The sequence below is a fragment of the Nyctereutes procyonoides genome, unplaced genomic scaffold (genome assembly GCF_905146905.1).
Source record: "Nyctereutes procyonoides isolate TBG_1078 unplaced genomic scaffold, NYPRO_anot_genome, whole genome shotgun sequence".
Lineage (NCBI taxonomy): Eukaryota > Metazoa > Chordata > Mammalia > Carnivora > Canidae > Nyctereutes > Nyctereutes procyonoides.
Genome location: NW_026575142.1, coordinates 44,014,664 through 44,591,379, shown reverse-complemented (window position 1 = coordinate 44,591,379; position 576,716 = coordinate 44,014,664). Strand labels below are relative to the sequence as shown.

Sequence of the window (576,716 nt, the reverse complement as noted above, 5' to 3'; positions counted from 1 at the left end):
AAACACAATTTTTCTACCTTTCTAGCTTTGACACTCAGTTATTCTATGGAAAGTTATGGACATATAACTACTTTATTTATGTCTTCTAGTATTGTCATTCATGAGCATTTGTATATTGGAATAATTATTTGTTTTGTAAGCAACTGAGATTGTGGGATTGTTTTTTACACAATATAACCCAGCAAAGCTAACATATACAACTTAATTCCCTAGTGTAATTTGTTTCTTAGAGGAAAGTTGTGAGTCAAGTCTCTATTAGTCCTGTTCCACTTATATTCTAATAGTACACTGTTGTTCATTCCTCATTTCCAGAACTGCTATAGGTATAACTTTGGTTTTTTACTATTGACTGGATTGTTCCCACAGGAATGTACAGGGTGGGATATCTTATGCTACCTTTCCCACTTAATACAGAAAGCTTCCACATTCAATGGTACTAGTTACCTTGTTTCACAGTAATTCAATCCCAAACTCCTCTGTAAAAAATTCAAGACAAAGAGAAAGAAGGTAATAGAAACCTAAAATTTCCATTTCCCATGAACATAGGAAGGATAGAGATGGAAACAGGAGATAAAGAAAGACCCCTGTAAAGACAAAATTGGTATTTTATGAGGCTTCCCTAGTTTATTCATCACAAACCCATTTTTTAAATGTAGCTTGTTACTGAAAATAAAGCCCCATTCAGAGAAGCTGAAAGAAATTCACACACTCTGGGGAGCCAGATGGTCTTTTATTCATAAAACTCTATCACTTCAGGATATTATAAAAGTTTTAAATAAATGAAGGCCATAAAATATACTGAATTTCAACCTGAAAGAAGATATTTTTTAAATGTCATTACATTAACTACTGTGCATAAGAGTCTATGAATATGGATAAGTTCTTTTGACTTTAAGCTGCTAGAAAGAGAATATTGGTTGTTTTTCTTGTTTAGAGTATTTCTTTTTCTCTTTAGTGGCAAGGCAAAGGACAGGTAACTGTAATAGGTCAACTACAATTAAGAAATAAAAGAATAAAAGTGATGGGTGGATTATTACTTTTAGGTATTTAACATCTTTTAGACGTTTGTGTATGACATTTGACATGGTAATGGAATTCTCAGACTGTCTTAAAAGAAAAAAAAGTGAAGTGAAAACTATAAGTAAGAAAGTAGAGAATGAGGGGTGGGGGAAAGGGAGGAAGGAAGGAGAGAAAAGAGAGGGTAAGAAAGAAAGGAGGGACACCTGGGTGACTCAGTGATTGAGCATCTGCTTTCTTTTTTTTTTTTTTAATTTTATTCATCATAGAGAGAGAGAAAGAGAGAGAGAGAGAGAGGAAGAGACACAGGCAGAGGGAGAAATAGGATCCAGGCAGGAAGCCCGACGTGGGACTCCATCCCAGGTCTCCAGAATCACACCCTGGGCTGAAGGCGGCGCTAAACCACTGAGCCACCCAGGCTGCCCTGAGCATCTGCTTTTGGCTTGCATTGTGATTCCAGGTCCTGGGATTGAGTCCCACCCACACCAGGATCTCTGAAGGGAGCCTGTTTCTCCCTCTGCCTATATCTCTGCCTCTGTGTGTGTGTGTGTGTGTGTGTGTGTGTCTCATGAATAAATAAATAAAATCTTAAAAAAAAAAAGAAGGAAAGAGAAGGGGAGGAAAAAGAGGAAAGGAGGTGGAAGGAGTAGACAAGAAAAGTAAATAAGAAAGCAGGGCAGTAATTTGCCAAACAAGCTTATCCAAAGTCTTATGACAACTATATTTTCCCATTATAAAGAGTTTGCTCCACAATGACCATAATAACCAAACTATGGAAAGAGCCCAGATATCCATTGATAGATGAATGGATAAAGAAGATGTGGTCTATATTTACAATGGAATATTACTCAGCCATCAGAATACTTACCATTTAAATTGACGTGGATAGACCTGGAAGGAATTATGCTGAGGGAAATAAGTCAATCAGAGAAACAATTATCATATGGTTTCACTCATATAAAGAATATAAGAAACAGCACAGAGGATCATAGGGGAAAGGAGGTAAAACTGAATGGGAAGTCATCAGAGAGAGAAAAAAAAACATGAAATACTCTTAACTACAAATACAAACTAAGGGAGGAGAGGTGGATAGGAGGTTGATGTAATGGACACGAAGGAGGACATGTGATGTGATGAGCACTGGGTGTTATAGGCAACTGATAAATTATTGAACACTTCATCTGAAACTAACGATGTACTATATGTTGGCTAATTGAATTTAAACTTAAAAAAATGGGACACCTGGGTGGCTCAGTGATCGAGCATCTGTCTTTAGCTCAGGATGTGATCCCAGGGTCCTGGGATTGAGTCCCACATCAGGGTCTCCACAGGGAGCCTGCTTCTCCCTCTGCCTTTGTCTCTGCTTCTCTCTGTCTCTCATGAATAAATAAAATATTTTAAAAAGTAAAAATAAATAAAAAAATAGGTTGCTCCAAAAGTATCTGAATGTTATTTTATTAAATGTTACTGTTACTTTTATAAATAATGCTAGTGTAAAAGAGAAGTCAGAACTCTTATGTAGTGATTAAAATAGCTTAAATAGAAACAGTATAAATTGAAAACGTATGCTACAATGTGTGACAATCATAACGTACAATCATCATTTGATGAAATCTTGGCTCTGAGTACCTTGAATTTTAAATTTTAATATGTATATTCATAGTTATACATAAAAGTTTATTTTGAATTTGATCATTGGTAAATCATGTCTTTTGTATTTTATTCTGTGCAAAGACTCAATTCTTAACTCAAGGAATACTGGAGTGTTTTCAATTAGATTCAAAATATAAAGGCATGATGTAAAGGCCTTTGGATGGAGATTGTTTGGAAAAAATGACAATGTACCTTCTTAGGCCATTTTCTCTGTTTAACTTCTATCCCTCCAGCATCAGTTTCTCCTAGCCTTCTTGCTTTTCTACACTTTGAGATCCAACTATTGGTCAGCGCAATATGGGGGAAAGATCCAACTATTGGTCAGCACAATATGGGGGAAAGATAATTTGTCAGATAAAAAAAAGATAAAAAGATCATAGCTCTTCAGCATGAGTATAAATGCACTCAAGGAACTGAGATTAAAGAACCACACTTTTAGAAGCCTTATCTCCACATGGGTCTGATAGAGATTGTGAGATCCTAGACCTTGAGCCTGAGCCTAATGCCATAATAGAATGAGACTTTTTTGGGTCATGGGAAGGAGTTAGTGTATTTTGCATGTGGAGGAAACAAATAATTTATGACAATAGTGCAGACTGTGATAAAGATAAAGGTAAATTATTTGATATTCCTAACCATTGAGAGGCAGAAGGTTGGAGAGTACAGGGTTGTCTTTAGCTACTTCCTTTGAATCTGGGCTGAACTGTGACTGCTTTGACCAATAGAATGTAGTGGAACTGAGGCTATGTCACTTCCAGGAATAGCCTTTATGACACCTAAAACTTTCTTCTTCCTTTTTTGGGGACTCCTGGGCCACTCTGCAAGAGATCTGAGAACTCTGAAGGGACTGTGGTGTGAGGAAGTCCACACTAGCCATGTGGACAGGCTGTGTCAAGAGTGAAAGAGAGATGCCTGGCCAACCCTCAGTAGTTGAGTTCTTTGCTCCACAGAATCATGGTACATAATATTTTTAATTTGTTGATTAAAGCCATTAAATTTAGGGGTAGTTTGTTTTATAATAATAGATATTTGATGAACCCTAGGTGAAAGCACCTTTTTTGCTTCTATGTTCTTCTGCCTTCTCCCTGCCTGGAATTTTGACACAAGACTTACAGATCTAAGAAAGCTTTGGAGATTATGAGACAAAAAACAAGTGAATACAAGCCTACCTATTAAAGATAGAAAGAGTTGGGTCCTTGTTTACACCCTTGGGCCACCCATACCAGTCAGCTCTAGACTGGCTCTCCTGGAGACAAATAAAGTCCTATCTGCGTAAGCCAATGTTATTTTGATGTTCTGTTACTTGCCACTGAATATATTCAAAGTTGATACAACTATCAACAAATATCTGTTGATTGGTTGACTGAATCCCTTGTTTCCCAGCCTCATCTTTTCTAAAAGTTTACCTACAACAAGATAGTCTCTTTGGGATTTATGGTTCATACCTAATGAGCACACTTGGTGCTTCTCTCAGAGATGCTCAACTGTGGTCAGTCTCCACCCATCATGTTTTTTTCAGCCTTTGTTAGAAAAGTGGAAGGGTTTTATTGTTGTTGCTGCTGTTGTTGCTAAGCAACCCTGAATCTTCAGTCTTAAGTGTGCGACTCTAAGTGTTAGGATCATTCTACATTAAAATGCCTTCTATTTTTGCCTTAATTTTAAGTTAAAATGAGATCCCTCTGAATGAGGCAGTCATTTAGCAAGTCAGAAATTCCTGTTGCCCCTAATCTCTGGCTTTTAAGCTCTTCTATTCAGTATGTTTTTTCTCTGCAAAGTATGAAAAAGAAATCATAGAGAACAAAATAAAGACCCATGATTATTTCTCCTAATTTTCAGACACTGATGTCTGTGATAAAGTAATTAGGGAAAAAAATGGCAATCACATCAGACATACCAGAGAACACCTCAGGACTGACTTACTAAAATATGTCCCCTTTCCTACATTCAAATCCTAGGTGGGGGATGTTAGCCAGCCGAAAGAATTGCAAAAAATGTTGTGGTTTCTTTTGCCTAAAATTTAATATCTTGTGGCATGAAGGAAGAAGGGGTTTTGAAGTGTGAGGGCAGGAAGAGCTGGCCAAGGATAGTATCAAACTTCTGGCTTTGTTTTTTAGTAGGTTTTTAGTAGATTGTATAATCCTGAGAAAGTCCTTTCAAATTCAGTTTCGTCTTATTCAGTGTCCATGATCAGGTGTCAGCAGACTTGTTGAGTTGAATGAGGTAGTGTGTATATAAATATATATATTTGTATTTGTATGTATACAAACATATATATATAATAACTAGATATAGAGATAGAGAGAGAGAGAGAGAGAGAGACTCTAGAACCTGGCACATAGAGAAGAAACGATAATTGCTGACTCTGCTATAAAAAGAAGTGATGGAATTAAAACTTAGCTCTCATGGTTGCACTTTTTAAAAATGAGTTAGAGGAATTATCATAAATGAATTATTTGGTGCTTTAAAAACCAGTGTTCTGCCTTTAAAAATAGGATAAGACAATTACAAACCAAAGAGAAATAATGCTAAAACACTAAGGTGCCTATATTTGCTTCAGTTTACATCTCAAGTCTTCTAAAAGGAAGTATTGGAAGAAGTAAAACTATCTCTTTGGAAATATTGTATCAGGCAAAAGCTAAGAGTTGCCAAAAGTGGAGTTGAAAATAAATTAACTAAGTGGTAAAATGAAATAAAGCAGCAAACCAAAAATTATGTATGGTATTTCAACAAATAAAACATAAATAATATCTAGTGAATCCTGATGGCTAAAGCGATTTAGAAACCATTGTGACTTCTTCAGTTTCTCCATTATATAGTCTCTGAATATGTGTACTATTTTATGAAAAGTAGCACATTGAGACACCTGGGTGGCTCAGCAAGTGACTGTCTGCCTTCAGCTCAGGGCAAGATCTCAGGGCCCAGGGATGGAGTCTCCCATCAGGCTCCCTTTGAGGACCCTGTTTCTCCCTCTGCCTGTGTCTCTACCTCTCTCTCTGTGTCTCTCATGAATAAATAAATAAAGTCTTTAAAAAAAATAAAAAAGTAGCACATCCTCTTGAACTGTACTTTTCTCATAGAGTAAAGCCAACTGTAAATCATATATTTAGTAATATACTGCAGGAGACCCTCTAAGAAGACTTTTTGTTCTACAACTTAATATTTATTTGGACCTGTTCATCCATATGATAAGCTAAAGATTTTCTATTTAGTTCAGAGAAAATTATACTTAGTTCACAGAAATTACCTTAACAAAGATAGCCTACTTCTGTTAAATGATCTCGTAAGACCTAATGATTTGCTTTAGAACCCGTCTACATCACAAATTCACAGTTGGAACATTTGCCTCTCATAATGACAAGTTTTGGTTATGTATGCCTTTTAGGAAAAGGAGACTTGAGGGGTGGGGAGAGGAGGAAATTTAATTTCTCATGTTTTCCAAGAGTAGAAAAATGAGCAACAAATAAGACACTTTCAAGATAATTATCTTTTTTCATTAAAGTGACTTTTTGAGAGATTATCTTTACAAATAACTGTTGGCAAAAAGCACAATAATTCGCACATTTAGACATGAAGTGTATAAAATTCCGTTTGAAAGAAAGTTTTTTTATATGAAAAGCCAGGGGAAAATGTACTTAAAATATGAGAGTTTACTGATTGATTCCTCCTTATTTTGCTGGGTTGAAAGTCTTTATGTAGTTACATTATTCAAATGAGTGATTTTTTTTGTAATGGTATATCAGTTTAAATAAACAGGCTTCAAGAGAAGTCTTTTAGTGGAACAAGAACATCTTTGTGCCAGCGCCATTTGAAATCATTACAGTACACAGTTACAGGAACTCAAAAATAACAAAATACCTTATAGAAACTCAATGAAAAAACACCATAAAAATTAAACCACTACTTTTGGATACCTCATTTACATAACAGTTAAGGGAAAGAGAGCTAGCTTTTGCTCCTTTATAGAGATCTTCAAGCCTTCGAATGAAACTTAGAGAATAAAAAAGAAAATTTAAAAACAGAAAAAAGTAAACCCTTGTATTGAACAAATGTTCAGTCTGTTGTAGGTGAAGCTGGAAAATGAAAGGAAACCATCCTCGATCTACCATTTAATGGCAGGTACAGTTTGCTCTTGCTTGCCTGGGTAAGAGCAAGGGTAGTAAAAAATTATTTATAGTCTTCTGTTTCCTGATCCTATCAAATCTCTAATTAAGAACAACAACAACAAAACAAATAATAAAGATTTCCTGGAGTGAAAATTTTCAAACCTTCAAACTACAGCTTAGCATCAGCCTTTCTCCATCTGCCAGGAATCTTTAAGGGTCAGCTTTCTCTAGGGCATGGTGGGAGAGTGGAGATTTGGCCCCTATCTCCTGAGCCACCCTTCGGCAATTGTCTTTCCGGGCCTGTGCTCCTTTCCAACTAAGCGTCAGCAACTCTTGGACCATGGATAACCGGCTGTTATCATGGGATGAACTGCTGTTATTGTCACTCTTAGTTTTAAAAAGGGTTTCAGGGCAACGTCGGTGGCTCAGCGGTTTAGCGCCGCCTTCAACCCAGGGCCTGATCCTGGAGACCGAGGATCGAGTCCCAGGTCGGGATCCCTGCATGGAGCCTGCCTCTCCCTCTGCCTGTGTCTCTGCCGCTCTCTCTTTCTCTCTCTCATAAATAAATAAATAAATCTTTTTCTTAAAAAAAAGTGTTTCAAATAAGACTATGCCTAAGACTCACTCCCAATCAACTAACTCAGGATCTCTAGGGTGGGCTGTCAGCATGGCTAGGTTCTTAAAACTGCTCAGGTGTTTCCAATGTGTACCCCGCGTTGTTGAAGGACCACCTACAAGAACTCCATAGAGGGTTCACCAGAGTGTGCATGTGACAGGTGAATTTTGAAATTACAGGCCTGGTACAAGAATCCCAGATGTGCTTGGCACTTAGGATTTGGATTTAGGATTTGGTCCTTTTTGAAATCTGTTCACCAGTGCTTTGGGCAATATGTCCCTCTGCCCCCTTTATTCCACTTAATAGTACTGTTTTTCAGGGTGTAATTTTTGTCCAGAATAATCACTAAACAATGAAGACATACACACATGATCCTCATGGACAATAATTTTTTAAAAATAATACAGCTTGCATTCATATTCGAGAAGAGGGATGGTTTTCCTGAATTTGACAAAATCTGTGGAAGTTGTTCTACAAAAGGAGAGATCAGTATACATTATTATGCAGAGTTGCACAAATACCTTAAAAAAAAAAAAAGGAATGAGGCACATTGTAGAGTTCTGCCAAACAACAGAATCATCCTGATGGCAACTCTGAGTCACGCACAAATAGAAGTTTTAAAAGTGAAGGGTTTTGTTTCATTCGGATGAGCCATACCCCCTCCAATCTCTGTAGGTAGTAAAAGAATGTTAACTATTTTAATTTCTTCAGTCCATAACCCTTCAGGACTAGAGGTGAACTGGGTACTGCAATGCAAATTACATTATTACTTTCTTTCTTTCTTTTTTTTTTTTTTTACATTATTACTTTCTAATACAGATTATGGAAATCAATCTCAAATATCCACAAAATAGTAGAATACGAAGGGTGAAAAGAGGCAGCTTCTCACTGTGTTCAGATCATAATCTGTTAGAGGCACCCTTTGCATTCATCAGGCCTTTGAGGGGGAAGTCAGCTACAGTACCTTTTTTTGTTTGTTTGTTTTTTAAAGATTTTATTTATTTATTCATGAGAGACACACAGAGAGGCAGATAGGCAGAGGGAGAAGCAGGCTCCATGTGGGGAGCCTGATATGGGACTGGACCCCAGTACCCCCAGGATCATGACTTGAGCCAAAGGCAGACACTCAACCACTGAGTCACCCAGGTTCCCCAGCTGTAGTACCTTTAACAAAAGAATCCACATGATATAATGAAGTGGGCTAATTTGCATAAGGCTTTTGAAGAGTTCATTTACAGTAACTGGCTAAAATTAACACAACTCTCGAAAGTTCACCTATTGCTTAAATGAACAAGTAAGATTGCTCATAGCAATAAATTGTACAAGATTTGTGGCTCTTCCAAACCTCACAACTAAATGTTTCTTCTCTAACAGATTTTTTTTTAACTATGTAGTTAAATAGTTGAATACACAGAACTACTTATTCTTCCTTTGACTATGGAAAAAATAGAAACTGTGATCATGATAACAAAAAACAAGATGCATAGAAATTATATAAAACATTTACCACAATTATCTAGTCTCTATCTCTTCATTCATTGTACTTTCATGGTTCCTAGAATGTTCATATTTGTTATCCTTCCCTTCTTTATCTTACTACAAAGGACAATAAACAGCACAGTTCTGGAGTTTCAAAGAGTTCTTTTTTGTCAACAAGATTATTTGCTCTAAGGGTTTCTCATCAAATGCCATTATGATCTATAAGCCATTTAATTTTAACTGAGACTAATTTCAGTTTTGAGGCTTATGATTTTGACTCCAAAACAGATTATTGAATAGCAGCTAAGTAAAACAATGTATATAGAGTGACTGATGGCAAACATGAAATATTCCTCAGGAGGAAATTTAAAAATGTCTCCTGGGCAAGTATCTTTTAGACAATTTTGGTATTATTTTATAACAAAATAAGCAAAACAAAGTTAAACAAAAGAAATTCTCAGAGCTTTCCATATGGTTATGTGCACTACGAATCTTTGAGAGAAAAGGATAGTACACAGCCCTTCTCAATCTTACCTGATTAAAAATACCTGTTTTTTTTTCCTTAGAGAATCTTCATTGATTAGTTTACTGAATAGCAAACATAAAGAAATCATGGATTATATTGCTGTTCAAATGTGGTCCATGGACCAGCAGAATGGGCATGACCTTCCATATTAGAAAGACTGAACTCAGGTACCACCCAGACCTACTGAACTAGCATCTGCAAGATTCCCAGGATGATGATACTTTGCATACCCAAGTTTGAGAACCCTTGAGTTAGAGGATCATTCTGGGTCCAGGCTGAAAAATACTGATGTTTAGTTAAGCATACTGCATAGTCATCTTTCTGCAATTAAATAAAGGGGATCAGAATATGCCACCCTAAAATATACCACTTTAACATAAGATTATTTTTAGCTGAAACCTAAAGAGTAGGGCATAGGGGATCCCAGTGTGGCTCAGTGGTTTAGTGCCTGCCTTTGGCCCAGAGTCCTGGGATCAAGTCCCATATCAGGCTCCCTGAATAGAGCCTGCTTCTCCCTCTGCCTGTGTCTCTGCCTCTCTCTCTCTCTCTCTCTGTGTGTATGTCTCATGAATAAATAAATAAAATCTTAAAAAAAAAGAGTAAGGCATAAATTTTCCTTTGAAGAAAGTGTCCATCTCCCATACTAGATAGAGAAGAGACACTCTTTTATCATCTAAGATGAGGAGTTGACACCAAGATGAGTTTGCATAAACAGACCTCACTAAAATAGCCCTTATTTTTCATTAGTTCCCCCATATATTTCTTAGTCATTTCCCCATAATTTATTGTCCCTTGATGCCCCAAACCCTATTGTTTTTGTTAAAAGGAAATATAACTATTTTTTACTATTTTTACCAACTATTATTTTTACTATTTTTAACTATTTGAGTTTTACTTCTCTGTGAACTCCTGTGCACATGAATATTAGCAAAAATTGTATGCTTTCTCTCCTATTAATCTGCGTATTGTTAGTTTAATTTGCATGCCCCCAGTTACTGTTGAACGTAAGAGAGTAGAAGAATTTTTCCTACCCAACATAAATAGGAATTGTTTTGCACAAACATATCCCAAGCACCCAAAATAGTATCTGTGGAACATCACAGGTATTCAAGAAATGTCTGTAGATATAATGGCTTATTATTCTATCCACTTGATTAATTATGCATTATATGCTCCTCATAGTATTAATATTAATTAATGTTAATGGAACATTATCTAGATTTGATGCCTCAAGGAGTTGGACATAGATTTAAAAAGATATGGTAGTCTTTCCAGGAGGCATCACTACAGAATAACTTTCAGCCTCCCAGAAAGACAAATTTATTGCATAATTAAAGATTTTTTTAAAACTAGCTATGGGAAAATAATAAACATATATCTTATAGGTCATGAAAGTGAGATTTCCTGCAGTGTTTTGTCATTCTAATACCTAGAATGACTATATTTCAGCATCTTTTCTCCAAGTTCTTCAAGATCAATTTTTTTTTGACTCTATGAGGTTGTCTTTCTGAAATAATTTCTTTGGTGTATGACCTTCACTCTGGACCTCTTTTTTCCTCCCTTCTTTGATCCTCAGGATCACATTCCTATAGATTGAAAGCCTTAAACTGCCACATAATTTCTAACACTAATGTGATTTGCAGTTAAGCTCCCCATCTCTATAAATTGAGATAATGTATTTAACTCCTATTAAAAGTAATCATGGAACAGCTTTGATGTGGAATTATAAAATATAGACACGTTTTCTGATTTGATAATGTGGAGCTTTCATATCTAAAAATACTATAAAAACATAATTCAGGATGAATGTGTAGTTAATGAAATCAAGGGCATCTTTATCTAATAACAAACGTATTACTGCTTATATAGAGTTTGAGACATAATGAAAAATCTCATTTCCTCTACTAAAACCACAAAGTAGGTCCCCTTATAATATTAATACAGTCTTAAACTTCCATAACAAATCCAATCCTTCACCTCTGGCCTTGCATTTTCTTCTTTTTCTGCCTCTTCTAGCTAATCCCTCCATACCACTGGACTGCTCGACATTCCTCAGCATTTCAATCCTGTGGACCTATGCTCCAGCTACTTCCTGGAATATTCTCCCCAGTCTTCTCTCTGCTCATTTCTCTGCCTATATTACTATAAGTGAATTCACACAAAGTACAGACCCTTCAGAGCATAGCCCAACTAGTAGCTCTGCAAAGACTTCCCTAACTTCTTGGGCTGAACTCCACTGTACTGGATATTGTTTTCCTCCCAGATATTATTTTATTTGAGAATATCCTGGTTCCATATCTCTCTACATATGCCCAATTAGGACTTGCTAGGATTATAATCTGCTCAGGGATGGGTGTCATATTTTTTATCTGCAAATTCCTGGTACCTAGCATCACAGACTCATTCGTTCATCCAACAAGCATTCTAAAGAACTTTAAAAGAATGACAGACCAGTGAATAAACTGACCCAAAAAGTATGTAAACAATGCAACTCTTTCAAGCAAGTCATATCCAGATCCAATTTAGTATATGGTTCCTTTCTTCATTCAGTCTTCAAACACTTTACATAATACTGTTATTTTATAACAATAACCACAATTTATCAAGCATCCACCATTAAGCAAGTACTATGCGAGATTCTTTGATACAGAGAGACAAGTATCTTTTTCGGAAGTACTTATGACCTTCTCAAATTAAAAAAAAAAATTTCCTTGGCAGTTTGTGTCTTTCAAGAAATTGGTCCATTTTATCTAAATTGTTGAATTTATAGGCTTAAGTATTCCTACTTGAGCAGATGTTTGTGCACGTTCATGTTCTTAGCAGATTCATTCACAATTGTCAAAAGTGAAATAAGTTAGACACAAAAGGTCAAATACTATATGATTCCATTTTTATGAGGTAGCTAGAGTAGTCAAATTAATAAAGACAGAAAATAGAATGATGGGGCTTGGAGGATAGGGGAAATGGGGAATTATTATTTATTGGATATAGCGCTTCAGTTTGGAAAGAAGAAAGTGTTCTGGAAATTGATGCTGATGATTGCACAACATAAATATATTTAATGCCACTGAAATATATATGTAAAAAAGATTAAAATGGTAAATTTTATGTATATTTTATCGTAATAAAAATTCCTCATGGATTAAAGTAAAAATGTAACAAACTAAAACAAAAATACTGGAAGAAATATGGAATATTTTTAAGTTTGAACCACAAAATACACAATAAATAAAGTTAAAAGATTGTAGAAAGGAATAAGATACATTCTATATAAAGAATTCCTTCCAAACAATAAGAGAAAGTAAATAAACCAAATAGAAAATGGCCAAATGATCTGAACAGACAATTCAGAGCATACATCTCAAAACAGAAGAACAGATATAAAACTAATTCCACATTGATTAAGTATTAAACACAACAAACTAACTATAAAATTTAGCAGAAAATAAAGCACATTTTGGAAAAGCTTGCTACACAAGACTCCAAATACAGAAATTATGAAGGAAAACAAATAGGTTTGAATATCCCAAAATTTTAAACCCATTTAGAAAAGTAATGTAAAAATATGACAGATTAGTATAGAAATCATATAAAGAACACCTACCAATTAATTATGAAAGAAAACAAATAGAAGAAAGGCAAGAATTTGAAAAATTCACAGAGCAATAAAAATAACAAACATGAAAAGATAACTTTATAAATAATAAGGGAAATGCATTTTAAAATAATGGATAATGGATAATTTTTATCCATCATATTTGTAAAAATTTAAAAGAAATAATATTCAGAGTTGGCAAGTTCCTCAACAAGGTGCTGGAAATATAAATTGGTACAAAATTTTTGAAGGGCAATCAAAAGTTTATCAACATTTAAAATTGGCATATCCTATGATCTAACAATTATTTATAAGAATTCATTGATATATATATAAGATGCTTACTACATTACTATAATACATATTATACAATATGATTGTATAAAAACTATTGAAAATCAAACAATCATCAATACAGAAATTCTTAAATAATCAGTTAATACTATGGAATACCATGCAACAGTTAAAAATGATGAATTAAATATATATGTACTATCACAGAAATCTCATAGATTGGTTAGTAAGTAAAAACATTGCAGAAAAACAACTATAGTATGATCCTACTCCTGTAACAAAAAATTACAATAAAATTATAGAAAAGCTATATTTGATTTGTTTCTGAGCAGTAATAAAGGGAGGCTTTTTTTTCCAGATGTGATTTTTTTTCCAAGAATGTATTCAAATATTGTACACATATTTTATTTTTAGAATATATGGAATGAAAACGCTTGTATATTTTTAGAAGTAAAATTTTAAACAGGAAAACAGAAGACTCAGAGGCTCTGAAAATCAGAGGTTCTAAAAGCTCATGCATTTCAGAATCCAGAAAGGCCTGAGTAAAGACTCCAGTAAAACCCTGTAGTGGAGGGTCTGGCCATAGCCTTTTCTCACCTCAAAAAAGGAGATGCTTCCAGGGGTTTTGTGGACTTCTACTTCCTGTTCTTTTCTCTTTCTTTCCCTGGTTGTCCCCAGGGCACTGGTCAAGAATGAGATAGTCCTGGGAAGAGATTAATCCATAGCAATGAAAATCTCCCACAATTCCTCCAGATCCAAATTTTTGCCCAGTCTTCACCGAGCTCTACTTAGTGTTGGAGCCCAGTGGTTCTTAACATGGCAACCCCACTATTAGTAGCCATACCATACCATGAAGGAGAGCCCAGCAGCCTGAGACAGACATCCCTGTTTCTCACCATATAGAAAAAGCAAGTGGTCGTTAGTGCCTTCAAGGAGCCACTGAGTTGTATGCATACTTTTTTAAGGCTAATCATCTGTTTAGTAAGTTTTCCTGCCAATGCCTCTTTATCAGGAACAATAAAGGTGAGGTATCATTTAGTTAAGAAGGGTAGTTCTGTTTATCAGGAACAAGGAACTGTGGCTCAGAAACTGTGCATGTATATGCATTGCTTAAGCTAGCTCCCTAAGTTAGATATGAGATAGACACATACCTTCATTTTACAGGTGAGTAAACAGTAACTTAAAGATATTGAGTAATTGTCCATGTTCACTTGGTTAGTGAGTTGTAGAGTTAAGAATTAACCCCAGATTCAAACCCAATCAGTTCAACTGTAGACTTAACTACCACCTAAGGCTTAATATGGGCTTGATAAGAAAACACCATTACTCCCCAAAATGCAACATATGGCTTACAACCTTTTAATGCAAGCTGTTTGCTTATTTCTGAGGATATTTTCATGACTAGAGTTACATGAAATAGCAGAATCGTGCCCAACAGTATGAGTGGACTTGACTGATTTCATTCTTTTTTATGTATATATTGGTTTTATTTACTTGAGAGAGAAAGAGAGTGCACATGAGTTGGGGGGTAGGCCAGAGAGAGAGGGGGGGGGGAATCCTTAAGCAGACTCCTCACAGAGCCCAACTCAGAGTTCCATTCCAGGACCCTGCGATCATGACCTGAGTCAAAATCAAGAGTCAGTCGCTTGACCGACTTGAGCCACCCAGGCACCCATTGACTGATTCCATTCTTAAAAAATCTGACAGCAAGACCATGTCATCTTTACCATTTTACAGGTAACACCAGCCAGCAACAGGTTTAAAATCAACTCAGTGAATATCTATTCAGGATTCGTTATGCTGGAAAACTTCCCTCTCATATCCTTCAAGAGAATAAATTCTTCCCTAAGGAGACCTAGGAAAGCCTGTGTCAAGAAATGGGTTTCAAGGTTTATTCAGATTTTATTTATTCATGAGAGACACAGAGAGGGAGAGAGAGGCAGAGACACAGGCAGAGAGAGAAGCGGGCTCCATGCAGGGAGCCCGACGTGGGACTTGATCCCAGATCTGCAGGATCAGTCCCTGGGCAGAAGGCCACGTTAAACCACTGAGCCACCCGGGCTGCCCAGCCTCCTTTGCAGCTGTTCCAGGCTGGAGATCTGAGAGAAGCAAAGAAGTGCTTTCACCAAGGCCCAGTGCAAGAGAAAATTCACATCTGGTGCCCGGATATTTTCTCCCTATACCCCCAACCACAAAAAAAAAAAAAAAAAAAAAAAAAAAAAACAGGAATTTAATGAGAAGAAGCTGTAATAAGTGAGAGAAGCCTCCAAATTTTAGTGACTTAATACTTTTACTTCAGAACCCATAAACAACTCCTACCATCTGGCCTCATTTTATTTTTTTATCACACCGGAGGGAATCTCAGCCTACTACAGGATTTAAAAAAAAATTAAAAAACAGAATCAAATCCTCCTTTCTCCCTAACCCTCACTTCCAGCACTAAGCACAGAGTTTTGCAAAGCAAATTTTTGCTATTATTCTTACAGAGAAAGAATTCTGGCATGGATGAAAAAGAACTCAAGAGTAAGACAAGCACAAAAGGTGTTTTGTTTCTTTCAAATCAGTGTAATTTATACAGCTGTGTATAAGAGCAAAGCTGTTTGAGAGAAGCAGATGTGAGTAGGGACTTTTGGGTTTTGGCACCATGTCTCTCAAAGCTGTTCTCTATACTTTAGTGTCTCTATTCAAAAACTAGGAAAAAATAAAGAGAATAAAGAGAACCCTGAATAAAAAGAACTGGATTAATTAAACAATAAGGACAGTTACTCTGTATTCTTTTCAGAAGCTATTCACTCAACTTCTGGGACCCTGGGTGGCTCAGCGGTTAAGCGTCTGCCTTCCGCTTAGGGTTTGATCCAGGGGTCCTGGGATCGAGTCCTGCATCTGGTTTCCTGCATGGAGCCTGCTTCTCCCTCTGCCTATGTCTTTGCCCCTCTCCTTCTGTGTCTCTCATGAATAAATAAAATCTTTAAAAAAAGAGAGAAGCTACTTAACTTTAACAATATCTTTTAACATAAATGAGTAGTATACAAGTTATATGTTTAAAGAAAGCAAGTTGCCTCAAGTTTTATAAAGTTCATCTCTTTGTTCATGACTCTGACACAGATTGGAATTTTCAGACAGGGTCAACTTTTACCCAGAGATGAATTTGACACGTACTTTCATACTCTAGAGAAGAAGAAAAGCAGATGAAAGAGTTGAATGAATGAATAAATTAAAAATGTCTTTCCATCATTATTGCTTATGTTCAAATTAAATAACATTTGACAATACAGTTTTAATTTGTGAGCCAAAGCTCATTTTGCTTTCTTCTATATTACCAATGTATCTTTTATTTACCCCAAGCCAATTCAACCATGTATCAAGAAAGTAGCCCTATTGATTCCCCAGCTCTCTATGCCTTAATATCTGTAAAGAGGACCTACCTGGTATGGGAACTTAAAAAATAGCTAACACCCATTGAGTCCTGTGTATAGGCCAGGCGGACAGTAAAAAGCATTCTGTATATATTACTTCATTTAATCCCCACAATAGCCCAACTAAAGTTTTTATTATAATTGTTGTTATTATTTATTATTTACACATGAGGAATCTGAGCTTCAAAAATGTTGAGTTTCCACAGCCACTCAGTAGCAGTGTCAGAGTTTGAGAGCCCAAGTCTGCTTTTGGAAAACTGCTCTTAATTATGATATATTGTAATATATATATATTGAATATATATATATATTCAATATGTTATATATATTGAAAGAGCTTTGGCTTTGGAGATATCCAGACCTAGGGCCAAATCCCAGCTTAATCATTTACTAGTTGTGTGACATTAGGAAAATGGCTTCCCCGCTCTGAGGCTCAAATTACTCAACTGTAAATATAACAACAAAACATTTCAAAGGATTATTGAGAGGTTTAGAAACAATTTAACATAGTCTCTGATTCATAAAGGATTCTAAATATACTGAGCTATTGTTTTAGTTGTTATTAATAATATTAAAGAGCCCAATAATAATAAAGACCCCATTCCATTCCAGTAGCTTGCTGACAATTTGGAACATATGATTCCAGGCTTCTCTCTCAGTTCTATTCTCTAAGAGTCTGTGAATTTTTAAAGAACATTCTGATAATAAATAGGTCAAATTACCTTTCTACCTTTTCAAAAGAAAAAAATTCCATTGAGGACATTCCCTCTTTTATTCCTAAGGGCTATTATAAAAGCTGCCATATCAGCAGAGATTGTGTTATTCTAGAATGTTTTCTCCTAGAACTTTGTGGAATGCACTATTCTCTTAGAATTTCATTTCCCTTCCCTTTTGAGAGCACAAAGGCAATAGCATAGTGTCAGCCACTGCAGAGCTGCAGAATGTTTTTTTTTAATTTCTATTTCATACGTGAAAATTAAATTTAATTATTCCTCAACATGTCAAAGGCACTCATCAAGTTAGGCTGGTTTATGCTGAGCAGAAACTGTGAATAAGATTTAATTTGGAAACACTTGTTTCCGAAAATCTTCATGAACTCTGAGGAAGAATTACTATTTGTGGCAATACATTGGGGAACCTACTGTGCTGACTAAGAAATGCCATTTGAGGTGGAGAAGCTGTGAAATGTACTGCCCCTATTAATTCTACCACATAGTACATCTTTCACTGAAAAGCTATGCACTATAAAGCTTTGTCCTTAGGAACCAGCCCCCAGAAGTCATGATTGCATTAAAGGAGGCAGTAGGGACTTATGAAACATATCAACCTTATCAAATTTGATAGAATCCTTTTGAAAGAAAGAAAGATTGCTGGCAGGCAAAAATGTGGTCATTGTGCATGTTTGAGCTGTTTTGAAAATGCTGCATACAATACTGGAAGAAATAGTCCCGCTGGAGAAGACTATTCACAGAGGAGGTACTCTTGGAACATAAAGCCAAATGGCCAGTCAAGGAGCTCAGAATGCAATGTGGTATCCTGGCGGTTATTACAGACTGTCCTATACCTATTGTGGGTGGACTGAATGAAACAAAACTGTCCTGAAAATCTCCCTATAGTCTCCTGAAGACAGCTGGAGTGACTTCTTATAAGATCAGGCCAAATGAGGTTTATTTTATTGCTCCTTTATGTGTTCATGCTTAAAGAAAAATGACATTGATACTTACCTCTTTGCTGATAAATTTACAGTATTTGCAACAGTAAAGGAAATAATCTGTCATCCAGTCTTAAATCTTTTTTAAGGAAGATGCTATTGTAGAACTGATAATATAATAAAGAATTTCCTGTGTAAATTAAAAAAAAATAATAGTAAGTTTTTTTGGGCCTAAGTAATTTAAATGGACCAAAAAAATTTAAACTGAGAAAAGAAAGAAAAGGCATATGGGAACAGGAAATATGCCAGTAGTTGAACTTACACAGACTTTGCTGTTGGGTGGCTTTGAATCTAATTCTTAGGTCTACTATTTACTATCTATCTTTGAGTAAGTTGATTATCCATTATAAGCTATAGTTTCCTCATCTGTAAAATGAGGAAATGGTACTGTTGGATGGTCATGAGGATTAAATAAGATAAAATATGTTAATTTCTCATAGATAAGAGGTCAATAAATGGCAGCTCTCATGTTTCTTGGTTTGGTTATTGCTCTGTTCAGAATGAATGGAAGCGGTGAGGAAGCAGTATATAGAAATGATTTTAATGAAGACAAATGTGATTCTGATGGGACAGGCAGGGCATGTCAGGGAGATGAGAATTTGACATCAGTTTCAAACACAAAAAATTCCAGGTGCACGTAGGACCAAAGAGCTGGAACACACATGTCTTTAGTCTTTGAGATGAAAGTTAGTATCAGGAGTTAGCTAAAGCAGATCCTTAATCAGTCAAATACTTTTAACAAGCAGAAGAACTACAATGCATTTATGCCATTCCCTAATACATATTTGAAAAACATGGAGGAATTGTACAGTAATCAGGGTTCTTCAGAAAAAAAAATCATGGAACCTGAGAAGTCCCATGATCAAACATCTGCAGTATAGACCCAAGAGGGCTCATGGTATAGTTTGAGTCTGAGTCTAAGATTCTGAAAACCAGGAGAATCAATGGTTCAAGTTCTAGTCCAAGTCTGAAGATCTGAGGACTGGAGTGCCAATGGTGTAAATTCCAGTCTAAGTATGAAGACCTGTGAACCAGGAGCACCAGTGATCTGAAGGCAGGAGGAGACCGATGTCCTTCCCAACTCAGTCAAGTAGAGAAAAAATTTCCCCTTTCCTCCACAGTTTGTTTAGTCCTCAGTGGATTAAATGATGCCTGTCCACACTGGGGAGGGCAATCTACTTTACTCAGTATACCGATTCAAATGCTATTCTCTTCCAGAAACACCCTCACAGATATATGCAGAAATAATGTTTAACCAAATATCTGGGCACCTGTGACTCAGTCAAGATGACACAGAAAATTAACATTTTCAGATTGTGTATAGAATCCAGGGGAATTGTGAGTACCTGGGTGGCTCATTCTGTTAAGTATCTGACTCTTGATATCGGCCCAGGTCATAATCTCAGGGCCATGAGATCAAGCTTTGCAATGTGCTCCATGCTCAGCATGAAATCTGCTTCAGATTCTTTCCCTCTCTTTCTGCCCCTCCTCCCCACGCTCACTTGCTCTCACACACACTCTCTCTCTTTCAAATAAAAATAAATAAATAAATAACCAAATAAATAAATAAATAAATAAATTTTAGAGAAGAATCCAGGGGAATTATGACTGGTGCCAAGGTTAGAGCAGTCCACATTTCATGAAAAGATCCCAGGAAAAGGGAATTTGACTTTTATAATATGGTTGTAGTAATAGGTACTAACAATAACATTTTTTTTATAGTTATGAAGAATCCTTCATATAAGTTCACTTCTTCCCACAGGCAAAATTTCGTTAACATCCAATATCTTAGATATGCAGCCCTGTGAGGCAAGTAAGACCAATCATATTATCCTTAACTTACACATGAAGAAAAAGCTAGGAGAGGTAAGACGGTATGCACAAGCTCATCCAGCTTTAGGAAACACAAAACACAAAACAGAATAAAAGTCCATCTGACTCAGCCCGGCATACTCAACACCACACCACACTGCCTATTATTATTCTTAGATTTTTAAAATTAATAAATTCTAAAACAAAAAGTTCTTTTTCTATGACCTCCATCTATCATAAAACAAATTCTCAAATAACAATTTAAAAATATCCTGTTTATTCCAAAGGTTGTCTTTGGGCCATCAGTTACTTTGGTGCAATCCCACCAATAGCCCTTGATGCCTGTCTAATGAGAATAGAATTTCCCATAAACAACGTGCAAAAGTCTTGATACCTAAAGTAATTACATGCCATGTCAATCACTATCTTTTACTTCTTGCCACTGCTTCTCCCACTTCAATGCACAACTTTGCAGGGACAGAAAATAGTCAGCCATATTATTAGACTTTGAAAATAAAATTATAAAGTGCCAAAAGGAAGTGACAGGTTATGAATGGGTATCATTTATTCATATCTCAGTACAATATCTACAGACTCTAGGAATTCTGATAGCAATTTCTTAAGACCATTTATTGACAACAGCATTTAGATTTGTGGGGTTTGTGTTCCTGACTGCTGAAATGTAGCAGGGAGATTAAGAACAAATGGACACACACACACACATACACACACACAATTATAATTAGTTTTGGCATCTACCATATCCTCCCTATAAAGAAACAGTAGCAGTTGATTACAAATACAGATATAGGTAGTAGTGAGGTTATTTTTGTTCAGAAAAGTTCATGCTGGTGAAATGACATTTAGTTAAAAATCTGGCTACTTTGTACTTTATATTTAGAAGATAAATGTTTCATATACATTTAATATTTACTATTTTAATTCATTTTCTATCTTCCACAGCTTTTAAGTTGGACCATTTTATCAACTTCAGTGAAAATAAAAAGCAAAACAGTATTTACTTTTCTCTTTGTCTCTCCTTCTTGCTGTATCATCTTACACAATAATGGTGCCAAAATTTTTCAGTATTATTACTTATTGACTTCTCTGCCTATCATGTGCCTTCTTAAATGTTTATATAATTACATACATATGTTTCAGAGCCTAAATTCACATGGCAGACCTGATAGGGACTTTAGAGACTATCTGATTGAGCTTTGGCCCATGCCCCCTCATTTTATAAAGTAAACTAAGGCTCAAAGAGTCAAATGACTTTCCCAAGATTACGTAGCTAGCCAGTCAGAATTGGCACAAGAATTTAGCTTTTAATCCAAGGATTTTTCCACTTTATTCATATAAATAAATGTAGATGTTAGTACTTTTCATTAATTAACATTTAGCAATAAATACAAAAGGCCACAATTCTTTCCTCAGTGTAAATTGGAAATGTTCCTCTTAGGTGTAATAACTTTTCCTGCATATTACCCAGCAATTGACCACTTATGTGATGTGCAAAGGCTGAATTTTACCCATATTTACAACACTTAGGCAATCTGGCTCTTCATTTTGAGGTGGTTTGGTGGGAATTGTATTACTAGGCTATTTGTCCTCTGGCTAGACCATAATTTGACCTTTTGCTTTGAAAATTATATAGAAAGAATGATCATGCTCTTTACCCTCTCACATATATCAGGCAAGCAATCTGTAAATATAATCACAGACTTCCAAAGCCCTCTTTGATAGCCTAAACAATCTTGACCCCTGGAAGTGATACAACTTGTGTGGTAAAAAGGATGAACACAGGTCTCCATAAGAAAAACTAGGACAGTGACAGAAAAAGTTGCCAGAGAGTAGGGAGGGGAGGTGGGCCTCTCATGCCTTTAATGGGGCAGAAATGATGTGTCCATGTGTTATTCAATAATAATTCTTTTTACTTTGTGAGATATAGGATGAGTTTCTGATTTATTTTCACATATACATGTATATGTGTGTACAAGTATAACAACAGTAAGCAAGCAGAATTTCTTTTTTTTATTATAAATTAATTTTTATTGGTGTTCAATTTACCAACATACAGAATAACACCCAGTGCTCATCCCGTCAAGTGTACCCCTCAGTGCCCATCACCCATTCACCCCCACCCCCCACCCTCCTCCCCCTCCACCACCCCTAGTTCATTTCCCAGAGTTAGAAGTCTTTATGTTCTGTCTCCCTTTCTGATATTTCTCACACATTTCTTCTCCCTTCCCTTATATTCCCTTTCACTATTATTCATATTCCCCAAATGAATGAGAACATACACTGTTTGTCCTTCTCCGGTTACTGTGGCCAAGTTCAAAAAGGGTGTTGCCTGAGTTCTTCTCTGGGATTTTGATGGAATCTTGTCTCACATTTAGATCTTTCATCTATTTTGAGTTTATCTTTGTGTATGGTGCAAGAGAGTGGTCCAGTTTCATTCTTCTGCATGTGGATGTCCAATTTTCCCAGCACCATTTATTGAAGAGACTGTCTTTCTTCTAGTGGATCGTCTTTCCTCCTTTATCGTATATTAGTTGAGCATAAAGTTCAGGGTCCACTTCTGGGTTCTCTGTTCTGTTCCATTGATCTATATGTCTGTTTTTGTGCCAGTACCACACTGTCTTGATGAACACAGCTTTGTAGTACAACCTGAAATCTGGCATTGTGATGCCCCCAGATATGGTTTTCTTTTTTTAAAATTCCCCTGGCTGTTTGGGGTCTTTTCTGATTCCACACAAATCTTAAAATAATTTGTTCTAAGTCTCTGAAGAAAGTCCATGGTATTTTGATAGGGATTGCATTATACGTGTAAATTGCCCTGGGTAACATTGACATTTTCACAATATTAATTCTGCCAATCCATGAGCATGGAATATTTTTCCATCTCTTTGTGTCTTCCTCAATTTCTTTCAGAAGTGTTCTGTAGTTTTTAGGGTATATTTTGAGAACCATTTGAATGGTAAATGGTTCTCCAACCTTTTATTTTCAGGTTGTAGGTGTCCTTCTGTCTAAAATGAGTCTCTTGTAGACAGCAAATAGATGGGTCCTGTTTTTTTATCCAGTCTGAAACTCTGCGCCTTTTGATGGGGTCATTAAGCCCATTCACGTTCAGAGTTACTTGAACTTCTTCTTAAAGGGGAGTTTTAAGAGTCCCCCTTAAAATTTCTTGCAGAGCTGGTTTGGAGGTCACATATTCTTTCAGTTCCTGCCTGTCTTGGAAGCTCTTTATCTCTCCTTCCATTTTGAATGAGAGCCTTGCTGGATAAAGTATTCTTGGTTGCATGTTCTTCTCATTTAGGACCCTGAATATATCCTGCCAGCCCTTTCTGGCCTGCCAGGTCTCTGTGGAGAGGTCTGCTGTTACCCTAATATTCCTCCCCATGAAAGTCAGGGACTTCTTGTCTCTTGCTGCTTTAAGGATCTTCTCTTTATCTTTGGAATTTGCAAGCTTCACTATTAGATGTCGAGGTGTTGAACGGTTTTTATTGATTTTAGGGGGGGATCTCTCTATTTCCTGGATCTGAATGCCTGTTTCCCTTCCCAGATTGGGAAAGTTTTCAGCTAGGATTTGTTCAAATACATATTCTGGCCCTCTGTCCCTTTCGGCGCCCTCGGGAACCCCAATTAAACGTAGGTTTTTCTTCCTTAGACTGTCATTTATTTGCCTTAATCTGTCTTCATGGTTCTTTAATTGTTTATCTCTTTTTTCCTCAGTTTCCCTCTTTGCCATTAACTTGTCTTCTATGTCACTCACTCGTTCTTCCACCTCGTTAACCCTCGTCGTTAGGACTTCTAGTTTGGATTGCATCTCATTCAATTGATTTTTAATTTCTGCCTGATTGGATCTAAATTTGCAGTCATGAAGTCTCGTGAGGCCTTAATGCTTTTTTCTAGAGCCACCAGTAGCTGTATAATGGTGCTTCTGAATTGGCTTTCTGACATTGAAGTGTAATCCAGATTTTGTAACTCTGTGGGAGAGAGGGCTGTTTCTGATTCTTTCTTTTGAAGTGAGGTTTTCCTTCTAGTCATTTTGCTCAGTGCAGAGTGGCCAAAAACAAGTTGTATTGGAACACGGGGGAGTATCACTGGTCCCTCTAGCTGGTCTTCTGGGGGAGGGGCCTGCTGTGCTGATTTTCAGGTGTTAGCACTTGGGGGAGCTGCTCTGCCCCTGCCTGCTGCAGGGCTCAGCGGGGGTTGTTTACCCCGTGAGGTCTCAGGAGGAACAGTCGCAGTTGCTATGGCAACTCTGGAAGCCTGGATTCAGCCTCCGCAGGAACTACGGGGCTCGGGGCTCTCGGTTCTCCGTCCGCAGGGCCTGGAGGCTCCGGGGCGGGGCCGCTGATCTGCTCAGCTCGGGGCAGGAGCGTCCTCGCTGTCTCGGGCCCTCCCGGCCTCTGCTTGTCCCGGGGGAGGCCGGATCCTGGGCTGTGTCCCGGCGCCCTGTGCTCCGGGGCCTGCGCTGTGGGATTCGCGCTCCCGCCCTGCAGCTCCCTCCCTGGAGCCGCTCCCGAGCCCCTCCGAGCTGCTCCGGTCAGTCCCTCCGTGCGCGCTGCAGCCCTTAGGGAGCTCGGCGCACTCTCCTGGGGCGCAGGTGTCTGTTAGTGTCCCCGGGAGCCCGAGGGCATCCCCGCCCTCCTGGGTCCTGCTCCAACTCCCTGCGAGCCCCTTTCCGCCCGCCCGGGAAGGTTGGTGCAGCTCCTGCTCCTCCGGGACGGGGCTCTCCTGTCCTGGGGACACTCGCCCCGGCCTCAGCCCGGCTCCTCGCGGGGCCCCTCCCCCTCGGAGGCCTTTTGTTCCTTTATTTCTTTTTCCCCGTCTTCCTACCTTGATAGAAGCGCGGACTCTTCTCACTGTAGCATTCCAGCTGGTCTCTCTTTACATCTCAGGCCGAATTCGTAAATTTTCAGGATGGTTTGAAGGTTATCTAGGTAATTTGGTGGGGACAGGTGAATTGGGGACCCTGCTCTTCCGCCATCTTGCCCCTCCCCCCCGCAAGCAGAATTTCTAAACAAAGAGGTTTTGTAGAGGTCTGTGGGTACTACTCCAAACCCTCCCTCATTGCAGATAGGCAGTCTTTCTTTTTGGAAGGGTATATGGCCTGGCAGTACTTTGTTCCAGAGCAATCAATCATGGTCTCAATCTGTCCATTCATCTTCTTGTGACAAGAAAAAAAATCGCATAGGAGCTCTTAAGCCCCATGGAGAAGTTCTTTTTCATCAGTCTTCTATAGTAAAAAAGTAACAACACATGTCCATTTAGTGCTCGTACAAATTCAAGCTTACATTTTTCTTCTGATCAAACATAGTTCTGGTGTTGTTTACCATTCTTTTTCTCAAGCTTTTTCCCCTGTTCATGTTTTACTCAATTATTGCCTAATGGGCTCTAGGCACTTTTCTAGGCATATTAAGATGAAGAAATATTTTACCTGTCTTCAAGTAGCTCATTGTCTTTTAAGAGTGAGAAGTTGGTAAACAAATATTTGTCTTTATATTCCTAGTGTAAATAGTCCAAACCCCAAAAGGCCTACAGCTTCAGCCCCTTTCACATTATTCTGTGTTATGTTTCCTGTCCGGTCCACTGAGGTGTTTATCTTGCTTGAAAGCAATTATGTCTTCTAACTGTTCTCTGAAGGAATGATCTATTATGATGTGTGCTTGGAGCAGTGCAAGGTTTCTCAGCTTAAATTTAAAACTCAAAGTAATTGGAATAAGAAGTCCTCAAATTTGCTATGGTCATAAGTACTTTATAAAATGTGGGATTAGCTCTTAATTGAAAATTAAAAACAAAAACAAGCCTCTTGGTTCTAAAAATATTTTATGAAGAAAATTATTTTAAACTCTTTATTAAAATAATTTCATAAAATAATAGTGTAATGAGTCCCTGGTGCCCATCACTCACTATAATTACAACCAGTTTGCTATCCTTGTTAAATCTTTTTTTTTCCTTTTTTCTTCTTGTTTTTGTTTCTTTAGTGGAAAATACTAGAGCATTTTAAGGCAATCCACAGCATTATATCATTTCTCCCATAAAAACTTGATACCTTAATAGAAAGATTTTTCTTTCTTTTGTTTTTTAAGATTTATTTATTTATTTGAGCGAGAAGAGAGAGAGAGAGAGAGAGAGAGAGAGAACATGGAAGGGGAGGGGTAGAGGGAAACAGAGTCTTAGACTCTGCACTAAGCACCCCAGACCTGGGGTTAAATCTCACCACTCCGAGGTCAAAACCACTCCTGAGCCAAAACCGAGTCAGACACCTAATGAATTGAACCACCCAGGTGCCCCTAGAAAGATTTTTCTTAAAATACACACATACGAAATAACATTAATACACCCAATACAATTAACAATCATTTCCTGATACCCTCTAATACCTTGTCTGTTTAATTTTCCCCAACTGTGTCAAATATTGTCTTTTTACACTTGATAGGACCATACCTTGCAACTGGTAGATTGTTCTAAGTCTCTTTTAATGTGTATCCATATACTCTGCACCCCCTCCTCTTAATATCATTTAATTTGGGAAAAAACTGTGGAATTTATTATTTTTAATTTATTTTATTTTACTTTTGAGAGAGAGAGAGCTCCTATGGGAGTGAGAGTGGGGGAAGGGGCAGAGAGAGAGAGAGAATCTTAAGCAGGCTCCACACTGGGTGGAGTCCAACATGGGGCTTGATCTCAGGACTCTGAGACCATGATCTGAGCTGAAATCAAGAGGAGTCAGGTGCCCAACAGACTGAGCCACCCAGGCACCCCAAAACTGTAGAATTTCTTACATTCTGAATTTGGCTTATTGTATCTTTGCAGTGTAAATTAGCATATGCTATTCTGTCTCCCTTTTTTTTCCCCCCTTAAGACTAGTACTTATATCTGCAGGCTTAATTAGATCGAGTCCTTTTCCCAGGGATAGCATATAGGGGATGCTGTGTATTTTCAATTGCTTTATAACATGTGGCACATAATATCTATTTGGTTTGCATTTGGTAACATTAAGATTAATTACAGGGCTCAGGTGGTGTCTATTCAGATCCATTCATTATAATTTTCCATTAATCATTCACCTAATGGTCTCGACACTGTTGATTGCAACCTAGATTTGTTATTTCATTAGATATTACAAAATGGTTATTTTCTAATTCTGACATTTGTCTTGCATTTATTAGCTGTGATTCTTTTATTAAAGAAGAATTTTCCTTCACCAGCCATTTGGTGCCCTGAAATACAGGAAAGATAGAATAAATGCTTGATCCTCTACCTTTAGTTATCAATTTTCAGAATAATGAGTTTGTGCCCTATCTTGCTTTTCTCTTGGATCTCTATCCAGTTTAAAGTATCACAATATTATTTTTCATTTTCGTTTAGCAATTCTTTATCTTACACGATTCCTCTTCTGATCTCTTAGTCTGATTTCAAAAAGGTAAATTCTGTTAAGTTTTAAATCTTCTTGAGCCCATAAGTCATGAATTTCCTAAAAATTCTTCTGCTTTGTATTAGTCAGTAAGGAAAAGAAGCCAAGGGACACTTGTGTGGCCCAGTGGTTGAGTGTCTGCCTTCGGCACAGGGAGTGATCCCACAATACTAGAGTCAAGTCCTGCATCAGGCTCCCCTCAAGGAGCCTGCTTCTCACTCTGGTTATGTCACTGCCTCTCTCTCTCTGTGTGTCTCTCATGAATAAATAAATTTTTTAAATAATTTTTTTAATCTTTTTAAAAAAGGAAAAGAAGTCATGCTAGTGTTTTCAATCAGTGGAAATGTAATCTAGGACATTGGTTATAAAAGTGATGGGAGGTCTAAAGAAATACAAAGGGGAAGATATTCATAACAGCAAGAGCTCCTACCCATGTAGGCTGAAGGACAAAAGGAAAGTGATGGTATACAGTGTCCAAAATAATGTTATCCTTAAGGCCACTGGAGCACCTGCATCTGACATTGGATCCACTGCTATTACCACCACTGCGGGAAGCCTAGAACCCACTTTGCCACTTACACTGCAGTAACTCAGAAGACTGTTGTCACTGTTGATGTTGGAACCAGAGTACTTTAGCAATATGCTGATGGGGATGATACAGCAATCCCTTCTGCCACTGCTGCTGGACTGAATCGTCTCAGAGGAACCACAAGTCTGCATTTACTCTGTGCAGCTGTCATTGCCAGAGGAGCTACCAAAATACTTAAATAGGAAGAGAAATGGCTTTTCTTCCTCCTGCCTCTTAGTCTAGTCTCCTACTGTGCTTTGCATTGATACAACCTAATCAGAAGATCCACCCTGGCAAGGGCGTCTGTGAAATGTAGTCTTTGGTCTTCTATCTTCCTGCAATGTACAGCAAAGCATGACAGTGCAGAAATGAGGCTGATAGCAGATGGACAAATGACCACACAGGCTTCTTTTAGTAAATCCATTATTGCCGAGGGAGCCAGCTCCTCCAACCATTCACTAATACATGGTGCTACAGATTAAAAGAAAGAAAGAAAGAAAAAGAAAGAAAGAAAGAAAGAAAGAAAGAAAGAAAGAAAGAAAGAAAGAAAGAAGAAAGAAAAAAAGTCCTTTGATTTTCCTTGCTTAGTTTTCCATAAATAAGAAATTTTATGTCTGTCCATTGTGATCTTATAGTTAAATGAGAGTTAAACTTAATTCAGAAATTACAGAGAAGGCTTTAGTTTCAAGTAAGTGGCATAAAATTTAAAAATATATGAGTATTGACATTAGACCAATTTTAAGATCAAACTATCTGGGCAACCAAAAGAAACCAAAGCCATGGCCTTTAGTGGTAGTTTCAGATCTATAAAACATCATAGATAAGATCTGTAAGGAAAGACTTCCATCATACTGTATCTCTGCTAGGTGATAGTTTGTATCTGGATCCAGGTTGAGGCCTTTCCAGGTCATGAGTATACTCTTACTACAGCCGATCTGTAAACATGAGGGAAAGCCAAAGAGATACCCTCAAGTTTCTCATACTGTCTTTGTATCTAGATGCAGGTCATAAAACCTTTGTATCTTATATAAATGTGTCATGTGAGTGGGCTTAGCCGTTTCAACTTAGTTACCTGAAACAACACCATGGATCTCCCATCTGTTTCCCTTCATCTAATCAATGTTTTACCTTATAAACATTTTTACCAAATGTCTGGTAAATAGATGATACTTAGCTTTGGTTTCCAAGGCTGCTAAAAAGTGTCCCCATTTGTATACTTTCTTTATTAGCTTTTTAAACAGGAATTTAAAATGAGATGCTTGGGATCTGTATTTATAAAATAACCCTGCTGAAAAATATACCTGTCCTATAATTATTAATTCAGCACTTGTCCTTACATGCTTCTTTAGTTGTAAACTATAAAATTTGTTTTAAATATTTCTAACTATATGATGTATTAGTTTTTGTTTTAGAAATTTTATGTAATAAATTAATACAATAAATGTATTTAATAAATTTCATTTATTTATTGAGAAGGCAATATTTTCATATGGTTAAAAATACAAAATATACATACGGTAAATAGTGAAAAGCCTCCTTCTCATCTTTGTCCTTCAGCCATTCAGTTCCTTTTCCCAGATTCAGCTTTTGTGTATTTTCCCAAATATATTTTATGCATAATAGTATACCATATATCCTGTTTTAACAATATATATTGGAAATCACTTCATATCAGTACATAAATAAATGTTAATTCTCCAATGCATAGGATATATTCCTAGATGTGGAATTATTGGATTAAAGGTTATACCTTATATAATTCTAATGGGTATTGCCAAATCATCCTCCAAAGGACAATTTACACTCACATCATCAATGTATAAGAGTATCTGTTTTCTCACATTCTCACCATCACAACGTGTTAAGCTTTTGATCTTTGCCAGGTGAAAAAACTGTCATATCAGCACAAAAAGAGAAATTCTCTTACTATAAATGAAGATAAGAATTTCTGGGCTTTGTATTATGCTCCATTGATCTCTATCTATTCCTATGCCTCGTGATGTAAGTATAATTACTTTAGAATATATGTACTATCTGGTAAAACTATCTCTCCCTTGTTAATCTTATCTTTAGTGCATTAAAGTTTTCAGGATCTCAAGAGGTTTTGAAACTGCAGATCTAGGCCATCTTTTATATGTTCATTTAACAGGAAAGGCATTGGATGAGTCACAGTCCATGCAAGCATGGAGTCAGTATCCAATGTCCAGGCTTTTTTTATTTTATTTTATTTTATTTTATTTTATTTATTTTATTTTTTGCTGGATGCAGAGAGAATCCCAATAAACTGGTGATTTAAGATGGTGACTTTTGTGATCATCATAATTTAAGAAACTTGGAGAATGTAAAATAAGGGTTGCTATATAAATTTGTTCTCCATTCTGCCTCGAACTAAAGCAAGAAATGAAGGAATTACTATTTTGGAGAGTCAGGTAGAAAAGACTCTCCTCTAAAGAAGATCTAAAGAAAAATAGATCTAGCATTGGATCTAGAGCAAGGCACCAAGATCTTGAATCAACACTACACTTATGAAAATGGAGCCAGAGTCAAGTTACCTACCTACTACATTTTATACCTATTTGGGTAATCTTCAATCATCTTTCCTAGTTTGAATATGTTCATGATTTAGCTTCAACTCTGATTTATTAAGTTGTTACTGTCTGCTCTGGAAGAAAAGCAATATAGAGACACTCTTAAAATCCTTATAAAATCCTAGGGTGAATTGCCTCAGTGAAAATCCTGTTCTGTTTCTTGCTAGCTGTGGAACTTAAGTAGGGTGCATTAACTCTGTGCAGTCCTCTTCTCTTACCCCATTTTCCCTATCTGTAAGATGTAAATAATAGCCCTGCTTCATCAGGTTGTCTTGAAAACTAAATGAGTTTATATGCTGGCACTTAGCACAGTGTATGTCCCAAATTAGACACTAAATAAAGCTACTATTAACTATAATGATGATCATCATATCATTTATTTTAACAGCTATGTGATGAAATTTATTTTTATTTTCACTTTACAGAAACCAAGGTTTTATGTCTTTCCCAATTTCCACAACTAGGCTGTTACTAGAAGGGTGAGATTCAAACTCTGTTTTGAGTACATTCCAAAAAAAACAACTGTTTGTGGCTTTAAATCCTAAAATTATGTTTTCTAAATCTAATACTGATCAATGTAGAGATCTTCCAACTCTTCTTGTGCCTCTTCTATTGATTACTTCTCCAGGCAAAATTGATTGACTTCACTGTCCCAAAATCCTTTGTCACATTTAAAACTGACCTGTATTTCCTTCCCTCAGTACTTTATTATATGTCCTAAGTCACTCTCTCTAAACAGTGAAACATAATACCACTAGTCATAATTGTATCCTAAAATATCTGGTCAATTTTGAGGCAAAGCCTTGAGGCTTTTCACTAAGGTCTTCAATATTCTTTTCTTTGTTCACACTCCTTAATAAAGTAATGAAAATGAAATTGCCTCTAGATTTTGGAGTTTTAACACCAGAAAGACTGTCTTAGTCAACCTTGTATTCCTTGCTATACCCACAACAAATAAATCTTCCCCCTTTATAGATGAGGATATTCAGCATCAAAAATGGCTAATTTTTCTAAGCTCTTGTCTAAAGTGGTGTTGAGATAAGCCCTGTAAAGTGTCGCCAGTGGAATTCACAATTTGGATTGTAGACCTAGAAAATGCTGGGCCACATGTAATGATGCTTTCTGAAATAGTTCAAAAAGCTGACGTAATAGCTCAGTGCCATATTAAGCATAAGTAGATGATCTGGCCTCTGAGTTCCATGTGAAATGATAGATATAGGAGCATATGGTTAAATGATCAGTTTTCTTAGGGTTTATGTTTTAGGATGTTTTTTAGTTCTCTCTCTCTCTCTCTTTCATCTTTTTATCAGTCCATGCCATCAAACTTCTGGGGAAAATAGGCTAAAACTAATTAGTTCCCACTGACTATTTCAACTTCACAGGACACCACTGGAAGATTTATAAAATCTTAGAGGAAATAGAACAAAAGAAGTAAGAGATACAAACTCAACTCAAACTTGTCAGATAACTGGGAACTTATTGGCTCACATAATTAGAAGTCTACAACAGAGCAGAATAAGTATCAATATCTGACTAGGTACCACTTTTCCAGTAAACCCAGCAAAAGTCTCAAGATTCACTTTATTGAACCAAGTTTATTCACATATCTATCCTTGAATCACTGGTCCCAAAGAAGGGAATATATAGTTTTGCCAGGTCTTGGAGTTGAAGTCATGTTTCCACCCTACCCCACTCCATGCCCAAAACTAAGTGAACAGAGAATAAAGAAGGGGTATTTTCTCTGGGGTAATGAAAGTGGCATTACCAGAAGAGGAAAGGGATGCCATGCAAGCAAAAACATATGTTTACCACACATGATAAAAAATGTGATGAAGCCTATTCCATTATTTCATTCATTCATTCAAACTTTAAAAGAATAAGAAATATGAAGGCATAGTCTGCCCTCAAGGAAATCATAGCCTTTTAAAATAATCCTATCAATACATTATTGTGATAGATTCCATTAAATGTGCACAAAATAAGCAATAAAAATACATACTAGGTGAATCAATTATATTCACAGATGCCTTGGCTATGATTTTGTTACTAATTTCACATTTATGTCCACCAGTAAAATGTTAGTACACATAAGTATAGAGAAAACTGAAACAGACCTCACTCATAATTTTACTAAAAAGACTAGCCTTACGTTAGATGTGTCTAAATCTAATATGGAATTAACAACTGAGGTAGTGTTTTTTCATGATCTGCCATTGCTTGATGCTTCTAGAAAAGAGTAAGCTGACAGCATCCACACAGAGGATTTGTTAACTTCATACACTGCAATTTACTTTTTGATGTACAATGCCACAACCGCTATTAAATTTTATATTACGGCAGGTATTTATTAGATAAGGAAATGCTCTCTTAAAAAAAATGTCTTTCACTTTTCCACCACTTGGATACTGCTGCAGTTTAATTGAAAATTAGTCTAGTCAATCTGCTGTAGGCTCCTGAGAAATAATTTGTGTGAATAACTACCACCAGGAGCATCCCCAAGGAAAAACTTTCATCAGGGCTCAGAACACTTTCCGATGATTCTAGTAATTACCTTTCTTTGAGTTACTGGCTCACCAGTATGATCGTCATAAAGTGCTTTGCTGATTTTCTTTCATGCCTCTTGCTTTTATAGATCCCACAACAGAAGGAGAAAACTGGTGAGGACGTGAGTGTTTATTAAGTACTGCTTTGCATGCAGTGTTTATTGAAATGTTTATAAAACAAACCCCAAAAATATTCTAGAATATATTCGGAGATGGTCCCAATTCATGCTTCTATGTCTCCAAAACAATTTTCTGTTTTCCTGTGATATGATTGTAACACGTAATGATTCCAGGAAATACGGGACGTCTGGATGGCTCAGCGGTTGAGTGTCTGCCTTTGACCAAGGTATGATCCCAGGGTCCTGGATGGAGTCCCACATCAGGATCCTCCCAGGGAGCCTGCTTCTCCCTCTGCCTATGGCTCTGCCTCTCTCTCTGTGTCCCGAATGAATGAATGAATGAATGAATAAAAATCTTTAAAAAAAAAAGATTCCAGCAAACATAACTATTGCCATGTGTCCTAAACATATCTTAGTAAAACAAATGTTATTTAGTTTAATTGCCCCTGAAAACAGAGCCAGAAATAAGAACCAGAGTTCCAGTAGTTTATTTAGGATCTAACCCTAAGAATCAGGAATGAAGGAATAGTGAGAGTGAAGTAAAGAAGAGAAAAAGTCAATGTAAGAATATTCCACCACTATTGGGAGCATTGGGATCTCAATTTTACTGGGATTGTGATACATGTATAAAATACTTTCCAGATTTCTCCATCCAAAGAAAAGGAAACTGGGAGACTTACCCACTAGCTCCTGTTCAATACTATATAAAAGTGGGGAGACTGGGCATCTTTGTCTTATTCCTGATCCTAGAAGGAAAACTTTCAGTCTTACATCATGGAGTATGATGTTAGCTGTGGGTTTGTTATATATAGCCTTTATTAGGTTGAGTGATATTCCCACCAAAACCACTTTTTTGAGTTTTTATCATAAACAGCTGTTGAATTTTGTCAAATGCTTTTTCTGCATCTATTGAATTGATCATATGATTTTACCCTTCAATTTGTTAATATGGTATATATCACACTGATTGATTTCCAGAAGTGGAACCAATCTTGCATGCTTGGAATAAATCCTACTTGATCGTTGTGTATGATCCTTTAAATTTATTATTGAATTTGGTTTGCTTTATTTTGCTGAGAAATTTTGCATCTATGCTCATCAGGGATATTGGCGTATGATTTTTTTTCTTGTGGCATCCTTGTCTGGTATGGATGTCAGAGTAATGCTGGCTTCATAAAATGAGTTTGAAATTCAAAGTTCTCTGTTCTTCTATTTTTTCCTCTGTTTTGAGAATTATTGGTATTAATTGTTCTTTTAGTGTTTGATAGAATTCACCTGTGAAGTAATCTGGTCCTAGACTTTTGTTTGTTGAGATATTTTTGATTACTGATTCTATCTCTTTACTGTTAATCTGTTCAAATTTTCTATTTTTTCATGATTCAGTCTGGTAGGTTGTATGTTTCTAGGAATTTATCCATTTTTCTAGATTGCCCATTTTGTTGACATATAATTATTCATACTCATCTTTTATGATCCTTTGTATTTCTGTATCAGTTTTAATATCTCTTCTTTCATTTCTTATCTATTGGAGTCCTCATTTTTCTTGTGTTGTTGTTGTTTTTAATCCATTCAGCCATGCTTCCAAATTGTCATGTAATTGGGATCACAGAGCTGTAATTTCTCCAGACTGACTTCTCTCATTCAGTAATAAGCATTTGAGATCGCTCTGTGATTCTTTGTAGCTTGATAGCTCATTTATTTTTATCATTAAATAAGATTCCATTATATATATATATATATATACCACAATGTACGTTTATTCATTCACTTATTGAAGGACATCTTAGTTGTTTCTGGTTTGGGGCAATTATAAATAAAACTGCTAAAATATTTATGTACAGAGTTTTGTGTGCGCATGTGTTTAACTTATTTCAGCAAATACCTACAAGTGCAATTGTTGGATCATATAGTAAACTTATGCTTTACCTTTGTATGAAACTGCCAAACTGTCTTCCTAAGAGCTATACCACTTTCCATCACCTCCAACAATGATTGAGAGCTCCTGTTGTTTCATATCCTTCCCAATATTTGGTGTTGTCATTGTTTTGGATTTGGAGGTGGTATCCCATTATTGTTTCAATTTAAAATTTACTGATCCCATGTGATGTTGAGTAGCTTTTTTCATGCTTATTTATGTCTCCTCTCTTTTTTACTCTTGATTAGATTAACTTAGATTTATTATTTTGTTCATCTTTTCAAAGAAGGAACTTTTGATTTCTTTGATTTCTGGTTTTTGAATTCATTGACTTCTCACTTTTTTTCCTTATCTACTTCCTTTCACTTAAACTGCTCTAGTTTCCTTGGGTGGAAACTTATTCATTATAGATCTTTTTTTCTTTTTTAGTATAATTATTCAATGCCATAAATTTCCCTGTAAGCATTGCTTTTGCTGTATTCTACAAATTTTAATAATTAGTTTAAAATATTTTTAAGGGGATTCCTTAAAATATGAGGGTGGCTCAGTGGCTGAGCGCCTGACTTCAGCCCAGGATGTAATCCTGGAGACCAGGGATCGAGTCCAGCATCGGGCTCCCTGCATGGAGCCCGCCTCTCCCTCTGCCTGTGTCTCTGCCTCTCTCTCTCTCTCTCTCTCTCTCTCTCTCTCTCTCTCTCTGTCTTTCATGAATAAAAAACACAAACACAAAAACAAAAACAAAAAACCCTTTAAAAAATAAATGAACTGAACTGCAATAATTCTAGGCTGATGTAAACTCTTTTTAAAAAAAGAAAAATATTTTTAAAATTTCTTTTGTGACTTCTTTCATCAACTTGTTATTTAGAAATTTATTGTTTACTCTTCCACTATTATGGGATTTTTTTACACTATTTTTCTGTGCACCGTGCTCTGAGAGCATACTTTGACTCCTATTTTAAATGCGTTAAGATGTGTTTTATCATCCAGAATGTAGTTTATCTTAGTGAATGTTTCTGTGTGAGTTTGAGAAGAATGTGTAGTCTGCTGATGTTGTATGAAGTCTTCTATATATGTCAATTTGATCTAATTGACTGATACTGTTTAGTTTAACTGTATTCTTACTGGTTTTCTGACTGAAAGATCTGTCAATTACTGAGAGAGAGGTGTTAAAATCTTTAACTACAATAGTGGATTTGTCTATTTCTCTTTGCAGTTCTATTGTTTTTTGCCTCATGTATTTTGATACTGTGTAGTTTGGTGCATATACATTAAAGGCTTTGATATCTTCTTATAGATTTGACCCCTTTATTCATTATGTAATTCCCCCCTTTATCTGATAATTTTTCTATTCTGAGGTCTGCTTTGTCTGAAAATAACTATTCCAGCTTTCATTTATTAGTGTTAAATGGTATATATTTCTCCATTCCTTTACTTATTAATCCATCTATATATTTATATCTACAGTGAGCTTCTTGTAAACGTATGGTTGAGTATTTTTAATCTGTCAACAATTTCTGTCTTTAAGTTTTTAACAATTTCTACCTTTTAATTGGTATATTCATTCACATTTTAAGTAGTTATTGTTATAGTTGGATTAATATCTGTCATATTTGTAACTCTTTTCTATTCTTTTCACTCTTGTTTGTTTCTTGTTTTCCCCTCTTTGCCCTATTTGGTTTTATTTGAACATTTTAATTCCATTTACTCTCCTCTTTTTAGCATGTCAATTATATTGTATTAAAAGTTTTTAGAGGGCACCCTAGAGTTTGCAATATACATTTACAAGTAACCTAATTCTATTTTCTTTTTTTTTTATTTTTTTGATTTTTTTTAAATTTTTTATTTATTTATTTATGATAGTCACAGAGAGAAAGAGAGAGAGGCAGAGACACAGGCAGAGGGAGAAGCAGGCTCCATGCACCGGGAGCCCGATGTGGGATTCGATCCCGGGTCTCCAGGATCGCGCCCTGGGCCAAAGGCAGGCGCCAAACCGCTGCGCCACCCAGGGATCCCCCTAATTCTATTTTCAAGTAACGCTATACTACTTCACAGATAGTGCAGGTACCTTATAATAAGGTATTTCAAACTCTTCCCTCCTATCCCTTGTAACATTACTATCATTTATTTCAACCATCTGTATGCTATAATCACCCAAAACAGTTGCTATCATTGCTTTGAATAATTAATAATCTATTAGACTAAGAATCATAAAGGCGTATGTCAATTATACATGAACAATAAAAAAGAATTAGAAAAATAAAACATTTTCCTTCACTTATCTCTTCTGATATTTTTCCTTTCTTTATGTAGTTCTGAGTTTCTGACCTATATCATTTTGTTTTTCTCTGAAGAACTCTTAATAAATCTTGTAGGATAGGAGTAATGGTGCATCTTTCAGCTTTTGTTTGTCAGAGAAAGTCTTTTATTTCTCCTTCACATTTGAATGATGATTTCACTGATACAATTTTTAAAATTTTATATTGCTATTTTTTCTTTAAAAACTTTAATATATCACTTTACTCCCATTTTCTCTGCATGGTTCTTGACTAGAAGTCTGTCATTCTTATATTTGTTCCATAGGTAAAATGTTATTTTTTTTCCCCTCTGGCTTCTTTCAAGATTTTCTCTTTGCTTTTGGTTTCTGAAGTTTGAATATGATATGTATGGATGTAGTTATTTTATGGTGTTAATCTTATTTGATATTCCATGAGCTTCCTGGATCTATGGTTTGGTATCTATCATTAATTTTTTAAAATGTATAGCCATTGTCATTTTAAACTTTTCTTCTATTCCTTTCTTTCCTCTCTTTGCCATATTCCCAGTATATCTAAATTACTCCTTTTCTAATTGTCCCATAGTTCTTGGATATTATGTATCTTTTTAAAAAATTATCTTTTCTCTTTGTATTTCAGTTTGGAATATTTCTACTGACATATCTTCAAGGTCACATATTCTTTCCTTGGCAGTGTCCAGTCTCTTAATGAGCCCATTAAAGGGATTTTTAAATATTTTAATAATTTTTCTAGCATTTACTTTTGATTCATTCTTAGAGTTTCCATCTCTTTGCTTACATTATTAATCTGTTCTTATATGTTACCTACTTTTTTCCCTTGGAGTCTTTGTATATTAACCATAGTTATTTGAAATACCCTACTTATTAATTTCAAAATCTGTGCCTTATCTGAGTCTGTTTCTGATGTTTGCTTTTCATTTCAGAATGTACTTTTCCTCATTTTTTAACACACCTGATAAATTTTTGGCAGAAGCTAGATATGCTATATTGGGTTATGGGTGCAAATAATTTGGCTTTTGGTGAGATTTTATGATAATCTGCCTCCTAGGAGATAGGCTGTATTTATTTGATGTTTGCTATAACTGTAGCTGTTATAGGCTTCAGTTTCCTCTAGTTATCATATGTTTGTTTTGTTTTTATTCTCCCTTGCCTTTACGTTTAAGTAAGGTCTTCTTAAATTGAGTCTATGTCTTATAGTTCTCTTAGTTATAATCTACTGATATAATACTGGGGTCCTGTTGATGTGATAGTAAGGTTTTATGTAGGAAACATTTTCTATAATCTTATGATGAAATCTCATTTTTCTAGTAGGCCTAAGTCCCTAGGCTTTGGTCATGCTTCTTTTTTTTTTTTCTCCTTTCTCCTTTACCAGTAATAGGAAGGCTAGAGGGAGCTGGATGTGGCCAAGTACCCCATCTTTAGGTCAGATAAGACTCTGGTAATATAGTTTCCCTTAAAGGGTAGGCTTTTGTTATAGAGAAGCTCTGGGAATATTTCAACATGGTTAATTTTTCTCTCCCCGTCCTCTAAACACAGAAGGGATTTTCTCTCTCCTCTTCAAGGCAAGAATCTGGTGAGATTGCTGGAGGTAAAACCGATGAACATGTGGCGGGTGGCGGGGGGGGGTGTCTCTCTAATACTAGGCCCCTAGGAGTTGTTAACTTTCAAGCTAATCCATACCCAGTCTCCAGAAATTTATCAAAATTATCATGTGAGTGTTCCTACCCATCTGCCTCAGATAAACTGATTTCAGCTGTGATTCTCTGTATATTCATCAGCCTTTTTCAGATTTGAGTGTGGCAATTTACTCTGTAACTTCAGTTCTTTGATGGATCTAAGAAAAGTGATTGCTTTTCAGCTTCTTCAGTGTTTTTCTTGTTGTGAGCATGGGAGTGACAACTTCCAAGCTCTTTACATGTCAGAGCTCAAAAAACGTACTTTAACACCTTTATTGAATTATATTTCATATATTATAAAATTCACCTATTTCAACTGTACATGATTTTAGCAATTTGTCTGAGTGGTGTAACCATCACTGTAAGTCAGTTTTAAAGTATATTCATTTCCCAAGTTGGGGAATATACTTTTGATAACTCTAACCCCCTCATAGAAATCTTTCCACATGTCCAGGCCTTTGCTGATATTCTCCAAAGTTTTTTTTTTTTTTTATTTACGATAGTCATACAGAGAGAGAGAGAGAGGCAGAGACACAGGCAGAGGGAGAAGCAGGCTCCATGCACCGGGAGCCTGACGTGGGATTCGATCCCGGGTCTCCAGGATCGTGCCCTGGGCCAAAGGCAGGCGCCAAACCGCTGCGCCACCCAGGGATCCCCTTCTCCAAAGTTTTATTCTATCTGATTAAATACTATCTGCTGGAACTCTCCTTTCTCTCAGTTTTGTTTACTCTGATATTAAATGTGGAGTTAGACGACTCTCTGTTACCACTTACTATCTTTATCATCTTGGCAATTTACTTAAACTTTGGAGAATTTCCTGAGGAAAGAAAGCAGATATTATTTATCCTGGTATTTGCTGCAACAAGCAAAATAGTGGGCACATAGGTGATGATCAATAAATATTTGTGAAGGTTTGAATCTGGAATTGTTTTGTTCATGAAATAGTGAAATTGGACAAGATTAGGAGGTGTGTTCATGGATCCATGTATATAAATTTAAGGATATATAGGAATGTCCTGATACTGTATAAAAAATTGGGGGGAATAGCCTTCATGAGATTTTCAAAGGATTTAAGGCCCAAAGGAGTGAAGAGCAATGGATTACATAATATTCAGCTCAAACATTCTGTTGGTCAATATATACTGTATTTTTTCTTCCTGAGGATTTTTGTAACCCAGATATTATATAACTGAGAGCCTTTTGGCATTAGGCTCTGGTTATTAATAAGATTTCCTATAATACCACACACCTGAATTTGTACAAGCACTGGTAAAAGGTAGATTCTACATTCTAAGATGGTAACACTAGTTCGCTTGAATCTAAAACTTGGTATTCCACTGCCTCTAGCACACCATAAATAGTGAAGTTGAAGGACTTAAGGGAAAAGAAATGACAAGTTCTGCAAATCAGACTCTGGTTTAACTTATCCAAATAGCTGCATGTGTGGAAGAGGTAAAAATGAGAGTTTTAGTTTGCCTAGTCAGACCCAAGAGCCAGGCTCTGGTTAGACCTGTTTATCAGTTCAAAGCAGGAAACAGAAAATAGAACAAAGGTTCATCTCTTAAAACACCACCATGAGTTAGGTGACAACTTTTCATTTCTTCCAAGGAAAGCAGGTAATTTAGCAAAGAAGAGGGTGGACAGAAGAGGCAGGTCTGCTGTGGAGAGAAGCTGCTGAAAATTTCCCTCCTTCCTATCCTGGACATTGGAACTTACTTTGATTGATAGGCTGTCGTTCATCACTCAAGCATGATTTTGCCTTGAACATAACTTGAATTTGATGAATGCTTTGTTGTTCCAATAAATGCTTTATCGTTCTTGCCGTACATAACCTTTCCTCAGGCCAACTTCTGTAGCATTTCCACATCTCCTCACTCAGCCATGAAGTCATTGCTAACAGACTCTTGACAGATTGGATTTATGCTTAATCAAAAACTTTTACTCACTCATGCCAAATACATACACACATATGTATGTATACATATATACAAAATTATATGCATATATATATATACACACTTATATATATTACTATTGGGTAGTCAATAAATATTTATCAAATTAATGAACAAATGAATAAATAAATCATTGCTGGCTTAAAGCATTTAGCTTAATGGAGTGACTAACACTTCATCGTGCATTATATCTATTTGCATCATTTTTCCTCCTTGCCCCAAACCACACATAGTAAGATATAGAGCAGTAGGAGCATAGGATAGGGACAGATATTTAGGGTTATAAGACATCAAGATCATAAGAAGAAATTTTCATTGCTTGAACCCTGAGATACCAGGAACCATAATGAAGTATTATCTCCTAGCTTGTGAGATAGTCTGGTAAAACAGATAGAGCATGATTATATTTTTTTTCAGAGAAGTTAAAATCAAATGAAAGTAACAAACTTGTCCAAAGTCATAAAGCCAGTAAGTGATAAAGCCAAGACATGAATCCAGTGCAAATTCCAGTTTGGCACACGGCTAGCCTTCATTTTATGCAGGGCCTATTCAGACTGAATCTAGGGCTTCATCCACAGAATTGTCCAAGTTGGTCCACAGAAATAAAGCAAAGGAGAGATGTTTTCTAGTTTCTGGCTGCATTGGAGGCTACCTCTGAGGACTGAGCTGAGATACGGTAGATACCAAAGACTTCTGACTCATGAATTTTGTGCTAAAGAGTCCTGCAAATCACCTGGGAGTTTAGTCGCACTAAGAAAACCACTTGGCTGCTGAACCCACAACTGCTCCTCATTTTCATTTGACATTCTTAATTAAGACTGATTTGCTAGGAGTTTGTAGGAGGTGGGTTCTGAAATGAACTTAATCATAAATGGATAAGTCATTAGTACTTACTCTAGGAGAGCTTTCTACCAATCTGTATGGCTGGTAGAAGGACCAGGATACAGAACAGAGTTGGTGGGAACTTCTTCCCCAGAAAAATGTTATTTTCCTTGATAAATCAGGATCAAAAGCCTAGGCCAATATTTACCAAACCACAGAGTCACTCGTGACATGTGTTTAAGATGTAAATCCCAGAGAGCCCTCCCTAAAGATTCTAACTGCATAATTCTTTGATGTAGATCAGAAAAATCTGTTTTTAAAAAGCACTGCAGTTGATACTGATATAGGTACTTGAGCTGCACTTGACAATAAAAGGCCAAATCTATAAGAAGTCAGTGTTCATCTAAATAACAAAAATTTGTAAATAATATAGAATTACATTCAACAGAGATCATATAGATACAATCATATTAATATTTGTAAACCTCTAAGGTTTCATGGGCCCACAAGTCATGAAACATGAAACAAAAGCAGAGTCAACTCTTTGCCTGGAAAACTGGGGGAAGAAACTAAGCTTTCCCTTTTGACAATAGTTCTACAACTTGACTTCCACAGTTCTTTACAATTCAGTTAATAAAATACTTTTTTTTTAAAGGCCATGACCACAATTTTGTGTTTTATTCCAATGGATAACCAAACTTGTTCACCAAGTTCACTAAAAGCATACATACTATTCTTTCAGTGGCAGCTAAACAAATCAATACCAAGATGTGTATGTAGTCAGGACTCCTCCTTCCGGGATACCAGCAGAGGTTACTTTTAAAGCCAGGTTTTCCCAGAGTTGGGTAAGCAACGAACAGGCTTTTTCCATGCCGCCAGCACGCTGGGACATGAAGGAGAGCTGCATGTTTTAAGTCAGAGATGGACAAATTCTTCCTGTAAAGGGACAAACAGTCCCTGTTGCAAGGATTCAAGTCTGCTATTGGAGAACAAAAGCAGCCACAGAAACGACATGAACGAATGCACATGTCTGGGTTCTAATAAAACTTACTGGACACTGACATGTGAACTTCATGAAACTTTCACATGTCACAAATATTTTTCTTTTGACTTTATTAAAAAAACATGAACACCATCCTTTGCTTGTGCGCTGTACAAAAAGTGGGTCTCTCTGGCCTATGGTCCATAGTTTGTCAACTCCATGTTGTAAACCTCCTTTGAAGTCTCTCTTGCAAGCTCTGGGCAAGTGAGGTCTACAAATCTTGTTGAACTTTATGAACCTGTTAAGTCAGCTTCAGGTTTAATATGCCCATCAGGTTTTGAAGAATCCCATGTTTAAATCCCTGGTGACAAATCCTGGGTTAAGTCCCAGGTGTCAAGAATCTGAGAAGACTGGTTCTAGGATCTCCTTAGGGTTTTAAGATCGTTTGAAACAAGATCAGCTTCCAACAAACCAGCTTCCCTGGGCAAAGCCTTCAGGTGTTCTTCTGTGATCCTAGAATCAAAACTCTCATGGTCCTAAAATCCTTCAGGAAGATTCTGAAAGCATAGATTGAAACTGGACAAGGTAAAGGTTGTGGCTGGTTCTGTTCTTTGGTGCTTTTTTCTGCACATGACCTGAAATGCCAACAGACTTGAGACATCTTTGTTTTCATATCGCAACTGCTCTCTCCATCCCAGAACACTTCTCCACAGCATTCTTTCAAGTCTTCAGGACTGGAAAGGTTGGGGGTGGAGTGGGGGAAGGACTAGTAATTCTGTAAGAGTAAGGTACAAAGGATCTGTAGTGTTTTCGTCCTTTCTTTTCAGCTTGGAATCCTTAAAAAGGGCTATGTTTTCTATGGTTGGGTCGTAGGAGTCAACAAATTGGCCTTCAACAAACTGAATTGTCAATGAGGATTTCCCCACGCCCAGGATCGCGATCTTCCAGGACTTGGACTTTGGCATCTGGGCGGCCTCCTCAGCCCCGGGCCAACCACATCAACTGCGGCGGCGGCGGCGGCTCCTGTGTTGTGATCCGCGGCAGCCGCGGCATAAAATACTTTTTTAGCACCTACTACATGCTGGTACCCAGATCTCTGCTCTTTCATCTATCAAGCCTAATAAAGGAGATATATATATATATATATATATATATATATATAGAGAGAGAGAGAGAGAGAGAGAGAGAGAGAGAACTGGCTATCTAATTAACTAGATAATTCATCACAAATTATTTTTGTGATAATTGTGGCAATTGGTTTTCAATTCTTTATTTGCAATGTACTCTTTTTATAAACCATATATATTATGGGGCCACCTACCTACAGGTATTCATAACCCCTATACCACTGCCATCAGTGGTCTCTGAGGACTTCTTATAGGGCTTTAGATAGTATGAAACATACTATCAAGAAGGGAGAGAACAGGAAAACAACAAAGAGAAGTAATGAAAGTACACAATAAGTCAATAGAAATAAATCCAAATATATTAGTAATGACATTAAATATAAGTAGACTAGTTTCTGCTTCTATCCAAGATGAAGTAAGAGAAGGAAAAGGTTTATTCACTTTAAACACTAGAAAATCAGAAAAAATACATGAAACTGTGGTTTTCAGGCATTGGACACAAGACTATGATCCCAAGAAGAGGAAAACATTCACTATTGTACCAGATTACTGTCTAGAGACAATTTTCATGCTGCATGTTTCACAAAGAAAGGGAAACCCAAACAGAGCCCTTTGGTCCTGCTGAGCTGGGGAGGCAGACGTTGAAGTTTGGAGAGGCCAGAGTGGCTAAAATTTGTAGTAAAGAGAATTATAAATAAGAGAGCTAGAGAGAAGAGAGAGAGAGAGAGAGAGCTCCAGAGATCTGCTGAGTCTTTGGTTGAGTCTTGAAATGCATATATGTGAGAGGGAAAGAGAGTGTTTTAAGAGGATCCCTAAGATGCAGCAATTTGGCAGGATGTTAGAAAGAGTTGCAAAATTGTCATGGAATCCTACTTCTGAAAGATGCTATATACATCCACATGTCCACAGCTACACTTTTTATAATGGAAAAACACTGAAAAATATGTCTAGATATTAGGTAATAGTTGTATAAGCTGTGTTGTATAAAATAGATGACAATCTGGGGTCTTTGAACCCAAAGAATCCATGAACCCTGTTGCTGTAAATTTTGAGGACAAATGTATTTTGGGGATATTCAGTGGTTTTCAATCCTATACATATTAGAATCATCTGGGGGGTTTATGTTTTTTTAGTACCGATGATATGGCCCCACTCCTGATTAAGCAAATCTGAATTTCTGAGGATGTGATCATCTTTTTCAAGCCCCTGTGTTACTCTGGAACACACTGAGGGATGAGACTCACCAGAACAGAAGCACCATCACTTAAATCAAACTCTCAAGGGTTTTTCATTTAAAATAAAAGAATTACTTTTATAGATAAAAATAGTATGAAGTCATTTAAAAAGGCATATTACGAAGATTATGAACAACATGGTCAAATACTTATAATGTTGAAAAAAGTGCAATGCTAAACTGTATGTATACTGTGATTATTATAACTACCTGAAGAACATATATAAAAGTAAAAGTACTGAAAGAGGGCACCTGGGTGGTCCAGTTGGTTAAGTATGTGCCTTTGGCTCAGTCATGATCCCAGGGTCCTGGAAGGGATTCCCACATCAGGTTCCTTGCTCAGCAGGGAGTCTGCTTCTTCCTCTGGCTCTGCCCCTCCCCCTGGTTTTGCTCTCTCTTTCTCTGTCAAATAAATAAATAAAATCTTTTTCAAGAAAGTATGACAAAAGATTGCCAAGTGTAGTTTTAGTAACTCACGAATATTTTCTTTCTTTATTTTCCAAATTTTTGGATTAATATTAAGGGGGGGGGTGTCTTTGAAGGACACCCAGCAAATGGTGAGTAAGGAAACCCTAATGGATTGCCCTCTTGTGGAGCCCTACAGTATCCTTAACTTCCTGACATTCCCTTTCAGACTCAATATGCCACTGAGTCATTGAATGGTACTGTCTTGTTAATAAAACTAAAAATGAGATGGCCTAACTTAAGGGTTTCCCTATAGGATGTCTACTTCTAACCTCTGCTCTTTGCCATGACTTTTAGTCTTTCAGATTTTCCAAGTCGGAAGTTCCAGATTCAACATTTTTTTGGAATCACTATTATAGAATAGCTATTTTTCTTCCCTGAAGAGACCTAAATTAAAAGATGAACATTTGGGATCCTAAACTCTTTTCCCACAGAATGTGGAAAATCTCCTTGCGTGGAAGCTAGAAAATAGCTGATGCTAACCATAGAAAGGCACAAAGCATGCAACTTTTAACTACTGCAAGACTAATAGACTGATTATAACCTCTTTCCTGCTGGGCCCTAAGAACCCGCAGGCATTCTTTTTCAGAAGTTAGATAATAGCCCCTGTTGTTCCTTCTTTTAATTTCATAAAATAGCAAATCCCTATAGTCCCTAGCGATTTAGCCAAGAAAGCAATTATAGGAGATTGCTGGATCCAACTGCTTTTCCCCAATAGATTTGAAGATGAGAATGTGTATGTTCAGTATTTCATTCTTCCAAAAAGTCAATCAAACTGCTTTGTAAGTCATTGCATACTTCCTGCAGGCTCCTTCCAGAATTCTGGTTGGGAAGCTTCTTAAAACAGCTAGTCCTATTATATTAGGTCTCCTTTGGTTGCAAATGGCAGAAACCCCTCCAACTACCTTATGGATAAACAAAAAAATGATGGTAGGCACTACTTAATAGCTTACATAACAAAAAAGTCTAGAAGCAAGTTAGATGCAAGATGTCATGAAACATCTCTTTCATTGTCTCAGCTATACTTTCCTCTATGTTAACTTTATTCACCACAGGCTCCCTCTAAGTGAAGGCAGAGATGGCTGTTCCTACCTAACTCCAGGCTCATGTTGTGCTTGCATGTGATCAAAAGGAAAGAGGTCCTCTCTCTCCCAGCATCTGCATGGGGACTCTGTAAAAAGTCTGGCCCTACTTAGAGCACACACAGTCTGTATGTAGGGCAGCTTCAACAGATACCCCAATAATTGGCCAACCTAGATTAGATGCCTATTAATACGAATCAAGGATGTGTAGTTGATGATCTCACCAGTGGAGGGAACACTTTATCTCCACCATAATGTATATCTAAAACAAGACTTATACGTTTAAAATTATCAAGAGCAAAGGAGAAAGAGAATTTTGGTTGAAAAAAATAATTTTAATAACTTGTCACTAACTGATAGAGATAATACAATCAAGAAAAAGACTTAGAGGGATCCTTGGGTGGCGCAGCGGTTTGGCGCCTGCCTTTGGCTCGGGGCGCGATCCTGGAGACCCGGGATCGAATCCCACATTGGGCTCCCGGTGCATGGAGCCTGCTTCTCCCTCTGCCTGTGTCTCTGCCTCTCTCTCTCTCTCTCTCTCTGTGACTATCATAAGTAAATAAAAAAAAATTAAAAAAAAAAGAAAAAGACTTAGAAAAATATAAAGGGCATTAAAAACTGAGACTAAATAATCACATTATTGGCTTTCAATTCTCTTTATACTTTACATTCCTCTTTGAGTACCTATTTTATGATGGTTTGCAAAATCAACATGCCTTTAGAATTTTTTGTTTCTTCTCAAAGCATATATATTTATGATATACATATATTTATTAAACAAGCAACACAAACATAACACTAAATAAAAATAAAGAAAATATCTGTCCATAATCTTAACCTCACAAGGAAAACCCTTAATTCAAACAGGAAACTTGTGCTTTATTCTTATTTCTCTTCAGTCTTTGTCAGGGCATATTATTATAGTCTAATCAAAATTTACATAGAATTTCACATCCCTGTTTTAAACGCAATGTATCACAAAGATTTCCATGTTGCTACATAACCTTTATAATCATAATTACAATGCCTGCATAATATTTATTGATTAAATATTCACTACTTCACTTAACCAGTTACTAATGCTAAATATGAAGTTATTTTTCATTTTTAAGATAAGTACATCGCAATACACATATTTCATTCATGAAGCTTTGTATTCTTTTTAAACTTTCTCCTTAAATTCCAAGAAATTGAATTGTTGCGTTAAAGGTATGAACAAATTTGATGATGTGATTCTTGCTCCATATTGCTGTGCTGATTTTCAAAATGATTCTGATTTACTTGAAATACAGATATAACATTTTATGATAACTACACCAACATTGGATATTATAAAACTTTACCATAATCCCTGGCTCCCCAAACCAAAGTAATACTTCCTGATCCCCTTTGTCACTTTCTATCCCCATACTCTGCTTGATTTGATTTTATCTGCTACCTTTTTCACTAGCATAGACCATATTTGCACTTTGATTTTAGCTCTCCTGTCATGCTGTCAATATAAACATATGCTTGATTAAGTCAGAATTTTACCTGTTTCGTTCATGCTGTATCACTAATACCTACATGTGTACAACAAAGTACAACAAACTACTATGTCCATGGAACATAGTAGTGTATCAATAATGTTTTCCCTGAACTTGTTTTTTCTTTATAGAGGTAAAATATACCCGAGTAAAATGTGCAGATCATAAACATACAGTTCAATGAGTTTTGATAAATGTAATCACCATGTAACCAATAGCCTACTAAGATCTAGAATATTTCCATTACCTTAGTTCTTAGTGCTTACTTCCAGTCATTACCCATTCCACATTGGAAACCACTGTTTTTATTTCTATCCCCATAGATTAGTTTTAACTCTCTTAAACTTTATATAATTGGAATTACACTGTATGCACTTCTCTACATTCACTCGATATGTTTTTGAAATGTATCCATATTTTTGTGTGCATCAGAAGTCCATTCTTTATTTGTTAAAGAGTTTTATTCTCTTGTACGAATAATTACAAATTTCTTTTGATGGACATTTTGGTGATCTTCAGTTTTTTGCACTAATGAATAAAGCTATAAACATTCTTGTACATATCTTTTGGTGTTAGGTAAAAAAACATGTGAATGAAGTTATTAGGTAGATGTTTATTAAAAAGAACTACCAATCATCTTCCAAAGTGATTGTGCCATTTTATACTTCTACCAGTAATGTCAAGTGTTCTATTTGTCATAGAATATGACAAGTTTGCAATGATGCTACTAAGCATTTTAATTTTAGTTATTTTGGTGGTTATGTAGTGGTATCTCATTGTGGTCTTAATTTGCATTTCACCAATGACAGTTACATTTACATTCTTATTGTCCATTCAATATGTTCTTTTGTGAAGTGTCTTTTACATAGTTGTCCATTATTTTAAATGGATTGCCATCTTTATTGATTTTTTTAATCTTATGGAGATTTGTTCTTTGTTGTACACATGTATTGCAAATATTTTCTTGCAACCTGTGCCTTACTTCATCTTCTTACTAATATCTCTTGATGAACAGAACTTTTAAATTTTGATGAAGACTAATTGATCAATTTTCTTTTGCCCTGCCTAAGAAATCTGCCTGTTGTTTTTGCTTTTTTTTTTTTAAAGATTTTACTCATTTATTCATGAGAGACACAGAGAGAGAGTGAGGCAGAGACACAGGCAGAGGGAGAAGCAGGCTCCACGCAGGAAGCCTGATGTGGGACACAATCTGGGACTCTAGGATCACGCCCTGGGCCAAAGGCAGGCGCTAAACTGCTGAGCCACCCAGGTGTCCCAAAAGCCTGTCTGTTGTAATACGGAAATATACTTTCATGTTTTATTCCATAAGCTTTATACTTTAGCTGTCACAGTTAGATCTATGAGTCATTTCAGATTATTTTTATACATAGTTTGAGATAAGAATGGAGGCTTATTTTTCTTTCCATACTTTATTCCAGGATAACTTTATTCACATGTTTTTTACCTAACACCAAAAGATATGTACAAGAATGTTTATAGCTTTATTCATTAGTGCAGGAATAATTAATTATATTAATCAGTGGTTCTCAACCTGAGGCCATGCCCCACCAACTCCTGGTGGGTGGAGGGGGGTAGGAGACATTTCCCACCTTTTTGGGGGAAGCTGTTCTATTCATTGTATGATGTCTAGCAGCATTCCTGGCCTCTACCAATTAGATACCAGTAGTGCCCCTACTCAATTGTGGCAATCAAAAATGTTTCCAGATATTACCAAATGTCTCCTACCCCCCTCCACCCACCAGGAGTTGGTGGGGCATGGGCTCAGGTTGAAAACCACTGATTAATATAATTATTCCTGGCACCTTTTTCAAAATTCAATTATTGTATACACGTGTTTTTTTTTCCTGGACTATTTGCTATTCATATGACCTACTTGTCCTAATTATCCTAGTACTGCAGTTTTTATTATTTTAAAATCAGGTAGCGTAAAGTGCTTCAACTCAATTCTTCCTTTTCAAGATTTTTTTTACATTTAGCAAGATTGAATTCTGAAATCTTCCCCAAAAATATTGTTCTAGTAGTTGTTTTATAGATTTCTTAGGATTTCCTACAAATGCAGTGATGTCATTGGCAACTAAAGATGCATTTACTTCTTCCTTTCCGATCTCCATGACATTTACTTTTTTAAAGTTTTTATTTAAATTCCAGTTAGTTAACATACAGTGTAATATTAGTTTCTTGTGTACAGTTTAATGATTCAACACTTCCACACAACACCTGGTGTTCATCCAACAAGTGCCCTCCTTAATCCTCATCACCTATTTAACCCATGCCCCTACTTACTTCTCTTCTGGTAACCATCAGTTTGTCCTCTATAATTAAAAATCAGTTTCTTGGTTTGCCTCTCTGTCTCTTTTTTTTCTCTATTTTCATTTGTTTTGTTTCTCAAATTCCACATGCAAGTGAATACAATATTCATCTTTCTCTGACTGACTTATTTACTTAGTCTAATACTCTCTAGCTCCATCTGTGTCAGTGTAAATGGCAAGATTTCATCCTTTTTTATGGCTAAGTAATATTCTATTGTACATATACGATATCCAATGGCAAAAAGACAGTCTCTTCAACAAATGGGTTGGGAAACTTGGATAGCTACATGCAAAAGAATGAAACTGGACCACTCTTTTACACCATACACAAAAATAAATTCAAAACAGATCAAAGACTTAAATGTGAGACATGGGCACCAGTGCATTTCATTCTTTTCTGTAAATTCCAGTTCCAATATTATGTTGTTTTATTTTTTTCAATCTGAAAAAAAAACTGTTAACATTTTTTTGTAGCACAAAACTTCTAGCCAAATATTCTTTCACTTTTTATGGTAGATAGTTTTCTGGTTAGCATTCTGTTGTAGTTGTTTAGTTACTTTGAAGATATCATGCTCTTGTTTTTGGCCTCCATTGTTTCTGGTAAGAAACGAGTCACCATTCTCATCATTGTTCCCATACATGCTTGTGTTCTTTTACTTTTAGCTGCAGAAATTTTTATCTTTGATTTACAGAAGTTTGACAATTATTACCTAGTGTGGCTTTCTTTGTATTTATCTTACTTAGATTCACTGAACTTCCTGGATCCATAGGTTGAATTTTTTGACAAATTTAGGAAATTAAGTGCCATTATTTCCTAAAATATATTTTGCTCATTTTCCATCTCTTCTCCCATTGAATCTCCTATAACAATATGTTAGATCACTTGATATTGTCCCGTGAGTTACTGGGTCTCTGTACATTTTTTACAATCTTTTTATTTTTTAATCTGCTTTGGTTTTGATAATTTCTATTGATTTATGCTTTGTTAGGATGAGTCTATTCGGGTTTTATTTCCAATCCAAGTGCATGGCATTTAACTTACTCCAAAGTACGTTTTTCTCCTAAAGTGTGCTCTAATGGATTTCCACTAGATTTTTTAGGTAGGCAGTAATTTCTCTCCAATTTGGATGGTTTGACCTCCATCTCCAGCACTCTGTGGCCTCTCTTACATCAGTTTGCATCTCAACCCTTTGCACAAATTGTAGTGTACTGCTCCCTTGAGTTTTACCTTGAGGAGTCAAGAGCAGCCCTAATTCAAACACATGAGCAAAACCCACATATACACCCTAAACCCACCTCTCTGCCACACAACTTCCAGCCATTTATGCAGCCCTAAACTATGATCACTGTCTAATAAGAGCAGACCTCTAGTTTCTATTTGGGTTCATTCATAAAAATGCCTTAGGGCAAAAAGTTGGAATTAACATAGAGCTCATCACATGTGTTTCTCTTCTCTCACGAATCACTGTTCTGTATTGCTTGTTTATCTGTTCCTGAAAACAGTTACCTCATTAATTTTGTCCAGTTTATAGTTGTTTATGTCAAGAGGGTAAGTCCAAAATGAATTATCTTAGTCATGGCTGATATGAAAGTCTATTGCATCTTAGCCTTTTGGCTGAGACTAAGTGTGGTATCTGTTCTTATCAGTGCAGTGAAGTTTGAAAAAATAAATGAATGAATGAATCTTGGCAGAAACAGGAACTTTTCAAAAAAAAGTATTCTTTACATATCTTTATCCTCCTGGCAACCTTTTACACAAATTCTCTACCTATCATGTGTCCCTTTTACTAGAAAAAATGTGTTAGATTCAAATCCCCATTAACATATTGGGATATTTGCATTTTCAAAACTTATCTTTTTTTTTTTTTTTTGAAAGAGGGAGCTAGAGCGCACACATGGTAGGGAGGGGCAGAGAGAGAGGGGTAGAGAGAATTTTAAGTAGGCTTCATGTCCCAGTGTGGAGCCTGGCACAGGGCTCCATCTCATGACCCTGAGATCACGACCTGAGCCAAAATCAAGAGTTGGATGCTTAACTGACTGAGCCACCCAGGTGCCCCCCAAAACTTATCCTTTAAAGTAAAGCCTGAATAGAAAAACAATGAAGTCAGTGGAGCCAAGGAGGTTCTTTGTTTTTCTTTTCAGAGTAGGTTCTTTGAAATGATAATAAAAAAAATTGCTACACTGTAGCTACATTGACTAAGATAAAAAAAGTCTATGTGGCCTAGCCTAATAATGAACTATTCCATTAGTAATTAATGATCTTTGCTTTATTCATGTCATCTGCAATACAACCTGAATTCCTTCAAAGGAATACTACTCCTATTTCTATAAAAAACATGCTGCTAAAATATATTACATATCACTAATACCTGGAAGTCTCTTCATGGTTAACAATGTGAAATATCATTCTTGATGTTCACAAAAAGTAGAAAAGCCTTACAAAAATTTAAAAACCCAAATATTTGAATTTTCATGCATTTCCATTAGCAGATAAAAAATTAATGGACAAAGAACATTTCTTTTGATCCTTAAAATTGCCCCCTTTCAATTTTGCCATATACTTTGCCTACAGTAAATTCATTCCTGCTCAAATAAATACATACCACCTTGGCACTGCACTTAGTCAAATACATACTTACTGCCTTGATACTACACTTATAGCACAAAATAACAAGTCTATGCAGCTAACAATCTTTCTAATCTCATCACTTTTTTCTTCAGATCATGGACTTTTCATTTTGTACATAATTGTCCAAGTTCCTTTCTCCTTATTCTTGCTCATAACTAATGGAGAGGATGGGAAGAGTGGCTAGAAAGTAAACAATGCTTATGTTTCATGAGAACCTTGTCACCATGGATACCATGTGTTATGATGCCTCCTCAGTTTGCATCCACATACTGTATTCAAACAATCAGGAGAGAGAATGAGGAATTTGAAAGATTTTCCTTCTAGTTCTCTACATTTTACTAACTAGCTGTGAGACCTTAGGTAGTTTCATTTAATATCTTTGATGCCTTGGTTTCATCATCTGGAAATTGATGAGGTTAGACTAAAGGATTTTAGTATCTAATATTTACTGAGCATTTTCTATGTCCTGGTTATTATGCCAGGAATTTTATGTTTTATGTTATTTAATCTTTACTATAATAACTCTACGAGACTATTTTTCAAGGTTTTCGAGAGAAAAACAACCAATAGAATATATATAGATATCACAAGAGGAGATTTAATATGAGAATTTGTTCTTGTGATTATGGAGGCCAAGAAGTCCCATAATATACCATCTACAAGCTAGAAAAACAGGAAAGCTGGTGGCATAATTCAGTATGAGGCAAAAGGCCTGGGAACTGGGGAGGGAGAGTGGCTGCTAGTGTAAGTCCCAGAATTCACAGGCCAAAGAACCAGGAGTTGCAATGTCTAAGGGCAGGAGAATATGGATATCCCAAATCAATAATAGAGTGAATTAGGCTTTTCTCCCCCTTTTTGTTCTATTCAGGCCTTCAGTGGATTGGATGATGCCCACTTGTATCAGAGAGGATAATCTGCTTTACTCATTCAATTGCTAATCTTATCTAGAAATACTTTCACAGGTATACTCAGAAATAATGAACAGTTATCTGAACATTCCTTAGTCTAGTCAAGTGACATATAAAGTTAACCATCACTGAGGAAGACATTATTATTATCATCTCATGACATCCTTGATTATTAAGTTTCAGCATCATTAAAGTTCTCTTCTCACTGGTAAAGAGTCAATACTGGACTTAAATCTATCTGACTCCTGGGCTCAGGCTAGTGACCACCATAATCTCAAGCAAAACATATTCCTAAACATTTTTCTTTAAAATTTTAAATTTAACATGCAGTTAGGGCAAAGCTTCCATGCAAACTAGAAAGTCTTATTGCTCCTCCTTCTGCTGAGCATAATTCAGACTTATACTATGTTTGCACATTGTCTGTTAAAATCATTTCCCAAGCAGAAACTTTGTCTAACACAACATTCCGCCTAGAGGTTCACACATTGCTGGCACTCAGTTAACTGTTCATAACAATATGAATGGCATCTGTTTAGTAAAAGGAACTTTGCCATTAATATTTCTTTGCTATTAGTTCAAATACATATTTAGCAATCCTAACTGTTGAAGATATTCTAATCTTAATATATTAAAGGTGATTTATATTAATATTAGCCCATGATAGCCCCAGTTTTGCATAATCTAGTTTTAGATAGGCTGCACTCCTAGTAAATATACCTGGCCAAGATCTATTCCAGTGTATTCATCATTCATTCATTCATTCAGTCATTCAGTCAGTCTGTGACTGTTTAGTATTTAGTGAATATTTAGGCATATTATTTGTCATTTTGCTAAGTGCTAGACAAATAAACATAATTTCAGCTTTAAGAATGTGTCCTCGAATGCACTGGAGTTTGACATATGCAATTACAATTTGACATAATAAGTACTACTAATAAGTGGGGTTACTACTACTCCAGAGGGGGCATCTTAACTAGGATTAGGGACCAGAGAAGTCATCCTACACAAGGTAATAATATCCCAGTGAAACTTGGAATGTTCTCATAAATTAGCCAAGTGAAGAGCAGATGGAAGAGGATTCCAGAAGGAAGAATTTTTTCAAAGAGCCAAAGATTAGGGAAAGAGAAAGACATTATTCTAAAAACTGAATATAGGTCAAAATGGTCCAAAAGGAGAGTGGTAAGAAATGAGATTGGAAGGCAGGCAGGTATCAGCCTTATAAGCCTTATAAGCCTACATAACCTTATCAGCCTTATAAGCTCCATGTTAAGCCAGAGTCTTTACCTGAAGGCAGCTGAAAATATTTAAGTAGTGAAGTGAGATGATTAGATTTACATCTTGGAAAGGTCACTTTGCCTTGAAGGGAGCAAATTACAAGAGGCAAGGATGGACTGAAGGAGATCAACTGGGGGCCTTCTTAAAATGATGGTATCCTTAATTATAGTAAAGGCACTGGATGAATGGGAGTCAATTGAGATAAAATTGACAGGGCATGGTAAATCGTTGGGAAGAAATAGGAATCAAAGACATGCTTGTGTTTGGGGCCCGAAAAATTAGATGAATCGCAGTTCTATTCATTGGGATAGGGAACATGGAAGGAGAAGCTGCTTTGGGGTTCAGAAAAACTGATTTATTTCATTTTACTTGAATCCACAGAGATAGTGTTGTGGTGATGGTGGTGGTGATGGTGGTGGTGGTCTGGAATATTTTATGGGGTTATTTAAATTCTGATGTAGCCCTAATCTGTACCATGAAGTAGTACCTGTGAACCAGAGTAAATTCAGTTTTATCTTTCTCTATCAATTCAGTAAATTACTGGAAAGATTATTTAAAAATGGAGATTATTAATCCTGTACAGTATTGATTCTTGAAGAAGGTGATGGTAGAGCATAGCTCATTGGCTGGACCAGAACCTGTGGGGAAAGTACTTTCCTGAACTAAATTGTACAGTAAAATTATACAATCTTATATGGTAGCCTGAACACATACACTACAATACTAGTTCTATGTGAAATTACTGAGCAAGAGACCCTGAAAGATTGCAAGCCAATCTCAGCTGATGCAGAATTTCTGAAAAAGCTGATATAGTATTTCTGAAAAAGGTAGCTGCTTCCTTCAAAATGAATATGAGGCCAGGTGATGTAGAAAGTTAAACTGAATGTCCCAAACCTATAGCTTTCATTGTCCACTGCTGTACAATTTCTCCAAAGGCTGGACCCATTTACTGAAACAATTGGAAAAGCTGTCCACCAAATTGCCTAAGAAAAACTAAGATCATCCCCAAATTTGTCCCCAAATATTCTACGCTCCTCAGCTGACTACATTTCTTACCTACTCTATTCAATTACTTTACCTCTTTAGCACCTGCAGACTTCGATGTGTTTATGTTGGTGACTCACCATAGAAGGGCTCCATAATTTTAGCCTGGGTGTTTTTCAGGGAAGGTGTTAAAACCGTAACCATAACATTGAACTATCTGATGAAATCCTTCAAAATAAATTAACTGCAGGTATCTTAATGAGTTGATGTAATGGAGGATATCTGCCAAGAAGGATGGCTTTGGCTTGGAACCAATGATCTTAGTTCCATCCTTCTGATGATAATTAGGTAATATGTCTGTTTGCCTCTTGTTTATTAAGGCCACTACTAATTTATGGCAATAAAATCATGCTCCCAATTTAAAAGAGAAATCTTATGTCTTTGAATTCTTTGGTGGAGCAGCAAAAATGGTTTAAATTCATTAAGCTTAAAATTAAGAGAACAATGCAACGTCCAAGGGCATTCCTGTTTATGCTTTTCTGCCTTGTCATCCTTAAATGACTACTTTATCCTATTGAGGTTGTATTATAAACAATGTGAAGAACACCTTTGTAATTGTCTCCCTAGATTAAATTTCTAAAAGTGGGATTATACCCTGGGTCGAGTAATTTATTCAATTTACAGTTTGATGCATAAACCAAATCACTTAAAGAAAGAACTATTCATGTAACTCCTATCAATAAAACATGAGAGTGAGTCTTTCCTTACACCTTCATTAATAATGGATTTTATCTATATTTTTAATCTTTACTAATCCAAAATCCAAAATATGTTTCATCATTTATTATTTTCACTTACTGATTATTAATGCAATTAAATATAGATTCATGTTTCTTGGCCACTTATATTTATTCTATTAATCAATTTTGAATGACCATTGTCTATTTTATACCAGGGCTATTGATTTTCTTTTCTCATTGTAGATCTGTTTTTCTCCTAATTTGTAAATTTTTAATGTTTGTAACATAAATATTTGTCTCATATTAATGCATTGCCTACTATTTTTCTCTCTTTTTGTCTAATATACTTTTGGCATATATATAATATAAATTTCTGCAACAAACTCTAAAGTTATTCAACCTTTTTCCTCTAAAATAAGTCTTTAGTATATTTTTACCCTCATTATCCTAGTGTTAATATAGTTAACTAGATTATTTTGTTCCCTTTTAAAATGCCCACATAAAATATATTTCTTACATTTTGTTGTTGTTATTCCAAGGTGTGTTGCCAATTTCTGACCTGACTATAAGTCCTTGCACCCTACTCCTCTTCAGGTTTAATTTTAGTAGGTTTTTATTCAAGAATCAATGAGTGGTAAGCTTCTAGAACTTCCTGTGTTCCTGTGTTTGAAAACAATTACTCATTTCACCCTTACTTTGGAAGGATATTTTAATTAGGTATAGAATTCTAGCTTAACAGTTATTTTCCTAGCTCTTTGAAGACATTCTTCCTTTGTCTTCTGCCAGTTGTTACTTCTGAGAAATTGTTTTTTAAAAAGATTTTATTTATTTATTCATGAGAGACACAGAGAGAGGCAGAGACACAGGCAGAGGGAAAAGTAGGCTCCCAAGTTGTGGAACTTGAACCTAGAACCCCGGGATCATGACCTGAGCCTAAGGCAGACTCTCAAGTACTGAGCCACCCAGTGCCCCTCTAATGAGAATTTTACTGCTAATCTGCTTCTTCTTTCTGGATCTCTTGATCTTTAATTTTCCGAAGTTTCACCTTAATTTTCATGTTAAGTGTTTGCACAGTGTTATGGGTTGAAATATATCCCCTAAGAAAGATATACTGAAGTCCTAACCCTAGTACCTCAAAATGTGACTTTATTTGGAAACAGGGTCCTCGCATGGTTAATTAAGTTAGATTGAGGTCATTGGGATGGACCTTAATTAAATATGACTGGTGTCCTTATAAATAAGGGAAAATTTGGACATAGAGACAGACATACATGGAAGAGAGAGACACAAAGAGAATGCCATGTGAAAATCAGTGCTGAGTTTGAGGTGATATGTCTACAAGTCAAGGAAGACAAAAATTGCCAGCAAATCACCAGAAAATAAGAGAGAGGCAAGGAAAAAAATTCTTCCTCAGAGCTTTCAGAAAGAATCATGCTACTAACATCCTGATTTGGGACCTCTAGCCTCTGGAACTAATTTTAAGCCACTTAGTCTTTACCACTTTGTAACAGTAGCCCTAGGAAACTAATACAGTGGATATTCTCAAATGAGGTTCATGTATTTCTTTTATTTAAGAATATTCTTAATTATTGTATCTTTGAATGTTTCTTTTCTACTATTCTTTCTATACTCCTTTCTGGATTATTATGAAATTTATATTGGAATAACTCAATTGATCCTCCGTATTTTTAAATTTTTCTATGAGTTTTAGTTGAATTCCTATGCTGTATTCCAATTTGCTAATTCTCCCTTTAAGTTTTTCTAATTTACAGTTTACCCAAATATTAACTTTCCTTATTTTATTCCAATATTTTCATTTCTCATTTTCAGGAATACCTGCAAGTTAAATAACCTAAAGTTAACCAGAAGGTAATTCACTCTTCCATTTTTAATTTATTGATTTTCTTAGTGTGTATGAATTTTTACTTTGAACTTTTGCATCCTGTGGGAATTTGTTTTTTCCTCTGTGCCCATACCTCCTTGCCTACCTGTTTTATAGTTGTCTTAAACTCCACTTTATCTTAGTGTTCTGATGATAGAGTCAATGAGCAAGTGAGTAAATTGGCCCAAGTCCTAGCTTTGAATCTGTGTCTACTTACTTTTGTCTCTCAGTATGCACAATCTGTAATCAGGAAATTGTTGGTCACAGATTTTTACAACTTCCTTTCATGGGTGATGAAGCTTTATTTAACATGGTCAATTTTAAAAGCAGTAAGCCTAGCCCTAGTCTCCTACTTTACATGGGCCACATTTAATCTCTGTACTCTATCTTAGCCTTGCTTAATTCTGTTCCAAATTTCAGTAGAAAAAATGGAGTAAACTTATATTAGCTTTGGTTTTTTTCTTGCATTTTCATAGACATAGGTAAGTTTTTAGTTCAGCCATGTCTTTTTAATTTTCACTTTAGAGTTTATCGTTGCTATATATTTAGGGTGGCATGTGAGGACTCAGACGAAATCACAAACCTATCTTGAAGAGAACCCCTGATTACTTTCTAACTTTAAACCTTTATGAGTCATCCTACTTAACTACTGCTAACCCTGTTTCCAGAGCCAAACTCTGTTGGCCTGGAACTCTGTTGGCCTTGAACTATTCCTAGGCTATAAACAAGTTAGATTTAAATAAGTTTTGACAAAATCAGGCTAAGATAGGCCCTATTTCTTTTTTTTTTCCAGGTTGATAAAGTACACATATACCAGCACTAGATGCAATGTAAACAAAAAGATAGATAATGATTTTTCCTCAATCCTGAGTGCTGAACTGGGATTGTTTTCTTTCCATGATGCTGAGTCAAGGTTCTTGGTCCTTACCACCTCAGCATTATGGAAAAGAAATATAAAAAGAGACACATCCACTTGCAATGATCTTTTAACTCATTACACAAGGACACTCCCCACAGCAAGTTGAGGCAACATGTTCCTGTAGAATCTGACCAACTAAGAGCAATTCTTTGAACTGGAGTAAAAGAAATGATAAAGAGGAGCCTTAAACTCCTTCCTTGAAAACTACAATGTTCATTTTCCTCAAAACCTTTTATTGATGTTCCATACCCTCTGCCTCTAATGAAGTTAGAAGTCTGAGACTATACTGACTTTTTCCTTTCGGTGAATGTCCTACTTTTCTCAGTCTGGCTGAAGAACTCTTTATTTATCATTGAACTACACTAAGATTCTATTCCTTATTTACCTGGTTATGGTTTATATATTCCCTTAGACTTTGAACAGAAAACCTAGTGTACAAGTCCACAGCTTTTAACTAGTCATTCAGTTACAAGGGGCTGTATGAAGAGTAAGCTGGAGAACTGGTAGCCAAAATTCAAGTGGGCTGTATCTGCCTACTTCTTTGAAAATTTGAGGATTTTGCTCTGAGAGTTTTCCATAGTTTCTAAGGAAAGAGTACCTAGTGTTTAGCTGTTCCCCAGCTTTGGTCTCCCTCATCAATCTTTTATAGATTTCAGTAAGTAGCACAAATCTCCCATCACTACCACTACTACCACCACCAAGTATTACTTACAGTCTCTCTTTAGGCTTAATCTCACCTTCAGTCATGCACCAGACTACTGTTAAAAAACCAACTAGGGAGGTTAAATGATAGCATAATGTGATTTTTCTATCAGAGCTGCTCCTATCCTATTTTGTAGAGGAAGGATGAGTCTCAAATGAACCACTTCCTTTTTTTCCTCCCATGGTTCCCTTTCTTCACTTGAACTTCTTCACTCACTTACTGATCCAAACCTTAGTATCCTCATTTGTTTTTATCCAAATGTATAACAAGCTTATCAAATCTGGTGAGCTTGTAACATAATTTTGTGGTCATGTCTCTAGTTTCCTAAAATTTTATCTCTATTTTTGTATTCATTTCTATAAACTTTAGGCAAATGTATAAATTATGCAAATATGGCCTGACTTTACACTGTTTCCCAAAAACCTATCAATACATTGGGTTTTAATTTAGCAATTTATAACAAAAAGTAGGAACTAGTAAGTAACCAGCTAAAGAACAGGAAAAGTATAAAGAGTGGTCAAAGACATGAAGAAAGGCTGCTACAAGTTTGATTTGGCTAAAACATAGATTATATCTAAGGGAGCCATGTTTGCTTCTTAAATTCTTATCAGAAAGTATCAGATAAGAATTATAAACAATAATACTATAATAAATGTTATTCATCCTTATATTATCATTGGACTATGCATTTGACAAAGTAAAACCCGTTTTGTGGAATAAAAAAGAGCAAAGGAGTAGGATTCATAGAATATTGTTTTTTTTCTTTAATTTTTTTTAAACTAGAAACAACTTGTTCTGTGTCTTAGATAGGCCCTTAACATCTCTGGGATTCCTTTATTGTAGTTCATATTGGAGAGTGAAATTCTTCTCTTTAGGATTACTCCATGCTGCATTTATTTGTGCACAAATTGTAGAAAGATGACTTCTCTTTAGGTGAAGTTGCCTGCCTATGAAGATATGTTCAATCTCTGCGTAGCCACTGTCTTCAGAGTTTCAGTATCCATGATATCACATTCAACAATCACAAGAAAATAATTGGAAAAACTTAATTGAACATATTCAAAACTCTTCAAGCAGAACCTAGAAAGAAAGATTTCAGAATTATACCCAGATAAAATGTTTATCTTTTTATAAATTTCTGTTTGAATGGATTTTGAAGCAAAACTGTATTTTATTTAAAAAATAGTCAAGTTAGTCATGATTAATATTGTTTTGGGAATAATTCATTATAACATAGTTTACATTCAGAAGCGCTTTCTGAAAAATCTTAACTACCCTTTCAAATTGTTTTCATCTACTTCTGAAGTAAAGGACATTTTACATAAGCACAAAGTTGAAAAAATTAAAATATAAACAACTGTGGTTATTAATAGGAAGTCAGGTGGCATTGATTAAAAGAAAAGAGTAAAAATTCTCATTTGGAAGTAGTTTCACAATTATATCCTATGGATTAATTTAGTCTGGAAACTACCATATAAGAGTAATGCAAATTTAGCTGAGCTTTATAATTATGGACTATTTAAGGTGAAAAATTATCAGCCTAATTACATTATTCTATGCACAGAGCCTATGGTTAGATATTCTTGCATTTGAATTTCTCTGCCATCACATACCATTGCTATATACTATCTTTCAAGCAATGGAGTTTAAAAGAGGGAAATAGCCATATTATTTTACACTTTGCTCTATTTTTCAATGCCCTGTGTATAATGAATACTCAATAAGTATTGATCAATAATGTCTTATTGAACATTCAGATTAAAATGAATGTTTCATTGTTAATAATGTTTCTCTGAGCACAATGTAGTAACTAGGATCATCCTGACATAACTTCAAATGAATTATAAACTGGACAAATTTGGGCAATTGGTTTACATTACCACTTATCATTTTCACTTATCATTTTTATATTCTGAAGTCTCCTTAGATGAGAATAGATCAGGCCTTTGAAGAGTTGTTATTTTCTTGGCTATCTCATAAGTCACTTATGCAATACAGAAGTGAAAATATTTTCAGGTTTTTAGATAATAACACTAACCAGACAAATGATTTTGAATAGCAGAGAGAACAAACTTCTTCCTATTTTGCCCTTTTTCTGTAAGACATTACCCTTTGTAACAGTGTGCACTGGTTAGTTCTCAAAATCAGTCGTGAATAAGAATAATCTAGGAATGTTGAAAAATATTCAGTTCCTGAATCTAACTCAAAGAAATTCTAATTAAATAGGAAATAATTATGTCTGCTGTGACCATTTCATAGCACTATGGGGACTATGGGGTAGCATATATGAAAGATTTATTTTTATTTTGAAATATTCTTCATGGAGCTTCAAGTATTATTACAATTATTAATACCCAAGAAACAATATAGGAAAAGATTCTCTTAAAAACCTTTTTTCTAGGGATGCCTGGGTGGCTTAGCAGTTGAGCAGCTGCCTTAGGCTTAGGGCATGACCCCAGGGTCCTGGGATCGAGTCCTGCAGCAGGCTCCCTGTGAGAAGCCTGCTTCTCCCTCTACCTATGTCTCTGCTTCTCTCTGCATTAGGAACATAATTTGTATGGTGACAGACAGTAACTGGATTTATCATGGGGATCATATAAAAATGTCTAATCACTATGACTTACACCTGAAGCTAATAGGATATTGTATGTCAATTATACTTCAGTTAAAAAAAATAACTGATCCTTTAATATCTGGATAAAAATAGAGAAAACAAATATTCGAGAAAACAATAACTGAAGTTTAAATTGAATAAGCAATTTCACTAGGAGCTTTCCAGGAGCCGCAGGGCAAGGTCAAGGGGCACTGAGCCCTCTCCCAAGCCAGGCTGACCTCATGCTCTGCCAAGGGGGCCATGTCTGGGTCCTTAGAAGAGTCTGCAACCTAATGCCACCATACTCCCACACAAGACAATGGGCCAAATGTGCCACACTCTTTCCTCCAACCTAGTGCCTCTGGCTCTGTCCCCAAGGGCTGGTTTCCAAAGTTACTGCCATTGCCCAAGGAGGGAAGGTTCTGAGCAATAAAATTTCTTAAATAAAAAAATAAAAAAAAAAAAAAGGGCAATGCCTTTGCAAAGTTTCTAGGTCTCTCTTATTTAAGTCATGGACATTAAGTTGATTAAATTGTGATTATTTTACCACATGATGAAAAGCAATGGAGTGGATCTGTAGGAACAGTAGTGGTAAAGTCAAATCAGGATGATGACATATTCCCTAGCTATGTAATCAATGGGAATTATTGAATATGAAAACAGTTTGTACTACGTAAGACAAAGCATCATGATAATTTAGGAACTATTATTATAATTTTTGCACAGCATCTTGTAAATATGAGGCTGTCAATAAATATTTGCTCAAAGTCAAAACTACAGGTGGCCACTCCACAAGTAAATGCTATTTTATGATGTTCTATAGTTGCAATTTCAAAATTCCAGGTTACATACAGATGCTATAGAGAAATTTAGCATTGATCATAAATTGCCCCATTAGAAGAGACAAAAGATTCCAAGAATTTTTTTAGATAATTAGCTAGAAGTTATGCTTAACTTGTAAATATCCATCCAACAAATGGTAGTCCATTACTGTATACTCCACCATAGAACTGATTTAGTGAACTTGTTCACTCTTATGCTAATATTCATGATGTTAATAATGATGATGATCTTGTATTATATAATCATTATCTTAATTGATCTCCATGATAACTCTGTTAGGCTGGTAGGTCTTGTCTGTCATTTTACAGATGAGGACACTGAGGATATAGAGTCTAAGAGCGCTGGTCATCATCACATGACTAATAAATGGCAGTGAAGATATAAATCTAGGTCATCTGATTCCAATCTGTTTATATCTGGTTCCCTGCTCCATTTTCCTCAATAGCAGGAAGTTTGTTCAAAATATCTAGATATTTATTCCAGATCTCCATTTTACTTTGACTATCTAAACCTAGTTTAGGACTGGTAAAACAAATCCGTTTAGAATTTATTTTCATAAAAAATGTTTTTCATAATAATAGCAATCAGAAGTTTCTTAATACTGTACTATATAATAGGGGTACATGGGTGGCTCAGTTGGTTAAGTGACTGACTCTTGGTTTTGGCTCAGGTCATGATCTCAGGGTTGTGTCATCAAGCCCTGCGTGGGATTCTGTGCTCAGCTTGGGGTTCTCCTCCTCTCTCTCTCTCCCTCCCCTTTTGTTCCTTCCCCTCTCACCTGCACACACCCTCTCTCTCTAAAATTAAAAATAAATGCATAAATAAAAGACTGGACCACAGTATGAAATAACTCTTACTTACCTGTCAACTCTCAGCTCTGATAGGACTTTATTTATAAGGCCTTGCCACAGGATTTTGCTACATATGATAAAAGATAAAATGCAAAATATTGCTTCTGAGTATATGGTTAATTCCTCCTTCCTCTTATGCTCTGAGGCCTTCTATGAATTCAATCTTTAGCTGTTCACTACTGTACCTGACATATTTTAGATGCTCAAATATTTATATTTGAGCATATTTAAATATTTTAAAGCATATTTAAATATATTTAAATTTATTATTTAATACACAAATAATTAGACCGTAAGAGCTACTTTGAGCAGTGTAATCCATTCCAGGATTGGACAAGAGATAGGCAGGCATCCTGGAGAAAGAAGGCAGGAAATAAATAAACTTTGTTTTTGCTGAAGTTCTACCTCAGGCTAATGTTTGGCAAAGACACTCCCACGGGCTTCATATAAATCTTCTTGAACTCTGGTTACCTGTTTGCCATTTCCCACCCAAAGTAGGTTTGAACTACAAACATTAGTTTAGATCCCTGAGTAACAAAGACAATAGATAGGAAACAATTTTTTGGAGTTGGCACTGATGATGTTTGCCAGATTTAGCACACAAAAATGTGGGATATCCAATTAATTTGAATTTCAGATGAACAATGAATACATTTTAGTATAAACATGTCCCCTACTTAGATCCTGTATTTTATCTATTTTATCTGGCAACTCTAAAACAGAGCCATCAATTGAGTTTGCTAATGGTAAGTATTTTACTAAATGTATTAATGCACCATTTTTCTCTAAGAAAGATTCATACCAGCTTAATGTAAAAAGCACAAGATATATTAGTAAATTAGAAATAGAAAACTAGGAATGAGTAAAATCTATAATTAATAAAATTAAGCTTTAAATTTCCCCCAAACCTTCTGAAACAATTCAATGATTCATGATAAATCACATGTCTTGCAATTAAAAAGGTCATTTCTTAGAATGAAAAAATCATTATTATCATAAAGAAGAACTGTGGTATAATGTATAATGGACTGTATTTCTAGAACTGTGTTATAATAGATTGTTTGGATTCAAGTCCTTAAGTAAGTCTCCGAACCTCAGTTCAGAATTTATAAAATGAGATTATCCCATTCTAGTCATCTAGCTATAGCTATGTAACAAATTACTGTATAACTTAGTGGCTTTGACAACCATTTTGTTATAGTTTGTGGTCCCTGGATCAGGAAATTCCATAGATCTTAGCTGGATAATCTGTGCGCTCAATGCAGCCTTGACTGAGATCATTCAGTAGTAATCCACTTGGGTATAGGCTGTTCTGAGTATACAAAATGCCTTCACTCACATATTTGTGCCTTAGTAGGATTATGTGGAAGGCCAGGCTCACCTAGGTCTACGGCTCAAGTTACGTACATTTGGTCACTCCAGTAAGAACAGTCTCAAAGTACTAGCAGCTCAGGGCTCTTAGAGGAATTGTTCAAAGACCAAAAAAAAAAAAAAGGATATTGCCAATCTTTTAGGTCTGGGCCCAGAAATGGACACAGTGCTACTCTTTCATATTCTACCGGTTACAACAGTTACAGGACCAATCCAGATTCAAGAAAAGGAGACACAGACCCACCTTTCCATAGGAGGAATGTTTAAAAATTGTGGCGATCTTTAATCTACCACTCTGACTCTTTACCAGTTCATGGGAAGATAGAATAAGATGATATATCCACAAGTACAAATAATATAAATGGCCTATTAGGATCTCGGGTACCAATCCTTTAAAAATCTCTTTTAACTATGGCTTCAACCTAATCCCTGCTACAGATAATTCCTTAAGTCAGGAAAAAGATATAAATGTTCTATGTAAATCAAATGGTTGGAACCCTCACAGGTACTCCTTTGAAAAACACAAGAACACTGGATGTTAAAAGCAGCTGATAAATTAGATAGTATCAGCTGTGTCTGAATGGTAAACCCTGCCATCTTAGACCATTGGCCCAATAACAATCATCTTGGTTTACTCAGCCAGTGATTCACATGCCTAATTTATATTAATAATAGTTCCCAAGATTGGAAAGACACTCAATACTTTAGGAAGAGACAATACTATAATTTTTTTAAGTAGCTGGTTCATAAAAGAAAAGAAATTATTTTCTTTTTTAAAATTTAATGATTTTGTGTTTATTCATTAATAGAAGAAAACTTCCATTAAAACTTCACTTCACATAATGAGTTGTTAGCTTAAAGAATATGAACTCAGAATTGATCCTGTAACATGTTTCTTCCAGAATGCTGGGGATACCATTCCGAGCTCCATTTGACAATTAGCACCAGGATTTGAGAACAACCAAAAGCTGCACCCATTTTCTTATTCCCCAAAATAGTTCTGCTGTTATCTTCATGGGGTTATTAATCACTTTCTTGAGCTAAAGAGTGCTTTAGAGATGCCTTTGTTAAAATATGCATTTAAGCATTTTAGTTGCTAACATAGGACTTTAATGCTGGAGAGGACTCCAGTGTCTTCTATCCTTATCTATAGCCAAGGGAACAAAAGTCCAGGGAGGTTAAATGATCTGCATTAGTTCATAGAGCTTTGAGTTATAGGGGCAGAACATGATATAACAAATTTATATAATATTTGAAAGGCCACAAACCTGTTATGCTTATTTTATGCCATTTAATCGTCTTTTTTTAATCAAAGATTTTAAAATTTATTTGAAAGAGTGAGAGAGAGCATTTACTCATGTGGAGTGGGTGTCAAAGAAAGTCTTTAATCAGACTCCCTACTGAGTGTGTAGCCCAGATGGGGCTCAATTCCATTACCCGTGAGATTATGACCTGACCCAAAAAGAGTTGGACACTCAATTGACTAAACCACCCAAACACCCATAAGGAAACTCTAAAAATCAAAGCACCTGAAAACAGGTCAGGGGGTCTTTCCACTACACATGTGTCCAACATCTGGGCCCTAAGAAAATAGGACATGGGACAGGTATATTTCACTTTGCAGGATTGGAAGTGGTAGAAGGTCCGTAATCCAGACAGGCTGGTCTAGGAAGGCAGGCTGGATGGGTCATCTGAGTGAGAAAGAGGTAAGGAGTACAAACTGAAGCAAGAGATCCCAAAGGAAAACAGCTGTTGCCCAAATATTTTTAAGGGTTAATCTGAATATCTTCTTTTTCCCTGAGTTCCTTAAATGGCATTAAAGGGCACCTGGCCTCATATGATTATATCTGAAGAAAAAGGACTTGCTGAATACAAGCTGCTTAGCCTTTTCTCCTTTTCTTTAATTGCTTTTGCTGAATTGTCAATAAATTCCCAAGTGTTTGAGCTAAGCAACGATGGAATAATTTCCATTTCTGCTTCTCTCAGCATGAAAGAAGGCAATCTCTTTCCAATCCAAGGAACTTGGTTAGCAAACATTAAGAAGCACCAGTTTCTCCAGTCCTTTTTACTTGTTTAAAAAGAAAAATCATAAAATATGATTTTTGTTTGTTTCTTTTGCAGCAGGAAGGATTTGCCCCCAAGCTTCTGAGATGTTATTTTCAGGCTTGTTCTGCCTGTCAATATCTGAAGAACACTTTAGAGCCATAAGATAGCTTTGGGTGCACGAGGAGAAAACGAACATCAAAAAGTCCCTCAAGGGAGACACTGCTGCCACTATGGAACCTGAGAATATGGCTTATATCTTTTATTGATGTCAAAAGACCTTCAATTGTGGGTCTTTCATCAACAATTCCAGTAGTTGCATTTCTAATTAAAGATCCTGGAGCTATTTTGCAGTATCTGAATTTAGATGATGATGATGATGACGATGATGATTGATGATGATGATGAAGATAGATGATAGATAGATGATAGATAGATAGATGATAGATAGATAGATAATAGAAGATAGATGATAGTGATAAAGAGATGGGAGAAATAGAGACAGAGACAGAGAGAATAATTTAGATAAATATTAAAGTAGATAAATTCTATCAAGTGTTTTATGAAAATCCAATTATAAGACAGAATATCTGAGGGTAAATACTGGTTCTACTGTGATGAGAAGATAAGGAAATAATGGTCCCATTGACCCCAAATGTTTCTTGGTAATGGAAGACATAAAGTGACAAGATTGACATGGACAGTAACATTAACCTCAAGAGATATTATTATACTAGAAATTTCAGATACTCTCAGGAAGGCTTTTTTCAAAATTAAAATATTTAATTGTTTTTATTATAAATTATTTTATAATTTTGTCTTCAAATGTGAGATAATTTAAAAAGTAGACCAAAAGAGTTCCCATCCATCTCCACATCTTCTGTACACCATCCCTGCAATACACACCCTCCCCATAAATCCAAGTCTAGAGGTATCTATGGTTAACAGTTTTAACATAGCCTTCTGGACTTGTATTTGCAGATAAACATTTTAAATTAATGTATTAATACTTTAAATAATGTTCTATAATAGCACTCTTAATCACTAGTATATCATGACCATCTTTCCATTATAATACATAATAACTTTATCTCATATTTTGTAATGATTACACAAAAATTCATTTTCTGAAGTCCATTTTCACCAAGACCCTGCTAAATTTAGATGGTTTCCAAATGTTTTCTATTTGAACGACCGCTATATCAGATATCCTTGAATGTATATAATGATACATTTTAATGAATTTATCCTTAAATTCTTGTAATGAAATTTTGGGCCAAAATGTTTGCACGTTTTGTGAGGTAATACATTTTATTAGATGGCCTTCCAGAAGATTGTAACACTGCTTGCTCCCACTAAGACCTGTGAACATTCCTGCAAAGATTTTTGTGCTTCCAATGCTTCTTTGGAAGAGATTGTCTCTTCCATTCAGGGACTATTGAGAAAGTGATGATTTCTCCAGAAGCCAAAGAATCAATGGATAAGACATCATGAGACTCTAAGACGAGGCTAAAATTCCAATAGTGGCTGGATGGCTTTCTTCAAATCTGGTGCCAGATAAGACATTTGTTTAAAAAGTTCATATTCCCATGTTTTATTGAAGGCTGTACAAGTTCCCAAGCAACTACTTTATGGGATGTATTTGAGTTTTCTTTTTTTTTTTCCTTCCATACAGAATGCACTTATAATAGGTGAAGTACTGGGCAGGAAGTTGTGGTACATGGAGCTTTGCCACCAGGAGCATATGAACTACATAGTAGGGGAATTGATTTGTCAAGGCAAATCACACAGATCAGGCTAGACATTGCTATTTAAAGTCAGGCAAACACAACTGTTGCAGCTATTGATTTTGTTATGTGGGATATGAGGGGCAGAAATACTGGTTTGCATCAGCAAAAATCAAACTTGGATGAGACAATGAGAAGAACACACTCCAAAGCAAGCAGAGCAAGAGGTCAGGTGGAGAAAGTGCTTCACAGAGTAGTTCAGGCTTTGACTTCTGCTCCAGATAAATATAACTTAGACTTAGCTGAAGGCCCTCTGAATTGTAATCTATTCAACAAAGATATCAATATACACACATAATGCAAATACACATTATAGGTATACATATGTGTGTGTGTGTGTGTGTATCCGTGTGTCTGGGTATATATGTGTGTGTGTCTATACATATGTATATTTAAGGTTATAGCAGTAATCAGACAAAATCTTTGCTCTTATGGAACTAGTAGTTGAGTTAAAGGGGACTAAAGATTCTGATCACCAATTTCAATATGTGCGTGTATGTCTGTTATGGGGAGATTTTCCCCCACGCTACCAACAATTTTTTAACACTAGCAGGGTGTCCTACCATTAAATTAAATTCTGACACTATCTCCCACGAGATAGCACCAGATTCCAAAGATTAACAACTCAGTCCCACAAAACTGCCCTTTGCTTCAAGTGCCAATCACAAGTCCAAATTGTCACCCATCCCTCTGACCAACAGGTTATATATGAGAGGTTCCAACAACCCGTTTCTTGGATTTGATTCATTTGCTAGAATGACTCACAGAATGCAGAGAAAGGTTTTACTTACTAGATTAATAGTTTATTAGAAAAAGATATAACTAAGGCACAGCCAGGTGTAAGAAATACATAGGCCAAGGTGTGGGAAAGGGAGACAGAGCTTCCTGGCTCTTTCCTAGGGTACTTTCCTCAAACCTCCACATGTTCATCAACCTGGAAGCTCTCTTAACCCTGTCCTTTGTTTTACCATGGAGACTTCACTACATAGACATGATTAATTAAATCATTGGCCTTTGAAGTTTGGGTGATTAAACTCCACCACCTCCAGCCCCTCTTCTTTACCCTGAGTGGGGGTTCAGGAACAGGAGGTGTCTGAAAGTTCCAACCTTCTAATTATGTGGTTGGTTCTACTGGTAATCAACCCTATCCAAAGGCACAAAAGTCACCTCATTAACATGATAAACAATGTCTTTATCACTCTCATCACTGGAAATTCCAATGGTTTTCAGAGCTCTATGCCAGAAATGGAATGAAGACAAAATGTATATTTCTTATTGCAGATCATAATATCAGAGGGACACAAAAAAATAAATGAAATAGAAAAATACATACTGAAGCCAAGTGGCAGCACTGCTATGAAAAAAATTAAACCAGGACATGGTGTAGCCACTGTGGAAAACAATATGGAGGTTCCTCAAAAAGTTAAAAATAGAACTACCCTATGATCCAGTAATCACACTACTAGGTATTTACCCAAAGGATGCAGAAACACTAAATCAAAAGGGATACATGCACTACAATGTTTGTAGCAGTATTATTTACAATATCCAAATTATGGAAGCAGCCCAAGTGCCCATCAATTGATAAATGCTTAAAAATGCGGTATATATACACAATGGAATATTATTCAGCCATAAAGAAACTTTACCATTTGCAACAACCTGGATAAAGCTAGAGAGTATAATGCTAAGTGAAATAACTTAGGCAGAGAAAGACAAATACTATATGATTTCACTCATATGTGGAGTTTAAGAAACAAAACAAATGACCAAAGGAGGAAAAAAAGAGAGAGAGAGATTGAGACAAATCAAGAAACAGACTCTTAATTATAGAAAACAGATTATGCTGACCAGAGGGGAGGAAAATGAGAGGATGGGCTATATAGTTGATAGAGATTAAGGAGTGAACTTGTAATGAGCACCAAGTAACATATGGAATTGTTGAATCATTATATTGTACACTTGAAACTACTATAACACTCTATGTTAACTAACTTGAATTAAATAGAAAGTTAAAAAAATTAAAGCAGGATATAGGGCATAGAGAGTAATTGGGGTGCTATTTTAGATAGCTTGATCAGAGAGATATCTTAAATAACAACCTTTAAGCAAAGGCTTGAAGAAAGTGAGAAACTTATCCATAGAGATAGCTGATGGAAGAACCTTCTATGTATAAATTACCAAGGTTCGAGTCTGCTTGGGGTAGTGGAGGTAATAAGGAGGCTGGTGCTTCTGGAGTTAACTGATGAACAAAATGAAGTGTAAGAGCAGACAAGATCAGAGAGTTTGCTAAGATAGACAACAGTGATGCAGGCCTAAAGGCTCAGATTTTAGCACAATAGTGTTTTAAAAGCTATTCTGGCTGCTGTGCAGGTGTCTACAGAGGAGCCAGGTGGAATCAGGAAGACCAGTTGGGAGACTACTGCATGTTAGGCCATAGATGATGATGACTCAAACAAGAGTGATAGGAAGAGAAGTGGAAAGATGTAGCCTACCTCTTACAAAAGACAGGATTTGCTGGTGAATTGGATTTGGAATATAACAGAAAGAGAAGAGTCAAAGATGATTTAAGGTTTTTGATCTGAACAACTGGAATAATGGGATTCCCAAAGAGAAATCTGTGGAAACAACAGATTTATATGGAAATGGGAAACAAGAGTTTGATTTGGGGGGCCTGTTAGGTTTGAAGTGTTTATTAGGCATTTAAGTGGAAATGTCAAGTAAGCAGTTAGAAATATGAGTCTAGAGTTTAGGGACAAGAATAGGACTGGAGGTAAAAATGTGTCATCAATCTAGAGAAGCTATGGAGCTGGATGAGTTCATTCAGAGAATAAATGGAGATAAAGACAAGACCCAAGGACTGAACACCAGGGCACAACCTTGTTCAGCTGAAGAGGAACCAGTCAAGGCGAGGAAGAAAGAGCATACAGTGAGGTAGAAGAGAGTCAAAGGAGAGTGGTGTCCCAAGGGTGAAATGAAGGAAGTGTTTTAAAAAGTGGTAAGGGACAATTTGTATTAAATGCTGCCAATAGCTCAAGTAAGATGGAGACTGAGGATTGACCATAGGATTTGCTCACGTAAAGGTCATTAGTGACCTTAACAAAGCAGTTTTGGTAGTACAAGATGGTCAGAAGCACAAGTAGATTAGATTCCTGAGGAATTAAAGAAAGAGAAGTAAAACATCTAGAAGAGGCAAATTTCTCAAAGAGTTTAGCATAAAGGAACAAAGAAAATGACAACTGGAAAATAATGAGGAGCCAGGAGTGTGTTGTTGATGGAACTAATGGAAATGAGCAGCAGAGTGGGAACAAATTATTATGTAAAAGAGAGATGGAAAAGGTGCAGGCAGTTTTTGAGACCAGAGAGAATGGGATCCAGTTCACAAGAGGAAAGTTTGCCCTTAGGAGCAGGAGTTTTGTCTTTGGAAACAAAACTAAAGCATTCAGGCACAGATGCAAGTTAGCTAATAGATGATGCGGTAGGAGAGCATGGAAATTATCTTCGTGGTTTTTCCTATTTACCTAGTGAAATAAAAAATTGAAGGAGTCAGCTTAGAGTGATTTGAGGGAAAGAGGAGTTGAGGATCCGGAGCACGAAACAGAGGATTGACTAAGGAAATGAAGCAAGATTTCTGGGCAGCACCAAGGACCTGCATGAGATTTGTGGTCCTGAATTTAAGATGCCAGCGATGTTTATAGCAGGTACTGAATAGTACAAAATTGGATGTAATCAGACTTGGGTTTTTCCAGGTGATTGTGAAAAAGGGAAAGAGGAGCAAAACAGTTAAAGATATAATCCTTATCATCATAATTATAAACATAACAGTCAAAATTTATTAATCATCTCTGATGTGCAAGACACCCTCCTCAGGGCTCTACAGAATTTATCTACAATGTTTGCAACACATCTTTTTGAATTAATATTATTACATAAGTTTCAGGTGTATAGCTTTATAATTTGACATCTGTGTACACTACAAAATAATCACCACCACAAACCTAATTATCATCCATCACCATACAGTTGACTCGCTTCATCCATGTAACATTCCCCCCTTACCCTCATCCCTTCTGGTGACTGCTAGTCTGTTCTCTGTATCTGTGAGTTTGTTTTTATTTTGTTTGTTCATTTGTTTTGTTCTTTCTAGATTCCACATATAATTTTGGGGGTTTTTTTAGATTAGTGAAATCATACAGTATTTGTTTTTTCTTCATCTAACTTATTTCACTTAATATAATACCTTTAAGATCCATCTATGTTGTTGCAAATGGCAGATCTCATTCTTTATGTCTGAGCGGTATTTCACTGTATAAATATACCACATCTTTATCTATTCATCTGTCAACAGACACTTACGTTGCTTCCATGTCTTAACTATTGTAAATAATGCTGTAATAAACATAGGTGTGCACATATCTTTTCAAATTAGTGTTTTTGTATTCTTCAGATAAATTTCCAGAAGTAGAATATCTGGTCATTTGGTAGTTCTATTTTTCAGTTTGATATAGCCACATCTGTTTATTTTTAATTTTGTTTCCCTTGCCTTTGGAGTCCGATCCACAAAGATATTGCTAAGACTAATGTCAAGGAGTTTACTGTCTATGTTTTCTTCTAGGAATTTAATGATTTCAGATCTTACATTCAAGTGTTTAGTCCATTTTGAGTTAATTTCTGTGTGTACTGTAAATAGTGGTCTAGTTTCATTCTTTTGCATGTGCTGTCTATTTAGAGAAGAGAGTCTTCTTTCTCCATTCTTGCCTCCTTTGTCATAGATTAATTAACCTTATATGTGTGGGTCTATTCCTAGGCTCTGAATTCTGTTCCATGGATCTGTATGTCTGTCTTTGTACTAATAACATACCACTTTGACTACTATAGCTTTGTATTATAGTTTGAATCAGGGAGTCTGATACCTCCAGCTTTCTTTTTTCCCAAGAAGACTATTTTATTGGCTATTCAGGATCTTTTGATGGTTCCACATAAATCTTTGAATTATTTGTTCTAGTCCTCTAAAGTGTGTCATTGGAATTTTGATAGGTATTGGATCGAATCTTTTGATTGCTTTGGGTAGTTTGAGCATTTTAACATTTTAACATAATTAATTCTTCCAATCTATGAGCATGGAATATTTTTCTGTTTATTTCCATGTTCTTCAGTTTCTTTCATCAGTGTCTTATTGTTCTCAATGTATAGTTATCAAGGTTTCACTTCCTTGGTTAAATTTATTTTTAGATATTTTAGCCTTTCTTGATGCAATTGTAAATGGGTTATTTTCCTAATTTCTCTTTTTGATATTTCATTATTAGTTTATAGAAAATGCCTCAGATTTTTATACATTGATTTCACATCCTGTAACTTTACTTAATTCATTTATTAGTTCTAACAGTTTTTTGGTGGATTATTTAGAGTTTTTAAATATATAATATCTTGTCATCTGAAATAGTGACAGTTTTACTTCTTCCTTTCCAATTTAGATGCCTTTTATTTCTTTTTCTTGACTAACTGCCATGGCTGGGACTCCCAATCCTATGTTGGATCAAAATGGTGAGAGAGGGCATCCTTGTCTTATTCCTGTTCTTAGAGAAAAAGCTTTCAGCTTTTCATTTTTGAGTATAATATTAGCTACAGGATTGTCATATATGGCCTTTATTATGTTGAGTTACCTTCTCTCTATATCCCACATTGCTGAAAGTTTCTTCATAAACGGATGTCAAATTCTGTCAAATGCTTTTTCTGTCTATTGAGATGATCATATGATTTGTGTTCTTCATTCGTTAATATGATATGTCATGTTGATTGATTTGAGGATATTGAACCATCCTACATCCCTGGAATAAATCCCATTTAGTCATGGCATATGATCCTGGTAATGTGTTGTTGGATTCAGTTTGCTAATATTTTGTTGAAAATTTTGCATCTATGTTCATCAGGGATACTAGCCTGTAGATTTCTTTTTTGTGGGTGGTGTCTTTGGTTTTGGTATTAAGAAGATGCTGGCCTCATAAAATGTGTTTGGAAGAGTTTGAAAGGATGGGTATTAAATCTTCTTTGAATATTTGGTCTGATCTTGGACTTTCATTTTTTGGGAGGTTTTTGATTGCTAGTAATAAGTCTATTCAGATTTCCTACTTCTCTGTGATTCACTCTTAAAGGATTATAAGTTTCTAAGAATTTATCCATTATTTCTAGGTTTTCCAATCTGCTGATATATAATTGTTCATAGCAGTCTCTTACAATTTTTTGTATTTCTATGGCATCAGTTTTAATCTCTTTCATTTCTAATTTTATTTATTTCAGCTCTTTGTTTTTTTCTTAGTCTATGTAAAGGGTTGTCAATTTTATTTTTTCAAGGAAACTACTCTTCATTTCATTTATCTTTTCCATTGTCTTTTTTGTCTCCATTTCATTTCTTCTCTGATCTTTATTCTTTCCTTTCTCCTACTAATTTGGGGCTTTGTTTGTTCTTTTTTTCTCATTCCTTTAGGTATAAAATTAGGTTGTTTTTTTGAGATTTTTTTTCTTGTTTCTTGAGGTAGATTTGTGTTACTATGAACTTCCCTCTTAGAACCACTTTTGCTGCATCCCACAGATTTTGGTATGTTGTATTTCTGCTTTATTTTATAGCTGATATTTTTTAAATTTCTCCTTTGATTTATTTGATAACTCATTGGTTGTTCAGTAGCTTGTTTAATCTCCACTTTTTTTTCAGTTTTTCCCCATTTTCTTCTTATAATTAATTTCTAGTTTCTTATTAGTGTAACTAGAAAAGATGCTTGATTGATTTTAGTTTTCTTCAATTTATTGAGATTTGTTTTGTGGCCTAACATTTGATCTATCCTGGAGAATGTTCCATGTGCTTGTGGGAAGAATGTGTATTCTATCTCTTTTGGATGGAATATTCTGTAGATATCTCTTAAGTCCATCTGATCTACTGTGTTGTTTAAGGCTGATGTTTCTTTATTGATTTCTTGTCTGGATGATCTATCCATTGATGAAAGGTAGATTAAAATCTCCTACTATTATTGTATTGCCTTAAATTTCTCCCTTTAGATCTGTTTATATTTGCTTTATATATTTTGATTCTTCTATGTTGGCTACATATATATATATTTATATTACGTCTTCTTGCTGGATTGACCCTTTTACCATTATGTAATATCCTTCTTATCTTTTATTATAGTTTTCGGTTAAAGTCTATTTTCTTTGATGTGAGTATAGTTATTCCATATTTTTTTCCATTTTCACTTTCATGGAATATCTTTTCCATCCCTTTATTTTCAGTCTGTGTGCCCTTACTTCTGAAGTGAGTCTATTGTAAGCAGCATTTAGATGGGTCTTGTTTTTTAAATCCATCCAGCCATACTATGTCTACTGATTGACAGGTTTAATCCATTTATATTTAAAATACTTATTGATAAGTACATACTTTTTGTTCATTGTTTTCTGGCTGTTTTTGTAGTTCCTCTCTGTTCTTCTCTTTCTCTCTTACCTTGTGGTTTAATACTTTCCTTAGTGTAATGTTTAGATTTCTCTCTCATTTTTCATATTTGCTATATACTCTTTCCTTGTAGTTATCATGAAGCTCATATAAAATATCCCTTAAAAATAGCAGCAGTTTTAAGTTGATAGAAACTTAATTTTAAGTGCATTCTCCAAAGCTTTACTTTTTTACTCCCTATCCCATGTTTTATACTTTTGATGACACATTTCACACCTTTTTATAGTTCCCTTAATTAATTATTGTCATTTTAGTTAATCTTACTACTTTTGTCTTTTAACATTCATGCTTGCTTTATAAGTGGTTGATTCACTCTTTGTTACATATTTACCTTTTCGGTGAGATTTTTATTTCTGTATGCTTTATTATTAAATAAAAATAGATTTTTATAATAAATTATAAAATATTAAAATCCAGGTAAACAAGGCACCTGTAAGTACACTTGGGAAGTCTCTGAAAGAGGAATATAAGTACAAGCAGGACTTCCTGCTAATCAAGTGATACAAAGAACCTCCACTGCTTGCTAAAGATAGGAAGTCCTGAAGGCTGGAGAACTTGGGGACAGTTGAGAAATGGTCTGGATCTCCATACCACACAGTTTTAATAGTACCTGTAAATATTTATGTTCCTTCCTTATAGAAAATACAATTTCAAGGTATCCTTCTTCATGTTAAATGCCTAGAATTTATGTTTGTCAGCTAGAGATTCTGGCTCCTACCTTGTCACTCACAATGCCACTCAAGAGAGACACAGTATGAACTCAGATCCAAAAGAAAGAGAGGATTCTAACAAGTGCTTATTTATAAACTCTTTTCTCCGAATCCATGTCATAAACATAAGTTCTAATCATGATAAATCCATGCAAGAAAACCCCACTCTTCTCATACCCCTTATACAAATGTTGTTTAACTTCTTCCACCTGAAGTCACCGGAAGTGGAATTCTGAGACCTTACTTATTTCTCTTCCTTTTTTACTTTACTGGAAAAGCTTCATGGCAAAAACACATTTTACAAAATTCAGAGAATATGGAAATACATTGTAAACTCAACATAAATTCACAGTATCACAGAGAAGACACTAACATTTCAGGGGCATTTAATTACAGTACAGAAATCAAAACTAAACACCCCCACATACACGCATTTCTCATTATCTTCATTTTCTGAGTATAATCTACTTCTCAAAAACTGTGGGATAGCAAATTTTTAATTAACAGAAGCCATATATCATTACTTTAAATTTTAAAAAAAGTTCTCAGCCATTCAAAACCTTCCACATAATTTCTCTAAATATCATTAAAATACTCTTAAACACAAATGTAACAACCCACCAAGAATTTCTGCATAATATACTGCCTATAAGACAACAATGGCCTAATTATTAAACTCTTAATGAACTCATTAGTAAGTATTTACATGCAGTCTACATGGAATCTATAATTAGCAAATACAAATTACATTTTTCTTTTATACCTCAGGAAATATGTAATGTAACATAATAAAATAATTAATTAGATAATAAAAATAACATTTAAATTGGACCTGAGCTTTTAGTGCCTCACAGAAGCTATCATTGGCAGTACTGAATGTCTAGACTGCAGGCAGAGAGAAGGAAAATGATAGTGATAACACATAGCCTATTTACACTCCTGTAGGGAGCAGGTGCAATGAGCCTGCAGCGCTCTGATCATCCTCTCGCCCAGACTCAAGGGCAGCTGAAGAGTCTTTTCTAAACAGTGTTTGTAAATTCCTTACAGTTTTGTTTTTAATTTAGGTAATGAGTTTGGATAGTGAATTGGTAGTCAGCTTTTGTTTACAAGTGATTTTTTTGTAAGTGATTACAACGAATGTTCATATAGTGAAAGTCAGATAGCAAGGAATTATAGATATATGCATATACACATTTATGTATACATATATATGCATATGTGTACACACACTCCACATTTATATATACACTCTGCTATATATGTATTATAACACATAACCACTTTTTTCACTAGTATTTACTAAAACGTTTTCCATGCCATTAGTTTCCAAATCACTTTTTTTTTAAAAGACTTATTTATTTATTCATGAGAGACACAAAAAGAGAGAGAGAGAGGCAGAGACACAGGCAGAGGGAGAAGCAGGCTCCCCGGAGGAGCCTGATGCGGGACTCAGTCCGTGATCCCAGGATCACCCCCACAGCAAAGGCAGACGCCCAACCGCTGAGCCACCCAGGCGTCCCAAATCACATTTTTTAATGATGAATAGTGTTCCATCATATCCAAATTAATAAATTACCATCTTCCTACTGTTGGCCATTTAAATTTTTTCTAATTTTCCATTATTATAAACAATGCTTCATTTATAAATCACTGTGTAAATTTGTGATTAATTTTAAATTCTTAGAAGTGGAAATATTAAGTCTCCAGTTACAAACATTTTTGGAGCTCTTGATCCATATCACCAAATCATTCTCCAGGAAAGTTATGCTAATGACAGAACTGTAATGCAATGTAAGAAAGTTCATTTCAAACACCTCTCCAATTCCGAGCATTTTCTTAAAAAACAAAACAAAACAAAACAAAAACCGCATTGCCAATATAAGTGATAATAATGCTCCTGTACTTAAGTAACCATTTTTTATTACTATTTTTCTAACTTTTTTGTTGACCATTTATATTTGTTGACCATTTATACTTTTTTATTTTATAAATTTTTTATTCATGTTTTGCCCATGTTCTTATTGGATTATTTACTTTTAAAATTCATTCATAAAAGTATTTGTACATTAAGCATAATGTTATCTTTTCAAAGTGAGAAATTCCAAAGCTCAAGCTATATTCTTATTTACCAAATTAAATCAACACCTTTAGGAGTACTTACTGGCATAAAATAAGCCTCATCAATTCATTACAGCACAGAATCTATGGAGTTTCCCATCTACCCTATATCCACCGCAAAAGCTTTTCTGCTTTACACTGGGGAGGGAGCCATATCTTCAAAGCTGGTCTGGGTTTCCCTAGGCCTGTCCTGATTTTCAAGAAGGTTCAATAAGTTGGTCAAGTAGTTCTTACACTCCTTTTCCTGAAGCAGTCAAGCCCTTTGATTTCAATCATTTGAGCTGGTCAGAGAGGGTTGGCCAGGGCTGAGACCTATCAGGTTAGTCCCTTAATTTGTCTAGGCCTCATTTTCTCCATCTGTAAAATCAAGTGCATGATGCAAGTGATTATTAGCATCCCTTTCAACTCTACCCTTCTGTGGGTCTTAATTTATCTAATACTGCATGTGTCTGAAAACGACATCTCATTAGAGGATTTATGACTCCATTTCTTTTGAATGCCCAATTCTTTATTTTGTTAAATGGATAAAACTTGTATTTTCTTTTCTCGATTAACATTGACATGTTTTTTGCATATTTACTCACTGAGAATTCATTGCATCAGATGTGGCTCAGTCAATTGAGTGTCTGACTCTTGGTTGCAGTTCAGGTGATGATCTCAGAGTTGTGAGATCAGGCCAGTGTCAGGCCCCTTACTCAGCAAGGAGTCCACTTGAGGATTCTCTCTCTCTCTCTCTCTCTCTCCTCTCTCTCTCTCTCTCTGACCCTATCCCCCCTTGCATGTGCACACTCTATCCTAAAAAAAAAAAAATGATTGTATCACTTTGGAAAATTCAAGGCATATTATTAATGAAAATATGAACATCTATTCATTCAACAAACATTTATTAAGCACTCACAGATTACAAGGCACTGTACTCTGTGAGTAGAGTGAGGAAACTGCCGTGAGGAAACAACAATGGGTAAGAACAATCTCTATCTACAAGGACCCTATAGCCTGGTGAAAGAGGCAAATTTGTTATCAAATAATTATACTCTTGTAAAATAACACTGATGACATTCATATAAAACTAGTATGCAGTCACAAACCAAGGAATGCAGGAGTAAAGGAAAACTTTACAGTAGAGCTGATACTTGAACAAAGGCCTGAAACAATATATGGATTCCCTAGCACATCAAGGAGAAGAAAGAAGCAAGAGAGCTACAAATGGAGGGAACAGCATGCATAGAGGTGTGGAAGTATAATCCAGTATGGTATATTCTGTGGACAGCAAAGAGCTAGATAAATCTGAATTATACCTGGGGACTTGTGGAAAAAGAAACTTAGATGGAAAAAATAGTGAAGAGCTTTACTTGTGCTAAAAATAATGTGATTTTGTCTTGTTAATGAAGAAAGTTGAAGGATTGTTTTAAAATTTACATTCAGGGTGCCTGGGTGTTTCAGTGGGTTAAGCAGTCTACCCTTTTTTAAAAGATTTTATTTATTTATTCATGAGAGACACAGAGAAAAGAGAGAGGCAGAGACACAGGCAGAGGGAGAAGCAGGCTCCATGCAGGCCCTGGGCTGAAGGCAGCACTAAACCGCTGAAGCCACCCGGGCTGCCCCAGCAGTCTACTCTTGATTTCAGCTCAGGTCATGATCTCAGGGTCGGACTTTGCACTACGTATGGAGCCTGCTTAAAATTCTCTCCTTCTCCCTCTGCCCCTGCCCACTCCTGTGCTCTCTCCCTCTAAAAACATAAAATAATTTACATTTATTTTTATTTATTTTTTTATTTAAATTCCAGGATGTATACAGTGTTATATTAGTTCCAGGTGTACAATATAGTGATTCAACAATTCTATACATAACTCAGTGCTCATCAAGATAAGTATACTCTTAATCCTCTTCATGTATTTCACTCACCTCATCTCTGATAACTGTTTTTTCCCTATAGTGAAGAGTCTGGGTTTTGTTTTGTTTTTTAAAGATTTATTTATGTATCTTAGAGGGAGTTGGTGGGCAAAAGGAGAGTGAGAGAGAATCTCAAGCCGACTTCACACTGAGCACAGAGTTGAGGCTTGATATCAGGAGCCTGAGATCATGACCTGAGCTTGGACACAACCGACTGAGCCACCCTGGTGCCCCAAGAGTCTGTTTTTTGATCTGTGTCTTTTTTTTCCTTTGACCATTTTTTTTCTTAAAATACACATGTGAGTGAAATCATATGGTATTTGTTTTTCTCTGACTGACTTATTTTGTTAACATTATACCATCTAGGTCCATCCATGTTGTTGCAAATGGCAAGATTTCATTCCTTTTTATGGGTAAATAATATTCTATTGCATAAATATACCACATTTCTTTATCCATTCATCAATTGAGACCCTTGAGCTGCTTCCATATTTTGGATATTGTAAATAATGTTGGAATAAACATAAAAGTACATAGATCCTCTGTACTCTTTAGGTGAATACCAAGTAATTCAATTCCTGGATCATAGGGGTAATTCTAATTTCAAACTTTTTAAGGAAGCTTCATAGAATTTTCCACAGTGGCTGTACCAGTTTGCATTCCTACAAACAGTGCACAAGTGTTCCTTTCTCTCCATATCCTCACCAATACTTACTGTTTCTTGGTTTTTTTATTTTAGCCATTCTGACAGGTGTAAAGTGATATCTCATTATGTTTTTGATTTTCATTTCACTGATGACAAGTGATGTTGAACATCTTTTCATGTCTGTTGACCATCTGTATGTTTTCTTTAGAGATATGTCTGTTCATAGGTTCTGCCCATTTTTAATTGAATTATTTCTTATTTTTCGATGTTGAGTTGCATAATTTCTCTGTATATTTTATGTACTAACCATCTATCAGATATGTCATGGGCAAATATCTTTTACCATTCAGTATGCTGTCTCTTTGCTTTCTTGATTATTTCTTTTGTTGTGCAGAACCTGCTTATTTTGATCAAGTCCCAGTAATTTATTTTTGCTTTTGTTTCCCTTGCCTCAGGAGACATATCTAGAAAAATGTTGCTATGGTTGATGTCAGAGAAATTACTGCCTGTGCTCTCCTCTAGGATTTGTATGGTTTGAGGTCTCACATTTAGGTCCTTAATCCATTTTGAGTTTATCTTTGTGTAGGGTATAAGATAATGGTCCAGTTTCAATCTTTTCATGTAGCTGTCCAGCTTTCCCAATACCATTTGTTGAAGACTATCTTTTTCCCATTGGATATTCTTACCTGCTTTGATGAAGATGAATTGACCATGTAATTGTGATTTATTTCTGGACTTTCTGTTCTGTTCCATTGATCCATGTTTCTATTTTTGTGCCAGTACCATACTATTTTTATTACTACAGCTTTGTAGTATACTTTGATCTTTGGAATTACGATACCTCCAGCTTTGTTTTTCTTTTTCAAAATTGCTTTGGCTATTCAAGGTCTTTTATGTTTCCATTCAAATTTAAGGGTTGTTTTCTCTAGTTCTGTTAAAAATCCTGTTAATATTTTGATATGGATTATATTAATCCTGTAGATTGCTTTGGATAATAGGGACATTTTAACAATGTCTGTTCTTCCATTCCATTTGTTTGTGTCATCCTCAGTTTTCTCATCAGTGTTTTGTAGTTTTCACAATACAAATCTTTCACCTCCTTGGTTAAGTGTATTCCTGGGTTTTAAGATTATTTCTGATATAATTATAAATGGGATTGCCTTCTTAATTTCTCTTTCAGCTGCTTCATTATTAGTATATAGAACGCAATAGATTTCTGTATATTTATTTTGTATCCTATGACGTTACTGAATTAATTTATCAGTTCTAGCAATTTTTTTGGTGGAGTCTTCAGGGTTTTCTATAGGTAGTATCATGTCATCTGCAAATAGTGAACATTTTACTTCTTCCTTATCAATTTTCTTTCTTTTTGTTGTCTGATTGCTATGGCTAGGGCTTCCAGTACTATGTTGAATAAAAGTGGTAAGAGTGGACATCCTTGCCTTGTTCCTGACCTTAGAGGAAAAGCTCTCAGTGTTTCACCATTGGGTATGATGTTAGCTGTGGGATTTTCACATATGGCTTTTATTATGTTGAGATATGTTTACTCTAAACCTACTTTGTTAAAGGTTTTTATCATGAATGGATGTTGTACTTTGTCAAATGCTTTTTCTTCATCTATTGAAATGATTATATGGTTTTTATTCTTTCTTTTATTAATGTGGTGTATTATGTTGATTGATTCATGAATAATGAATCACCCTTGCATCCCAGGAATAAATCCCACTTGATCATGTTGAATGTATATATATATATATATATAGTTTTTATTTCACTTATTTCTGCTCAAATCTTTATAATTTCCTTTCTTCTACTAGTTTTGGGTTTTATTCTTCTAACTCTTTTAGGTGTAATATAGGTTGTTCTTTGAGATTCTTCTTGTTCCATGAGGCAGGCCTGTATTGCTATTAACTTCCTTATGAGAACAGCTTTTGCTGCATCCCAAAGATTTTAGACATTGTATTTTCATTTTTATTTGTCTCCATGTATTTATTTATTTCCCCTTTGATTTCTTTGTTGACTTATTCATTGTTTAGTAGCATATTCTTTAACCTCCATGCATTTGTGCTCTTTCTGGATTTTTTTTTCTTGTGGTCAACTTCTAGTTTCATAGCATTGTAGTCAGTAAAGATGCATGGTATGACTTCAATCTTTTTTAATTTGTTGAGACTTATTTTGTGGCCTAATATGTGGTGTATTTTGGAGACTATTCTATTTGCAGTTGAAATGAATGTGCATTCTATTTTAAGATAGAATGTTCTGAATTTATCTATTAATCAATATGGTCCAGTGTGTCATTCAAAGCCACTCTTTCCTTTTCATTTTCTGTTTGAATGATCTGTCCATTGATGTAATTGAGGTGATAAAGTTCCTTACTTTTAGTTTATTACTATAAATTACTTCTTTTATGTTTGTTATTAGCTGCTTTAAGTTTTTGAGTGTTCTTAAGTTGGGTGCATGAATTTTTACAATTGTCATATCTTCTTATTGAATTGTTCTCTTTATTATTATATAGTGTCTTTTTTTTTGTCCTTGTTACAGTCTTTGTTTTAAGGTCTATTTTGTCTGATACAACTATTACCAGTTAGCTTTCTTTCAAGTTCCATTTGCATAGTAAATACTTTTCCATCCCTTCACTTTCAATCTGCATGTGTCTTTAGGACTGAAATGAGTGTCTTGTAGGCAGCATATAGATAGGTCTTGTTTTTTTATCCATTCCATCACCCTATGGCTTTTGACTGCAGCATTTAATCCATTTTACATTCAAATTAATTATTGGTAGATATATATTTATTTCCATTTGTTACTTATTTTGCTTGCTTTTGTAATCTTTCTTTGTTCTTTTCTGTTCTTGACCTCTTCTTTCACAATTAGTTGTCTTTCATTAGTGATATATTTTCAAAATGATATATATTCTCTTTATTTTGTACATATCTGCCTCTGGTTTCTGATTTTTGGTTACCATTAGTTTGTATATGACATCTTCTGCATATAGCAGTCTATATTATATTATGTTAATGATCTCTTAAGTTTGAACCCATTCTTTACTCCTCTCCCTCCCACAGTGCATGTTTTAGGTATATGGTGTCATACATTACATCTTTTTATTTTGTGAGTCTTTTGACTGATTTTTACAGATATACTTATTTTCACTGCTTTTGTGCTGCTTAGTTTTCTTACTCTTATGGCCATTCCTTTCCACTCAGATTCTCCTTTAACATTTCTTGTAAGTCTGGTTCACTGGTTTTGAATTCCTTTAACTTTTATTTGTCTGGGAAACCCTTTATCAGTCTTTCTATTCTGAATGATAACCTTGCTGGATAGAGTATTCTTGCCTGCATATTTTTTCCTTTCAGCACTTTGAATACATAGTGGCACTCCCTTTTGGCCTGCAAGGCTTCTGCTAAAAAATCAGCTGATAACTTTATGGCATTTCCCTTGTATGTAACAGTTTTCTTTTCTCTTGCTGCTTTTAAAATTCTCTCTTGGTCACTACTTTTTTACCATTTTAACTACTATGTAGCTTGGTGTGGATCTCTTTGGATTGGTTCTGTTGGGAGCTTTATACGCTTTCTGGATCTGGATTTCTGTTTCCCTCCCCAAATTAGTGTGTTTCAACTCCATGCTGTTTCCTAGAGGTGGCTGTGTATTTAGGATGGGAGGTGGAGGAGGGAAATAGCACCTACCAGCTTTTTTTTCCTTGAGGTGTCTCCTGAGATCTCTGTCCCTCTGGCACATGCTCTAAGATCAGTAAATAATTCTCCCTTCCATATACCCCAGGCTTTTTCAAACTGCTGCTTCTATGCTGCCTCCTGTTGGGTTGTTTGTTGTGCTGTTAAGAGTGAGAACTCAGTTTCCTTTCACCCTCCTGTTTCTCCCAAAGCCAACCAAGCCTGATTTTTTTAATTCCAGGTTTTAAGTCTTACTCATTATAAGAACCTACCGTATTCAGCCCCTCTGGTTTTCAAAGCCAAATGATATGGAGACTGGTCTTACCCATTTGGGCTTCCTGGCATGAAGGCCTGTTTCTCGTCTCTCACTGCACCCTCTGCATCTCTCTCTTCTGTGAATAGTTCTGCAGTTCCATTTAGCTACTGACTGCATGTCTGCCCTCCCTACCCCTTTTGATGTAGTGTCTTCTCCACATTTAGCTGTGGAGCTTGTTCTGCCAGTCTTTGGGTTGTTTTCTGTGTTATTTACACTGATATGAGTATTTATCTAGTTGTATCCATGGACAAGGTGAACTTAGGGTCCTCCTACACTGCCATCTGCAATTTACATTTATTTTTAAGGGTGACTTTCATTATTTTATAGAGAATTATAATGAGGGAGAGGATGTGTAAAAATTTAGGAGCTCTTAGTCCAGAAGGTATATAATAAGAGTCTAAACTAAGGCACTCTAAGTATATAATATCCTAGTGACCCTAGTGATTCATTCCTTATGGAATTAAAAAATAGTCTCTGCCATCCTGTCACAAAACACCATAGGCTTTAATAAATACCAAGACTATTTTATTTTTAAAAACTTATAATTTTACAAGCATTTATCCGCAGGTATTATATATCACATCAAAGTCTTATTTCTTCTTTCAAAATAGCCTTAAGATTTCATTTTCCCCCATAGAACTGTCTGTTGTAATAGTAGGTAAATGGGAATAGGGTAATCTAAGAAAGGAGAATTATGTGAACCAGGATTAGAACCATGGATTTACCTTAGAAGTTATTCTACATTTCTTATAGATTATAACACCCCTCTACTCATGCTCACTCACTTGCTCTCTCAAATAAGTAAATAAAATCGCTTTAAAAAAAAAAGAATTTTGTATTATAAGGAATTCCCAGCATGGGGATGTGTTCAAGTGGAGGATCAATAAAGGTTTTATGAGGGTAATGGAATTTAAAGCCAAACTTGAAAGAAGAATGAGCTTTCATTCCAAAGTAGTAAAGGAAAGAGTATGAGTATAACTTGGACTGTTTGGATGTTAATATAATATTATAGTTATTACAAAGTTAGGACATATACAGAACTGAAAAATGACAGGGACCAGTTTGTGGAAGATGATTGTATTAATAAGTATTCTTTTGGTTGCAAGTGACAGAAAATTCAACTTAACCAGAAAAGAGAATCTATTAACTGAAATAACTAAAATTGAGAAGTAAGCTAGCTTTAAGTATAGTTTATTTAGTGGCTCAAATTTTGTCCCCAGGAGCCTGACTAGACTTTCTCCCTGATGTTGATTTTCTTTCCAGTTTTAGAGTGCTAGATGCTGGCAGCTTCAAGCTTACATCATTAGTGCACCTGGTCTAGAAGAAGAATGAGTCTGCTCCCAAATAGTCCTGGAACCGAATCCATTTGTCCTGGTTGGCTGACTTGGGTCATATGCCCATCCCTAACTGTGACTATGGGGATTAAATGCACTGTTGGCTCAGCCGGGGTCATATGTATAACCCCCAAAGCCTGGTGGTAAAATGTTTCCCACCACACAAATGGGCAAAAATGGGGAAGAAATGCTCCCTCAAAGCAGAGACAGTGCTCCCTGACACTAGAAAAAATGGCTCTGAGTGGCAAACTATGTTCCATGACTATGAATAAAAAGCTAATGTTTATATATATTGGTAGGCAATAAGAAAGCACTAAGATTTTTGAACTGGGCAATAATATGATCAATGCTTGTCTTTATGAAATTGATCTGGCTGCAATGATTATGATTGCCTGGCATGGAGATGAGTGAAAGTGATAAAACTAGCTTTGAGATTGGTAACAGATTAAAAGAGTTTGTGCTAGGATGGTGGTGATAAGAATAGTAAGGAGGAGTCAAAAGCAAGAGACATTTCTGTTTGCAAACATATTTTCACCAAGACTAAGAAAGTCTAGAAGGTACATTTAATATTAAAAGCAATATTGGATTGCTGAAAGAACATTGTCATAAAGAAAAAATATATATAAATTATTTTAGTGTAATTTCCTAAATTAGTTTAATAGGAGGCCTAACTCTGAAGCCTTCAGCCTGTTTATTCATTTAGAAGAACATTGCTGCCATCTTCTAGTCACCAGAGTCCATGTACTTTTCTTCAATCATAATTCCCCTGACAACTAGGGTCTGCTGTGTGGGCTTCCAAAATTCTTTCTAGATCTAATACCCTGAACTCCAGTTAATCCCATTCAGTGTGCCAAAGACACAAAAAGGGCAAGTGGGCAAACTTTAACAAAATGTTCCTCCCTCTGATTGAGCAATAAAAACCAATTAGTCATTTTAATTTGGGTCTACAGTTTTTTTTACTTTTGTTCTCTCCTACACCATCTTTGAGCAGCAGGGTTTGAATTGTATGGATTATAAAAGAATGGTTGAATCACCACCAAAAGACTATTATTAATGATGTTTTAAAATCTACAACATACTGACATCATCATTATTACTCAGCTTTTTAAGAGATTTAATAAATCCTGAATTTTCAATAACCATTTAAAATGCAGGAGGATTCATTTGTTAATAAAATTTAACTTGATCAATACAAAATATATTTTGCCTCTGCTCAACTCTTTAGTTTAATTATAATAATTAAACCTGAAAGCAGTATTAGCACATTTCTTGCTGTAAGAAAACTAAGTGTGTTGTGATTTTACATCACGTCCTCTGGCCACTCAAAATACAGTAAGATTATCTTATAAATAGAAGGGAATATGCATTGCGCTTTTCTCTTGGTACAGATGTTGCTCATGTGCTATCATTGCAAAAGGCAAGAGCTAGCTTTGCCACATATTTACATGAATAAATAAACCATCTAGGCAACAGTTGTTGCTCAAATTTGATGGTAATACAAAGCTCTTCAGGATCTTGTTAAAATGTGGATTCTAAAAATAAAAAAATAAAATAAATAAAATAAATAAAATAAAATGTGGATTCTGATTCCGTAAGTCATGGATGGGACCTGAGAGTCAGCATTTCTAATAAGCTCCCAGGACACTGATGCTGCTGGTCAGTAGATCACACTTTGATTATGAAGGGTCTTTACACTTAAAATGAGAAATATTTTCTGAAACCAGTATCTGGTATTAAGTCATGCCCATTTTAGGTTGCAAAACAACAATGTGAAAGGAATGAGCTATGGATTATCTTACTTTTCCTCAGATGCCTTAATAATATGAATTATTTTGAGTTTACCTGGGCAATCATAATCCAGCCACTTATAAGTCAGACTGTTACTGATGGTCATATTACTGCCAATGAATTGTGTACCTGTGTGCAGGTCTGGTTAGAAAAGATTCGTTAATAGCCAGTCCTTGCACGGTGTATACAGAGACTCTTCTTTTGCTTCCCCTATAATAGATGTAATTGTTTGAGTTTGACACATATTACCAATTCATCTTCAAAGTTGTTTTTCCCATGATTCCAATCTGTAATATGAAAACTAGAAAATACTGTGAAGGGTCAAATAAAGCATTTAGATGTTTGGCAGTGTTTTCCATTTTTATTCTAGTATCAGAGAAGCAGACACATAGCTCTTGCCACTTGCCTTTGTTCCAAAAGAACCACACCTTTTCCAAACTACTGCATCTCTGATTTGTTTGCCTTATGCCAGTTTACCTTAATGATTTCCTGGGGAGAACAGAAATTACACAAAGAGATGCTTTCTCACCATTACTGAAGTTAGATAATAGAGAAAGTTATGCACATTTTCTCCTTTTAAGCTCTTTTAAAAACAACCTATTTGCAATTTTCAAAAAAGATTTCTACAAATATATTATGGTTCAGCCTTTTGTTATGTGTATCATAAAATCCTTAGGGTTCACCAGAATACAGTTCATACCTGTTTTATCCTATGGATTTTTCTATTCGTCTATCTATTTGCACATGAAAAGTTTCTTTTTGCAACAAAACATCATATTACTTGAGCTAAAATGCTAGATTTGGATGGCGGGTTTTGGTCTAGCCAAATGAGATGTATAAATTGCTAGATGGTTCTGTGAATCAAAAGTATCTTAAGATACTGACATTTGAATTAATAGTCAGCCAAATGTGTTTTGCTCACAAAGCTTTTATTTATAGGCTTTGAAGGAAGTATTTGTGCTATAGAAAAGATTAAAGTTCAAAACTGAAGGGGAAATGTTTGACTAGAAGAGGTTAGATATAAACTTTTAAATAGGGGAAATGGGAAATTGTGGAATCTCTGTAAAGGTTTGTTTGTTTGTTTGTTTATGAAAGGTCTAGATAAATTTATCTTTCTAGGGTGGTCAAATGTTCTCCTGTCCAGAAGCTGGACTATGGGTTCAATGAAGATAGAGACCACACTTGTATTATTCAACAACGTATTTCAGCACTTGGCACAGCACTCCCATGTACTAAGTTCTTAATAAATAAAGATGAAGACAGGGGTGTCTTCACAGATGCACTTTCATTCCTGGGATTTTCTGAATGTAGGGAGCAACTAAATGAGTTACTTAAGTTTTAAAAATGATAAATTGAATTTTATCTTCAGCTCTAGATAGTGGCCATGCTGGTCCAAATGCTTTTATGGTTGATGGCTCCTTGAATCTGCCATTAGATAATGGAAAGCTTATTATGGATTGGAAAAGTTCGGCCCCACTGTCGCTTCATAGAATTCTAGCACTTTCAAATCAAACAGTAGAATTTCCCCCAAGATTTTCATACCAATATGCTAGCATTTCACAATAAACATTCCCCCTCTTTTAAATTTGTACAGCTTGACATCTCATGGAATGATCAGTCATCTTTTCTGGACTGGAAAAAAGTCTGTGTATATACTCATATATGGTGATTTATAATTTATAACTCCCTTTGCATGCATTCAGTCCTCAGCAGACCTGTGCAGTAGGCTGAGCAGATATTTGCTTTACGTCAAAACTGAGAAAATAGAAAATTAGTAGACTTGTTCAAAAGATCAGTGAGGTAGTAAGATGGAATTACCACTTCTGCCTGCTGACTCCTATTCCAGTGCTCTGCCCTATAAAGGACAATAAAACAAAAATGGGTGGTACCTTACAGTTTTTCTATGAACATATCTCAATTTTCAGGATAAAACAATGAATTTATTATGCAAGGTTTGGATGTGGAGAAGCTGAAATCTAAAGAAGGCAAAGGAAATTTTCCAAGGTTAACTACTGGTGAAATCTAATAGGAATCCATATCTCCTGCCTTTGTAAGTCTTACTCATTTTGTGGTTGGTTGGTTGGATGGTCAGTCCATTGTTTTAGGACCACGGATGTACTGAATTAGATTAATCATTTCTTTGAGTCATTTCACCCTTTCCTCACTAGTCCATGCATAGTTCTGTTTTATTTAGTCATATAGCAATTTTTATAGAGTAATAATACATATCCTCAAATCACCAGCCAACCTAATAGCTAAGACATTGACAATTAACCTTCATGTAAAATGCTTCCCCATCTCTTTCCCTGCCTCTCTTCACCCAATATTACCAACATTCTGGATACTATATTCATTCTCCTACTGCTTTCCTTATTATATTGTTATATATGTTATATATTTATGTTCCTAGGGAGCTGATATACTTTTTTAACTTTTTGAAATGTATATCATGCTATACGCACTATTGGGGGGATTGTATCATGCTGTATATGCCTTGGAGGGCATGTTGTAGTGAAATGGAGATCTTATTACCAACAAAGCTATGTAATCATATACATTTATGCCAGCACATGGTGTGTGTATATGTATACACATTGATAACGTGAAGACTATGGAACTATCCAGTCTCTATTTTTTTTAAAAGATTTTATTTATTTATTCATGAAAGACACAGAGAGAGAGAGAGAAGCAGAGACACAGGCAGAGGGAGAAGCGGGCTCCATGCAGGGAGCCCGACATGTGGGACTCGATCGATCCCGGGACTCCAGGATCACGCCCTGGGCCAAAGGCAGGGGCTAAACCGCTGAGCCACCCAGGGATCCCCCTATCCAGTCTCTTTAACTTGGGACATATCTAAATGCACTCTACCTATATATTCTATAGTAACGACCTATTCATTCAACAAATATTTTTAGAGGACCCACCCTGTGGCAGGAGGTACAATATTATTCTGATACATCCGTGCAAAATCAGATACACTCCTCTCCCCAAATATCCCTGGGCTCGTGGAAATAACGTTGCCTATATAGAGACAGACAATAAATGAAATACGTAAAACATACAGGATGCTAGATGATGTTAAGTGCTACGGAGAAAAATCATGGAAGGCCTGGGGTTTGGGGATTTTAAATGCAACGCTCAGCAATGAATGGAGGGTGGGGTGAGTGGGGAGTCTTTGTTCACGGAATGGCACGGAGGTAACTTGTGAGAACTGCATCAGAAGTAAACTCTTCGGAAGCCCCCACGCTCCGCCTCTTATGTCTGTAGGATGCCAGGCTCAGGCGGTATCGATGGCCCCCGGAGAGACCGAGCGTTTTCCTCCCACTTTTCTCGCCTCTGACCGGCCGCTGCGGGCATCTCCGTGGCGGCCGCGGCCGCACCTGCACCTGCACGCCCTGCGCGACCCCCGCCCGCGGGCACTTTGCCGCCGCGAGCGCGCACCGCCTCCGGGCCGCTCCCGGGTCCGCCGGGGACGCGCGCGCGCGCCGGGCCCGCGGCCTCTCGGCAGGGACGCGGCCGGGAGGGCGGCGCGCGCCCGGCTCGGCAGCTGCGGCGGCGGCTGGTGTGGGCGCTCACGTCAGGGTAGGGAGGAAGGAGGGGGTTAGCGACGAAGATAGTGAGAGAGGCATGAGGCAGCCCGTCAGGAAGCGAGAAAGAGTTGGGTGGAGAAGCGGGGAGTTTTAGAGGCGCCCGGCGGAGCAGGACCTGCGCCTGCGGGAGAGCGTGGCCGCCGGGGCTCCTCGGCTCCTCCGCGCGCTCCCCGGTGTCCGCCTTCAGCACCCCGAGCGGAGAACAGTTCCCGGCAGCCCGCAGAGCGGCGGGGCTGCCCGGAGCCTCCCCGCCCCGGCCCTGGGGCACGCCTGACCACGGTGCGCGCCGCCTTCTCGCCTCCGTTGGTGTGCAAGTAAACACGGGGAGAGCATCCGGCGGCCTCAGGGAGCCCTGAAGAAGCCCAAGCAGAATGTACCAGGGACACATGCAGGTAAGACATTGCCTTCGAACCGGCAAGAAATCTTGGGGGTAATTTAAGAGCAAGGTGGTTCACTAAGTTACTGTGGTCAAGCGCTTGCCTTCGCGCAGTTCAACAAGTGAAGTGGTGCAACATGACCATGACCTTTCTGTCCGGTGCCATGGCTGAAACTAGACAGGTTTGTGAGGGTGGGAGAAGGGGGGGGAGACCTCGGAACTTCCACGGGGAAAGTTTGTTTTCTGTGCATTCCCCGAGCCTGTTTCTTTAAACAAGATCAAGGGATCCAAACAGAGGAAACCTGGAGATGACTCTGTTTCCGTTGTAATCCTATTGATGCAACTCGGCATGTATGTCAGCTGAAGGGCAAACAATAATTGGAAAGACAAAGCTTTGCTTCAATCATCTGCAAAGGTTTCTTGACAGTTAGAATACTTTACCTATTTTGTATTATTTTCTAAAGTGATTTTTTTTTTTAAATGGTCTGTGCTGTATTTTCCCTCTTCAGATAGTGGGACATTGTCACCTATCCCTACAGTCACAGGATGACTTGGGAGGTTGAATTTCAAACATATGTCCAAGAGGCTCTAATGTTTTTCAGGGGAGGTGCTGCCTCTGGTTATTAATGCTCCTCTGAGCTAAGCCTCTGCTTCTCTCAGATGCACTCTACTCTCCTGGGAAAAATTATTTTAACCTTGACTCCAGTTCTCATTCACATGGTTGGTTCTTCCTTATAAAAGCAGGTGTATGCTTTGGGGGAAAAAAACAAAATACTAACTCAGCTTCCTAAAGTGTGAACTGAGCTTTTTTTTTTTTTTTCCTGTTCCTAAATGCTGTAGTCATCAGGTTTGATGTTGGAGCTTCCTTTCCATCCCAAAGATGATCAAATATAGTCATCATATGTGGTGTCTTCACACTAGTGTGTAACATGTGTGAATATTGACAATTTTGCTTCTGTGTCATTGGAGCAATTGAAAATAGATAAATATATTATTGCATTTACGAATTAGTATTACCAAATATTTATTTTCTAAATCTGTGAGGAAATTCTTTTAGACTATAATTTACTTTTATATAAAATGGTATTAATCAATTTCATAAGTTTTGTAAGATTTCTGAATCAGAAATAAGTACTATCAGAATTCCAAAAGCATTTCCCATATTACTGACACCATCCTGTTTTGAAAATTATTAATGGACCTCTATAACAGTTGATGGATAATAATTAGTCACCAAGGTATATTTCTAGATATATATAATAGATGTGGTCTGCATGTTTCTTATTAAAACTACATTAATTGGAAAGTTTAGCAACAAATAAGTATTCAAACAATGACTGTTGAAAAAATTAACAAAGGATTATAACTAGAATTTTACGTTTCCATTTGCACCAAAGAATGATGCTTATGACTTTATATATTATCTATTTATTGTCCCTAAACAGTTTCTTTACAGGCTTAAAATAGGAAGGTTTTACTGAATAGAGTCAATCTTCAGAATATTGCTCATTCACACAAAATTCATAATCAATTTACAAAAACTTTCTACATTATTTTTTTTGTTTAAAATAGGTTTTTGTGAATGAAGAATTAAAGCAACAATCTAATAAATTCAGGCACCCCAAAACAATTTTAACCTAATTTTCTGAATATTTCAAGGAAGGATATTATTAAAACTTGATCATCTAGAATAATGTCTGAGGGTTTCATTTTATTTTGAGAGAATAAACAAAACTAAGATTCTGCATATACTTCCAACTTTAATGTTTTTTGCTTGTGCACTTCTATAACGGCAAATATGATGGCTTGCAGTAAAACTCACAAATCTTTGCTGCCAAGCTTAACTTGAAAATGTTACTAAGTAAAGACTGTAATCAATATGCTTGTCAACATTTCAGAGCACAATACTTTTTTTTTCCTGTTTACTATTGACCATTAATGTCAAACATAAAACTTCTAAGGCTTTAATAGTTCAGTAACTATAAAATGATATGATCATCTCAGTGGGATTTCCTCTCCCCCAGAAATAATGCCTGTTATAGCCTGATTTATAATATAGTTATTTGCTTACATTTGAAAAGCCCAGTCTCTTTCCCAAAGAATAGAATTTAGCCTATAGACAAAATCTCCATTATGCTGATATGTTTAGATTAAATAAAGAATCCTTCCTTATCATAGATAACATCGTCCTCCTGTGTGTACCTAACTGCAATCATGAAGGAGAAGATACATAGCCCAAACATTCCACAATATTTGTTATTAAAAATCTGAATACATATTTGGTAAAGTGGACCAGGGCCGAGCAGATTTGTTGACACTTCTGCCAACTTGAGAGTTCATTTGATACACTGGTGTTACTTGGCTGATACCTTAAAATGAGAGAGAAACAAAATATTTGCAGTCATTTGCTATGCCTTTTAATTCTTCTCTTTTCTGTATCCAAGAGATTCTAAAATAAAATGTTTTGTAAATCGGCAGTCTGGAGTGGAGAAGATGTTCACAAGAAGCCGTAAAAAATAGTCTAATTTAAACTCCTGTAGTGCCTTTGTTATTACAACATAATGATTTTGTAAATAAAGTCTATTAAGCCTTTTACATCTAGCTAATTCATCAGTTTGCCATAGAACCTGAATTCACTGTAGAAGCCACAGACTTTCTAAAACACACTCTGCTAGTTCATTTGAAAATTTGACATCCATTACATATAGAGCAGAGCAGAGCAGCATAGATTTCTTGGTTTTGTAGTAAATGCTACAGGTATATTTCTTAGGAGCAGGGCCCCAGAGTTGTGCTGTTTTCCAACTGCCTCACTACTTATTTCCGAGGGGAATTTATCACCCAAGCAACTTAAGCAAAGGTTGTTTCTTTAGTGACTGTTTTAGATTTACTTTTTTTCTTCCCTTTTGACCAAGGGGAACAATGGCGATTAAATATAGTTTAGATTCAGTTCACACCAAACTCTCTATTCCTATCAGATAACCCGTAGTCTTAATCCCTTTAATACCTCTGTATGCTCTGCACTGCAATGCTTGTTTGTACATGTGCATGTGAATTAACAATGCTAATTAGAGCAAAATAATTATGTGTCTCTGAATATTTCCTTAGCCAAATTTTTTTTTCCTGGGATAGTATAAATATAGAGCAATGTGATTTCAATTTTGAACTAAGATTTGTTTCTTTATTTTTAATGAAGCATCCTCAGTAATGCTTTTTGTTATAAAAGAAAGTTATATCAGAAAGCAATCAAACAAAATATCTACTTGTATTTTTAACTGATCTCCATTATGGGCATTCAAAATGAGACTTAAAATTTATTTAAGCTGGCTGAGGAAACATTCTACACTCTCTGGCTTCAAAAGATATTAACTTAAGAAAATGTAAGTGACAAAAATTGTGAGATTATTAACAGCTCTAAAAGTAGACATTTTATTTGTCTTCCCCCAAAGGCATTTTGTGTTTGTCTTTATTTATGACTTTACTTAGCTTTAAAAAAAAATCATCATGAAGGGAAGCAGCTTGAGTAACATGAATTATGTTAAAACATTAGATCTGGCCACTGGGAATTCATTTAGGTTCACTGGAAACAACGAATATAAGAAGCCAATCCAAGATAAGGTTATAAAATGTTGTTTCAACATCTATAACAGTAGTTTGTCATAACTGAAGCCCTAAAACAAAACTTTAAAATAAGTAATATTTGTCATGGGTATTTCCACTTCTCTAAGAGATCCATTTTCTTCTTGATGCCACCCTTTTCTATCCTGTGTCATTTCCTTTATCAACCTTTTGCTAACAAAGATACAGTTAATACTAGGACACTACATACACACACACACACAAACACACACCTTGCAGTGGTATTTGCATTTTCAGAGTAGTGTCTTCGAAGATTAGTTTTGGTAGAGATGTTTTAAGGAGAATGTGGTAATGCTGGCCTGAGGCTGGAGTTTTGGTCAGGTGTAGCTGCTGTGTTCTCCACTACTCCCATTTCAAATGGCACCTGCCCCTCCTCCTCAAAGTCTTATTATGAATAATAATCAGCATTAATGCTCATTTACTGAATGAATTTATTTTCCGAAATGGTACTAACTAGAACCCTCCTGAAGGAAATTCATGTACAGTGGAGCTGGTGCTGAAAATTATGACACAAGCTCGAGCAAGATTTTGAAATGCCTTCTGATATATTTACAAGCAAATCATGCTTAATATGAGAGTAATACTGAGCTCCTAACACTTAAAAATTATAATACTTATGGTATAATATTGCAGAATATTTAATTAACCTGAAAATATCATTCCCCAGACATACAGGCCAATAGTTTATATAATATACTTACTGCGAGAAACACAGTATGTTCCTCCTAGAATTTGTTTATGATTTATAAACATTCTTCCTAAACACACGTGTTTTAAAGAAAAAATTCCAGCATATGAATGTTTTGAATATAAGACATTTTTAAAGTAAGGATTAAGAAAAGGTTAGAACAGAACTTGTTAATTTTAAAGTCCTGAATCTCTAGTATTACAACTGCCAACCTAGGAAACATTAAGATGTGATGTATAATGTAGTCAAAACATCTGGCAGTCTGCTTTTTTACACTTTTCATTGAGATCACATGTTGCCAACACAAGCATAAGCTAGAGCTGTTTAAAGGTTTTCTTTTTTTTAAGATTTTATTTATTTATTCATGAGAGACACAGGGGTGAGGGGGGCAGAGACACAGGCAGAGGGAGAAGCAGGCTCCATGCAGGGAGCCTGATGTGGGACTCGATTCTGGGTCTCCAGGATCAGGCCCTGGACTGAAGGTGGCTCTAAACCACTGAGCCACCCAGCCTACCCTGTTTAAAGGTTTTATATTCTAGAATTAACTTCTTGATACTTATAGAATAGCTAGTATGCATTTCCTGCAGTAAAAGTAAAGGTCAGCCCCAGCCTAATGTTTCATTATTAAGAGACTTAAATCTAATCTGAGTGTTTGGACACATCTAGGGGAATTGAGGTTGCCAAGTTTCTGAATATGTATCACCTTTTTATAATTCAGAATTTATTTACTATATAGCACATAACCCATGCATCAGGGACCAAGACCACTAGAGCCCTATGAATTAGGGGTTACATTTCTGTTAATGACCTTCATCTCCATCTCGCCCACTTGACTGATATTTATTAGTACCAATGTACTACTTCTCCTATTAAAATTCTATTAGATAAATGACCATCATTATTCTTCATGTGAGATTTTACTAAACTGATCATTCCTATGTATATTTTTTAGACAATCACTGTTAGAAATTGCACAGATGACAAATAATGAGCTCACTTATGTAGGAAGAGGCTACTTATCCACCATTTCATGCAACAGAAACACAGAGAACCCTGCCAGCAGCTCTGAAATGGGGCCTGAGCCAGGTGGGAAAGTTTGCGTTGATGGTACATACAGAACTCCCCCAAACTCCTGCTTATGCATTGATACCTCTAAAAAAAAAATCCAAAAACAAAACAAAACAGAAAAACCCTACAAGTGCGACTTGGTATAGTGAAAACTTTTTTTTTTCCAAATAGACTGCCAGATGGTGACCTATAAGCCATGAAGATTCCAAGAGACGATTGGTGTTGTGATGCCAGAAATTTATCAGCAAGCCCAAAATTCCCATTCCCACACACCCTCTTAAAAATTATATAGTTTTTTTTAATTATATAGTTTTTAAAGCAACTGGGATGATAGAATAATTCATACGAGTAATGATTGAAGGAACTGGGGATGTTTAGCTTGGAAAGTAAGGACTCAAAGACACCACAATGACTCTCTGTAAATGTTTGAAGGGTTACTATGGAGGCAGAGGCTACAATTGTTCTGTATATCCTTAAGGGTTAAAACTGGTGTGGCATCCGGGTGAGATAAAAATTTCCTCAAGGCAATAATAATAAAAAGACCCTGGAGACATTAGCCAGTTCCCACTGAGTAAGATGCCTATTTGGAGTTAGATATAAACCTAGAGGGAAGGGGGAGCTGAAGGTGGGCACAGTGTCCCTGCGCACACACAGGCCTCCAGAGTTCCTAGACCATCATGCCTGTGAACAAAATCTAATACAAAGCACCATGAGATGGTACATGTGTTTGTGTATGCATGTCTGTCTGTCCTACCAAAAATGGTTGCAGTCAACTGAATGAAGTAAGGACCTAAAATAAGCAAAACTCATCATGTCCTAGGGGAATATTTCCTGGTTACCTAGAAGTAGAAAGAGCCATGCCAGTACCATCATGCAGAGTGATCAAAAATAGTGAAAGGAATCTCTTTAAGGAAATGAGAAACAGGAAAAAATTTAAACATCATGAGAAGGTGAAGCTGATAGAATTGCAAAACATATTTTTACCTCTTTTCACATGAGTGTTAATTGTAACACAAATGCTTATACTGAATGGTATCCTTTGGTCATGTCAGGATGTAACATCTGATTGGGCAGGTGATTATGTGCACATGAAACACCTGGGAGCTTGTTAGAAAGGTAGGGGGGTGGGGGTGAATGGGTGACGGGCACGGAGGGGGACACTTGACGGGATGAGCACTGGGTGTTATTCTGTATGTTGGTAAATTGAACACCAATAAAAATTAATTTATAAAAAAAAAAAAAAAAGAAAGGTAGAATCTCAGGTCCCACCCCAGACCTACTAAATCAGCAACTGGATTTCTCAAGATACCCAGAGATTTATGTGTACATTAACATTTGAGAAATAATGGTGTGAAAGCATCTACATGGGGAACAAGGCCTGATCTATTGCACTGAAACCCTAGCAAAAAGTTTGATTCTTGGGTGTCTCTGAGGTCACAGAGACATGATGATGTCCCTGACAGAGGGGCTGGTAAGATCAGCTATCACACGTATGTTTGAATAAAGTTTCTTCCTTCTATCCATACCATAACCTCCACCCAGCTGGTTGTAGTTTTTCTGTCTGGAGAAAACACAAAAAACCTATTATATCCCACTTAAATAAACAAGTATTTAGAGAATTATCATGTCTTCATCTCATTAAATCTTTTCTTCTTCAAGATAAACAGCCCAGTTCCCTCAATCATTTTTCATAATGACATTTTTGATGTTTTAATGCCTCCGTGAAAGTATGGCCCTCTGAGCAAGACACACTGCTCAAGATGTGATCTGACCAATGTCAAGCACTGTGAGACTATTTATCTTTTGGGAAAGACATCTATTCAGACAGCCTAAGACTGCTTTAGCCTCTCTAGACTATAAATTGTTCTCTAAATTGCTCTGATGTTTCTTTTCTCTGAATAACTTGGGAGTTATCTCACAGTTGCTAAACTTTATAACAGAATAATCTTGGATCCAAATGTGCTCATTAGAATATTCTAGATTAACAGTTCCCTATGTCTCCAACAGTTACACTAATGTTCAGTTTTGAGGCCATAGAATCCTGAGTTTGAAAGACTCTTGAAAGTGCTTTGTTCAACCATCTCATTTAACAGATGAGGAAATTAAAGTTCAGAAAAATGAGAGATTTGCTCAAAAAGCCCCACATAGGTTAGTTAGCAGAGCTAGCACTGGAATGAAACCTGCCTTACCTCAGGGTGCTATTTCTATTATACTATTATTCTTTATTTTGATATTTATTGCAAACAAAAATCTAAGTGAAAAGCAAGCATTATAATAAACTGCTAGATATTCCTAAATATCTAGGTGTTTGGTGTTTAGTCACAAAAAATGAAATTTTCCTGCTTTTCAATTTTACTTATTTATTTTTTTTAAAGATTTTATTTATTTATTCATGATAGAGAAAGAGAGAGAGAGAGAGAGAGAGAGAGAGAGAGAGAGAGGCAGAGACACAGGCAGAGGGAGCAGCAGACCCCATGCCTGGAGCCCGATGCAGGACTCGATCCCGGGATCGCGCCCTGGGCCAAAGGCAGGCTCTAAACCACTGAGCCACCCAGGGATCCCCCTGCTTTTCAATTTTAGAATAACTATTTAATATTTTATATATTCAGTTTGGAAATCATTTGGCTGGTAGTGCAAGAAGGTCTGGTCTACGTGTGTTTTAAAAGTGGAATGAGGCACCATGAAAAGTTGATTCATTTCTTTTCCTAAGAACGTTCCCCGCTGTCTCTCCTTGGACTGGCTAGATTGAGCATCTGAGTAAACCGGTTTGATAGGTTTTTGGAACTAGCTCCCTAAATATACAAGTAAATCAACTCCCAGGTTTCTTTGCTGTAAGCAATGGGAACCAACTCTGGCTTACTTAAGTAGAAAGGGGATTTATTAAATGTATATATGGACAATTAATGAACATAGGAGGAATGATGAAAATAGAAAAATCACCATTATGCCATCATCATAGTAAAAATTGATTCAAGCAAAAATGATAAATGGATGCCAAATCTGAGGAAGGAGGCAGTTAGAGGAGAAATAGGGTATTTATAAAACATCAAAATATCAACCATCTTGGGGTGCCTGGGTGGCTCAGTTAGTTGAGCATCTGACTCTTTATTTGGGCTCAGGTCGTGATCTTGGGATGGTAAGATTGAACCCCACATTGGGCCCTGCATTGAGCATGGAGCCTGCTTAGGATTCTCTCTCCCTCTCCCTCTGCTTGTCTCCCCCACCATGTGCTCTCTCTCTCAAAATAAATAAATAAAATATTGTAAAAAAACATATATTAACCATCTAAATTATAAGAGAAAAAATAATAACTTTTCAATGGGGAAATTGGACAACACCCTAATTAAGTCATCAAGATCAACATCACCAATATAGTAACCATCTGCATGCCCATCTCTGGATGTGATGTCCTGAGAAGGACACAACATCACTCATGTAATATTACTGCTGAGAATGCACAATTTAAATCTAATCAGAAGAAAATCTCAGATAAACCCAAATGAGGGATAAAGTAAACAGATTATGTTTTTGAAAGTGTCAATGTCCTGAAAAACAAAGGAAAACTGAGATTTTACACAATAAGAGAAGACTTAACAGATAGGACAATGAAATGCAACATATGATCCTGGATTGGATCTTGGACTGAGAAAGAAAATTGTTGTAGAGCACACTGTTGGCATAATTGAAACTTGAATATAGACTGGGAAACTAGATTAACATTAATGTTATGTTTCCTGAATTTGATAACTAAACTATGGCTATGTAAGAGAATACCCTTGTTTATAGGACATACATGATGCAGTATGAAGGGGAAAGGGGGCATAGTGTATGTAACCTATTCTCAAGTGATTTGGAATAATGAAAATAATGCTATGTATAATATAATTACATAGAGAGAGAGAAAATGAGTGAGCGTGAGAGGGAAGACAGAGAGAAACAGAGACAGAAAGAGAGAGAGGAAGGAAAATACATCAAAATGTTAAAAATTGGTAAACTTGAAAGGGTATTATGGGAGTCCATTGTTCTATACATGCAATTTTTCTGTAGGCTAGATATTTTTTTAAAAATAAAAAGGTTTTAACAATGTTTCTTTTAAAAAAAAAAAGTACATTGGGGCACTCACAGATTCTAGAAGTAGGTTTGAGATGGAGAGACCAGGCAACAGGTAGGGCACAGGCTCAGTCAAACCTCAAGCTAGGCTAGTGCAGACCGCACTGCTATCTTCACAGAAAAGAAACATGAGAGCTTGCACCCTTATACCCCAGACTTGAGCACTGGTTCAGCTGCTCACCACTGCTGCTGCTGCCATGGAAACCTCATGTTGGAGCTTCAGCTGCTCCCTTACCCACTGCCAGGATGAATTCTCCACCATGACTGCTTCTGCATGCCCCCAAATCCCAATTCAAAGTGGGGACAGGTGTGGCTGGTTGGTGGCGCTGAATCACTCTATTTGCAAGAGAGTTTGGGAAGGTGCATATCAGCTTACCACCAAGATTCAAAAAAATGAGCAGTTTTCCAACTTCAGAGTATAGATTTGGGAAAGTTTAAAAAAAAAAGCCAATGCCCACTATAACATGTTATAGATATTGCTTGAAAGTAAAATAGACACCTCTCTAGACTTGACTAAAGTCCAGTCTGCCTTCAGGGCAAATAGGTAAAAGAAAATAATTTTCTTTAAGCCTTTATTTGCTACAGCCTGCTATTACATGCAGGACTATAGGAGAATATAGTAAAGCTAGAGTATATTGGTTTATTAAATCATGCAGCAAAGAAGAGCAGAATGATCCCTCCATTATTCATCAATGTCCATCTACTACTCACTCCCATTCTTTTTGAAAAATTGGAAAGAGCTCTGTGAAGAATTTAGTAATTAATCAGGGAATTTAAATACATATCATGTACTTTACTGATAAGAACTTTTTTCCTCCATATGCAGGAATTTAATGTGGAAAACTGGGCACATTGGTGTTTCATATTCATCCAAAGGATGATTATAATAAAAATGCCCTGTGCATTTGAGTCTTTTTCTTAAAGACTCTGTTTACTTATTCATGAGACAAAGAGAGAGAGGCAGAGATACAGGTAGAGGGACAAGAAGGCTTCTCACAGGAAGCCTGATGTGGGACTCAATCCCAGGACCCTGGGATCACACCCTGAGCCAAAGGCAGCCACTAAGCCCACATAAGCCCACTGAGACCCGCAGGCATCCCTAAGTCTTTAATACTGATATGCTGTCTATTATGTCTTTAGGAAGATATATGTAAGACAAAAAGAAAGTGTTCTTAAGCTTGAGGCAAGATTAAATTAAAATAGAAGCTTCGAGACATAAAGGTCTTTGAAGTTCACATAGCATAACTTTGTCATTTCACACTGAGGAAACTGAGGGCTAGGTCTTGATGGAATTAATTGCCACTCCTCAAAAGGAAGAGGCTGCAAAAACATACTGGTTAAGAGCTTGCACTCCAGGATCAGACAGACATTTGAACTTTTCAAATCCAGGCTTCCCTACATATAATCTATGTGATCTCACTCTAATAATGTACCCTCTCTAAACTTCACTTTCCTCACCTGTGACATGGGGACAATAAATGTGCTCGTGCTTTGTGATGACTTTGTAAGGATTAGCTCTTTTGTTTTTATGGAGCTGGCAATGTGTTTTATATGCCATAGGCCGTAGCAATGCCTATTATAATCGGTAGTCTAAAGTGGTGACAGATGCTTGATTTTCTTATTCTCTCATGGCTCTGCATTTTTTTCATTTCCCCATTCCAAATTCTTGCCTTCTGTACGCTGAATATTTACTGATCCTTTAATCAGTAAATATTACTATAATATTTAATATTTACTGATCCAGTGAGTGCTGCTCTATGCCCCCACCAGCATTCTCCCATTTATCCCACACAATGCAGAATTAGGGATTTCCTCCTAAAAGTTTTGTTAGGACTTTAAGTAATCACTAATATCAATAATTAACATTTAGCTTTAATTACTCATTTCTGTCAATCTCTTCAACTAGTAAGCCTATTTGTGGCTGACTATATCCAATATGTCTTTGTATCCTTGGAGACTACTAGTGCTAGGTGTATATTATTAATGTAGTATTTCCTGAATGAATGAATGAATGAATTGGTGAATGAATGGATGAGAGAATGAATGAATAAAATACTGAGAAGAGTCCCTTTGTCCTGAATAAGGACTTCAAATGCAATTGGGATGGTCTCCCTGATTCTAAGACACAGAATCTGGTCTATTCCCATGATTTTCAGGAACAAATGCATATCAAGTAAAGTTTCCACATACTTGAAAGGGAATCAATTACAGGGAAACCTTATAAACCTTATAATTAGATTGCCACTGTAATTAACCAACACTCTGATGTCAAAGCAGTCTAGGCAGTTTAATGGGTTCAAACTCTTTAAAGCCTGAGGACATTCTGAAGTTGCAGATTTAGAAATAAAATAGATTCTCCTAATGGCTTCTAACTGTATCTCTAAGTGGCCAAGGTCATTTGGAATTAGAATCCATATCTCTAAGTTCTAGACACCTCTTCACCACCTCAGCTAGTTGTCAACAGTGATTTTGATCATAGTGCTGACACAAACACCCATGAGACATGCTGAGATGCAAACCATCATAGTATAGTTAAAACTGCCCTAGGAGTTCATCATTTGCTTACACCCAGTTGTAAGGGTTGCTTATACATCCAGGACTGACCTCCCCAGTTAGACACACACACACACACACACACACACACACATTATTCCAAGGATCTAAGGCAGTAGCTACACTCACAATAGCCATTCAAGGGACATATCCACTTTGTAAGCCTGTCAGAATATGAAGATCTACTTATGTCTCCTGCAGTTATTCTGATATGGGAGCCTGATAGATAGAGGAGTACCTTCCTATCAGGTACAGGGTAAAAAGATTCAAATATCACATGTCAAAGCTTTCTCCAAAGAGAGGAAATAACTATACCAGTGATATGTGCCACTTCTGATCAAATTATAAAGAGATCTTCTCTGGGGGGCCAAATACATGGACTCTCCTTTTCCCTGGAGGACACAATCTGACACTCAGGTACACAATTTAGCAAGTGAAGTTAGAAGGTTGGATTTCAGACCGGACTTGTGACCCCTCACCCAGACACCCTTGTATAACCAATATGTACAACCGTATATATGACTCTGAAGGGAATTTCCTCTACTAACATTCTAGTCTATCAATGTGTGTCTATGTGTATGAAGGTGTATGATAAAAGGTGAAGAAATGAGCTTTATTTTATCAAAGATAACTCAAACACAGATTGGATGTGAGTTTGCTAAAGCCTTTATGGAAGATGTTTGGCTTAAAGGATTACTGGCTTTCCTTCCAGCTCTAGGATTCTATTTTTATCAGGTCCTTAATTAGTGATACAATACATCTCTGAGTATTTGGTCAGGGCAGATTTCCACAGTTCACTAATAACCATATCTTGGAAAATATATTAAAAAGCTTTGCTAGCATCAAGATACTTCTTATTTCTTTTGATGTTGAAGATCAACCTCCCCTAATTCTTCAAGGGTTATGCTGCTTGGGACAATCTTACTATAACTCTTCCCCATCCCTATTCTGCAAATGACAAGAGAAATTTTTCTACAAAGCTATCCCCAACATGGCAAATCTTGCAGCTATGAAAGAATACTGATTATCTCTGCTACAATGGTCATGGTTTTGTGAGAGTCTCATAAAAGTTAATCTTCAGAATACTTTAGTGAAGATGGCAAAGGTTAAATATTTTATCTTCATCATACTGACAGAGAGAATACAGCTGACAGGGTTTGACTGCCTCACCCAAACTCCTGCATCAAATCAGTTGGGGGGGGGGGAATCTGGGTTTTCTTGGTTTTTTTACACTATTGCTTGAGCCCACATAGCAAATTCAGGCCACGTCTCCACATTAGTACCTCACCTATGGCAAACTGACTCAACTAACAGGAGACAAAAAGGATTTTGCAAGTTTCTGGAACATTTCATGGCCTTGGAGAATAGAAATCTCTGATGCATTCTTTCTATCATTTACACAGGACAGGTGCTAACTCTATAAAGCTTTATCAATTCTTTGAACTCAGCATCTGGGTATATTAATTTAGTACCTTGAGAGTACCTTTGTGTGTGATGGGGTACACACTGTTGGTGGAATAGGGGCAGCTGTGAAACATCCATATTTTGTGCAGACAGCCTTCTTAGAATCAGAAATACCCAGCAGGCAAGAAAAATAGTGAGGCTGTAGGATTAACCAGAGCTCAGAAGCCCAGTGTAGAGTCACTATGTGTTGCTTATGTAGAAGTAGATTCTTGGGTTATATGTATAAACTCAGCCAAAATATTCTCCCCCAAATCTGTTACCTACCTAAATATTTTACCTTTATGTTTTATTTTATACTTTGCTATTATAAAAAATTCAAAAATAGTATGGTGGTGAACCAAATGTTTTTTGTTTTACTCTAATGCTTTAGCCCCTATTAAACCCATTTTTAAATACCTGACTTTATATTGAAAAATTAGCCACTGTTTATTTGAAGGAGTTCTCTTAATTTCCTCTGCTCTTAGAGAACCATTTTTTTTTCAGGGAAAGAGCAAATACCTACCTTGTTGAAAGAGAATTTCTGAATAGCAAGATCAAGATAAATTTGGAGGAAATATGCATAGATCTTACTAATCTCAATTGATATTAAAATATCTACTTAAAATTGAGCCATTGGTCCCTGATTTCTTAAAATTGATTTTGAACTTTCCATTACTTTAAGAGCAGAAGGTCAAAAATTAACATTATAAAAATCAGAATGTGATAGTATTGATCAATTAACTCAATGTAAAATTAAAAGTACGAAAATAAAAGTCATGTTTTCTTTCATAGTTGACTTCAGGAATCAACTCCCAACACATTCATGTGATTATGTCCTGGTTTCAGAATCAATGATAAGAGAATTTAAATGTTCTGTGTTTTATCAAGGAAGCATTAACTAATGTTCTATTTTAAGAGTTTAAAGTACAGTCTTCTGTACTTCCTAAGTCACTCCTACTCTGCCCTCTCTATCCTCACAGCTACCATCTTATTTTTTTTAATTTTTATTTATTTATGATAGTCACACACAGAGAGAGAGGCAGAGACATAGGCAGAGGAAGAAGCAGGCTCCATGCACCGGGAGCCCGACGTGGGATTCAATCCCGGGTCTCCAGGATCGCGCCCTGGGCCAAAGGCAGGCGCTAAACCGCTGCGCCACCCAGGGATCCCTCTCTGGCCTTTTCTAATGATATTCTCTCTCACCAAAACACTCACCATCTCACTGGCTTAGTTAATCCCCCTTCATACTTCAGAACTCAGATCAAGGGTTATTTCCTACAATGAGTCTTCCCTGAGTTACCAGGGCTGGCATAGATACACTCCTCAATGTTCTCCTATACCACGTCCCTGTGCAGACCAACCACGTCCCTGTGCAGACCAACCACGTCCCTGTGCAGACTTCTATCTCACTTCTCCTCATCTCGTTCTCTGCTGAGTTCCCTTGGCTGTGTCTTCTTCATCTTTCCAACCTTGGTGTCTAGCACAGAGCGTTTTTATGGTGAGCAAGCAATGCCTGAATAATATATTGAGTTTGATTTAAAGTTCTGGAGATTCTCATAAATCATCAAAGACCAGTATAGACTGAACAACTTATGTGAGAACTTTGAAGATGGACATAAATTAAATTATGAAAATGGACGATAGTCAGACATTATATTATTGTACTTTGCTCTATTGCACGTCATAGGTACTGTGTTGTTTACAAATTGAAGGTTTGTGGCAACCCTGCATTGACCAAGTCCATCAGCACCATTTTTCCAAGAGCATTTGTTCACTTCATGTCTCTGGGTTACATTTTGACAATTCTAACAATCTTTATTAGTATATTTGTCATGGTGATTTGTGATCAGTGATCTTTGGTGTTACTATTGTAATTGTTTGGGGGCACCACGAACCATGCTTATATAAGACTGTGAACTTAATCAATAAATGTTATTTGTGTTCTGACTACTCCACCAACTGGCCATTCCCCTGTCTCTCCCATTCCTTGTTCCTCTGTATTCCCCGAAAAACAGCAATATTGAAATTAGGCCAATTAGTCACCCTATGATGACCTTAAGGTGTTCAAGTAAGAGTCCTATGTCTCTCACTTTAAATCAAAAGCTAGAAATGATTAAACTTAGTGAGGAAGGTACGTCAAAAACTGAGGTAGCAGTTAGCCAAGTTGTGAATGCAAAGAAAAAGTCTTTGGAGGGAAATTAAAAGTGCTACTCCAAGTGAACACATGAACGAAAAGAAATCAAAACAGCCTTTTTGCTGATATAGATCAAGTTTGAGTGGTCTGGTCTGTTTTGAAGATCAAAACAGCTATAATGGGACGCCTGGGTGGCTCAGCAGTTTAGCACCTGCCTTTGGCCCAGGGTGTGATCCTGAAGTCCTGGGATCGAGTCCCACATTGGGCTCCCTGGATGGAGCCTGCTTCTCTCTCTGCCTGTGTCTCTGCCTCTCTCTGTGTGTGTCTCTCATGAATAAATAAATAAAATCTTAAAAAAACATCTATAACATTCCCTTAAGTCAAGGCCTAATTGAGAGCAAGGTCCTAACTCTTCTCAATTCCATGAAGGCTGAGGGAGGCAAAGAAGAAAATGTCAAAGTTATCAGAGATTGGTTTCTGAGGTTTAAGGAAAGAAGCCAAGTCCGTAACATAGAAATGCAAGATAAAACAGCAAGTACTGATGGAGAAGCTGCAGCAAGTTATCCATAAGATCTAGCTAGGATAATTAATGAGAGAGGCTTCACTAAAGAGTTAATTTTCATTGTAGATAAAATAGCCTTCTACTGGAAGAAGATGCTATCTAGGACTTTCATAGCTAGAGAGAAGTCAATGCCTGATCTCAAAGCTTCAAAAGACAGGCTGACTCTCTTATTAGGGGCCAGTACAGCTGGTGACTTTAAGTTGAAGCCAATGTTCATTGACCATTCCAGAATCCTATGGCCCTTTTGAATTATGCTAAATCTACTCTGCCTCTGCTCTATAAATGGAACAACAAAGCCTGGATGACAGCATATTTGTTTACATCATAGCTTACTGAATATTTTAAGCCCACTATTGAGATCTACTACTCAGAAAAAAGATTCTTTTCAAAATATTACTGCTCATTGAAACTGCTCCTAGTCACCCAAGAGCTCTGATGATTTACTATGAAATTAATGTTATTTTTGTTTCTGCTAACACAACATCCATTCTGCAGTCCATGGGTCAAGGAGTACTATTGAAGGAGTACACTTCATAAGGCTCTAGCTACCATAGATAGTGATTCCTCTGATGGATCTGGGCAAAGTAAACTGAAAACCTTCTGGAAAAGATTTACCACTCTAGATACCTTTAAGAACATTTGTGATTCATAGGAAGAGCTCAAAATATCAACATTAACAGAGTTTGGAAGAAGTGGATTCCAACCCTCATAGATGACTTTGAGGGGTTCAGTGGAGGAAGTAACTGCAGATGAAGTGGAAACAGCAAGAGAACTAGAATTAGAAGTGAAAGCTGAAGATGTGACTGAATTGCTACCATCTCATGATAAAACTAACAGATGATGAGTTGCTTCTTATGGATGAACAAAGAAAGAGGTTTCTTGAAATAGAAACTACCCCTGGTAAAGATGTTGTATAGACTGTTACAATGATAACAAAGGGTTTACATATACTTGGTTAATAAAGCAGCAGCAGGGTTTCAGAGAATTGACTCCCAATTTTGAAAGAAGTTTTACTGTAAAAATGTTGTTAAATAGCATTGCTTGCTACAGAGGAATTGTTCGCAAAAAAAGCCAATTAATCCTGAGTAATGCATTCAGATTTCTGTCTGATAAATGAAAAAGGGTGGAGCATTTGTAAGAAACCAAGGAAAGAATATGAACCAGCAGGCAAAAAAATTGGATCCCAGGCCTCTCTTAACCTAACTACTATCAGATATGGGGAATACCTCTGATTCTCTGGGAGTTCCAGTTTTCTGATCCACAAAATAACTAAACAGAATATTAATCTTTCCCTCAGTACTATAATTTTATTATTCTAAACCAAAATTTATTAAATTAGCGTTTTGAGATATGCTGTAAAAAAGCAATTTCAATAAATTATATGTAAATTTATCAAATATTTATGATATATATATGATCTTAGGGAGAAAAAGTATTGATCTAACTTACCATAACATTAAACCAATATTATATTTACCTTTTTTCTACTTAGTTGTAATATTTTGTCATGTGGGTTTAAATTTTTCAGCTATTTATCAATTATTTATTATTAATTTATCAGTTAATTACAAGTTTCACTTATTATATGAAATGATAATCATCTGTTATTTATCTCCATGAATTATATTATTATAGTATTGTAGGTGAAATGAATGTCGTAGCATTATTTGAGAAGATGACCTTCACATTTTTCTATGGTTTTCGTAGACATGGGAAAAATTTTTGAGTGAGCTATTCAAGGTATAATATTTCCTACCTGTGTGACCTTGAACACATTTCTTAATGTCTCCAAGCATCTCAAAATAGAAAATTGAAGCATGCAATAAGTCATACAAAAGCCTGATTGATTTCTGACTCTTGACAATAAGAACACAGATTTGTTGCCAAATTTTAATACTGGATTCTCTGCTTAAGACATACCCTTATATTATGGAGGTTGAAAAAGGGTTGCTCACAGTATTTAATTAATACAGAGTGTCTCATTAAAACAATACTAGCACTTCCCCTTTTTAAAAATTCTTCAATAAGATTATCATAATGGAAATAAACCCTCAAACTAATTAATGGAATAAGTTGGCTGTAGTAAGAAGTATTTCTATGTCCTTTCATTCCTCTGATTTCCTCAGTGAACCCCAAAGAAATGTAGATATGGGTATGCTGCTCATCTGCTATAGTGCAGATCTTTTATAAACTGTCTTTGGTATACCCATTTAGAGAGAATTTGAGAAGCAAGTATGATTATAAATAGAAATGGGAAACGAGACCCTAAAGCTATGTTTCTACCTTAAATCACTGAAATTGCCTTTTTGAAAATTTAAAATAAGATGACCTTGTAAGTCAAAAGTAGAGACCAGAAACTAAAACTCTAACCAGAGCCAGGAGCAACCTTTTATAGGAAGCTAGCAAATGTAATATCTCAGGGCAGTGAATGCTTTTGATTAACATTGATTTTATTAGAGAACTAAAAAAAAAAAAAGAAAAAGAAAAAGCTGATCAAATGGGAAGAATACTTACAATCACACAGAGAGTTCAAATTCTTGATTTTATTCCCAGCTATGATTATATATGGCTTTAAATAGCCTGTTTGAACCATTCCATTGCCCTATCCTTAGCTTGTTTAATGCTACCCTGCTTAGTAATGGAAACGATTATTTGCCACTTCTTCTCTCTCACTTCCCACCCCTATACACACAATTAAAACAGACATTAATATATAGAACTAAAAGAAATGTTTTCTACATATTGACCATCTTTACATGAATGTAAAATGTAGTTGGTTGCACTGATCTCTGTGGCTCCAAAATGCCTTTAATAGAGCAGTCCAGAAATCCCAGCCTTCTGTTCTGGATCAGGATGCAGCACTCTCAATAACTTGAACTAAATCTGCAACAATCTCTGTGAGCCATCCCGGAGGCAGGGGGAGCCCTTTGAGAAGCATAGCAACTGGATGTCACCAAACAGGACAGGCAGGCATGGATGACAGGCTTGTTGGGAGCTGTCTAAATGTTGCACCTCAAGCCTTCTGTGAATTGGTGTCTGCTTTTCAAGGCAGCAGCCAGTCTCCTATTACAGTGAATAAGGTCTCCAGGCCAACAGAAGCTCTGCTCCTCCTCCTCCCTAAAAACAGACCAGAGAAAAGACATATTTGGAAATAAAATAACTGCATAGTCACAAATATTTGCATTGCTTTTAACCAGAACTTTTCACTAAAAAAGAAAAAAAATCATGTTCTGATTTATATGATAGTTTACGTCTATGATCGCACGGTTAAGTCAGAAGGACAAGTCATATCACTAACAGGTACAGATTGTTAGTTACTTGGCATTTCTGGCAACAGTCCTCCCAATGCTATATTCAGCCTTATTTCTTTTTCAGTATGCTTAAATGAGCTTTGCACTGGCTAAATTGGTTCCAGCCCATTCAATAATAAGCTTAACTGGGATGCCTGGGTGGCTCAGTGGTTGAGCATTTGCCTTCTGCTCAGGGCGTGATCCTGGGATCCGGGATCGAGTCCCGCATGGGGCTCCTTGCATGGAGCCTGCTTCTCCCTCTGCCTGTGTCTCTGCCTCTCTCTTTCTCTCTCTCTCTCTCTCTGTTTTCTCTCATGAATAAATAAAATAATCTTTTAAAAATAAAATAATAAGGTTAACAGACCTACCAAATGATGGAAAAATTGAAAGTATAAAACCAGTCATAACAACAATTAATATGTATTTTTTATTCAAACAAGGTCTGTGATATATAGGTGCAAAATCAGAACAGTACCTTTGGAGGGAAAAGACATTCTCATGTAATATATATGTTCCATACAGCACCTGACACACAATACAACCATAATAAATATAAATCACTGAAATCCAATTTATTTTCTGGCTACACTCCCAGGAAAGCTTATCTGATTTCCAAACTGTGGGTGCTAAAATAAAATCTGAGAAACACAGAGCAGAATAAGAAATAGATCTCTTATGCATATCTGATATCCACCCAACCTGAGTCCTCATTCTTCATCTTACTTCTTCCTTATTTTGAATAGTGATCCCCTTCTCTATACCTAATTCATCTCAAAAAGGTGAATACCCAAGTCATGGTAATAAAAGTAAATGCCCATTCATCATTCATTTATTAACAAATATTTTTAAGCATCTTCTCTTTTTATAAAAACAAAGCTTTAGGGGCACCTGGGTGGTTCAGTCAGTTAAGCTTCTGCCTTTGGCTCAGGTCATGATCCCAGGATTTGGGGATCAAGGACCTTCCCCTCTCCTTCTCACCCTCATTAGGCTCCCTGCTCAGCAGGAGTCTGCTTCTTCCTCTACCTCTGCCCCTCCCCACCTCATGCGCTCGCGCTCTCTCTCTCTCTCTCTCAAATAAATAAATCTTTTAAAAAGAAAAGAAAGATTTATGGTAAGCTCTCTCATTAGGGAATATAAAATTTATATGAAAAGACATGGAAAACTGAGATACTAAGATCTGATTTAAATGAAATAAGAAAACCAAGAATTTTCACAAGACAATATGATTAAATGTGAAGTATGTGAAAAATAACCATTTAAAAATATGGCTCAGTTGCACAAGACTTATAAAAGTAGTACACTCAGTTTGAGAGTAAATTAATAAACAATATATATAGTATATCGAATTAAGTATCTACAATGGTCCCCCATCAAATAGAATCGTTTTTCTTTTTAATTCCTCTATTGAAAATGGCAGCTTTTCACATAGTTCAAACTAACCACAGGCTCAAAATATATTTTAGGAATGTATAAAGGGAGAGAAACCTGCGAAGGCATCCTGGGGCTTGAATAGGTAATCCATATATTCTTTTTTTCAGCATTATTTCATATCCTAGATGTTATGTGAGGAAAAATATCCCTTTCCCAAAAGAGCAGAAAGAAATTCATGAAAGATATTTCTGTCTGGTGATAGGTAAGCATTTAAGTTTGGTAAATGCCATTTCAAGCTATTCATAAATCAAAAATATAGTGGTATAGCAGTTCTCCTGATTTCTTTCATAATAAAAACTTAGACTCAAATCTGTAAACAGACATTTTTTCCTTTTATTATGACACAGCAATTTAGCCACTAGAGAGAACCTTTTAATAGATTAACCCAGTATAAAATTTCAGTGTGAAAATACAGCTTCATATACAAGTATAACATGTTAATGAACATATTCACTCTTTACGATAAAAAATTTTAGTAGTATTTTAAGTTAAATATTTGACTTAATGAATCAGCAATGCTCTATTCTTCAGGATTCCCATTGATTTAAGTGTATCGATTAGCAAAGCAAACAACCCAGACAATAAATGCAAAATTATTTACATTATAAAAATGTTGAGATATTGATGCAAATAAGTCAGGTAAAGTAATAAATAGCAACATTAAGAAAAATGCCATAAGACTACAAATAATATTTACATTCTAAAAGTGATAGAAATTTATCAGCAATCTTTTGAGTTCTTGGAAGCTTACCATCATTCACCTTGAGGGTGAAGGTCAAGGCCAGGTGCTTACTAACAACACATCACTTCCATAACTAGCCTGGATCTGGCTGCGCTGGTAGTATACATCTACTTCTTTCAAGAGAAAAACCAGCAAGAATTTTTTCTATCTTGTTCATCCTAGGACTGATAACCCAAGCAGATATATTCAAGGGCAAATTAAACAATGAAATTAAAGGTCCCTTGAAAGGTTGGTACCTTCAAGTCTCATCTATTTTAAATTAGAAATTCCTGAAATATAGCAGCAGGACTCTTAAACATTCACGTATAGAGGGAAGTAAATATAGTTATAAAAAATATTTCATAGCACTGAGCTGACATTTAGTTAATAGGATGTTAACTTAAACATTAGAGATAGCAGCAAGGATTTATAGGAAACTTTGAATTCTATTATCTAATAATCCATCAAAGTCATTCTTCTCCATGGTATGACCTGTCACATTTTCCTGGGGATAAGATTGAGATATCAATAAAATGAAGGATAGAATTAAGGACAAAAATATGGGATATTTCATGTTCCATTATTGGTGGCGGTGTTAACAGCATTTACCTCTTGCTTTGTATGGAAAGAAATGTTTTTTCCTCAATGTACTCATGCCCATTTGTTGTTGTCTAAGTCACTATTAGCCATTATTTTTCTATCTTTATAAATTTAAGCCCAAATACTTCCATTATATTTTTCTATAATTTCATGATTGATTATTCATTCCACGTGTACTCTTTTATTTATACATTATGCATTGATTGAGTGCCTACCATGTGTCAAGACAAAAGTCCAGACAATTCATTTCAGAACTCTCTCATCATTGCCTCCCATTTTTCTAACTTGGGTCTTCTCTACAATTTTGTTTCCTCAGCTGTACAGTGAGGAGATTAACATACAGAATGGTCTGAGGGCCCCTCAAACTCTGAAATTCTGGTTCAATACCATAAGGCATCAGAGATATTGCTTTGTTTTGGTTTATAACAATATGGATTATGATCACTTTAAGAACATCTCCCTATGTGAGACAATTATGGATGCTTGCTTATATGGTGAATGACACTCCTTCTTCTGTTAAACTGAGAACTGATAGTACATAACATTACATTAGAATTTTAATTTTTTTTAAAAAAACTCCTACATTGGAGATAAGTTTTTGTAAATTATAATTAAATTCCAATAGCTCATTCTCTAACTTGACAGAGGTGGAATTTGGGCCCAGAAAATCTGTCTCCAGGGCAGCCTGGGTGGCTCAGCAGTTTAGCGCCACCTTCCGTCCAGGACATGATCCTGGAGACCTGGTATCGAGTCCCAAGTCGGGCTCCCTGCATGGGGCCTGCTTTTCCCTCTGCCTGTGTCTCTGCCTCTCTCTCTATCTCTAATAAATAAATAAAATCTTTAAAAAAGAAAAAAAGAAAATCTGTCTCCAGGGCTTACCCAATTGTGTGCACTATTATTAAACAAGTATGTTTGAAGCACTTACCAGAGTAGTAGCAATATAGGATACAAAGATAAATGAGGTATAGTCCTGTCCTCAAGGGGTTTACAAAGCCATCTCATCTTTCAGCAAAGCATTTCTCCAAGGCTCTGATAAGGAGGAATACAGAGCCCTTTCTGCCTGGAATCCCTACAGCACTTCATTCATTCCTTTCTCACAACACTTGTACAAGTGGGTTGTTGTTATTTGCATTCACCTCTCATATCCCTTGCTTAAAAGAAATGTATCTTATTTGCAATAATACTCCATGTTGGTGCTGAATAAAATAATTCTAAAATAATGGAAATAATACACTGATGTTTATATGTGGCAAGCATCTTATGGTAAGTATAATGTAAGGATGAAATAAGAGCCTTTGGTTGGAAAAGCGGCAATTGCAAGATCAAAATCACCATAATAATCCTAGTTCAGATTTCAGGGTGATGGAGTTTTTTTTTCTACCAGAAAGAAAAAGAATCTAATGGAAAGATATTTGGCTTATTTTTTCAGTAAGTACTTTTAAAATAGAGAATTTTTATTATGCATTTTTAAGACTCTGTATGTGATTTAAGAGTTTAGCCAGGCTACTTTCTGTGGTTTATTTTGTGTGTGTGTATGTGTGTGTGTGTGTGTGTGTGTGTGTGTGTGTTTAACAAGTTCCCAGATATAAATTTCTGACTTGCTTTCTGGAAGCTGTAACCTCTTAGCTTGTTTAAAATTTTAATTTTTTAAAAAATGTATTTATTCATGAGAAACACATGATCGAGGCAGGGACACTCGATCCCAGGACTATGGGATCATGACCTGAGCCAAAGGCAGACGCTCAACCACTGAGCCACCCAGGTACCCCAGAAAATAAACATTAAGATGATAAAGAAGATAAGACATGGATCTAAGAATTTCATTGTAATAAAAGTAAGAATTTTAAATATAGTAAAACTTAACCTTATCTATTGTGATCCAAAAAAAAAAATGTTTGAGTTACTGAAACCTAATCAGAAGGTGAGAAAAATTAAATACTGAGAATGTTAAACACACACCTGCATGCACACACATAGAAATTTCCACTAATATGTGTTGTGTTAACCTTTAACATTAGCATTTTAGCATTAAATTAGCATTTAAATTACTAAATGTGTTATGAGCAGTACAATGTTGTGCATTTTCCTAATTAGAAACCAATCATTTATAGTTTTTTATTTGTGTAAAGTAATTCATGCATGTTTAATTATATAACAATAAATCCTAACTTATTCAAGAGAACAAAACTGATCATTTTTCCCCAAACGAAAACAATCTACAAAAAAAGTACTGCTATGAAAACTACAGAAAGTTCAACTGAGAACTGTTTGCAATCGCTTACTGAAGATTGCTGAATAATTTAAAAATTTGTTATTGTAACATAATTGTAAATATAATTCTATTCCTCTTAGCTCATGGAATGAATTCTTGATTTTTCAGTATAATTCTGAGAGACATATTTTAAAATTAACTGCATCCCAAAGAATAGTTTAATCATATAAAGTCAGGAAATATTTACTAAAATAAAAACATTTTAAAAAGCTTATCATAGGTAATTTAATTTATTCTTCATGTGTATATTATATATTTAATATACTAGAATTTATCATTTTCTTGCATTATATTTCATAAAATAAGGACTATTATCTTTTTTTATTTCCTCCTTATTGTTGAAATCTTTTGTCTATTATGTTATGTCCTTGCCTTATTAAAGTATTTTAAACATAAAATTAAACACAATTTCACCCTTTTTTTGTAGAGCCTGTACCAGTGTCAACATTTTATACACCAATTCAGCTTGTTGAATGCTATAAGCTTATAACCTTTCTAAAGAAGATACAGGGCTTAAATCACACTGACTTCCAGACAAACCTACCAGTTTGGGTTGTTGCTTTCCTTTTGTATATTTACTTATCTATTTTAAATTAAATCTCTTCTAGTTTGTTGTGATAGAGATGGTGGGAAAGGGGGATCATTTGCCTCTTTCTCATAAAAAGCTTATACAGAAATATTCAGTTGAATATTGTTTTATGCCTCTGTTCAAGCAGTTGTAAGTGGATCATAGTTGATAGATGCTAGCATTAAAATATGAATAAAGCAAAATATTTATCTGTTATCATAACATTTACAAATAGATTAATTTAGGAATCCCTTTTCTTCCATGCTCATCTCAGAGTAGTTTTTAAAAGTCTAGTTACAGACTGTATCACTACTCTGTGAGGAGCTATTTACCAAACCTGGGGCAAATGGGATTACCATGAAGGTGATGAATATAAAACCATTAAGGATTAAGTTATTTTAGGCTCCATGATTCCCTTTCACTCCATGTGAGACGATAAGAAGAGAAAATAGAATTAAGAGGGCAGGTTTGTATTATTTCTATAAGTATTCCAGCTGCCAAGCTAGATACTGAATTTTATGACTTCTTCTTAGGCAGTACTAAGAAGCCATACCCATCATTCTTGCCATCCAAAGTTCAGCGCCTTGTTGCTTTGTGCCTTTGAAAAACTCTTACTCTTTTCAGTCTTCTAGAGCTTAAAAAATAGCCCTTTAAATGTGTTTTGGTGCTATCTCTTTGAAAAGGATGAAAAGAGAAGAACGAAGAAAAGAATGAAAGAGAGACTGAGGGATCCCTCACTAAATTCAACCTTATCATTCAGTCAGGAAGAGTAGAAGACCATATTAGCAAACTATATTTCATTTGCATTCAAAACCTAACATTCAAAAAAAAAAAAAACCTAACATTCTACTTCCTTTAAATTTGCTTAGGCAAATTATCACACAGACCTACTGAATAGTGCTGTCTATAATTTTCTATAATGGCAAAATATGGGAGAAGGTCACATTATCAAAATGCTTGGCAACTTCTGAATTATTAAGTATCTTAGTGACCATAGTCACATCCATTTCCCCAGTCATCTTTTCAGGAGAGGATGCTACTGTTTTCTTACAATATAGCTTACACTGCCCTTTTTGGTAATTAGTGTAATTTGACTCATTTTAAGATAATGAAGCCACCTGCTCTGAATAGCTAAATCACCATTAATGCTGAAAAGCTTTTCTCTCATCAACAAAAAGATCTAAAGCAAGTCCTAATCCAACTTTTCTTTTGAAGCTTCATTTCCCAGAGGATTTTTAGAATCATCATGATTTGGATGTCAGTAATACACTATAATTGACAACTAACATTTTTTTTTAGGTGAAGATCACCAAGGAAATTTTTCAAGGTGTATTCATTTCATTAGCTCACAGAATATTGATGGGAGGGAAAAGAAGATGCAGTCTTTTACAGTATCAGGCCCTGTGTGAGGAATTGTCATTTTTGTATCTCATTTAAATGGCACATTTTGCCCAAGACGACAGAAGCTAATCAGTGGAGAATCTTGTACTGAACACAGGTCTCCTATTGACCAGCACCTTTTCCACTAACCCCTTACCAATTATCTTTTATTATTTATGCCATTTCATATGGGAGATTAAAAATGAGAAATTTTTTAAATACTTCAATGAACTACACCAAATTAATAGCAGTTAATGCCACAAAATGTACGAGAAAAGTCAGTTGGTGATGGTGAAAAGAGAAAAGATAAAAAGAGAGGACATTATTCAAGTTTTTAAATGAAATGACAGTTTTATGCAGATAAAAGTATAAGTAAGACCGGTCCTAAATGAGGAAGAAGTTAGCTGAAGAATGTCAGTTTTACCCATATTTTCATTTCATTTGCCTTAAATGTAAGTAAAGTAGGAGAAACATTAGTTGTTGAGTCATTTGATAACCCACACCTATAATTTAGTTTTGCCTCTTTAGACTAATTCTTGTCTTTTCTCAGTGGAAAATTCATATAGAAAGTCAACTAAAGTTTCTCAACATCAGCACTATTAACATTTGCGGCTGGATAATTCTTTGTTGTCAGGGGCCGCCTTGTGTATTCCAGGATGTTTAGCAGCATCCCTCTTGTCCACCCACTAGATGCCAGTAGCACCCTCCCAGTTCTCACCATCAAACATATCTCTAGGCGTTACCAAATGTATCCGGGGCAGGGGGCAAAAATCACTCCCTGTGGAGTACCACTGGAGTAAACAAATATTTATTGAGCACTTACTATGTAAGCCCAAGGCATACAGGAATGACCCAAACAAAGACTCTTATTACATTCTAGTGAGGGATACAGGACAAAAAGGCTAAACTATATAATGAAGTGACAAGTGCCAAAAAGAAAAATAAGGCATAAAAAGTGATGTGGATGGCATTTAGATCAGCGTTCTTCAGGGAGGTGTCTTGAGCAGAGAGACCTGAAGTGAGATGTCAATATCTAGGGGGACATTGTTTCGGTTGGATGGAACAACAAATGTAGGGGCCCTGAGATAGGACCTATTTATAATGTCTAAGAATAGCAAAGGGCCAGTTGTTGCTACAGTCGAGTGAGTAATGTAAAAAGAGGTAAAGGGTAAAGTCAGAGAGACAGTCAAGGGTCAGAATATACAAATTTCTAGATCAGCACTGCCCAGTAAAACTGACCCCCACAATAGGAATATTCCATATATGGTATTACACCACACAGTACCACTGACCACATGTGGCCACCGAGCACTTAAAATAAATGAGGATGATAATAATTAATAATAATAATGATAATTTTTATTTAATTTTAATAGATCAAAGTGTACATGGACACATACGGTGAGCTACTATATTGAACGGTGCAAGTCTACACCCTGAGGACTTCGGATTTTATTTTAAATATGACAGAAAACTACCAAAAGATTTTAAGCAGAGGAAAGACATGATCTCCTTAACTTTAAGAAGACAGTAAAAGTAATAGAATTCAATATATTTCTCTCCATTTTAGAAGATCAGATCTAAATCTAGTGAGAATTTCAACTAAATAACTGGTGCAGGGTCCTTGAGATCTTCTACTTCCCTGGTCCTTTTAACTGGCTGTCCTTGTTTGTTTTTTTGTTTTCTGTTTTGTTTTGTTTTAATTAGGGTTTGCTTGCTTGATTTTGTGAAACTGTTTCAAATCCTTTTTGGAGTAAGGATGAATACAATCTAAGTAAGTAAATGGAAAATAAATAGTAGAAGGTGGGCATAACTCCATTAATTAATGATTGCTTTAAAAATAAGCTATTGTTCTTTATGAGGATATATAACAAGCTACTACCAAATATTGAAAGATACAAAAATAGTTACAGAATGTGATCTGGAAACAACCTCCTATATGTACACATTGTAGCTGCTCGTTATTTTTTAGTAAATGAATCCATAGGGAAATGCTGTCTACCCACAGACTGTTTCTTTTCTTATGACCAAAATACGGAGAAGAGACCTAGTATCTAAAGGTCAAATTCTGAAAATTAATGGAAAAAAATAATTTTTAAAACTGGGAATTTTCTTAGCCAATTAGAAATAGCAATGATAAGTAAAATTATCATTTACCCATCAACGCTATGTTTATACACAATGAAATTAAGTTACATTCCTACAATTATTTGATTAATCTGAAGTATGCAAACAAACTAATCAAAACATTCCATTCTAAAAATCAGCTTTTGAGCTAAGTAAAAAGCCAGAGAATGGAACCAAAAGAGTCTGGTCGTTAGTAAATGTGATTTGAGTGTTCATTCTCACTTTCTGTATTTTTCCCAGTGGTCCTCACTCCATCTTACCCTAACTTTGGTACTTAAAAAAAGAAAAAATAGGTATGTTTATCTTTCACAGGTTTAGGACACCCTTTTGACCTTGTATGTTTCTTTTTTTTTTAAGATTTTATTTATTTATTCATAAGAGACAGAGAGAGGCAGAGACATAGGCAGAGGGAGAAGCAGGCTTCACGCAGGGAGCCCGATGTGGGACCCAATCCCAGGACCCTGGGATCGATGCACTGAGCCAAAGGTAGATGCTCAACCACTGAGCCACCCAGGCATCCCGACCTTGTATGTTTCTTTCCTACTGCAAGGGTTGAGTTAATGTACCCTTGAAACAAAAATAATTAATAAATAAGGAAGGAAGTGGTGAAGAGAATTTAAGACCTTAATATGAATGGAAATTAGGTTACTGAAGTAATTAATTAAAAATGTCATAGACTGCCATTAATGGAAGGATTAGCAATTAAAGCAGAGAGGTTTTGTTAATTACTCAAGGTTGAAGCCAGAACAACCTGAGAGCAATGAATCCATTAATGAGTATCACTTCAAGGGAAAACTGGGTAGATTTGTGTGTCACTTGATTGAAGTTGTATTGAATAAGTTTGAATTAATAACAATAGCAGGAAACTTCTCAAAGATAAACATGATTAAGATGGATGCCTGTATGCCTAGATATTGCATGTCTAATACTGACATCACATTTGTAAAAATCTCAATTTTGAATAGATAAGAAAGGAAAGCATACCTGTGCTAAGAGCAAATTAAGACTCATCAATTCATTTACACTTATTTATTTTCAATTTTATTTTTCTGTTCTAAGAAGTAGTAGTTCAATGTATAATAATTTGTTAGAATTTTACCATTCTCAATGTATATTTTTAATATATAATTTCTCTTCTAATAAGAAAGATTATACCTCCTATTTTATATTGTGAAAAAAAGTTACTGTCTTATCCTTAAACATTAACATAATAAGAAAAATATGTTCAAGAGCTAAATTTTATTTTATTTATTTTAATGAAATTGTGCCATTTTCTTTTTTCTTTTTTTTTAAAGATTTTATTTATTCATGAGAGACACACAGAAAGAAAGGCAGAGACACAGGCAGAGGGCAGGCTCCATGCAGGAAGCCCAACGTGGGACTTGATCCCAGGTCTCCAGGATCACGCCTTGGGCTGAAGGCGGTGCTAAACTGCTGAGCCACCCGGCCTGCCCTAAATTTTATTTTAAAAATACTTTTAAAAAAGCATTTGGCAGAGGCGCCTGGGTGGCTCCACTCGTTAAGCATCAGACTCTTCATTTCAGATCAGGTCATGATTTCAGTGCTAGGCATAGAGCCTGTTTAAGATTCTTGCTTTTTCTTCCCCTCTCTGCCCCTCTCTTCCTCTCTCCCTCTATTCCTCTCCAGGAAAAAAAAAAAGCTTTTGGCAGATTTCATAGAGTTACTTTAATGTATTCTAGATCCTGCATTTACAAAAATGTTAAGCAAATTTTCACTAGTCAGATTTATATAAAATTCCTAAGTTTTAAGTAATTTTAGTCTGTATTTAACATTTATTTAAATTCTCATAGAGTGATTCAGATCAAGGTCAACTAGATATTCTGCTTTGTCAAAGTCAGTGATGTTCAAACTTGAGTTCATCTGGAGTGCTTTTGAAATCACAACTCCTAGGGCCCCATCCTAGGCATTTGTCTTCAGCAAATCTATCTATCTTGGGTAGAGCCTAGGAATGTCCTTTTTAACAAAAATCTGGGTGGTTCTAATGCAGCAAGATTTTGAACCTCTGCAAAAAATCAAATACATAGCTCAGTAGCAAGTTTCCATTTTGTTTTGCTTGGTATGCATTTGGGGGCCATTATAGAACTGATAGCATTTTTATTCATATTGATATACCCAGTTGTTTTGAATGTTATTTCAATATTTTGCAAACCAAATAAAGTTCCCTTTAGCTTGACAAAAAAGTTTTATGTGCAGTTTGAGTCTCCTTTCTATCTTATTTCCAAATTTTACCAAAAGGTAACTATACAGCAAATATTCTTAATAACTAAAAAATGAATTTGGCTTGCCTATTATGAATATAAAACTGTGAAGATATAATCTAAAATACTTTTGCTAAATTTGGCCATCTATATTGCTAGCTATATCATCAAATTTGAGAACCGTAGAAATCTACTGGTAACATGTTCAGGATTTAATTTTCCAGCCAAGCTTTTTTATTCAGTTTAAAAGCAAAAAATAAATTATAGGATGACTTTTCTAGACTCTTTAACTATTCAAATAACATGCTTTCAAATTGGAAAGACTATTTCAAATAGTACTCTCTCTTCATAACTTAAATTGCCAAAGAAGGGAAAAATATATAAGATTCTCTGTATAGATTAGTCAAGGGAGATATTTATGGGATAAAAGCAGTGGTCAATAGCACTTACTAGAGCTTACCACACATGCCTCATTTTTAAATTCAAATCATATTTGCCTTTTGTTCTTAGAAACCTTTACGTTAAATTCACATTTCCTTATAAAATATGTAAGATTATCTTCCAAATAGAAAAACAGTTGTATCATAACTAAACTTAAATCAAAGATCTGAGGCCCCTGGAGCTTTTAGATATGAAAAGTTTTTCTTTTTATTAAAGTTTGTATTTTTATTAAACCTTTCAAATAATAAAGATGTGAAAAAATATTTTTCCAGTTTACATAAGTTTGGGCACTTTATTTAAAGGATTAAAATATCAATATGTAAATTTGATCAAATAATTATACCTTGGTTCACTGCAGGTTGGTATTAAAATGTATGGGAGTTTAGGTTTGTTTTTTTAATTTGTTTTTATTTTTTGTTTTTACTGCACAGTCTGAGCCCACAGAAATAAGTCCTTTAAGAAAGCCAGTATACTCCTTAATCAGTAACACATAAGCATGGGGTATAGTAGAGATTGTTCTAATAATGGGTTAAGACACAGATGTTTTCTGTGTTTCGCCTGGTAGAATAGAGTGAGCTCCTTTGGAGACAGTTTTCTGAATCAACTTGTTTACAGAGCTGCTAAGATTTCTGGCTTTATTTAGAAAAGTCTCAATAGGGTATTTGAAGCCAAGTCCCACAGTCTCACCTGAATTGTGTCAGTTTACATCGCTGTTAATAACTCAGAATAGATTAGATTTATATCACTCTTTTCTGTGTTTGAAAAGGGAAACTCTTTGGTCTCATCTATCATAGTTTCCTGGCTTGTGAAATGAATGAGGATTTATCTAAAAATAATATTTAGGATCCCCTCCAGATTTATAAGATAAATTCGATCTCTCTCAGACTTTCTGTATCACTATTGCAATTGTTACCTGATTTAGCAAGATTATAGACTAGTAAAATTTTTCTGGAAGGAAGAGTTTCATTATGTTTGCTGTTATCTGACTCTTCTCTTATAAAATACTTTGTTAGGTGGTCTCTCCACAATTCTAGGAGATCTGACTTTTCAGCAGTTGAAACTGAAGTAAATATATTTTTTGATGAAAAAATTAAGAATATGCACCAAAGAAGGATTATATTGATAGATATAGTTTTGGAAAATTATTTGCAACACAGTTGACAAAGGGTTAATAGCTACTCTGTGCAAAATGTTCTCACAAATTGCCAATAAACAGACCAACAACCCAATTAAAAAACTGGGGGAAAAATGTAAGTGGGACTTTCTAGGGGAGAAATTCCAAATGGGCAACAAACCTGAAAAGATGTCCAAATGAACTGATAGAGAAATGCAATGAAATTCCAGGGGGGAAAAATGTTAAAGTAATACCTATTTTATTTTATTTTTTAAATTTATTTATGATAGTCACAGAGAGAGAAAGAGAGAGAGGCAGAGACATAGGCAGAGGGAGAAGCAGGCTCCACGCACCGGGAGCCCGATGTGGGATTCGATCCTGGGTCTCCAGGATCGCGCCCTGGGCCAAAGGCAGGCGCTAAACCACTGCGCCACCCAGGGATCCCAAAGTAATACCTATTTTAAAATTAAAAGCATGTATACTTCTCTATTCAACAATCCCACTCCTAGGATTCTGTCCCACAGAACAAAAACAACCAGACTTAAGAAAAAATGCACAAGGATGCTAATTACAGCATTGCTCAGAACTGGGGGAGAAAGGAAACCAAGTGAATGCCCAATAAAAAAAATGATTGAAAAAATCATGGGGCATCCATGCCTAGAATAACATGCAAACATTAAAAAGAATGAAATAGAGCTATGAAGGTTGATCTGGATGATTGTTTATGTAAGAGGAAAACAAGATACAAAAAAAGGAGTATTTTATAGTATTAATAAAACAATGACAATCCTAATTGTATGAGTGTAATATATATATATATATATATATATATATACACACATGATAGATGTATTTAGCTACAAATATGTATTTGACTATGACTGTGGTTAAAATAGAGAAAATACATATTAATGGTTCATGAAACAAATAGAGTGATATGAATATATTGGGAAGCAGGAGTAGACAAGGTAAAAAAACAAAACAAAGACCAGACTGTAAAAATAATACATATGATTTGAACCCATTAAAGCATTTATGCCTGATTTTTAGCATTTATATATGTAATATATAATATAAGTTTAAAATATTTAATTTAAAATGATTAAAACATTGTTTTGAAATAAAATTCACACATTATTGCTTGAAAGCATAATAAAAAATAAATGTAACTAATGTTATTTATCAATCATCATCCAAAGGTTGTGCACATAGGTTTAGCTACAAGGACATGGTTTGAAGCCTTATTTTATGAACAAATGACAACAACAAAATTTAGTAAAAACCTGAAGGGTCCACCACTAGTGCTAAACTATGTAACACTGCCCAGCCATTGAAAATGATATTGTGGGGCACCCGGTGGCTCAGTGGTTTAGCGCCACCTTTAGCCCACGACCTGATTCTGGAGACCCCCGGATAGAGTCCCACATAGGGCTCTATGCATGGAGCCTGCTTCTCCCTCTGCCTGTGTCTCTGCCTCTCTCTCTCTCTCTCTGTGTCTCTCATGAATAAATAAATAAAATCTTAAAAAAAAAGAAAATGAAATTGTGAAAATACACTTATTTACAGGAAGGAAGCTCATTAATATATTAAATTAAAAAGCAAGTTACAAAATTATATATATACTATGATTCTTTTTTTATCACTTAAGTATCTATCAAAAACTAAATGGAAAAATGGGCAAAATCAGAAATAATTGATAAGTTGGATTTCATTAAAATTAAGAACTTCTACTCCACAAAAGATAGTCAAGAGACTTAGAAGAAACAACAGATTAGGAGAAAATGTTTGCAAAACACATCTGATAAAGGTCTGTTATCCAAAGATACAAAGAACTCTGAAAAGTCAACAATAAGAAAACAATTTGACTGAAAAATGGACCCTAATATAGAAATTAAACAAATGGGTTTACATTTCAGCTTTAAAACTGACTAGCCAAGTGAGGTCATGGAAATTGACCTAGTACTTTTATATTTCAGTTTTCTCATTAATAAAGGATGTATAATAAAAGTCCAACAAGTTTGTTAAAATTCAATGAAATAATGTAACTAAAACACTGAGCAGAGTTTCTGGGACGAGGTAGGCACTCGGTAAATTATTGGCACTAACAATCAACAGTTTAGATATGATCATAATGTCACTATGACAGAACATGATGAGAAATAGAAACTAATGGAATAAAAAATAGTTTAATGTTATTTTAAAATGTAGGGAATCTACTGAAGTAAGATAGGGCCCAAGATCTTTTCTCTATTGAAAATGATCCATAATAGTATCTACATGATATTTCTAAATGCTGTTGCCAAAAAAACATTCTTTTATAAGCATAGACACATGGACTGCTGGAACTGGAAGACATTAGTAATAATCTCACCTCATCTGGTCATTTTACATAGAAGAAAGCTGAGGTTCAAGTGCATTAAGTACCTCGCACAAGGTCAAATGGTATGACTGGCAGTGACAACACTATGGGTGATGGGTTTTAAGGAGTGCATTTTTATGTAAGTGTTGAATCACTAAATTATATACCTGAAACTAATATCACACTGTATGTTAACTCACTGGACGTTAAATAAAAGTTTTTAAAAACAACAAAGATATCTCTTAATGATATGCTTGACATATTTGTATCAGGTGTTAGTGACCATATAAGCAATTTTTGTTTCTCATTAACTTTGCTTTGTACATTTAGATCATAAAAGAAAAATCAAGATATCCTGACTTTTAGCAACAAAGCACTATCCAATGCACCTACGTATAATTTTTAACTTAATGAAGCCATACTTAATACTATAATTTAATAAATGTTCTCCATGTGAATGTTGGGAAATACATGGTAAGAAGTTGGTCAGAAAGTGGCAAAACAAAATGTGATATTTTGGATATTATAAAGGATTATAATATCCAAAAACAAAAACATACTCTTAACTTCAAGGGACCTCTATAATGATACATGAGTCACATTTTTATCATTTGAGTTGAAATGTACCTGTGAAAAACAGCTAAGTTTGGTTATTTTATGGCGATCTGTTAGGTGACCACTTTTATTTTTACAAATAACATCATGGAATGATTCTATCTGGTTTACTGGAAAAGTCACTATTCCCCATAAATCATTTATATGATCTAAATTTTTTTAATTTTATACATTTAGCTCTATTCTACAAATGGCTAACAGATAGATGAAAAAAATGTGCAATATCACTCGACATTGGGGAAATACAAATCAAAACCACAGTGAGATACCATCTCACACCAGTCAGAATGGCTAAAGTTAACAAGCCAGGAAACAACAGATGTTGGCGAGGATGCAGAGAAAAGGAAACCCTTGTACACTGTTGGTAGGAATGCAAGCTGGTGTGGCCATCCATTCTGGAAAAATGTGTGGAGGTTCCTCAAAAATTTAAAAATAGAGCTACCCTACAACCCAGCAATTGCAATATTGGGTATTTACCCGAAAGATACAATATGTAGTGAAACAATGGGACACCTGCACACCAATGTTTATAGCAGCAATGTCCACAAGAACCACACTGTGGAAAGAGCCCAGCCCAGATGTCCACTGACGGATGGATAAAGAAGCAGTGAGATACACACACACACACACACACACACACACTAGACTATTACTCAACCATCAAAAAAAATGAGATCTTGCCATTTGCAATGACATGGATAAAACTAGAGAGTATTATGCTAAGTGAAATAAGTCAGAAAAAGACAATTATCATATGATCTCACTAATATGTGGAATTTACAAAACAAAACAGAAGATCATGGGGAAAAGAAGAAAAAATAAGACAAAATCAGAGAGGGAGACAAACCATAAAAGACTCTTAAGCATAGGAAACAAACTGAGGGTTGCTGGAGGGGAGGGGAGTGGGGGGATAGGGTAACTGGGTGATGGACGTTAAGGAGAACACATGATGTAATGAGCACTGGGTATTATATAAGACTGATGAATCACTCACCTCTATGTATGAAATTAATAATATATTATATGTTAATTAATTGAATTTAAATAAAAATTAAAAATAAAAAGTTTAATAAAAAAAGAAGAAACTCTATTCAAAGCAGCAAATGATTAGTATAGAATGTCCCATTTAAGGAGTTATCATGGCCTCCTCTTAGATTGTGGTGATTATTTATGTACCTCTATAAAGTATCTACTTTTTCCATGATTTGCTAAGGAATACATTCATGACGCCAGACCCAATATACTGAGTTTTTGTGCTAAGATAACTACCTAAAAATTGTGTTTATATGAAGATCCTTGAGTAATTATTCATAGCGAGATCCCATCTTGTTAGAATAGTGGCATAATGGGAATTAAAAGTTCAAAGTATTTTAAATTTTTGTGATATGAGGGACACCTCGTTTGTAGACTGTATGATGGCTTGAGGAAAAATGGGGGCTGTGGTACCACTCCGCTTCCATTTAATATTTAAATTGGAAGCAATATCTAGATAATCATGGCTACTTCAAATTCAGTTTGCCAGAGCCCAGTTGCTCAGATGTCTAGTAAGTGGTTCATTCACATAGTTTAAAATGAAGAAATCTGAAAATACTGCTTAGCTCTCTGTGGACTAAGCTGGTCTAGGGTATATTGGTCTGTCCAGATATTCTGTGGTGTGTAATTAAGCCCAACTCTTTCACTCTATCATAATGTTTGGGGTTTTTTAGGAAAGAAAAAGGAAAGGAAAAATTTGGGGAAAACCTATTGGCCCTCAATGAAAACCACTAAGTTTTAAAATCAGCAAAGGCAAGTCTTTGAAAACTGGCCACAGTTCTTCAAATAGGAAAACATCTAAGAATCATTTTAGTCCCAAGAAATCTTGGCTGCCCCATACCTGAATCTTGAATCCATAAACTTGCCTATTCACTTGTCCCAATGGTTTTTCCTTATGATATCTACCTCCCTGTGTGCTCTCTGGAATTTTTCCTGACACACAATCAGGTTTTGTTTGGCAGTCTACCTAAGTTTCACCCCAATATTCTATTCTGCCAATCTGATTTAGCTTTACCCCAATCATGCCTACAACGATGATTATACTTGACCCACCTTATAGTGCAACAGATGAGGGAAATCTTTAACTGCATAGCCCCAGATTTAGAAATTTATGTCAAAAAGGATTTCAGTGTTACCAGTTTGTACTTTGTTCGACTGCTGTAATACTGAGAGCGGCTGTCTACAGACTCAGGCTAATGGGCCATGATCTCCCTTTTTCCCAGGGCTTCACCTCTCCACTGCACACATTAATAAATCTGCCCTATGTAATTCCAATTTTTTAATACAATAGACTCTTGGATTTCGTGGAGTCTACAGGCTGATCTAGATTGCCCTAAATTCAATCATTTATTACATTAGTCAGAAATGCAATTATTGTGAGTGTAAATCACTGCTTAGTTAGGGACACTGGCTTTACCTATGTAGTTTTCAGCCTTTAACTGCACATTGGAATCACCTGAGGAGTTCACTTAAGTGATTAACTTTTTTAAGAAATACTGATACCCAAGCCAACTCTAGACCAAGTGTATCAGAATCTTTGGTAGTGGGATCTAGGCATTTGTGGTAGATTGAAACCCTGGCTCTTCCTTGGGGAAGCCGCTTAACTTCTCTTTCTCTAATTTTTTCATCTGTGCTATGGAGGTAATAAAGTTCTCATATGGTTATAGGGAGAACTAGATGTATGTATGTATACATTCAACTCTTGTGTATATGTGTGTGTGTGTGTGTGTGTGTGTGTGTGTGTGTATTCAACACTTAGTATGGCTTGGCCCATCATAAATAATAAAAGTTATTATTATTATTTCAAAGGGTTATTATGAGAACAAAATGACTAAAAGGGTTCAATAAGTATTAAATAGATGAATAAAAAATTGTTAAAACTAATGTGCAAATGCAAAAGATTTGCAATATTTTATATTGCATGTGGTGTATAGGTCTGAATCTTACAGAAATTTAACATGTATTTTTAATTTTACATTGCTGCAATGTCAAGCACAACATATGTGCTTACTTTGAATTTTAAAATTTATTTGGTTGCACTTTAAAAGATTATAACCACCAGAAATAATTCTGTAATGGTACTGAAAATCTCTGGACAATACAGTGGAATGGGAAATTTTGGGAAATAGTTTTATCTAGACAGTAATATTGTGGAGGTTAGTGTACTGGCCTAATTCATTTCTGTGTCTCCTGAGTGTTGTACAGTGACTGGGACATACCAGGAACTTGATAAAAGAAAAAATTGGGAGGCGAGAGCAAAAGAGATATACCTCTCTTAGTTGAATTTATGAACTCCGAGAAAATACAAAGGGGTATGTTCTTAAGGACATATATTATCTATTTTTTATTAATTTTGATTTTGAACATTTAACCTTTCTGTGTGATTCAATTGTTTCATCTTTAATATTAATATGAACATAGAAATTAGTATAATTGTTCAACATTATTTTAAAAATTCAGATACTTTTAAAAAGTTTAAATTTTATAATGGTGGAGAAGAGAACAGAGAACTGGAAGGTGGGCTAGTTTAGATTAATTCCTTTGGTTTCATCTATACAACAGTACTACTTAAGCTGGGGTGGGGGGAATGTCAATCCTTATCAATCAAATAGTTAACTTTTAATATTCACTGAGTGCCTGCTCTGGGTCAGAAACTGTAGTCAGTGCTGGTTGGACAAATTTAGGTAAGTATAAGCTATGGCCCCTGGCTCCATATAGTGGATAGAGCCAGGCAACAGTTCTGTTCCATGGCCTCAAATTTATCCGTACCACTGAGTTCTGCTGGTTTCCTTGGAGCCCTGTGCAAAAATAATGTCAGTGAATTCAGCCGATTCCAAGACCAGTGCCAGAAAAAGCATTCCAAGTCCAACTTCCATTCTTCATGACATGACATGTCTTTTAAAGTTTTATTTTGAAAATGGTATTTATATGGATTTTTCAGTAAAGAATCTTCCAAAATAGCACAAAGAATATACATCCAAGTTTGTTACTATATAAACCCCAACTTGACAAACCATGGCAGTTTTATTCCTCTTGCTGATATCTTCATTCAGGCTTGTTACCTGTGATTAGGCTCCTAAACACAATAATGTCTCCACTTTTCACTCCCTTCGGTGAATTCTATACGTTGTGGCCTGATTAGTTTTTCTGAGCAGGTGTTTACACATACACATAAAGACAATTGAGCACCAATGTATTCCTTCTTGAGACACATATTTTCACATCCAGTTTCAACTACTTCTATTTATTTCTTTAGAATGGATACTTAAGCTTGTCACAGCCCTTTCCATTGGTTGGGAAATATTGATTTTGACAGAAATGAAGGAACTGTGCATAGCAGCTTGTAGAAGGCATTAAATCCTCTTCCATATTTGAATTAATGTTATATTTTATAGGCTTAGCTTCTTTCTTTAATTAACAATTGTCCTTTCTTAATCACTATTACTAACTAACTGACTTCCCAATAGTTTGTAAAGAAATCTTAGAATTAACATTAAAGATCATCTGGTACAAACCCCTACTTTGAAAATGGAAACACAGCTCAAGTTGAGATAACCAGCCCTCTAGTTGAGAGTTGAGATAACCAGCCCTCTAGGGGAAAAAAAAAAGTGGTAAAAACAAGTCTAAGACCCAAATGTTGACATTTCTTCTCAAAGTACTTTTCAAATCCATCATCTGTAGTTGTTCTTTCTCTGTATCCTTAATATTTTGCACCATCTCTGAAACATACTATAAAAAATCCAGTTTGTGTTAAAAGTAGATTTAACAAAGAGATGAATTTGAAAAGAGTTAGCAATGAAGCCTCACTGCTGGGGTTCTGCTCCAGTTACTTGACAGCAGCACCTGAGTACGGTTTAGTCAGGTTTTTGTAAGGGAGGGGGGTTGGTCAAGCCAGAACTCTTCATGTTGCTTGGTTTTAGGTTCACAGGAAAGCTAACCGTCAAGGGGATGTTTTGATGTATCCATGAACTGCAGCTAAGCCATTCAGGGTCTTCTTAAAATAAAGCTCTGCTGGGTTTTCTCAGTACAGCCTTCTAAAAGTTGACACAGCAAGAATTGCTTCTCACCAGGTTCTATTTTTAAATCCCGGTCAAAAAAATATTTTTTTAACTTCAAGATTGAGTTTCTGAGACATCTTTGGTGAGCCTTACCATCTTGCTAGAAAGATTGCTTAGTGTTAATACACTGTCAACTCAACCTGTTAGAAGAGGGAAGGAAGGAAAGAAGGGAGGGAGAAAGGAAGAGGGCAAGAGGAAGAGGGGAAGGGAAGAGGAGGCAGAGGAAGAGGGGAAGAAGAAAGGAAGGAGGGAGAGAAAGATAACAGCTAGTAATAGCCAATATTTATTGAGTGTATTAAATGTGTCAAGCACTATTCTCAGCACTTTATATGTATTAATTAATTTTTCCCTCGATAACTCAAGGAGATAGGTTCTGTTATTATTCTCAAATGAGAAAACTTGGGCATAGAAAAGTTACATAACTTGCTCAAAGCTATTCAGCTAGTACATGGTAGAGCTGGCTTTAACCCAAGCAGTCTGACCTGAGAGACTGACCTCTTACCTCTTCACTATATGTCTTTGAGTTGGATGTTTGTCTAAAAAAAGCACTAAAGGGCTGCCGGCTTTCCTTAAATTTTTGCTTTTTCTACTTAATCAAACATGCATTTTTGCATTATTGTCATCCCAACTGTCAGTCACATGGAAATACGCTGGAGGCAAGGGGCTGAGCTGAAAAGAATCCAACCTTTTGGATTGGTCAGAAAAATCTTATGTTTTTATTGTGCTCTGCTACATATGGGTTGTATGACTTTGGATATGACCCTGAAAAAAAAAAGACTTCTGAGGCTTTAGGATTTTCCATTTCCTTATTTGAAAAGCAAGAAAAATATAAACAAGCTCATGGTATTATGAGAATTAAATGAGATAACATATGTAAAATCTTCATTCTGATGAATAACAAACCATTCTCCCCGAGTAAATTTACTATAACAAATTGAAATTCTTAATGAGTCATTATCATTTTATTATTGTTGCATGAAGTCGTACTTATACAGAAAAAAGATATGAGATAGTTCCTAGGACTACCAGCTGTTATGATCATTATTCTTATTTGGTATCAATATGTGCATGTACTATGCTGGAATCAATGTGCAAAGACAGATAAATTAATACATTAATATTTCTCTACTAATGAACTGCTTTTTCCAGAATTTCTTACCTCCCTTAACTGCCAGAATCTGGCTCATCTTGTATGTCCATACCCAGCCAAATCTTACCAGCATTGACCCTGAACATCAGGTAGTTGAAGAGCTCTGCAGGAGCCACCAGGAAGTCTGACTCATGCTTTCATATTGTGGGACTTCTTTTTAACCCTTTAGTGCTGAATCTTCCAGCATCTGCAAGTAGGGCTCAGAAGTAGATTGCCTTGTATACGATCAAAATGGGACTGAAGTGGGACAGAAAGGCCCCAGAGAGACACTAATCAAGATCTAGGTGGATCATCCAAATGGTACATCTTTCTGAAGGAGGTAGGTGGAGAGGGGCTCCAGGTCTGAAGCCAATAGGACCAAAACTAGGAAAATAGAGAAAATGGGATTTAAAGCTGAGGTTGGATGATCTTGCCTGAATTCTCAAGGCTTATTATGTGGCTCCAGCAGCCTGAGATGGGGATAGGGAAGCAGCCATCAAAGGAATGATGTTCAGCCACCACTCAATGCTGGTTTGGACCAGGCCTGGTAAACAGAAAAGGGATATATTGACCTCTGTGGTCACCTCTAAATTTGAATGCCAGGTTGAGGTATAGGTCAACAGCATATATAGAATAACTCCTAGCTTCTGATTTGGAAACTGTTCTGTTGTTGTTCAGGTGTTGCAATTGTTCTAGAGCTTTTTTGTATGTCGTTCATCTATTTCCGTCTTATTGACTGAGCCCCTTCATATCTGACTTAAGAGTTGGGTGAAACCCAAGCTATTCTGGCCTTGTGCAGAGTTATGCTGCTATGCTAAATAGAAAAATAATAATAACAGGATCTAATATATACAAAGCACTATTCCACATGCTTTGGTTGGGAGAAATCAAGATCTTTGACCAAATTCAAAATATCCAGCCCTTGTTTCTATTTTACAAGAGATGAAATGCATAGCCCATGCTGATGATAACCAAAAGACTTTTTTCCATCCAAAGATGGAACATAGAAACATAGGTCAACAGACCTGAATTTGATTTTGTGTTCTAGCATTTTCTAGATAGATAAAGCACTTTTTGTCTCTTATTTTCCATTTCCTCAACTTTAAAAAGGAGAATAACACCTACCTTCATGGAATGACCAAAGAAAATTAAAGGCTACAAGCCATGTATAAGTATTTGTGATCCTAAAACTATAATCATTAAATATAATTCAGACATATACTAAGCAACACACAATGAAATTTGTCCTAAGACTAATTGGATAATTCCTGTTATGGAATTTTCCATCAGAATCGAAAAGAGATAAATTGGCTTTGTTTATCATTCAGAGAGAGAAAGAAGATAAAAACTAATTTTCCAAGGGCAAAGTGCTCTACCACCTGAGAACAAATTTATAGTCTTTCTAATATAACAGTGGTTTTCGCTTTTGTCTCAGAGACCCTCTATATTCTCAAAAAATAGTAAGGACCTCAAAGTTTTCACCTTGATTCATGCTAAGGTGCTAATGGTTTAGCCACTGCTGCTGTTGCACAATCAATACAAATATCCACACAGAAAAAGATAAATCATGGCTTAGTACTATTTGAAAATAGTTTTGACTTCACAGATGGCCTGAAGGAATCTTGGAAGCCACTGGGGTTCTATGGACAATACTTAATGTGCTATTTTCTCTTGTGTGAAATGCATTCTTTGTTATAATGGTTTCCAGGATTTCTTAAACTTTCTTAACAAAAACTGTTAATATGAGGTGGATTTGGATGTGTAAGGTAGATATGGATTTGTATTAACATTCACAATAAACATATTGTTGCGTAAAAAGAGTAGTTTAGTATTTGTACGATAATCACGTCATAAAAATACATATGTATGTATATATGAACATATAGTTATACATACATTTATACATGTATATGTGTATAAACTTCTTGGGGGGAATGGCATCACCTAGAGATATTAAGAGGAGTTAGCAGTAATGGCAGTAATTAATCTTTTTTTTTTTTTTTTGCCAGAGAGCAAAAGTATTTCATTAAATACTGAGCACCAATGATGTGATAGGAATACTTCTGTACTTTAAAAATATTTTTAAAGCATTTCTTATAAGAAGAAGTTGCTTTTATAATTTTAAAAAGCTTTTTCCACTTGGGGCACCATACTATCCATTGAAATATAGCTGCTCCTTACTAACCTTTGCTGCTTCTTCCTTTAAAACTCCCGCATTCACCTACCTGGAATAGTCTTACAAGAGTGTAAGAGCTGTGGGGCTTTTTTTTAAGAGTGCAGGAGTTTTTATTAAAGACTCTTTATTAAAGTCTGTATCTACTTCCAAAGATGTATTTAAAGTAACTGAACATCAGTCATTCTTCCATCTCTCAGTAATGTATTATCAACCTATTATTCACTTTGAGGCTAATCCAAGATTGCAAGAGTCTTCAAAGGCACCTTACTTAGAGTGCTCTCAATCAAGTTGATATGAGTGAGCTTCGTGTTCTTCATCACTGAAATTTCTCTGCTTTGTGTTAAGAAGCCTTTCTTATTGTTTCTTTAAAATTTTGCAATGACCTCCATAATAGAAGCACCTAAGATTTGAGATTTGATTCCTGAAAGGAAAGAAAAGAAAAAATGCAAAGATTAAAACTGGAAGAAGACTCTCACTAGTCCTCTATACTCACTGGAATGCCATAGTCTTGTAGAGAGAAGTTCATTCTATAGTTCTGAGGTTTGCTTGCAGGTTACTGAATATCTTCCATATTGTTCACATAACATGTAATTATTTTTCAGTAGTAAAACAAAAGAATGTTTCATTAAGGAGCAAGAATCCCCAAACTTAGAGCAAGAAAATAAATGTTGTGGTTGATTCTGCTTTACCTTACCTTACTCTAGCTTTCCCCTATTATAAAGTTTTATCTTCTGACAAGTTAAAAACAAGCGAAATGCAATGGAAGCAACTGTTTGGTTTTTTTAAAACCAAGCTCTAAATATGTCATAAATAAATAAATAAATAAATAAATAAATAAATAAATAAATAAATCATTTCAATCCTTTCACAATTCTATTAAGTTTGATGATATCCCAAACACACTTGATTAAGTATACATCTTTTCAATATTTTATTATTCCCTGGACAGTTCAGTTCTTAGGTTTGCATCAAGATGTCAAAAATCACAATAGGTCCTTTTAGATGTTCTGCAGCACTGAACAATTTCACATTGTATTTTTTTAACAGACTCTCTTTGTTTTTGTCCAATAACAAGAAACAAGAAGAAAAGTTTAGATCTTGCTTTAGGACTTTGCAGAGTGCAAAAATACATATCCTTTGCTAAGTGTAAAATGTTTTTCTATCTCAAAGTATATTATATCTGTCTCTAGCTATCAGTTCATCTCTATGTCTCTCAAAAGCTTTTTTTGTTTCGTTGAATTTTTCCTAAAATAACCTTTCAATATGACCAAGTTACAGGAGTGCCTAGAGTGTAGGCCCATTTGCTGCTCATTTAATTCCTGACTACTGTAAATATGGACGCTTTTATTACCTACAGTAGCTAGTATTGAGGAAGTAATCTCATGACATAAAGTGTAACCAGGATGGGCTTCCCAAAGTACAGATTTGATAATGTTACTCTCCTGCTTAAAACCCTGCAATGGCTGCACATTGCCCTTAACATGATGTGATTTTTAAGATCCTTCCTCTCCAGCCTCATCTGGCATTACTCCCTCAAGCCTCAAATCTCCTCTAGCCTCTTCTCAGATGTTAAAAGGCCCTGCCACCTCTTTGATCTTGCCTCTTCTGTACTTCCCTCCTCATCACTCTTTTGTGTGCCTATTCCCCAAGCCCACCCATATAAACCAGCCCTCTGTTCCACTGGGATGGCTTCTACTCATCATTTGGATAACAGTGTTTTGTAAACTACAAAATACACAAAATGTTTAAGGCATGAGAATAAAATTAACAGACTTCATACTCATGCTACGGAAAAATAGAACCATAATCAAGAAGCTTCCTATATCCCTTATCTGATCACCAAATAAGAGAGTTTTTTTTTTAAATAAGAGAGTTTTTATAATTATTCTTTTTTGAAGACCATTTCTTTCTTATCAGCTAATAAAGGCATATAGAATTTCCTATAAGAATCACCAGACTGCCAAGATATCATGTGTATTCAAATGCATTTGATTTTTTCCAGTAATGGAAATAAAGTAATATAAAATTTGGTGAAAATGCCAGAAGTAATCAACTACCCACTACTTGTTTTGTAATAGTAACACAACTGTATTGACCAAATCTGGCATCCCTCATGCTAAAAGGATGACCATGCATCAATGTGAAGCAGCCATTGTTCCGAACTAATATAATTTTGCCTAAACAAACCCAAGTACCTGAAGGTCCAACATTGCCACATAATCTACTTTGCATCTTCCCAAAATAATTTTGCCTTCATGACCCAAATATATAATTTCTAGGCACTAAACCTCTTTTTACTTGAGCCAAAGATTCACAGAATATTTGAGTTCAGGTGTTTGGTCACAATGCTTTATGTAAATGAAATTTTTTAAACTTTGCCTTTAGTTATAAGTCACTGAATTTTCCCCCAAGTAGTAGTAACACTTTCTGTATCAACCAAGGTGCTAGTTGTTGTTTGTCATAAAGTAGTGTATGCAATTGGCTATGTCCTCTAGACTCTGCTGTTTTAGTCTTTTCACTTTTCATGTCCAGTGGATAAGCGAGCTGTGGCCCCAGATCTTTCTTGTCCCTATGACTTAGGAGAGCTCCCTCAACAAGTAGTTACCCAAAATCTTTTATTCATAAAGAAGATGGATAGGAGCCCCAGACATGCCCACCCTCTAGGGATTGCCATGTATTATTTGTAATGTTGTTATCAGTGAATTTGTAAGCCACTGGAGAAAAGGAATGACTTAAAGAAGCTATAGGGAGATTGATTGAGAAGTGATGAGAACTGCGGTGTGGATTTAAGTTTCCTAAGGTTATTAAGGCCATGTGGGGAAGCCCAGAGGTGAGAGTAATGGCTGTGCCTCCAGGAAATGTTGTCATTTTTAGGAACAGAAGGGATTTATTCTAAGTTGTCATGTCTGTCATGTCTGTGTGTAGCTCCAGATGGGAAAAAAAATCCTCAAAATTCATGTGAGCCATAACAGCTGGTTATAAGTCAATCAGTCCATAGATGTAGCTTAATGGTAAACAGTTTTAACTTTTTGCATTGATTATTATAGCCAAAGCACAAATATTGAGCTGACTCTTCATAGAAACAAAATCCCATAAACAAATTTTTCTTGAGCAAGTGTCAAAGTATCAAAACAATGTGCAAGTTTAGGGAATGTATGACAATAGAGGCATAATATGGTTGGGGGGACAGAATGCTTATAGAAGTATCTAGGGTTTTTTATTTCTTTATTTTTATTAAAATTAAAAGTTTGCTATTTTCTTTAAGGCCATAAAATCATCATGCTCAGATCAGTTGTTATAAAAAGAAGTCAGTGGCAGGTGTATGCCAGGTGTGCTGACTACCAGTGAGAGAAAAGGAGCCACTGGAGGGTCCAGTGATGAGTACAGCTGTGTTTGAGATTGGCTAACCCGGTTCCATCCCCCTCTGCTAGGACCAACACACATAAAAATTGGAAATCATGTCAATGGAGATCAGAAGTGGAACATCGAGTAATAGTTTTAGTTTTAAATAATTTCCTTTTTTCTTGGCAAAGATATAGAATACATAGTTTATTTACCCTTTTATTACTTTTTTGGGGGGGTGGAGAGAGGTGAAGGAGGTAAACTTTTTAAATGATGGTAGTGTTCATTTGCCATTCCAGGACCCAAATTAATCCAGTTCTCTCGGATTCCTTACCTATTTTATACCGGCAACCACTCCAGTCCTGCTGTTTAAGTGATGACAAGTAAAAATGTCTACTGGGATTGCTTGTTAGTTTCGCCTTGATTTGGAAATAGCACCAAGACTACATAATGCCAAGAAATCTTAAAACATGTCATTTTTCAATCATTGTTTTCAGTGGACAGAAAACAATTTTTATATGTCAGTCATTGCATACTACATACCACTACATATAACACCTTTAAAAGCCAAATCTAGAGAAAATGAAAAATTTTTTGTAGAGACAAGAATCTTCCAAATGAAAGAAACTGACTCAGAATTTTCCTGTGAAGGACATCATGTTTTGTTTGTTTTTTTCTTTGAATGTGGTTTTGTCTGGCTTGGGGACTGAGGGAGGGATTAAGAAGAGTTTACTTATTGTCCTCAAAGTAATGTGGAACATTGCTGATTCTGACATAACTGAAATTTCACGTTTAATTTTTGTTTTCTGCACAAGAGCAGAAATCTCAATAAGCCACCCAAGATCAGATGTACTCTTTCTGAGAATGCATTAGCCTTCCTAGCCCTGTTGAGGCTTGCTACTTTTGTTGCATGCTCCAGAGGTGAATACTCAGTATGTAGCCCAGAGTAAGAACTTGTTTGCAGGAAACACTGATGATCAAAGGATATGAAATTGAGGATGTGATGATTAATATCAACTGGAACTGCCTATCACACCATGGATTTGTTCCTTCAAAAAGCTGAGTTATTTGATCACTTGCTTTTGACAGACTATAAAAACCCCAGCCCTTTGATCAGAAATCCTCCTCCTTAAAGCTGGTGATAGGACCTATCACTAGAACTTCATGCTAGAAACGCAGTTCACTGATTTGCTTTTCAAATGACACCAAAACTTTGCTGCAGGGGAACAACAAATCCTGAACTTTTAGTGTTCTTATCTTGGAAGCTTACTGAACCAGTGGTTTTGCTTTTCTGAGTTTTAAAAGTAAACTAAATTAAAGAAACCTTGGTGGAAAGACGGTGTAGAAATGTGATAGCATGTACTATACTTTTAAAATGTATCACAGCGGATAGATGCCAAAAAGCAAGTGTAATAAAATGTTAGTGGTAGAATGTAGGTAGGAAGCATGCAGGTACTCTGTGAAATTCCTTTAGCCTTGCTCTATATTTGGAACTTTTCACAATAATATATTGCAAAGACATATAAAAGAAGGTACATATCTGATACTGATTTTGTATACTTAAGAATATGTGGTTGCACAATGATCTAAGATAGAGTAGCTCCAATGATTATTTATGTTGAATTCTCATCCTTGGAAAACTTTGAGAATAGAAAACAATTTTAAGAAGCTTTATAAACTCTTCGGGTTATTTTCTACAGACAATAAACCACACTAAAGGCAGGAAAGCCGGTAAGGAGGCACTTTGAGGCTATAGTGAAAGTATATTGTGTGTCACTGCCATCTTATTATCCAACTAGTAAGTGACTAGAATGTATAGTTTGCCAAGTAGATTTCACTTAAAATTTTAAAAATCACTAAATATTTGGACATACATATATGACTTAAAATATGGCCTAAAATGCATCAACATATTTGTTGTCCTTGTATTTCTTTTTCCGCCCAGCAATATACCTTTAGAACTGAGTTTGATTGTCATAGGCAATGTTTGCCCAAACCTGGCCCAAAGCTAAAAATTGTATCCTATGGCTCTTTTATTTTACCATAATATATGTTTTACCCTACTGCAATACTGTTTTACCTTATGTGTTTCACCATACCAGGCTAGGGGTGGAGCAGGGGGACACAACTGTAAACCTCTTTTAAAAAGACAAAAATAGGGGTACCTGGGTGGCATAGTTGGTTAAGCTTCTGCCTCAGCTTGGGTCATGATCCCAGGGTCCTGGGATGGAGCTCCATGTGGGGCTCCCTGCTAAGCGGGGAGCCTGCTTTCCCCTTTGCTGCTCCCCCTGCTTGTGCTCTCTCTCTCTCTCTCTCTCTCTCTCTCTCTCAAATAGATAAATAAAATATTTTAAAAAGGAAAAAATAGTTCTTGAAAAATGCCAGACTTAACAAGCCCCTCTGCAAATGATTCTCTGTAATGATGACATTTTTCCTTCAGAAAGTTGATTTTATATATATATATATATATATATATATATATATATATATATATATATATATGAAAAATGAAAGATCTAAAAATTATCCTTTTGACTGTGAAAGTCTGTCCTGGTTTATGTCCTAAACAGAGGTAAACTCTTTTGACAGGCCTTTGGGAAGAAACATCTTCCTTCTCCCTCATTTCCTGTTTTCTCTTTCCATTGTTTCTTTGGCTCCCACAACAGTGGTGTTTGTGGCTATGCTGACACTGTGGATCTTTAAAGAACAGAGGGGATATGGGACCCAAATGATGTCAAAGAATTGAAAAGCTTAATATTATAAAGGAGAGTCAAGAGTAAAGAGGCATATTAAATGCAATAAACAAAACATTCACTTCACCATACTACCACACTAACCCCAAGGGACATAAGCAATAACTGTAGCATGAATCTCCATATTTTTTTTAAAAAAACAAGCTCTTATTCCTCTAGAAACATAATAAAAGAAGGGTAAAGCCCTGACCCAGTCGTTTTACTGCAAAGTAGACTTTCAAAGTCTTTGGCAATTTTATGAATCTCTCAATCACACTTTGTTTACTTTCTTTCTTATTATGAAAGAAATTCATTCTTATTTCAAAGAGTACTCCCAAGTATAAAGAGAACAGGTAGATTATGCATAACTCCGTTTCCCAGAGAAAAGGACTTTCAATATTTGGTATGTATCCTCACAGATTTTTCTTCTATAAATGTATATCATATCATTGTAAATTTCCAAAGAGAAGCATGCAGTTTTTCCCCAAAAGGCCTTTGTTCTCACTTTCCTGCCTCATGATTTCTACCCCCTCATTTTCTGGCATCTACAGTTTTACTTTCTTCACTAGTCGCCTCTTGAACTATAAGTGTACTCAGTACCTTTATACAAGGGAGAGAGAAACTACAATTTTCCCAGTATTTCCCCCCTCTACTTTGTGTCATTCCATTCCCTCTTCCCTCCCACTATTTTTTTAAACTGTGGGAGAATCTTTAGCACACGATTTACCGTCTTGATATGTTTTTCCCTCTTTATTTTTTCATTCAAGCTTGTGTAAGCAAAAATAAGTCCTTTCTCATCTCTTTGCTCCCTTACTACCAGTGTCACCACTAAGTTATTCTGATTTTGGTTCCAGGAAGTCAGGTCCTTGATGGCTGCCAGGATGCCCAACACAAGGGAAGTGTGCAGTGTACACCTTTAATTGAACTTTCATCAGCATTTGATAATGTCTAGAGTTCTTTTGCCTTTGACTGCATCCTTCTGGTTCTTCTCTTACATGTCCAACCATTCCTATTTGGCCTTCTTCACTGGGTTCTTTTCTTTGGCCCATTCTTTAAACATAATTTTTCTCCAGGACTCTGGCCTTAGTCCTTATCTCTTCTGTTTTCTTTTTTAATGAGCTCATCCACTCTTGTGATTTTAGTTATCCCCAGAAATCCATACGACCTGCTCTTATCTCTCTTCTGAGCTATAGACCCATATACCCGAATGACCGACTGAATCTTTCCAATGATATCACAAACTCAGCACATACCTTTGCAGCACATCATCTCTTTTCCCAATCCTCCTCCCTCTCACTGAGCCCCTATTCAGTTTGTCACAACACCATTTAATAGCTGTAATAGTGTAAATAACAGCTGAGACATTTTTTTAAATAATGCAAACTTGACCACTGAAAGAAGTAATATTTGCATTCATCTTGACATCTGTAGTCAATCACAAATTGCTCTGAGGGCTAATTCATACTATTACCTCTAAAAACAGATGGCTAGAGAATCTGGTAATTCAAAGTCCATTGGTGACTGTGAATACAATTACGGTAAATTGCAACCTAGTTGTAATTGTCTTAAAAGTGAAGAGAAAGGAAGGAGCTGTTGCTAGTGAATGTGGACCACTCTTTCAAGTTTGACAGTGAAGAAATAAGAGATTAAATGAACGTCTTTAGGGAAAAGGAGATGTGAAGAAGTCATCTTTTAGAAGAATGGAAACTGAGCAATTTGGCAGGCTGTGGGAAGAAGGTGATGGAGAAGAAGGGATGGAAGACAGGGAAGATAGGAAGATAGGAATTGAACACTGACAACCACAAAAAAGAGAGTAGGGAGATCTTTGTTTCTTTTGTCTCTGTTATATATTTTTCATGTAACATTTGCTTTCCTAAATTCAGGTGTACTATTTATCATTAAATAAATAATAGTAAAAATATTTTTAAAATATTTGTATTGAATTTTTAAGTTTTTATTTAAATTCCAGTTAATTAACATACAGTAATAATGTTAGTTTCAGGTGTACAATTTAGTGATTCAGCACGTCTGTACAACACCTGGTACTTATCACAGGTGCACTCCTTAATCCTCATCATCTATTTAACCCATCCCCCTGCTATCCCTCCCCTCTGGTAACTGTCAGTTTGTTTTCTCTAGTTTTGTTTGCCTCTCTCTCTCTTTTTCCCCCCATGCTCATTTGTTTTGTTTCTTAAATCCCACATATGAGTGAAATAATATGGTATTTGTCTTTCTCTGACTGACTTATTTTGCTTAGCAAATTTCTGTCTAGCTCCATCCACATGGTTGCAAATGGCAAGATTTCCTTCGTTTTATGGATGGATAATATTCCACTACATATATATATATATATATATATATATATCCATATGTGTGTATATATATACATAAATGCATATACATACATAAATGTATATATATATATATCACATCTGTTATCCATTCATCAGTTGATAGAAATTTGGTTTCTTTCCATAATTTAGCTATTCTTGATAATGCTACTATAAACATCAGGGTGCCTGTATCCCTTTGAATCAGTATTTTTGTATCTTTTGGGTAAATACCCAGTAGTGTTATTGCTGGATCATAGGGTAGCTCTAATTTTAACTTTTTGAGGAACTCCATACTGTTTTCCACAGTGGTTATACCAGTTTGAATTTTTATATGTAATCTTTAACCTTTATATTTATTTGCATTATTATTCTGTTGTCAGGCAAAAATTGCAGTTGAAACTAATTCATGCAATTAACTAAATAATGTGTTTCTTAACCTTTTTAAAATCTCTTTCATCTATTCCACTCCTAAATATGAAGAATCCTTTTAATTTGACCCATATACAACTAGTGTCTTTCAGTTAAAACACTTTTTAAGCTCCTATTCTAAAATGAACATAGGGAGCTTCATTTTTCAGGTCCCTATCCCATCAGATTTTGTTGTTCTGTCTTGTTTTGAGTTACTTATTTGCAAAATTTTCTTACATAGTGCATTCTCAATCTGTGGTCATGTATTGTTTTTCCTATACAGCTTCTAAGTTTTATGGTTTACTTAATTCAAGTGAGTAAGACCATCTCTCTGTTCTATTTTTGTGGAGGAGAGAATGAAGGGGTGGGAGGCAGAAAGGAAATAAGGTTAAGGAGAGATGGTGGAATGTCTGCAGAGAGGAAAGGTTACCAGTTAGACTCAATATTCTAAAGAAAACTATAGATCTGAATCAATGATATTTTAAAAGCACTAAGAAATAACTAAATAGTTTTCTTTGCAGTTACTCAGAAAGGATTCAGAATGGTGTGGGGAAGATGGGAGATGCTGCATTTGGGGGTTGACATTGGACACTTCTGAGCTGAAAGCTTTTTGTAAAGAGTGAGGCATTCTTGGCAAATGACTGTTTTCTTTCTTTCTTTCCTCACATCTCCCACCTTCAAGTCCTCACCATTTTAACTCCGCTGCACTGATGCTCTCTTCTCAGCTGCACATAGGTGAGCAGTGCCCAGAATCGACCCGCAGCAGACAGCTTGCTAAGGCTGAGGTGGAGAGGGCCCGACCTTACTGCCTCAGTTGAAATCCTCAGCTCCAGTGTGTGCCAGGGGAGGTGGGAGGGGCACAGGAAGTGACTACCCTCTGGCTTCTCCTCCCACAGAAGCCCTGCCTCCTTAACGCTTGGACAGTGAAGAGGTTAGCTTTCTTTCTCCTTCTGGTTCAGTCCTTTGCCTAAAGTGAAAGACCACGCAGAAGCTATGGAGTTGCTTTTTGTGCTTGACAAAAGTGCATAGATAGAAGACAGGGATTCCTGGCTGGGAGGAGGGAGGAGAGCTGAAGATCCCTGCCTGGGCTGGCTGATCTAAGCAGTCAAAGTGGGAAGCTGAGTGCTTGAAAGAGGATTATGCTCGCACTAGAAATAAGCAGTAAGTGAGCGAATAACCATTATGGTTTAGAAAAGGATTAATCCCCCTGGGGCTATGGGGTGAGCTAGAAAATATCGCTTAATTCTAGAGTAAAATTGTAAGGCTTCTGACTCTGTGTACAGTTGGGTGCTGCTTGGAGACTGGGGCTTAAATACAAAATCAGAGCTCTAAATGCCTCCTCCCACTCTTGGAAAATGCCAACTCTACCTAGAGTAGTTGTGGGATATAATCTTCTTCCCTGACCTAGCCTCTTCCCATTAAAATATACTCCTAACTCAGATAAGGAGTTGGGATTAAATTGGAGAGGTGGGATTTGGTGGTGGTCGAATTGCAGTCTTGAATTATATTTGGTGAATGCCGACATTGTTATAACATTTAGCAGTGATTTGTTCATCATAAGAAATTCTGGGGTGAGGCATTAAAAGGGAAAAATTGAGAGCTTTTATGATAAAGAGGCTGAATAGTCTATATGCGTAGGATGAAATATAAAAATGTATATAATTAATAATAGATGGAGTGTTTTAAAAAGCATTAACTAGAACAGTAGTTGGGGAACCTAGAAGTGCTAGGATAAAAATTAGTTAGAAAGGAAGAAATTTTAGTTTCAATGATTTTTTTGTGCTAGCCAAAAATTTCACAATGTTTACAAAGTCAAGACAATGATTCAGGGATACTTTGATTATTGACATACATTATAAATACTGTTGCTGGGCAAGATCTGTGGTTCTTTGGTCAGCAAGTTCTGGCAATGAAACCACTACCACTGGTGCAAAGAATTCTGGGATGTCTGACAGTGAAATGGATGGAAGGACCCACATTCCATCTCTACTTAATGTCCTTTTGTCCAGAAATCGGGTCATGCAAATGAGCTACTTGGTACGTATACAGATCAATATTCGGAAAGACATTTTTAAATGTTTTGCGTTAGGGGGTTTCTGGACAATATCTCATGGCAACCAGTAGACTAAGAGGATACGAAAACAAAGTAATAGGGAGGAAGTTAGCTTGATTGAAACCAACACCATTCTTTTTGTTTTCCATCAATCGCGAAATGGAACCTCAAATGAGGAGAAGAAGAATAATGGATAGAAATACTGTGGCCATCTGTTCTGTTCTAAGTGGCTAAATTCATTAATATATGAATGAGAATCAGATTTTATTTATGCATCCTAATACTTGAAGATTCAGAAATCTCTTTATTACAGGAAAAAAACACAAAAATAGGAGGTGTATTTCTTAGGAAGGAAGGGAAAGAAAACAAGAATTGTGTCCCATAGGTTAAAGAAGATTTACAACATCTTTGCTGAAGGATATAGTTCTTCCCTTAACGAGATGGGGATCCTAATATGGCACAATAGATGCAAATAAATATTTTTAGTTCCCTTAACTCGGATTGATGGAATTAATACCTAAAGCAAGGATTGTTTCTTATTTTTTCTTTTTAAAATAATAACCTTTGATCATAGCTAACTATGTAGTGAATTTTATTTTCCCTTTCTTACTGGTCCTCTACAGAGGTACTATGATTTCTGAAATCATGAAGAAGGAATCTGTCATTTCTGGTATTGCTATCAGCCAGTGCATTGGGAGAAAGAAAAAAAAAAGACTCAGACGTATTATCTTTCTCCTATAGCACAACACTGAAATGGTTAAAATGATCTATGACCTTTTCTAACTTTACAACTTTTGCTGTGGGGAAGGTAGATGGAGATTGGTCATAGGGGAAAAAGACAAAATGCCAGTAAAGTGCATTTTTAAAAAATGGTCTGTATTCTTTCAATTTTTCAAACTACCCAGGTTTGAAAATTATTTTACTCATCTTTTAAAAATTATTTGAGTTGGTTTTTCCAGTGTTAGTTTTCATCAGATTTATAAGCAAATGCTGAAAATCTGGAGACTCGTTATCTGAGTTGTATAATGCTTGTCTTATTCTTTAAGATATAAAAGATATTAAAATAAACATTTAATAGTTGATATCTTAAAGCAGACCATAATTACTAAATGCAATTTCAGTCTTTAAGAAAAATGGGCTCGGACTCTTAAGGGAATTGTGTATCTATCTCAAAATTTTAAAGAATGTGTTTTGAAATTACAAAATTGAAAAAGGCATAGCAATATTCAGAAAAGGATTAAAGGTATAATTTGAATGAGAGAGGCTAAGTAGAAATACTTGATGAGTTAATTATAAGCCTGCAGTTTAACAACAAAACATTTGTCCATGAGAGACTGACGTAAAGAATGATGTATTATGATTAGTGAACAAGGCTAAAACTTTTATCTTTAAAAATTATTAAGTGGGAGTTAACCTTATTAATGGAAAGAAACTAAATGATCATTTAAAATTATTCTTTCACAAGAAAAGTAAAGAAAAAGGATATGGAAAACTAAGCAGTGATGAAGACCTCGAAATAATTGTTGATCAAAAGCAGGTAAGTGAATGCTTACATACATTTTCTACTGTTGTACTGTAGATCTTTGACAACTGAAGCCCTTTGACTGTTCAGCCTGCCTTGGTGGCTGTATTAGCCTGTCAGGCAGAGGTCTGCATAACAAGATAGATTTTGAGAGCTGCTAAGCCTCCCTATATGATCCCTCTGATCCACCGACTTCTGCATGATGTCAACATGCATGTTCTGTATGTAGGAACAATGAAAATAAAGCAGAACAAGATAAGAGAACTTTTGGGAAATCACATGCCCTGGTAAAAACTGAATCAATACAACAATGATGATTTGGTTGGGGAAAAAAATGTAAACAAGAATCAGTATGTTATTTGGAAAGTGAGAAAGCTAACATTAGTGTAAAAACAATGAGTATACTTTAAGGGGAAGGGAGTAAAAGACTAAAAAAACTGGGAAACTGAAAACATATATGCCCAATTTACTTTATCAGAATGTCTGCAATAAATGTAGACACTATTTTAAAAATATAAAAAGAAGAAGCTACTTAATGTTCTTCAATACTGCCTGTAATTTGAGAAGCATCTAGCTTGGATTTTATATGGGCCCATAAGGTGAAATGAAAACTGCTTAATAGACCATAAACAATGATATCAGGTAATGGAAAGTATCCAGCTAATGCCACTGAATTGGCATTGGCCCTTAACATCTTTGTTAATTATCAAGGAGACAGGATAACTGCACATCTATTTAATGTGTAAGTGGCACTGATTCTGAAGGTGATGTAAGCTCAGATGGAGACTGAGAAATAATTCAAAGGAGTCTGTGTAGATAAAGAGGTTAGAAAGAAAACAGTCAGCAAGTTACAGAAAGACAAGTTGAATTTAGACAATGTCCTAACCGTGCAGTTTGTTTTGCATCATGACAATTGCATTAAAGGAGCTATTGTGTATATTTCTGAAAAAAAAAAAAAAAAACAACAAAAAATGACCATCAGAAGAGAGCAATCAGAAGTAGCTGAGTTGGAGACTTGCTTCCTAAGTCTGAATAACTGAGGTAACTGAAGTAGTCTTCTGGGGGGAGAACTCATCAAACAAAGCATCTCCCCAGAGGCGCAGAATGGGATGATCTTATAGTATTCTCTCAAACTGCCTTTGAATTCTTTTTTTCTTGCCTTATCTTCACTCTCCTGCTCCTGAGTAAATTGGGGGGCAGGAGGCGTAAGTAAGTGAGGAATTTGGACCTGTATGCCAGATTAATTACTTGGGGCACATGATCTCCATCTCTCACAGAGCCTATACCTAGATCTACTGGCATTCTCAGTGAAGGACAGGACCCATCCGGTGAATGAACCTGTAAAATACAATTGAGTATATTATGGGAATACACATACCTATCCGTTTATCTATTAAAATGAAAAGTAAAGATTTTTAAAATTTCTTCCTTAATCATGTAGACGTTAAATGTTTGCTCTTTGTTGTACTTTCTTAGTATCATCCTACCCTCAAGGGCTGCTTTTTTCCCCCTAAAGCTTTTTTGTTTGTTTGTTTGTTTGTTTGTTTTAACTAACTTTGGGGATTCAGAAAACCATAAAAGTATACATTGAGATCTTTGGAATGAAAAGCCCAAAGGAGTCATTGGGTTGTTTTTGTTTTTGTTTTTCTTTCTCATGGTAGCTTTCACAGCATTTATGTTGTTGTCCTTAAATGCATTTTATTAACTGTTAAGAGAACCAACTTTCCTTCTGTTTCAGAAAATAATGCTTTTCTTACCTGGCTCAAAGGAGGGAGGATTTGACTTGCCCAGTCATCGTTTGCCTCTATAGTTAATTATGTTTCCCCAGTGCCACTGTACCAGTTGGCACCAGTTGGCAGTGACCCAGCTTTGCTGAGTCATTCATGTCAAAACACGTTTTAAAAGACAAGTCATTATGAATATGAGTTGGCTTTCGTGTTTGCTGTTGGCAGTAAGACTAGTCCTTCCTTTAGGGGAAGGTTTACTTGGTGGTGATGTGAGCAAATCCTGGGTTGAAACAATGACAATGCTGATACCTCGAAGTAAGATGTTTAGAAAAACACACTAATTAGTCCTGATGATACTACAAAAAATTCTTTCTACACTTAAGAGATCATCATTCAAAGTGTATATGTGTTTTTGTTTAATATGGCTTCCTTTCATAGATATTACGTATTTGGGGAGGAATCTTTATGTTCAGTTTATTCCTTCTATATCTTTTTAGAAACATGGTAGATATGTTAGTCAATCTTCATATAATTGTAAATAGCTTTTTCAGTAAGTGCTGCCGAAAGAAAATCTAGAGAAGATAAATAAAATAGTTGGAGTGCTGTGCTGGTCAGAAGTCTAGTAATCTCATTAAATCTGTCATTCAGAAGCTGTCACTCTACAAATGCTGTGCAAGCTATATGCCGTTTTATCAAGTCGTGTGATTTGCGAGACTTGTACTTCCACAGAAAGTTCACAATTTTGCCTAGATAAGCAAATTAATAACAGAAGCTGCACAGAGTATGTGTATTTTGTTCTCCTTGGCCAGCTCCATTCAAGGGGGTAAAAAGTGATTTCTATGTTATTTCTACATGAGAAAAAGTGATTTTGGAAGTGTTTAAGGTTTTATTCTTAAAAGGCAATATGTGCTTCTATGCCAAATGTTATTGGCAAAATTTACTTGAAATTCATACAAAAATGTTCTAGAAAATTCATAGATTAATGCTAATGTCTTAAAGTAACAGGTGCCATGTATAATCACACATATACACACATATATATAGTCAGTTAAATATAGATGTATAACATTGACTTTTGAGTCCATATTTTCAACCAGAAATCCCTAGAGTTTTTAAACTTTAAGCATAGGAAAGCTATCAAAGGAAACATATTACATTGAAATCTTAATGCCTCTAAACTTCAGCCATTTGACATAAAACATATTTCATTGTTTATGTAATATGGTATATAATTATACAGTTATTATATATAATTATAATAAATATGTAATGAATAAATTATGTATTTGGCTTTATAGAATAAATATTAAAAAAGAAATTTTAAAAATATATTTCAGATCATTTTTATTATTCACTAAAATTTTCTTTCCTGATTGGAGGAGGGTGGATATTGTTTAGGAATAGATTTCATGTACAAATTAACTTCCTTTTTTTTTTTAAAGATTTATCTATCTATTCATGAGAGACACAGAGAGAGAGGCAGAGACATAGGCAGAGGGAGAAGCAGGCTCCCCACAGGGACCCGATGTGGAACTCGATCCCAGATCCCGGGATCACGCCCCTGGTGGAAGGCAGACGCCCAATCGCTGAGCCACCCAGGCGTCCCTCAAATTAACTTCCTTTTGAAGTTACTAATATTTTAGGGATGAGAACAGGGCAGTAGGTGGTCAAATACCTTGAGTAAGGAATTAAAAACATAACCCACTTTAAATAATACATTCATTCTATTCTGAATTATTATTTTTAATTAGAATAGAGTCAACTTAGTTCAAGGTTTATGATATGCGGGACCAAGATGACTTTTCTTCTAAAATGTTTTCAAATTCCAAGTTAATTTAAGGTCTGTAACAAAGGGTTACATAAAATTATGGAATATTATAATTAAATGAAGTATGCATTCACAGGTTCAAACATTTCAAAAATGGTTAACAGTATGTCATGGATCCAGTTGGTTATAGGACTCAGAGTTGCAGCTGTATATCTTTCAGTGCAGTAAGGTGGGGAAATGTCAAATGTCAGCCAGTTACAAAGGGAACAAGTGTACAGAGATTAGAGCAGTGATATTCAAATCCTAGCAGCCTCAGAATCCCCTGGAGGGCTTGTTAGAACATAGGTTTAGGGGCACAAAGGGGGGCTACTCCCAGAGTTTCTGACTTTGTAGGTCAGGGGTAGAGCCCAAGAATTTGCACTTCTAAGTCCTCAGTTCCCACTGCTGATCCCAGACTATACTTTGAGAACCACTGGGTCAACGGAAACAGTAGTTCTAAAGGGAAGTAGTTCTAAAGGGAAAAAAATATACATGACTTGTGATAAATTCGACATTCTTCAACTGAGCATTAGCTGGAAATCTAAAAACTAGAATTCATAGACATTCAACAAAATGATGCTGAAAACAAGAAAATCACAGCCATTTATACCCAGAGATGCCTTTTAAGACTCAAATTTGCAGTTGGACTAAATTCTATTCAATAGCCTTGTGATCTTAAATTGGTATGAGTTATTTCTTTTTGTAAAATAATATTCTCCTCTTAACCATCTCCTAGAGTTTCTTGGAGAAGATAAAATCTGTAAAAGTGCTTTTAAAAAAAAAAGATTTTATTTATTTATTCATGAGAGAGAGAGGAGAGCGAGAGAGAGAAGCAGAGGGAGAAACAGGCTCCATGCAAGGAGCCCAATATGGGACTCGATCCCGTGACTCCAGGATTACACTCTGGGCTGAAGGAGTGTGATCCTTTGCCAAACCACTGAGCCACCCAGGGATCCCCTAAAAGTGCTTTATAAACTATAAGTCATTATAGCATTTTAGCTAGTCATAACCACTGTTTTAGTCTGCTTCACTCACCATATGAACAATCATAGGCTGGATGGCTTAAACAACAGACATTTCTCACAGTTCTGAAGATTGGGAAGTCCAAGATCAAAGCTCTGGTATGGCCAGTTTCTGGTGAAAACTTTCTTCTGGGCTTGTAGAGAGCCATCTCTCACTGTGTTCTCACATAGCAAGGAGAAAGTGCTCCAGAGTCTCTTCTTCTTATTAGGGCCCTACCCTTACTGGCTCATGTAACCTCTACCACCTTCTCTAGGCCCTGTCTCCAAATACAGTCACATTGGGGGTTAGGGCGTCAATATATGAATTTGTGGGGAACAGACACAAACATTCAGATTATAATACCCCCACAGGTCCAATTTAGCAAAGAGGAATATTGAGATCTAGAAAGGTGAATCAAGTTGCCCTGAGTCCTGGTTAGGTACAAAAAGAGCACATGAAGCCAGCCCTCCCTCCGGAAGTTCAGTTCAAAACTCTTTTTATCACTCCGCATAGCTCCCTACAGTTTCCCATTACTGGTATTCTCATACATGGGTCTTAAGAAGCTGTTTTGCTCCAGTGTTCTAATTATATAAATTAACCATATACTGGAAGTATCATAATTGGACAATATTTTTTATCGAATTCCTACAGAGATAACACTTCTTAACTGTTTATTTCCCTCTTGGCCCCTATAGTTCTGTTAGGAGAGGAATGCTCTTCGAAGTAAATATATACAGAATTAGAGTTAAAAGGTTATTAACATCCAGTCACTCTTCCTTTCCCTACAAATCTTCCCCAGGGAGGAGGCATGAAAAGCACCATGGAGAGAAACAGCATATACCTTTCTTAGCCCAAAACCTTTCTGAGAGTGTCTTTTTAAATTTATAGAAGCCTGAGCAGAAATCAACAGAAACTAGAATTTCTGTGATTTTTTTCCCTAAGGTAAAAGAAGAAACAAAGTACAGCCACCTCCTTGTGTTTTTTTTTTCTTTTCTTTTTTTAAAGATATTATTTATTTATTAATGAGAGACACAGAGAGAGAAACAGAGACATGAGCAGAGGGAGAAGCAGGCTCCCAGCAGAAAGCCTGATGCAGGGACTGGATCCCAGAACCCTGGGATTAAGCCCTGAGCCAAAGGTAGACGCTCAAAATCTGAGCCCCGCCCCCCCCCCCCCCCCAAGGCATCCCTTCTTGTGTTTTCAATAACACAGAAACATTTCACTAGGATTGCTGTTCTATCCTACTGGTCATTGTGGGAATGAATCCTAAAGAGGAAAATACAGGTCATCATAAAATAAAAATGAAAGAATGAGAAAAACGAGTGGGAAATGATACCCAATTTCCCTTTGTTATTTTGATTTTTTTTAAGATTTTATTTATTTATTCATGAGAATACACAGAGAGGAGAGAGAGAAGCAGAGACACAGGCAGAGGGAGAAGCAGGCTCCATGCAGGGAGCCCGATGTGGGACTCGATCCTGGGTCTCCAGGATCACACCCTGGGCTGAAGGCGGCGCTAAGCCGCTGAGCCACCGGGGCTGCCCTCCCTTTGTTATTAACAGATAGTGTGGTTATATCACTATCTAAGCAGCTGATGTGGGTCTTGGATCCATAAATGGTAAAGGGATGGGAATGATATGTGTCACTGCCTTGTACTCAACACCATCTGGCCAGTGTTTTCTTTGCCATATCAATATAGTGACTTAAATTTAAATATAATTCAGATTCTATTTACTTCTGAGGAGATTTATAAGTCATGAGACCCTGCCTCTTGGTGTCATGTGTAACTCCCGCCTGGCGTACCCTCTTGGGAATCAGTAGTGGTCACTAAGAACAGAAAGCCCTCTAGCATTGCAACAAAGAGACCATCTGGTCAACCTGTAGATTCTGAAGCAGGATCCTCCGAGACACTGAAAGGACAAAGCACATTATGTACTTGTGGTTGCCCTACTCCTCTCAGAGCAGACATAGGCTCATTAGCGTTTTCCTTTGGAGAGACTGATAGATGAGAAATGGCTCAGTGAAAATAAGACATATTTCTTTGTGATGAGAGAAACTGAAGCTGTTCAAATTTGCTATTTGACATCAGCAGTGTGTAGTAAACAAAGATTCACGACTGTAGTACAATCAGTGCCATCTTGTCTTCAAGACTATTTATCTTCATAAACATCATACGAGGAAGGGGAAGAGTGTTTCACTAGGTCAAATAGAAAAGTTACTGGAATAAAGGCATGATCACCCTGTGTTTCATTGCTAAATACTTCCCTTTTTTGTCAAGAAATATAAAAATAGTTCTGAGTTACTGGTCATTTGGCAGAGATGGGGGAAGCAAAATAACCCAAAATATCTTTATCTTTTCCTTGGAAACTCACAACAGTGAGTTTACTTTTGTTTGTTTATCTGCATGTATTTCAATCCAGTGTACCAATTCCTCTCAACATCACCCCTGACTCTATGAAAAAAAGGGTAGACCTATTCTCTTAATTTCAGAGTCTTCTGACATGTTACTGAGATCTGAAAGTAGAAGGCCAGAAGATGTAGACAGTCACTGTTTATAGCAAGATACAGAGACAAGCAAGAGAGGCCGTCAGCCTAGTTTCTAGTCTCAGCTTTGCCACTTACAAAGAGGAAGGCATTAGTGAGCAATTTACATTCTTTGAGTTGCCATTTCTTCATCTCAAAGGAAATAACACCATCTGGCTCAGATGTCTGTTGTGAAGTTCAAATGGGGATGCCCCTCTGGAGAACCCTGTGTCCAGCTCAGTCTCCTTTGGTCAGGACTGAGTTTAGAATGCAGGGCCACCACTGCCTTGTCTCATGTTCTTTCCACCAGAAGCTCATGCTTCCTGGATGCCCAGCTGGTTGTTGCATCACAACTTTTTCACTTCGTTTATTCCTGCTGTTTTAGTAGTATTCTGCATGCCTTCTGTAAGATGCTGTCAGGTACTCTAGTGCATTTTCAGTGGTGCTGGCTTCTCTGTCACTGCAAGGGTTGGACATTGGATATAACAAAGTCCTTACACAGTGGTAAGAGCAAGGTTTTCACAGTCAAGAATCTGAATAAAAAACAGGTATAGTCACATTATAGTTTTAGTACCTTGGGAAAATGAGCCAGTTCTCTGAACCTGATATTTCCTTCTTATTCCGAACTTTTGCCACCTTCTCTTACCCCCTTTTCTTGCATCTCAGTGAGTAAACCAGTAACCAGCATTGGTGAAAAGCCAGCACCAGCTTCCTTCTTCTGGTCCATCTTCTCCAGTTTTCTAAACAGTTGTGAAACTCACAGGGGTTGGTTAAAAACCATAATCACCAAGAGAGAGACAGTGAATTACCCCCTCAAATTAAACAAATATGTATGCATCACATATCGTTATTTTAAAGTATTAATGTCCATTTACGTGTGACATGAGATTAAAAAATGGACCTTCAGGTTGAAAAAATATAGATGTTAAGTTATTTCCAAATAACCCATTTCTTTTCTTTTGAATCTAATGGGGAAAAGTGCTGGCAGCATGTTTAGTCAGTGAGAAAATAAATGCAAAATTGAAATGACATGAGCTGACATGCTGAGTATAAAAATGATGTGATATATGAATATGGTAATATTTAAAAGCAGACTCAGACGTTTGGAATACAACTTGAAAAGAAAGCATTCAGCCTTTCACTGTGGGTGATTTGTTGTGCTTTTACTGGCTTGCTTCTGGTTTTGTTTTGGTTTTTTGATGGTGTTCTTGTTGTTGTTTTGAGTATATTCATCTGACCAATATGAGAACTGTAGATATCAGTGCCGTTAGGAACTTTAGAAAATTGAATCCTGTGGCTTTCAAACTGTGCTCTGTGGAACCTGTTCCAGACATTGTGAATTAGGGGGTGGGGGAGAGCTATCTATGATGAGGTGCCGCCCCTTAGAGAGCAAGTCAGCCACTAGGTGTACAGACAGACTTTGTTCAATGAAAGGATGTTGCTGCTAAGAAATCTAATTTCACTGGTCTAGTGCCATCAGAATAAGTTAAATGAGTTTCAGAGAAGGGAGGTAGCTTGACTCCTCCAGGTTAAACTATGTATATTAACCAGGTTATTTTATACATAGGAAATACTAGAAGTCAGGTCTGCAGCCTCTGGTCTTGGGTTCATTCCTCTATTCCTATAACTGCATTCCTAAATTAAGCTGCTTATCCTTTCTTCTATATTCCCTCCTGCTGGTCAGCTAAATATATCAAGCAATCCAGAAAAATCACTTGAGGGAGGTGTGTATTTCAAGTACACAACTTAATCTATTAAATTTGTCTGATAGATTTTTGTGAAAGGATATTTATATGAGAAACCTCCTACTTCATAAAGAGGTTCTCACAACTCTGTAATAAGTTCCTACTAGTATATATCAGCATACTGGTATTAAAGATTTTAAAAGTAGAATTTGTATCTCCTAAGACACTCCTAACAAGATTAGCAAAATGTCGGGGCACCTGGATGGCTCAGTGGTTGAGCATCTGCCTTTAGCTCAGGTGGTGATCCTGGGGCCGTGGGATCGAGTCCTATATCAGGTTCCCCGCATGGAGCCTGCTTCCCCCTCTGCCTATGTCTCTGCCTCTCTCTCTGTGTCTCTCATGAATAAATAAATAAATTTTTTTAAAAAAAATTAGCAAAATGAATCCTTCATGCTGAAGCAGTCAGTTTCTACAGATCTTGTCAGGTCTTCTCCACTTGGATGAGTTTATCATCTCTCTCAGCAGGCTGTGTGGACTGCTGACCATGTCCACGGTTCTACACTCAGCTCTGCAGTCCATCTGTTCTGAGATGTGCTGCCAGTGGTTTTGGCCTAACGAACCCTGCAGGTGAACTCACTGATTACTGGTTGGGTCAGCGGCTGTCTGTCACAAGGGCTTTGAAAACCCATTGTGGGTGGAAACACTTGTACTGAAAAGATTTATGTTACATATTCAAAATCTGATAAATAAAGGTAACCAAGGAACAGATAGGCCATACAAAAACTTTTTTTTCTTATTTCAATAACCTAAAACAGCAGAAAGAGTGAAGAGCTAAACTTCTTCTCTTCTTCCTTCTGACTTTGGACCCAAATGCCTGTGCTTTGCCAAGGCTCCGACCTTGTCGTTGCTGTGGTTGTGCTTTCATTTCTCTCCATCCAGGCCTGGCTGTACCCTGTTGTTTCCTTTCTGCTCAGCCCCCCTCTCTGATCCCCGCCTCTGGAATGTGTCTTTTATTCTGACACTGCATAGATAAGCTTTGACAGAAATGCAGTTCTTGCAAACCTGCCTTTTTTTTTTTAATGCTCCACTGCTTCTTCTCTTTCTCCAAAACAACTCTGCAGTTCTGTCATTTCCATTTAAAGTCATTAATTTTTCACATGGTCCCCCCCCAATCATAGTGAGTACCACTTCCTTCCTATCTCGTGATCCAGAAAAAAACACATGCATACACAAATGACCATTCAATACAATTGTTATTTATTCCTCACCATAGTAAATTTTTTTTGGCCAAATGATCTCATTCTTGAATTATATGAATAAGTGACTTATTAAAGAAATGGTGAGAGAATGTACCATCTCGGCTTTGTGCTGGATGTTCTGAATAGAAAAAAAACATTCATTCATCACTTTTTTCTAATGAAATTATCTCATTTGTATAATTTGTGAATAATTAATGAATTCTTGTTGTAGAAAAACACTAAGCATGGAAATCGTTTTCTTCCACTCAAAGGTTGTCCAAGTATCACTTCCCTAGACTCTCAGCTTCTATATTTAAATTTTAAATGTGCCCCCAAAATTGATGCATTAGTTTTTGTGAACTATGGGGGTTGTTTTTGAAAAAAAATTACTGAGTGATGGTGCATCAGTAGATGGATTTTTTTAAATCAAGATGTTTAGTATAGAATAATACAAATTGAAGCCCATGAACAGGCTTACTCTTCAGTTTTATGCTAACGATGGAAAACCTTGGAAACTTTGCCTTTATAAAAAAGGAAACAATGTATTTTTCACTAAATGAATGAGCAGTCTTATCCTTCCATCCAAACTCAACAGCATTTGATTTAAAATCATCTCCCTGTGGGTCTATGAACCACAGTAGCCATACAAGACATGTCCCATAGACTCCAATACTATTTGGCTTAATCCAACCCACTGGTGGTCGGCACCCAAGACTGGAAAAAATAGATGCTTCTCACTGTCTCCCAAATAATTAATGCAAACTCTTCAGTTGAACTTCCAGGCCATGTGTGGCCCAGCCTCTGACTCCCCTGATATCCTCATTCAGTGCCACCCCCACTCCATGCTCCATTCCTACTGAATACCCTGAAGTATCCCAAGTATGTAATGTTCTTCCTCCTTTTTTGCCTTTGCCCTTTATATGTGTATATGTATCTATTCTGTATCACAAATCTTCTGATATATGCCACAGGAGTGAAAAGGTGTAGATTGGAGGCAAGGAGGTCTCCTCATAGTTCCAACTGAGGCTCTCCCCTTTTCAAATCCAAATACTAAGAGAGGTGAGAGAGAAAGCACAAGTGTCTCTTGGCTCTGTAGACGACTTCTTAAGCCCTATAAATGTAGGGGGGGAAAGAAAAGGGAAAAAAAGAAACAAAAAACAAAAAGTAAAGCCTATTCCTGTAGAGAAGAGGGAGCAAATGGAGAAATGGAAAACCTCAATCTTTTGTTTATAGAAATTTGATATCCAAACAATTTTGCTATGTATTTTCTGGGGCTTTGTTGTAGGGAGAAATGTTTAATCGTATTTACTACATTTATACCTTTTGTGGTTCTAAAAAACTGGGAGCTTGATTCCACCCCTCTTCCCCAAGTCTTTACCCCATGTGATATGCAGGGGAGCTGAGCAGAATCAGCTCAGGGGATGTTGGCAACATTTCACTTTCAGTATTTGTGGGAGACAACTAAACAGGGAATCTTATGTTTAAAAAATGGTTCTAAGATAAACTATATGAACAAAATTAAATTGCCTTTTATTTTTCTCTATTATGGGGTAATTTAATAAAACAACTTCTCGAAGAAGATACATGGGATGTTGCTTTACAATATATCTAAACTTTGGTGGAAATGATCTAACCTTTAAGTTCACTCATTTATTTTCCAGAAACTTCCTGGCAGCATATTTCTAGCTAGATGTTTGCCAGATGCTGGGACATGGAGGTGACATAAACATACCCCTGGCCCTTGAGAAGCCAGCAGTATAGTGCAGACCTTCTGTCAGTAGGCATTTATGGTGTCAGTGCTGTAGCAGAGCTGGGACCGAGTACTTCCAGGGAGTACTTGGGACTCTCAGGACTCTAAGATGTGCATTATTTCCATAGTCATGGTCCTGAAAGAGTTACAGAGTCTTCCTAGCATTCAGTATATTCCCAGGAGAGGAATTGGGATTTAGGAACAATGGCCAAAGATGTTTTCTGGAGCCCAGCAACTCAAAGAGACGTTCACGGATGAGCAGCATCAGCATCACCTGGAGCTTGTTAAAAATGTATACTCTGAGTCCCAGACTGAATCAGCATCTCTGCGAGTGGGACCCAGAAATCTGTTTTAACAAGCTTTCCAGGAGATTTCTATGCACACAACAGTTTGAGAAGCACTGTTTTGGATTATTCAGATTGTGGGGTCATGGAAGGATCAATTGCGATTTTAGTAAAGACATTAAATTTTCATTCCCAAGCCCTACAAAAGAAAGGGAGCTAAGATGAGTATCTTAAGTCCTTTAGTGAATGTCCCTAACATGTTAAATATTCCCTTCTAGCCTCATTTATTAAAGTGAACCTACACAGTAATTAATCCCAGGTTGACCCGTGTTGTCATGAAAAGGAAATATAAATGATTGAGACCAAGAGGTAGATCTTAATAACCTAATCTTTGTCTTAAGTATTTCTAATCTTAGACCACTTTTGTTAAAAGATTAATAATAATGAACACTTATGTAGCATTAACTATGTACTACATACACCCTGTTGCAAATGCTTTGTATACATTAACTCATTTAATCCTTGCAACAACTCCATGATGTAGGTAACTGTTATCCTCACTTCAAAATTCACACTAAGGCATAGGGCGTTTTACACAGGTCCACTGCTTGCGCAACCTCAAGGAGATATGCTGTGTGTGGCACATGCAGCCCTACGTCCAAGGAGTCCACAGTTAGGAGGTTATCTTTCCATTATGCTTCCTTGACTTAATAGGGAGATGATGGATAGATAGATGATGATAGATAGATAGATAGATAGATAGATAGATAGATAGATGATAGATAGATAGATAGATAGATAGATAGATAGATAGATGATAGATTAGTAACAACACTATCTTGTCTGTGCTGGGAGAAGTAATGTAACATGGTAGAATGTGAAAAGACTTTCTGTTTGTAAAGGAAAGATGTATATGATAAAGAAAAGCATAAATAAATTAAGATGGGTAAATTGGAAAAGAAATATTCTCCCTTCAAAAAAAGCATTCTTGTGAATATATGTGTGTGTGTGTGTGTGTGTGTGTGCAAGTGAGAAAGACAAAGAGAGAGAGCATCTGCGAGTATATAGCCATAAACACACATACCCAAAAGCAAACCTATGAAAAGGGCCAGTGCCCAGTCCTAGGAGAACCCACCTCTGAGGCCACTGGGACACCGCCTTGTGCTGAGCACTAGGGCCTGGTGGCCACACGGTCTTGGAAGAGAACCAGTGAAAGGCACATATTGCATTCAGGTCGCTACATGTGTTTCAAGTCCTGCCATCTGAAGTGCTTCTCATGATAAGTTAAATCCTTGTTTTGTGTCTAGAAATACCTCCGTGCTCACCACATTTGAAAAATTCCATCCCTGGAACAAAACCAGAAAGTTCGTCACTTTAGCATTTGTCGAATGACTGTGTTTCGGGAGTAGATTGCTGTGCTCTGAAAATGTCACTCTGACACTGCCCTACAGGGGTGCCCTTTCTCAGGCCGAAGGCCCTGCTGAACTGCTCCATGGGGCTAATGTATCCCAGGTTGCTGGCGGATCTCCATTTCTGTGCACGCCCATTTGGAAAAGTGGTCTGAGGATCAATACCCCACCACCTCTTTGGACTTTCACCAGAAACACCTCTGCCCCTCTGAGATCCTTGTGACCCCTGCATCCTCCCAAAAGCAGCGTTCCAGCCTTCCTCCAGGAACCTATCTGAGTGCTGGAGGGCTGAGTCACCCATGGGGCCTCTTCTCCTGCTTACTGTGCTTATCATGAGAATGCAAAACCCTCCTCGGAAACTTTGGACAAAATAGAAAGTATCACTCATGCTCCCAAGGACTCTCATTTTTGCATGGTCACAAGCATAATTTTCATTTTTTGCAGAGTTGCGGTCAGTATGCATTCTGTTTTATATTTGTTTCTTTATGTAACATTAAGCCACACTCACTTTTCCACGTTGATATTCAGCTTTTATAAGTGTCATTTTAGTGGCTGCCTTATATTGACTCAAGGTGATCCTTAGGCATTTTTTTCCATGACTTTCCCTGCCTTGTGCAGTAATCATCCAGAGCATTCCTTTCTTCTTTCAGAATGCAGGTTATCAAAGAGGAAAGGAAGAGATTGCAAGAAAATCGTGTACATTACTATGATTAGACATTTACTGATTTACCATGAATTATGCATGATGTTTGTGGGAATTTGCAGTGTCAAATTACTGCACCTTTAAATCACTGGAGATGCTACTACCATGCATGTTGCACTGCTCTCATAAAACCACAGGTGTAAATCACGACTTACATGGCAGTTATATGGGATTCTGCTTCCTGAGGCTGACCACAGCCGAATCACAAACATGGATTTGCATAAATTTGGTTTCCATGAATTTTTAAGTTTGCTGAGAAGGGAAATTGACTAAATATTATTAGAGCCACAAATAACTTGGGATATAATTTACTTTGGTACCATATGGATTGAGGACACAGATGTAGGGGCCCACTAGGATATTTCTATGCCAAAAAAATATGTAGACTTAAAGACCCATGGTGAAGTCTAAGCAACTTATATGAAAGGGGTACCACTAACTGGTTATAGAATTAAGCCTTATGACTTCTTCTTATTGAAAGGCAATGAAAAAAATAAATAATTATGAATGCACTTTAAAATATACGGTCTTTTTGTAAGCATTCTAAATTTAAAAATCTTCGCTAGGGTCCTAAGATGCAAAACTCTACAGATGCAAGGGGTGCAGGAAGTTATTGAGTCCATTAGCAGAGCTAAAATACAAGTGAGGATTCTAAGATTCAAGATCCTGGCTCTGCTGATGACTTTCTATTTGACCTTGAACAAATCTCTAAGTCTTTACTTCCCTATCAGCAAAGTGATAACATTCTCCTTCTATCTCTCAAGAATTCTGGAAGAATTTCTTAAAGAAAACTTAAAAAATAATCATCTGAGCCACTCAAGAGGATTACTTCCAGTGAATAAATCCAAGGTGGTATCATCTATAAGGAAGCCACTCAGAAATGCCCTGGGGTTGTGAATCAACCTCTTGTGTTAAAGAGCAATTTAAAAATGAAATTCCCAGTAGAAAAATGAACACATCCATGATTATTACTTTTAGATCAGTAATGCTTGGCGAGAGAAGCAATGTGGCTGAATTTTATGAATTTACAAATGATAGCATTATATTGCATTTCCTTTTGAGTGATCTTTTGGTAATTTTCTCATTAATCACAATGAGAGAAAAGGGGGTAAATTTTCATATTTATGTCTTTCAACTGTCTTGAAAAGATTTATGTTATAAATAGATAGTTCCAAGGAAATAACACTAATACTGATTTTTTTTTAATAAACAAATTTTTTCTTCCTGGAAAAGCAAAATTTATGCTAAGGCTTCTAAACTTTATTTAGTAGTCAAGAAATAATATAGTCAAAGTAAAAACAACATATACTATCTGTCCCCTAGGACTAGGAAAGGATGATTTTTAAACCCTCAGCCTTCTTTAAAAAAAAATGAAAAGCATGTAGAATTCATTATAAATCTTTAGCAGAAAAGTCACTTTATGTCTCTCAAAACACAGAGAAACCAAATTAACTTCAGCAAGGTGCCAGAGAAAGAGCTTCCTCTCACAAAGTAAGTTGGTATTAAGAACTGCCCTGTATAGCTTTGAAGGGAATTGGGCCATTTATCAATAAATCTGTCTTCAGAACAATCAGAATGATTATTTTAGGGTGCACTAGTACAATAGATCAGTAACCACGAGTGAGTTCTTAATTCTTTTCCTCATTTAGAAATCTACTTCTGACATCACAAATGAGGCCTGCAATCAGCTTCCACAGAACATCCAGCTTATCAGAATGAAGGGGAAAAATCCTAAGGAACATATATAAGTTTAAAATTCATAGTGGGGCCAGACCTAAGGACAGGGGAAAGAAGGGTACAGAGAAATTTAGGTAAATCAGTTTGTGCAGAGGTCATTTTAAACACATGTATAAGCATTATAGATGACATTGTTGGAACTGATTGAATTACACTTTAGACCCCAACAGTCTAATTTAGTTACGTTATGCCAAGAGTGATGGAAAGGGTGAGAATAAAGGGAATTAACGCTGCCCAGCACCTACTATGTGCTAGACAACGACCTGACAGATATTTTTATTATTATGCCAGTTTTTCAGAATGGGAAAAGAAAATCCAAAGCTCAGAAGGATTGAGAAACCTGAAGAGTGACATAACTAGGAAAGCAGCAAAAATGGAATTGAAATAAACTCTGCCTCCAAAGCCCATGTTCTTCCTACCAACTACCTTTTTATAAGCCATCAAAAAAATTAAGCAGTACCACACTTTGTTAAAGACACATTCCTCAATTATTATATATTACCTAGTACCGTTGGGAGTTTAAATAAAAGAGCCTTCAAAAAAAAAAAAAAGTCCCAGAGAGCAAAGAGAAAGGTGGGGCTGGGTCAGGGTCAAAGCAAAGCCCCCACTGGTCACCTGCTGGGGAATTGCCAGTCCCTTTCTAGAGATTCTTTGGAAGAAGTTGAGTGCCGAATAATGGAAGTAGGTAGGCAGAGGCTTCTCCTGAAACATAAGAAACAAATAAAAATGAAAAATGTAGAGTCCTGTTTCCTAGTTTGCACATAACTATGCCTATATTTCATTCATAATTGGCCCAAAGACAAATTGTACTAGAAAAAAAGGCTCATTTCACTAGGCTTTTCTTCATTCTGAGCATAAAATTTCTTTATTCATGGCAGATTTTTTCTTCACTAAATTTTAATTCCTGAGATTAGTTCTTAAAGATCTTAAATTAGTAAATCTATCCAAGGCAGATACAAAATAACAAAAAGAAATTGCTTTGGAACTTAAAAGCAACAAAAGTTTCCCAGTAGCAGGTGAAGTCACCCTTACATCCCTTCTGGGATATAGATAGAACTAAAGTTGGGAAACACAAGAGTTAAAAATTTTTGTGATTTTTACAGAAGACTAAAAGTAGACAAAAAGGCTTACCTAAACAAAATATTTCACCCTTGGAGATACTTTGAGTCTCTTGCCCACCTTTAGTTTCACTATTCATCAGTTGCCAAACATTTGCTTTCCCACTGTATTCATGTTGGTTGACCATGACTCCCCTTCCAGCTCTTCTACTTGCCTCATGATTTGCTGCATGTTGAGCTTTTGAATTCTTCCACAGGGAGCCCATCTTCCTTCCCTTTTGGTAGAATGGATTTCCTAACATCATTCCACCATTTCCATCCTGAGTCATGGTGAGACCCTCGTAGCTCACAGACTCTCCATCACCAAGGATGGGTCATTTTTTTTTAAGGTCAATTCTTTTTATTTTTTTACTTTTTTTTTTTTATATTCTTTTTTTTTCTTTATTTATTCATGATAGTCACACACACACACAGAGAGAGAGAGAGAGAGAGAGAGAGAGAGAGAGAGAGAGAGGCAGAGACAGAAGCAGGCTCCATGCACCAGGAGCCCGACGTGGGATTTGATCCCGGGTCTCCAGGATCGCGCCCTGGGCCAAAGGCAGGCGCCAAACCGCTGCGCCACCCAGGGATCCCTACTTTTTTTTTTAATTCAAATTCAATTTGCCAACATAGTATAACACCCAAGTGCTCATCCCATCAAGTGAAGATGGTTCATTTTGAGACATTCCTGACAACACTATAGAAGCCGACTTAAAGACATTTATAAATGAGATAGCCTTTTTGCATCTCAAAACAAAACAAAATGGAATTTTTAAATGTTAACTAAGTCAAGAATTCTTATTAACAATGCAACCCTCCTTGATCACCCCAGCATACAAATACATTGGATAGCATCAACAGCAGAATCTTTAAGTAAAAATAACTGTACACAGTTTAAGCCACTTTATTTCATTGCTTTTAATTTCACCACCACCACCATCAGCAGCAGCAGCATCAGCATCACAAATTATTGAACACCCACTTGTGGCATAAACATCGTCCCTGCTCTTGGGAATTATATATTCTATGTATATTTACAAAATTCATGCCTAAACAAGGTGAATTTTAAAAGACACATTTATTTCTCTCCATGTTAATAGAATTCTGGAGTAATGCTATTCAGGGCTGATATGGAAGTACCTCAAAGTCATAGGGATGCAGGCTTCTTCTAGCTCTCTTCTCCAATATAACTCATGTTCCAAAATGGCTGCTAAATCCCCCATCTATCATCTCTGAGTTCCAGAAAACAGGGATAAAAGAAAGGCAATGGAATATGTCCCTTTTCTACCCTCTTCCTTTTCTTTTATCTGCCTCTCTTTCAAGGAGACTTCCCAGAATTTCATAGAGTCCTTTTGCTTATATTTCTTTGCCCAGAACTTAGTCATATGGTCACATACCCTCTGGAGAGGGTAGCTCCTGGGGGATATAGAGTCACTTATCCCACATGGTAATATGTCTACCTAAAAAGCATGTTACTAAGGAAGAAAGATATCAGGGTAGAAAACTAGCAGTCTCCACCATTATTGCCATTCCAAAACTATCAAAAATTTCACCTCTCAAGTCAATGATAAGGAAAAACAAGCACAGCATCACACATTTTTCAGATTTGTGTCAGCAATTTTATCTTACAGAATCACAAAACTTGATATTGTGTAGTTAAGTGCGTGGGAGGAGCAGGAAGAAATTTTCAGGGAATATGCAAAGTATGTGTCGTAAGGGTCGTCAGCATTTAGCAGCACAAATGTGCAGAGACTCACTCATGCATATTCTAAACTAAGGAAAGGCCACCAGTAGTCAGATCCTGTGGATAATAATGTGGCACTAATAATGCTAGTGCCGTCTGATACCCTTGGCCGTTGGGCATCACACATGTGCCTCCAGCACACGTTTTGCTCTGAGCCACTTCTCATGTGTCTCCATTTGGGAAGCTCACCAATCCCATGTCGGCCTTTCCTCACTTATCACTCACCTCACTGGGAGTTCTTCTGTCTCCCCTGCACTAATATTTCATTTACTTTACCCCTTTGGGACATACGATGTCAGTGAGGGGCAGTTGCCATGACTTTTACTTTTGTTTCCTACATATTTTCATGCATATTTTTTCTTTTTATCTTTTTTAAGATTTTATTTTTTTATTCATGAGAGAGGCAGAGACACAGGCAGAGAGAGAAACAGGCTCCCCACAGGGAGCCCAGTGCAGAACTCAATCCCAGGACCCTGGGATCACACCCTGAGCTGAAGGCAGACACTCAACCACTGAGCCACCCAGGTGACCTTCATACATATTTTCAACGAGATTCTCAGTGACCCAACAGCCAAGTCCATTCTTTGCTCCTCCATTAGCCCATGGTGCTCACTGCCATGTGTATATAACTTGGTCTTGGGGTGATGCTACTAGAACAAGTGACATCTGTGCGAAGATAAGAAGGAGGCCTTGTCTCACAAGGCCACCCTCATTGCCCAGCAGGTTTGACTGGGAGGCTTGCAGAGACCCCAGCAGCACAGGGCAGCAGGAAGGGAGTAAAAGCTGACCTGAGCATAGAGAAGCTGCCAGTGCGATGCCAAGTGTCACTAACGGAGAAAGTTTAGGTGGCAGTGGGATCTCAGGCCTTGCACAGTGCCTCAGTCACAGGTTCGCCATCTGGTGGGCTTGGTCCATTTACAGCTGACCTTCAGCAAAGGCTGATGGTGTGGGGAAGGAAGCTGTCCAGTGGGAGGTGGGGGGTCAGGGTCTCGGGCCAGATGAAGACAGAGCCCCAGAGCAAGTGAAGGTGAACCCCAGTGGTACAAATTAGGCCAGCACTGCCAGGCCTCATGAGTCACTGTACCTCATTCAGCTTTGTGTTTCCAGCACCCAACACTCTCCTGCTCACAGGAGGTTTTTTTGTTTTGTTTTGTTTTTTTCCCCACAGGAGGTTTTTAATTAATGCTCATTGTTCCTCTAGACCCCTTGTCCCTGACCACAACCTGCTGGTGGCTCTACCTCCCAGTGGAATAAGGCCACCCATTCCTTCCACCTTGGAGAACTCAGTCGGTCTTGCCTTGCACAAAGAAGGTAGCATGCGATGGTGGGGTGAGTGCACAGATACAGTACTCAAGTACTGTATCTGTGCTTAGGAGCAGGACATGATACTTCTTCCTGTTGTAGACAGCAGTCCAGCATTAATACAGGCCGATTTTATGTGCAGCTCTACCAGATATGTTCTATAAAAGTAAACACTTCCCGGGCTCTAAATGGAAAAGATAGCAGTTGGTTAGCCTTTCATGTTTTAAAAAAGAGAAATAAGTTCTGGGAGTTCCATATTAGACAATACTGCATACTTCACTTAAAATCATGCTGACAGTATCAACATCAGTTAATACTGACGTGGGAAAAAATGCAACATGTTGAGCAAAACACAAAAGCAAGACAACAATTTGGAGAGATGCAACTGTTAAAACATAATTAGCAAAAAAGACTCTAATGAAATATTCTAAAATATTAACTTTGATTATCTCTAGATGCTGGAATAAGTGATTTTTTAAACTCCTTATCTGTTCTTTTCAGTTCTGTATCTTGCAACTCATTCATTCTTCCAAGAGTAATTTTTAAAAATAAAATACTACAAAACTGACTAAAGGTAAATATACATATATATTAAGAATAATGGGAAACACCTATACGATTAAACAGACCAGAAATAGCCGTTCCAAACACCAGCTGCAGAGAGAGCCATGTGTCTCACGTAAATAGATGCGACACAATGGAATTACAACTGGGGTCTGCTTGCTATTGGTGTGGCCTTTACTTAAATATTATTAAAGTCTCTCCCATGAATGTAGATATACTGATTGCTGGTGTTTAAAACCAACATCAGCAAAAATGGTCTGAAAAACTTCTTAGTTGACAGTTTATATAATCATGTTAAAAGCACATTTAACAATGAGCGTTAATAGCTTTAGCGGCTTCAGATTAATAAGTGAGTCCTGTGCTTCTGTCTCAGAGAGAACATCTGAGGTAGGCATTCCTTGTGTTTATCTGGTACATTGGTTTTTCCGCGGGGATGGGAGATTAAGGAGAAGCGAAGAAACACAGCCTGCATTTACCCAGTTTTCAAAGTGATAGTATCATCTATAATTTGCCGGGACTGAATCGGTCCTCCTGCGGAGAGGATGGTTCCCTGAGCCCTAATTCTCTCCCCGGCCCCACAGACCGAACTGTGTTTCTCCCATGCTGCGTTCCTGTTCGTCTCCTCATTCATCTTCTCTGGTGAGATGACAACTCTGTCAGTACCCGTTTCCAAATTCTAATTTTCCCCTTTGTAATTTCTCACCTTGCTGACCACAGGCAAACAGGAGAGAGAAGCTGAGCTGTTTTTGGCAGATGCTTTAGATAAAGACCGAATACAAGCTAAAATCCTGCAGGAAGGAAGACAATTTGCTAAGGAAGGGTTGCATCAGGAAGTCTGGCTGCCACTTCTTTTGTGAGGTTTGATCACATAATAGCTTTAGGAGGTGTCTGTGCCTCAAATGCAATGACCGTAATGTGAAAATGTGGACTGCACCTCCAGCTCTCCTGCTTTGAAATAGAAGTACATAAAATTTATAGTTACGAAAAGTCAAAGACATTTTTATTTCTTCCCAGATGTTAATGCTTTCTGATAAAGAAGAAATATCCCATTAGTAACAGTGTTCTAAATAATAGTCCTGATTCCTCTTTTTACCCTTCACTTTTCCCCCTTTCAAAATAACTTTTAATTATAATATGTAAAATATGGTTATTATTAACAATTTGGAAACTACAAAGAATACTATTTCCTTCATATCAGTGCTATCCTTATAGTGTTTCTGCTTTGCTTGGAGAATCAAGCTATTATAACAGAGTAAGCCTTTCAAACATACCTGGGTTTTAACCAGAACTCTGCCACATTCTAGCTGTGGTTACAGACAATTTCTTAACCTCCTTAATACTCTTTTCTTTGGCTAAAAATAAGGATAGTTATACCTGACTCTTGTGGTTGGCCTGAGAATTCGAAATAAAGATACTTGGCACGTAGTAAATGGTCAATTAATGGCAACTATCATAATTATTATTACCTTATAAGTTTAAGAGTTTAAATTTAAACTTTTTTATAGTATTTTTAATGCTTCATAATTGCATTCCTACTTCTGATAGAGGAATATACCTAGTCTGTGGAACTGAGAAAGACCACAACCAATTTCTCAGATGAGTACACTCAATGCTTCCATAAGGGATTTGTCACATCTGCCCTGCTCATTAGTTTGTGAGAACCCCGGTTCAAAAGAAAATTACCCAGGGAAGGGAGACCATATCTGATATATTGTGAAACTGCACAGCCAGCAACTGTTCCATGCATGCCCACTGCTACTGACATTGGCCCTTGGAGTTATTAATCATACATGTCAGGTATTGCTCATTGATCCCCTCTTTCTGTCAGTGCAAAAATCCCTGCATATCATACCTTTCTTTTATAGCATTTGGAGGTAGGACCAAGCAGGAAAGCTTGAACCCGCAAAACTGCCTCCACTCACTGAAGGCTTTCTGGTGCTGTAGCTGGGTGCTACAGCTGGGTGCTGTAACTGGGTGCTGTAGCTGGGTGCTATAGCCAGGTGCTGTAACCAGGTGCTGTAGCTGGGTGCTGGAACCGGGTGCTGGAACCAGGTGCTGTGGCTGGGTGCTGGAACTAGGTGCTGTAGCTGGGGGCTATTGCTGGGTGCTAGAACCAGGTGCCGTAGCTGGGTGCTATAGCTGGGTGCTGTAACTGGGTGCTGTGTTTTGCAGATTGGTGGTTTTGTGTCCTTGCTTGCTTTTTGTTCTCTTCTCTTCTTACCATGTCTGTTCTATCATAGGTCCTCACCTAACGCTTCATCTCTGACATTTATCTGTCCTTAGATGTGAACAAGGCATTTCAGTGGGAAAATAAGGTTGTTGTGCAGTGATTTATATTAACTGAGTCGCTGCCCTGTGCCCAGCACTGTTCTGGGCACTTTATTTCATCTAATCTTCGCAGCAGCCTTAAAAGGCAGGTGAGAGGAGCCCAGATACCACTGAAGAAACTGATTCACACAGATACCACTGAAGAAACTGATTCACTGGTCCCTTAACGTGTATCGTCCAGCCAGGAGGAGCCTGGATTCAAGTTCAGATCATTCACATTTCAAAGCCTTTCCTCTTTGCACTCACCAGAGGTCACCAGAATCAGAGAGTGAGGGTGGGAGAAGACCACAGGAAAGACTGAGACTGAATGTAAGCAAGAGAGGAGAGGGAAGGTCTGTGGCCAACCAGCGACTGAGCACCCCAATGAGAATGTTCAGATACAACGTTTTCAACATTGTAGGTTCACAAGACACATCTAAGTATACACTGAATTTGGCAACCTGTACGCCACAAGCTTTCAAGCTTTTTTTTTTCTTTTCCAATTTTGGAAACTACCAAAGTCCTGCATTTCCACTCTGCAACCCCATAGGAGAGACAGGGAACATAATGGGTAGATCTTGAGTGGAATAGCTGGGATGAATGAGTGCACACAGAGGGAGGAGTGTTCTGCTCTGAACTGTTTAACAGCCTTCCCATCAGAGCTGCCCAGCAGAAGAACTGGCTGCTCTGGAGAACAGGGCATTGAGCTAAATAAGTACCACAGCACTCCCAAGGATAGGTTTCTTCCCATGGATGGAAGGGACACTTCCGTTAAACATTTAGTGAGCCTCCCAGTATGTGCTGTACACTGTGCTGGGAGCTGTCGAGATGCAGAACCCTCATGGAGGCTGCAATCCTAGCTAACCCACCAGCCTGCTAAGTGTATATACCCTATTTCTTTCACATGTATTGTAACCTTAAGAAGCAGGTGCCATTAAACCCCAATTAGAAGATTAGAATACTGAGACAGAGAGGTTGAGAAAGTTGTTCAAGGACACAAGATGTTAAGTGACAGAGAGAGGACTTTCACTGGGATTAAAAGTCTGTGTTCTCAATGACCGTGCCAAATACCCTCTCCTCAGTGGGGATACCAGCTTGGAATTCTGAGTCATCACTCAGGAAATCTGCCCCCACCCTGGTGTCCTGGTGCTCAAGCTGCAGCCCATTTCACACTGTCTAAACCATATCAAGAAAAGCAACCTAAGAATCCCCATCCACCAGCCCCTTCCTAGTAACTGGAGATGTGATGCCAGGACTGCAGTTAACTTGGCTCCATCTAGTCAGATCACGAGTTGCAGATTATCTGAAATTTCTTGTTCTGCTATGTCTAAAGCGTCTGCTTTAAGTAAGACAGGAGATCTTCTGAGTGCAAACACAGCACAGTTTCTTTCATTTCAAATGTGACTTTGAGGTCAACATTACAACAAAATAGCAAAAAATGAACGTATCAAAAGATGATCTTGCTTGAAAAGGATACAGGAAACTTCAGAGATCTGAGTTTAAGTCTTGATGCTGCCATTTACTACTCTTGTAATCTTGCATTTCACTTCATTTCACTGAGTCTCTGTTTCTTCATGGAAATGAGGCTCGCAGATTGTTGTGGGGAAACACATTGGTATGTGATAGGTGCTCAATTAAATGTATGTGTTCCTTCCTTGGACAATGCTAGCAAAACTGCTTAAAGTACCTTAAAAGTGGGCATAAATTAAAATCTTATAGACTTACAAAAATTCGTTTACAAATTCAATATGGTAGAAAGGGTGATATGGTCATTTTAAGGAACATAATTAGTTTCGTAAAAAATGTTTATAGAAGGGCACCTGGGAGGCTCAGTTGGTTAAGTGTCTACCTTGTGCTCAAGTCATGATCCCGGGGGTCCTGGGATTGAGCCTGTCAGGCTGCCCGCTCAGCAGGGAGTCTGCTTCTCCTTCTCTCTCTGCCCCTCGCTCACCCCACCTTCACCCTCATCCCCACCCCCGCTTACTCTCTCTCTTTCAAATAAATTAATAAGATATCTTTATTAAAATGTTTATTGAGCTGGATGAAGAAAAGGAAAGGGAAACTGATATTTATTAAGCTCCTGGTTATACATGCCAGGCCATGCTAGACCTTTCCAGACAGTTCCTTATTTAATCCTCACAACAGCACTGTGTGAGAGGCAGTTTTATCTTGATTTTCACAAATGATGAGCCATAAGACTGAGTGAGAGGTTAAGAAAACTGCCTGAGTATCCAAGACTGGATTTGAACAGAAGTTCCGAGACTGCCTGAGCTCTTCTAGCAGGGACCAGAGTCTTGACTCCTGTTGAACAAAAGTTTCTTCTTAGGAGGCTGACTGAGTATAAACCTTTCATGTTCCATGCATCTCTGAAGCCAGCAATCTCTGATTTAATAGCTGCTCTTCCAACAGAAACTCCTGTGGGCACATGTTTCAATAATTCCTTATGTGTTCTCTCTACTCTATAAGATTTGGAATAACTTCTGATGAAAGACATTGATAAAATGGTCTGGTTTTTTGTATGGAACAGTAGCCTGTGCATTCACAAATGGTTCTGATTATAACTTCAGTGGCTATAAGTTTACAAACTGTTTCCATCATTATAATGTCTTTGGAAAGATATATTCTCCTGGCAAGTTTTTGAAAGAGCCCCATGAAAATTAAGCATCTCTTGCTCCAAATATTTGAATTACCCAGCTCTACCAGGAAGCTTTATTTGGTCCTGTTTCCTTCTGCTCTGCCAGGGATTTTGAAGAGTTGACATAGAAAGGAAAAAGGAGATAGAGTGGAATTAGTAGAGTCAAGCATTGTGTTGAGAATTGTGACTGAGCCCTTCAAGAGACCTTTGTCTGACTTAGGCATCTAAGAATTCAAGTCTTGTTTTCCTTTCTCATATATAATGACAGCAGTGAGGCACAGATGTCACATGCTTTGCATGCACCACCTCATCTGTCTTTTTGTGATTCTTTATGTGGCAAAAGAAACTTTCCTCACAGAATTCAGATTGCATTCTTCCCAGAGAATTAGTTTCCAGTGAGCAGGAACTGAGTTTCCATATCTAAATGCTATAGCAAAGAATTTGACTAATTAAACATGAGTTTCTGTTCTCCTCACAATAATTTACTGCAGGCTAATTGTTACACATTTAAATACTTTGAATAAATGAATTAAAAGCCAGCTTTCATCTTTGTTCATCCAATATATTAGATGATTTCATTTTAGGAAATGAGGAAGTAGATGTAATTCATTTTGCATCAGATGAGCAATTCATTTACGCAAGGAAGAAGTATTGGCTTAAAGGTTGCTAAAAGATGGGATGATTTGTTTCCTCCCTGCCAAGGTGACCACTGGGCATATGGTGAGTGCTCATGCTGATAGTGGAGATAACCTAATATGAAGATACTGCTTTAAATCCAGGGCAACCTTCATGTACCATTAATAGAAAACTAAGTATGGTTCTAAAAGAAAATATAGTAAAAAAAAAAAATCAACCCTTGTATAGTGCTTCAATTTTGCAAATGTGTTGGTATATATCATTTGATTATTGCACAACAACCCTGGATATCAGTATTATTAGTATCCCCACTTGCCCAATGAGAAAACTGAAGTTCAAATGACATTTGTGCATTGCTCAAGGAAGGACATACAACTTGTAAGTGGTAGAGTTAGAACTGGAACCCAGGCCGCCTGAGGCCAAAATGTTATGCTCTTTCCACTGTAACTTCTATAATTAACATTAAAGGACAGAATGGGGAGAGAAGAAGAGGTCAACCTGAAAGCTATGCCCCTTGGTTGTTTTAGCTCCATCACCAGAGGCAGCCTGGCTCTAGGGGCTAAATCAGGTGTGGTATCTGGAAGGCTGAGAGGTGAGCCTTGTCCCTGCATATCATCTTCCATGTGTGCACTCTGAAGAAGGTAGGAACTTGGGAAAAGACCACCCATCTCGTGGGTCTGGGTCTGGGCAGGGAGGGAGAACCTGGAGGTAGCTGAGGACCAGTAGATTCAAAAAGGAGGAGATTGCATTGCTCTCAAAGGGGCTTTGGGCACGCTAAGAGGGAGTGGTCAGAAACTCCAGCCCAGCCAGATGGTCGCTCATGATCCTCGGAGTGCTGCTCTTGTTCTGGCCACTACAGCCACACCTCTCTCCCAAACAGCCCCAAGAAGTGTGCCGCATAGGGAGTGGCCTTCCTCAGATTCCACATACAAAGTGCTCTTAAACAGTCAAAAGATCAGAAGTATTGGCCACAGAAAGGAATGCTCAAAGGAAATATGTGGCCCGTGCTTGCTTGGAGTGATACAGAAAAGGCTGTCACAATTATTTTCAGTCTGGCAGCCACTTCCTGGAAGGATTCCATGGAGTATTAGAAGTATTTATGGCAACAGTTTGTTGTAAAAAGGCAGAGCGAACCTTAGATGTGCATCCTCTTCTACCTATCAACCTTCTTTTTGAAATAACTGATTAATGATCTTGTTACTTTCATAGGGAGAGATGTCCCATTCCTACAGCTAGCGTAAACGATATCAAAAAAGATTTGGGTTTTGTTTCCTTTTTTTAGTTTTGTAGCTACCCTGCTTTCCCTCTTTCTTACTAGATTAATTAGTGTTGTGGCGAGCGCTTAAGTTTTGGCACTCACAGACCAGGGTTCAAATCTCAGCTATGCTACTTACTATTGAGCCGATAACTTCTCTGATCATCAGTTACTTCATCTGTAACATGGGGGATATGCTACCAACCTGAGAGGATTGTGAGAATTATGTGAGGATGGCATGTTAAATGTTTGCCATGATGTTATATTCAGAGAAACAAGCCAGACACAAAAGGACAAATAGTGTATGTTTCCATATATATGAAGAACCTAGAGTGGTCCAATTCATAGAAACAGAAAAAAGGGTGGTCGGTCACCAGAGACTAAGGGAGTAAGCAATGGGAGCTCATGTTTCATGGGGACAAACATTCAGTTTGGGAAAATGGAAAAGTTGCAGATGTGGATAATGCTGATGGTTGCAAAACAATGTGAATGTAATTAATGCCACTGAACTGTCACTTAAAAATGGCTACACAGGTATGTTTTGTGTTATGTATATTTTACCATAATGAAATAAGTAATTTTTTTAATATTTGCAACAGTACTTGCAAACAATGAGTACTTGCAAACAATGAGGTAATAAATGATACTTATCTTCTATCCTACTATTTGCATACATCTATCATAGGCCAGGTTTCACACTGTATTTTAACCACTATGTCTGTTGCTGCTGTTATACTTCAATTTCCCTGCATGTAAAGGACCATTGGCTATATCTTATTCATCTTTCCTGCCTCCACAGTGTCTGGCACATAGTAAACTCTCATTAAAGGATTTGGGGAAAGAGAGAAAGTTGCTAAATGCCCTTCCCTCCTATCTTTTACATCTTAAAACCACTAAACACAGTAGTGGGTCACTTATTTCTCCCTGGTGCTAGAAGATCATTATTTGGACTAAAATGATGAGCTCACACTACTGTACAAATATATTAGATTCTTTAATCTTTAATAAATGAGGGAGAAATTTCTCTAAATTGGGTCTCTGTGGATTGAGTCCATGTTGTTCTTTAGGAGTTATATCTTGCTCGAAAAAATACAGGCAGAACAAAAATGGATCTTAAGTTTGCTGTTCCTTTAAAGGAAAATGAATACTAAATAGAGTTCATCTTACCTGCATGTAACTGGAGCCCCACATGGTCCAATCTATGTGCAGGGTCATTTCAAAGAAACAACAGTGGCTTCAGAGAATACGGTATGTAGATCATTACTGAAGTTTCCTGACAAGCACCAATGATTGAGGGGTCCCACAGCACTTCACAGAAGCCCCCCAAAAGGCTTCTGTGCATCTCTTTCCCTCCCATTAAACTTTCCCACTAGCAGGAGCTGCTAACATCAATCCCCCTCTTCTGTCTCTCTCTCTCCCTCCTGCCTTCTCTCCCTGCCCATCTCCTCCATACTTTGTTCTCATTTGTCTCTGCTCATCCGTGCCTAAAGTCTAGGCTCCTCAGACTTGACCAACATTGTCAGGTCCCCTGCTCTCACTAGAACCCAGCATGGGCTCCATCCCCCTCCCTGGAATTTGGTGAATAATTTTAAAATTCTGCCCTTTGTGAAAAGCTGAAGAGTCCCAGTGCCAACATTTCTGGGCTGCACTTCTGGAGAACTAATTGGGCTATGATCATACCATTCTCGTTTTCTTTTTTTATCCACCCTCATTTTATAGGATGATAAATTGATAATAAATTATATAAATTCATTTTTTCTCTGAGTAAGTGCTTTCCAGCTTTTTCAGCTGTGCACCATCAGACCCCGCTCTTCTCAGCCGCTCTCCAAGGAGACTCAGCTGGCTACAGACCTTCCTGTGCCCCAAAGTTATCTGGTCACTCAGCAGAGATCAGGGCAGCCCTGGCCTAGCTGTAATCTCTTCATGGCTCATGAGCATGTTAGTTGGGTTGCTGGACTCTGGGTGATGAAAAAAAGTTTAAGAACATGATTTGTCAACTCATTGGACCTCTCTGTGCTTGTATAAATGAAGGGCTTGAGTTGTATGTCCCAAGATCTATTCCAGGCTTAAAAGTCTATGTGTCCATAGTTAACACAGAAAGTTGTGTGCATTAGAACCTAATCCCCAGCCTTCACCTTCTTCAAATTTCCTTTGAAGTTGTCATTTCCCCAAACCTAAAAATTTTATTTACTTTCATCTGAATCCTTGAGAACATCTTGCTTTAGTTTAAAGCTTCAAGGATGACCATCAATACAGATTACTGGGCCCTGCCCTCAGAGTTTTTGATTCTTTAGAGATTTTGCATTGCTAACAAATTCTCCAGTGATGTGAGTGCTTCTGGTCTAGGAACCACACTTTGAGAAACACTGCACTGAGAATTTCAGGAAGCCTTTACTGACAATTTTCACTAAGAGGTATTATTCCTGTTTTTCAGGCATGATCACTTCTGGTTTTACTTTGTTCTTTTAAGAATATTTACCTCAAAGGATGCCTACTCAATCAAAAATTATTTTCCCAGAGCCTCCACCCTCATAAAAAGGAGGCCACATAGGGAACTTAATTTTAGGACAAAGAAACTGAAGTGTAATTCTTAGGTGCAGTGAATTTCTCAGAGGAACTCAAATGGTATCATGTCATGGAGCAGAATTCAAATAGCACAAAGCAACAATTTCCCTAGTTCATGAGCCATTCACTAGACCAGGCCATCCATTTAGGGCTCATGTCTTATGATCTCCATGAATAAAACACTTCTGACAATTGCTGCGTCAGAACTTACTTGCTAATGCAATACATGACTGTACATTGAACTACAGAGGAGATTTAAGACCAGGGTCTAATGGCTTAGGATAGCCCAGCATTGGTCTCTCAATCTGCAGGAAATAGCAGTTGCAGGTCCCAGAGCATTTACAAGATGCAGTGTGTGCTGCAAATGAGTTTCAGAAATGGAACAATGTCTCCTATAAATCTGAAATTCTAAGAAAGGAATTTGAGCTTTTAGCCTGCCCCTGCATGACTTCCTTGAGGCATGTCTACCTGGAAAGCTCCTTTCTGCACTTAAAGTATTTGCCTTTTCATTTTATTTTCCCCCAAATCTTTATTTTCTGTAGATATGTTAATGAACCTTAAAATGCCAATCTCAATGGATGCAGTTTTATTAAACACACTGTTTTCTTTACCCACCAAAGTGTTAAATGATGGTTTAGAGGTTTGAATTTATCATGCTGATCTAATTATGCTAGACAGCTCTTGTTAAATCTCCAGAGTAACCAGATTTGAAGGCCTTTTGTGCAGAGGCACAATTTTGAAGGGACTGACAGAGTAAGTATCTTCTAACTTCTCATCCATCCAAGTTAGGGATAAGCAGGGTGCCTTCTCTAGCATCTATGCTCCCTGGCATCTAATGGGAAATAGGGTGCTCAGCTAGCCCACATTTTAATAGGTGAAAAGAGAGATTTCTTCCCTGAATGTCATGTGCAATTTCATCTCCATAAAGCTTTACTTAAGAGGGTTTATTGCCATTTTTTAAAAGATTTCATTTATTTATTCATGAGAGACACAGACATAGGCAGAGAGAGAAGCAGGCTGCCTGCAGGGAGCCCGATATGGGACTCAGTGCTGGGACCCTGGGATCATGACCTGAGCCAAAGGCAGACACTCAACCACTCACCCACTGAGCCACCCAAGCATCCTGGTTCATTGCCATTTTTATACTCACCTCTGCAGACTTTCTCCAAAGACTTTTGCCTCTTCAGAATCAATCTTCCTGATGTTAAGTCTTCTGATGCCATAATTATGTGGTAGTGGTGACAATAATAATGTTGAAGCTGGTAGAGGGATGGGAGGCAGTGATGGCAATGGTAGTGGCAGAGGTAGTGGGAGCAGTGGAAGTGGAGATGCAGGTGGAGGCGATAGAAGTGGTAGAGGTAGTAAAGGTGGGGGTGGAGGAGATAGAGGAGGAGGAGGCAGTCAGGTGGGGGTGCTGGCAGAGACGGTGATGGAGGTGGTAGAGGTGTTGGTGCTGGTGCTATTGCTCTGTTTGGATATGGTCAAGGGGAACCAAGCAATCCTAGAACTGGTGGATCTCACCCTGGTTTTCAGATGAAGAAACTGAAGCCCAGAGAAGAGACAGCACTATCATTTCACACAAGAGAAGCCTTACCTTCTTCCCTCCTTCCGGGTTCAAATGCATGAAATCTGGCAGCTGTTGGATGGCCCTGAGAAATGATACTAACACCCTTGAACTGAGATTCCAAAATAAGCAGATCCTTAGACCCAGGGAGCAGAAACACTAAGGACTCCCTGCTTCTCCCAAGACAAAGAGCTAGCCTGATTTCCACCTCATCTGGTTATATCTGTCTATATTCACTGCAAAGGCAACCCCAAAGCCTAGGCTCTATGCGGCTGAGACTTGCAGCTAAAACTGGTGAACATATTGGGCTTTCCTGGAGAAAATAAAATTGAGGCAATTGTTACAAGATGTTACATAAAAGGAAGCCAGAGTTGAAAGATTCTAGGTGTGCTTGCAGGCAAAACTGAGGACTTAACAAATGCTATTTGACTTTTTTTTAAAATAAGCATTCTCTTTTAGAATAGTTTTAGATTTACAAAAAACTACTAAGATATAAAAAAGAGTCCCCATATACCCTGCATTCACTTTCCTCTATTTTTAACATCTTCATTTCTATGGTACATTTGTCACAACTAATGAAACATTGGTTCTTTGGTACATTGCTATTAACTAGACTCCACATTTTATTTGGATTTTACTAGTGTTTCCCTAAAAATAAAACAATATGGGTTTTTTACTATTGCAACATGGTAAACACCATCACACCAGTAGCTGGAAGATCCTGAGGGTAGCATCTACTTGTATGCACTTGTTTGTATTTCTTTTAGCACCTAGTGTTTACTAGGGGCACAATAAGCATGTGTTGGCTGAACAAATGACTGTAATATCCCACTGCTTCTATTTTAATACACAATAATGCACACAGTCCAGTGATCGTTTCATATACCTGGAGTTTGAGTAACTAAGGAAATTCATGCTGTCATGCAAGCTGTCCAGTGTACTCAAAACTTTTATTTTCAGAAAGCCCAGCCCAAGGCATATCTCAGTGCTAAAGACAGTGCCTGTAGCCATGGGGTAAGGCTTTCGAGGCAATCTCAGAGACAGCACAAGAGAGAAAGGTTAATAGGTCAAGGATCCCATAAATCACTGCTCATCCTGATCCTGATCCTGGGTGACTAGACTCCAGAAAGGTACATGACACTCTGTCCCTTCTCCTGTCAAGGGCACCTATACATAACTCTGCCCAGCCCTCTAGCAAAGGCCTCATTTTTTAGTAGTCAAACTTCCTTTGCAAATTGAAGGTTTTCCTCAAAGTTAACAGAGCAAAATGAGGTTACCTAGAAGGGACAAAAAGGGGAAATCATTAGATCCAAAGCCTAAATTAGAAACTAAAAGTAATTCCTTTTGACTCAATAATAGCTCACATTTCCTAAATGTTAAACACTGTACCAAGAGGTTTACTAACTCACTTTATCCTTAAGAACCCAAGACGTAGGTTCTCTTAACACAGACAAAAACATCCTCTCCTTCTTACTCCACATGTTCAAATGGATAGATGCGTCCCATCTGAAGTGTATTAACATCTTTCATAACGAAAGATGAAATACCTTGCCAATGTGTACACCTTATTCCAAAACCCTGAAAATAATAGCAGTAGAAAAATATGAGCATTCAGATACTATTTGGCCCAGCCTTACCACCCTCACCACCCAATTCCCATCCCTCCATCCCTCTCATTCTCTCATTCTCTCCCCCTCTCTCTCTCGTACATATACATGCACAGATGCACACACAGGTGCTCATATGGTAGAAGATGAGCTACCACTATAGCTTTCAAAACAATTTGTTTTGTTTTAAACTTTAATAGGGGAAGATTCCATAGGTTAACTTTTTTTAAAAAGATGACGTATTTCCTTTTATTAAAGTAATATATGGTCATGGTAGAAATACAAACAGGTTTAAAGAAAATAAAAATGACTGTAAGCATATCTCAAAGATAACCATTACTACTATTTTGTTGCAGTTCCTCCAAATCATTTTTCTGTGTATATATGGTTTACCTTAATTTGAAATCACACTGCATATATACCTTGATTCTGCTTTTTCTCACACATTATACATTATCATTTTCCTGTGTTATAAATTCTTCAAAATATCATTTTTTTGAGGGACAGGTGTACATTTACTATTGTAATTTAGGGCTCATGTAAGTCTTTTTACTTCAATAGCGCCCCCTCCCAGGTCTCCTGCCTCCACACATACTACCCACACACACAATGCTTCTTAAAAAATAATTTTTGTATAATAAAATCAGAAAGGACTTTTAAGAAGCTTGATGTCTCTTCTGGGTTTGATTCACAGCCAGATTACTTCTGCCAAAATCTGGTACTTTGCTAATCAGAATGCTTTAAAATTGACATCTGACAATTTGTAATATGTAGAACATAAAAACATAATGACTCTTTAACTTAGAAGGTTGTACTTGTAATAAAATAATGTTTTTAAAAAGTACATTAATTCAGTCAAATGCTTTTATACTAGTTTCTGAACCAAGTATCAGTTTTGCTCCCTTTTGTGTACTCAGCAAAAACCCACATAAGCACCAAAGTAAATGATTGATGGGATACAGATCAATATTAGATACGTAATACTATTTTTTAGTTAAATAATTTGTTATTTGTTCCATGTTGTGTCAATGAGAATAGAGTGGAGACAATACAGACCTTGAAATCAGATGTAACTGAATCAAATTCCAGATCTACTACTCAGTAATTTCATTTTTACTAGGCAAGTTGTTTACCTCTGACATTGAGAGAACTCATCCACCAAATGAGCATCACAGGGCCCATCTCATTGTGTCACTGGTGCTAATGACAAATGAGACACTTTGTGTGAAGGTTCTCAACAGTGCATGATAGATAATGGAGGCTTCATAATTGCTCATTCTCACTGCCCTTCCTTCCCCCTAAATAGCCTGGCTTATCTAACAGACATTTAGCTTAATTGCGGTTCAGTACACACAACTTTTCTAATCTTCCTCATATATGTGTGTGTGCGTGTGTGTATGTCTATGTATATATATATATAAGATAGATAGATAGATAGATAGATAGATAGATAGATGTGTATATATAGAGAGAGATCCTGCCATATACACTTGCACAGAAATGTGCTATATGTAAATGCAAATTTTACTCAATGCAAATACATATAGGATAACTTCCAGAGTAGCAGCTATTCATGTGCACACGTTGTATGCCAACCGGCTCAATCTGGAGAGGGTTGGTGCAGACTGGATGTGAAAGCAAGCTGGCCAGGGCATCTGCTATGCTCATCAGTTGCCAGGCTGGATTTGGCAGATCTGTCTAGCTGGTCAGGGAGGATATTCCCTTCTTTTATGTCTCATTAGGTCCTTCTGAATACTGGAACAAACTTCCCAGATAGAGAAGTGCTCTTCCTCCATCAGGCATGTCCAAATAGGCCACAATTCAAACCCTCCAGTGTCAGAAAATATAGGGAACAGACTGAAATCTACAGCAATGCTACTCAAGGTTATCCATCAGCACCACCTGGAAGTTTGTTAGAAATGCAAATCCATGGGTTCCCTGCAGATTTACTGAATCAGAGTCTCTGGGGATAGGGCTCTTCAGGGACTCTGGTGCTCACAGAAGTTTAATATGAAGTAGAACTACATTCATTCAACGAATGTTTATTTCTAAGCATCTGCCACTCTCCCGCTCGCTCACTTGACACCAGAACACAGGCCTCCTTTCTGTACCTTGAAATAGGAAGAAGAAAAGTAAAGACTTGAACATAATGAATTAGAAATGTTAAAATTCTACCAGTGTTTTATCAACATTTCTTATTCCAAATTTCAGGCTATTCTCCAATTTCAGTTAAAAACTCATTTGAAGTGCTTGCTTTTCAGTATAGATATTTCACTGGTGTTCAAATTAGTCTTCTAAAAAGAAGGGATTGTGCATTGCTCTACTGCCTCCAGTCACTTAATCTTGGACCAGCTCCCTAAAATGCCAGTGTTAGCAGCATTGGCTGGTGTGGTGGGTGACAGCTCCCACATGGAAGGCACATGTGCACATAGCAGTTATGCAGCAGGTGGCCACAAGCATTTGCATGACCGGCTGTAGATTTCCTGGTAACAAGAGTCACTGGTTACATGAGCACAGAGAGCACACATGGTCCAGAAAAACCATCACTGCTGGAAACAATACAAGATATATGCGGATAAAAGTCTGGGGTCATGAATTGTGTCATCAAAAGTGTCTATATAAAACAAGGACATAAATGGAGCTTAAGTTAACTTTTATTTTTCCAATTTGGAATAAGAATTAAATCAAATTATATTTGAAACCCTATCACTCATGACTTTTGAAATGTCTTAAATGTCTTTGCCTATCATAAAGCAGAATTTGGCAAAACCAGAACATATTCAGCTTCATTTCATTGAGAATACAAAGATAGATCTTTTGTTTCTGGTTTTTTTTTCCTTCTGATTATAAAATTTATACTTGTTCATGTATAGAATTCATGGAAACATAAAGAGCAAATAAAAATTCCTGCTCAACTTCACCATCCTGAGGTAACCCCTTTCAAAGTATTGGAAATTATCCTTACACAGGCCTCCCTGTAAACACATACACACACACAATTTTACATAAATATGGTCATAATTTACTTGAGATTTTGAACATAATTTTCCTCTCTTCCTTATTATGCCCTTGAGTTCTTTAGATCTTGGTAAATATAAGTATGATTTATATTTTTAACAACTACATAGAATCTTGTTTTATGGGTTAGCATAATGTATGTAACTAATCCCAATTCATAGACTTTGGCAATTTTCAGTTTTCTATAATTCTAAATGATATTGGGATAAACATTCTTGTATATGGACATCTTTGTACTTTTCAGATATCATTAGCATAAATAATTCAAAGAAAAATTACTGATAGAAGAGTCTTGGCTTAAAAATTTGATTCCATCAACAAACTGCCCTCCAAAAAGACTATGTTAATTTCCCTCCCATTGACAATGTATGAATCTTATTTCCCTATACTCCAGCCAAAAGAGTGTCACTCTTTTTAATCTCTGCCAAATGATAGACAAAAATTGACATCTCATTTTTATTTCTATTTCTTTCATTACAAGTGAAGTTAAAGAAAATCGAGTTTAAGATACATGTGAACTTAACTGAATATTTCAGAACCCCTCTGATTAGCTTTTGAGTTCATTGGACCATGCTGTATCTAAGGAATTTTTCATTTATAAGCTTGGAAACAATACTTCTTTGAACTTCTTTGGGGGAAAAACACATAGCAAGTTTCTCTTAGAAGAAACAGATAAGATTGATTTAAATACATCAGAGCATACGGCTTCAGGCGTCTCGTCATTTTCTAAGATATTTTTAATCTTGAAAAAAGTATTTAGGGAAAAGTCATCCTTTTCAATGTGATTCTATCATTATAAATCATTGTCAGTCATGATTTCAAACCCAGACTGAAAAAAAAATTGAGAAGAAGTCTGGGTTCTCTTCTATGTTTACCATCAACCAGCTCAGTGACCTCAATAAAATTGACTTCACCTCTATAGGCCTCAGTTTCCTCCTCCAAAAAATGAAGGGGGTCAAACAGATGTCCCTTAATGTCTTTACAGCCTAAGATGTGATAATGACCTACATTCTAAGGCAAGTAGCTTTGTCAGGCCCTTTATTGACAATTGCCCAATCCTAGCACTAATTTACTTCTACCCCTCTATAAGGAACATGACGGAAGATATTGAGGTTAAATCTTGATAAAATGCAAATGATCTATTTTTATTGTAGTAACACTAATCTAGATAATTCAGAGAAATACACCTTTTATTTTTGCATGGGAATGTGTGTGCATTTGTGTCGTGTGTGTGTGTGTGTGTGTGTGTGTGTGGTCATTCACTTCTCAAACATTCCTTGAACTTACACTGTAAGCTAGTACTAGACCACTAGAATGAACAAAACAAAAGAATTTCCTTCCTCAAGAAGCTGAGCATCTAGTGAGGAAGTGGACAGATAAGCAAGCAGGTATTGTCTGAAAGAAATTGTGAAGTTATGCTTAAATAATACCATTTCTTTCTCAAACATCACATTGTTATGAGATGGTCCACAAGAACTCATCACTCTCTCTTGAAACCAAGGGCTGTTGCTAGATGCAAACATGTGCCTGTCCTTCGTGTATACTTACAGAGTCTATATCAAAATTCTACTCTGAAATATTAGATTTAGCCCTTAGAAATTACCAATACTTATGGCTGCCTGGGTGGCACAGTCAGCTAAGCGTCTGCCTTCAGCTCAGGGTCCTTGGATGGAGCCCTTCTGGGGCTCTCTGCTCAGCAGGGAGCCTGCTTCTCCCTCTGCCCCCTCCCACTCATGCTCTCTCTCTATCTCTCTCTCTATCTCGCTTTCTCTCAAACAAATAAATTTTGTTAAAGATTTTATTTATTTATTCATGAGAGACACAGAGAGAGAGAGAAAGAAAGAGAGAGAGAAGCAGACTTCATGCAGGAAGCCCGACGTGGGATTTAATCCCAGGACTCCAGGATCATGCCCTGGGCCAAAGGCAGGTGCTAAATCACTGAGCCACCTTGGGATCCCATAAATAAATATTTTTAAATAGAAATTACCAATACTTAATAGCTTTCACCTCACACACAGACACACAAAAAGGGCAATTTTATGAGGTTCAACTTAATATAAACTAGAATGTGAACTGAAAATAAATGCAAAATTCCTTATATTTAACTTGACTTTTAAAAAAATAAATAAATAAATTTAGAATGAAGAATCAACCCTTGGATTGTCCCACATTTAGATTTAAGCATTTTGAGGATTTTTCCACCACAAAATTTTCATCGATACTTACACAGAGCCCGAGCTGACTGATCTGCTGCCCCCTGCTGTCAAGTGGGGAAGCAACCTGATTTTAACTGTGTTTAGGAGACAAGAGCTATTAAAAAAAAAAAATTCAAGATTTCTTAACACGTCACTCAGGATTATCCCTCGTTTCAAATAATCCTTGCCACTGCTTTTCTCCATTATAAGATTATTAAGACTTGATGGGTTAAGTCATTATCATGTGATCCCTACTAGCATGACATAGTTCCCTTTGGGATATGACCTAGTCAGAAAAGAAGGTAGAATTACAGTTGGACTCAGTAAGTCACCCTAATGACAGGGACAACTGCTTACAGATTTCAGTCATCGGGCTAAAGAGGCTGTAGTGAAAGGTAATAGAATAAAGGGGCTTCAAGACTGGATCTTGGTGATTTTGCTGGAGTGAGTTTGCATTTAATTACCTTCCACAAAAACTGGGTTCTGTGCTCTGCTGGTTTTGTTCTCCGTGTGATGAACCTGAATGAGTGTATAAGCCAATTCCAGTCCTTTGCCCTCAAATCTTCTCTGTAACAGCGAAAGGGACTGCTGGGTTTTTATAAGAATCACTGAGCTTTAGATTTAACACAGAAAAAACTGTGTGTTCCTGGTAGTAACTGATGGTTGCTTGTGGGAAATGACGGAAGTGCTTAAATTCAGTCCAGAATCAACTGGAAAATTGAGCTTGTAACTCAGATACACAAGTGTGTAAATGCCACCCCTTCCCCACCCACCATTTGTACTTGGTTGGTTTTGAAGGCAGCTCTGCACACTGTTTCTGAAGCCCAGGGTCCAGAGGCTGTGTGTCCCTGTGAGGTCCTCACCCTGCCTCATTCTCCCATTTGCTGGAGACCCTTCCCTCTCCAGGGGACAGTGAGCCTTGGACAAACCAGGGGCCCAGAGGGAGGGGTTCAGGTGTTCCCAATTGGGCCACGGGCTGAAAGCTTTGAGAATGACTGTTCTGAATTATAGTTGTAGTTCAATTTGGCAAGTATTGGTGAACTTCTCTCCATAATTCAGTAGGCCTTAGTGATACAAGAACAAATAAGTCACATCTAAAGGCTCACAATCTAGTTCTCTGTAAGTGCATGGAGGTTGGTTTTCCTCAGCTATTAGTAAAGTGAAGGAAATTGTTAGCTGAAACTTTTCCCTTCCATCCAAACTGTCCACTGTTGTGCCAGCTGCATGAGCATTTGCTGCACTCTACATCGATTTCTCACAAGATGAAGACCAAAATCTTTAACTTAGCTCATAAAGTTTGGCCCAGAGCCACACAGACATTTTTTGCTGAAGGTCCAGTTTCATTTTGTTCTGTTTTCTGACGTCCATTCTGTTGTGGATCAACACTTTTATAAATGGGAGAAAGGCTAGTTACTCAGATAAATGAAACAAAAACAAAAAGTCATGCAAAATGCAAGCCCAGCTGTTTTATTAGTAGATTTAACACACATAAAAGTACTTCGTGAAATTTCTATGAAAATGTCTAATAGGGTGCTGTCAATTTCCCCATACTGGTCAGAAGGTTCATGGGTCTGCCCAGCCCTCTCTGACTAACACAGTGTGGCCCTTCCTCTCCCTGTCATTCTATGGGCAGCCACACTGACCTGCTTCCCCTTCTAAGAGGTCCCACTCTCCGAGCACTGGCAGGGTTGTTCCCTCTCCCCAGCCCCTCTGTGCCTAATTCACTAGAACCACCCTTCAGATCTCAAGTCACATGTCTCTGCCTATCCTAATATCCTCAACCTGGTAAAGGCCCATGTTCTGTGGGGACTCATTGTACCACACACCTCCCTTATCCCACTCTGCACCATTGGGAAAAATATGACTCCCCCACTAAGCTGTAGCTATCATCTGTCGTGTTCACCAGTGATCTTAATGCCTTGCACAATGGCTGGGACATGCTACATGTTCAATAAGTTCAATTAATAGATAATTAAAATATAACTTAAATTCGTATCATTCAAATCCTCATTTTACAAATAAGAAAACTGAACTACAGAGTTTGCCCCAAATTTCCAAAGATATGTACATTTATTTAATTGTATTGAACAGATGTAACTTAAAAACTAAATAGATCTGCCAACTTCCACACCACTGCTTTTTTATGACACTTACTAAAATGAGACATTACACAGACATTATGAAAGCTGTTTTGGATGATAGCATTTCTAGGAATTGAAGCTCAGCTTTCAATATTAACCCATTTCCAAAACTATCCAACTATGCACATAAAACCCACCTATTCATTCCACAGATATTTGCTGAACACCTGCCATGTGCACTACTCTAACTGCTATCGATGTAGCAGCAAATGAGAAAGCGCAGGCTCTGCTGAACAGAGTCTCAGTCTAGTGGGAGAGACAGCAGCAAACACTTAGAAAAATACCTATGATTGGTAATAAGTCCTATGAAGAGAACAAGTGTGAGATAAAAGGATAAGAAATGATGGAGGCATTACTTTTTATGATGTGATTAGGGGCCCATGCTGAGGAGATGACACTTGAGTTGAGATCCAAACATGAAAGGGAGCCACAAAGGTGGAAGGCAAAAGGGACAGCAACCACAAAGCCATGGGGGGGGGGGTGGACCCAATCTAGTTCTGTTCCAGGACCAGGAAGCACAACCGGGCACAGTGAATGAGCAGGAGAAGGTCTACCTCAAGGTTTTAACAGTAAATGGGGTTCAGTTGTGGTTGACAGGGGCTGAAGGCGGTGTCGTGATCGGATTTGCCTTTTCAAAATACCACTCTGATTTTTAAGGAGACTGCTATGGAGAGTGGAGGGGAGGTGGAAGCAGGGTATCAGTGAGGAGCAGTCCAGATGAAAGATGAGAACAGGGTGCCATTGATGATGCTTTTGAGAAGACGTCATAGTCAAGATTTATTCTTAAGATAGAGTTGAGACAGCCTGCTGACGAATTGGATGTTGGTGATGAAAAAAAAGAGAAGATTCAGAATTATTGCTAGGTTTTTGACTTGAGCAATTGAGTGAAGACTAGTGCCCCAAATACACATGTTAGAACACTTGAGAGGGGTCTTTGGAAGGCAGGGATTGGCTTGAAGTCAAGAGTAAAGTTGTGTGCTCAGTAAGTAACACACACAATACACCATAGAGAGAAAACAGGTTTCAGTATGAACCATCAGAAACCTCATGATACTGACATTTTCTTCAGTAACTGCATTTGTGCTTATACTTCGTGCTGTAATTTAATTGTTCGGTAAGAAGATTGAGACAGAATTAGAATAATAAAAACAAGTAACTGAAAATATTAACACTCATAAATATTGGTATAGTTTTTTGTACTAATATCAAGATAATTTTTCTAAATTTACTGTGAGTTATAATATTGCTCCTGGAAAATATGTGGCACTATGTTCAAGGATATTTATTATAGCAATGATCTGAACAGCAAAAAAATAAACAAAAAAAAGGAAATAATCTAAATAGTCATTAATAAGATACTGGATAAATAAACTAAGGTATACCCTAACAACTGAATATTATACAGATATAATAAAAATGAAGCAATTCTCTGTGTATTGGTATAGAAAAACCTTCAAGATGTAATAAGTGGTAAAAGCAAAGTACAGAATAATTGGTATAGTACGTTACCTCTTGTCATTAAAATGCAAATATGTGTAATATCTGTGTTTGCTCGTATAAGCATAAAGAAACTTTGCAAAAATACATAAGCTACTCCTCACAGTGGTTATGTACAGATGGAGCACTATGGATGGATGAAGTAGAGAAAGAAGGCATGGGGGTGGGAGGAAGATTATCCATTGGATACCTTTTTAATTCTTTTTCTTTTTGAGACATGTAACCTCTATCAAAAAAATTAAATCAACAAAAAAGAAATATAATAACATCAGGCCGAGTTAGAATGGCCAGTATTATTATTGAAAACACACTGTTGACAATGAAAACTTTGTAAAGCCAGGCACTTCCTCTGGCCCCTGAGCATCTTCCCCCAGGAAGGGAAAGATGAATTTTTAATATGAACTCTTCCACCTACTGGACTTTCCAAGCCTACTCTCTCAGATTTGCACATAGCTTTCCACCCTGAGTTTTAAAAGAACCGGAATGTCTGGCCTCTGAGATGAAAGTGATAAGTAAGTCATTTTATTGTGCTTGCTTGAATGCTTTCTTCTTACTCTGCCAAGTTCAGTGCTTTACAGCCCTTCTTCTTTCATTCATTTATTCAACAAATATTGAGTGAGCACCTTTTGTGTGCTGTGTACTGCACTGAATCCTAAAATACAATGATTAATCTAATTTTTATTGATTTTCTTAATATATTTAAACTATAAGGTTGCAAGGAAATACCATCCTCTATGAAGCTGCAGATATTTCCATGATCCTAACAGATTAAGTCACTGACCTGAAATCACACAGTACTTAACAAAAGCAGGATATGCATCTGCCAGTTGGGTCTCAGAAGCAAAATCCATTCGATTCCATTTCTTTTCTAGGTGATAATAGGGATCAAATTTGACTTTGGGGGAAGGTAGGATAGTGTGTCTCTTTTCTTACAGTGCTTGTCTACTGTGGTAAGAGTATGAAATGCATTATTTATTTCAACTTGTGCTTATGTTTGAAAACATTCATTCATGCATTCATCCATTCCAAACATGTGGAGCCCATCCCAGGGGCTAGGCAGGATGGTAGGAGCTGAGGGAGGTATGAGGGTGACTCAGATTTAAGTCCTCTCTCAAGAAGGTATTCTAGTTGGTGAGTAACGGCATGCTCATACAAAACCCTAATACACAGCAGAAGCAATCAGTGCCTTAGGAAAAGTTCAAAGAAAGAGTTCTCAAGAGAGATATCAGCTGAGTAGGCAAGGCAACAAGAAAGACCTCATCCGAGAGCCCCAGGCAGAAGTCACCCTGATATGGTCTGGGTCAAACTGACCCCAGATAAAACTGAAGCCTGTGAAAACCTCCTACTCTAAGATACTTCTTTACCAATGCTTCCAGTGGAGGATACCTCTTGATTATGCATCTGAGCTTGGAGTTTTTTCTGTGTCTTTGAAATACATTGAAAGCTCTGATGATAGTTTTGACATTCACTGCCTACTTGTCACCGGATTAGAAATAAATATAGCGGATTAGAAATAATAAATAATAGGACGTTGTCCTGCAGGTAAGCGAAATCAATAACCCATTAGTCCAATACCATAGATGAGAAACAGCTAAAACTCCATAAAAATAACTGCCAATGTTTCTTCAACGCTACACTTACCTTACTTTACAAGCATTGCTTCTTTTAATCCTCATATCAAACTTCAAAGTTTAGACACTAGTATTACTGTGTCTAACATTCCTACCAATATTTCTACTATGAAGAGATGAAGGCTTCAAGAGGTTGCTATCTATATTCACACAGCAAAGATAGAGAGCTAGGAGTTGCATCCAGATCTGTCTGATTCCAAACCCATTATCTTAACCATTATGCTAGTGGTTTTCAAACTTCAGCATGCATCCGAATCACTCAGAGGGCTTGTTAAAACACAGTGTGATGCCTTCATCCTTAGAGTTTCTGATTCAGTGGGTTGAAAATGGGGCCCAAAAATTTCCACTTCTACCAAATTCCCAGGTGATGCTACTGATGCTGATGTATGTGGCACATGTTGAGAACACTGCAATCTGCTACACTTGTCCCAATGATAGTTTTCCTAGTGTTCTTTGGAGGAACTTGAACCCAGTCGCACTGGATAAATGCTTATGCCAGTTGTCCCTTCATTGGGATAATCAGGAATTCACTTGAAGTCTTTGAATAGACTGACTCACAGAGAATGTAAAGCAAATAATCAATATATTAAATTTCCTGATTAAGTAATTCAATACCTATGAAATGAATATGAAATCCTTTTTCATTAAGGAAAAGGTTGGTGTTTCTGCATGAATTATGAAGATTTTTAAATTAGTCAAATAGCATTCTAATAACCAGCTTATAATAGTTTCAGTGAGTATTCTGTCCTTCAAACAGGGCTATGATAGGAGAAGTCAAAGCAGGGAAGCTCTCAACAAACACCACATGATTTTATTTATATGTGGAATTTAAGAAATAAAGCAAAAGAATATAGAAAAAAGAGACCAAAAAACAGATTCTTAACTAGAGGGAACAAACTGGTGGATACCAGAGGGGAGCTAGATGGGAGGCCAGGGGAAATCAGTGAAGAAGATTAAGAGTGCACTTAGTGTGTTGAGCACTAAAGTAATGTATAGAATTGTCCAAGGTTATATTATACACTTGAACCTAAGACTCTATGACAATTATACTGGAATTTAAAAATAAATTTAAGGGGTGCATCGGTGTCTCAGTCGGTTGAGCATCTGACTCTTGATTTCAGCTCAGGTCATGATCTCAGCACAGAATATTGAGTCCAGCATTGGGTTCAGACTCAGCGCGAGTCTGAGATTCTCTCTCTCTCTCTCTCTCTCTCTCTCTCTCTCTCTGTGTGTGTGTGTGTGTGTGTGTCCCTCCCCCTGCTCATTTTCCCCTTCTCTCTCAAATAAATAAATAAATAAATATATAAAATTCTTTTTAGAATAAAATAATTTTTTAAAAAAGGCAGGGAAGCTCTCCAATTCTAAAAGTGGTCCTGGGTAATCAAGAGAAGGAGATATTTTCCTGGCACATCTAAATAAAGAAAAATGTATTTGTCTTACATCTTGACATTGCCTCTTCCCATGATACCCCGTGCTTCTCCTCGATGGCACTTATCACACTTGAAAATGTTTGTGTAATGTCACTCAGCACTTCCAAATTGTAAGAATCACATCTGTCTTGTTTACCAGTCTCTCCCCAGCTTGTCACAGTTCCTGGCAATATTTGTTGACTGGCTGACTTACTGCTTTCTAATCCATAATCTTACAGGCAACAAATAATAACCACAGCAGTTACAACCCTACCTAGCCATCTCCAGAGAGAACTTTATACAGAATATACTATAAATATTTGTATATTGTAGGGAGTAGAGGAAGAAGAATTATGTGAATGCTCCATAAAACAGAAACGATGTGCTTTTGTTTGCCCATTCCTGAGCCTTTTCCTGAAGCACTTCTCTGAGAGGATTTCTTCCTGTTAAATGATTTCTGGGCTGGAATATAAAGAAAACACATTGCTTGTGGAAAGCTACAGTTTAATGAGGCAAAAATTAAAAACATCCTGTGAACTCAATCCAGCTGTGTGGATATCTCCTGCCAAAAAGGTGTGGGAGTTGGAGCAATACAGGATGTGCATGAATGTGAATGAGAATGGATGTCTAGAGTCCCAGATGGATTGCAAGCTATATCAGGAGAAACCAGTGACTGTGTTCTCATTGTCATGCTCCAGATGACACAGTAGCAGTCCCTGCCCTTGTATACCAAGGGAGAGGATGTTGACGGAGTTATTTCTCTCAGATTCTTGGCTCACATACGTCTCTCTTCACTCTCATTGTGATTGTGATGTTACGTAGTGGGTTGCAAAGTACTAGAAGAATCAATCATAAAGACTGAGAAGATGGATATGAAAAACTTTGGAGGGACTCCAAGCAAATGATTAAACAGAATACATTTGTAGTTTAGTTCAAATATGAGTTGCCAGCACCAGAGAGATAAGCACCATCTGTGCAAACTGAGACCTTCAGTAAAAGTCTTCATCCTGCTAGTCTTTTAAGCTCATGTTCGAGTGACTTGATGATTTTTTTATTGGATTATGCTCCAGTGTGATGCTATTGGCCAGTGTAGAATGACACAGTAAGAAACAGCTTAATAGAATTCATTCATTGGGGACACCTGGGTGGCTCAGTGGTTGAGCATCTGCCTTTGGCTCAGGTCATGATCCTGGGGAGTCCTGGGATCTAGTCCCGCATTGGGCTCCCTGCATGGAGCCTGCTTCTCCCTCTGCCTGTGTCTCTGCCTCTCTCTGTGTGTCTATCATGAATAAATAAATAAAACATTTGAAAAAAAAATGCATTCATTGTCATGTTTCCTTTAAACATATTTTTTAGGACAGTATCATAATATTATCCAGTAACCTCTCTTAAGACAGAATTCCCCAGGAAGGAAGAAATTTCTTTTTAGAAGAGCTATGCATGTCTAGAGTAATTGGTTTGTTTCCTGTCTTAAAGAAACTAGGAACAGTATAACTGATTAGGATTCAATGTTCCTAGTTAGCAATAAATATCTTAGAAAAATGGAACTCATGGTATCCATTTTATTACTAGACCTACTTTTGGCTTTATATTATGCTACTATTGTTTCTCCTTGAGTCTATACACGTCTATTATGTGTTATCTTTCTCTATTTTATTATTTTTGAAAGCTAATATATCCATATATGTAGCCAAGTGCAAATAAGTTCTTTCAAAAATACTTCTTGAGCATCTATTAAATATAAAGAATTCTCCTAGGTAATGAGGATTCTACAGAAAACAAAACTGATGTAGTTCCTATCTATACAGATGGAACTAACGTTTGTGAAAACATGAAAAGTTTATTGAGGCATGTCTAAAAAATAGATATACATTCTCTCAGTGATCTTGGGCAAATTAACCTCTTTGAGGCTATCTTCTTTTTATTAAGCTTGGGCAGAATAGAACTTTCATTTTTGTAGAGATTAAATTAGATCAAACATGTATTGTGTGCCTGTCATATAACAGGTTCTCCATTAATGCCTTTCCCTTTTCCATATTAAAACTATGATAGGTTTTATTTAAATGCTTCTGGTTTAACTAACTCTGCTTCAGAAAAATGAATGTTTCAGATTCTTTCTCAAAGCCAACGGGAATGAATGGATGCTGAAACACAAGTTCCATTTTATTCAAGACCCAACCTAAGTCAAAATAAAGTTAAGAAGGTAAAGGGAGGCTTGAGTTTCCCTCTAAAAAAGAAAAAGATTAAGAAAGAAGACACCATCTGAAGGAGAAAGAGCTGGTTCTGATTAGGAGAGACGCCAGATAGACACTATAGAGCTTCCACCCAGATCAGAAGTTGAGGGCTCTCTCTTTCCTATCCATTATATTTTGCCTCCATGGAGTAAATTTGGAGCAGGGAACCCAGAGGCAGTTCCTTTTTTGTTTTTTCCCCCTTAAGGGCATTTTGTCAGGTCCCTCTCTAGGCAGCTAAGAAAGGTAAGTGTTTCTAACACTTAGCTATATTAAGGAAGTTACACTTAACTATTGTAAGGAAGTTATTTGTTGTTTGATTCTTTTTTCTTTTTTCATTTCAAAGATAGTTGGGTGAAAGCCCTGCTGAGCTTACCTTATCATTCATCACAGAAATGTGCACGGACGTCCCGTGAACCCCTGCTCAAGGCACAGCCGCTACTCAGCTAGTGGCAGCCTATTCTGTTTGCAGACAAATTACCCAAAGGAAATAAGCGTTCTCCTAAATGCTGACCCTGTAACTTCCCACATATAAAAAGCATGGAGCCTAAGTTCCATCAAGAGTGACTTAAGGGTGCCTGTGAAAGATCCCCATAATCACTCACCAAAGCAGGACACCTATCTCCTAACAAGGAGCTTTTCTGGCTGGGAAAGCTTTTCCCAAGCCTAAAAATTATTTCCATTTAGCTCGTGCTTTTGAAGCACCTAGAGGAAGGCAGCTTGCTCTAATCTCGAGATCTTCAGCTTCACAGTTAAACAAACCCAGATTAAATCACACAACTTCCACTTTAACCCTCAGCATTATTAAAGGAAGTATTAGGACCTACTTTGCTGGAGTGTTTTAGGGATTCCATTTGATCTCTGACATAAAGAATTCGGCAGAGTGTCTTGTTACTTCCCTGACCTTGCCTTTCCTTTTGTGCTGGTAACTGGGGTGTACACAAAAGACAATCCAGGATTTATAGATGTGAAGCCACAAGCACACAGAATGAGATGGTACTTGATCTGTGGAATGTGCTTCCAAACCAACACTGGTCTTGAGCTGGCCTGAAATATAAAGTACATTACAGAATTCAAAAGGGCTTGAAGTCTCTGAAAAAATTTCTCGAATGTTTTCATTCCGTAGGATCCCTTTTCTTCTCTACTCTCTATTGATAAGTCTCATCAGTACATACAAATATACACCAATTGTCACAGTGCTTATGTCATTTAAAAATGGTGGTATCTTTTGCTTTGTGCAAGAGAAGAGAGATAAGAGAGTAAGGAACAAGGAAGGAAGAAAAGGAAACTAATGTCTATCAATTGCCCACAGTGTTCACTCCCTTTACTGAGACCTTTCACACAGTTCTGTAAAGTGGGTATAATTATTCCTATTTTCACAGATGAGAACAGAAAAATTCAGAAAGGCAACTTTACTGAAAGTTGCACCCTTATAAGTGGGAATGTTGGCATTTAAATGTAGACTTTATACCTCTCTGTCCAGAGGGAGGTAAAAAGGGAGTTCACTAATGATCCACTTCTATGACGTTGGAAAAAGCTGGTGCACTGTGGTGTCTTCAGGGCTTTTCACATGAAGGTATCCAGTGCAATACAGAAGAAAGAGTGTGCACTTGGGTGTCGACTGTGCCTGTGCCCAAACCCTGGCTCTCATCGTACTCCAGCTGTGTAACATGTATATCCACACATAGCTACTTGCAATTGACTCCTTTTGTTCAAGAAGGACATAAAGTGCAATGGAAATTATGGAGTATCACTGAGCAGAATTGAGTGGTAGTTGGGAGGCATGGCTAAGAAAATGGGCAGACCCCTGTGGCAGACAGGCTTGACTTCTGATTGCAGCTCTAGTAGACAATGAAACATCGTAGTCAAAAACACAGATTCTGGGCTCTTGTCCCAGCTCTGATACTTATTAGTTCTTCCCACTGTCTCTCTGTCTCAGTTTCTTCACTTGCAAGAACTTATAATGAAAGTATGCACCCCAACGAGTTGTTGTGACTGTTGAAATACATGTACAGGGATCCCTGGGTGGCGCAGTGGTTTGGCGCCTGCCTTTGGCCCAGGGCGTGATCCTGGAGACCCAGGATCGAATCCCACGTCGGGCTCCTGGTGCATGGAGCCTGCTTCTCCCTCTGCCTGTGTCTCTGCTCTCTCTCTCTCTCTCTCTCTCTCTCTCTGTGACTATCATAAATAAATAAAAATTTTTAAAAAATGAAATACATGTACAGTATTCAGCACCATACCTGGCACATATTAGATGCTCAATAAGTGATTACTGCTCCTTATTACCACTGCTCTTACCAGGTACCTGTCTTTGGGCAAGTCATTCTCTCTGTTCTTCAAGTGCTTCTATAAAATGAGGCTATAATCATATCCACTTCAAAGAAGTGTTTATGACAATTCAATTGGAAACTTTGTAGCTTGCTTAATACCATTTTGGTAGTTATTTTTATTAGCTAGATGCTCTTATGTTCATTTCTTCTTTGGACCATGACACTCTTCAGTTAAGTTTATAGTTCTTAGTAATTTCCTCAGAGGTAGAAATTGCTGTGTTCGTTGTTATATGTCAAGTAAAGAACTGTTTTATTCTTGGTGGATTCAAAATGAAGAGCACGTCTAATGCACACAGCCATCTTCTTTGGGGGTGACTCTATGGCACTCACCCTGTGCCCCCTTCATTCTCTTTTGTTCAGGAAATTGTTTAACTCCCAAAGTCAGAAAACACTCCCTGCCTTCCTCCAAACAGAACACATAGCCACTGTATCTCCACATAAAACATCACTGCAATTTTCAACTTTTTCCTGTAATCTTCCAAAATTGAGTGACTTCTCCACATGTCTCTCAGCATTAAGTTAATTTGTGTTAGTTTCAAAATCACTGAACATGAATGTACTGGTTCTTCCTTAAGACATCTTTGATTAAAGTAAAAATTTCTTCTCCTTTGTTTTATTTAACCTCTCTGCCAGCTAGCTCTCCCTAAATCTTAGGTTTGAGATAAGATTGACTCAAAGTACTCTTACACTGTGAAATTCAGCAACTCTCCATCCCAGCACCATTTCACAAGATTTCTTCAAATTTGGAGGATACTGAATTCTCTGGCTCTGAGCTCCTGCTTCCATTTTATCAGAGTTGGATTTGTGGATTTTAAAAAACTCATTCAGCAAATATTTAAGCAATCACTCTGTATCAGTCACTATTCTGGGGTCTTCATAAATGGCACTGAGCAAAACATACAAAGTCACTCCTCTGTTTTCTCTCCTTCCACACCTTGTCATATGAATGTGGAATTTGGCTCTTCCTCAATTACAAGCCAAAAGGCTGTATCTCACAGAAGATGTTTGTATTTCCAGCAGACATCACTGAGGTTTGGTGATGTAAGTGGAAGGGGAGGGAGGTTGAGTAGAGGAAAAGTTTATTTTAATTATGCAGCGATTTTTTATAAGTTTATTTATTTTTTCTTTTAGCATTCTCTACACTCAACCCCAAGCTAAAACTCACAACCCCAAGATCAAGAGTCACATGCCCTTCCAACTAAGCCAGCCAGGCACTGCTAATTATGCAGTTTTTTAAGCCAGTCTTTCTCTCCTTTCTCCCTCTTCCAAATTGCTACTAAATTTTAATCCAAAGTAAATGTGATTTCCACCACCCCCACAAATGGCTTTGCAGAAAATATGAAAAGTTCATGGGTGAGCCATAAACTCATAGTAGCCTTTACCTTGGCGACTAAAATAAGATCAAAAGGCTTTAAACTATCACTGCTAAGAATTCCATTAAATTCCTAGCCAGGAGCCATTCCTAGTCTGCCTGGGATATTGATGGAATAGTTTGGGAAGGAAGGGTTTGAAAGAAACCTCAAGAAATCTTAGATAGGACTATATATCATCTATCCATCCATTCATGCCTTCATTCATTCAAGCTTTTCACTCAACACACCTGTACTAACTAGACACTGCAACACAAAACAGAATATGAGACTCAGTGTCCAACTTCAAGGACATCACAGTCTAGACTTCAGCAAAGAAGAATGGTGATTGAGCTGGATCTAGAAGAATACACGGAATTCAACAGGTAGAGATGAGGAGATGGGAATTCCAAATGAAGGAAACAGTTTCACCAGAAACTTATATCCATACATCCTTCACTAACACAGTGAGTGATGCAAAAGAGCTAGTGAATGAGGAACTGTAGGAGAAGGAATGATGGAAGAGGACCCTGTACACCTAATCAGAAATACAAGCAAAGAGCCCCTTCCCTCAAGAACGCCAGGCAGCTCTTAGTGTTGGATTGTCTTCTGTGGAAGTTTATGCCCTGAGGAAGACTGACATTCTAAAAGCCATGTTTGCACTTAATGAGACATCAACTTTCTGAAACTCAGGTTAATCAAAGGAAAGATCTAGTCTGTGTATTTTTTTTGTAAACCCTTGCTCTTGCCTGTGTGTATAATATGGAGAGAAACCTTATATAAAAGATCCTAGAGTCCTGGGGCACGTGGGTGGTTCAGTTGGTTAAGCGTCTGCCTTTGGCTCAGGTCATGATCTCAGGGTACTAGGACTGAGCCCTGCATCAGGCTCCTTGCTCAGTGGGGAGTTTGCTTCTCCCTCTCCCTCCACCTGTTGCTCCCCTTGCTTGTGCTCTCTGTCAGATAAATAAATAAAATCTTACAAAAAAAAAAAAAAAAGCCCAGAGTCCTGAAGTACATAATAATTCCATTGTTCATTTGGAGAAGAGGGAAGAGATAAAAATATTAATATGGTGCCATATGATTTTGCAATAAAACTAAAAAGGTTCACAGAATTTAAACCGAAAACAGTTGAGTAAAATTCTACAGCACTAATTAAGAGAGACCTAAATGGACAATAAGTTCCATAATGGATAAATTCAAGATAAATTTTTATGAAAAGTGGCACCACTTTCTTTTATTGTGACATAGTTTGTGACATAGTCTGTGTCATTATTATAACTGGAATCACTACAATATTAAAATATCCAAAGACAAGAAATACATTTCTATTTCCAATTAAGTCTTCTCTAAGACAATGAGCATTTTTTTTAATGAGGGGGAAAAATGCAAACAACTTCATTTTCACTTTGCAAAGAAAAGGTCAGAGTACCTCTAAAGCCTACTGAAATAATTGTTTTTTAAGTTGTTGGAAAGGTCAGGCAGAAAAAAATATTTCTGGAATTTATAAATCTTGCTGACGTTAACAGAAAGTTCTACAACAGAGTACATTGTATTTTTACCGAAATTTAAAGTGTCTTAAGACACATTTGCAATGAGGTCTTTACAAACATTTACTGTAGATGGAAATAACACTAGAAAATGAATCTTACTTTTTATACTGTTGAATTAAATTGTCCATGATACAGGTATGGATATAGAAGCAAATATGAATAGATATACAATATAGATATTTAAGTGTGATAGAATATATATATATATATATATATATATATATATATATATGAGCAACTAAGATCTGTGGTGAACTAAGGGGAAAAACAGGAAGTCAGGCTTTAAAATAAGTGATCTTGATAGTAACATTTGAGGAAAGCAGTGTTTAAGTACAAGAAACTAAAAAGAAGTCTCTGTTTTTAGTCTAGTGAAATGCCACAATGTTTCAATTAACCAGGACACTCAAGGCCGTTTGAGTGTCCTTCGATTAATTGAAATTTTTCAAGTCAAGATTGACTAAACAAAAAAAAAAAAAAAAACTTTTTTAAAGTGGCAATGTTTTTAAAATGTATTACAGCTTCTTTCTAGATCACTAAGTACAAAACACTATAGTTAATTCTTTCTTTGAAGCATAGGGATAATACAGGCCTCAGGGCTATTACTTGGTGCATCTTTCCTGATTGAATAGTCAGTCCCCAGATTATCAGAGATGGGCTGACTAGAGAGTGACTGTGAGACATAACATGGATCTTCAGAATACTTCAAATGAGTTTATTTGCTTATAAATTAATTTTTATTCTAAAAATGAAGTTTCTTGGAAAAAATTGAGAAAGCTGGTTAATTAGATTTTTGTTTTACTGTACCTGAACAGATTAATTGGCTAGAAGGAAATAATGTGGTATTGTTAATGTGTGAGGGGAGAGTAATTATAAATTTTCAGACAAGTTGATTTGGATAGGTGTTGAAGACATTGGGACTGTTCTTCAAGTCAGTGTTTATAGGAATAGATAAAGTAGAGAATCTAAGACTCTTATACTTTCTGGGAACCTTTTAAAAGCTTAATAAAATTCGTCATATGTTGAAATGGGAACAACTAGGATCTTCAAGTTAAAGAAATTAACTTTTTTCTGTATAAATAACACCAACCTACAGTTAGTATTAATTTCAGTCTGTCTAATAAACTATCTGTATCATGTAGTTGCTTTTATCTTTGAACCTAAAAGATCATAATGCATTATTTAGCAGGATGAAATGAGTTTAGGCCAAAGCTCTTTTAAATGTTAATTTAATCTATTTTGATATATATCTGAGAGTTCGAAGGAAGAAAATGTAGAGGATAGCAGAGAATCTATTTTTAGGAGATTTGGGAAACTTCATAGGCAATTTAAAATTAGCATTTTCAAATTTCTCTTCTGCCTATTTATAGTGATTTGGGACATAAATTATGGACATATTTCCAGTATAGGAGACACACACAATCTGCCTGAAGCCGAGTGTAAAAATGACCTAACACCTCCGTGAGCTAAATGGTCCACCAAACTATTCTAGTTCTACAGAATGAGAAACAAGATATGAAGATGATGCCTATTTAAAATTCATCAGACAAACCAGTGAATTAACTAGTAGAAATATATGCTTTTTTGGAACTGCTGGAAATGTTTCCATAATCTCAAGGTCCTCCATGTTGAACCCTCTTTAGACATTAAAACTTGACAGTCATCTTTGTTATTGATTATATAACTTTGGTTGAATACATTTCCTAATATGGCTCTCTATTCAACTCTAGAGCACATAAAACACTCAAGTGAGTTAATTAGCAATATAATGGGACCTTGGAGTTTTGCAATTGCTCTTTGAATGGACCCCAATCTAGACTTGCCTTGGATTTCTATTGTTAGGGGGAGTTCATTAACTTTTTCATTTCATTACAGTGTGGCATTATCCAATTACTCTCAAAATAACAAATAGTTCTTCAGGTACTATAGACACCCAGATACATACGGAAAATAATTTCCTTAACTAATGAGATTTGGCTGATTTATAGAATTGTGAGAGTCTACTGAATGCTCACTTATACATATAACCCGTTTGATCATCCAAAAGAATCTGCAAAGTTAGTGAAGCAGTTATTAGTACCATTCTCACTTTCAAACTAGGGAAAATGAACTTCTGTGCTTTAGGTCACATAAGAATGGAAGGTGTTGTTTCTGGATCTCAATTCCTGGGTTTCCAACTTCAGGTCCCATGTCTGTCAACACAGATCCCAATTAACTAGCCTCAGTAACCATGTGTATAGAAAGCCATGTTGCTACACACTGTAGGGCTAGAGTATCCTTTGGCAACTTGGAGTTGATAAATAGGCAAATGGAGTAATACCTGGGAAAAGGTAGGAACTTGAACCATTTCCTTCCCTTTCTGGTTTATAAGTTGAAGGAGAACCTCCAATAAAGGATATATTTACTATAGAGAGTGGGACATCAGTCTTGACACAATGCAGACATTGGCTTCAAAACCACTAGAATACTGACTAGCTGAATGGCCCACCCAGTTGTCCTCCTGGCCTAGACCCTCATGTTCATGGTTGTCAATACACAGTGGAGGAGAGAATTAAAAGGTGGTTTTTTTCTTTTTTTTAATAAGCTCTTAAATGGTAGTTTCAAGAGCAAATTTCATACATCTATTGACATTTATAACCATGTCCCACATTTGGAATTAATCAGGACTGTGATTTTAGCCAGAAAATTTGACAGAAGAGTAAAATGAACTGGTACATCACCTGCATAATAACAGAAATGTGAGTTACAGGTTTCTGGTGATTAGAAAGATGAAAACTGGCTTTATTTAAAACATTCAGGCGCTCCAGGAATCCTCAGTCCTTTAAAGTCCGCTATGGATATCATCCCAAGCTGACATCTTCATCCAGAATAGTCTAGGCTATCTCTAACAGCCAGAGACAAGCTGTAAGTTCTTTTTTTTTAAATATTTTATTTATTTTTTCATGAGAGACACAGAGAGGCAGAGACACAGGCAGAGGGAGAAGCAGGCTCCATGCAGGGAGCCTGATGTGGGACTCGATCCTGGAACTCCAGGATCACGCCCTGGGCCAAAAGCAGGCGCTAAACCGCTGAGCCACCCAGGGATCCCAAGCTGTAAATTCTGCCCCAAAATAAACTACAGAGATATTATTAGCAAAAGCTTTTAAAAAACAAAAAACTACCTGTGATCCATGATTACTTCTTTTCAATTGTTCTATATTTATGTACATATCAATTATTTTAATTGGCATACATATTAACTAATTGGAGTTTCTAAAATGTATATAATTTAATAAGTTTTTGGTTGGGAATAAATAAGTTCCTTGGAGCATTTAGACTTTGAAATTTTAAAAAAAAATGGTTTCATCAAGAAATTCTTTTCAAGAAGCTCCAAACTATAATTTGAGCTCATGTAGCTAAAACCTCAATTCAGTTTGAGAAGGCACAGCTCCTGCTGGCACAGGCTGACCACTCCAGGCACATTCTTCATTTGAATTTCTTTTAGGCAATTTTCCCTGACAAATAGGTCATGGTCCCTGACAGGACACTGCCATAGTGGCCAATTGTGACCACCTGGGTTCAGAATTTCGAGTTTTCAATATCTAGAAGTCCTTTTGATCAGATTAGAAGTAACAAAAGGAATTGGCTGAGAAGGGTTTATAATAACCTTGTTACGTACTGAATTGTCTTTGGGTATTTCTATATAGTTTACTGAGATATCAAAATAACACCACTTTGGGATCCCTGGGTGGCGCAGCGGTTTGGCGCCTGCCTTTGGCCCAGGGCGCGATCCTGGAGACCTGGGATCGAATCCCACGTCGGGCTCCTGGTGCATGGAGCCTGCTTCTTCCTCTGCCTATGTCTCTGCCTCTCTCTCTCTCTCTCTCTGTGTGACTATCATAAATCAAAAAAAAAAAATAACACCACTTTGTGATCTTTCATAAGTACTTGTTTTAGTTACCCTCGTGTTTACTAGGCCTTCCATAACAAGTACCACAGGCTGGGTGGTTTAAACAACACAAATCTATTTTCTCACAGTTCTAGGAACTAGAGGTCTGAGATGACAGTGTTGGCAGAGCTGGCTTCATCTGAAGCCTCTCTCCTTTTTTCTAGATGGCTATCTTTTGTCTATGTCTTCACATGGTCTTCCCTCTGTGTCCTAATCTCCTCTTCTTAAGAGAATACCATTCATATTAGATTAGAGTCCACCCTAATGCCTCATTTTAGCTTAATACCTCTAATAAAAACCTAAATAGAGAGATATTGAGATGGGCCTTCAGCATATGAATGGGGGGGGAGAGGGGTGGCAGGACACAACTCAGTCCATAACAGTCATTCATCCCAACTCTTTAGAAACTGGTTTCTTATTATCCACTGGTTGCTAGTTTCAGCTTCCCTGTTTTGCTTTCTGATCCTTGATTTCTGTGCCCTCTTAGTCATTTTTGGTTTAGGTCATCCCAACCCAGGTCTTGGCTTGGTGACTGCAGAGATTCAGACTTAATTTGCTTATGGATAAGAATTTTTATCCGTCCTGTGACCGTTCTCTGCCTCTGTTGCTATTATTAAAGTCTGTTTACTCTTTACCCATCATTTTTCAGCTGTTTGCCCCTATTATGTTCTCTGTGGCTTCTAAACTCAAATTCATTACAGTGTTTTTTATATTTGCTGAAAACCAGAAACAACCCAAATGTCCATCAATAATAGAATAGGTAAATTGTGGTATATTCAGATGATGGAATGTGGCACAGTGGTGAGCATGTCATAACTACTTACTCCATGGATGAGTCACACAAACATAGTATTGCATCTTTTGCCACCTACCTCATAAGGACAATTAGGCCATGGAGTTCATGAGCTCAGCAATAATAGTCCATAGTTAATTGATATTTATTGAATACTAACCATGTAATGGGCATCATGCAAGTGCTTTTATGAATACTTTTTTTTTAAGATTTTATTTATTTACTTGAGAGAAAGCAAGAGCAAGAAAGTGAGAGAAAGAGAGCACAGAGGAAGAGAGAGAAGCAGGCTCCCTGCTGAGCAGAGAGCCCAATGTGGGGCTCCATCCCAGGACCCTGAGATCATGACCTGAGACAAGGGCAGACACTTAACCGACTGAGCACCCAGATGCTCTTCTTTAACTCTCACAAATTTGTGAAGTAGATAGTTTTTCTATCCTATTTTCAGAAAGTAAAAATGAAGGCTTAGAGAGAATAATTTATAAAAGAGAGCTGTAGGATTAAAACTCCTATCTTCTGACTCCAGTCCTGGTATTGGTCCCCACAAGCCTACTGGTTATCCCTCCTTCTCTTCTACTGACCCTGGAGGCTGCACTGGGTCCATTAGCTGCTAATTGCCTTGGCCACAGCTGGCCACACACTCACCGGAGTTCACAGCTCTGGGTTCTCTCCACATTTTTCCTAATTCTTGTCCACACAGTGAGAGAGACTCTTCATTCCCTTTCAGGGAAGAGGGAATCCTTAGGGAGGAGCCAACCCACACATTGCCTATGACTCCCAGAGGGCTGTCTAGATAAGCAGAGCTGCCACAGTAAGATCCAGAATTATAGAGTAGGAACTCCCAAAGCCTCAGCTGCCCTCTTAGAGCTGTTTCAGGGAAGTCAGGCAGATGGAGTACCTCATCTGAGACTTTCTTGGCTAGAATTGACCTAGTTTCTATAATTTACTTTTCTTAAGTTACATCAACAAAACTGGGGCATTTGGTGACTGAGGCACAAGCTGGTAAAAACACTGCACCTGCCAGAAAATGAGGAAAGCCGCAAAGACAGCTGCTAATCCTCAAGCTCCAAGGCTAAATTAGTAATAGAATATTCTGGAAACATTAATAAAGGGGATGAATTCCAGTTCACTAGCTAATAATCTTCCCCTAGAATGAGAACAGATGCAGTATAATACTACCTTGGGACATCTGGATAAATTTGCTGTCTCAAATTTAATAATTTGGGAATGATATACTTATGTGGTCTTTCCATTTATTTTAAGAAGTTGGTGGGAAGTTGGGGGTACATCTAAGTAAGTAAGTTTCACAGAAACCATTTCATGGTCTTAACCACATAGTTACCTATAGGAATTCTTATCCATTGTCTTTAGTTTGGAAAATTTTCCAATCTTAGAAAATGTGGGAAAGGCAGGAATGATAAAAAAACCAAATTGTTGTGCATGGTTCCTCCAAAGTTTCCTTACTACCACCTTCAACATTCTAAGATCTTGTATACTACACCAACTTGCCTACTTATATACACTTAGAAACTAGACCTCAAGACCTCACCTAATTCCTCCCAGAAAGAGGCCTGGTCTCAACTTCCCTACCCCTAAAGCACCACTGATTCAGACTAGTCTAAGCAACTCCCCATACTGGGGATGAATGAGTATCATAACACTTCACTTTCTTTTGAGTGTTGGGACATCCATTTGGGCAAGTAAGATTCAAGCCGCCGGAGTACTTGTATGTGGGGAGACATTTTCTGAAAAGAAAATAATAACAAAGTAATCTTTAGAACTTTGTGTTTCTAGTTGTTTTCCTTCTTTTTAAAAATAACCCCAGAAAAGTACCTCGTTTTGGCAAAACATCTGACATATTTAAAAGGAACTGAAAATAGCCATTGTAACGTTTAATTAAGATTACATTTTCATTTATGTATTCCACACAATCATTAAAAGCCTCTCAAATATAAATATATTTATAAAAATATTACTTTAACAAACTTGGGATTTATCAGACAAAAAACCCACTTCATTCTACATTTACTTCGTAATTATCAAATTTGTATTATTTATGTCTTCCTCAATATAAGGCTAAGCAAGTTCAAAAGAAAACAATTTTTTTAAAGCCAGACCACTGTAAGAAGCAAAAAGTTGCTTGTAGGTGCATAATAGAGAAGCTCAATATTGACATAAAATAGGTTCTAAGTAATTTAGAGCCACATCGATCAGAATAAATCTGACAGTAAACTTCACTAATTCATAACTACTTATAGATGAATGAGAACTGGGTGCGTTATCTTGACCATTTGTCAAGAAGGCTTGCTAAGCTCACAAGGTAAATAAGCCTCAGGGGCGCAGTGAGAGTGAGACGAGAGAATGTTTAACTTTCTCAACAGAGCAAACAAATGGCAAATTGTGGACAAATGGGTCTCATTAGTTAAAAAGAAGTCTTATCTGTCCTTCAAAGCAAATTTTAAGCATCTTTACTTGGCAATACTTTATTAATGTTAATGAATTTTTATTTAGATGCTTGAAACTATGTATTTAAATATGTTTAAGATTTTTTTATCTTATTTAGAATTCACTTCCTGCCAACATCAACCATATTATGTGATTTCAGTATCTTAAACAATTTGAAAAAGGTATCAAATACTTGTTTTTATTAAGCAAACTTGAGTGTCCACTGCTATACCTAATCATGCAAAATGGTTCAAAAGAAATAAGCATAATCTCTGCCACTCAAGGCAGTTTCATTGATGAGAAACAATCAAAAAACATTCTGTTAAATAAGGATTCTAACCAGGTCCCTGGGAGGAGCTTAATTTTCATACACAACACAGGAATTTTGAGTACCAGGCAGTTCTGTTCCTTGCTTGAGGAACAGAAATTGGGGAAAAAATGGCCAGGAATACTTTGGAACCAGCTGGTGTGTCTGGTCATTGAAGGCTGGGTTTTGTTTTTGTTTTTGTTTTTTAATAAAAGTAGACACACAAGTTGACTCGGCTTCCTCAGAAGTACTCCTAGATGGTCAGGAACACACCCTGAGGCAGGAGAGAATGAAGTGGTTATTAGCCTTGTTGTCTGGTGGAGAGATTACATTTTCAGTCACATCAATTTTACATGCCAATGTTTTCTGCCTCAGGCCTAAATGTTTCAGGTTTTCTGAGTGTGTTTTAAGAACTACTGAGATAAAAGCTACTGATTGGGCATCCAGTAAGATTCATAAGTACTGTTAGGGGAGACTCCCTGAATCCTAACAAAAATAGCGAGAACAGTAGCAGTAGCAAAGGGTGGGAACAACCAGGATGGAAGTGCTGTGGGAGTGGCACAAGCAGCCACTGCCAAAAACCCAGAGATGAGAGAGAGCAGCTGCAGGAACAGGACTGCAGCCCTGGGGAAGCCACATTGAATGTTGAGAACCACAACCCAGGATCAATGTAGATATTAGGTGCTGTGCGCACGGCACATAGGGCCCAAGATACTTTTAAGGACCCGTTTTAATCTCTCTTAAAAACAGAACCCCCGAAATGATTGTTATAATAACGAAAGTATAATAATAAATCCAGTCTGGATTCTCTTTACCCTTATACCAGCACAGTCACAAGATACAATTTTTAACTTTTTTATGGAGAAAGGGGACCATGAAGGCAAAAGTGCTAGGGCCTGTGAAAGTCATCGTATCCCCCTGCACCAACCACTCAGGCCAAAGAAAATGAATGTGCATGTGGTAGGCTGGGAATCCTGGTGGCTTTTGTGGGTAGAGGTTTAGAGTTAAAGACCGTGGAGATTGTTATCCATGAATTTCTCCCACCCATTCCCCCGTCTCCCATCCCTCCCTCATGCAGAGTCTGGAAGTTGCCAGCTAACCCGTCACACACACCAGGGGTACAACAGTTAGACGGTAGAATGAAAACTTCCTAGAGTTCCTAGGATAGATGAGTGGAGAAGAGTTCACCTGTCATCAAGGAAAAACAAGGCTGGGGAAGAAAAACAGAATAGTGAGGAAGAAGGATATGGAGGTTCAATTGGAAGCCCTCTTTTTAAATGCGCTGCGTCATTATTTTTAAAAAGAGAGGCAGTTTCTTCACTGCAACTTGACTTTCCTTGGTAAGAAATCAGAAATCACATTAGTTCTACCTACAAACAGATCCCTGAACCAGTAGTGAATTCATCATGATTTGTGAAATTCCACATATGAATCTCTAGTTAAGAAGAGAGAATTCTGTCCATGCTTCCTAAATTGTATCTAAATCAGTACTTCCTTCTGTATGATTAGAATCAAGGACGAAGCCAGTATGCCCAGATTTAGTTCTATTTGTACCACTTTTAACATTTACAGAACATTCTGTTGGAGGAGGGGAATAGGGATGAGTTGACTGTGATCGAATCAGCATGATCTGGACCCTCCTCTATGCTGGAAGAAAGCTATAGGAATGCACAAAATGAGAAAGGACACAACATGGTAGGCAGGCATCCCCAGAGTTCAGAGGACACTGGGAAGCATTTCTCTGACATTCTCCCATGTTGGGAGTTTGAAGACAGCATGACACTTACCATGACATTTACCTTTCCAAGTAAAAGAAGGTTGTCCTGGCTCTGCACATGCGAGACGAGACAGCCGTCAGAAATTAGCCTTTTTCTGGCCAGTTTCCTGCAGGTGCATATAAGTCCAGTGTCCAGAATTTATGGGATTTTTCAGCTATATGCAAAACTGAATATATTTCATTTCAAACAATATTGCTAAAATAATATCAGTGGCAGGTATTTGCTCGCATATATGTATAAAGAGGAAATATATATAGTACATTCATACTTGTAAAGTTGATGGTAGTTTGCCTATTCTTAAGACATTCATCCTTAAAAACTGTTTAATCTCCAATATTATAAATATGAAACATTGGGGAAATGCATGAAAATGTCAGGGTTGTTATTTTTATTTTTTATGCCTGTTTTTTCTCAATTTTTGGCAACAGCATGTTTTAATTTTTATAATTAGTGCTAGGGCCTGTGAAAGTCAAAAGGAAGTCTATTTTTTAAATTCATATGTTAAATAATTTGGGGTTAGCAGAGATGTGTAGTATTGCAGACTTTTACTTTTCCCCTAATTTGCTATTTTTCCATTTCTTCTTTTGAACATCTCTAATGAAAATACTCTGGATTATTGTCAATAGATTAAGAATAATAAAAATGATTTTTAAATTGCAATCTCCATAGTAGTAGTAATAAAATTTGTAACTAGAAAATTACTTATGAATGGGCCATGTAACTGTGGAATTTCATGCACCCAAAATTAATCTCAGGAAAAATCCTAGTAAAGATGTCATTTTTTTTAAGTTTTATTTATTTATCCATGAGAGACACAGAGAGAGGCAGAGATACAGGCAGGGGGAGAAGCAGGCTCCATGCAGGGAGCCCGATGTGGGACTTGATCCCAGGACGCCAAGGTTCACGACCTGAGCCAAAGGCAGACCCTCAACCACTGACCCACCCAGGCGTCCCATAAAGATGTCATTTAATAGCAGAGTTAACATTTAATAAGAATTAGAGTGATGCTATGGCTTACAAACCTAATAAGACCTACAGAATAAAAAGACGTGTATATACACAAAATCTGTAGGTTAGTGTTCTATGAGGATAAAAGAAACAAAAACATTTTGGTTGCAATATGCTCATGAGTGAAATTATGGTTGGTCAATTCTTCTTGACCATTGCACACTGAAGAAAATACCTGTCAAAAATGTTTACTTAGATCCAAACTCTGTGATTATACTGAGAAGTGGCTGCTTCTCAAAACTCAAGTGATGTAAACAACCTGCATTTATGGCCAGCAGTGAGAGGGCTATGGGAGAAGAGAAGCAGACTGTCTGGCAGGCTGCTCGGCCACATACTAGCTTCGAAGCCTTGGCTAAATCACACCATCTCTGAGCCTCACTATCTATCTAGCAAAGATCTTTCGTATCCCACAGAGCTTTCATGCGATCGTATAAATAAAAATAGATAAAACACCTAGCTGAGCGCCTAGCACATGCAGTGTCTCCAAGTAATTTAGTCCCCCTCCCTATGAGACCAGCCTGCAGCCAATACCTCCTCATCCAAAGACAGCTGGTAGCTTCACAGCCTGCGTATCCAGCCTGAGAAGATCCTGTGACTTCAGTTCTTTGTCCTCTGTTGTTTATATACTATATTAACAGAAAGAAGTGAGCCAACACTGGGCTTCCTTAATAAATGTTAATGTCACTACCTATACTATCTGCATTTCATTCATTTATGCCTGGTCTTATAATAGAAGTTAATAAAAAAGATTATTCTCAAGAACTATTATTTGTTAGAACGACTATCATTTTATGTATTTCACTGGTGAGGAAACAAAATGATAAAAGAAACAAAGAAATATTGAAGAATTTCCTACAGCAAATCACCACGAAAAAGAGAAATTTCTCCATATGGTGATGTTTTCGAAACAAGTCAAAACCCTCTGAAGAAATTCAGTAAGGAAGTGGGAAAAGGTGATTTTGAAGCATTATTTGAAAAGAAATAGGCTGAAATAAATTACTGGAGGGTGTCCCAATGTGATAATCAACTTGTAAGATTTCTCTGTTCTTTTCTGTTGTTGCTAAGAATTACATAGAAGCATACAGGCTTAATGTAATCTAAATCCACTTATATGCTTGAGCGTGTATTTCATTATTGCTGTCTCCATATTATTTTAGATAATAGATTAATACTGAGTTTTCAGCATGGTTATATTTAGAAAATTGAGCTTGAAGTCTGGATAATTATGCATATAGAGTTGTTACAATGCTTTAAGCCACTGACTTAAAAAAAAAAAACTTATATAGGTGTGTTACTGTCATCCCTGCAGAGCTGCTGATAAGCAAAGTTGAACAGTTCCGTGAATTGCCAAATCAATTATCAGCCAGATTCTGAATTCTAGAAGTGTTACCCCCCAAGATAAATGGACAAGTCAGAAATAACACAGCTTGATTTTAAAATACCAGGTGGAGGTGGCAATATGGCCGAAGGGAAATCTTGCTTTGATATATGAATGTATTCACTTGATTTGGCAGTGGTATTAGACACTCTATCTGGAACCATGGAGATGTCATTGTGGCAGACCTTCCCATTCTGTTCTCGAACTGTAGCACACTTGTAAAAACAGTGAGGCTCATGGGGTAATAACTCAAAAGCCAAAAGGCTATAAGGGAAAAAAGTTGCTAGCAGGCACTAACATGGGTGTCATGACTCTTTTCAGGTAGTAGGTGTAACCTTGAAGAAAAAGTGGCACTGTCTTCAAAAAAGTGACCTGACCCTGGCTTTGGTGGGTTTTTCTGCAAGAAATAAAAAGCACCGCATGTGTTTATTATACATCCTTTCTAGCTGACCACTGCTTTGTTCTAGAGTTCAGCATGAAAGGACTAATTTTTTGTTTTGTTTTGTTTTTTGTTTTAGTGAAATGGCATGTCCGTTGCTAATTCTAGCTATAATAGTTGCACATGTGAAAAATATCTATATGTAGTTTATGATTGGTAGCATTTCAAATAAATGGTATCTTGAAATATTGACCTGAAATTTTTTGAGATGCTTATCAATTGACATTTTTTTCTTAGCCCAAGAACAGATTCTGAATTATTATTATTATTATTATTATTTTAAAATTATACCTTATAACATTAGATTTGTTCTTTTAAATATATTAGGAATTTAAATATAAGCATGCCACTTTATTTATTGCTATATTATTAGAACTTCTTGGAGCATGGAAAGAATTCTTCACAAATGATTTTGCTCTTTTAAAAAAATAAGCTGCAAAGATAATTTGTTAAACTATATTTAGTCTGTAAATGAGTGTAGCTTTTAAGGCTATATCACTTTATAGTATGTAATGTTTCATCCAAATAATTTTTATGTTTTGAAAAAATGTTAAATAGTTTAATAGTGCCACAATACATATTTTCCCAGAATTCAGAATTGTACACATCTCTGTTTTAGGAAGTTCAAATTGCTTCATGAAGAAAAAACCTGGGATTGTTATGCACCCCAATTTGTTATGCAGTAAATCATCGTTTCTTATTTATTTTTCCAGAAGTCAGTTATTTTAAGAATTGTGGCCATATGTACTTTTCAGAACACATATGGAAATTACTGTGTTATATGGACTAAATAATATCTCAGTAGTTGATATTCCATCGTGAGATGACACATTATCATTCAGTAATGCTAGTTCTGTTAAGGCAAAACAAACCAAAGAAACCTTCAGATTGTAAAGAGCTTCACACATTTTAAAATTTAGTTAACTACAGAGAAAGTGTTTCTTTGTTTTCATTAATAAAAGCTTCCACTCATTACATTTTAGAAAGGTAATGCCTGAGAAAATAGTTTTGCTTCCTAGAGGAAACCTACCTTCTAAATACTTAAAGCCCTGTGCAAGCGCAAGATCATAATGTAACTCCATCCTTTTTTGCTGCATGGAAACCATCAAGATTTATCAACCTCTGGAGTTAATATTGTCCCTAGCACTTAATTCCCTTCTAAATAACAAACCCCCATATGTCCATTTTTGTATCTTTGCCTATGACATCACTATATGCTTCATTTGTATCTTAAGTAGATTTACAATACAGATACTCATGTGTGATCTTAGTATAAATTATTTTTTCTAGGGAGGCTTTGCCCAGAGACCTGAGAAAATGGACGTTTTTGTTTTTAAAATGTTTAAAGATTATTTAATTTTTACATAGTATAAGATATTTCTAATTGGGTTGGGAAGGTGATATTTTGTTTTGTTTTTTCCATTATGCCATATCTACTCACAAAAACTTAATAATCTGGTAAACTAAAAAGACAGAAAGCCAGCATACCCCTTCACAGTACAAAATTATGCTTGTCTGAGACAAAAAATGTGGAGATATATATTCAGTGCTTCAACTATTAATCATCCTTTATTTACATCTAAATTTATGGAATTCTCCAATTAAAAGACATTTCTAAAATTATATTAAAATTCTTTGGTCTCAAAAACATTGAGAGTTGAAATTTTTTTTCACCAAGGTCATACCATCTCCACAAAATACACAAGCTGGGTGAATTTCTGTGATGTTAGGCCACTGAAGAATTTTTAGAGATTTTATGACACTTTTACTGTTTTTATGCCCATTCCACTCAAAAATGACAGGCTCCAGGGACTACCCAGCAAAATCCCTCAGTGCAAGTCAGACACTGATCCTGATCCCTATCTCAGACTCCTCACTATCATTCAAAATACTTAAGGATGTTATAGGAACAATTAGTAAATGAATAGGCAATCCCTAGTGTTTTCAAATCGATACTATAAAAATTATGTTCATGTCATGTAAATTGCCTTAAAATATATGATACATATAAAATACTATGTTAAAATTAAATATAGCATGTCAGCTGTAAAGGTGAAAAAGTAGCTAACTAAAACTTCACAAATAATCTTTTTTCAGATTTTGTGTGTTTTCTCCTCAGCCAAAAGCCTCAAGATTCACTTGCAGCAGCCTACCTCTTCATTTATGTTGGATTGCTCTTTAAACATTAGAATATCTTGTAATAATAAATTAAAGATTTCTCCTGACACAAGTCATTGTTGATTTCACTGTTATAGGGAAAAGGCTCTAGGGCGGCAGATAAGGCTGTTGCCATGGTGATGAAGGAGATACCGAGGGAGGAGTCTGCTGAAGAAAAGCCCCTCCTTACTATGACATCACAGGTGGGCAGACCCATAGGGTTCCTGTAGGAAGCTGACATATGTTAATATATCAGACATTGTGATTTTTAACTAGAAAAAAAAAAACATTAACTTGAACCAATTTTTAAAAAACACAGTTTCAATGAAACAATTATACAATATAAAATGAAAACCAAAATTGCTAAAAAAGTTAATTCCATCATTTAGTTATTTGTGGATATTACTTTTCATTACTGAACTTTAGTTTTTTTAAAAAAATGTATATGCAAGTAAACCATGTTACTTCTTTATAAAGGAAACTTGTTAACAACTTTGGGAAAGAATTAACAATTAAGCTAATGGTACATTTGAACAATAACAACCAAAAAAAAAAAATCAAATTCCTGTGAATAAATACAAGTTCTATTGAATACATATGTCAGTTTACCAGTAGAATATCTAAATTTTCTTAAATGTTAAATATATTTATGTTGTGACTATATGCATACTACATATATGTCTATACATATTTATGTGGATAACTAATTTACAGGAATGAGCCAGAAGTCCCTGTCCCCATGCAGAAAATGGCATCTGTGACCCTTCTTATACTTAGTGACCTTGACAACAAAAATATCATCTCTATTATAAGCGCATGAGAGCCATTTTCAGCATTTATTATAACAAGTATAGAAAAAAGTTTGCATTTGTATGCAAAGACACGCTGAGACTGTGAATCCTGTATGTCCTCAGGGACTTTTGAAACACCCTGTAAAATCCACATAAATATGTATAATATCCTCATCACCACTCTGTGGAACTATCAGTTTTAAATTCTTAAATGAAAAATTTTTTACTTGCATTTATCTTACAATTTAGATTAAATTGTTATCTTAAACATTTCTTTTTCTCTGTAATGCAATAGTAAATGCAGTGATTCAGTTCCAATTATATGAACATGCCTAGAATTAGAAACATGTCCATTTACAGTCCTCATGAAAGACATTTATATCAAAAGCTAAATTATGGCAACTTATTTTTAGAACATCATCAGATCACATCCCCAGCTGCTGCCAACATGTGTGGTTTTATTTTACTCTAAACACTATGTTGTAAGTAATGAAAATCATAACAACATACAACAATCAAAATTGAATAATAAAAAAGTTATCAAAGATTCCTAGGACTTTGGGATAAATTTTATATTGTGAGTTTTTTATCCATGAAAAAGAGATGCTTCTTCCCAATTACACATAGTAGTAGTTAGAAAGAAATTTGCTTTATATTTATCAAGGTCTCTATTCTTTGCTTAATTTACAGAGTAAAACATACGCAGTTTTACACTGATCTCCTGCCCTTTGTAGAATCCATGTCCAAAATAGCTCACAGTTCCTCAGGTAAATACTATGGAAAGTGAGAACTAGTTGGGAGTTCTTGGCTAATGAGAGCCATATTCATCAGGAGATAACCCCTATCCAGATTTGCAATTGGCACAGTGGTGCTATAACATATCATTCAGAATATCAAAGTCAGAACAGCCTCCAGTACCCAAAATTCTTTTCCATAAACCATGCAGTGCTATATGCTTTCCAGTAATCCCTTTCAAAGGTCCAAAATTTCCATCATTCTAAGCTTGAATTTAAAATTTAATGCAAAATAATATTTTTTACTTTTAATTTAGAAAAGAAATTGTGATTATTACCATTTTTTCATATTCAGAACATTTGTGTGTAGCAAGCTCCTTTAACCCCTGTCTAATGTTGCATTAACTGTTTTTGAGATACTAGTTACAATTTTACTGCATGAAGATTATGTAATGCTTTCTTTGATGCATCATATTCTTGTTGCATACTGGCTAGTTTATGAATCAGCAAACGGAATTCTGATTCATAAAATGTAATGCACCTGTTGTGTTGATAACTTTATGGAATTAATTCAGTGACAGCTGTGATACAATTATTTCTCAGTCAAATGCAGCTTTATTAGTTGACATACTTTTTCCACTATATACAAGTGGCTTCTTCCCTGCTATGCACCAGTGGCGTGCACAAGCCAAAAAGCAGCAGAATGATCTGAAAAAGTGAGTACTTCTCATAGCAACCATAGCATCCAATCTGTGTACCATACCACATTCCTACTTGTTATCCTGTGTGAGTGTACTAGTGTCTTGAAATATGTTTGTCCCAGCATCTCCTGTAAAGCCCCTTATGACATACTGCTCCTACTGAATACATTGACTCATCTTCATCACTGGTATGTCCATGCCAGCTGCACTCATTCATAGTTTCCAGATATGTCCAAAGCTCATTGCTGTTCCCTCAATAATGTCCTTAAGACAATCATAACTGATTAAACACAAAATAAGTTCTTGAAACACTAACTTGCCCCCAACTTATTTAATAAGTGTTCAGTCAGCAGGTTGTAAGTGTAGACTAGTTTATATTGAAGCATTGTTTGTATTATGTGATCATTACAATCACTTTTAAAGGGATTTAGCCAAGCATACTCCAGTGAAGTCATTTATAGTACAGTGAACAAAACAAACTACAACAGAAGAGTTGGCCAAGTGACCTGAACTCAGAAATTGCTGGGCCTCTGAAAGTTGCTTTCTGTTTAAATTAATTATTAATTCTGTATTAGCAAACAATATGTCAGACACTTCATAAAAGCTCAGGTTCATGCTGCCCTACACTAACACTTTTAAGTCAAGTGGTATGTAAACAAGTGTGCATTGATGAAAGGTCTGAAGGAAAACTAGGATGTCCTTTGAGGGAAAAAGTTTCTCTAGGCCTGTGCTGTCCAATACAGGAGCCACTTGCCACACATGGCTATCGAGTGTTTTGTGGATCTGCACCATTGAGATATACTCGAAGTATAAAATACACACCCAATTTTGAAGATTTAGCCCCAAGGAAAGTAATAAACTATTGCATTAATAATGTTTATATTGATTACATGTTGAAATGATAGTTTTGGGATACACTACACGAAATAAAATACATTCTTAAAGTTATTTTTCAACTGTTTTTTTTTCAATTTTTTATAAGTGGCTTCTAAAATATTTTCAATTAACAGGTTCTCATGGTGTTTCTATCGCATGGCACTCCTCTACACTATAATAGTATAAGTTAATCCAATTTGAGTATAGAAGGAACAACTATGTGCCAAAAGATTACTTATATCATAAAAAAATTATTATTCTTTGTGAGAATGAAATTATGTTAGCAAATATTTTTTCTCATAAGGAACTATTAAAAGTTTCCATTTTAACCACATCCCCTGGTACTTTTTTTTAGAAAGATATATCCCACTCATTTTGTGCTATAGAGTACAATATCTCAAAACTATGTATTTTAGTCTTCTTGCTAGGGGAATTCTTTTTTTTTTCCCACAAACTCAGCCTTTGTGTATCTGTCCATACCCACTCCTTATTACCTTGATATTGATATTTTTTGTGTGTCTGATAAACATGAAAAGAATAATGCCCTTGATTGGAAAAACATTGTCAAGGCTACTAAATATACCAACTTGAAACAATTGCTTTATATTTCCCTGCCTGCATCAATGACAGTACTGCCCAGGCTGCAAACAGTAATATCAGTTCATTTTCCCATGAATAGATTCACATTTTTTAAGTCTAACTATTCTGTCAAGAAAATATTTATAGCCGGTTGACATTTAGATCAAGTCAAAGAGTTGAAAGTGATTATGTGGCTATCTTTTACAAGAAGACTCCCTGGGACCCGTATGTAGGACGTGGGGTGGAGGGAGGGGGACAGAACAGAACTATTAGTACTATTACTAGCTCACAAGAAATTAATTCTGTCAGGTGTCAGAGTTACTACAACAAAACTCTCAAAGTTTGAATACTTAAAGGAGGCATGCTAGTTAATTAGTTAGTTGTCTCGTCTTTTCAATGGATTGAGTCAGTTAACTTCGTTTTGACAGCGTCACTATTTTGATGGGCATCACACAATATTCTAAACTTGCATAGGATTAATAAAGCCATAAATAAGTAGTTCAATTACAAAATTATGAATGAAAACCTACTTAAAATGGCACATACTTTGAATCAACAATGTTATAAATAATAAAGGAATTTTCAAATGCATAAAATACATCTATTAAAATTATATTTATGTTTTTATATAGAAAAAGCTATCTTAATTTTTTCTATTATTTAAGTGAGGTAAGAGACCTGGTATATTATTACAAATTTTTTAAGCCAAAAGTTCATCTCTGAAATACTGTCAACTGTTTTTAAGCTTACTAGCTTCAGTGTTTTAACTTTTAAAATTACTCTTTAAGTACTAAAATGTCTAAAAATAAACACAGAATATTTTACTTTAAAACAACAGTTTGAGATCTTCAACTTTAAGTGCAAAAGAATGGGACAATGGATTATTAATTATCATTTACAGACCTTGTTTTCATCCTGGAAAATGCATTTTGGTTTGGAGTTAATTCTTAGTGATGGAAGTTATCACAAGTCTTTAGCTCTGTATTTTTTCATGAAACACCTAAGCAATACATTGTTTAAAGGTAAATAAACTTAGATTTAAGTCACAAAACAAACTATATAAACATACACTGGAGTTAAGTAACAGGCAGTCTTTTTTTTTTTTTCAGGCAGTCTTCAAAAGCAAAATACTTTCATCTTAGTTAAATAGTCCCCTGTAGCTTAAATTATGTAATAATTTATTTTTTAACACTACAATTAGAGAAATTCAAGTTGAACTAAGGCAAATGTATTTTTAGAGAATGTTTTAAAACAGATAAAAATTTCTTCAAATTGGATGTTATTATCTGCATTCTGCTCAATACTTAAGCACAGTATTAACATAAAATAAGAACCAATTTGGTCCTGTGGTGGCTAATATTAGCCACATTAACTGGCGGGTCTAAGTCATGTACATAAATTGAAGGCATTTGCCTGAATATTTTATTCACAACCTATGTTTACAAGGAAAGTGTAAAGGTTCAATAGTCTGTTGAATTCTGGGTGACCAGGAAACCCCTTTATGCAAGTGCTCAACTGTCTTCTACTCCAGTGATTTTCTTTGATTTCCATGCCTACTTACCATGTAAGGGTTTTCCCTCAAAGTCTTCAAATTTGGATCTCTGGCTTAAAATCCCTGAGTGAGGTGGTAATGTTGTCCTGAAGTGTCACTGGCCTCCCATTTGCTTTGGTCCATTTCCTTCTTCCAAGGATGGTGTGGGGCAGGCCTATGCCCTTATTTTTCTCATGAGGCATTAGCCCTTTGCATTCTTGACCGTTTGGAAGAAGCCTTGCATTTGGAAATGAACCTTTAGGTAACTCTAGGTTTCCAAACTTTTAAATGTGAAGCTTAGGGAAAATGGACTTAGATGTGGTTTAAAGCCTGCCAGGAAATCGGTTAACATTTCTGAGAACCACCGCCTCCCTGTGAGTTGATCAAACTCAATACGAAATTGAGGATACTCATATAATCATTCTTTTGTACATTCCACCATTCAGTTTGACTATAAATCAGTTAATATTTATTAAACTGTTGCTATGAGATCCAAAAGTTAATTGAATAAGATCCCTACCCTCAAAGAAGTCATAGTCTAGTAGGGGAAAAACAGGTGAAACTAAAGTATAAAACTGGGTAAAACATGGGAACATGGAGATGCTGTAAGAAGGCACTCACTGCCTACCCAGTGTTGAAGAAGGTTCCCAGACAATGTGCCAATAGAATGAGGTCCTGAAAGAGGAGTAAGAATCTGTCATCATTAGAAAGGTTTTGAACTGATTTAAATATTGAGAAGAGGAACAAAGGAGGATAAGAAATGAAAATTTGAAATGTAAACAAAGTGAGGAGACAAAGGCCCTAAAAACTAATGAAATGGGTCATGTTAACTCAGTTATGATAAACTAATTGACCCAAATTGCAATCACTCTAACTTAATTATTTTAAAAAGTTGAAATATTTGGACTCACCTTTTATTATTTTTATAACATCAATATACTCTGTACCCAAAGGATGAAATGAGGTAAGTTCATAATAAAGCATTTTCAAACTGAAGGAAGTAATTCTAAGAGAAAGTCAATAAGTCATCCTACCACTGAATGAGGAGAGAATAAATTGCATACAATTTGGAAGCAAAGCTGAGGGGAACTCTTTGGGGGATTCAGTTCAGTTTGCAACTTTCTTTTATTGACCTAAAAGATTTACTTATTCTCAAGTCACCGTAGGACTTTTGTTTGAAAATGAGGAGGGGGCCATGTGAAAAGCTATTCTTATCTATACAAATCCAAATAAAATGGGACTTAGTATGGCTAAAATAATGATTCCCCAAATCATCCAACGGAAGACACAGTTCAAAATTGGGCTGTTTGAGATAGATATTTTTATATCCTCTGCAAAGTCAATGTTTCTACAAAGTTTCTACAAAGTCACCGTTCCATTTGGTAGGCATTTATTGATCCCCTCTTATATGAAAACATTCTATTCGAAGTTGTGAAGAATATAAGTATGAGTAAGACATAGCCTCTGACCTCAGAGCTTCTAAGAAAAGATTTCATGATATTTTTTGTTTCATCTTACATATCTCCATCAAAACCAAAGAACTTTCAGTTCCCAAATTACCTTTCCATGGTATCTGAAGTCTGGCCCTTCATCTCCTTCACCTCAGAGACCTGCTACCATCCCTACTCCAACTCCAGCATTTCCCAACTGTCAAACCGTGCTCCACACTTTGAAAAACACGGATTCAGGAAGTATTTTGTTATTTCCTCTTTGATTTGTATCTATGTAAGAGAGCCACTGGAACGGCTCAGTTATGGGAATTGGGCAGACCTAACAACTCCATCAGTCTGGGTGTGACGTGTGCTCAGAAACTAGACAGTAGGTGTGGAAGAGACTCAAGCTTTACGAGGCAGAGGAAAAGCCATGCCTCAGTCCTGGGCTCCCGCGAATCTCTGAATAACCTTCTCTTTGGTATTTTTTTTCTTCCTGTGCTGAGAAAACCTGAGAATGCTACAGATGTTTTCTCCAGAAAATAAGTCTAAAATTTCATGAAGAGAGAGAAGCTCCCAAAAAATCCTTTTACCTTTGATAAACAAACCTGCCTAAAAGGACAAGGCCTTTTCCTTTGTTTTTCCATTTAGATGTCTATGTCGACAAAGGCCTTTCTAGAAATCTTTTATCAAATTCAGACTACATATTTTTAGCGTTTACGGCTGTATCTGTAGAGATCTAACACCTTACTCTTCTAAAACTAGAGTTCATTTAGGCCCATTCCACACATCTACTCACAGAGCTGTGATATAGGAATAAATTACTAGTCCCTGTTTTTACAAGGTAATTTAATTATATTCAAAATGAAGAACCAAATAAAGAAGATAAGATATGTGTCTCACAAAATACAACCTTACAAATATGTATTTAAAAATCTAGAGATTTTTAGGCACATCTTTTTCTTAGAACAAGTAGAAAATTAGATGGCTATGCCCATTTTAAGAAAGGCCAATATAAAAACTCCTTAAAAACTGACAGCATTAATTTCAGGATTAACCACTTGCATGGTATATTTCTTCCCTTAACCATGGAAACAGAACTTAAGAAAGTCTGTATTCTAAGAGATGCAAAATAACTGAAAGTAAATAATTGGCTGCTATTGATAATTAGAGACCAACTAAAAGTCAAACTGAAAGACTTATGAAATTAGAGAACAATACAACTGAATTGATAGAAGTCTGTGTTTTTACATATAGATTTTCAGGAATATATCTACCAGATACCTATATAATTAACATAACTATTTTCCCCTCTCCCAAAATAATGCTTGTCGTGCACCACAAAAGCATCCCAAGGAAATGTCAGGAAGGATATGTGCCCATTGATGACTTGAGCTTTTTAAGAAAAACTGGAGAACAATTATCCATACACATACAGCTCTGTGTGTGTACACTTTTCACATAATGCGGACCGCCCACCCTAACCAGAATGTGTCACCTCAAAGTCTGAGGCCACTATTCCAAGTCTCAATAATGTTTGATCCACGCGAAGAGCAGGTGATTCGAGAGGTGTCATTTTCTACATGTTGAAATTTGGAGAATAGTTCTAAAATCGTTCTAGGAGAAAAAAAAAAAGGCTTAAGCTTTCAAGACTGAAGTTGGCTGCAGCGAAAATACGTTGACAGTGCTAAAAGGCTCATTCCCCATCCCTTGGTATTTTTTTTCTTTCTTGCCCTTACCCATTTATTTATTTATTTATTTATTTATTTATTTATTTATTTATTTATTGGTAGGCTTGCTATTCTCATTTTGTTGCAAGGCTGCATTGTAATTCATCCAATTCTGCAGTTTAACAAAGCCCTTTGATACCTGTGTTCGTTTTTCCTCAGCTGGTGAATGAGCAGCAAGAAAGCAGACCTCTCTTGAGTCCCTCCATTGATGACTTTCTCTGTGAAACCAAATCGGAGGCGATAGCAAGGCCAGTAACGTCCAACACAGCCGGTAATGCTTTCATTTTAACGGATCCTCAAGTAGAGCTAATGGTCACTACAGGGAAATGCGTATTTTCTTTCTGTAACACATCTTTAGTAGAGAGTAATGTTTGCAACCAAATGAAAGTTTAGGACATATACTATTCCACATAAACTAATAAATCCCTTTGTATTCTAAAAGAAACTGCAATGTATTTGACCCAGCCAACTTTGCTGAACCTTAGCATACCGCTATTAGCAATGCATCCTTCCTCTTTGCATCTTAAGTCACGACACAAGGAAATCTTTCTAACAAAAGCCTCTATTTCAGAGCAAGGTTTTTTTTTTAAAGTTCTGGCTGGTAGTATTTTGTAGGACAAAAGTCCAGTAAAATAAAATTGTAGCCAGGCCCTTCAAGTGGATTGAAATGACAAAATTAAAAGCCCTAGAGATTTGAAATGTTATAGAGCCAGTTTCATTTTTCTGCCATGGAAATCTGGTACTTGTTTCCTCTTACGACAATTTATGTGAACGTTCTTCTGGAATTGAATCTACCCAAACAGTGAACTGTCATCCGTATAGGCACATACATATAGGCACTAATAAAAATTCATCCAATGAGTGGATGCAGGCTGCTGCTGCTATGATTCACACCTCCCCTAGTCTCCTCTGCATTTTCCAGTTCTCACTGCTAAAACTAAGTCATTTAATCAGGGTTTACCCTGAGGGAGCTACGTAAGATCTGACGCAAATGCTACTTTTCACCTTTTGTATCAGAGGCGGCCTTTCTGCATTGATTTTATTCAATCTGTGTTCACATTCAAAGGCATGTTGTTCAAATAAAGATGAAAAAAATGATGTTCAGAGTCAAAGAACAAAGACTATGTTGGATTGCAGGAGAAAGCTTATGGAGAAAGGAGAGAACAATTATGTACTGTCTTGTTCAGTTCATTCCATTTCCCCATCATCAGCTTGCTGTTGCCTGCTATATTTCATTATGCTTTTAAGTAAGGGAAGAAAATTGCAGGGGAAGGAAATTGTGATTTTTCTTAAATGCTAAAAATTACAACAGCAAAAGTAAGTAACACAAGACAGAGGCACTTAATGTAGGAGTGTAGTCTACAGTCTCTGGGGTCAAACTTGGCAATGTCAGACCCCAGCTGTGCCACTTAGAGGCTCTTGTCCTTGGGCAAATTGCTTAACTAAGTCTGTTTCCTCATCTACAATAGTAACATCTATATCTCATAGGTTTCTTGGGAAGATGAAATGAAGCAATCTATGTAAACCCTTACTTAGCATCATGCAAGCTCCAACAGATGCTACCATTACTGTTAGATATCAGGTTAGAAAAATAATATACCCAATACTTTCTTTTTCAGATGCATTGACTTTCTATCACACCAAAGCAAACATTTTCTATATTCAGCTATCACTTTGAGGAATCAAGCAAATAAAATTGTATTTGGTACATTTAAGCAGGAAATTAAACTAGTTCAGATCCTACCAGATCAGATCTATCCTCCTTATCTTTGAAACTGGAGCCTACCCCTCGGAAACTGGAGAGCTACCCTTAGAAAAAATACAAAGGAGACTTGTGTCTCTAATTTCAGGAAAATCCATGAGAATTCAATGCACTGAGAAGTTCCCACTCTTCAAAAGAAAAAAAAAAGCTGCAAAACATAGAATTCTCAAATATTGATTCTAGTACCTTCTCCCCTTTCCATCTTCCACTGAGGCTAAAACTGAGTCACTTGGGAAGGGCCCACCAGATACAGCAACATAACATTTGGTTTTCAAAAGCCACTTTTCATCTTGACTTTTCTAACATATGAAAAGAGACTTACAAAATATTGGAGGAAAAAAAAACTCAAAAGAATATGTAATTTCATATTATTGCAATCCTACAGTATTGCCTTTCTATAGGCTTTCATGACAAATGCCACAAACTGAGTGGATTAAACAACAGAATTTTATTGTCTAACAATTCTGGGAGATGGAAGGCCAAAAATAAGGTGTCGGCTGGGCCCTCTTCTCTCTGAAGGTGCTCAGGAAGAAACTGTCCTAGGCCTCTCGCCTAGTTTCTGGTAGTTCCTTGGCTTGTGACAGCATGACTCCAATCTTCACATGACATTCTCCCTGTGTGCATGTCTTCCTGTGTTTGTGTCTGTCTCTGCATTTAAAGTTCTTATTTTTATAAGGACACATACCATATTGGATTAGGTGCCTCCTCCAATGTGACTCATCTTAACAAATTCTATTTCCAAATAAGTCACATTCCGTAGTACTCGGGGTAAAGACTCCAACATATAGCTTTTGGGGGGAAACACAGTTCATTCCGCAACACCCTCCAAAGCAGGTGTTCAAGAAAAATGGTATTTTGAGACTGTGAAGTTTTCTTTCCTTGTCCTCAGCACTCAGTGCGTCTGGGTCACACAGATTTTTATCCTGAAGGAAGACTATTGTTTGATAGTGTTTTTTAATCTTAGAAGTGTATCTCAGGGCAGAGGCTGTATATTTTTTAATACCTAAGAAATACACTTTTTTTAAGATTTTATATATTTATTCGTGAGAGACACAGAGAGAGAATGAGGCAGAGACATAGGCAGAGGGAGAAGCAGGCTCCATGCAGGGAGCCCGATGTGGGACTTGATCCTGGGACTCGGGATCACGCCCTGAGCCGAAGGCAGACGCTCAACCACTGTGCCACCCAGGCATCCCAAGAAATACACTTTTCAAAAAATATTACAGAACCCACTATTTAGCATCTCAATATGCAACATTTTTATATGTTTTTAAGCAGGAAAGATTTTAGCATACAAACACCTTAGAAGGAATTCTAAATCTGGTCTTGGAATTTTATAACTAAGATTTCGGGGCAAAAGATACAGTTATCATTTTCTGTCCAAATTTTTAATTGAAAAAACAGTAATTTTAAATAGAACATTGTCATTTTATAAAATAGTATGAAATTACATTGAGAGAAATCAAGACAGTCATTGAAGTTTAAGTGTCTGTTACATCCCAGGTATTATGAATATCTTTACATTCACAGAATGGATATTAAACAATCTTGGAGTAAAATACAGAATAAAACCTGCTTCAAGTTTGTACCAAATCAATGAAGAAATTTGAAGAATCTTGTGTTAAGAGAGGCATTTATACTTGGCATTTTCTTCTAATGAAAAAATAAAGCTAGTGTATCACCACCATCATAACATTCACTTAAATGTTTAAGGAGTATCCTTCTTATATAAACTGCACAGAATACAACATAGGTAATATTTATCTCTTCCAAATGACATTCAAGTGATAGGGTTTTTTCCTCTACTGACCTTAAAAGAACATATCAATCCCCTGCCTCATAGAAGTTCTAAATTATAATCTTTTTCTTAAGTACTTAATATCTTTTTTATTTTCTACTTGTTTCTACTTTAGGATTAACTTTTTGTCATCCAATAGTGACAATATCAAGCTGATCAAATATGGATGTTTTTAGTTTCTTTGCCATTGACACCTTAATTATTTTTTAACTTATCTTCAATCTAGATGATAGCTAATTGCTTGGCCCTCTCAAACTGTATCCCTAGATGGTAGGTAGGCTAAGATCATTGCTAATATCCTTGATTTTAAAATGGCAAATAAATATGTATTATCACAGGTGCCTGTATCAAACGCGTGGAATGTAACTAGACAAGGATGTTTTAAGATCATGATTACATTATAGGACAACTGAAATTTCCAATAATGACTTCTTAGTCTATAATCTCCCAAAAAAATCTAACATATGTCAAAGTACAATAAAGATTCTTTCCTAAAGACCAAGAAAAAAAAAAAAACAGGAGGTCTTTGGTTTGCCTTGATAAATCTGCATGATCTAAAAATTTTATCCCTCAACTGAGCCATTAGGTGGAGAGTTATTATAGAAGAAACATTTTTCATGGTTTAAAAAAAATGTTTTTCACTCCTTAATATAGGACCTTTATACCTCTATAAGAGACCCATATATGGAAGGGAAAAGCTACCCTTAACAAAGTTCATGCTCCTGTCACAGCCACTAATTAAGTATTTTAATTGCAAAATCAGTGTAATATTTGCAAAATACGTCTTTTTGAAGCCCAAGTAGCAATGAACCCAATGTCCTGCGTCTTGAGAGAACTTAGAAATTTGGGAAGTAGCTTTAATTACATATTCCAATAAAATAATAAAAAATTCATTGAATTATGTAAATCCAATGTATCTATCTGGCATCACTGACAAAATCCTTCCTAAGGGACTTTGTTTTGTAGCCTTTATTATATTAAAGAATACCATGGTTCTAGAATGCCAGGGTAGCTTATGAAACAGAACAGAGATCCTATCAGCTCCTTGTGGCACATTCTGTGACTGCACCAGTCAGGACTGTCCCCTGATCTGCCTCTCTGACCACATCATGTAGATGTATTCCTTAAAAAAAAATTCACTAAAAATCTGAGGTTCATTATACTGTGGTGGTGTAAATAGCATTGTGCTTACCATCAAAGCATCAAATCAGAGCTTCATGATAGGTTCAATTTTTTTCTGTTTTAAGTAGCCTCACCTCCCACAGCCCAAGTAATCTAGCATTCATAAACATCTTCAGCGCCCCGTAGGAGCCTTCTAGTTCAATAGGTTATGATCCTCAATCAGGTGTCCTTGAGATAAATGGAAACAAATACTTAAAAGCATCTTACAGCCTCCATTTCAGGAAATTCTACCCAATGAACTTAGCTGATCAAAAAAAAAAAATTCTGAGATTATCAGTTAATTTAAATTATGCCTTGGACTGCCAGATAACTGGGAGCTAAGCAAAAACTAACCAAACCCATATCAATGAAGTCAGCACATTGCCTCCAGGTTCAGATAAAGTCTGAGGAGGAGTGGTGACAAACACATGCTTAGGAGTGACAGAGCCTGTATTTGCATCCTCGCATGGGCACTGACCTATGAACTGTGTTAGTTTCCTATTGCTGCTGTAACAAATTACCACAAGTTAAGTGGCTTAAAATAACACAAATTTATTATCCTACAATTCTGGAAGTCAATAGTCATAAAAATCAAGGTGTCAGCAAAGCCAATTCCTTCTGGAGGCTCTAAAGGAGAATTTGTCTCCCTGCCTTGTCCAGCTTCTGGAACCACCTAGAATTCCTTGGCTTGTGGCCCCTTCCTCCATTTCCAAAGCCAGCAACATATTATCTTCAAGTCTGTCACTCTGTCTCTCTCTATCTTTCTCTGTCTCTCACAAACACACACTCACATACACACACATTTTCACATCCATTGTAAGAGGTGACTATCTTGATATAAATACACAGATTCTGGAACCCAAGCTTTCATGTGTCTAAGAGAATCTTTAAAATTGGGTTAAGAAAATCAGCAGAGCAAATATCCCTTTCCATGCCAAGATATGCTCTCCTTGAAGTCCATATGGAACACTGAGGCCCTTTATTTCTAAGTCTTAACTGAAGTGCATATGTGTGCAACACACGTGTGCATGTGCGCGTGCATGCACACGTGCGCGCATACACACACACACACTTGCTAAAATGCAATTTGTCTTCCTCCAGAAAGTAAAAGGCTGCACCCATCCTTCTATGCTTTTGAAATTGTAATCCCCAGGGACTCTCTCATCTTCAAAGCTTACCATTCACCCCCAAGCCACCCTCTTCATCAACTGGGTAACAAATAGGGCTTTTTGTGTGTGCCAAGCATTTATTTCACAATTGCTGGGCAAAGAACAAAGGAACAGAGAGCTCAGAACCAACACAGGAAGTGCCCAGGCTAGTTTGGAGAGGGAAAGACTTGCAGAGCCAAGTTGGATATTGCAATTCACTCTTTTAGTAATTCATTTGTTCTGAATGGTGAGAAGCAGATATAGAATTAAATTAATACTCACCAGTTATTTTTCCATAACAAACGTACTTCGTATATATGAATAGACAAGTCCTGTATAATTTGCTTCTAAAAGAAGTATAGGAACAAGTAACTAATTCCTAATTGTTTGTACAATTAGTAAAAAGACATATATGGTGTTCCAGAGACTTACCATTTCCTTCCTTCTCTTACAAGGGAATTTTGGTGGGCCTAGAATCTCTGCCAACTTAACAGTGGCCTGGAAATTTCTGCTTAAACATTCAAAGAATATGAAATGTGTTGTTACATCCTAGCCTATTTTGGCTGCTTGCCATGCTTAAAAGCAAGCCAGGCAGCTCCGCTCTCAAAGCCACTTCTTTCCCTCCCATTTGAGGTGCTTGCTGGCCTATCTCAGAGCATCTTAGCATAGGGAATTGGCTCCCATCTCCTCAGGAAGGCTCAGATGAGATAAGCTGATGCTTGCAGGCCATTTTCTGATAAATGTACCTCATAGCATCCTCTGTAGACCGATATCTTTGTCTCGGTCTGTTTTATTCCCAGCAGTGTTTCTCCTTTCTGTCAATGTACGGATGTGCTTCCTGCCCAAAATAGAAAAAAAGCAGGGAGACTAGGAGGAGATCAACAAAAAAGAAAGAAAAGCATCACAAAGTGGCCACCAGAGAAGGGAAATCACATTTACTGAATACCTATTGTATGCCTGGCACTTTACACATTCAATATACAAATTAGATAAATTCATCTTGAGGCTTAATCTGCATTTTTCAGAGGACGAAACAAACTCAGCAAAGTCAAGAAACTTACTCGGAGCCACACAGCTAAGCAGCTAGAGCCTGGTCTTTCCACTTCACCATTAACATCCACCCCTGTGATTGAAATCAGGCAAAGGAGACTATTTAGAATACAGCTTGACACATAATCTTAAAGATCCTATAGGGGTGGTTAGCTCATGAGGACAGTATGGTACTAGAGAAATCCAGGATGTGAAGTCCACTGAGCCGTGACTGTGCCTTGAGTGCAAGGGGGAAGCAAGTCGAAGAGTGTTAAGATACCAGCAAAAATCCATTCCTTACCAAGAGGGTGATCTGAGAGGTCAAAGAGGAGAAGTGGTACATGCAGCCTCTGTTGTAGACCGTGCAAGAGAGGATTAACACCAGGATTTCTCTGTCACTTTGTTGGCTTTCCTACACTATCTGGGTGAAGAGATCGCAGGCCAGGAAGCCACCAGGCCAGTCCAGAAGCCTGCATTTCAGGTGTGTGAACCAGGGGAGTGGCAGGGCTGGAGGGGACCTCCCTTAACTGGAACTTTCCATTTCTCAAGATGAACTAGTCAAACCCTGGTGACTTGCATGGTAAGAGAAAGAAGGAGGAAGAATTACAAAACTTGCCTTTTTCATCCTTATTTGCCTACTTTGCATCTGAACAAATTATTATTTCTGCCTTCATTACTGTATTTAATGCAATGTAATCAACCTGCTAGGAAGTGAAAGTGTAGCCATTTTATGGTTCGTTACATGGAAATTTAAATTTGCATATTAAGCAGCAAAGGCATTAACATGTGTATCTACTCATCAGCTATGGATTGTGAGATACTTCTCTAGTGTGAGCCCAAACAGCAAGCTGTTTTCTGATTGAACTGCTTAATTAAATAAGCAATGATTAACAACATTCCTTTATATCCTGTATACTTTAGTATACACAAAGTTTGAAATTTAAAATACAAAGACATTAGAAACTTTTCCAGATCTTCCTCATAACTGTTTTGCAAACATGTCTCTGAATATGATACACTCTTCTCTGGGAAAACTGCACTGTAAAATACACCTCTCTATAAATAAGGCAAAACAATAAAGTAAGTGATACCTGAATTTAGATTCAATTTTATTATTTTAATTTTATTTAAACTTTTATCACTGGTGAGGCTGCTCTAAGTCCCATCTTGTGGGTTTGTACTGTGTCAAATAAAGGAGAACATGTAGCAAACTTCTCAGTCTAAATACAGGCCATCTTTATAAATCAATAGGGAGCTAGCTTGATTTGATACTTCTAACCTACACTACAACCACAAAATCCTTCTGCAACCAACTAAAACCTATTTTTAAAAAATAATTTCAGAACAGTGAGTGAGCTTATCTTAACCTTTTCTGTCTCTGATAGTACTGACCACAGGTTTGGATCTCCTTGACCTGAGTGAACCTGTCTCTCAAACCCAAACCAAAGCCAAGAAGTTGGAGGCCTCATCGAAAACTTCGTCCCTCAAGAAAAAGGCTGATGGATCTGATCTCATCAGTGCAGATGCTGAACAGAGAGGCCAGTCTGTCCGAGGCCCAGAGACATCATCCTTAGATTTAGGTAAGGTAATACCATGTGTCTGCTGCTGCTGGCCCTTGCCTTAACACAAGGAAGTTCCACAAATGATATTAAGACCATGTGGCAAAGGAGTAGAAAAGATTAATTCCATGAAGGAATATGGGCAGCACACACTTCTTTTGTGCTTGAATTAAACAGTATTGGGGGGGGGGGGAATCCCTGGATGGCTCAGCAGTTTAGCACCTGCTTTCGGCCCAGAGTGTGATCCTGGAGTCCCGGGATGGAGTCCCGCATCAGGCTCCCAGCATGGAGCCTGCTTCTCCCTCTGCCTGTGTCTCTGCCTCTCTCTCTCTCTCTTTGTGTCTCTCATGAATGAATAAATAAAATCTAAAAAAAAAAAAAGTATTTGGGGAGTTCAATTTTGCATAACTGATGTGGATTCATTCATTTATTTATTCAACCTGCATGTATTGAGTTCTTGATAGATGGCAGGTACCATATGAGACATTGGAATTACAAGTAAGAATGAGACATGAATCTTGCACTCTAGGAGCATTTAGTCCAGAGTGAGAGATAGCCAGTAGAGTGAGAGAGAGAGAACAGCTTTAACACAAGGTCTATGAATAGCCTGCCAGAACGTGTAACATGCATGGGGATGTATCTGATATAATAACAACAGCTACCAATTATTGATGGCTTATCATGTCCAGGGCTATGCTACATGATTTACATGCATTAGCCCATTAATTCACTGTAACTCAGAAATAAGAGAGGACCCAGGTTTTCAAATTTAAATAACTTAAACCTGAAGTAACTAACATCTCAGTTAGTATGAGAAAGACCTGGAATTTGAACCTAGTTCTGATTAACTTCAAAACCCATACTTTTATCTACTATATATCTTCCTGAGAAAGGAGAGCTTAACTCCATCTCATGGAACTAGCCAAATTATAGTCTCCTTTCTCAGGAGAAGGAAAGTGACAGTTACTTCAGAAAACCAGGAATAACATGTCCCCTTTCCCCTGCCATGTCCCTCTCTGAGGCCTGTCTCTTTGGAGGAAAGCTTTAGGATTTTTCAGTTGTACTGATGGATAATGAAATTTACACACTTATGTAAGGATATATTATTCAATGTACTACAACGTAACACAATAAACTATAAAATGAAGCTTTCATTTCTCTGCTTTTGAGAAAATGTCATATGAAGAAGTCATAAAAATAGTTTAAAAATTTTGGAGGACACTGACTGCAAACTTATCTTTTTATAAATTAAAAACCTGGAGCTCAGAGCTGTTTAAGTGATTTATTTACAGTCACACACCTGTTAATGAGAACAAACCTAGCCAAGTTCTTAAGAATTAAAACACAGGGAGAAAATGGTTCTAGCATTCTCTTGACTTTCTCCATTGCTTCCCTTCTTTCTATTCCCATTATTCATTCCCTCAATTGATGAAAAATTAAGCAGTTTTACAAAAGCTGTGAAAAGTGTTCCAGTTCCTTCCTATCTTCTTTTAACAGTCAGGTTCATCTCTTTTAATAGAATTTCTTTCTAGAAACATGCCAGACTGCCTCAAAGCCACCTCTTCAGCTGGAGGCAGACGGGATAGTACTCTACACATTCATTCTCATGGGATTCCATGGATTTATACACAGAACTCAGAATGCACATAGCTCTTGAAGTAAATTCAGATAAAACAACTCTATTGTTTAAAAGCAAATCAATTTATCTTAATAGGTCTCATTTTTATTTAGCTGAACATGTTTTAATTAATTTTCATGCAATCTTAAAAAGTTGGTCTTGGGCTTAGGAGCATCAGTTGAGTGAAGTTCACTTGTATAAGACTTCTTAATCTTAAATTCTCTACTTCTCTCTGTACTTCGTAAAATCCATTGTCCCTCTTACCCCATTCCTATCTCCTTCATAGACATTCAAACACAACTGGAAAAATGGGATGATGTTAAGTTTCACGGAGATCGAAATAGCAAGGGGCATCCAATGGCAGAGAGAAAATCATGCTCATCTAGAACTGGATCAAAAGAACTCTTATGGTAAGATATTTTAACATCACAAAATAGCTAATGGTGTATCAGCTGTATGGGTATTTCTCCTGTACTGAAATAGCTAATGAGTTCAGTCAGTCCAAATATCTGGTGCCATGTTTAACCCTCGGTATCAGTGTTAATTGTTGTGGCTTCTAAAACTAAGTATCTCACCTAAATTATCAAAAATTCAGCCAAAAATGATTTTGGTAGGTTCATAATTCAGGATCCAATATTTGTTGATAATTTTTTGATTGTATAATTGAGTTGATCCATAAAAATAGGTTTATACATATATGTACATATGTGTGCATATCCAATATGTTACATAAAAGGTAGTTAAAGTAAATGTTTCTCAAACTGAGTGTTGTTGGAAGGGAAGATAGATGGTAGAGGGATGGGGTAACTGGGTGATGGACATTAAGGAGGGCACGTGATACAATGAGCACTGGGGGTTATATAAGACTGATGAATCACTGACCTCTACCTCTGAAACCAATAATATATATTAATTAATTGAATTTAAATAAAATTAAATATATATATGAACAATAAAAAAAGAAAAAAGTACCTGGTAACAGGTAACCTTTCCTGACTATCTTAATCATCACTGTCAGGTAATGTACTAATTAACAATAATCTGTGGGTGCCCATGAGAAAAATTGGCTACCTTAATTTTACCATGCTTTTAAAGCTTCCTAAAGGGCAGCATGCCTCAGTCTCCTATTGCCCCTATTTATTATGACATTTCAAGTTCTATATAAAGATCAAATCACACTTGGGACACTTTGTGAGGTACTCCCCTCCCCAAAACACAATACTTTTAATAAAGCAAATCTGTTTGTAACAAAACTAGATGCATTTATTTACTGTTTGTACATAATTGAACAGAATTCTAAATCAATCGGAGACAATTACACCTAGCACACTGCAGCCACTTAAATTTCGAAAGTGGTCGTTATTATATAGAAAATATCTTTTTCATTGAAATTCTGATGAGAGCTTTGTTATCATGGCTCTCAGTGATCCAGATTAACTAGGTTTCTTGACTGGTTTTCCAGCTGAATTTGTTTCTTGATGTACATTGATCTCCTTTATTCAACCCCTATAGGTCCTCAGAGCACAGATCTCAACCAGAACTAAGTGGTGGGAAAAGCGCCCTGAACTCTGAGTCAGCTTCCGAGTTGGAATTAGTGCCTCCAGCACAGGTAACAACAACAACAACAACAACAACAAAAAGATTCTTTTATAAACCCACCTCTTTTTTTTCTTTTTTTCTTTTTCTTTTTAACTTAGAGAGAGAAAGATTGAGAGAAAGTGTGTGGGATGGGGGAGGTGTAGAGGGAGAGAGAGAATCCCACGCAGGCTCCACAACCAATGTGGAGCCTAAATGGGGGCTCAGCCTCACAACCTCAAGATCATGACCTGAGCCAAAATTGAGTTGGATGCCCAACCAACTGAGCCACACAGGTTCCCCAAACCCACTTTTTTTTTAAGATTTTATTTATTTATTTATTCATGAGAGACAGAGAGAGAGAGAGAGAGAGAGAGAAAGGCAGAGACACAGGCAGAGGGAGAAGCAGGCTCCATTCAGGGAGCCCGACGTGGGACTCAATTCCGGGTCTCCAGGATCACACCCCGGGCTGCAGGCAGCGCTAAACCGCTGAGCCACCCAGGCTGCCCCAAACCCACTTTTTCTACTAGATAATTTATATCATAAATATTTTATTTAAATTTTCACAAAAAGTTCAAAGTATTTTTTCTATATTCTGTATTTCATATGTTTTCTTATTCAGTAATCTATCTCAATGCTTGAGATAACTGATGATAATATACATATATCATATGTATATATTGAATTATATGTATATTTGGCTGAACATGTCTTAATGAATTCACTATATATTTAGCACTTTTTCTTTTTTCTACCATTTACTTTTCCATCATTTTGTTTGTTGTTTTTTTTTAAGATTTTATTTATTTATTCATGAAAAACACAGAGAGAGAGAGAGAGAGAGGCAGAGACACAGGCAGAGGGAGAAGCAGGCTCTGTGCAGGGAACCTGATGTGGAAATTGATCCTGGGACTCCAGGATCACACCCTGGGCGGAAGGCAGGCACTAAACCACTGAGCCACAGGGATCCCCCCATCATTCTGCAATACAAAATCTCTTCTACTCCAGTATTAACAATATTTCTACAATAGAACACCAAGAAGAGGAACTTACATATTGAGCATTCATTCACATGTATGCCCCATGGACCCAGGTACTTACATATCAGGATCCTGACTGTCACATTAAAATAAATTTTATGTTAAGGAATAAATAATTATAGTATTAGAGTAATGATAATACTAAGAGCTACCATTTGTGAGAATTAGAGACTTTGTACTTTTCATATATGATGTCTAATACTCAAATAATCCTGTGAATTACTCTTAGCCTCATTTTTAAAAAAAGATTTTATTTATTTGAGAGGAAGAGAGAGAGCACAAGCAGGGAAAAGGGCAGAGGTAAAGCAGACTCGTGGCTGAGCAAGGAGCCTGATGCCAGGCTGGATCCCAGGATCCTGGGATCATGACCTGAGCCAAATGCAGATGCTTAACCGACTGAGCCATCCAGGCGCCCCTTATAGCCTCATTTTAAGAATCCTTTAAAGAGTCTCAGTATAGTCAAATTTTTCTTCTGGGGCACCCAGCTAATCACTGGTGGAACTATGGTATGAACCAGACCTGTCCATCCCATGATCCTCAACTCCAGTGTAATTTGTTTGTCTATAACTAATTATCTCCTTTGGGTAACACTGCCAAGAAGGCCAAAGTCAGTCTCAATCTTTTTATTTGCTCAAACACTTTATAAGGGTATAGCCTTGATCTAAAACGACAAAGATCTCTTAAGAAATGTGTCCACATTTATGCAGTCTACAATCAAGTTGAAAATAAGTGAGATGAAGTGAGCAAGAGAAATTTTCTTGAGTATACGAGATCAGAAATTAAAACTAAGAGGAAATATTTTATCTGAGGTGAAGGGACAATTATGATAATAGCAAATATCACTGAATGCTATGATAGCCTTCTAATATATGTAAGCTCGTTTGATCCTGACAAATGGCTATGTGAGATAAGTTTATTTATTACCCTTATTTTATAGACAGGAAAGTAAGGCACAGTGAGATTAAGAAAATGGTCTGTGCACCCAGAGCTAGTAAGTGGCATAAATAAAGAGGACACAGCCAGATCGGAAATGCTGAGGAAACGGAAGACTTCTGGAAACCTTTCCAGGCCACTAAAAGAACTGCCCCCTCTCCCCATTTCTGACATTCGCTGGAGAGGGGTGGACATTACTGCTCCCAAGAATCTGCTGGAAAACAAGTCAGCTCACTTGCAGAACAAATAACCCTGGGAGGCTTAATGAATTGTAAATGTAGCATGAAAATGTATTTTCATCCTCTGTGTTCATTCTAAATGTATCTTTTTTAAAATTGATAATATTTATTAGAGAAACATTTCTTGTTAAGTGCATTAGAGATTTAGATTCAGCTAAAGTAATTGGTACTGTTTCATAACCTGGATCCTTGGAACAATTTAATATAGCAATAGAACATTTGTTTCTGCAGCAAGGGGAGATTTGGCGCAGGTGGGCTGTTCTACACAACGCTGGAGGGGCAGAGGATCAGCTGGGGTCCCTGGTTGCCATGGAGACCCACAATGCATTTATCTTATTATTCCAATGACTGCTACTCTCCTGCTGGTTGTCTGATTTCATCCCACCACATTGTCCTTCCACTTGCCCACTGGTGTGCCTTTAAGCAAGCACAATGTGCTTTGGAAAATTTGTGTGAGCTTCCCAATGTTGTCCTCCAAAACATAGTTTGAAATGCGCTGTGACAGTTCTCTGTCTAGATAAAATGTGAATCCCTTAGAAAGTTACCAATTATCTGTAAAGAATTTATCTCTGAATTTGCTTTTTTAAAAATACTACATGTTGGGGCCCCTGAGTGCTTGGTTGGTTAAGCCTCTGACTCTTGGTTTGGGCTCAGGTTGTTATCTTAGGGTCAGGGGATTGAGCCCCCTGTCCCACTCCACACTCAATGCAGAGTCTGCTTGAGATTCTTTAACCACCCTCCTCTGCTCCTCCCCCTGCTCACACACTCTCTCTCTAAAATAAATAAATAAATATTTTTAAATGCATGTTTATCAATATTTGTCTAAACTAAGAAAATTCATAATCTCCTAATTGTAAATCCAGTTTACGGTTAAATTAGGACAATCTAATGAATTGGGGATTTAATCATCTAAAATACTAAATCATTCAAATGAAACAGGAAGAGAATAGACTGATTAATTGTAATAAAAGAAAGGTTTTTACTGCTAGAAACATACTACCTTTAAATGTATGATTTCTCTAGGTGGATAAGATGATGAAGGTGGTTAAAAAATTTAACTTAAAACTGGCTTGCAAACTATTCAAGTAAACAATTTCAGCTTACCAAAACTTGTTACTGCTCCACTGTCACACAGATGGCTCATGGAAAAATCAAGGAAATGTCTTCTCCCTCTCAAGCCAACATAAACCATCTTAGGTTCAACAGGCAAGAAGCTATATGCAAGCCTTTTTCAAAATCACATTTTTAAAAAAATTATATTTCAGGACCACAAAGAAAATGGAGAATTCCTATGTTAGCTTATATTCTTTTCAAGATGGAGAAAAGGAAAAATGTAGTCTAGTCCCTTTCAAATAGTGTTTTGAATACACTAATCAGACTGGCAAGAGATTATAATAAATTATATAATCTCTCTGTATTTAAGAATAAAGTTTCTTGACACATACACAACTGAGTAATTAGTATTTCCTGGAGTTAATTGTTTAAAGGATTCATACAAAAGTTAGAAAACATTTGAAGAGTTGAAGAACAACACAAGTGATGATGTAAAATTAGTGTTTTCTAATAAATGGGTTGAGACAGTGGCTAGGCAAAAGAAAATGAATCCGACTTTTGCTGGAAAGTGATGGTTAAGTAGTTCTTTGCCAACTCTGGACACTGGAAGGATAGCTCCAAGACAGGTTCTTGCCAACCTAAGATGGACCTAATAAGAAGGTGCAAGAACCAGGCTCTCCAGTACTTAGTCATAATCATGCTACTCTTTGACTTTGCTGACTTTGGCAAAGCAAGTGCTTAGTTCCATATTGTCATAATTCCATCAAGTTGGCAGTATCCCAAATCAGAACAATTGAAACTTTAAGATATAAGTGCAGATATGTATATTCAAATAATTCATATATTAGAAATTCTTACAATAATCTTGGGAATTAATATCCCCATCTTACATGAGAAATTCATCTTAGAGAGAAGTAGCAAAGGGGCAGAAAAGCCATTACTCAATCACACCCATCAGCTTCTAAAGCCTTTGTTCTAACCACATACCACTTCATATCAGCTTCATCAAGCTTATTCACCCGAGAGAACTCACAAACCATCTATTTCCCTTCTCATTGCAAGCCCTGATTATTACTTACATTTCTAGGATTAATATGAGCTAAGTGATTTTAAAGAATATTCATCACTTTCTTCCAGAAACTTTGTAATATAAATTAGGATTGTCGTCAGATCTGAGACCATATACAATTTTGTGCCTCCCCTCCCCAATGCCTTCTGAACCTTCTTACTGTTCAAAATACTGACAGTTTGCATTCCATTCCATTTCAGTTCTGCAAATGTGATTGAGTGTCTACAATCCACAAGCCATAAGTGAGGCTCGGGAAAGGTTAGAAAGAAGAATTCAATTATAAGGAGTATCAAGACCTTTATGTCTATTAGAAACAATTAGACAGTACACTTTATAAACACAGTTTTGCTTGTTGGAAGACGGTACAGGAGCCACATCAACATCCCTTGTCCCCTCCTGACCTTACACAGTGAGCTACCAATGAGGAAAGAAGCAAGCAAAGATGGAAGGAAGGAGCAAAGAAAAGGCAGAAGGGCAAGAACAGTAGGAAGGCAAGAAGGAAAGAAATCTGAACGATCACTTTCAGCATAGCAGGAAATCTGCACATAGTAGGTACTCAATAAACACTTGCTGAAGTGGAAAAATAAGAGAATACTAACAAAAAGGAGAAAAAACAACACGTGAAATTTAACAATTTGAAAGTAGTAGCTATTTAATGGATAACTGAAAGGCAGATAAAAATAAAAAATATAAAAATATGAAAATGATAAAATTTTATTCTTTTATTTTTAAAGGCAATTTCAAAAATAATTTTTGGTTATACATGATAATAGACTGTCCATCTCTTATCAAAATAAGCACTGATTTGCTTTGACATTCTACAACATAGAATTTCATAATAGGATGGAGATGGGAACCATATGCTGCCCACCTTGCACAAAGCTCTAGGAATTTGCTCTTTGACACATATGGTACAACTTTTTTTGTGTACCTTCAACAATAAGAAAAAAAAATCATGGCCGTTCAATGAGGAATGAATTTACCTGTTCTATGTAAGAATCCAATCAATCTTCATTAACCACTAAACAAAAGTGCTCTAAAATATCTAAAGATAATTTTTAAATGAATTTCTAAAGTCACACCTGATAAGCGCTAACTGGAAAGATGATGACAAAGGTCAACTTTTCTAGCACTTGCTGTGTACTGAGCATTTTGTGTGTATGTTTACATGAGTTATTGTAGTCGATTCTTATACAGTCTCTGTAAGTTAATATACATTTTGCAGATAAGAATACTGGGGATTAAAGAGATTAAGCAATTTGTCCAAGGTCACCAGTTACTATGAAATCCAAACAGGATTTGGCCCCAGGCAGTCTGACTCCAAAGATTATGCTTTTAATTATTATGTTACACTGTTACCCAGGGTCTGCTAGTTGTTATATTTTTCATTTCTACTGCTAAGCAGCTCCCTTTTCCCCATCAATCTCTTTTGAAAAGATACTGAGCTTTTTAAACAGGTGTTTAGGTGGGAAATCTCTAGCGGTAACATAAAGGCAGTTGTATAGGGGTTATGAATGGCTGACATAGAGGTTAGCCAACAGATTTATTGTGCTAGGACAACCACAGCCACAAACACAGTAATTTTCAAATCATAACTTGGATCACAATCATAATTTTGAACAAAAAGAATAAAACAATATTCTTAAAGAGTTATTTAATTCTTATCTTTTGCCTGGTGCTTATCATTCAGAACAATCAACAGCTGAGGGAACAAAATGCTTTCTTCTTTAGAGAATGTTAATACCTGAAAATCCAATTAGCTTAAACCAATTAAAATGGCTGTTTTTAAAGCCCAGGCACTTCCAGGAGGTGGCTGTAACTGTGGAGCATTTTGCAAAATCATGTGATGTAACAAAGAGATGCCTACATCGGGGACATTTGTGAACTCCAGAGTTCCACTTGCATACACATAATGTCAGCATATGAAGTTCTGATAGTGAGGTCCCTCCGTCAGCAGTATCAGCATCACCTGGGAACTTGTTAGAAATGCAGATTCTGGGCCCCCCACTCCCGTACTTACAGCTGCTAAAGCAGAAACCCCGGTGGTAGTGGGGCCCCACAATCTGTTTGGATAAGACTTCCAAATGATTCTGATGCCTGCTCAATCCCGAGAACTACTAATACAGCCATGGTGATAGCAAAACAGCCTCAACTCAAATTGATGGCTGTAATTGTCTTGTTTACCATTCCTCTAGTTACATATTAAGCAGTATTTGCAGTTTGCCAGTATTGCATATAGATGTTCTCCTTTATTCCAGTCTTGGCTTATAATGAAATTAGATGCTGGAAAAAAAATAAACAAGTCATGGTTGAAAGGAAGGCTGCTCTTCACTATGTGTTACATACAGTCTGTACTTCATCCTCAATCCTAAACCAGCACATCTGATGGGCTACTAAATTGCTGAAAAGTTTCCAAGTCTTTTCAGTTTCAGTTGCATAATACTCTGGCCTTGGAAACTGCCTTTGTTTACATTCAGCGTTTTCCTATATTTTATAACATTTCTCTTAGTTTCCTTGGACAAAATAAATGGCTGTAAAGTGTGAGGTAGGCAACACTTGTCTTAGTAATAACTTCAGGCCTTTCTAGCAACATGGGAAATAGCACTTACCTAAATAGTAATTTTACTACCAAAGTAAAAGTTCATTTGCATAGTAAGATTCTATTTGCACTTGCTATTTTAAGTGACAGTGAGAACATGAACTGTAAGTCTAGAATCCTGAGAGTGATTTTGCCTCTTCTTCCTGATATATGATGCCCTTTGCATCCTGTGATTCATAATCCATTTGGGTCATGAAACATTGATGAAGGGAAGCCGGTGACAGTAATGGAGTTCTGTTAGGTCAGGCTTCACAGGAGAGACAGATCATATTTCACTGGTGAAAAGTGCCTCAAATAAAAGGAGGTGGCTTGGGACAAAAATATTAGTGCTTTCTCTCTTTTCTCATGCCATTCATGGGTCATTTATGACATTATTATACAAAAGCTCAGTTTATTTCTTACCATGTGTCCACATTTTAAAATTTTGTTTATTTTATTAATGAAGGAACCAGCAGGAAGACAAAAGAGCTAGTTCCAAAGTAAAGGAACAGAGGGCGCCTGGGTGGCTCAGTTGTTTAAATGTCTGCCTTTGGCTCAAGTCATGATCCCAGGGTCCTCAGAGCCCACATCCAGCTTCCTGCTCTTCGGGGGGCCTGCTTCTCCCTCTCCCTCTGCCTGCCACTCCCCATGCTTGTGTTCTCTTTCCCAATCTGTGTCAAAAAAATAATTAAAATCTTTAAAAATAAAAAAATAAAGGAACAGATTTATGGACCTAGTTGGGAAAGAAATGCCAAAATAAGTTTGCCAAATTTGATACAAGGTTGGTTAATTTCCACAAGACAATAAGATCATAACCCCTTTGGGGTTAACCTCTCCACCAGTCTATAGCATCCTAAAAACATCAGTTTTGTGAAAGGTTATAAACCATCTGCACCTTTTCTTTTTTAAAGATTTATTTATTTATTTATGAGAGAGAGAGAGAGAGAAAGCATGAGCAGGGAGGAGGGGCACAGGGAGAAGGAGACACAGACTTTCTGGTGAGCAGGATGGATAGTGGCCCCCAAGAAAGTTATGTCCATACCCTAATCTCAGGAACCTGTCATAATCAATCTCACTTATATTTTTAGAGCTCTCTTTCCCCAGCCCCATCCTATTTATCTGGGTTGAGAGAAAGTAGTAGCTTTCATGGGGCCCAGAAAATAAGAGAAGGTGCTTGTTCATGGTGGCCATTGAGCCTGGCCCACCTCAGAGTGAGGCAGTGATGCCTATGCAGGCCCGGACGGGTCCTTATTACCCTCTTCCTCTTCTCCTCTTCTGACCACAGACACGACTCCAGAGGCCTTACCCCTGTGCTGCTAACAAGCCTAGCTCTTTACTAGGCAGCCCACAAAATCCCCGGCAGCCATTCCTAATCCCCAGAACTAGGACAGTAGGGCTTTGCTAACACGGACCTCTGCTACTCCAAGCACAGGATAAAAAAACAAGTCCCATCTCAATTCCCTAGAAACTCTCCTTAGCGTCTTGGATTGACTAGGAAACCTTGACTGAGAACACAGAGCTACCTTCTGGGAGTAGGGAAGTGAAATACCTCTAATTAATCAATTCATATATTCCCCAATAGCATATTTTCAACAAGTATTTATTGACTGTTTACGGAGCAGCTACTGTTTCGAGGAGATACTGGGGATACAGCAGTGAATACATCAAGGAAGAGAAAATATAAATTAATGTTTCAATAAATTAATCTTCCTTGTTCATTAATGCAAAATATAGTCTAAGATTATTATTTATGTTCAGAAGTGTTCATAGCAACTATTTCATTATTACGTTCAGCCCACAGTATTCTTGAGGGCTTCTTAGTTGACTCCTTCAACCATGCATGAAACTCTGAAAGAGAGCTTTTCTAAATTTTGCATCTTCCCAAAATGGTCAGTGAACCACAGCGTCTGATGAGAGGCAGTATAGTGCAGTGGTTATGACCATGGCCCAGAAGCATCAGCCCTACCACTTCGTAGCTGTGTGATGTTCAGCGAGTTAATTAGCTCTCTGTGCCTCAATGTCACGGACTCAATAATAATAATACCTACTTCACAGGTTGTTGAAAAGACAAAGTGAATTACAGTATCTAAAGGACTTGAAGCAGCATCTGACATGTAGTGAGCCCTGGTATTACTACTGTGTAATAATAAGGGGGGGGGAGGGTGGTTCCTCTTGAGGACCAGTGATGGTAGAGAAAAAATGAAAAGCAACTGTACTGTATAGATGGTAAGTCCTTAGTGAAGGCCGAAGTTTTGCTCTAGAACAGTGGTTTTCAAACATGGATGCTTTTCAAAATCACCAAAAGAACCTTTCAAACATTTAATGGCCAGGTCCTACCCCCAGATTCTTTGGTCTAGGGTGGGACCCAGGCCTGTTCACATAATTCCCATAGAAGTAGAGGTTGAGCATCCCTGGAGGAGAGGAACCAGATACATGGATAAAAGTTGATAAAAGGCTTGACTCCAGAGGCTTGACTCCACGAACCTCCCTCCTCCTACTCCCCAAGCATCTAGCTGCCTTATCAGTGCAATCCCTTATTCTGCAATCTGTAGACATTCTTAGAGCACATACCACTTCTCAGGCCCTTGGCTAAGTAAAGCAGAACAAAAGTTAGAGACAAAATCCTACCTTCATGGATCACACAGTGTAGCAGAAAGATAGACAAGAAAGTGAGCAATCACATGGAGAAAAATCACAAATACTATGACTGCTCATGGAGAGAGGTCTGAACCAATTATAGTACATACTTACTGGGAAATCCCTGGGCAAGAATGAGGTGGATCCATAAATACTAAATGTGGAACTCTCCAAGATATATTGTTGAATGATGAAAAGTAAGCTACAGAATAGCATACCATTTATGTTTCGAAAATTCTCGAAACACATTACTATCTCAGGTACATAAATATATATGCAACTGAAAAGGAGAAATTCTAGAGGTATACCTCTTATTTTCCATGATTACTTTTTTCAAGAGAATGTATTTCATTTTTGTGAGCTTAAAAATGAATAACAATTTTAAAATTCCAGCAGACTCTTTGTGGGGCCAGTCTTCTGGAATATATGCATTTAGCTAAGTTAAGATGTATATCATGTTGCCTGTTAATTGTGACAAACCAGTCGGCATTATCAAACATGATTTTATCTAAGTAACTAATATTTAGCTGTGCAATGTCCCAAGGAAACAGGACATGAGGGTAAGGCAAAGGAAAGAGAACTCAAGCATGAGGATCTGCTGTGTATATAAGGAGAGGGTCTAGCAGCCACCTTCCATCTCTGCAGTTTGCAGTTTTAACTGAGGTGAACTGGAAGCTTGAATATCAGTTCCTAGGTCTAGGCTTCTAATGGAGAGTCTCCATCTTAGCTGCATATTAGAATCCTGTGGGGGGACTTACTAAAATAGCAATGCCTGGAATCATGACTAATTAAAGTAAGATCCTTGGAAGGCTGGGCCTGGGCTTTGCTTTTAACATGACCAGAGCTGAGACTCACTCTTAGAAGAATCATGCATACATGTTCACACAATTTTGGCACCATCCCAGTTTGGGCAACATCATGCTTGCGAAGTACTCCAAAAATAACATCCTTTGCAGATGCTTCTTAAACTCGAGGGAAATATGAGAAAAGGAAAAATATTTGTATTTTTTGTATTCAGTAATCCCAAAACTATAACACCATGTGTTTGGTTTATTTCAGGCTCGACTGACCAAAGAACAGCGCTGGGGAAGTGCATTACTTTCTAGAAACCATTCCTTGGAAGAAGAATTTGAAAGGGCAAAAGCAGCAGTGGAGGTAACTTTTTTTTTTTTTTAATTGTTCTTCTGTTTCATGTTTCTGGAAGTGGAATTCAAAAACTGAAACTTCAGCAGGATACATATGAAATGAGTCTCACTTTATAGACAGGAAATAACCATGATAATGATTGTTAGAATGAGATTTGTTACCGGAGAAATTTTGACTTGCCACCAGAGGTGATTAATAGATGTCAATTCCTAAACCAATTCTGTGATAGATTAGCAATCTGTCTGGAGCCCTGGTCAGAAAGATCTGAGTCTCATCTGGGTTCTATGATGAACCCATGCTACACATTTGCTATGCCTCTGTGAGGTCAAGGTTCACATGCCTGAAACACAGAAGATCGTGCTGTTTCTGAAATACACATTTTCTTGAGTGGGATAAAAAGCATGGCTGAGATAGTCTAGCCAATGGATAGTTGAGCCATAAATTTTTACTGTTAAGGGGGTTCAAAACAATGACAATGTTGAGGGCAGCCTGGGTGGCTTAGTGGTTTAGTACGGCCTTCTGCCCAGGGCCTGATCCTGGAGACCCGGGACGGAGTCCTGCGTCAGGCTCCTTGCATGGAGCCTGCTGCCCTTCTGCCTGTGTCTCTGCCTCTCTCTCTGTGTCTCTCATGAATAAATAAGTAAAATCTTTTAAAAAAAATGACAATGTTGATAGAGCAAATGAAGTACCTAATTTGCACATTAATTACCTTATTTAGCCTTTTAATAAGATTCCTTTCTGGTTGGAATCACAAGGAGTGCATCACAGACACCATCTATGATACTCCTCAAAGCTTTGTTAGATTGCTATTTAAGCGTGGAGTTTTTCACCAAACCCAAGTATGAACTTGTTAGGACCTCCATTTCTATTACTGGAAATTGAAAGTATTCCTGTGATATGGTTCATTTATGCGATTGTCTTGCCACTAGGATTTGGATAAAATTATTATACTTTGAGCAGTCTTTCAGTAGCCCCATACTTGAAATGCAATTAAATCACACTTTCAGTTTCATATTAAAACGGTTCTTTATATTCTAGGAAATAATTCTGTCTTAATGTTATATCATCATTCAGCAATCCAGTAGGAGAACGACTTTATCTCATCACAGTACAATCCACCCAAATTTCTTCTTTTAATTTTATCCTTTTTTAGTTTAAAAAAAATTAATGCACTAGTGTTCTTGAATGTGATAAACTGATATATTTGATTGAGACCAGCTGAGTTCAACTTATTCAACTACATGGAGCATGTAACTGAATTTATCTTAAATGTAGATTTTTCCAGACTTAAGAGCTAATTTAAATTCATCTTTCGAACTCCTACTATGTGTAGCACACTAAATTATCACTAAATAGAAAGTGATTTACTTGAGTAAGTAAAGACACTAGATTTCATCTGGTCCCAGAAACACAATGGGTTCAGTCTCAGAGGACATAATTACTAAGTTAAGGTATCAACAAGGAAAAAATTATTCACTTATCTATCTGTGTGTGTTTGTGTGTCTATACATATATTCACAAAATCATTTAATCTTAGTTTTGGTGGAAGACTTAGAAGTCATCTATCCCAACCAGGCATATAAAATAAAATTTGTTTTCTTTTCAAACATACTTGGTAAATTATTTATTCAAACATATCCTGTTTCTACTTGAATATTTCAAATTAGTGGCAACTTCTTTTCAAGAAAACCTGCTTCCAATTTGGACAGATCTAACTATTAAAAAGCTCTTCCCTGTGTTATGCTGAAATTGGCCTATGAGCAACTTCCAGTTTTCCTTAGTCTTGGCTTTGCTCTCTCTAGAACAAGGCAGAATTAGTTTAATCCCTTCTTTCCATGATCCCCACATGATCCCACGAAGCCTTGTCTTCTGCTGGCGTCTCCTTGTCTCTCCTGGGAATTGAGAGACTGATTTGTTATTCCAACTCATCACTAATAGCTAACTGACAACATACATTTCATTAACCAACATAGGCTTCAGTTTCCACACATTTATGGTCCTTTCCCGCTTAGAATCCTTGGAGGCTGTAAGTTACTTCAAGTAGTCATTCATTCAACAAACAGCACTGGCTGGCTACGTGCACTGACTGCTGAACCAGGTACTTAGAGACAAAGAAATGAGCCAACCCCGACCAGCTGTCTCATAGCCTAGACCAGAGAACCAGCTTGGAAAAATCACTTGCTCCATCTAGTTTAGTTTCTTCACCTGTAAGATGTGGGCTTGATTTCTTTTTTTTTTTTTTTATAAAATTAATTTTTATTGGAGTTCAATTTACCAACTTTACAGAATAACACCCATGCTCATCCCGTCAAGTGTCCCCTCAGTGCCCGTCACCAAGTCAACACCACCCCCGCCCTCCTCCCCTTCCACCACCGCTAGTTCGTTCCCAGAGTTTGGAGTCTTTAAGTTCTGTTCCCTTTCTGATTTTACCACATCATTTCTTCTCCCTCCCTTATATTCACCTTCACTATTATTCATATTCCCAATTGAGTGAGAACATACATGTCTTCTCGATTGACTTACTTCACTCGCATAATACCTCCAGTTCATCCACACAACCGTTTATGCAATTGGTGGGTATTTGTCGTTTTCTAATGGATGAGTTTATTCCATTGTTATACATAAACCCATCTTCTTTATCCATTCATCTTTCGATGGGCACGAGGCTCCTTCCACAGTTTTGGCTATTGTGGACATGGTGCCTGAAACATCGGGGTGAAGGTGCCACGGCGTTTCATTGCATCTGAATCTTCGGGGTAAATCCATAACAGTGCAATTGCTGGGTGTAGGGAAGGTCTATTTTTAATTCTTTGAGGATCCTCAACGTTTTTCCAGTAGTGCGGCACCAGTTCACTTTCCCACCAACAGTGTAATGAGTGTTCCCTTTTCTCCCCATCTCTCCTTCATTTGTTGTTTCCTTGCCTTTTTAATTTTCCCCATTCTCACTGTGTAAGGTGGTATTTATTGTGATTTTTGATTTGTATTTTCCCTGATGGCAAGTGATGCTGAGCATTTTCTCATGTGCATGTTGGCCATATCTATGTCTTCCTCTGTGGATTTCTATTATACTATTATACCTATTATCTATGGCTTCAAGTGAAATGAATAGTTAGTACAGAATTCTCAGCAAACCAGAAATCTCTAAACAAAATGGCTCCTCTGGAAGCCTGGAACTGAGAAGCTTCCTTAGGGAATGGAGGATATTGCTGACCAGAAGGTATGAACAGATGTGGAGGAAAAAGAGGATAGAGGGGAGTATTTCACTAAGCTGATGGGAAATCAGACCTATAAAACTGCACATGTATGCAGACTCTTTACTTCCCAACATTATTCTTATCCAAGGGTAAAGTCTAATTCACAGTAGAAGGTATGATGAAATGCATCCAAGAATACATGCTATTGACCCAGCCACTTCTTACAATTTATAATCATGAAAGTTTACAATATTTTTTTTAAAATATGGAGAATTTGGAAACAGCCTAATTGTCCCATAACAGAGAATTAGCTAAATTGTATCTCTTAGTAAAAATGCTGTGTAACCATTAAAAACTACATTATGAAAAATATTTAAGAACATGTAAAAATGCCTGGTGATGACTGGAATAATAATGTATTTACTAATAGTTTTACAATATGTTCCCGACTTTGTAAAAATGATAATGGCATAGTACCTAACATGTTAAAAGTACATACAGTATGCAAGTCAGGAGCTTTATATGGATGATCTTATTTAAGCCTCATAGTAGTCCTATGAAGAAGATAACACTACTATTCTCATTTTGCAGATGAGGAAACTGAGGCTTAAAGTGATTTCAGTTATGTGCCATTTTATAAGCAATTAAGATCAATTGAAAAATGAGTAACACTCAGTTAGCAAGTTTCAAAGCCATGATTTTCACCCAGACTCCAAAGCCCGTGTTCTGAATCATTGCACTATGTAAGCTTAAAGAAAATCTCTGCCCAAATGTTGATGGTGGTTCTATCAGGTGCTGGCTTTGGAGTAGTCTTATTTCTTCCACTAGCTTATCTGTATTTTCCAAATGTTCCATCATAAACATGTATTATGTTGGTAATCAACCAAAAAGTGATGTTATAGACACTGTAGTGGGATATAGGATTCTTAAAAGAACTCAAAGTTCCTTGTTCTTCATTTCAAAACAAGTAAAGAGTGGTGCTGCAGATTGGCCTCATTAGAGACAGTTCTCAACACTAGTGAGACCCAGATGAAAATCAGGCCTGGAGCATGGTGAGGTTTTCCAAAGTCTCTCTCTTATAGTCTTATATCATCTGATTCCAGTATCCCTTCTATTTCACATTTTATTCCATTTTTAAGTCCTATTTTTTGGTCATCGTCCTGCCTCTTGACCTGACACCTGGTTCCCCTTCCAGCTCCTTCTGTTCCTCAGACCCCCGTGAGCCCCAGGGACCCTGAGATTCTCTCTCTTCTTCTCACACGACAACCTCATTGCTCACCATCCCTGCTCTGTCTTCTGCAGGGACACACTTCCCCCAGATCTTCATGCAGCAGGTTCCTTCTTGTCATCTAAATTTTAGCTTGAGTACCAATGCCTCAGGAAGCTGAACCTGACCACCCAGTTGCTATCACAGCACCTAGGGTTTTTTCATCCTTATATTTATTACTAGGTCTTTTCTTGTTTGTTTTTGTCTGTTTGTTGCTTGTCTTTTTACTTTAAAGTGTAACCTCCATAAGAAAAGAGGCCTTGTCTCTTATTAACCACTGTACCCCAATACCTAGAACAATATCTGGTACCTAGTAAGTATTCAGTAAATATTTGTTGAATTAATGGATGCCTGGCTGATTATTAATCACCTAATGTGGACACACTTCCATCTGTTGCATAATATAAAGAACTGTATCACCTCCTAATATAGTTTAGTATTTACATTTTCATGGTTGATGGAAACAGTTCTGTCTATACCATCCAGATTTCTGCCCAGGACTCTGCTGAAATGTCCTCTGTGGTTGTCTTGGTCTCATCAATCAGTGAGACGTGTTTATAACAACGCAAGTAGCACCAACCAGGCCTTGCCACAGTAATATTGGGCGTGTTTTGTATTTTACACGGTATGAACTAATTTTTACTTATACTACACAATACCTGACAATATACAATTCAACTAAGGTTTGAGCTAAAATACAGTCTCTTCTACTCTCTAGTAGACAGCTAATGCCACATGCACATTTATTGTATATCTTAAGTGACCTGGGAACCTGTTTATGTGCAAAAGCTTAAGTTGAACTGCTCGATCTACTGAGGCTTTGTAAGGGGGAGGCTTTGCCTCTATATCTTACATTTTATTGAAAAATAACCAAAAATTTCATCCCTGCTCAAAGTATTGTAATTTTAGGACTAAAGAACCAAATATTCCCATTCTAGGCTTAAAAAGAAAATCTTCCCTGAACAAGAAGAGAAAGGAGCTTACTCTATGCTTCCTTTTGGATTTTCTTTCTAGCCAGCATCCTAAACACTGTCAGCTACAGCGGTCCCTAAGAAGGATGCACAAGGAATCTCAGAATTGAGAAGCAGGGAAGAAACCCTGGGAGTTCAGTGAGGCCTGAAGCTGCCTCCTAGGAACAGAGGTCCCTAGAGAGAACTGTGTTGCATCTGTGGAGGAGAGACAAGGTCACATGGGCAGTCAGTACACCTGCAATCACACATGAAAAATACATCCTTATTACTGTTAGCAAGGAAAGACGGGCTAGCATCTGGTAATATTGCATTTAGCTGGTTTGTCTGTCTACGTGCCTCAGCCTTCAAATTAACTGGATGTAGCAACAAATTCATCAGACATGGTTAAGCTCCTTTTATGGGGTGGGTGCTAGGAATAGAAAATTGAGGGATCCCTGGGTGGCGCAGCGGTTTGGCGCCTGCCTTTGGCCCAGGGCGTGATCCTGGAGACCCCGGATCGAATCCCACGTGGGGCTCCCGGTGCATGGAGCCTGCTTCTCCCTCTGCCTGTGTCTCTGCCTCTCTCTCTCTCTCTCTCTCTCGTGTGTGTGTGTGTGTGACTATCATAAATAAATTAAAAATTTAAAAAAAAGGAATATAAAATTGAATATAACAACCTCTACCCTTAAAGAGCTAGAAGAATCACAGGTATATGCACACCACTCAGGGCATCATACAGGTATAGCTTATCATGTGATATAGTTACCATGGGTTTACACAGCCACCTCCGCACTAGACTTTGACCTCTTCACGTGCAGGACCCGGAACCATGCTGCATCCTTCTTTATGCTCTCAGCAACCTTTCAGAGAGTCTGAAAGGCCGTGCAGAGCAAGGCCTCATAAATGTTTGCTGGATAAATAAACAAAGTAGTAATTAATTCCTTAAATGCATCTATTCCTCGAAGCATGTTGTCTTTAATGGTTGCTTAAGAAATATCACAAACTTACTGACTAACAGAAAATGAACTTGTGTCCCTGGAATCAAAGTCACATTTCCCTTGGCTTCAATACTCTTATAATGCTTGTTGTGTGCATTTTAATCAATGTTTTCACAGCTCTACTTTTACCCTGAGGGAGTTCTTCTTCTGAACAAATTTTGATAAAGAATAATGAAATATGTGAATGAGGAAAAATGAAAATGAATGCATGAACAAAGGGAAGTACAGTGGTCAGAAGCAAGAAAAAGAATAGGAAGTATAACTTTAAATCCTTTTGGCTAATTGAGTCTATTAAATTCTACTAAAACTGTTAAACTCTAGAGCTCTGGTTTCTCCCCAGACCCCTATTCTCTTCCCATTGAGCCTCACTCGTGATATTGCTTATGGTAACTAAAATGTCCACAAATTCTTTGATATTCTCTTTAAAATATGGAGCTTAGTTCTCTTGAGTGTGGGCTGGGCTTAGTGATTCTCTTTTAATAAATAGAATAAAGTGGAGGGCACCTGGGGGTGCAGTCAGCTGAGCATCCAACTCTCGGTTTCAGCTCAGGTCATGATCTCAGAGTAGTGAAATCAAAACTTGATCTGGCTCCACACTCCAATCTGCTTAGGTTTCTCTCTCTATATCCCTCTTCCCCTTCTTCCTGTATACTCTCTCTCTTTCTCTCTCTCTCTAAAATAAATAAATAAATATTTTAAAAAAATAAATAAATAGAAAAAGGGGATCCATGGTGTGTGACTTTAAAGATTAGGTCATAAAAGGTACTGTGGCCTCCTCCTTGCTCTCTCTCTTGCCTCACTTGCTCTGGAGGAAATCTGGCTGCCATGTCATGAGAACCTTTATCATGTGAGAAACCAAGCATTCTACCAACAGCCAGCGAGACCCCGAGGCATCCTATCAACAGCCACATGTGTGAGCCATCTGTAAGTGAATCCCCCCAAGTCCCATTAAGCCCTAAAATGACTGAAGCCCCAGCCAGCAGCTTAATTCCAACCTCAGGAGACACCCCAAGTAAGAATCACCCAGCTAAGCTACTCCCAAATTCCTGACCTCAGAAACTGTATGACATAGTAAATGTTTGTTTTCTTTTTAAGTTGCTATGTGTTGGGGTAATTAGCTAAGCAGATAGATGATTATGGCATTGTTCTACTCCTCCAAGCCCCATAGCATAGAGAAAGGGTATTCATTCATTCCTCCTAGAATGTAGTCTTTCAAGCTACTCCCTCACATTTCTACCAGTCCTCAATTTATCTTCTCAGATCCCCAAAGGAGTATAAACAAAGACCTTTTAATGGCAATCTATGTTCCTTAGGGCATATTCATCCTTCTCCAAGGATCTGGCCAGGGTCTCACCCTTTCTTCTTCATAATGTATTAGACCTTCCTTTATGAGAGGCCCCATTTTTCCATTTCTATGTCCTATCACAAAGGACACAGCCCTCAAGGAAACTTCTCTTCAGGCTTCAGGCTAACTTTCCTTCCAGCAGTGCCTTCTCTGGGAAATCACAGGCAAATTAGTAATTACTTTTGAGAACGTGGCTAGTTAAAGACTTTAACGCCAAATAGTATTCCTTATTCTAGAAGCATGTGTGACCTTCTTTATCTCTCTGCTGAGTTTAACTAGGAGATGCCACATTCAAAACAACTCTAGAGCTAAATCCAGTCCTACTGATGTAAGCAAAAAAGTTCTTTCCGTAGAAATTTTGTTTTTACCTGAAATTATTCTGTGCGTATGTACCATAGATCTGATAGGCACCTCAGAAATAGTAAATGATTGAAGGAAATTGGAGACCATTCTTGAACTGTTTTTATTAATATAAGATTATGTAAAACACTCTGACTTGGGTGCTCTCATACCATGAGGGGTATCAGCCTCTACCACCCCCTCATATCTCCTTTTGCTTTGTATGACAGTGTCACCTCTTTGAAATACACAGAGGAGGGCAGTCTGGGTGGCTCAGTGGTTTAGCGCCACCTTCAGCCCAGGGCCTGATCCTGGAGACCTGGGATGGAGTCCCACATCAGGCTCCCTGCATGGAGCCTGCTTTTCCCTCTACCTATGTCTCTGCCTCTCTGTGTGTGTGTCTTTCATTAATAAATAAATAAAATATTTTTAAAAATGAAGTATATAGAGGAGATTAATGGATTCAACACTACTTAAATCATTCTGTCTTAAGCGAAAATCTTTTGAAAGTATCTGAAAGCATTGTTTGGGCAATACTGTTTGGGCAAAAATTGCCCCAAAATACTATTTGGGCAGTATTGAAGGAATCTTGAGAGTAACTGCCAGGATACAGATTTCCTAAAGCTTACAATGTCATGTTCACTAACAGGCTTCCCATGTCAAAATGTAGATAGGTTACATAAAGATTAGATGTGTTCTGCAAACTTGGGATACTGTGCATTGGGAAACTGGCAAACGTTCCTTTTTTCTTATACTGATTCAATTTCCTTTTAATTTAAACAAATAAAAGTTGATTTCCAAAACAATTTGAAGCATAGATAAGAATTATTGTAGTGTGACTTGGTGATAAGAGAGTGAAACCCTCATGGGTGTTATGGATAAAAGTATAAAGAGGTGCAAGATGGTCTTAAATAAATTTATGGGTAAATGAGCTATTTAAAGGAAAAGGATTATTTAGAGTCTGCCTCTAACTTTTTAAAGTCAGTGCTATGGATACTTAACCATATTCTTTCACTGTCCCTTATATCCACTGTGTAAATACAAAACTAATAAAGTCTTTGACTTGATGTATTCTAATAAAACCTCAGTTATCCACTGATTGATCTTCTAGACCATATTTGTAGACAAGCTGCAGGCCAGAAAGTAGTTTAAACAAATTCCCTGAACTTCAAATCAGAGGAATATAGGATCTGCATTCTGGACATGATCTCATCCACATTTGCTGAGCAAATCAGTTCAGAAGAAAGTGAACATGAAAAGATATAAACTCCATCTGAACCAGCCTTCAGCAGCCTTCTGTGCTCTGTGCACTAACAAGACCTGAACAATAATTTTATCCTTTCCTCTTCAAAGAAATTCTCTAAAGATTAATGAGACTGTAGTGAGAGTAATTTATTTTTATTTTATTATTATTATTATTTTTAGTGAGAGTAATTTAAACTATTTGTTGGAAGGCTCTGTACCCAAGAATCATATGTTAAACTTACATGAAAAAGGTGGGGTAGCATAATAGTGTATGTGGGAAAAGTCTCAAATTGGACATGGGTCCTGGTTCTAACCATGCCAACATCTTACCATTAAGGCCTCAGCTTTCTCATCAGCAAATGAGAGGATTGAATTGATATTGAGTTTTATGTATTTGATCTATGAGATTAAGTGGAAAATGGATGAGCATTTTAATAATTGTGCATTTATCTTAATATATATTAGAAAAATATAACGAACTTCAAAGTGATGATTTCATGAACATACTTTAGGCAAGGCTAGAGTAGATTTTGCCTATTTAAGTACAAGAGCTGTATCAGTTACAATATATATTAAGTAAACAATGGTAAAAGACAGAAATGACAAATTTCAGTTATGATCAAATGACTCAAGTTTAAGAAATACTAGGATTGGAATGCCTGAGTGGCCCAGCATTTGAGCGTCTGCCTTCAGCTCAAGGTGTGATCCCAGGATCCGGGATCGAGTCCCACATCAGGCTCCCTGCATGGAGCCTGCTTCTCTGCCTATGTCTCTGCCTTTCTCTCTCTCTGTATCTCTCATGAATAAGTAAAAAAATCTTAAAAAAAAAAAACTAGGATTGATAATCGTGAGGTCCAATACTAGTTAGGGTAACGCTAACAGCTGTAAAATATTCCCCAAAATACAATTGTTCAAACAAAATAATTTATTTCTTCTGTTAAAAATTGAAGTGCCATCCTAACAGGAAGATTTGTTGCATGCCATCATTCAGAGACCCAGGTTCCTTGCAACTTGTTTCTCCCCAGTTCCATAGAGTGTTATCCTCACCTGCATGGTCAAAGCCAAGTTGCAAGTGTGTTCTTGTTCCACCCTCCACCAGGGGAATGAGATTTGGAGGAGGCTCCAAAAAGCTCCAGCCCATATCTCATCCACTCACATTCCATTCGCAGGAGCTTAGTCAGACACATTACTTCACTACCACTACCCCTTCCCCAAACTGCAAGGGAGGCTAGGAAATGGCCATAGTGCTATCAGCACAGAAGACAGTTAGCAGTCTCTGCCATAGGTACATTCCAGTTCTGATATTTGTAGGAAAATTAAACTCTCCTTCTTCTCTCTCACTGTCTCTCTGCTTTTGTCTCTCTCTATTTATCTTCCTCCCATCCTCCCTCCCTTTCTCTTCTGGATTTCTTTTACTTTTAGGAGCAGTTGTTAAATAACTTTCTAAGAACTTTATTACTATAAAAAGAATAATGTAATTCTATTTCTCTGGTTTATTCAAAACCCCATCTCTTGAATAACAATGCTGCCCCATATAAGCCAATCATCAGTATTCTATAAAATGTCCTGTAATGTTGAATATTATTATTCCCAGTTGATTGAAAAGGAATAAAAATAATATCTGTAAGTTAAAGTCTTATTTTTGTCAAATAATGGAAATCAAAGATTAAAATAGTTCTAGTCTTTAGTTCTATATTTAAATCAGGAGAGCTATCTGCCCATTTTGGTTTTGAAAGACTTTTTATAAAATCAAATCAAAATACTGATTGATGAGATACATCTCTTTTCTGATGACACTTAAGCTGTGCATTGGTTTAATAAGTAGAACATCACACACAACCATACAGAATTCAGGAGAGAATCAGTGAACTCACTGTAAGCAAAGTGGTATCTTGAATTTCCTTTATTCATAAAGCATATGATATATCATATAATGCGGGATGCATAGTTGATGTTCAGTAAACAAATACTTCCTATTGATTAAGAAAGCAGTCCTTTGCCATGAAGATAGCCAGTTCTATCTCTTCTCTCTAAATGATCAATCATCAGTCTCTTAGATCTTGTATTAGTCATGGCTCTCCAAAGAAACAAAATAAGTAGGGTATATAAGGATAAAGAGAGAGAGTGATTTGTTATAAAGAATTGGCTTACATGGTTATTGAGGCTGAGAAGTCCCACAGTCTGCTACCTGCAAGCTGGAGACCCAGGAAATCTGGTGATGTAGTTCCAGTCCAAATCCAAAGACCTAGGGACCAGAAAAGCTAATGGTGTAAGTCCTGTCTGAGAACAGGAGAAGACCAATGTCCCAGCTCATGGAGACAAGCAAAGGGGAGAAATTTCCTCTTCCTCTGCCTTTTTGTTCTATTCAGCTCCTCAATGGATTAGATGACCCACATAAAAGACAGCCATCTGCCTTACTTAGTCTTCTAATTCAAAATGCTAATCTCATCTAGAACCACCCTCATAGGGGATCCCTGGGTGGCGCAGCTGTTTAGCGCCTGCCTTTGGCCCAGGGCGCGATCCTGGAGACCCGGGATTGAATCCCACGTCAGGCTCCCGGTGCATGGAGCCTGCTTCTCCCTCTGCCTGTGTCTCTGCCTCTGTGTGTGTGTGTGTGTGACTATCATAAATAAATTTAAAAAAAAAAAAGAACCACCCTCATAGACACACCCAGAAATAATGTTTAACCAAGTATTTTGGCACCCCAAGACCAAGTCAAGTTGACACATAAGACAGAGCATCACAGATCTTAATGATGGTCCCAGAGGTCTCCAGTCTTCTCTGGAACCTCTGTTACTGTCCTACGAGACATGTCACGGGCCATGTTAGACTTTGTACCTCTACCTGGATTTCAAAGGGCCCACTTCATCCCTCTGGAGAAGGATGCTAAGGAACTTGCCCAAGTACACAATGCTGGTTACTGGCAGGCAGAACTAGAACCCACATTTACATATTCCCTTGGACCTATTGTTTTCCCTGCCCTTGAAGCTATTGAGAGAAGGAGGAAATTCTTAATTCAGATAGTAAACAATATTAAAAAATAATTGAACTTGAAATTTGTTTGGGGGATGTATTTTTTCCTTACATCAGATTTTTTTTATTAATATGTTGACTTTATATGAAAACTACTTTTTATTCTTTGAAATCCATACCAGGCCCTGACAAGAGCAGCCACCCTTAACAGACGAAGGGGGCTGGAGGCATGGACACAGTGAGTAAAAGGCAAAGAGGTGTTAAAACATAGCTGGTATTAAAGGTGTTTACACATACATGAGCCACATCCAAATAATTAGAGATGAATTTGATTTCCTATGAAATGCTGAAGTATATGATGAAATCTGTGAGTAAGAGGCTTACAGGGAACTCTTAGTTATTTGGCATCCAAAGAGTAAAAAATGGATAAATAAATAATCCTAAGTCAAGCCCTGAATCAGAATTTTATGACTCTTAAACACTAGTTGCTTCCTATATCAAAAGCTTGGTTAGGGTGCCTGGATGGCTCAGTCAGTTAAGCGTCTGCCTTTGGTTCAGGTCATGATCCCAAGGTCCTGGGGTGGAGCCCCGCATTAGGCTCATTGCTCAGCATGGAGTCTACTTCTCCCTCTACCCCTCCCTCTGCTCATGCTTGTGCTCACTCTCTCTCAAATAAATAAATAAAATCTTAAAAAAAATGCTTGGATAGTCATAGAAAAGGGATGAGTGGTCAAATATTCTGTTTCTGTGTTCTCCACAGTTCCAAAGTGGAAATGCAGACATAAACAATATAGACTGACTACTAGTTCTTTTTTTTTTTTAAGATTTATTTATTCATTCAGAGAGAGCGAGAGAGGCAGAGACACAGGCAGAGAGAGAAGCAGGCTTCATGCAGGAAGCCCGATGTGGGACTCGATCCCGGGTCTCCAGGATCACACCCCAGGCTGCAGGCAGCGCTAAACCACTCCGCCACCGGGGCTGCCCCTGACTACTGGTTCTGACGAAAGAAGGGAAATAGATAGCTCATTCAATCCTTAAACCTAAATGTGACAAATGATTTCATTTTCACCAAGTAAGTAAAACCAATCTGAATATGTTTCCCCCAGTTAAACCTAGGTGTGTTTCTGTGATAGGAACAGGTTGCTTATTGAAGCCATTTATGCAGCCCCAAAAGTAAAGGACACACTTGAGAAGATAGGAAGTTAGCCACTTCCTTTTCTAAATCATTTCTTAAAACTCATTTGGTCTTCAAAGGGCAGTCTTCCTTTTTAAATCAACCATTTTTTAATACTAAAGCATTTATTCACTACCGATAGTAAACAGACATTAGATTGTGAGTATCAGATTTCAAAAATACTTCATACATTAGGTTTTAGATTTAACTGGCCAGATGACAATAATAAAGTATGGTCTTCAAAATTAGAATTATACTTTTTATTTAAGAAGTTTTATCCACTAAATCACAGTGATTATCTTGGTCAATAATAAGGATACACCCCATTCAAAATAATGTTTTTGCATCCTTCATGTTGTCTGGAATATACACAAACACATGCAAATACACACACGCCACTATAAACTTAGGTGGAGTTCTGACTTATTTAGGCAAGGACCCCACACATAATGGAATTGAAGTGGCCACATAAGCAGAAACAGATGCAGCTTCTAAGCCTGGCTTCCTCTAGCCCCAGAGCCCCTTACGTGGGGTGCAGCTGGCGGTGACACTAACTCCGCAAAGGCAGTCTTCTTACACTTGGGCTTTGCATCATTACTCAAGAAGTTCAGGTCTATCCTGAACCCATTTGGTTCTCGCCCTAGATGCAGTGTCAGGAAAGATGGGGACCCATGCTGTGTGTCCATGAGGGAGGGGCAAAGATATGGCTCAGTATCCCCAAACACAATCTGTACCTCTAATTCTGGGCTTTCCAGAAAGCCTACTGTAATTCTCATAAACATAATCCTTTTACCAAAATTTAAAAGCATATATGAATTTTGGGAAAGTAACAGAAGGAAATGCAAAGGTATCGATGGTGATTAATAATTTATCTCTGGATGGTAAGATTGAGAGATTCATTGGCAATTTAAATGTTTCTTCAAGTTATCTATCATGATAATGTATTGATCTTATAAACAAAATAAGATTGTTCATTTTTGTACCAGATCAGAGTCAAGAACGTTTGGCTGTGATTCTCCTCTGCCACTGGCTGTCCTGGCGGGCTTGGAAAAGTCCCTTCTCCTCTCTGGGCCTCAATTGTTACTTTTTTAACATGAGACCATTACATTAGATCCATGGTACCCCAATTTGGCTGCCCTTTGGAATTACCTGGGAAGCTTCCAAAATTCCTGATGCCTGTGTTCCAGCCCTAGAGACAGTGATTTCCTTGGCTCCAGCCCTGGCCTTGGCTTTTTGAAAAGATCCCCAGATGACTCCACGCAGACAAGTTTGGGAATTTCTGGATCCCAAGATTTCTAAGGCTTTCTCCTCCTAAGGACAAGTCTCTGACTGTCCACTTTTGCCTAGGGCTATCCCTGAGTATTCGTTCCATTTTTAGCAATTGCTAAGGAAGAAAATTCCAAAACTTCCCTAGGTAACCCATTTTGACGTCTTGCAATAGTGCCAATCAGAATATATTTCCCTTGTGTCTAATCTAAATTCCTGCTGTAGCAATTTAAGCCATGATGGGAAGAGAGAACATCTAGTTATGATTGGATTTGTTGAACTTACATCACCAGCTTCGATCACTTGCACTGCTAACTAAATTCTCTCATTATCAAATCTTTATCTAACGAGCTCCTTGTCAAGGTTCTAATAGCAAGAGGTAAAAGCAAGTTTATTTACTGCTATTTTCCCAGACCATATTTTCCAGTTTCTGCCAAAATCATTTCTAGATCTGTTTTGCTGTGACATTCTTATGACACTCTTGGTATATTTTCAATCTTTTAATGTTTTTTTTTAACCTGGGAATAGTAATTTCAAAGAGAATATACCAATAAGATTGAAGCATTTTTTTAAAAGATAGGCTGTCATCTTCCTCCATACCTACTGAATCTATATCTGTCTTTTCAGTTTTTTCTGACCTCTATCTCTCTTTTATCATATTAATTGGCCACTGAATCATATAATTTATTATATCTTTACATTTTATTTTAGTATATTTTATTATTGGTTGAATATTCCTTTAATGTTCTTTAGCCTTCTTTCCAGATTTTCTCTATCACTCTTCAGTGGTTTTCTCCCCCTTATTAGTGCTCATTGAAGTTAACATATTTCAACAAAACTAATTACAAGGGCTATGTCACTAGGCACATTCTGGGCAAATGCTCAAGGTTCAACGAAAATGGCTAAAAATACTGTGCCATTTACAAAATAATTCTGCCCCATGCTGAAAAAATATGGTTTAACACTCAGTTGTACCAGGATTCAAGAAGGATGAATGACACGAGCATGAGCCTTCTTTGTAAATTTTTTTAAAGTAGGTTCCTGTTTTAGCTCTTAACACTAGTTCCAAAGCTAACTTTGTTCTTTATATATTTATGACCATTCAGTGTGAACCTTCCTTGCCTCTTGCTCTGCCCATTCATTTGCAAATGAAACTAGAAATAGTGCCCTGTCCTGGTTACAGAGTCCTGATGAAATCTGTACCACGTGGAGGGGCTTGATTCCACATCAAGCTGTGTCACATCTGTGTTTTAGCAGCAGCAGGCAAGATGCAGCAGCTCTGAAAAGTTGACAGTGCGTAATATTGCCCCGTCGTTAAACATGAGATTGAGCAGCATTGCCATCCAGTGAATTTTTCTAATTCATTGGACTACTTCATGATTTTTACAGGATCTTTAAAGTATCTTCAAAAGAACAGGAGCATTTTACATAAATCCACTTAATAATGCTGAGTACTAAAGAACCTTTACGATAGGACTTTAACCACGCTATATGCTTTTTATCTCCTCTACACCAGTGATATCTAAATTGTTTCTGTGGTGAAATGGTGATGTTTCTAAAGTCTTGTCAAAGGAGGTTTCTCTCATATAAAATATAGCTGTGATATGTACAGAACAGAAGACGTCTGTTTCAGTAAAATAATCACAAGCTCTGAGCAGGCTGTGCCACCTTGTTCTGTAGATTTGATAAGCTAACCATAAACCTGCCTGTGGATACTGAGGGGAATACATAAGCAAGGGAAAGCAACTTAAAGTTACTTAGGAGGTTGAATTGATCCTAACAAATCGAATCACACATTCATTTATTTGTTTAAAAAACATGACTTTATTTATTTCTTTAAAAAGTGACTATTATTGTCAGACCCTATGTTAGGCACAGAGATATCAAAATGTGAGATACTATCCCTGCCCTCAATTTGCTCAAATATCTGGTAGAAGATAAAAAATAGCTAAGAATCCTAAAGAACGTAATAAGTACTATAATACAAGTAAGCCACTGTCCTCTGCGGGTATACAGAAGGGAGACTTACCTTGCATGGCAGGGACAGAGGAGGTTTGCCAAAAGCAGGCATACCACTCACAGTTGGAATAGGGAGTGGGAGCAGAGGGAAGAAAACATGCAAATGCACAAAGACATGGATGAGTGTCTGGTGTACTGAAATCCTGCAGGTGTCTCTGGGTTTGCTTAGAACGTAATTGGGATGGAGGAGTGACGGGAGATGAAATGAAGAGGCATGCAGAGGAGAGCCAGAGCCAGATCAATCATTCATGCTTTTCTTTAGCAGAGTTGTATGGAATGTGTTCTGTGTGTCAAGCGATGCACTATACTAGCTAGATCCACTTTTCTCCTGGCTGACAAGGCCCTAAGTTCCCAGTCTCCTTTGCTGGCTTATCTACTTGTATCTTCCTTCTGAGAAGTACAGAGCCCAGGACACAGCCCTTGATCCTTCTCTCTTCTCCATCTACATTTTCTCGTTTGCCGTCTCTTTCCGTCCATGGATTGAAATACCACCTACAACCTGATGGCTCTCATCTGATTTTTCAGCCTTGACCTCTCGCCAGAGATACAAAATGGAATATCTAATTACCTACTGATACTACCACTTGGGTTCCGGTATCTACTGTATACTTAACATGTCTTCATTTCCCATCCCAAACCAGTCCCTATCCCAGTGCAGAAATCGCACCACAATCTGTCCAGACAGAAATCTTGGAAACTGTTCTTCCTTTCCCTATCACCTCACAGCCAATTCAGCAGGAGGTCTTGTTGAAGCAACCTCCAGACTAAAGGAATCACATCTATTATCTCTCCTATTCAAATCTTCCTTTACAACAACAGCATCTCTGGCCCAAACTATGGTCACAGACTCCTCTTACCTTGTCTCCCAGCTTCTAGTCTTGCTCTCCTAGAGAACTCCATAGTCTCTTCCCAGGGGGGTACATCTGACCCTCTTACTTCCCGGCGTATTGGCAGTTAGAACCTGCCAAAATAAAATGAGATGCAAAGGCCCATGGACATGAATCAGCCCCTTCTATCATTCCCTCTCATCCCTTCTCCCCACACCATCAGACATTCCAGCCACAGTGACTTTTCTGTTCCTTCATCCCTCCAAACTCATTTCCATCCACATATTCTCTGCCTACAATGCTTGTACCCAGACTGTTTACATCTTAGCTCATATGTTACCCCCTTTGAGAAGTCTAACTTCAGCATCTTTTCTAAAAGAAGTTTTCCATATTGTCCTATGTAACCATTTCTCTAAATGCTAATAACTACCTAAAATTATTTTATTTATTTATTTATTTATTTATTTATTTATTTATTTATTTATGCTTTTTCTATTAGTATATCCCTTCACCAGACTGGAAGCTCTGTGAGTAAAGACTTTGTCTTGTTTACTGTTTTATCTCCACTTCCTAGAATGGTGCACAGTTACATAATCACAAACTGTGATTGCATATGAAGGAAAAGTATAGAAATAATATGAGTTTATTATAGAATTCAACCTTCTATTTAATGCACCCAGAAAGTACTATTTACTGTCTTCAGTATAAGACATTAGCACAATAGCATCATTTGATAGTCTGGCATTCATCTGTTTATTTCTGCCCTATTTTCTTTAGGAAAACTTGATCAAGTGGCAATGTTTATGACCTTGCAAAAGCTTGACTGCGGGCATATCTCACTTTTTAATGTAATTTTTAGATGATGAACACGGCCAGTATTGTTTGTCACCATTTGAAAAACAGGATGCTGAATTACAGTATATTCTAAGAAAAAAATTACTGAAGCCTAGGAACAATTAAGTCTTTATGATTAATTTATGTTGATTGCTTTTTTAATTTATACCTGACTTTCTAAGTGAATTTGAATAATCTTCTTGAAACTGGAATTTTTCCTGAATTTAGGATTTTAGAGTCAAATATTTATGTTTCCTTACCTCAAGGCAAAAGGGAAAGGAAAATCAGTAGCATTACATCATGATATATCATCTACCAGAATGAATTCCCAACTCTTCTACCAGAAACAGTAGGTTTTCTCTTCTCAAAGGAGAAAGCCTCTTCTTCAACAAGATTATCAGATTTTAGATTTGCTGAATAGTTTAGACGCTATGGTCTCCATAACAACCAATATTAACAGCCTGTGTTAGAAACTTTTTTCTCCTTAAAAGCCTGTCATTAGCTACATCAGAACACTGAGGGAGGAAACTAACATTTTTAAAATATATATAAAGTATTTTCTTCTTAGTGAAAAGAATCGATGCATTATTTATTTTCCAAATCCTTTATTCTGAGATACCTTTATTTGCTGTTATCCTACCATGCTATTAAGCATCTATTATTTGTCAAACTTGTATTAAGTTTTGCACATATGCTATCTCGCTTAATCTTCAAAATGATCCTGAGTTAAATAGTAACAATCAGTTGCAGATGAATAAATTACCCAAAAGCACACAATAATACATTAGCAAGTAGCAACAGTCAGGCTTCAAACTCAAGCCTTGAAGCATCAAGGACAGTGATTTTCTGTATAAAATGTTGCCTTCTTCAGAAATTTTAAGCAAAATTTCCCAAGTTTAATAACAGAACTGTACCTAGAATGTAAATACTTAATTTCCAGGGGAATTTACACACCTTATCAGAAGCAAATGAATTTATGGTTTCAAGAAAAGGAATTAACACTTTTTCAAGAAAAACTATAGCAAAGATCTCCATTATTCTTTAATACAGTTGAAGTTGGATTCATGTGTCTTAAAAATATATCAATATGTAGAGGCAGCCCTGGTGCCAGCTTCCAAATTAAATGCAATTTAAGGGAAATTTGATTTTCTGAATTCTGAATTTTATTTCTCTGTTGTTAACCTGCCCTTAATTCTCCTGACTATTGTGGAAATAATCAAAGAAGCAAAACACAGGTAGAAAAAAAGTCATGGTCAGTACTAGACTGTAGAAATGAGTGCCACGAAAATGCCAGGAACTTTGAAGAATTTTTAAAAATATTTTAAATGTAGTCTTGAAAGAAAACACATATTGTGTTTATTAACAATCTGAGTCTAAAAACTCGACTTTTCAGCAAACTTTGGGCAAAGTAGAAGTAGAAAGGAGTAAAATCAGCAATACATCTCTCACCTTGAATAAAGAAATTAAATTAATATTTATTGTTGAATCAGTAGAGAAAAGATCAAAATTGCTTTTAATTGAACAGTGACTATTAATACGGTAAAAATTAATGTAATACTTCTGAGGTGATAAAAGGACAAAAAGAGAAAAAACCTTGTCAATATGGCAGATGATGAGGGGAAAGAAGAAAAGTAGTCCTCTTATGTCAATTTGCACAATAAATATAAATGAGTTAAATTCTTCTATTAGAAAATAAACTCTCACAGTCTCAAAAATAAAATATAATTGTTTTCAAAAGAAATACAAACAAAATTATACAAAAAAATTCATAATACAGAGATGGGCAAAGCTATAGTAGATACATTACCAGATAAAGTAGAATACAAACCAAAAAAGATTAAAGGGAATATAAATGACAGATTATATTGATTAAAGGTAAATTTTACGTTGACAATATAATAGATAATACAAAGTGTTAGAAGTACAGTGTAAGTTCTGCAATATGATAGAATAGATACCTTCTGGCACTTCTATAAATATTTGCTGTCAACATACAAATACAAATATTAAATATTAAAATCATCTTTTTAGGAGGATCCCAGGGTGACTCAGCAGTTTAGCGCCTGCCTTTAGCCCAGGGCATGATCCTGGAGTCCTGGGATCAAGTCCCACATAAGGATCCCCATATGGAGTACGCTTCTCCCTCTGCCTGTGTCTCTTCCTTCTCTCTGTCTGTCTGTCTCTCTCTCTCTCATGAATGAATGAATGAATGAATGAATAAATAAATAAATAAATAAATAAATAAAATTGTCTTTTTAAATGTGAGTTAGTTTGAAAGCAAATCTTTAGAATTCAAAACTACGAGGTAAGAACACAAATTCAAAGTATAAACAAACACTAACACTAGCAGCTATCTTAAATTATCTGCTAATCTCTTTTACCTGAAGTTGTGGATTTTAAATCACATGGTTATAATAGACAAAATATTGAGCCTGAAAAAAGTGGAGAGTAATGTCTTTAAAAAGCAAGTAGCTTTAAAGGGCCACATTTCAATGAAGAGGGGGGAATGTGTACAAGTTATTAATAATAGATAAAGATACATTAATAGACCAGAAACTTTGAACAATTCTACAAAAATATAGAGTAGTCAGGATAGTCTAAGAGAATTTGGAACAATGGGAATTCTTCTTCATACAAGTCAGGCTATAATTCATACAATCTGCTTAGTACTAAAAATATCAAGCCGAGAATTCAATTTAAAGCATACCCCCATGATAGTACCTACACTGCCTGCCAAACACACACACACACAATCACACACATGTATTCATAAACACACACATACATAAATACATACACACATATTCTCCCTAAAGGAACACTTCTTAAACCAAGCCTCAATATATCTTCACAGATGTATTCCAAAAATATATAAGTTCAAAATCAGATACCTCAAAACACTTAAGAAAGGAAATCATGAGTGAAAGTCAGCAGAAACAAGAAACAGAAAGACCAGACCTCAAAGACTTGAGAAGTATCAGACATAGAATATAAAAGAATGTTTAATATATTTAAATAAATAAAAGAGAGAATTGGAAGCAAGAGTAAAAGATAGGCAACCCAAATAGTCCTATGTCCATTAAATAAATTGAATCATTAAAGATTTTCCTATCAGTCTCTCTCTACCAGGACCACATATGTTGGGGGGAAAATGTTAGTTTCATTAGTTGTCTCTGTGGCAAAGAATTGTTTTAAAATGATAATACTCACTGCCAGGGCAGAATGCTTGTACAATATTTCTGAAAGGCAATTTCACAGTACATATCAAAAGCTTCAAAATGTTTGTGCCTTTTGACTCAGCAATCCTTAATAATCCTAAATAATTGCTCATGTGCAATAAAGATGTATGTCCAAGGGTATTTGGTGCAAATTTTTACAATAGCAATAATAAGAGAAGGTAAAATGTATTAAGATAAATCTACATTAATGGGATACTGCAGGGCCATTAAAATGATGTGCTATGAATTTAATGACATCTAAATATGTTCATAATAAAAGGCTACACAACCACATGTACAGTAACGTTTCTTTCACAAGTAAATAATAAAATAATTATAATTGCTAACACTTACTGAGCATGGTATTATGTTCCAGCTACTCTGTTAAGTATTTTATAAGTATTATGAAATCTACTCCTCACAAATATCCTTTGAGGGGTGCCTGGGTGGCTTAGTTGGTTAAGCATCCAACTCTTGATCTCCAGTCAGGTCTTGTGAGTTCAGGGTTGTGAGCTCAAGCCCCTCATTGGACTCCATGTTGAGCATGGAGCCTACTTTAAAAAACAAAACAAAACAAAACAAAACAAAAAAATACTATCCTTTGAAGTAAATGCTTTAACTTCTTTTTGTAGATGAGTAAACCGGAACTCTGAGAAGGAAGTAACTGACCTGACACTCAGTTCATGAGCAATTGTTTTTATATGTATATATATACAAGGAAAGTCCAAGACAAGTATACCAAAGTACTGCCAGTTTTTATATCTAAATAGTAAATTTAATACAATTATTTTTCTTTTAATTCATCTATTTTTTAATTGTCTATAAGGAAGATATATTTTTTTAATTTTTAAAGTATTTTATAAAAAATATCAACTCAAATGTAAATATCTAAATGAAACAAAGGCCTTGTCCCCTCAAATTTTGAATGAGTTTAGGGCATCTCTAAAAATATGCTCCTAACATTCACTTAAGTCTACTTTATAAGATTTAGGTGAGCCCTAATTTAAATCTGTTTTAATCTTTCTGTTCCTTGCCATCTGGGCAGCTATCGGGCTCTGGAAAGTTCACCATATGAAAACAGAGCATGTTTATTGTTTATTGTCATTAAATACTTAGTTAAGGGATCCCTGAGTGGCACAGTGGTTTGGCGCCTGCCTTTGGCCCAGGGTGCGATCCTGGAGACCCAGGATCGAATCCCACTTCGGGCTCCCGGTGCATTGAGCCTGCTTCTCCCTCTGCCGTGTCTCTGCCTCTCTCTCTCTCTCTCTCTCTCTCTGTGTGACTATCATAAATAAATAAAAAAATTTTTTTAAAAATAAATAAATAAATACTTAGTTAAAATGTGAGACTACAATTGTCTCTGAAAATAGCCTTTTAATTATTCAGATGTCATGACAGCATAGCTTAGATGTAACAATTGACCTTTACATTGCTCTTGAGTCAGCAGTGTCCTCAGATTCTAAATATCCTTTTAAAAAAAAAATCACAAGCTCTGGCTCCAAGGGGAAATAAAAAAAGTTTCTAATGCAGTTTTGTCCTCATAGAACTTAAACAAAATTGTTTGTGCTTGGCTAGTTAAGAGCACCTATTATACTAACTGATAGATCGTGTCACATCTCTTTGGACATTTAAGTCATAGAAGACAAGTGTTTTTATAAAAAAAATAATAATAACATCCCCTGATTCTAATGTAACTCCTCACAGTTTACAGAAAAATTTACCAAACATTTGGAAATTTTAAAAAAAGGTTATTTGATACGGCTGAGTTAACATTCCTAGGAAGTGATGGTACCAGGACCAGAATTCACGTAGTCTTCTGGTCCAGTATAGTACCTTAAAAATTTCCTTCCAAGAGACTTGAACTACTTGAGGTCAAGAACTGTCTTTCTCAGATTCATAGTCTAGGAACATAATGCAGACATAGAGTCTAGGTTTTAATCCACGTTGAATTGATTTGAGCTACACAACCTATTCTCTGCCTGTTTTCCTATAGATAGATTTTTCAGTCATTTTAAGAACCAAAACTGCTCCCCCCCCCAAAAAAGTATATTCTTGCATTCAACTTCTAAGAAATCTTTTCAAATGAGGCATAGTTCTCTGAACATGAACGATAAGAGGACACAGGCCATTGGACACCTACCCAGTTCTTTTTGGACTAACCTCATAGTAGAGTGAAAAAGCACTTACTGGAATCAATACCTATGTTTCAAATCTCAGTTCTGTGTATGAGCCATTTTCCTTGAATGAGTTATTTAATTGCTGTGACACCAGCTTCATCATCATAAAAATGGAAATAATGCATGCAAGCTCATTTGAGAAATTAGATGACATAGAATGCAAGAAACAGTACATCCTAGCAAGCTCAGAAATCATTCATTCACAAGTATTTGTTATGCACATATCACATATCAGGCATTAGATCTCTTGGTTCTTGTTTCATTTAATGGCAGAACTTGACAGAGTTAAAGTAAAAGAAAATTGCATATTATCTTCTGCCCATTGAAAACCCATTTGTGGGCTAGTTTTATCCTAACTTATGACTGAAATCATGGGTTGGTCCTTTGTATTCATTTCCTGTGGCTGTCGTAACAAAGTACCAAAAACTGGGTGGCTTAAAACAACAGAAATTTATCATCTCAGTTCTGGAGGCTAGAAATCTGAAGTCAAGTTGTTGCCAGGGCCATGGTCCTTCCAAAGCTTCTGGGAGGAAGGAATGTGGGGACCATTCCTTGCATCCTCCAGTTTCTGGTAGCCCTAGGCATTCCTTGATTTGTGGTTGGCATAACTCTAGTCTCCGCCTGAGTCCTCACATGTCTGGGTCTTCCTAGGGCCTTCTCCACCCTCTGTGCCCCCTGTGTCCAAGTTTCCTTCTTAAAAGGACACCAGTCACATTGAAATGCGACCCACCATAAGAACCTCATCTGAACTTGATTCCATCTGCAAAGACACTATCTTCAAATAAGAGCACAATCAAATAAGATACCAGAGGTTATGGTGTCACCATATCTTTGGGGAAAATAAAATTTAACCTGTACCTTTTCCAGTCACTCTAAGATAATAAGTCCTCCAGACACTTTCAGCCCCGAAAGCAGTATTATTTCCATAACTAAGATATGTATAAGATATACAGTTCTCTAAAATAATTACACAATTCCTTCCATCTTCACAATTTAGAGCTTCTCACCTCCCCAAGCTAGGAGGCCTGATCCAGTAGGCCTGATCCTGTGAGGTTGGGAGGATACCAAGTAGACCTTCTGCCTGTGGCTCCACTTCGTCCTATCTAATGGCTGAGTACTATTACATTGTTTACATAGTCCACATCCACATCTTCCTTATCCATTCATCTGCCGAAGGACATCAAGGCTCCTTCCACAGATTGGCTATTGTAGACATTGCTGCTGTGAACACTGGGGCGCAGGTGTCCCGGCATTTCACTGCATCTGTATCTTTGGGGTAAATCCCAGCAGTGCAATTGCTGGGTCATAGGGGAGCTCTATTTTTAGCTATTTGAAGAACCTCCACACAGCTTTTCAGAGTGGCTGCACCAGTTCACATTCCCACCAACAGTGCGAGAGGGTTCCCCTTTCTCCACATCCTCTCCAACATTTGTAGTTTCCTGTCTTGTTAATTTTCGCCATTCTCATGGTATGAGGTGGCATCTCATTGTGGTTTTGATTTGTATTTCCTTGATGGCAAGTGACGTGGAGCATTTCCCCATGTGCTTGCTGCCCATGTGTATGTCTTCCTTGGAGAAATTTCTGATTTCTGTTCATGTCTTCTGCCCATTTCATGATGGGATTTTTTGTTTCTTGGGTGTTGCATTTAATAAGTTCTTTATAGATCTTGGATACTAGCCCTTTATCTGATACATCATTTGCAAATATCTTCTCCCATTCTGTAGGTTGTCTTTTAGTTTTGTTGACTGTTTCTTTTGCTGTGCAGAAACTCTTATCCTGATTAAGTGCCAATAGTTCATTTTTGCTGTTGCTTCCCTTGCCTTCATAGATATATCTTGCAAGAAGTTGCTGTGGCCAAGTTCAAAAAGGGTGTTGCCTGTGTTCTCCTCTAGGATTTTGATGGATTCTTGTCTCACATTTAGATCTTTCATCCATTTTGAGTGTATCTGTGTGTCTGCTGTAAGAGAATGGTCTAGTTTCATTTTTCTGCCCATAGCTGTCCAATTTTCCCAACACCATTTATTGAATAGACTGTGCTTTGTCCAGTGGATATTCTTTCCTGCTTTGTCAAAGATGAGTTCACCATACACTTGAGGGCCCATTTCTGGATTCTCTATTCTGTTCCTTTGATCTATGTGTCTGTTTTTGTGCCAGTACCACACTGTCTTGATAATCACAGCTTTGTAGTACGACTTGAATACAGCATTGTGATGCCCTGGGCTCTGGTTTTCTTTTTCAATATTCCCCTGGCTATTTGGGGTCTTTTCTGATTCCACACAAATATTAAGATGATTTGTTCCAACTCTCTGAAGAAAGTCCATGGTATTTTGATAGGGATTGCATTAAACGTGTAAATTGCCATGGGTAGCATAGACATTTTTGTAATATTTATTCTTCCAATCCATGAGCATGGAATGTTTTTCCATCTCTGTGTCTTCTTCAGTTTCTTTCAGAAGTGTTCTGTAGTTTTTAGGGTTTACCTTTTTGGTTAGGTTTATTCCTAGGTATCTTATGGTTTTGGGTGCAGTTGTAAATAGGATTGACTCCTTAATTTCTCTTTCTTCAGTCTCATTTTCAGGGTAGAGAAATGCCACAGATTTCTGTGCATTCATTTTGTATCCTGCCACACTGCTGAATTGCTGTATGAGTTCTAACATCTTGGGGTGGAATCTTTTGGGTTTTCTATGAACAGTATCATGTCATCTGCAAAGAAGGAGAGTTTGAATTCTTCTTTGCTAATTTGAATGCCTTTTATTTCTTTTTGTTGTCTAATTGCTGAGGCTAGGACTTCTAGCACTGTTCTAACAGTGGTGAGAGTGGCCATCCTGGCGTATTTCTGATCTTAGGGGAAAGGCTGTCAGTTTTTCTCAATTGAGAATGATATTCACTGTGGGCTTTTCAAAAATGGCTTTCACGATATTGAGGAATGCTCCCTCTATCCTGCACTTTGAGGAGTTTTGATCAGGAATGGATGCTGTATTTTGTCAGATACTTTCTCTGCATCTATTGAGAGGATCATACGGTTCTTGTTTTTTCTCTTGTTGATGTGATCTAACACGTTGATTGTTTTATGAGTGTTAAACCAGCCTTGCATCCCTGGGATGAATCCCACTTGGTCATGGTGAATAATCTTCTTAATGTATTGTTGGATCCTATTGGCTAGTATCTTCGTGAGAATTTTTGCATTTGTGTTCATCAGGGATATTGGTCTATAATTCTCCTTTTTGTGGGGTCCTTGTCTGGTTTTGGAATCAAGGTAATTCTGGCCTCATAGAACAAGTTTTGAAGTATTCTGTCCCTTTCTATCCTTTGGAACAGCTTTAGTAGAATAGGTATTATTTCTTCTTAAAACGTCTGATAGAATTCCCCTGGGAAGCCCTCTGGCCCTCTGTCTTGGAAGGTGTTGGATGACTGCCTCAATTTCCTTGCTGGTTATTGGCCTGTTCAGGTTTCCTATTTCTTCCTGTTCCAGTTTTGGTAATTTGTGCTTTTCCAGAAATGCATCCATTTCTTCTAGATTGCCTAATTTGTTGACATATAGATGCTGATAATACGTTTTTCAAATGGTTTGTACTTCCTTGGTATTGGTTGTGATCTCTCCTCTTTCATTCATGATTTTATTAATTTGAGTCTTTTTTCTTTTTAATAAGACTGGCTAATGGTTTATGTATCTTATTAATTCTTTCAAAGAACCAATTCCTAGTTTTGTTGATCTGTTCTACAGTTCTTCTGGTCTCTATTTCATCAGTTCTGATTGAATCTTTATTATTTCTCTTCTTGTGCTTGGTGTAGATTTTACTTGCTGTTTTTTCTCCAATTCCTTTAGGTGTGAGGTTAGCTTGTGATTTGAGTTTTTTCCATTTTTTTGAGAGAGGCTTGTATTGTAATGTATTTCCCTCTCAGGACCATTTTGGCTGTATCTCAAAGATTTTGAATAGTTGTATCTTCATTTTCATTAGTTTCCATGAATCTTTTAAATTCTTCTCTAATTTCCTGGTTGACCCATTCATCTTTTAACAGGATGCACTTTAACATCCACGTGTTTGAGATTCTTCCAAATTTATTCTTGTGACTGAGTTCTAGTTTCAAAGCATTGTGGTTTGAAAATATGCAGGGGACAATCCCAATCTTTTGGTATCAGTTGATACCTGATTTGTGACCCAGAATGTGGTCTATTCTGGAGAAAGTTCCATGTGCACTTGAGAAGAGTGTGTATTCAGTTGCATTCAGATGGAAAGTTCATATATATATATATATATATATATATATATATATATATATATATATGAAATCTATTTGGCCCAGTGTATCATTTAAGGCCCTTGTTTCTTTGGTGATGTTCTGCTTGGAAGATCTGTCATTTGCAGAAAATGCGGTGTTGAAGTCTCCTACTATTAGTGTATTATTATCTAAGCATGTCTTTACTTTAGTTATTAATTCATTGATATACTTGACAGCTCCCACATTAAGGGCATAAATATTCATGATTGTTAGGTCTTCTTGTTGGATAGGCCCTTTAAGTATGACATACTGCCCCTATTCATCTCTTACTACAGTCTTTGGGATAAACTTTGAATTATCTGATATGAGGATTGCAATCCCAGCTTTCTTTTGAGGACCATTTGAATGATAAACGGTTCTCCATCCCTTCATTTTCAGGCTGGAGGTGTCCTTGAGTCTAAAATGAGTCTCTTGTAGACAGCAAATCAATGAGTCTTGCTTTTTTATCCAATCTGATACCCTGCGTCTTTTGATGGGATCATTTAGCCCATTCATGTTCAGAGTAACTATTGAAAGATATGAATTCAGTGTCACATATTACCTATTTAGTCCTTGTTTTGTGGCTTATTTCTTTGGGTTTCCTCTTTCTTTCACAGGGTCCTCCTTAATATTTCTTGCAGAACCGGTTCAGTGGTCACATATTCTTTCAATTTCTGCCTATCCTGAAAGCTCTTTATTTCTCCTTCTATTCTGAATGACAGTCTTGCAGGATAAAGTATTCTTGGCTGCATGTTCTTCTCATATACAACCCTGTATATATCATGCCAGCCCTTTCTGGCCTGCCAGGTCTCTGTGGAGAGGTCTGCTGTTAATCTGATATTTTCCCCACATAAGTTAAGAATCTCTTGTCTCACGCTGCTTTAAGAATTTTCTCTTTATCTTTGAAATTTGCAAGTTTCACTATTAAGTATCGAGATGTTGAATGGCTTTTATTGTTTGGGGGCGGGGGGGCTTCTATATCGCTTGGTTCTGAATGCCTGTTTCCTTCCCCAGATTTGGGAAGTTCTCAGCTATGATTTGTTCAAATATATTTATGGATCTCTCCCTGTCTCAGCCTCTTCTGGAACCCCAATCACACGTATATTCTTCCTTCCCAGGCTATTATTTATTTCCCTAATCCTTTCCTCGTGGGCTCTTAATTGTTTTTCTCTTTTTTCCTCAGCTTCCTTCCTTACCATCAACTTGTCTTCTATGTCATTCACTCTCTCCTCCACCTTATTAATCTCAGCAGTTAGGACGTCCAGTTTGGATTGCATCTCATTTAATCTGTTTTTAATTTCAGCCTGATTAGATCTCAATTCTGCAGTAATGAAGTCTCTAGAGTCCCTTATGCTTTTTTCCAGAGCTACCAGTAGCTTTATAATTGTACTTCTGAATTGAATTTCTGACATCGTGTTTAAATCCAAATTCTGTAACTCTGTGGCAGACAGTATTGTTTCTGGTTCTTTTGTGGTGAGTTCTTCCTTCTAGTCATTTTGTCCAGTGCAGAGTGGCTGTATGAGCGGTCTGAGTCAAAAATATCAACCATGACCTAAGTAAAATACACCCTAGATGATTCTGAAGAGGTCAGAGACCAGAAAATAAAAGAAAAAGAAGAACAGAACAAAATAAAAGGACCACTAAAGTGAAGAACAAATTTTAAAACAAAGTAGTAAAAATAAAAAGCCAAATACCAAAAACAAAGAAGAAAAAGGGGGAAAAAAAGTAAAGAAAAGAGAAAAAGAGAAAAGGGTGGTGGTGAGGAAGTGGTAGTGGAGAGAGAATGTAGTCTACCTGAAGGGTCCTAGAGAGTGATCCTCTTGGTCCTGAGTATATTTTGTTGTGTATGTTAGAATGCTCAATCCCAAGTTTGTATAATCCAGCAATACTTACAGAAAGCCCCAACAACGACCACCAAAACATAAACAAGATAAAAGATGGGGGCAGAATGGGATTGAAGAGAGAATATAATCTCACAGAATGAGCCAGCCCGGTATTCCACTTGACTCTGGGTGTATGCTGCTCATGTTTTAGAAGGTATTAACTTCCATCATTGTAAAACAAAATGAAGCAGAAAAAAACAAAAACCCATATCTTGTATATCTACCAAAATTAAATTGAATACATTGAAGGGAATCCAGAAGTAAAAAATAAATCTAAGACATGAAATTTTAGAAATATGAAAGTCAAAAAAGGAAAAAACTTAAAATTGAAGAGCTGGTAAAATATTGTATATAGTTTAAGATGGGAAAAGAGAAAAAATATTGGGAATTTTTAGTGTGATATAAAAACAAATCGTAATGGAGAAAGGAAAAAAAAAAAGACCCTCTATATACTATTTTCCATCAGTCCTGGAGCTTTCCAGAATTGCTTGGTCAAGAACTTGCTCTTCCCCTGCTCTTCCAGCTGTTCTTCTGGAGGAAGGGCCTGCTGCGCTGATTCTCAGGTGTGTGTGCCTGGGGGAAATTCCCCCCCCCCCCCCCCCCCCCCGTGCTGGGCTCAGTATGAGCTGTTTACCCCCTGAGGCCTTTGTTCCCTGGCGCCCCGCCCCTCCCAGGCATGAGGTGAAACAAGGAGAAAAAGTAACAATGGCAGCGCCAGCTCTCCAGCTCTGGAGTCAGCTCCCTGCAGTAGCTAACCAGGTTCCCAGTCCGCACTAGCCTAGATGCTCCTGGGGCAGTGCGGATGCACTGCTCTGCACAGCTTGGGGGTATCCAGAGGCAGGAGAGTTCTCTCTGTCCTGTGCGTTCCCCACTTCTGCCTGTCCCAGGGAGAATGCAGGATCACTGGCTATGTCCACTTGGGCGCCCTAGGATCTGGGGCCCTGTGCCACTGGACCTAAGCTCCTGGGGGCCGCTTCTCTTGAAGGGAACAGGGCACAGCCACCTCCATCCAGAGCTGGCCCACCTAACCAACTGGCTTCTCCCAAATGCCCCCAGAGGGCCGCGGCACTCCAGCCCTTTACCAAAATTGGCCCAGGGTTTGCAGTGAACTTCCCCTGGGTGTACCTCCTCTTATAAGTGACTCTGGGAATCTGGAGGCTTCACTGCCGCTCCTGTGATTCTGCCCGATTTCCTTACTGAGCACTTTTCGGTCCAGGAAAACTCTGGTGCAAATTTTTAAAGTTCCCACTTCTCCAGGACTGGGTTTTCCTGTCCCGGAGGCTCTCGCTGCTCAGCTTTAGCCCAGCTCCTTTCAGTGCCCCTCCCCCACTTTATTCTTTTTTATTTTTTTCCTCACCTTCCTACCTTGTTAGAAGTGAAAACTTTTCTCTCCAGCTGCTCTCTCTTTACATCTCAGGTTGAATTCATAGGTGTTCAGGATATTCTGAAAGTTATCTAGGTAAGTTGGTGGGGCCAGGTGAGTTGAGGACCCTACTCTTCCACCATCTTGCCCCCTCCCCCCATGTATACCATTCTTTTAACAAATACTATATATGTAGTCAGGCACCTATTGTTCATTCTTCTTTCTTTCATTTTTTTTTGAAACTGCAGCTAACACTTAAACTGAAAGACTCCCATTTTAACATTCCACTGTAGTTGTCTTCATTTTTGATAGAAGAGAAGCTGAGAGCAGGATCAATGACCTTGTATTTCTAAACAAAATGAACTTGGTTTGTCTCAGAAAATTAAGTGACAGGAGACAAGCAGAAGGGTTCTGTTCTGCTCTTTCCTCCTACCAAGATAATATTTGCCAAGCAACAACATTCATTGATCCTTAAAGCTAGGGATAGGTTAGAGCTGCAGAGTGAGGCAAGGGAAACAAGGCTGCATTAATGAAAAGGGTATAAGAGCAGGAATTAGGAGTTGTGGACCTGGGTCTGCTTTAGTTATTAACTATCTAGTGACCTTGGAAAATTCGCTTAGAAGGCCAAATAAGTTAATGCACTTGAAAGCTCTTTAAAAGTTATGCATATTCAAGAGATCGCTGGGTGGCTCAGCAATTTAGCACCTGCCTTCAGCACAGAGTATGATCCTGGAGTCCCAGGATTGAGTCCCACATCAGGCTCCCTACATGGAGCCTGCTTCTCCCTCTGCCTGTGTCTCTGCCTCTCTCTGTCTCTGTATCTCTCATTAATAAATAAAATCTTTAAAATAAATAAAAGTTATGCATATTCAAGGGGACAATATTTTTGCTCTTGTAAGAAGCAGTGCAGTTTTGTCACTAAATCCTCTTACTTCTTCACTTGAAAAATCTCTGGTTCATTCTTTTCCCTCTATTTTTGTTGCAATCACCCTGGTCTCAATGCAGATTATTGCAATAGCCTCCTAATTTATCTCTTTTCTGCCCCACTCTCACAATTCAGCCCCACAGGGAGGTGTTGGACTAGATGTTCCTAAGGCCTCTTCCTGACACAGTGCTCAAATTCTGAGACAATGAACAGGAAAAGAAAACATGGCTGTTCCATTCTCTACCCCACTCCCATCCTTAGCCTTGGCTAAAATTCAAATAAGACATTTGGCTTATCAGTTAAAGATAGATAAGTAGATTGGAAAGTGGGTGAGTAGGTATAAAAATATGAAATTGGAGGGGGAAGAGTCAGTTAAATGAATCAGGATTTTTCAGATACTTTATAGTTTCAGTAACTCCACAAACACTTCAAAGATGGTTGTATTCACTGTTACAGTGTGTGGCAGTGTATTTTATTCTCACTTGGCCTCAATCCATGGCAATGTGGCTTATTCCATGGATGTTTCTGTAGATAAAATAATCCATTATTGTTTCTGTTCATGGGTTTGCTGCTGCCACAACGCTCCACATTGGTCAACACTTCTTCCACTTAGTGATGCTCTTCCATTGGATTTTCTCTCCAGTGAGTTCTTCCTCCCCTGCCTGTTCATTGTTAATGTCTCCCGGAGTGCAATGCCTGATGGCTGCTCTCCCTCCTGACACACTCCAACCGGCTCAGCACATCCCTTCGTGCAATTCCAGGCACCACTGCGATCAGAGGATCCACAGCTCTGGCTATGATTTTCTTCTTGACACCAATGTGTGTAGCCAAGAGCCTACTCAACATCTGTGTTTGCACACCAGGAGCACTTCAGGCTGAACATATCCAGACCTAAGGCTTCCATCATGACCCTATTTCACCTTTTCTGTTATAGCTCTCAAATCCACTCATTTGTTACCACTTCTGCTGCCAGCACTCTATTCTGGGCACCATCATCTCTTATATAGACAATTCTAACAGCTTTGTAACTTGTCTTGCTGCCTCCAGCGTGGATAGAAGGCCCTACTTATTCCATTTTTTTTTTCATTTCAGTCAGAGTAATCTTTTTAAATACAGATCTGAGTGATGAGTTTCCCACTTATCCTTAGAATAAAGTCCAAACTCATTGACCTAGCCTGACAATGTCCTTCATGGTCTGGACCATTCTTGCCTCTCCATCCTCAACTCCGACTCCCACCTTGACGTCTACGCTGGCATCATATTAAATCATTAGCTCCCAGAGGCCATGTAATCTTCCTCCTAACCTCTGCACATGCTATTCCTCCTTTCAAAAATGTTTTTTTTTTACCCCATTACCTAGCTAATTTCTGTTCACCCTTAGAGTCTCTAGTTGGCTTTCTCTGCTTCTAGGAAGATCCCTGAACTCCCAAGTCTAGGTTAGATTCCCCTCTTCTTTGCTCCAGAACACCTTTTCTTCCAAGACTGGATTGCATTAATCTGTGCCCCACCACACTGCACACTCCAGTGGCAGGATCAGCATCGGTCTTGTTTACTGCTATATCTGGTGACTGGAACACTGCCTGCTACATAGTAGGCTTGTTGATAATTTTGCTAAATGAATGTACTACATGTGTAAGTATATGGAGTAAATTATTTTGAGGAGATACCACCCTTCAAATTTTATGAAATACTTTAAGAGGTTCTGTATGAAAAAGAATCCATTTTATAAAGACATTATAAAAGCACTACTATCTTGTACATCTAAGTATTTCTTTTTAAAAGTATTGCATCCAGCCTTTCAAAATGTGTTTCCAATCATAACATAGCTACAAAAACCAATACAGGTCTATGTCATTTGTTAGCACATTTTGCCAGTACAGCCTAATAATTGAAAATAGGGGAATCTCAATCCATCCATAGCCTCCTTTCCATTTTTTTGTTAGCTTCTGTAGAAAAGTATTCCAATGGGGGATTTTTTTTCCTAGGCCAGCAGAGTCTCTGGCCTGCCATTATATTGGACTTCTCTTCTGTGTTTTGATACTGGGAATGAGGCAGCCACTGCCAAGAAGTTAGATTCAATCCTGAGTATTCTTGGCAGAGAGAATATTTCCCTAGTTCCATCCAAATTAATCCTCACAGGCCAATAAATCAATACACAAGGAGAATGTGTGAGGAGTTTGGCCATCTGGAATTTTTCTGAGGCATTGGCGGGCATAGCAGAAACTACCTAGATCCACAATAGCTGTGAACATCTGGATATTAGTTCAAGGTAGCATGAGCACATTCTCTTTCCCGTGTGATACCAGCACCGGATCCAGGGCAGGGGAGCTCCTGGTGGCTCTTCAGAATATTTGCCTGACCACTGAGTCAGCTAGTTTGATGCCAGTGTCAAAGAAAATAACTTCAAACATTTTCTTTCCCAATACTCTCAGATAACAAGCTGAATCTAGACTCTTCACACCTGGTCAATCATTGTAACAATCAGGTAGTCACAAGGACAAAGGGAAAAAGTCAAAATATCAGTATAGTATGGTTAATATGATAATAGGGATTTTTTCAAATCTGACTTTGCCAAAACAATTTATCCATTTTTTTCCCTTAAATATCCCAAAAAGGTGGGAAGAGGAAGATTTTCACCATGGAAGGCAGTGTCTTTATGGTTATTCAACAAAGCCAAAGCGAGTTAAATTCCTTATCATCAGGAAAAAACATTACAAAGGAACTGCTGCTAAACCAAAGCCCTTGTGGCCTTGCCCTGTAGCTAAGGAAAGGAGAGGAGTAAAGAACCTGTTTCCTTGCTCAAACATTCTACAGTTGCTTTAGTTGCCGCTATAAATGCTATAAATGCTATCCCCGGTAGAGCTATATGTCCTGAGGCCATTCATCATTTCACTCAGTGTTCACAGCAGCCCTATCAGGTGACCATTATTCCCATTTGTTGGTTTGCAAACTGACCTCTGCACATGGAGGGCAAGGAGAGCCTGAAGAAAGAGGCAAAGCACTCCAGATTGGTAGGTGGCAGGTTTCATAAGCAAGGTAACTTAGTTACAGGGCTTGTCTTGGGCAGCAGATGAGTAGATCTCCACATCCACCTGCCAAATGTTAAGTGTTTATCTAGAGACCTTAACTGGGTTCAGTGGCATAGTCAGTGCAGAAAGTTGCAATAAAACTTTCCTACCTAAAGGCTACATCCTTGAAAATGGTTCCCACTGTGGGAGCTGTAGGCAGAATGTACATGCCAAGGACAAGGGAAGGGTTAAGGAGCCTTTAATTGCCCGGGTCCAATTCAAGGGTTAAACAGTAGTCCCTTCCTCTTAATGACCTCTTCTAATGTTTTATCTCTCCTGATGGGCTTTCACAATCTCATGTGTCCCCCTCTTCTGCAATGTGCCTTGAGTGTACAGCAAGGGATGTTACTAAACAAGGAGGTGGCTTGTTTGATGGTTGTCTGGCTGCATTGGAGGCACATACTCTAGCAACAATATAGGACATGTAAAAGAAAATAGATTAAGATGATTCCCAAAATAAGTAATTTTCTCCATCAAGAACCTAGTGATCTGAGCCCCTGATTTGCTAAGTCCCTAGAGTGGGGTTTGGATCACTCAGGGCATTCATTTGTGTTTTTATGTGATTTAATAAAGATGATACATACTAAACTCCTCAGGCATGAACACATTAACATTTTCTTTGGATAATAGCACAGGTTCCTCCCTGCAAAGCAGTGATATGCCCAAAGGTATCCTATTTTGGAGGACAGCTTTTCTCATTAGAGACATTTCAGTATTTATTAAAGATTGACTTTGCTGGCTATCATTTAAGGCTTCTTGGTTGAATTTAGTAAGAGCTTCTCTGTGTGGCATAACATCCTCTGGGCCAATGAAGGAAACAAAGAAAGCAACCAAATGATTTTATCAGTGGAAAACAGTGGCTACCCACCTAGCCTTGAGAAGAGGGAGGTTGGCAGCTTTAGGAATTTGATCCAGTTGTATATACCATACATGTTAGCCAAAGAAGGCAGCATTGTCAGGCATGAGGAGGTAGAATGAGGGTAGGATATCCTAGACCAGAAATCCCCAGTTTTTCCCCTCTTTCAATGATGCATATTCCATTCTAGGTATAGTGCATTTCAACGGGTTCAGTTTATAGCAGGACTGTGGAATCCCAGTAGAGATTAAGTAGTTCCCCCTCAGTCGGGAGTGCAAAGTCACTTACCCATTCCAGTGGGATGTTCCAAATTCCAATAGATGATACCCTTCCCAGGCATGATGGGGCTTGGTGTTCTTGGCGCTACTGCACGTCGATTGATGGTGAAAGTCAGGAGAATGGTTGTTTCCCATGACTTTTATATCTTTAAAGCATTGATGTCACAGCAAGGGGTCCCAGTTTGGCATACAGGGCAAAAAGCCCTACTGGTTGATCATTCAAATCAATTCAAATTAAAGCCTGGAACAGTACTTTAGTCTATCCAGCCAAGATAGTTTTACCTGTAAGTAATTTAACCTATTACTTTAATATTTTATTTTTCCTTTCCATTAACTCTACTGCTTGTGGGTTATAGGGGAAATAGAACCTCTGTTCAATGTCACATTCTTTTACCCAATCTTGCATATTATCACCTTTGAAATGTCACCCCTGATCACTGTCTTTTCGACAAAGGTATCTCTACATGGTATTCAGCTTTCTAATTCCCTAATAGTGGCAGCCTGGTTTACACAGCAGTAGGAAAATGTGTTAGGCCAGAGGCAGTGTCCCCATAAACCAAGGCATATTTAGAATCCTCACTCTGAGGGAGGGAGTCAATATAATCAATTTGCCAATCTTTTGCAGGTTGGGAACTCCTATGGATGGCCCCAGATTTCTCTGGCAATTGTCTTGGGCATTATTTAGAACACACAAGATATGCTGTTACTGCATCAACCAAGTCAGGGTGTTTCAAGGGCAATCTTGCATCCTCGGCAATATGTCATCCCACCTGGGCACTGTAATGGCCATTTTTTCTATGCATCCAATTTTTTCTATCTATTAATGTGTCAGTCATGGGGCGCCTGAGTAATGCAGTCGGTTGAGCATCTGACTCTTGGTTTTGGCTCAGGTCATGATCTCAGGGTAGTGAGATCAAGCCCTACATCTGGCTCATCACTCAGCACAGAGTCTGCTTAAAGATTCTCTCTTTCTTCCCCTCTGCCCCATCTTACCCTCCTCAAATAAATAAATAAATCTTAAAATAAAAGAGAGAGAGAGAGAGAAAGTCAGTTGCTAGCACTTGTACCCAAGCTAGGGCATCAGCAACGTGATTGTCAGCGGAGATCAGAGCCTTGTGAGTTAAGACATTGATGACAGCGAGGACCGCCTCAGGTTCTTGCAGATGAACCCCAAAGTCTCTCCATGCATCTTGACTATACAGGGGCTTATTCGTGGTCTTCCAGGCTTTGGCTTCACATCATCTTAGGCTTGGGGTTAATCCCTTTAGAACAGTCCAACTGTCAATGTAAAAGGTTAACAGCCAGGGCACCTGTGTGAGCACCAGCCAGAATGCTTTGAGTTCAGCCCACTGGATGCTGTGACTCATTCTTGCTTCTAGGCATTTGTATATTAGGTGTCAATGAAAATTTCCCCCATTCTCTCTCTACAGGCCACAGGGGCCCTGTAGGAATAGGGGTGGGGTGTCTATAGGATCTACATACTCTACAAGGCCTAATAGCACCTGCATTTCTAGAGATAGTGGCTGGCAGACAAGGTGCTCCTCTGCTGCAACTAGGTATACCATTTAGTCAAAGTGGGAATTTGAGCCATGGCATTAAACATATATTTAATTCACTGCTTAGTAAGAAGGGAAGCTCTTATCATGATATGCTGTTCCTTTGTGAGAGGATCTACCTGAAGGAGCACTGTGTACACTGCTCAAGCTGTTGCTCTATGGGATGCATCACATTTCTGTCTCTTCCAGAGCTGGGAAAAATTTTAGGGGTATTCTCTCTCCTTCTGTTGTGTCCACCATAGTGCCCAACCCATACCTTCTGGAATCACAGACACATCTAATTTAAATGGGAGCCCTGTGTGGGAAATGTCAAGAGCTTTGATCTGCTTTGCTAGTATTTCTGCCTTCTCAAAGGTGACTTGTTTTGATCCCAGGTGGTATAAAAGGCAGAGGTACTGTGCCAGATGGGAATAAAAGTCCTTCAAAACCCCAAAATCCCTACAAAGGTTTTCATCTCTCTCATGTTTTGGGGGGTTGAATAGGCTTGCATCTTGTCAATCACAGCTTTTGGGATAATATGTATCTTATCCAACCAAATAATTTCCAAATACTTTACAGCAGCACTGGGCTTTGAATTTTCTGGGTGTTTACTGCCTATCTTTGCCTCACAGATGTTCAAACAAAGACTATAGAGTGTCCAGCAGCAGAGGCAAGTCTTCATATGTTAACATTATATCATCAGTGTAATGGGCCCATTGTATTGATGTGGGGAAGAACAGTAACAGGTCTTGGTGTACTATCTCATGACATATTGTGAAGTTTTGCACATAGCCTTAAGGAAGCACTTAAAAGGTCCATTATTATCTCTCTCAAATGAAGGCAAATTGATCTTAGTTATTAGAAACCTGTACTTGTCAGGGTCTTTTCCATGAATCTCTTTGAAGTTGAAGCACTTTTGCAGGAACATTTTGCAAAAGCATCAGAGTAAAATAATAACTGTCTATAAATGACAAAAGACTTTTAAAATGGCCATAGTTGGGATCCCTGGGTAGCTCAGCAGTTTAGCGCCTGCCTTTGGCCCAGGGCGTGATCCTGGAGTCCCAGGATTGAGTCCCACGTTGGGCTCCCGGCATGGAGCCTGCTTCTCCCTCCTCCTGTGTCTTTGCCTCTCTCTCTCTCTCTCTCTCTCTCTCTCTCTCTCAGTATCATAAATAAATAAATAAATAAATAAATAAATAAATAAATAAATCTTTAAAAAAATAAAATAAAATAAAATGGCCATAGTTAAAGATTTGAGGAGAGTTCATTATAATGCAGTTGACATGGAAATTTAGTTATTTCTGCGACATGCCTTTTATTATTTTTTTAAAGATTTTATTCATTTATTTGAGAGAATGAGAGCATAAGTGGGGTGAAGGGCAGAGGGAGAAGCAGACTCTCCACTGAGCAGGGAACCGATGACATGGGGCTCAGTCCCGGGATCATGGCCCGAGCCAAAGGCAGACACTTAAGCAACTGAGCCACCCAGGTGCCCCTTTGACATATGTTTTAAGATTATGACTGATAACATTATACCAGGACGTATCAGATTTTTAGGAATTGCATGTAAATATACCCCAAGGAAAGTTTATCTGACAGTACATCCTTTTTAATTTAATTTAAGCCTAATTATTTTAATCTCTCTCGTTTATAAGAAGAGAGAACACGTCTTTTGAGATATTCCAGGGATCTGAAAAATCCCAGTTAGGACAAGGTCCACAAGCCCTCATTTAAAATTTGATTTTGGATAAATAAATAAATAAAAATAAAATATGATTTCGGTGAAGTTTGTCAAAAACATCAAGAGGTTTAAAATACTTGATTGAAAAGGTCACTGTGAAACAATACTTAATTATACATTTAACCAAAGTGACAAAGACTTCAAAGGCAAGTACAGAAAGTCATATAGTTGCAAAAAAACCAGCTCTTTTAATGGAGAAGTCTCAGTTTTTTGTGAGTAATCAAAGACCTGATAAAGACAATGCAAAGCACAGGAAACAGAATCCTTGCTTTCTAGGCAGATTACTTAAAAGGTAAAGAAAACCCTTTCATAATCTCATCAAGAACAAACCAATAGTCCAAGAAAACTTTATCCTTTTAGCAGATGAAAGAAAATTAACTTCAGTTTTAGATAAGTACACTATTGATATTAAATATTACTTTCCTTTAAGCTAATTAAGTAGAGCTCTTTTGCAAGTTAATTTTGGTAATACCCTCCAGAGGAAGAAAAACATCGCATATGTAATATGTATCTATGGGCGTACATAACATACACAGAGATCCCATGGTTTTCATTCCAAAACTTTGCCATTAATCCAGTACAATGATATATGATTAACTAGTTTATAAAACAGTTAAATCCAAATGTGTCTCTGGCAGACGGAACAAGTGAAGGTTACCCACTAACGTGGCTTTTTGTTAATATTTTTAGCAAAGACTTTTAAGATTTGTATGTGCCCTTTATTAGTAATCTTATGGAGGTTGTGGACAGGAGTTGGGGCAAGGAAGCCTCTACAGGCATCTGTCTCTCCTCCTCTTCCTTGCGTCTCAGGCAATTGTGGGCAGGGCTTTTGTGGCCTCTTGGGGTACTTATATTTCAAGGACATGAAAAGATTTGCAACTTTAGGGCACAGAGAAAGAATGCAAGTTTCTCCTAAGAGTTTTGGGATATAGTTTTTTTATTATCAGAAATCTAAAGTAGTTAATATTTAAATTTTCCCTTTTTGTTAGGAGTCACGCTGCTTGAGTCCTGTCAGTTGTCATTGTCAATCACAACATCCCCCTCTTTGCTCTTGGCTCTCTCCATGTTCCCAGGTACTCTACCTCTTAGCGTCCCAATCAGGCTTTGTCACAAGCTGTTAGATCTTAACCCGAGGCATCTTGCACCCTCCTAGCTTTGCAAAATTGACCATTACGTTCTCCAACTTATTACCCTGCTCTCCCTTCTCTGCTAGCCCCAGAGGTAGCAGAATAGTTGACAACTGTGGTCCTTCTGTGGCCTCAGTTCTTCCAATTTTCTAACTCGAGCTTCAGCCTCTAGCTGGGCATCAATGGCCAACCGAGCTGCCCACATTAAAGACCAGCCCACTTTGGCAGCCACTAGTTTCCCTTCTTTGCCACAGTGTGCTGTGTGTAGTTTCTCAAATGCCTGGACCAAACCTGCCGGCATTTTCAGGGTGTCCTGAGATTCACATGGTGGTCCACAAGCATGTAACAGGTGGGCCACCTCTCCCCACACAGAGGTCAGTGGCTAACTCAGGATTTCTCCTATGAATACTTCATTCACAAGGCCCATTATTTTGGTCTCCTGGCTGTTCTCCAGTTGTTGATTCATAAACTGGGCCAATACACAGGGGAAAAGGAGAGACTTAACAAGGTGGCAGACCACTCCAGATTGGTGAGTGGCAGGTTTAGTAAGCAAGGAAACTTACATATGATGCTTATCTTATGTGGCTGCAAGATGAGAGCTCTACACCTGCCCACCAGAATCTTAAAAAGTTTATACAGAGGCCTTAACTTGGTGCAGTCACATATACCACCCAGATGGTCTTAACACCTTCTTCTCTCAAGGCTGCTTCCTTAGAACAGCTTTCACTGTGGGAACAGTAGGCAGACCATACATTCAAAGGATGGGGGAGTAGGTGAGGAGCTTCTGATTACCCAGGTTTAGCTTGAGGCCAACTGGCAGTCATTTCCTCTCAATTACCTCCTCCAACAACATCATTTTTATGTGGAGAAACCAGGACGCAGAGAGATTTTTTAACTCGTTCAAGGTCACACCACAGTCAAGTGATAGGACTAGGATTCCTACCAAGACTAACTCCAAAACTTCTATTCTTAATCATTATTTCTTTTTTTTAAGACTATCTGAGAGAGAGAACACAGGCAGGGAGGAGGGGCAAAGGAAGAGGGAGAAGCAGACCCCCTGCTGAACAGGGAGCCCGATGTGGGGCTCGATCCTGGAACCCTGGGATCATGTCCTGAACCAACGGCAGATGCTTAACTGAGCCATCCAGGTGCCCCTCTTAATCACTATTTCTAATACTAAGGATGTTTACATTTTTTGCAGGCCCTGAACCAATAATAGAACTTAAAAGTTGTTGGTCACCAGAAAAATAATTCCTTTATCAAAAGTTATCTGTTATTTGTTATGTTAAAAGCAACAACAATAAAGGAAATTAGAAAATTGGGGGAGAAAAGGCTCAGAGCTACCCAGAATTCCCATGACATTAATAAATGAACTGTTTTCATTTTTTAATGTTTCTTCCCATCTTTGTCCAATCTGCATAGCTAATTATATGTAGTTTCAAAGCCATTTTAAGTGACTAGTTAGCATCGACAAGATAAATTCATCAAATGAGTTGTCTTCTTAAAAGCCTACAAAAATTATTTTAATTCTTCCCTCCACATTCTGGGTTTCATTTCCTTTTCTTGAACAATAACAACAACAGATTTTTGAAGAATTCTGATTCACACAGCAGATGTGAGGATTAGAGAACCTGCTGGCTAATTGGAGAGGAGTTTCACTGGAAACAATCACATGAAAACAAACCCAAGTGGTAGATTCTTGTCCCTGATAGCTTCTCAGGATACACAGAATTTATCCCACCATAGAGTTTTTGTGGAATTTCAGATGCCCTGAGTTCCTATATCAGCATTTTCCAGGCTGTGTTCTAGAGAACCCTAAGGACAGATGCACAGAGTTTCAAGGTAGATGTATTTAAGGACTATTGTTTACACCTGCTCTTAGAGACTTAAAATACACATTAGCATATGAAGATCTTGGGAAGTCATGCAGTAAGGAACATGTTCACTTTTGTCCAGAAGTTGCAAACTAGTTACTTCCAAGAGCCAGGCAGGTAAAGATGATGATCTGGCAGTGACTGTGCTGAAGTGGAGGCCACATGTATCCCCTGAGGGTTCCTGCTTCTAGTCACATTAGCCTAATATTAACAGATCTTCCTGAGATACCGGAAATCTGGGTTTTGATGTAAAATTTTACATCCAGTTTGAGGGGACAAAAACGTGTCTCCTGGCTAGATCAGGCCCATGGGCCACCAATCTGCTGCCTCTGCTTTAACCTAAAGTTTCTCAAGCTCATTTGAGCACAGAATTCTTTGTTTCTAAAATACTCTTTGGGAAAATGCTACCATACTTCATTATCCTAGTCTTCCTTTTGTGCTCCAATCTTCAAACCTAAAGTATGTTCCAGTTACTAGGATTATATAACAAATTACTCCAACACTTGTGGCTTAAAGAAACAATATTTATTTTGCTCAAAAAATACGTAATTTGAGAGGGCTCAAAGAGGATGGCTCATCCAGGTCCCACCATGGGTCAGCATGGTTCTATGGCTCACATTAATGATAAGGGGTGGGCATCATCCGCAGGCATTCTCAGGGCACCTGGCTGGCTTAGTTGGCAGAGCATGCAACTCCTGATTTTAGGGTTATGTGTTCTAGCCCCACATTGCGTGTAGACATTGCCCAAAAATAAAATCTTTAACAAACAAAAGCAAAGGTATTCTCACTTTCGTGTCCAATGGCCTATGCCAGTAGTCACCTAACACCTTAGCTGCAACATACAGCTAGAACACCTACATGTGGCCTCTTTGAGGCTGGACTTCCTTGCTAGATAGATCGCCATCTAGATAGCTGTAGTCCAGGAGTGAGTGTCCTGAGAGGAAGAGGGAGAGACAGGCAGAAAGTGTATCACTTTGTAGTATCTAGTCCCAAAAGTCAGAGCAGGTCATTTCCATTGCATTCTATTTGTCAAGGCAAGTGTTCAAAGACAGGCACGTGACTCCACCACTTAATAGAGTGTGGCAAGGTTCTGAAGAGGATGAGGGGCCAGAAATACTACTTAAGCCATTTTGGAAGATGCAATCTGCCATAAAAGGAAAGAATGAAAAAGAAAAAAAGGAAAGAATGAAATGTATTGAATTCTGGCTCTTTTATTTACCAAAGTTAGTATGACCTTAGCAAGTGATTTCATCTCTTTTTGCATCATTTGTTCACTCTATCCTGAATTACAGTTGTCTCAATTCTTATTTTATCATGGGACAGAGAGCTTCTTACGAGTAATACCCACATCTAGGTGTTCGTTTTGTTTTGTTCTTTAATATTGCTGTAATGGGAAGCACAAACACATAGTCTGGGTTTAGTAAATATTTCGAATTCCTTATTTTATTAAAGGTAGGAGGGAGTTTCTCAGTAACTTTTCACCACTTGTGGATATCGCTAAAGAAGAAATCCCCTCTGGAACTGAATCTCACTGCCTGTTTTCATCATTGTTCTATGTTGATCTCAGCCTATCAATAACCAATGTTGTGGCTGGACTGACCCTTGTGGTTCTTATTATGATTTCAAGATGCTCTCAGCAGTAACCACCAGGAAACTTTGAAAAAGAAAAAGTACATTACTTACAAGTCCTGGAAATTACATGGCACTCCTGAGGCCACACAGTGAGGTCATGGGTCAAGAGAAAAAGAGCAGGCCCGAGATTCTGCTTTTATTGGGGTTGAGGATGGGGGCCTAGGGTTTGAGGGCTCACTCTTTATTGGTGATTTTAAAACATAAATGTAGGAATTTAAAGCACAGGAAGAGAAAAAAAACAAGCAGCCCACATGGTCAGTTATTGAAATCAACCAAGATCTTTAAAACAAAGGAGCCTGGGGGAGGGGGTGGAAGTGGGAGGTGGGGTTGGAGGTGGGTGAGCAGGCATGCATGCCCTGGTTTTTTATCTAGAGTGAATGGCCCAATATGTTTATTCGAGATAGCCATCTTGGAAGTGGATCAATCAAAACTGAAGTCAGATACTTGCCTCACAAAAAGAAAGCCAACTGCGGGGCTCTCACCACAACTCTCCGCAGGCCAGTCCCTTTATCACATGACTTGTTACCACGCGGATGTGAAGCAAAGCCCAAACTCCAAGGTCCTCCCATCTCCTTATGCCCGCGGTAAAATAGCCCTACAGCCCTTGGTCACTAGCTGCCTAAGGAACAGTCAGGAGGCCTGCAAAACAGCTGCAAAACAAAGCCTCATTCCCAAAGCAGCAGCAAACCCCAGGTCTGGTCACCGAGCCCCCAGGTCCAGTGCACCTGGAAAGCAGCTCTTTGTTGTAAATACAGGGGTGCTACTGGAGCTATAGCAGATAGAATCATGTGACCCTTGGCTCCACAGAAGCATTCATTTGCTAATGAATATGCTAAAAGTTCCTTTAAAAAATTACCCCTGCCCATTTGGACAAGATTTGCTCACTATGCATTCACACTCCATTCCTCTTTGCTGCTTGCCCTGGAAGGAAGAAGAGAAAGAACAGGAAAACATCTTAGATTCTGTTAAAGATGTCTCTTGGTTGCCTTCTGACATCCTGTTCAAGCCTTGTATTATTTCCAGCCTCCTGTGCTCTTTCCTCTCCTTCCCATCATTTCCAATTTTTTCTCCCCATGTTTTGCAGCCAACCTGCTACCACATTGTTTGGTGAAAGCCTCAGGCTATTGGCCCAGGTGCCTGCCAACTTGGGCAGTGATGGCTGATTTCATTAAACAAGGGAGCATGTCTAACCCAGAGGCAACCAGAAAATTTGTGTTGAGCACTAGTACCAATATTATTGTTTTTCTTCCAAACCACAGGTAATATTATGGCATCCTCTCTCTAATCTGAAAAGACATTTTTTCATATATTTACGAATATAAAATTATGTTAACTGCCTATTCCTTCCTTCTTTTTTTTTTGTATATTTTTTATTGGAGTTCGATCTGCCAACATATAGTGTAACACCCAATGCTCATCCCGTCAAGTGCCCCCCTCAGTGCCCATCACCCAGTTACCCCAGCCCCCCACCCACCTACCTTTCCACCACTCCTTATTCCTTTCCCAGAGTTAGGAGTCTCTCATGTTCTGTCTCCCTCTCTGATATTTTCCACTCATTTTCTCTCCTATCCCCTATAATCCCTTTCACCATTTTTTATATTCCCCATATGAATGAAACCATATAATGTCCTTCTCCAATTCACTTACTTCACTCAACATAATACCCTCCAGTTCTATCCATGTTGAAGCAAATGGTGGATATTCATAGTTTCTAACAGCTAGGGAATATTCCATTGTATATATAGACCACATCTTCTTTATCCATTTATCTTTCGATGGACACTGAGGCTCCTTCCACAGTTTGGCTATTGTGGACATTGCTGCTATAAACATCGGGGTGCAGGTGTCCCGGCATTTCACTGCATCTGTATCTTTGGGGTAAATCCCCAGCAGTGCAATTGCTGGGTCGTAGGGCAGATCTATTTTTAACTCTTTGAGGAACCTCCACACAGTTTTCCAGAGTGACTGCACCAGTTCACATTCCCATCAACAGTGCAAGAGGGTTCCCCTTTCTCCACATCCTCGCCAACATTTGTTGTATCCTAACTTGTTAATTTTCACCATTCTCACTGGTAGAGGTTGATTTGTATTTCCCTGATGGCAAGTGATGTGGAGCATTTTCTCATGTGCTTCTTCTTGGCCATGTGTACATCTTCCTCTGTGAAATTTCTGTTCATGTCTTTTGCCCATTTCATGACTGGATTGTTTGTTTCTTGGGTGTTGCATTTAATAAGTTCTTTATAGATCTTGGATACTAGCCCTTTATCTGATACATCATTTGCAAATATCTTCTCCCATTCTGTAGGTTGTCTTTTAGTTTTGTTGACTGTTTCTTTTGCTGTGCAGAAGCTTTTTATACTGATTAAGTCCCAATAGTTCATTTTTGCTTTTGTTTCCCTTGCCTTCATAGATGTATCTTGCAAGAAGTTGCTGTGACTGACTTCAAAAAGGGTGTTGCCTGTGTTCTCCTCTAGGATTTTGATGGATTCTTGTCTCACATTTAGATCTTTCATCCATTTTGAGTTTATCATTCTGTATGGTGTAAGGGAATGGTCTAGTTTCATTCTTCTGCACGTGGCTGTCCAATTGTCCCTGCACCATTTATTGAAGAGACTGTCCTTTTCCCAGTGGATATCTTTCCAGCTTTGTTGAGTATTAGTTGACCATAGACTTGAGGGCCCATTTCTGGATTATCTATTCTGTTCCATTGATCTATGTGTCTGTTTTTCTGCCAGTACCACCCTGTCTTGATGACCACAGCTTTGTAGTACAACTTGAAATCTGGCATTGTGATGCCCCCAGCTCTGGTTTTCTTTTTCGATATTCCCCTGGCTATTTGGGGTCTTTTCTGATTCCACACAAATATTAAGATGATTTGTTCCAACTCTCTGAAGAAAGTCCATGGTATTTTGATAGGGATTGCAGTGAGTGTATAAATTGCCCTCGGTAGCATAGACATTTTCATAATATTTATCCTTCCAATCCATGAGCATGGAATATTTTTCCATCTCTGTCTTCTTCAGTTTCTTTCAGAAGTGTTCTATAGTTTTTAGGGTATAGACTCTTTATCTCTTTGGTTAGGTTTATTCCTAGGTATCTTATGTTTTGGGGTACAATTGTAAATGGGATTGATTCCTTAATTTCTTTTTCTTCAGTCTCATTTTCAGGGTAGAGAAATGCCACAGATTTCTGTGCATTCATTTTGTATCCTGCCACACTGCTGAATTGCTGTATGAGTTCTAGCATCTTGGGGTGGAGTCTTTTGGGTTTTCCATGTACAGTACCACATCATCTGCGAAGAGGGAGAGTTTTAATTATTCTTTGCCAATTTGAATGCCTTTTATTTCTTTTTGTTGTCTGATCGCTGAGGCTAGGACTTCTAGTACTATGTTGAATAACAGTGGTGAGAGTGGACATCCCTGTGCTGTTCCTCATCTTAGGGGAAAAGCTCTCAGTTTTTCCCCATTGAGAATGATATTTGCTGTGGGCTATTCATAGATGGCTTATAAGATACTGAGGAATGTTCCCTCTATCCCTACACTCTGAAGAGTTTGGATATAGAATGGATGCTATATTTTGTCAGATACTTTCTCTGCATCTACTGAGAGGATCATACAGTTCTTGTTTTTTCTCTTGTTGATGTGATCTATCACGTTGATTGTTTTATGAGTGCTGAACCAACCTGCATCCTGGGGATAAATCCCACTTGGTCATGGTGAATAATCTTCTTAATGTATTGTTGTATCCTATTGGCTGGTATCTTGGTGAGAATTTTTGCATTTGTGTTCATCAGGGATATTGGTCTATAATTCTTTTTTGTGGGGTCCTTGTCTGGTTTTGGAATCAAGGTAATGCTGGCCTCATAGAATGAGTTTGGAAGTATTCTGTCCCTTTCTATCTTTCGGAAGAGCTTTAGTAGAATAGATATTGTTTCTTCTTTAAACATTTGATAGAATTCCCCTGGGAAGCCATCTGGCCCTGGACTTTTGTGTCTTGGGAGGTTATTGATGACTGCTTCAATTTCCTTGCTGGTTATTGGCCTGTTCAGGTTTCCTATTTCTTCCTGTTCCAGTTTTGGTAATTTGTGCTTTTCCAGAAATGCATCCATTTCTTCTAGATTGCCTAATTTGTTGACATATAGATGCTGATAATACGTTTTTCAAATGGTTTGTATTTCCTTGGTATTGGTTGTGATCTCTCCTCTTGCATTCATGATTTTATTAATTTGAGTCTTTTTTCTTTTTAATAAGGCTGGCTAATGGTTTATGTATCTTATTAATTCTTTCAAAGAACCAACTCCTGGTTTTGTTGATCTGTTCTACAGTTCTTCTGGTCTCTATTTCATTAGTTCTGATTGAATCTTTATTATTTCTCTTCTTCTGCTTGGTGTAGGTTTTACTTGCTGTTCTTTCTCCAATTCCCTTAGGTCCGAGGATAGCTTGTGTATTTGAGTTTTTTCCATTTTTTTTGAGGGAGGCTTATATTGCAATGTATTTCCCTCTTAGGAATGCTTTTGCTATATCCCAAAGATTTTGAACGGTTCTCTCTTCATTTTCATTAGTTTCTATCAATTTTTTAAATTCTTCTCTAATTTCCTGGTTGACCCATTCATCTTTTAACAGGATGCACTTTAACATCCACGTGTTTGAGTTTCTTCCAAATTTATTCTTGTGATTGAGTTCTAGTTTCAAAGCAATGTGGTCTGAAAATATGCAAGGGACAATCCCAATCTTTTGGTATCAGTTGATACCTGATTTGTGACACAGAATGTGGTCTATTCTGGAGAAAGTTACATGTGCACTTGAGAAGAATGTGTATTCAGTTGCATTCAGATGCAATGTTCTGTAAATATCTGTGAAATCCACTTGGTCCAGTGTGTCATTTAAAGCTCTTTAAGTGAGATGCGTAGGTGGCTCAGCGGTTGACTGCCTGCCTTCGGCCCAGGGCATGACCCTGGAGCCCTGGGATCAAGTCTCACATCAGGCTCCTTGCATGGAGCCTGCTTCTCCCCCGCCTGTGTCTCTGCCTCTCTCTGTGTGTGTCCCTTATGAACAAATAAATAAAATCTTTAAAAATATAAATAAATAAATAAATAAATAAATAAATAAATAAAGCTCTTTCCGTTTAAGAGTTTTAAGTTTAAGTTTCTTTAGTGATGTTGTGCTTAGAATATCTGTCATTTGCAGAAAGTACTGTGTTGAAGTCTCCTACTATTAGTGTATTATTATCTAAGTATATCTTTACTTTATCAATTTATTAATTGATTGATATACTTGACAGCTCCCACATTAGGGGCATAAATATTCATGATTGTTAGGTCTTCTTGTTGGATAGACCCTTTAAGTAATACTGTCCCTCTTCATCTCTTACTACAGTCTTTGGGATAAACTTTGATTTATCTGATATGAGGATTGCAATCCCAGCTTTCTTTTGAGGACCATTTAAATGGTAAATGGTTCTCTACCCCTTCATTTTCAGGCTGGGGGTGTCCTTGGGTGTAAAATGAGTCTCTTGTAGACAGCAAATGGATGGGTCTTGCTTTTTTATCCAGTCTGAAATCCTGCGTCTTTTGATGGGATCATTTAGCCCATTCATGTTCAGAGTAACTATTGAAAGATATGAATTTAGTGTCATCATAATACCTATTCAGTCTGGATTTTTGTGGATTATTTCTCTGGGCTTCCTCTTTCTTTTACAGGGTCCCCCTTAATATTTCTTGCAAAGCTAGATTGGTTGTCACATATTCTTTCAGTTTCTGCCTATCTTGGAAGCTCTTTATCTCTCTTTCTATTCTGAATGACAGCCTTACTGGATATAGTAATCTTGGCTGCATGCTCTTCTAATTTAGTACCCTGTATATATCATGCCAGCCCTTTCTGGCCTGCCAGGTCTTTGTGGAAAGGTCTTCTGTTAATCTAATATTTCTTCCCATATAAATTAGAGATCTCTTGTCTCTCACTGCTTTCAGGATTTTCTCTTTATCTTTGGAATTTGCAAGTTTCACTATTAAATGTTGAGGTGTGGAATGGTTTTAATTGTTGCAGGGGGGGGCCTCTCTATCTCTTGGATCTGAATGCCTATTTCCCTCCCCAAATTAAGGAAGTTCTCAGCTATGATTTGTTCAAATACATTCCGGCCCTCTGGCCCTCTCAGCATGCTCCAGAACCCCAATTATATGTAGATTTTTCCTTCCTAGGCTATCATTTATTTCCCCTAACCTTTCCTTATGGTCTTTTAATTGTTTTTACTGTTCTTTCCTCAGCTTCCTTCCTTGCCTTTGACTTATCTTCTATGTTGCTCACTCTTTCTCCCACCTCATTAGGTTAGGACCTCCAGTTTGGATTGCATCTCATTTAATTGATCTTTAATTTTGGCCTGATTAGATCTAAATTCTGCAGTCATGAAGTCTCTTGAATCTTTTATGCTTTTTTCCAGAGCCACCAGTGGCTTTATAATTGTGCTTCTGAATTGGCTTTCTGACATTGAATTGTAATCCAAATTGTGTAACTCTGTGGGAGAGTGTACTGTTTCTGATTCTTTCTTTTGTGGTGACTTCTTCCTTCTAATCATTTTTGCTCAGTGCAGAGTAGCTGTATGAGTGGGCTGAGTCCAGAATATCAACCACTACCTAAGTAAATTTCACCCTAGGTGATTCTGACAAGGTCAGAGTCCAGAAACTGAAAAGAAAGATCAGAACTAAGTAAAACAAAAGGACCACTAAAGTGAAAAATAAATTTTAAAACAAAGTAGTAAAAAATAAAAGGCCAAGAATATTAAAGAAGAAGAAGAAAAGAGAAAAAAAAAGTAAAGAGGAAAGAAAAAGAAAAAAAGGAGAAGAAAAAAGGGGGGGACTGGGAAATGGTGGTGGTGACAAAGCTGTAACGAAGGGAGAATGTAGTCTACCTAAGGGGTCCTAGAGGGCGATCCTCTGGGTCCTGAGTGTATTAAGTTCTCTATGTTAGAAGATGCTCAGTCCCAAATTTATTTAAACCAGAAACATTGTAGAGAGTCCCACCATTGACCACCAAAACATAAATGAGATAAAAGAGGGAGGCAGAATGGGAAGGAAGAGAGAATATAATCTCACAGAATGAACCAGCATGGTATACCACTTGCTTCTGGGTGCATGCTGGTCACGTTTTAGAAGGTATTAACTTCCACCATTGTAGAACAAAATGAGGCAGAGAAAACAAAAAACACAGAACAAAACAAAACAAAACAAAAATCTTGTATATCTCCCAAAAATAAATTGAGTATGTTGAAGGGACTCTAGAAGTGGAAAATATATCTAAGACCTGTAATTGTAGAAGTATGAAAGTCAAAAAGGAAGAAACTTAAAAATGGAGAGGTGGTAAAATATTGTAGTTAAGGTGGGAAAAGAGAAAAAATACTGGAAATTTATAGTCTTATGTAAAAACTAATTGTACTGGAAAAAGAAAAAAAAAAAAAAACAAGGCAGGGTATCCTCTGGTTCTATACACTGTAAGTCCCTCCACTTCCCCGGGAGCTCTCCAGCGCGGCTTGGTCAAGAATTTGCTCTTCCCCTGTCTTCCAGCTGGTAGTATGGAGTAGGGGCTGCTGTGCTGACTCTCAGGTGTGTGCACCTGGGGGAGCTGCCCCGCCCTTGCCAGGTGCATGGCTCAGTGGGAGCTGTTGATCCTGTGAGGCCTCTGCTCCCTGGCAGCCCTGTTCCGTCCCAGGGACAGGGTGACACAGGGAGGAACAACCCCACTGGCCGCGGCCAGCTCTCCAGCCCTGGAGTCAGCTCCCCCAGTAACTCCCGGCTCCCAGTGCTTAGGGACCTGGATGTTCCGGGGCGGGGGCGCGATCTACACAGCTCGGGGCCGCCCGGGCCTCCACCTGTCCTGGGGGAGCGCAGGATCCCGGCTGTGTCCCCCGCGCCCTGGGCTCCGGGGCCTGCGCCACTGGGATCGCTCCGGGGCCGCAGCCCCTCCCCCCCCGCGGAGCCGCCGCCCGAGCCCCTCCCAGCTGCTCCGGGGCCCCACCAGGCGCGCTCCAGCCCTTTACCGCGCTCAGTCCCCGGTGTGGGCGCTCTCCCCCGGGCGCCCCTCCTCTGTTAGTGACCCCAGGACCCTGGGGGCTCCACCGCCCCTCCTGGGATCCTGCCCGAGTTCCCTGCCAGCGCCTTTCCCTCGGGGAAGAACCTGGTGCGGATTCTTAAAGTTCCCGCTTCTCCGGGGGGGCTCTCCTGTCCCGAGGCTCCCGCCGCCCCCTTAGCCCGGCTCCTCGCGGGCCCCTCCCCCACTGGATGCTTTTTTATTTTATCTTTCCTCGCCTTCCTATCTTGTTACAGGTGAAAACCCTTCTCTGTAGCGTTTTAGCTGTTCTGTCTTTACATCTCAGATCGGATCGAGGTCGTAGGTGTTCAGGATGGTTTGAACGTTACCTAGGTAGGTTGCTGGGGCCGTGTGAGCTGAGGACCCTGCTCCTCCGCCACCTGGCCCCGCCTCTCCAATTCCTTCATTCTTAATAGGACAAGTTTTAAGCACTTTACATACATTGTTTTCCTTCATCTGCACAACCACCCTACAAGACTTTTTACATTTTACAAATGAGGAAACCAAGTTAAAGAGGTGAGCTAAATGGCCAAAGGTCTTGTGACAGGGTATGTGGCCAGTATTGCAGCCCATTCTATCTGATGCCAAAGCCCGTGCGTTTTCTTGTCTATACTGTTTAGATTGACAAAGGGGCATGTGTGACAAGCCCATTTCTTATCTCAGAGACTTTATAAATTTTGAGCTTTCCTGTTGACACAATAAATCAATTAATTAATAATGTTGCATTCTGATACTCAAAGTCATAAGAGACTATATATAGAATTCATCCAGTCAAACAAATCTGTGAATCGTCTTTACAAGTACTCCTCACATTGGTCATTCCACTTCTGTGGAAAGATCTCTAATGTTAGGGCACCTGGGTGGTTTAGTTGATTAGGCATCTGACTCTAGATTTCAGCTCAGGGTTGTGAGATGGAGCCCCGCATCAGGCTCCATGTTGGGGAAACCATCCCTCTGAGGAGGAAACAGCCCATTACATTTTTAGCATTTGATAAAAATCTGTCCCCCAGGAGCTTCCAGTCACTCACCCTAGTTCTTCTGTCTGCAAGACAAGGCTAAGCCTGCTTACTCAGCTCCACCATCCTTCTGAGCCTTGCTTTACCAATGAATTGCTTCATAAACTGGGTTACTCTTGCCCATTCACTCTTGCCGGAATAAACTCCAGTTTGCCAATGACCATCACTATGTGGGACACGCAAGGATGTACCCAGAACTCAAACTAATTCTGACCAATTGAAATTCTATGCCATCCTCAGGGTGGTAAGCATCTATTCTTACAGCCCCAGGTTGAATATGTTCTTTGGGCAGCCGCATGGAATCTTTGACTAATAGTAGCTTTTAGTCAATAAGAGATGTGAGTGAGGATGTTTCAGCCACACTTTGCTAACCTAGGCTATTGGATCCCAGGGCAATAAGATCCCTCTTACTGATCTACACATAGTTTTACCTCAACAGAAATTGTTTGTCATGCCAAATATCTTATCCAAACTTGCACAGTGATTTTCATTCCTTGCCATGCAAGGGCTGCTCTCATTTCTTTTGCATGTAGAGAATGGATTGTTTAAATTTTGATCCAGTGGCAGTCAATGGATATCTAAAGAAGCAAAAAGAAAGACTCCTCACAGGCACAATGGGCATATCATCTCACATCAAACAGTTCTTTCACAGCACAACCCCAGGATCCTTCTACTCAACAGTTATGCCTGACCACAAAATTGAAAGTATCTCTATTTTAACTCAAGGATAACCAAAATAGACTGGTGAATGGGAAGTAGCAATATGCTAGTCTTTCTTAAAATGCCCTGGTTCTAAATTAAATTGCTTATTTTTTTATTCTTTATATTTTAATTTAATTAGTAGTAATTGTGTCATGGTTCTTATAGAAATTTTTATTTTCTAGTTTTACAATCAAGAAGTAAAGGGAAAATGCTTTAAAGTATAATTTTTAGAGGTCAGCGAATAGGCTAGAAGCCCTCTTCCTGTCCCACTTATTCTGACCTTCTGAGTCAATCTGCATAGACAAAGAAACCTGAGCTATTGTATAATCAATTCAGTCTTCTTACTTTACAAATGACAAAAAACAATGTACAAATGGGTTTAAATGACTTGTCCAAGTTTATAAGGAAAATAGAAGCTTCTAGCACACATCTTTCTTCTAACCACTGGTTCACAATATTAGTTCAAAGGAACTCAGAGAAATAAGAGATTCCTCTAGTGTAGGGTCTTTGGAGAAATTGAAATTGAGAAGAATTTGTGTTTTTTTAAGATTTTATTCATTTATTTAGAGAGAGTAAGAGAGAAAGCATGTGAAAGGAGCAGGGGGCAGAGGGAGAGGGAGTGAGAGAATTTCAGACTCTGCTGTGAGCACCAAGCCTGCCACAGGGCTCCATCTCACCACCCTGAGATCATAACCTGAGCTGAAATCAAGGGTCAGGCACTTAACGGACTGAGCCACTCAGGTACCCCAGAAGTACTTTTTAACCAAATCTTACTTTTTCACAAAAATAATATGTTAGCAATAGAAAACTTAGGAAATGCTGTAAAACACAAAGAAAGGTGATAGGACAATTACTCATAATCCCATCCTGTGAAGGTAATGCTATTGATACATTATTCTACAACATGTTTTTTGTTGTTTTCTATCACTATGATCACACTACCTATGAAGGAACAGTATAACTCAAGGCCTGCTCCATGTTGTAACAACTCTTCATAAATATCATTTTATGCTACATGATAGTCCTTTTTTTCCATAATCGTCTTAACTTTGCTCCAATTTTTGAATAATTAGGTAGCTGGGAAAGATTTAAATAAAGAGAGGAAAGGTATCTAGAAGAGGATATGTATTTACAGCAAATTACAACATCAAGATACTCATTGACGTGTATTTGTGCTTTGAGGTTGTAGATGATCTTTCATTCTGTCTTTCGTGATACAGAAACACTAATAAGCACACTTATTGCTTATTGAACATCTTCCATGTGTTTCATGTAAATATATTTTATTTAATCCTCATAATGACTAACCAAGATCATCATTGTATGTTCATTTTAAAGACAAGGAAAATGAGATCTAGAGGAGTCAAGGGTCTAGCAGAAGGTCAGTGATGGAGTCATATTTGTTCCCAGGCCCATCTGAGGAGAGAGCTGCTTTTCTTAACCACTCTACTACATACCCCAACTTTCTCATGAATATCTACCATTATTACCATCAGGAAGCTATTTTAAAAATGAAAATGGATTGCCAATAGCTCATTTCTGGTGTAAGCAGAAAACTTATTCCCTGTAGAGTGTCAAAAACAATCCATAAAATCCCAGAACAGCTGAGAAAATCATCAATACATAAAAATCCCTCAGTCTTATCTACAGTGGTGAAAATTCAACTATGTTTCAGGTTTCTTGAAAAATGATTAGAAATAGAAAAAAGAAGCAGTGTTAATTGCAGTTATGTGAATGAAGCCTGGATTCTGAGGCTGGATAAAAATTGATTGTGCTAAAAGTAGTCATCTGTAATTAAATGAATCTGTGCTGTGCACTTTAATTAGCAGAACTTATTCTAAGTGGTAACAGTAAGTCCTAGTGTATCTCATTAAATGAAAGCCTGGCAGCCTCACCTTCACGGAGGTCCTGTTGTCTACCACAGTCTTATTTCTGCATCCATGGCTCTAATTTGAAGCTGCAGGAAAAGTGATGCATCCTTTTGTAATCAAGATGTACACGTTATGAAATCATTCTTTCATTCAGAAGACTTGGGAAAATCAGTAAACGTTATAAAATTCACTTGTAGATTTATCTTAGTTTCTATGCAGACAAGTTGCACCTATGCCTTTGAAAAGCTATTCAAGAAGATGAGTCTCCAAAAATATTTTCCAAATTTTTTTTCCAAATTCCTTAGTATCTAAATATTCAGGTTTCTGGTATTTAAAAAAGGACAGATATTTGTTCTTTTTTATTGTCATTTTGAACTTTAAAAAAATTAGAACAGCAATGCATAGTCATAGAAAATTTGGCAAGTGCAGAGAAGTATAAAGAAGCAGAAAAAAAAATCACTCATCATCCATTCAAAGACAGATTACTCTTAACACGGCAGCATATTTCCTTCTAGTTTTTTATTAAGCCATTGCTTTAGTATACCTGAGATCATTCTGTTTGCATAATGTGGTATTCTACTAAAAAGACTTGCTAAAGAAGAAATTTGGAGTTTTACTCCTAACCTTAACCTGGATAAGTGGTAGCCATTCCGTGTGCTTCTAGCATCTTAGACACAGTCAAGGTGCCTGCTGCTCTGACCCTTCGTCAAGGGGAGGCCTTTGCTGAAGGGACAGGACCCATCCCTGTGGGAGGAAGGAGTATTGTGGACATATTAAAGGAGAATTACAGGACCAGACTGGGATTAATCATACTGGGCTGGCCCTTATTCCTTGAACATTTATATCCAGAAGAAATAAGCTTATAATTATCATTCAGAGTAACTTTGAAGAGTTCCCACCATAGAGTAATCTCCACTGGGCATGAGGGTAAAGTAGAAGGTAAGGCTAGAAGGACTGAAAGGTCAAGGGGAGCCTTGATGGTATGTCAGCAAGTTACAGGACTTAGAATCATAGAAATTGAGATTTGCAGGTAAGAGTATGCATCTCAGTCCCAGATTCAGGTGTTTAAGCAACAATATCCCTTGTTTTCTTTAAAGAAAATTAAGTGGTTTGCAAGCATCTCTCTTACACTTAGTCTTGGACACCAATTATGGAAGGATTATGTGGTGCCGGAAATCAAGGACAGTCTCCATCGTCTTGTCTGTCATGCTGATGGCTAACAGCCAACAAGCCCCAAATGGGTCCTTGAAAGCCAGGTTCTGCCAATGTCCCTGCCATGTTGAAATCAGAGTTGAAGTCAGCCCCCAGTCATACCCTCTGTCACCCTCTTGGAAGTCAGGCCAACTCACAAGGAAAAACTTAAAAGCTCAGCCCCAGTCTCCCCACTCATCTCAGAATCCACAACCCTTCTTCTCTTTCCCACCCCGGGGAAGTTTCCCTTCATCTCTTAGTTCTTTAAAATATTTGCCCATTTTTCCTCACCCCAGGACACCCAAAGTACTCTCTTCGAGCTCAACAAAATAGAAGCCAACCAGGGACAGTTCTGGCAGAAAATTGCTGCCTCTGTCCTCCCCTGAAGTAAAGCAGAGCAAATGACCTGGTTTTGCTTTTGGAAAGCATAAAGGAAAATTATAAGGAGAAAAACACAAAGTAATATTTTTTCAAAAAAAATCAGCCTGCCATAGACAAGACCTTGACTAAGAGGACTCAAGTTCACATCAAAAGCCAAGGTCCTTCATTCTTTAGCCCCGGGAGGCCCTTTTTGCCATAGGTGATAAGCATGGGCTTGGAAGCCACACTGGGGTTCTGATCCTATGCAATCCCAGCTTTGTGACCATGATCAATTCTCCCCTAGCACAGTGCCTGGCACAGAGTAGGGTCAACTAATGTTATTCTCCTTTGTCCATGGTCGGCTGCTTACCCAAGTCACTTGGCCATCCAGTCCCAAAGTCATTGCTCTAATTCCTCATATCTTGAGAGCAACTCTAAGACCATCCTTCCTAAAATGTGTGCCCAGTACCCACACTTGAAATGTTCAAGTAATAGATTTTTAGCTGAATTTGGTATATATGATCCTCGTCCTTCAGATGGTAACTATTTTCCTGCTGGAGAAAGTCACAAATAATCCAATTCAACACTCTGACCACTAAGTACCCTCCAGGAGCTCTTCAACCGTGAGTATCATTGGAGGTGGCCAGTTTGAACATTTTATTCCTCCTCAGAATTCATTTTGACCTCTGAGGAAAACTGTCTTTCTAGAAATAAAGCAGGTGACATAGCATGTTCTTAAATTCATCTCTCTTTATTTTTCCTGTCTATTAGTCAGATACAGAGTTTTGGGATAAGATGCAAGCAGAATGGGAAGAAATGGCCCGGAGGAACTGGATATCGGAGAATCAAGAAGCTCAGAACCAAGTTACGATCTCGGCTAGTGAGAAGGTGACCGATTCTGTTCTTATACATGCTGACCAGTTTTCTCAACCTCTTTGCATGGCATTTTTATAAAGTAGTCATTAACTATTTTGCAAAAAAATCAAGAATCAAACAGACAAACCTATCCCAGTCTGACCTAGAAGATATGCTGGTGGATGAAAACAATACAATTAGCCAATGTGCAAAGGCAGCAAAGCTAGAATGAAATACTCTTAGTTTTATCAATTCTAATACAGTTTGGCGGCCAACAAGAGCTTGCATCTTGACTGCTGGCAAATACTGACATTGAGAGTGTGTTGGAACAAGAGCTGGCTAATCTCACAATACTTTTTGTCAGCCATTCACATGAGTCATGTGAATGAGCTAACAGAAATGGTATCAGTCGACAGTGGAGTGAAGTAGGGGCTTAGATCTCTATTTCACAGGTGGTCCTTACACAGCTAACAAAGAAACTCAGTGGAAAAGATACTCTTTACACCCTTCACACAGCAGGTCAAGTCCCAAAGGGATTCCTCAAAGATACTCCCCTGAAAGGAGCCCCAGCAAATGTGTGAGTTCAGTGAAGAACCAGCCAAATTACCCACGAAGTCCCAGTTGCCCTTGGGTTTAAGCTTTTAAAAACATTTGGCAGGAAAAAATTAATATAAATACATACATACATACGCTTGGTGAAGAGGTGAGGAGCATTAAAAAAATAAATTTAAATGACTTGAAAGAAAAAGATATGGAATTTCCTTACTCAAGGAAAAACCATATATACACAAATAAGTGTGTCTTATGGATTTTTTTTTGTGGTAGAGGAAATCTCAATTAATAGCTCTGGATAACTTCCATTTGTTCAATCCAAAATATTTACCTACCTAGCAATAGATACGATGATGAATAGTTTCCAATCTTAGGGAATTTTTAATCTACATAGTCATTAAACTGTCTTCTCCCAGTATTCTCTGCCCCTCAGTAGGTTAGGTAATCTCATAAAATCGGAGCAACTATCTTATTAAAAATAACTCTTTTCCACAAAGAAATCAAAAATGAGCAAGAAAAAGAAAACATTGCTATAGATTGTCAGACTCTAGGCTATAAATCATGCCCCCGAGGCATGGGTGGGCCCTGAGCTCCTCACCCCTGGGACCCCATATATGTAACCCCACTACATAAACTAGTTATACCCTGTGGCTTTGATAAGGGGGTTTGTCTTTCTCAGCAACAATAGAGAACTGAAGTCTCCATTTAATCTATTTTAAAACCTCAGTAGCACTATTAACAGACTAGCTTATTTGTATCTATGAAATTAGAAGGGTATTGTGATCATCTATGCTGGTAAGGCTGCAACAAATAATTTCTCTCAGATATTTCCAATGAGGGTTTAACTTGGGACAAACTTCTCAAAAGCAATTCAGTTATACATATCAAGGGCCTCAAAATAGTTCATAGCCTTCAGTCTAATAAAGCTGTCTGGAAGTCTATCCCAAGGTAATAATCATATGCAGACAAAAATTTGCAATGAGGGTTTCGCTGTAACTTTATTTATGATAACAAAAAAATTAAAAGTAACTTGAATGCCCAAAAGTAGGAGCTCGATTAAATATGTTTTGGCACAATGTAAATAGTTTTAAAAACTAAAACTAAGTGGGGCTTAAGCTACAAAGCTGCATATATGCTATGAGCTTATTTGTTTAATTTATATATTCATAGAAAAAGATTATTTGTACATTCTGTATAATTTCATTTTTTTAAATAAAAGATCTATAACTTTAAGACATGCATTCTCAATGGGGCAAATATAGCCCCCTGGGGGCAAAAACTGGTCCAAGGAGCAAGAAGGTAAAAAAATACCTTAGATAATAGAATGGTTTGTAGCTCTCCAAAGGGTTGCAGTGTATATACAGATTATAGTATGTGGCATTTAACATTTCAAGGCAATGGATGGTTGCACTTAGCAAAAATACATCCAAAACTTGGTATTTTTTAAATCTTGGGGGAAATGACTAAAACAAAAAAAGCAAAACAGTAATAGAAAACAACTCAAAAATATTAGCAGTGATATTTAAATTGTGGCATTATGGGTGACTATTTGCTTCTTTCTTATATTATTCAATAACAAAATACTATCCTCTAAAATTTATATAATGAAAATTTACTACATTCATAGGAAGGACTAAAAACCAGTCATTTAAGTTTAATTTAAGTTAAATTATAAATAATTTAAATTAAAATTCAAAAAGAGCTCTGAATATAAGAATGAAGAGATTAACCAATGGATCTCATATTGCCCTTTTCCGTGTTGTAGGGATATTACTTTCACACTGAAAATCCCTTCAAGGACTGGCCTGGAGCATTTGAAGAAGGCTTAAAAAGACTGAAGGAAGGGGACCTGCCAGTCACCATCCTGTTCATGGAAGCAGCGATTCTTCAGGACCCAGGAGATGCAGAGGTATTATTTTCCCTTCATCCTGCTAAGCTCACCAAGTGGTGGCGTGTGAATGAGGGACAGAGGACGCCACAGAGCTCTACAAAATAAAGGCTCCCAGAGGGGTTAACCTGGCTTACTCTGCTGTGTGTTTATAAGTTACAAATAGGTATCTGTCCTCTAACCAAATGGCAATATTTATAGTGTCCAAAAATAAGAGAGTGGGGTCAACCAAAATTGCCAACTGGGAGGCTCAGCGGTAGTTTTCAGGGGGCATGGCACAGTTTTGTCGTGAGCCACAACATCTCTCACCCTTGGTTTACTCACTCAGCATTAATTGAGTACATACTGTGTCCCAAAAATTGTGCCAGGCACTGGCTTTGTATATGGAAGAGCTGGAAAAAGGAAACTGTTGGAAAGATACATTTGTGGTCTATCTGGAGAGACAAGCAAATAAATCAATGCCATGTAACAAATGCAATGTCAGAGTATGCACAGGATGCTAGGGGAGCAGAGAGCAAGGCTTCTGAACGGGCCTCCCTCTACAATTAAATCTGAAGCTGAGTTTTGAAGGAGGAGGGGGCTTAATTAAAGATAGCAGAGGGGTATTAAGAGGAAGTGGTTTGTGTGTGGGCAGTGGAGCATGAAACATCATTCCAGGGAGGAGAGGGGAGGAAATGATGGCAGGAGAGGAAGAGGCAGGTAAGAGCCTAAACCTCAGGAAAGTCAAGGGAACCACTAGGGACTCTACTCAGCAGAGGGATACAATCAGATCTTCATGTTCTCTGAGGTGTGGAAGGTGATGGAGACAGAGACCAGGAGACCACCCAAAGAGGCTTCCGCCATCTGACCTCAGTCCACTGCAAAGGACTGTAATAAGATAGTGGCATGTGTGACATCTTTTTTTAGTTTGGAGGTAATTTTCAGGAATTATGTTATAAAGAATATTCCTTATCAGGAATTTGCAGAAATTTTAGGGAAGGCTATATATGGTGCCAAGATGACAGTATAGAATAATGGTTAAGATTCCAGGCTTGCTGTCCTAACCGTGTGGGTTCAAATCTCTGCTCTACCACTCATGAGCCATGAGCCCTGTGATCTGGGACAGGTCATTTAAACCATCTCAGTTCCATTTCTTCATATGTAAAATGGAAATCACAATTATAATGACTAGCTCATTGGGTGTTATGAGGATTAAGTTAGTTCATACAAATAATGTGCTTAGTTCAGTGCCTTGGTGCATCAATAATCTCTTCATTATTATTATTGGGTGTACTTAAAATTTGTATAGGAAGGATGTGTAAACTGATCACTAGGTTAAAGCTCTGGTATCTTGTTAGTCAAAACATTGACAGTGAAATGAGATTGAACTGAGAATTGGAACTGTGAACCAAAATATTGGAATTTTTAAGAAGATATACAAATTATTGTGGAAGAGAAAGTCATTTGTTATGTCAGATTCATAAATGAGAAGATTAGAGCACTGAGTAACTAATGGTTCCCAATCAAGGATCCAGGGTTTCTGAATCTTGGAGACCCCAAAATTCAGATAACAAACAATCTATGAACAGTGAAAATGACATCATGCTCAAAGGCTAGTGAGAAACTCTCAGACAGTGACTGTTTCATCAAGCTTAAGAAGCATTCTAAGATGGGGCACCTGGGTGGCTCTGAGCGTCTGCCTTTGACTCAGGTCATGATTTCAGGGTCCCGGGACCAAGTTCTGTATCAGGCTCCCCATTGGGAGCCTGCTTTTCCCTCTGCCTATGTCTCTGCCACTCTCTCTGTGTCTGTCATGAATTGAAGAAGAAGAAGAAGAAGAAGAAGAAGAAGAAGAAGAAGAAGAAGAAGAAGAAGAAGAAGAATTCTAAGATGTATGGAAAGTGAAACCAAAATAGGGGCTGCTGTGTGTACATTTAAAAGATTAAGAAGAATCACAGATTTGGGGGGATAACCAGTATTTTTTATGAGTTTATGTGGCATCAGTAACAATAAGGATGGGAAAAGTCAATATAATTTTTACATCTTCTGGATGACTCTATGTATCTTCATATAGTTTTGCTTTAAAATGTCTGTAGGCGGGAGAGTTATGTACTCCCCAAATTCTTTCAAATCCACAAGGATAAGTGTAGGCTATAAAATTATGTATGCATTATATTGCATTTTCTATGTGCTTTATGCATTTCATCAGTGATATTAGAGCAGTGAACACATTAGAGTGGAGGATTTTGTTTTATCTTCCCTATTTCCTAAATTATCTGTTAGCTCCTATAATAATAGTTAGACTTGCATTTATAAAAACTTATTTTATTTTGTACATCTTGAGATTCTTTATAAAGTCTAGACTCTTGAGCTACATTTTTGGGTTATTTTACATCCCTTTTCCTCACAAATGCCTAATTTTATATATTTATCTCTTGGTTTTATGACATCCAATATCATGAAATCTCAGATACTCAAATGTTTCCATGGGTCACAGGAGACTAAATGCTGAGAATCTGTCAATAATGGCAAAGGATCTTGACCCAGATGTCTGAAGAGCCTTTGATTAAAGAAATGCTTGTGATATTTTTCCCTTTTACAAGACTCTCACATCTGAGACAGGTTATTCTGCATAGAGGGATCTAAAGCACATGAGTGAATCTGCTTCCTCTTGCAATGTTGACCTCAGTTGTTTTTTGTAGGCATGGCAGTTCCTCGGGATAACCCAGGCAGAGAATGAAAATGAACAAGCTGCTATTGTCGCCCTCCAGAGGTAGATGAAGCTAAATGTAAAATCATGGGTGGGGTGGACACTTGTTAATGGCCTTCCTGTTTATCTTGTCTTTTGACCCTTAAGTACAAAGAATTTGGCCAGGAGAAGTGCTAAGATGCTACATATTACACTAACCTGTAGGAAACAAGAGTTTATGAACAAATAATATTCCTAAATCGCAGTGTTTTGTCAACCACAAATCAGTTGACCTTCATTGGCACAAAAGTGTTTATCTCAAAAGCGATCATAAAATAGACTTATTACATATATAGTCCCTGTTAACTTTCTAGCCTTCTGCACACTTGAAAGTTGTTTTCAGGAAAAACATACTCAAAATAATCTCTGTAATTTTAGGTCCTTGTGTCTATAGAAAATCTCCTAAAATAGCTTCAGTGACCTGCAAGTGTAACTACTAAGCCCCTGACTAAAAGTCTAGACTACTTTGGGTGGATGTAGCATCACACTTTACTTGATTAGAGCCCCCGTGTAAACCCTGGAAAAATCACCTCTACCGATTCGACTTCTCCTTTCCCTTTACAACATATAATCCCTATATAATCTCTCCCTACAGCACTGATGTAGGTACAATCTAGGGTTTGCTACACCAAATCTTCTCCAGGGACTACCAGTTTCATTATCATCTGGGAGTTTGTCAGACCTGCCCAGCCTCAGGCCCACCCAGGCCAACTGTACTACATAATCTGCATTTTACCAGATCCCCAGATGATTCTCATGCCAGAGGCCAGTGGAATAGCATGAGGAGGAGGAGCTGTAACCTGTGCTTTCTATAAACCCACATCGGTAGTCTAGAAACACAGGAATTTATCTCTTCTTTATAAAACATTGTACAGCCTTTCATCTCTGAATATCCAAATTTACCTCAAGTCAGTTTGCTCTGTGGATCTGATATGTTTAATACATCAATAGTAGAGCTGCGCTAAAACAATGCTATCCCCTCCTCATGAAATAAACTTCTAGTAAATTTTGTGCAAGGATTAGCCACCTTTTTATAGTCTTAAAGCCATATATTAAATTATCAGAACTAGTGCTCATCGAGATATGTTTTAACTTTCTTACCAACATACTTAGGTCCCAATTTTCACATAGATAAATATGGTATCGCCCAAAGATTTAACATAACTTAGCCATGCTTTTGCACCATTTAGTTAATAAAGACCTCTAATTTCCTAAAAAACTGTTAGACCCTGGATCAGGAATAATCTGAAATTGGCTATTTATTTATTTACCTATTTATTTATGCCTTCTTGCAGGTGCTTAGAATTACAGCCCAACAACCTGAAAGCTTTGATGGCTTTGGCTGTGAGTTACACTAACACAGGCCATCAGCAGGATGCCTGTGAAGCTCTAAAGAATTGGATTAAGCAAAACCCAAAGTACAAATATCTTGTGAAGAGCAAGAAGGGATCTCCAGGCCTTACCCGGAGGATGTCCAAGTCTCCAGTTGATAGGTATCTTTCTAATTAAATTACAGTCGGCAGTAAACACCTATTTACACAGTCACCATAAGGGTAATGAACAAGCCTCACCAGTACCAATTCCAGTGTGGTTGTAGGACTGCTAGAAGAGCAACTCTGATGGAAAAGATTGATGCTGGGACCAGAAACAATGAACAGACATGTGATCAAGATTGTGGGCACTTACAGATATCCAAGTACCATAATTTAAAGCAAAATGCCATGGACATTTTTTTTTCTTTTAACAATGAACTTTTACTGACATGAAAAGTAGTCATTAAAAAACAAGGTTTCCTTTAACATGGGATCTAGTCAATGAATACATCCCACATTATCAAGACATAAGCAAAAATGGTTAGTTAGTTGTGATAGAAAATATAATCAACACCAAGGTAGTTTGTTTTGGTTGTTTTTGTGCTTAGCAAATAATATTTACTAGCTCATGTGTTTACTGGATTTTCACATACATGATCACTTATTTTTCTTTCGAGATGAAATTTCTTTGTTGATTATGATACCATTTGTTGAGAATACAATGGTTTATTTTTAATGTCATAATGTATTCAACCTGTATTTCTCAAAATAACAATTAGTATAATGAAATATATTATAAAGTGACTATTTTGTTTTTGAAACTACATAAGAGCTATATTACTTTGGGAGAAATTAACCTAAATAAATAACCTAAATAATTAACCTAAAATAAATTATAAAATTTGCCAACCTCTAGAAAGCCTGAGAATTGGGTATGAGGAAAAACGGAAGTCCTTTCTTCTAGGGATTTTGTTCCTATCAGCAATAAATCATGACATTAAATTCATCCTCACGGAGCCCTGAGGTTCTCCACATTGGCACTCACAGGGTCAATAGAACTCTCCTTGTGAAGACCTTCCTTAGCACAGTCTGTTTCTGTGTACAATGAAATAATTCATGAAAATCAGCAGGTATTTTTTTTAATATGCAGTATGAATAGTCCTTCTCATTAAGCGAAGATCTCTTACGCAAGATTTTTCCAGCCTGTAATGTTCTCTTGGAACAGAGGACATAATAGCAAATAATATATGTTCAGACTATTTGGAATACACACCTCAATTTTTTTCCCTTGTAGCTCTGTTTTGGAAGGAGTTAAGGAATTATATCTGGAAGCTGCCCACCAAAATGGAGATATGATTGATCCAGACCTACAGACAGGTCTGGGGGTTCTGTTCCACCTGAGTGGAGAGTTTAATAGAGCAATAGATGCATTTAACGCTGCCTTAACGGTTCGGCCAGAGGTAAGTACACGACAAGAAACTCTAAGGTTCTTTGTTAAAAATAAGTTCTCACAGGCTACACTCTGCACATTTCTGCTGCATCTTATTTCCCTGCATCCAATGGTTTAAAGTGATCGGGACTAACAATATGCTACTGTGGCTGTTAATACTCAGGTACTTCAAATAGAAACATGAATTGCCTGACAGCATCCAATGTAGCTGCTCTTTGTTGAACTAAGGTCATTTCACAAAGTCATTCATACCATTTTTTGAGTAATTCACCACCATCCTGGTCCCTATCCGTGAGCCGTGGATAAATTTTAGCCAGCATCCTTCTTCCTGCAAGAAAGATGGGAGTACCCTGCCACTGTGGCTCGTGCCAGTTTTTAGCTCTGATTTTGTCATCAGGACTATTCCTTATGGAACCGTCTCGGAGCAACGTTGGCGAACGGAGACCGCAGTGAGGAAGCCGTGGAGGCCTACACACGAGCCCTGGAGATCCAGCCAGGCTTCATCCGATCCAGATACAACCTGGGAATCAGTTGCATCAATCTGGGCGCCTACAGGTATAGTAGGGTGGTAGGCTGAGGACCAGGAGCCACACTCTCAGGGCTCAGGTGGGATAAACAACCTGAAAGATTGTTTCCCCAGTGAAAATACCTCCTTTTATAGGAGTAGCTCTCCTCCTCTTATTAAGGGTACATTTGAACCTTTGCATCCGGAGGCCTGTTGAAGCAGGAACAATTTGCTTCAGTGTTTCTCAGTCTGCAGAACAGCAAACACGAAGGCATCTTGTGAAATGCAGATTCCCAGGCCCCTCTCCCAGAGACTTCCATTCAGGCAGCCTGGGCTGGTGCAAGTATTAATGCCTCCAAGGGCAACTCTTTGAGAAACTTGAACAGTTCACTTCCCAGGTAAAGAAAAAGAGAACCTTGGGGGGTGGGGGCAGGAGGACTCAGCAAAATGACTTAAGAGGGTCTAGGGCCTGGGTGGCGCAATGGTTTAGCGCCTGCCTTTGGCCCAGGGCGCGATCCTGGAGACCCGGGATCGAATCCCACGTCGGGCTCCCGGTGCATGGAGCCTGCTTCTCCCTCTGCCTGTGTCTCTGCCTCTCTCTCTCTCTCTATCATAAATAAACTAAAAAAAAAAAGAAGGTCTAGGGCCAGTTTTGGGCAAAGCACAACCAAAAATCCAGGTTGTTTCAAACTACTTTGCCAGTAAGGTTAGTTAAAATATTTTAAAGAAAATTTTTTTTCTTTAAAAAAATGTTAAATGGTGGGTTTATGGCTTAAAATGTCTTTCTTGTTCTCTTATTATCCCTCATCATCCAGTCTATAACCTATATCCTTTTTCCTCACCAACTGAATCCATAAATGACCTTTATTTCTTTTGGGTAATGAACATATAAGTAAGGAGCACCTGGGTGGCTCAATTCATTCAGCATTTGTCTTCAGCTCAGGTAGTGATCTCAGGGTCCTGGGATCGAGCCCCCACATCAAGCTCCCTGTTCAGGGAGGAGTCTACTTCTCCCCTGCTGTGTGCACTCTCTATCTCATATAAATAAATAAAATCTTTTTTAAAAAAAGTAAGTATAGGTCATTTTTCTTTCTTTTTCTACTTTTCATGCTTTCTAAATAAATAGGTATTACTTTCACAATTGGAAAAAAGAAAACTGTTGGTTTTAAATCCCATAAAAAAACATAAACCCTTTCTCATTCTCAAAAAGAGCCAGGTTTTTAGAATCAGAAAAGCTGGGATCCCTGGGTGGCACAGCGGTTTGGCGCCTGCCTTTGGCCCAGGGCGCGATCCTGGAGACCCGGGATCGAATCGCACGTCGGGCTCCTGGTGCATGGAGCCTACTTCTCCCTCTGCCTATGTCTCTGCCTCTCTCTCTCTCTCTGTGACTATCATTAAAAAAAAAAAAAAGAATCAGAAAAGCTTGGGTTCAAATCACAGCTCTGCCATTTACTGGTTTTGTGACTCTGGGCTCATAACTTTGAGCCTCAATTTCTTCAACATGCTTTAAAAAAAAAAGTAGTAAAACAATATTTAACCTACAGGATCCTTGTGCAGATTAAATATAAATTGCCTAACATGGAGCCGTAGTTGGCATTTGTTATTATGATTATGATCATTGCTGTCATCTTCAGTATCCTTATTATTATTATTCAGATAAGTCATCAGAGAGCTACATACCCGGGGTGCATCCTTTTGACATCCGAAGAACTACTGTTTCTGAATTGCATTTGGGGATTGTGCCATTGGCAAATATTGAGATTTCAGAAGCTGATTGCTTCATTTATACTTAGAGAATCTTAGAAAGAGCATTGTTCACTAGATTACTCTAGTCCTCTAAGAGGACCTTGCTCAGGCTAAAACCAGGAATAGCTGAGTGACTCCAGAGCAACTGGTTTGCTTTATTTTATGGACATTGTGAAGGGAGCCGCTGCAGAGACTCACCTTGCACCAGCCACCCAAAGGGCCACAGGGGAGCCTGTGCAGCCTCCTCACACATCAGCTGGCCAGGGCCTGACAATGTCTGCTTTGTATACTAAGTTCATTCCTGGTCTGGTCTGATTTTCCTAACCTGAATTTATCTTCATTAGTCATTTATTTTCTCTATTGTGTATGTATATTTTATGAGATACTGTAAATCCTATGTTTGGAACAAGGGGAGATGGAAATAAATATGTATATACATGAAACATTAAATTCAATTAAAGGAGGCTTTTAGAAAGCTTCTAGATGAGTTTTTCTTACCTGTGACTTCTCATTACAGTGTATAAAGCAATACATGAGAGGCCAATAAAATATTTTCTTGACATTCACAGGTGTAAGACTCACTAGGGCAACCATTTCCAAGAGGCCGTGAAGGTCTCTGTAGGTGGAAATGGGAAGAATGTTTAATCCTTAAACAGAAAGTCACCTGAACAGGAGCAAGTCAATTTTAGAGTTGCCAAATAAAATGTCCAGTTAAATTTTAATTTCAGATAAAGAGCAAATACATTTTTAGAATAAGTATTTCCCAAATATTGCATGGGACATGCTCGTACTAAAAATAATTAACTGTTTATCTGATATTCAAATTCAACTGTGTATCTGTATTCTTACTTGGTAAATCTGGCAACCTTGAACAAATGACTACTTCAAAGTTTCAAAACATCTTGGCTAAGATTTTTTTTTTAAGATTTTATTTCTTTATTCATGAGAGATAGAGAGAGAGAGAGAGAGAGAGAGAGAGAAAGAATGAGAGGCAGAGACACAGGCAAAGGGAGAAGCAGGCTCCATGCAGGGAGCCAGACATGGGACTCGATCCCGGAACTCCAGGATCACTCGGCTAAGATTTGTGGCTCTTTTATTTTCATCCAGATGTGGAAAATCTTGTTAAGTACTAAGTATTTTGTATTTTTTTTCCCCTGAGGAAAAAAGACTGTTGAGTGAGATGTAATTCTGAAAATAAGTTTAACTCAAGGTTTAAGTGGATAGTTAGGAAATAATAACCCTCAACAGAGATGTGACTTGGAAAAAAGCCATGAGCTGGTCCATATACTCCCATAACCACCAGTCTTGGGACATCTCCCTTAAGAACTATAGATTGTCTGTGTACAGAGCTATAACCCTTTTGTCATTGCACATTTTCTATATAGAGTCAAAGGCAAGCCCTTTCCCAGTCCTGTATAATTGAAATAAGGAAAGGAAATTGTTAGCATGAAACCTGGGTGTGGCATAAGATGCTACTCCTCTGTCAGTAGGAGCTCCAGAGTAGGATTTAGGTCAAAGAATCTTAACCTTTTCAAAAATGAGGGCCTCATGGGGCACCTGACTGGTGCAGTGAGTTAAGCATCTGACTCTTAGTTTTGGCTAGGTGATGCCCTCAGGGTCCTAAGATGGAGCCTCGTGTAGGGCTCCATGCGCAGTATGGAGTCTGCTTAAGACTCTCTTTCCCTCTCTCTGCCCCTGCACACCTCTCACCTTGCTCTCTCAAATTAAGAAGTCTTTAAAAAATAAAAAATAAATTTTAAAAAAAGTGAGGACCTCTTTTTAATGAAAACACAGATCAAATCTCCTGTGATGGTAATTTTTTAGTATTAATATAAGAGGGAAAGATACCATAAAATGAGGAATGATTTTACATGAATGCACTTTATTAATCAAGTCATACACGAAAAGCTTATTCATACACATATGCGTGAAACATTTGAAAACTATTCACACATATACATGTACAATCTTCTGAGTACCCAGAAAGGACTCTGTGTTCCCAAGGTGAAGAACAAGTTTAGACTATCTTCATGGGAAAACCTCATGCTGCTTGGCACACCTAGCATGTTAGACTATTCTGTTTCTCTCCGTGTCCCTCAGAGACCATTGCCACGTGCTTGGGAGCTAGGAGCAGCCTGTGCACGTGCAGATTCCAAGATCTTCCTCCCCCAGAGTTCTCACAGGCCTAGGATGATGAGAGGAAATGGAGTCATTGTCATTTGAGCTGCCACCCTGTGACAAAGAAGCCAGAAAGGGCCTCCAAAGTAAACTCCACATGTGCATCTGCTTATAAACCCTCTTCTCTTGCTCAATTACTAAACATCCAGAAGAGAGGACAATTAGAACCCTACTCCCTTCCATTAACCAGGTCATCATGCACAGTGCAACCATTTCCCAATTGCCCTTTATTTCCAGGCGGATCTAAAAATACAGATGAACAAATACCTGGACAATGGGCATTGGACTCAGAAGTTCAGCTTCACTTTAAAGCTTCTTACCAGATACTTGATAATGACTACCTTGCAGGATTAAGTGGGATCAAATGTGGGAAAAGCTTTTAAGAAGAATGAAGCAGATGCAAATTAAAGCAGTATTATTACTCTTAGCAAAGAAAGACCAGTTTGTCAGATACAGAACCCATGCTTCCAGCGACAGGGGTCCTGAGAGGGCAGAGCCAGAGTGCACACATGACACACAAGCAAGAGAGCAGGTGTGGCCAGGAAGAGCCAGAAGACCTGTGGACAGCATCTGATTCAGCGAGTCACAGACTTTGTGTTCTCAGGACCCCTTTATGCTTTCAACAATTATTGAGGACCTCCACGGGCTTTTATGTGGGTTATAGCCATCAATATTTACCATGCTAGATGTTAAATTGAGAAAAATTTAAAAGATTCATTTAAACATAATAATTAACTACATGTTAACATTATCTATTCTATGAAAAATAATTATTTCCCCCCAAACAAAAATGTGCTTGGTGAAAAGAGTGGCATCGTTTTACAATTTTGCCGATTTTTTAAATATCTTGCTTTATAGAGACAGATTTTCATATCTGCCTCTGCATTCAATATATTGGGATTTCACACATCGTGCAATCTCTGGAAAATTTCATTGTACATTAATGATAAAATCAAAGTAAAGTAAAAATAACATCTCAGGATTATTGGAGAAATAATTTTCACTTCACTGACCTCCAGAGTTCCCCGGACTATACTTGGAGAACTATTGATCTAACTTAGTAAGAGTTTTCACATAAATTGATCCAATTGCACCTCACACAACAAGGTTTTAAAATGACTTCTATTCTCCCTATTACACAGCTGGGGAAACTGAGTCTTGGAAGGATAAGAAATTTGCCTCAGGCTAAATGATCAGGATTCAAGCCCAGATGCTCTGATAAACAAATCAACTCAGTCCCACCCACCCCACCACCTCCCATATTTCTATCACTAATAGGAAAAGTTAAACCACTTTCTTTCTGAGTAGGGCCAGATGCTTCTTCTTCAACCCTAGTGATATAAATCACATTTGCAAATGGAGTAAGTCTTTAAATTATCCCTAAAAGTGGAGAAAAGCAAATGCATTAATAGTTAGCAATGGCCTCACTATTACTCTTTCTGTCCCACATGAGTGTCCTAAAATAAAATTTGCTTTCCTTTTTCTCTCTGGTTTCACTATACTGAACAATGATTTTTCACAAAAGAATAAGGAGAGAAGGGATCCCTGGGTGGCGCAGCGGTTTGGCGCCTGCCTTTGGCCTAGGGCGCGATCCTGGAGACCCAGGATCGAATCCCACGTCGGGCTCCCAGTGCATGGAGCCTGCTTCTCCCTCTGCCTATGTCTCTGTGCCTCTCTCTCTCTGTGACTATCATAAATAAATAAAAATTAAAAAAAAATAAAAAAAAAGAATAAGGAGAGAATAACCTGATGAACAACGTTCTAATTCTCTAAAACACCACAGAGAGGTGATTTAGGGTTTGGGACTAAGATAAGTTAATCCATTTTTGTTTTAAGTTGCTAACTCTGAAATTTGTTGCATTTTAAATGTCTGTTTTTCTACCCTCTTAGAGAAGCGGTCAGCAATTTTCTCACTGCCCTCAGTTTGCAAAGAAAGAGCAGGAATCAACAGCAAGTCCCTCATCCTGCAATCTCTGGGAATATCTGGGCTGCCCTCAGAATCGCACTTTCTCTGATGGACCAACCGGAACTCTTCCAGGCGGCTAATCTCGGTGACCTGGATGTCCTCCTACGAGCCTTCAACTTGGATCCTTGAAGGAAAAGGAAAAAAAAAATTAAAAATATAAATCCTTGTCTATGTAATTGTACTGAGAAAGGCAAAACTATTTTATTACGAATTCCAAAAAGGATAAACCAGATGTCCAAAAGGCCATGGTGATAGAACACAAGGGAATTCCTATGGACAATGCCCAGGCTCCGTTCAGATTCAAAAGCACAAAATGTTGTATATAGAGTCAAGGTTGGGCTCGAAAGAAGACCTGAGAGACACAAAGACAAACCAAGATAAAGTAACTGTGAGCTGCAAGCATATTCAAAACATGTCCTCTGGGGGTCTTGTCCCCACTTGCAGCTGATACACATCTAAGGAACTTGCCCATGGGACACCTGGAGAAAGCACTGCCTCTGATCAGGGAATTTGACTGTTTCTGAACTATCCCTGCAATTCCCCTTTTATGACATAGTCTGGGCCAAGGTGCATGCACATACATTAACTCCTGACTAAAGAGGCATTGCTTAAACCTGTTCCAATTTTAACTTTTACTGTAGCCCTTCGATTCCAGAGAGGGAGCTTTGCTGGCAAAAGCAGTTTTTTGCACTAGAAATTTTTGCTGTTCCCAATCAAAACTTTTCTGGGACTGTATATATGCACTTTAATATCTTATTTATGCCTTGCTGGAGTTTTGTTTTGTTGCTCCAATTTTTAACTTAGGGGTGAAAGATTTGAGAACTCAGCCTTGTTAGATCCGTGGACCAAATAAAAATTCATGAAAATAGTTTTTCATAGTGTAAAGTTTTGAAGGAGTTTTTCTCAAAGCAGGTATGACATAGAGTGTAGTAAATATGTCAAACACAGATCTTGCTCACATGCTTTCTGGGACTGTATAAACTCAAGCAAGAGAAAACGTACCGTACCGTCATGCATTCTCTGCAGGGAAGAATTTTGATGATAACGTGATTTCTATAGATTTAACATTAACTTGCTTAAGTGTTATATTTTACTTGCTTTCTAACTGCCCTGCACACCAATATTCCTTTTAAACCATTAATATTTTAAATAGTATTTCGTAGAGTGATAAAGACATTTTTTCCTAAAAATTGTTTTCTTAGTTCCATAATAATCTGCTCACTCTTTTGCATTCTAAGTGATAGAAGATCAATATTTTCTAGCTGAAACTCACTGAATGTTAGAGGTTTAATATGAAAGATGCATGCCCATTTGGCTCTCATTTTGAATATTTATCAAGTATCAGGAATTTTCTGTTGGTAGTGGTGTTTAATTGATTGCATTCTGCTCACTTCTTCAGGATGTGTCGTGCCTCTTGGGGATTAATTGGAATGACATCCTTTTTTAAGGAATTAGAAAAATTGTTTGCAAAATACTAACCAAAATATAATATCACCAATATCCAATTCTAGCAATTTGCCCTAGTAAGTCGTCCCATTCTTCTCTTTTCTCTTTCCTTCCTCCAGAATCTTCCCCAGAGCAATCTGATCCCAACTTTTTCTTCACGTTCTCCGGTTAGTCATAGCTGGTTACTCTTATGATTATAGTTACCAAGCAAACAGCATTTGAGTCAAGACAGTTTAATTGACTGGGGAGTTAGCTTCTCCTGAGGGAGAAATGTGTGGTAGAAATCCTCTCCTCTGTTACCTTGGGAGTCCCATGGGTGGGAAGGGGCTCGAGGAAACACGAAACCACAGCCCTTGAGGTTTATGTATGTTACAAAGACAGAGTTTATAAGGTTTATAAGGACAAAGAGTCGAGGGCCCAATGGTGTGCCAGGCTTTCAGCTTCATTGTCACAGCTCACTTGGGCAAAGGTGGGGCCCCCAACTGGACCACAGGAGGCAGAGGCATTAAGGCATTCACTGTTGGGCAGTAGTGACAACCCAGGCTTTGCTTACTTCCTTCCAGTCTTAGAAGCAAATAAAGCTCAATAATAGTTTCAAAACTACTCTTTAGAATTTCAGAATCCTAGAATTCAATCTAGGAAGGACTCTTGGGGCCAGGCTTCAAGTTAATGGCAGCTGCCTGCCCCAATAGCTTCCATTCTCTGCATGTTCCTCCTCCCAACTTCTGTGCATTTACTGGCTGGCCAGCTGATCTGCATCCATCATAGTCCAGTAGGAGCCTCTGAACACAGGATTCAAAGCAAACCTCACAGGTTTCTGTTTATGATGCTGTTCTAGACTTTCAACACTAACTGAATTTGCAATAACAAGCTGTTTTCTTAGCTTTGCTGGCATGAGTTAACAGTCTAAAGCCTGACAGCAGGGTAAATGCAGGAAACGTTGATTTAATTCGATTGTTGCTAAGTAGTGACAAGTTTTGCAGCCCCAGTTTTATTTTGCTGTCAGAATACAATACTTTCAGAGGAGAGTAGACAATTTTCCAATCCCATCATAATTTGATAATTTCCAGAACATTCAGTAGGGCTTTCCCCAGTATGTCCAGTGTCCATTAGGACCAAGATTTTCATAGTCGGTTGCCTATCAGGAAGTGCAGAATTATTGTCCACGATGTTTTTCAACAATATTTTTAAATAAAATTAAGTAAAAACAGTTACTAAAAAACAAGGGAAAGTTTATAGAAATCAGAGCACCACCAAAACTTAGTAAGATTACAGAACAGTCTTTATTATATACATTTTTAAAGTATATACACATTCTTTTAAGGCAGAACTGTTTTTTGGTGTTCTAACCCCAGTGGTATAAAATTGTCATTTAAATTACTTTTTCCATTTCAAAGAACAGGGTGTCCTTGGTTCCTTTCTGAGGCACCCTGGGAAGGCTTGGAGTTTTTTCTTTCTTTCTTTCTTTCTTTCTTTCTTTCTTTTTTTTGGGGGGGGTGGGATTACTGAGTAAGTAAGCAAGCCTAAACTCTCTTAGAGGATGCTACTGTTTTACTAGAATGACCATCCAGTTGCTCAGATGTATCTTTCAAGAACTGATTTTACTAGCAGATTGGATGAAAATGCAGAGAAAGCCCGGGATCTTTGCTGAATTTCAGAATAAGTTATAGCTATGTCTCCTGGGCTATTTATTCTTTCTGCTGTACCTTAACAGTGGGAAGGAGGTGGAGGGCCAAAGAAAAGAAGAAGGAGTAAAGCACCCCCTTACTGGGCCAATCATACGGAGTCATCATTCCCTTTGCGTTCTCTTAAGATCATTCCCCATGACTCCCTGCAAGGAAGGCAGATCTTGTCCACCAGGAAACTTTACCAGAAAACTAAGAGCTGTGCTTTCTCAGCCAATCTGCATTTCAACTAGAATGGCACACTAGGGTTACTTAACTGGGCTGGAATGTTCAGGACACACTCACCTTCAGAGTTTTATGCCACTCTTCTTCTTTACTTTAGAGAAAACTATTACATTGAATCTTGGGTCCATGTCAAGATGCCCAAACTAGGTGTATCTTTCTAGAATATTCTTGCTATACAAGCGAGACTTGAACCCAACGATAGCTAGTCCCACATATAACAGGAGCTCCTAAACTTTGTCCCATAAACTTTATCCATGAGCCCTTTGGGAACAGAGAAAAATCAAAGATAGTCATTTTGTGCCCCTTCCTCATCTGCCCTTGAATTAGTTCCACAGGATGGGCCTGCACTTTCAGTTAATTGTTGCTATTGTTTTATACCTTGAAATGATTCTAAAAGCATTTTAGAATCAGGGTATTCTGAAGGCTTGATCTGTGTGCCATCTCTTTGAGGCCTCATATTTTAGAAATTACTGAACATGCACACATGATTTCAACGTTGTAAAATAATTTCACATACCTTCCCTCTCCAGGTTTTGCTGCACAGTTTCCCTGTCATCTCAGTATTTATAGAACTGGTTGAAATTAAACTGTTTTGAACTAAGAAGTAGACGTATATATATATATTTTTTTAAAGAGTGTTCATAGATGAACTCTGGCATAAGGTTTGTAAAAAGGCAATTTTTAAAAAATAAAACATATAACCTCAGGTACAAAATAATGCATGCATTAGTACTTGCAAATCTGCCTACTCAAATATTAACCAAAGCATGCAAGATAAACTTTACTGAATGTAAATTTACCCAGTGCATGATTAAGTCTCATAGGTTAGCTTGTTTTTTCCTTGTTTCTGAGCAAGGAAACATTTTCATGAACTTTATGTTAAAGTTGTACTATTTGCTTTCAATATCTTAACCCTCGAGATTGTTTTCATGCTATCACACTTAACTTTACAGATATTCCCACGTCTGGCTTATGCAGTGTTGCAGCCAGTGCCAAATGGATCTACCGAGAAATCCTGGTACTTAGACATCTAAACGATTTATAAAAACCAGTTGAGGCACAACAGATCCAAAACTCAAAGTCTATATGTCTGAACGCTACTAAACAAACTTGTGTTGATTGCGTCTGCACAGTTTTGGGTTCTAATTCTGAATAGTGCATTTCAAACATTTTCTAAAATTCAAGAATAAGTTAGAAATACTGACATTCTAAATAAGGTAGGGAGGTTGGGGTAATGCCAGGCACATGAAAACCATCATAAGGCAAAGGACAAGCGGACTTAATTTCCACAAATGTTACATCATGAGTGTGTGGGGTGTCACACCATCGTCCTCCACATGGTATGATATAAGTAAGCTACTTGGGCCCACCTCCCTTAAGAAACTGGACTTGGTTGATCTGTCTAAAAACATGGAAATTCAGGGGTGATGAGGTGATTACATGGTCACTCAGAAGCAACTTGGAAGTCCTCTCACTGCTTTCTTCTGTAACCCTTGCTTCATGACAATATATGGCAAGAAGACCAGAATCGGATGGAGCAAAACTCAGTAAGATGAAGTGGGAGGAGGGTGTCTTCTGTTAGTAACAGCTTTGTCACCATCTCATATACCCCCAAACACATACATATAAGCTCAAAGACAGAAATCTTCAAACACACAGCAAAGACTCTCGTGTGGAGTCATTAAGCAGTTAAGAGGAGAAAACCCAGAAAATTAAAGTGTGAGATTTAATAAACTCTCATGTAGTATTTTGCTTTGAATAAGGTTTCCGCTACCAGCAACCTCTGCAGAAATACCAAAATAATGCACTCTAGAGACAAGGGCCCCAATCCCAGAACTGTTTTCTCAGGACCTTCTCTACAGGAAAAAAACAACTTACAATGGGAATGAGCAGAGTGTGGTAGCAAAACCCTTGCCAGGCTCATTGGGACACTTTTAGAAACCTGCACTCAAAAAACACTAAGATGAAAAAAAGAACAGCAAAAAGTTTGTTGCTCAACAATAAAATGTGTGTCTTTTTTATTTTCTTTCAATTTCTTGGAGAGGGCAAATTGTATGACCAGGAAAAAAAAAAAAGATAAGAGATTACAAACACACTCAACTGGGTAGTTTGGCATTTTCACTGAGAGACATAAAAATTTTGCATAGATACCATAAAAGAATTGTGCAATTTAAGAAATGTTCATGATTAAATATGTTGCCAGTAGCTAACGGAAATAAAGCAAACCTAAATTTTTACCGACATCCTTTCAATTTCTCCCACATCACCTCACTCAAACCCTCTTCAACTTTCATTGCCCAGGTTTGTTTACATTGGTTGAAAAGAAAAAAACCTGATTAATTTAATAGACTTTTTACAAACTATAACAAGCATTTACTATTTAGAAAAGACATTTCTATATATTTTGTATATCTATGAATATTACATATCTAGTCTAATCTAAAGATATTGAGATAAATTCTTCTGTGTTGCTTCTTTATGCTCAATAATGTTTAAAATCTTGGGATTTCATTTTTAAGCTGAAATAGATAACAAAAAATTTAACCTTAAATGTTTACATTGAGTTTTTAAATTAAAACCAACCCAAATTAAGTGACCTATATATAGCAAATTAATGGCAATGGGGTGGGGGTATAAAAGTTATGGGCATCCTATGTGATAATGTAACTGTGTACTTAGTAAAATATTATGTATCATAGCACAACTCTGTTGGATATTAATACTTCATCTTAGTATTTCCCTGCATTGCTCTTTGAAATAAAACTCCTACTATAAAAATAACTTCTTATCATATTAATGTGTTTAATTTATTCCTTTGGCTTATATTTGCAAAGTACCAAGATTAAGGTAGTATTTTTATACTATTATTGGAAGCATGCCTTCCCTTTTTCACATTACTAAATTGTATTTATATTTGTGCAATTTTAAACTATGTTTTCAAATAAACTTTGTCTGTGGCTTCAAGGTCTTTTGAGAAATCTTTCAAAATGGGACTTGGGGATCGGATCTGCTTCAAGTCAAATATAATCCAATTTGTACTACTGGTAAAAAAAAAAAAAGCAAAAAACAAGTCTTTTGTTGGATATCACCACATATGATTTTGCATGAGTTATCTGGAAATTAAGAATGCATTTTTTAGATATAAAACAAAACTTTAAAACCTCCTTTGTTAATTTTTTAAGAGTAAAATATTATTTAACCTGAAATTGGATTTTGTGATTTTTTTTGGAATAAAAGTATCAAAATATATTCCAGTTTTAGGATCTGGGGTTTTTTTCTTTTTTTTTTTCTTTTTTAATCAGCCAAATATTTGAGGTTCTACTAGGTGCAGGTACTGTTCTAATGCAGGACAGTGGTGAGTTAATCAAATTGGACTTGCCCTTGAAGAGCTTAGATTTCTGTGAGGGATTAACAAATGTTTTAACAAATAAGAATGTCATGTGCCAAAAAGTGCTAAAAGAACAAGGCAAATAAAGTATTATGAGAGAGATGGTGGCTCCTTTATCTATAGATGGTCAAGAAAAGATGGTTTCTTTAAGGTAACATTTGGGTTGAGCTCTGAACAAAAAGAAACCAATCAAGTGGAGTTGGGAACAAGCATTCTTAGCAGAGCTAACAGCTTAGCACAAGACGCCAAGGTAGGAATGAGCTTCGTGTGTCTTCAAGGAGAAAGGAGTCCAGGGTGGCACAGGCCGTGAGCAAGGAAGATCTTAAGGAGATGCCCTGGCAAAGCAGGAGATTGTTGGTGGCCTTCCTAGAGCACATGAAGGGTGGATTTGCCCACAGGCAGAGGAGGGATGCCACTGAGACAGAAGTTTCTGTTTCCAAAATGTTTACGAATGAAGGTCGTGGGCAGTTAGATGGGTGATGCAGGAAACAACAGGCTTGGACAAACACAGCTACACAGGGACAATGGGCACGCCTTCTCCCTCTTGGTGTAAGCCAGCACTGAACCTTGCTGGAAGTTCATTTTCTCCTCTGTAAAATCAAGCTGTACCTCTTTCTTTCTCATCTCACCAGTGTTCTACTCAGTGGTGAATTGTGGCTCCTCTCTCCACCCACTGCATAACTCAAACTTTTGTATGTCTCTTACCCCTTTTTAAATGAGTTCTATTAATTTCCTCAAATAGCTGCTTCATTCCATGTGTATATATAAAAGCAGCCCAAGGTTTGAAGTGTTCTTTACCTTTCTTTACAAAGGCTCCTTATAGTAACGCCTTACCTATCCAGTTCTTTAGGGTTCACAAGGACTGATGCATTTTTTTTTTGGACTGATACATTTTTTTCCCCTTACTTTTACCTCATAATAAATAACGCTGCCTGGTAATCATCTTAATGAAATCAGCACTTTGAGAACTGATGGTTAATTTTAGTATTTTGCTCTATAGAACTAAACCATTTGATTCTCAGTAGGCCCCGTTTGGGCTTAGAAGGTGGCGACCAAGCAGTACAGCCTTCCAGCCCAAGTTTTCTGAGAGGGAAAAAGAAAGGAAGCTAACATCTACCGAAACCTACCATGTGCCAGATTCCTAGGCCATTGTTTCTACTATGCCACCTTAGCCCTAAGCAACACTCAGGTCCTCTGCTCTTCCCGTACTAATAATGTATCCAGTCCATATTAATGTCACTGCAAATGGCAAATGATAAACATGATAGCAAAAACTGTGCCAAATAAATAAATAAATAAATAAATAAATGTCTTACAGATTAAAAACTGACTAAAGATCACATCTACTACTAAAAACTGCAAAAACTACCCCAGGAAAAAGTAGGCTTGAAAGAAATTACCAGGACAATGGCTAAGAGTGCTCATAGCAAAATTTGCTATTGATTTAAAAAATGACAAAAGGACAAAATCTTGACAAAATTCAGATTTGCAAAATTTGACCTGGTAAAGGGGGGCCCGGTGGAAATAACGGCTGACAATAGGAATCTGCAATAGCAAAAGTTTCTGATGAGGACCAAAAGCTGATGACTCAGACTGTCCTCATAAAATCTACATAATTGATCCCAATTAAACTAATGTCATTAAAATAGAAAGGAAAATGTAAAAGCCTAGAGAGAGTTCAACTAGATAACTATTTCACCCTGTCTCCTCTCTCCTCAAACCTCCAATCTCCCCAACCCCATGCTCCCTCCAAGCTGAGGATCTCACTTACTTCCCTGAGCAAATTTGAGCAGATAGGAGAAAAGCCAGACCCTCAGCACTCCACCTCCTCATAGCCACGTCTCTCCCTGCCTCCTGGCCCCACAGATAGGCTCCCCAGCCCCTGTCTAACGTCAGCTCCCACTGGGCACCAGATCCCATCACCTCTTCCTGCTCAAGGGCAGCAGACAGTGATCCTTCCTTTCTGTCCTACATCCTCAGTCTTGTGCCTCCTATTTGACATGTTATTTCTCATATTTAAAAACCTCTCTTGGGGTGTCTGGGTGGCTCCGTCGGTGATGCGTCGTCCTTCAGCTCAGGTCATAATCCCAGGGTCCTGGGATCGAGCCCCATGTGTGGCTCCCAGCTCAGCAGGAGTCCGCTTCTCCCTCTCTCTCAATTGTGCTCTCTCTCTCTCTCAAATAAATAAATAAAATCTTTAAAAAAAACAAACGCACCTCTCTTGATCCCATCCCACTTTCCGTCAGCCACCACCACTTCTTCGCTTCGCTTTGTGGCAAAATTTCCCCAAAGATTTGTTTGCATTCATCTGCTATTCCTGTCCTCCCAAACTGTCCCCATGGAGATCACCCGTGGACTCCAAGCTGATCAATCTTGCGGTCAACTCATCTGACTTAACCTATCACAGTTGTCTGACAGTTAATAACTTGCCTCTTTACCACACTTTCTTCACTTGGCATCCACTTTCAAGCACTATTCTCTTTGCTTTCCTCACCTTGGTGTTCACTCCTCTCAGTCTCCTTTGCTGGTTCGTCTTGTCCTTGACTTCTTCCATTGAAAGACTCAGTCCCTGGACCAATTCTATTTCCTGTCCCCCTCCATTGGTGATTGCACTCAGGCCCTGGTTTAAATGCCATTTAGCTACTAACAACTCCCAATTTTATATCTTCAGTCCAGACTTCTCTCTCAAAATCCAGAGCTGTATATACAGCTTCCCACGCAATATCAACCATGGAGGTCTAATAGGCATTTTAAACTCAACACATCACATGAGTTTGTGATCACCTTTTCCCATCACCAATCCCCAATCCCACCAAGCCTTCCCTATCTTTGTTGATTGCAACTACATTCTTCAGTTACTCAGACAAAAAACTCTGGGGTCTTCCTTAGCTACTCCCACTCCCTCACATGCCACATCCTGCCCATCAGGAAATCCTATTAGCTTCACTTTCACATGTATCCAGAATCTGACCATCCTTGCTGCCTCCACTGCTACCACCTTGTCCATGTGAGCCATCAACCTAGCCTACCTTGCTTACCACAGTAGCTCCTATTCTTGCCCTCCTATCATCTCATCTAGGCAAAGTACAATCTTTGTAGAACTTTGGTCAGTTCAGATCATCACTCTGCTCAAGACCCTATAATGACTCCTGATAGCACTCTAGAATCAAGCCCTTCCAATGGCCTTCTGGCTCAGGCTAACTAGCCCCTCCCCAAATTCCTCTCCCACTACTCTCCCCTTCGATCCCTTCTTTCAAACCACACTGATCCCCTTGCTGCTTCTCTGACATAATGGATATGCTCCCCCAGCTTGGAGCTTCTGCCCCAGTGAACCCCTCCGCCAAGCATATCTTTCCGCCAAATATCCATTTAGATGACTCCTCCACCTCCTTCAAGTCTTGGTTCAAATCTTACCTCCAAATGATGCCGTCAAAAAGTACCCCATTTAGTACCATAATCCGCACCTCCCACCCCTCTTCTGCTGTCCCTTTTTTCCATACCACGTAATATCTTTTAACATATTATATAAGCTATTTATTTCTTGTTTATGTCTGGCTCTCCCTGCTAGAAAATAAACTCAACAAAAGCAATGAGTTGTGTCTACTGATACATTCTAAGAAAAACAATGCCCAGCACATAGAAGTTTTGTACCTATTGAATGGTGAACCATGCTACATAAACTAATAAAATAAGTTGGCTTAGTGAAATTATCTCTAGAAATGCTTTGGGAAAAAAAGTTATCGATGTTGTTATAATTGATTAACAAAAAAGAATTTTCTAGATTGAAACAAAGGGTCAAAACCTCCAAAGGTCAAAATGCTGTGGGTTAAAATAATGCTGTAAAATAACGTAGTAAAAATATCCTGTGCTACCAGACTGTCAGATGTTTTACATAACTCATCTCATGTGTTATCATGCCCACTGCACAGATGCCAAGACTATGTTTCAGTATATTAAGTGCTTACCAAAGTCACATAGCTAGTCTGGGCTGGAAAGTCAAGTCTCTATGTCTCTACTCTTGCCATGTTATCATTCTGCCTCCCACCCCCATCTCACCGAAAGACTTTTCCTGGTAAATTTTTAAATAATTGGTTGCATGAGGATAAGAGTAAGTCATTGTCTCCTATTAAATTTTTCCACTACAAATGGTTTGTCACTGACCACATTAGAAAAGCAGGACCTTAGGTTCAAACAGTGCATACACACACTGGTAAACTCTCCCAGGGGGCACAATGGGAGAGGGGCACAATGGGGGCAAGTGAATGTAAGAACTTTATAATTCTTGAGTCATAAAAAATCTCCCAGCCCAATCATTTCCTTCTCCTCTTCTTACCAAAACATCATGGCACAATGCTGATGCTGGTTATTTTACTTGTATTTTTAAAAATATATAGGTTCTTTTAAAATTTTTAAGTATCAAATAGAAATGTTTTAAGTAGTAATAAGCACACCCTAAGTGGTAGACAAAATAATGCCTCCTCCAGGATGTCCACACCCTAATCCCTGAACCTATGAATATGTAGCCTTACACGACAAAAAGGAACATCACAGATGTGACTAAAGATTATTCTGAAATGGGAAGATGATTCTGGACTTTCTGGAAGGGCCCAATGTAATCATAAGGGTTCTTATAAGAGGGAGCAGGAGAGCCAGTCAGAGAGTCAAGACAATGGAAGCAGACACTAAGTAATGCCCTTAGAAGCACAGGTTAGGAGGCCACAGGTCAAAGAATGAGAATAGCTTCTAGAAGCTGGAAAAGGCAAGGAATGGATTCCTTGCTGACACCTAGACTTTAACTCTGTAAGACCCATTTTCAGACTTCTCACCTAATAAATGAGTTCTTTTGAGCCACTACATTTATGGTCACTTGTTACAGCAGTAATAGGAAACTCATACACCCTACAAACATGCTGCCACAGGCATACTGAGATCCCTTGGTGCAACCAGCTCATTGAGTATGCTTGCACCTGCATTAGGGAAGATACCAGCAAGTTGGGAGCCGCGGAACCACAGAAGGGTCCAAACTGACTCCACTATTAGACCCAACATCCAGTAGAGAAGTCTACAAGACATCAGACTCTTCCCTGCTGCAGCCCCTTCCTCCTCCACAGAAGTAAACTCTTGCACCATTGCTGACATTCCACCATCGATGGGAACAAGGCAGCCTGAGTGCCCACAAAGAAATCCTAAAAATAAATAAAATTAGTCACTGTCTCCAGTTACCTGTTCCATTGATGGATGAGAACCTGCAAAGGGCAGAATCAATTTACTTGGCATTTTGCAAAAGAAAAAAGAGCCATAAAGGGACCTCAGGTTGTGAGAATAGCTTTTAATTTTAAAACAACCGAAGCAATAAATAAATCATCCATCTCTCTTTCCACCACAGGCAATCTCTCCCAAAACAGTTGAGATATTTTAACAACAACTGTGACTAGTGCAAAATAAAATAAATACAAACTCTTTCAGGAGCCAACATCAAAACCTGCTGGGTAGGTGGGCGCAGGCGACAGGCTCTGCCAAGGCCGGGAGGAGCGGCAAGATCTACACCGTATGTCAACACACCCAGCTCCAAACAAACCAAACAATACCTGGGGAGGGGAGACCACAAGAGAATGTTGCCTAAAGGGAAGCAAATATGCCCAGCACCCTCATGTAGCCAACATCCTTGGCACGTGGAAGATGCTTGAAAAATAAGTGCAAAGTTAGCAGCTTCTAAGCAAAGCCGAAGGAACAAGGTTTGGGGCTCGTTTGCTTTTGTTTTTTTACTCGGAGTCTTATACATATTGGTTTTTACAAAGAAAAATCTTCTGCCTTCTGGGCATTCTGTGCCTCATAGTGCTCCTGACTCCAGTGAAAGTATGTGTGCTGCTTCTGTCTACCTGGATGCTTGGGAGAATGACCTTCCAAATGTGGCACCTCACTGCCTATGCCAAGCGTCTAGAATCTAGAGCAGCGCTGTCCAATATGAATTCAATGCAAGCCACAGGTCTACTGTTAAATTTTTTGGTGGAAAAATAAATAAATAAAAATAAAAATAATTTTTTGGTGGACATATTAAAAAAAAGATAAAAAGGAGTAAGTGAAATTTTAATAATACCTTATTCATCTAAAACATTGTCATTTCAGCATGGTAATCACTATAAAATAAAATATTGATGAAATATTTTACATTCCCTTTTGGTACCAAGTCTTCAAAAGCTGGTGTGTATTTTATGTGAACAGCACAATCTCGATTTGGACAAGCCAAATTTCAAGAGGTCACTAGCCACATGTGGCTATTGACAGCTGCACTAAATAGCACAAAGCTAGAGAATTTTAATACAAACTCTTTCAAGATGATTTACAGAGAAGGGAATCGTCATAGCACCAGGTAGGTGACCTTATACACCAACTTAAGAATAGAGAATCTTGTTCTGTAACCTAGGATTTCTGACCTAGGTAAATGGTGGAATCACACTTCATTCAATCCTATTCCCTCATTCTGCTAGTCACCTGCTACCTCCCCAAGACTATGTAGATGATGTGATTTAGCAAGTGATGCCTACAAGAGGAAAAGACATCCTTTCTATGATAGACAACTTTCTCAGCACTGATTTAGACTACGAATTAACTGAATTAGAGTATGAAAATACTCTGTACATGTTACAGATTTAGTGGAAAGTGGTTCTGAGGTTTTTCATCTCAGGAGGTGTTTCAGATAGATTTTTCATTTTTGAAGATGGAAACAAGGTATCTCCATTGCCTGAGAAGTAGAGAGTTTCAAGAATGGAGGGGGAGAGAAGGGAGTAGTATAATTACCAAAGAAAGTAGGCAGAGAGGTTGAGGTGGGGACACTAAAAATGATGCAGCTTATAAACTGGGGTGTATGAGCTGCAACAAACCAACACATTACAACTAACCTCTCTGGGATCCCTCACATCCCCTATGTCTGGCCCCAGTAGTAAACACAGGAAAATAAAATAGAATCAAATGTCAGGGCAGGAAGGGACTTCTGAGCTTATCCAGCCTAACACGCTCATTGTAAGGAAAAAGGCCCAGAGAGGTTAAGGGCCCGTGGCCTGGGGGTGGAGTCAGACCACAAACCGGGATGCACTCTGTGATGCACTCTGTCGGCACTGTGAGTGAGGCTCCAGCCAATTCAGGTCATGGGAATAAATGATGTTGGGAGTCACAGGCTCAAGCTACTTGTGGTAGGCTTCTTGTAGCCCAAAGAGAGCATGGGGAATGGCAGGCACATTCTCTTATAGTTGAAAGAAAACAGCCAAGTCAATTCAAATATTGAAGCAACATTGATGTAAAATGGCATTAAAATATGATTCTTCCCACAGTCCTCCTTGCATGTTTTTACCTTAAAAAAAATTCCCAATCTGAACCAAACTGGATTTCTGATTAGTAATATGGGCATTTAGATCCATTGACAAAATAAAAACTTTGATACATTTTCCAAAGACATTTCATTGGGATTTTACACAAATGGATATCAAAAGATATTTACAGGAAAAAAAAGTGCACTCTTTCACACGTACACCCACACACAATGAGAATTTCACAATTATACCACCACGCCTCACACAGAGGACTCCTAACAGGCTGATTTTGTTGACAAAATCCACACATGATTCCAGTTTTCAGTCACAAGTAATCTCGTCAATATATGTGTGTAAAATGAAGCAGTATGTTCCAGACTTTTATTCCAGGGAAACCTGCCTTGTATATATTAAGGTATACATATAAATACACTTTTAAGCAAGAAAGAAACCCATTATTTGCTCCAGTTTTTCCCCAACTCTCAATCTGAAATAAAGAGTAGCACATATATAAAACTTTGCCTTGTAGAAATAGCCCTTTGTTTTGTGAGGCAGGAAAAAAAGGCAGCCATAGTGTACTTTCTTACAATATGTTTAGGCATCGAAAGGGCTAGGTTTATTTTTCTACTTAACGAAAGTAAGTACTGTATAGCCTATAATCTTACACTGATTTTACACTGTTTTGCAAAGTTTTATTACAAAATTTTTATTTTGTTCAAAATACACATGCTATCTTTGTCCACATTTCCATCCAAAGCCCCAGTAACCCCCCACCCCCACCCCCACCCTGGAAGAAGGCCTTTGCTTTGTAATAGCGTGGAAAACAAGTCATTTTTGATGTGCATTTGGAGTCATGATTCCATGACACTCAGCCCTAAGGAGACTGGATTTTGTAAGGCTGCTTAGCGTGGGGATTTCTACAGGAGTCAGGGTGCATGTGATGGTGTGGGGCTGCTTGAGGATATTGGAATCACCAATAAAAGATGACACTGGTGGGCACAACCAAGTCGAGAGGGAATTACTGCATCATGAGCTCCCCCCATACCAACTGCATTTGTTCCCAAACTGAAGAAAAACATCAGACGAGAAGAGGGAGCACACTCTACTAGGACCCACATGGCACCCCACCTGCTACTCTTTTCAAGGGTCATTGTATGAAATCTCACCATATCCTCAAAGCACAGCTGGCAGGAGAGAGTAGGTGTCATTGTGCAGATAAGGAAAGTGAGGCACAGGGAGGATGAGGGACCTGGCCAGCGAAGGACAGCACCCAAGTCTCTGGGCGCTGGGTCTCGGGGCTCGGTGTCCCTCACACACACGGTGTAGCTGAACTCCCACGAGAGAAGCCCTGACCATAACCAGAATCCTGACTATTCACAGCTCACCATGTTGTAATCCACCGTCCATGTGGTATTTTACCCAGCTGGTTCTACTTTATTTTCCTACAGTTTCTAGAAAGATCCTTCCTACCAATCAAATGCATGTTAAGCAAATTGCAATAGATTCTTCTTCATTTGACTGGACAATCTGAAATAGAAACGCCAGAGACCTTGGCATTCAGTACAGAGCTGCATGAAGATTATAAACCACTCTTGTTGCACTGTTTCATCTCGTTCGAAACTCTGATCTGATCCCAGGTTGCAAAAAGACAGAAATACCAAAATGGAAATGATGGTTCTTTCATAACGTCATAAAAAGTTTCTTTGCACCCGAAGCCCTTCGGGTGCCCAAGATCACACCGCTCGTCACAGCAAATAAGCAGCGAAGGCAAGTCAGGATGTGATTAGCCAAGAAAGGCCAGAGAGGAGACTTCAGCCCCAGGAAAATGTAGAAATGGAGTCAGGCAAAGACTGCAGGGACAAGAAACTTAGAGACAAATTTGGGGCACTTAGTGTGACTCCAGGGAGTTGTATGTTATGGTAAAATTAGCTATTTGAACTAAAAATACACACTATGCCTTGGCAGGAAGGGCTGCTGAGAAACAGAATTCGTCTACCTTTGTTTGGCCAAGAACAATATTGTGCTGCCTTGGATATCTGGCATGACACCGCAAAATGTCATAAACCCGGGTGAATTCTTGATAGCACTTATGGGGACGACTCAGCCCTTTTCATGCCTGAAAATCTAAGTGGGGAACCAATTTTTAAAACTGTTCCTGAGTTATAGTTTCTTTAAAATAGTTACTTGCTTTTCCCAGCTATGTTTAATACCAACTGCTTTAACCTTTAAAAACCAGCCCGTTGCAGATTTCCTGGTTGACGATAATGGTCTCACCCTCACACATTCACACAATCACATTATGAATTTCAATATGATTAAATTAAAAATACCTTTCATTGCAGATGCTCTAATCTTCTATACATGGATAGGTCAGAAATTGTGTGTAATGAAAAAATTATGTCACAAAGCCCATCCCATTACTGATTTTCGATATGAAACAAAACTGGGCTGTTGGTTTATTGGGTGTGGGGTAAGGCCACACCACTGGCCCCTCAAAGCATAATAGAGGGCTGGTGGCACATTCTCATTTTTGGTGTGACAGTGGCAGATCCCCCACCAGCAATATAAATATTTTTTTAATCATCCTCTCCTTGAACATTTATAAAAAGAAAAACTATCTACAGTAGTGTATCATCACTAATAGAAATTTCTTCCCAGTTCTATTTCAGAAGGCGTCAAATGATGTTCTTTAAATAAACTATAAATACCCCATGTATTCCTTCATGTCTGGCTGTCCCAACTTCTGCTTTTTTTTTTTTTTTTTTTTTTTTTGGCAAATTAAAAAGGCGTGTGGCTTCCTCTCGCCGACTGGCACATCTGAGGCTCAGCGTGGCACCCTGTGGTAAAAGTACATGTAGCCCAGGTCCTTGGGGGGCCTTTCTGAGGCACACACTCTATGGTCATTGTAGATCACCCACCTGAAAACAAAAGATGGAAAAATTCAATGGATTTCAGCCAGTCCCAGGAAACTTTGCAGAAAACAACTTACTGTACCATATTTAATCAAGATGTTGTAAGATAACCAAACTCAAGCCTACTGTATGAAAAGAGAGAATGCTGGTGAGAAATTGCAACGGCTTTTTTTTTTCTCGAGGTCAATCAAAAGGCAGTTATGAAAGGAGTCTCCAAATATTTTAATCCCTTTGATCTCAAAATCCCTTGTGTAGAAATCCATAGATAGCCTCAAAAACTCAGTCAAAGAATCATGTACGATAGGTGTTTATTTCAGCCTGAGGTATAAAAAACTAGGTAAAAATAAGAAGTGAAGAGCCATGCAGAGAACTATTACACAACTATTAGAATGTCTTCAAAGAAGATTCGGCAAAGTGAGAAAATAATCACAATATAGTATGAAGTGGGGAAAAGGTTACAAAATTTTATGTGCTGTGTGCATACTTTCAGCTTTTAGAAAAGTTATAAATACATACGTCCATTTATATGGATCACGTATGTGTATACAGACTTATGCCTTCTTCCAATGAAAATAATAAAAGAGAAATGTATCAAAATATAAACAGATTATCTTTAGGCTTCCAAATGACATATTCTTTGTTATGTTGCTATATTTTACAAATTCCCTACCATAAACTGTATTGTCTTTGAAGTTATAATGAAGCTATTCTTAAGACAAGTATTTTGAAAAGAACATCATGCTTGGTAATAAGAATTCACTATAAATCAAGTGCCTGTGCTCAACTATTTCATTCATCAAATTAAGAAGAATGAAACTGGACCACTCTCTTGCACCATACACAAAGATAAACTCAAAATAGATGAAAGATCTAAATGTGAGACAAGATTCCATCAAAATCCCAGAGGAGAACTCAGGCAACACCCTTTTTGAACTTGGCCACAGTAACCGGAGAAGGACAGTGTATGTTCTCATTCATTTGGGGAATATGAATAATAGTGAAAGGGAATATAAGGGAAGGGAGAAGAAGTGTGTGAGAAATATCAGAAAGGGAGACAGAACATAAAGACTTCCAACTCTGGGAAACGAACTAGGGGTGGTAGAGGGGGAGGAGGGCGGGGGGTGGGGGTGAATGGGTGACGGGCACTGAGGGGGACACTTGACGGGATGAGCACTGGGTGTTATTCTGTATGTTGGTAAATTGAACACCAATAAAAATTAATAAAAAAAAAAAAAAAAAAAAAAAAAAAAAGAAGACAACACTAAAAGACCTTTCAAAAAGGAGCACAACCGAGCCCCTGGTGGGACCTGGTGTCTCCTGCAGTGTGTGGCATGGTGTGAGAGGTCAATGTCCCACCAAGGGCAAGGTTCTAGGTTTCTTCAGCATCCTCTGGAGCACTGCCGAGCACTGCCTCAAGCAAGAGACAGCCTCAGGCTGCTCAGAGGGGAGCTCACAGAAAAAAAACCAGTGGGCTCTGTGGGGATCCAGCCCAAGGAGAAGGTCTGGAAGAGAGCGGCAGCCTTACATCCCATCAATGTCTCATTCCCGGCTCAACACACACCTAGCCATTCTATTTACAAAGCTCAGAAGCCTACAGCAAGGCCATAATAAGGCAAAACACAGGATGTTTAGGAATGTCAGATAAAATACAGGCTACCCAATCAAACTTACATAGCAGGGAAGTAACAAATCATTTTTTAGTATAAATACATCGCACATAATATTTAAGGTAGGTTTATACTAAAAAGTTATTGTTTATGTGAAATTCAAATTTAACAGGGCACCTGGTTTCCTTGTTTTGTTGGTTAAAACTGGCAATCCTATGGAGGTCCCAAACATACACACTCTGCTGCAGGATGTAGCTTTATTTTGGGAAGCCGTTTTGGTACGATGGTTGAAAGTGGCTTTCAATACCAGCTCTGACCCAGCTATGTCCAGGCTAATAAGCACATGCTAGTCGGCTTCTCTTCATCAGTGGCTTGATATGTAAAATAGCTTTAGGAGTATATCCCTACAAAACCACTGTGAGAACCAGTTGAGATAATATGTGCAACACCTCGCAGAGAGCCCGGCATACAGTAGGTGCTCAATAAAACACAGGTATCATTGATCTTCTAAAAAAGACTCACCTTCCTTCCTTTTTAATATGACAAACGTAATGGCCACTCATTGTAGATGTTCCCATGTGACTGATGAACGCAAATAATTCATACACTATGAAAGAGGAAACAACTCTGTTATAAGGCAGCATTTCTAGAAACCAACAAGCCTTCTGATCAGAAGGTTGTTTTTTTTTTTCAAAGATTTTATTTATTTATTCGTGAGAGACACAGAGAAAGAGGCAGAGACACAGGCAGAGGGAGAAGCAGGCTCTCTACAGGGAGCCCGATGTGGGACTCAATCCCAGGACCCGGGGATCATGCCCTGAGCCGAAGGCTGATGCTCAACCCCTGAGCAACTCAGGCATCCCCTTATCAGAGTTTAAAGGCAACAACAGTACAACTCAGCAACTGTTTACATTGAAAGACAAAGTCTATTTTCCTTGCTAGGCTGAGAACACACACAACCACACACCTACCCATGGTGACACCAACTTCAACCTGCAAATTCATAGTAATGCAGGGCATAAACTATCAAAGTACAGCTGACATGAAATTCATATCTGGAAGGGGATTAAAAATTGCACAGTTGAGTCTGGTGGTGAATTCACGGGTCTAAAGGGCAGTCCTGGCCCTATCGCTTCTAAGCAGCATGAGGGAGGAGAAGCCATTGCCTCTCTCGGAGCCTGTTCCTTCACAAGATGAAAAATCCACCCACTTCACAGGGTTGTATAAAGCTTAAATGAGCAACTCAGACTAAAATACCATACAAATGTCAGGATTATGAGGAAGACCACAGATCACTGTTGTCTTTTATAGAAAGGGATAATGCTTCTGAATAGGCTTCTTGTGGTTTCTGACTTGTTCACAATAAACTCTGTGGAACCAAAATTCAGACTTTGTTCTTTCTGAACATAGAAATACAGAGCCTTGGAGTGTAAGACCAATGTTGATGCTCTAACAAGTACCTCCTGCCATCTAGCAGAGTATTCCGTACCTACCCATCCTGAATGAATTCCAGCTCATGTTCCCCGGCCAGGCTTAGACCTACAACACAGACTGAGTTCCATGGACGAGTACCAGTCCACTCTGCAAACCGTCACAGCCCACGTGAAAGAGATACAGAAATTGAGTGTTTACAAACTGTCATAATAATATGTCTGTGGAACCTAACAAGGAAAAAATGGGGTTGCATATTCATTTTTCTAGTGCTCTATTTTTATTCTATTTTCCAAAGTAACTGTTTCTGGACAGAGCCTTTTCCCTCAACTCTCCCTTTCTTTCCTTCTCTCCCTAGCTCTTCACCCAGACTCCTCCACTTACTTGGCCACGAGTCCCCACTCTACTGCCCCTTCGCCATATCACACACTACTGATCACCTCCTCCTTCCTCGAATATGTGCCCCCAGCACATAACCATCTCTCAGTTGTCTGGCTGTCTCATTGGCTCCTCCTCATCTCCCTCACCTTGACACACTGGTGACCTGGAGCTCAGACCACAGACGTTCTTTTCTCCATCCTGACCTTTTTTCTCTCTTTGGATGATCTCATCCAGTCTCATGGTGTTAAGCTGAATTATTTTCTTAATTTCCTGAATGTTTATTGCTAATGCACATGAACACAACTGAGTTTTGTTTTGTATACTGATCTTGTTTCTTACCATCTTTCTAAACCTATTTATTAGTTCTAGTTTCTAGTGGATTCCTTAGGATTTTCTATATACAAAATTATATCATCTGCAAAGAGACAAGTTCTACTTCCTCCTTGATAACCTGGATGTTTTTTATTTCTTTTTCTTGCCTAATTGCCTTGGCTAGGATGTCCCATTATAATGCTAAATACAAACGACAAGAGTGGGGGGACCTGGATGGCTGAGTCATCTAAGCATCCAACTCTTGATTTTGGCTCAGGTCATGATCTCAGGGTCCTGGGATAGAGGTCCTCATGGGGCTCCATGCTCTGCAGGGAGTCTCCTTGAGATTCTCTCTCTCCCTCTGCCCCTCCCCCTCTGCCCCCCCTCCTTTTTTTTTAAGATGTTATTTATTTACTCATGAGAGACACAGAGAGAGAGAGGCAGAGACACAGGCAGAGGGAGAAGCAGGCTCCATGCAGGAAGCCTGACCCAGGACTCGATACCGGGTCTCCAGGATCACACCCTGGCCTGAAGGCGGCGCTAATGCTGAGCCACCTGGGCTGCCCACCTATCTCTCTCAAAAAAAAAAGTAATGGCAAGAGTGGACATCCCTGTCTTGTTCCTGATCTTTGGGAAAAAGCATTCAGTCTTTCACCATTCCACATGATATGAGCTGTGGGCTTTTCGTAGATGCTCCTCATCAGGTTAAGGAAGTTCCTTTTCTTTTCCAGTTTGTTTAACATTCTTTCCCCAACCTTATCTATCTTGGTTAACAGTAATTCCATTCTTCCATTCAGGACAAAATCTTGACTTCTCTCTCACATACATCTTTCTTTTTATCTTTCTCATAAATTTTTTTGAGTATAGTTGACACATAATGTTACATCAGTTTCAAGTTTGCTCATGCTCTTTACACACATCCAATCTATCTGCAAATCATGTCAACATTTCCTTCAAAATAGATCCAGAATCAAACCACTTATTACCGGCTCCGCTAGTAATGCCTGATCCTAGTTACCATCATCACTTGTCTGAAATTCTACAACAGCCCCCTATCTGGGCTTCCTGCTTGCTTTCTTGCCCTCTACTATTCTCAGTATGGCTTTCACAGTGGCCTTTATATGGAAGTCAGATTGTGGTTATTACTGTTCAAAACCCTCCCAGTATTATCTTGCATCTCAGAGTAAACTCTTCCTCTCACAAAGGCCTCTGAAGCCCAACTCCTCCCACATTCCCCCTCATTTCACCCCATCTACTCCTGCTCTCCCTCACTCCACCCCAGCTACTCCCCCCTCTCTCACTTTACCCAGCTACTCCCCCCCCCTCTTCACCCAACTACTCCCTCTCCCCTTCACTCCACCCCAGCTATTCCCATGTTCCCCTAATCCTACCCCAGCAACTCCCCCCATTCCACCCCAGCTACTCCTGCCTTCTGGCTGCTCCTCAAACACACCCAGCAGGCTCTGGCCTTCAAGCCTCTACATTTAGTGTTCCCTCTCTGAAACTCTTCTTCGGGTGTCACATGACTTAAGCCTCACTTCACTGAAGTCATGGATGAAATATTATCCCTGAACCACTTTATAAAATAGCAACTCTCCCTTCCACTCCCACCCTCACTCCTAACCTCCTCCCCAACCTTGCTTTATTATTGTCCAAATAGCATGAAGTAACTCCTGCCATGTCCTTACTTACTTGTGCATTTATTGTCTATCTCCTTTTATCTCAGACTAAAATATATCTCCATAAGGACAGGAAATTGGTCTGTTATATTACTGAAATATTCCTAGCACAGAGAATGGTGGCTTATCATGCAACAGGCACTTCCTAAGTATTTGTTAAGTATATAAATAAATGTGTGAATTAGAGAATAACTCTGTTCACTCCATTTCTTCACTTGTTTTCCTATCATCTTATACTGTATATATTCTATAAACCACCTATTGTCAATTATGAATGACACAACCATTTTGCCTGACACTTAGTTTCTGAAATAGTGACCCAGGAATCCTACCCTGGTCTACCCTCCCTGTTGCCCCTCAACATTAAGAATCTGCCCTTCCCAGTAAACAAGGAAGAGAGTGGAGACCTTTTCATGTTTCTTGACCTTGGTTGGGTTTTAAAAATCTTTTGGAATACTTCTGTATCAAAGCCCAACTTTTCAGTTTGAGGTAGAGTATTGGTCTCCCCAAATGAAGCTGCTTTCTTAGAGTTTTCATGAAATAGAGGATATGATACCCAAACCAAAGCTTCCCCTCTCCCATGGAACTGTTCCCCAAAACAATGACTTAAATAATCAAACAGACTATTTAATGAACATTGTCCACTTTAAGCCCAGGTCATACAATGGAACACTGCTTGGATACCAACACAGCCAACGGGTGGACAAAACAAATAGAGAAAAGGACAGATCCATACATTCCACATACACAAACATGTCATTAAGCCCTCCAAAAGCATTTCTCATCTCTTTGGTTAGAAAAAATTCAATGTATACTCAAAAATCATAAAAATGAATTAAAGAAAAAAGTTGGTATAAATCTTAGTTCTATAATTAAAATTAACTATGTTTATCAATATCAAGCAACCACCCCATGCATTATTCAAGACCTCTTGCTGGAACCAACAGCAAAAGAGAGCATCTCTCTCAACACATTTGCAAAAATTCAACAGGTAATAAATCTCAGTTAATATTTGCTTCCAAAGAGAAAGTGAAAGTGAATAAATCCAATAGGGAAGCTACTGCTGATTCTTCTCCAGAAACATCAGTGTGCACATTCCCTCAAAATATGCAGACCCCTCTTCATGTGGATAGAATAGGCAGTTTGAGGCAAGGCAAATCATTTTTTTCAAAGATCTTTATTTACTTTGAGAAAGAGAGAGCGTGTGAGGGGAGGGGCAAAGGGAAAGGGAGAGAAATCATTTTTTTCAAAGATTTTATTTACTTACTTTGAGAGAGGGAGAACATGTGAAGGAAGGGGCAGAGGGAAAGGGAGAGAAATTATTTTTTCAAAGATTTTATTGATTTACTTTAAGAGAGAGAGAGAGAGAGAGAGAGCATGAGGGGAAGGGCAAAGGGAAAAGGACAGAAAGGAGCCTGACGCAGGGTGTGATTGCACAACCTCGCTATCATGACCTGAGCCAAAACCTAGAGTTGAATACTTAACCAAATGCACCACCAAGGCCCCCCCCTCCAAAATCATTTCTAAAATGCTGACTTGCAATAGAGAAACTTTTATAACACGTAGAAAAGCTTAACATTGCCTAAACCACCATGTCCATCCCTCTAGAAAGCCAGAATTAAATAATGTCTGAAACTAGCCCCTTTGCCCCTCACTTCCCACTCCCAACAAAACTGGTCTTTTTTTGAACATAAGAAAATGTTTCCAACCTTTCTAATATGAAGAATCTTTTAATGTCAAAATTTTACCACCAGCACCCTTACCCCACAAAACAGTGATTGTGCTCTGATTTTATTCTTTGAGAAAGCATTGTCAGAAAACGAATGTGACACTTGGAAAACAGAAGAGGCAGGCAGCCTGCCCTTTCATGTCCTATGGAGAAATGGCCACCCAAGGACTGTCTCAGGTAGAGGCTGGCATACTGCAATGACTCATAAGCCAAATCCAGCCCGTAGCCTACTTTTGTACCACCCAGGAGAAAGGGGAGGAGGAGAGGTACAAAAATATGAGATGACATGACTATGGCCCACAAAGCCTGAAACATTTACAATCTGGCCCTTTAGAGAAAAGGTTTGCTGGCCCCTGGTCTAGAGAGATGAAAGTTCATCTCAAGGCTGACTATTGATTAAAGGTCCCAGACTTAATCAAGTTACTAATTAACTTGTAGGTTTTTATTGGGTAAAGATACAAAAAATTTCTGTCCAGTGGAACATATAACCTTATGATCCTGAGACACTGATTTTATATTTAATTCAGCAATCAAGTTACCTTTAAATATCCTAGCTTCTCAGATGCTTTGAAGGTAATAACAACTGGTTCCCTCGTGAATTAGCCAATCAAAGAAAATCTGTGATCTGTGCTCCATTTAAATGTACCCTGAGAATCATGATCTTATCTTTTTGAAAATTAGAGTTCAACAACACATAATGACCTAAAGCAACTCTAGATTCAGAAGTGCAGTTCAATTCATTTACATTTTATAAACCCTTGTAGCATCTATATTTGCAAAGCAGCAATATCTCGTAAGGGTTGGACACATTATTTAGTCGGTCTGCAGTGAGTGCACAGAATACATAAACACCAAAAGACTCCTTGAAATGACCACAAAGCCACCTCCGGGACCACCACAGCCTTCTGGTGAGAAGCCCAAACTGAGTTTTCCAACTGAATCTTCCTAATTCAATAATTTGTTCCATTACTCAGCTCTACCCCCACTCTGAACGACAGAGGAAAAATGTCATTCCCAATTTTACTGATATTTGATTCACGAACACCTTTTACCTGCAAACAATTTCTACCGAACAATCTGATTTCCCTTGTCCCTGCTCTGAGAAAAGACCATGGGTGGTGGGGGGCGGGGGGAGAACTGGGTAGATTTGGATTTGGAGCTGTTAGAAAACTTAAGAATTCCCAAAAAGAGCAATAGGAGCATTGGGGTAAATCAGCAACAGCTTAAGGCAACTGACAAGAACAGAGTCTTCAAGGATCTACAAATGACCTCCTCAACCCTACACAGTTCAAAATTACCAAGCCCCCCTGACTTCTCTTTATGACACTGCCTAAAACCCCAAATACTAAACAATTCCCTACAAGCTTCATCGTTCTCAGTCATTCATACTTTAGTATAAATTAATGTATTTCAGAGTGGCTTCCTCTTAACTTCCAGTAACACCACAGGAATTACAAACAGATGCTGAAGTGGAATGAGCACTGGAGCCCAGCTGCATTAAGTGTGTTGTGCTTTCAAGTAGACCATTGGTGCTTCGCTGTCCTGTGTGGCTGCACCTCCTGCTCTGTGGATACTATTCCCACTGCATTCCTCAGGGAGCCTGGCACTTTAGGAGCCTCACCATTATGTAAATGAAATGTCTCTCTGCTCCCCTTGCTGGAAAATCTCAGCTGCCATAGAAGCTGTCTAAGCCATTACGGTGATGCGGCTGAAGGAGCCACAGAAGATTTTGAGTAATCACAGCCTAATCACATTTTAATTGCATTGGCAATCAGTGAGTTTAAAAAGAGAGAGAGAAGGAAAGAAAGAGAAAGAAAGAAAGAAAAATTAAACGCTCATTAAGTGCCACATAGAAACAGAAATAATTTTGCAAACAGCAGAAGCCCAGATAGGTCAAACTGAAGGCCTGATTTTCCACTTTTTATAGTTTCTAAAAACTCAACAGAAAGTTAGGTGATAGCCCTAAAATGTGCAGAACATGATAATAAATAGAGCCTTCTGAAAAATAGACGCCCGCCTCCTTTCCAATTTAGAAATGAAGGAGGACATGAACAGGCTTCAAAATCAGACAGACCTGAATTTCCAGCTGCTTCTCCCACCACCCAGTCTCCTCACTTGTTGGGCCCTCATCTCCTCATATGAACACTTAACTGTAGGAGTGAAGGAAAGCTGTCCAGGAAGTGCCTAGTGCATAGCAGGCCTTCAATAAAGGACAGCCACTATTTCACCGAGGGTTATTAGCACTAGCTCTTCCTAGCAAATTAGATGACATTAAAATAAAAGAGTTTCATTCAATGACATTATTTCCTCATTCAAAAAAAAAAAAAAAGCAGTACTGATATTTAGTCAACATATTCCCTAAAAGAAGAATTTGATACAAATGCTTCTTCAATCTTTGTCCTTATATAGTCACATTTTTTCCAATTCAAACTCCCACCTTGTCATTTTTTTCAGCATTAACATGGTGTAGTGATGTCCCAGCAGCCACCATTTTCCTTCTAAAGGCCGGAGTAACCTAATCTGGCTCTTAGGGTGGTGGTTCTTTACGCTGAATTAGAACCACTTGGAAGGGTTCGGTGGCTGGATGCCTGGGCGGCTCAGTGGGTTAAGTGTCTGCCTTCAACTCAGGTCATGATCTCAGGGTCCTGGGGTCAAGCCCCACTCGGGCTCCCTGCACAGTGGGAAGTCTGCTTCTCCCTCTGCAATTCTCCCTACTCATATGTATGCTCATTCTTGCACACTCTCTCTCTCTCAAATAAATAAGCAAAGTCTTTAAAACTTTAAAAGAACCTCTTGGAGGGCCTGCTGACCTGCTAACCTCCAGATCACTGGGCCCACTCCCAGAGGCCTAGAGTGGGACCCAGCATTTCTAACCAGTTCATAGGTGATGCTGATTCTCCTGGTCCAGGACTACATTTGAACTAGTATTTGAAGGGACCATGCTTCCCTTCTCAGCTTACAAGCTCCACCGTCATGCTCCATGAGTCAGGCTAGGGACCAGGAGAGGGCTGGGCAGCCTAAGTCTCTGATTCCCAGGACCTTCACTAAGAATTCCAGGACAATACCCTGCTGGATTTTAACTTGGAGAGATATGTCGTAGGAGGCACTGGCAGCCACCCTGAGGCCATTAGGGAGAGCCTATCTAAGGCTGGAACCAATCCATGGAAGCAGAGCCAAGGGGAGTAACAAGATAAAAGGGTTTCCGTCCCAGAATCAAGGGCATGCCTAGAGTCAGGTCTCCCTGGTGCTGTCCAGCTTTTATGATACCATACTTCCCTCTTGACTCAAGAGAGGTTTGGCTCGGCTCTCCTACCACTTACAGCAGAGCCCTGAAAATCCCAGAACCCTGGAATTGCTGGCTTTACTTAGCTTGTCTATGTCTGTTCTGGCTCTCCCATTTCACTTCTAAAAAACTATTGCCTAAACTTAAATTGTCTTCATACCCTCAAGTCAAATGTCTCCATCCAACTCACAACCCAAAAAGAGGTCAAAAAGCAATGTTTTGGGAATGTAAACAATCTACCTACACAGAATACACATCTCCTGGAGTGAACTTATGAATCCAATGTAATTCTAATCAAACCCCTACAGAATGGCCAATTACAAGATCAGAAACTTTCTAAAATTCAGCAGTAATGATTTAGAAAATATAATGAGAAAAAATTGTATTCATTAGTAACACAGAAAATGTAATCCTGAGAAGAAACTAAACCAAAAATACACAGGAAGTTTATGAGGAAAACCATATGGCTTTGCAGGGGTGGGAGAAGGGAGAGATGAAGCAAAAAAAAGATAGCATGTTTCTGGCCAGAAAAACTCATACTGTAGACTTACCAGTATTCCCAAGCTAATATGCAATATATGAAACTCTCACACAACTCAATAAAAAACAGATGAAAACCTCAAAAAAAATGAGAAAATGGATCAAAGGAGATGAGGAAGTGATTAACACAAGAAAAAAACCAACCAGCCAATAAATTTATGAAAAATAAGAAGAATGCTTAAGCCTGACACCACTGGTGGAAGGAAACGGGAGCAGGAGAGCCACCAAAGCTGTCTTTCTGGGGGCAATGTGATACTCTGCATTAAAACCTCAAAAACAGGAGCCTCTGGGTGGCTCAGTTGGTTAAGCATCTGCCTTTGGCTCAGGTCATGATCCCAGGTTTCTGGGATCCAGACCCATGTCGGGTTCCCTGCTCAACAGGGATTGTTTCTCCTTCTCCTCCCACTTTGTGCTCTCTCTCTCTCTCTCAAATAAATAAATAAAATATTTAAGAAAAAAATTCAAAAATAGGCAATTTTAACTTAAAAACTTCACTTCTAGAAATTTGCACTAAGGAAATAAGCAAATGAGAGCCCAAGAATATTCATTTCAGTGTATTTTTTTATAAGATTTTATTTGTTTATGAGAGACACAGAAAGAGAGGCAGAGACACACGCAAAGGGAGAAGCAGGCTCCGTGAAAGGAGTCTGACTTAGGACTCGATCCTGGGTCCCCAGGATCACCCCCTGGGCTGAAGGCAGTGCTAAACCGCTGAGCCACCCGGGCTGCCCCCATGAAGTGTCATTTTTATTTTTTTATTTTTTTATTTTTATTAATTCAGTGTCATTTTTAATTGAGAAAAGAAACTTCAATGTTTAACAAACATTTATTACCTGGATAGGGATTGAAGGAGGCATTTGCTATACTTCTATAAACAGAATTCATCCTTTAAGAAATTTATTATTTAAAAATAATTACTTGCTGTCAGGGCACCTGGGTGGCTCAGTAGGTTAAGTCTGACTTCAGCTCAGGTCATGATCTCAGGGTCCTGGGATCGAGCCTTCTCCCCCTACCCCACTCAGCAGAGAGCCTGCTTCTCCCTCTCCCTCTGTTCTTCCCCCGATTCATGCTCTCCCTCACATAAATAAATAAAATCTTTAAAAATAATAATTGCTGTCATCTTCTGAAGGTAAAAATAGCCCCATATCTGAAAATCTTTCTGTAATCATCTTTTATTTAAATAACAATCACTTGGTCTAAATCAGGTATATAAATTATGGTAGCACTATACAATGAGGTATTATTAATATACATTCAGTGATCTAGGCATACACATATGTACATCCACAGTTAGGGGGAAGCAGGTCATAAAATAGCATTATAAAATACCATGTACAGGGGCGCCTGAGTGGGCAGGTAGTTAAATGGCTGACTCTTCGTTTCAGCTCAGGACATGATCTCAGGGTTGTGAGATCAAGCCCAGTCTCTGGCTCCACATTTAAAATGGAGTCTGCTTAAGATTCTTTTTCCCTCTCCCTCTGCCCCTTCTGCTCATGCTCTCTCTCTCTCTCTCTCTCTCTCTTTCCTCTCTTTCTCTCTCTCTCTAAAATAAATAAATAAAATCTGGGGTATCTGGGTGCCTAAGTGGTAGAGGGACTGCCTTTGACTCAGGGTGTGATCCCAGGATCCTGGGATCGAGTCCCATATCAGGGTCCCTGCAGGGAGCCTGCTTCTCCCTCTGCCTGTGTCTCTGCCTCTCTCTCTGTGTATCTCATGGATAAATAAGTAAAATCTCAAATAAATAAATAAATAAATAAATAAATGAAATCTTTTGAAAAATAGCATGTATAGAATAGAATGCTTCATTTTTTTAGAATGTTTCATTTTAAAAAAGAATGTTTCATTTTATAAATATTCATATTTATAGTCATTTTATATTTGTATAGAAAGGCCTAAAGAATATACAGAAAACATTAACAGTGGTTATGACTGGTAGTAGGGTTGGAAGTAATTTTTATTTTCTTCTTTTCATATATCTGCATTTTCTTAAGTGGCTGAAATTATTTAATACCCTTTTAATTATAAGAAAAACAAACAATATAAACAATATAAAAAAAGGTGACTGACATATGAGTTTAGGTGCTAATCCAACAAAGTACAAGAAATCACATTTTTCCTTTCCTGTGACTTATGCAATGTAACATCAAAGAGTGCACTCCCAATTCCTCCATCTGGCACTTCATGGAGGCAGCAAAAAATCATCCACATGACCACTATGTCCTGATCCTCATCCATTCTTCATTCAATCATTCATTTTCTGATCACCTCCTATGGGCAAGTCACAGTGCTGGAAAGACTACTATAAAAACATCCATTCCTCTTAAAAATCAGATACAATGCATTTGGTGAGTTAGGGTGCATTTTGGGGTTTTTCATAATTAAAATTTTCACCTATCACTGCTTTTATTTTTTATTTTATTTTTTGTTTAAGATTTTATTCATTTATTCATGAGAGAGAGAGAGAGAGAGGCAGAGACACAGGCAAAGGGAGAAGCAGGCTCCATGCAAGGAACCCAACATGGGACTCGATCCCGGGACTCCAGGATCACACCCTGGGCCGAAGGCAGGTGCCAAGCCGCTGAGCCACCCAGGATCCCCCTACCACGGCTTTTAGATTCACTATATCCTATACCTGATGGCTCATAGTCCCTTATTGTCTCCTTCTTCACCTTCACTCTAAATTTGGGGGCAGTGAAGAGTAGGATCACAGAGTTTGGCCCGTTGTGCCTTTAAATTAAAAGGTGCTTGAGGGACGCCTGGGTGGCTCAGCAGTTGAGCGCCTCCCTTCGGCTCAGGGCATGATTCTGGGGTCCCAGGATCGAGTCCCATATCGGGCTCCCTGTAGGAAGCCAGCTTCTCCCTCTGCCTATGTCTCTGCCTCTCTCTGTGTGTCTCTCATGAATAAATAAAATCTTTAAAAAATTTTTTTTTAAATTTTTAATTGAAAATAAAAAAATAAAAGGTGCTTGAAAGCATCATCATGACATCCCATTCAAAGATGCAACTCAAAAACCAGCAGGGCCAGGAGTACTGGAAGATTACTCTGAGTTCAGTAAGCCCAAGGGGATGATGTGGCTGTTCCATATCATTAATGACCATTTTCAAGAGAGTGGCTGATCCCTCCAAGGTCCAACAGAAACCTAATGATCGGACTCTCCCTCTTTCTACAGCCAAATATCTTGGCAGCTTTACAATGGCTCCATCGTGTGGATTGTTTCTTCTGCGAGGAAGACTCACCATCCCCAAAGAAAAGCCCATTACAGACAATCAAGGAAGCAGTGAACAGATAGACAATGTAGCACATAATAAATCCTGCTCATGAATTACTGAATAACATCCACAACAGCTTTTAATATTTTAGGCAAGCCACCAATTACCAAAAAGTAGTAACAAGACTGAGTATGGAGTCCAACATGAGGATTGATCTCAGGACCCTGAGATCATAACCTAAGCCAAAATTAAGAGTTGGATGCTTAACTGACAACTGACTGAACTACCCAGGTGCCTCTGAATTTGACACTTCTAGTAACAGAAGAAAAAACACTTTGTTATAGGGGCTTCAGGCACAGCCTCTGGAAGCAGACTACCTGGGTTAGAATTCTGATTCTATCCATCACTAGACAGGTCTGTGACCTTGACAAACTTAACTTTCTCTTCTACTTCAGTTTCTTCATCTATAAAATAGAGATAATAATGATATCAAAAATCCTAATGATAGGATTATTGTGAGGATTAAATGTGGCATAAATGGAAGTATTGTTAATGTTGGTATAATTATTACTAGCACGAGATAAGGAAGCACTATCTATGAAGGTCCTGTGGAATGGAATCTGTGGTCATGTTCTGAATACTGGTAAGGATTTTAGTGTACAGTGATGAGAGAGAAGGGTATTTCACAATTAAGGATTAACCTGAGAAAGACCCCAGAAGTAGAAAGAAGGGGGTTAGTGCCCTGACAAGGCTGGTGGTGGCTACAGTCCCAGGCATTTGAGCTAAAAGTGGGGGGTACAGAAAAATAACACTGAGACAAGGCATGCTGGCATCTGCCTGGAGGAGGTGACGAATGCCAGGCTAACAAACGTAAACACTTACAGAAGGCAATGACAGGCCAAGAATCAAGGCATTGCAATGGTGAAGAACATGGGATTCTGGATTTGAATTTTGGCTGCAACTCTTAAGAGCTGTGTGACCTTGGGCAAAGTGCCTAATCTTTCTGTGCCTCTGTTTTCTCACATGTAGAATAGATGTGTTAAAGATGAAATGAGAGTTCATATGCAAAGTTCTTAGAACCAGTGCCTGGTACACAGTGACACATACATGTTTGCTATTAAAAGATTGAGTACCGTGTGACTCTTGATCTTGGGGTCGTAAGTTCAAGTGTTACATTGGGTGTAGAGATTTCTAAAAAAGATAAATAAATAAACTAAAACAAAACAAAACAAAAGGTAGAATACTGGCCGATGGTGCTTCTTCCTGCCATCTTGATTGGCCCTTCAGAAAATTATCAGTGGTTGATATGGGTAATGACAGGGTCAAGGATGTAAGACTACGTTTCAATTGTTTAAAAAAAAAAAAACACCATAAAAGTAAAGATTCTCTTTTGGACAAAAACTTCATGGGCCATGAAAAAAAATTTATCTCAAAGGAATGACAAAGTGACAGCAAGCACTAAACATAAGCACACACACTTCTAGGCAACATGACTGAATTTATCCAAGACTTAATCAGATCACCATGGCCATGCAGAGTGGCAAATGTACCATTTATGAGAAGATGGGATCTGTGCTAACTTCTGGATGATGGCAAAGGTTTCAATATGACTGGTGGGAGGGAAGGGCACAAGCCAAATGTATGGTGACGACTGCTCAGACAATCCCTAAGGCAAGAACTTACTTCCAGATCCATCCTTGACTCTAGGTCCTTCAGGCTTGGCCTCAGAAATAATGTTTGCATTGGCGTTATTCTCCATCTCGATCACAAAGTCACTGTCCTCCTCAAACTCAGGGTGACTAAAGATCCAATCCAGTGCTCTTTCCAGGTTATTATTCTAATAAAATAAAACATTTTTATAATGTATGCAGTCCCAGGGCCTCATTATATCCTGACCATTTAAACCAAGATGTCAAGTAGAGAAGACAGGAGGCCTGAATTCATTAGTCCTAAGTGCCTCTGAGAAGCTCTGACCCTGCATATGAAATGTACATTCAGCTGGCATTCTCCAAGTCTCCCAACTGAGGTCTGTAATTGGATTCACTGGAAAACAGTTCTGAGCAGCAGACCAGCATTCCAAAGTCCGTATCAGCCTTAGCTCAGCATTTCTGGAGGTTGATGCTAATGATGGGGTACAGAGTCTGGCATTTGTTTAAGTACCTTTCTCAGCCACACTAACTGCACACACTATATTCCCTATCAACTGTGTTTCCCACAGAGAACTATGCTGGGCATAAGGGGGCCAATGTGAGTGCCATGTTAGTGCCTCCTCTCCCTAAACATTAGCAGAACTGTTGGATTGCCATAGAGACCATATTAATGCCTTGGTTAATGATGACAATACTGGTTAGTTAGGGACATTATTTTAAACTCAAGAAATTAGGTTTAAAGAATTTATTTAGATATCATCAGAATCTCCAATAAACCAGGCAGTTGAGAAAAATAAGTAGGGCAAAGCAAGTACCCTGAATGAAACTAACTCTGGCTGAGATATTTCAAGCATTTTAAAGGGAAACAGATTGTTCTAGCCACACTCCATGAGTCAGCTGAGAGCTGCTATGACTTCAACAATGGACCCTAGCAGACAACTGGTAGGCCAAGATAGGTAAGCAGGAATTAGTAGCAGACACCTACTTAAAAATACATACGGTGTGGCAAGGAAGGGTGGGTTTAAAAAAAAAAAAGAAATTTCTTTCAATATTAAACAGATATCTGCACTGCAAGAGGAAGACTTCTATCAATGCTCTAGTTTTATGGTCCCTTCTCTCCTGATAATGTCAGGAAGTTCATGAATACCAGAAGAATCCTCTCTCCACAGACAGAAACAGAAATGGAAAATTCAGTCTTCTCTATGAGGACTTTTGAGAGAGATTTCTCCAAGGTCTTAGTATCAGAAAAGCAAAATTTCTCCTAAAGAACTGTCTTATTGAACATGGAATCTCATACATCCCTCTCTGCTCCAAGGCACCAGGAAGCTTCAAGTCAAATCTCAGATCCCTGCTGATAGTAAACACTCAGATGATAGGGAGTTTCTTTCGATTTGGTCATCTTGCCCTAGCTGCATTATCTCCCTATTTTTTTTTTACTCCCATTTTTATACTGTATAACTTCCCCCAATCATTTATTTTAGCTCCCCATATAATATATGCAAATAAATCTCTGTGGGGCCATGGTGGGATACAGAGCGAGACAAACATGATTGGAAATGATCAAAGGACACTGGAAAGTCTCCACTGCTACTGACAGAAATACACACCACCTCCAGTAAAAGGAAGGTATTTTCACACAGTCTTTCATGCTTACCGTGGCTCGTAGTGCCTGAATAGCCTGATTTCGATGGAATCCCATGGAGGTAATAATAGCTACAATTTCCTCCGGAGGTTGATTATCCAATCCAGTAGCACCAAAAACAGAGGCTCCAGCAGAAGCTGCTCCTCCATAACCAGGCATGGTCAGTGGTTCGGCAAAATCTGGGAAAATAATTACACTCAGGCCTTTTTCTCTTTTTTAGTCTTGAAATAACACTGTGGAGCTAAGAAGCAAAAATACCTACAAAGTTATAATAATCAAGACAGTTGGTACTGGCATAGGATAAACTTATAGATCAACTGAATAGGATTCTGAGAGTCCAAAAATAAACCCATAGATTTATGGTCAATTGAGTTTTGACAAGGGCAAAGAATAGAGCAGTCTTCTCAACAGATGGTGCTTGAACAACTGCATGTTCACATGCAAAAGAAATAAGCTGGACCCACACCTTAGACCATATTCAAAAATTAACACAAAACAGCTCCCTGACCTCAATGTGAGAGATCTTTGTTAGGCAATTTTTCTTGGATATGACACCCAGAGTACAAGTGACAAGAGAAAAAAACAGATAAATTAGACTTCATCATAATTAAAAACTTTTGTGCTTCAGAAAATGCACATCAAGAGTAAAAACACTCACAGAATGAGAGAACATATTTGCACATCATGTATCTGGTAAGGTACTTGTATCAGAATATAAAAAGAACCACACAACAATAAAAAGACAAATTACCTTAAGATTTTATTTATTTATTCATGAGAGAAAGAAAGGGGGGGAGGGGCAGAGACACAGGCAGAGGGAGAAGCAGGCTCCATAAGGGAGCCTGATGGGGAACTCGATCCCGGGTCTCCAGGATCAGGCCCTGGGCTGAATGTGGCGCCAAACCGCTGAGCCACCCAGGCTGCCCAACAAAATGGGTTTTTAAGAGGGGCGCCTGGGTGGCTCAGTTGGTTAAATGTCCAACTCTTGGTTTCCATTCGGGTCATAATCAGGGTTGCGAGACTGAGTCCTGTGTCGGGCTCCATGTTCAGCATGAAGTCTGCTTGGGATTCTCTCCCTTTCCCCCTCCTTCCCCTTCTGCCTTTTGACCCAATTCACATCGCTCTCTCTCAAATAAATAAGTAAAATCTTTAATTTAAAAAAATAGGCAAAAGATTTGAATAGATATTTCTCTAGAGATATATAAATTACCCACAAACACATGGAAAGATGCTTTACATCATTAGTTATCAGGAAAATGCAAATGAAAACCACAATGAGGGAAGCCTGGGTAGCTCAGCAGTTTAGTGCCACCTTCAGCCCAGAGTGTGATCCTGGAGACCCAAGATCGAGTCCCACGTCAGGCTCCCTGCATGGAGCCTGCTGCTTCTCCCTCTGCCTGTGTCTCTGTTTCTCTCTCTCTCTCTCTCTCTCTCTCTCTCTGTCTCTCTGTCGTTCTATCTCTCTCATGAATAAATAAATAAAATCTTTAAAAAAAAAACCACAATGAGCTACCACTTTCACATCCACTGCAATGGCTATAATTAAAAACAGTAATAACAAGGCTTGGTGAGGATGTGGAGAAACTGGAACCCTCACACACTGTGGCAGAATGTAAAATGACATTGTCACTGTGGAAAACAATTTGGCAGTTCCTCGAAAAGGTAAATATGGAGTTACCATATGACATAGCAACTCCTCCCCACTCAAGAGAAATTAAAACACGTTCACACAAAAATTTGTACTCAAAATGTTTAGAACCGCATTATTTACAATTGCCAAGAAACAGAAACAACCCAAATGTCCACCAACAGATGAAAAGATAAATAGCTTATGTGTCCATACAGCAAAATATTCTTTTAGTGGTGACAGTTGTGCAATTCTGTGAATTTACTAAAAAGCACTAAAGTATACACTTCACATGGATGAATTATATGGTATGTGAATTATACCCAAATAAAGAATATGGACGCAAAAGCTAACTAAACCACCCACATTTTTTTGTATTTCAAGTCCTTATTTCTTAGCTAGAAGTATAGGTGTCCCTCAATTTATTGTACTTTGTCTGATTGCACTTTGCAGACACCACACTTTTTACAAATAGAAGGTTAGTGGCAACTCTGTGTCATGCAAGTCTATTGGTGCCATTTTTCCAAGAACATTTGCTAACTGCCTGTGTGTCACATTTTGGTGAGTCTCACAATATTTCAAATTTTTTCATTATTATTATGTGATCTGTGATCAGTGATCTTTGATGTTACTATTGTAATTGTTTTGAGGCACCACAAACTCACCCATATAAGATAGCAAACCTAACACACACATGCCGTGTGGGTTCTCACTACTCCACGAACCAGCCATTTCCCTACTCTCTCCCTCTCCTTGGGTCACACTAGTCCCTGAGACATAATATTGAAATTAGGCCGCTTAATAACTCTAAAATGGCCTCAAAGAGTTCAAGTGAAAGGAAGAGCCCCACATCTCTCACTTTAATTCAAATGTTAGAAATGATTACTCTTAGAGAGGAAGGCATATTAAAAACTGAGATAAGCCAAAAGCTAGGCCACTTACACCAAACAGCCAAGTTGTAAAGGCAAAGGAAAAATTCTTGAAGGAAATTAAAAGTGTTCCTCCAATGAACACACCAATGATAAGAAAGCATAGCAGCTTTACTGCTGATTTGGAGAAAGACAGAAGACCAAATGAGCCACAACATTCCCTTGAACCAAAACTAGTCTAGAGCAAAGCCCTCACTCTCTTCAATCTATGAGGGCTGGGACAGGTACGGAGGCTACAGCAGAAAAGTGTGAAGCTAGCAGAGGTTGTTTCATGAGGTTGAAGGAAAGAAGCCATCTCCATAACATAAATGTACAAGGTGGAGCAGCAAGTTATCCATAATACCTAGCTAATATAATTAAAGACAATGGCTATGCTAAACAACAGACGGTCAGTGTAGACAAAATAGCCTTCTATTGGAAGATGTCGTCTAGCGCTTTCACAGCTAGAGAGGAGAAGTCAGTGCCTGGCCTCAAAGCATAAAAAGACAGGCTGACTGACTCTCTTATTAGGGGCCAATGCATCTGGTGACTTTAAGTTGAAGCCAATGCTTACTGACCATTCCAAAAATCCTAGGACCCTTACGAATTATGCTAAATCTATTCTGCTTCTGCTCTATAAATGGAACAACAAGCCTAGATGACAGCACATCTGTTTATAACACACTTTACTGAATGTCTGAAGCCACTGTTGAGACCTACCACTCACAAAAAAAATTTCTTTCAAAATATTACTGCTCATTGACAGTGCACCTGGTGACCCAAGAGCTCTGACGGAGATGAACGAGATAGATGTTATTTTCATGCCTGCTACCACAACATCCATTGTGCAGCCCATGGGTCAAGGAGCCATTTCAACTTTCAAGTCTTACTATTTAAGAAATGCATCTGTAAGGCAATAGTGCCACATATAGTGATTCCTCCAATGGGTCTGTGTGTGTATGCACATGTGTGTTCTTCCATGTGTGTCCATATTTAACACGTAAAAATGCTTCCCTGCTGTCCCCAAGACAGGTTGTACATTTCACCCACAGCCCCCCATCATAGCAATAACTTTCCTGCTGCCAGGGGTGCTCAAGCCAGCCAGGCCCTGCCAGTGGGAAAAGAGGCCAAGCGGTACCTGTCTATGAAATTTCAACTTTTCCTTTCATACATGTTTATTACACAAGTCTGCTGTCCGTCCCAGTCAGATCTGGGCTCACTTACTCCGGCGTGCTCTCAAGTCCCCCTTCCAGCTGCCCGGGGCCCTTTGTATAAGGTGTCCTAATACTATTTTGTTTTGTTTTTTTAAATAAACAGTGTTTTGTAGATTTCAGATGACTATGCAGAGGCCTAGGGGACCCTCAGCTCTGAGCAGGGCCTGGGGGTCCTGGATTTCACGGCCCAGGCTTGGTTGGGGGGGGAATCCAGAATTGGTTGTAAATACTTTGCATATTATCTGATTAAACACAAACAGACCTCAAAAAAAAAAAAAACTGGCAAAGTAAACTCAAAACCTTCCAGAAAGAACACATCATTCTAGATGCGATTATGAATTCCAGAAAGAATTTGCCATTCTAGATGCCATTAAGAACATTTGTGATGTATAGGAAGAGCTCAAGATATCATCATTAACAGCAGTTTGGAAGAAGTGGATTCCAACCCTCATGGATGACTTGGAGGGTTCAAAACACCAGTGGAGGAAGTCACTGCAGATGTGGTGGAAATAGCAAGAGAACTAGAAAGTGGAGCATGAAGGTGGGACTGAATTGCTGCCATCTCACGATAAAACTTTATCAGATGAGCAGTTGCTTCTGATGGATGAGCAAAGAAAGTGGTTCCTTGAAACAGAATCTACTCCTAGTGAAGAAGCTATGAAGCTTATGGAAATGACAATAAAAGATTTAAGATACTACATAAATTTAGTTGATAAAATAACAGCAGGGTTTGAGAGGATGGACTCCAATTTTGAAAGAAGTTCTGCTGTGAGAAAAATGCCATCAAATAGCATCACATGCTACAGAGCAACCATTTGTGAAAGGAAGAGCCAACTGATGCAGCAAAAATAAAGTTTTTCAACTAAGGTATCCATATCTTTAGGCATAATGCTATTGTACACTTAATGAACTACAGTATAGCGTAAACATCACTTTTATATGCGCCAGAAACCAAAAAATTCATTTAACTCAGTTTATCCTGATTCTCACTTAACTGTGGTGGTCTGAAACTAAACCAGCAATATCTCTGACATATGCCTATATATCCCACATCTTTCCAGTGATCTTTGTGGTGCTGAATTATATACTTTAAAAGAGCAAATTATATCTCAAGAAAGTGATTATTTAAAAAAAAAAAAAGACTAAAGATGAACATTGTGACTTTGCTCCACAGGCAAAAAGTGAGCTAAGAAGCTAAATTATAAGCTAAAAGGTCATTTTCTGAGACCCATTCAGAGGACATGGAAGGACCAAGGCTTAGCATCACTGAGGATCCCATCAGACTCCAAAGCTATCCCCTCTAATGACCACTCACCTGGCTCTTCCATGTGAACAATGATCCAGTTGAAGGCCACTTCAGCTCCCATGTTTCCAGTAAAGTACACAGCCTTCCGACATGCTTCTAGAGGGAAACCCATCTCAGCCAGCTGCATCACTGATGACTCATCAATATCTGAGGCTACAGAGCACAACAGAATATTCTGGTGTCAAAACAAAAAGTCCCTTAAAACATAAACTCTCTTTCTCTTTGTCTTAGCTTCTCCTTACCCACTATTCACATGCTATCCAAAGAAAGTGCTATTTTGTCTGGTGTGTAAATGGTGGTCAAACTTCGTTTTCTTTTAATTCTTTCAAATATTAAGCTATTTAGGGGATCCCTGGGTGGCGCAGCGGTTTGGCGCCTGCCTTTGGCCCAGGGCGTGATTCTGGAGACCCCGGATCGAATCCCACGTCGGGCTCCCGGTGCATGGAGCCTGCTTCTGCCTATGTCTCTGCCTCTTTCTCTCTCTCTGTGTGACTATCATAAAATAAATTAAAAAAATTAAAAAAAAAAAACAAATATTAAGCTATTTGAGTCTAAATATCTTTGACCTAAACAGGAACCATGGTAATTATCTGGACAATCCAAGCATTGAAAAACAATTCCTTGGGATCCCTGGGTGGCGCAGCGGTTTGGCGCCTGCCTTTGGCCCAGGGTGTGATCCTGGAGACCCAGGATCGAATCCCACATGGGGCTCCCGGTGCATGGAGCCTGCTTCTCCCTCTGCCTATGTCTCTGCCTCTCTCTCTTTCTCTCTCTGTGACTATCGTAAATAAATAAAAATTTAAAAAAAAACTTTAAAAAAAAAAAAAAAAGAAAAACAATTCCTTAAGATTGTATGGAGAGGGCAGCCTGGGTGGCTCAGGGGTTTAGCATAGCGCCGCCTTCAGCCCAGGGCGTGATCCTGGAGACCCAGGATCAAGTCCCACGTCGGGCTCCCTGCATGGAGCCTGCTTCTCCCTTTGCCTGTGTCTCTGCCTCTCTCTCTCATGAGTAAATAAATAAAATCTTTCAAAAAAAAAAAAAAAGAAAAGATCATATGGGGAGATTAGTGTATTCCCAGAACCATTTCAGCCTCACATATCATTCTCAAGACTTATCCGACAGCAGCCTCTCCTATCACTGAAATCTGAAGAGAAAAGCATTATCTATAGAGGCCTAAAAACCGAGTCCTTAAATCTTACAGGAAGTTATACCAGGCCTTTCAGTATATCAGCAATCGAAGGAAGTAATCAGCTCTAGGAAATGGAGAACCCAAATGTTAAGTATAGGACAGAACATTCTGTAATGGTATACACTTAAGATATTAGAAAGGTAGCTTTATAAACCTAATGTAGGCTTTTGTTTTCATCTTTTCATAACGATATATAGATACTGGTAGAGATGTGTGTGTATGTGTGAGTGTATATTGTGTACGTATATGTGTATACATATAAGCACATACATATATATGTGTATACATAAACATAAAAACCTATAGGCATGTGTATATATATACATGTACATACGTGTGTGCTTACATAGACACACACACACACACACATACATGTGTGCCTACATAATGCTCTCAAATTACCCAACAACTGGAGGGGAACAGGAGCACAAAATATACCCCTTCTGTTTTCCATGTCCTGAGGTCTCTAAACTACTAAAACTTCTGCCAAAGATGGCAGTTAGTAGAACTGAGGAGTAGCAGGAGAACTGAGGATTAGAGATCTATTCTATAAAAATTATATTAAAAATGTATTTATCAGGGTACCTAGATAACTTAGTTAAGCAACTGACTCTTGAATTTCAGCTCAGGTCATGATCTCAGGGTTGTGAGACTGAGTCCCACACTGGGCTCCGCACTGGGCATGCAACCTGCTTAAGATTCTCTCTTTCTCTCTCCCTTTGCCCCTCCCTCTCTCCCCTCCTGTCTGCGTGCTCTCTCTAAAAAATAAAAAATAAATATGTTCATAAAAGTTCTCTCTTACAAGGAAGACACACAGAACATCCTTTTGAGATTAAGTTTTAAGAAAGCAATGATTTAGTACAGCAGTGATTGAAAATGCAAATTCCATTTTTGTGAAAAATAAAGTGAGCTTTCTATTGAGAAGGATACATGCCAAGTGTTAACAATGGTGATAGATGACTGATGAAACCCTAAATGAACCTTAATGCTAACCCATGGTTTGTAAATATCTTTTTACTCTTCTAATAAAGAAAATCATTATTCTTTAAAAATCTGAGAAATTGGGACACCTAGATGGCTCAGTGGTTGAGCATCTACCTTTGGTTCAGGTCATGATCCCGGGGTTCTGGGATCGAGTCCCACATCAGGCTCCCCACAGGAAGCCTGCTTCTCCCTCTACCTATGTCTCTACCTCTCTCCGTGTGTCTCTCATGAATAAATAAATAAAATCTTTTTTAAAAAATCTGAGAAAGATAGGATGTAAATGTTAAACAATCTCAGATAATTTTATTTTCTCTTGTTGAGTAGAGATAGTTGCTGATGAGACAGTAGCTTAGATCTAGGAGGAAATCAATGTCCAAACCATGAACACTGGAAACTGGTTGAATGCTCCCAGTCAGAGACGGACTCCTCTGGCACAGTCAGTTCCAACCACCCATCACCTCCCCTGGGGCAAAAGCCTTGCAGGCCAGCTCTCTACAGGATCGGGGCAGCTAGTAAACCTCTCACATTCCAGAAAATGTCAAGCAGCATGAAAAGCACAGTTGACTCCTAGTCCTGGTTCTGCTCCCAGCTCTTGGGTCTCTGAAGTTTCCTGAGTCTCAGCTTTATACTCTGTAAAAGGTTATCTGCCCTGCCCTTCTTACTGTGATAACCAAATGAGAATCTGATTTTGTATGAATAGTAAAGTTATATACTATTGACAGAATTTATGACATAATAAATACAATATGACTTCTGGTAACCATTCCAAAGTATTAACAACCATTGTTATTATTGTAATTAGATTATTCACAAGGCAATGGTTTTTCCAAGACCTTTCCTGACCCTGGGGGCTTCTTCTAGCAATGAACAAATCATGATCAACCAAGGAAAGGAAATGTGGAGGTCTAAAGCCACATGATCAATCATTTGCAATGTAAAACACATGCACTTCTAAATTAACAATAGTTTGTCTCTGGAAGGGTTTTGTAGAAAAAAATATTCAGAGTATTTAATGTTAAATACTCCCCCTTCCTCCCAATTAATATCTAAATATTCACTATAAATAGTGTTCTTTTCAGAAAACCAAGAGTATCAACTCCTACAGGATTAAAGAACTAAAAGTCTATAAAATTAACACACAATCCAATGAAATTACTAACCTTGAGAGTATTAATTAATGCTACCATGTCCTGTCAGTCATGAGTCTTCACTACATATCCAGCAATAAGAATGGAAAAAATGCCTGGCCACTGTGCCATCACTGCATAAAGAGCTCTACTCATGACCAGAGTGGAAAGAAATGGCATCATTAGTCTACCCTCATACATGAGGAGACTAAGGCTCTGAGAAGTAAATTTTTCTAGCTTGCAGTCACAAATGGCAGGGCCAAGTTTCCAATCTAGGGCTGGTTGGCTTTCATGCTGATGATCACTCTCCTGAGCTCCAGAGCCACTTAATGATCATTTCACTGGCTTCCATTTGCTGCTAACTCAACTTGCAGACAGAGAATCATCCCACCCAAGAAAAGCTGCACACATACACATGCAGAGAACAACACCCCTTTACTGATCCCACAGACAAGTAAATGTTAGACCAGTGACAATTATAGGACACTGAGAAAAACTTCAAAATATACATACGGTCTATCAGTTGGTTCATCAGACGATCTGGAAATTAATGGAGAGGGCAGAAAATAAGACCAAAACATGGCAAAGAGTTTTAGAGAAAGAAAAAGAGTCCATGTAGGGCAATCCCTAATCCCTTGCCCTTAGGGATCCCACACTGTTGTCAACCCCTCCGCATCCCACCATACACACTGCCCAGCCTATACAACATGAAATCATTACAGCAGGGAGTAAAAATAAACAGGTTTCAGGCATTTCGACCAGATAAAACATTATGCTCTGGTTATCATCTTCATGAAATAAATTTATCTCCCTGTATTTCTAAGAACTCTGTATAATTAAAACCAAAGATTCTGTTAAGAACATCAGAGAAAGCAGGAGCAGTGCTAATAAAATATCCTGTTCTTCTCTGATGCTCATACTGATCTCTGCTCTCTGACACCTTTAATGGACCACCCGTACCGCATAACTCAGTGTCCCACTGATAGGTAGGTCCCTTCTTTACTCTCCATACTCTATAATTTAACATTTTACTTAGCATCAGAGAATAATGGAACATAGATGCCTATACTGAATCCTATCTTGCTATTCCTGGATTCACCTTAGCCTTCTTTTGAACCTGAACATGGTAATCAATAATATTTAATGCTCAACTGATAAAAAAAAAAAAAACTTTGGAAGAGGGGCCCAGAGTTCTCTCTATCAATTCATCTGATTAACTGATTAAAAAGGTGAACAGTAAGTGACTCAATGAGCAAACAAAGCCAGAATAAAACTGATTTCATTAATAACTGAGCTAAAAATGAAACCAAGATTTTTTGACACTGGCCTTGGATCCACAAAAGTGAAGCAATTATTTTCTGCACATCCTTTTCCCTTAAAAAGTTAAATGTTCTGAACAAAAAATTTAGCCTTCACAGGGCAAACTGCTCCCTTGCTATGAAGCAGTGACAAAGCTGGGGAGGTGAAACGTGGTCAAGATTTTTAAAACCAACACACACTATTGAATTTCCCCTTTTGGTTGTCCAGAGGTACTCCCAAGATGGCACAGCTCCTCAAGATTAAGAGCCTAATGAAAACACACTCCTCTTCCCTACAGGCCCATTTATCTGCAGAAGGTGAAGGAGGGACAGGGAGGGGAAGCCAGAGGCAACATAATCTAAAACTTTTTGGAGATTTGCTGCCCTCTATTGGCAGTGATTTTTGCAAGTCTGTTTCAACTACTCATGATGGGTCTGTGCCTGGTCCCAAGTCTACAGAGTTTACAGCTGCAGCCAGGACTCACTACTGTGTGTCTATGGTGGGTTACAACACAGGAAGATGGCCAAGGGACGACAGGGTGGTGGAAGAGAAGAGACTCTTCCATTGTGGGGTGGGGCAGGCAGAAGGGTAAGAGAACATCATCGGGCAGAAGATGGTACCTTTCGAGTCATCAGGAATGACTATAGGGGGGCTGATGTCCGGAAGTTCCTCCTCTCCTGGCTGTAACCCCCTGGCTCGGAGATGATTGATATCAAGTAGGTCTGGCATATCAATAGAAACATCTACAAAGTGAGAGAGATTACATTCACCAGACTCTCCAAAAATCCACAATAACCCCCAAGATCAGCACCTCTAATTCTTATGTGCAAGTGTCTAAGCAGAGTTAAGGGATCATTTTCAGTTCCCTGGAGTAGGCCCCTAGACCAGCAGTCTCACTGAGACGTTAGATTTAATGGAGAAGCAGGGGGAAAATACAGAGCCTTTCAAGCTGAATAAGCCAGAGGTAAGCCAAAGGTTGCAAGTTGGGAGCCCAAAGACCAATTGTAGCCCAGACATTTTCTGTCTGATGTTTTTAAAATGTTGTCAACAAATTCCATTTTTTAAATCAGAAGATTTAAAAATCCATATTCCAGACACCTGGGTGGCTCAGTGGTTGAGCATCTACCTTTGGTTCAGGTTGTGATCCCAGGGTCCTGGGATCAAGTCTTGCATCAGGCTCCCCACTGGGAGCCTGCTTCTCCCTCTGCCTATGTCTCTGACTCTGTGTGTCTCTCATGAATAAATAAATAAATTTTTTTAAAATCCATATTCCCAGCTTGTTTTGAAATACAAATATTCTCATATGGTAACAACTGCCCTGGAGCTGATCTTCAGCTTCCACTCTAGACAATACATGCCCTCCAAGATTGTAGGGCACAGACCCCAATGCTCCGATTACCCCCATGACCCTGAACATCGTATTTCCAATTCTGATTCTTCTAGTAAAGAAATGTTTTTCTAAGTCATGTCTTTATCCAAAGTGGAAATACCCAATATAGATCATGATAGCTAGGCTACACATTTCTTATATCCAATGTACTCCTTTCATTTACATTATCTCCCTGTCCGTATCAGGCAGCTGAGTTTTCAGCCCCTAGATTACACCTTTTCTCGGATCATGATGAGCACTATGATCATTCTAACCAAGGTAATAAAGAATGAAGTTTTAAAGAAATAAATTGAATCTCGAGTGTGTTAGTCTTGGGAAAACTTTTTTTAACTTCTCAGGTCAGCTATTATTGTACTGACTTATTCAAATACAAAATTTATCAGTCTAGAGGCTGTTGAGGTTTAGTGTTATATTCAGATATGATAATAATGAAAAATGGGTCCAAATGTTAGTGTGAGATAGGTCTCTCAGGCTAGCAAATAGAACTTGAAAACACTATCCCCAAAACCAGTTATGATGTTAGGTACATAAATCCTATCTTAAAACACCAACTCAAAGAAAAAGCTCAGTTAAAAAAAAAAAATTCAATCTCAAAGGATAGCAAAAAACAAACATAATGTCTAACCAACAAAATCAATACAACTGTTACTCAACAGAAAAATTCAGGTTCATTAAAGCCAGCTTTGAGTCTCCTTTAAATTCAGCAAGTCTATGAAATCTGAATTTTTTTATCCTTTATGGAAATTCCAAGGACAGAAATATAAGAAAGCTGTTTCCAAAGCAGTTGAAAGCCTTTAAAAGAAAGCAGTTTTCTCTCTCAGGTACTTCTCAGGTCCACAGAGGAAAGGTTGAGTGATGAGCATCTTGCCCAAAAATCATTCCACCAGGAAAATCACACATCTGCCTCACAATCGGTCACAGCCCTGCATCACATCACGGGGCAAACAAGTGCCCGGTTCACCGAGGGCTGGAGTTTCCTGGGAAACCAGTCCTGCCGATTTCACATTCTTTTTACCTACCCTCTCCAGATGAGCTGATGAGTGCTCAATTAACTAGTGTGAGGCCCGGGCTGTTGTTTTATAAGTGCTCAGACACATAAAATCTTTAAAATACTGGCAAACAGTCTGAGGAACTTGCTCAAGAACAAAGGGTAAAACTGTACATCCTTCTGTGGCATGGAAGACAGCCTAATGACACCTTGTTGGATCCTGATGATGGAGAACTCTAATCTCTAAAAATGGTCAAGGGCCTTTAAAATTAGCAAGAAAAAAAAGCCCAATTAAGCCAAAATCAAATCTCTTTTTTGACAATGTAATGCCACTGACTGTACTCATTTTATTAATAAAATTTGTATGATTTAAGTGACTGTCATCAGCCACACCTGCCTGCTTCGGAGGCCAAGGAGAGATAATAAAAAGAGCATGTATCTGCAATTACCTGCACCCCCAAGCGTGGGCTTTGGACCAGCAGCACCAGCAGCATCAGTATCACCAGAGAGCTTGTTAGAAATAAAGAATCCCAGGCCCCATCCCAGACCTGCTGAATTAGCACCTTCATTCTGCCAAGATTCCAGGGAATTTGTATGCATGTTACAGTTTGGAAAGCACTGTTGGTTGGATAACGTGGGGATCTCATTTTCATTATTAGAATCTAGTCATTCCAGAATGCATTAGTAGAGGGGCAGGCAGCATGTGGTGATTTTTATTGCCAGTGCTTATCATGTACTCTGACTCAAAAGAGAAAGGTGGGGATGATGGGAAAAGAAGAAAACGGAACTATTACTGACAGCCAACCACCTTGGCCCTTGCACATGCCATTTTTTTCCCCCAATGGCCAATTTGATGTTTTAAGCAAAAGCATGCAAAAGATACATACCAAATTTCTTGGGAACCCAGTCAAGACCAAAAGTGAACTTCTTTATCTGCACTACCAAGTATTCAGGGAATGAGGCAAAGCGGGACGTTCTGGGAAACACAAGGGGATTAAATCAATGAAACAAGGCAATACGAGTCTCGAATATAGCTCATGAAGCATCAGAAGCTTTGTCTGAGGCATACCTGGCAATTCCAGAGACTGCACTAAAGATAAGGAACACACAAACAGACACAAGCCGACACATGCGCACCTGCTCCCAGTCATTCGTCCTGGCCTTTCCACAAGGAGAAAATGTTTAACAGAGGAGCCTAGTGTCTCTTGAGAATGAGAATTTGGAAAATGCTGCAAAATCACACTTTCACTCTGCTCTAGCATTTTGTATTTCTGAAAAGTACTTTTCAACCACAGACACTTGTTTTTTCTAAAACCCTTGCAAGAATTTAAAACAGTTGACCCTTGAACAAAGCAGAGGTTAGGGATACTGACCCTCCCCCCACCCCAGGCAGTCGAAAATCCACATGTAACTTTCGACTCCCCAAGAACTTAACTACTCATAGTCCACCTCTTATCATAAATCCTTCCAATAATATAGTCAATTAACATATTTTTAGCTCATATGTATTATATATATACTGTGTTCTTACAATAAAATAAGCTAGCAGAAATACAGCATTGTACTGTAAAAAGCCCAATGGACTCACACAGTTCAAACCTGTGTTGTTCAAGGATCAACTGTGTGTGTGTCTATGTGTATATATATACATATTATATTTGCAGGAGTGTGCAAGCATGTGTGTGCTCTGTGGTTTATACATGTGGTTTCGAAAGCTCCCCAAGTAATCCTGATATACCCCTAAGCTCCCCTCCCACCGAGAATCACTCTCATAGTACAAAGTTGGCATGAGGGGAGTCTGTTAGAACTTTGAGGTTGACTTTTGGAAATGCCAAAGCTTCATTAAAATATTACTATATCAAAATCCACGGATCTACCATTTACTTCAACGTGGATGGAACTGGAGGGTATTATCCTGACTGAAATGAGTCAATCGGAGAAGGGCAATAATCACATGGTTTCACTCATATGGGGAATATAAGAAATAGTGAAAGGGATTATAAGGGAAAGGACAGGAACTGAGTGGGAAAAATTAAGAGACGAAGACAAACCATGAGAGACACCTAACTCTGGGAAACAAACAAAGGATTGTGGAAGAGGAGGTGGGCGGAGGGATGGGGTGACTGAGTGACGGGCACTTGAGGAGGGCACGTGATGGCATGAGCACTGGGTGTTGTATGTTGGCAAACTGAATTTAAATAAAATATTTTTAAAATAATTTAAAATAATTAATATAAAATATTTTAAAATAATAATAAATAAAATCCATGGCTATATGGATTATTATATATATCATTTGAGATTCAAATTTATCTAAATCTGAACCTTAAATTTTTAAATTAATACATACGGTCAATATCTTGAGTTTCCCTTCAAACTTTCAGGAATTGCCTGGATTTGGTACCTAGTACACCAAATTCATGCCCCAGTTCCAGCTGATCCTGTCCACATTTATCATCTTGTTTATGACAACCATTTGTATGTGAATGTCAATGTGGATAGAGCAGGTACATGTAAGAAAGAAAATAAGCTGTAGACAGATACTGTATGTATCTTTTAAAATAAAAGGTTCTAGAATCCCGTCCCCACAACCTTGATTTTTCAAATCTAAGTCATTGCCTTCTACTTGAAATGTATCAGGCCAGAATTCAGAAAGCAAAGCAAATACAAGTGCACTGCTGCCCCCTCGTGTAGAAGAGAAACCATAGTACAGGGACAGAGCACTATCCCAAAAAGGGGTCAAAAGATGTGGATTTGGGTCTAGGATGTGCTCCTTACTTCACTCCAAATGTGGACGAATCACTGAGCCTCCCTGAGGCTCCATTTTCACATCTACAAAACAGATTTATTAAAAATATCTACCTGCCAGGTCATGAAATGATGTAAAACCATTTGGCACACTAGAATATATACCATGTATATGGAGGGAATTAGCATGATTATTTTGTCATAAAAGAGATAGAATCACCAGGTACTAGACGCTGACTTGGACTGTTGCTGACATGTTTTTTGCCCCAGGCAAGTCACTTAATCTCTCTCTATCTCAAATTCTCCATCACAAGGATGATAGAACGGTATAGGCAGTAATGTGAGTTCTTTCAAAAATAGGAGCTTAACCATCCTAAAGAATTTATTTATTATTATCCTAGTTCATTCTGCAGAAATTATAATATTATCTCTAATTAGGTTTTCCTTCTGAGAATCAGTAGTAAACATCATTCCTACTTAAATATAGCCAAGTCCCAATTTCACCAAAACCCAACAAACTCCTAGTATTTTCAACTAATTTTAAAATGTCATCTCTCTGACCTCTTCCTCTTAACACATCAACTTAAAAGCTGGAAAATATATAACAGATCAGCCAAAAGTCATCAGTAAATCAGTGATTTCCAAAATGTGGTTCAGAAGCCCCAAGACTCTCACTCACAGTTGGTCTGTGGTCAGTATCTATGTGAGTAAATCAGTTGGTGATACCATTGATAAGAGGCAATGCAGGGAACTGGAGGCTATGGTAGGGTCGGGGAAGAGTGGATAATCAACACATCCCTTTGTTATGGGTAACTACCAACATAAGAGTACCAGAAATCGGATTAGATGACACCCACATTATATTTGCCCTAGCTGGTAAACATGCTTTATTCATGTTTGTAGCTGCTTTGGGTCTCAAATTGAATCACACAGGTAGTAACTGCTCAATATATATTTGTTCAAAATAATGTCAGAATTAATAATTTGCATTCATTAATTCCAAGTTTGGGACATCAAGTTTAGTGAAATCCCACAAAGTCGTAAATTATACAGCACTTACTCTTTCATTCCTAGAAATTAAAATTTTTTCTTGGAGGAATGCCTGGGTGGCTCAGCGGTTGAGCGTTTGCCTTTGGCTCAGGTCATGATCCCAGAGTCCTGGGATCGAGTCCCACTTCGGGCTCCCTGTGGAGAGCCTGCTTCTCCCTCTGCCTGTGTCTCTGCCACTCTTTCTGTGTCTCTCATAAATATATAAAATCTTTTTTTTTAGATTTATTTATTTATTTATTCATGAAAGACAGGGAAGGAGAGAGAGGCAGAGACACAAGTCTCTCCCAGGTCTCCAGGATCACACCCCAGGCTGAAGGCGGCACTAAACCGCTGAGCCACCAGGGCTCCCCAGAATATATAAAATCTTTAAAAAAATTTTTTTCTTGTAAAGTTATGTATTTAATAAAGACAATTAGAATGTAAGTCATTCAAAAACCAGGGAGACACACAGCAAATTTACCTCCAAAAACTGCTATGGTAGCTAAATGAGTCAGGACACAAAGTGCTTAAAGAGTGCCTGACAACACTATTGTGTTGTCTATTGACAGCCTATCATCATTATTTAAACCATATCAATTGTTCACTAATTACAATTGAGGCAAAAACACTACAAAAGCCTTAATAAGGAAAAAATGTAAGCTGTCCCTCTTCATGAAATTAAGATTGCCTACTGTATTGAAAATCTGGCAACTAAAAAAATATAGTTCTATCCTTTCCCTTAAATATGTTGAAAATATGATAATCAACCACACATCAAACTGTACAACCCAAGGCCAAAAAAAAGGAAAGGAAAGATAAAAACAATGGTTGTGACAATTTCAGCATACACTTTGCTCGAGTCACTATACAAAGCACTTTGCATAGTTTAGCTCTCCTTACTCTTCATTCCCACCCCTGAAGAAAGTACTACAATCATCCCAGTTTACAAATAAGGAAACAGTAGGGTCACTTGGCCAAGGTCACATATCAGTAAGTCCTACACTGGGGATTCAAACACTGCCTGTCTACCTAAAGCTTGTGCTCTGGAACCCCACACTGTGCTCTCCTCTTCATAAATGAAGGATTAGAGAAAGCAGAAACCCCTCCCCCACACAACTAAATATTAATAGCATTTGAAGAGAAAACAATGTAAGCAAGCATCATTCCTCCAATACAGATGGAAGAAAGACATTGCGTGGTGACTCTGCCCTTGGGTAGAACATAAACTGGGGAGTGGAGACAGGAGAAGAATCCAGATCTCCTGACCAGTCATCCTCGAGTGAGAGTCTCCATTTCTGGAAAGCTAATGCCTCCCAACTCCATTTTAATGATGAGCCCTTTCCAAGTGATGAGAAGGCTCCTTCCTGCAGACCCAGAGTCACACCTTGCACTTGCAAGACATAAGGCTACTTTTCTGAAAAGGAGAAAAGGATGGCCAAGCAGATAGGTAAATGAAAAATACTTCACAGCTTACACCTGATGCTGAGGACTTTCTAGGAGGCCCAGGTCTCCTAATCACTTCTATGTTCCAAGCAGAATTAAAATTAAAGTGCAAAGAGAAAAGGATCAATGTTTGAAAACTCTTCCACCAATTAGCAATAATTAAAGTAGAAAAAAAAAATCATGTTGCATACCTTAAATGGACACAATATTCTTTTTCTCAATATATATCAGCATATGTCAATATCTCAATGATGTCAATTCTATCTCAATAAAGCTGAGGGGGGGATAATTAAAGAAATGGAGTCTACCACTAAGATAGTGCGTCGTTGTCTAACTACCCAATGAGGTCTCCAGGTTGCAGTGAAGTGAATTTCACACAGTGAACGCACCAATTCACCAACACTTCTTTGCAAGGACACATACACACACACACACCACAGACCCTATAACTGAGCAATCCTAGGATGGAAACTTATTCCACAATGGATAATTGATAACTGAATGGACTATTACTACTCTCATTCGGATATGAACAACATTTTTAAAAATTATTTTAGGAAAATATGGCTTTTTTAAGCTTTTAAAATAAATTCTTTGTGTTTCCCATTTTTAACATATGAAGTAAATCATCTGAAACAAAGAGGAATCCCAAGCAATGGGTGCTGCAGAGAATAAGCAATTTAAGTTTGACTGCTACCTGAGGTGATAAAAAACATCTAGCAGTAGTTCTTCAGTCTTCACGCCCCTTTACATCAATTAGAACTCAATTTAGCTAGGACAGACAGCCAAAGAATATTGAAAAGGAGTAAAATTCTCAAAGCCAAACTTGCAGACCTCCATTTTATGGCACTATGAGTACTCTTTTTCCAATTGTATGATGTGCATTGGCAAGGACTCAACTGTATAAAATCAATTAAGGTGTCAAGTGGAGAAAAAAAAATTTTATGTACCTGACAATGAGGTGCACAGTGTGGAAACAACATCTTTCAAGTCCTGAGCAGCTCATCCAAACAAGCTCAGGAGCCCTATGTCCACTTTGAGATGCTCTGAGAGCCCTGGTGTCCACTTTGAGATGCTCTGAGAGCCCTGGTCACCATGTTCAAAGCCAAATCTTTAATAATGGAATTAAAATCTATCATAGTCAGAGTTTAAATATTGACGACTGTCATAAGTATTTCTGTAATTTCTTCATTAATATCATTCTTGCCATGTAATGGTGGGAGTGGAAGGTTTTGGGGAGTTCTTGGCTACACTCCCTTGGCCAAAAAAAAAAAAAAAAAAGCAGATTCCTAATACAGGATAAATCCCAACCTTGCAGGAATCCCTGGGTGGCTCAGCAGTTTAGCACCTGCCTTTGGTCCAGGGCATGATCCTGGAGTCCCGGGATCAAGTCCCACATCAGGCTCCCTGCATGGAGCCTGCTTCTCCCTCTGCCTGTCTCTCTCTTTCTCTCTGTCTCTCATGAATGAATAAATAAATAAATAAATAAATAAATAAATAAATCTTTTTTAAAAAATCTCAACCTTGCTTGAAGAAAAAAAACAAAAAAAAAGACATTCCCTCCCTGGCTCACAATATAGATTCTAAGCCTATTTTATTGGACAGGCCTCACAAGTAAGCTCTCTGACCATGAGGGTCGCATGAATCATAATCCAATCTCACTACACATGAGCAAGCGTGCGCAGACTCATACAATACCCTGCCACCTTTCCCCTCCTCATCCCCACTTCTCAAGGGCCCCTCCTCACGCCACTACCACCACATAAGCACAAACACACAAGTGCACACACATGCACACTTACTTCACACCCGCAGATTTTGCTTGTAGGGCACTACTCCAGAAGTCATCTACATTTTCTGGTTCAGAAAAGGCCTGAAGGCAGGCACTAAATGGTATCTTGGCACGAACCAACTCGGGAAGGGGTCTTCTGTTTGCTTCTGCTTCCCTTCTCGTCAATTCATAGGCAATCAGTTCATCTGAGTAAGAGAGCAAATGAATAACCTTGTACTCACTCTAGCTTCTTGAAGTGAAAAATACCCCCTTTGGCCAATCTTCCTGAAGGTATCTGGGCCAGGGCAGGATTGCTATTTATTGCCCTTCATGGATCCAGAAAAGCCTACTGAAGGGCTGTTCTTGAGCCATTTTTAAAGTGGCACTGACAGGCTGCATAAGCCATTCATATTTTTTTGCCTGTTACCCTTTGAGACTGATGGGAGGGATCTGTGAACTCCAGCCCAGATCAGAGGTCCTGACCTCACATGTGATATAAGTGATGCAGAAACCTGGTCCTTCATTTGTCCAGAGGTCAAGGCTGGGATTACCCAAATGCCACCTTCCAATCACAAAGTCTTCACATCACAGAATCTCACACTGAATGGAGACCCAAGGGTCATCTCATTCTGATTAGAGGTCATGGAGAGTGTGGACCAAGGAGCTAAACTGTAGGGACCACAGTCCTCCACTGCATTCAGCACATGATTCTAACCAGCACTGCCCTGACGATGAGGTGACCCACAAGGTCAGGTAGCAGAGCTACCAGCCTAGAAGGCCTTTCTACACTATTCCTACTCAAACAATTAAATACCAAGGGAAAAAGGAAACAGCACATCATCAACTTCCCAGGAGTCAGTAGATCTGCTCTTGGAAATTGCCTATAAGTCAAAATTTTACATAGTTTTGAATGGGTCTTTCTGGGAATTCCTTTTGTTTACCCCCCCAAAAAATCACTCCTGATTATCAGTTTTTAGGCACCCTTATGCCCTTCTGTGTCTTCTTAAGCACATCTGAAAATGGGTTTAAAATTCATTGTCCAGGGCAGCCCAATTGGCTCAGCAGTTTAGCGCCACCTTCAGCCCAGGGCGTGGTCAAGATCAAGCCCCACGTCGGGCTCCCTGCATGGAGCCTGCTTTTCCCTCTGCCTGTGTCTCTGCCTCTGTCTCTGTGTGTGTGTGTGTGTGTGTGTGTGTGTGTGTGTCTCATGAATAAATAAATAAAATCTTTTTTAAAAAAATTCATTGTCCAGTCCACAGTTTATGATGTACTTAGATCTAGAATACCAGCATTAAGTGTTCCCAGCAATCAATTTCCAGCGACTAAATTATAAATATTTCTGAAAAAGAATAGTTGTCACTCACAAATTACAAACAGTGAGTTAGAGAGGATCACAGAACTGAGTGGAACCTCCTCAAGGCTGGGAAGAGAGAACAATTAAGCCTAATTCTAAACTGGACACAAACTACAGACCCCTACCCTCATTTCTACCTTATAAAATGGGTAAGAATTTAGAAACTGATCAAAAGCTGCATGAGCTTATAGAAAATGGAAATCATTTCATCCTAAAAATGTCAGAATCATCGCTTTTCAATTAGCACAGCAAACTGACTCTCCCCCACAAAAAAAGAGGAAAGAAGGCCACCCAGTGAATTACTTTTACAGAAATGACCAGTTCACAGGACACAAGAAATAGAGCAAACATTTTGCCTTTTTCTGCTTCAATTCTAAGAAATACCATTCGCCCATTCTCCCAGACAAACGGATTAAAGGAGTCTTTCCCTGAGACCCCAGCCTTACCGCAGCTCCTCTACCTTCTTCCTGTTTCCAAAGTCCGAAGACCCTTCTAAGGGGCCTTGCCCTACAAGAGCCCTGCCCCACTGCATCTCCCACAGGAGGCGTCTTCAATTCTCAGATTACTTCAAGCAAGCTCTCCTAGATCGTCACACCTCGAAAAATGCAATTCTGATCATCTCCCCCAGAATTTACGGCATAAATCATTGAGCGCTAACGTTAAAGAATTTTCCACATCTATAATTACAAATAATATTCCCCCAAACTAAGCTGACTCCAAATCAACCAGTTGGTCAAATTTATAGGCACTAAAATAGGTTCTATCCATAATCCCTCCAACAAAAACCCATGATGCCTCTGACTCTTCTCACATGGGGGCTGAGGAAAAGAGACGTGCCAACTAGACACCATCTGGGCTGGGTCTCCTCCTGACGTGACTTAGCAGTGACTAAACCACATTATCTCTGATTGCAGGGTTTGCACGGATGAGGAAGCACACGGCCAATTTCCCACTCTGGGACCATTACCCTTGTTGGTTGCTGCCTCCATGGCCACAGGTAACTGCATCAGGTAATCCACTCTCTCCGTGTAACGGACTTTTCGAGTCTGACAGCACTGGATACGTTCTTCCACCAAAAACCGAAAAACATCACTTGGGTTTTCAGAGCCAATGCGGTTCCTCTGAAGGTTAGATTATATAAGGTTAGTAAAAGTATGAATATTAAGCCGTGAATAAAAACCGGCACAGAAGAGAATATAAATCTGGTGTAAGGATCGGGCATTACTAAGCCTTCCCTGTGGGCATGGCGGTTCACCAGAGTCCTTTAATAACCAAACACTGCCATATATCCCAAAATGGGGGGACTGGTTAAACTATAGTTCATCATGTGAATGAATATTACACAGCTACTAACAGTCATCAAAGAGGAACTGACCTAGATGGAATCAGAAGAAAGGGGGTGGGAGAACCATCTAAAGGACTGCCCTGGAAAAATGAAGGCACATATGCTATGGTCATGTAAATGCATTAGTGTAAATTATATACAAATTTTAAAAAGAAATCATGCTACATTCAAATATGTAATGATGTGGCAAAATGTTCACAACAGGATAAGTGGAAAACAATGCTTGGGACACCTGGGTGGCTCAGCGGTTTAGCGCCGCCTTCAGCCCAGGGCCTGATCCTGGAGACCCAGGATCGAGTCCTGCATCAGGCTCCCTGCATGGAGTCTGCTTCTACCTCTGCCTGTGTCTCTCTGCCTCTCTCTGTTGTCTTTCATGAATAAATAAAATCTTAAAAAGAAAAGAAAAGAAAACAATGCTTATAAAACAGCATGAAGAGAATAAATGTTCCCAGAAAGTGACTGGTGGGTCAGACACCAAAATGTCAGCACTGGTTGTCTGTAGGGGCTGTTACCACAAGTGATTCTCATTTTTTCCTTTGTGCCTTTTTATATTTTTCGCAAAGAAAAGGTTTGTAATCAGAAAAAAAAAAAAGTAGTTGTTTTTTTAAAGGGGTAAGGGGGAGAGGGGGGAGAGCCTTTCATCGTGAATTCTCAGTACTTTTAAAAACCACACACTGGGACGCCTGGGTGGCTCAGCAGTTTAGCGCCTGCCTTTAAAGCTCAGGGTGTGATCCTGGAGACCCGGATCGAATCCCACGTCGGGCTCCCTGCATGGAGCCTGCACCTCTGCCTGTGTCTCTGCCTCTCTCTCTCTCTCTCTCTCTCTGTGTGTGTGTGTATGTGTGTCTCATTAATAAATAAATAATATCTTTGAAAAAAATAAATAAAATAAAAATAAAAACCACACACTTAATGTGATTTGACTCTGCTGTGAGCAAAGTGTGACCATCTCTGCGTGGTGGCACAAGGACACCAAATACCACAGTGGACTCTTAAGGAGCTCTGTCATGGAGATCAAAAAAAAAAAAAATTGAATGAAAGAACGGACAAACATTCCTTTAAGTACAAATTAAAAGGAGAACAGGGAGCTCCAGAAGCACCAGAAAACAGGGCATGAGGAGCGATTACGGCCAAACAGGCTAAGCGGAGAAAGCCCCAGTCGGCTGCTGCGCAAGCTGGGAGCCGGGAGCCGGGAGCGTGAGCGACTCCGGAGAGGGGCTGGGGCGGGCATCCCGGCCCTGCCAAGGGGGCTGCGCGCCCTCCCTCCGACCCTTCGAGCAGTTCCGAACACTGGCGGACTCACCTCTACTAGATTCACCAGGTGCAAGAAAAATTCCTGGGCGTCCTGCTGTCTATTAGAGGAGAATTCGGGGTGGCTCTTGCTTACAAAGGCTTTGAACATGCGTGGAGAGATCCCATTTTGCTGAGGCTGAAATATAAAAAATAAAACCAACTCACAGCCCTTTCGTACATACCAAGGGCATGAGGCGGCCAGCAGAGGAGGGGCTACCAGAAGGCCCGGTTCTCAGAGGAGACAGCTGAAGCTGAACAGTAAGAGCCAACACTCACTGAATGTGGCTACACAGGCACCCCACTAATGAGACGTGACAAACACCCTCACTTTCCAAGGAAAGGCATTCCTGGGGCCCATCCTCACAGGAGTGGCTCCATGGTGGCCAAACCGGTCGGTCAGAGCCCAGGTCGAGCAGGCTGGTGAGGTGGGAGAGGGAGTCCTTGGAGAGAAGTCAACGGCGAGGAGAACCCTGTTGCACCCCCCTTCCTTCCCCATGAGAGATGGGGCAGGGGTGGGGGGGCACACACACACCTCATTTGGTTGTGCTTTGCTTCACTGTGGTTTGACCACGTGGTGTTTTTTCACCAACTGAAGTTTTGCGGCAGGCCTGCATCAAGCAAGTCTTTTGGTGCCATTTTCCCAATAGCACTTGTTCATTTTGTGTCTATGTGTCAAATTTTGGACATTCTTGAAATATTTCAAGCTTCTTCATTATTATTGTATTTGTTATGGTGATCCGTGGTCAGTAATTACAACTCCACGAAAGCTCAGATGATGGTTAGCATTTTTTAGCAAAAAGGTGTTTTTAATTAAGGTACGTACACTGTTTTTTTAGACATGATGCTATTACACACTTAATAGACCACAGTATACATCAGCAGCCACACATTTTGCAGAGTACATGAACTACTTTTACTTGCACTGGGAAACCAAAATAATTCATCTGGCTCACTTGATTGCAACAGTCCCCTTACTGCGGTGGTCTAGAACCAAACCCATGTTTTCTCTGAGGTATGCCTGTACTTGCAAGAACAGGAAATGACACTGCACACCCCAGTAACCGCTGCAGAGGTGCTCAGGCGTGTGTGTCTGCCCTGGGCTTTTTCTGGATTAGAACACAGGTTGTTACCAGGAGCCTGCCCACCCCTCACCTGGAGACGCTGGAGGAGACTGGCAGCAGCTGCCAGGATGACAGAGTGGGAAGAGCGGGTGGCAGGGACAACTCTGGAGGGCAAGGATATGTGAACTTCCCTGGGGACTGGAAGAACAGGTCAGGAAGAAGCCAGGCTCCTTTCAGAAAGGACAGTGCATAAGACGATCGAAGGTCGGCTGGCGGAAAAGACCTGAGGCAGGAGCCGAGGTAGGGGTTACAGATCAGCTGGACAGAGCATCAGGGAGAGATCCTAGTGGAGGTCCCTAAGGGGACAAGCAGGGAAGAGGGACATCTCTAAAAAACTGCTAATGTGCCCCTACATAAAGGCTAGTCATGGCAGCCAGGAGGGAGCCAAACACACTAGTTCAGTGAAAGGCTCTGCCTCTTGTCCAAGGTCTCCATCCCACGGTCCTTGATTGACTCGGTGAGGCCAGAACCAGAGGGAGCAAGAGCAAAAACCTACCAGAGGATGCTGATGCTAACCCTTGTGTACCACTGGTTTCTGAGATTCTCGAGCCTGCTAGAAGAGAGAAGCTTTAAACTGTCTTTGATGTGAAGTGGACTTTTTTCTTTTTTTTTATATAAATTTATTTTTTATTGGTGTTCAATTTGCCAACAATATAGAATAACACCCAGTGCTCATCCCGTCAAGTGCCGAAGTGGACTTTTTTCAATGCTGGTAATCTGTTGGAAATCTAGGCGATCTGCCTGAGATGCTCTGAAGAAGCAGAATGGGATGTGTCCATGTTGCCACAGAGGACAGAGATGGGCTCAAGGTAAAGCTGATTCCTGAGTCCCCTCCAAGTCCACTCATCTAATAATGGCACTACCTGTCACTTCATTTAAGACTCAACCATAACCCTGCAGAGAAGGTACTGCTGTTATCCTCGCTTTATAGCCAAGGGAACTGAGACGGGCAAAGATGCGCCAGACAGGTCTTTCAACTCAAAGTGGTCTTCCAGCCAGGTGATCCTGCAGCTAATGCAAGAGCAGAACCAGAATGAACTCCAGGTTCTGATTCCAATTCCAGGCTCTCTGACACAAGGACGGAAGCGGCAGCTGTCGCACATAGTAGGTCTCAGTGAGACAAACCTCACCTTGCCAATCAAGTAGAACAAAGCAGTTCACATACTCTGCAAAATGTATGGCTGCTACCCACCCACTTCTTCTCATAACCTCCACTTGCGGGTAGCCTGGGTGGCTCAGTATTTTTGTGCCGCCTTCAGCCCAGGGTGTGATCTTGAAGCCCTGAGATCGAGTCCCACATCAGGCTCCCTGCAAGGAGCCTGCTTCTCCCTCTGCCTGTGTCTCTGCCTCTCTCTGTGTGTGTCTCTCATGAATAAATAAATAAAATCTTAAAAAAAAAAAAAACTAAACTAAAAAACCTCCACTTGCTTTGCAGGTGGAGGCCACAATTCCCCTCTGGAGTCCAGAGAACATGCTCCCTGGGCCACCACTAGGCACACGGCACAAAGTGCCTCCCACTTCCTTCAACTTTCGATTTGCTCTGACCTGTCTCCTCTGCAGGACTTGGCAGGTGAAGGCCACGTCTCACACTTTGAGATCTCCTGGACACCCAGGCCAATGCCGAGGGTCTAAAGACCACAGGAGATGTGCATGATCACATAGATCCAAAACCCTCATCCATCTCCCTGCAGCCCAGGGGGCTCTACATCGGAAATCTCCCCAACACATGTGTTTTAAGCAATGTTTCTTATAAAACTCAGGTAAGTTTCCTGTCTTGATGAATATATATCTGGCTTTGTCATCCAGTATTGACTAATCACCAACATCACCCAGAGCACTCCTGGGGATTCCACCCTCCAAGAGCTGATATACCATGAGCAAATGGCAGACAACACATGTATCTATCTCTAACAAATGCTGAGGGACCCTGCACCAGACCTAGAACAGTGCTAGCAGCTTTTAGAGGACAATTCCCCAAAGTGGCAGCATTTGGGCATCTGAGGACTTGGAAACCAAATGTAAATGATCAGCTTGCACACACGCATGGCTTCCGATGTGCTTCCAGTGCTAAGTAAAGACTGACGTATATCCAATAATTACTTTTCCTACCTGTACAGACACCTCCTGAAAACAATGTAACAACTGTAACTCTCTTTACTCACCCTGCTGATGCCTATCTGCACTGTATCAGCCAACACAAACACTGAAAAATAATGCCTTATCTTTGCATAACAGCTAACATTTATTCATCCACTTAACAGAAATTTACTGATGTCAGTCGCTGTTCTAGGAACTCAGGTGAATACTTACTAGGTGCCCGGCATAGTTCTGAGTACCTTATACATGTATCCTGTTTAACTCACTTAACCTGATGATGATAACGATGATAATAATGATTTTCTCTACCTGATGGATAAGGAAACTGAGGCAAATCAGCTGTGTGATCCAGGGCCACAGCTACAAAAGTCAGTCATCTGCTGTCCCTGTCTTGCTGTCCGTGTCTGTCCCTCTCTCTATCCCATGTCTTATAACTGTTTTCACATACTAATTTTCATCTCTGATGGCCCTGAGTCCATCTTCCCAGTTGCTGAGAAAGGAAGACAGTAGTACCTCTTGGACTCTGAATAAGCCCACTTCAAAGCCACGCGCCTCTGGAGCCAACACTACAGGTCACTCCAGCAACTATTCCTCCACCCGTTGCAGTGCAGAGGCACTGCTTAGAAAAAATCTTTTCACATTGTGCACTCCGTCCCTGCTGCTGATGGCATTTCTTCCTGCAAGCAGGGCTTCAACTTGACGTGGCTGCCAGTCTACATCAAAGCAGCTGCCTTGGGAAGTTCAACAAGTCAGTAAATCAGAAAAGCTAGCTGCTGCTCTTTGCCACTGTGTGATCATATAACTGGGAGAAGTCTCTCTTATATGACTGTGGTGAAAACCCCAGAACCTCAGCCCTGCACCCAGACTGTGGTCCAGGCTCCTTCGCTATCCACCCCCATACTTCTTTCCTTTCTCGATCCATTTCATTTCCTTGTTTTCTCTCAACCGACCTTTCTTAATGCTTTGTTCAATCCTCTGCAACTATAGCTTGAGGATTGTTGATCACTGGAAAGTTATTTGAAAAGGCTTCCTAAACAGAGAGATGCTAGCTAGCTCTCCCTCTCCACATCACACTACAGACCAGCTCCTGAATTTCACAGCTGGGTGTGAGCGTTTTAGTTCAAACGAGACCACTCCACCGTTAATGCCTTGATCATCTGCTGGGCTGGCTGCCTGCACCCCTGCCCTAAGCCAGAGGGCAAGTCCCCCTAATTCCCACACTCGCCTAACAGTATGTTCCCTTCATATCAGGATAGTAAAAAGTCTTCCAGATCTAACTTCCAGCTTATTAGAAACACAAGCTGAACAAAGCAATAACCTGTAAAGCAATCCTGGGGCAAATGATTCAGCTCCTTCCACAAATCAATACCTTGCAGAAAGAAGTCAAAGTCATCTTTGACACCGCAGGGGAAAACTCAGACATGGGCTGGGCATTAGGTGATACTGAAGAACAGTTATTAATTTCGTTGATGTGCTTCTAACACTTTAAACAACTTTTAACATGATTTTTATGTTGAGAAAAAAAAAGAAGGTATTCTAGTCACAGATGTATACTAACATTTACAGGAGGAGGATGCTTGGACTTTGTGTTAACATACTGCAGGGAAGAGAAGGGACAGGCAGAGAAGAGGATGGGAATGGGAAGGAAAAGTTGGGCTTAGGGAGGATTACTGAAACCAGACTGGCAATTGCTGAAGCTACGCAATGCTACTTGCGTGCATACTTGCAAGTTTAAAAAAAAATTTTTTTTTTAATAAAGACCAGGCTCTGCATAAGGCAGTTACTTAAAAGAAACCAAAGGCCAAAATAAGAACCAAAGAACTAAGTCAAAGAAACCATGTTTCCTAGTTGGCAATGGGTCGGTGACGTCATCCCAATGTCCCCTATGGGTTTGTCACCGCAGGACATGAGAGGGAGTAACCAGACTTGACCAAGAGTCGGACTTGCCTTCAGGAAGCACGCACTCTCACTGTGAGCTGGCTCTCACATTCCTGAAGCAATGGCTAGTCGCAACAACTAACTTTATTAAGAGGGAGCCCTGGGACTCTCCAAAATAGCAACCACCTAAGGAACCTGTCATATTTATAGGATACTGTACTTACTTTCTCCATCAGCAACTGCAAAACAGATCAGCTAAAATTAGCAAGAGGACTACGGTGTTCAGAATCTTTCCCAAATGCTTACACAAGACTTTCTGTTGAACTCGGAACTAAGAAGGCAGCCAGACACTCTTCACTCACATTCCTCTGAGTGTAATCCTCTAATTAATACACACATAGCAAGAATGGGGCTTTGTATCACATTAGTGCAACACTAGCACAGATATTTACATTGTAAAAACCCAGGAATAAAAAAAAAGTAAATGCATCTCAGCCTGTCCCTAATACACAGGTGTATGGCATCTGTTTGTTTAAACTTTTAACCTTAAACCATAAACTTTGGACGGACCTGTAATTCCTAACCCAGATCCAAACCCCAAATCTCCAAAGCTAAGGGAACAGAGAGCATCCCCTAGCTATCTTTCATCTTTCAAAAGGTGGGTTAGAAATATTATATTTGCCCCACCTAGGAAAACAGAGATTAGTGAAAACAGTTCTCACGTTTGGGGAGAGAGAATTACACCACCTCAAAAGAGAATGCTGGTTATCTCGTGTTGATCAAAAACTGCAACCAGGGCAGCCCAAGTGGCTCAGCAGTTTAGCGCCGCCTTCAGCCCAGGACGTGATCCTGGAGACCTGGGATCGAGTCCCGCCTGGCGCTCCCTGCATGGAGCCTGCTTCTCCCTCTGCCTGTGTCTCTGCCTCTCTCTCTGTGTGTGTCTCCCATGAATAAATAAATAAAATCTTTAAAAAAAAAACTGAAACCAGCATTTTTGTGTCAAGGATTTTTCAGAGGGGAAATCAAATGAATTGCCATTTAAGAAATGCAGTTTGGTTTAAATACAGAATTGTTTAAAACATGTTATCTTTGGAAGGAGAAATAAATTATTCAGCATTAAAATGTGTGAAAGCATGGTCTCAAATTGCATAAGATCAAGATTATATTTTTTAAGAAAGAAAAGTGTCCTTTTATAGCGAGAGGTTTTACCCACTACAGATGCAATTTAATTTTAAAAATCAATTCAACAAATTTATGTAGAATTGGCACTGCCCAAAACAAATACCACAAATCTTTTTATAGATGAAAATGTACCTTATACATGCATATTTAAAAATTAGATTTCACCTTGGTCGGTAGAAGAGCAATTTAATACCAGGAAGCATGTCGTCTAGAAATGACCCAAGATGCAAGACAGAGGCATGGAGCCACCTGGTGATTCTGCAAACGTTACAGGCCCCCTTTTGTCATCTGCCTACACTGTCCACACACTCACACACTGGGAAACATGAAGCAAATGCTAGAACCGTTAGGGAAGTAGGATGGTGTAGGGATCAAAAGCAGACTCATGGGACACCCTACCTGGTGTTCAATCCCAGCCCTGCCACTCTCTGGCTGTGCAACTTTGGGCAAGGTTTCTGTGCATTTGTGAGCACAGAGAAAGACCCTGGCCTTGCGTTAGCAATCCTAGTTATTAGCATTGCTGCTGGTGATAGCCCTATAAAAAGTCACTCCTACCATAGGGCTGCTACTCCTCTCTTTCTCTCTCCCTTCCACCACACATTCCTCTTGTGATCTCTCCCCTTCTCTGGTTTAGCACACCTTCTTTCTTCTCTTAGAGCATTTCAGGCACACTATAAGTCCCAAATGCCAAAGGCCTGGAATAAGGCCATCTGGCCAAAGGGCTCCTGATCCCTGAGAGAAGAAAGAGTCTCACAAATTGGTTTCTCTGAAACCAATTGCCAGTGAAAATCCTGATGCCTCAGAAAGTAATTCCCTCCACTGTCAAGGGGAATGAAGATTTGACCGTGAATTACTTGTCTATTAAAGAAACAGCTTAAAACTGACTCCTCCAGGGCCACGGAGAAAATCATATGGTCAATTCAAGCTCATTTTGAATGTTAAAGGGATCCTATTGATGCCCAAACCAAAGACTCACTCACATCCCACTCAGCTAAATGGGTCTTCCCCACCACTCCCAAAGATGCACATTATACTACTCATCACGTCCAGGATTCTTTCTCTAAGACCACTAGATCATGACACCACAGAGCAAGAAAGGATTTTACAAATCATCTAGATCAAAGGTCACACACCCAAATACAACAGTGTAGCTGCCAAGTCATGAATCACAAAGGGACTAGAGCCAGATAGGGACTGTGTGTCCTGTTTGAAAGGAGGGCTGCCACTCAGCTCCAGCCATCTGCTATTACGGGCCTGGAATTGTCACAGGGTCTGACTGATTAAGAGAAGCTGGAAACTCTGGGATGCCTGGGTGGCTCAGTCGGTTAAGCGTCCAACTCTTGGTTTCAGCTCAGGTCATGATCCCAGGGCCATGAGTTCAAGCCATGTGTCAGGCTCCACGCTGGGCATGGAGCCTGCATAAGATTCTTTCTGGCCCTCTCCCCCTGCTTGTGCTTGTGCTCACTCTCTCTGTCTCTCTCTCTAAAAAAAAAAAAAAAAAAGGCAGCTAGAAATTCAGATGTTTATGTGTAGGCCAAGCAAAACACACCTACAGGCCAAATATGCCCCAAATGCTCCCAAATTACCCAGATTGAGCCAGACAAAGCAGGGGTTCCCACAAGCAGGCTTCAGCCCCCTGGAGATCACAGAGCTACTGCGTAACAGTCACTAAACTCAATGGTGAAGAGGAGATGAGGGCTCTGAGCAGTCATTGTTCATCGAATGAATAAATAATGTACTTTGCTCATATAAGAACTACTTTTTTTAAAAGGACATTTTAATACTAACAAAACCAAACTTGATTTGCAAACATCACTAAATTGGTAATTTTTTATTCCATGTTTTCTCCAATGAGGAGACTCTAAAAACACAACAGGCATGTCATAGACACAGATTCTTTTTACATCAGAGAGAGAACCTCTTCACACTTGGAACATTCACAACCACCACCTCGACAAATTCTGGCATTGGACTGCTGGGATTGGATGTTTATGTGACTTGCACAGAGTCTCACAGTTCCTTGCAGAGCAGGAACAAAGCCCGAGTCCCTGAGTCCCAGCCCGTCTCCTTCTCCACCAAGGAAGGTGGTCTCTGACTTGAAAGTGGTCCACAAAGTGCCATAGCATGGATGAAAACCCAGGATAAATGTGATGAAAACAAAATGTTGGACCACGTTGTTTTCATCAACATGTCTTCAAGGCTCCACAGGAGCTCAAAGGTAGAAGAAGCCTGGACAACGCCTGTAGCCCAGCCCCAAATCCAAACCATCCCTTCGACTACATCCCAAATGAGGGTGTTCCAGTCTCAATGGATAAGGAACTCATTATCTTGCCACGCTGGGTAGCAATGCACCTTCCTGCCTCCACACCACTGTGATCTCCCAGCCTGGCCATTAGGAATCCACCCTCTTCAACCCCTACCTTCCCCCCATCTCCAAACATCACCTCTAAAGGCTCCCTTCATACTCTCCCATCTCCCAGTTGCTCCACTTCCCCAATGAGCTGGCTTCTCTATGAATAAGAGTTTATTCACTTTCGCTTCTTGCTGTCAATCTAGTTAAGGTCGACTGACTTACAGTGGGAGCACAGAGGCCAACATATGAGAAACAGATCTGCCCACTAAGTCAAGACAGAGCACTGAGGTCAGAGCAGGTGGTGAGGAAAAGGGGCATGCACTCCATCCAGGCTGCCTAGGGCAGCACTGCAGAATTTCAAGGAGACCACTCAAAAAGACTAGGTTGTGAGCAGTGCCCCCTGGAGTTGTCCAACGGAGCTACCCAGGGAGGGGTGTGTAGCCCATTCTGCAGACACAAAGAAATGTAAGTCCGGCTTTTAGGAGACGGAATGCATCTTTCAGTTATTCTATCAAGGAATAGTGATTGAATAGCCAACTGAGTTTTTCATACCTGAGTGTGTTGACAAACCTCCTAGCAGCTTACCAAACACAAGGACTGCCCACACCTCCGCAGAACTTCAGAATCCTCAGTTCTGGAGGTGGGAACGGGATGGAGAAGGGAATGGAATAGGAATGTGTGTGTTGTTTCTTAACAATCAGCTTCTTTAGAAATCCTAGCAAACAAAGTTGAGGTTTAGGAGAAGATAGATATTTTAAGGGCCAAGATCATGTTACCAAGGAGAAAACGTTTAAATTTGTGTAAGGTTTATTGCTTCCATCTCAGCTGTATTTTACAAAGAACAGTGTCCTGAAAACTGTTAATGATGACTCTCACATACAATCCATAAAGCAACTGTCACTAGAAACACCAACCCTAGCTATTTCCTACCACAATTTCTCAAAAGCACAGATACCCTACACTCCAAAGTGAAATAGCTATTCTGACAACAGGCTATATCCATAGCCACCATTTGCCAAATCATAGGAAATACACATTCTAGCTGGTAAAGGTCCCTCCTACCTACATATCAGTGTGGCAAACACTGGGACACATACCTTATGTTCCTCCTTCATCACCTGTTCAATGAGTTCAGATTTCACTGGAGGTTTTGAATACTGGCCTGAGAGAAGGCCATGTCCTAACTTAGTCCTGGACAGGAGGGAGAAAGACAAACAAAAAGGTCATTGTTGTTTCCCCATAGAGACATTAACATCATCTATGAATGCTTTTAGGTGGAACATTTTATCTTGATTACTCAAAAATAACTTATTTGATTCTTCCTGATAACTGATGCCATTTCAAACTACCCTCAGTACTTTATAAAGAACTATTAATATATTTCTTCTTCTAAAAGTAACACCTGCTCTTTTTAGAACACTTCTAATACAGAAAACAAAAAAGAAAAGAGATGTACCTTTAATTCTGCAACCCAGCAATAACCATTATGAACATTTACTGGACATTTTCCTTAAAAATTTTTTACCTTTCAATCAGCACTTACATCTGTGTGTTGAAGTCCTGTGTTGGATCTAAAGGAGAGTAGTCAAATATTCTTGGAAGATTCCCTACATACCTAGAAAATGAGAAAGGAGAGTCAAAACATAGGGACTGAAAGAACAGAAACAAAATAACCTGTCATCCTAGCGAAGACCTTGCCTTTCTGTCAAAGTGAAATCATCCACCTAAAGAAAACTTTTCCTGGGACACCTGGGTGGCTCAGTGGTTGAGCCTCTGTCTGCCTTTGGCTCAGGTCATGATCCCGCAGTCCCAGGATCGAGTCCCACATTGAGCTCCCCGAAGGGAGCCTGCCTCTCCCTCTGCCTATATCTCTGCCTCTCTCTCAGTCTCATGAATAAATTAATAAAATCTTTTTAAAGAAAAGAAAACTTTTCCTGAGATCCCACCTCTGCAGCCATATTCATGGGCCTCCCTAAAATGTTTGTGCTTCTATCTGTGGGTCTCAACTCTGGGTGCAGGTTAGAATCACCTCGAGTTTCTTGAAAAAAAAAAAAAAAACACCAAAGCTAGAGCCACCCCCAGATGCTCTGATGTCACTGCCTGAGACTAAAACCTGAAATCTGCAATATTTTCAAAGTCCCCCAAGTGATTATAACATGTAGCCAGAATAAAGAACTTCCAGCTTATGCCATCACATCTGCCATCTCAAAACCAAACAGTAAGAGTAGGAATTATGCCAATGGTATCAAAATATATAATAATAGCAGTGACAACTACTGCTTCTTGAGGGCTCTCTGTATAATCTGCTTGGGTCTTCATTACAACCATATGAAGAAGGGATGGTTATGGTTACCCATTGGAGAGATAGAAATCAGGATGCTTCCAAAGCTACCCAAGGAAGAAGTGATGAAGCCCAGAGTACACCCAGGCAGCCTAGCTCCAAACCATGCTCTGAACCACTCTGTCCTGTCCCTGCTCCCATGAGCAAGCCCAAACCCCCTCCTTCTGACCAGTTTACCTGGACAAGCAGTGTCAACTTCCACCACTCCTCTCTAATCTCAATGTACAATGGTGGAAGGAATGACAAAGGAATATTCCTTTCACTTCTTAAGTTCATTTCCTATTCCATACCCTCTGCTTTGTGCTGTCCACCTTTCCATCTTCAGGCTTTGACTCGCTGTGTAAGCTCTAGAAAAAATAATCCAGAAGCATATCCCTTTCCTTGGCACTTCATGCACTCTGCTCTGCCCACTTCTTTGACCTCATTCCCATCCCTCTCCCCTAGTCCACAATACCCCGGCCAAATGCCCTTCTTTGCCAGGATATGCCCAGTTCACACCTGCTTCAAGGTCATGCCACCTGCTGTCTCTTTCCCAGAACATTCTCTCCACAGACCTTTGCCCCATCATCTCAGGTCTGTTTAAAAGGCACTTCCTCACCACTCCTAATTCCCCATCACCTGACCCTGGCTGACTTTCTTCTTGGCATGTATTAACATTTGCAATTTCTTGATTATCTCCTTGTTTATTATCTCTCTAGAGATTATATACTAGAGTATAACCTCCATGAAGACAGATACACTATCTAAATCACTGCACCTCCAGCACTACAATTGCACTGAACACGCAAAAGACACTCAAAAAACATCTGTTGAATGAATACATTTATATCATGAAGTCCATCTAACCAATTTTCCATAACTGAATACCCATAAGCCAACAGAAAAGGCATAACTGCAATAAAGCCCTAGCAGAGAACCATGATACACTAGTAGTTAGCAATGACCTCGAATCAGACCCCTCAACTACTGGACACTTGTAGGCACCTGCTGTCTACAAACTCAGAATTTGTACCCCAGATTATGTACCTCTGTCAAAATTAAAAGAACCCACTTCTGGTACAGTCCCTTTCAAATGGCTTTTCGATGTGTCACTAGGGCAACAATTTCATCTAGAAATTTTCAATGGACCAAGAGCCAACAAACTTTGGACCAAGACCAACCAAACTTTGTAACCAAAGTATCCACAGAGGTTGCACTGAGGAATTGTTTTGGGTTTTTTTAAAGAATCTGTTTATTTATTTGACAGAGAAAGTGAGAGCTAGAGAGAGAGAGCATAAACACACAGAGGAGGAGAGAGGAGACTCCCCACTGAGCAGGGAGCCTGATGCCAGCTGGATCCCAGAACCCTAAGATCATGATCTGAACTGAAGACAGACACTTAGACGCTTAACAGACTGAGCCACCCAGGCGCCCCTGGTCCCTGATTTAAAAATATATATATATTGAAGGAAAGTCCTTGTGGAGGTGTTGTATAATTATTATTTCTTTTCAAGTAGAATGGAGGGAACTTGTGCTCTTTGGTTACAAAATCCAACAACAGTTTCAGGGTGGGCGGGGACTGGGTGACAGGCACCGAGGTGGGCACTTGACGGGATGAGCACTGGGTGTTATTTATTCTATATGTTGGCAAATTGAACACCACTAAAAAATAAATTTGTAAGTAAAAAAAAAAAAGACAGTTTCAGTTCCTTATAGTCGCTAAGTTTTGAAAATGCTTTCTGCCCTCCAAAGTTTGATGAACAGTCACCTTTCTGAATTTTTTTTCTATCGTGAAAAACTATACCTCACATCTGTGTTTTGGATTTAAGATTCAAATCTCTCACCTCAACGTTGTTTCAAGAGTCTCAGAATCGCGTTACCGAATATTTAATATTCTAGTTTCTAAACATTTACTGTGTCTATTAGAACATGAGCAACCAAAAAAAAAAAAAAAAAGAACATGAGCAACCTACTCATCATACTTATCCTCAGTCTGTTTGTTCTTTTACTAAACATCACTTGATTGAGCGGGACTAACTCAGTGGAGTTGGGTCAAGGAGCAGTGTTTTCCATTTTGTAAGTAGAAAGAGTAACTCACAGAGAGACTAAATGACTTATGCACAACCAGAGTGTAATTCGGAAATGTCAGCCTGACTCCGTGATACTCTGTCTGCCACTAGAGCCTCGTTTACATTTCAGAATAATTCTGATGAGGATCAAATCTAAATAAACTAGTGTATAAATGAATGAGAGCTAAGATCGATGGTCAGATAGCAAAACTATACTTTTTTCTTTGAGAACCCCTAGACTGCAAACTGAAGTTATGAAACGTATTTTTAAAAGTATCTAGCATTACTTCTGCATTTTAATGTAATTTTGTTGTAACAGAGGCTATTCCTCATAATTAGAAAAACAATAGAAACTACTAGTAAAATGGACTTTTCTGACATCAAAGATTTACCACCTTTAATTTTTTATTCTTCTCCATCAATCTTGCCTGAAACCATAAGCCTTTTTGCTAATGTTTATCTTCCTCGTGAGGTTTTCTTATCTTGTCAGCTTTTGAAATACAATAAAGACTGGCTTGTAAGAGAGCTAATGAGTTCATCATGTTGGATGTTAACAATTCCTCAGTGCAGGGGCGCCTGAGAGGCTCAGTCCGTTAAGCGTCTCAGCACCCGCCTTCGGCTCAGGTCACTATCTCGGGGTCCTGGGATTGAGTCCTGCGTCAGGCTCCCTGCTTGGTAGGGAGTCTACTTCTCCCTCTCCCTCTCTCTCTGCCCCTCCTCCTGCTCTCTCCCCCACTCTCTTTATCTCAAATAAATACATAAAATCTTAAAAAAAAAAAATCAGGGACCATGAGATACATAATATGAAGTCACACTGTTCTCTAATCAAAAAATAATACAAGTAGGAGACATGTACAAAAATTTTAAAAATAATGCGATGTGTGATGCATACGTTTGAAAAAGTTTTCCACCTCAAAGCTTCAAACCTGCTCTTCCTCTGTCCACACTCCCCTAGCATACCAGTCAAAGCATGTGTCGCTTCATGTGCCCTTTCTTCAGAGAGACCCTCCCTGACCACCTCTTCCCCCCTTTCATTCATGGAGCTCACCATGCTTATAACCATGCCATTATTCTTCCGATTATTTAATCGGTCTGTTTCCTCAAATGGGGCCAGGCACCACGTCCTTTTGCTTACTGCTGAACCCCCCGCCCCACCCCAGCACATTGCTGAGCACAAAAGAACCCCCTATTCCTCGGGTGGATGAGAAATGAAAACTAGACCAGAAAACAGCAAGAAGAGTAACTCTTCAAATACCAAGAGAAAAGAAAAGGAGATCTGATATCTGACATACTTTTGCTTAACTACCATTAAAGCTATTAGCATTTCCACTCATCCTGGGTTAAAAAAAAAAAAGAAAGAAAAGAAAATTGCCCTGTGCTGTTCCTAGCGTTCTATCGGCCCTTCCGTCTCAGTACATGCATGTCCTCTCCCATACTTGAACCATGGTGGAAACCAGCGTGCCCTGGAATATGCTAGAGATAATTTCCTAAACTTTAGGCAGCAGTTGCCCATGAGTGCACCAGCCTTGGTCCCAGTGTGCACAGCTCCCCATTTTGGGCCCAGCCGAGGGAAGAGAGGGGTCACAGACACAGTGGCTCTGCCCTCCGTTGGGGAGGAAGAAGGCAGCCTCGAACATGCACCGGTGCCTCCAAGGCATCTGTGGTGAAGGGCCAGCTTTTTTGTTTATTTCAACTCTTATAGATGAATTCCTTTAAAATTTATAATAAAAATAAATTATTAGAAAAATGAAACACCACGATAACGCATGACAATGTTGACTTGCTACAAAAATTTCTAAATGCTCACTCTCAGTTTCCATACCCAGGAGTCCAAGGACCAGCACCAGTTCTGTGAGCCACATTTTGAGTAGCAAATAACGAAAAGCTTACATCCTCTGAGAAACTCCACTCGCCAGGAGGACAACACTGACCAAAGCGATCACTGAGTCTCTCCTAGCACATCTACAGGAAGGAATGTGGCAGGCTGGCTGCAGAGATTGATAATTAATATCTTCTTGGCATAGAGGGCAACTGATGGGCTAAAACCAGAAGCCATCGCTAATATGACCAAGCCCCTATGAGGCTCTCGGTTACAAAGCTCTCCTAATCTCACCTGATTCCCATCACACTTGACAAGTGTTCTCACCCAGCCTCAGTGCAAGAAGTCACACCATGAGGGTGCGGTGAAATGTCCCGCAGCTGATGAGGACGGGCTTCCCCAGCATGTGCTGGAGCAGATGAAGGGCAGCACTTCGCGCCCAGGCCACAGGAGGCCACTTACGCTCTCTGGAACTCTGGAATGCTGAAGATGGCCTGCATGACAGAACTCAGGTAGCAGCTGTTGCCCAGATTTTTGAGACCCGTGTATCCGGGGCCATACATGGGCTTCAGCTTTGTCCCCGTCTCCTGGATCACTTCCCACTCGCTGACTCGCGGCTTCATGTCATTGTCCCGAAGCCCATTCTCTGTCTGGGACAAAGAGAAGGAAGCCAACTTTAATTGTCATTCTCACCCAAAGATCAAGTCCCAAGAATTATTTCTGACAGCCATAGATGTTTTTGCCCCTTTTTCTCCCGAAACGAAGCAAAAAAAAAAAAAAAAAAAAAAAAATCACCTAAAGAGACTGAGATGGTGATGCTGCACAAAATCCTAATGCCACACAGAACCTCACACTTAAAAATAGTTAACAATCATAAGGACGCCTGCGTGGCTCAGTGGTTGAGCATCTGCCTTTGGCTAAGGGCATGACCCCAGGGTCCAAGGATCCAGTCCTGCATTGGGCTCCCCACAGGGAGCCTGCTTCTCCTTCTGCCTGTGTCTCTGCCTCTCTCTGTATGTCTCTCATGAATAAATAAATAGAATCTTTAAAAATAAATAAAATAAAAATAGTTACAACGGTAAATTTTATGTTTTGTATGTCCTTCCACAGGAAAACACACATACACACATTTAAAAGATTTAAAAATGAAAGGAGAAAGAGGCTGAGAGGTAAGGGGATGCCAGCAAGAAAGACAAATAGGAATGGAAACAAAGAAGCTAGTAGAATAATTTGAAGGGAAAATACAATGCAGGGGCACCTGGGTGGCTCAGTGGTTAAGCATCTGCTTTCAGCCCAGGGCATGATCCCGGGGTCCTGGGATCGAGTTCCCACATTGGGCTCCCTGCAGGGACCCTGCTTCTCCCTCTGCTTATGTCTCTGCCGCTCTCTCTATGACTCTCATGAATAAATAAAATATTTAAAAAAGAAAAAATACAATCCAACACAGCAAACAGAACGGGAAGGCAGCTGCAGAGGAAAGTGAAGGAAAAATCACAGGCCCTGGAAGCGCCTTGAAATAGGAGGGAGGTTTACAGAAGCGCAAAGGACATACATTAAAGGGTGCCATGAGTGAGGTGAGGACGAGGAGACAGAAGGGAGGAGAGGCTGAGGAGGAGACAGGCTGGGAGGGAAGGGCCCAAGCAGAGCATGCACACTGAAGCAGCTCCTCACAGGGACGGACGTTACATAGTCATGACACCGGCTTGAAAACACAATATTAAATGAAGCACAGCCTTTTCCCATCAACAATATGTTGGCTTATTCTTTCCACCCCCGAGCTCTGCTTCCCTTCCTGAAATTAATTAAAGTGATGTTGGTCACAGACCATTTTAAAGGTCATCTTCCCGTACCTTCTCGCTTCAGTGAACGAGGAGTGATTCATGCAATTCTCCAATAAAGGAGACAGAAATTTTACCAGTAAACTCCAACCAAAACAAATGGTACTCGACGAGATGCCATTTTTATTATAACATAAAAAAAAATTAAGCTGGTAACCAAAAGAAAATGCTAATTAATTAAATTCAAGAAGTAAATGCAAACATGAAAACCTAAAACCATTAAAGTAAGATTCCTGTCACAGTAATTACATATTAAAGAGACCAAAGGGTTCCCTCCCCACCAGGTGGGAATAGAGACAAAGTGGACCTTCTTACCCCATGCATATGAAGCATATCAATTCCAAAATGCGCTAAGTGCTTGGCCAAATGAGGATCCAAAACAGGTTCCTCTTCTTGAAAAGAATAAACATCTACAGGGTGAAGAGAAAACAAAGAGTGAGATCTTTAACCAAGTCACTCAATATTCAACATATATCTATTGAGCTCCCGCTATGCACTTGGGATACATCGATGAATAAAGCCAATGGAAACCTCCTGTGAGTACACTCAAGGGGAGAAAAGACAGATGATAAACAACAAACATAGTAAATAGGTATGTTTTGTAATTATACCCATATATAAATTTCTTTTGACATTTCAGAAATTAATTTTTAAGATGGTTTTCTGAGGGGTGCCTGGGTGGCCAAGTTGGTTAAGTGTCTGCCTTCAGCCCAGGTCACAATCTTGGGGTCCTAGGATAGAGCCCCACTCAGGCTCCCTGCTCAGTGGGGAGTCCACCTCTCCCCCTACTCCTGCTCTTGCTTGTTCCTTCTCTCAAATAAACAAAATCTTTAAAAATAAATAGGTTTTCTGAGACAAAAAAAAAAAAAAGCAGTGTCTAAAGTTAAAATACTTGAAATTAGACAAGGGTAAATGCCTAACAATTGATTTTGCACCCAAAACCACACTGGCATAATAGTGCAGGAGGAGGGAAGGGTGAGGGAGGAGAGTGTGGTACCACCTGCTGTGGCAGGGGGAGCCTGGGAGGGAACAGAGGGAACACAGGCCCTCAGGAGCAGCTCAATGGCTGCCCTGAGATGTTGGGTCCAAGACAAAAGTCTGCCTGCAGAATCCTCTACAGTCTCAGACCCACCAGCTCACCAACTTCCACCTCCCACCTGCCCCTTCATCCCTTCTTCCCAACTTTGGTGTCCACACGCCACGGAGCTGGTGAGGGACTCAGTGAGGACTGTTCAGCACTTCCCAAGTGTGTCCGCCTTGTAGCACACACAGCAAATGAGGATGCATGTGGCACAGCACGGTAACTTGGGAAATTCCAGCCATCCCAGGCCCGGCCCACCCCTCCGAGGGCATCTTGGCCTTCAAGGCAAATCCCAAAAAAAACTACCCAAACCACCATCTTATGTGTCCTCACACAGAAGTGCAATGTGGGAGGGGGGCAAATATCTTTAGGCCCAGTCCTTTTTCCTCTACACCAGACTATTTCCTTAGCTCTTTCAGGAGACTCAGTGATTTGGTGAAGCACCAACCCATGCCCTTAACAAAAAGAGAGAGTTAAAAACCACAATTTCTTCACTCCTAAACTGGAAAAACAAAATCTATTAAAAGGAAAATAGATTCAAGATACCCTCCGAGGGCAGCTCAGTCAGTTGAGCATCCATTTCCCCTCAGGTCATGATCTCGGGGTTATGAGACCAGGCCTCATGTCAGGCTCCACACTCGTCAGGCTCCACGCTCAATGTGGAGGCTACTTGAGATTCTCTCTCTGCCTCTCCCGCACATGTCCTCTCTCTCTCTCTCTCTCTCTCTAAAATAAGTAAATAAATTTTTAAAAAGAAAAAGAAATATACTATTCTTTAGGACAGTAAAAGATAGACCATCCAAGGATGTTCCTCCCCTTGGGAACATCACCAGGAGAAAAAAAAAAAATACACACACACAAACTATAGTGACATTCTAACCCAAATACAGGTATGTGGAGACTCACTGCCATGAAAGAAAGTCAGCCTTTCTATTATTAATTGACTAAATGTTTGGCTTTCTCTGCTATCCCTTATCCTCTAGGGGCCCATTTTAACTTGTAGACAGGCAGCCTTCATTTATATTCTTTCTTTAGTATATAATTCAGTGCTCTCAAAAACAAAAGGCAAAATCCCCAGCCCAATCAAGAACCCCCCCCAAAAAAATAAAAAGAAAAACTTCCCCAAAAGTTTAAATGCTAGAAACACCAACAAAAATGAAACTTGAAACAAATACATAAATAGTATTTTTTAATCTATGGCAAGTGACAAGAAAACTGCCACTCAGATACTGGGTGAAGGTGAAAATGACATCCCCTCAGCACTTTAACTTTGGTTATTATTAACTAGTGAAATAATTTTGAAGACTTAAAAGACTTTAAGCCTGTAGTTATTCAAGCTTTATTAGAAAACAATAAAATTGCCAGAAATGGAACAGTTATCATTGGCTTAGGATTTTGAAATAAGTGAAAAATCACACATCACTCTAAAATTTTTCATTTCTTAGGCTCATGCCATACTGAGAAATTAATGTTTCCTACCTCCAGTCATTAACTGCTCCAAAGATGTGATGTGATTTGGTTGGACACAAAGTTTTTTTACCCCAATGACGAAAATAGTTTAGTAAGTAACATATAAGACATCTAAAAATGAACTGGGATCCTCAAATTTGGCAATCATGAAGAATTTATAAATGACATATAGTCATAGAAAAAATTTTGAAGTGGATTCAGGAAAGATCACCCTAAGATGCTGCTGAGCACCATGGTGCAAGGGCCAGTGGGACAGGCAATTTCACAGCAGCTGTGGGCATCTCCAGAAGCTTCTCCTGAATCCACCAAGGTACTGAGACTTCTTTTTTTTTAAGATTTTATTTATTAAAAAAAAAAAAAAGATTTTATTTATTTATTTATTTATTTATTTATTTATTTATTTATTTATTTGAAAGAAAGGGAGCATGAGTGAGGGGAGGGGTAGAGGAAGGAGAAGCAGACTCCTCACTGAGCAGGGAGCCTGACTTGGGGCCTGATCCCAGGGTTCTGGGATCATGACCTGAGCTGAAGGCAGATACTTAACCAACCGAGCCACCCAGGAGCCCTAGTGTGGTAACCTAGCTTCACAATAGAAGAACAAAACACCCTCTCCTATCTCTGTCCCTCCTCACTCCCTTCCCACCCAGAATCTCATCCTTGCTTTGCCAAATCAACATCTCCTCCCACAGAGGAAAGCTCTTTTTATTTGTTTGTTTGTATGGTGATCTGTTTCCTGGTTTGTTTGTTGCTGTACTCATGGAGACCCAGAATGGAATTTGATATGGGACCCATTTTACTACCCATGACACCACAATGGCTTCACCTAGGCAGTCCAGGCTTCTTGGAAGAACCAATTCTAAATTGTGACCTCAAGGTGAGTAGGACTTTCTCACCAAACAGGTATATCCTTATTGGGGAGAAGGAAGCCAGGAGGGCCAGATCACATTACCATTAAATACTTGAATTCACAACCTGCTTGGATTCCATGTTCACTAAGCAATATTCTAAATATAAGTTAGCTCCCCACAGGAAAGGAATGTACTGGTCAAGCCAACATAAACATCTCACATACAAGCAGTTGTGGTTCTCACAATAAACTAAAAAATAAACACTTTCTCTCTTGCAAATTGAATTAGCCTCAGTGAGCCTAACAAATATGGAAATGGGACAACTGGCAGTGGTACCTTCACCAGAAGGTGGCCATCCAACCCTAGACAGAGGGTACCCAGCCCTCTGAGGCCTCCATATCCACAAGGTTCATCATCGGACATTAAGGAAAACTTCAGGCATGTTTTCATTAACGTATTTGGCTTTAAAATAAATGAGTCGCAGCTAGCAATCTATTAAACAGACTTAATAGAAATTAACATAAAATTGATGCATCCCATAAACTAAATGATAATTCACTGGAAATAATCATTTTGTTAAAACCAGCTCTGCACAAGACAAGCAGTAATCAAACCCTGACCTTTCTTCAAAAAGTGAACATTATTTCAGGTGAATGAATTCAAGAACCCTCATCACAGGCTATCTGATCTACATTGCTGTTTGTTTTATGCCTTCTATAATAGAAACATGAGTATGGATTCAAATACTCTCGAATACATCAAGAAAACCCTGAAAAAAAACCAAGCACTTAACTATGGCAGATAATGAATTAATATTCTTACTAGCTACAGAGTTTTTTAAAACCAATAAGGAGCACCTACACACGCCTACTAGAAAATCCATCTAAGAAATTCACAAAGAGGGATCCCTGGGTGGCTCAGCGGTTTGGCACCTGCCTTTGACCCAGGGTGCGATCCTGGAGTCCTGGGATCGAGTCCCACATCGGGCTCCCGGCATGGAGCCTGCTTCTCCCTCCTCCTGTGTCTCTGCCTCTCTCTCTCTCTCTCTCTCTCTCTCTCTCTCTGTGTGTGTGTGTCTATCATAAATAATAAATAAATTAAATTTAAAAAAAAAAGAAATTCACAAAGAGAACTACAAATGGCCAAAAATACTATGAAAAATGTTCAGCCTCACTAGTAAAGCAAATAAAAACAAGATATTAGATTAGCAAAGGTTTTTAAAAATGGCAAATACCCAAAGTTGTCAAAGATTTGCTGAAATGAGTATTGTCATATACTAATGGGAATGTAAATTACTATGACTGTTTAAGAGAAATTCAGCAACAGAAAATTTAAAAGGTTCAACCCTTTGTTCATAAGAATTTATCCTAAATATATCATTAGACAAACATCCAAAGATTTCAATATATACAAGGATACTCATCAGATTAGCAAAAAAAAAAAAAATTGTGACAACTAACTAGAGAACACCGAAAGGACTTATGGAACTATCGAAGGATACTAAAGAATATTTAATGACATGGAATATACACATATTTAAATGTTAAATAGAGGAAAATAAGGAATAGAATTTTATATAGTGTGATTCCATTTTTGTAAAAATGTGGGGCAGGGGCAGCATGGAGGCGTTGTATAAGAACTAATCAAGGCCTGGGATGCCTGGGTGGCTCAGTGGTTGAGCATCTGCCTTCAGCTCAGGGCGTGATCCCAGGTCCAGCAATGAGTCACACATTGGGCTCCCTGCATGGTGCCTGCTCCTCCCTCTGCCTATGTCTCTCCTGAATAAATAAAAAAAATCTTTAAGAAAAAAAAAAGAATTGATCAAGGCTTAAAACAGAAAACAAAACTGAAAGGAAATACCCAAATTGTTAAAAGTGTCTGTCAAATGATAGTACTAGTGATTTTTATTTACTTCTTCAAATTTTTCTGTTTTCTAAATGTTACACTGAATACCTGCTTCTTGTTTAATCAAGGGACAAATATAAAATGTTTCTTCTTCAAGTTGAAAGGAAGAAAACTTAGAAGAAAAAAAACTCTAAATAATAGTTAAAAATAAGTTTCATGCTAGAGAAAAGGCTTCTAGAAAATTAAAGATGTGTGGAGAAGAGATTTAACCCTTGCCTTTATTATTAGCATACATTTAAATAGAATCTAATTATTTAAATGCTTACATATAGTTGGTTTATTTAACAAAAGTATTTGCACCTACCATATGTAAGATTTTGTATGGAACCCAACAATAGGAAGACATAGCTCTGCCTTCAAACAACTGAAATTTTAGAACCTGGCCATGTATACAAATAATTGTAGTTTTAGGCTGTTCTGAGAACTGGACTTCTAATAACTGGTCTTATCAAAGCACTACAAAAAACAACATAGAAAGGAGACACATTGGAAGTGCCTGGATGGTGCAGTCAGTTAAGTGTCTGACTCTTGGTTTCAGCTCAGGTTGTGATCTCAGGGTCATGGGATCAAGCCCTGGGTGGGGCTCCACACTCAGCTTGGAATCTGGAATCTGCTTGGGATTCTCTCTCCTCCCTCTGCCCTCCCCTCGACCCCTGTGTGCATGCTCTCTCTCTTCCTCAAATATGTAAATCTTAAAAAAGAAAGAAAAGAGACACATTCAAATTATTCTCCCCTCCCAATTTTACCCACTAGAATTCCTATATTACAAACCCTTCCTTCTGTAGCCTTATGATGGTTGCCCTATACAGCAGTGATTCAGCGAAAGCTAAGACCTGAAAGCAACTTGCTGCAACCCTCAATCCAGCTTCATGTCCTGAATTTCCTCTTCAGAATCTGGAACTCATAGGATTTACCCTGGCTTGTGTAGAGGTATATCTAGTAGGGGAGGGGAATGTTTGGCATCAGGATGTGGGATTTTTGCAGCTACTTGTCTTTAATGAGTTAAACATCAGTCCACTAACTTTGGAAGCAGGAAATTTATCCAAAATATAAATGAAGAGAATCTTTACATGACCCAACTGTCAGCCCTCAATCATAAAACAAATGAAAAACAAAACCAGTTCAATGGAAAAAGTATAGTAGACAAGAAGTGTACCATATATAGTGAAAACATCCTAGGCAATTAATTCTGAAGCAGGCTAATTCAGTCATGGAAGAAGACACAAATGTCTTTGCATTTCTCCTAAAAAATCATCTGACCTTAAAGTAAAGAAAAATCAAGGCTAAGACTTGGAAAAATGAAGAAGACTGTTTTAGGTGTTGATCGAGATCTACATTTAGTACATGTTTTCAATGATGCTTAGATGATGGATTCTTGTGGCCACTGCTCAGCATTTATGTTTCTCATTATGGATCCTGATATTATTTCCCTTTTCCATCACAAAATGATAGAATTCACTGTACAAACATGGCCAAAAACCAACACCTGAAAGCATACAGTGTGAGAACATAAAGAAAGAGAACCACTTCTGAAGCTGATAGTACAAGTAGGAAAAAAGAGGTTAACACAGGGACTCTGACACACAGCATCCTTCAAGATCCCTCTCCTTAATGAATCCCTGCATTTCTGAAATGATACCCCTGTAATGAATTCTACAGCTTCACTCTACTCTTCTAATAGTGGATTTGATTATCCCTGTTCACTCCCCAAGTCCTGGTTCCTACTCCTGTCCTCTTAGCCAAGAGATAACACAGAAAGACAATAATAACAGTCAACACTAGCAACTAACTTTTACTCAGGCCTTACTGTATGCACTGGGCTAAATGCTTTATGCACATCAACAAACCTATGAGGGAGCTACTGCAATCATCCTCAAGAGGAAGAACCTGAAGCTGAGAAGGATTTGAAGACTTGCCAGTGAGAGACAGAATCAGGATTCTATGCTGCACTGTGTCCAGAGCCCACATCCTCCAACTCAGGAATGAAGGCACTGGTTCAACCAATTAAGGGGAGCCACTGCAAGTTCCCAAAGTTGGTAAAGGCATACTCACCTGCCCCATCAGGAGTGATGGTTCCCAGTTTCACAGCTAGAGGGTAGCCCATGTCTCTGTAATGCTCCAGTGCATGGCCGTTGCCTCCAGAGCTGTCAAAGAACCATTTCCCGCACAGCACAGAGCCATCGGTCAGATTCAACCAGAGGTTTTCCCGCAGGTCACACCTGGCACACTTCCAACCACTGAAAAGTTATAGAAGAGCGGTTAGGATCGCTGGAACGTGAGGCACAGCTAGAAAATTAACATTCAAGAAAACAGAGTGTCTCCAGCTGCTGGGGGCAGGGAGGGATCGAGGAGGGGGGGGGTGAGGGCGCAAGAAGGGGGTGTCACAGATAATGGTCAGCGGAACAACAGAAACCAGTGCTTCCTTCCCCCTCTTCCCCTTCAGAAGATTAATGTCACCCCTCCCAGAGCAGCAGGACCAGTCAGTACCCTGCCTGCCTCTGCTATGGTTCTTTTACTTTAGAAAACAGACACAGAACCTGAGGTTAGGAGGGGAGGTCGTTTCCTTAAAATTCCTACGTGAAGGACAGTGGAGTTCATGTAAGTCTAAAACATTAAGGATCCCATGTGCATAAACATGCAAAGTTCTAAAGATTTTATTTATTTGAGAGGGAGAGACAGAAATTAAACAAAATCCTACTATGCAGCAAATCTAAATTAAGCAGAATGTCAACTTTACTGAAGGTTAAATGTCAGGTTTGTGCCAAGTATCTTACAGAAGTTTGATCATCTAATTCTGTTAAACACCATTCAAAATCAGTATCCCCATCCCCACTGTCAAAGGGAGAAATTGAGAAATAGCCTGCCTTCCCCTAAGACCACACAGAATAGGAATGCAGTATAGGCAGGTTTCAACAAGACCAGACACCTGCCTAATCCATCTGCTCTTTCCCCCAAGCACCTGCCTCTGTCAACACAACAGACCTAACAGGAGATGCTAATGTAGCCCAAAGAGCATTCCAGCCAAAAGTTGACAACCAAAGACTGTTACAAATTGGGTTCTCCTGGAAGCAGACTCTGAAACAAAGATCTGAATGTAAATGGCTTGTCTGGGAGGTGATCCTAGGAAGCACTGCAGGGAAATAAAACTGGAAAGGGCAAGAAGCCAGTTCAGGTATGTCAACAAACAGATGACCACCATGAGCAAGTGGGGCTCAGTCCAGGTGGGGAACTCCAGGAAACAGCCCTCTCGAAGGGTAAGGGTCCAGGGTGTGTATCCATCCATTCCACAGTCACTGGTTGAGGGCTGTTCCAGGAGGACAGAAGGGAGCATGAACTCTGTGGCATTTCTAACTGTCCCATGCACAGGCCTACCTGGCCTCATCAGGCAGAAAAAGCCCTCAAGCAAAGAGCTGCAGGTGCTAGCCACTGAGAGCTAGGGGTAGGGAGGAGCTCAGGGGTCTGCACTGGCCAACTTCAGCCTCTACAAAGGTACAGATACTTTTAGAAAGAATTTTGAGCTTAGTTTTGATCAGAGGCATCTGGTAAAAATATATATAACTGCTAATTCAGAGAAGAGATAGAAAGGTAAATATTCCTTTGGCCAGTTTTTTTTTTTTTAGATTTTATTTATTCATAAAGACACAGAGAGAGAGAGAGAGAGAGAGAGAGAGAGAGGCAGAGACACAGGCAGAGGGAGAAGCAGGCTCCACGCAGAGCCCAACATGGGACTCAATCCCGGTCTCCAGGATCACACCTCGGGCTGCAGGCGGCACCAAACCGCTGCACCACCGGGGCTGCCCTCCTTTGGCCAGTTTGAAGGGGTAAAGTTCCATTTCACTATCTAACACTCACCTTGGAGGAATCCTGACTCCGTTGTCCAATTGGGTAAGGTTATTTGCGTATTTGGATACTGGCAATTCATTTTCCCATGTGTCTGGGTCCTGCTTTCTATATGGAGATTTTGAACTGAGAACCGCATCACAAGCAATTGTTACCTGTAAGACAAGCCCCAATGTCATACGTAAATCTGTTTGAGAGAATAGCAAGTTCTAGAAAACAAATGTAAACGTTTATTAATAAATACAACCTAATCCAAGAAAATTCAGACAGCAGTTACCATAAGAGCAAGATCCTAGTTAGCTGATTCCAGCAATTTCTCCATGAATCTAGCTAGGTTTTGTCCCTAACCTAGAGTGTGCAGTATTGACAATGATACAAGATAGCAAGGAACACAATCCAGTTTGTAAATCCAAGCACAGAAGTCAGATTTAACAATTTCTTAGCAAGCAGAGTTAAAAGTATACGGCAAACAATTTATAAGAGTGAAATTAGCTACAGGAATGCCTAGGATTAACCCAAGTGGTGTGTTTTCCTCCTAACAAATAAATACCCAGATATCCAATATCCTCAACTCATCACACAATGGCATGTGGTCAAAGGCATTTGAATGGAATGCAAACAGCATGGCTCCATTTCTTAATCTGGTGCAAATGTGACCCTGGATGGGGACATGTCTAGGTGTCTCTGTGCCAGATCAGTCTACATCATGAACAAATCTGTGATGTCCAGCCTGATGCCAACTGACCACAGAGGAAGGGGGTGCAAATTCTCTGTTTTCTCCCAAACCTGATTAATCCGAGACATATGCCTACCACCACATTTGCTATTTGCTTAATGCTATAATAACTATTTCTGTCTTTAAAAACAGAGCCTGGTGTGAATGTAAAATGGCGCAGCCACTTTGGCAAACAGTTTGGCAGTTCCACATATGGTTAAATAGAGTCACCATATATCCTAGCAATTTGACTCGTAGGTATATATCCCAGAAAAATAAAAATATGTGCCCCTGCAAAAACTTATACACATATGTTCACAGAAGCATATTTACAATAGCCAAAAAGCAGAAACAACCCAATTGCCCATTAATGACAAGTGGATAAATAAAATGTCATATGTCCACACAATGGAATGTTATTCAGTAGTAAAAAGAATGAAGTCCTGATACATGCTACAACATGAGTGAATCTTGAAAAGACATACTAATTTTTAAAAGGAGTCACCAAAAAAACTATGTATAATGTATTACTCCATTTGTATGAAATGTTCAGAATAGGCAAATCCATGGAGACAGAGTAGATTAGTGATTGCCAGGGGCTGGGAGGGATGAGGGGTGGGGGGCTGATGAAAACATTCCACATGGAGACAGTAGCAATGGATGCCCAACTCCAAATATAACAAAAGCCACAGAATGGTTTTTAAAAGTTTTTACACCAAGGTGTCCCCACATTACTAACATCTTGCACAATTAGCTGAACATTGTGCAGAGTATTTTCCCCTGGGTAGCCCTAAAACTCATCAAGAGACCATGAAGGAAGCTCCCTCAGCTGCCATTTCACTCCCACTCAACCCATGAGCAATTCCTCTAACTCCTACATCCAAAATCTATTTGGAATCTTCCTCTTCTCAACTTCACTCACACTCATCTTGGTCCCAGCCACTAAAACACCTCACCCAGACGGCCACACAGCAGCCTCCTCACCGGTTCCTCTCTCCCACTCCTGCCCCCTCCTCCACACAGCAGTCACGCTGGTCTGCTGCGAATATCAGATTGTCTCCTGCAGCAGCCTCAAACTCTCCCAGGTACTCCCGACTGATGACACTGAGCAAGGCACAGTCAAGAAAAAAGAAGAGGTCTCTGCCCCCTAAAAGCTTATACTCCATTACATGTCAGGCATCCATAAATATACTTAAACCTTTTAAAAGAGATATTCCCATTCATCTCTCACCACAAGCACTTGTACAGAATTAACTATTTCTTTCAATTATCAAAGTCAGGGGCGCCTGGGTGGCTCAATCAGTTAATCATCTGCCTTCGGTTCAGGTCATGATCCCAGTGTCCTGGGATCGGAGTTCTGCGCAGCAGAGAACCTGCTTCTCCCTCTTCCTCTGCCCCTCTCCCCTACTCCTGTTCTCACTCACTCTGCTCTCTCAAATAAATAAATCTTTTTTAAAAATTATCAAAACTCATCTCCCACTTCCTTCCAGGAATGCCCCTAGAAACTAGTGTTGAGGTCACCACAAACCCCTTCCTGATCCTACAGGTTTGGGCTGCCTTAACACTTCCATGCTGCCTTAGCTCTTTTGGCTATACATCCTAATCTTTTTAATCTGGCCTGTTATTACAAGTTCCTTGTTGCTTCAATGACTATCTCAATCCATTCCCTGTCCTCCTCTGAATCTTCTCCACAATGCACAATAATGCTGACCAAGCTTTGAACATAATATTCTCTCTTTTCTTTGAATATACTTGTTGGTGACACTCAACAAAACTTCCTCAAACTTCTGGGCCACTATAAAACACTAATCTAGTGTTTTCAGAGTATCACCTGAAATCATTTAGCAGCCCTTTATATGGACCATAGCTGAAGAGCAGGATCTATTACCCTATAATTATGCCAGGAATTCTCTTTTCCCCAGATTTGTTATCTAGAATGAAGGAAAAAACTTGGTACTAGTCCTGGCTCCATCCCAGGTCTCCTAGGCCTCAAATTCAGTAGTGTTCTGGAACTGACTCAAACTGGCTCACAGAACTGATTCTTAAATTTTAAGAAATTCTGCAAGATGGTTGTTAAATACACCCATTACTGAAAACTAAATTATAAAAACTTACAATCAAGTAAAATATATTTTTTAAAAGTAACAAATATTCAAAACTCTTCACTTTTCATTCTACACTCATACACTTTCTGTATGCTCTTGAGGTTATTTACATTTACATCATGTGACGTGGAAACTCTATATAATGGTGTGCTATTGCACATTCTCTTTTCAACACTGCTTTCGGAGACATCACACTAATCTGAAATCAGCCAGGGTGCGAATATTACACCATGGAAATCATCAAACACTACAGAGCAGGTTTTTTCCCCCAGGGAGCTCATTGCTAAATATTTACAAGCACACCACTGCTTGAGCTCCTGATGTCTAAAATGAGGCACTGGATTTCAGGTTATCAGATCCCTACTGAGTTCCAAATGCTATTATCTCTGTGAATTCCATATCACTGAGAGGTGATTTAGCTTCCTGGTACAATCCACAGAGTTCCTATCTGAAACAGAATTTTATCTGTGCTGAGAAGCTCAAAAGATGAAGGAAGAGTCATCTGGTTGGGTAATTTTCAGCTCAATAATTCTTGTTATTTAAAGCTTAAAGAGAGTCTGCCTTCAGCTCAGCTCAAGACCCCAGGGTCCTGGGATTGAGCCCCACATCGGGCTCCCTGCTCAGTGGGGAGTCTGCTTCTCCCTCTACCCCTGCTCATGCTCTCTCTCTCTCACTTGCCCATGCTCTGTCAAATAAATAAATAAATAAATATATATATATATATATATATATATATATATATATATCTTTAAAAGCTTAAAAACAGAATACCAAACGCAAAAATGTACCAGAAGAATGAAAAGACAGAAACTAGCACCTATTATATAAATAAATCCTATTATATAAATCAATCCTATAAGATACTATCAGATAAGACCAGGCTTTTCTTTCAATCTCTCCACCCCAACTTCCAAATAATTCTCCCTCTCCTTTTTAAAAAATTTTCATATATTTCTTAATTCTAAAAGACTCTATTAAAAATTATAACATATATTGAGGGATTCAGATTTCTACGACACTTCACTTTAAGTAAAAGTATTCACACTTTGAATTATATTCTGAGTATGGGAATAATTAAAAAACACTTAAGGCCTCTTTCATTAACTCTTTCACATAAAGACTTTTTCCTTCCTAAGTGAGAGAAAAATCATTTCTCATGACATTTATTCACAATGTGCTTCTTTATTTCTGTTCTGACAGCAGATGAAAGAGTTATGTTAAACAGGGCAGGCAGTAAGAACTCTTAGGATCCTGGAGATACAAGCTTTAGTATATAATTTCAGGTAATGGGACGAGGTGAGACCATTTTGCCACTCATATATTTTATCCTTGGTAACAGCCACATGAGTCAACACAGGGAACTGGAGAAACAAGAGGTAATTTAATTCTCTATGCACTGCTAAACACTGTGCACTTAGCGCGCTAAAAAGGATATGTCACATATAATAATTAGAGGAAAGAGCTACAGTAGCTAAATACACAACATTTTCATTTCTATGGTCTTATATTTAGGTATAAAGTAGGTCAGGGGCAAAAGAGGTTGAATGGTAGAAACCTGGCCTCTAATGACATGGGAACCCCAAGCACAAACACGGCCCCCCCTCCTGGCAGAAGCAAGTGAGCAGGTGGCTGTAGATACAAAGTCACACAATGTCCTGAAGATTCCCAGCCCGAACACCTGGCTTTTGTGCTGGTGGAGTACAAGGAGGGAAGGAAAGAACTAGCATGCCTGAACTCCACTGACCCTGACCCCCGGCCTCCAGTGGCCAGGCTCTGAGAAGTCTGAGTGTGCAGAGAGTGGAAAAGAGGAAAAAGAAGGGAAGAGAACAAAAGAGAGAAGGATGGGGTGGGGAGACAATACAAGAAAGGAAGAATGAACACGAGGAATGGTTGGGTCCTCATCGGAGTTCCGGGCCCCTTTACAGGATCAAAGTAAAACAGAAGCTGGCCTCCTCACATGGCCACTGCCACTGCCTTTCACTGCAAGGTGAAAGTTGCTCCATAAAAAACAAGGGAAGAGAAGAGGGAAAAAAGAAAAATTCACTACTAAATCTAAATGTTAAAACCTAGAAAGTAGTCTTAGTCTTCCTGAGGAACAAAACTTTCAAGGAGTCTCATTACCACGGAGCTCCCGTAGACTTGTGATTTGTAAACGTTTGGTTATTTTTATAATCATGTTGCTGTTGTTTTGACAGAGAAATCCTTATTTTTCCCAAACGAAATCTCACATGGAAGTCTAACATACAGAAGAGATAAAAATATAGCCACTCCTCTGATTAGAAAACACCCCTTTCAGGGCGCCTTGCTGGCTCAGTCAGTTAAGTGTCTGCCTTTGTTCGGGTCATGATCCAGGGTCCTGGGATTGAGCCCCATGTCGGGTTCCCTGCTCACCAGGGAGTCTGCTTCTCCCTCTCCCTCTACCACTCTTCCTGCTTGTGCTCTCTCTCTGTCAAATAAATAAAATAAAATATTAAAAAAAAAAAAAAGGAAGACACCCCCCATCCAACAGCCCCTGTACATCTCAGGGGCACAGTGTTAAAATCTAAGCAACAGATTGTGAATTACAAGTGGCAAGAAGCCAGCCCACCATGAGAGAGGCCAACCCACCATGGGGGAGGCCAGCCCACCACGGGGAGGTGGGGGAGGCCAGCCCACTAGGGAGCGACCAGCCCAATGTTTATATGCTTACAGGCCCACACAGCAATGGAAATCACACGCAGCAGAGAGTATCGGGCCCAACACTACTAACACCTCACCCTGCAAGACCCTTTCACAGAGAAGAAGCAATCTGCTCATGTTCATGCTCATTCTTCTCTTCTCTCATTCAACCTGCTTTCCCCACCCCCAAGTACACACACACTGCACACGCACACACACCTGACACAGAGAGTCACGCGCATCTAGCTAGCAGCCGTGCACACTCACTGACCAGGGCTGGTAACTCCTCAATATTTGGTAGTGCTATTTCATAGTGGTCTGGGAATATAACAAGTTTGGCTTCGTCTTCATATTCATAATCGTCGCTATTTAAATCGTCATCAGTATCTAGATCTGAGGAAAAAACAAAAACAAAGAACAAGAAGTGAAGACAGAACATTCTCCACTGAGGCAGCACTCACTGGGAAAGCCAGAAATCCACAGGACTGACAAACCAAGAGCATGACATTTACGATTCCCTCCTCTGATGACCATCCGTCTGCCCCAAAACAGGAGTAAAGGGCCTACCATCCTTCCTAAGTTACAAACACTTATTAATAAGTGACGGATGAATAAAGACAGTCCTACCATACAGCTTTACGATTAAAATAGATACGGGTGGGACACCTGGGTGGCTCAGCGGTTAAGCGTCTGTCTTCAGCCCAGGACGTGATCCTGGAGACCCGGGATCGAGTCCCACATCAGGCTCCCTGCATGGAGCCTGCTTCTCCCTCTGCTTCTTCTGCCTGTGTCTCTGCCTCTCTCTCTGTGTCTCTCATGAATGAATGAATGAATGAATGAATGAATAAATAAATAAATAAATAAAATCTAAAAAATAAAAGGATGAGAAATATTTTTAAAAATAAAATAGATACAGGTGCTAGATACTCAATTCTTAAATATTTTTAAAGGAGTTAAATCATTAATTATGATTTGTTGGGTACCTGGCTCCTGGTTGCATAAGAATGGATTGGAATGTTTTTCACAACACTGTCATATGGAAGAAAGTAAAGGGTTTTCCGAATAGATAAACCAAGGTTCAAATTCCAGTTCCAAAATTTAACGTAACTTTGAGCAAGTTACAAAGTCTCTAATTCTTAGTTTCCTCATTTGTGGAATGGAGATAACAGATCTTATCTCACAAAGTTCATATGAAAAATAAAATAAGAAATTATAGACAAGAGACCTGGCACGTAATAGTAGGTAGTCAATAAATGATAGGTATGATTTAAAAATAAAATTTCAATTTCCCTCTCTCTTGTCTCTCCCTCTCTCCTCTACCCCTTCTAAGAATTATTAAGATATTGCATCACAAACCAGAGGGGAAAACCCCATAATATAAGCAGTCCCGTTGTCCTCAGGATGTACAGAATTTTCAGTAAGAAACTTGGGCTCCTCTAGCCTATTATGTATCAGATCATCACCTGTTTGCTTGGCTAACCTCTGGTAAAGGTTAAGTGAAGGCTCAAGGAAATGTCTTGTCACAATATTCACATGGACTTTTCAGCCCTACATTTGCATGGATGCCAGGATCCCAGATCAGGTTTGTCTATTTAGATGTTTGAAACTATGGTGACAGGAGCTATTGAGCCATATTCCACTCACATCACACATAAACAGGTACACAAACATGAGCCTGTAGACAGAAAAAAAGTGACTTTCGTAAATGAAGCAAACACCTGAGAACCAAAGGATCTAGGTTCTCTTAATCACCTGGTTGTTTGCCTCTAATCAAAAAGCATATGTTTTTGTGTACAGCTCTGCTCCTGAATTCTCAAAAGGAGGCAGGCCTTTTTTTTTTTTTTTTTAAAGGAGGCAGTCTTAAGTAGAAAATGAGATACAGGGAAAACATGGTCTTGACAATTTAATAAGATTCCAAACAGTAAGGGTCAGAAATGCCAAAATGAAGACATTGCCAACGTTATTAGGTAACCATAAAGGTCAGTTTGCCAAAAAGCAATGTTAAAAATGCTTCTAAGAGTTTAGGGAGTTGTTAAAGGCGTTATTTGCTAGATGGGATGCTGCCCAATTCATGAATCATGTAATAAAAGCAACTAGATCTTCAAATTTTTAAAAAAGTAACAAAAGGCATTTATTTGAAGGAAATTATTCAAATAAATACGTTCTATATGTTCAAAAATGTGAATGCCCCAAAATCTATAATAATAAAAATTAGGACCTAAATGTTCAATAAGAATGGTGTTCAACCCAACAGAATATCATATTCATTTAGGCTATGTAGAAGCGGAAATATTTATGCTATGTCAATGCTGAAAATACATAATCCATCTCCACTGTAAAAACAACTTTGCAAAAGTTATGCTCATAGACAAGAAACAGAAGGAAATCTGAACAAATGAAAACAGTGAGTGGGTGAGCTTTTTTCTATTCTTAAATCTTTATTACATCTTTTATAACAATTTTAAGGAACCGAAGTACAACTCTTTTGTTTTTATATATAGATCTGGCTCATATAATATTATTACCTAAGTGTCTCTTGTCCACAGAAAACACATTCATTTAATACTAAGTCAGATCTTACCTGGCCAAAGACAATGATAAACTAAGTCTAAAAAAATCCTGCTCTGTCATTTACTAACTATGTAATCCTGGGCAAGTTCTTTCCAAGTTCACTTTCCTCAGGAGTAAGCTATGAATAATGTTATCTACCCCCACAAGATTGTTGAGAGGATTAAACAAGGTAAGGTTTTAAGGCATCTAGGATAGGACCTGGCAGGTCTCAGGGGCTGCACAGATAGCAAGCCCCATCATCACCATCACCACTTTCTCTACACAGCTGCCAACCAACCTAATTGAAAGTGCTTTCCCCTCCCTGTGGCTCGTCCCAAAGAAGACCATGATATCACATGGGGATCCTCCTCTGTGAACATATGAATTTCAGAGGCTTCTAGACAGGAAACTGTCAGAGCAGGGAATGGGTCTTATTCACCTTGGATATGTCCAGCCCCTGCACAGTACCCAGCACACACCATGCACTCAGTAAATGTCTGTGAAAGATTTCAGGAAGTTAAAAACCCCAATATGCTAAGGACAACAGCAAAGCAGGAGCACCACAAGGATACCTGTGGGTTTGGGGTTTTTTAAATTGGTAACAGATATGTGCTTAAAAATAAGCGAAGTGGGATCCCTGGGTGGCGCAGCGGTTTAGCGCCTGCCTTCGGCCCAGGGCGCGATCCTGGAGACCCGGGATCGAATCCCACGTCGGGCTCCCGGTGCATGCAGCCTGCTTCTCCCTCTGCCTGTGTCTCTGCCTCTCTCTCTCTCTCTCTCTCTCTCTCTGTGACTATCATAAATAAATTTAAAAAAAAATAAGCAAAGTACTGTCGTGCAAAAAAAACTGAACTTTATTGGGCTTCTTTATACTTTGTCTATCGTCGTTTTTATTTTTATTTTTAATTCGATGGGATATAAGGGGACCATGATGTTTCCCAAAAATCTTTATCCAAATTAAGGAAAAATCAGCAGAAGTAACCTAAGTTACTTCTGGTTTTAAAGGACAAATTTAGGGTTTCTCCTATATGACCTCACAATCCTAGGTAAAAATCTACAAGTTCCAAATTTCCCTAGAGTCTTACCACCCCAAAAGTATCTAGTTGAGGAACCTGCAGAGAAATTATGCCCTAGGGACCAGTAGGTCTAGGATCTCCAACCAATCCAGCAGCTACTTTCCACTATGGCTATTAACTGGCAATACCTGAATGGACTCTTTTTCTAAATTAAAAAAAAAGTTTTTAATATCTCTTCCCAATTCTACTTCAATGATCCTCTCAGATCCCTGGGAGAAGTGGCTGGGACCACAGCCTTTCCGAGAAGTGACTTACCTAAGCAGCACTGTGGAAGAAAAAGACCCCTAAATCAAACCAGGACTCTGACACCCAGCTCAGAGGTGTCCCGGCCTGACCAGACTGATTAATATGTGGCCTAGAGGTGAGAGGTCTCACTGATCCAGTGCTGTGAAATCTGACCAACCATTCACCATCACAAGAAGGTATGGGGGAAACCTTGAACGCAGACCCTGTTCTGGGGCCTACTTCAGAAGGAAGTGGCAAAATGGAGTTTACTAGAACCTTCTGGCCATTATAGATAACAGCTGGATTATCTGAGGGAGTTCCCTAATAGGCCCATTCCTAGAAATTTCTACAAATGTTCTGTTTCTCATCAAGTATGAATATGAGGGCTAAAACCAAAAAAGTGGAAAGTTAAGCTCTCTGAGGTTTGGTAGTGGTTTTTTGATGTCTCAGACTTCAGACACAAAGAACTTGATTCCTTTACTCCTATTTCTGAAAGCTGATGGGAAGGAGGAGAAATCAATAAAAATGTGAATATTTAAAACTGTTTGAATGACATACCAAAGATACGTACTAAATACATTAGCAGTTATTTACACATCTATATGCATTTGTAGCTTGACTATAAAAAATATGGAAGATTAGGCCAGAACTACATCATGAGTCCTGGGGTATTTTTTGAAGATCCTGGACTCCCTTATATCCCCCCTTCTCTCCTTCTATCTCATAAAATGGTAAGTTTGTATCAGCTGAGTCCAAAAAATTCACAGTCTCCCCTATTGTTATAAGTTATCTTTTAAAAGACAATCTAACAATGTCCCTCTCTAGCTTAAAAACATTGACACAAAAAAAAAAAAAAACATTGACACAGAGCTACCTACTTTCTCCATACACAGCGGCCCTAAGCCAAAAGAAATCCCCAATAGCTCTGTTTATTTAGGAGTTGGGTCCAAACAACTTAAAAAGTATTTATGTTCTAAAGACTTAGTAACTGGGCAGCCCCCGTGGCGCAGCGGTTTAGCACCGCCTGCAGCCTAGGGTGTGATCCTGGAGACCCTGGATCAAGTCCCACGTCAGGCTCTCTGCATGGTGCCTGCTTCTCCCTCTGCCTCTGTCTCTGCCTCTCTCTCTCTCTCTTTCTCTCTCTCTCTGTGTGTGTCTCTATGAACAAATAAATAAATAATCTTTAAAAAAAATACTTAGTAACCATCCGAGAAAATAATATACATAAATGGAAAGACAGAAATGTTCTATTTCACTCTGAAATAACCACAGTCCCTTGTTAATGGGATATGTGGGATATGTACCCTTTTTGGACACTGCACAACTTCTCTTTGAATCAAATGGAACACTGCCACCTTCATTTCCTGTCCCACATTTACTTTCACATGGTACTTGCCTTTTATCATAGAAACCACACACACAAAAAAAAAAGTTGCACAAAGTCACTGAAAGGAATATAGGATACTTCGATAGTAAAACTACACCAGTTAAATAGTTCATGCAATGTTCAAGCATCACTGTTGTTCCCTTGAAGTGTTAAAATATCTTGTGGTGCGCCTGTGAGTTCACTGTGGCACTCCACTGTGCCTCAGAGCACAGTTTGGAATCTAAGTATTAATGGTCCCCAACTGCCTACAGGAAAAAAGTCTAAAAGCATGATATATATCTATACTAAGAATATACAAGATATATAAGAATGTGCAAATAGAAGATACTAGTTGTCCCTAGGGAGAATAACCAAGTAAGCTAGGAGGCAGAGAAGCAAGAAAGACTTACTGTTCATTATCGAGCCCTTTATAACTTTTCAATTTCAAGCTTTATCCAAAAAAAAACTTTGTTCTAAAAATGTTTTTAAATCCTAAATATAAAAAGTGTAAAACTTAAGTGGTTCAAAAATTAATAATTGTTATTGTTGATTTAAACACACACAAACACACACACACACCAGCAAAAACTAGAGCTGAGCGAAGGATCCTTAACTGTGACTTCCCCTGAATGGACAACAAGGTAATTGGGACGAGTGACTTCAATGCTAAGGGGCAAGATGGTGCTCGGGAGACTTGGATAAGCCATTTTGCACCAGCTAATGGTCTCAGTTTCTCTTATAAAATCAACATTGGAGGCCATAATGGAATGATTCAATGAGTTCAATGTCACTGTTGAGCCAGTGAAAAAGGAACTGGTCACAAAATCATGAAGCAACTGGGGAAAAAGAAGCTTCTGTCCAGGAGAAATCATTAATCAGCTGCATCTACTTTGTGAGGAGAACTGGGGCATCATGAGGACATTTCAATAGCGTGAAGAAGTGCTTTCTAGTCAGAGAAACAAAGAGACTGCATGAGAGTTCCGAGTTCTCTTCCTCTCCCAGAAGAGACAACCTCAATGTCCCTCTTGGGAAGGAGTGTGTGCAGAGGCGACTAGCTCCCATTCCCCCTTCTTCCTCAAACAGACTCTATGAAACCAGTTAATAAACTTTATGTACTTTCCAGTCTTTTGTACAGCACATGGTATGGCCACATGTTCAAGTTCTGACAGGGGAGAGGTAACCTAATTGCTGCTTAGTGATCTCCGAGAAGGCCATTAAATAAGGAAGCTGATGACTCACAGGGAGACTATATTTTTTCCCTTCCCCCTTCATCTTTCCTGCTTTCTGGAATGAGGATGTAATGGCAGGATTTCCAGAAGCCATTTTGGACCATGAAATGACCATGGGATTAGAATCATAAGGCAGGATGAAGGGTGAAGCAGAAATACAGGAAGAGTCTAGATCCTGATGAACATGAGGCCATCACATAAGCCTGGATTTGCTGCTTCCCAATATCCTCTATATGAGAGAGAAATAATACCTTATTTAAGGTCACCAATATTTTAAATTTTCTGTTATATAAACCAGATTGAAGCCTATATGGTCTTTTACTTGAAATTAATGCACAGGCCACGTCAGCTTGAAGACCACTATGATCAGTATGACAAGAGAAAAGTGACTGCTGTCAGGGACATGACACATCATATCAAGGGAGCTGTAAATCTGGACTTGCAAAACCAAATTCTTACTGGGAGGAGGTAGGCAACATAAATTTGTGAAGCATCTGGGTAACAAACAATAGAGAGAAATAGGGCCTGGGGCAAGCCCCAAAGTGCCAATGGAGTTTAAACTTAAATTTTTTAAAAGACTGGTGGAGACCAGATAGAATATATTTGCTGGACTGTGAGTTTTAGGTATATTCTGTGGTTTTCTAAGATATGGAACTTTGAATGAGCACATTCTACAGCAGCCTGTAGAAATGGACCTGCTGAAATGAAACAGTAGGTTAACATTCCCAAGAAGAAATGGACGAGGTATGAATCACAAAACTTCAGTGCTTACTTTTGGATTAATTCTTAAAATAGTTACCTTATCATATCCTCTACCACTGAAATGATCACTAGAGAAATCAAACTGCAAGGTCTCTCAAGCACAAGACACAAAGGTAAGGGATATAGGAGGTCAGCTGACTTCTCTATTCAACCAAAGAAAATAATGAAAAATAATACCAGTAATTCAAAATGTTTAATTATTCCCACCTTCAAAAATGCCATGTTGATGTCATTTAGTTCAGAAGTCATATCATCCCTTAGCAGAAAGTAGCCCAAGGCTAAGAACCAAAGCAGCAGGGTCACCTGGGTGGCTCAGCGGTTGAGCACCTGCCTTCCACTCAGGGCATGATCCCAGGATTCCAGGATCGAGTCCCACACTGGGCTCCCTGCAGGGAGCCTGCTTCTCCCTCTACCTATGTCTCTGCCTCTCTCTCTGTGTCTCTCATGAATAAATAAAATCTTAAAAAAAAAAAAAAAAAAGCAGAATATACCGAATCATTTTAGCTTTGGGGCCCTTTCTGAGATGGTTTGGGTTTAGTTGGTTGATTTGAGTTTTGATTCAAAGACCTCAGAGAGGTGGCAAAAACTGGCCAGGGTGGAAAAACCAACTATGGATAAGCCTCATCAAGAAAACCACAATTGTGGGCAGCCCGGGTGGCTCAGCGGTTTAGCACCGCCTTCAGTCCAGGGCGTGATCCTGGAAACCCAGGATCGAGTCCTGGGTCAGGCTCTTTGCGTGGGGTCTGCCTCTCTCTCTGTCTCTCTCTCTGTCTCAAAGAAAGAAAGAAAGAAAGAAAGAAAGAAAGAAAGAAAGAAAGAAAGAAAGAAAGAAAGAAAGAAAGAAAACCACAATTGAAAAGCAGGACAAAGGAAAGCAAGCACGAGGCCTGTGTAGAATAATGGAGAATCAGAACAGGAAAGACATTCAGCTTCATGACTGTTTCCAATGCCTTTACTTTTCAAATAATTAATGTCTTTTCATTACAACAGTAACACGTTTGTTATAGAAAACATGGAAACACATAAAGCAAAAAGAAGAAAATAAAAATCATCTCAATCCCACCACTAGGAAAGAGCTATTATTAACAATCTGGAATATATTTTGCCAGTGTCTTTGGAACCTCAGTTATATATGTATAAGTCTGTGTATATACCCACCCATGTATATACACACATACATACATATACATACATACACACATGTGTATTATGTGTACAGATTTTTTACCAAAATGAAAACATAACATGTAAATGATTTTGAAATTTCTTTCAAACAATAATCCTAGGCATTTAGGGATATAATCTTGCTTGGTCAAAAATTATCAAGCCACTTTTTCTCCTAGCAAAAGCCTATCAGAAGCTTAATATGAAAAATGAGCATGATTACATGATACAGAAACTGGTACTCATTTGCATGAACAAAACTGGCTCTTCTGAATGAGGGAGAATAAAATTACTGCTAGGCACACACCAAAGTAATCATTGCTACAGTCAAGATCCACTAACAGATGATACAATTAGTGTATAAAACTTCGAGAAGAAATAAGATATTAGCATAATCTCAAAGTATTACTCGCAAAGTATTTATTAATTACACCATATCTTCACCAGCAGACACCAGTAGACACCACCTTAACAAGAGATCAAGATTATAGCACCAATATGAAGACATCTTAGTGTCACATGCCCTCCAGTATCATGCACTGAGGAGAGCACATCACCTCTATGGTGTTCTTGCCAAAAATGCATTATCTCAGACTTAGAAGGAAACATCAGACAAATCTGAATTGAGGAACATTCTACAGAATAACCAGCCAGTACTCTTCAAAGTGTCACAATTATTAAAGACCAAAAAAAAAAAAAAAAAAAAAAAGCCTGAGGAACCATCAAAGATTAGACAGGATTAAGAAAACGTGACAACTAAATACAACATGGGATCCTAAAAAAAGGACATTAGTGGGGAAAAAAATGGCAAACTCTGAATGAAGTCTGTAGTTGGGCTAATATTTAAGAAAGAAAAAATGTCTCTACTTTCAAGTCAGTGAAAAAAGAACCAAAACACTCATAATTGCTCTCCAGTCACTGTAAGTATAATTGCTGCAAAACACTAAACCCAACTCTAAGGTGCCAGAAGCATCCTTCTCCACTAGGTAAACACAAAATGGAGGAAGATCATCACAAGCTAAATGGGTTCCTCTTATCATTATATTGTACAAAAAATATAACTGATTATCCCAAATCAAGCATGCACATGCACACACACACAGACTATCTGGGCACACCATTAATAACTATTTACATTACCTAAAAAAATCTTGGAATTCCTCCTTTTTGGTAAAGCTCCACCAGATGCCCCTCTTACCTTCTGAAAAGAAAACAAGAGATTGTTAAAATGCAGCTTACAGAATGGACGATGGGGGGAGCGGGGAGACTACATATTGGTTCTTACAAAAGACCAAAAGGAAATTCTCAACCTTGATGAGAGATTCTAGGATAAACCAGAACTTGACCAGGTCACTGGAGGTAGGCGAAGAGCAATGCTATTTTTCTACCTGACTATTCTCACCAAATTATCAAGACAGCCCTTCTAGAAAGGGAAGTGGAACCAGGGATTAAGATGAACTTGCCATTTCATCTTCAAATTGGTACATGTTGCCAAGAGGCTGGAGCCCATGCCTAATGCTGGGACTACTCTGGAGAGATGATGGTAGCTCCCACTCCCAGAGTGAAGGCTCTTAACTCTCTTATTCCCCTGCCCCCACCCCCAACCCTGCCCCGTGGATCCCTGTGCTTGGTCCTGGGCATGCACAATTACTGTTGAAAGAGCTAATAAATACTGATAAGCAGCACCTGATATTCTGGTTATATTAACCTCCCTGAACATTCTTGGAGCACTAACTAATCTGAGGTTTTGTGTATTTTCTCCCTCTGGTGGAAGTCCCCAGCAGCAACAAAATAAATGCCCACCAAGTGGTTAAGCAAAAGAAGTCCTTTGTTAATTACCCTCTGACACACAAAAAATTTTACTCTCAAATAGGATTATAAAAATTTGGGGGGGCAGCTCGGTAGCTCAGTGTTTGAGCATTTGCCTTTGGCTAGGGGCATCATTCTGGGGTCCTGGGATCGAGTCCCACATTAGGATCCCCGCAGGCAGGCTGCTTCTCCCTCTGTCTGTGTCTCTGTCTCGCTGTCTGTGTCTCTCAGAGACACTCTCATTTATTTTATGAATAAATAAATCAAATCTTAAAAAAAATTTCTTTTTAGGGCAGCCCAGGTGGCTCAGCAGTTTAGCACCGCCTTCAGCCCAAGGCGTGATCCTGGAGACCTGGGATCGAGTCCCACATCGGGCTCCCTACATGGAGGCTGCTCCTCCCTCTACCTGTGTCTCTGCCTCTCCACCCCCCTTCTCTCTGTGTCTCTCATGAATAAATAAATAAAATTTTTTTAAAAAATTTTTTTTGTTCTGGGTGCCTGGGTAGCTCAGTTAGTTGAGCATTTGCCTTTGACTCAGGTCATGAGCCCAAGGTCCTGGGATGGAGCTCCACATTGAGCTCCTTGGTAGTCTGCTTCTCCCTCTCCCTCTGGCCCTCCCCCACCCCTGCTAATGCTTTCTCTCTCAAATAAATAAATAAAATCTTTTTTAAAAAGTTTTTGTTTCAAATGGCCAAAATCTTATTTCCACAGTTTGTTCTCTCAGTTATCAGGAAAGAGCACATTTCCAGTACATGATGGTGTGAGGGTCAAAGCCCAGCATCTTTTCAAGTGGTCACATGTTATGGCAGCATCAAGGCCTTGTTGCTGCTTTAGTTTGTTTCCTTATCAGTCTTGAGTCATCTTTGCCGCATTTTACTATTTGGCATTGAAGGCTGACTCATCTTTGTGATTTTCACATTAAGTTTTTACAGCTTCTACTATAATTTTATTGTTCACATTTTAGGGATGTGAAAATGATTGAACACTCTAGCTCAAAAACCTGCCTCTCCAAATACCCATGCCAAATTCATGTCACCTCTCTTGGAATCCCCCTCCTCCAAGGTCTCTGAGCTGCTATTCCTCTCCCCAACACATGCCTGCCTTAAAAACGGGATGAAATAAAACCTGTACCAAAGGCACATTTAGCAGTCCTGAAGGCCACCTGCAATCTCTCTACTGAAGTTGATGGCATGCTTCTAATTGTTCCACTGTCTCCTCCATTCCTGCAGGATGGTGGAGGGAGCAAGAAGGAGAGGGGCTGCATGAAGACGTGCTAGAACACGAGGCTCTCCCAGATTTTGCCATTCACACCTGAGACTTGGATTAGATCCACTACCTTTCAGGAAAAACAAAAACAAATAAACCCACTAGGTCTTCCTTCCAAAGACCATTGCCTCTGAGCCTGCTCAGTTTCCATTAGAAATCAACAGGGTTTGAGAAACAGGAACCCCTTAGTTAGCAAACATGAGTCTGCCCATAGGTCAGGCCCTGGGCTGGCAAAGAGGCTGCAAAATGAATGAAGACATGCTTCATCCCTTGAGGAGCCCACCTGCAAAGTAGAAGAGCATATATGCAGACAAAGAGCACAATAGATTCTGATGAGTATTAAGAAATAATGTAGAAAAGGTTGAATCAGAAGGAGGAAATGACAGTTCTGGGGAGGTTGTGGGAAGCACTGGTCAGGTAAGAAGAGCAGCAGGTCTGGCATTTAGCAACTGTTCAGCAAATATTTGTTCGATGGATGGATGAAGGAAGATGGGTGGGTGGATGGATGGATGGATGGATGGATGGATGGATGGATGGATGATGGATAGATGGATATACAGATGATGGACAGACAGATGGATATGCTGACAACATGGAATACAATAGGTATGAGAGGAATGAGGCATCCCAGAGAGAGAAAACAAACAGCATGGACAACGGTATGAAATCATAATGTATTTCAGGAAGAAGTGGTTTGATATGTCTAGAGCACAAAGCTGATGGAGTAAAAGTAGAGTCTAAAAGGCTAGACGGGGGGCAGCCCTGGTGGCTCAGTGCTTTAGCACCGCCTTCGGCCCAGGGCATGATCCTGGAGACGGGGGATCGAGTCCCACGTCAGGCTCCCTGCATGGAGCCTGCTTCTCCCTCTGCCTGTGTCTCTACCTCTCTCTCTGTGTCTCTCATGAATAAATAAAATCTTAAAAAAAAAAAAAGGCTAGAAGGGGGGTAAAAAAAGGCTAGAGGGGCCAGATTACGAAAGACCTTATAATCACATGCAAAAAAATCTTGGACTTGCTCCTGCAACGAAGGAAGATACCAGAGATTTAAGCCTCAGAGTCCCACAGATCCACAGATACATGCATTTGAAAATGTCACTCTGGGTGCAGCATGCACACTGGGGGATGGCAGGAAGCAAGTTCGGAAGAGAGGAGATTAGTCCAGAAGCTAAAGCATTAGTTCTTTTAAGGGATGAGCCCTCAGACAAAAACAGCAGAATAGAGAGGACAGGATGGACTTCAGAGCCATTTGAGAGGTCCAGATAACTAGCCATGGAATGAAAGCAGAATCCAAAAGCTTTCCAGGTCTCTAGAATTCAAGACAAAGGATAACTCTAAAAAAGAGGATTATTCACTGAGTCTGGGCACAATGAGCTTGAGGGACTGTGAGGTATTCAAGTAGAAAAAGCCAGGTTAGAGTCAGATGGTCAGATCTTTGGCTCTGGAGAGACACTGATTAGGAAGTGAGTTCAGAGACAACGGTTAAACAAGGAAGCAGACAACACCGATGATGAAAAGCAGCTTCTGGAGAAAGATGATCAAAGGGCACCCGAAAAAGTACGGATATTTAAGGAGTAAGTGAATGAAGAGATGCTAGTGAGACAAAGTCACAAAAGGCAGCCTGAAAAACAGGAGGAAGCCAGGAGAATGGTGCCAAAGAAAGCAGGAGAGGAACAGAGTCAAGAGGAAAATAAGTTCAAATATTCAAAAAGCCAAGTAAAATCAGGGCTGAAACATATCCACCAAGTGTGACAACTCAGCAGTCACTGCATCCCTGGCAGTTTTTGTGGATTAGCGGGAAGACTGACCCAATGGCAATGCTGAACTTCCAGCGAGGTATATTACAGACGATGAGAACAGGAAAACACGTTTATTAAGGGATGGGATGACCAAAGGAGGACACAAATCACAGGGACAGTCTTGTGGTATGTTTTCTTTTAAGGTGGGAGGAAACAGCCAAAGGAGGGAGATGTTGAAGAAAAGGGAGTTAAGGAAAAAGCAAGTTTCCAAGGAGGAAACGGAGCTGTGAGGACAGAGAGAATATAGCTTTCTGCTGGGATGTGGGAACCAGATGCAATGCCTCCCAGGAGGCAAGACAGGAGGTCAGGAAGATGCTGTCCAAGGTTCCTGTTTTCTCAAGTAAAAGTACAGTCAAATCATTTTTTGAGGATGATGAGGGAGGCCTTGGTAGCATTCTGAGGGCTGCATCCAGAGTCTGGAGTGGGAGAAGCTTCAGGCTCCAGTGAGTGGGCCTAGCAGAAGGGGGAAGGCCAGGAGTTTGACATGGTTCCAGACCACAGTGGTGTGAAGTTGCTCGCCAAGAGCACTCGGAAGCCAGGATGACGCTGAAGGAATAACTAGCTGGAGCTCTGGGAACAGTTAAAGAGGCAAGACGAGGGGATAAGGGTCCCATGAGGGCACTGGTGGCAAGACAATGTTTCAAGTCCTGAGAAGCAGTCTCAACAAACAGGGGAAGTGGCCACCCACAAATTGCAAGGAGGGAGAACAGCAGAATAAAATCAGAATAAATAAGAGCTAAACTGAGAGAAAGTTGTGGTCGGAGAGTGAAATATTTAACTGAAAAGCTCAGATCAGAGCTAACCACACAAGAGTATCAGCATTCTGCAATTTTACCACAATCTTTGTGAGCAAGTTATCTCAAGCCACTTAGCCTTGGTTTCATTTCCTACTCCCAATGCTATCCTAAAACTTCATCATTTTACACTAAGACATATGTCTTGACAGAGTGGACCTCACAAGAATTGCTAGGTCCCACATAACAGAAGCAGTGAATGTAAATCATGTACTATCAAACCAACATTAGATTATTTTAAAGCTAACCGTTGAGTTGATGGTTTATCTGACCTCCTGGCCTTTCTTCCTCCTCTTCCTCCTACTCTGCCCACTGTGCAATTGGGAATCTCTCCTTTGTCTGGAACTTAAACAGAGAACATATGAGATAGGCTAGGCAAATGATCAGATGAACTCCAAATCAGCACTGACTATTTAGAAGTTCCAACACAGTCTAAAAACTTTTAGGACTGAAGTGAAAGCTGAATAGTATTGCTGAGTAAAAAAAATCAATATTTGAAAATGAATAACATCCCCAAACATCAATAACCAATTAAAATACATGAAGAAGTAAAAGTTAGCAGTAACAATAGTTACAAAAATTACAAAGTACCTAAAAAAATTTTACAAAATACAAGCTCTTTTATTTACAATTATAAAATAGTATTGAAGGAGACAAAAGAGAACTGAATAGAGAGGTATATTATTTTGAATATTCATTCAATACATATTTATGAAGCACATACTATGTGCTTGGACTATCAAGTGCTGAGGACACAGAACTAAAAGAAGACAGGGACAGATAAAAGTCCCTGCCTTCATGAAGCTTACTCGATGCTGTGGATTATAGACTAATCTCCAAATTCAATGTGATTGTGATCAAAATCTCAACAGGATTTTTTAAACTAGGTGAACCGACTCTAAAATCTACATAGAAAAAGGAATATCTAAATCCAGGGAAGTTCTGGAAAAAGTGCTTGCACTACCAGATATCAAGGCGTGCTGCACCAACGGAGACACAGAAAAATAAGATCAACAGAAAAGAATTGAGAGCCCCAAAATACACCCGAGTATGAATGACAAGTTAAACTACGAAAAAAAGATAGTACTATAAATCATTGAGAAAGACTGCACTACTCTAGGAATAACAGAACAACTGGTTACCAGTAAGGGAAATTTTAAAAAATAGATTTCCATTCTTCATACAAATACAACAATAAATTATAAATGGATTAAAGTCCAAAAATGTTAAAACACACATATGCTCATGCAAACACACATGCACTTCAAAAACAAAAGTATTAAAAGAAATATCATTATGACCTTGAATTGGGAAACAATTTCTTAGATGAGATACAAAAGGTATAATTCATAAAAGTTTAATTAACTAACATCAGATTCAAAACTTCTATACACAATAATTCATAAATGAAGCAAAAAGTCAAGCCACAGACTTTAAGAAAATAGGAAAATCAGAGAAGAGAAAACTAGGATGGCCAATAGACATATATGAAGATGTTTAACCCTTGCAGAAGGAAATGCCAATTATTTTAGATGCCGCTCCACAACCATTTGATTAGGAAAAATTAAAAATCTGACCAAATGTTGGTGAGGATGTGCGAAAACAGGAATCTATAATCAATGCAGATAGGAGTATAAATTGATGCCACCACACTGGGGGAGAATTTGGCAATACCTAGCCAAAATGAAGATAAGTACTCCCACAAGCAAGCAAAAAAAAAAAAAAATTCAGAATGTTCATCAATAGGACAAGAGAATAACAAATGACAAGGTACTCATTAGAAGGAATGACAAATAATAAAATGAATTAAGTACATTGAGATGCATTGCAACATGAACAGATTTCAAGAACAATATGAAAAGGGGAAGCTCTACACAGAATTACATGTAACAGTAAGATAGTATTTATCTATATCTTTAAAACACATAAAATCCTTCTACATATCATGACTATCCATAAATATTTTTACATAAATAGAATATAATGACTACATAGGAATAAGAATAAATTCGCAGCCATGGTTACTACTGAGGAGGGAAACAAAAGGGACTTGAGCTCTCAGGAGAGGTCTTTCTCTTGCTCAAAAAAAAAAAAAAATATGAAGCAAAAATATCCAAATATTTTTTATTTCTGATTTTGGAATTTCTGACATGACTTTGTGTACTTGTCTGTATTTTTTACTTAATTTTTCTTCATTCAGTCAACTCATGTCTTGTTAATACTAACTAGAAATTCGGAGGAAAGGAAAAATTAAACTGGGTAAGGTAGGGTGTGGGCAAACATGGACTTCTGCAAACGGCCATGTTTTTGTTTCCTATCATCAAAGGGAATCAGTAGTCACATGGGCAAAGTAAAACTTCCATATGCTAAGCCACACCACGCAACCGTAAGGGAAAGGTATCAAGGCCGGTTCTCCCAACATGTATCTCACCTCTCGCACATGTCTCTTCAGGTGCATGTATACACTCTGTCCAGTTTTTCGAAAATGTCTTTCAACATGTTCCCTTCCAAAGGCCAAAAATGTATTCATGCATACATAGAGTCCACCTTCAGAATTCTAGGAGAAAGAGACAGGTTACAAAATTAGCCAAGAATACCTTGCAAAGTCATTTAGATACTGAAAAAGGGAAGGGAAGGAGGGTGAATGATGAAGACAAGGCCCAGCAAAAGGCCACCTGGCTGTCATAGGCCCTTACGATGACCCTCCAGGGCTCCATTCCACCTACAGTAACAGCTCCGGCCCCCATCCTGGGGTCCAGGTGCTCCCGGACACGTGCACACAATCTCCCAGTTGGGGGGAGAGCCTCAGAGGCCCTAGGAAATAAACATGCTTGTCTTGACTCTCCAAAACTGGGGTAAAGGACAATAAAGCAAAGAAGTCTGGCAAGTGATCCAACTACCACCACTGCAGTGGTTTATCAATCATTCTTCCTCATGGATCAGTGTAAGTCTCTAGGAAGATAAAGTTCTATATTCTTTTAGCAGGACAGGGTTCTTCGATTCAAACATTTTCTTCCTTGGGTGATACATGCTATTTGATGGTACCCATTACTAAACTATGACAATTTAACAAATCAGTAATAACTTAATGAGTAAATAATAAAGGATAGAGTCCTATAATAACCCTCACTACATATTTTTGCATGCCCAATATGGGCCAGGCACTTCTCATATGTTTTTTCTAATCCCGACAATACGGCAAGCTTACTATTTTTGCCATTTTACAGATTAAAAAAAGAACTAAGGATGAGTCACTTGCCCAAGTTCACACAGCTTGGAAGAGTTAAATTAAATCTATTTCTCTTTTTATCCTTCTATGCCACATTTCAAATATTATTTAATTACAGACATACTGGCACAATGAACAGTCAAGGATATTTTTCACATTTTATTTATTTTAAAATCTATTTATTTATTTATTCATTCATTCATTCATGAGAGACCCAGAGAGAAAGGCAGAGACACAGGCAGAGAGAGAAGCAGCCTCCCTACAGGGAGTCTGATGCGGACCTCGATCTCAGGACACCGGGATTACAACCTGGGCCAAGGGGAGATGCTCAACCAAATGAGCCACCCAGGTGCTCCTTGTTCACATTTTAGATGCTTGATTTTCTATCCCAATTTTTTCTCTCATTTTGTTTACTATACTTCTCTGTAAATTTTACCTATAAAATTAGTCATCCTTGGGGCACCTGGGTGGCTCAGTCAGTTAAGCATCTGTCTCTTGATTTTGGCTCAAGTCACGTTCTCCTTAAGATCTTGCCCCGCGGGCAGCCCCAGTGGTGCAGCAGTTTAGTGCCACCTGCAGCCCAGGGTGTGATCCTGGAGACCCTGGATCGAGTCCCGCATCGGGCTCTCTGCATGGAGCCTGCTTCTCCCTCTGCCTGTGTCTCTGCTACTTCTCTCTCTCTCTGCATCTCTATGAATAAATAAATAAAATCTTTAAAAAAAGATCTTGCCCCGCATTGGGCTCCATACTCAGTGCAGTCTACTTGAGATTCTCTCCCTCTCCTCTTCCCCATCCCCCTTCAAATAAGTAACTAAAATCTTTAAAATTAGCCATCGTTTCCTCAATGAAAGTGGATTTTAATTAAGCTTTTATCATTCTCACCCCAACAAACAATTTATAAACAGAATTTTTTTTTAAAAAATCGTCAGAATTGGGACGCTGGGGTGGCCCAGTGGGTGAGCATCTGCCTTTGGCTCAGGTCGTGATCCATGGTCCTGGAATTGAGTCCCTACAGGGAGCCTGGTTCTCCCTCTGCCTGTGTCTCTGCCTCTCTCTCTCTGTCTCTCATAAATAAATAAAGTCTTTAAAAAAAGATCTGTCTGAACTGCCAATAAGCACTTATCAAAATTCCTTACGTTTTAGTAAAGCACACATTCAACATCAAAACAGGCACTGGGGCAGCCCCGGTGGCTCTGTGGTTTAGTGCCTCCTTCAGCCTGGGGTGTGATCCTGGAGACCCAGGATCGAGTCCCACATCAGGCTCCCTGCATGGAGCCTGCTTCTCCCTCTACCTTTGTCTCTGCCTCTCTCTCTGTCTCTCATGAATAAATAAATAAAATCTTTAAAAAAAAAAAAAAACAGGCACTGATGCTCACTACAAATATATGAAAAACAATTTTTAAGTTCCAATAACTCAAGATTGTATATTTTTTTAATTTCTAATAAAATCCTCCAACATGGATGGTATCTATGGTTTTATAAACCAGACATAAAGAAGCCTTACCACAATGAGGTTATTACAACAGCATTAGTTCAGATATGTGCCTATTATTGTAGCAAATACATTGCATAAATCAAGAAAAAGAAAAAACCATAAAGATTACAAAGAAATAGGTAAAATGGTCTCAATTTGCTGATAATATATAGTCTATAGGGAAAATCCTTAAAAATCTACAAACTACTAACTAGTAACACTAACAAATCTAGCAAGGTCACGGAATACAGATTCATGGGAAAAAATCAATTTCAATTTTCTACTCTGGCAGCAAGCATCTTGCAAATGAAATTTTTAAAACTTGACTATAAAATAGCATCCAGAAAACTCAGTTATTCAGCTTATGCTTCTGGATAACTTTTTCTCTTTGAATGAGATCATTTGAATAAAATTAGAAAAGTTTTTCAACTAGAGGCAACATACTATATTCATTTGATCAACAGATTAAATCCTTCTTTCAAAAAAATGTTTTAGGGCAGCCCCGGTGGTGCAGTGGTTTAGCACCACCTGCAGCCCGGGGTGTGATCCTGGAGACTCTGGATCGAGTCCCACGTCAGGCTCCCAGCGTGGAGCCTGCTTCTCCCTCTGCCTGTGTCTCTGCGCCCCTCTCTCCGTCTCTATGAATTAAAAAAAAAAATGTTCTTAAATACACATGTTTTTTGCATAGTTATAACCCTTAAAAAACTTGCATCATTAGGTCAGTTATTCATTAGGCCCAGTAAATTGAGCACCATATGTTGTGATTTTAAAAAATAACATTCCCGTTCTCTTCCAATAAAATGTAATTCAATCAAAAAGACTTTAAACCAGAAGATATGCCAGGGAAAATATAAGATTTGTAGCCAGCGTCCTGAACTGCCATTAATTAGCTCTGTAGCCTAAGGCAGGTAGTCATTCAGTCTCTGAGCTTCAGTATTTTCCTTCATAAGCATTGCTGCACAATAATTCCCACCTCACAGGGTTGTGTTAAGTTCAAAGAGGATGAGGTACATTCTGTGCTGTAAAGCATTATGCAAACAATAGCAATTATTTATTATGAGCTACAGTTCTATGTACTACATGTATGTTCCGTTATCTCAATTATTTTATAATTGAGGGAAATAAGCAGAAGGAGGAAAACAATCAGTCTGACAGCCACACAGGCTGGGGGCAACAAATATTAATCTATCAGAAAAATATATTAAGCAACTAGTGAGAGAACCAAGAAATTACCAAGTGGAAGAAGAAAACTGTTCAAGTATAGCATTTTTCTGGAGAAAAATACAATATAATGCAAGAGTTTATAAAGTAATCCCTAAAATAATTGTAAAGTCTTTGCTAATTTCCTTGCCAAGAGTTTCTGACTTATTAGGGAATTTGATAAAAATTTAATATACCCCAAACATTCATTCTCAATTTCTGGAGTCACCTGATATTGTCACAAAGTCCATAATCTGAGAGGAAAATGCTTTATTTTATTTTATTTAAATCCTTTTGGCATCAAAGATCATCATTTTATCTTCAGATACAAGCCTGGCCTGTGACTGACCTATGTGTATCACCCCCACACTGCCTCCCTTGGCTCTCAGGTCTTTTTTTTTTTTTTTAAGATTTTATTTATTTATTCATGAGACATAGAGAGAGAGAGAGAGAGGCAGAGACATAGGCAGAGGGAGAAGCAGGCTCCATGCAGGGAGCCTGACGTGGGACTAGATCCCGGGCCTCCAGGATCACGCCCTGGGCTGAAGGCGGCGCTAAACCGCTGGGCCACTGGGGCTGCCCGGAAAATGCTTTAGCACTCAAAGGCAAATGGCCTCACTAGGGAAGGATTCTATTACAAACATCCTCGGGTCTCTTCCATCCTACACACGGCTGGCCTCTGAAGCAGCAGCTCTGAGATGGGGGCACTGCCCACAGGACTTGCCAGCCGTACCAAAACTTCAGGACACTGAGACACAAATCCCTTTAAAAGCTACCCCATATACAACAAGCGCACACTTCAGTCTAACGACCCATGCCTTCTTCCCTCTTGCCTTAGTAATGTCTAAATATTGGTCCTATAAAACTTTCTTTCAAAGGCAGTACTCCATGCATGTGCTCTGAACAGCTTCTTTCACTCATGAGGACAAGTCTATGCTGACAAGTCTATCTCTCCTGATTCTTTTGTTTGACAGCCTGGGATCAGAGCCAAGCTCTTAGTTTAGAACCCTCAACCTCATGCTCTTGTTGACCAGCCACATTCCCACTAAGACTACTGTTCTGGAAAATCTGTAAAACCCTTGCCTTCCTGTGGCCAAAAGGGCAGCCACAAAATGGGGCAGGACCTTCTTTTGTATAAGCATTGCCCTAAAATTGCAGAAACCAGGATCATACCTTGGTTTCTGTAATGATGCTAGCAGAGTAACATAAGAAGAAAAGTAACTGCATTAGAGTCTAAAGACTGGGGTGAACCTCTCTCTCTCTTAGTGTCCAGTGTCCTTTGTCTTAAGGCATGATGCACTATGTCTTTAGAAAAATATTAAAATAGGGATTATCTGAGTGGCTCAGTCGGTTGAGAATCAGACACTTGACTTCAGCTCAGGTCATGATGGCACGCATGGTCATGAGATCAAGCCCCACATCAAGCTCCAAATTCAGCTCAGAGTCTGCCTGAGATTCTCTCTCTCCCTCTCCTTCTGCCCCTCCCCCACTCCCATCTCGCTCACTCGCTCTCCCTTTCTAAAAATAATTTTTAAAATTTCAAGAAAGAAATAATGCAGGTTAGAAAACTACCAATTGACAGTGAAATACAACTCAAAGAATAAGAGGGAAGAATATAAAATAATGTTTTTCTCAGGTGATAGAGTCCACCTTCAGAATTCTAGGAGAAAGAGACAGGTTACAAAATTAGCTGAGAATAATTTCGACTAATTATTTGAAATAGCACTCTTTTTCAAATTACAACAGGTCACAAATGAAATACAGATATATCGCAGTTATTTTTTTAAATAAATAGTAGCCTACACATGAAGATTCCAAAAATACATTCATTGTATGGTAACTGCTTGATATATGGCAAACCAAAAGAAACACAAAAATGGGGAAAAATCACTAATAAAAGTTATTGGGACAGTTAGGCATCAGTATATAATAAAATTAATCTGATCTACATCTTATACCAAACCCCAGAATAAGGTGTTTAGAGAGCTCTAAGAGATAAGCATCTAAAAAACTAGAAAAGAGTAGACTAGCATATTTATCTCACTTAGGAAGGGGAAAATAATTTCTGGCCAAGAAAAGATAAAATGGAGAGATGGTGTGTTTAGGTATAAACATGTAAACACTGATGAACAAGTTTTACACCACAAAACATAATAAAACAAATAGAAAACCAGTCACAACAGAACGAGGAAGGATGTAAAGTACAATGAAGAAAAGTTTATACCCAAACTATGTAAAAACTGATAAAATTACAGGATGTCAACATTCAGGTTCAACTTGGTAAGTTCTTCTTTTAAGATCATTTAGTTTTAGTTGTGAGAAAATATTAAAATCAAACATCACCTTCTCCCTAAAACTATCTCAAGGCAAGTATATGTCTACTAAACTGCCAAAAGTATTAAAATTACCAAGCCTGAAGCCACAGAGAAAACCTATATGTGTACTCTCACAATATAAATTGGTTCCATCTTTCTAGAGATCAATAGAACTATGACCCTTTGACACAATATTTCTCCTTTGGGTAAAGACTGCGGGAATCCAAAAGAAAGAGGGGGGAAAAAGCCTAATTTGCACAAAAATATTCAAAAATGCACTATTTATAATAGGAAAAAGAGCTCCCAAAACAGAAGAGCTAAGGACCTGTGGCATACAAACACAACAAAATACAGTAACATTCTTTTTCTTTTTTTCTCTTTTTTCAAGACTATTTTTAAAATTCAGTTAGTTCACATATGGTGTAGTATTAGTTTCAGGAGTAGAATTTAGTGAATTATCAGTTGCATATAACAGTGCTCATTCCATCACATGCCCTCTTTAAATGCCCATCACCCAGGTTACCCCATCCCCTCACCCTCCTTCCCTCCAGCAACCCTCAGTTTGTTTCCTATATTTAAGGGTCTCTTAAATGGTTTGCCTCTCCCTGTCTTTATCTTATTTTTTCTTCCCTTCTCCTATGTTCATCTGTTTTATTTCTTAAATTCCACATACGAGTGAAATCATGTAATAGTTGTCTTTCTCTGACTTATTTTGCTTAGCATAACAAGTTCCTTCCATGTCATTGCAAATGCCAAGATTTCATTCTTTTTGATGGCTGAGTAAATATTATGAATTATGTATTATATGTGTATATAGAACGTAAGTATAGAATTGTATATAGTATGCACTAAAAATAATGTTCATAAAAAAAAAAAACATGCTGATGACAAAGAGGAAAGAGAAGAGAAGAAAGTCTGATCATGACCAAGACCTGAAATGAAGCTGGAATGTGATCAATGGTTATATATTTAAGTTCTTGACCTTGGGTCTCACAGCCTTACCTCCCACGCTTGGTCCAAAGAAGTGTTTGTCAAACTACTATCATGAAGGATTAGATTGTTCTGTGTTGTGTTCTGTTTTGTTTTTGTTCATTAAGGAAACACACGTGACTCCACTTCCACCAGTCACTGGCTCCAGTTAAATGTGAACTTACTCCCACATGTTAAGTCCCTCAAAACCCAAACAGGTCTACATGCTGTTCAAACAAACTAATCTACTGCTTACACACTTGGATGTGGCTACGATGTCAAGTTGCTATGGAAATTTCTAAATGCTTACTCTCAATGTTTGTACTTCTCTCTTGGCACCAGTCAGCTGACCACACTTGAGTAGCACTAGCCTAGAGCTGGTGGTTGCCATGTCCATACCCCATTCTTAGAACTACCCAGGACCAGGCAGTTCTAAGAAAGTCTCATGGTCAAGAAAGCGTCACTTCAAGGATCTTCAGAGACATCAGGTCAGGCCTCAAGCCTTCTGAGTAGCCCACATCAAAACCAGCTACATACATCAATGCCTTCACAACTGAGCAAGCTCCCCAGATTCCAACCCTGTCCGCTTGTCCACCTGCCAGCCTGTGCCCATGACCAATTCCCGTATCTCCTGACTCATCATCTTGGGCTGCTGGTCCTTAATCCCAAATCCACTTTTATACCATGACTGTTAGCATCTCATTCGCTGAAATCTGTAGCTGTGAAAACTCATGCTTCCTTCATTTGAGGCCACCACATTCAGACACTGAATCACACATTTGCTCCCTGAGGGCAGGGAAATCATGTCATGAGCATTACTAAATTCCAACAACACTACCTGGTACAGAGCCAAACTGAAGAGACTTTTACAGACCGAGTGGCAGAGTTTGTGTAGTTACTTGCCATTCAGTAACACAGGACCTGATCCTCGGTGCCCTTCTGACCTGGATTTAAAACACTCCACAGGGCAGCCCCAGTGGCCCAGCGGTCTAGCACCGCCTTCAGCCTGGGGTGTGATCCTGGAGACCCGGGATCAAGTCCCACATCAGGCTCCTTGCATGGAGCCTACTTCTCCCTCTGCCTGTGTCTCTGCCCCTCTCTCTCTTTGTGTCTCTCATGAATACATAAATAAAATATTTTAAAAAATAAAAATAAAAAAATAAAACACTCCATAGCACAGATTCCATTTCAAGGCTCTGACAAAGCTAAACAATGATACTCATCAAGAGAAAACTGATGGCCATGCATAGAAAAACAGCCTCCAGCATGTGCAGGAACACTAGCTTTTCAGGTTTGTTCAGCTAAAGTCAGGGTCTCAGCAGCTTGGACACTTGAACCTAGTGACCCCAGTTCCCCTACTTTCTGTAACCAAGCCAGGATCACTGGTTCTTCTGGACAGTGGTTGCCACATCCACACCCCATCACACCTTAGACCCTATCTGGCCAGCATGCACTATCTTCCAGAGGCCGCCCAGCCCAGAATGGCCAGCATGCACTTCTCAGCATGTTCTTAGCTAAATAAGATTCTAATTATCATTTTCGTGATGCCCTAAACAGAAACTTGACAAACTTGGAAACCTGAAATCACAAGGAAGACAAGAAATACCACTCTGGGCTTCTCTAACGCTCTATAATGGTCCCCAAGACAATTTCTCCCACCTCACAATCAAGCCACGAGAGAGGAGCAGCATTAGAAGCCCATGCATTGCTTAACCCCACTCTTCAAAGCATTTCTATATAAATATGATATACACATAGCTGTGCATTTATTACTTTACGTTGTATTTCCTACATAGTATTGAGAAGTAACATCAAAGACAAAGCCACCTTTTTTTTTATACTGCTGCCTTTTAAAAGAATATTGAAACTGAGGCGAATATAAAGGTCAAGGTTACATGTTTTCAGAATAGCAAGCGAACAGTCATTTTAAATAAAAATACACCACATTGTCAATCAGTAGGTGTTCAGAGAACTTTGTTTACAACGGTGTGTTCTTGGAGACTGGCCTCCGCTGGAAGACAGGAAGGCAGAGCGAGCATGTGTGAGCAGTGCACTCAGGAAACAGAGTCGCTGCGTAACACTTGTTTTTATAACCACAGAACAGTGTGGAAAACAAGTGGTCATTGCCGCAAAGAGAAACATGATGTAGGTAGATGGAGTCACAACAAATCCACGTCCAGAACAAATTACATACTAACACCCAGGAAGACTGTGACTCACACACTCATGCAAAAGTGAGAGGAAAGGGACAAGAACACAGTATTTTCTAAAACACTGAGTTTTTAAAAAAGGAAAAAAAAAAGAAATTAACTGAATTAGCTACTTGTAACAGCAAACGGAAATCACCTGAATGCACAAGAACAGATTTCTTTACTAATTTATGGTACATCCATGAACTATAACACTCTCCAGCCATTTAAAATGTATTTGTAATGAGTGTTTACTGATAGGAAAAGCTCTACATGGTACTTTTGAGTAAAAAAAGCAGGTAACAAAACAGCGCATATGACATTACAATATACACAATATGCATGCCCTGCACATTTTCCTTCAGGAATTTTCCTTCAGGAATATTGATTCATTTTTGAACAGTAAAAACCAGTAAAATTTTTCTTAACTAAATGCGTTTAGAACCAATTGTATGTATACATAACAGAACAAGCAATTGTTCAAAAGTTCCTTTCTCTTAACCCAAGCTTTCCTTAGGCTTTCGCAACCAACTTCATAGCTCTAAGGGGCTGGATATGCTTGATACCCACAGTAAAAGTGTGATCTGAAATAGCTAAGGTTATATCAAAATGTGTCGCTCGGGAAATTTGGGAACACACAAGTCAAAGAGGGGATAAAGAGTGTCATCTCGGGGAGACAGAGGAGAACGTGATGACAAGAAAGAATGTAACAAAGCAAAGTCACTGTACCCCAGCCCGGGTAGATGCCATCCGTGGAGCAAGGGGATTGAGAGATCGTCCATGTGGAGTAGGAAAAAGCTACGAAAGAGAAAGAGGCTGTGATGACTTCTCTGGCGTTAGAGAAGTTGGTGGGGTGTAGAGCAGGAGGAGTTTAGTCAGCAGAGAGAGAGAAAGACAAGCACCATTGGTGCTGTCATGACATCCACATCCTGCTACAAGATCACTTGGACTACCGGGGGGAACTATAGGGCGGGGGTCAAGAGAACATATGGTCACAAATCTATCATGCAGTCGAGACCCACGCTACCACTGGCCACATATGAATACTTAGCTCTCAATTAATTTCAATTAGGTTAAAAGTTTGGTTTCTCAAAACAATGGCCACATTGCAAGTACTTAATAGCCGCACATGTGGCTACAGGTTACCATATTGGACAGTGCAGATGCAGAACAATTCCATCACCATTGAAAGTTCTTTTAGATACCCCTTGTCTAGGGATGCTGGGTGGCTCAGTGGTTAAGTGTCTGCCTTCGGCTCTGGTCATGATCCCAGGGTCCTGTGATCCAGTCCCGCTTCGGGTCTCTGCATGGAGCCTGCTTCTCTTCCCTTTGCCTATGTCTCTGCCTCTCTCTCTATGTCTCTTATGAATAAATAAATAAAATCTTAAAAAAAAAAAAAGACACCCCTTGTCTAAACAGGGCAGGATGGTGGCTCAGCCTAGGGGATGTGGCAGGAAGTCAGGGAAGGGAACTCATAGCAGGGATGGAGAAACTTTAGCAGATGCAGGTTATAATTTTAGGATAGAGCCCCTGAGCAAAGAAAATGGATTAGATGTAGGAGTGTGTGGAAAAAGGGCAGAATCAAGGACAACTCCTGTTTTAACTCATTAGTCTCGTAAGATTACCCACCTCTCTGCTCAACTCTTGCATTCATCAAGCAACCACCTGCCATTAACTCTACCTCTCAGGTACTTCCACAACTGAATGGCAGGTATAAATATTCCAATGACCAGACCACAGATCCCAAGTACATTCTGGCTTCTAGAGCAAAACAGACAAGAGTTTTTAAATGCAAAAATTAAGTAGAGGCAGATGGGAAGCAAGGGCGCAATAAGAAAGTAAAACAAGGCTCCAGATCAAGGGCAGCAAGCATGCAATCCTCAGAAAGGGGAAATATGATGAGGGGAAAGCAAAAAACAGGCTGCACAGCAAGGAAACACTCAAACAGCTCGCCAGTGGAACAAAACTTCCGGAATACAATATTCACAAAATCCAAAAACCTTGCTTCCAACAGCAAATCCACTGAAATAAAACTGCCCACCTAAACTAAGTAGAAAAACCAAATGCACATAATCCCAAGAGAGTGCGCGCTTCCTCGCTAAGCATCAATAAATCATGCTCGTGGCCATGAAGTGTTAAGAAAAAATAGAAATGTTGAGGCAGTAATGATTCTCCCAGTTTGCTCCAACTTTGCCATTCCCTCTCTGCAGAGGGCTCCCAGGTATGCCTCAGAGCTGCTGCACAGCCAGCTCAGACAGCTAACGGCGGCACTGTCCAAACGGCCACATTTTGACACGCTATAAACTTACTGTTCCACCCATCCGTCATTTATGACCTTTTTTCCTAAGGATAAAACCACATCCTTGTTCTGGGTATTTGGAGCAATGAGGATGCTGTTCACCCAAACAGCTAGGGAAGGGTTTGGGTGAGGCAGGAGGAGCAGCTACTATACTGTTCAGAGGACAAATGAGCACAAAGAAAACGGTCGAGGGAGCACTGGGGCGAGCTCCTTCTGCAGTGCCAAACTGCAGCTACAATCCACGGAAGGAGCTCCCCACTCACACAGAAAAAGAGAAAAATGTGAAACCACCTTAGTCAAAGGTAAAAACTTTTTATAGTCATTTCTTCTCATTTTGAAAAAGAGCTGGCTGAGCAGCCCCAGTGGCGCAGCGGTTTAGCGCCTGCCTTTGGCCCAGAGCGCGATCCTGGAGACCCAGGATCGAGTCCCACATCGGGCTCCCGGCATGGAGCCTGCTTCTCCCTCTGCCTGTGTCTCTCCTCTCTCTCTCTCTCTGTGTCCCTCATAAATAAATGAAAGCTTAAAAAAAAATTTTTAAATAAAGCAGAAAAAGAGCTGGTTTTCTTCAGGATGCATTTCCCCTGGCAAACTATATTAAACATGAGGATTAGGTTTCCGGGCTAACCCATAAAAGCCCATAAGTACGAGTTGGATTTGACTCTGAATAATAGCCCTGAACAGAGATCCCCCCAAGGGGGCCAGCAAACACTCACACCCAAGGCTTCTGCTCCAGGGCAGAGCCTCATGCAGAATTACCAAGTACAGGATGTCTCCCCTTGGCAGCCCCAAGACACTAAAAACCCCATTTCACCTACCCCTCAAAAGGATCCTTCCCATTAAATCCCACTACAAAAAAATATAAAAATAAAAAAGAAATAAATCCCACTACAGAGGTGGATGGCATTAAATGGGTTTAATGGGAAGCCATGATTTTAACAACCCTGCAAGGTAGGTACTATGGAGGGAAAAACCAAGGCTCAGAGACATTCAGTGGAATTCCAACACCTGCTTAAGTCATACTGCTAAGTAGTGATGTGGGGGTGTGCGCGGGGGTGCTCCTGGGGGTGTTCCCTCCCAGAACCCAGGCCAGTCTGGCCCTCTGCATGCTGCCCCGTGCCACTGAGAAGCAGATGTTGTTTTGGTGGCAGGAGCTAGGTGGGCAGCTGTTGGCAAGCACACGCCATCCCGGGGCTTGGGCCAAAGCGCAGTTTCCTCCTTTTTTACTAAGGCTGTTTCATTCCAGGAAAGCAGGAGGACAGGAAAAGGAGGCTCGCCACACAGGTAAGGAGCTGGGGCCAGGTGCTCTGCCAAGGTTTCCCGAAGGGGAGGAGAGAGGCTTTGGCAGGACCCGCCAGCTCCACTTCCCAAGTCGGAAGGGCAACTGGAGCCCCCAGAGGTGGCTGCTCCATGCTGACAGCTCCCCGACCAAACATTGGCAGGCCCCCAAGGTGCTAGGCCCCCAAAGGGCTGGGCCTCCAAGGTGTGGGCCCCTGGACGATGGCGAAGCAGCCGCAGGGTTTGGCAGCCCCCTCACCGATGACATGTGGGCCCCAGGACACAGGGCCTACCTGCCGGGGCTGCTTCCATACCTTCAGGCTGGACACAGGCAGAACCTCTCCAAATGGCACCTCCAGAGGGGCAATTCAGCAGCTGTACCTACAGGATTCAATGTGTGAGCCACTCTCACCCTCACCCCTTGCCGACGCCTCTCTCCTCCTGGCTGCTCCCTCCACCGATCCCACTAACACACCACCAAGCCTATTTCTAAGAAGTGCTGGGGACAGAGACCTCATGTCCAGCTCACAGCTTTCAGCAACACCCAAAGAATTAACCAGGACCCAAAAAGCAATACTTGGTTTGATTAGGACAAAGTTTTCATAATTGTGACTCATAAGAGCCACCAGCTTCTGGGCCAATCTCGCCCATGCGGTCAGTATGGGGCAGGATTTACTCTAGGAGTGATTGTATTTCATAAAACAGTAAAGGCTGCGTGTAATCCATCTATGACTATTTGTGCAACACGATTATCTTTTCAAATTTCTAATTCCGGGATGCCTGGGTGGCTCAGTGGTTGAGCATCTGCCTTTGGCTCAGGGCGTGATCCAGGGTCCCGGGATCGAGTCCCACATCGGGCTCCCTGAATGGAGCCTGCTTCTCCCTCTGCCTATATCTCTGCCTCTCTGTGTGTCTCGCATGAATAAATAAATAAAATCTTAAAAAAAAAATTCTAATTCCTGGAGGAAATGCCGCCCAGACCCCTGTCTGGGTTTCCCTACGATGCACTCACCCACCTGATTTGACCACCCCACCCTCCTTTATGCCCCTGATACACTCCATCTGCCACATTACACACTGAGCTTCTCCCACTCCTCCATCCGCTGCACACTCTGCATAGACTCAGCTGCACGGCATCTTTCATCAAAATGTCTACTGGGTTTATTCCCACCAGCTCTAGCCCCACTGTCATCACCCTCATGAAAGCACCCCTCCCACAATACCACAAGAGCCCCAGCCCAATTCCTACTGGAGTTCTCTCTACCTCCCAACCTTAGTCCTCTTTCTCCTTCCAGGACAGCCACCCAAATAACCGCTGTCCTCACGCTGTTCCCTTGCTCCTGACCAGCCAGCCCATCGGCCTAACCTTACCAAGGCCGACATCTATAGTCCACAGAGGAGTTAGCCTTGCTTCCCAGTTGCCCAAGTAAATTCTCTCTTCCTCACATACATCCTAAGCTTGGTCTCACCTCCATGCCTCTGTCCCTTCCTCCCCTAAAACGCCACTTTTCCGATCCCATCCAGGGACCCAGACCAGTACTTTTCTAGATTTTATTGATTATTCCTATCTGAAATCTCCATTCATACCCTGTAAGTGCCACACTGTTTGAAATGTAATACTCTAAAAAAAAAATTAAATAAATAAATAGATAGATAAATAGATAAATAAATAAATAAAATGTAATACTCTATAAGTGCTTCAGGGTCTCACCTCATGACACATCAGGGCTTAAGTCCCTACCAGTCTTTGAACTAGTCCCTGAATAAGCTACGTAACCTCTCTGACTCTTGTTTCCTCTTCTGTAAAATAAGGCAACAAGAGTAATTATAATTTACAAGCCAATTACTATTGTAATTAAATGAGATGGTGTATATAAAGGTACCTGGTATCATGTTTGACTCCTAACAGACACTCAAAATTGGCGTTCATATTCTTTTTTTTTAATATTTTATTTATTTATTCATGAGAGAGACAGAGAGAGAGGCAGAGACACAGGCAGAGGGAGAAGCAGGTTCCATGCAGGGAGCCGGATGTGGGACTGGATCCTGGGTCTCCAGGATCAGGCCCCAGGCTGAAAGTGGCGCCAAACCGCTGAGCCACCCGGGCTGCCCGGCTTTCATATTCTGTACTATGCTAGAAACATCTGTGTCATACTCTTCATTACTGTGGTCCTCTGTTTCCCTCTGAAATTCTCAAACCCTCCCGGGGCAGTGCTGGCTATATAGTAGGTTCTAAGTAAGCATTAATACTTGCTAATTAACACAAAACAAATGGTTTTCTTCTGAGTCTCATCACCGGAAACACATATCGTTGTGTACCTCAAGCACCCTCTCTAGTCTGGAGGCGTATTCAGAGTCATTAAATTCTTGTCATTATTGCACTGACCTGCTGCTCCAGCCCTAAAAATAGGTGCTCCTGTTCCCATCTTCCCTGTGCTTGGGGGCAAGAGGAGTCCTGGGCTGACTGCCCATAGTACTGAACATAAAGCAGCCACACAGAGGCCCAGCCCACGTCCACAGACAACAGCCCTCTAGTTGTCTCCCCAAGGGGCACCATGTGTGATCACTTTCACCAAGATCCCTGTGGCACCCAGAATCATAACACACAAAACACCCCACAAGGACCCAAGATGCCTCTCCCAAGCTTGTCAAGGGTCAAGTGTATGACTTTTCAGATTATAGTATGACAATATAAAACTACAGTATTGGTTACTTTTAATCACATTTTTTTTAATTCCAAAATACACGTTCAGAATTTTTTTTAAGGAACAGGGGTGCCTGGGTGCCTCCATCATTTAAATGCCTGACTGTTGATCTCAGCTCAGGTCAAGATCTCACAGTGAGTTCAAGCCCCCTGTCAGGCCCCATTCTGGGTGTGGAGCCCACTTAAAAAGGGGGGGGGGGACAGCCCCGATGGCCCAGCGGTTTAGCACGTGCCTTTGGCCCAGGGCATGATCCTGGACACCCGGGATAGAGTCCCACGTCAGGCTCCCTGCATGAAGCCTCCTTCTCCCTCTGCCTGTGTCTCTGCCTCTCTCTCTCTCTCTTTCTCTGTGCCTCTCATGAATAAATAAATAAAATATTTTTTTAAAAAAAGGATACACAGGAAATCGGAAAAGATGCAGCCTTACTAACACAGGTGCATAAGACCCCAACTGTCCTTTATCCTCAACAATCAGTATCTCAACCATGACAGAGATTAACAAAGTGCTCTGAAAGCACGGGAAAATAAATAACTCAGTTTGGGGAGGGGAGAGTGATGAGGGCTTTACAGAGAACATGTGAGGTGGTTTTTGAGATCAGTGGGGTTTCCCTGGGAAACACAGGGAGAAGGCAGTTCAGGCCAATGGGAAGAGCATGAGCCAAAGCAAGGAGGGCTGAAAACACGGAGCATGTGAAGAACATGAAGTCCCGTGGGCTAAAGAGAATGTAAGTAGAGGTTAGGTGCTAAGTGACAAACACTGGCAAGGAAAGTTGGATCAACTTGGTAAACTGATTTGAGGTGCTATGTTAGGAAAGTCTGAATGGTGCTTTGAAAATATCTAGACAGTGAAATGACATGATAAGACCCATGTTTTAGAAAATCTGAGAGCACAGTGACGAATGAAAGGGAGGCAACATAAGGTCAACTAAGAAGCTTCTTAGGCAAGAGTCTGGACAAGAGATGATGAAGGCATGAGTGAGCCTGGGCCATGGATAAGGAGAGAGGGGGGCTACCCCATTGGAACCTGGTCTCTAATGGGATGTGATACACAAGAGAGGGACACAGACACACACCCATGTCCACAGCAGCATCATTCACAACAGGCAAAAAATGGAAGCTACCCAAGTATCCATCAGCAGATGAACAGACAAACAAGATGTGGTATACACACACAGTGGAACGTCACTCAGCTTTGGGAAGGAAATTCTGACACATGCTACAACATGGACAAACCTTGAAAACATTACAGTAAGCGAAATAAGCCTGTCACAGAAGGTAACTACTGTATGGTCTCACTTATATAAGGTACCTAGAGCAAATTCATAGAAGAAAATAGAATGGTGGTTGCCAGAGGCTGGGAGGCTGAAGGGGTTGGGGGGTGGGGAGTTATTGTTCAAGGGAAATAGAGTTTCTGCTTTGCAAGATGAAGAGCTCCAGGGATGCATGGTGCTGATGGTTGTGCCACAATGTGAATGCCCTTAATGCCACCAAACAGTGCACTTAAACATGGTTAAGACGGTTGATTTTATGTTATGTGCACTTTACACAATCTTTTAAAAAAAAAAGCAAGAGGGGGAGGGGGGCAGGGTTGACAATATTGTACATCTTCCAGCCTGAGGCCCTAAATGAAGGGCAGTACCTTTAACTGCACTCCAGGCCACAGGAAGGACAGTGCAGGGGAGTGAAGAGAGAATTCGGAGCTGCACAGATGTCCAGGCTCAATACAACTGAGGACACACACTTTTCCAAAAGGCTCCCTGACAGGATCAGCATTGCCTCTTACATTCCTGAAGTCTAAAAATGACACAACTTGAAAGATAATTAACAGCAGCCGAAAAGAGACAGGAAGTGACTTCCTGATTTTTCATTTGGAAAAGCGGCATGCTAGCGTACGTGGGGCAGATTACACACTTACATCAATCTCACTCCTTTCTGAAACCCAAAGAGAAGAACAATAAAAACATTATGTGCCCCACCCAGGTGCCCCAAAACATTGTGTTTTTAAAAACATAAACCATAGCCAGAAGATCTGGAAACTGGACTATTGATGGAGAAGTACTACAAGACTACGGTGAGCTGACCAAGCTGAATCCCAGCTAGGTCTGCAGCAGAGAGAACCCAGATCCCATCTGATGTATGCCCCAGAATTTCCAAGAGGCTCCAGAACTAACAGCTCCAGGTAACTCTGGAAGCTGGAGCGAAACAAGGGCTGAAATAAGAAGGAAGGCCTGGAAACCTGTCAGAGCCCACAAGGCCCTCCTCCACTCCCAGGGGGCCCTTCCACACAGACAATTCACTGCCGGTTTATTCTTTAGAGCAGGGAGCCCTGTGTTTTTAGACAGGACTTGGGTCTGTGGGACAAGGAACGCAGGTAAGAATAGGAGCTCCACTCGGAATACACGGAGACTTAGAGGCGTGTGCGTGTGTGTGTGTGTGTGTGTGTGTGTGTGTGTGTGTAATGTATGCGTATCAGCCCAGATGGGGAGCACGACCAGTCCAGGTGCTTCAGGCAGGAAGGGACCTGATACAGGGAATTGGAGGGGATGTAATCTTGGTGAGAGCCGTGAGAGCCAGGGTCAGAGGAACCACCACTCACGCTCTGGAGTCCAGAGGCATCAGCATTGTAAGAAACCGCATAGATGATCTCAGCTCCCCCGTGGCTGAGGTGGCTCTGAGTGCCAGAAGGATACTCGGAGCGGACAGGAAAACCCCACGTCTGGCATGGGCCACTGCTGCAGTAACAATGGTGGCTTCTCCTTCTGACACTCTCACTGGCAGAATCGAAATCAGAAGCCTCCTGTCAGGGGCCCCTGGGTGGCTCAGTGGCTGAGCATCTGCCTTTGGGTCAGGGTGTGATCCCAGGGTCCTGGGATGGAGTCCCCCATCGGGCTCCCCGCAGGGAGCCTGCTTCTCTTTCTGCCTATGTCTCTGCCTCTCTTTCTCTGTGTCTCTCATGAATAAATAAAACCTAAAAAAAAAAAAAAAAAAAAAACAAAAACAGAATCCTTCTGGCAACTGTAGTGTCCAGGTACCAAGCCCCTACAACATGAGAGAGGACTTAACAAAACAGGGATAGGACTGAGAACCAGGCAACCATATCCGGTCATATCCAATATCCACATGCCAAGGCCACCCTCGTCCTCTGCTCCCACTCAGTTCCCTGCCCCCCCAGTACTGGCAAATAAATCTTCACTTTCCGGGCAGGAAATGACAAAAGTCTCCTAGCCAGTGGCCAAAGGAAAAAAGTCAGGATGCTAAAATTTAAGTTTCTGAAAGAAACAGCCCAGCCAGATCACCCTCCGGTGAGGCTCACAGTCAACAGAATAATGATTTCTTACCTTCAAAAAGGCCAATGATTTCCAGCAAAGTAGTTGCAATTTTTTTCAAAATGACTCATATTCTCTAAATTTTAATTTGCTTCAAAAACAATATACAGGGGACATATGACATCTATAGATGAGCTACGATTAATGACCAATTATTCAAACACCACAAATGTGAAAATATGAACCCACACAAGCCACAATGCAGGTGAGATGTGCCACTGAAATAACCTTGTACTTTTCTTGCCTAAACTCTAGAACTCTGGTTTTCAAAGTATGACCTGGAAACCCTGAATGTCCCCCAAGACCCTTCAAGTGAGCTGCGAAGTCAAAACTACTTTCATAACATGAACTTATCTGCCTTTTTCACTCCTGTTCTCTCCTGAGCACACAGAGGCATTTTTAAGAGTCTCCATGACATCAGATGATACCATCACTCTAACAGCTAAGAGAATGGAAGATGTTTTAAATTTTTCTCAGTCTTAATTTCTAATATGGTAAAAATCAATAGACAGAAACCACACAAAAGCTCTCTGGCATCCTTGAAAATATTTAAGAGAATACAGGGGCCAAAAATATTGAGAATCATTGCTATAAAACAACATTTTAGTTAGTTGCCTTTGGAAAGGAACTTTTAATATGTGAAACTAATTAGAATTAGTTTAAGGTTATATCTTCGAAGGTAAAAGAAACAGTAAATGTTTTACTATCTTGTATCTATTGATCCCGTAGGAGGAGGATTTTTCCCAAATTAAATTATTTTTCCCCTACAAGTAAGCACCATGATGCAAGTCTCACTGCCTGGAAGGTAGCAAGCACACCACTAGAGTAAGGAGCCCCTCACATGAGCTGTTCCTACAAGTAAATGATCTCAAAGCCTTTCCCAGTGGCTATGTAAACCAGCCACTACCACAGGCCCCTGTTCCCCAGAGTATTACAAAGATTCTCAGGAATGTGGAGAACCAACATGAGATCTCAACATCACCAAGGGATCCCAGAGCTTCAGAGAATGGGAAATAAGCTCTGTTTTACAAAATGATGCTAATGCTGGAAGGTAAGGGGAGGTGTGAAGGAATGCTTATGCTGGTCTCACATCATGTCGGGCCACCTTTTCAGTGCCTCACTGCACTGGGATCTGTCTCTTCTCAGCCAGCTGCTGGTCGCGGGAAGGCTTCTCAGGAAGCCCCTCTGACACAAATACAAACCCGCAAGAGTGAGGGCAGTTCATCCCTGGAGCACGCTTGACCAACAGGCCACAGGAGCCAGTGCATAAATACTCCCCTCTCCATGTCCCAGGTAGAGGATACTGGGGCACATTCAACAGTTCTCCAGGGATCCCTGGAGCGACAGTGCTCCATCATGGCAGCTGACTCAATGACTCACTCTTGGGTTGGCTTTCTGTTCTTCCCTTTGTTATTATTCCCTTGAGTGTTCTTCCTCTTATGTTTCCTGGGATACCTTTCCAAAATAAACTGCCCATGCTAAGCCCTTGTCTTAATCTTTCAGGTGACCCCAGCTAAAGACAAGGCATGAGATAAGCTCTCCACTTCCAGAGAGGTGGGGAAGGGGCATGGTTAGCACAAGAGTCGCCCAGCTCCTTCCCATTCTGAAAGCTTGGTAGAAGGCTTCACATCTAGTAGATGTTTTAAAACGACCAGTTAAGTGAAAAGAGAGTGAAATGATGGCCAATGATGGAAGAGAGACTATCACTAATTGCTGTGTCTTATGACATAGATCCTAAGAAATGGGGGCTTTGGAAGAAACAATGAAGTCTCCAGCAGAAACGGAAGGCTAAAAAAGAACCCTGAAATGATCAAGACAGGGGGGTGGTTCTGGAAAAGGAAATGAGTCTTAGCCACTGGAGACCCAGAGACTGACCTCCCAGGAGCTGGCAGCCCAGAAGCTGAGGGGAGGTGGGGACAGAGGACATTCAGACGAGTGAGGGGTTCAACAACCAAAGAGAGGAGTAGATTTTACATGGTAGTCCATGAAGGCTTGAAAGAAAGAGTGGACTAACGTCTCCACTTAACCACACCAAACCCTGACAATCAAACCCTGGGGCCTGCAACCCTTGACTGACTCTCTTTATCTCTTTCTTTTCTTCCTCTAGTGATTACTGATTGGCTGGGCATACTTTACACATTAATTTATTTAATCCACAAAACAACCCATGAAGTAGGTTCTATTATTGTCCCCATTTCACAGATAGAGAAACTGGAACCCAGAGAAGTTACACAGCTGAAAGACAGAACTGGGGTTCAAACCCTGCCAGCCTGGCTCTCTCTCACACTTCTGCCCCCACAGACAATAAAGCCACCACATTCTACATGATAATCGCACATGATTCCTTTTGCAGTATTTCCCATGTGTTGCATCCTTAGCATTTTCAGAACCTGTCACTACATGTAATTTATACTTTTCCTAGGCATCAGTTGAGTTCCTAGCCTGTATATACCAGATGCTGGGCCAACTGCTGGGGATAAAGATGCAAAGTCCCCATTCTCCAGGACGGTCCCATTATACACCCTGCAAGATGAGCCAAGTCATGGAGAGGTGAACCTACAAGTCAAGGTGAGAAGGTAGGCCTGGGATGAAATTGGGACAAACTGGCAGGTGAAAAACACAAATTCTCTCTCATCCCAGAAGAAGTGTCACTGAGCATCTGCCATGTGCTAAGCCCTAAAAGGTAGCAAGGAAGGAGAAGGACACTGAAATGAGTTATCATGCAGTCCCACTCAATCTTCATACCCACACAGGTAAGGTACAGCAAAGCTTTCACACCAGGCCTTGGGTCTATAATGAATCTATAATTAAAAATGATCAGTTCAGTCTCACTGTAACACCACTTTAAATCACAATACTTATAGTAGTTTTCCAGAACTGACCATATACAACCAAGCTCCTATTGTAAGTATTCGAAGCTCTCATCTTCCACTCTCTCCTTGGTTCTGACCTCACTACTCATTAAATCAATCTTTTTCTTCCCAGTATATTAAAAGCAAATAAGAAGAAAATATTCACCCTTTATATGTTTGCCCATGTTATTTACCTTGCCAGAAGTTGGTCTTCTTTACTTCTATCCACCTTTATCTCTGGCCATTTTCAAAAGTATCTGATGATTACCTTCTCCACTCACATGGCTTTGGTCTTTTCTCTATCACAGTCCTGTGGCACTTGTAGATTAAAGTCTCTGGTGTGCTTGGTACCAATGTATTTTACTCTGAATGATTCTTACAGCCATGCATATATGAGCTGGCACATAGTAGGTGCTCAAGAAGCCTTACTTGAGTCCCGAATGTTAAGTCAGTACTATAGGGAAAAATCCCGCATGATCATACACTGTGCTCTCATACAATTTATTATAAAACCTTCTTTCTCTTCCTCCTCATAGTTAATAAAATATACTGATTCATCGGCCCTGTAAATAAGCCCAGTCTCCCCAAGGAACTACTGTGACATGAATGAAATCATCACTTTATACTAGACATCATGCTTCTGGAACAGTGTTTGGTACACCATTAACTCCCAATAACTATCTGTGGAAGTGAATTAAAATAATCAGCTCTTTTCACGCCTGCCACATACTATACAATGTGGTAAAGATTTACAATAACAAAGTTTGTAAGAAGAATTTGAAGAGTAACCCTGATCAAACACAGAAAAAGTTGTTTTACCCACGTTACACGCTGTACTATCCTAAAAGACTAGGCCACTCTCTTCTTCCTGGACTTCACAATCTGTCAATTGCTTACATCCCTCCCCATTCTCAGGAGCCTACTAGGCAGAACCTGCCCATCACTGGACACAAAATCTGAAAATGGCATTTTCAAGTACTTTGTGGAGAACATGATTTAATGACACTGCTGACAACAGTCACTTTGAGTTGTGTGATCACAATATGCAAAGTATTTAAATACAACCAGCTCATTCCACTTAGATCTTTTCGAAAGAAAATCGGGAAGTAATGAACAAGAAGTGAAACGTTTATCCCCCAAATGATCCGGAATTCACATAAAAGAAAAACTGGATATCGTAGAGAGGATAGTAATTCTGGGACTCCCAATGGATAACAACAAGCCGAAATGCTTTGAAACCAGCCGATATCAATCCAGTAGATGATAAAGGATACTTTGGGAAATCTGCCTCCCATTGAAGGTGGGGTTTTTCTTTTTTTTTTTCCTCCAACAATACTCTACGTAACGTGAATAAAATGTGTTAGACTATTGTTTGAAACCTGCCTCGGTGCGTCCAATCCATGCACCTCCCGATTGCATGGAGATCTGCCGGGTGACACATGAGATCTAAAGTGGGTGGATAAAAATAACCTGGTCCTCAAAAAGACATGATAAACGCCAGACAGCTGAGTCACTTTGAAGCCCATCTGACTCTTGAAAGGGACACTCACTCTCCTCTTCCTTGTCGCACATATACCTGCCACCCGGGGGGAAACCACCAACCGCCCTGGGTGGACGGCAGTGACCTGATCCGTCGTAACTCCCCCCACCCCCACCCCCACCCCACCCCGCGCCACCTCCCGTCTCAGGTCACGACCCGCGACTGAACTTTTAATGATTTATACTGACGCATTTCAGCCCAGGCGACTCCTCTAGAGGAGTACGGGGAATGACTTACAGAAGCCATAATAACCCAGCAGTCCCCATGTCTGCTGCCCCACTGCAGGGACCCGAAGGTTTCTTCCCACATTCTAACGGGAAGCAAAGGAGCGGGGAGCGCTGGAAAGCGGGGGAGGCCAGCTCGGCGAGGAGATGGCAGGGCCCGGGGGTGGGCAGCCCGGGCCGAGGCCACGGTCCCAGAAGGGAAGGAAGAAGGGCTGCGAGTGCGCCGCGGGCGGGGGCCGGGGCCGGGGCCGGGGCCGGGGCCGGGGCCGGGGCCGGGGCCGGGGCGCGGAGCACGCAGCCGCCCTCCGCTCTCGCCCGGAGACACGCGCCCCCCTGCCCCCGCCCCCGCCCCCGCCCCCGCCTGCAGCGCGCGGTTAAGATCGGGGAACTCTCGGACCGGAGCTCGCTCTCCCTCCGTGGCCAGGCGGCCGGGAGCCGGGCAGGACGGCGGAGCAAAGCCCGCGGCCACCGCGTCTTCAGCGGCAGGAGCCTCGGGGGAAGCGGCGCCCCGCACGCAGTGGGCGCTCGCCAAGTGCTGCCCGACTGCGGGGCCGCCGAGCCAACTCCGCCGCCGGGGGAGGAGGTCCCCGGCTGCCCCCGCGCATCCCCCCCCCCCCGCCTTCACGTGCCGCCGCAGGCCGCCGGCACCGCACCCTCCCCCGGGGCGCCGCGGGCGCCGCCGAGCCTCACTTACCGGGGAGTCGTAGGAGAAGGCGCACTCGTTCTTGTACACCCTGTCCCCCGACCGGGGCACGCGGATCGTGGGCATGTGCGGCACCAGCAGCTCGCCGACGTCCCCTGCAGCCATCTTCCTGCTGCCGCTGCCGCCCGGCACGCCGAACAGGGCGCCCCGGCGCTGCATGGCCGCGGCGCGCCCCCGAGCCCACCGGTCGGGCCGCAGCGCTGGGTCCGCGGGCGGAGCGGGCGGAGCGGGCGGAGCGGGCGGCGGGGGCCGGGGCGGGCGGCGGGGGCCGGGGCGGGCGGGCCGCGGGGCGGGCACGGGCTCCGGGGGCCTGGGGCCGGCGGGCGGGGGTGCGGGGGACGCTGCTATTTTTAATCCAATGGCGAATCGCCGGCCCAGCTGCAGCGTCAGGCGGGGCGCCGGGGAGCGCCAGCCGCAGCGCGCCGGGGAGGGGGCGCTGGAGAGGGGCCCTGCGCCCGGACCGCGCTCGGCTGCGGGGGGGGGGGGGAGGACAGGGGGAGGGGAGGCGGGGGGGGCGGAGGCGGGGGGGGCGGGGCGGGGACGAGCCTCCCGCGGGGCGCGGGGCGCGGGGGCCGGGAGCGGGCAGGTTGCGCTGCGGCTCCCCCCAACGGCGTTTTCTACCCTAGGTGGATAGGTTGCCAAGGGGCAACTCCGAGGCAGCTGACACAAAGAGCAGAACTGGGGGGGGCGGGGGGCGGGGGTTAGACACCGCTCGCTTTTAAAACAACTGAAGATAAAAGCGAGGACTTCCCCTGCCTGAGTAGGGGCGGAACTCGATGTGCGAAATCTGGGATGATTGCACAGCGTCGGGCCCAAGCCTAAATCTGCGCTGTGCACTTAGGTGTGAACCTCACTCAACCTTGTTCCTCACTTTTAAAAAAAAAAAAAAAAAAAAAGAGGATAGCTTTTAAAAGAGAACAGAATAGGATCCAGTGAGGATGGACATGTATTTTTTGCAATAATACAGATTTTTTTTTCTTACGTATGGTGAGGAGGATCGAGATTGTTTGGGGGCGGGGAGAAGCTTTTCTAGTTTTATATTTATAGTCTTTGGAACGTATTTTGCCTGATTTGTTCGAGGTCTCCGCGTCGAACGTTGAACAGCCTGATTGGAGCATCTTATTCAGACACACACATATTCCTGTCTTGCTGGTCCAGTTCCTCAGAATACATAATGAACAGGATAAGGGGAAGGTGAATAATTTGCCAACAGAGCTTACCTCACAGCATACTCTCATTTTTTTTTTCAAAATAATTCTTAAAACACAGGTTCGATTCCGCTGAGGTTCCCTAACTACACCCAATGTACCCAGGGATTGCTGCCAATTAATGGAACGCAGAAACAGCAAGAAATAGTAAATAAAAATGTTGATTTCTGTAAGCCTCTCCCAAACAAATCAAATTATCTTTATTTCTTTAAGATTTTATTTATTTATTCACGATAGACATAGAGAGAGAGAGAGAGAGAGGCAGAGACACAGGCAGAGAGAGAAGCCAGCTCCATGCCAGGAGCCCCACACGGGATTCGATCCCATGACTCTAGGATCACGCCCTGGGCCAAAGGCAGGCGCCAAACCGCTGAGCCACCCAGGGATCCCCTCAAATTATCTTTAAAACCTTTTTCCCCCTCCCATTACGTCTGTTACTCTGCCTGATTCTGCAGATCTGCCAGGTTCCACTGGGAGACTGCAAAGGTACCTGGATTTTGATGTGAAGTAGACAGATGAGCCCCTCCCTCTCTTGCCCTGCTCTCCTAAATTTTCATATAGTCAAGCAAGACTCAATCACACCTCACATTCAGGTTCATCAATGATGCTCACTTGTCCAATTAAGAGAAAAAGTTTATTCAAAAGCATCAATAATCTACAGTTTAAAATATTTCTAGATTAAATGCAGTTAAAATTGAGACACCATTTTCCACCCTACAAACTGATTAAGACACATTGAGTTGGCCTAGGTTTGGGAAATAGGCCCTCATTCACATTGTTGGTGGGAATAAAAAAGAGTAAACAATATCGACCTTGATTTTATATGCATAAACTATTTCCCCAGCAATTCCTCACCTACACATTTATGCTACAGATAATTTATGCTACAGATTTATGTAAGGATATTTGTTACAGCATTTGTTTATAGTAACAAAAGACTGGGAACAGCCTAAAGATCTTTACGTAAGAAGTGGTTAAAATACAGCACTGTTGAGAAGAACCAAGCGCTCCATGTTCCATGTGTGCTGATGTGGAGCAATCTCGAAATCATATTACTAGATGAAAAAAGCAAAGTGCAAATCAGTGTGCAAAAGCAAGGAATGCATGCAAGGCACTCTGGTACACCCAAAATGCCACAGGCCTTCCATCCAGTTGGCTGTACCTATGCTATTTTGTATATATAGAGAGGCTACAGCATATACATATATATAGTATATATACTGTGTATATATCTACATATATATATATACTGTGTATATATATGTGTGTGTGTGTGTGTGTGTATATAGAGAAAGAGAGTAGAGAGGAACCTACTGCCAGTCTTTACCTTTCTGTGCTATTTACATTTTTATTATGTGCAACTATTGCTTTAAAAAAGTAATTAAAATTCTTCAGTTACAAATGCAAAAAAAAAAATTCTTCAGTTATACACACACTCTGAGTTCAGTAACCAGTTAACATGTTTGTAGTGTATTAGCTTCACATCCTTAACAATGCTTATACAATATTATTGCAACTAGGTAAAAATCAACACACATTTTGACAAGACTGGAAAGACAGGTAAAAATTAAATAGTTATGTTTAGAATTTATAAGATTTTGTTTGTATTTTCAGAATATCTTTGTTTCAAGGGATAAAACTGTATTGACACAAAAAGTCAGAGAAACTTCAATGAATTAAGACAACATCTTGGGCATCCCCGGTGGCTTAGCGGTTTAGCGCCGCCTTCTGCCCAGGGAGTGATCCTGGAGACCCAGGATTGAGTCCTGTGTCCGGCTCCCTGCATGGAGCCTGTTTCTCCCTCTGCCTGAGTCTCTGCCTCTCTCTCTGTCATGAACAAATAAATAAAATCTTTTAAAAAAAAGAAAAAAAATCTGGTTCAATTATTAGAACTTTCTAACTTAATTTTTCAAATTCTACATATGAATTTATAACCAGACTATTTTTTTTAAATCTTACTTGTTTATTCAGGAGAGACACAGAGAGAGGCAGACGGGAGCCTGATACAGGACTCAATCCCAGGACCCCAGGATCACGACCTGACTCAAAGGCAGACAGACGTTCAACCACTGATCCACCCAGGGGCCCCTATAGCTGGACTATTTTCCTGGGAAAAGTTTTCAATTAGTAATAATCATGCCTCAAATAAAACCTCATGGCTGCAACATTGCCGCTGCACAAAGTTCAACCAGACTATTACTAATGGGCCGGTTTCTGCCTGTAGATCTTGATCAAAGAGCGGGATGAAAGTGACTATGGGCAAATAATTTTCCCTTCAACATAAATTCCCAGTCTTGCTGAAGAGATTTCAGACTAAGAACTAACTTTTGCCACATCAAGTGTCCAAGTCACCCCATCACTCTACTGCTCCAAAGCCTTCTCGCATGACATTGAGTCTGCCTCTCGTGGCCTGGCATTCAAGGACCTTGCCCTTTGGCACTCTTTCAGATGTCAATCCCACACCTACTCCTGGTAAACTGGATTATATTGTCCCCAAGGATAACTATACTTGTCTCTTAGCCTTGGTTGAAAGCTCTCCACTCTCATTTCAATCTTCTCAATCCTTTCAAGGCTTTTCTGACTGCTCCAACCCTTAGGAGCCGATCTTAAATACAGACAGCCTCTATTGCCTGTACCCATCACTGCATTGTGCCCTATGACATCTTTTGTACTGTTCTTTAATGAGTCAGGGTTCCATATATTTTCCCTCTGTATAGGTAGCACAAATAACTCTTTGAAGGAGTTATTTCTCTTAACATCCTTGCACATTATGGCAGCTCAGTGTTTGTGGAATATTGCCTGCCCAGAAAGGTATTGCTTTGTTTATTTTAGGCACTTGGTAAGTACCTACCATGAATGACTCACATCTGTGACATTGTAATAGATATGTTTTGCAGTCAGCTTTGTGTCTTTTAGGTAAAATTCATCATTTCACAAATGTTGTTCCCAGAACCGACATAGGTTACATTAAAGCATGACGTGAACTGTGGCTAATGCCAAGTTAGGGAATTGGGGAAATCTACAGAGAAAAAAGATATCTTAATTATTTCAATTAATGGACTGGCTCTTGACCTCGGATGTCCTCCAATAATGTGCAGTGATCTAGTAAAGTCCTATTTGGTGATAGCTTGTTGTGGAGGCATAGCCACAAAACTTTCTATCCTGGCAGATAGCCTCTGCAAGAAGCATTGGTTATTTTTTTTTTTTAATTTTTTTTTTTTATTTATTTATGATAGTCACACAGATAGAGAGAGAGAGAGGCAGAGACATAGGCAGATGGAGAAGCAGGCTCCATGCACTGGGAGCCCGATGTGGGATTCGATCCCAGGCCTCCAGGATCGTGCCCCGGGCCAAAGGCAGGCGCTAAACCACTGCGCCACCCAGGGATCCCAGAAGCATTGGTTATTAAGTGTAAACCAACACGTCACACTGCTTAAGAAATGTAATATGTTTTCCATTTGAGAAAATTCTATATAACCATCAAAAGTCATGTGATCTAAGAATGTTCATTGACATGTAAAAATGTTCACTAAAATGCAAACTTCAAGGACAGGTTGTAAATGAGCATACACACTATTCTGTTTAAATACATACACACATATATGCATAGTGATAGAGAAAGAGATTAGATTGAAATAGGTCATACGGGGATCCCTGTGTGGCGCAGCGGTTTGGCGCCTGCCTTTGGCCCAGGGCGCGATCCTGGAGACCCGGGATTGAATCCCACGTCGGGCTTCCGGTGCATGGAGCCTGCTTCTCCCTCTGCCTGTGTCTCTGCCTCTCTGCCTCTCTCTCTGTGACTATCATAAATAAATAAAAATTTAAAAAAAAGAAATAGGTCATATGTTAATGGGGGTTATCTCTAGGTGAAAAAAAACTTTTTGTTGTTTTGTGTGTGTGTGTGCTTTTCTATGTTATTTAAATGTTTTGCATTAACTACCCATTTATTTTTTTTTAATAAGGGGAGATGTTAACTTTTTACACTACCACCAATTACGTCAATTTCTTTTCCATCTTCCCTCTTTCTTACCTGCTTGTCCCCTTCACCACTCATATAAAACTCAGTAAGTTTCTGCTATTGGGTTTATGGACAATCTCAGTAACTAGAAAGTAGGTTCACATTGGAATGAGCAAACTCCTTGAACAACTCTTAACATCAAGATGAGGTAAGCTGTTACTCAGTTTAAGAGGAAATCTGAGATCCCTGTTCAGCTTTTGGGGTTCTGTGATCTGTAATACTCACCACAGTTCTTTCAGAAGCCTGACTCATAAGTTACTCATAGAGATAGGTGAGCATACTCCTTTTCAGGCCAATCTGACACCATCCCTACTCATGCCCACTTGTCATTTCCATGTGCACACAAGAAGACATGTCCTCCAATCAGGTATAGAAAAGCCTGTTGTAGGGACTCCTGGGTGTCTCAGTGGTTGAGCATCTGTCTTTAGCTCAGAGTGTGATCCTGGGGTCCTGGGATCAAGTCCCCTAGCCTGCTTCTACCTCTGCCAGTGTCTCTGCCTCTCTTTCTCTCTCTCTGTCTCTCAAGTAAATAAAAAAAAAATAAAAAAATAAAAAAAACTTTAGAAAAGCCTGTTGTAAAACACAGTAAAACACACACACACACACACACACACACACACACACACACACAATACACACATACCACAGGGCCACAGGCTACTTTTTCAGGTTTCCTAGCAAATGGGCAAAGCAAGTTACCTAAATGTGATACATACTCTCTCCAGATTCTTTTTTTTCTCTCCAGATTCTAAAGAAACTCATCAAACATTGTGTGTCATTCTTTTTTTTTAAGATTTTATTTATTTATTTATTTATTTATTTATTTATTTATTTATTTATGAGAAAGAGCATGTGCAAGTGGTGGGATGCAGAGGGAGAGGAAAAAGCAGACTCCCCGCTGAGCAGGGAAGAAGTAGGAGGGCTCCATCCCAGGACCCTGAGATCATGACCTGAGCCCAAGGCAGATGCTTAACCAACTGAGCCACCCAGGTGCCCCATGCCTCATTCTTAGAGATAGGAAGCTCACAATGAAGAGCTTGTCCTTCATTCTTCTATATTATTAAACTCCCCTCTGGAACTTCACTCAGATGGCAAGCCCCCACATTTCTCAGAATGTGTCTCCTATTCTCTGTCAGAGGACACCTGCTACTTCCTGCTTTCCGGGTCCCGTCTGCACATTGTCATCACTGTAGGGACTAACATGATGTCCTACTGATGTTGACAGCCAAGATCAAGAGTCAGCACACCGCAGCCCATGGACCAAATCCAGCCTGCAGTATGCTTTTGTAAATAAAGTTTTGTTAGAACCCAACTGCACTTATCCATCTACATATTGTCTATGACCGCTTTTGTGCTACAACAGCAAAGTGCAACAAAAACCATATGGACCCAGGATATTTATATCTGATCCTCTACATAAAATGTTTCCCAAACCCTGGCCAAGATCCCTACAGGTTATATGTTATGATCCAGAATCAGAGAACTGGCATGACCTTAGATTTGTACTACTTATCCTCCGGGTGATGGCAAACCTGTTTATCTGAATGGAGCAAATACTTTCACCAGTTCAGTAGCTGCAAACCGAATGACAAGAAAAGTATTAATTTGCTTCGGTAAGGAGATCATCTCTGGAACATCAGCCAAGCTGAAATCACCACCTTGTTAACTTTACCACACTTCACCACCATTCTCCATCCTAATGCGAAAAATAATAAGAAATGATGGGGGAAAGAACGGGAATATGACAGCAATCACCAACTTTGTGTCTTCCTGGTCTTTGATACTGGCACGATTTCTTGCAGTTCCACTTGAAGAGCAGCTTTGTTTCATGTTTATACTTTTGTTAGAGAAAAAGAATACCAGTGGCATCCTCTTGGTCTTCCTTACTATAGTAATGATTACTCCACAGGTAAGGGAGCCATTGTGGAGATTCTACAGTTCACTAAGGTTACGTATTCCAACAATACTTTCGAGAACTGGAGTACTATCCACAGGATGAGCTTGGGTCTCTCTGTGCCTACCATGAGGTGAGTGGGATCAGAAGCTCATACATCATCTATTCCCAGTAAGCCTCCCCACTGGCAGATAGGAGAGGCATTCCACCAGTCTAGAGTTTCCATCAGAGCCAGTTTATAAAAGTCTCTTAAAAGTTTGGATATTTCTCATTCTCCAGGGTGCAGTTACTAGGGGAGTGGTTGCAGGGAAGGCCAGAAAGTAGGTTCATAGTCTCCATATGCGATATTACTATAGCATTGTTCCTGAGGAACCCTGCCTCCTCTTCAATTAAGAAGCTCTATGGTAAAAAAAAAAAAAAAAAAAAAAAAAAAAAAAAAAAGAAGCTCTATGGTGTCAACTAACTGCTGTCTGTTACTGTGACTATCTAGCCTGGTGGCTTGATTCAGGTCTTTGCTTGCTAAACTTGGAGATGGGGAGGGTAGGATATATTTTAGTGGGATGTCCACTGCTTGCACTCCTGGGAGCCCCACGAGAAACCATAGCCATAGTTATCTGTGAATTAGCCATTCCCTGAATTCTGTTAATTATGTTTTGACTGTTGCTTAATACCATAACCAGGCCAACTTTGCTCCTGGCAGTGAATTACTACCACCTGAGGCATCCATGTAGGACTCCTCCCAGCCCCACAGAAATCAGAAAGCCCACTTTAGGGTCACCTCTTTTCAGCAGCACTGAGACCCATTAGCATCATTAGTAAATTGCCTTTGAAAGATTCTGAGCCCCAATGGAGACATATGTGATAGATCAAATTCAGTATTTCTGTGTCGTCAGTCCCTTCCTCTATGCTATGCCAAGGGACTTCTAACCCTTTGTCATCATTTAGCCTGAGCCAGCATTTGGGCAACCCAAGTTTGCATTAGGATCATGCCCATGCTCATACATTTTATTTTTTTATTTTTTTTTTATTTTTTTATTTTTTTGCTCATACATTTTATACAGAATGTCTTCTGAGTGACTCCATATTGATCAAATTGACCTGACACAAACTCACATTTTGCCCTCCTTGATAAAATATCATCAAAATTCATTCCCACAACCATTGCCCCATTTCATAGCATTTGCTGATTTCTATTATTCCTTCGACTATAGCTTCTGAACTCCTTCCACTCTGATTCTGCAGTTTACTCTTAGGGACCATGTTGAGTCATCAATGAAAATGGTTTTCAGTAGAAAACACTGCAGGTTGGACAATGGGGAAAATGCTAATGAGCCTGAAAGGGAATATAGCTTCCTTAGAAAAGGAAAATGTTGGGGGAGAAGGTCAGAAGGCTTTCAGAATTGGGGATTCTCCAAGTTTCCTACATACTCCTAGACTTCTCTGTTTCACTTATGGGGATCTACTCTTTTTTCATCTGTGACATAACTTGAACATAAAATAAGTGGAAAAAAATAATAAGTGAGACAGCATTTTCAAAAGTTGGACTTGATTTTCAGGGATCTCATTCTACATCTGCAAGCAGGAAGCAATCAATTTATCATGGTACATAAATACTTTGAGATTCATCCTATTTCTTAAAGACCGTAAATATTTGAGCAGGCCCATCCCTTGCATCAAATTATTCAAATGTCTTTTAAAATAGAGCCCTGACATTTTCCTCTCTTGCGTCTAGGGCAGCCACCTTTCCCCAGAGCTGCATGGTTCTGGACATATAGGCACAGACAACACAAGTGCTAACTTGATTGGTCTATTTCACCACTGAGTATTATGGGTTGCTATTTTCTATCTTGAAATTTGAATGGAAATCTAACTGCCTCCTATCCAATTTGCAACTGAACAGCAATTCTTTTACCCCCTCGTACCGTTCAGGATCTGCTACTTGCAACACATTCTCTGCGACTGACAAAGTTAGAGTTCTGTTGTAAGCTGTAGAAACTAGCTCTGACCTACTTGAGCACTAAGAAGGAATGTCTTGGAAGACTAAGGGATGACACCCCATACTGAAAGATAGGTTGAGTTACCAGAAGTCCAAGGTCCAAAGTCACAGCAGCAGCCACTTATAGAGCTTCTTTCCAGATGTGGTCACCTGTTGATGTGACAATAATTTCATTCCATCCATATGTCTCTCTCTACTCAGGAGCCAGATTTCTGTGGTGGGAAAGGGGACATTCTACAAGGAAGGTATGTTGATCAGCAACACATACAGACATACATACATGTATAAATATCATGATATTCATCTTGCAAAATTTGCTACAATGATATGAAATATTCATAAATCACGTAGCAAACTTCTTGGAATATGCTAACCATCCTTATTTCTATCATTATCCACAAATCTGACTCCTTCCTTCTTCTTTGTGGGAATGACTGCCAGCTACTTTGGGGAACTGCTTTCCTCCATACCTATCTCTAAATCAGTCTACAATATTCATTGATCACTTTGTGAACATTTGTACTTTTTGTTGTTCACGATGAATCTCAGTCGGATATTCCCCTTCATTCATTAAATTTAATCTAAAGCCCACTTGCCCCACATTTTTCAGGAAGCCTATCACATACACTTACTGCCTGTATCATTCATTAGCTACTAGAGTATATATATATATATATATATATATATATATATATGCACACACATATATACACATATATGTATATGTATATATACTTTAATCTTTGTTTATGTATTCTGTCACCCTAACTAGACTGCAAGTTGCATGAGGCCAGAGATCATTGTAATACATATTAGTAACCCCTGGCCTAAACCTTGCTTCTACATAGAGAAGTTGCTCAAAAAAGTTTGTTTTTAAGAATGTTTGTTACTGTGAGAAAATTGCTAATTGATTTCCCAGCTCCATCTCTCCTTCTCCTTTAGAAAAATATATTGGTTTTTGTGCTCGGGGGGAAACTAAATGTTCCAAATTTGCACCTCTGTGCATCTTCTAATGTTCTAGGCATTAAGATGTAAGCAGAATGTTATGGCTTTCCGATGCCTGGCATCTGGATGTGATGCCTGGAGCTCCAGCAGCCACCTTGGAACTTGAAGTGACCCTAAGAATGGAATCCAGGTGTGACAGAGTATAAAGATGGAAAGGTACTGTGCCCTTGGTAATTTCTTAGAGCCATACACTAGTTAGTCCTAGGGTGCCTACTTCTGAATGGTCTTCCGTAAACAAAGATAAAATGTTACCTTGTTTAAGTCACCTATTTTGAAAGGGGTAGTCAGTGGGGGATGCTCTGCTACAAGTAGCTAAATATAATTTCTAAATGATACAGCTACTATCAGAAAATATAGACCAATTTTTTTTATAATATAGACCAATTTTTAAAAATTCTTATTATTTATTATTTAGTACTAAGTATTTATACTTAATTAAAATCACTAACGATCTCCTGGCTTGTACAATAGGATACATAACAGCCCCTTAAAAATATTCACACCCTAATGCCTAGAATCGGTGAATATTATCTTACATGGGAAAAAAAAAAGTTTGTGTTTGGCATGTGCGATTAAATTAAAGATCCTGAGATGGAGAGATTATACTAAATTATCTAGGTGGGTCCTAAATGTGATCACAAATGTCCTTATAAGAGATGGGCAGAATGAGCCTTGACACACACGGAAGAAGAAATGGCAATATGATGACACCGGCAAAGATCAGAGTGATATGGCTACAAGCCAACAAATGCTGGCAGCCACCAGAAGCTGGAAGAGGCAAGGACAAACTCTCTCTTGGAGCTTCCATAGGAGCATGGTCCTGGCAACACCTTAACTTCAGCTCAGTAATACTGACTTTAGGCTTGGCCTCTAGAACTGTGAAAAAAAATAAATTCTGTCATTTTTAAGCCATCACATTTGTGGTAATTGGTTACAGCAGCCATAAGAAATTAATGCAACTTGAATTACCTTTCTACTTCTTTACTAAAAAGGGACTATACTTTCTTCTACACATTACCTGTTACTCTTTCAACTCCTACCTCCCAGCATCTCATGCCGGATGCATCATAGATGCCCAAATTATAGTTGATAGATGTGTAAGTCCGTGCATCTTCCCATTGCTACCTAAGATGCAATATTCCATGAATGATATACACATGGTTAGTTGTCAACTGCATGACCCAGATAATAACCAGCATACTGGGAAAATGCACCAAATAAATTTAAAGGACGGACTGGTTTGGCAAGGATCAAGGATGTGGGAAGTTTATCATTGAAAAGAAAATGACATTGCAGGCAGACTAGAGCAGGGCAAGGACACTGGGTTTCTTCCTTACAGGCAGTGGAGGGCCACCGAAAAGGGTGAGTAGGGAAGTAGCACACATGAATCTGAACTTTGAGGAAGATGAGGCTGGTGGCACTGGTGACACTGCTGGTAGGATCATGTGGTGGGTGAGAGGGCACGAAGCAATAAATGACTAAACCAGGGGGAAGCCAATATAAATCACATTTTGTGAGAGAATTTGCAAACTAAAAATCAACAGGACACTGATGTGGGAGAGCGAAGGCCAGCACTCTACTCCTAGCTATAGCTATCCAGCTGTACTTCCTCCCTATGTCACCTGAGAGAATCAATCCACAACTACTATGTCTCTTCATCTGTAAAGTGTTCAGAAGATAAAAAAAATTATACAAAAATTGCACCTTTTCTTTCCTTCCTCTCACTTTCATTGCCATATATATATAATTTAACTTAGATATCTCCTAAACCCTTCAGAAAGGATGCCATGGCAAAAGACCACACTGGGAGAGAGCTCCAAAGTACCGAGGGAGTCAAGATGTAATAATGACACTTCTGATACGTACACAGGGTGTCACTTGTTATAAACCATACTGTAACATTTTCAGTGTCACATGGACAGCCCCATAAAATTAAGTAGTTTGCAAGAACAGCTTAAATATATAAACATTTCTCAAGAAAACTTTGTCCTATGAGACAAAGAGAAGAAGAAGGTAAAGGACAATAAAAGGATGAGGAAGAGGAGGAAAGGGGGAAGGAAAAGAGGAAGAGAATTAGAAAGAGAGTGATAACATATTGGGCTTCTACTATACCAGGGGCTATATATGTGGTATATCATTTAATCTTCACAAACCCCTATATTGAATGATTCTTACATTTTTTCCACCATCTTAGTCCTAACAGAAACAATGTGAAAACACTGAGACAAAACAAAGCTACAGAAGTAAAGCACACAAATAATCCAAAATTCTTACACTCAGAACTACCATTGTTAATAAGAGGTAGCTATCTGTGTATGTCTATAGATTAAAAGGTGGATGGATGGCTAGGCAGAAATAATTTTTTAAAAATGGAACATGTGATACCTGAAGCAAGTTTGGTTTTCCTACCTTATAAATGATCTGATTTTTCTTCCTGGAAATTTTCCCTACTTCTATTTTATATATATATATATATATATATATATATATATATATATATCTTTCTATTATATTTTTTAAAAAAATTTTAAGTACAATACAGTGTTATCAACTATGGTCACCATGTTACACATTAGAGCCTCAGTCTTTATACACCTTATAGCTGAAAGTTTGTATCCTTTTGACAACCTTTCCCTATTTCACTCATTTTTAAGTCCTAAACCCTATCCCTGAATCAGGATATGTTTTAGCATCTATTATTCCATTATTTCCTAGAACACAGTATGTCCTTTTTATCATTGGCTTAGGTTCTTAATAAAAATAAATAAATAAATAAGTAAATAAATAAATAAATAAATAATCTACTTCCTATCCCTAGGCATTCCTGTGAGCATGATATCATCTTTGAATTTCATATCAGTGCTGGTTGCTGACAGGAAGTCCAGAGAAGTCTGAAAACCTCCCATTTCCTTAAAAATCCAACATTTTAAAAAAATTTTATTTATTCATGAGAGACACAGAAAGAGAGGCAGAGACATAGGCAGAGGGAGAAGCAGGCTCCCTGTGGAAATCCTGATATGGGACTCAATCCCAGGATCCCAGGATCACAACCTAAGCCAAAGACAGACACTCAACCACTGAGCCATCCAGGTGCCCCAAAAATCCAACTTTTGCAAAACTATCTAAAGTATTTAGCTATTGGAGCAAAAAAATGTGGTCTTCAAGTAAATGCAACAGAACCATGTTTCCCTCAAGGCATAAGGGAAGGCTCTGGTTCTGATGAGCGAGAACATCACGATACACAAAACAATGGAACAATATCTGGAAAACAACCCTGCTAGGGAGAAACTATGGCCTCATCTCCAGGGTAAGGTGGACTTCATATTTTCCAAAGACTCCTTGAGATGAGAGACATGCAGCTTGCCAGCCACTGCCTGTGTTCATGCCATAGCTCCATGTAAAGTCACGCAGTCAGTCCAAAACACGGTCTGGGGATGGTGTGTGTGTGGGGGGGGGGGACAAAAAACACACGGTCTGGGGCTGGGAAGACTTCCTTCTTTCAGTCTTGAAAATCACAATCAAGGTCTCAGGGGCATCATGGAAAGCCTGAGGGATGTGCCTCTGATCAAAACAAATCAAAATGGAATACAGCAAAGCCATATTACTGAGCATGTTGAATGTCTCCTTAGGTCAGTCACCCAGCAGGTGTTTGACAAAGGCAGCACCTACAACCCCAAATGTCAAATGCCTGACACTCTTCTTTGCCGTAGGGATTCTACAACAGTGTCAGCATTTGTGAATTGGTTACCTCAGATGTTGTATCGGTGCCCCATTCTAACATTGGTGGGTACAAGTGGGGCCCAACTGTGTCCGTGGAGACCAATTTCATCTGTAACATGATTTGGACTGGCAATGAGTGGCAGAAGCAAACGCAAGGAAAATCAAAAGTGCACAGTAAAAAAAACATCGGGCACACAAGGAAAAGCGTGATTAGTGACGACAGCTAAAACCAATACAAAAAGACATACCTGGGAGACTTTAAGTACTTGAATTCTCAAACACAAACTATAAAATAACTCTGATTATTACGTTCAAAGAAATGGAAGACACATTTAAACACCAGCAGAGAACCGAAGACTTCTTCCTGAAGAAGTGTGTTTTGTGGGCCTTAATCATCTTTTATTACAATTCAATGAAGACATCAAGCAGTTTAGTAAACAGTGTCAAATGCCAAGATCTGGAATGCTGAGCAAAGGTACAAGGTCTGTGCCGAGTGGGAAATAGTATGTTGAGAACTATAGTGTCAAAGGAAACTATTTGCCACAAAATTGTACCATCAGGGTGACAAAATTGTACTTGAGGACTTTATACCTTGGGGCCTTGAGAAAATTGATGTCCTCTTATGAGGCCTATGGAAGTGCGAATTGGTTCAACATGAACAGGACAACTTTGAAATATGTACCAAAAGCCTGAAAATACACTCTAACTAAAACCTCCCTTCTGGGAGGTTATTCTAAAGAACCAATTAAGGATGCATGGAAAGAGGGGCACCTGGGTGGTTCAGTCAGTTAAACATCCAACTCTTGGTTTCGGAATATATACGTATTATATATATGTAATGTTATAATTAAGAGTTTGGTGTATACAACTTTCCCATTTTTGTGGATTATTTCCTTAAGACAATTTCCTAGTTATGTGATTATTAGGTTAAAAATAGAAAAGAGGTTGTGACTCTAGGTAGGTTCTGTTCAAATGTTTCCAAAAAGAAATTCTGTGGTTGGACCCTGATGTGGAGTGCTGAATAACTTATGCTTTTTTTTTTAAGTTTTTATTTATGTATTCATGAGAGACACACAGAGAGACAGAGAGGGGCAGAGACACAGGCAGAGGGAGAAGCAGGCTCCATGCAGGGAGCCCAACGTGGGACTCGATCCTGGGACTCCAGGACCACGCCCTGGGCCAAAGGCAGGCCCTAAACCGCTGAGCCACCCGGGGATCCCTATGCTTTTGGATAATTAACTGAATGTGATGTTAAGTGATATGCCTTAGCAATTAATATATAATTAGAAACAAATCAAAATGTGAATTAATAAGGTTCTTTATAATTGATACATGAGAGGATATTTATTTACATATTTCCCAATGTCAATAGTACTACCATCTTAATGAGATATATAAAAATTGCAAAATGTGGGCATATATAGAAGTACCATATAATTCAGCAATTCCACTTCCAGGTATTTATCCAAAGAAAATGAACACTCTAATTCAAAAAGACATATACATTAGTATATTCATTGCAGCATTATTTACAATAGCCAAGATATGGAAGCAACCAAAATATCCATTCATGGATGAATAGATAAAGCAGATGTGACATTTATATAAAATGAAATATTAGCCATAAAAAAGAATGAATTCTTGCCATTTGTGACAGTATGGATGTGCCTAGAGGGTATTATACTAAATGAAATAAATCAGAGAAAGAGAAATACTGTGACTTCACTTATATGTGAATCTAAAAAACAAAGTAAACAAAACAGAAATGACTCATAGATATAGAAAACAAACTGCTGGTTGCCAGAGGAAAGGGTATTGGGGGAATGGACAAAATAGATGAAGGGGATTAAGAAGTACAAACCTACAGTTGTAATAAGACACAGGGTTATAATGTGCAGCATAGGGAATATAATCAATATTTAACCCCCTTTTTTTTCTTTTTTTAGATTTTATTTACTCATGAGAGACACAGAGAGGCTGAGACACAGGCAGAGGGAGAAGCAGGCTCCATGCAGGGAGCCCAATGTGGAATTCGATTCCAGGTCTCCAGGATCACGTCCTGGGCTGAAGGCAGGCGCTAAACCACTGAGCCACCCAGGGATTCCCATATTTAACCACTTTAAATGGTGACAAATAACTAGATTTAATGCGGTGACCATTTCATAATGTATATAAATATTGGACTACTGTTATACACCTGAAATGAATACAATATTAAATGTCAATTATTCTTTGATAAAAAATAAAATGTAAAAACAAAAAATGTGGGCATGTAATTCCCACATCATAAACTAAATTATTCCCACATCATAAACTAATTTATTGTTTTTTCAGTTCTCCATTTGATTATATCAAGGAAAGCCTCCATTTGGTACTGGTATGTTTTTAACACAATTCTCTTTTAAAATTCTCCATTTTCAACAAACGGAGAGCCAGGCCTTAAGTTCAGAGCCTTGGGTGGGCAACAAAATCTAGGTGGAATATAATGGTTATATCTATGATTACTTTTTAATTATGACAAGGGACCGATTCATAGTCATAACATTTCTTTTTTCAAACTTAAAGTTTAAAAAGATCAATTTAAAGAGAATACAGGGCAGCCCAGGTGGCTCAGCGGTTTGGCGTCTGCCTTCAGCCTCGGGGTGTGATCCTGGAGACCCGGGATGGAGTCCATGTCGGGCTCCCTGCATGGAGCCTGCTTCTCCCTCTGTGTCTCTGCCTGTCTCTCATGAATAAATAAATAAAATCTTAAAAAAATAAACAAAGAGAATACAAAGTATATATCATATACAGAGGCAAAATAGGAATGTTTAAAATCAAGGACTGAAATTTGAGAAATAGTGACATAAGAAATTGAACCCAGGAATTTACTGCTAACACTTTTTTGATCTCCAACAGTGTATTTGTTTCTAAACAGAATAGTATGGTTAATTTACATCCTAGAATTTGGACTTTTTCCATGCTTTTTAAAAATTGTATTCATAAGAGATACACAGAGAGAGGCAGAGACACAGACAGAGGGAGAAGCAGGCTCCTCCCAGGGAGCCCAATGTGGGACTCGATCCCTGGACTAGGGATCACACCCTGAGGCCAAGGCAAATGCTCAACCGCTGAGCCACCCAGGCGTCCCTCCATGTTTTAGAAGTACATTGCCCATTGGTTCTATTCTACCTGTAAGTCCATTACTCTTTGAAGTCAATAGGCTTTAAGCAGAGACAATATGGGATGTTTAGTAATTTTCTTGAAAAAGGAGTGGACCATTTTATTTTATTTAAGATTTTATTTATTTATTCATGATAGTCACACAGAGAGAGAGAGAGAGAGAGAGAGAGGCAGAGACATAGGCAGAGGGAGAAGCAGGCTCCATGCACCGGGAGCCCGACGTGGGATTCGATCCCGGGTCTCCAGGATCGCGCCCTGGGCCAAAGGCAGGCGCCAAACCGCTGCGCCACCCAGGGATCCCTGGACCATTTTAATCTTTAGTTGGCAGAGAGATCTTTATCACCTCTTTACATTCACTAGTGTAGTAGGCTCTTGACATACATTGTCCCAGTGATCTTTACAACACTACCAGGGGATGAAGACCATCTTTTAGAAAGAGGGCTCAAAGCAGTGAAGGAAATTTCCCAATATTAGAAGGTAAGATTAAACATAAAGTTCCTAGATTAGTGTCTGGCACATGGAGCAGATACCAAGAAGACTGAAGTCATCATTACTGTCCCTGTAATTAGCAAGCTCAGGATTTAGTCTGAGGTCTGCTCAATTCAAGCAAGCCCATGCCTTTTTACACCAGGCTGGGCTCTGTAGAATTGCAGAAGAAAAACGATAGATAACTCCAAACAATGTTAAATCCACATATCATTCACTCAGCTGATCTTTATTCAGTGTCTACCATGTTCCAGATGCTATGAAACAAGCTTACAATCATTCCATGTTGCCTTAGGCTAGCTTGAGATCCCACAGGTTGCTACAGTACTGTTCTTCCTACCAAACTTAATGCATATAATTTCTGCTTTGGGACACCTGGGTGGCTCAGCGGTTGAGCATCTGCTTTCAACTCAGGGCGTGATCCTGGGATCTGGGATCGGGTCCCACATCGGGCTCCCTGCGAGGAGCCTGCTTCTCCCTCTGCCTATGTCTCTGCCTCTCTCTCTGTGCCTCTCTCACATGAATGAATAAACAAATTAAAAAAAAATTCTGCAAAAAAAAAAAATCTGCTTTAATGTCTACCATCTGTACTAAAGAGTAAACTCTTGGGAGGAAATGTGTCTACTCTGATGACCACTTTATCCCTTGCCTATACCACAGTGACAAATACAGAATAAGCTTTAAGTATTTGAATTAGAAAAAAATTGCATAAAAATCAACATAAACATATATATACTAGCTTTATTAACATTTTCCTTCAAGAAACACTTTCAAACCTTAAAAAAAATTCATATGATCCCAGCTATGTTAATATAATAAAAGGATGACTGAAGGAACTTTCTCAAATTATTTTATGGGTAGTGGTATTCATAGTATTTCTTATGCTTTCAATATTTCTGTTATGTTTCTTACATCTATATTAGTAGAAAGGAGAAAATAAAACCTAGTAATGCCAGAAAATAACCTGTAAACTCTAAAAAAAGGTTAACATAAATGTACATTAAATGTAGCATTATTTACAATTACCATTCTCAAGACCTATCTGCTTCCACTCTCCTTACTCCTCTCCTACAGAGGCTTAGGGACAGCATGCCCTTCTTTCGTATCCTTTGTTAGAATTAAGAGTTGGTAATTGGACTGCATGTGGAATCTTCAGAATGAAATCTGGAAGTAGTTGGGTGAGGCAGCCCTCTTCTGGGAAAATAGGAAAATGCAAATACTCCAGAGGATCCTATCTAGATTGTAAAGGGCCCTATATGTCCCCAGGGCACAAAAGGTATTTCCTGAAAACAATGGATTTTTGAAGCTAAAAGTCATTCTGGAAGTTGAAGTGCAAATTTTTATTTTTGTAAATATTATGTATTTAAAATCTCTAACCCTCAATTTCTCATCTGCAAAACATAAAGTGATAGTACCCTGTCAGGTATTTTCAAATCAATGTGAAAAAATACAATCATTTAGCACAGTACTTAGCAAACCATAAGTGCTTAATAAATGACAGCCATTATTTTAGCTTTTACTCACATTTTATAATCTTTGCAATACTCATTTTACCTTGTGCTTACAAAAAAAGAACTCCAGGAAGCTTAAGAGATCGCATCTAAGAAAAGGGGTGCAAGTGTGTATGCATTTAAAATGCCTAATATACTATACCACATCTGAAACTAAGGTAACATTGACAACTATATTCAATAAAAATCACTTCAGTGACAAAAAATAAGTGTAATGGCAGAAAACATGAAAATATCTGAGATTTGTTCACTGAGAAATTGTTTATTAAGATGTTAATGTTTATGTAGTTAGTTCAATTATGTAATTTAAAATTCTGAATCACCTCTGAATAATCTAGGCATGTATGTAAACTACTACATTTCTTGATATTTAACATAATTAGACTTCTCTAACTTTCAATTATCAGACAAAACTTTCAAAGTCACACCCTTAGGAGTTCATAAATTCCTATTTGCCCAAGGTTTTATTATATAACAAACCTTCTTAAAAGACAAATCAAAAGTCTTATTCTGCCTTTCACAATATTTATCAAATCATCACAATGTACACTTCAAATCTTACAATTCTGTCAATTATGCCTCAATAAAGCAAAAAAAAAAAAAAATTGAAATCCCACACAGAAGTCTTAATCTGAACCAATGTGGAGAAATAGAACAATGGAAGATCTTTTATTCATCATGTGAGCAAAAACACAGAATATATTTATTGATTTTTCCCCTAAAGAGAATACAGTTTGTATTAGAGAAATAAAAGATTAGTTATCAGGAGTTGCTTTTGGAGAATAATCAATCAGTGCCTTATCAACAGTTGGATACTGATACCAGGGACCATCACCTCTTGCACGCATCAACCTTCGCACTTCCAGCTCCTTTAACCTATAACAAACAGAATAGCAATATTGTGAGTTCAGCATTTCCAATTGCAAAGTTAACAAATTATCTTCATAAAGAATAACCACTAGATCTTTTGCTTTTGTGTAAAGTATTATCTAAAATACTTAAATTTTTTTTAAAGATTTTATTTATTTATTCATTAAAGACACAGAGAGAGAGAGAGGCAGAGATATAGGCAGAGGGAGAAGCAGGTTCCACTCAGGGAGTCTGATGCGGCACTCGATCCTAGGACCCCAAGATCACAACCCTAGCCAAAGGCAGATGCTCAACCACTGAGCCACCCAGGTACCCTAAAATACTTTAGGTAATACTTTTGTGTAAAGTATTCTCTAAGTAATTTATGTAAAGTAATAATGTACCTCCATAGATTCATATGCATATATCTGAAATGTACCTATAAGGAAAATTTGGGACTCATTTTTTACTTTCATTATCTTGCATAGGTAGTTAGCCAACAAATACCACTTGCATTGATAATCAATCTCTTCTCTCCTCCTGTCCCTGCTCTTTATCTGGACTGATCACTTTCACTTGGATAGTGGTAATGCATTTCCCGTCTCCTTGCCTCTTAGAAAACCTCGAGACCACGTATTCCTGAAAAAATCCCTCTCTGAAGTAAACCATAAAAAACTCTTAACTGTAGAGAACAAACTGAGAGTTATAGGAGGGGAGGCGGGTGGGACGTGGGCTAAATGGGTGATGGGGATTAAGAAGTGCACTTGTGTTGAACACTAGGTGTTATATATAAATAATGAATCACTAAATTCTACTCCTGAAATCAGTATTACACTATATGTTAACTAACTAGAATTTAAGTAAAAACTTGAAAGATACAAAAACAAATTAAAAATGAAATAGTCTTTTCTCATCTCCATTTTTATAGACTACATATTAAATTTTTCATATGACTGGAAATTTATCAGTTAAATAATTCACTTTATTAACTTTAACCAGCTCACTAACCCTACCCCCTATCTATGAAAGATTACAAACCTTTGTATACTCTAAAAGAGTTATCTTTCTTTTTTTTTTAGACTATGTATCTTCATATTATCTTTTTTCTACTCTTTATAATATAATTATCCAAAATACAAATATTAAGATATTCATCAAAAGCACTGGTTAAATAAATTATGTTTCACCCTTATAATAGACTACTAGGCACCTGTTGAAAAGAATGATGAAAATCTGTATATAGTAAATAGAGATGTGGTATATGTCTGAAGTTCAAAAAAGTCCAGTGTTACTAAGTAGGAGCCATATTGCTATTCTAAGCTCTTAAATACTTAATAACAATTCCATATGGTAATTATATATATATATAATTACAAATCTAGAAAACAGGCCAATTGTATATTCTTTTAATCATTTAAATACTTTTAAAATATTGTACCAATTTTTATAAACTACAAAGTTAAAAGAGAATAAAGAGAAAGCAGATCAATGGTAGACTAGGGGGGATCCCTGGGTGGCGCAGCGGTTTGGCGCCTGTCTTTGGTCCGGGGCGCGATCCTGGAGACCCGGGATCGAATCCCACGTCGGGCTCCCGGTGCATGGAGCCTGCTTCTCCCTCTGCCTGTGTCTCTGCCTCTCTCTCTCTCTCTGTGACTATCATAAGTAAATAAAAAAAAAAAAATGGTAGACTAGGGCTAAGAGTAGGGGATGGGAAATGACTGTAAAGGACAGCAAAGAAGCTTATCAGGTGATCAAAATGACCTTGAGTGTAATGGTTACACAGCTATTTACCTTTGTTAAAAACCCATCAAATTTAATGGGTACATGTGACTGTATGTAAACCTCACTACAAACACTAACATAAATCTCAGACAGGATGACATTTAAAAGTACCAAAGGAAACATGAACATTAAAAAAAAAAAGAATTTGAGGATGCCTGGGTGGCTCAGTGGTTAAACGTTTGCCTTTGGCTCAGGTCATGATCCCAGAGACCCAGGATCGAGTCCCACATCAGGCTCCTTGCATACAGTCTACTTCTCCCTCTGCCTGTGTCTCTGCCTCTCTCATGAATAAATAAATAAAATCTTAAAAAAAAATTTGGACTTCCATATTTGCTTATTTCATTACTATCAGAGACCATTCCATGACACAAAATCCCAAAAGCTAAAGAAAAAGACTGATGGGGACATGGGTGGCTCAGTGGTTGAGTGTCTGCCTTTTGCCTAAGGTCTGCCTTTGGCCCAGGATCAAGTCCAGCATCAGGCTCCCTGCACGGAGCCTGCTCCTCCCTCTCCCTATGTCTCTGCCTCTCATTCTATGCTTCTCATGAATAAATAAAATCTTAAAAAAATAATTAAAAAAAGAAAAAGACTGAGAAACCTGACAATAATTAAATGAGTAAATATATACAAAATAATTAAAATACTAATACATAGTAAGTGTTGAGAAACATACTAGCTACTACTATATTTTCGTTATCTGAAACATAAAAACACTTTGTCTGCAAAAAATTTTACACTATCAGAAGACAAATGCAAGTTGGGAAAACAACTGCAACAAAACCAAAAAGAGAGGGATGCCTGGGTGGCTCAGCAGTTGAGCATCTGCCTTCCTTGAGCATCTGCCTTCTGCTCAAGGTGTGATCCTGGAGTCCATGGATCCCTGCAGGGAGTCTGCTTCCTCCCTCTGCCTATGTCTCTACCCCTCTCTCTGTCTCTCATAAATAAATAAAATCTTAAAAAAAAAAAAAAAGAAAGAAAAAAGAAAACAAAGAGATATTTTAGTTAAATGTGTAAGTAGAAAAATGGGCAATTTACAGGAAAACAAATACAAACAATAGATAGATGAAAAAATACTCAAACTTACAAATTCAACTATCTTATCAGCAAAATGCTTAGGTTTGATAAATTTCATTTAGAGGGAAAGGTATGGAAAACAAATTATCGTGTATTGGTGGCAGAAAAAAACAACTGGTACAACTTTTTGGAAGAGTTTGGCAACAACTATCTAAAATTTAAAACATGGGCAGCCCAGGTGGCTCAGCAGTTTAGTGCCACCTTCAGTCCAGGGCCTGATCCTGGAGACCCGGGATCAAGTCCCACATCAGGCTCCCCACATGGAGCCTGCTTCTCCCTCTGCCTGTATCTCTGCCTCTCTCTCTCTCTCTCTCTCTCTGTGTGTCTCTCATGAATAAATAAATAAAATCTTAAAAAAAAAAAGGATAAATAAAATAAAATAAAATTTAAAGCATATGACATTTGGTATATCAGTGCCACTGCTAGGAATTTATATTTCAGATACACTAAATAAATATGCAGAAATCTATATATGAGGATATTCACAACACAATGTGTACTGGTTAAAAAAATTAAGGCACATCTACCCAGTGAAATATATGATGCAGCCATTAAAACAAATGGGATATGACATTATAGAAAAACCATTAAGCTGTATTTAAGTGAAACAGTGTTTATAAGAGGATTCTATTTGTGTTAATATATATTTTTAATACATAACTTTTTTTTAGAAAGATTTAAGAAATAACTAAATAGTAGTCACCTTTAAGAATGAGGTTAGGTAGAAAAAAAAATGAGGTTAGGTAGAAGACAAAAGGAAATTGGGGATTGGGGATAGAGGGAGGAGACGGTTGCCTTGCATTTAAGAGTGTGATATTTTAAAAAGAATTCTTTTACTCTGATAGATACTATCAATTAGTAAGTCTCTCGGTCTTTGACTCATAAACTCTACTGCAAATAGGCTAATTACCTCCCTATTTTCATCCCTTTCCATGGAGCATCTAATTGTGCTGATATAGTTTATTAAATTTTTTCTTGTGTCTTGCAATGGTAAGAAAGGATTTTCTTCCTTACCCCCTGCACATCCCCCCCCCCCCCCTTACCGTAAATCAGCCTTTTCAGCTTCAATTTGAAGGATAGCCATTGTTTTTTCATAATTCTTTTCAGGGCTATCAAAGAAAGTTCGGGCAATCCATCTTGATATAGGATGCTAAAAGAGAAAATTTGTTTATTTTCTGAATAGTACTTTGCTCTTCCAGTTTACTATTCTTTAAAACGGCCATTTCAGGTAAACCAATAATGCTTAGTAAATGCCAACTACTTTATATGTGTTTTAAATACTTTCAATCCATTAGATGGATACTATTTTTGTTCCCATTTTATAGATGAACAAATTGTACAAAGTTATACAGTTACTAAGTGCCAGCATCCGGACTCAAATGAGGTCTGACTCTAAAACCTATGCTGTTTGCCAGTATACTGCAGTGAGTATCTTAAGTGGTAGATTTAGGAGCCAAACCCAGAGTTTGGGAATTAAAAACTGAAGTTTCTTTTCTCAGCATAAACTACCTGTATGGCTTGCCTTAAGGTGCAATAATGATACATTTATTTTCTGAAATATAGTTCAGTCAGATAAAAAAACATGATAGTATTTAATCAAGGCCATCTCACTATAACACTTATAAAGACAAGTAATAGAATTAATTTTGGGTTTTAGCAGTAGTGACAGTGTGATAAAATGACTGATAGTATAGGTTGTGGGCTCAGGCCTCCCTAAGTTCCAATACTGGCCATACTTCTTGGACAGGTCACTTACCCTCTTTTAAGTTTCAGTCTCTTCATCTCTGAATTGGGAATAATAATAGCACATTTCATATAGAATAAGAGAATATTTGCAAAACACTACCATAGTACCTGCTACACAGTAGCTGCTCAATAAAGAACAGCTACCATTAGCACAAGTAAAATCTTTCCTATGGCATTGAACTTAGGATAAATTCTGACTGTTACTCTGCTAGGAGGGAAACACACTGCAGAGTCATTCTTTAAAAAATCATAAAGCTTAAAGTAATGAAACAAAATTATCAAAAGCTGCTTGTAAAAAGTAAGCACAAAATGTATCATCTAGTTGATAGCAAAAACTTATTATAAAACAATACCATCATTGCTAAATTAAGACATTAATCAGTGCACTGATAAAACAACTAACAGAAAGTAACTTTTAATAACATATACCAACCTTAAAATACTCCCAGTGTTCTGGGATGTAACCTTCTGGAATTTCTGCTAACTCAGCTTCACCTAGTAAGAGAAAACAGTGATGTCCAATTTTAGTATCAGGAGTTTATAATCTTAATTCTTCACTATTTAAGTCAGAAGCTTCTTATGGTTTGTTGTCATTTTTTTAAAGATTTTATTTATTTATTCATGAGAGACACACAGAGAGAGGCAAAAGCAGGCTCCCTGTAGGGAGCCCGACGTGGGACTCAATCCTGGGATCCTGGGATCATGACCTGTGCCGAGGCAGACGCTCAACTGCTGAGCCACCCAGGCATCCCTATGACTTTCTTAATAGCATTTTTTCTCTAGCTTACTTTTAAATTTTTATTTATGTATTTGAGAGAGAAAGAGAGAGAGAGAAAGAGAGAGCAAGCGAGCATATGCGTGGGTGGGGAGGGGCAGAGGAAGAGGGAGAAGGAGAGTAGCAGACTCCCTGCTGAGTGCCAAGTCTGATGCAGCGCTGGATCTCAAAACCACAAGATCATGACCTGAGCCAAAACCAACAGTCAGACACTTTATTATAAGAATACAGTATACAGGGCAGCCCGGGTGGCTCAGCGGTTTAGCGCCGCCTTCAGCCCAGGGCCTGATCCTGGAGACCTGGTATCAAGTCCTACGTCAGGCTCCCTGCAATGGAGTCTGCTTCTCCCTCTGCCTGTGTCTCTGCCTCTCTCTCTGTGTCTCTCATGAATAAATAAATAAAATCTTAAAAAAAAAAAAAAAAGAATACAGTATACAATACAAAAAATATTCAAAGTATGTGTTATTCAACTCTTCATGTTATTGATAAGGCTTCTGGTCAACTATAGGCTATTAATAAAGTATTGGGGGAATAAAAAATTATGTGATTTCTGACTGATCAGGGGGTTGACAGCCCCACATTGTTTAAAGATTGTATTTTAATCACTTTATTATGGTTGAAAATGATTTCATTCATTAGGTATATTTTTAGATGTCTCCTATGTGTAAGGCATTGCCAATGGGCAATTATGTAAGAGCTTCACAATTTAATATAGTGTAACAAAATTTAAAAAAAAGACACATTATTCCTTCTGGTTTTCCCTATCACTACTAGACAAAACATTTTAGGATTCAAGATGTTAGAAGTACTTTGGGCAGAATTTCCCATGAAAATCTAACATTAGCTATCTTTCACAGTTTCATTCTTTTTTAGAAGATTATAATTTTCTATGTCCCAAGATGGATAAAAAAAAATTCTTCCATCCCTCAGCCTCTCTTCTACCTCTATCTTTTTCTATTTTCCTTATTCGGACTTGTCAAAGCTGGTTTGGAAAATTACAAAGAAGAGGAAAACAAGGCTCTCTGAAGCCATTTGTGGCCTCCACAGAGTTAATGACCTTAAAGGTTTTTGGAGGAAAAAAAAAGTTTAAAAAAAATTACACACTATTGCAGTTGAGATCTGGTTACTATAAAATAAAATCCCAACCCTATGCTTATTATTGAAATAACTTTTCTTTCTAACATCCATAATTTCTTTCTGTTATTAGTGTACATAGGTGTTAAAATTTTACCAATCTGGTCAGAGCGGTACTTACCAATAAATACATTCACCAAAGTTATGCCAATTGCTACTGGAATCCCAGTCAACAAAATGTAGAATTTCTGTTGAGATTAAAAAATAGTTTTCATACAACCATTTCCTCTCTTTCCCTACTCTCAAATTATCTTCAATTTTTTATTTCTTTACATTGCCTGTGAAATAAACTTGCCAAATTGAAGATGTGATAGATACCAAATTATTTATTTCTGAGATTTTCTTTTACTCTTTTAGACGCCTATATTTGGTACCAAAAATGGAAGAAAAAAAGGATTAATTCTGCAAGCATAATACAATATATAATTAAGTGATTTTTCATTTTCTGGTTAACACAATGTAATAAAAGTTGCAAAATTTTTGTATTAAGATGAAAACGGTAAAAACATTTGGGGGATCTCAACAACTATAGAGTTTGAGTTCGTCATGACAGGAAAAGTGGGAGCTCAACCAAGAGGATGAAGACGGACATTAAGTACAAAGGGCAGGCAAGAGGTCTAGAGGGCAGCCAGTGCTCAAATGGTCACAGCTCTAGGAACAGTGGCAGAGAGTCTAAATTGTCTAGACAATTTTCCATCTTCCCAACTTCTACTTTGCCTTATAGAGCCTTGAGATACAAATATATGGCCAGGACCCTACTTGATCCTTTGAAATCACTGTTCCTGAACAATACAGAAATAAAAAATCATAACCCAAAATAATGGAGTTACTTATTTAAAGAAGTCTTTCAATGAGTTCTTTGGTAACTTAAAAAATATTTTAGTCATATGATAATTATCCCCAAATGAATCCATTTTAAAAGTTTTATAATTTCTAGATTTTGGGATGTGTGAGTATGTGTGTGTGTGTGTGTGTGTGTGTATGTTTGTGTGCTCGCATGCAGGAAACACAGGTTATATTTCAAAACCCCATAATCTTAAGAATAAAGGAATGGCTCAAATTTTACCTCCAATACACATGAATCCTTTTATTGAAGAAGGTTCACTTACTTAAAAATAAACTCAGTAACAAATCAGACATTACGACAAAATCTCCATATCTATTAAGAAATATGAATTTATAGAATCACATCTTTTATAAAATGAAAGATGTTTTCTAAATAGGCAAAAAAAAATTCCATGTGTATGTACAGAGTTTAGTTTAGCAAAAGTTTTAACTCACCATTAAACTCAAAAAACGCCTGTCATAGAATTCAGAAGGTTTGATGATAAACAGTCTTTTCCCATGGTCTCCGCTGTATCGCACAGGAGCTGGAAATATTAAATTACCCTGTTATATACAAGGCTCACATGTACTATTATATTCGGAGATAAAATCAGGTTATCAGAAAATGTATATGCATAGATGTTTAATATGAATTAAGATAAAAATACATACTTGGAGTAGTAAAGGCAGAGCAGATAAAGTATCTTTAAATATTTTTTTTAAGTTTATTTATTTATGATAGGCACACAGTGAGAGAGAGAGAGAGGCAGAGACATAGGCAGAGGGAGAAGCAGGCTCCATGCACCGAGAGCCCGACGTGGGATTCGATCCCGGGTCTCCAGGATCGCGCCCTGGGCCAAAGGCAGGCGCTAAACCGCTGCGCCACCCAGGGGTCCCCAGATAAAGTATCTTTAAACAGAGTCTGATATACTGTTGTAAACCATAGTTCTCTTCACTTTTATTCAACGTTCCAGAAATACCTAAATAATTTGAATTTGTTTCCAGAGCAGGCAGGGAGGTCAGATACTCTTGGTGGGTTACTTAACTCTGTTTACCTCTACAATAAGTATTTGCTAATGCTAGTAAATAACTAAATTTAAGTTGTATCATTTCATATGATGAAGCAGTATATATTAGGGCTCGCAGCAAAATAGATGGAAAGGTATTTACTAAACACATCTCTATTAAACACTCTAACATATCTTGATAAAAATCACTCTTTAAGCCATTTCTGATTGTGAATATTCTCCTCTTCAAATTCTCCATCAGATGGTATGTAATCAACCCTTACTGGAGATAAACTGAGGCAAAATTTCACTCCTGATCTTATTTTTACACAATCTCCCTTTCCTGGACATCTGGAAAGACCACTGCAAGCACTGTGAACTCTTTCTGCTAGAAGCAGGGAAGGATCTCACTGTAACTGGGAAACCAAGGTTACTGTTTCTATTGTATTCAAGGAAATTTCACATGAGAGTCACTACAGGATAAAAAACTAATTTCCCATTAAAGGAATTTCAGTCATGATACAAGTCATAAAGATTTGTATCCTTTAGACACCTGGGTGGCTCAGTGGTTGAGTGCCTGCCTTTAGCTCAGGGCATGATCCTGGAGTTCCCAGATCAACCCCCGTATCAGGTTTCCTGCAAGGAGCCTGCTTCTGCCTCCACCTGTGTCTCTCATGAATAAATTAAAAAAAAAAAAATTTGTATCCTTTGTTCAAGCTTAAATGTCTGGAATGCCCTCCCCTATCCTGAAATCTATTCTTTAGGCCCAGATGACATTTTATCCTTTAAGAAACCAACCCTCTTCCCAACCATATAAGATCTCTCCTTTGAACTGTATATTCTAGTGATATTCATACTTGCTTTCCCTGCTCTTACTGAAATATAAATGTCTTGAAGGCAGGAACTGTATTCTTAATTTTGGCATCACCTACAGCAGCTTGCAATGAATTTAGGAGGTTAATTCATAAGAGAATTAGAAGCTGGCATGAATTCACTAGGTACAACTCATACTATTAAGGCTTCTAAAATAACAAGAAAATGTGACAAAGTAATTATGTATTTCAGAAAATAATTTGAAAGATAGAATTCTTTGTGAACTAGGTGGGTAAAAAGGGCTGGATAACAACACAAACCACTCACTAACTGAATAAATGCCTACTATGTGCAGGTCCTATGCTAGGCCTACAGTCTATAAAAGAGATATATATCCTGCTGTGAGAAACAAATAAACATAATTACATATCTATAAGGACAACAAAGAGAAGAAACAGGGTGCAATCTCAGAAAAGTATCAGGCCCAGAAATTCCTATTTAAACAGGATGGTGGGTGTGGGGGAGTATGAGGAAAGTGCATTATAAGTTGAAGAGAAGTAGCAAGTTAGGTGAATTTGTAATAGGTAATTGATTGATTACACTCAAAAAGTGCTGATTACTTAATTCAATAACCTGCCAAAGGCTCTTTCCATAGCCCTGAGAGGTCAAGATTTCTATAGACAGTCCGGACAAGGTGAAAATGGCATTCCTGATGACACAAAGCTACTATTCAAGAGTGGTTACTACACTGATGATGAAGTAGGATCCTCAAAGTCTTCATACACATTGACAAAAAGATTAAATATAGTAAGTGGAAGGTCTTGACTGCATCCCCCAAAAGTTGCTCACAGATTTAAGAAGAGTCATTGGTGTGATGTGATTACCAAGAAGGCCAAAGATAATTCAAGCTTAATTTTATGTACTAGAAGTATAGGGTCAAAACAGGAGGAGCACCCACCACCATTTCCTAACCATACCTGCAGAAATGTGTCCATCCCAGAGTACATTGTTTTAGAGGAACAATCTGGAGCACATACCATCTTAAGCAACCAGGATGGCAAACAACCTGGAAAATGATTCAGTGAAGCTTAAAGAACTAAAACTGGCCTACAAAAAAGAAGTCTGGGTAGAAACCATGTAAGTGCTTTAAATAGCTGAAGGGCTATCCTATGACAAAGGGCTTACACTATTCTGTGTTGACCTGAAAGTAAGAACCAGGATCAATGAGTGAAAGGATAATTTTCAACTTAATACAAAGAAGTTCCGAACAATTTTACTGGTTCAAAATAAGATTGAAGAGACAAGGCAATTGAGGAGGGAGTGACTGGAGGGGGGCGCTGGCTTAGTGTGCACTCTGCACCTGGGAACATTATTGCACATGGAATGGTTGCCTTTGGAAGACTATTGCCCAGAAGAAAAGGTGTTTGATTTTTTTTTAAAGATTTTATTTATGTATTCATGAGAGAGAGAGAGGGAGAGAGAGAGAGAAAGAGAGAGAAAGGCAGAGACACAGGCAGAGGAAGAAGCAGGCTCCATGCAGGGAGCCCGACATGGAACCCAATCCCGGGTCTCCAGGATCAGGCCCTGGACTGAAGGCAACGCCAAACCGCTGAGCCACCCAGGCTGCCCAGTGTTTGATTTTCATAAGCCAAAGATGAAGTATAGAGGGCTGCTGTATTTGCAGAGGTAATCCTCCAGTTCTCGATTCACTGACAGTAAATGCTATGAAAAGGACGTCCAGAGCTGTTTTGGGTTGCATGAGACCCGTTCAGCAGACATCTGTAATGCCTGTGTCCTGCTTGTGAAAAGATGGAGGAAATTGCCAGCAGGATCAGAAACAAACAAACAAACAAAATAAAACAAAAAACCAAAAACTGGAAACCACAAGGTAGATGCAAGGGCAGGACCCAGTCTGAAGACTACACTGAAATCAAAGAAAGTGTAAACTCTATCCAGAAACAGGGTATCAGTAAACTACAGAAGGAATTTAAATGTCAAAATTCTGATGCTCACAGTACCACCTCAAGGCCTCCCTAGCTCGATCTCCTTGTTTAGAGTAACCAGTCAGATGATGGTTTGGATACAGAGATGGCCACTGGCTTCAACACAATGCCAATTTTTCTCTTTTTATATCTCACATACTGGAACAGGCAGAAAATATGTTATGGGATTATCTCTAAAGGCCGTTTGGGGGAAGTCCTCATTGACACACATCTATTCAAGCCTGGCTGCAGCAATAAGCAAGCAGCTGGTGAGAAGTCAAAGGAGCAGGGGCCAGTGCCTCTGCCCATCTCCACTCAGGCAGGAGTGGAGACTGAGGTTTAGGTAGAAAGGGCACAAAAATGATTTGAATTTTGGAAAGAAAAAGCAACAAAACCTCCCTATTTTTAACTTGGATACCTGCTATTCTGCAAAAGACCATTTCTAGAATAGTTTTGAATGGGTTATTTCTCCTCTGGTTCCATAAACTCTGAAGCCTATATCTAACTTACTAGAAGAAAAAAAAAGAAGTGTACATAATATTTAAGATGCTGAGTATTTCACAGGAAAGCTGAATGCTGCTGTAAAGTGCTCTTTAAGTCTTCTTTTTTTAAAAAAAATCCCCTTCTAATGAATGAAACTAAGGGAATTTCAGGGGATAGAGATGGGATTTGTTGTATGATAAACGCATGTAGTTTTAGTCTTTCTATATCGGGAAGCAGTGGTTAGGGCATTTAAGATGGCTGGCTATACTTGTTTTCCTTCATGATAATAAATTTGTCATAACTCAGTATGGACTTGCCCCTAGATGTAGTTGTTAATAATTCTGAAAAAAACAAGGTCTTGCCAAGGTTCTGATGATTCAAACCTATACTACTGAATATGAAGCAGGGCAGACTAAGTTCTGGTGCAAATACCTTTTAGGAGTAATTTCTAAATATATGGAGAGGTAACCTGGCTGTATATGTTGCATCCTTTGTCACCTCCCTCCATATTGATATTTGATAAAAGACTAGTCTATAATGAAACTTCTAAAGCCGAATCAAAGCTCCACTGGGGAAATGTCAAGATTTAGGATGAGGAATCCTAAATGAAAAGCACCAAAGCATTAGCACATGTAGAGATCACATTCTATAAAAAAGTGTAAAGTGTCTGAAAAAAATGTGTAAGTCTTCAAGACGGCACATGCAAAAGAAAACAAAGGTTAATGCTTCTTGGGGCACATTAGTTAGAGGGCTTGTCTAGTGTGTAAACAATTGACTTTTGTTTGTGTTACATGACTGGTGACTTCATTGAAAATCTGCACAATTCAGTTTTATTTTTATTTATTTATTTTTTTAAATTTTTAATTTTTTAAATTTATTTATGATACTCACAGAGAGAGAGAGAGAGAGAGAGAGGCAGAGACATAGGCAGAGGGAGAAGCAGGCTCCATGCACCGGGAGCCCGATGTGGGATTCGATCCCGGGTCTCCAGGATCGCGCCCTGTGCCAAAGGCAGGCGCCAAACCGCTGCGCCACCCAGGGATCCCTCACTATTCAGTTTTAGCTCTGTATTACTTCAGTTGACCTCTATGAAGGTTTTATCTGTGTAGAGTGATTGTTTGACTTGATTTAACCTATTAGGAGTTGGGGGTTTTTTCACTCTATTAAAGTGAAACTCTACTAAAAGAAAAGAGGTATGTGCTAATCCTGAACAGGTTGGTTTAACTTTGGCTTCTTCTAGTCAGGCTTTGCGAACCGTAAGATATTAGACACTCTTCAGTTCTAAAATCTTCACTTGAAAGCCTTTTACCTGAACCCAAACCAAAGTACTCTCATTGCCTCTTTTCTGAACATTCAGGAAAAACTTATCAGGTCAGACTTTTCATAATAAGGGAGGGTCTTCTGCCTACTTTATAAAAACGTGACTCAGTGTTTATTTTTAAAACCGGATCTTTAAAATTGGATTGCATAAATAACACTAAGGAATGAGCCACTTTTTATGAGTATCCTATAATTTTATCTTAATCTAAACTTAAAATTTTATATTTCTTCCTTATGGCAAAAACTATAAGCCACCATATGCACAGATCACAACAGTGAGTTGGGTTGGCTCTCCCACAGACTTTAAGGTTTATCACAGGAGTCCCAGCCATTATCATTTTCCTCCTGTTATTTTGAAATTTTTTTTTTTTTGTACCTTTTGGCCACAGTATGGGTGGTGGAATATATCATAATATGGATCATCACTACTTCTGTATGTATGTATGTATTACTAGACCTCAACCACAGTTGTCTTCTTCCCCTTCCACCTCTTTGCCTGTAGGAGGTACTGTATGTAGTCATGCACTTTGTGTTAATGTATTCGAAACCTACAAATCAGATGCTTGGGTGGCTCAGTGGTTGAACATCTGCATTTGGCTTGGGTTGTGATCCTGGGGTCCTGGGATCGAGTCCTGCTTCGGGCTCCCTGATCAGCGCGGAGCCTGCTTCTCCTTCTGCCCGTATCTCTTATGAATAAATAAATAAAATCTTAAAAAAAAAAAAAAGAAAGAAAAATCTACAAATCTGTCTTATACTTTTTATATTGTTGGATACTTACAATTGAAACTTTTACTTAGGATACTGAATAAATTTAGTCCTACTAAAAAATAAAACAGCAGACAAACAAACAAGAAACAAAAACAAAAATTGGACTGCATCACCAGTTCCCCTTTATGGAGTTATATCATAACTATCAACAATGGGATGAAACAAGGATACTTTGGGGGTTGGCCTGGAGGATTTCTAATTTCCTTTTCCTCAAAGAATCTGAACATATGGTCTGCCTTAGAACAAGAAGGCATAACTTTGGACTTTATCAATCTCAATGATTTCCTTCCAACTCCAAGAACTCTTTCCAGGCTTCATGTTTTTGCACTTACTTTCCTCTTGGACCGAAAACTTTCCCCAGGCTTTTTGAATAGTTACCTCCCCATCTCATCCTTCAGGGCCAAGAACAAATATAATCTCTACGAAGAGGTTTTCTCTGACTACCCTATCAAATGCTGCCTCCCCCTCACCCTCCTTAACATCATTTTGTTAGTTCCTTTAGAACAATACACACTAAGCCTGATTTTTTTGTTGAGGTCCATCAGGTCAAGGACTGTATTAATCAGTACTGTATCTCCAGTACTCTTTCATGTCTGCCACATGGTAGGTGCTCCATAAATATTGTTGAATTTACATTTCTTACGTAAATTATATGTTAGGATCCTTCCTTGCTCTCTGAAATTAAATCTACTCAGAAGAGACAGTGTACTCCCAATTTTTCCTTTCTATCGGGCAAACAGACTGAAAGACATACACACATAAACACACATCCCAAACAGAGAGAGAGAGAGTAAACTCTGTGTGGCTTTAGTGACAATCAATAACACTATTAATAGATATGGAAAATGTAACAAACAAAACAATGGAAGAAAGCTTGGTGTGGCTGCATTCTAGCAATATTAATGCAGTTAGTAAAGTGAACTGCTTACTTTTACACATAATTACTCTACTGTTAAACAACAATTATTCATGTCATTAAATGTGGTAAATAACTATTATTTCTATTAGCTGTTCTAAAGTATACTTCATAGCACTAAACTCTTTTCAAATATTCCAAATCTTCACGATTTGTTGTTGATGTGGTAAGGCCATCTGCTTACAATCTAAAAATATTAGGGTTAACACTGCTTACAGCCAGGATTTCTGGAACTCAGATTCTCCTTCCACTAAATATGCATCTTCTCTAAAGCCTGGAGTTTCTCAACTAGGTATTCATTTAGCTATACGAAACTAAAACTTCAATAATCAATTTTTTAAAATGCAAATAACCTCCGGCAAGTTATGTTCTTGACAGTTGTGATATTTGTGAGGATGAAATAAGATAATGTAGATTTTGTGTCTTCACAACAACAATGTGAAATTGGCCATTTTCTTTCCCTCATTCCCAGTTAATGACTCCACCAACTCAATTACCCAGGATAAAAATCTCACTCATCTTCCTTGCACCTACCCCTTGCTCATCAGTTGACAAAGCCTCTTGATTCTATGATTCAATCTTTGCATTTCTTTCTGTGCCCTCTTCACCTCACTCACTGGCTTAAGTAATCCACACCCCCTTATAAGCCAACCAATATTCAGAAGTATTTTCCCAAAACACACTACTGGTGTTGCTCTCCTGCTAAAACACTCACTCTCTGCAGCCTACAAAAGACTTAAGATACTTTGGTTCTGTATTCAGACCCGTCACTCCCCCAATTTGGTCCCAACTTCTCTTTCTTATGCTTTTTCTCTTAACATGTACCTATCCCAAGAGCCCCATATTCAGTTCTATGAGAAAATACATCTACTTTCCAGCTAATTGCACCTGTTAAAACCATCCAGAATCCAGTTAAAATGTCCCACCTTTTATGTCTGAATTAACTCCATACTGCTTTATCATTTAAATACTCTTCTCAGTTTTTTAAACCATAATATGCACACATCAGTCTTCAAATGAAAGCTCCTGTAGCTGAGGAAGAACTTAAGCTCGTTTCAGGAATCCTTTGATATATGACAATAAATAATTTGATTAAATAGAATACTTGTATCTACTTATTTCCTGAGAAAGGTTTTCAATGATGGTGAATGAAGATAATGTAACAGTACCAGATGTTTAAGAAAGGGGTGGCCACAGGGTTAAGGCTAATGCTTTTTTTTTTCCTAAAGATTTTATTATTTATTTATTCATGAGAGACAGAGAGAGAGAGAGAGAGAGACGGCAGAGGGAGAAGCAGGCTCCATGCAGGGAGCCCAACGTGGGACTTGATCCTGGGTCTCCAGGATCACATCCTGGGCTGAAGGCGGTGCTAAACCACTGAGCCACCCGGGCTGCCCAAGGCTAATGCTTTTAAGTCTAGGTGCTGTCAATTTTCCCACTCATCCTTCACAACTCTTTGAGATACTCATCTTCACAACCCTTGTGAGATACATTAAAATTTCCCTTTTTTTAAAAGCAGTTCTTATGGTAAAAGATAAGTACCTTTCAAAACAACTATCTAGAAAGATGCAAACTTATCCAGAAATATTTCAGGGTTATAAATTCTTGTCAATAGGAAAGACATTATATTTATTTCTGTCAACAGAATATAAGCACACTTGTAAGAAACTTTCTCTTTTTTTAAAGATGAAGAAACGTAGGTTCCAAGCGATTAAATACCTTCCACTTAGCTCCTGAGATAGGATGACCCAAGGTCACACAGCTACTAAAGTCTGAAGCCAGAAATTGAACGTAGGCAGTCTAGGTCCAGAGAAAATAAAACAAAGCAAAGTTCTCTATACTGCTGGGTCTTACAGTCACATAGAGGCAGACATAAGCAATACTATAACAAATTAAAACCTTTAATTCCACAGTGACAGATGAGGCCACCTGCAAAATACCTTTGAAAGTAACTATAAGGTATAAACTATTAGATCCTTTCCTGGGAAGTAAAGTATAAAGAGGATCTGGGAGTGAGATTTTACCTGAGATTATCTCCAGCAAGGCATGATTAAATACTATCCATAGCGAGTATTTGAAGAGGATATTTGAGTTTTTCATTTTATTTGTTTATTCATGAAAGGCACAGAGAGAGGCAGAGACACAGGGAGAGGGAGAAGCAGGCTCCATGCAGGGACCCTGATGTAGGACTTGATCCCAGGACCCCGGGACCATGACTGGAGCCAAATGCAGATGCTCAACCGCTGAGCCACCCAAGGGTCCCTGAAGAGGATATCTGTAATCAGAAATGGCTTACAAAGAGAATTTGTCAAAGAGTGTTAACATATGTAGTTTTTTTTTTTTTAAACGGGTTCAAATTCCCGCTGGGAATTTGCTGAACATCACATCATTTGAACATGCTGAACATCATTTGTTCTTTCCATCATTTTTGCAACAAGTCTCTGTATAATGCCTCATCGTGTGAAGTGACATACTTCAAGTTAAATTGGAAGAAGAAAAAAGGGGTAAACAGAGAAAGTTATTTTGAGGGTAGAAACCTTTTTGGCTTTAGAGTGCACTTCACTTCCTCTCTATCTACTTGTATTGCATAGGGTAGATAGCTTATAGAATATTTATCAAGAGCATTAAATGAATTAACACCTTTAAAAAAAATCTTAGGATGGTACATTGGCACATAAGTGTTCAATAAATGTTAGCTACTGTTATTATAAATTTGTTGCAATTCTGCAGTATTTTTGTAACAATCAAGTCACAGTTCCTTCCTTAGCAAAATGGGAATAACACCACGGTACTTACTTTGCAAAGTCTTTGAAAGAATTAGGTTGAATACGAGGCACCTGAGGCTTTGCTATTATGATCATTCATTCTCCTAGGAGTCAACTAGCCCTCCCATAACTGCATTATGACTTTCCTGGACCCAGCCACTTTTCCTTCATGTGCCTCTTCCTCTTTAAGAAGATCTTAAAAATTATTTTCTGACTGTGTTGATATAAAACGAATACAATCCATATTCACTAACATTATAGGCTTTTTTTCTTCTGGTTTTAAAAGAAATCCAAATTAAACCATTTTCATGGACCCTGAATGTACCGTGTGGGCACCGTGCCTACTAAAGTTGGCCCTGAGCCTCTCCACCCGCCTCCCATCACTCAGCATCAGCGGGCTCCTGGGCAGCCGACTTCCAACCTCGGGGGCCCAGTACCTCGTGCAGGTGGAACGGACAGAGAATCTGGTGCCGGAGAGACGTGGGTCTCAGCTTCATGCCTTTTGAACCTCAACTTCATCCGCAAATTAGCACCCATTGGAATGGTTGCAAGGCAAAGTGTTTCACAAATACTAAGCAACAATTTAAACGCGAATGACCTGATTACTTTAGGAAAACTCTCGTATCCTCCCAAAGACCACGTCCAGTCTCTCCGGCTCCAAGCCCGTATATTTCTCCCAGACCTCACCAAGGTCACCCGGGAAGAGTTCCCCACCTCTCGCCCCACGTCCCCTAAGCGCGCTTTCTCCCAAAGCTTAGCACCCACCGACAGTCTTCGGAAAGCCACGGGTGAGGAAACCCCCGCATCCAAGACGAGGACCGAGCCGGCGGCCCGACAGAGCGGCCACTGCAGTGACCGAAGCCCGCTGCAGTATACTCATGGCCGCCATGGCTACTCTGGGCAATTGAAACGCTGGAGCGCCCAACGGGAGCCGAAAGGGCCGATTTCTCAATGAGGGCGAAGGCAAAAGGTGGCCATGTTGAGTGAGGGCAAAGCCTATTTCTGTTTTCTCCACCCCACCCCGGGTGCGAGACACCGGAAGTGACGTGATTGGAAGACCCAGCAGCGGGCATTTGTTATTCCCACTTCCGTGGGAACATGGCTGCGGCCTGCGTCGGCGTTCTTTGGAGAAAGGTCTTAACCGGCTTGAAGGCTCCCAAGTTGCTTAAAAGTTCTCAGGCCCTAGCTAGCACAGGGTAAGTGATGTGACGAGTAGATCTGTTCTCCTCTCCGACTTCAGATCTTGTTTGGTTGCGGAGATGAAGATAGCGGAGAGGCCGTGCGGATGGCTGAGGGCGAAGGCGCTCGCGTGAGGAAGGAATGACCTTAGAGAAGTTGCCCACCTGCGACGTTTCCGTTCCTTCCTTAGAGGTTTTGTTGTCTCCTACTGTGCGCCAGGCAGTCAGTCCATGGGGTCTGTAGGTAGTATTTGTTGAATTAAACCTGGAGGTACAGAAGCATCCTGTTTGGGTGAGTTGCCCTGAAGAGTTTTTGGTTATGGAACTGAAGGCTGTGTCAGATTCGGATGGATCAAAGAGAAGGGGGCTTTGTACTTCCAGAATCTATTCCAAAGAGATTGTTCGGTAATGTTGATTGAATAAATGAAAGTAGTCAAATGAAGGAAAAGAAGCCCGTTCTACATATGATGTGCATTATTTCTGGAAAGGCAGCTTGTTTTCTGGACGGACCGACTTAGAGTTTATGGTATATGGTTTCTTCCCTTTTATTGGCTTTTGTTTGTAATGAATTGAATTTTATACATAATTGGATGCGTCGGATTTTTACGAATTGTTTCTTATTATTTCCTTATTTAAGTAGGCTCCACACTCGGATGGAATCCATCGTCGGTCTTAAGAGGAAATAATGTATGTGCCCTTGAACCCAGCACAGACAATTGCTGAGCATCTATTATGTACAATGCTATTACTTATATTTACCTTAGAGATAAGAACTTTTTTCATTTTGTGGAGGCTCTAAGGTTGTAACTTAGTAAAGATGGCAAACTTGGATCAGTTGTCTCTTCCTCATCATCCTTTTTTTCTTCAAAATCAATTTTAGATTTTTATTATTAAATGATCATCTGTTCATTTCAAACCAATAGAAAAGTTGTAAAAGTACTACAAAGAATGACCATTTTTATTTGCCTATTTTCATTTTTATTATGCAATCCTTAGTAATCTTATCACATTTTCTATATCTTTATATCCATGCCTTTATCTATTTTTTTGAGCTATTTGAGGCATGTCAGAATTGTAAGCATCATGACACTTTCAGCATGTATCTCCTAAGAACAGGAACACTGTCTTAATAACTACAATACTACAGTGATCACGCTGGAGAATTTAACATACTGTAATTACTGTTCTTTTACCTAGCATACAGTCCAAATTCAAATGTCTTTAATTATCTTGCTAATTTCTTTTTCTTTCTTTCTTACTAGGGTCTAATCAATGATCTTTCATCACATTAGTTGTTATGTCTCCTTAGTAATCTTTAATCCAGAACATTTTTTAAAAACGATTTATTTATTTATTCATGAGAGACACACAGAGAGAGAGAGGCAGAGGCAGAGACACAGGCAGAGGGAGAAGCAGGCTCCCTGCAGGGAGCCCCATGTGAGACTCGATCCCAGATCCCAGGATTACACCCTGAGCCAAAGGCTCAACCGCCGAGCCACCTAGGCATCCCTAATCCAGAACATTTTTTATAAAATCACCCTTTTTAGATTATCCCTCCATTTGGATTTATCTGATTGAGTCCTTGTGGTTAGATTCAGGTTAAGGTTTTTTTGTTTTTTTTTTGTTTTTTTTTTTTTTTTGGTAGGAAATTAACACTTGTGATATACTTTGCTTTTGTATTATAAATGGTTACAGCTGTTTAGTAAATATTCTTTAAAAAACATGATTTTTAAATTACTGTACATTAAATTATCATACAAATGCACAATAATTGGGGCACCTGGATGGCTCAGTCAGTTGTGTCCAACTCTTAATTTCTGCTCAGGTCATGATCTCAGGGTCAGGGATTAGGCCTCCCTGCCCCAAACGGTCTCAGCCCTCAGCATGGAATCACCTTAGGATTCCCACCCCCCCACACACACACACACAAGCATACACATGCATGTGCTTACCCACTCTCTCTTAAATAAATAAAATCTTTTTAAAAAAACAAATACACAATAATTTTTTAACCATTTTCTGATCACATATTTACATTCTTATGAACTTTTGGATATCACATAATGCTTTAATAGACATTTTTATTTATCAGTTTCCATATATAATATTTTTACTTGAAGTTTCTAGATGAGGAATTATTGGGTTGAAGAGGGAAGCATTGAGGCTTGTGATAACATGTTGCCAAATTAACCTTCAGAATGTTTTTATTTGCATAAATAACCACTAGCAGTGTATGAAAGGCCTAAAAATGTTACTTTGAAATATAATTATATTAGTGAGGTGGCTGCCTGGCTCAGTCTGTAGAGCATGAGACTCTTGATCTTGGAGTTGTGAGTTTGAGCCCCATGTTGGAGCTCACTTAAAAAATAAAAAACAGAGGATCCCTGGGTGGCTCAGCGGTTTGATGCCTGCCTTCAGCCGGGGCGTGATCCTGGGGTCCTGGGATTGAGTCCCTGCTGGGAGCCTGCTTCTCCCTCTGCCTGTGTCTCTGCCTCCCTTTCTCTCTCTGTGTCTCTCATGAGTAAGTAAATGAAATCTTTAAAAAAATAAAATATAATATAATTATGTCAATATATTACCTCCAAAATCGTGAATATATTAACTTCTGAAATTAAAGGGTAGCAACATCTATAATGCAATATTAAAAATAATTTCTTAAGCATTTTGTTTGTTTCTTGTGTAGAAACCCTGAGTAATTTTTTATAACATTATAGATGAGGAAATGATTCTGATTATTGCTTATAAAATCCAAATGTTAAACTTTAATCACTTGTTTATATATGTTCAGTTGCAGGTTTTCACTTAGTCTTTTGCCTAAGAATATACCAAATGTCACATCTTTTCACCAGTGTAGATTACTTCATACCACATTGTCAAGGAAAGGACTGGAAGAATTTTTTGATGACCCAAAGAACTGGGGGGAAGAAAAAGTGAAATCTGGTAAGATTTGGGTTGATTAATATTAAATATAATTATTGAACCCTCCATCATTTGGGGATTATTTATGAATCTTGGAAATCATCTAGTTTTTTCCTTTTTTGATTTCCTTTGGAAATGTGAAAGAAAATTAAAAGGAAATGTAATAGAGTTGTTTGTTGATTGGCAGGTTGGCAAAGGGTTTAGAAGAGGAGTAGGTTGAAATTATTAACTGAGGGGCACTGGGGTGGCTCAGTTGGTTAAGCATCCAACCATCATCTTTGCTCAGGTCATGGTTGCAGAGTTGTGAGATTGAGGCCCACATTGGGACTCTGCTGCTCAGCCAGGAGTGGCTTGAGATTTTCTCTCTCCCTCTGTCCTTTCCCCCACTTCCTTGCACATGTACTGTCTAAATAAATAAATAACATATTTAAAAAAGAAATTGTTGGGGTGCCTGGGGGGCTCAGCACTTGAGCGTCTGCCTTTGGCTCAGGGTGTGATCCCAAAGTACCAGGATTGATTCCCACATTGGGCTCCTTGCATGGAGCCTGCTTCTCCCTCTGCCTATGTCTCTGCCTCTCTCTCTCTGTGTAAATAAATAAAATCATTTTAAAAATAAATAAAAATTAAAACATAAAAAAAATTGCTAATTGAAGTGAGATTTAAGGTTTGTTTTAGATTTCATTTTTTAGAGATAATTAAATATTTTATAATGATATAAAATATTTTGGTATTAAATTTTGGAAATATATTCTATATTAATATAACATTTTTTGAATGCTATTGCCAATCATGTTACTAATATTTTTCATGTGTTGCTTAATTTAATGCAAATCTAATTCTAATTACATGTTATACTACAATAGACTAACATTATTATATTTTATAGATAATAGATAAAGAAATAGGCTTAGAGAGGGTAAGTAATTTGCCACAGGGCACATACCTAGAAAATTATTTCATGTTGTGAATTTCATAATTTTAATAGGAGCTTCATGGACGTGTCAGCAATTAAGGAATAAAAGTAATGAAGATTTACATAAACTTTGGTAAGTATATTGAGTACATTAATATGTAGGTGTTCGAGGGATGCCTGACCGGCTCAGTCTGTAGGGTACACGGAGGAACTCTTGATTTTGGAGTCATGAGTTCAAACCCCACATTGGGTATAGAGATTACTTGAAAATAAAATCTTAGGAAATATATATGTGTAGGTGTTTGAAGCAGTTAAAGTGTAACAGTAAGGTATAAGCATTAAATATATTTGATGTAAGAAATTAACATAATTTGTCTTGTAATACTGTGGATGATATGTAAAACCATTAAAGATTTGATAAATATGACAGAAAAGCAAAAGTTCAGGGTGATGAATGGTTTCTCACTGGCTGAGTTACAGAGGTAGTCAATTTCTTGTAGGAGATGGAAGTGTGTATCTTTCTCTATTGGAGCCTGTAATTGATTCTTTCCTGTTGAAGATTCTATTAGGGATCTGTAATTGACATTTTTTCCTATAATTGACATGAAGTGGTGTGACTCCCCCTTCCAACATCTCTTCCATCATCTCCAGTCCACTTAAGTTAGGTTTCCTTTTATTAATTTTCACATTTCCACCTTTTGATCAGGATCTTTCCTCAGAAGCAGTGCTGATCAAGACTCAGTTTTTCTATATTTATTGGTTTTGTCCTTCAGTGCCAGGAAGGACCTTTCCTGGTTGTCCTGTCCTACTTTGGAGGGAAAGTGCCTAACAGTTGGGAACCACTTAAAGGTCACATTTGAGTAACATGGAAGGTTAAGAGGGAGAATTCTCAGGTAGTTCCTGAATAAGTTTATATCTTTTCAAGGTCCCAACTGTTGGAGATCATTTCCTTATTGAGTGCATCGTTTTTTTTTTAAATTTTCAGTATAATTAACATGGTGTTATGTTAGTTTCAGGTGTACGATATAGTGATTGAACAATTCTATACATTACTTAGTGCTCATCACCATAAGTGTATTCTTAATTAATTTCCTTCACCTGTTTTACCCAGCCCCCGCCTCCCTTTTGGTAACCATCACTTTGTTCTCTATAGTTAAGACTCTAGTTTTGTCTCTTTTTTACTTTGTTTTTTATCTTAAATTCCACATACAAGTAAAATCATATGGTATTTGTCTTTCTCAGACTTATTTCACCCAGTATTATACCCTCTAAATCCATCCATGTTGGTGCAAATGGCAAGATTTCATTCTTTTTTATGGCTGAGTAATATTCTATTGTACACATATACCACATCTACTTTTAATTCATCTATCGATGGATACTTGGGTTGCTTCCATTCTTTGGCTATCGTAAATAGTGCTGCAATAAACATATGGGTGCATGTATCTTTCCAAATTAGTGTTTTAGTATTCTTCAGATAAATGCCCAGTAGTGAAATTACTGGATCATATCGTAATTCTGTTTTTAATTTTTTGAAGAACCTCCATACTGTTCTCCACAGTGGCTGCACCAGATTGCATTCCCACCAACAGTACACGAGTAACTTTTTTCCATATCCTTGCCAGTACTTATTTCTTGTGGTTTTTATTTTAGCCATTCTCATAGGTATGAAATAACATCTCATTGTGGTTTTGATTTGCATTTCCCTGATGATGAGAAATGTTCAGCATCTTTTCATGTGTCTTTTGGCCCTCTGTGTTCTCTGGGGAAATACCTGTTCATGTCTTCTGTCCATCTTTTAATTTGGTTATTTGTGGGGTTTTTGGTGTCGAATTCTAGAAGTTCTTTTTTTTTCTTTTCTTTTTTTTTTTAAGATTTTATTTATTTATTCATGATAGTCACAGAGAGAGAGAGAGAGAGAGGCTGAGACACAGGCAGAGCGAGAAGCAGGCTCCATGCAGGGAGCCCGACGTGGGATTCGATCCTGGGTCTCCAGGATCGCGCCCTGGGCCAAAGGCAGGCGCCAAACTGCTGCGCCACCCAGGGATCCCTAGAAGTTCTTTATATATTTTAGAAACTAATGCTTTATTGGTTTTTCATTTGCAAATATCTTCTCCCATTTACTATGTTGTCTTCTTGATTATTTCATTTGCTGTGCAGAAGCTTTGAATTTGAGTAGTCCCAATATTATTTATTTATTTATTTATTTATCTATCTATCTATCTATCTATCTAATCTATCCCAAACTCAGTGTGGAGCCCAATCATTGGGGCTTGAACTCACAACCCTGAGATCAAGACCTGAACCGAGATCAAGAGTCAGGCACTTAACCAAATGAGCCACTCAGGTGCCCCCCAGTAGTTTATTTTTGCTTTTGTTTCCTTTGCCTTAGGAGACCTATCTAGAAAAATGCTGCTATGGCTAGTATCAGAGAAACTACTACCTGTGCTCTCCTCCAGGATTTTTATGGTTTGAGGTCTCACATTTAGGTCTTTAATCCACTTTAACTTTATTTTTGTATTTAGTGTAATAAAGTGATCCAGTTTCATTCTTTTGCATGTGACTGTCTAGTTTTCCCAACACTGTTTGTTGAAGAGACTATCATTTTCCCATTGTATAATCTTGCTTCCTTTGTCGAAGGTTAATTGACTACATAATTGTGGGTTTATTATTTTTCTTTTAAGATTTTATGTATTTGGAATGCCTGGGTGGCTCAGTGGTTGAGCATCTGCCTTCGGCTCAGGGCATGATCCCAAAGTCCCAGAATTGAGTCTGACATCAGGCTCCTGCAGAGAGCCTGTTTCTCCCTCTACCTATGTCTTTGTCTTTCTCTGTGTTTCTCATGAATAAATAAATTTTAAAAATCTTTAAAAAAAATGTTTATTTATTTGGGAGAGAGAACATGAATGGGGGGCACCAAGTGGGAGGGAGAGGGCGACAGAAAGAATCTCCAGCAGACTACTAACTGAGCACAGAGCACGACCCTGAGATCAAGACCTGAGCCAGGGATATCTCTGCCTCTCTCTCTCTCTCTCTCTCTCTCTCTGTGACTATCATAAGTAAATAAAAATTAAAAAAAAAAAAAAGACCTGAGCCAAACCAAGAGTCAGAGGCCTCACCAACTGAGCCACCCACGTGCCCCTTGTGGGTTTATTTTTGAGCTCTCTATTCTGTTCCATTGATCTAGGTGCCTATTTCTGTGCCAATACCATACTCTTGGTTACTACAGCTTTATAATATAACTTGAAATCTGGAATTGTGGTAACTCCGATTTGGTTCTTCTTTTTCAGGATTGCTTTGGGTATTCAGAGTCTCTTGGGGTTCCATGAAATTTTTAGGATTGCGTATTCTAATTCTGTGAACAATGCTGTTGGTATTTTGATAGGGATTGCATTAAATCTGTAGATGCTTTGGGTAGTATGGTCATCTGAATGATATTTGTTCTCCTAATCCATGAGCATGGATTATCTTTTTGTATATGTCATTTTTGACTAATTTCATTGGTGTTTTATAGTTTTCAGAGTACAGATCTTTCACCTCCTTGGGTAAGTTTATTCCCAATAAACATATATTAAGTTTATTCTTATTATTTTTGGTGAATTGTAAGTGAGCTTGTTTTCTTAATTTCTTTTTCTGTTGCTTCATTATTGGCCTATAGAAATGCAGCAGATTTCTATATATTATTGACCTTAATGAATTCATTCATTCCAGTAGTTTTTTGGTAATCTTTAGAGGTTTCTTCTACATATGGTATGTCATCTAAAAATAGTTAAAATGTTATTTCTTCCTTACCAATTTGGATGCGTTTTATTTCTTTTTATTTATTTATTTATTTATTTATTTATTTATTTATTTATTTATCCATGTGCAACACAGAGAGAGACAGAGACACAGGCAGAGGGAGAAGCAGGCTCCATGCAGGGAGCCCGATGTGGGACTCGATCCCGTGTCTCCAGGATCACGCCCCAGGCTGCAGGCGGCACCAAACTGCTGCGCCACCAGGGCTGCCCCGTTTTATTTCTTTTTGTTGTCTGCTATGGCCAGGACCCCCCATACTGTATTGAATAAAAGTGGTGAGAGTGGACATCCTTGTCATGTTCCTGATCTTAAGGGGAAAAGCTCTCAGTTTTTTACTGTTAAGTATGATGTTAGCTGTGGGTTTTTCGTAGATGGCTTTTATTATGTTGAGATACATTCCCTCTATATCTACTTTATTGAGGGTTTTTATCATGAATAGGTGTTGTACTTTGTCAAATGATTTTTCTGCTGCTATTAAAATGATCATATGGTTTTTATCTTTTCTCTTGATGTGATCTATCATGTTGATTGATTTGTGAATATTGAGCCACCCTCATGTCCCAGTAATAAATCCTAATTGATTATGTTGGATTATTTTTTTAATGTATTGTTGTATTCTTTTTGCCAGTATTTCATTGAGGATTTTTGCTTCTGTGGTCATCAGAGATATTGGCTAGGAGTTCTCTTTTTGTGGTGTTTTTATCTGGTTTTGGTATGAGGGCTATGGTGGTGTCATAGAATGAATTTAGAAGCTTTCCTTCCTCTCCTATTGTTTGGAATAGTTTGAGAAGAATAGTATTAATTCCCCTTTAAAAGGTAGAATTCTTGGGGCACCTGGGTGGCTCAGGTGGTTAAGCCTTTGACTCTTGATTCTGGCTCAGGTCATCTCAGGGTGGAGAGATTGAGCGCCACATCAGGCTCCTCACTCAGTGAGTCTACTTGAGATTTTCATTCTGTCTCTGCCCCTTCCACCTGTGTGCATGCATGTAATGTCTCTCCTTCAAATAAATAAGTAAATCCTTAAAAAATAAGTAAATAAAAAATAAAGTAAAAGAATTTCCCTGTGAAGCCATCTGGTCCTGGACTTCTGTTTGTTGGAAGTTTTTGATTACTGCTTCAATTTCTTTGCTGGTCATCGATCTGTTCAAATTTTCTATTTCTTCCTGATTCTATTTTGGGAGGTTATCTGTTTCTAGGAATTTATCCATTTCTTTTAGATTGTCCAGTTTGTTGATGTATAATTTTTCATAATATTCTATTACAATTCTGGTTATTTCTTTGCTGTCAGGTGTTATTTCTCTTATTTATATTTTTGTTTGAGTTCTCTCTTTTTTTTAATGAGTCTGGCTATAAACATTTGTTTTGCTGGTCTTTTCAAATAATCAGCTCCTATTTCACTTATCTACTCTATTATTTTAGTTTCTATTTCATTTATCACTGCTCTTATCTTTATTATTTCTTTCCTCCTACTGGTTTTGGGTTTTGCTTGTTGTTCTTTTTTTATCTCCTTTAAGTGTAAGATTAGGTTGTTTATTTGAGATTTTTCTTGCTTCTTGATACAGGCCTATAGTGCTATAAATTTCCCTCTTGGAACCTCTTTTGCTGTATCCCAAAGATTTTGGACAGCTGTGTTTTCATTTTCTTTCTTTCTTTTCTTTTCTTTTCTTTTTTTTTTTTTTAGATTTTATTTATTTATTTATTTATTTATTTATTTATTTATTTATTTATTTATTTAGAGAGAGAGAGAGAGAGAGAGAGAGAGAGAATGGCTGGGACACAGGCAGAGGGAGAAGCAGGCTCCATGCAGGGAACCTGACGTGGGACTCGATTCCGGATCTCCAGGACCACACCCCAGGCTGCAGGCGGCACTAAACCACTGCGCCACCGGGGTTGATTTCCTCTTTGATTTCTTGGTTGACCCATTCATTGGTTAGTACGATGTTATTTTAACCTCCCTGTATTTGTGTGTTTCCTAGATTTTTCTTGTAGTTGACTTTAGTATGACTTCAGTTTTTTAAAATTTGTTAAGACTTCTTTTGTGGCCTAACATGTGATCTACTCTAGAGAATGTTTCATGTGCACTTGAAAAGAATGTGTATTCTGCTGGGTTTAGATCGAATGTTCTGAATATATGTTAGATCCATTTGGTCCAATGTGTCATTCAAAGCTACACTTACCTTGTTGATTTTATGTTTAGAAGATCTCTCCATTTAAGTAGGGTATTAAAGTCCTCTGCTATTATTGTATTACTATCAATTACTTCCTTTATGTTATTAGCTGCTTTATGTGGTTAAGTGCCCCTATGTTGGGTACATAAATATTCACAATTGTTACGTCTTCTTTATGATTATGTTATGTTCTCTTTATGAGTATATAGTGTCCGTCCTTGTCTCTTGTTACAGTCTTAATGTTTTAAAGTCTGTTTTGTCTAATATAAGTATTGCTACCTTAGTTTTCCTTTTACTTCCATTTGCATGATAAATGCTTTTCCATCCCTCCATTTTCAATCTGCATGTGCCTTTAGGTCTGAAATGAATCTCATGTAGGCAGCATATAGATGGGTCTTGCTTTTTATCCATTCCATCACCCTTTGTCTTTTGATTGACTTGTTTAGTTCATCTACATTCAAAGTAATTGATAGGTATGTAGTTATTTTGTTACTGTTGTATGATTGTTTTTGTCCTTCTTCTTTGTTCTTTTCTTCTCTTGCTCTCTTACAGTATTCTTTAGGGATGTATTTGGAATCGTTTCTTATTTTTCTAAGATTTTATTTATTTGACACAGAGAGAGAAAGAGAAAGGGAAAGAGTGTGAGCACAGGCAGAGGGAGAGGAAGAAGCAGGTTCCTTGCTGAGCAGAAAGCCCAACATGGGGCCAGATCCCAGGATCCTGGGATCATGACTTAAAACGAAGATAGACCCTTAACCAACGAAGCCACCCAGTCCTCCTCTTTCTTGTTTTTTAAATATATTGTTTACTGATTTTTGATTTGTGATTACCACTAGATTTATATGTAACATCTTGTGCATAAAGCAATCTGTATTAGGTTGGTGGTCACTTAAGTTTGGAACACATCCTAAAAGCACTAAATTTTTACTCGTTTACCCCTCATGTTTTATGTATCATATCATACTTCACAGTCTTCTATTTTGTGAATTCCTTGACTGATTTTTTTATAGATATCTTTATTTTACTGCTTTTGGGCTTCCTACTTTCCTTATTCCTGCTTATCGTCTTTTCATTCAGAGTCCACTTTAACATATTTTATAAGGCTGTTTTAGTGATGAATTCCTTTAACTTTTGTTTGTCTGAGAAACTGTCTCTTCTTTTCTGAATAATCTTGCTGAATGATAGAATATTGTTGGTTACAGGTTTATTTGGGTTTTTTTGTGTGTTTTTTTTTTAAGATTTTATTTATTTATTCATGAAAGACACAGGCGGGAGAAGCAGGCTCCATGCAGGGAGCCTGATGTGGGACTCAGTCCTGGAACTCCAGGATCACGCCCTGAGCTGAAGGCAGACTCTTAACCGCTGAGCCACTCAGGTGTCCCAGGTTTTTTTCTTTTAGCACTTAAAATATATCATGCCATTTTCTCTGGCCTCCAAAGTTCCTGCTGAAATCAGCTGATAACCTTATGGGTTTCCCTTGATCAGTACTTTTTGCCATTTTCATTACTATGTGTCTTGGTGTGGACCTCCTTGGATTGATTTTGTTGGAGGCTCTCCCTGCCTTCTGGATAAATTTCTGTCTCCTTCCACATATTCAGGAAGTTTTCAGGTATTATTTCTTCAGATAACTTTTCTGCTCCTTTTCTCTCTTTTCTCCTTCTGGGATCCCAATAATGGGAATATTATTATGCTTGATGGTATTGCTGAGTTCCCTAACTATTTTCATTTTTCTTTCCCTTTCCCTTTCAGCATGATTGCTTTTCATTACTCTGTCCTCCAGATCACTCATCTGTTTTTCTGCTTCCTGTAGTCTACTGTTTATTCTCTCCAGTGTGTTTTTAATTTCAGTTATTGAGTTGCTCATCTCTGATTGGTTCTTTTTTATACTTTCTGTTTGTTGAGGGTCTCACTGAGGCCCTCCATTTTTTCTTAAGTCCAGTGTGTATCTTCATGACCATTACTTTAAATTCTCTGTCAGGGAAATTACTTATGTCTGTTTCATTTAGATTTCTTGCTGTGATTTTGTCCTTTGATTTGGGACATGTTCCTCAGTCTCCTCATTTTTGTATAACTCTGCTTCTGTTTCAGTGTGTTAGGAAAGTTAGCTACATCTCCTACTCTTGAAAGTAGTGGCCTTATGAAGAAGAGGTCCTATGGAGCCCTACAGTGCAATGTTCCCTGTTCACCAGAACCTGGCAATTTAGGGATATTTCCTATGTGTGTTGCATGCACCCTACTCTTGTGGCCGACATGTGTTTGGATTGTCAGTCTAATCATCTACAATGATTCACTTTGTGTGTTGTGGCAGGGTTTGGTCCCTGTGCTGTTAGTGGGCTGTCTGGGGCCACCTTGGCTTGAGTTGGGTCAGACCAGACATTCACCAGAGCTGCAGCTGCACTGAACAACAAGGTATTCTCCCTGTTGTCCCCTAAGAAGCATTGTTGGGCAAGATCTGCAGTCATGCCAGATGGCTGCTCTCAGTTCATTGCTGGGACCACAGTGGAACTAGTGTGTGTGGTTATTTTCTTCCTCTCTTCTCCAGATAGTAGTCAATTTGGGGTGGTGCTGACCCCTGTCAGGGCTGCTTGCACACTGCCAGTCTTGTGGCACCATTTTGGATGGACTCCTAGTGAGAGAGCTGGAGGGAGCAAGTCCACAGAAGAACACAGGAGCAGGTACATGGGGTTAGTAGAGTTTGCACAGGTCTGCTGTGGGAGGAGGCCAGGTTGGAGGAAGTAGATCTGCAGAAATAGATGGGGGCCAGGCACACTATTAGCAAGCTAGATGGAGAGTGTTTGCACCACACTAGTTCTTGTAGGTGCCCATGTATCTAGGCTGGGGAGTAGGGGAGGGAAATAGTGCCTGCAGATTCCTTTGTTCATAGACAAGTTTCCCTAAGATCCTTGCCCCTCCAGCATAGGCCCTGAAATTAGACCCTAGGTGTCTTTCAAACTGGTGCTCTGTTTTGTATCTCAGTGGAGCTGTTGATTATACTGTCTCTTTAAGGATGGGGACCCAGTTTCCTTTCACCCTCAAGTCTCTTGGACTTGATTTTTAAAGTTGTAAGTGTTAAACCCCGGTGATTGTAAGACCTTTAGAAATTAAGCTCCTCTGCTTCTCAAAGGCAAATGTTACAGGAATTCATCTTCCCAGGATGGGTCCTCCATGCCTGGGGTGCCTGGCGTAGGGTCTGCTCTTCTCCCCTCTCTGTGTCCAGCCTGTCCCTTTTACAGATAGTCCCATGGCTTTGTTTGGCTCTTCACTGCGTCTCCACCTTTTCTACCCTCTTCAGTGTGGCCTCTTCTCTACGTTTACCTGTGGAAAATCTGTTCTGCCAGTCTTCAGGTTGTTTTCTGGGTTATTAACACTGAGGTGGGTGTTACCTAGGTATATCCGTGGATGAGCCTAGAATCCTTTACTCTGCTCTCTTCCACATGTCTGGGTACATTTTTTACAAAAGTTTAACAGGCAACAAATACAAAAATTTAAAGTAACTATACAAAATATAAGAAATAACAATCCAAAATTGTTTTCTTGATTCTAATCTAAGACCCTAGGTCTGAAAGTCATCAACCAAAAATATTTATTGGTAGTTATTCCAACTTAGAGGAGAAAAGTTCTCCCTACAGAGGCAAACCCAGAGTTATGTATGCCTCCTGCAAGTCTTCACTTAAAGTGGTCATGAAAGCAAAATAGTGGATACTGCAAGAACACCCTGGAAGAATCAGTCAAGTGTATTTTGGAAGATATAGTGCAGGTGTAAACACGAAGCGATAGTTAACTTTTGCAAAAAATAGCAAAACTTCAAAGTTGCATTAAAACAGTATTATCTTAAAAGAACTGTTTGAAAACAGATACTATCCAGTGATACAACCTGTAAGGTTACATATTTAAAGATCATGAATTTGGAAAAGAATCCAGAATCAGATAATAGTTTAGATGAAAGACTTGTTAATTCTGAACCTTCTAACTCTTCAGAAAAAGCAAGTGAAAAAGTAGTTTGTCACAAGATCATGATGAGGCTGTTTCTGAAGGCCATAATGAAAAAAAAAAAAGAGGTTCCCCCCCTTTTTTTATTTTTTTATTTTTATTTATTTATGATAGTCACAGAGAGAGAGAGAGAGAGAGAGGCAGAGACACAGGCAGAGGGAGAAGCAGGCTCCATGCACCGGGAGCCCAATGTGGGATTCAATCCCGGGTCTCCAGGATTGCACCCTGGGCCAAAGGCAGGTGCCAAATCGCTGCGCCACCCAGGGATCCCGAGGTTCCCCCTTTTGCAAGCATTTGGGAAATATGCACAACAGTATTTTCTTTCCACAAAAGAGATAGTAGAACCAAATAGGAAAAGGTATGCAGGCCTGGTCTAGACATGTAGAGAAAGCTGTCTTATCACAAGTCTGCTTCAATTCCAGGAAATTTATATTCTCAAGTCACTAGATGGTGTGCAGGTCCAGTCATTGTTTAGTGCTTTCTCTAGATGTGTCATGTGAATATAGGATTCTGCTCCTTGGATTTGGTGGCATGAGGTTGAAGAGAGTCTTTCTGAAGGTGTCTTTTTCAAAAGCCAAAATCTTCAGGTTGCAACGTGTGATGCTTAAGGTAGTCATCTCCAGGGAGTGCGCTGTGAGAAGATTGCTCTACCAAAGCGTGGTTATTTTTTTTTTCAATATTTTATTTATTCATGAGAGAAAGGGAGATAGAGCGAGAGAGAGAGAGGCAGAGACACAGGCAGAGGGAGAAGCAGGCTCCATGCAGGGAGCCTGATGTGGGACTCGATCCCGGGACACCAGGATCACGCCCTGGGCTGAAGGCAGATGCTAAACCGCTGAGCCACCCAGGGATCCCCAAAGTGTGGTTACTTTTAATGGAAGTAATTAGGTCTTTGTATTATTGATGTAGATCTTCTATCAATTATGGGTCGAAGGAGGCAGGAGCCAACTACATTGAATGTCCTGTGACTATCTCAGAGGGTAAAAGTTTATGAAGTATCAAAAAAGGCAGATCTGAGATTTAGAAGGACTAATAGCAATGCTTTTGGTAAAGGTATTTGGAGGGTGTCTACAGATTTTGCCAGTTGAGTCTTAACAATGCTGTTAGTGCATCAGCTACCCTAAGAATTGAGGATGATATACACAGTGAAATTGTTGTAAAACCAGCCATACGGCACAGAATTCTTGAAGCACCTAACCAGTAAAGTGCATCCCCTAATCCCTGTCACAGGTAGGGATAATCTTTTTCTAATGGTGTTAGTCATAAAAGAAGCATTGGCCTATCTACAAGAGAAAGCTTTGGTCCAGTAAGAAAACATAGAAACCAAGACTAAAACATGTATATCCATGAAACAGGGAAAATGTATGAAATTGATTTGTGTGAAATGGTTTCCTTATATTCTATTTTGGGCAGGTGGAACAAATGAGGTAGGCACTTTTTGTGTCCCCACCCACCCCCCACCCTCACTGTAGGTTCATGAATACTGTCGTGTGTCATTAGACCACTGGTTTAATGCATGTACAGTGGTAAGAAGTGGGAATTTAAGAATTTCTGGTAGGGCAGGATTATTACTTGGTTCAAACCAGAGTTTTCTCTTCTTATGGAACACTTATTAAGTTTCTAGTATTGTTATTCCCTTTCTGGAGCAATTGTTGGATATTTCTGATAACTTTTTTTCCAGATTATCGTTTGGGAAACATCCCTTTGGATCATGACAGAAGTTTGGCTGTTGATTTCCTTGAGAGCAGCATTTTGGGTGGAAATATCAGTGAGGTGGTTTTCTTTGGCCTCCAGGGACTTAAGTCTGGAATCCCCTGGAACCTTAATAATAGCCAGAGCAGCCAGTAAAAGTGTGGCATCTAATAAATTTTGGACATAGGAGTTATTTTTAATTTTATCCCCATTGGAGATAAGGAAACCTTATTTCCATAATATTCTGGGGTCATGAGCTACCAGAAAGGCAAACAGGCTATTGGTATGTTTGCGGTTTTACCCTTGGCCAAAATATAAGGATGGTTAAAGGGGATTATTATTTCTTCAGTGGCCTTAACTTAAGGGTGGTGGCAGGAATAGCTCTGAGACAAGAGGGATCCCCTGACATAGGGTGGGTTGATGATGATCCCCATGTTTTTAGGTGAGTACTCCCAAGGACATTCCCTTCTCTCTTACAAAGAGGAAAAAGGAGAGTTGATAATTATGATATCTGAGGCCAGGCTTTTTTTTTTTTTTTTTAAGTTCCAAAGGCTGTGTCTTCCTGACCATTCCAAATAATAAGGTCAGGTTTGTCATTTTTTAGTAAAGCATATAGAGTTTGAGTCATAAGAGAGAATTTGGGGTTTCCATTTCCAACAGTAGCCAGCAAGTCCAAGAAAACCTTGTAATTGGTGCTTAGTTTTAGGTTTAGGGAAATTCAGGATGTCTTGAAGTCTACCTGGATCCAAATGTCCTTGTTCCAAGATCAGGTGCCCTAAGTATCAAACCTAAGTTTGAACACACTGCAGTTTTTCTTTGGAGACTTTATGTCCCTTTAAGACCAAAAGTTGTAACAGATGTCGTCTTCCTATGCAGAGTTTTGAGAAAGGGAGTGAGAAGCAAATCATCTACATATTATAAGAAAGCAGAGCCAACAGAAAACTATTATCATCTAAATCAGTTTTTAAGGTTTGTGAAAATAAGGCCTCTGTAGCATTATAGAGCCCTGGGGCATTACTGTCCAGATGTGTTTTCCATTCTTCCCAAGTGAAAGCAGAGAGATAGTGGCTATCCTTATCAGCTCGAGTACTAAAATATGTACTCCACAGATCAGTTACAGTGTGAAATCTGCTTTCTTTTTTTTCTTTTTATTTTTAAAGATTTTATTTATTTATTCATAGAGACACAGCTAGAGAGAGAGAGGCAGAGACACAGGCAGAGGGAGAAGCAGGCTCCATGCAGGGAGCCCGACGTGGGACTCGATCCTGGGTCTCCAGGATCATGCCCTGAGCTGCAGGCGGTGCTAAACCACTGCGCCACCGGGGCTGCCCGAGAAATCTGCTTTCAATGGGAATGGATGTCAGTAGCATATTGGGTATGCGCGAAGCCATTAGGAACAAAATGCCAAGGGAGAAAAGTGGGGTTTTTGGTTTGTTTGTTTTTAAAGATTTTTATTTATTGAGAGAGAGAGCAGAATGAGAGAAAGAGCAAGAGTAGTGAGGAACTATTGGAATCTTCATGGGAGATGCACTGTGGATTCTGCCAATGTCGGTTGAAGATCTTGCCCATAAAGACAATGGTAGCTGATCCAGTAGGGACAAATGATCAGTATCCCCAGACCTACAGTGCTGTCAGAGATGGAGCAAATAATAGATGTCAGAGGGCCATTTAATTTACCTAATTGGCGGGCAGCCCAGGTGGCTCAGTGGTTTAGCGCCGCCTTCAGCCCAGGGCCTGATCCTGGAGACTCGGGATGGAGTCCCATGTCGGGCTCCCTGCATGGAGCCTGCTTTCCCTCTGCCTGTGTGTCTCTCTGTGTCTCTCATGAATAAATAAGTAAAATCTTTAAAAAAGTTTTTACCTAATTGGCTATTTTGATTAACTACCGTCAAATTCTAGAATTATATCCCTGTTTTGGAAGAAAAATTCTGATACGGTGTTTCTCTAAGAACTAAGGAGAAAGAGTTATGTCTCTCAGAGTGCCTAGACAAATGGGAATAGGTTCAGAGACAGGAACCTGTTAAGGTTTATTAGAGATCCCTACTACTTGGATTGCTTTAGTACTCTGAGGCAGAAGCTTTATGGCACTGGGGTTGAGCTCCAAGTGCATAGCTCTCATGTCAGTAGAGAGAGATTCATTTCCGTTCCGGAGAATGGTTTCTCTGAGCTGATTAAGAGGGACGATTGGGAAGACCTCCTGTTGTTTCTCAGAACCCTATCATTAGGAATTAGGAGAACATTGAGAAGGCTGGCTAATGGGCTGAGGGCTCCTGGAGTGTTTAGGTTGGTAACAATCTTTTTCTTTTTCTTTTTTTTTTTTTTTTAATGTGTTGGCTCTTTGCAATAATAGAAACTAGGAGGGTTTTTGTTTTGTTTAGGGGGTCTTCATTTGCAAGGGTTGAAAAGTAAGAATTTTAATGGTCTTTTAGGTGACTCCTCCAAGGATGCAAGTAAGCTCATTTGCCAAATTAACTAAATCTGGAGTGAATGTAGTTGCCCTTTCCATCCTAGTCTTTGTAACTAAAACAGAAGTATCTTGGTTCAGTCCATTTATATGATTAAATGTTACCCAAGTGAATCCAACATGTAAAGGAAGACAATTTTCTTTAAAGATAGTTTGGAGTCAATAATAATAGTATTGACACGTTCACCAAGCTTTTGTGTATGAGCTTGAATTTCTTTCTAGTCATCAGGCTTAGGAGAAGGTACTGTAATTGCTTGGTGGAGATTTCCAGTGAGTGTTCTAGCATCTTGCCAAAAATTAGGGACCTGTTTCTCTAAATCCTTTTGGGATGTTTCCACCAGGCTAGTTTCATCTAGTGTTTGGTCTAGCCCTCACCAACAAGGATGTGGACTAATTAATCTGAGAGACCAGATTGTTGTGTTGGAATGACTATGCTAAATTCTTCAGCAAACCTCTGGGTTTGCTTTTTAATTGTTTGCCTGTTAGTCTAGAAATTATATTTTGCAGAGAGGCAATTTTAGATTCCTGATAACGTTCGGAAGTTTGAAAATACTAAGCCAATCCCATTTTATCTTGGCAATGTTAGAGCCGTAGCTGTCCAGTGCAGTTTGGAAAAAAGTAAGTTTGGGGAGATCTCCCATATGGCCACGGAAACCCCAATTCATAGTTGTCAGTCAAATGTATGGGGGTCCTAGAACTTGCTATTGGCATGTGAAGTAGAGGGACAGTCTTCTGGGACTGAACCTTTAAATCTGTGGAATCTGGCTCTACAGATAGTGTCAGAGCAGTGGTGTTGAAAAAGTCAACATGTATTTGGCATCAGGATGGAAAAAACCTTTCATTTGGTATCAGAAGTGTTATGTGTAGAGCAGTACAGATTCATTATAGAAAAGTTAGTTGTGGGATCCCTGGGTGGCTCAGCGGTTGAGCGACTGCCTTCGGCCCAGGGCATGATCCAGTAGTCTCAGGATCAAGTCCCACATCGGGCTCCCTGCATGGAGCCTGCTTCTCCCTCTGCCTGTGTCTCCACCTCTCTCTCACTCTATCATGAATAAATAAATAAAACCTTTAAAAAAATTAGTTGTATGAAAGCACTGTCACTATAGGGTATTGGTAAAGGGATGGTCAGAGCTGTTTAGCATTCATCTTGGCTAAAACCAAATAATTTCTCTTCTGCCAACCCCTTCCCCCAAATCATCTTTTTCTATAGCTTAAAATACCCTAGTGCCGGGGCCCCTGGGTGGCTCAGTGGTTGAGCATCTGCCTTCAGCTCAGGTCATGATCCCCTGGGGTCCGGGGATCGAGTCCCACATCGGGCTCCCTGCACAGCCCGCTTGTCCCTCTGCCTATGTCTCTGCCTCTCTGTCTCTCATGAATAAATAAATAAAATCTTTAAAAAAAAAAATACCCCAATGCCTTTGTGTCATTTTCAGTGCCCTCCACATTTATTTCCTTTCCTTTCTGCCAGCTCTAAATCTCAAACAGATGTATTCACAAACTTATCCCCGCTTCAGCTCTGCCACTTTAGTGCCTTTGGTTATGTTTGCTTTGGTCTCCTTTCCAGCCTAACAAATCCCATCTCTCTGAAGAGATGATCTCTTGATCATCTGAGCTGGAAGAGATGTGTCACCGCCTTCCCACTTAATTCTGCTGCTTGTCTGTACCACTCATTACACCACATCACATTACAATTTCTGAGGCAGCATAGTAGAGTAAAAATAAAAAGAATTATGCACATAAGGAGTCTAGAATTTGAATCTTGAATTAGCTATGTGCCTCCAGAATACCTTGCATCTGTCAGCTTTACTTTTTTCTTTTAGAAAGTGGAAATAGTACCCACCTCAAAGGGTTGTTGTGAGAACTAAAATGAGGTAATATATATAAAATGCTTAGCACATTGCCTAGCATATCATAGGCACTGAATAAATGTTATCTTTCATCTTCTCTCCCCACTTTTTTTTTTTAAGATTTTATTTATTTATTCATGAGAGGCAGAGAGGGAGAGAAGCAGAGACACAGGCAGAGGGAGAAGCAGGCTCCAAGCAGGGAGCCTCATGGGGAATTCTATCTTGGGTCTGCAGGATCAGGCCCTGGACTGAAGGTGGCGCTAAACCACTGAGCCACCGGGCTGCCCTCCCCACTTTTTTTTTTTTTTAAGATTTTATTTATTCATTCATTTGACAGAGAGCGAGCACATAAGCAGGGGGAGCAGCAGAGGGAAAGGGAGAAGCAGACTCCCCACTGAGCAGGGAGCCGGATGTGGGGCTTGATCCCAGGACCCCGGGATCACGACCCAAGCTGAAGGCAGGCACTCAACTAACTGAGCCACCCCTTCTCTCTCCACTTGGAATGTAGGGACTGGTTTTTATTTTTTTATAACTCTTGGCACTTAATACAGTATGTAGCATGTGGAAAACTTATTAAACAAATGAATAAGAATCAATACAGCTGTGTTTAAAGGATAATTCTTTGTAATGATACTTTGTAAATCGAGATTTCTAAAGGACTTTTGAGTACAGATCATCAGTTTTGATGTCAAAAATTACAACCTTAGGGGCATCCAGGTGGCCCAGTTGGTTAAGTATCAAAGTCTGCAGTCAGCAGGGAGACTGCTTGAAGATTCTCTCCCTTTGCCCCTCCCCCTGCTCCCTGTCTCTCACTCAGCGTCTCTATAAAATAAATAAATCTTTTTTAAAAAATTATAACCTTAATGTAGCCATAGAATAGCATCACAAGCTTTGTGTTCTTTGCTATAGGTATGTCCTACTGAAAGAAAGAAACATGCTCCTAACTCTAGAGCAGGAGGCCAAGCGGCAGAGATTGCCAATGCCAAGTCCGGAGCGGTTAGAAAAGGTAACATTTATGGGAGGCTGGAGACTGTTGTGTGGGATAAAAGCCAAAATATGAAGAAAAAAAAAAGCCAAAATATGTAAACGTATGGTTCCTACATTTCTTGGCAAGTAGATTTCTTTTTTTTAATTTGTTTGATTTTTAGTAAATGTACAGAGTTGTGCAACCATCACTATTTTAGAACATCTCTATCACCCGAAAATGAAGTGTCATGCCCATCTGTAGTCACTCCCCATTCCCACCTGCAGACCTCAACAGATATGTGGACACATGCTTTTATTTCTCTTGAATAAATACGTAGGAGTAAAATTGCTGAGTTGGAAGGTAAATTTATGTTTAATGTTTTGGGAAACAGCCCAACTCTTTAAAGTAGCTATCCATTTTATATTTCTAGTTCCGATTTAACTACTTCCTTACCAATGGGTCAAAGTTGTTTGGTTTCTCTTTTTAAGATTTTGTTTATTCAGGAGAGACACAGAGAGAGGGGGGCAGAGACATAGGCAGAGGGAGAAGCAGACTCCCTGCGGGGAGCCCAATGTGGGACTCGATCCCAGAACTCCCGGATCACACCCTGAGCCAAAGGCAGATGGTTAACCACAGTGCCACCCAGGTGTCCTTAAGTCAAAGTTTTTAATACATTCTTTTTTTAATTGTAAAAAACATATAACACCAAACTTACCTTTTTAGTCTTTTTTAAATGTGTATTCCAGTAGTGTTAAGAATATTCACGTTACTGTGAGAAGGTCAACTGTTGTTCAAATTGGGTTTTCTTCATCTTTAAAAAAGATCCCAAGCACCTGAGTTGAGCATCCAGCTCTTGATCTCAGGTCAGGTCTTGATCTCAGGGTTGTGAGTTTAAGCCTCACATTGGGCTTCACGTGAGGCATGGAGCCTACTTTAAAAAAAAAAAAAAGAAAAATCCCTTAGGTTCATTATTTCCACTCCTAGAGGTAATTAGTTCTACGTGTTTCCTATTTGTCCATCAGGGTTTTTCTCTGCATGTAGAAGTGTGCTTCATGATTTTTATTTACAATAAATAATTCCTCTAATTTGGTTATGCCGTATAAACTCTTCTGACATTTGCATTTTCCACTTACCTAGTATATCTTGGGTATCTTTCCCTGTCTGTGTATGTAGATCTGCCTCTTCTTTTTCATGTGTCACACCGTCCACGTTTAAGCTAGTTCTTCCGTATAGACTTTTTTTTGTTTGTTTTATTTCATTAGATTTCTCAGGGATTTTTGCCTGGATTGCTTGTGAAGGCAGCTCTTTGTTGATGTGTCTGTACCATAGTAAATAGTCCGTGAGAGTGGAGCTCAGCTTTCTGCCTGGCCTCAGCTGTGCTCCAGTTTGCTTTCTCTGCACTATTCAACAGCTGTCACTGCCACGCTGCCTCTAAGAGAGGACCTGATATCCCTGCCCAGAGTCTAAGAAGCTAGTGCATAAAATTTCAGTTATTTACCCTAACTAGGAAGAAGTTATTCTGACTTAGTGAAAATTGAAATCCATAACATATTTGTTTCTTTAAACTTTATTTTAGCATGAGACTGACAGAAAGTAAAAAAGAGTGGTATAGAGGTACCTTTCACCCAGTTTTCCCCAGTGAATGTTTTATCGCATTTGCTTTATCCTTCTCTGCTTCCTTCTCTAAATAACACATTTTTTTCTTCAGAAGTTTAAAAGTTAGAGACATGGTGTCCCTTGATCCATAAATAAATATATGTTGCCCAAAAAACAAGGATATTTCCTTATATAACTGTTGTACAATTTTCAAAATCAGGAAATTAACACTGATACAGTACTATTATCTAATCGACAGATCTCTTTCATCAGTTATCCTAACATCCTTTATAGCAGAAGAAAATCCTGGATTATTCGTTTTCAGTTTTTGCCTCCTTTAATCTGGATACTCAGTCTTTCTTTGTGTGTCAGGACATTGACATTTTTAAAGAGTCTAGGCCAATTTGGATTTGTATAATATTTATACATGATGATTGGATCATATAATCAGAAATATAGAAGTGATACTGTATTCTTTACAGTGCATATTAGGCACAGGATGGGGATTTTTGTGTGTTACTGATGTTCACATTAATAATTTTGTTAGGGTGGTTCTGCCAGGTTTCTCCACTGTGTATATAGTTATTAATTTTTCTTTGTATTGAAATCATGTAAGTATACTGTAATTCTTCAAACTTGGACTCACCAGTTTTTGCATCTGTTGACCAGTTATTACTATGATATTTGCTAAATGGTGATTTTCTCATTCCATGGTTCATTCTATTTTGATTGGTTAGCTTTTTTCTGTAAGAAATGGTTTTCCCTCCTCTTTCTTCCTTTCCTATCACTGCAGACTCCTCGATTCCAATTTTATTCAGTGAGTTATAATTCTTTAATATCATCATCCCAGATTTAGTGGCCAATGTGAGTCCCTTCAAGCTGGCCCCTGTGCTCTCATCATTCTTTCATGAGGCATAGCAAGTTATTCTGGATTTGTTTTGTACTTTTCCTGCCCCAGACCTGGAATCAGTCATTTTACAGAGGAATACCCTGATTCCTTTTAGTGGAGAATGATGTATTTAGAAACTAAGATCTGGGTGGTAAGTTTCCTCATTGCTACACAATATTTATAAAGTATTGAGATTTTATTTTCAGATATATTTGCTAATTCTGTTAAGGAAAGTTACGTTTTAAAGAGTCTTAGTAAAAGTGCATTGGCTATTTATTTGGTGGAAAAGCTTTTGTTTTTGCTTGTTCTAAAATTCTTAAACTTCAGAATATCCCCCCTCCCTGATTTAAAAAATATATATTTCGATGTGAACTTCATCTCCTTAGGTCCTATATGGGGACCTATTTCTGAATAAGTACAATCCAAAAATAATGAACATTTTCTCCAGATAAACCAGAAGCAATTTTTTTTAAGCCTCAAATGTATGGAGTCTTCTCAGTGTTTTGTGACATACTATGAAGGAAAATTTATCAAGAAAAATATTTTAAAATAATTATTCTCAATTTAAGATATAAACTGAAGATTTGGAAGTGTGTAAGGATACTCTTGGCTCTGGAATAGTTAAACTAGAAAGGAAAGAAAGCTCTTTTAGGTTGATTTGTTTTGAATAAAGTGTATCTCATTGATACTTCTGATTTTCCTTCTCCTCTGGTGACATGAACATGAGTAATCAGATGTTAGCTTTGTGGACTGAATAGCCGTTTACTTTCTTTGTAAGCTAACATTAGATTTCAGTTAGGAGCCTGAGAAGTAACCTTGTAAGGAGAACTCTAATGTAGTCCGTTAACAGTCAGGCTTACTAAGTTCCTAAAGGCTACACCTTTGTGTTAGACCCTGACCAATCTTGTTTCTTTACTCTTTGAAGTGTGTCTTCAAAATAGGATTCACCATTCTTACCCATCTTTTATTTTTCAGAGATTTTGTAGAAATTCATGTAGTAAAGAGGAAGTACACGTGGCTTCAGCCGCTCAGTGTGACTTTAATTGAAGAAGCAAGAACAGAAGCACTGAGTGTGAGCTGAATGCAGTGTATGAGGTGGTCTAAATTTGTGGCCTTCACATCTCTTGGGTCCCACAGCCACCTGAAAGACTATCTCTTTTTTTGTTTGTTTTTCTAATGTGCACACATAAAAAGGGGAGCGTACAGGGGGAGAGAGAGAGAATTTTAAGCAGGCACCACACTCCTCATGGGGCCTAATGTGGGGCTCAATCTCATGACCCTGAGTTCATGACCTGAGCCAAAATTAAGTCAGAACTTAATCAACTGAGCCACTCGGGTGCCCCTACAAGATTATAATCTAATCTTCCCCACTTCCTGTTTTTGAGGACTCTTGCAAGAAACAGATGTGTATATGCTATACTTCTACTTGTTATGATGCTCATGGATACTATAACCAGCTAAAAATGCCTCGCAGTATTTAGAACTATGAAAAAATTTAGCTTATCTGTCATTATAGTACCCAAATATGAATATTCATTTATAAAAAATATATATTATCTTACCAATATATTATTATATGCATTGTAAGACTCAATAGAAGTGGTGAAGAGATAAAAATAGATGAGGTTCTAATAGGATCTTCTTGCATCTTGATGGATCTTTGGAGATTAGGATCAGGGTGGACTGATACTCTGTTCTCTGTATTAGTAGCAGCTGACAGGTCAAAACATCTGTGTCTGTGTGTTAGGGGACACTGATTAGTTGAGGCCAGAACATGAATTTTAGTATTAAAAAGTAGCAAACTGTTATCAATTAATAGCTCATTGAATTTTGAAATAACAGGAGTCAAATTGGGTGTCCATACGGAATCTCTGCAAGTGTATCCCACGCCAAACAAAACTAATACATATATGTGGAAATTTGAGCTAAGTAGATTTTCATTTAAATGAACTAAAGTTTTGGGGTGCCTCGGTGGCTCACTTGGTTCAGCAGCTGGCTCTTGGTGTAAGCCCAGGTCATGATGTCATGGGTTGTGAGATCAAGCCCTGAGTCAGGCTTATACTCAGCAGGAGTCTGCTTGAAGATTCTTTCCCCCTGCCCCTCCTCCAACTCTCATGCATGTGCAGGTTCTTGCTTTTTCTCAAATCTTTTTTTTTTTTTAAGATTTATTTATTTATGATAGACACACACAGAGAGAGAGAGAGAGGCAGAGACACAGGAGGAGGGAGAAGCAGGCTCCATGCCGGAAGCCTGACGTGGGACTCGATCCCAGGACTCCAGGATCGCACCCTGGGCCAAAGGCAGGCGCCAAACCGCTGAGCCACCCAGAGATCCCCTAAATAAATCTTTTTTTTTTTTTTAAGTTTTTTTTATTTATGAAAGTCACACAGAGAGAGAGAGGCAGAGACATAGGCAGAGGGAGAAGCAGGCTCCATGCACCGGGAGCCCGATGTGGGACTCAATCCCGGGTCTCCAGGATCGCGCCCTGGGCCAAAGGCAGGCGCCAAACTGCTGCGCCACCCAGGGATTCCCCCCTAAATAAATCTTTTAAAAAAATAAATGAAACTAAACTTTAAAAAAATTACAAAAAAATATTATAAACACCCACGTATGCATACCTGTGCCAAAAAGATTTTTAGGAAATATTTGACAGAATGGTTCTTTGGCAAAAATACTCATTAAGGTTTTCTGTAGCATAGTCTTTATGGTTTTTTTTGGGGGGGGGGGTTGTTTTTGTTTTTTATATTTGTTGTAGGTGATTGTTGAAATTATATCTTCTTATTCTCTTACCAGGTAATAGATTCCATGGATGCATTAGATAAAGTTGTCCAGGAAAGAGAAGATGCCCTCAGACTTCTTCAGACTGGTCAAGAAAAAGCTAGACCTGGTGCTTGGAGAAGAGACATCTTTGGAAGAATCATCTGGTATATAGTTTTCATTGTGGTTTTTCTAAGATGAGAGTGGAAGTCCCATGCCTCACTCTCTTGTCCAGTATCTTTTATAAAAACTCTCACCATATGAAATATATTACAGATGTATCCAATGTAAACAGTGGTCCCTAAGCCCCTTTGGGGCCCTAGTACATGAATGAAGGGTAGCATTATGTGGTAGGCTAGGCACCTGATTCTCGTGATTCAATTACTTGTTCTTTATGACAGTAGTTCCTAATCTTATGTCAGTTATATGACCTTTAGAGAATTTGATTAAAGTTATATAGATCCTTTCCCTAGAAAAATGTACACATGCACATATAATTTCAAAGGGTTATAAATACCATGAGGCTAATTTTTAGGATACATACCTGCCCATTATGAACCTGAAATTATAAAAGTTCTCAAAACAAAACAACAAAAAAAAATAAGTTCTCAAGGAATAAGGCCATATGAACCCATTTCAGAGTTTGCTCCCAGTGCCATGAGGGTAAACCCTAGTCCAAATTATGAAACAGTTTATTTTCATAACATCTTTCTACCGTTTGTCCCTCTAGTTCCTGAAGTTCTTTCAGACTTTGGGAAAGGATCTGAATATAAATATTTGAGAAGACCCAGTGTAATCTGTCTCTTCCAGGGCTTTTTTACATTTGGATTAAGCCGCTAAAAGGAAGCGTACTTGGTAGAATTTTAAACATCGGTCAGCAAAATGAAGAAGGCATTGTGCGTGGCTGGAGACTTTCCCTGTACTCTTGAAATTAAACAAGTTATAATAGTGCTTAGATAGGATCTTTTAATGGAGTTTGCAGTAATGGGGCTGCTTGGAGCCAAATGTAGAGAAGTAGCTGTACTCTGTGTAATCCAATACAGAAAAAAGTTACCAAAACATCTAACTAGAAACTTTATTTTTTACTAATATTTATTTGGATTAATTCAGTTGAGATCAATTAAGAAAGGGTGGAAATAGAGGAGAGAATCTGTGTCAGTATTAGAATCTGGATGAGTGCTGTTCTATTCTAGATTTTTAAAATTTTCTTTTTAACTTTTCCAGAGCTAAACAAAGTAGTGAACAAAGCAATTATATCATCTTTCCAATGTAGCTTATTAACTCAAACATTGTAATTCCAATGCCTTTTCTCTAATTTTCTATTGCATGTTATATTTATAAGTATTGCATGTTATGATATTTATAAAATAGCCTTTTAAATGCAGAGCTCCTTCTTAAGTTTTTTTTCTGTCAAAAAGAACATATGGTATATCATAATATATTAATTATGCTAATGTTATTGCAGACGGAGAGAATCTAAGCAGGCTCCATGCTGAGCACTCAGGGCTTGATTTCAGGACCCTCTCAGATCATGACCTGAGGCAAAATAGGTACTTAACCGACTGAGCCACCCAGGCACCCCTGTAAAATCTTTTAAAAGCCAGTTTTAAAGCCAGTTCTATGCATTTTATTGAAAACATATTTAGCTCAAAGATGGCTGAAACTCTGTTTGTAAAAAGTGAAAAATATATTAAATATTTTCTAGTAAGGCAATATCTTTTTGCTTTCTTGGCAGGCACAAATTCAAGCAGTGGCCTATACCTTGGTACCTAAATAAAAGATACAATAGGAAACGATTCTTTGCAATGCCCTATGTGGAACGTTTTGTCAGGTGAGCACAGTACCCTTAAATAACGAAACTTATCTTTTCATTAGATGACACAAATTAAGCTTTTACATAAGTAATACATGTTCGTTATGGAAAAAAAATAGAAGAATAAGGTAGAAAAGATGAAATTAAAGTCTTACATAATCTCACCATCCAGAAATAGCTTCTATTAACATTCTAGTATATATGCTTTCAAAAATTTTTATTGCCTTTCTGTTCGTCAATCTCTATGTAAGTACATGATTAAATTCCTCTCTAATGTGAAAAGGAACATCCAAATACCTTACATAACATATGAGCTCATATTTATTGCAAGGTTGGTGAAATGAAAAGAGGCTAGGGTGAGGAGAGGAGCCTGCTGCATTAAATCTGAAGTCATCATCTTACAGAATGTTGATTTCCAAATATTTTCTATAAAATTTTTTTTCTTCGTTGGGTTTATTATTCAACGGGGAGAATATATATATATAGGACCTCTTTTAATAATAGTAGAGTGAAGTGGTTCCATAAGACCGCAGCTAATAATTATAAAAACAAAGAAGGATTTTAGAAAACAGCTATTTTAGAACACTAGATCCACATCCAAAAGCAGACAGAATCCAAACTGCAATTGGAAGGGGAGAGAATTGGCAAATTTGTGGTTTCAGGTCAAGTGTGTTGCTCAATTCCCATGGCAGTGGCTGCGGAGAGAAGCAGGGTGGGGAGAACATCAAGGTTACTGGCTAGAGATCAGAATTCAAGGCAGGAAAGCAGCTGGAAATTTAAATTCTGGCAGCATAAAAAAACCACAGCTTTTAAACAACTGCCTTAGATCATATGGTCTACTTTCATCAAGAGTTCTTTAAAAACTTACTTTCTCTCCCAAGATGATATTTCCATACCATAAATACATACATACATACATATGCTTAAAAAATAAAATACATCTTTTAAACTGGACTTTCAGATCTTATGGTATATTTTAGAATCATAGTTTAAATTTTTCGTCTTTCTCATCAAACCAGCTGCCTCTACTTATTTCCAATTTGATCTATTGTAATGTGACTTCTAATAAAAAGTATGTATTTCGTCTTCCTCTTTGTTCCTGACACAGGGCTCCTAAAACCCCTGTGGGGATGGGGAGTGTCTTTTGTTATGTTAATAACTTTTGGAGAGCACCTTGTGATGGGGTCTAGTTGCCAGAGGAACCACCTTCGAATAGATGGTTGAAACTTTCAGGCCCACTCCCTGATTTCTGGAGAGAGGAAGGGGGCTGGAGGTGAATCAGTTGCCAGTGGCCAATGATTTAATCACAATTGCCTTTGTAATGAATCCTCCATAAAAACCCAAGAGGACAGGGTTCAGGGAGCTTCCCTGTTGGTGAGTGGCACTTGGTGATTGGAGAGTGGAACGCCCTACTCCTCCTTGCCCTATGCACCTCTTCTGTCTGTATGCTGAGTTTCTATCCTTTTATAATAAGTCAATAATCTAGTGAGTTAAAAAAAAATAATCTAGTGAGTAAAGGGATTTCTTGAATTCTGTGAGCGACTCCGGCAAATTAGTCGAAACTAAGGAGCGGGTCTTGGGAACCTGAGTTATAGCCAGCCCATCAGAAGTACAGACAACCAACCACCTGGTCTTGGAACTAGCATCTGAAGTTCAAGAAAGGAGAGGGAGTTGTGCGAATTTTCAGGCTGTAGCAGGTTGTTGAGCACAGCTGACAGCCTCTGATGCAATTCCCACCTAGGTAGTGTTGACGTCTCAGACATTCTGCTTGTGTCTGAGAATTGCTTGGTGGGGGGGACCACCATCAGTGGAATTAGGTCCAGAACCCCTTGATATGGTACATCCATTCTACACGGGCATTAAGCATCCCTCGTCCTTTTCATCAGCAGTCCTTTAGAGGCAGTCTTTAATTCTGCCTGCAGGTCTGCGTCTTCCTTTGTACTCCGGCTCTGCCCTAGTGCATTGCCTCTTCATCAAAATGAATTTTTTTTTAAAGATTTATTTATATATGATAGACACAGATATAGAGGCAGAGACACAGGCAGAGGGAGAAGCAGGCTCCATGCGGGGAGCCCGATGCAGGACTCGATCCCGGGACTCCAGGATCGCGCCCTGGGCCAAAGACAGGCGCCGAACCGCTGAGCCACCCAGGGATCCCCTCAAAATGAATTCTTGAACATCTTCCTTACTCCAGTCCATTCAAATATTGCTTCCTGGCTAATTTTCCTCAAACCTTTTTATCACATCAGCACTGTTGAAAAATTTATAGAACAAATCCCAACTCCTTCCCACCCAGTGTTTCCACAACTTAAGTGTTACCTGTTTATCCTTCATAAAAGGCAGACCTTCTCCTTGTTTTGTTTCCTGAACAGTCTTGCTCATTTTCCCCTCTTTTGCTGCTCCTTTATTTACAAGTCTGAAATCTCTATTACTCACACTTTAAGGCCCAGTTCATGATGATAAGCAATTGAAGAAATTTATCTATCCTTTTTCCCTCCACGATTTCTCCAAGCCTAATGTGCTATTTGGTTCTTTTGTCTCTTATTCGTGTAAGATGAAGCTATAAATACTTTTAAAATAATGTGTGAGAATTTATTAATCCAGTGTCACTCTTACACGCCTTATATATGTTCTAATTATTGTTTTTGAAACTACATTTCTTAGCCTTACCTTCAGAGCAAGAAGCATAATCTTCTGAATAGTCTTAAGAATAGCTAACCTTTATTCTCTCATAGGGGTTTATTATTTTTTTTTAATGGCCAAAATTTAGTTGGAGCAAAGACTGATTAATAGAGTGACTAATATGATTTCAGCTTTGCTTAGCTTTTATATTTAACTTACAAAATAGCTCATATTTTTAAAAATATACATTTATTTTGGTCTTCACCCAAATGGAATTAGTCTCAAATTTCTGACCTCTCTCACAGCACTAGCATATTAAGATATTCACCGCATCTCTCTTAATTCTCGTTTTATAAACTTTTGCCTAGTGATCAATAAAATTTCCTGGAAAATATCAACTCGAGCACAGTAGAGGCTTGACATCCATGAATTTATTGTTTGCAATTTTGATTCGTAAGTGATCCTAGAGGTTGAAAGAGTTTAGCTGAGGCACAAATGCTTCACGCTCTGGGATACTGATGGGTAGAAGCAAACTCACATAGAGAGCGGCAAGTCTAATTAGCACCTAAACATCATCTCTTAGTACAGTTTTATTCTCTGTGTTGCAGGGAAAAATGATATGGTAGACTGAGTGCTATTTGGAATTAGGGGAATTCCTAAAACTCTCAGGATGTATTCTCAGGATACAAAAAAAAAAAAAAAAATCTATTGTATTCAGTAAAAACTAGTGCTTTTAAAATAAAATATAGAAAGGTAGCCCAGTCTCTTACTGGCTCACAAGCTCTGTTCATTCTTTTCAGGTTGGAAAGAGAGGAATTGGTATAGGGTTACAGATGGTTTTGATTTCATGTTCTTCTCTGATTTGTGTAGGTTTGCAGTGATTTTCAAGTTTAATAGTCTACATGACACACCTAATATGGAAGCTGGCATGATTTGGGCTTTTCAGTAATTGATTTGGACATATTTTGATGGTACTGAATAACAGGGGAATATTTGTGTGTAAATTGCTCTTATGCTTTTATTATTCTAGACTGAGACTTGAGAAACACGCCCGCATTGAAGCAAGAAAGAAAAGTTTAGAGAAAAAGAAAGAAAAATTTCTTCAGGAAAAGTTTCCACATCTTTCTGAAGCCCAGAAGTCGAGTCAAGTCTAAGATGTCTGAGTTCAAGTTGCCATTTTGTTTTCCTTGGGTAACAGTCTATATACAAAAGTAAATATGTATTAATTTATAAAGAAATTGTGTTTTTAGTCAAATGACTATCAACTATTTTAATTGTTAATATAGCATGCTAACTCTGGGAGTGGTCATACTTCTGCCAAGATTTTTTAAAAATCAGGTATAAAGTTCAAATACCCACTTTATAAATTCTGGCATCTAAGCAGTCTTAATACCACCTGTACCTTGGAATGGGGAAGTGATGTCAACTGGTTACAGCAAAGGCAGAGATTCTGGTAACATTTTTACTATTTGGCTAATAGCATATAAAGGGGGTGTGGATATTTCTGTTAAGAAACAGGGAGTACGGGATCCCTGGGTGGCGCAGCGGTTTGGCGCCTGCCTTTGGCCCAGGGCGCGATCCTGGAGACCCAGGATCGAATCCCCACGTCGGGCTCCCGGTGCATGGGGCCTGCTTCTCCCTCTGCCTGTGTCTCTGCCTCTCTCTCTCTCTCTGTGTGACTATCATAAATAAATAAAAATTAAAAAAAAAATAAGAAGAAAAAAAAAAAAAAAGAAACAGGGAGTACTTTCACTCAAAATCATGATAAATACATTTAGTCCTTAAAGTAGTGAAGTCACAACACAACAAAAATCCAAAAAAGTATTTCTGGAATGGCTAATAATTTTTATTTAATTTTGCAAGCCTAAGATAAAAAGCATAGGCAGTAAGTTTTACTAGTCAATAAAAACCAATTCTACCAATGACTGGTAATTAACATACTAAACAGAGTTGGAAAGCTTTTACTGAAAGCAAAATATTTAGAGAAAATAGACATTTATACAAAATTATAAAATGCTTGTAATAAGAATAAGTGCATTTCAAGGAAAGCACAAACTTATCTTAATTTATAGAGCCAGTTAAAGCCTTAAAAATTTTAAGTGGAAATTGAAATATGCAAAAATGTATAAACATTCTACAAAAGATGGTCATTCTTTTCCTGAGTATACTAAAGCTATGAAACTTAAGGTGACACAGGAAGGAAGAGCTTTGGGAACTCTCTTCAAGGGCATTTCCTTTCTACACATTGTTTCCCTCCTTCTTCATATTCTTGTTTGGAAATCCACATCTGCTGAAAGGTACCCTGTAAAATGGAAAGAAAAGTTATATATTGTGCCTTTTTATTAGAAAATACTTTTTAAATACCTTCACAACTCCTAATCTTTAAAGAACCCTTAAGCCCTTCCCCCCAAAATAAGTCTTCCGTTACTCCTCTATTTCTGCCCTCCTCCAGAACACCACAGACACAATTTGGAAAGAATATTAAGTCTTCCTATTCCTATTCAAACTGTCACGAGGCTTTAGAGACAGGAAGATGGGGGGGTTTAGCTATTATGGCTCGCTGCCAACCTATGACAACAATAGAAACTGTTGTTGGAAGGCTTGATCCCAGTACCGAATTGAAGAGCTGTCCTAGCACTTGACTAAGGGCAGCATTTAGATCCCAAAAGTGCTCATCCATCAGGACTAAGTTTTGCAAGTACACACACAATAGTATATAGGCGCTATAGAAGGTGGAAAGGAGGAAAATGACCCAACGAGGAAGGAGCCTCGGCTACATTATTAATAAAACATAAAGTAGGACAAATCCATTCCCTAAGATGGACTCTATTCAAGTGGATTCATGCATGGTAGCCTGTTTTGATCTAAAAAAGATCTATTAAAAAAAGATTGGAAATAGAACAAATATATAAGTAGACAGCTACAAACATTTATTAGCTTAAAAATGTTCAGTGTAAGTACTTCATGACATTTACTCTGGCTGCTGTGAGGTAAAGGGAAAATCCTCCAAGTCTAGGGTGCACGTAAGTACAAGAACTTTATCTCCTGATTTAAGGCAGGCACCATCTAAGTAACATGCAAAATCCAGCATCATGACTTCACCATTTGCCCCCAAAGCCAACTCCTGACTTCCTCCACCACACCAAGAGGCCAGGGAACAGCCTGGACCTGAGAAGGAATGATTGAATTTAACTGTGCTACAGAGAGGTCCTGACCAATGTCAATGGGAGTATGACACTGCCTTACTCCCAGTGTCAATGGGAGTATGAGAAGAGGCAGGAGTAAGTAAGTTGAATTCCCACTTTTCTTAGAGAAGGGAAACTGAAACTGGGCTGACAAATAGCCACTGATTAGGCACAGAAGCATTTTGTTAAATCAGAACATGTGGAACTATTAAGTCCTCTCCTCATTTGATAGTTGTAAAATACAAAGATGATGGATGCCCTGGAATTATTTTTAATCTTTTACTATACTCACTGGTACACTTAGGTTAAATGATTCAATAGACTGTTTTTCAAAGTAGTTTAGCTACTAACCAAAGATGCTAGAATCGAGCCACCAATCCAATAGACTGTTTTTCAAAGTAGTTTAGCTACTAACCAAAGATGCTAGAATCGAGCCACCAATCCATGAACTAAACCTCCGTTCTACCGTTGTGTTATTTGCGATCAATTTCAACCGCATACTCTAAAATAAAGAGAGAAGTATTAGTACAAATTAAGAATGGGTGACTCAACTCAGAAAATTTAGTTTTGATGACTGCCTAGTAACTTTCAAATAATGGTAATACATGATTATTTTGTAACAGCTTGGCTAACAGTACGCATGGCTGAATTACTATATAAAGTACTTTCATAAAAATACTTTGTGGCCTTAAAATATAATATTTGACAATAAATTATATAAACCTTAGGAAACTGCAATTAAAAAGTATGACATTCAATTTATATCACAGAATAGCAAAGACATACTGAACACTTACCTATAAATCAGGTACTGTGTTAAGTGCTTCATACACCATTTCATTTCTTCCAACATCAAATCTTTTTTTTTTTAATACTTGGTTATTGTCTTTTTAAGAATTTTTTTTTTAATTTTTATTTATTTATGATAGTCACACAGGGAGAGAGAGAGAGAGGCAGAGACACAGGCAGAGGGAGAAGCAGGCTCCATGCACCGGGAGCCCGACGTGGGATTCGATCCCGGGTCTCCAGGATCGCGCCCTGGGCCAAAGGCAGGCGCCAAACCGCTGCGCCACCCAGGGATCCCCCAACATCAAATCTAATTATCATCCCAACCTGCCACCTTTCCTGTTGTCCTCCTCAACTTGATCGCTACTACTTTTTTAGGCCTTCATGCTGTCCTAATCCGTCCTATCTTGGGTCACTCCACCCTCCTCCACTTCCAAATCAAAATACAGACATCTAATTTCAGGTTAAGTTTTTGATTCATACTGATTTCCTCCAAAATTAGTGTTTATAGTTTGAAGTCACACTTTTCTTGATAAACATGGTTTTATGGCTTAGTCCTATCCTTGTCTCCCTGCATCAAGAGATTTTTTTCCTCTACCTAGGAGTTTGTATCTGGGGATAGTTCTCAAATTGTTGATATTTCCCTGTTTTTTTAATACAAACACACAGTTTGAGTCTTACACAGTGGAAAACTGTGTATTTTTTGGGCGTGGAATATGGAAGGGAGGAGGTACTAGGTGCAAGAGAAATGAATATGGATTTTTATAGGTGAGGAACTGGTTGATATCTGTTGCAATGAGATTTTTTTTGTTACTGCATTGATCTTTAATTGCCTCCTAAATGACAAGGATAATTAACTGCTCTTGACCAGATCTTGGACAGCCCAGGTTGACAGTCATTACTCTGGGACTTCCTACCAAACCTAGTAATTAGTACTATATAATTAAGGTATTTTCCAGATCAGACCATATACTCCAAGAATGTAGTAATCAGGTGCAATCATGTACCTATATTAGTATTTAAATAACAATTATAAATGTGCCATATGTAAAATGTTCCTTTATATGAGAAACAAAAAGACTACCGAATATACAAATTCTATGGATAACATAAGGGCCCATGTAACCCCTAATACGTTTCGTTTACTATAACTACTAGTCCAGAGTGTAACATATAAAAAACTACTTGATAGAAGTTTTAAAATCTAAAGATTATGACTACTACTCTGTTATCAGTATGTACCAGACCTTCTCCTCAAACCACATTTTTCTAATCCTTTTAAAATCCTTTTAGAAGTTGTCACAGTGTACCCAGTGATCTTTTTTAAAACAAACACAGGCGCTCTGCAGTCCTGCCAAATTTCATCCCAAAAGTTCACTATTAATAAGCAACAAGACCTGGTACCTATCTTTGTGGGTGGAATTATATCCCCAAAAGAGATATGTTTAAGTTCTCATCCCTGGTACTTGTGAATGTTACCTAATTTAGAAATAGGTTCTTTGCAAATATAATTAGGATACAAATTAAGGTAAGGTCATAGTGGAACAGAGTGGACCCTTAATCCATTGGATGGGAGTTATAATGAAAAGAACAGACCCATGAGAGAGGACTGCCTTATGACAATGGAGACAGATGGAAGTGTTGGAGCTCCAATCCAATAACTACCAAAGGATTCCTGGCAGATAGTCAGATGCTAAGAAGAAGAATTCTCATCTGTATGTTTCAGAAAGAGACTTCTGGCTTTCAGAACAGAGAGAACAAATTCCTGTTGTTTTACGCCACCCAGTTTAGTCTGTGATACTTTGTTATGGCAGCCCTAGGAAATTAATACACCATCTATCTTTCCAGCCATATCACCCTTCCCACTTCTGCACAGACTATAAGCCAACTACGCTGAAATACTGGAATATGCCATCTCCCCTTCTGGTTTGCACAGGATATTCCCTCCACCTAGACAGCCTTTCATAAATTACCAATCAGTTGAACTATTCATTCATACAGCTTCTTCATGAGGGAGTTAAGTGCTTGATCTACAGTGTTCCCTGGAGTGGTTCATGACATACTAACACCACTTAGTATGTTAGACTTTATGCATGTCCATTCATCCTAGCAGACTGAGCCCTTTGTGGGCAGGGACTATATTTTATATCCCTAGTGCCTAGCAGACTAAAGGTACTTAAATATGGAATCAATGAATAAAAGATCCAAATAGTACAAAAGTCATCTATGAAAAGATGTCATCTATGCAAATTTAATCCACAAGGGCTATTTATTTAGGTAATACTATGTTAGGCACACACAAAGTATCAATCTACTACTGAAAAACAAACCTTAATCTATAAGATTCTACCAGTGATGACACATACGACTGAAGAATACCACTAAAGAACAAACAAAACTTACTGGGGGAGTTTTCTGAGAGAGCTCTCTATTCAACCTGTCAGTAAAACTCTGTATTAGCGTGTTTCCTCCTGCCACTATAACACTGCCATAGAGACCCTAGGATAAAAAACAAAAATATATTAGTTCCAAATGTTTCCAACAGTTTTAAATACAACTACAACTAATACTATATCCTCCTCTACAATTTTCCCTTTTTTAATTTTCTTACTTCTATACAGATCAGGTAGCTTGATCCAGTGGTTCCCAATCCTCGCTGCACATTCAACTCATTTAGGGAATTTATAGAACATCAATGCCTGGGGGCAATTAAATAAAAATCCAGGGGTGGAACCAGGCAAAGGTTTTGTTAGTTTTAAACTCCAATGATTCTGGGGCGCCTGAGTGGCCCAGTCGGTTGAGCATTCAATGCAGTTTTAGCTCCCATCATGATCACAGGGCTCATGGGATGAAGCCCCACCTTGGGGCTCTGTGCTCAGCAGGGAGTCTGCTTAAAGATTCTCTCTGCCCCTGCCTCCACTTGCGTGTGTGGTCTCCCCTCTCTCTTTAAAATCAATAAATAATTCTTAAAAAAAAAAAAAACCCTCCAGATGATTTAATATAGATTAAGGCTTAAGAACCACTAATTTAAAGCAATTATTCTAAAACTAAAACCCAATCATAATTTTTTGGCAGATAGCTGCCAATATTTAGTAGAGGTATGTTTTATACCTTCACCTTGGAATGCTCATCTAGAAGTATTCAAAATTAGACAGTGAAGATTATTTAATGATTATGACAGTGCATAATCTGATAAGATCCCTGACCAAAATGACTGTTACCTTTCTCTTTTGCAGGGGTATACATCAGAACGACATAGGGAACTTTTCCAAAATCCACCCCAAAAAACTAAGTCCCTACTTACAACCTCTAATTTGCATGTATGTATCGTATCAGAAAGCTAAATGTCAGCCTGCTTTTTAAAGTTTTTTTTTAATTCTGTTGTTAGTTAATATACATGTCAACCTGTATGCTTTCTAATGGCTAAGTTCATATTTTAAAAATTTATTCCAAATATCTAAATCCTCTAACTTTTAAAAGAGAAAATGGAATATAGAAACATGTCCTCTGCAATCAGTATTTGTTAATTAAGGGAGAAATCTCACTAAAAACAAAGTTATCACACTCTTATAGTAAGTATAATTCAATTTAATTGCCTTCCCCCAAAGTGGCCCTGAGTGTGTGTTAAAAATCTGTGTGCACATCCCTATTGTCTTAGAAGCACCATGTGTTTGCTAGGTGCTAGTTGAAATATAGAACATTTTTCATAGCCACCCAAAAGTCTTTTTTGATTTTTTTTTTTTTATGATAGTCACACACGCAGAGAGAGAGAGGCAGAGACACAGGAAGAGGGAGAAGCAGGCTCCATGCACCGGGAGCCCGACGTGGGATTCGATCCCGGGTCTCCAGGATCGCGCCCTGGGCCAAAGGCAGGCGCCAAACCGCTGCGCCACCCAGGGATCCCCAAAAGTCTTTTTTGAAAGTGTTTTTTAATACATCCCTAGCTATTAGTACTATGCTCTAAGCAAATGAATTAACTCAATCTTTTAAGGCAGTATGTTGGCTACAAATTGAATCTAGGGTTTAAATAAGATATATTCGATCTAATAAATACTATGTATATAATATGGAGCTAGCATTTAAAACTCTTGGTAAAGCACAAAAAATATGAAGGTTGATCCTCTAAACTCCATGTAAAAGTTATAACGTAATTTGAACCCACACCTTTCTGAACAATAAAAGCAGCAAAACTATATACAACAAAAGTTACCAATAATATTTATTTTGGTTTGTCACATTTTAGGAAATCTCTAGAAGAGCACTATCCAAAAAAAAACTTTGTGATGACAGAAACATTCCCTATCTGTACTGTCATACAGTAGCCATTAGCTACATTTACAATGTGGCTAGTGCAGCTGAAGAACAGAATTTTAAATTTTTACTTATTTTAAATTGTCACATGTGGCTGGTAGCTTCCACATTGGACACCATAGCTCTAGATTTCTGCATTTTTCCTTTTCTAGTACTTCATGATTTTACATACTCTAAAACAGATTTCAAAGTCAAGGGTCAAAGTTGCCAACTTAATTAAATATTGAAAAAAAAAATTAAATATTGATCTGGGAGCACTCTCTTACCCTAAAAAATACCTTTATACCATAAGCAGGAGGCTGACACTTACTGGTCTGATATCAATATCGCACATTCCAACACTTGTAGTGACAACGTGACTGACTCCCAGCATTGTATTTCCTGATAACCCCTACAACAACAACAAAACAAATGAGTAGTCAACAGAAGAACTTCAAACAACATACCCAAGAATATCTAGGCAGTCTTATTTAGGTTTTACAATTACACAAGATCTTCACATATACAGGACAAGCCATGCAAATTATGAATCAAGCTTTCATACCTTTACATTGGAAGGGTCAAATAATCCTTCAGGAATCTTTAACCGCTCTGCTCCAAAGTCACAGTTGTATCCATTAGGGAATTCATAATGAACAGTTGGCATTTGTGCAGCTACTCTAAAAACATAGTAAACATTAAACAAAAGACAGAATCCTATTCGAAATTATAAACTAAGAAATTATCAACTTATAAGAAAGCAGAATATCTTTCGTTATCCAATATTTCTTAACATAATTTTTTACCTTTAGACCAGTTAAGCGTATTCTGCAATTCTTTAACTAAATAAATCATATTTCTCTCCTCATTTATGAAGTATTCAGTGTTGAGAAGATTAGTATGAAGGTTTTAATGAGCTATTATAAATCTTATAGATAAAGAAAACATACTGTTCATCATAAGTTGAATCTGATACTTGAAGTACTGAAGCTTGAAAATCCTGGATAACACACTATGGATTAAAAAAAAAAAAGTTTTTAAGAAACAAGGTTATGGAGATTTGTCTTTGCAATCTATACTTTTGTAATATTATATTTGAAATACTTAATGAAACTGGACCATGTTCCTGGATGGCAAAGTCCTTTCATGGGTATAAATCTATCCAGCAAGGACTCAGAGTATCAAGAAACCCAATTCTAAACATCTGCATTAGAAACTAAATTATATGACATTTAAATTAACAGTAATTATGGAACAATAATGAGATAAAAAAAAAAAATCAGGAACCCTCATACCTGTCCTGCATAACAAAACTGGTTTCAGAACACTGTTCTTTCCTTAAAGATAAGCCTAGACTTAGATCCAAGATTATCTGAATATGTAGTGTATACATATACACATATGGCATCTTATGTAATTTTTAATGACTGCACAGAGTATAAAACAATTAAAAATTTTGCTACGAAATATATACAACCTCTGGGCTGCTAATGAAAAATCTCATTTAATATCTAGACAAACCATTAATCATCTTCACAATTTTTCCTTCTACTAAACATCCACAAAAAATCTTTATCTTTAGGTGCAAAAAAACATCAGACAGGATATACCTCTGACAAATTATGACTTTCATAGTCTTTTACTGTTAGAAATGAATGTACATTGTGGTGTGAGAGGTTTTACTAACCTCTCTTCCTCTAAGTTATATGTTCGGAGATGGATTTTTGGTAAAGAGAATCTTACTGGCTCCTTACTATGACACATTTTTTTTAATACGACATTTTTTTAATGACACATTTTTTTTAATATGGCTGACTGATGTTAAAAAGAACATAACTGAGCCATACTAGCAGGTCTCTACAGACTAAAACTATTATCTTAGACAAAAAAAATGAACAGAATAACATAATGTTTGCTTTTACTCCAAAATCAAAGTTCTTTCCAGGTCTTATCATAGTAATGTAAATGAATGCAGTAGTTTGTTGAGACAACTTGTTTGACAAATACAAAAAATAGCCCTTCCTCTAAAAATAAGCTATTATTTTTTATTGTAAAATATCATTAAAACTATAAAGCAGGCAGCCCGGGTGGCTCGGCAGTTTAGCACTGCCTTCAGCCCAGGGCCTGATCTTGGAGATCCGGGATCAAGTCCCATGTCAGTCTCCCTGCATGGAGCCTGCTTCTCCCTCTGCCTGTGTCTCTGCCTCTCTCTCTCTCTGTGTCTCTCATAAATAAATAAAATCTTAAAAAAAAATATATATATATATACACGCTCAGGGTGCTAGGTGGGCTCAGTTGGTTAAGCATCTGCCTTCAGTTCATGATCTTGGGGTCCTGGAATGGATCCCCAACATTCAGTGGGGAATCTGCTTTTCCCTCTCCCTCTGCCCCTCCCCCCGCTCATGCTCACACTCTCTCTCTCAAAATCTTGAAAAAAAATAATAAACTGCTCACATTCTATTAAAAAACTTACAGCCTATAATAGTTTTATGAAGAGAGTAAGGCTACTTACATTACACATGTAATTGTGCCAAGACCTTGTAACCTGTGGCAACTTCTCTTTTCTTTTCCAATTCGCTGGAGATCCTTCACGAACAGCTTCCTGAGTACCAAGAGCATGTGCTAGGTTAGGAGGGTTCACAACATAGGGGTGGAGAGTTGGAGATAAATTCCAAAATGAAAATCCAAGCATCACTTACTTTTGATGCAATCATATATGGAGGAATCAGTTCTATATTCATTTCTTGGAAGAGTTCTCTGCATTGCATAGTAATAAAGTCTCCAGCAAGAGGGGATTTTACAATGCCTATGAAAACAGATTAAACAAGGCTAGGACAGCATTAAACCCAAGCTCCTTGGGACATATTCTTCTGTGTATTTATATATGAATAATTTTTTCAAGTAGAAATAACTGAACTATCCCCCTAAGCATGAATGAAGCCATGTATCAGTTTTAAATATACATTATATTTTTAAATATACATTATATTTTTTAAGCCATGTATCAGTTTTAAATATACATTATATTTAACTCTTAACAAAGAGATCTTATTTGGAAACTGGTATGACTTGATAGTCCAATTCACTGCTGTATTTTCTATGTCTTCATGGCAGCTAACATCATCTCAGTGTACCCTAGTTAAATCCATTTACCTTGCTGAAGGACATAACCATCATGAACTGGAATTGCAGTGGTATGAGTGGCTCCACTGTCCAAAATTAGCCCAGTAGAACGACCATTAGCAAATCTAGTTTAAAGCATTAAGGAAAAGAAAGTATCAAGGCTCCTAAAATAATGTTTATTATAAAGGGAAAGTTACTAAAGCATTCTTAAACATGTGTATCATGGCTTAAGATGTGTTAAAGTTAATCCAGGGATGAAAACTGGTGTCAAATAACTCTGGGTTAAAGACAAATGAGAATAGGCAGAACTTCCATAATGATGATGAGAGGAAGTCAGGGAAACCTTTATCCCAGAGAGAGACATCTATTAAACTGGTCAAAATTAGCACAATCTTTCAAAGTCTCCGGAGACAGATGAAAGGACTTATAACAAATTAAGAAGCATTTAACAAAATCTACAGAAACTCGGTACGAACAGTGGTAGGCTGTGGCATTTGAGCTACAAACTAAAACCATTCTCCACAGAGGATTTAAAAAAAAAAAAATCTCAGCAGTGTAGCAGCTGAGTGGCAGTTCCCACAAATCAATAGGAAAGCTATTCCAGGTGGATTCAATGGCCAGCAAATATATCAGCAGATCCCAGCTTTCCACAGCTCTGTGCTGCAGAAGGCCTGTGGTCATGAACCTCATAAACCAGTACTCAGGAGTAGGGCCATTCACATGGTCATCAAGTATTTACTGAGCATCTATTATGTGCCTAGTGGTAAGTTTGGTACTGAGGGAAGGTATCAATCTGGCACTGGCATTCCCAAGCACAGAAGGCACAAAAAGGTGACCCAAAGCAGGCTCTACCCAGAAGGGTATCCTGTTTAGTAAAAATCAGTAATGCTGTGAAAAGAACAGCTCAGGGTGTCCTAGGGGTATAAAGGAGAGACCACTTAACCAACGCTGGGGAAATCCAAATGTAAGGTAGGAAGGAAAAGACAGGGAAGATAGGAACATGTAGGAAGGCCAGCAGGCAAGAGGGTACAGTGAGGCCAAGGAAGTGCAAAGTAGTTCAGGAGAGCCTGCAAGAATGTACATGATTTTGGCTTAAAGCAGCCTGGCAATTAACAAAGATTATTAGAGGGGCAGTGGGAATGGACAAGGTGAGAGGATGGGTTGCAATAATCCTGGAAATAGCTTACACCTAAAGCAGTGGCAGTGGAGAAATAAATGGATTTTGGAGGTAGTGGGAAGGAAAAAAAAAATAGGTCTTGATGACTGACTAAATTTGAAGGGTTAAAGAGAAAGATTTCTGGTCTGTGCAACTGGAAGCTAGACGATTTTTGGAGAAGGAATAAATTTGAGAGGAGAGAAGATTAATTCAGTTCTGGACATAATGAGTTTAAAGTGGTTCAACAGAGAATACAAAAAGTTCTAGTAGGGCACCTAGATGTGGGCCTGGAGCTCACAAGAAAGATCTGGGATACAGAACAGTACAGATTTGGAATCTGTTAGTGTATGACTGGTGTCTGAAGCCAAGGAAATTAATAAATTAAACCAGAAAGAGCATGTCAAGAGAGATGAAGGGCTAATGGCAGAAAACCAAGCAATGGGTAAGAAATGATCAGAATCAATAAGAATCAATGGCCAGAAAGACAGGTTGGTGATTTATCTTTGCTAATACTGGTACTCTACTGACCTTTGGTCAACTATACATATAAATGTTAAATTGAGGCTCTATTAGTACAAAAGGACAGATGCAGTAGTACCAGACTAAAAAGTAGCATAAAGATATATGGACCCTCCTAAAAATAACAATCAAAATCTGAACAAATTATCTTAAATAACCACTTTAAGACTAGAAAGCTTTCAAAAGCAGCCAAAATTTAGTCTCCTAGAACTGCAGCTGGAAGGGGTAAGAAGCTGAAGTAATAGCTTCTGTGCCTGCAGGTGCTCCCCAGCTCCATGGCTACGGCTTGGGAAAGCAGTGGTGGAGAACTGCACCTTCACCACTTTGAGTGAACAGAGGAAGTTCAGGGCTGGAAGAAAAGCTGGACAGGTAAAGTTGAAACGCTACAAGCCAGGGAACAACAGAAAGGGTAAAACCCAAATCTGAGTATAAAATATACCCACATCGCTGACTGACTGCTAAACTATTCAGGGCCAGGACTTTGGGGGCCCAACAAAAACAGAACACAGACTAATCCACTCTTCAAATCAGAGCAGCACCTGTGAGTTCTGTGATTTTGTCACATTTTTAGCTAAATGCATTCTCCAACAGTATGCAGCTTGGTTCACAGAAAGCCCTCCTTACTAGCTTGAGATGTCAAGAGGACAAAGCCTGAAGTGGACAGATAGAATAACCCAGTGGTCAATTAAGTCAGATAAAACAATGCTACCCTTCTCACTAATATTTTTGTTCTTGGAAAGCATATCTTTCATAAAAATGTTATTTATGCTAACCTTAATAGATCTTTTTTGGTCATTTTTAAGTGAATAATTAAAAGCTAAAACAATTCTTAGTTGGGTGGCTCAAGCAGTTGAGCATCCAACTCCTGGTTCTTTTGCTCAGGTCATGATCTGAGGGTCATGAGATGGAGCCCCACATTGGGCTCTGCGCTCAGTGGGGTATCTGCTTCTCTCCTCCTCCTCCTCCTACTGCCTCTCCCCCACCTCACGCACTGGCTCACTCTTTCATATAAATAAAGTCTTAGTTTTAATTTCTCACAGTAATACTGACAGATAAAACCCACATAAACAAAATCTTTTTGCAGTCCTCAGTAATTCTTTAAAGTATAAAAGAGTCCTGAAGCCATGCATGTTTGAGAGGTCAAAACAATTTTTAGAATAATACTCATATGTTATTTGCCTTTTCCACTGTCATTTTCTCATGAGTGTATAGGTGACTTTTCCAAAGACCATGTCATATGTGATCCAGAACAGACTGAATGCAAAAGACAGATATGAGAATCCAACATCTGCTATTAATAAGCCTGACATTAAAGAGATCTGAACAAATATAAAGTAATTCCACTCTTCTCATAATTTTTTTTTGGTTTTAGAAAAGTTAATTTTCATTAAAACATTTTATATTAACCTACAATGATTTATTATTTAAACTAATAAATCTAATTTTTTGGTTTCTATTTTAATTTCCAATATGGTAAAACACTGACAGATATAATCCACGAAAGCTCTGGTTATAAAAGGTTCGAAATCTGCTGGGCTAGAAAAACATAGTAAAAGGACATCAGTCAGCCAAATCCAGAAATGTAGGAAATTCTACAGGACAATCTACTTCCTTAACAAACAAATTACAAAAGAAAAAAAGGGTCTAGGGGAATAGAATCTACAGATGAAGAGACATGCTGAACAAATATAATGTCGGGCCCAGACTCAAATATACTAAACAGTTTTTTAAAAAAGGTTGTGATTACTGTTTTTGTCTTTAGACACATGGTCAAATCTTTTAGGGATCCATGCTAAAGTTCCTATGGATAAAACTGTATCATCCTTGGGATTTACTTCAAAATCACAGTAAGAGGGGGACTGGGTGAGGTTGTAACTACTACAAGTTAGCTATGTGTTGAAAATTATTAAACTGTGTGATGTGCAGATGGAGGTTCAATATAATACTCTTGTGTTAAAAATTTTCCATAGAAAAAGGTTAAAAAATAGAACAATGCCCAATTCTGTTTATACACTCTTTATAAGGAAGTAGCCAAATAGACCTATATTCAAATTTAGTAAAGCCACTTTGAAATTGTGAACTTGAACCAGTTTGCTTACTTTGACTTGAGAGGGTTATTAATGAGTATCAATGAGATAATACACACAGTGCCATCCTCTACTCAAAAACGTGCAATGGTTCTCTAGAGTCTAAAGTTCAATTTTTTTAAAAAAAGATTTTATTTATTTATTTGAGAGAGAAAGAGAGAGCGAGCACAAGAGGGGCAGTGGGGAAGGGAGAAGCAGGCTGCCCGCTGAGCAGGGAGCCCAACGCAGGCCCGATCCCAGGACTCCAAGATCATGACCTGAGCTGAAGACATTCAACTGACTAGGCCACCTAAGTGTCCCTAAAGTTCAAATTTTTAAAACCTAACATGTAAGGTATCTATAGTTTGACCCAAACCTATTTCCTTCTGAAGTCTAACAGAAATCTTCAAAGGAAAGAAATCTTCACAGGAAAGAACACTTACACTTTCTACCTCCACACTTTTGCTAAATTCATCTTCAAAACAGCACTACAGACAATATTAGATTACAGTCCCCACAGTGACTGTCACATATATGTAAAATTTACTTAAATAATATAGCAATTGAGGAAGGTATACAACATAAATGAGTAAAAAGTGAAGCTAGGTTTTAAGTACTTAATTCAAAATCAGTTTGTAAGCATTTCAACTTGAACTCTAAATACAGGGCTCCTTCCCCCACCTCATACAAATCAAATCTATTCTCTTCATAAAGATTCGTCAGGCAACTATTTTCCTCTGGGGAACTTCCACAATTCCACAAAAAATTCTAATTAATCATGTACTTCTTTATAACTTTTGCCAGTTATTTTGAAGTGCTTATATTTAAATCTATTATTTACCTTTAAACAAGAATATTACATTACAAATTCTTTGAGATAAGAACATAACATTTCTGTCTGTCCCTTAACATGCCTACAATTAATATTTGATTTTTTTTAAATTGGTGATTTAATCTTAAGTGAATTTATATATAATTTCCACTTTTCTATGGTAATGGGAGAAGAGAAAGGAAATGGCAATCTTTGAATTTGCTTAAACACTATCTTCTATTCCCCTACTAAGAAACAAAAAATTTCAAAACCTTATCAACAAGCAGGATTTGAGCATTTCTTTATTTCCCTCTAATAACTTCTGGTATATCTTTTCCAATAAGAAATACTGAAAGATAAAAAACGAGAGAGAGAAAAACCCCAAACTTCTGAACAAGCAAGAACTGGCTCATGTCTTCCTGCTGGGGGCATTCTCTTTAATGGTACCATATTTACTTTGAAAGAAAAGCTGAATGTTACTCTTTCAAGGATACGCTGTCAAAACTGCAGTTTTGCAAAGGAAGAATGCAGGGATGTTGTAGTGTTCAAACATTAACTCTGTCAGTTTCTCTCTCTTTGCTCTAGTATTCCACTTGAAAAGGGGGAAAAAGAAATGCAAGTTATTTACTGTTTAAAAACTAAAATGTTGATTTATTTCAAGATTCAATATAGCACCACATTAACAAAGATTTAAACATTAAAAACAGAATAGAATACCACATAAAATAATCTTCATAAGAATATATGTGTATTTATTTCTATTTATCTGTAAATAAATTCAGTAAATATAAATGAAAATTTATAGTATAATTATCTGTTGCTATGAATTCTACAAGTTACAGACTTCAAAGTACAAGAAAATCACGATTCTTATAAACTATTATTAAATCTTAAGAATTAATCTGGTAATTTTAAACCACCAAATTCTCCTAGAGTTGGTACACATAAAGAAAACTATAGGTTAAAAACAATAACAAAATATTGATAATTTATTATCATTACGATAATATCGTTAATTTATGATCGTTATGGGCTGATGGGCTCTTTGGACTCTACTAAATTTATTTCACAAGAGACCTGGGTCTAGTAATTTCCAGCCCTAGTTCCATATTTGACTTCTCTCCTGGAAAATAGAATATAAAAGCAGATACACCTTGCCGCTGGGGCATATGGGACAATTCATAAACCCAAATGGGAAGTGGCCCAAGGAATTCAAGTGTTAAATAAATCCCTGGAAAAAATAAATAATCAAATTCCATTTAGGGTGCTTTGTTATTGTTCTTTGAATATTTTAACTACTGAAATAATAAAAATTGTAATAGGATATAAAAATTAATCCTCCTTTCCCTAATTTTCAAAATTCAAAATATGAACTTCTATGCCTCTTTAAAGAAAAAAGAACACAATCTTTGAATGAACTTAAAAAACAACTACAAAACTCAGAAAAGAAAGCCTGTCTTACCGGTGCTTCTGACATGAGAACAGGATGCAGGCTGGCTTCTGATTTGACATGCATTTTGTAGGTATGATCCAAAATAGCCTGGAAACTATCCCAGTCTTCAACTACAATAGAAGATTAATACCTTGAAAACAATGCTTAGTTGAAGATGAACACAGAATCTGTTAAGAGATGGTTTCTGTAGTTAAGCATGAACATAGAATCTACTTATAGATTTACTTCGTAATACAGTACTTTATATAGACATCATCTTTGTTGTCTATAAACACGGAGCCTCTTTTTGGTTACTCCAGCCCCAACAGTATCACAACTCCTAGACCTGTCCCAAATATAATTACTGTATCTAATAGACCTAAAATGCCAAATAAATATTATTCAATAATAATGTCTTACTAGAAGCACAGTATGCAATCTGAATGGTAAGAAAAAATACAAAAGAATGGTATGATCTAGATTGGATATCAAAAAGCTTACAATCTACTTGAAAAAAAGATTTAAAAACCTAAAAAAAAAACCTTCAGGGAATAGGAGTTCAATTTGGCTTCCACCTAAACATTCCATCGAAAATGCTTGCATAAGGGATCCCTGGGTGGCGCAGCGGTTTGGCGCCTGCCTTTGGCCCAGGGCGTGATCCTGGAGACCCGGGATCGAATCCCACGTCGGGCTCCCGGTGCATGGAGCCTGCTTCTGCCTCTGCCTGTCTCTGCCTCTCTCTCTGTGACTATCATAAATAAATAAAAATTAAAAAAAAAAAAAAGAAAGAAAATGCTTGCATAAGTCACTAATGACCTGCTGACAGACAAATCCAGGGGAAACTTCACATTTGTAATACCCTTGACTCCTTCAACATCATCTGACACTACTGAACGCTGAAGAGTTTACAAACTTGCTCTGCCACAGTCCAAAGAAAAAAATGTCATTACCTGTACAACATACTCCCACAGGCATATGAGGATTTTGTTTGTCTGGTCAATGAACTGTTAGTCACTCTAACACTTCCTTTCTTGTTTAAATCTCAATGTCACAGCTGAGAACAATGAAAATGAATCACTTCTATGCTCCAAGAACTTTTTCTTCGCTTAGCCTTCTCCTGAATATTATTTATCCTCCTACATCCCTAACTGTTCCTTCTCATTCTCCTTCATGGGCACCCTTTCTTCTCTTTGGATAAATACAGAACAGGCTCTCACAAGGGACGCTATCCTCCACCTGTGTCTCATCTTCCACATGCTTTCTGGCTAATATAATACAACTCCATGTCTTAAAATTCTTCTCACCCACTTACTACAACAGCACCTATATTCAAATACTTTGCACACAGTAACTAAAAAAGATCTGCTTGCAAGGCTGACCCTTAGCTGGCATCTGAGAACTCTGATTGATAACTACACTACACTGATGAAACTTCCCCTAAATGATGAGAGTATTTCACTGCACCTCAACTGTTTGTACAATGTGGTTTATGATGAACACCTTTCCCTCTGAGAACCCTATGTTTTAGTACATGCAAGGCACGGGGTACCCACATGATCACCCCCAGTAAAAATTGTCTCTAATGAACTACTCTGGTAGACAACACACATGTTACATCTCATTGCTGGAGGAATTAAGTACATTCTGCTTGACTCCACTGTGAAAAGACTCTAAGAAGTCTGCACTGCTTTCCTCTGGACTTCACTCCATGCCCTTTCTTTCCTGTTAATTTTGCTTTGTATCCCTACAGTAGAATAAATCTTAGCCATGAGTACAACTATATTCGGAGTCCTGTGAGTCCTTCTAGTGAATAACTGAACGTAAGAGTGATCTCTGGTATTACATTTGCCTTTTAAGACCATAAAACCTCCTCCTTCCCATTCTATCCTACATCAATGCATGGTACCCAATCACCCCAATAAAAAATCTAGGAAAATTTTCATCTCTTTGATAGCCCTCAAAGCCAACTCAGGATCTCCATCAGTAATAAAATGTGAACCCTCTTCATTTCTCATCTGAATTCTAGTATCTTCCTAACTAATCCTAGTATCTTCCTCTAATCTAGCCTATATACACTGTTAGAATCCTCCCTCTAGTTGGAAAATATGAATATTTCATATCTCTGTTTAAATTCCTTTGGGGTATCCTTTCATTTGCCAGCTTAATACACCCCTGGTGTGGTGGTTTACAAGTCCTATCATGATTGCTCTCTGCCCACCTTTACTGCAACTGGTCCTAATACACCCACTGTTACAGGCATCCTTAATTGATGACCTTTCTAAACATGTAAGCTTCTTCTGCAGCTCCACCTATTTACATATGCTGGTTGCTCTGCTTTACTCAACCTTGACATTCAGACTAATCCTCATTTATTGGTCAAGATCCAGTACAAAAGCTACCTCCTTTATGAAAACCATCACTGACTTCCAGTGACAGAGTTAAATACCTCTCCTCTCTAATCTCACTGCTTATCAAACACAGCTGTAACACTTAACCTACATATTTGTATATTTATATCTATCTCCCCTATGAGTTTCTTAAGGAAGAGGAACAAGTTGATGCACTTTGTATTCTCATGCCTGGAACAGAGAGTTTGTGTAATAAAAACAACAAAATATCCAATATTCGAATTATAGGAAGTTTTGTGTCTGGGGCACCTGGGTGGTTCAGTTGGTTAAGTGCCTGCCTTCAGCTTAGGTCATGATCCCAGGGTTCTGGGATCCCAGGGTCCTGGGATGGAGCCCCGCATGGAACTCCCTGCTCAGCAGGGAGCCTGCTTCTCCCTCTGCCTCTCCCCATCCCCTGCTCTTCTGTGCTTAAGCTCACACTCTCTCAAATAAATAAATAAAATCTTTTAAAAAAAATTAAAAACAAAAATTCAATAAAAAAAGAGGTTTTGTGTCTAAAATGTAGCACGCATACTCTATAAATCAAATCCATAGAAACAAATATTGTACCCATTCCATTTTTCAGTGGTGAAATGGCCTCTGTGTTCTCCCTGGGAACGCGCAGGGCATTAGTATCTATGTAATAGGTGGGGCCGCCCTGTTTGCCTTTATCACCGTCTATTTCCATCAGTGTGCTTCCATCATCTCTTTCTACCACCATACCAATAGCTGTGGGGAAATCCACCTGGAAAAGTCAAAAACATAAGAATACAAGTTTTACTTGCTTTTACCAAGTAGTCGTTTTTTTCCAACTAAAGTCTTTTACCATAATTGAGTCAGAATTTCTGCATGAATTTAATTCTGCATAAATGTCCCTTTCATATCTAATGAACTAACACTATACTTACCTTGGGACAGTCTTCACCAGCATAACCAGCTCTCACAGTATAGGATCCAATATCAAAAACAAGAGCTCCAACTTCATCTGAAAAGATGAAAGGATAATTAACATTAACACAGGTATCATATTAAAATTAAGAGTTGTTAATGTGCTTAAAATAAGAATGTGAAACCTCTATTACAAATTAAAGAAAGTATTACATTCATATTATTACTGGCTTGAACCTAGTTGGTAAATACACCTTAAAAAATAAAGATTCATTTAATTAAAATATAACAAGTAATACATTGTATATCAGCAGAGGTTCAATCAAGAATGAGATGGTACACTAAAATTGGGTAATCTGCAAGAGTTTACTTATTAAAGGGACTATTTATAAAGATACAGGAGGCACAATACAGGAAAACCAAAAGGGACAGTATGGTACGCTAGCACTAATAATAGAGATTTGTCACCACCCTTAGAACGGAAGAAACATGGAGAAAAACTGTTACCAGAACCTAGAGAGAGTTCTATTTGGGGGGCTACCTGACAGGAGCTGTGACTTCAGTTGAGGGATGCAGGGACCCATGACTAACCCTGAGGGGAAGAAATCATACTAATAAATATGCCAACCTCAACCTCCCTCTTCCCCCTCTTCATTGGCTCAGGTGATCTTACAATTTCTCACCCAACTGGGCTACTAATGAATGCAAAAAAGATCCTCTATTAATATTTCTACCAGGACAAGAGGCATGAAGCAGGATATGGTTACCCTACCACTAGCCAAACCAGAGGTTAAGAGACCCACTGAAGCAGTCTATAGTGATCATCCTTATGGGCACAAAGAGGGTGGAAATGGGTGGAAAGTAGATCTGCAGGGGGAAGTGTAGTGTAGTACACTTAGGTACCATTTTTTCATATGTTATGGGAAATTATATTCCATGCAATTAGAGAAGAAACTTAGCAAAACTCTTTTTCCAAGGAAAAGAGGAACTCTGGATAACAGTTTTTTGTTGTTGTTGTTGTTGTTGTTTTTGTTTTTTTGGATAACAGTTTAAGATATAATTATGCAGACCAAGTAAAAAAATCATCAAAATGAAGTTATCAAAGTTCACACATTTCAAAGATTTTTAGTAGAGTTTAATGCTGAAGAAGAAAGCTGGTAATTTTTTTTTCACATTCAAATTCAGAGAAAAGACTCTAATTATACTTTTAAAAGACTTTACCCAAAACAGCATGCCTCCAAAAACAAAACACTTGGGTTTCCCAGGCACTGATTTTTCACATAATTTTTTTTCAATCATTAAAAAAATAAAGAACTATAATTTACCTCCATTAAAAGGGCAAAATCCACCTGATAAGACCAAGTATTGTCAAAGATATAGGGAATGAAGAGCTCCCGCACATTTGCTTATAAAAGCTTTAAACTGATACAACCACAATGCACAATTTAGTCATATGCACTAAAGTTGAAAATGAGCATATCCAGAAATTACACTTTTATCTTCTCTAGAGAAACTCACACATATCAAAAGGAGACACATTTAAGAATGTTTACTAGCTATGTGACCTTGAGTGATTTCTAACCTCTCTGCCTCGGTTTCCCCATATGTAAATGTGCATAATAATAGTTCCTATCTCATAGGATGCTCTAATAATTAAATGTGTTCAATGCTATAATACATGTCAGCACTTAGAACAGTACCTGCACATAACCACGATAAGTGGGAGCCGCTATTACATTATCACCACATTGCTTGTCAAAGTAAAAGATAGAAATAATCTAATGGTCTCCTCAGGAGGGAAATAGAGCAACTATAATTTGTTCACACCATGAAATACTATAGAGCAGCTAAAATGAATGGTCTAGATCTACATGTATTAATATGGATAAATCTCCAAAAAAGGATTAGTTTGAAAAGCTATTAAATATATATGTGTGTGTTACTATGTATACATATATGAATACATATATGTTACATTATATATATATAGTTACTATGTACATTTATATGAATATGTTATGAAACTGTTTAATTCATTATGAATACACACACTTAGTAAAAGCACAGAGGTCTGGGGTTGTTGCATACAACTTCAGTTCTGTGGTTACATCTGAACCAGAGAGAAAGAAACTCTGTATCAATAATATTCTATTTATCTCAGACAAATATGGTAAAATATTACATCACATATAAACTTACATATATTTTACTTTTAGCATGTTAGAAGTATTAAAAATTAAATTTTAAAATAAAGAAAAATAAAAAAATAAAAATCAATGATTATATAGATATTTGTAGTTAAGAGATGGTGTCTTTACAGAATAATGATCTCATTTTTATTCAAATAAAATGAGCTACCCATTTTTATCTCTAGTTTGAAAGGAGGTTTCTGCATTTATTATATTTCCCAAAGTAATTATCCATTCTTTATACAATCCTCTGATCCCAATTATTTTATCTGAAAGCAGGAGTCCTTAAAAGCAGAACACTGCATTTGTTGTCACCATAGTATGTACATTCAAGTACAAAGAGTAAAGTTACCAATGAGTATGAATTAATAAACTTTAACACTAACAAACCAGAATACTGGCTAAAGAAACATCTTAACTAAATAAATGGATTGCTTTGCCTGATCAACCAAAATTTTCAATTCCTATTCCCAAGGTTCGATCTTTTGTCCTACACCACAGCTCTTAGCCTTTCCTGTATCACAGACCTCCTTCATAAAGCTCTGGGCTGACCTGTTTCCCCTAAAACCCATATGCAGAAGTCTTAACCCCTAGTACCTTAAAACATGTCTGTATTTAGAGAGAAGGTCTTAATTTAAAGAAGTGATTAAATTAAAATGAGATCATTAGGATAGGCCCTAAGCCAAATTTTTATGACTGGTGTCCTTGCATGAAGAGGAGATTTGGACACAGATACATACAAAGGAAAGACCATGTGAAGACACAGGGAGAAGACAGCCTTTATAAAGCAAGGAGAAAGATCTCAAAAAAACAAAAAAACAAAAAAAAAAAAAAACATAAAACCCTACCAACACTTTGATACCAGATTTCTTGACTCCAGAATGGAGAAAATTAATTTCTGTTATTTAAGCCACATAGTCTCTGGTGCTTTGTTACGACAGCCCTAGCAAATGAATATAGACACGTAAGGAAATTTATGACTCCCTTCTTGTAAGGTTTTAAAAGATTATAAAAGAAACGAATTAATTATAACAAAATATAGTTCTACCTGTGGATTACTTGGAGAAACTAGGGACCCCATATTTGGAAGCCCTCCCTTAATTTATCCTTTCATAGGTAATCTGTTCCACCCCTACAGCCTTGACTTCTACCAAAATATTAATAATTCCAATCTCAAATCTCTCAAGCTCTCAACATCATCTTGGATCCAATATCTTAAACTGTTTTTAAAATATCATAAATATTTTATTTATTCTCATTAAATGTCTGAATTTTTTCTTGGACTGGCAGCTCATATACATCAACTTGGTCAACCTGAGCACTGATCTCATCCTCAGTAGCTTTTCCAGAATTACTACCTTCACCATGAAACTCCATGAGCTTTCCCAATTCAAACTTGGGCTTCTTCAGCATTTTTACTTTTTTAACAAAGACGTCGACTTGTCTGTCTCTTCCGATGGTATCTAGAAACGGTCAATTTATTGACCACTTCTTTCAAGTCATTAGTCTGTACCTCTCAAGTCATAATTTCCATCATCTTTTTAAAAAGATTTTATTTACTTATTTGTGAGAGATACAGAAAGAGGCAGAGACACAGGCAGAGGGAGAAGCAGACTCCCTGCAGGGAGTCCGATGTGTAACTGGATCCCAGGACCCCGGGATCATGACCCGAGCCAAAGGCAGATGCTCACTGAGCCACCCAGGTCCCTCCGCACCCCCAATCATCTTTTTCTGTATTCGGTGGAACTGTTGGTGCTGAAGTCTTCTGAATCAAATTTTTGCATTTTTTGGTAAAACCAACACAAAATAAGTGAAGCAAATAACCATCAGCAATCTTGACCTCAACATGAGCTTCAATCATGTCTGCCACTTTTTGACCAGGGAACACATTTTGTCACAGGTAAGATCCATGTCATGGAAATCAGTCAGGTAGTTTTTGCCCTGAATCTTCTCAGTAATTAGCTTAAATTTTCTAAATGCAATTTCATCAGGTGCACTTGGATGGCACAGTCAGGCATTAGACTGTTGAACTCAGGTCATGATGGGAGTCCCCCACCCCCCTCCTTCACCCTGTGCTGGGCACACAGAGTCTGCTTAAGACTCTCTCTGCCCCACTCTATTCCCCCCCACTACCACGCATGCCTGCAATCACGCGCGTGTTCTCTCTCTCTAATAAATAAATAAATCTTTAAAAAATAAAGAGTAAAAATAAATTCAACTTCATCATTCTGCAGATTGCCAAGGCTCACTTCAAAATAATGATCCTTATGCCATCAGATGTGATTTTGGCTCCATTGAATTCTCATGACTAGTGTTTTTCCAATATTTCTTATACTGATATGTAGTACTTTCACATCAGACCAATTTTTCTTAGAAAAATAGATCAACTGCTTTCTTCTTGGCTCCTTTCCTGCCACATTTCATAAGGTACTTGTTCTTCACCAACCACCATGGTGCTACTCAGAGAGCCAAAAGACCTATCTCAAACTTCTTAGTGTACAACATCAATTCCTCCTGATGTCCCACTGGTACCTCAAATCCAATATATCTGAAGCACTGTCTTTTTTACCCCATCCTAACTAACCTAATCTCAGTAGTGATATCCCAATTAGCGGCCTAATCAGTGGAGGCAAAAAACTAAGAATTGTGCATGTCTTCATATTTCCGCTAAATAGTCCTCAGTTACCTTCCTCTTTACAACCACTACCACTGTCTTGAGTCAAGCTCTTTAAAAAAAAAAAAAAAAATTTATTTGAGAAAGCAAGAATGCCAATGCACAAGTCGGGAGGGGCAGAGGGAGAGAATCTCAAGCAGACTCTCCGCTAAGCACAAAGTCCAAGGCAGGGCTCCATAAAACAACCACAAGATCATGACCTGAGCAGAAACCAAGAGTCTAATGCTCAACCAACTAACCCACCCACCTTGAATCAAGATCTTAAAAAAGGAATTATTACAATTATTATGCTTTCCATCTCTCCACCTTCTCCCTTCCCTTTCAAACTGCTATACTGTGATCTTTCAAAATTGTAACTCTGAACATATGGGAACATAAATGCCTCAATGAAAAGAAAGCACCAATCAGTGGTTTCCCATCATCTACAAAATAAAATTCAAATCACTTCACCAAGTTGATATTCGAGGCCTAGCAAAACCTGGCAACTGGTTTCGCACCTCACCCACTAGCATTACCGGATAATGTTGTCTCCTAAACACACCGTGTACTCTCACTCAGTTCAACTTTGCATATACTGTCCTTCTCCCCTCTACTTCCATCATCCCCATAACCTCTCTTGTAAAATCCTCTGGTTCCCCTACACTGAGTTTTTAACTTTCTCGTCTGTTCTACCTTTGTACCTTCTATATATTGTCATTACTGAACACACTTCATTGAATTAGTTACCCTTTCTCATCAAGTTACCCAATTCTCATATTATACCAATGATAAGATGCACCATTATTTCATGCATTACTAAGAAATAAAAGCGTGCTGCCAATTAAACTCTGCCACAACATCAAGAAATATTCCATGTCAATTAGATTGGAATTAAATTATTTTAATTATGTAAAATAGAAAAACCTCCCCCAAAAAAGGAGAAATATTCCAACTTCAGCTCTTTAAATATGGAGGGGAAATGTATGACTAAAACTAAATACAATATAGTGTCTATGTGACTGACTCACCTACCTGTAAAACTGAGCTTCTCGGAGGCAGAGGCTATACCTGCCTGGCACATAGCGAGCATTAAAAAACATTTTATGAAATGAAAAATTCAACAAATCAATTACGTTTCTGTCCTAATTAGATGGCAAACTATTTTCTCTCTCTCTCTTTTTTTTTTTTTTTTTGCAAACTAGACATAGAATTTTAATCTGAGTGAGACTCTTGATTCTTGGAATTTGGATCTGCTTATTTTCCTTTTTCAAAGGATGAGAAATGGGTTTATTTCCTGTACCTGGTTTTGTTAAAAATTAAGTACCAATGAACCCAAAATAGGAGAATGGCAAAGGGAGATAGAAAGCTTAAACCATAACCACAGAGGTCTGGATATATAAAAACCAGGATACAGTTTCCAATAGATAAAAATTCTCAAGAGTTGGATCCCTTTGCTACTTCAAACACTGTTTTCACTTTTCTGAGGATGTTGATGTTTTTCCTATGGCTTCCAAGTTTAGAGGTGTGGTAATTTCTCTGGGAAAACATGAAGCAATGGTGGCAATTTTCTAACCAGGTCTTAAAACATTCCAATGTGATACTGAAGGCAAATGACTTTGGGAGAAAGTGGGAAGGTCGTTTTATTTTTTTTTGTTTGGACAAAGGTGCTTATGGGGATGATGGTTCTGAGAAATTTTTAAGATTAGAGATTTGGGGGTAACGGGTGCAGGAATGATGAAACACAATTTATCAAAGTTGGTCTATTTATTTTTAAAATGCAAGGTTGAAATAAAGGAGAACCATGGAAACATGGTCATAGTAGCAATGAGTAGGCCTGGAAACCAGTTAGAAAGTAAAGAAATCTTTCTATAATCAATTATGCATTATACTCAAAGCTAAAGATCAGTGTCAGATCTAGTCAGAAATCTTTATTAGAATAAAATAGCCATAAACTTTAAAATTTAAACTGCAAAGGTCTTTTAAATAAGCAAGTTAAAAATAAAACTTACTAATTAATTACACAAAACCTAGGTGGGAGGTTTGGTTTCTTTTCACCATACACCCTTTGGAAAATGTGACCCACTATAAATACTGGCCATACAGGGGTAACTCAAACACAAAATCATAACACTTATTTTTGTGAGCTTTAAATACGTTATATCTGAAATAGGCTTTAAGACATATTCCTCTCCATAAGCAAATGAGACACAGGATGTTTATTCTGAATACCTAAACCATACATGAATACGCTGTCGCTATATAACTGAAAAATAACTTATGGAGAAACAACCAAAAAACTTTTTAGTTTTAAGATGGGAAACGGTTTTATTGAAATGCCTTTTTCTTCGTCCCAGAGATTCTTGTTCACCCTTATGAGGAAATTATGTAACTCTGGGCCAGTTACTTAAACTTTTCCATACCTTATTTTCTTATTCCATAATATGGAGTTAGCAGTACCATCTCCTATGGCTGCTGCAGATTGAGTTAATACACATATTAAGTGCAACACATGAAAAGTCTCTGGAACAGTTCTTAGTACAAAGTATGCATTCAATAAATGTTTGCTGCTGGCATTATAAGTATCCACTTCTATCTCAGTCATAGTCAACAATGCCTTCTAAGGAAATAATCATGGACAGCTTCTAGGTACTTGGATCAGTGAACCTAAAGGTCAAAATAGAGTCAGCCTCCATGAGACACAAAGATCCACTTTTTGGGTCAAGATTGCATCTTCAGATGGAAAGGAGGTAAATCATGAAGATTCACTAGGCTTTCTCCAAAGTAAAAATGGGCAACTACTGCCTCTCACATTTGAGAAATCAAAACCCAGAATCTATACAGAGAAGAATGGGAGGAGGGGTCAGCATATTGCCCCAAAGAAACTCCTGCTACGTTCCAAAAATCAAGAACTTTGAGAACCTCATTTCTAATCCCTTACCTGTAAAATGCCAACTTCTTCAGAAACACTAACCTTACTAGACACGATAACAAAAGCAACACTTTAGATCTGTCTCCTCCTTTTCCGAACTCATCAAGCACAGCACAGACCAGAATCAGATACACCAGTGCCTCCTACCTATGTAGCAAGAATGAAAGCTCTGATTCAGTATGCTTAGAGGGGGCTCGAGGTCGTGCATTTCTAAAAAGCTCGCAGGTGATGCTGACGCTGCTCATCCCTGGACCGCAGTTTCTGCAGCAAGTGCACCATTAGCTCAGCTCACCGAACCTTCAAGCCCACCCCCGCTGGGTGGGGATTATCATTCCCAAAATGCGGGGCCCCGAAGTTGGGAAAAGCTAAGCGAACTTATTTAGCCAAGGCCAACGCGCTCAGTAAATAGGCTGGAAGTACAGGCAGCCAGGTCTGTGTAACTCCCAGGCCCGTGCGGACCCTTGCAGCCCACCACAGCCCCCCCCCCCACGGGACGAGGTCTTTAAGCCACAGGTGTCCCCACGAGGCACCCTGGAGAGCCCAGTCGGCCAACAGGCAGCTGTGAGGCAGCTGGGCGTCCCGAGTGGCCCGCACCCCCCGCCGCTCGCCTGGCCCTCGGGGACGCTGCGGAAACCCTCGGTCCACGCCTGCCCACCGCCGGGACCTCCCGAGTTTAAACCGGCGCGCGCCCCGACGGAGCCGGGTTACCGAGACTCCCGGCAGGACGCGAGCCCGCGAGCTCTGCGGGCCGGCCCCCAGGACGGAACGCCCGCCCAGCCCGCCCAGCCCGCGGCCGCCGTGCACCCCGAACACCGCGCTCCCCCGGGCGCCCGGGCTGGGAGGGACCGCGGGAGCGGTCGCGGCGCCGGGCGGGCTGCGGGCGGCGGGCGGCGGGCGGCGGGGGCGGGGGCCGGGGCGGGCAGAGCGCGGGGCGGGGACGGGGCGGGGAGGCCGGGGTCCCAGCGGGGGAGGCCGGAAGGGGCCGCCCGGGAGGGGAGGCTCGGGGGCGGCGGTCACAGACCCCGCACGCTGAAAAGGCGCGCTCTCCCGTCCGGCCGCACTCACTCACCTCCCCCGTACACCCCGCCGCTCATGGCTGCTGTCCGCGCGACTCCTACGCTACAGGCTACCGGGCGAAGCGACTGCGACGGCCGCGAGCGCGGGTCCCGAGAAGCACCAGCCCCCTACCCCCGAACTTCCACCGCCACCCCCCTCGGGCAACAAAGCAGCGTCCACACACCGCGGAGCTCAGCCACACTTGCTGCCTGCTCCTACCAGCCAATCATGGGAGGGCCGGGGACGCCTTAGCCAATCAGAAGGAGGCTGCGCTGCATCCCCGCCGCGGCACGGCCAGCTCAGCCAATCGACGGCAGCCATGGAGGCGGGGAAAGGGGAGAGCGACGGAAGGAGGGAAGGAGTTGGGTTGCGGAACTGGCCCCGGGCGCGGGAGGGAGGGAGGGAGGGGGGCTGGGCGGAGCTCCCCGAGTGGGCGGGAGGCGCGGCGGCCGGCGCGGCGGGCGGGGGGCACGCGGAGGCCGGCTGGGCGCGCGGGAGCCCGTGCGGCTCCGGCGGCGAACGCAGGCCCCTGGGAAACAGCCTGGAAACAGCGTGTCCACGCAGCGAGCCGAGTTCCGGACTCTGGAGACTGCAGAACTTTTTTCACCCCCCGGAAAAAAGTATTTTCAGCTACCTTTTATGTTAAAAAAATAAAGTAGTATGCTCAACTTTGGGGTAGGGGAACAGTCAATCAGATAAACCGGTAGGATCCTGCAATTTTTAAAGTGGTCATTAATGACTAAAAGGTGATGTACTATATACACTTTCCCCCAACTAAATTTAAGGAGCACTTTAAAAATGATTTTTTAAAGTATCACCCTTTTATCCTCTGACACAGGTGTAAAACAGTCCCCAACCGAGTACCTAGTACTAAATACATATCCACTGTCTACTGCTCTTAGTCTCCTTTTCTTTCTTCTTCTTTTTTTTTTTTTTTTTTTTAAGATTTTACGTATTTATTCATGAGAGACACAGAGAGGGAGAGAGAGAGGCAGAGACACAGGCGGAGGGAGAAGCAGGCTCCAGGCAGGGAGCCCGAGGCGGGTCTCGATCCCGGGTCTCCAGGGTCACGCCCGGGCTGCAGGCGGCGCTAAGCCGCTGAGCCACCCGGGCTGCCCCAGTCCCCTATTTTTATCAGCCCAATTTGGTCACTGTTGTCTCTCCCCTGAATTACTGCAATAACTTACTGCCTTGCCTCTTGGCCACATTGCAAGCAGCTCGACCTATAAAAAACACCCAAATGTGGTCATGTTACTTTAATTTAAACCCTGAAGATGGGTTGTATTATTCTTGTAGTTGAAAGTTCTATAGTTGGTTTCTCTAGAGTCTAGACTATAGGGCTGCTCCTAACCTTAGGAACCACAGAATAAAGCCCTGTAAGTCAGTGCCAGCAGCGTGGTAGAAAGTGATAGCAGGGTGAGGAACAAGGCTAGTGAGAAAACCTTCCCATTCCCTTGATAATATAATCTCAATATATGTGGCCATTTAGGAATCCCCATTAACCCAATGAGACAATGCAGAGGTCAGGAAACCATAGCCTCGTGGACACATCCAATCCGCTTTCTGTTTTTGTGTGGCCTATGAGCTAAGAATGGTTATTTCACTTTTTTTTTAAGATTTTATTTATTTATTCATGAGACAGAGAGAGAGAGAGAGAGGCAGAGACATAGGCAGAGAGAGAAGCAGGCAAAGGGAGAAGCAGGCTCCATACAAGGAGCCCAACGTGGGACTTGATTCTGGAACTCCAGGATCATGCCCTGGGCTGAAGGCAGGCGCTAAATTGCTGAGCCACCCAGGGATCCCCAGTTATTTCACTTTTAAATGGTTTTTTGGAGGGGCAAGTGGGTGGCACAGTGAGTTAAGTATCTGACTCTTGGTTTCTGCTCAGGTCCTGATCTTAGGGTGGTGAGATGGAGCCCTGCTTGGAGCTCTCCTCTAAGCACAGGGTCTGCTTGAGTTTCTCTCTCCCTCTGCCCCTCCTGCTTGTGCTCTGTCTCTCTGTCTCTCTCTCAAATAAATAAATAAATCTTTATAAAATAAATGCATGGGTTTTGGTTTGTTGTTTTTTTTTTTAAGATTTATTTATGGGATGCCTGGGTGGCTCAGTGGTTGCACATCTGCCTTCAGCTCAGGGCATGATCCTGGAGCCCCAGGATCAAGTTCCACATTGGGCTCCCTGCATGGATGGAGCCTGCTTCTCCCTCTGCCTGTGTCTCTGCCTCCCTCTCTGTTTCTAATGAGTAAATAAATAAAATCTTTTTTAAAAAAATTATTTATTTGAGAGAGAGCTGGCCCGTGCAATTGGGGGTGAGATGGGGGAGAGGCAGAGGGAGAGAATTTTAAGTAGACTCCCAGCTGAGCAGAGAGCCCCACTGTAGGCTCCATCTGAGGCCCTATAGATCAGGACTTGAGCTGAAACCAAGAGACAGTCTCTCAAGTGACTAAGCCACCCAGGACCTCCATTTTTTCTTAAGATTTATTTATTCATTTTAGAAAGAGAAAGTGCAAGCAGTAGGAGGGGCAGAGGGAGAGGGCAAGGGAGAGAGAAAGAATTTCAAGCAGACCCCCCAGCCCCTGTGGGGCTGATCCTAGGATCCTGAGATCATTACCTGAGCCGAAATCAAGAGTCTGATCCTTTTTTTTTTTTTAAGATTTTATTTATTTATTCATGAGAGACACAGAGACGGAGGCAGAAACACAGGCAGAAGGAGAAGCAGGCTCCCTTTGGGGAGCCGGATACAGGACTCCATCCCCAGAATCATGCCCTGAGCCAACTGCTGAGCCACCCAGAGTCACAAAAGTCTGATCCTTAACTGACTGAGCCATCCAGTCATCCCCATTTTTAAATAGTTTTTAAAAATATTTTTTAAAGGGCACCTGGGTGCCTCAGTGGTTGAACATCTGCCTTTGGCTCAGGTCATGATCCGGGGGTCCTGGGATTGAGTCCCACATCGGGCTTCCTGTAGGGAGCTTGCTTCTCCCTCTACCTATGTCTCTGTCTCTCTCTTTCTGTCTTTCATAAATAAATAAATTCTTTTTAAAAAATAAATAAAATAAAAATATTTTTAAATAATATTTTGTGACATGAAAATTATATGAAATTTGCATTTCAATGACTGTAAACTAAGCTTTACTAGGACATAGCCAGGCTTATTTGTTTATGGCTGCTTTTTGCTCTGCAAGGCCAAGTTGAGTAGTTATGACAGAGAATGTGTGGCACACTAAGCTGGAGAACGTGTTTATTATCAGACCCCTTGTAGAAAGAGTTACCAACCCTTAAAATAATTCGTTTACCCCATCTAGCACAGTGCACTAAGTACTCTAAGTTAACGGTTTTCCCCATGATTATAGCTCTCACTATATAGATACATAATCAACACTTCCATTTCCACTCTGTGGTTTTATGCTGTGTTTGACTAATAAAACTGATGGCTATAAAATATATGCTACTTTGGTAATAATTAAATATTGAAACAAAACTATTTGTGTTCATAATACATAGTAATTCATTTAAATCTGTTTACAATTTAAATGCATAGTAATTCATATCTACCAATTTAAGTAGATTATATACATTGATATCTCTCATCAATACTATCTCTAGGGATCCCTGGGTGGCGCAGCGGTTTGGCGCCTGCCTTTGGCCCGGGGCGCGATCCTGGAGACCCAGGATCGAATCCCACATCGGGCTCCCGGTGCATGGAGCCTGCTTCTCCCTCTGCCTACATCTCTGCCTCTCTCTCTCTCTCTCTCTGTGACTATCATAACTAAATAAAAAAAATAAAAAATAAAAAAATAAAAATAAAATAAAAAAAATACTATCTCTAACCTTTCCCAAACATGTTAGGTTGGGTTGAAAAAGTAAAATATTTGTCCTACTAGTTCAGAGTTCATCAGAAAACAGTTCAGTGGAGTTAATGAGGACCACACTGCAAGCCTTCAGGGAGGCCTGGGATGCCGGGAATGTCTCCACCCATAAAGAACACACTGGAGTTCAGCAGAATCTTCAGTGTGACAACACAAAGACAGCTTGAGAAAATACTGGAAAGTCATGCTTAGCTATTTTTGTTTTAAATAAGGGTTTTGCTTCATTTGATAATTTGAAAAAATATTAGAAAACATCATTCATAATTTCAGGTCAGCTTGTTCTCTTGATGTATCACTGGACATGTTACTTTATATGTTAATAAACTATTATAATGAACTTCAAATGAACTGAACTTCAGTCATCTGCTGTGTCAGGACTAATGACATGTTAATGCAGATGAAAGTGCACACCTAAGTCTTTCATAAATTTTAATGGAGCAAAATTGTAATAGGGCACTAAGTCTGTTGACCTTAACATATTGAATTACCGGAGAAAGGGATTATTAAGAAAGGAAACCTATTCAGCATCCCAAGAACTGTCAGGTAACTGCACATCCTTGATAATAATGACATGGTTTCCTTTGTGGCAAGACATACACTGGTGCAGCTTGTTGTCTTCTATTCCTCGTAATTAGGAAAATTGGTAGAAAATACATTAAAAGAAAAATACTGACCCATCAGAATCTATTTTGTAAAATATTAAATACATGAGGGTTTGGCATTTTTTTGGGGGTGGTGGTGGCTAATATTAGGTTAATATTTCTCCTTCATAGCCTAACATGTTTCCCCTAAAGTCTTGGCTCAGCCTTCATCAACATTACTGATAGCTAGTCGGGTTAAAAAAAAAATGACAAAAACAACAGCAATTCAAGGTTATTGTCTCTATATCAGTTCTCAAGGGCATAACATCCAACGCAATCAGTGCTTTGCAATTTTCCCGCCTAGGCCAGCATTCTCCTTCTATCAACCCCCAAATAAAAGATACTGAAGTAACATGTATGTAAACATATTGAGCCCTTAGGAGATGCTTAGTCGTTGCCTCTGAATCCAGATCAATAAAAATAAGTGCCCTTTCAGAAATTTTTTGTAAGCGGCAAGAATTTCTTCTATGTACCCGGTGCAACACTTGGTTTTGCCTCACTGGGTCGCTGGTCTTCCATTCTTTAATGCTGCTTCGGCCCACAAAAGATGTTGTACCTCACTCCTTTTTCACCAGCTCTGTCAGATTTCAGATTATGGAATCACAGCAATTGTTATAAAATATTACCCAGCTTCTCCACTGTCTCAGCCTATATCAGTCTCAGAGTTGAAAAAAACAATTGCAACTTACTAATGCAAGTTAGGAAACAAATTCAAGAGATTATCTTCTGTTAAAAAGAATGACAATTCATGTACCTTTAAAATCACTTCATTTCATGCAGTAAAACATGTGACATTAGCAATTACCTAAAACTAATTTCAATGTAAACCGTACCACATTCTGTTTAGTGAAATTCCAAAAATATAAGCACTCCCAGGATAAAGGATAAATATCTGGAGTCTAGAGTTTTTTACCAATAGAAATATGATTGGTCAGATTTACATGTCTGTTTGCTATTAGTATAGTAAGAGCTCTGCTAACCATTTCAAATAGTATGACCTAGCTAGACAAAGAAACAAAAGAAAAATATGTGTTTATAGCTGGTACTTTATAACACACTGATAGATTTGTCATATATTGACAATGTGATCCTAAAAAGACAAACAAGGAAAGAAAAGAAGATGAAATACTAGATGTAGATCTTATAAGTGTTTGTTGTTTTTTTCATGATAACTTTTTAAATTTTTTTTTTTTTAAGATTTTATTTATTTATTCATGAGACACAGAGAGAGAGGCAGAGATACAGGCAGGGGGAGAAGCAGGCTCCATGCAGAGAGCCCGATGTGGGACTCGATCCTGAGTCTCCAGGATCACACCCTGGGCTGAAGGCGGTGCTAAACTGCTGAGCCACCCAGGCTGCACCTTCATGATCACTTTTAAAAAATCTCTTTGCTCATTTGATACAGCTCTTTTCAGAAATCACAACATAAACACTTTCCACATTGAATCAACTGGTGCTGGAAAGTAGCAACATGCCCCCTGGGGTCATTTCAGGGTCAATCCTGGGCTTCCCACTGATCTAGGTCAGTGCTAATCCGTGTTTGGGGCTCTTACACACCCCATAAAGCAACACTGAACCAAGTCCAAGGTTCTTGTTCTGTACTGCTTGTTAGAACCCTTGAACTATTTTTGGAATGTGAAAAAGGTCATCTGCTATATGATAATAATGACTACAAAGTACTGACCTCCTAATAAGTACTATCATAAGAAATGTGCTTTATATGTAGTATTTTCTAGCTAATCCACACAACATTTCTGGAAGGTTTTTTCATAAGAGGCCCAGAGATTTCAGCAAGTTTCTCAACATCACACAGCTATTAAAAGAGTCAGGATTTGAAACTAGGGCTTTCTGATCCTACCAAACATGCTGTTCCTATTTCCTAAGGTATCTTTTCCTTTCCACTTCCCCTACACTTCTTGTAAACTTTATCTTTTTAAAAAATATTTGTTTATTTGAGAGAGAGAGAGCGAGCACAGGGGGAGGGGGAGAGGAAAAGAGGGAGAGAGAATCTCAAGCAGACTCTGCACTGAGCGGGGAGCCCAATTTTGGGGCTTGATTTCACGAACCATGAGATCATGACCTGAGCTGAAACCAAGAATAAGGTGCTTGACCAACTGAGCTACCCAGGTGTCCCACTTCTTGTTAACTTTAAAAACAAAAACAATGTTAATTTTTATTATATATATAGGTATACACATATGTTTACTTAAATCAAAAGGTGCAAAAAGACATACAGGAATGTCTCTTTTCTACCTGTGTCCCTAGCTACCCCATTTTCTTCTTCGGAGATGTTCTATGCTTCGATGAGTAAATATGTAGATATATCACTCCCCTCCCTTGCCAACTCACACTGTGGTAAGTGAATTTTAAAAAGCATTCTCTTTGGAAACTAATTTTAAGATGTTTACTTTTGAGGGGCACCTGGATGGCTCAGTGGTGGAGCGTCTGCCTTTGGCTCAGGAAGTGATCCCCAGTCAGGGGATCAAATCCAGCATTGGGCTCCCTGCACGGAGCCTGCTTCTCTCTCTGCCTGTGTCTCTGCCTCTCTCTGTGTGTCTCTCATGAATAAAAATAAATAAACTTTTTTAAAAGTGTTTACTTTTGAGCATTTTTATTTAATATATCTTAGTAGCTAGTCTATACACACAGCTAGAAGCTGAAATAAAACAAAAGGGTGAAAAAAGCAGGGCACCTGGGTGGCTCAGTTGGTTAAGCATCTGCCTTCAGATCAGGTCATGATCTCAGTGTTCTGGGATGGAGCCCTGCATCAGGCTCCCTGCTCACAGGGGAAGCTGCTTCTCCTTCTCTCTCTACTTCCTCCTTTGTTTGCTCTCAAATAAATAAATAAATAAATAAATAAATAAATAAATAAATAAATAAGTTCTTTAAAAAAATTTTTTAAAGAGTGAAAAAAGCAAGTCTCCCTCCCTCCAATCCTTGAAATTCCTTGGTTTTCCACCCAAATTGACCCACTTTCACTAATCTCTTTTCTAACCTTCCAGAGAGTTTTTTCAAAAGAAAAAAAGCACATATGGGTATCCCTTCCTCTATCTTCTTTGTTCATTTACAGAAGTAGTAGGCATACTAAACACACTGTTTTGCACCTGATTTTTTTCACTCAACCATTATATCTTGAAGATCATTCATATCAGTATGTATAATTCTCTTACTCATTCCAACATCAGAGAGAATTCCATTATAGTATATACCATCATTTATTTGACAAATTCTCTACACGCAGACATTAAGTTGTTTCTAATCTTTTGCTGATATAAAGAATACTGCAATGACTATTCTTTTCTGTATGCATATGTGAGAGAGTTTTTACGCAGGATGAATTCCCAGAGGTGGAATTGCTGGGTCACAGGGTAGATGCATTTATTCCAATGGTCATTACCAAATTACTCAGAGGTTGTACAATTTACATTCATCCATTAACATGTTTGGGAGTATACTTTTTCCAGCACAGAACTTCTGCCAAGATGGAGTTTTTTTATACAATGTTTCATTCAATCATTAGCTGTTTAGGCAGAGCCTCTGATTGTACTAAGTGTGCCATTAATTGGAGGCTCTAGACTCTGGATGACAAAAGCACGCTGAATCTTTGATCACCTAATTTATTGAACACCTGCTCTAGACCAGCACTGAGAATACAAGTAGAAATGAGCTGTGGTTCCACTCAAGGACTATAACGGTTCCCACATTATATGAAAATGACTGCTAACACTTTCCAGTTGCTACTTTGGAGAATGGATCCCAAATGTTCACTTAGGCTTAGGCTTCCACCAAAGCTTGCAAAGCTGTGGGTGGTGGTTGTGCAATCCTTCCATTTGAAGTTTTTCATCTCCACTCTGGCATATGAATAAGACAGTAGCAAAGAAAAGAGAAAGCATTTGGCACACTTAATAAGTGGTACTCACATTTTAATTGCAGAATGCACTCTGGCTCTAGCCAAGGAACAGCTTCTAGGGTTTGTTTTGTTGGTAGGTGTGAGAAGGTGTTTCTTTTGTTCTGTTTCTTTTGCGGATAAGGGCAGATCCAAGTTTTTTGAAAAACCGTGTAAGAAGCACAGGAATTAATTGTTCATTACAAAACCATTGGTCTTTGCAGACAAGTCAAATAACTGCCATCTTCCAGCTCTACCTAAACTGACTATAAGAAAACCTGCATTTTAAACTTACCATTATATTTGTTGATTTCTGATAAGAAATGTCAAAAGTGCCCATATCCAGGTGGAAAAACCCAAATATTGAAGAATTTGAGCACCAGACTAGGTCGTAACTAGCCTATTGTACGTAGTCAGTATGATGAAGTGTGACTCTGGAGTCCAGTCTCTCTTTTCCCTCCCTTAACCTCTTAGAGCTCATATGGAATCACATTATGCTACTCTAAGATTACTCACCTCATTAACTGTCAGACTTTAATAAACTCACACAGGGATTAAAAAGGCTCTGATTTTACTCCTTGTACCATCACTGGTGCATCAAATATGGGAATACATTTTTGGGGCTCTAGATTCTGGAAGACAAAAGCAAGCAGAATAATTCACAAGCTAAACCTTTGATCATTTCATATTGTTCTGTCAGCTTTTAGAAGCGTCATTCCCACTGTGCCAACTGGGCTATATAGTAAGAAAGACGGAGATAGCAATGCTCTGGGGGAACTTTTTGGTATCTATCCCCTGGGATATCTGAACAAAGAAATTCTGAACAATTTTGCATGGTATCTCTGGTTCCAGAGTAACACTTGACAGTAACCTTTGTGAATGCTATTGCTAGTTTTTCTAAGAAGCCTTGTTAAAAACTTTACCTAAAATTGCTTTCCTTCATATCATTATCACTGAGATCATAATCACACCTGTTGGGGCATCTGGGTGGCCTAGTTGGCCAAGTGTCTGCCTTCAGCTTGAGTCATGATCCCAGGGTCCTGGGATAGAGCCCCCCATCAGGCTCCCTGCTCAGTGAGGGAGTCTGCTTCTCCCTCTTCCTCTGCTGCTCTCCTTGTTTGGACTCACTTGCTCACGCAATCTCTCTCTGTCAAGTAAATAAAATCTTTAAAAAAAAAAATCACAGTTGTTAACTAACATTTACTGAACCGCGGTTATTGCAAACTGCTGACCCTGATGATACACCAGAGATAAGGCAAAGAAAATCAGGAAAAATATATATACTTTGATAAACATATAGTTCAGATAAAAATTGAAAGAGAACAACACAGAGAAATGAAAAGTTACACATGAGTAGTAGAGTCATGTATACATCTTTTAATATTTCATTTTGCATAATAAATTTCTTTTAGTCATTATTTTTTAAAGAAATCATTTAAAGTTTTACACTAGGAAGATCATTTTACAGTCCTAAATCAGGATATTGATCTCCAGGTTAACATTTTGATACATATTATTTCAGGGCTTTTTCCTTTGCTTAAACTATCTCTTTATTTACATAAGGATATATATATATATAATTACAATATTTTAATATGTAAATACATGTAGTTATGTATAATTTTATTTATATACTTGATGTATAAAATATTTAGTAATAGAACATTGTATAAATACACATTCTGTTCTGAGTTTTTGTTTAATATAATTCAAATAGGTTCATAGTATTATACATAGATTACCTAATTTTTACAACAATTATTGTTTAAAACAGGGATCAGCAAACTATAATCTGTGGATTGGCCACATGTTTTTGAAAGTAAAGTTTTACTGGAACATTCTATGCTCTTTTGTTTCCTGATTGTCTATGGTGGGCTTTGTGCTACAACTACAGAATTGAGTAGTTGCAAAAGGCACTTCATGGTCCATACGCCTGAAATATTATCTAGTACTTATGAAAAAGAAGGCCTTAAATTTCACTGTTGGGATATTTCCTAATTTCAGTAATTGTCTTTTGATCAACATTTCAATCATGCCTAATTTTCTGCAGTTATAAATATTCATATAGATGAAATGATAGTTTTATCTTGAGTTATAAATATCTTGGATGTCTATGTCTTTGCATCTTTGTGAATATTTATTGACATATAGAAGTTTAAAAATTTTTATAATAACATTTATATGAGTATATCGCTCTTTTTATTTATGATTTTTGCCTTTAGAATCATGCACAGAAAGGTAGGTAGTTCACTTTCATTAGGATATCCAACCCAGAGCTACTAGGGGCTGAGGATTTTGTTTGGTTTTCTGTTTGTTTTTTTTCAGACCATCTAACCCTCAGCTGCATTCTCCAATACTTGGATGGGTCTGTTTATCCTCTTTCCATTTACAGCAGGAAAACCTGCTCAAAACCAACCCAGGCAGGGGGATAGCTGCCACCCACAGCCCAGCTGCCGTGTCTGGATGGTGTTTCAGCTGCTGGCTACTGTTGATCTTTCCAGGCTCTGGCTGAACTCCTTTATATCCCTGCTAACTCCGAATTCTTCCCTGCACACTGAAGCACCAGACTGGGGGCCTACCTGGCTCAGCTGTCCTACTGGGTTTCCCCATGACTTGGCCTGTGCCCCTGGCTAGCCAGGCACAGCTGAATTCTCAGGGTGCCATCCTCTAGGACTCCATAATTGCTCAATTTGCCTTTCAAATTGGTCTCACACCCTTACCTGCAGCTTTTTAACTCTTGGTTTGCCTTGTTCATTGTGTGGTCACTAACTTGGAAAGGCTAAGAGAACCATCACCAAATTAAATTCCTCTTCAAATAGTTCTCAGTGTGTGGAGTTTGTATACATGTGTATTTGTTACTCAGAGAAAAAAATCCATTGTGTAAGAAAATCCAATTAGCCCTCTGGAGTAATGCCTCACATGTACTTTCAAATGCCTGAATTAAATCAGAGCAAGCCTCAAATACCGTCCAAGAAAAGACCTGGGAACACCAGGGAGAGAGAGATGAGAAGGATGCATCTATATTAATAAAATTAACCCTTACAAGTATCTATTTTTCTTTAAGTAATCTCTACACCCAGTGTGGGGCTGAAACTCAGGACCCCAAGACCCAGACTCACATGGTCTACTGACTGAGCCAGCCAGACACCCCTACAATTAGCTACTTTTTAATGAAAATAAATGGATTCAGAAGACCTAGAGGTTTGGACACCTGGGTGGCTCAGCAGTGGAGCATGACCCTGGGATCCTGGGATCATATCCCACATCAGGCTTCCTGCAGGGAGCCTGCTTCTCCCTCTGCCAGTATCTCTGCCTCTCTCTCTGTGTCTTTTATGAATAAATAAATAAAATCCTAAAAAAAAAAAAAGAAAGAAAAAGAAAAGACCAAGATGTTGATACTACAGTATAATGATTTATAGAACAAAGTGGAATTTTCCACAAATTTAAAAAAAATACTCTTACTTGAAATTTATGAGAATTAATGTCACAAGTTTTCTTGGTCTGCTAAGAACTCATTTCCTCAGAAACTATACAGAATTACCTTACAAAATGTAAATGCATAGAATAACTTTCTTTTTCTGTTTTGTTTTGAATAGCTATTTCTAAAATGCAGTATTTATTTTCTTGTAACTTCTCTTTTATCATTTACGACTCTCTTTCATTTAACCTTTCCAGAAGGAATTTCCATTTTTCTTTGCAGAGAAGTTTGTTAGTCAACAAGCTTAACTTCAAAACACCCTGGAATTTGTGTAGAAGCATAGAGCCATTGCATGTTTTCCTGAGAGAATTTAGCTGTTACTTCTATTGGATTTTTTTAAAGATTTATTTATTTATTAGAGAGAGAGAAAGAGAGAGCACATGCGCACAAGTGGGAGGGAGAAGGAGAAAATCTCAACCAGACTCCCTGATGAGCGCAGAGCCCAACCTGGGGCTTAATCTCAGGACGCTGAGACCATGACCTGAGCCAAAACCAAGAGTCAGATGCTCAAGTGACTGAGCCATCCAGGTGCCCCTATTTCTATTGATTTTAAAGATAAGGAATAGCAAATGACAATCCCTTACTATCTTCCAACCTAACTCCAGTCTTCCTTTTCTTGCCTTTTCCTACATCATGAAATTAAAGTCTGGGTTCTCCTCAGTCATGTCCTTAGATGTTATATTAATTTTCCATTGTTGCTGTAACAAAGTATCACAAAATTAACAGCTTAACACAGCACAAATTTTTTCTTACACTTCTGAAGGTCATAAGTCCAAAGTCAGGTCTTATGGGGAACAAATCAAGGTGCCTGTAGGGCTGTGTTTGTTCTGGAGGCTCAAGTGGAGAATCCATTCCCTGTCCTTTCCAGTTTCTAGAGGCCTCATGCATTCCTCAGTTCATGGTCCCACACCACTGTGCTCAGTTTCTTTTTTTTTTATTATTTTATTTTTTTTTATTTATTTGTGATAGGCACACAGTGAGAGAGAGAGAGAGAGGCAGAGACACAGGCAGAGGGAGAAGCAGGCTCCATGCACCGGGAGCCCAACGTGGGATTCGATCCCGGGTCTCCAGGATCGGGCCCTGGGCCAAAGGCAGGCGCCAAACCACTGCGCCACCCAGGGATCCCTGTGCTCAGTTTCTGTCAACACATTTCCTTTTCTAATTCTGACCCTCCTGCGTATTTTAGAAGGATTCTTGTGCCCGCCCAAGTAAACCAGGATAATCGACCAATCTCACCCTTTATCACATCTGCAAAGTCCATTTTGCCATGGAAGGGATTATATTCACAGACTTCAGGGATTAGGTTATGGACATCCTTGTGGGGACCATTATTCTGTCTACTACAGATGGAGTTCTAATCTTATCATCCACTTGATCTGCTTTATAATTTTGTTGAGATTAGCACACTAACAGAAAAACACCATTAATGTTTTCTGCCTTTAAAACTAAAATATAGGGGCACCCAGGTGGCTCAGTTGGTTAACTGTCTAGCTCATGATTTCAGCTCAGGTCGAGATCTCCTGGGTCATGTGTTGAGCTTGGCACTCAACATGGAGTCTGCTTGACATTCCCTCACTCTGCCCCTGCCTCTCTCTCTCTCTCATTCTTTAAATAAATAAATCTTAAAAAAATAAAATAGAACTAAAGTATAAAGACAACAGCTATGCCCATGAGAAGAGACAAAAGCAGAGATTAGGGTAAACATCTTCCATAATGATCTAGTTCTGTAATTATATAACCACACATCCTCTCTCTGCTAGTTCCCCATTTTCATACCTTGGCTCTGTCCATTCTCATATCTCCCATGCTTCACCTTTAACTAGGATCTCCTTTGGGCAGTAGGAACTCCTTATTCTAGGGTCAATAAGCTCCCCTACCTTCTCGAACAGTTTCTAAAATACAGTTCTTGTCTCACTCTGATTAAGAGTTGGTTTTCTCTGGTGCCTGGGTGGCACAGTCAGTTGAGCATCTAACTCTTGGTTTCAGCTCAGGTCGTGATCTCAGGGTCATGAGATCGAGCCCATGTCAGGCTCCACACTCATCAGTGGAGTCTGCTTGAGCTCCTCTCTCCTTTTCCCTCTACCCCTCCCCACCAGGCGCATATGCCCACTCTCTCTCTAAAGTAAATAAATAAGTCTTTTTTTAAAATTTACCAAGGAATAAAATTTTTTTTCATCTGTTCCCTGGTGTGTTAGTCCTAACAGTGTTCTGTCTCTGTAGATGTCCATGGGTCCTGACCTCTCTCATTTATTTATTTATTTATTTGAAGATTTTCTTTATTTATTTATGAGAGACACAGAGAGAGGCAGAGATATAGGCAGAGGGAGAAGCAAGCCCCCCTGGAGGAGCTGGATGAGGGACTTGATCTCAGGATCCCAGGGATCACACCCTGAGCCAAAGGCAGATGTTCAATCACCCAGGGGTCCCTATTTATTTTTTTAAGTTAATTTTGTTTTTAGTCATCTCTACACCCATTGTGGGGCTTGAACTCACAACCTCGAGATCAAGAGTTGCATGCTCTTCCAACTGAGTCAGCCTAGTGCCTCTCACTTTTTAAAATTTTATTATTATTATTATTATTCATTTTTTTTTTTTTTTAGTAATTGACCTTTCTTCTTTAAAACTGCAATCCAGGGATCCCTGGGTGGCGCAGCGGTTTGGCGCCTGCCTTTGGCCCAGGGCGCGATCCTGGAGACCCAGGATCGAATCCCACATCGGGCTCCCGGTGCATGGAGCCTGCTTCTCCCTCTGCCTATGTCTCTGCGCCTCTCTCTCTCTCTCTCTCTCTGTGACTATCATAAATAAATAAAAATTTAAAAAAAAAAACAAAAGAGTGAAAAGTAATTCCTGTTAAAAAAAAAAAAACTGCAATCCAAAGTTGGGGCTTTATCTGTGACCAACTTTCCTGGTACTGAAAACCTCTTTCGTATTGTCTCAAACCTCTGGATGTTACCTGTGCCTAGATCTCAGCAGCTGCATTCACCCTGAAGCTGATCATTCCTTGGGACCCTGAACTTTATAGGTTCACATACTTCCTGACTACTAGGTTCTGCATTGAGTGGACATTACTCCAGTACCATTAAGTGGACCTTTATCCTGGGCACCTGTTCACTGAAGTGGACTGGTCCAGCTTCTGTTCAGTCTAGCTCACCAAGCTGCAATGAACTTTTCTGTGACCAGCTATGAAATGAGATACAGTAACATCCCACCCCCTAGCTTTCTACCACTCTCTCACTCCTTTCAAACTAGATTTTCCATGTCCCTCCTTTGTTCTCTATCCCCTTGATATCTGCCTCACCCCATAGATGCTCTACTTCTCTCCTGTACCACTCCCTCAACGGCTCCAGGGCATTCCAACCGTTTTAGATTCTTTCCTGTCTTGCCATATTCTCTTTGCCAATATTCCAAACCTGGTTAGTCCCTGGGGTAATCACTAAGACCATTATAAAACTTCAGTTCGGGGGATCCCTGGGTGGCTCAGCGGTTTGGTGCCTGCCTTTGGCCCAGGGCGCAATCCTGGAGGCCCGGGATTGAGTCCCGGGTCGGGCTCCCTGTGTGGAGCCTGTCTCTGCCTCTCTCTCTCTCTCTCTCTCTCTCTCTCTCTCTGTCTGTCTATCATGAATAAATCAATAAATCTCAGAAAAATAAGAATAAAAAATAAAACTTTCAGTTCTCCCTTCAGATACCTAGTAGGATCTCACCTCTCCATTCCTCTACTTTGACCAATGAAATGTTCTGCAACCTGCAAACAGCTATTCCTAGCCTCTACTTTTCTTATCTTGTAGTACAGATCCCTGGTATCTTTGGCTATATTTCTCACTCACAAGCAAAAAGCTCTCAAACCTATGTATTCTGGTCTTAGCCTACTAGAGTTTTGCATTCATGTGTCCCAGTTGGAAATGCTCTTTAAACTTGACATGTCCCCCCTTCCCCAAGGACAGTCTGCAAGGAAGCCGTGGCGGAGGAGAGCTAAGACTAAAAGAGTGGATCATGACCCATGAAGAGCACCATGCAGCCAAAACCCTGGGGATCGGCAAAGCCATCGCCATGTTAACCTCTGGTGGAGATGCCCAAGGTATGAATGCTGCTGTCAGGGCTGTGGTTCGAGTGGGTATCTTTACTGGTGCCCGTGTCTTCTTTGTCCATGAGGGTTACCAAGGCCTGGTGGATGGTGGAGATCACATCAGGGAAGCCACCTGGGAGAGCGTTTCGATGATGCTTCAGCTGGGTGGCACAGTCATTGGAAGTGCCCGGTGCAAGGATTTTCGGGAACGAGAGGGGCGACTTCGAGCTGCCCACAACCTAGTGAAACGTGGGATCACCAATCTGTGTGTCATCGGAGGTGACGGCAGCCTCACTGGGGCGGACACCTTCCGTTCTGAGTGGAGTGACTTGCTGAGTGACCTCCAGAAAGCGGGTAAGATCACAGCGGAGGAGGCTACGAAGTCCAGCTACCTGAACATCGTGGGCTTGGTGGGCTCAATTGACAATGACTTTTGCGGCACTGACATGACCATCGGCACCGACTCTGCCCTGCACCGGATCACAGAGATCGTGGACGCCATCACCACTACTGCTCAGAGCCACCAGAGGACATTTGTTTTGGAAGTGATGGGCCGGCACTGTGGATACCTGGCCCTTGTCACCTCCCTCTCCTGTGGGGCTGACTGGGTTTTTATTCCTGAATGTCCGCCAGATGATGACTGGGAGGAACATCTTTGTCGCCGGCTTAGTGAGACAAGGACCCGGGGTTCTCCGTCTCAACATCATCATTGTGGCTGAGGGTGCGATTGAGAGGAATGGGAAACCAATCACCTCAGAAGACATCAAGGAGCTGGTGGAAAAGCGTCTGGGATATGACACTCCGGTCACTGTCTTGGGGCATGTGCAGCGGGGTGGGACCCCATCAGCCTTCGACCGAATCCTGGGCAGCAGGATGGGTGTGGAAGCAGTGATGGCGCTCTTGGAGGGGACCCCGGACACCCCGGCCTGCGTGGTGAGCCTCTCTGGTAACCAGGCTGTGCGCCTGCCCCTCATGGAGTGTGTGCAGGTGACCAAGGATGTGACCAAGGCCATGAACGACAGGAAATTCGATGAAGCCATGAAGCTGAGAGGCCGGAGCTTCATGAACAACTGGGAGGTGTACAAGCTTCTGGCTCACATCAGACCTCCCGTCTCGAAGACATCGGCTAGCATGCACACGGTGGCCGTGATGAACGTGGGTGCCCCAGCTGCAGGCATGAATGCTGCCGTCCGCTCCACCGTGAGAATTGGCCTCAGCCAGGGCAACCGGGTGCTGGTTGTGCATGATGGCTTCGAGGGCCTGGCCAAGGGGCAGATCGAGGAGGCTGGCTGGAGCTATGTGGGGGGCTGGACTGGCCAAGGCGGTTCCAAACTTGGGACTAAGAGGACTCTGCCCAAGAAGAGCTTTGAGCAGATCAGTGCCAACATCACTAAGTTTAACATTCAGGGCCTGATCATCATCGGGGGCTTTGAGGCTTACACTGGGGGCCTGGAGCTGATGGAGGGCAGGAAGCAGTTTGATGAGCTGTGCATCCCGTTTGTGGTCATCCCTGCTACGGTGTCCAACAACATCCCTGGCTCGGACTTCAGCGTGGGCGCTGACACAGCCCTCAACACTATCTGCATGACCTGTGACCGCATCAAGCAGTCAGCAGCAGGCACCAAGCGGCGGGTGTTCATCATTGAAACTATGGGTGGCTACTGCGGCTACCTGGCCACCATGGCAGGCCTGGCCGCTGGGGCGGATGCTGCCTACATTTTTGAGGAGCCCTTCACCATTCGGGACCTGCAGGCAAATGTTGAACATCTAGTGCAAAAGATGAAAACAACTGTGAAGAGGGGCCTGGTGTTAAGGAATGAGAAGTGCAATGAGAACTATACCACGGACTTCATTTTCAACCTGTACTCTGAGGAGGGGAAGGGCATCTTCGACAGCAGGAAGAATGTGCTCAGCCACATGCAGCAGGGTGGGAGCCCAACTCCATTTGACAGGAATTTTGCCACTAAGATGGGCGCCAAGGCTATGAACTGGATGTCTGGGAAAATCAAAGAGAGTTACCGTAATGGGAGGATCTTTGCCAATACGCCAGACTCGGGCTGTGTTCTGGGGATGCGTAAGAGGGCTCTGGTCTTTCAACCAGTGACTGAGCTGAAGGACCAGACAGATTTTGATCACCGCATCCCCAAGGAACAGTGGTGGCTGAAGCTGAGGCCCATCCTCAAGATCCTAGCCAAGTACGAGATTGACTTGGACACCACAGAGCACGCCCACCTGGAGCACATCAGTCGGAAGCAATCCGGAGAAACTTCTATCTAACCCTCTTTGGAGTGAGGGTCATGGATTGTCTGATCATGGTCAGCTCACCCCCTGATAGATCCAAGTCCATGTATCCCCAAGTATTTTAGCTCATTTTTCTTTAGGTTTCCTTTTATTCTGCAACTGTAGCCATGACCAGCTCTGGCCAGGGAGCTGGGGCAGTGGGCAGTGAGTAGAGGATCCTTTTAGGTGGAATTTATCAACTTCTACCCCAGCTTCATCTGTCACACAAGACTGGGCTCCTCTAGTGCTACTGCTAGATTTTAGCTACTCGGTTAGAATTTTCCTGAAAATAAGCTTTATTTATTTCTTTGTGATAACAAAGTCTTGGTTCCTCTATTACTTTTACTGCAATGACAAACAATAGCTACACTAATAAATGCCAACTGGTCACTGTGAAAAAAAAAAAACTTGACATGTCCTTGGGCAGCCATAGTGGCTCAACGGTTTAGCACTGCCTTTAGCCTGGGGTATGATCCTAGAGACCCAGGATCGAGTCCCATGTCGGGACTCCCTGCATGGAGCCTGCTTCTTCCTCTGCCTGTGTCCCTGCCTCTTTCTCTCTCTGTGTCTGTCATAAATAAATAAAATCTTTTTAAAAATAAATAAATAAATAAATAATAAACTTGACATGTCCAAAAGTGAAATTATTCTGCTCTTCCAAAATTCAAACTCTGAGTTATTCTGGGCTAAGCCCAGTGACTCTCCCTGGTCCCCTCAGATCTGGTTAGTTGCTACGCCTGTCAGTATCACCTTGCAGTACCTCTCCAAACTATACCCTCCTTATGACAAACATGGCTACTAGCTCTTTTATTACCTGGTTTTTAGATTCATGCAATCACTGCCTCAGTTTCCCTTAAGTGATCAGACTCCAGAAGGCCAGATGCAAAATGATGTAGAAAAATACATATTAAAGTAAGGTTGAGGTTGCTACTTCTTGTCCAGGTACATACAGCAGTTCAGGACTCTCAGCTGAATGCCTGCTAGAGACGTGTTATTCACAAGTTGGGTCTCAGCATTTCCTATCCCCAATGATATCCTTGACACACTTGGAAATAGTACATCTTATGCTCAGTGAACATTGCCACAAAGTTCTTTTGTAGTCCTCATGGCTCCACTGAAAATGTCAAACATGCTATTGTGAAAGGTTTCCAGAACTCACGCAGTATCACTGTTTTCTAACAGCGTTCTCCCAGCCTTGTCCCAGACGCTTTGATCTTCTTGTTCCCCTGCCATCTTTTTGTATCAGGGCCTAAAAATAAGCACCATCATATAAGCCTCAAATATAAATACATAAACCCGGAAGAATCAGCCTCAACAGCAATAATCGACCCAGCCTCCTTCCTGTCTTCATTTTTAACTCATTTTCTTCAGAAGATGCTTCCAGTTCCTTTCCTGAGGGGCAGCATGGATCACATTACCCCTCTCTAAAACTTTTAGTTGCTCATACTAACTACAAGATCCAACCCAAACTCATTTGCATAGTGTCTTAGACCATTTGGGCTGCTATCACCAAATACCATAAACTGCTATAAATGGCAGCGATTTATTTCTCGTAGTTCTGGAGGCTGGAGGTTTAAGATCAAGGTACCAACAGGGTTGGTTTCTTCTGAAGCCTTTCTCATTAGTTTGTAGATGGCCATCTTCCACCTCTGTCCTCACATGGTCTTTCCTCTGTGTGCATGTGTCTCTATGTCCAAATTTCCTCTCCTTGTAAACATGAATCATATTGGATTAGGACCCGCCTTAAAGACTTCATTTTAACTTAATTACGTCTTTGATGAACATGCACCAATACACTGGTTTTTTGTTTTAATATTTTATTTATCTATTTGAGAGAGAGAGAGAGAGCACGAGCAGAGGGGAGGGGCAGAGGCAGAACCAGACTCCCCACTAAGCAGGGAGCCTGAGCGGAAGGCAGATGCTTAACCGACTGAGCCACCCAGGTGCCCCTTCAATAAGCTGGGTTTTAATTTTTATTTTAAAATTATTTTATTTATTAGAGACACACTGAGAGAGAGGGAGAGAGAGGGAGACAGAGGGAGAAGCAGGCTCCCTGCAGGGAGCCCAATGTGGGACTCGATCCTGGACCAGGGATCATGCCCTGAGCTGAAGGCAGATGCTCAACCACTTAGCCACCCAGGTGTCTCAATATACTGGTTTTTAAAAGGCAGATTTGACTTAAACAGGTAGAGATAGGGGATGCTGTAAGGATGCCTTATTGTGAGCAAAGCTCAGGGGCAAGGAAACTTCAGGGAACGCCGAGTGGCCAGTTTGACTGGCTAGAGAACCAGGTGTGGCAAATGAGGAGGGATAGGCTGTACCACGGATTAAACTGGGTCCCCCCCGCCAAATTTCTATGTTAAAGTCCTAATCCTTGGTACCTCAGAATGTAACTATATTTGGAAATAAACTCTTGAAAGAGGTAATTAGCAGACAGCCCCTCCTCTGCTATCCTACCTGCCACTCCCTTGAAGTGTATTCAGTAAACTTCTATGACCAATGAAAATAAGTAACTAAATAAAAAAAGAGGCAATCAAGTTAAAATGAGGTTTTTAAAGGTGGGCCCCAACCCTAATCCTAGCTATCTTTCATGAAGTCTTTGCAAACACTGAATTAGTAAATACTGAACAATTGCTACTAAGGAAAATACAGGGTTACGTTCCTGTGAACCTCTGTTCGCAACATTTTCATCAATTGATTAATATGTATTCTTCTTTTATGTGTGATTCTGTTTAAAGGTGTTTTATTTAATATATATCATTGATTAACATTGCAGCACATGTATTTGTTTCTGTCAGGCACATCACAGCCTTCTCGTGCTTAGGAACATTAGACCACACCTCAGCCCTATGCTGGAGGGCCATTTTTAACGACAAAATCGCCAAGAAAAATCACAAAAATGTGAAAATATGGCCCAAAACAGACTTAAAGATTACTTGTTTTCAATATCGGTTGAAGCAAGACAGCAAAGTATCACCATATTTAAACTCAGTGGGGAACATGCCTGTCAGGTGACTCAAATTTTTCATTGCACTGACATGTTCACAAATGACTGCAGAAGTGCCCTTTTGTACTTTGATTTGGGGATTGCAAACAAATTCTAGCAAGTAGATAAATTCACAAATATGGGAATCTGTAAATAATGAGGATCACCTGTGTTATTAATTTCACTTTTATCGATAAAGAAACTAAGACCCAAAGCAGTTAAAAATCTTACACAAATTTACAGTTTGTGAGATTGGCACAGCCAGGATTCAAACTCCATTTTTTAGAGGAGGGAAATGTTTTTCACCTATACTGAGTCAGGATATGATAAAGAGAGTCGGAGAAATCAGTCAAGCACCTTAACACGGAGGCTGCAAATAGCTAACAAGCTTTACAAAAACTTGCCAATTACAGGAAGCACGTTTCCTGGGAATGGCAAAAAATATCAGGATGCGCAGTTTCACACTTTATTATTTTTTTAAAAATATTTTAGCTCAAAGGTTGAGCATTTTTTAAAAAGATTTTATTTATTTATTCATAGAGACAGAAAGAGAGAGAGAGGCAGAGACACAGGCAGAGGGAGAAGCAGGCATCATACAGAGAGCCTGATGTGGGACTCGATCCAGGGTCTCCAGGATCACACCCTGGGCTGCAGGCGGCGTTAAACTGCTGCACCACCAGGGCTGCCCCAGTTTCACACTTTAAACAAAGAGGATAATTGTTAGAAGTACAGCACTGATATATCGATCTGATGGCCCTAGAGCCCACCTGACCAAAATCCAAGCCTCTGTTTTTTCAGAGTTTATGTTGTCATCTTCTCAATAAAATTCTGTTTAAAAAAAATAAAAGAACATTCAGACCCAGGCATATGGGGTATACAAAAGCGTAACTGGAGCCATACTATAATAGTGCAATTCAAGGAATTAGTTGTCAAGCCTATAAAGGAGGTTTCATGGACCAAGAGCATAGTATAACTATATCACAGTAAGCCAGTTTTTAAAAATTTTATTTATTCATTCATGAGAGATACACACACAATGAGAGAGAGAGAAAGAGAGAGGCAGAGACACAGGCAGAGGGAGAAGCAGGCTCCATGGAGGGAGCCCGACGTGGGACTCCATCCCGGGACTCCAGGATCATACCCTGGGCTGAAGGCAAGTGCTAAACCACTGAGCCACTCAGGGATCCCCACAGTAAGCCATTTTTTTTAAAAAGCATTTATTCATCAAAAAAAAAAATCTATTGAGCTGCTACCATGTACTGAGTTAGGTTAGGTACTCAATTAACATCAATAGTTGATATGAAATTGCTTCTGCCTTGACCATATTCACAGCATAGTACCTGAGACTTGTATAGAATAATAGTGTGTGCCCATGTGTGTGAACTCCTTGGCAGCTCCCATCCACTCCTCTCTCCCTCCCATACCTAATGCATCTGTAGTTGTGCACAGCTGTTCAGAGCCTCCCAGGAGAACTCAAACCATTTCCCTTAGGACTGAGATAGATACAACAAATGGGCTGATCCGGGAATGTCAGAAGTCAAATTACAAAGCAATTTCAAGATATCTGAGAGGCAAAAAGGAGTCAGGAATGATGAGTGAGGGCAATAAGAGATTCTGGGAGTCTCAGGGAAATGGTGGCTTGGGCCAATTTAGGAGGACTCTTTCTCGAACTTGTATTCACTGAGCCACCACATATTCCTCATTTTCTTCCTTTGTCACTGACCTCCCCCTTGAGGAACCCACCTCCCCTTTCCAGCCTCTATATGAGAGTCAGTCCTCGAGTCTCTTTTCTATCTCTTCTTCCTTCCTTTTTTTTTTAAGATTTATTTATTTATTTATTTATTTAAAGATTTTATTTAATTATTCATGATAGTCACACACAGAGAGAGGGGCAGAGTCACAGGCAGAGGGAGAAGCAGGCTCCATGCACCGGTAGCCCAACGTGGGATTCAATCCCGGGTCTCCAGGATCGCGCCCTGGGCCAAAGGCAGGCGCCAAACCGCTGCGCCACCCAGGGATCCCAGATTTATTTATTTATTTATTTGTGATAGACATAGAGAGAGAGAGAGGCAGAGACACAGGAGGAGGGATAAGCAGGCTCCATGCCGGGAGCCTGATGTGGGACTCGATCCCGGGACTCCAGGATTGTGCCCTGGACCAAAGGCAGGTGCTAAACCGCTAAGCCACCCAGGGATCCCCTCTTCTTCCTTCCTAAGGGATCTCATCCAATCTCTGGTTTCAAATTCAGTCAAGGTACCAACAGGAAACAGACGGCACACTCCAACTAAGGTAATGGAAGCAGGGTCCACTAAATGATATCCTTAGTGTTTATAAAAGTATAAGGATATCAGTACTCTGAAGCCAGTGAGAGGAGGAGCTGTCTCCAACCATGGCCCTGCAGGGGTGAAGGGAAGAAAGTTACTGCATCTGGAGAGAGAGCTGTGTGGTGACCTGCTTGACAGGGGCCATGAATTTTCCCAGAGAGACTCAGGCAATGGAGGGGAAAGTGCCGGGAGGGAGTGGGGGAGTAACCTATGATGTCTTACTCTCCTCCATTCTGATCTGAACCCAGCCAGAAACCAGAAGGTTGAAGTCCGTCCATCCACTTAATTGATACTGGTTACTCTGTACGGAGGCAGAGAGAAGGGTGGAGAGGTAAGGAGAGAGAATTTGGAAGGCCTACAAAGATATCCAGCGCACTGTCACACAGTTAAGACCCCCAGGCTTGTATAGCTCCACCCCTAAGCTTTCCAGTTGAATCGCAATGGCCTACTTGAACATTCTCCACCCAAATTTTCACTTGATTTTCCCCTGCCACAGCCTGGTCCCCTCCTAACCCATTCCTTTCCCATTTCCCTCCAGTTTCACCACTGTTCACTTGGTCGCTTAGGCCCAAACCTAGCTTTTATCCCTACATCATTTATTTCTCTTCCATCCAAACCATGAGCAAGTTATGTCAGCTCCAGTTTTAAGGAGTGTCCACAATCTGGATACTTCTCATCACCTCTACTACTTCCATCCCAGTCCATACCCACATCATCTCTTGTTTGTGCAACTGCAATAGACTACTAACTGGTTTCCCCACCTCCATTCTTACTCCCACTAGGGTCTATTCTACTTTTGGCCCCACTAGGTCTCCTGCACCCTGTCTACATTTTCCTTCCAGAAACTATCTCCACTTAAATGCCTGTTACATGTTTATTCCTTTATCTTTTTCTTATTTTCTCCATTAAAGTGTAGGCTGCATGAAGGCAGGGATCTTCTTGTCTGCTGAGTCATCCCCTCAGTTGAATAAAATGAAACATTTCTTGAATGAAAAAATGGATAATGCTTCTGTGAAAAATGCTGCTAAGAGAATGAGAAGACATATTGCAGATTGGGGGAAAATGTTCACAAAAGACACTCATAAAAAAAAAAACTATTATCCAAACTATACATAGAACCTTTAAATTTCAACAATAAGAGAAACAACTTGATTTTTAAAATGGGCAAAAGTCCTGAACAATTGTATCACCAAAGAAGACACACAGATATTTTCCCCATTCTCCATCGTAGCACAGGATCAGGAGGAAAAAGAGAACGCTATATGGGAAATTTACATCCACAAACTGCCACAGTGCCTGTGCTGAGAAAGGAGAGACAAATTGACCCTGGCTGCCAAGGTGGTGGAGCAGCTTACAGGTCAGGCTCCTGTGCCCTCCAAAGCTAGATATGCCATCAGATCCCTTGATATCAGAAGAAATGAAAAGGCTACACAGTGGCCAACACAGCAGAAATTCTAGAGAGAGTTAGTTCTAAAGGCATGAGTGTATGAGTAAAATAACTTCTCAGATGCTGGAAACTTTGGTTTTGAGATGCAAGAATACATTCATCTGGGAATCAAATATGACCCCAGTTTTGGTATCCACAGCCTGGACCCCTACATGGTGCTAAGTAGGCCAAGTTTCAGCACTGCAGACCACAAACACAGGACAATCGGCATTGGGACCACACATAATTAGTAAAGAGGAGGCTCTGTGCTGATTCTAGTAGAAGTATGATGGGATCATCTTTCCTGGAAAATGAATGCTTATTACTATCCAAAAGGCCCATAACATTTTTCCAAAAAGACGAAAAAGAGGAAGAAGAAGAAGAAGAAGAAGAAGAAGAAGAAGAAGAAGAAGAAAAGAAGGAATACAGATGGCAGATAAGCACATGAAAAGATGCTGAACATTATATGTCATTAGGGAATTGCAAAATAAAACAAAATATCATGGGGCGCCTCAGTTCGTTCAATGTCTAACTCTTGGTTTCAGCTCAGGTCATGATCTCAGGATGGTGAGATCAAGCCCTGTGTCAGGCTCTGCACTCAGCAGTGTCTGTTTGAGATTGTCTCTCCCTCTGCCCCTCTCCACCCACTCTATCTCTCTAAATAAACAACAACAAAAATCACGAGATATCACTACATACCCATCAGAACAGCCAAACTCCAAGACACTGCCAACACCAAACGTTGACAGGGATGTGTGAAGCAATAGGACCTCTCATTGTTGCTGGTTAGAATGCAAACTGGCACAGCCACTTTGAGAGACAATTTAGTTGTTTCTAATAAAACTGAATAAACTCTTATCATATGATCCAGTCATTGTGATCCTTCAAATTTACCCAGATGAGGGACGCCTGGGTGGCTCAGTGGCTGAGCATCTGCCTTCGGCTCAGGTTGTGATCCTGGGGTCCTGGGATCGAGTCCCACATCGGGCTCCCTGCAGAGAACCTGTTTCTCCAACTCCTTCTGCTTCCTTATCTCTTTTTCTGTGTCTCTCATGAATAAATAAAATCTTTTAAAAAAAATTTACCCAAATGAGTTTAAACTTAAGCCCACGCACAACTTGCACACAGATGTTTATAGCAGTTTTAGTCATAATTGCCAAAACCTGGAAGCAGCCAAAATGTCCTTCAGTAGGTAAATGCATACATAAGTCAACTCTGGTACTTTAGACAATGGAATTTATTCAGTAAAAACAACTGAGCCATCAAGCTGTGAAAAAAATGTGGCAGAACCTTAAATGCATATGACTAAGTGAAAGAAACCAATTTGAAAAGACAACATACTGTTGAGTCCAGCTATATGACATTCTGGAAATGGCTAAGCTATGGAGATAGTTGAAAGGATCAGTGGTTGCCGGGGTGGGGTGCTAGGGGGTGAGATGAACAGGTTGCACACTGAAGGTTTTTAGGGCAGTGAGACTATTTTGTATTATACTATAATGGTGGGCACGTACCAATATACATTGTCAACACTCAGAATGTACAACACCAAGAGTGAACCCTAATGTAAACTATGGACTTTGGGTCATAATGTAAGTTCAACGACAGCAACAATTTATGCTTCTAGTTTGCGATGTTGACGGTGGAGGAGACTATGCATGTGTGGGAGAGAGAGAATGTGGGAACTCTCTGTCCTTTCTGCTCCATTTTACCAAGAACCTAAAACTACTCTAAAAATAAAGTCCATTTAAAAAAGAAGAAGAAGAAGAAGAGGGACACCTGGGTGGCTCAGTCGGTTAAGCATCTGCCTTCGGCTCAGGTCATGATCTTTGGATTCTGGGATTAAGCCCCAAATCAGGCTCCCTGATCAGCGGGAAGTCTGCTTCTTCCTCTCCCTCTCCTTCTGCTCCTCTCACCCCCGCTTGTGCTCGCTCTCACTCGCTCTCTCTCTCTTCTCTCTAATGAATAAATACAATTGTTTAAAAAATCACAGGAAGAGCATGTATAAAGACTCTGAAGAAAATAATCAGAAGTCTCAAAAATCCTGGTTTGGTACTCTTGTACGAATGCAATACATAGTGGGGACACGGAACGGGGAGATGGTACTTCTACAGCTCCAAATAGAAAAATCATAGCTGATTAGTCCAGCTTGGGTTACAAACCTACTTCATGACTGACTCCAGGGAATAGACTACAAGAATCCAAGAATTCACTTGCCAGGGACTCTGCTGGTCAGTGGACACCAGTAGGGCCATCCTCAAAGCTGAGGTCATGATACATCCATATATATTGTTATATGACCACTGCTGGGATACCCCAAGTACCTGTCTGCTTCCCATTACCTTGGCCCATGCCATGCTTCCTGAATCTCCTCTCATCATCCAGCTACTAAAAGAGAAGCTCCACAACCCAGTTTGGCCTCAATGGTTGATTTGCAGTTTGATCAATTGGGCTACCCTGTAACAGTTGTTAAATATTTTGATCAGGGCCTCCCAGGTGGCTCAGCGGTTTAGCGCCGCCTTCAGCCCAGGGCCTAATCCTGAAGACCCCGGATCAAGTCCCACATCAGGCTCCCTGCATGGAGTCTGCTTCTCCCTCTGCCTGTGTCTCTGCCTCTCTCTTTCTCTCTCTGTGTGTGTCTCTCATGAATAAATAAAGTATTTAATAAATAAATAAATATTTTGATCAGGGCCAGCTTCATAAGTGTGCAACCTGTACGACCGAAAAGGCCCTACACTTAGTTTAATGTTTGTCACCATCTTGAAAATTTTTTTTAAGATTTATTTATTTACTTGAGGGGTGTGGGGAGCTACAGAGAAAGGAGAGAGTTTTAAGCATACTGCGCAGAGCACAAAGCCAGACATAGGGCTAGATCTCACAACCTTACCATCACGACCTGAGCCAAAATCAAGAGTTGACTGCTCAACCGACTCTGCCACCAGGCACCTCATCATCTTGAAATTCTTACTATATTTTATTGTTTGTTTTTTTAAAGATTTTTATTTATTTATTCATGAGACACACACACACACACACACACACACACACACTCAGAGGCAGAGACACAGGCAGAGGGAGAAGCAGGCTCCATGCAGGGAGCCTGACGTGGGGCTCAATCCCGGGTCCCCAGGATCACACCCTGGGTTGAAGGCGGAGCTAAACCACTGAGCCACCCAGGCTGCCCTCTTACTACATTTTGAACAAGAGCCTTGCATTTTCATTTTCACTAGGCCTCAAGAATTATGCAGCTTGTTTTGATTTTGCCTTTTATCCCTGGAAATGGGGTATTATGATTACATGGTTGAAGTAGGGAGAAAGCTAGAAAAGAACAGAAGTAAATGCTCCACACACTAATATTAAATGTCACTGAACATGTGCACTTGCAATTTGAGGGATAAATGGAGTTATTGGGACAGTTCGAGGGAGGAGGCTCTTAGAATAAGCCCTTAGGGCTCCTGGATGGTGCAGTCAGTTAAGCGACCGACTCTTGATTCTGGCTCAGGTTGTGATCTCAGAGTGGTGATCTCAGGATTGTGATCTCAGGGATGGGAGATCGAGCCCCATGTTGGGCTCAGCACAGAGTATTTGGGACTCCCTCTTTCTCTTCTTTCCCTTCCTCTTTCTCTCTCTCTAAAATAAATAAATTGTTAAAAAAGAAGAAGTAATAAGCCCTAATACAAAGCTCTAAAAAATACTTTCAGAAATCAGGAGTGG

General features: G+C 38.8%; 6 protein-coding genes, 1 non-coding gene and 3 pseudogenes across 12 annotated transcripts; 7 read left to right on the top strand and 3 right to left on the bottom strand.

Moving 5' to 3' along the window:
- Positions 1-52,465: 52,465 nt before the first annotated feature.
- On the top strand, positions 52,466-52,623 carry LOC129498981 (U2 spliceosomal RNA; annotated as a pseudogene).
- A 41,478-nt stretch (positions 52,624-94,101) lies between these two features.
- PEX5L (peroxisomal biogenesis factor 5 like) lies at positions 94,102-327,407 on the top strand. Its single transcript, XM_055308156.1, has 14 exons — positions 94,102-94,354; positions 217,272-217,376; positions 225,705-225,816; positions 233,829-234,023; positions 235,907-236,030; positions 237,133-237,229; positions 247,804-247,899; positions 306,248-306,364; positions 308,649-308,792; positions 311,453-311,523; positions 312,795-312,992; positions 314,107-314,272; positions 314,660-314,817; positions 320,582-327,407. Exons 1-14 carry the CDS (start codon positions 94,334-94,336, stop codon positions 320,784-320,786), a joined length of 1,809 nt encoding a protein of 602 aa, XP_055164131.1. The 5' UTR covers positions 94,102-94,333; the 3' UTR covers positions 320,787-327,407.
- An 8,094-nt stretch (positions 327,408-335,501) lies between these two features.
- Positions 335,502-449,958, bottom strand: USP13 (ubiquitin specific peptidase 13). The gene is made up of 21 exons (XM_055308155.1): positions 449,724-449,958; positions 425,865-425,990; positions 418,910-418,970; positions 409,669-409,790; positions 403,932-404,074; positions 402,132-402,316; positions 395,091-395,185; positions 393,400-393,587; positions 388,273-388,344; positions 387,827-387,920; positions 378,109-378,234; positions 376,428-376,581; positions 374,138-374,312; positions 368,003-368,091; positions 365,358-365,480; positions 363,952-363,978; positions 360,148-360,291; positions 355,096-355,262; positions 353,476-353,629; positions 339,750-339,834; positions 335,502-337,626 (listed from the first exon to the last, which is right to left on the bottom strand). Exons 1-21 carry the CDS (start codon positions 449,889-449,891, stop codon positions 337,533-337,535), a joined length of 2,592 nt encoding a protein of 863 aa, XP_055164130.1. The 5' UTR covers positions 449,892-449,958; the 3' UTR covers positions 335,502-337,532.
- LOC129498973 (small nucleolar RNA SNORA81) lies at positions 430,459-430,641 on the top strand. Its single transcript, XR_008662247.1, has one exon. It is a non-coding gene; the product is annotated as a small nucleolar RNA SNORA81 (small nucleolar RNA).
- Positions 449,959-469,374: 19,416 nt separating the features above from the next.
- On the bottom strand, positions 469,375-487,889 carry NDUFB5 (NADH:ubiquinone oxidoreductase subunit B5). The gene is made up of 6 exons (XM_055308510.1): positions 487,737-487,889; positions 477,374-477,462; positions 476,214-476,280; positions 474,617-474,678; positions 473,481-473,587; positions 469,375-469,608 (listed from the first exon to the last, which is right to left on the bottom strand). Exons 1-6 carry the CDS (start codon positions 487,858-487,860, stop codon positions 469,488-469,490), a joined length of 570 nt encoding a protein of 189 aa, XP_055164485.1. The 5' UTR covers positions 487,861-487,889; the 3' UTR covers positions 469,375-469,487.
- LOC129498768 (SIN3-HDAC complex-associated factor-like) lies at positions 479,264-481,062 on the top strand (annotated as a pseudogene).
- A 160-nt stretch (positions 487,890-488,049) lies between the features above and the next one.
- MRPL47 (mitochondrial ribosomal protein L47) lies at positions 488,050-519,842 on the top strand. Of its 4 annotated transcripts, XM_055307894.1 has the most exons (8): positions 488,050-488,167; positions 490,999-491,089; positions 492,054-492,114; positions 495,496-495,526; positions 508,850-508,946; positions 514,186-514,316; positions 515,885-515,980; positions 519,615-519,842. In XM_055307894.1, exons 3-8 carry the CDS (start codon positions 492,093-492,095, stop codon positions 519,736-519,738), a joined length of 501 nt encoding a protein of 166 aa, XP_055163869.1. In that variant the 5' UTR covers positions 488,050-488,167; positions 490,999-491,089; positions 492,054-492,092; the 3' UTR covers positions 519,739-519,842. The 4 variants fall into 4 exon arrangements, with proteins under 4 accessions (XP_055163869.1, XP_055163867.1, XP_055163868.1 ...); XM_055307892.1 differs by lacking the exon at positions 495,496-495,526 and having other exon boundaries at positions 488,058-488,167; positions 490,938-491,089; XM_055307893.1 differs by lacking the exon at positions 488,050-488,167 and having other exon boundaries at positions 490,951-491,089.
- Positions 519,843-520,408: 566 nt separating this feature from the next.
- Positions 520,409-548,225, bottom strand: ACTL6A (actin like 6A). 3 transcript variants are annotated; one of them, XR_008662134.1, is made up of 14 exons: positions 548,068-548,225; positions 539,248-539,324; positions 538,910-539,084; positions 535,983-536,083; positions 535,015-535,112; positions 529,999-530,093; positions 529,545-529,651; positions 529,358-529,447; positions 527,796-527,857; positions 527,411-527,525; positions 527,177-527,257; positions 524,959-525,054; positions 522,121-522,271; positions 520,409-520,886 (listed from the first exon to the last, which is right to left on the bottom strand). XR_008662134.1 is itself a non-coding variant. In XM_055307890.1 (14 exons), the coding sequence occupies exons 1-14, from the start codon at positions 548,090-548,092 to the stop codon at positions 520,806-520,808; spliced, it is 1,290 nt and encodes a 429-aa protein (XP_055163865.1). In that variant the 5' UTR covers positions 548,093-548,224; the 3' UTR covers positions 520,409-520,805. The 3 variants fall into 3 exon arrangements, 2 of the variants coding, with proteins under 2 accessions (XP_055163865.1, XP_055163866.1); XM_055307890.1 differs by having other exon boundaries at positions 522,185-522,271; positions 548,068-548,224; XM_055307891.1 differs by lacking the exon at positions 548,068-548,225 and adding an exon at positions 547,707-547,725 and having other exon boundaries at positions 522,185-522,271.
- Positions 548,226-563,856: 15,631 nt separating this feature from the next.
- Positions 563,857-566,633, top strand: LOC129498336 (ATP-dependent 6-phosphofructokinase, muscle type-like). The gene is given in 2 exon segments (XM_055307646.1): positions 563,857-564,681; positions 564,683-566,633. Coding segments are annotated over 2 exon segments (2,349 nt in total). The 5' UTR covers positions 563,857-563,916; the 3' UTR covers positions 566,267-566,633.
- On the top strand, positions 566,398-573,320 carry LOC129498446 (60S ribosomal protein L11-like; annotated as a pseudogene).
- The last annotated feature ends 3,396 nt before the right edge of the window (positions 573,321-576,716 follow it).

Excerpts from the sequence above, each read along its gene's own strand:
- PEX5L (XM_055308156.1), top strand. The coding sequence starts at position 94,334 with ATGTACCAGGGACACATGCAG. Across the intron at positions 237,230-247,803 it reads AATTAGTGCCTCCAGCACAG|GCTCGACTGACCAAAGAACA; the intron begins GTAACAACAACA and ends GGTTTATTTCAG. Across the intron at positions 247,900-306,247 it reads GGGCAAAAGCAGCAGTGGAG|TCAGATACAGAGTTTTGGGA; the intron begins GTAACTTTTTTT and ends CCTGTCTATTAG.
- USP13 (XM_055308155.1), bottom strand. The coding sequence starts at position 449,891 with ATGCAGCGCCGGGGCGCCCTGTTCGGCGTGCCGGGCGGCAGCGGCAGC. Across the intron at positions 425,991-449,723 it reads CCTTCTCCTACGACTCCCCG|AATTCTGAAGGTGGACTCTA; the intron begins GTAAGTGAGGCT and ends TCTTTCTCCTAG. Across the intron at positions 378,235-387,826 it reads TGATGAAGGAGGAACATAAG|CCTCAGCAAAATGGGATCTC; the intron begins GTATGTGTCCCA and ends TTTATATTTCAG.
- NDUFB5 (XM_055308510.1), bottom strand. The coding sequence starts at position 487,860 with ATGGCGGCCATGAGTATACTGCAGCGGGCTTCGGTCACTGCAGTGGCC. Across the intron at positions 473,588-474,616 it reads AACACTGGGAGTATTTTAAG|CATCCTATATCAAGATGGAT; the intron begins GTTGGTATATGT and ends TTTCTCTTTTAG. Across the intron at positions 469,609-473,480 it reads GCTGAAAAGGCTGATTTACG|GTTAAAGGAGCTGGAAGTGC; the intron begins GTAAGGGGGGGG and ends TGTTTGTTATAG.
- MRPL47 (XM_055307892.1), top strand. The coding sequence starts at position 488,070 with ATGGCTGCGGCCTGCGTCGGCGTTCTTTGGAGAAAGGTCTTAACCGGC. Across the intron at positions 492,115-508,849 it reads GAAGATTTACATAAACTTTG|GTATGTCCTACTGAAAGAAA; the intron begins GTAAGTATATTG and ends TCTTTGCTATAG. Across the intron at positions 508,947-514,185 it reads GTCCGGAGCGGTTAGAAAAG|GTAATAGATTCCATGGATGC; the intron begins GTAACATTTATG and ends TTCTCTTACCAG.
- ACTL6A (XM_055307890.1), bottom strand. The coding sequence starts at position 548,092 with ATGAGCGGCGGGGTGTACGGGGGAG. Across the intron at positions 536,084-538,909 it reads ACCACTGAAAAATGGAATGG|TTGAAGACTGGGATAGTTTC; the intron begins GTACAATATTTG and ends CTTCTATTGTAG. Across the intron at positions 530,094-535,014 it reads AAAACTGCAGTTTTGACAGC|ATTTGCTAATGGTCGTTCTA; the intron begins GTATCCTTGAAA and ends GCTTTAAACTAG.